The sequence below is a fragment of the Coturnix japonica genome, chromosome 18 (genome assembly GCF_054131305.1).
Source record: "Coturnix japonica strain WE chromosome 18, WE-NBRP24, whole genome shotgun sequence".
NCBI classification, from domain to species: domain Eukaryota; kingdom Metazoa; phylum Chordata; class Aves; order Galliformes; family Phasianidae; genus Coturnix; species Coturnix japonica.
Window position 1 is genome coordinate 5,155,937 of NC_140680.1, and position 441,319 is coordinate 5,597,255.

The following is a 441,319-nucleotide window of genomic DNA, read 5'->3' on the forward strand; positions in this document are numbered from 1 at the left end:
CAAAGAAGTCTTCTAGTCACTAGGACAGTGAGACTGGAACAGCTTTTTGGTAGGAACCCCTGACTGCATTTAAGCAACAGCTTGGTACATTTATGAAGAGATTATGCAGCAAGGACCTCACATGCTGACCCCAGGGATGACTTCCAGTCTCTGTTAAGATTCGGGAGCTCCATTTCAAAGCCCTTATTAAACTTTCCGTGCATTTCTTTTTCCTTATCCTCCTTTAAAAAGGATTATCCTGTAATAAACAGGGTGGTGCCATCTGCCAAGAGTTGCTGGCACAGAAGGGAGAAATTGCTGTTTCATGGTAGTAAGCTGTGCTGAGGAGGGTGAGGGAAGGATTTGGGGCTGCTTCCATATGGCACTGGGGCTGACTGAAGGTGAGAGCTGATCTCTTGAAATGCAGTGAGAAATGATGGTTGCGGCAGATAGATGTTGTGAAGTGCATTGGAAGTACAGAAGGGAGCAGATTGGGTTTGGTGTGGTCAATGAAGGGAAGGAAGCATGGGGAGAGGTGCGCAACAGGGACGGGCTGAAGAGGAGCTAAGAAAATTATCTATATGCTGGCTTCTCAGGGGATAAAAGCAGGGCAAAATGGCAGTTTTCTGTGTTAGAGAAAAGAAAATGAGAGCTGATCTGCAGCGTAAGGTGGCGAGAGCTGGGTGAGGTGTTTAGTTGTGAGGGAAGACAAATGACCCTGTTTGGGCAGAGGGGGTTGGAGAGGTGCGACAGTGATCTGGTGAGAGTATGCAGGGCAGATCAGAAGTGATGTGGAGATGACAGAGCTAGAAGAAACTGAAATATTTCTGTAAGGCATTGGTCTGCTTCCAGCACTGTGCTGCTTCTGTTCAAAAGGAGCAAATTAGCAGAAAAACACAGCTTTTAATCCATTTGAATTATGACTGTTGTATCATCAGCCCCTTCCCTCCTGGGAGACGAAGGGCCCTGGGCTGTGCTGTGCTTCCCCTGGGAATGTCCTACCCTCCTCATGCACTGGGGAGGGAGAGCTGTGTCCTGAATAACCCTGCTGGGACTGGGCTGGAATTCGTGAGAAACTGAAAAATATGGGAATGCTGGAGCTTTAGGAACCCTACCAGATACTGCAGAGTTTGCACTTGTGTCATGAGAGTGGTGAAAAATCTGCTGACTTTATTGTAGACATCTCCTTTTCTCACTGCTTTGCATCTCTCCATATCTGCAACTCCTCTCCCCTCAGCACTCTGTCCAAGTACACCTTCCCTAATCCAGTGCACTTTCTGCATTCAGTCACTTCTTTCTCTGCTTTTCCTCAGAATCCAGGAGCCAGCGATGCTTGTGTTGTGTTTCTGAGTTGCCAAGGCCCTGATTTCATTATTCACAAGTCTCTGGTGCAAACTCCTCTTGTTTTCCCTGATCAAGACTTGGCTTTTATACAATTGTTGATATGGAAATGCTTATTGACAGTTACCCACATCCTGTTGTCCTTCTGGTGTTGCTGCTTTGGAGAGTGTTTGTTTGTAACGCTGTAGATCCAAAATTAGTAATAGTGGGTGACTGAAGTGCACTAAGGCTCTGTGCAGTTAGGCTCCGTCAGGCCTTCATTAGCTTAAATCACTTGAGGCTGTTTTGGTTCTGAATAAGTTCAGAGAGGAGTTTTGGATTAATTTTACCATATATCTCCATTAAGGCAAGTCCTAAAAAAGCCATCAGTGTACAGAGTGAATGCCAATGTGAGCAAGCCTTGAGGCTTCTAAAAACCTAAGGGCTAAGGGCACGAAGTAGCAAATGATGGTGATGTGAGGGTGTTAATGGGCAACTACAGCCTTGAGCTGGCAGTGATTCAGACTCAAACAGAGGAGGTGATGAGAAATTAAATTCTCTAGGATGCAGCCTGGGACAAACATCAGTTTCACCTGATTTTCAAATACCTGTCTTTGTTCTTCGTTGGCATTCCAAATGTTGCTCCTTGCCCTGGTTTCTCCAGCTGTAAAATGAGGCTAATGGTGCTGATCTTTTGAAAGTGTTTTGATATGAGGCGCTAAAGAAGTTCCAAGAGTTCACTGTCACTATCCCATTAATTCTAATGCTCTTATCATTCTCTGGTATGTTTTATTGAAGTAATGACCTATTAATATTATTTTGATGACTGTATGGATGATCTTTCAAAGCAGCAGTCAAACACGCCATTAAGAGCTCTGGACAACTTACTGCCGCAATTTATAAGCTGATGCAACCAGTAATAAATAGGAGACTGAAATGCAGTAATAGTCTAGCAGAATTTTGCATAAAGAGCCATAATCTTAACTTGTGATATCCCCAACCATCAGTACCTCTGAAAGCACTGAGATAAGCTCTGCAGATAAGAAGGCAGTGGCAACGCAGATGAAGCAAGTTTCATTTCAAATGCCTATGGGCTGTCCATCTAACTCTTTTGCAAGCATTAAATCTATGTATTAAAGAAAACAACCTTCCGAAGAAGCCCCCAGCTTGATCAGCGTGGAGTTGGCCAGAAGTTATGTGCAAGCTCTCTGTGTGCTGCAGCTTTGCTGTAGGCTTCAATGGAGCCACTCCATGGACTGTTTCCTCCCGACCCTGAGGAATCAGCTCAGCTCTCCTCTTTTAGGCTGTTACATGCAAGAGTAGGTATGTATTAAGAATGATGTCAAAATAGCTAATACAGATGCTGTGTTTCTTAGATAAGAACCACTGTCATACTCTTTACCTCCCAGTAGGGTGAGTTGGTAGCAACCCTCCCTGCCCAGACGCTGCTGAATGTTTCATTAGCTCAGAAATGCAACGTTGGCTTTTCCAGCAGAGACTGCAAAAGGTCGGGGGGAGCTCTGTGATGAGGGACAAGGTTTCTTCTGTCTCAGCACAAAATCTCAGCCAAAAATTTTAGCCCAAACAAGCACAACCAGAGACAAACCAAAACACACCTTATCCTGAACAAACTGCTAATTAACGAAATCCCAGAGAAATAGAGAACTATTCTATTGGTTTATGGAACACGTACTTTTTATTTAGCAGACTAAATACACCAGTTAAGAAAAGAAAAAAGAAGAGCACGGTGCAAGAAGTCCTAATTCCTTGCCATTTATTTACTTTCTAAAGCAATGAGGCAGGGGCACGGCAATCAATGACATCTTCTGCGGAAAGTAGAACTGATCAGGATATGAACCAAAGAACACCCTCTTGTGGACTGCTTTGAACAGAAACACAGGAGAAATTTCAAATGAAGATTTCCCAATGAGAGTTTTTCTCTTTCTCTCTGATTTCTTAATGCTGACTACAACAGCCCCATACCCCCAGCCCCGGGTGAGGCCCCTCTTAACCGAGCGGTGGCAATGCAGAAGGAGCAAGTTTCATTTCTAATGCCCGTAGGCAAGAAGCATCACCATTTTCTTTTCCTCCTTTCTGCTTGTAAACTTCATGAGTCCAACGAAGAATGTGCTGCTCTGCCTTTCTTGCTCCCCACTGACTTCATTCCCCTGATCAAAGCTAAAATAAGTAGGCTCAGTTTGTTTAATAGAGAGGGTCTTAAACAGTCACGGCTCTTTGTTCGTTGACATAATTGAGGAGAAGACAGCTTTGGGAATAGTGTTTCTTAATTGCTTTTACCGACGCTGCAAGGCACTTGGGGTAGGGCCTAGCTAAACTGGGCCTGTTGTGGATTTTTGTGGTAACAGAGAAGTGAAAAAAAGCAAAGCTCTTATGTAACCATCAGAGTAACCTTCATCTCAATATCCCTTTTTCTCCGTATGAAACTTCCTCCTGGTGAATTGGGGATCACTGAAGTGGAGATATTGCTCCCCTGTCCCCGTGGATTTCCAGTGGGTATTAGAAGAGAATGGGTGGAATTTAACATATGGGTGTATCTCATCTGCTGGTAAAGCGCAGCCCTTTAATAAGGCAAATGTACAGCAGTAAGAGCTTCCTTCCTAATGAGCACCAGAGAGCAGAAATGGCTGTTTCTCGAAGGAAAGCTGGGCTGTAACCCTCTTGATTTTAAATCAAAGGTTGGCTGTGACTCTTCAGTCCTTTGCAGTCCAGATGAAGTCAGCAAAGCTGCTAATTAGAGCATTGGTTGTGTTTTTGTGATTGAAATCCTAAAATGAAGGGCAGGTCTGCACAGTGCATTGTGACTATGAGGAGACCTCAGATTCCTGACTACTTGTATGGAGGAAACCAAGAAGAGCTTCCCAGGGACAGCTTCCCCAGTCTGGGGGGGTTTGAATATCATGGAGCGTGGCACTGTCCGTGCCCTGCAGGACTGTGAGTCCTGGGAAGGGGCTCTGATCTTAATGACTCTATTAGGGAAACCTCCCATTTCAGAAATGTGCTTTAGTTCTGCAGAATGATTATATTCCCTGCTGTTTAATGGGTAGGATTCCAACATGCTATTGATAAATGTTCTTAGACTTGGTGAGGGGAAAGGGAGATATTTGATATGACAGTGAGAACAAAAGCCCCATCCTTTTTCTATTATATTCACTACAGTTTCTTTTGTTTAAAAGAGTTTCTTGCTCCATCAGAAGCATGGCAAATTTTCTCCTAATGGCAGCAATGGATTCACTAGACATACATCTAAACCTTGACAATTATTATCATTTGCTATATATTTTTAAAACCTCAAATAGCATTAATAATGTAGCTGAGGAAAAGTATATGACCTTTTCTGTATCAGTCTTAGAAAGATGTTATTCAAAAAGAAGCTGCCTGGCATAGAGTGAACTGCAAATGACTGATCAGCTCCATGAGTCCCCATGGTAAAAATGAGAGTTACAGAGTCTCTCTGACAAGGCACCAGGAGCCCTGATTTAGCTGGGTTATGAAGTACATTACTGACGCTAAATATGTGGTTTCCCTGAGACTGCTCACAGCTTGCTTCTCTGTGCTTGCTTGTGGGCCCTGCAAAGATAAAATACTTGCAAGAAAACACATGAAAACATCCTTCTCTCATCCTTATCTTCTTCTGAAGTTGTTTCAAAGCTTATCTTTTCCAGAAATACATCACAAATATCCTGGTCAGGTGGCAGAAGACATTCAGAGTGTAAGATGGGTTAAGAATTGCAGGCTGCTTGGTGTTTTTGTTGCTAAGTCACTGCCCGAAACCACTTCTTGAGTCACTACCTTGTGGGATGCTATGGGGCAGGAACAACCATTGCAAATGGCTGTGATATTACAAACAAACAGGCACAAAATAGCACTGACACTAAACCATGTTTAATATTTGGCACATCTCTGAGTACCTTTCTGTTGAAGATTGAAAAGCCTGACAAAGATTCCTGTTATAATAGGAAGCTCTTACAGTTCAAACTCGTAGGAAACCACTGGGGTATTAAAACCTCATGTTGATCCAACATAGCAAACGTCAAGCTTCAAAATGAGAACAAGATGGAAGGTTGTCAGGGTTCTTTTTTTTCTCCAGACTTCCTCCTTTATTTTGCCAGAAATGATATTTCCCAATAAACGGTGTCTCTCCTCACATCTGACTAGATGGGAGACATTTTAATGGAGAGGAACTTCTTCCAGACTTTCGCATGTATGGCAACAAAAGGAAAGAGTTAACAAGACAATAATGGAATGATTTCTCTGTTACTTCCTTATCCTTCAGAACTTGAAAGCCCTGGCTTAGTTAAAAAGCCTTCTGGAGAAAAAAAGAATGTTCAGAGCAATGGATCTATGATTTTGTTCTGGTTGTGGTGGTGGTGGTGTTGTTTTGGCAACGGTACAGAAATCTCCATTTTTACATTTTGGAGGCTTCCCAAAAATGTTTTTTTGGTTGGTTGGTTTTGGTTTTAAATGGGGATATAAGGGGCCTTCACTCTTACAGATATTGCTGCTACATTGCAGTGTTTGAGAACAGGGAACCAACATTCGCTGTGGGTGTTTCTCTTTTGTTGCACAGCAATCTATTTTTGGTTCAGTGTTGTAGAGTGCCGTTATCAATGAACTAGAAGAAAATATCCAATTGCTAATGACAACAAATTGCAGATGACAAAAAAATGAGCAGGTTAGTAAATAACAATAAATCAGTTCCTCAGAGCAATCTGGTTCCATTGAGCAACCAGACTCATTTGAACAACTCAGAAAATGGGAGGTCTGGGAACCAAGAAAATTGGTCCTCTTATTGGCTGAGGTGACTGTATTTTTGAAATGAAAACAATCTTGATGTGAGCTGGCTTCAGTGGCTGAGAAATTAACCAGGGACCTTGAGTGTGGAACTGGAGAAGAGTGAGGCGATGCTGTTATTACCACTGTATAGAGAGAAATAGAGACTATTTTTGTGGATTTCCCATCAGTAAATCCATGTTTCAAATGGATTTGGGAATCTTTCTGTGAGTTGTGGTCATGTTCAGTCCAAAGATTTGGGGTCTTTATCATGGTTCTAGGCTGGGGGTTCCTCTGTCCCCTTCCCATAGTCTGGCTTTAAGTGTTGAATCTCAGCTCTTGGCTTATGCTGCAGATGCCCATCCTCAGCATCTCTCTTAGGCTGCCCCTACCCATTGGTCAAGAGAAGGAAGCACCAAAGTTTTCTGGATTTGTTCAGCCTGGGGAAGAGTCAGAGAGAGCTGGCTACTGCCTTCAGTTACTTCATGGATGTTAGAGAGAGGAGGCTCCTGGTGCATAGTAACAGGTCAAGAGACATGGGGTGCAGGCTGTAGTGAGGGGAATTGAGACCAGATCTGTCCAGTGCCTTGCAGTTGGTGAGAGCAGAGCTCAGGCTTCACCGCTTGCCTCCTGCCATCTGCAAGCACTTGTCTGTCTTCTTTTAGACTGACACAAAGCACTTTACCCTAGGCACTTGGTGAGGGCAAACACATAAATCCTTCCTTTTTTTTTTTTTTTTTTTTTTTGGTGGTGGAGAGTGACTAATAGAAATGCTTCTCTTGAGAAAAAAAAAAAAAAAAAGTTCCCTTTCAGAAACACGCTCTGGATTTAGGGACTCTGCACTGTCCTTCATCTGTCAGCTCCCTCCTGCGTTCCTCACATTTGACGACTCACTGCTTTTAGATTTGCTTCTGCTTGACTATCCGCTGCCGTCCTCCTGTGAGTAACGCTTAGCTGTACAGCACCGCTGAGAGCTCTGCGAGGTGGCAGCGTGGCATAGAAGGGACCCGAGGGAATTCTCAAACAACCCTCTTAAAAAACAACGGCATAAAATAAATTAGAAACAGGAAGTGGCCTTGAGGAAGGCACAGCAGCCACAGGGAGGTGAAGTTAAGCACTTCAGAATGGATTTTGCCCCACCTGAAGCTGATGGGGAAACTTTTTAGGTGCGAGTGTTTGCTTGGTATCGGCCTGCTTCTCCTCCTGCCCTGTGCGTTGTGTTTCATCCCCTCTGGCATGAGGAGGGTAGGAGGCTCTGCCACTTAGATGCTAAATTTCCATCCCAAACGATTTATTCTGATGTGATTGTAAAGAGCCTTATGAGTGTCTGGGCACTCCCTGGGCACTGCAATAATTGCACCTTTGTTTTTCTGTTTTATATTTATAATCTGGAACAGCCAGCCCTTGAGTGAGTGTAAACTGCACTTCTCTCATATTTCCATTTGGGTTATGAATATTTCACACACCTGCAGTCTCAAAAGCACATAATTACAAAACCACACTCAGACAGGGACTGAATAAACACCGTTGCTGATTCCTAATGAGTCATTAATCAGATGTTTAACTACAGGTAATTCCCTTGAGTCCTAGTGTCCCAAGAAAAGTCTGTATTCATAGAATCATAGAATCACCAAGGCTGGAAAAGACCTAAAAGATCATCCAGTCCAACAATTCACCTGTTACCAATAGCTCCCCAATATTCCCCCTTAGACGTAGAGAAACAGGTGACTTATGAACAGGGAATTATTAGCTGCAGACTGAATTAACAGCATTGGCTTCCTGTGGCAGCTCCTACAATGGAGAGGTAACACGTAGGAATTTTATCTGGGAGCCGAAGTTTCACTACCATGAGATGTAGGCACCAAAGGGATGTGAGGAATTTGTAGGAGCTAAAGAGTTTTGTTTCAGCTATTGAAGCATTCGCTTCAGCAAGAGCTGGGGAGATGCTCTGATTGCCTCCTGTCAGTCGGCATTTCTTGCTCATTGTGGATGGCACTATGATTGTGATTCTTCACACAGCATGAAAGTCTCCTCTGGAATTCACTGTCGAATGAGGCCCTGCGTTCCTGCTGCATTTTAACAAGAGACAGATAATTTTATGGTCATTATTATTTGTAGCTTGGCATGGTAAATTAAGGGTAATAAAATCACATACTTCAGAGCATAGAACCAACTCTGCAGGGGAGTAGGAAGGGAATTTCTTCCACCAGTGGTATTGTACTGCAGCTTAGGTCAAGCTGGACTGAAACAGACCTTTTGTTCACAGGAAAACTAACAACCTCAACATTTTGTTTAATTCCTAATAAGCCCGATCTTATCTACTGAAGATGAGATGATGTGCTGAAATTTCATTATTCAGAAACACTGCAGTCCTCCACTTCGGGTTTAAGACAGAAAGAAGAAAAGAAAGGTTTTCCTCATTTCTATACTTGTGTCAAAATGCGGCTGGTTTCGTTCCCAATTCCACTGGCACTAAAATGTCACGCAGCGCTCAGATGGGTAGGTGAGTTACTGATGCTCGTGACAGATCTGCTGTAAACAGCATTTCATAAAGGACACTGCAGTTTTAAGAGCTTATCCTGCTCTCGTCGTAAAATTGTTGTGCATTTTCATATTATCCTGCCCATGAACGTAGCTGGCTTTCCTCTGAAGAGCATGCATATAGTGATGAAGGCAAGCTACCCATGCTAGATATTAGAAGAGCTCCAGGTTATTAACTATGGAGAAGAAAGGGTTTTAGACAATCTCTCCATCTGTTTCTCCCTCCTGTGCCAGAAACACAGTGTAGCAGACCATGTCCTCACAGACATTTTCCAGGTGGAAAATGTGTGTACAAGAAGCATGTGCATTAGCTTCTATATCTCTTTCCCAAATATAAGCCTCTTCCATCACAGCTGAAGGAGCTGTATCCCAACAACAGACATCCATAAAGCTGACAGTTAGAGTCTCATTTGTGCTTGTGCTCCCTAAATGTAATTTCCTCATAGGATGCTCAGCTTAGCAAAGTAGTTCTATAATTAAACACTCATTGACACTCCACAATTGCCTCTTTTGCAGTGGCATGTACAAAGGACTGCTTGAGGCAGAATGAATGTTTGTGCTCGCCTTCTTGCAAAGGGGCTCTGTACAGCTGCGTTCTGCCCACATTGGGCTCTTCCTCAAAGACCTGTGTAGAGCCTGGGCTGGAGGAGGCAGCAGAAAGATATGGGGCAGCCAGGCACTTTGTTGACTTGTCCCAAAGCACTCACAGACATGGCAAGGAAAAGATGGAGAGGATACACAGGGCTTCCTGCAGATGATGTCTGCTCAGCAGCCACCAGCAGAGCTGCCTGAGGAAGAACATATCTTCAATGTGTCACCATGTCATTATGATACAAATAAGTGAAGCTCATGGATGGAAAAAGTATTGTCCCTCGTTCCCTCTCTGGGAAACAGGTGCTGGGACGTGCTGCAGTTCCTCAGGCTGGAAGGCATGGCCATGCCAACTCATACTCACAGTATCCAAAATGGATATTTTGTAGCTTTAACTTTCAAAGCATCTCCAAAGCTGAGTGTCTGGAATCAGTGAGGCTTTCTGCCCGCGTATTTTTTTTCTGGTAATCTATTGTTTTTTTTTCTCCCAGAATGCAGATGTTTGCCCTTTGTTGTATTCATATGAGCAAACGAGGCAGATGAGCATTCAGCAGCTTTGTGCATGCAAGTATAACCATTTTGCAAACCAGAAAGTAAAAATGACCCCATACCTGAGGAAGACCTTAGTTTGTGTCAGAGCCTGTTGCATGCCCACCACACTCTGGTGCAGAACCTTTTTCTTGATATCCACTTTTGTTTCTCTTGATCACTCTGGGTCCAGCTCTTATCACAGTAACTTGCCCTTGGTTTCAAGAGTGTTCAGAGACACGCAAAGATTGTTGAAACACTGATGGATCCATAGGAACGCTCATGAAGGTGACATGGATGTCAGAAGTCTGCTGTGCATGCACAGCTGGGTGAAGCAGGGCAAAAGATTGGGCTGCACCATGGGGATTTAAGCACTGGAATTTAATTTTCAGCTAATTTTGAAATAATGAAACTTGATTTCCTCCACTCCTGATTCTACCTATGCGAACGATAGCAGCAGATTCCTTTCAACCAGGCACACTGCAACCTCAAATACTTAAATAGAGCTGAAATGTTGCTGAGGGCAGTGGCTGCCGACGTAAATAAGCTCCAGCAATCCTCAGATGCACACAGAGGTGAACTCAGGGCCTCGCTTACACTGGCACAGAAAAGAACAGAATCAAGGCCTTTGTGTTCCGTAATTTTGACACACTAATGTATTCAGCTCTCAATCACCTGAGCATCAAAGCAATTAAGCGCCGGTTTTCTACAGTGCATCTTAATCGTGCAGTCTTCCTAGCGAATGGCATGATCCAGCTCACGTGGCAGGCAGAGCACAAGGCATGGGTGTCTGCCCCTGCCCAGCTGCTGTCCCTTGCATTGGGGCTCTCCTTTCTTGCAGGCACAACAGCCGATGCTCAGGGACATGGAGCCCCAACCCATTCCCCATTCAGTGCCTTTGGTCCCGTGATTGGTATTGCTTGACCTTCAAACATCCTTTATTTTTAAGTAGATTAGGAAGAAGGCCTCTTGGAGGGCTTAAAAGACTGTATACTGAGGATGATTTCTGCGACCCGATATGGATTACCATAGTTACTCTGTGTGAACATGGCAGCTTTCCAACTCCTCTGCCAGGAATGATCTAAAAGCTTTTCTTTTATTGCGTTCTGAGGTGAGAGCCTGGCTTTAAAAAGCTTTCAGAGTTTTAATCCTTTCCTCCAGTTTGCTGCACTGGGAGGCCAGTGCCTCTCTATCTCATGGCCAGTATTGCTGATAACCAACCAGCGATGCATTGGGGATCTCTGTGCATGACCAATCACTTAGCTAATTGAGCAGACTGAGAGCTGTAGCTCATGGATCCCAGTTCTCTCCCCCATCTTGTATTCCTCTGACTTCTTTCCAGGCATGTTGTGTAGAGCTGGTGATGGTCTCCTTTCAGCATGGGGCGTGTGCATGTGCTCGTCCAGGTCTGTAGTTAGCAAGAGCGGCAGAATGTAAAGGGCAGTCTCTTGAGTCTTGTTATCTTCTTATGCACAGTAATAGCACAGTCTGCATGCCATTCATGATTTTTATTTAATAGAGTTTCCTGGTGTGTATTTTAGGATTCATTTAAAAATACATCAGTGATGAGCGGGGTAGGAAGAAGAAGCTGAGCCAAAAATTCTCTCTAAAAACAGACCAATAAGTATCTTCCCCTGCCTGCAGCTTACATTTAGGAGGATTCTTAAATCACTTAAAGTGATTTTTAAAAATCACTTCTTAAAAAAAGGAGTCTCAGGGAGAGATTATTGGGAGGATTGCCTGATGCCAACACAAGTTGGATGAAGGAATTTCTTCCTGGTTTAATGTTGAACTGGTGTTGATTTGTGATTAAAGTGAAACTGGAAATGGTACACAGTGTGTGCAATAGCTCAGCGTCCCTTCTGGCACATTGTTTATGATGAAAAAGTCCAGGGTTCTTTAGGTCATGCAGATTTCTTCCTTGGGATTTTACTTGGGGCTTTGCAGCCCAGTGTGTCCCTGTCATACTGGACCACCCCCCAAACAACATCTGGGAGAGGGTGCCTGTTTTCCATTTTATGTCTCTATTTGGCAGGTCCAAGATCTACCAGGTGGGGACAGAACCTACCTCTCTCAGTCTCAAATCAATTTTTTATCCACGAGACTATTTTTTATCCTGCTGCACTGTCTGGAAGTGATAAATTATTGCTCTAGATAACAAATACCTTCTTCTCCCCCATTGCTTACCCCTTGTCCATAGTGAACTCTTTCCTACCTTCAATAGTTGGGCTAAAGGCCGAACAAAAACCCACATTATGGTCAAATGTCAGAAGGAAAATCCAGTTTAAAACATCTGGGTTGCTGGTACAAACAGCTGTACATTTATTCATCTCACTCCCAAAATGAGAAGCTCAGCCCCTGCACAGGGTCTCAAAGATCCTCCCTGGGAAGGAGGAGATGCAGCAGGGCAGGGCTTGGCTGCATGGCGTTGGCTGCACTGCTGTCAAGGTGTGCACTGCAGGAGCTTCACCTCTGCCTTTGCTGCATGTGATCAGGTCCTCCAAGCCCAGCACAGAAGATGTTTGAAATGCCATGTTTTAAATATAAAACAAACAAAACTCAAGCCCTCAAGCAGCCTTCTTTTCCAAATCGCAAGAGATCCATGACCAAATGCAGACATACATGCAGGTTACTTAATTAAAATTAAGCCTTCTTTGCCATTCCCCTTCGTTTACATTTCCAACAGCATCCCCTTTTAATGCCCATGGCAAGATTCATCAGCTAGAGGCTGTACTTTTTACAAGGTTTGATGAAGATCATTCAGGAGTCAGTATTTTGCCAAAAGCTAAGTGATAATTCCAGTGGCTTGCATATAATTTACTCTTTCATTTCTTTTTTCTCCTCCCTGCTCTTTGCATTACGCTTTTGAGTTACAGCAGAGCAAATGAGGCATGCTCGTGAAGTATGAAGGCTTCACCTCTTTGCCTTGCTTTCCTCCCTGCCTCAGCTTCATTTTGTGTGATTTCTGAATAACAGCAGGAGCTCCGAGAAGCCATTGTGTCTTTATGTACAAAACATCAGCTCTCTGCCCAATTCCTGCAGGTTTTGTTGTTATTCAGTGAGGTAAGCAACAGTGATTTTGGCAGGACAAAACTGACTTGTTTAAAGGAGTAAAATGGGGAGCAGGCAAAGGGAACCAGGGGTTCCCAGATACCTTCAGGCCCCTTCAGGTAACCTGATCTGGACAAAAGAGGTGGATCCTGACACAGAGATATTCATGTCTTTGTGCTTGAACTTTGTGTAGAAAACAGGCTTAAAAACATCTGGGCAGCTGAATCCCTTCCTAAACACGTCCATCCATGCCCATAATACTGGGGCAAAAGCTTTGTCCTAATGTAGTTAAAGCACAGATATACCCAGGGCCATAAATCACAGTGATTTGCAGCAAGGGTGATGTGCAGCCAGGTGCACACAGGAGTGCCACAGGTTGCATTTTTTCTCTTGACGAAGTCATTTCTTAGTTCTTGCAATGCAAATTGTGGGAGTGATTCTCTCTCTGTCTCCCCTGGAAGTTCTGGTGGGGCACTGCCAGCAGGGTGGCTGTGAAGGGCACTGGGAGGAACAGGCACAGGTATCCAGAGCAGGTAGTACCAGTGTTTAGCTTCCAAAAGGCAGAAGTCTGCTTGCTGGAAACAAAGATCTTCCTCAGGAGTGAGCTAACACTCAGTGATATGAAAACCATCTACATTCATTTCAGAGAGAAGGTTGTTTGGAGGAAGTATTTCCTAAGACCGAAGCAGGCTAGTTAGTTTGTAATCACTTGGGTTTAAATAATTCAAAAGGTGGTGCAGAACTGAATTAGTAAATAGTCTAAACGACATGGCTTTACGGCAAACTTTATCAAAGAAACCTAATTTCCCTCTCTGATTATATTACGTGCCTGGTTGACAAAAACGATTGTATAAAATTAGTGCATTTAGACTTTTGTAAGGTGTTTGACTTGGTGCTGAATAACATGCTGATTAAACATTAGCACTATTCAGTGACATTAGAATATACATTAAATGGATTAAGAGGTGTCTTACAGAGTTTAACAAGTAGTTCTCAATGGAGAACTGGCACCAAGCGGACCTGTGGTTTCTGGGGAAGATGAAAGTGAAGTCAGAGTACCAAAGCTCTCCAGTGTTTGTGTCAGTGATCCATAGCAAAACACCAGAGGAAAACATTTGCTAAGCACAAAGAACAAGGAGGTGGTATGCTGAGAAAAGGAAGGGAGAATGGCACTGAGGAACCTGAATCTTCTGATAAAGATGATGAAGAATTTATCAAACTAGATGTTGGTCTGCCCAAGGACACAGCCCTGCATTTACTATTGACCTGTGGGAAGAAAGGCACACTTAAAAGCCCCTCCCTGTCCATCAACACCATGTGATGGACTATCAAAAGGAGTTTGTATGGCCCATGTCAATGGGTCAAGTAGTGAAAAACAGGAAAAGAGGTAATTTTCCTTCTGTGTGCATCATTGTTAAAATCAGGTCTGAAATGGCAACAGGCTGTGTTGCAACTTAGGAAGGATATGGAAAAGCTGGAGAATGTGTAGAGAATGTGGCTGAAATAGTGTGGGAGTCAGAGGAAATATCTGATAATAGGAGACCTGAAGAGCCCAGTGGATTTGTTTGACCAAAATATGCTTAAGGTGACTTTTTTCCTGTGTGAGTCTGTTTCTGGGGAAAAAATATGATGTCCTAAGAGAGTCTCTAATTTATCAAACAGAATTGGAAGGGTCGATGTTTGAAAGCTGAACAGGATATAACTAAATGAAGTGTGTGTTGTGGTGGTTTTTGTTTGTTTCTTTGTTTGTAGCTGGAAGCTGATTTTGGTTGTTGGAACAAATTCTCAGAACAAAATGGCTTCAGAGTCAGGCTCTGCTTTTCTCTGCTGTTGACTACCTTCAGCCTTAGAGCTGTGTGCGATCAGAGACAGCCAGGTGAAATGCAAAGGTTTGTTACAAGGTCAAGTGAAGATTTAATGACTCTTCCTGGCCTTCAGCCTGATGAAGTTATAATTGCATAAGAACACATTGGTTCTAAACACGATGTCCCCTGTTTTCAAAAGGAAAAAAAAAAAAAGCCCTACCAGGGTTATTAGCTCCATTCCGTGCGACAGTTGCTGCTCATACATTTTTAACATTTTTATCTGGAAAACTCATTGACATTTTGTTTGGAAACACATGGTGCAGCTCAGCAGTGGAGTGCATTTCTTCCCAAAGCCGCACCATCTGGATGCGGACATATCGGGGCTGCCCCAGAGCCCTTCTCCATCCAGCTGCAAGGGTTTGAAGGCCCAGAGAGATCCACCACCAGTAGTGTTCTTTGTGCTGAGCTCATGCTGAGGCCACCCCAGCTGGTTCACCATGGGATGGGATCCCTGGTCCTTTTGGGTTGTAGCTGTCTGTGAGCTGCTCCCACGTGGCCAGAGCTCAGCTCCGTGCTCACAGTATCAGCAGCGACAGGCAGAGGTATGGCAGAAGGAAGAGATTGATGAAGAAAACCCAATTCCAGCATCAGACTTTGTGGATTTAGATGCAAAAGAGCAGCTAAAGTTATGAAAAACGTCAAGAAGTGTTTCTCGTCAGGGAGCTGTCAGTGAATTCATACCATTCCCACTGCCTCAGCCAGGCTCTCCCAGGGCTCCCCTTCTGAAACCAGAGCAGTCACCTTGTGCTGGGTCTGTGCACAGGGATGAACATCTCCCTGCTCCTCAGCTATGAGCACAAACATTCTTTGTTAAAATTCTTTGTACCATTTGGGTACAAACTCTGCACAGTTCTCATGCCTACAGTCTGCCCATCGCCTGGTCAGTTGAGGAGTGCCACTTTCTCAAGATTAAAGCTGCCCCCAGGTGAAATTTGGCTGAGATTGTCTCACCTCCGCTCTCAGTGCAGGGTGTTTGTTACGGATTTCCCCTCACATCGTTACTGTACTGTTTTACCCATTTCTATCAACTAAATCTCAAATGCACCCAAGCACCACAAAGCTGGCAGCGACCTCACAGACCTCGGTTACTCCAATTATGGGCAGCAACTACGATGTGCTCCGAGGCCATGGAGTCTAAGTGGGAAGGAGGGAGCGTTGCAGGAGAGCCTTTAAATTCTGAAGCGAAACTATAATTAGCTGTAATCGCACCCAGAGTAACTTCACTGCTATAATTCTCAGCAGGAAAACAATTACACTGCAGCAGTATAACCCGACAGACACGCTGTAAATACAAAACATCCTTTGGAAATATATGCTCCATATTCTAAATACATTTAGAATTAAGGCAAACAATTCTTTTCTAATTGGGATTCGAGGCAGACGTGTTGGTGTGGGTTGGATTTTATTTTATTTTTTCTTTCTGTTCCTACTTTTTTTTTTTTGCTTTATGGATATATAGAGAGCCGTGGTGTTAGGTGATATGTCAGTGGCACGCCCAGGCTGTGGTTGGAGGGGTGGTGAGGAGAGCTGACCCTTATGCTTGGGTTGTAGTTCACTGCATGGGTTGTTTCTGTCCCTTGAGATGGCCACGGCTGCACAGGGAGCTGTCTGGATGGATCGCAGGACATGAAGCACAAAGCCAGAGCTGCTTGTGTTCGGGGGATGCAGCAGCCCTGAAGAGTGGGAAGGCTGCAGCTGATTCAGTGCCCTCGGAGCTTTCCGGTCACTAGGGGGGAATAGAGCACCGCAGAGCGCGGGGCTGATGTACTGCCTGAACTGCCGGAGCTTCAGGGGCTGCCTGCCCCACATACCGCAGCTCGGCTGCTGCCCCCCCGAAACGGCATAGGCAGTTGGAAACAGAGAGGAAGGAACCCCGGGATTTCACCTTTAGTTGGTGGAGAATTGCTCAGGGTTGGTGTTGGCAGGTGGTCATTTTGGGTAACGAGATGTTGATTTGCCAGGGGTTATTTTAAATTACAGGGCTTGAAATAAATTTCTAAACTTTGTCTGGGGCCCAGAGCACGTGCAAGGGGAAAATATTAAGAGCTTCCTTTGGCTCTTGAAGTGTTTTTTTTAATGGGATTTATATGCAATCTAAGCTGCTGAAAGAGGGAAAACTTGACATTTGTTGCTGTCTAACCCAGCTCCTGTTGGGGAAGGTGAACCAGACAGACTGGGACAGTTCCTTGGTGTATGGGAAATTGGTAATCACAGCCTGAACCTCTGATTAATCAGCTGAGGCAAGTGTCGGGGTCAGCTGTGGGAGCACAGGTGAGAGTAATTTAGCTGTACTCCTGGAAGGGGTGGAGCTTGACTCCATCTCCTCTAGACCTCATTTAAGGGCTGACCACCACTAAGGCAGCATCTCTTTGAGGTTGCTCCTTGGTGGAGATTGCCTCAGTGGTTCCTAGCAGACCAAAGGCTTCTATATGGGTGAATTTTTCCTGTAAATAACCTTTTGGGTATTTATAGCTATCATCTTTTTGTTATTGTCACCGTACACTTGGGTTCTACCTCTTCCAGATCAACAGGAGAAGAGGATGGAGAGGGGAACAAAAACCAAAGCAACATCACAAAATGTATCATAACACAACGCAACACAGCAGATCACCTCTACAGAAATGTATTGGAAAATCTGCAGAGCTCTCTGGAAACAGAACTATCTTATACATTTTAAAATCATTCTATTGGAATACAGTCAACACAGTGATTTTGTAAACCTACAGGAAGTTTTTCATTATCCATTGAATACTTTGGATGTTCTTCTGTATGGGCAACATACAGGCTTACATGGCTGTGTCAGTAAATCTAAAAGGGACAGCTTCCCATGTTGCACTTATTCTGCCATGACAATTAAGGCTGTTTTCAGAGGTTTTCTGTATTTTCTGTTAATGTTTTTTCCATTTGTATTTGAGGACGTGTCTCCATTGCCTTTAATAAGAGTGACTAAATTGTAGAGTGTAAGGAGGGTTGTGCTGAGAATTTCCCAAGCTTGTTCTTTCTTACTGCAGGTGCAAGATAGGATCAAGATGGAGTTTCAATGAATTTCCATTCTTGTTTTCAGAGAAAAGACAAGTTTGCGTGGACCAGAGCAGGAGATTGCAAGAACACGGTCACTCTGAGGATGAATGCAAACATGTGTAAGTGAATGTAGATGTAAACGCGCAGATAATCATGCCACAAGTATAAACAAGAATATTTCTGCTGTAGTTATCACCTCTTAGAGCTTCTGGTTTGAAGGTAATGTGAATTGGTGATCAGATGTAATCACCTTTGCATGGATTTTATATGCTTTGAACACGGGGAGGCACAAACACACGGGGTATGGAGGAAAATAAGCAATTGTATTTCTGTTTTGCCTATCTTTATCGCATGAGCTCGACACATGGTGACTCACCAGCAGCAGGTGGCCTGCAGTTCTGCTGGGCAGATCAGTGGTGGCAGGCAGGGGGCTGCTGGCCCTATATGGCAGCCCAGAGGGGAACTAAAAATAGTTTGCAGACTTCCAGCATAGTAAAAGCATTTGTGGGCTTTGAGCAGAGTCTGCTTCTGAAGGTAAGAATTGGAGCTGGTCTATTTCATCTGCCATTTGTGCTGTTTTTTGTTTGTTTTTTTTTTCCTCCTTTCTTTCTCCTGCATGAAGCTTGCCTTGGCAGTGCATCTGCAAGTGTTATCTGGCAGAAGGCCTGGAGTCGGGAATGGTAAACAGTTACTTTCTCTGTTTGTAGAAACAGGGCTGGGAGTGGCCAGCTAACGGAAATCAGTGGGACTGAGGGCATTTGTAGCTGAGGAAGAGACAACAGAGGGATGTGGCAGCTTGCAGGACAGCTCTGTGTGCCCTGTGCTGAGTTAACCACTGTGGTGCAGACCTGCTGCCCAGAACCCCACAGCAGTGCTGGGAGCTGCCCTGGCTGCTCGTGTTTGTTAGGTCTGCACTTCCCTCAGCCCCTGATGAGGGGAAGCAGCAATCTCATTTTTGCTCTGTGATGCCGGGTCAGCTTCTGGTAACGTCAGCGCCAGCAGCCAAATGGATGTTAATTTGAGAGGGAAAAGGACTGAACCTAAATTAATGTGGGCTTGCCTGTGTAATTATCGTTATTGGCTGGTGGGGAAGGAAGACCTTGTTCACTCTGTGCATTTCTGTGGCTGTCAGGCTGTCACGAACCAAGCTGGGAGAGGAGTGCTATATTCATCCAGGAGGGACTCTGTCATCCCCAAATGATTCCCTGTCATCCCCAAATGATGATATCCTGCTTACTTCAGACCAACAGGCAATGGAGATGCACCCACCAATACAGTGGGTAGGATTTAGCTGCGCATGTGGAGAAACTTTTCCCATTGAGTCCAGAGTTCACGATCCTGTTCTCTGCAAGCAACCACAGAGAGGTGCATGGAATTTTAGTTAGGGTTCAGTGCTGCATTCCCAGGCAGATAAGAGTCAAAATTGGAGAAAATGACTGTATGCTTTAAGGCTGGGCAGCCTTACTAAGTGCTAGACATAAACTAAGGAGAAATCCTATTTGGCAGCAGAGAGAATCTGCTGGGGTTGGCAGTCTGAAACTGCTGTGCGATAATTGTTTTCTTCTCCAATAAACCAATGCATTGATTGGGGGTAAGCAGGAAGGATCAGTTCCAGTGGATCTCTGCATGGTGTTGTTACCACACTGCTTACTTCCCATGGTCACAGCTGATCTTTGTGTGCTTCCCTCTGCTGAGCAAACTGGATGTGACAGAAGACAATGTAATTTAGTTTTCTTATCCCTCTTTCAGAAAATGAATTGCTACATATGATCTCATATGCTCACCCTTGCATATTTATGGGGAGTCCCCAAATCTAATTTTCATCGTGCCTGCCCCTGGTTAGCACAGACTTAATTTTGCTGCTTCTAAACAAATTCCTCTGACAAAATAACATCATGGCACATTGAAACAGAGCAGGTATTTTAATACAAGCATGCTGAATAATCAGTTCAAGCATGCACAAATATTGTCTTCACAGTAGCTAAGTGACCAGTTAGTTGCAAGATGGCATGTGAGTTTACAAAGAGCTGTTCCCCAACCTTTGCATGTGCTCTCCAATGTTCTTGAACTGACATTTGCTACGAAAGGGTGCACACAAATGATTTGCAATAGAGAGGGCTCCTGCTTGTTTACTTGCCTTAATAACTCGTGACAAGGACATCAAGGTCCAAAGCATGCCGGGCACGCTCATAGGAAGGAGGTAACCACAGATGCTGTCGGTAATCTTACTGGGAAGATTACAGCAGTTCTTTGGGCTGGTCCTCTTTAGCTGGCCATCTGCTTTGCATTCCCTGGTGGCACTTGGGTTTGGATCTCCAGTTTGTTTGTCATTTCAGTCTCCCACTTTATTATTTCCAGAGCCAAGTGAACTGCTGCCAATTCCAATGCAATGAGATTGCATTGTGAGCTTTGCAACATGGTATACTTTTTTCTTTTTTTTTTTTATCTTCAAGGCTCAGCTCCTGGAATTAGTTGATTATGTTAGAATCCCAGCATTCATTAAAAAGGAAGGGGGGGGGGGGGATGGAAAGGAAGAAAAATATAGGGTGGATCTCTGCTCCTCGTGAACTGAGAAAAAGGTTTGTGAGAAGATCCCTGCAGACAGCAACTCAGACTAAATAAAAAGCGGCATTTTTTTTTTCCTTTCATTCCCTCCTCCCCAGTATCAGCCTTTTTTACAGACAATCATCCTGTTTCTGAGTCTCTCACTCACGGTTTTTGAATGCTGGGTGCTGGCAAACCTGAGCAGCAGCTGTTCCTTCCTAAAGGCAGGGAAAACGAGTAGAGCTGTCCCTACCAGGACAAGTGATTTCTCTCGACCTGTGCTGCCTTTCCCTTTGCCCCCATAGCACGCTGCCACCTGTGGCCATGGCAGGAGCATGAACCCACTCCCACAGCTCTGAAGTCAACCCAGATCCCAGAAATCCAGTGAGAAACTGGAAGGACAGGAATCTGTGTTAAGCAGAACCATGATTCCCTTGAGGTCAGGAGCAGCAGCTGCTGCTGTCACTGACCTCATAACTTTAAATACTCTTGGCTAAGGAGGTATGGCATTTGTGTTTGTGGCATGTCTGAGCTGCATGTAGGGCTTGCCCAGTTTTGGGGTGAGGACTGTCCCTGTTTCTCCAGCTTGAGGCTATATCTGGGTACAATTAATAGACCTGAGGAGTGTCATTTATACTTCAGTTTGCCATAGGTTTGCCTCCTCTTTTGTTTTTCAGTGGGAAAAAGATGACATTGAAGACTGGTTTGAACAAAATATGTTTGCTGGACTGGATTTTTCATCATTCTGGGCTGGGGCCTTAGGGAAACATATTTGCTTTTATTACTTTTTTTCCTGTAACTAAGTGGAATTAACATTCTCTGCCATTGCTGGCCAACTGGATCCAGTACTTCTTAAAAAATGTAGATACTTATGAACATATCAGAATTCTTCAGCAATAGTCTTACAGCTGTACCTCTGACACTGCAAGGCTGAGCAACGTCTCTGTGTGACTTACAAGTAGGAGTGCATGCACAGAGGTGTGTGTACAGGGCAGGACTTAGTGCACTTTCCATACATTGTGGTCTGATTTTTGAGTGGTCCTGTGTGGAGCCAGGAGTTGGACTCAGTGATCTGTATGGGCCTCTTCCAACGTAGGATATTCTGTGATTCTATGAGTTAATCTGAGGGGGCCTTGCTTAAAGTCATTCTGTTGGTGCTGATTTTACAGATCTCTGATGAACCCATCCCTGGAGGTGCTCAGGGCCAGGCTGGATGCGACCCTGGGCAGTCAGAGCTGGTGGGGGACAGCCAGTCCAGGGCAGGGGTTGGGGCTCAGTTATCTTTAAGGTCTGTTCCGACCTAAGCCATTCTGTGATTCTATCAACCAGAGCTCGGCACTTTATTGGAATTTTAAGGTAGTCTGGACTCACATTGATATGGGGAAAAGCCTAGACAGGAATCCATGAATACAAGCACAGCTTTGTCCTGATGAATATCTATCAGAAGCCACTGAGTTGACTGTGAACTTTGATCTTTAGCTCCAGAACATGAGAAAAAGCATTCACTGGTCTGATAAAACCAAACCATTTGTGTACAGTGGCAAAATAATTGACATTTTATGGTGAAAACAGCGTTTCCACTGATCCCATCTGTAATGAATGAAACTCGTACAGTGGAATTATGAAGCCTGTTGGTACGGAAGCCTTTGTAGCAGGGCTGGGTGCCGAGTGCAGGCTGCCTGAGGGTTGCCATGCCCTCACTTTGCACGTTGGGTGCTCTGGGAAATGGAGACCCAACGCTGGGCTGGGTGAGGGCATAAGTGAGCAACGAACCGCACTTCCTTCATTCCAGCTGGATCCTTTGGAAAAACCGCACTGATTTATCCAAAACCTTCAAGGGCAGGAGGGTGGGGAAGGATGCCCAGGGAAGTGCCCTCCGGTGGCGGCCACTCCGGGTCGGGGCTGGTGCAGGGGGGAGATGCGGAGCGATGCACACCGCTGCATGCAGCCTGCTCCCCCGGGGCCATCTGCTAACCACGGCCCCTGGCCGTCTCCTCCGAGAGAGGCAGCTGGCGGCTGGCCGCGGTCTGATCTGCTAAAAGCTTGTGGAAAGGAGAGGGCTGAGGGAAAGGAGGAGGGGGAAAAAAAGGGGGGAGGGGGAAGGAGGAAGGGAGAAGAAACGAGGGGGTAAGGAAGACGGGAAAAGGGGGGGTGGGAAAATGGGAGGGAATGAAAAAAAAAAGGGGGGGGGAAGGGATAAACGGGGTGACGGATGAAAGGGGGGAGAGAGAGAAAAGTGGGGCGAAGGAGACAAGAAAAAAAAAAAAAGGGAGAAAAGAAAGGAAGGAATCAAAGGGAGAAAGGAGAGGAAGAAAAATCAGGAGCGCTCCCGAGGGGGCGGGCGCGGCGGAGCGGAGCGGGTGGGGCGAGGCGGGAGGGAGGGGAGGCCACGGGAACCGGGTCCGCCTCCGACGCCGCTGCCCCCCCCCAACCGGGGCCGGGGCGCCGCGGCCGCGTGTCGGAGGCGGCGCGGCTCAGCGCCGCGGCGTGAGGCAGCGCCGCGCCCCCGCTGCCGGAGGAGCCGCTCCGCCGCCGGCCCCCGTGCTCCCGGCGGCGGCTCCGGCGGCGATGTCCTGAGGGGCCGAGCCGGTCCCCCCACCCCCGCCCCTTCGGCCGCCCGGTGCCCAGGTGAGTGCAGCGCCCTGCCCTGTCCGCGGCCAGGCAGACTCGCACTTGGTGGAGTTTCGGGCTCCGGCCCCGGCTGCCCTTCGCGGGGAACCTTCGGGTCCACCGCCGTGCCGGGGTAGCGCTGCCCCGCGCGTCCCTCCGTGCGGCGGCTCTCGATTCCCCTTCCCGGGGAGCAGAGTGGCTCTTGGCGTCGGGAAATGCCGCCTGGCTCCGGGGCTGAGCTCTGCGGTACAGGGGGGTTGTTCCCGAGGAGACTTGTGGCAGTGCCCCGCCGGTGCTGCGGGGCCGCAAGGATGGAGCCGCCGAGCCCGGTGCTATATCAGCCCGGAGAGGGATTGAGCAGCCTGGGGTGAAAACGGAGCTGAACCTCGGGAAGCCCCGGGACGCGGCCGGGCTGCCCAACAGGTGCGATGTCTGCGGGCGGTCGGTCCTCAGCTCCGGGCGGTTGTGCCGGTGTGCGCTGTGCTGCCGGAGCGCTCCGAGATGCAAACTTCAGAGCAGGAGATGCTGCTGCTGCTGCTGTGCGTGGGTGTTTCCCGCGGTATCGTTATTAATAATGGATGTATTTTCCAACAGAAAAGTTTCAAGGAAAGTAACAGATTTTTTTCAAGAGAGGAACTCGGTTGCTCAAGAATCGCGACGCTGAGGAAGGCTGTTGGTTGTGTTGGCTGTGTGCTTAATTTTCTGGTGGGCTTCTTGTCTGGCAGCAGATACTGCGGAAGATGCATCTCAGTCTGCAGTGTTAGCAATGCTCGTTGGGTTGTCTTTGCTTTAACACACGTGAATTTCAGGTATAGCATAAAATGCAAAGGGAAAAAGAAAGTCAGATAAAAACGTTTACCCGAGTGTTCCATGTAACCTTCCATGCTCCCGTGGATTCCCAAGTACTGCCTGTTAAGTCAACTTTTCAAACAGCTTCTCCCTAGAGAGCAGTTCACATTTTTTTTTCAAGGGGAGAAAGGATGGGTGAAATGGAATCGTCCAAATTAAGGCAAAATGAATTGCTTAATATTCAGAGGGGCTGATAAATGAGCCATTAAATCAACACTCGGGTAGTGGCTCATTGAAAAGAGAAATGAACAGCTCTCAATTGTGTGCTGAGCAGAATAGGTCGTGGTGACGTTCTTGCATCAGTTTGCTGCTCTGAGCCTTCCTGTTAATGGATACGTGTGCTCTGTGACATTCCCTGTGTGTGGGGATGAACTCCTGCGCCCTGCGAGTGCATCTGCTGTAAATGAGCACGGTTTCCCCACTTACAACATCGTTTCAAAGAGGAGAAGTCATGGTTGTGTTTTGTTAGGTATAAATTAACCTAATTCCATTGACTTCTCGTGGCGATGTGTATCGGTTGAGGATCCGGGCTGGTATTACAAACTACTGCTCTTTCTGAGGAAGAATTTTATTCTGAATGCCAGTTTGAGGCAAAATGATCCTGATAAATGAAAAATAAGAGTCATGATTTGGAAACGGCCCCAACGAGATGACTGAGAGTAAAAGCTCTTCAGAGATCTCCGCCTGTCAGTAATACAGTGCGTGAACTTTGCTCCTGAGCTCTGTGATTAACAGAGGTACAGCTGTTGCAATATGCTGGTTGCTGCTGAGGAATTACCTCTGTCTTCCCCCCTTGAAGTCATTGGAATTGAAGTGCAGTGAAGACATGGCTCGCTCCTTATGGTGCCTCCTGGAGGCTTTTAGTGTTTGGTTTGAGCTCGTGTGCCCATGTTGTCCTTTATTTGCGCCTCTTTGCAGGTGACTTAGGAAGGCTTGTGTTGCTTGCAGCTTTTAGAACTCAAGAAGTAGCGGTTCTTTTGTGTTTCAAAGCGAGCGCTATGAGCAGGAAATTGGAGGAATAGATTATCCCGTTCACTGCTAAGGCAGGACTGGGAGTTGATGCATGGCTTTGGAAGGCTCCTTGCCTACCTTTCCTTTGGCTGAGGGCAAGCCAACACGCAGACCTGCAGGCAGGCAGGGCCGGCTGTTCAGGTGTTTGTAATTATGTAAAGGTGTTATGTAACATGGTCTGCTGCTCCTTATTTAATGTGACGTGTGGACACAGTGTGCATGCATGGATCATCTGGGTGATAGGTTATTAGGTGGTGCATTAGGAGCTGCTTGAATGCATGGAGAGCTTTGTAGGCTCTGTGATGAAGCAGAGGGACAGGGAGGTGTTTCTCTCATGAGAGGAGACTCTAGATCTGGAAATGCCTTTAGATGGTGTCTGATGGTATGAGCACTTTGGAATTCTTTGCTATTCTTGTGGTCCAGGGTAGCTGCAGGTATGTTTCTGCACCAGCAGCCCTGGTTATGCTGTTCTTCATTCACTTCAGGCTTAAAAAGAAAAGTAGTACAAAGTTGTCCTGAGAGCCAACCATCCCACCTAATGTTATCCTGCTGCTTCTGTTTCCTTGCTTGCTATTTTTCTTTGAAGTCGTAATGCATTTCTTCAGTTCTTTTGATAAAGGCCAACTTGAGCTTGCTGGGAAATGGTCACTCTGTGTTGCAAAAGTGCCAGCATCTCACTGACATTATTTTGGAAATACTAGAGGAAAATAGAAAAGATTCACTTGCATTGATTAAGACCCTCAGGGCAGCTCTCTAACACCACAGTGGGGGGAAAAAAACAAACAACCTTCCCTCTTGTCTACTCCAGCTTTTATTTCATCTGTGAGAACCTGAGGCTTTGTTATCTGCTTACATCGCATCCCTTAGGGGTGCTTGAGGATGAAGGTGTCAGCCTAAAAGCTCTTCTCACCATCCGAGCCCATTTGTCTTTGGCAGTCCATGTGGCTGCCCAGCCTTGGTTCCCTGCCTCTGTACTGCTGACCACTGGCATCCTAAAAGAGGCAGAACTCATGCTGGCACACAGCTCCTCACCCCAGAAATATTTCCCAAGTGAATGTCAGAAATGAATTAACAACTGCTTGGTGCTTTCCCAGGGGCTTTGTTAAGATGGGTGCTGCTTAATGACAAAGTTGGATTTACAAAGTAACTGCAAGGAGAGAAAGCACAGGAGGAACTTTCTGTCTTTCATCTGCAGCTTTCTGATGCTCCGTGCAGCTCACAGCTTGTTTCTCACTGATTTTAACAAGAGAATTTTGCTGAATGCAGCCGGAGTAGTTTGGAAACATACCACTAACTTTTCTGGACAACAGGTTACTAAGCACAGCGAATAGCTTCACAGTTTCCTTTTCAATACCCTTGCCAATTTGTAGGCCTTCCCTGTGCTCCCTTGCTGTAGTCACCCACCCTCTGAAAGTTCTAAGGTGGATGCTATGTGAATGCCAGTGTTTCTTCTCAGTTTGGGTCTAAATATCGCAGAGATGAACTCTTCGTGGCCTGCTGACCGGGGCCGGCATAAGCACTGCTTTATGTTTCTGTGCCTTTCCCTGTGAACTTGGTGCCTTCTTTCTCCTTGCCTCCAGCTGCTGCTCTCAGTCCCGGTGTACCTGGATGCGCTTTGTACCGTACTGTTTCTGAGATGATCCACCCCACAGAATCACACAGAATCACAGAATTACCCGGGTTGGAAGGGACCTCAAGGATCATGTAGTTCCAACCCCCCTGCCTAGCAGGGCCACCAAACATACACATTTACTAGATCAGGTTGCCCAGGGCCCCGTCCAACCTGGTCTTGAACACCTCCAAGGACGGGGCATCCACAACCTCACTGGGCAGCCTGTTCCAGGACCTAACCACCCTTCTAGTAAAGAACTTTCCCCTAACATCCAACCTAAATCTTCCCTCCTTCAACTTAAAACCATTTCCCCTAGTCCTGCTATTATCAGCCCTTTCCAAGAGTTTACTCCCCTCCTGGGAGTAAGTTCCCTTCAGGTACTGAAAGGCTGCACTGAGGTCACCCCACAACCTTCTCTTCTCCAGGCTGAACAAACCCAACTCCCTCAGCCTGTCCTCAACCTCCCCAAGTTGATTTCTGCTGTTTTTAGCTGCTTTTCTGTTAAATTTGAGTACAGCTTAAAAATCTTATCTTTGTAGCCTTCGAAAAACAGAGACTCTTGCTTTTCAGTACAGATAGCATGCTGGGGTCATCATCTGTCTGCTTCTCTTCTTGGAATGGGAGGTGATGTGGTTACTCATGGGGGTGAAAACATTTCACATCTTAGCATCATGCTCTGTTTATCAGTGAACATTAAGTTTTAAGTATATCTGCTCTTGAATTTGGTGACGTTTTCAAGAAGCTGGTGATGCACAGGGAGCTCGCTGAATCTAGTGCATTGTATGTGGCAAGTTGGGCTGCTTTCTAGAATATTTCTGTGCTCTGGCTTTCCATCTCCTGTGTTGTGCTGCTATCGGCACTGTTTTGATCCTGCCTCTTCCTGGTGTTGTGGTGGCATTTTGGGAAGGCTTTTGGCTTTGGGGCTGCCCTGCTTTCCTGCATGCGGTGTGCACACAACAGGACCATCAGCCAGTCTCCAGTGCTGTGCCATGTGAACTCCCCTAAGGGAATGAAACCACTGAGGCATTCACCTTTGGGTGCAGACTTCCCATTAATGCTCTTCTTAGTCCTTATGGTCTGAATTTTGAAGAGCATCCATGAATGCAGAAGAACTGGGGCCATATCCATGGAGGTGCTGTGTGCTGCTGGAGTTTTGCCTCACTTACAGCTGATGGACCAGTTCTGACGCAGTAGAACTCCTGAGCAGGTCCTTGCACTCACTGCAGGCTTGTGTCGGCTGCGTGGTTGCTCAGCGAGGTGTGCTCTGCTCCACAGCCCCATGCTCAGAGTCCAGCTGCAGTGCACATCTCTGCAGGCACGGTGGCCCCAAGCAGCTCTTTGTGGGCATTCATCCTTGTTCAGCAGTTAGCCTGAGAGTTAAAGTTGGTTCATTCGCAATGCTGACACTACTCACCGACCGCTCTTCCTTATTCTCTGTAGTGCTTGGATTGCTCAGCAGAGGGAGAACAGACCGTACTGCGAGACACCTCGATGCCAGCAGGCAGTCACTGCTCTGACTGCTGGCAGGGAGGGGAGTCCCCAAACTGCCCTCTGTGCTGATTTATATATTTTTAGCTTTTTTTGTTCTTATTTTTAAAGCTCTGAGTCAAGCTGCGACTTTCACCTCTTGATCAGAAGTAGCTGCATCAGTCTGTAGGTTAATGGACTGTTAAGAATGAAAAGGTAGGTGGCTGTGATTAAACAAACAACAGCAATGAAAAGGCTATGTTATGTCCAAATCCAGGATACAGCACTACTGGCATGAGCAGAAGATTGCCACGGAGCTGTGTGTGTTTTGTGTGATATATATTTTTTGGTGGTGGTGTTCTTTGAGGGTGGGAACAGTCCTGTGTCAATGAGTGAGATCTGTGCACAGACAGCATGGTTCGATAGAGATCTGCTCCCTTGTAGCACTCTGTGGAAATATGGGAGAATTAGGCCTTTTTTTGTTTGTTTGTTTTTAATCAGAGATATCAATTTAATATGATAAGAAAACTGCTGCTAAAACACTGCTGGATAAAAGCAAGCTGATAAGCATGAAGGGGAAAGAAGCATTGGGAAGTTCGTGTGGTTGGGTTGAGCAAAGTGATGCTTTGAGGCCCTGGCTCAGTCCATGCCCACTGGTCACTGCGCAGTGACATGCTCTGCATCGGATGCTTCATGTTGGCATTACCAATGAGGTTCCCTGTTGCTGAAGTTTGCAGCAGATCAGGATGATTGCTCTGGTCGCATGAGGCTGCTCCAGTATCCTGGGGCTCCAGCGAGTTTCCCTGCTTGAGCAGAGGGCTTGTCTGTGCAATGCTGCAGTGGAGGTTTTCTTAATAAATGAAAGAGTCTTTTTAGAGCATGAATTGAGAATCTGCAGAGGATCGTGGTCAGGTTATTAACCCTCTTTTAAGGCATCCTGGAAGGAGCTCCAGCAATGGCAGAGCATTCACCCAGCCCAGTAAAGCAAGAGTTCCTGGGAGGTGCTGAAGCTGGAGCAGAACATCCCATCATCTGCATTCCTGTTCCTGATGGATAAAACTCACTCTGTCACGGTGTCAGACAGCAGTCTGTATCCTTGCTTCTGGCCTGGGTCTCCCAGGCCTACACTAGCATGTGCAGCACTTGCACTGCCTGTGGGTACCACTGTGCCCTGCTGGGGTGGGCAGTGGGGCTGATGCTGTGTGCAGGAGGAGCAGCTCGCTGCCAGGAGAGCTCATCTCTGCTGGGTAATGAGCTCTGCCTCACTCAGGGCTGAATTGCTGCTGTATGGATCGCAGCAAAGTGCAAATGAGAATGCAGCACTGGGCACTTCGAACAGCCTCTCCTGTACATGGCAAAGAGCTAATTAAATGAGAGCTCGTTTGAGCTCTTGGACTGCTGCTAGCCTGACTTCTCATAGAAGAATCTTGTGCAGTTTGTCTTGCTCCAGTAACTTTCTGAAGTCTCTCAAAGTGTGTGTTGCCACAGCCCCCAGCTTTTGTTCTCTTACCCTGTGTTAAGTTTAAGATCAGAAGAGCCACGTTGCTGACTGAAGCGTGATCCATCCTGACAGCTGTGCGTGTGCAAAACATGCAGCCCTGGTGTGGGGTAGGAAAGGCTTCCATGATTTAGAAAATAACTTGTGCATTGCTTTTTTTTTAATTATAAAGTCCCCGGTGCAGGAAGCGTGAACTCTTTTTGGAGTGTCAGCATGCACAGCTATGCTCCTCTTGTGACTTACTTTATGGACATAGACAGGATGTAAATGGATTTTCTACCTTACGCTTTCTTTCTGAACAAGGATACAATTTGCTGCTTTTGCTGTCACGCTCAAGTAAAACCTTAACCCTGAACTTTAACTCTTCTATGTCATCCAGTTTACAGTTATTCCAACTTTCAAGTCTTTTAGCGTATGTTACTGCTCAAAAACATGAATACAAAATGGCCTTTAGAGCAAGAATACCATGTCTAACCTGAGTGCTATTTCATTGCTTCAGTAAGACTGAAGAATCATAGCGTGTAGCTTAGTTTTCTGCTTACAGGATGGTCCTGCATGGCTGAATTATTTTTGTGGTTTTGTATACAGAGCTTGCCATAGCATTTTGTGTTTAGAAAATAAAACAGAATAAAATGTTTGAGATTATGTGATTATTTTACTGTTTTACTGGGCAGCCCATTGTGCTTGGTGCGACTAAAGGCTTGCCTTGCTTCGTGTATCAAACTCCTCATTTTGGGGTGGGGGATGTGATGGCAAAACAGCAGTGCTCTGACAATAGTTGGATTGTTTTATGCTCTGCTGGAAACAGATACTTGAAAGGAGATGTTAGGTCTGAGGGAGCTATTTGGAAGCAGGTAGTAGGGCTGAGTGGGAGAATAGGGATGGGGCTGAACTTACTGACCCTGGTGTCAGTGAAATTACTGGGAGTGGAGTCAACCACGCTGTAATTAATTATCAACGGATAATGATTTTTGGAAAGGCATGAATATAAGGTTTGATGTATTGGCTGAGTTGTCTGGAAAACAAATCCGTTGCTTTTTCTTCTGTTTCTTTTTCTGTTTGTTTTACTCTGCCCAAGTCTGGGTCTCCTTCTCAGCCCTGTGGCATGGGCTCTGTGCAGGCTGACGTGTAATGCTGTCTCATGCTTTAATATCACACTTAGAGCATGCTTTACTGGGTTAGGCAAGAAGCACCTGCACTCTAATTGCCTATGAGAAAGCAAAAAGAGATGGAGGATTTCAAATACATTTATAGGATATTGCTAGTAGTCTGTGTTTTGGCTTGAACAGCAAAGCTGTCTGACTTGGATGGAACTGGTTTAAAGATGAAGTGCAGACCATGCTCAGAGTGGCTCTAAAAACCTCATCAGTATCCCTTTTAATTGGTTGCTGCAGAAGTGCATTTGTTCAGTTAAATCTTCTGGAAAAATGATGCAGCATAGAAACTATGTAAACAGCTACAGCATATCCTGCGTGGCTTAGTGGGGTCACAGTTTGTATGTAGGAGGAGTGTTCTCAGCATCAGAAAGTGCAGGGAGTCAGGACGTTAGTCATTCTACTGTATGCATTAAGAGAAAGCATTAAGAGCAATCAGTGAGATTCATCAGCTGAAATAGGCTGGAGATGTTCTTCCCAAACCTCACACCTTCAGCAGCTGGTAATTAGTCATGAACACAGACTGGAAAACTGTGGTGTCAGTGTTGCTTCTGCACTGAGGTGCAGGAGATGGGTGTGCTGGGGTGCTGTAAATGCAGCTGCCTCAGGTGAGCAGCTCTGTCTTCAGCCCTTGCTCAATTTGGGGATACAAGCATTGGCTTTAAAGTGGGAAAAGGTTATTTTATAATCAATGATACAAAAGCTGTTGTTCTCCTTATGCTTCTCATGGTATACAAGAGTGTCCTTGCAGGGGCAGAAGCAAAGGTAGAATTTCATGGCTTGTTGTTAGCCAACTGGTTGACTGGTTAACCAATACCTGTAATTCCAGGGTGGAGAATGTTATACACCTCAGCCCCGGTATTCCAATTTACCAATTAAACACGTTATGGCTTATCGTAATACCTTCCAAGAAAATTGCATGGCTTTGCATGTTTTCTTTTACAGGTGGGATTCTGTGATTCTGTGGGTGTTTTAAAAACAGATAGATCAGGAGTTCATTCTGTTCCATAATGATGCTGTGCATTTCAGTCTCTGTCTTGCCTGAAGAGTTCTGAAGTTTTCTTTTTTTGGTTACTGCTGAATTGATGTTTCCAGAAAGAACTGTCTGCAGTGACTACATCTCTCTTCTGAGCTAAAGCAGCTAATTCACAACCTGTCAGTCTACGTGGACAGCCATACCCATTTTTCAGTGCAATATTTTGCATTTATTAACATTTAATTTACTCTGTCACTTCGCTCTCCAATCAAAGTGCCTGCAGACTCTTCTGCTCCTTTTGCATTGGTTACAATTCTGCCCACTGTTCATTGTTTTCTTGTCAATACAGCTGGATGCTTCATTGTGTCCCTTCTCCTTCTCAGACTTTGTAATGGATATGTGAACTCATGCAGGTCATGGCAAAGATACTGAGATTCATTAATACCTCTCATCATCATGATAAGTGATTTTTATTAGTATTCCCTTTCTTTTTTTTTTTTTTCCTTTTTGCCAGTGGTTGATTCTTAAGATGTCCTTTCTTTCTATCCCTTCATTCCCTGGATTCTTACTTTATAGGTTTGCCTATACATACGTGTACAGGAGCAATGCGTTGACATGTGGTTAAGTGTTACACTGCACGCACTGCTATGGAAATGTTCAGCCCTTCAGTGTGCAAGATAAAACTGTTTTTCATGAATGGCAATAAGCTTTAATGCATTTACTATGAGGGGAATAAAAACAAACACTTGAACTCACATTGACGGAACTTGTATTTCAGCTTTAAGTCGTTCTGTAGAAGTAGCGAGACATAATCTGTCTACATTCCTCACACAGTGGCTTTAATGAGCACTTCAGGTTTTGTAAGTTTTGTTTCTGGAACGTTCAGTTTGGGAGAAGAGACTTTGACTTCACTCTCTACATCTTTGTTCGTTTCTCTACAAAGCTCCAACAGAACAGCAGTACTGCAGGCTCCTGATGCCAGCATTTGTCACTGCTCTTGTATTGTAACTCTGTTTTATGGAGAATTTTATGTTAGAAGCTTATCTGTGTTCTCAGTGGGAGAATCTGAAATATATATATGAAGTCTGTAATGAAAAGCAGTGGGAGGAAGCTTGGTCCTCATAAATACCCACCTCGGAAGGGACCTGTTGAGATTCCCAAATCTTTTCCATTTATTTATTTTACTTGTTTTGCACTGTTGGTCTCTGCTGAAGTCACAGTTCCTTATGTGGGTGTGTGTTCCTTGTGAAGTTGTGCGCTGGGGTTAACAGAGCTATTAAACCACTCTGCTGCAGCAGCGGGAATAATTCACTCACTAACACGGTCACCTAACGCACGCATGGGTGGGGAGAGTCTTGTTTGGAGTCACACTGGGTGCATATCAGCTTGGTCTCTACTGTGTGACTGATAAAGACCTTTTCTCTCTGCTTCACAGCAGTGGCCCTGTGTGAAGGAGGGATACTTGTTGGGAAAGTCCATGCTGTCATCTTCATGATGAGATGTAGGTCACTTGTTTTTGAGTGGGCAGCTTTGTAAGATGCTGGTGTGATATCACAGTAGTTTGAAGCTAAAATTGAAACAGCCAATCAGTGAACAACTTTAGCATTAAATTAGATTGTAATTCAACTTAATTTGATTGTTCTTTTTTGGTATTATTTCTGGGATCTGCACTGTCTGAATTGCACTCCTGCAGTTGGAAGGAAATGCCTTTTGTCTTAGAGCAGCTGTGATCGCAAAGTCATGAACATCTTGCTGCAGCGGTTGGTGAAATAAATATTTCTGCAGTTTCAGTTATTTGGTGCCAAGAAGGCAGAGCCTTAAATATGAGAGTGATTCTGCACGATCTCAGATGCTGCTGTGGGTTACAGGGCTGGAGGTTCTGAATGCAAACTGCCCACAACCCTGTCTTCATGCTGCCCCTGCAGTACTGTGAGTGATGTCTCTGTTCTGTCCTTGCTCCTGTTGATGTAGCTCAGACAGCCTGGTGGATTTGCTTGTTGTGCCTTCCAAAACCTGAAAGCCAAACCAAAGTTTTCTGCAAACATTTGGTCACTCCATAGGCTCTTTCCAACCTTGGATGCCTCTTTCCTGCATGCATCTCTTAGGAAGTCGCCTGAGCCTCCTTGTGTTGGCAGAACAGAACATTAGAGAGAACCATGGGTTTGATTTAAATGAATTTCCAGAGACAGCTAAATGGGGAAAAAAATTAACAAGTACCCATTGTGGTTGACAAGCTCAAATGAGGTCAAGATGGAGATGAACCTGCAATTGTCAGCAGGCTCTTTATGCCTTTGGCCAGCCAATACTTGTCTGTTCTGTTTAATTCCAGTGCTAATTGCTTGTCCTTACGCTATACTTCATGATCTCCTGTACAGATGACCATTAGATTAATTAGCCCTTCATACTGAGGGGTAGAAGTACTACATGCAGATGGAAATAAGGACTGAAGAGTGATATATTGTTGAATGAGATCAGTTAGAGTGATGCTCCTGAGAAAAGACAGCAAATAATTCACCTCTTGTTCAGGAAGTCAACAGCAGAGCAGAAGCTAAGAGGAAAGAGAATTGACCTGCTGTCCTGTTTGTGGAGTTTGTGATTCCATTTAGGGCTTGAAGGGTTGTTTGACTCAACATGTGCTGTGTTGCCTGTCTGTTGGCAGGGCTGGGGTAGGACACTGGTTAATGCCTTGGTGTGGGTTGGAAGCTGCTCCTCCAGCTTCACCAAAGTGTTGCATGAATACCTGTGTGTGCCTCTTGCTGGAAGGTGCAATTCGGTTGCATCCAATCTTGCTGGGTTTCATTGCTCTTGTATAAATAACAGAATCATTGCATCAGCTTTTTACACAGCAGGGCTGATATTGGCAGTGGTACCTTGTTAAAATGAAAGACTGTCTATCTTATTGTAGATAATGTGAGACTAGCCTGTATTTTCTGCTTTCTGACAATATTCTGTGCCAGATAAAGTCCAGTGAGAGTTATGTGCAGGTTTAGCCACTCTTCTTCTTTTTCCTCCAAGAACTGCTGTGTTTTAAGAGGCTTTTTTAATGGGTAAAGTGAGGATTTGGTGCTGTACTTTAATTGTACAATAATAAAAGCATTATTTCAAAGGATAAGTGTGCTAAGGATGAGAAACACAACAGCACTGCACTCAGCACTGATGACAAAGAACCCAGAAGTGGTTTTAAACCTAACATGTTCTCTTGAAGTTTGCTTTGTCTGCATTTATGGGAGAGACTTGTCTCTACCTAAATTTTAGAAGCTGAGAGATCAAGTAAGTGAAAAATAGGATGCTAAGATAGTTAAAAATACTGTGAGCTTGTGGATGTTTAAAGTGTCTCATATTTTAGTACAGAGTCTCATAAAAACAAACCCCAAGACTCTTGAGAGTTGACACTACAGTCAACATTTCTTAAGGAAAATAATAGTTCCTAGGTTGTACTTTTGATCCCTGCATCAGTGCTGTCACAGAGCAGCTAAGCAATTTAAAAGCCACATTAGGTGTCCACATCCCCATAACTTTAAATACAAAATTGTATGGTCAAGGACTGTAGTCACGTTCAAGTACAAGCATCTGATTTGGGAACCTCAAGGCAGTGCAGTCACTGGAGCCTCTGCAGGGTGAACCAGAGCTCTGAATTTGGAGCCTGATTCTCTCCTGTGTGTGTGTGGGTATCCAGACTTAAAGAAATTAGCTGCCTGCATTGATTCTCCATCTCTTCTTGCTAATTGGTTCTGGATGTCCAGTGCAGTTTGTAGTGAATGGGGAGGGCCTTGCAAAAGTGGTGCTGAGTGCAATGTGGTCAGTGACTGCAACAGCCAGGAAAAACAAACTGCTTGCCACCAAAGGAAGCATAGGAAGGGATGGTGTTGTTAATAATCATTTATGCTTCTTTTCTTTCTTAAAAATTGGGCTGGAAGGTTTTCCAATGAGAAAACAAAGAAATAGATTTTTCTATTCTTAAGTTTCTTTGATCTGTAATGACAGAGGTTTGTGGAGTTGCAGCTAATTTTGCTGCCAGATGCTGCTTGTGCTTTTAAAAAATGAACTCTTGCTGCTAGAGTATCACTGAGGGCTTTGCAAGGATTTGTCCTGTAAGCTGTAAGCTCCATACTTAAAAGAAGCCGAGGAGTAATACATGTATCAGCTGGTCCATCAACTCTGTCTGTAATGAAGCTTCTCTAATGATGTCTGGAAGAATCACTGGTGGTGAGTCTGTCAGAATAATACAGGTATTACAGTTGACTGTTTCTTGAGAAGGATGGGCCAGGGCCAGAGGAAAGCTGGTGGAGCTCTCACAGGAGATGCGTGAAGGAAGAGGAAAGCTGAGAAGAATCCTTGTCGCTAATTAAAAACATATTGGCGAGGAGTACAAAGGAGGAGAAGGAGTAAATTAGTTAATGCAAAGTACTGGAGCAAGAATAAAAAGATGTACTTTGGCTTTGAATCAATTTGGACTAGAAATGAGGAGGAGGGCTATATCTAGCAGAGTAACATGCTTCAAAGAGCACTTCAGAGTGGGTAATAGGGTTTAGTTTGACAGGAGGATTAAGGGATGCAGTGGCTGTTAGGAGGGCTGTGCCCCTGGAAGGCTTTGCTGGCTCTCAGTAGCGTGTTTGTTGATGGATCTTCCAACAAGCAAATTGGTGACTTCTCCACTTTGCATTGTCAAATTGTCAAAAACAATAACAAAAACAATATAGCTCCGGTGTTTGAGACAACATGGTTACATGGTTCACCTTTACAGGTTATTCTGGCTGACCACAGAGGCTGGAATTATTTTTTTTCTGTTTACAATTGTGAAATTTAATTGTACTGCTGAATTTGAGTTGCCAGATGGAGAGAACCTGAAGGGGGCTGCTTCTCTGCACCAGCTTACCTCTGCAGACTGAGGTGGCTCCCCAGGGCAGAAAGACATTTCTGGTTATCCCATTCCTGATAAGAACTGTGCTCCTCTTCCATACCCAAAGACAAGGGGTCATTTTCTGTTGAATTTATTTATTTCTCATCTACTTCAGTGTTTCAAATGAATGGCAGAGCTATCATCTTCAGGGGAGGAAGGTTTGGATAAAGCAGTTGCTGCTGTCTCTGTGTTTCCATGCCTGATTCACCCCTGCTCAGCGCTGTGACCTCTGTGGTTGCAACATAGCAAGTAAGGAGGCAAAATCAAGATTCCTGAGTAGGCTGCAAATGAAACAGGCCATTTCTCAGTGTAATGCCTTTCTTTCCCCCGTGAAGGCATACGTGGAACAATCCCTGCAAAAAACTGATTTGCATTTCCATTAACACTAAACAAAAACAGAAGTGGATGTTAATACGCAGCTGTTAAATGAAGCTGAGAAAATGGGAGCATCGCCACCAGGATCACAGAAAGTAAAGGTCAGTGCAAAGAAAATATTTGGATGTCAGAGCAGTGGAAGTTATGCAGAAGATGACTGGTCATCCCCGGGTTCACTCTGAGGGCATCCTGATGCATGGAATTTCCCAGCTTTTTTATCATCTCTGCACATGGCTATTAATGTATTCAAAAGCGAAATAGACCAGCGTGTTCCTTTCAAGAACTTTTTGCTAAGAATGCCTATTCTTTGCTGAATAATTACCAATAACAGGAAGAAAAGTCTGCGAGTTCTTTATTTCTCTGTCTAATTAACCCTGAGAATTAGCTTCCCGCATTACAGCTTCCTCAAAGAGGAAGAGTGAGCAGTGCAGGCAGTACTAACTTGATACAAGCAGCTTAGAACGTGTTTTGATGGCTTTTTAGTATTTTGGATCAGTAACACTCTTTTGGCACCATCAGATGTGGGGAATGCATAATCTTTCTGAGCAGCCAATTAAAATAATGACTTGGATGGCAAGTTTTCTCCTTCCTTCTGTGTATGGCTGTACCCTTCCTATCAAAGAAGTTGTATCTTAATTGGCAATCCCCCCTGCATCTGCTCTCTCCATCACCCCCTGCAGAGCGGCACACTGCTTAATTAAAAGGGAGTTTGCGTGTTTATCCCTGAAATTTCACTTGAGCTTTTGTAGATGTTTCAAAGACAGGAGAGTTTGTGGAGACCTTGCAAAGTAATTAATCCTGTAATATTCTTTCCTTGGGAGGGGGAAGAAGGGAAAGCTGAATTCGTTGGAACTGAGAAGAAGCCTCAAAGTTGGTGAACTCGGTGTGTGTGTGTTGTGAAGAGAAGTGTATGAGACCCGGTAAAGGACCAACCTCACTATGACAGTAGTATGGCTGCTGTGGAAAGGTGGAGGCTTTGCTGCAGTGCTCCTGCAATGTGTTTCTCCCTCTGAAGGAGAGGCTGCTGCTGGAAGCAGCGCAGCTGATTGCTCTCTGCAGACATCGAGTCTGTGGCCACTGTGATGAGCCCTTACATGGGGAAATATTTCACAGTCACAGAACAAACTGAAGCCAGCAGCTCATTACTTTCAAACCTACAGTTTTATAACTCAGTGGCTCTCGGACTTTATGGAGTTAGGCGTCATCTTTAACTCTCTAAATTACTTGCAGAAGACTGTGCACTTTTGTCATCAAAATTTTAATTAAAATCACTGCTGAGGTGTGATAGGATCCCCTGAGAGAGCTCTGAACTTTTTCACATGGCTTCAGAGTCCAGTAGTCTGGAAAATACAGCTCTTCTTTATGGGAGAAAATGAGTGAATGAGGTTCTTGGGAACAGCGTTTTCCCAGTGCTGTAGCTTTTTTGCTGCCTTGTGCCATTCCTTCTGTAATCCCCAAAGGAAGATACGTTGCCAGAGTCCCACAGGCTGGGCTTTGGGAGCCGTTAGAAGTCATCCTACCAGAGCCTTGGTTGGGATGCACTGATTTTTGAGCTGTAGAATCAGCTGTCTGCTGAGCCACCTCATCCATCTGCTCAGGCTGGGTTGTGAGAGGGGTTCTTCTGCCCTGCGAGACATAATAACGCCTTCAGCTCCCCACCAAGCTGGAGCTGATTAGCATGTCACACCTCTAGAATTCCAGAAGAGGCTTAAAATCAGGTGAGAAGATGACTAATGCTTCTGAGGGGGGTGTCCCTGCTGTAACCCACAAGGCTTTTGTCAGAAGACGGCTTAAAACAGTTGCTTAATTTTGCAAAGGTAGAACTAAGGACAGTGAGATTGGTAACAGCACATGCACATTTCGTATACCCCTAAGGGACAAGGTTGTAGTTTTCATCTTGCATGTAAAAATCGTAGTGTAATGAATGGAGCCATGCTACAGAAATGGGTAAACGAAAGTAGTGCTTAATGGGGACTGCTCAGATGTTCAAACTGCATACAGAGCTAGAAATCTGGTTTTAGCAGAGAGCTGCTCAGTATCTGAGACTGAATCACTAATGTTCTCTCAATCTGCTTGCTGTGTGCATGAATTCATCCCAGACTGAACCATGCAAACAGCGCATCCAAAGGAACAACCAAAGACAGAGAAAAGGGTGAATAGAATCTGTGGACCAGAAGTAAAGGTGCTGGATGGATTACTGGGAGATGGAGAATTGTCCTACCTCCACTGGCTCGTTAAATATGATGAACCTTAGCAAAGTCTGTCCTGACTTGTGGCATCTGGTGGAATGGAACAGAGACTGGAGCATGAAGTAGAAAGTCTTTGGATATGCTGAGCTCTAAGCTGTGTTTCCGCTTCCCTGAGCCAGAGGCTTTAGCTGCATACTTTGTGCAGTTGGTGTGGAGGCAAATCAGTCCTTTGGTGTGCTCGAAAGGAATATTGGGGTGTGGGGAGAGGGAAGGTTTCGGAATGCTCTTATTTGCAGTTTTGTTAGGTAACATTGGGCTCATAGAGATGACCAGTGAGACTGTCTCAGTAAAGACTTCTGCAAGGAGATCAAAATAAACAAGTAGGGAAGAGCGGCTGGAAAAGCCCTATCAATTAGCAGCTTCCTCAGCCTCCGTGCTTAATTTTCTCACAAGCTAATAGGGGAGGAGGAGGGGGCATGCACCTTCATCAGAATGCTGCACAGGAGTACAGGGTTGCTATTAAAAGCCCAATAATGACTTGTATCAGTTTATGCAGATTTGCACTGCTGGGTTACTCTGTGCCTGGCACTTGGCAAAGCACAGATAACATTTAAATCAGGCAGTAAGTGTAATTAAGTACTACCCTTCAGCGCATCTCTCCTTTTAAGACATTTTTATACACCGTGATTTAGAACATGACAATTGGGTGAGATTAAAGCAGCAAATTGTGCCTATAAAACAAGCCCTGAGAATAGCATGGGACTGTAAAATTTTATAAAGGGGAATACAGCACATGCCTCCAATCCGATAAAACTTTTGTGAGCTGGGAGATTAACTGTGAAATACAAATAAGATGATACAGTATGCGTAGCATTCAGATAGTAAATTGCTTGTTATTGTAACAACTTATTTCCTCCACCCAGAGGATTTCTTACTTAACTTTTCCAGAAAATCTCATCATGTGAATGATTCATTAACCACTGGAGGTGTGGAGAGAAGGTGAGAAATCAGACTGCGGTGATGTCTGTATAAAGATATAATAACATAAATGTAGTGAGAGAGCATCTGTATTGAAACATGTGCAGTCAAGCTTGTGATTGGTTTCTTCCTCAGCTTCAGGCGAGTTGTATTTGCACAGGGAAAAAGTCCTTACCATATTTCAAATCCTTAATAAGACCAATTGGAAGGTTTTCTTGGGCAACAAAAGTATTGCTTTACAGGAAAATGTCTGAAGCGTTGTCTTCTGTGGTGCTCGGCAGTGCGTAGCCACATGGTTTCTCCTGCACTTTGAGTGCATTTGAGCACCTCCATTAGCTAATCTTGGTACATCTTAAAGCAGAGGCTGAGCTTTTTTAGAAACTTCTTTGTTTGCAAAGAAACTGTCTTCACAAATCATGCTGAAGTTGTTGTCATTGGTAGCTGAAAGGCAGAAACTCCTTTAACATCACTGTTACAGTGGCTTTTCCTGCTCAGGCACTGTTGCCCATGTATGATGACATTGTCTTTCATAGTCTTTCTTGATAATCTCATGTATTCTACCTTCCCTTCATTTGCACTAAGCCAACTCTGCTTGGTCTCGTATTGCTTTCTTTTTTGATGGACACAGTCACTCTTAATAAGGAGCCTTTGTGCCTAAATGTATCAGCTTAAATGTCCTTGCTTCTTGTCAGACAGGTGAGGGGGCACAGCACCTCAAAGCCTGCCCGTTACTTCCCAGCTGCATTAGCTGCAGAGAGGAATTGTGTTTCCTTCTTAGACTGCGGTATTTCAGTCATGTGAGAAAGAAGGTCAAAATGATAGTTTGTTTCCTTCCCATCTCACTTTAGGTTAAAATGAATACTTTATAAACTTTACTGTAATAATGTGTTATATAAGGATACAGCAGAACTGGAAGGAGATGTTTAAATCATTCTAGAGTTGTTGCAGGACAGCTGGGTTTTAAACGCTGTGCAGGCACTGCATTGCAAACAGCCTAACACCAACCCTTGGATACATAGCAGGGTAACAGAAAATGTAGGAACAAGTGGGAGCTTCTGGAAGTGCAGCTTCCATTGGTTGTGAACCATTTGTGGGCTTGTGATACTCAGCCTGTGTTTTGATGGGAAAGTGTTTCTACATTCTGGTTTTGCTTTTGTGCTTGATGTCTTTTTTACTTTCAGATTTATTATTCAGAACCACATTTATGCTCTAGATTGTTTTGATATTGTTAGGGAGATATCAATACTTCTGAATCAACATTTAAATAGTTCTGCTAGATAGAAATGCTGACCTTTTTTATTTTTTTTTCCTTTTTCCTTGCTTGGTTTGAAATGTCAGTTCAAAATGGAAAGGATTCATTTGGAATGGAAATTCCCTTTTCTGTGAAATATAGGTACTGGCAGTGAGAAGTGGTGCTGATATCCCACCAGTACCATGATCCCATCTGTTCATCCATCCTGCCCTCCCAAGGAGGATGAGACTTGCTGCGCTCACCTGAAATCCTGCTATCAGTCTCTGTCTTCTTGGTGAGAATGAACTGGGCATTGGCATTGTGCCTCTACTGATCATACGTAGAGTCTACAGTCTGCCTTGTGGAATGAGATACTCGTGCTGTAGTGACCTTCAGAGTGAACTGGATCCCAACTGAGACTGAGGTTTACCTACACTGATTTGTTTGGCTGTGACCTGAATCTTTTAGCAATTTATTTTTTTCTGATTTTCACCCCTGTAGGATTTAGTGGTATTTCGTATTGCATGATCAGATGTAATGGTTTGCATTAGTTAGAGGTGCTGTAGGGAGTAAGCACAGAAATGACTTCTCTTTGGAATTGAAGAGAGTGTTTTCTCTAATATCTGACCTATAAGCTATATTTGTGTTATCTGTATGCTCTGGTATTAAGATTTGCTTTTTTATTTAGATTTATTCATAATTGGACTATTGGGATGGGTGTGCTTGTTATTTAAAAACTCCCCAAAAGCAAAACAATGGATATTTTTTCTTAAGGTATGGTTTTTAAAATTTACATTCAAAGCTCCTGAGATTGAGCAAAATGGGCAGAGGTTATAATGCTGTGAATTGCTCTCCTTTAGCTTTGGCTGAAGGCACAGCAGTGAGAATGTCAGTATTCCAACTCGAGCGGGGATTTGTAAGTCCAGCTCTATTAACGCAAGCAAATCTTCTGCTTACAGGTGGGGAAAATAGACCTATTAATTGAAACTGCTGTTCAGCAATTCAAACAGTTATTTTCAGCTGTTTCCAGCAAGCGTGTGGGCTCTTCTGTATTCATGAATGCATTCTAGCATTACTGGGATTCGTTGGTGCAGTGGCTGTGCTATTCCTGCTCGGGCTGAAGATAGGAACGTGGTTGGCTCTGTCCTACGTCATCCAATGTTTGGAGGTACCACCTTGCTCTGTGCAAGTTGCTGAGTTAAGGAATTTCTGGTTTGTTGCAAGGAATGGGCTTGCTGAAAGTTAACAACGCTAACAAGTGTGGGAATTCACTAAAAATAATTTGGTATACAGGCCCATCTCGAAGTTTTGCGTGGCTGATGAGGACTTTTTGAGGTAGCTTAAGAAAAGGCTTAGAAAATGATGGGGAAGTTATGGTTCTAAACACTGTCAGCATCAAATTATCTAGCAAGTTGGTCAGTCCTTTATATATAGGAATTTGTCAGGGATTGTTGCTTAATTAAAGTCTTAATTAAAAAAGAGATATAATAATTTAAGAGCTATCTTTACTCTTAGCTAATTGAGACTAAGAATACTTATGCTTCAAATGTTCTTTAACTAAAAAGTCAACAGCATGTTATTTCTAATTGTAATCTGGATCCGTCTCATACAGATCACTCCTGGTGTCTCTCTGTAGAACTACAAGTTTTGTGGCTTTTTGTCCTTTGAGATATTCCTGCGTTAAATGATACGTACCACTCCAACGTGAATAGTTTGTGTAGTTTGGCTAATAGTTGAGCCACGGGTTAGGTAAATATGGATAGGCATGATTTACTGTGCTTTACAACGGCAACAAAATGCATGGCAGGATCTTTTCTTCTGGGGTAGGGATTGCTGTGGGGAACTGGCTATGGAAGGAAGAAAGGAGGTACAAATGCTTAGGGTATTTGCATTCTTTATGATTTCTTTCTAAACAGGGAAAGTAAAAGATGTTAGCTGAAGTATTATGGTATCATCTGTTACCTACCTGCTGCTGCTGCAAATGGAAGTGATGTCTCCGTTCTGCAGCCTGTTCTGGAAGAAGCTGTGCTTGGCAATATGGCCATTAAAGGCTCAGAGAGCAATCCAGCAACTCAGACAAATGTTGGGTTCCTTGAATTTTATTAACCCTATCTATTACATATAGTATCAGGACAAAATTATTATTGCATTGAAATCTGTTATGAACAAGTCATTAACTTTGTGATTATTCTTATGTCTGTCTGTTTTAAGTGAGGACCCTCTAAGTGGTTTTCATGTAAGATTGAAGCCAAACAGCAATAAGTTTGTATAAGCATCTGGCGCAGTGTCTCCTATGCCTTCTTTCATTCATAAAGTCCTCTCTTCCTTGTTGCTTGTAAGCCAAGCTTTAGCATCTCCATGCTCCATCTTTACCTTTGAGCATGCTCAGGTTTGCTGCTGGCACAAACATCAGTGATTGGAGTGGATTAATTGAGTTTCCCACCTGTAGAACTCAGTGAGGAAAGTGCAGGAGGTGCTCTGTCTTATCTTCACACCTTTTTACTCAGATAGAAGCATATTTTGTACTCTTCAGCTGAAATAGCAAGGAAAACCCAGCACCTGCAGTTTGTTTAACATGTGCAGTAAAATAATAATTATTATTAAACTTGGGCTGAATGTTAAGTGCTTATGGTAACGTGTTTACTTTAAAACAACAGCCCTCTCCTTGCTGAATGCCGAGTCCTGTGAACAGAACTCTGACTAGGTGCAGACTTAATGCCACGTCAGATACACTGCTGTTCCTTTTCCTTTTTTAAAATAAAAATAGATTTTCATCTCCGTTGCTGTAAATTAAACTAGTCTTTCTTGTCTCATCCTTTGTGCAGGTAGGGAACAGCTGTTCTTTCTTGTCATTTTAATTGCTTTGCACGTTTGGCGGTAGCTCTTGCATGCATTCTGGTGTTTTCTACACCACTTGTTTGGTTATTTATTTCATTTAATGTGAATGTTGCATGTATCATGTTGGTGCAGTTGGAAGCCTATCACAGTGCTCCCCTTCATTTGTCTTTGTTTAATGAGCAATGTGTGAAGCTGAGCATTGCCTGCCTCCCTGAGTTGCTTTGGTCTGTGTAGATGGAGGTGTTTTGACATATAACACAGCTTTGGTTGCCACTTCGTGCGGGCTGTGGCAGTATTGGTTCAAAAAATGCAGTCTTAAGTGCTCTTAGTTTGACCTGTTGTGTCCTGAAAGCATAATGTTCATCTCCTAGATATAGAAACCTAGATATTGGGTATGAGTGAGCCTGTCTTTTAAATCTGAGCATCCCTGTCTTCTATGCAGTGCAGAATAGAAAGCCCAGGTGATACTCCCATTTGATCTGTGATTGGCCCAGAACATAGCGTTCCAAAACACGTCAAGTCACTGTTTAAGCCTATACAAAGGAGAGACACCTCCAAAAAGAGCATTTAAAAAGAGGGAGGGAAAGATACCTGAAGTTGTGACAGTTGCTTTGTGCTAATCTGTAGACATTGGGGTCTTTTTAGAACAGCCAGCAGTGCTTTGGAGACCAGTCTGATCATAAGCTGAAGAGAAATGGATGTTTTTGAGCCAAGATAGCAGAACTACAAGTATGTTTATTTTTGGAAGGATTGTGATGCCAACTGGCAGTGCAGACTTGGCTGGGGTAAGGGTCTGGTGTGGCTGCAATAAAACATAAGGATACTGAATTTAGCAAAGGAGCAACAGGAATTATCATTGGTATTGTTGCCGGGGAGTGCAGATGCAGTCTGGCATTTTATCAGCATGATCTTAGTTTGAACTTCATGAATAAAATTTAATATATGGAGCTTGGAATAGCTGGTGCTGGATTTATACCCAGGGAGCAGGTACATTTAATTTCGTAAGTACATTGCACTCCTCATCATTTGTGTAATTTGAATGTTAACTGTTTAGTATCCTCCGTGTTCTGATTTTTTTTTTCTTCTTCAGAACATTCCCCTGGCACAAATTGTTGCCATATTTTTATCCTGCTTATCATTGGAGACATGGATTAATTTTTATAACCACAGGTTAAACGTTTAACATGGAAACATTCCACACAATGTTACTTAAGAATAAAAGGAAATGCTTTCGTTTTGCCATTCTCCAGCCGAGAATATTATTGGCTGTGCACTGAGAGAAGAAATAACCCATGCAGTCATGCTACTATATCCAAAATGAGCATGAATAGATGTGAGAAATCAAAATGGCAAACGGGAATGCACTAGAAATAGGGAGTGCTGTTGGGAAGTCTGAAGTGGCAACAGCCATTTGATCTAAGCTCTTGTTATCTGTTTAAATATCCTTTTATTTTTTAAAAGCTCTTCTTGCATTATATCTGAACCAGTGTAGAAGCTGTATTTGGCAACAGTCCACGGTCACTTCAGCAACTTTATTTGCTTCTTAACTACCATTTTCTTTTTTCTCTAATGCCTTCCTGCTTCTGAAAGCCTGTTCATTGATATAATCTGAGACATAAGAAAGTCTTCCCTTAGTTTATGATGCAATTTTTGGAACTTGATGGTGATCTAAATCCTCTCCAGCCGAGGAAGTTTGCTGTTTATTTTACAGGGTTGTCTTCCATTTGTTAAACTGCAGCACAAATTCCAATGTGTCCTCTGGCTTATTCTTACACAGGATTACTAGTTTTCAGCAATGATGCTGCTTTTGTTGCTGGGTGAGTTAAAGATAAGATTACCCTGAGGATGGGGGGCAGCACTGTGTGTGATGCTTAGACAGCCTTTTGTACCAAAATCATGACTCCCAATGGAGGGATCTGTGGGAATGGACTGATGACTACAAATTTCAGTGCTGTTTGCCACGTTGTATTTTACGCTCTCCGTATATAACCCAATTTTGCAGTAGTCTTTAAACAACTTGGTTTAATTAATTAAATTAATTAATTAGCTAGCAACAGAATAAGAGAAAGGAATAATCCCTGTTAGATCAATCATCTACGCTTCCTTGAGTAATGAAGCTAAGTACTTTGGTGATAAAAAATAGGAGGCAGCATGGGGGATCTGCAGTGGTAGACAGCAGATAGAGCCGTGGTGCTTGGCTGGGGCCTTGCACTGTATTTGGATTTTCATTTCAGTGGCTGACCTCCTGCTTGAACTATCTGAAATCTCTGAATGATCGCGTTCCTGTTCCAAACCCTCCCGTAGCCTGCTGGTCTGTTTTTTGATGCAAGCAGTAGAAAGCATGAAAATAAATTAATGTATTGACACGTCAAGATTGACTGGTGTAGTATTTGTGGTTTAGTTTGTATTTTTCTAAGAGTGGATCTTATTTGCTTTTCATTTTGAATTTCAGCGTGATTATGGGTAATTTGAGTTTGCACAGTGATCAGTAAAGGGGCGGTGACTGTATGCTTTGTATGCTGTGCTGCATGGCCCAGATGAACGCTGCTGGGCATACCAACACCTGCTGCTGGTGAGGAAGCCGAAGTCAGTGTGTTGCAGAGGTGTTTGTGTGCTGAGCACTCACACTGCCTGATGGATGCAGGTCAGCGTTTAACTGGAAGGCACTCCAATCACAATGAATGTTTCTCAAACTGAAAGCTTGACCCTGAGTCGCTGCTTAAATCTGTTTCCAAATCCACAATGACACGGTGGAGTTCTAAATCCTGCTGATTTCTCAGGGTGTGTACTGCAAAATTGTGAGCAAGCTCTCCGTGAGTCAGAAGAGCTGAGCAGATTGCATGAATTCGAGACACCTGGCTGGATGTCCTCCAGGTGACAGAGGAATGAATCCTGGCAGTTTCCCTCAACTTTGCTGGGAACAGTGTTGAACGCTCAGTGAAATTGCTGCGGCTCTGACTCATTTATTGAAGAAGGTGGTCAGAAACGGGAGGAAACTGCTCATTGACTGTAACCGAAGCAGAACTGTACAAAACTAAAGAAAGCAGAATTGAAGACCCTGAAGGTATAGAGGTAATCTATAGGAAAGATAATCAGCTTTTGTATGTTAGCCATCATCAGCCCAGAGGGGAGCAATTTCTGCAGTCTACTTCTACTTCATCCGGTGGGTATCAGTGTATGGATTTAATTGTAGTTCAGTGATGAGAACATTAGATAGCTGTAGAGCCTGTAGGTACAGCTTACGCATTTCAGGTTAAAAGAACAGAACAGGTTTTGTAAAATTCCCCATCTAGCTCTTCCTATCTGACAAGGTCTCTAAAAATATGTTTAGTCGGTGTTAAGTGCTTCAGACCTCTTCATGTGTAAGAAGGTTTCTTCAAGCAGACCATTTTTCTAATGATGGCCACTCTCCAGCGCTCTGCCCTCAGTTCCAAAGTGGACAGCACTCAGAACAGCCCGCACTGTAACTGCTTTTTCTTATGTCTTTAATTTGACTGTTGGTACCTTTGAGCATTCTGGAGAAAGTCACACACTACAGTGCAAGAAGAGAAGGAAAAAAAAACAACTTGATGATGAAACATTCCTGTGAATCTTTGAACAGCGTGTGGTGGCATTTTTGACCTCTTCTAACCCTCATCCCCTTGCTCTTATCTTTCTTTTCGATCCCCTCTTGACATCAATGAAGCTCATCACAGGAAGAGCTTTGGAGGAAATTATTTAGTAATAATTGTGAGGAGTTGGGAGGGGAGGGTTTGGGATGCTGCTATGCTGGAGGGTCAGCTCTTCTTTTTTAACAGGTTCGCAGTCTTTGTCTCTGTTAACTCTGTGTGTTTGATTGGTTTCAGAAACCTTAGAGCACCTGAATGTCATCCTTGTCTCTAAGGGCTCAGCCTGAGAGGTCAGACTTCCCACTGGAAGGCCACTTCTGGTTACATATACCTACGGTCCACAGTATAAACTTCATTTTTCTAACATAGAGGCTTGTCCTTTTTTGTTGTTGTTGTTCTGGGAGCTGCTGCCCAAGTGTTAGTTCATTCCCTTGTGCTAAGTTTCCTCTTGGTGCACAATGCAAGATGCTCCTTTCCATTTATAAAGTATGTGGGAGTTGTTGCAGAGCAAAGATCTTGCCAAAGTCAATAGAGCTGGTTGTTGGCAGAGCCAAGTTCACTTTAGTGAATTCATTCACACTGTTGACTGTGGGAACATGCTGAAAAATATCACGGCCCAGTGGCAAAAAGCCTTTAATAAGCGGGGTCACTTACTGCCAGTGAGACATTGTGCACACAGTTACCTTTCAGACAGACAACTACACTGACAGTACATTGTATTTCCTGCTTGGACAGAGTGTAACTTGTGTCCCAGGCACTGGCTGGGGAGGATTATATTTTGCAGTACTCTGCAGGGGTTGATCCCAGAGAGGGAGGTTGGTCCAACCAACATTAATGTTCCTGTGCAGATCCCTGCCTGCAGGAATCCTTCCTGCGCCCTGCCTTCCACTGAGCTCTTTTTGTTACCGTTGCACTTTCATTCCTTGCCTTTTGGCATGCTTAAATAAAATTAAAGGAAAGAACAGAGTTCCACCTGACTTCTAGTTTAAGTCTGGTCCTTCATCATTTAAAGTCTAAAACGCCCTGTAGGAAGCTAATGCTTTATGTAGACCAACTGCAGTCCCATTTGCTGCACAGATAATAATAAACCTTTCCTGGGATTAGTGAAGGTTTCTTTCTGAATTAAAATATCACTTTGGGGAAAAGCTGACTTTCTCCCCTTGCTGTTGTGCATAGTCAGTGTCTGTTTCAGTTTGGATTTCTGTCAGAGCTCTGACTCTGGGCTTCCACCTGATCCTTACATGTTCTTATTAACATTTATTGGGTTGTGCATGTGTGTGAGCTCCTTCTGAGGTGGCACTAGCTAAGGGGTGGGAAGAAGACAGTCTGATCAAGGTTCAGAGTATCTGAAGGACAGCATTGAGAAGTGGAGTAATCTACTTGAACCGTGGGTGTGTTTTCTTTTAAACAGGGCAGTGGTAGCTGACTGCTAGGAATGGCTTTTCCTCCTTTCTTCTTTGCTTGTTACAGATACCAATAAACATTTTCAAATTTAGGCCAGTTTAGTCTATTATGTCCATGGGTGAGTTTCCAGTTTTTAAAATGGAAGAGCAGGGAAGAAAGCTAAGAAAAAAAACAAACCCAAACACCAGCGACAAAATGATTGCATGGTTGGACTTGTTTACCACCCTCACACCTAAGCATCTTCCCTGAATCTTTTCTCTAGGGGTTTGCTGCAAGTGTGGAGCTATCCGGGAGTTGAGTGTGGGTTTTGTTCCTCTTTCTAGAAGAGGTGTAACAATCCCCAGCTGCACAACCTGTGAATAATGCATGGGCAGTTTACTGTGTGTGGGAGAACTCTTTTACTTCCTGTTCAATGTTGGTCTTATGCTTTATCTTATATGTGTACTTTTTCTTTTCACTTTTGCATCTTTTTTTTTTTTTTTTTTTCTTTTCCTTCTTGTTAGCACCCAAGCGGGAAATGAATTCACTTCTCTTTGCCAGTCGGTGGAATTTTTAAGCTCCGTATTTTACTCCTGAGTTTGGCTTGGTACTCATTTTCTTTTCTTCAACTGTTTTTGAGGATGTTGGACACTGCAGTCGCGTTGAGCAGTGCATGTGGAGCAAAGGTTCCGTGGTGGTGGGCTGCAGTGGAGAGTGGGAGTGTTTGGAGATCTACCAGCAGAAGTGGATCAGAGCATCACAGGAGTGGCTGTGGCTGCGGGTGCTGCTACTGCAAGTATCACAGGTCTGGTAGTGTTTGCTTTGGAATCCTGACCAATGCACCTTGAGGACACTGGGATGCATCTGAAATGGGTTGGTTGACTTGCTGGGGGATCTGCCTAGACCAGTGTTGATGGTAGTCTGACTTCCACGCGACTTCGGAGCTGAGTAGGAGAGGGAGAGCTCATTTTTAGTAGATGTAGAATTAATTTGATTGATCATATTTGACACCAGTCAGGGAAGAGAGAGGTATTCAGGCTGAGAGAGCAGGAATGTGTTCCAAGATTTTTCTTCTTTTCTGTATTTTCTGATTACAATGTTTTTCCCCTCTGCTGTCTTATTCCTCTAACAAATGCCTTTCCTCCATTACATTAAAAACAAACAAACAACAACTAAACCACACACACATAAAAAGGAGATTCTCTATAACACAATCTGTATTCTTAAAAATAACTTTTGTGATGTACTTTCTGATGGTGATAATTTCAAAGCCTATGGAGATGATACTGGAAGAAGCTTCTAATCTAGTAATGAAATGAGTACAACATGCGCAGAAAAGAGGGGACCAGCTGGAAGCAGCTTATTTTTCTTTTCTTGTCTCTTCTTCAGCTATTTCTGTTATCTTCCCCTTTTAATTGCAGGACAGAGATGAGAAATATAGAACTGTAGTTGTCATAAAAAGCAGAAGAAGAACAGGTCTGTTTCCATAATCCTGCAGCTTTTTCTGGTGCAGAAACCCGCTGAAATCACTGCATCCTCATTTCAGAAATGAAAAGTATGGTCTGCTTCATCTTTAACTGCTGTCAAATGTTTAAGCTTTCCTTTCCCCAGCACTTATTCAGAACACATTTTCTGTTCAGCTAGGAATGTTATTACTAACTGATGAACAAGTCTGAATACTGAACGTGGCAAACGATTGACATTTCTAAAGTTAATCATAGAAACTTTTCATCCGGAAGATGCTGAGGCTGCTCTGGATGCTGATGTACCATCTGACACCGGCAGTGAGGAGTGCTGAACAATGTCAGTTCAAGATGAGTGGCTATAAAACAGTGGAAAAGAAATGTGATTCCCATGACACTAAGTCATCATTTGAGTTCAGCAGACTTTCCTGACTGGAAGACTACTAACAGAAGACACATTCTTGCTAATAGCCATATGCTTGCAGTGCTGTAGTCTGAAGAGCTACTCTCACACAAAGTTTAAAATATCACCTCATTAAGAAACTCTCCAACTAATAAACAAGTCACATACCTGCTTTATTTTTCTTCTTGTGATAATACGTTTCTTGAGGAAGAATTAGATTTGGTAACAACTTCAGCAAACAGTGTGGAGATGGAGAATTTGCAAAAAAAAAAAATGTAGACATGCAATTTATTCAAGGGAAGTTAGACTCCTAAAGCCATTTGTTTCTCTTCAAATACTGTGCTTTGATTTCTGAAGTCTTGCACAGTGCCTGTAGTGTAGACACTGCTGTGGTTATGGCCATTTGGGACCTTGCTCACCGAGGTGCTAAGCCTGCCTCCCTGTGCTGTCTTCTTGACTCTAATACAGCATGTCTGTACCTGAACAATTGAACTGATGTGGCTACTAGGGCTACACATACCCAAGTCCCCATCAGCACAAGTCTAGCCAAGGAGATAAGGGCTGCTTTAGCTCTGCCTTGCAATGGAAGAGCCAGCAATATGAAATAAAGTTTTGCATCTTGTAAGCAGAATTACTTCGGCTTTTTAGTTGTGATGTGGTATGATTTCTGTTTGCTGGGCTACAGGGGGCTCTGGGCTTAAGTGTTGTTCACACAGATCTACTGGCACTGCCGATCAGAAGTGATAATTTGGAAGGTTTACATGATGTCTTCTGTGAATGTGTGTGCACTGAAATGAGCCGATTCTCTCATGCAGACAATGTTGTGAGTCAACCAGTTCTAGATTCTGGTACTTTCCAGGTGGCTTTTTTTTTTGCATTGTAGTGAACTGTTAAGCTGGGGCTTGACCCTTGATTGAGCACCTGGTGAAGGTGAGCTGTGATTGGCCCAGGGAGGCCAGGCAAATTGTTTGCACCTGTGTTCTCCACCTGACCAGGAGGGGTGGAGCCCCACTGGGCTCATATCAGGGCCAGCTGCTGGACATAGAACATCACTTAGACATGGGATTTTTGCTGAGGAGTGCTGTGCAGCCAGGGAGCCCCTTCCCCAGATGGGTAAGTTCAGCTCTTCTTTTTGTATGTGACTATTGGCTTGTTTGTGAATACTTTGCCTGGTGTTGCTGAGAACCTGGCAGAAGCAATTTTGCTCCTTCATTAATACAACACCATTTACTCATCTTTTGGTGAAAACTGCCCTGTTAGGAGAGGTGATCTTTTTAGCAGCCCACTTCCAGTATTGTGCATTTGTTTCTGTGTTTAACCTTCATCTGCTGAGTTGCTTGGAAAACACTTTGCTGTAGTGACTAGAGCGCTGATAAGACTGGAAGCTTTTAGGCAGTGTTCCAAATGGCTTTCTGCGTGTCGTGCAGCCTGGCTTGATATGAGGGTAAAGGAGCCTTGCAGAAGCTAATAAGTTATCCCCTGGCCTGGTTTTTATACCTGCCTAGTGGTCCCTTGGGATTGGCAGAAGTTTCTCTCTGCATTGTGCTGTCTCCTTGGGAGTTCCTGTCTCTCCATTCTCCTTGCTGTTCTTCATGTGAAAAAACTAACTTTAGCTGGCATCTTGCTTGTGCTTCTCGTAGGGTATAGGATGGGCTAAATCTGAGCATAAAAAACATGAAGGCATGGAAAGAATATCTCTGTTATTGTGGGTTGAAAGTATTTCTGTCATTGGTTTAAGAAACAAAAGCACAAAAAATCCCTTCTCTCTTTAACGTGTAGAAAATGTATCTGTTGTTCAGTTCCTAGTGGTTTCTGTAAATGAATGAGATCTCGTGTATTTTAAATTCATCAGATTAGAAAAGTTCTCACACGGAGAGCCTTAGATTCAAAAGGGGAAAGAAAACATCGCAGACATCAGGGTGACAAATCTAAGGGATTAATAGATATTTCTGGATTTCGAGCTTTATAATTCAATATTTGTTGGTTGTTTGGGGCTTTTATCTGGCCTTACTGAGCATCTTTATTCATGGTGGGCCATTGGATTCTCTTAGGCTGTGTGGGATTTGCTGAGCGCTTTTGGTAATAGTGGCGGTACTTTATTTCTGCCCTGGTGTTCTGGGAGATTTGTTTGAGGGCACGTCTTCCAGGAATTATATAGAAGAGGCACAACAAAAAGAACACTTATCTTAACAGAGCCACAACTTCACTGTCAACTATAAAAGAAAAGCCAGCAGATTCCATCTCAGATTAAAAGTCAGCTATGAATAGAGGCAAATATTCCCGTAGGCGCAGGGCAGCTCTCTGAAGAGAGATTGTTGAAAATGCAAATGGCTGAAAGAGAGTTCAGAGCGATTACTTTGTGTTTCGGAAGCACTGTGGTTTCGTATGCCCCGGGTCAGCTCTTATGAGATTTAGAGTAGAGATTTCTGGAAGACCGATGGCAACTTTCCACATGCTGTCTTCAAAATCCTCCCATCGTCTTTGCAGGCAGATTCACTTTTGTGAAGGACTCCTTCAGGGGAATGGATAACAGATGCCAAGATGGCCCCTTCACACAGTATGACAGCACAGGGCAAATGCTGGAGGGGGGGGGGAAGCACCTTTCTTCTTCTTTTTGTTTTATTTTGTTTTCTCCTCTCCAAGCTCAGAACTGTCACATTAGCTCTTCCAGTTCTTAAGGCATCCTTAACAGGACATCACATCTTAATAATGCCAACGGTGTCTTGACCATAGTTTATATAAAACGACAGAGGGTAATAATCGGGCTCCATCAGGAGGCCATCAGCTGGATGAGGAACAATTGACCTTTCAGGAAAAGCCATACATTTAGAGGCAAACTAAATAAAGTATCAGACAGGATAGACTGGAGTTGCAAAGTGGTGTTTTTGTCAGATTGGAGGAAAAGGACACTGGGAATAAAGTTATTTCCATCTTAAAGCAGGGAAAAGGCACCGAAACCTAGTTTTCAGGAGGTGGGTTCACCATTGCTGTCATTTTAGAAGAGTGATAGAGCTGACTGTTCTCCTTCAGTTTTACTGATAAATCAGCCAGTCGGACCACAGAGAAGTCAATCACTTGCATGGTAGCATTAAACCTGTCATACTAATGGGATAATTTGACAAAAAGATTGATTTTGTGTGTCCCTGCTTCACATTCAAGACAGTCTCGAAGTTCACAGCATTGAGTTTATTTCTGTGCCTTCAATTTCTGTTTTCTTGGCATCTTTTGCTCGGGGTGTAAGAGAAAAGCACCCTGAAAATGAGGAGCATGAGCATAAGACAGTGAGAGTGGATGTGAAGGAAGCTGACAGGTGGATAGGGGCTAACTCAAGAACTCTAAGATTTGGCATAATGTAGAAGGTAGGTGTGCTCTAAACTGAGCTGGTGGCTTTGGTTTTTTAAACCTAAATTTGAGGAAGGAGAAAGAAGGGGGTAGTTTGAAGCAGTGATCTGATGCCTTTAAGGAGAGGGAGGGCAAAGAGTGGTTCACAAATTCTATTCATGACATTTTATTTCAAAATGTCAAATGCTGAAGCTCTGGAAATACAGCTTACCTGGTGGATGTGGTGCGTAATTGAAGCCACTGGAGAGTCAAGGAATTCTGTACTTCTTGGCCTTTATTTGAAAATAAAAACTTTGGTAACACTGTATCTATTGCTGGGTGCATACCCTGCTAAATCTCAGTGCAAAGTGCTGAGACTCCAGGGTCTGAGCTGAGTACTTGCTCCCTATGGCACCATTCCTCCTGACCTTTGAGGTTAACCACTGATGGCCTTTGCTTTTCCTTCTCATCCATTCTGTCCTTTTCTGAATCCCTGGGGATAAGGACAATCAGCTGGTACAATTTTCTTGTGGAACCAGGGAATATAAATTGGTTAGTTGATGCCCTTAATGCAGATACTTGTCCTTATTTCTACCACTGAGAAAATGTGTATTGCTATAAATGTCTTAATATTCAAATGCAGAAGAGTTCTATCTCAGTAAGCATTTCAGCCTTGCGTTCATCCTTGGGTTGTTTTGAGTTAAGGCTGCATCTGTGCAAGGTTAGGGCAACTTGTCAGCCCTAGGCTGGCTTTCTTTTTGTAGATAGATGAAAAAGCCTCAAAAGCTCATCTGCTAAGGTTAACCTCAATTTTATGAGTGATACTGTTGTCCTTGGGATAAGGAAGGTCGGCCTGTAATTGTCTTTTAAACTGTGACCTGGATATGGGTGGGTCTTTTCTTTCTAAAACCCTTTGGGACCCCTTAGAAATGGACTTGTGTTTCTATAGGATCTGAGAGAAACCAGACTAGAAAATGGTATTAGCGGCTTCTCACCCACCTGTTTTCTCCCACAAGTCTTAACTGACCCCTGCAATGCAATTGGAGTCCCTCCAGGAGCATTGCTGGGTTGTCCTCAGTAATATTAGTCAAAACAAACATGTGGGACATGCTTTCCTGGTGCTGGAGGAAAGCCTATTTGTGTCTGCTATGTTAGGGAGATTGGTCAAGATCAGTTCATCCATGTGAAAAGTTGCCCCTGTGATTCTGCCAATGTTGAGGAATTGAGGGAGATCTGCTGGCAACAAAAAGTTTGATGCTGCATGACTTAAATGGGAATCGGAGCCTTTTCTGTCTGCAATTTGCATTATGTAGAAATCCAAGATGAAAAGAGGGAGCGCATGTTACAGGCACTCTCCATTGGAAGTTTGTCAGCATGAGAAATCACCCAGCATAGGCTACAGTTTACAATGAGCCTTCCTAGTTGTTTACCTTCATATAATTACACAGCATGGGCTCTTTTCTTTTTCTATTATGAGAGGTATCATGTGAGGCAGTTTTGTTTCTTTGAATTCCAAACTTCCCACCGGCTTTTCTAAGCGTATGCTGGAAGAAGGGAACTCCCATTTTCTGTTGGCAAGAGTAACGTTGGTGTGTTTGTTGTTTATAGTGACATAAAGGCTGTATGCTACTAAAATTGAATCATTTTGGTATTTTTTGGTCCAGTCCCAGAAAGATGAGCATCTTTACCTGTTCTTTCCCATAGAGTGTATACTTGAGCATACCTTGCACAGCTTGCCTTATGCTAACCTTGTCCTTTTCAGGCCAGCTATCTCCTTAGAGATTTCTCTCCCTGAAGTGTTAAGGGTTGTGTGCGTGTAATACATACAAACATAGAAATAAATCCTGGTTGATGAAAGATCTTTGTTTTCTTTCAGCTTCAGCAAACTGAATTGACTTGTAACTGTACCAAATGTACTTATGTAGCACCTTCCCTCAGGGTTCTGAAACAATTTTCTTACCTCTGCTAAATGCTGAGCCTTCTCTATGCATTTGTAAAGTAAAATGCAGCTATCTATGCTGCGGGGTGGAAAAGTTAACAAAGAAATGCTGAATGCAACATACAAGCTGTTTGTAAGAGAGAGAGGTCAGATTTTTAGCTGTTGTTTGTGACTGATGTGTGTTCTCAAAATAAACCTCTTCTTGGAGAGGAATCTTATTTAAATAGATCTATTATAATGTGCCAAAATGCAGTGTGATAGTTAATGTGGATTGCTGTGACTGAACGTTTGGTCAGTACTGAGTGTATTTGATAGTTCAGAAACAAATCAGTAAAATAAGGGAGAAGAGGTAATTGGTGTTTTGGGAACAAATTTGGAATGCGTTCCTTATCTGAGCAGAATCAATTCCAAGTTAACAAGTCACAATGTGAACTCTGGCTTCTGCGTCGAAACATGTAGAAAGGAAAAGGTTATGAATTAAGGAAGGGGGGGCAGAACATTGCTCTGATGCGCAGCTGCTGTGATGGTATGTGGCATGACCTCTGACTGAGGCAGTTGGAGGAGCTGATCCATTGTGTGTGCATACATAGCATGAAGGTTTGAGTAGTTGATGGTGAGGAGAAACCCATCCTAGCATTTGTTCTTGCGCAGTTTTTAGTACCAGCTTGCCGTGTTTTCTAAAACGAACAGTAAATGGGGGAGCATAGTGATATTAACTATCGTTTGGTGATTCCACAGTTGTTATGTTCCTAATAAACTATCAAAAGAAAGCTGACTACACCAGGGTTGTCATTTTAAAATAATCCAAGCAAAGAAAGTAGATAGTACATTTGCATTACTTATGCCCCTGGCATGCTATTATCTCATCCAGTAGAGGGAGAAAAAAACCACCAACCCAGCAATGTTATTTTGGTTTCGTTTTGTAACATCCAGACCATTTAGTATTGCTCCCCTTTGTTATTTATTTATTTTTTGGAAGATTGCTCCTTTTAATTGAGAGACACAATTGACTGAAAGAGCTTGAAGAACAAAGTAGAAATTCTGTGTTGTTTTTTTAAATTAAATCTTTGTAGTAATGTCCAGTTTTCACGCACTTAAGTGTTCAGTTCAAAGCTTAATTCTCAGGGCTGTGAGCACCTGTAGTTGTCTTCTTGTAACTGCAGATTGTTTACTTTCCTTAGCTGGAAACAGTGGCAGATATAACTGAGCTCTGGGGTAAGGCTAATTTCGGGGTCAGGAAGAGAATTCCTCTTGGAAACAGGGGATGCAGGCTTTGTGTGTAGTTCAGGCTTTTCTTTTTTTCTTCTTCATAAGATTCAGTGTCAGCCTTTACACACTGCAGGTTTGCCAGCACATTTCAGGCCTTTCTGTTATCCATAAAAGCTTAGCACCTGGTGAGTGCTTTAGTGGAGGTACTGCTGGGAAGGTTTGACTGCTCACTTTGGTACTGAAATAGAAGCAACTTTCTTCTAAAAATCTATCCCATATAGCCGAGCTGTGTTTTGTATTCCCATTACTTTGAATGGGAGTTTCTCCTTACTAAGGAATTTGGCTCTATCAGCGAGACAAATGCCAGGTACTTCTTCTGCTGGTCCATTAATTTCGATCCAGCTAAATGTGTATTCCTAATTGTTCTCAGTCGATGTATGTAAAGAGATCAGAGGAAGGAACTGGTCCAGAAGGGGGAATATTCAGTTCTGTGTGCTTTGAAGCTGTGGGATTGAATGACTGTATCATCTTGGCTGTGACCTTCAGATTGGAAAAGTGAATATATGGCTTTTAAGGGCTACGTGGTAAGATTAACGATTAATCAGGGTGCTTTGTTTTGCATATTTGTGAATTCCACAGTCAGGGCTTGTGTGTATAATGGATGTTTTTATTTTCTTTCTTCTTCAGTTCATCTTTGTTGACTGCACCCGTTGCTCCCTGATGTCGGTAGGCTCTAATAAATTGAGGAGTTTAGGCAGGCAGCTCCTTAGGCAAGAGCTCTCACTCAGCTGGTAACGTTGTTGAGATCTGCCTAGACTATAAAAGGCTCAGAAAAGGGGACAAGCTTTTGGCTGGGAGGCATAAGAGAATGTGACAGCTTTGATGTCTCCCCTCCTTCCTTTTTCCTGGATGCTTAATTGGCATTAGAAAGCAGAGTAAGTCATTAGATTTGTAAGGGGAAAAAAGGACTGTTTGGGACTCAGAGTCCAAGGAAGCCTGCTGTTAGTAGTGCTTGCACGGATGGTATGAATTCCATGATATTTAGCTCTTATCATAAATATCTTAGCTGTCATAGTGATATGATAAAGCCAGAATCTGAGTTCTCATCACAGGAAAGATGTTTGTCCACAAATTTAAGGAGAACAGCTTGAAGATGTGACAGTTATAGGTTTTGACGTGCAAAAAAGAGCACCCTCCCAAACCCGTGGATAAAGTGGCCATCACATCTTTGGTTCCCACAGTATTGCTGTAATTGTCTTGTATAAATACCCAGAGAACTTGTTTATAATTTCATGCTTATTAGGAGAATACGTTTCTTTCTTCAGTTCCTGGTGCTTTGCTGTCAAAAGCTGTTTTGACCCATTCTTAGCGCTGCTACGTTACGGGTCAAAGAAGAGATCCTGTGTAATACAATTGGTAATAATTTGGCTAGTCATATACATATCATGGTAACACTTTTTCATTGACCGCAGTACTTGGCTTTTATATCCTGTCACTACCCAGAGAGCTGCCACTTGAAATCCTGATGGGTGGCTGCTTTTCCTTCTGCCTTTCTACTTTTATTCCCCACTGTGTTTGCTGGGGAGTGTTCGGAGAATTGCTGTGTGGGGGGCTGTAACATCACAGAAATACAGACACTGGTGATGAGAGAGAGAGAAAGAGCCATTCTCACCTCATCCTTAGGGAGAACAGAGGATGGTCTTCCAGATTCTGACCATTTGTAGGCAGGGCAGGTAAGTGCAGTTTTGCTGTGTTACCATGGTTCTACCTTTGATGTCTGTTTTAAAAACTCAGTATTATAAAGTAAATGGAGAAAGCAGGAACAGCACTGACAAAAATTACAGCATTGCTGAAGCCAGGTTGGTGAGGACGTGGTTGTGTTTTTCTCCTGCTAATACGCTGCTGTGTGGGACATTCTCTTCCTGGCCCATGGGGGATGAAGCCAGAAATAACAAGTTTAAACTGCAGCAAGTGAGCTGTGCTTCAGTAATGAAAACTTTCTAAGCTGATATACTACATTAGATTTCTTGTGGGGGTTGCAGCATCTCCGTCGTTGTAGTTCTTAAAGAACAGGATAGAAAAACATCTGTCATGAGTGATATCTGCAGAGCAGCTCCTGCCTTGGGGCACAGAGATGGACGCGATGACCTCGTGAGGTCCATTCCAGCCCTGTTTTCTATGATCTCTAATACAGCACTTTTCATTACTTATCCCTCTGAGCCCCCAAAGTGACAGCACTATCACACTTCGTTTTTACCCTTACACTGTCTTTTTATTTTCGCTGGATGGGTTTTACTTATTCTGAGAGACCGGCTTCAATTACATCTTTCACATGCTTCTCCTTTCTCATAGCCTCAGTCTTTGCTTTTTATTTTTCCATCTGTCCCCTCTAGGCCTTTTCTCTCTGTTCTTTAAATGGGTCCTGCTCACCTCCAAACTTTCTCAGAGCAAAACTCACTCAAAACTCAGATCTGTTTTGTGGATTTGAAACTCCCAATTAAAGAAAATAAGTTGGAGGAGCTGCTAACTGCCAAAGTCATACCCAGTGCTGCAACACATACAGCATCGGGAGCGTTTTTTAACTCATCTAAGGAAGATAAATCAGGACAACAGCAGATGGTGAGATGGGGAGTTGTCTGGGATAAAGGCAGTTTTACTTGTTTGTGCAGGACGTGGTATGGTGTTGCCTTGAGCCTTGACTAATGACTGCTGTAATAGCCTTAATTATCATGGGAAGCACACGAGATACCAGATGTGTATATTTGCTTGCTTATTTAGGACCAACCTCTGCTGCTGTGAAATAAACCAAAGTCCTGTGAAGGAGACTTGTGAATGTAAGGCACGGTGGAACTTGAAAAAAATACAAATGCAGAAACACCCACATGCAAAAAAACCCTACTACCCAACAACAACAAAATCCACAACACGAGACCCCCAAGGAAAAACAGCCCCCAAAACAAAAGCCAGAAACCCAACAGAAATACTCCAGCTTCCCCTTAGCTCTCCAGAGCTGTCCTGAGGACGAAATGACTCTGGGAGGACATAAAGACCTTTCAAGCACCTGTGGGCAAATTTAACGCAGTGCTTAAGGAAGCTCTGAAATTTAAGATCTTGCACTTAGACACAATGAGCTCCATCAGATGGGGAGACTTGCACTATTACGAGTTGAGCATTTGCTCAGATGAGTTATAAAGGAGGATTTTGCATTTGAATAGGGATTGCTGATGAGTTTTGGTGCTTGGTGACAGCTGAAGTTAGGAGGTGATTGGGTGGGAGATGGTGGGTGTTCTTGTATTCATGCAAGTGATCAGCCTGCACGTAGCATTGCTGTAAGGTGCGAGAGAGCCACAGGTTGTTCTCTAAAAGGAGGAAATGTCATGACATAAAGGTGGTTAAGAAATGCAGCACGTGAAAGCCAAGAGAGGGTGATCCTGGAAGTTACAGGTTTTCATTCATCTGCTCAAGTATCCTACACCTTGGTACCATCCCTTATTCCTGACACAGCTGGGTGTTTCGCAGGCTGGCATGGAGCAGTGAGTTCCTGTTATATTTACACCTTTTCATCTCTTCCCAAAATTGATTAAATTTGTTCTGGTAGTGGTGTGTTGTGGTTTTTAAATGGCTTCCTTGTAAGTTAGCTTCAGGGCTTCCCCAGCTCTTAATTTGGGTGAGTAAAGTGGAAAATTGCCCAATAAAAGCAAAGCATCGGGCCAGGATGAACTAAACAAACATCCAACTTGATTGCACAGTGTTCTGGTTCAGCTCTGGGATGCCTTGCACTGTGCAATATCTGGGTTAATTCTCCACGTGTCTGAGTGTTGTGGCTGCAATCAGCTGTGGGGAGGAGGGTGTTGTGGTGACTGCAGTCTGTGCACACTGTTCTGGTAATCTCTGGGCTCTGTCTTCTATTCCCAGGGCTGGGTATGACAGCTTGTGTCATGACTTGTCTCCAGTTCAAGGGGAAATGTAATGCAGGATGTGTAAGTTTAACTTGGATGCTAATAGTTCAATCATTACCAAACCTTCCTCCTCTTGACTTCTTAATACGTTGACCGACCCCATTGTGTTATTTATCTGAGGTCTTGGCCTTTTTGTAACTAATTGCCCTATGTAAGCATCTATCTGTGCAAGGAGTGCTGCTTGCTGTGCGTCTGATTTTGATGTGCTGTACTGAATTACACACTTAACGAAAAAATAATTGGAAGAGGAAACTCATTTTGGTAGCTTCAGGCTGCAGGAGGAGCTGCCGTGTCTGCTTAAATCCATGTGTGTGCTGTAAGGGGTCTGGTTGCTGGCACCCACGGACCCCTTCAGCAAAGCTATTAAGGCAGAATTGGAAGAGCCTTTATGGAAACTTTGATTAATTTTTCAAGTGGTGACCGGAGCTGCTGTGTTACGGGGCTGTCAAATACCATATGTCCAGAAGCCTTGTCATCTGAATTTCAAAGTCAGAGCCACATTTTAAGAGACTTGCCCTTTTCATCCTATCTGGTCTGTGGGGGAGTGGTGCTGGGACTGAACCCTGCTTGGCCGCGTGAAAGGAGCATGCCAGGCTTCCTTTGCCAGGGACGTTCAATCTATTTCAGGCCCTTAAAAAGGTCAGTTGAGGCTGCCAGCCAGAACCTGTGTGTAATTCAGTGCTATTAAAATCGCAGAAAAATAAAATCCCCCATCTGGGGCTGGAGGGCAGGGAGTGAAGGAGGTATTGGGCACGTTATAAAGTGTGGAGTGTGAGCTCAGTGCAAGCGGTCTGTGCAGCCAGCATCCAGCAGAGCTGTCCCTGTGAGCTGGAAACAGCACTTTGGCTCTGCTGTGTTCTTTGGGCTGTTCGGTGTAAGATCCTTTGGAGATCAGCACTGTTTGCTTTTGAGGCCTCCCGTGGCTGTGCTCTGCATCAAGGCAGAGGGGAGGCAGAAGTTGGGATTTTCGGGGTGTATGGCTATAGTTGCTGGCAGAGGGAGAAGCTGAACTTGGTGCCTCAGTGGTCCCTTTCCATCCTGTGTTGATGATCCTGAAGAAAGGTGTCCAACCTGTTTTAGTTCGTATCTTCTGAGGTACTTGATTAACCCGTGACAGCACTAGTTTGGAGTCTGACTAGAGCAATAGGAGCTTTGTTTTCCTCCTTTGTTGTACTTTTACTTCACTGCAATCCTTCAACTTGTGCTTTTGTTGGTAACCTAATGAGAGTTCTTTCAGAATTGGAAGGGACTGACATCAGCGGGTTGGAGAGCCAACGGAAAGATTTCTTATAACCGTAATCAACCTGGCTAATTTCCCAGAAGCATCCAGCTCTGCCGAGATGTAGAAGCATACAGCACGCAGCCTCTTGCTCCACAGTTGGGTCTAATTTAATAGTACTTTGTTCATTTGCGGTGTAAGTTTTATTCTGGGTTTTGACTGGTATATTGGAATGCAGCGTCTGTAATCTGGGAGGTGTCGTATTTGTCTCATGGAGTATCAGAAGAGATGTCATTTTATTGACATCTTTACAGAATAATCTGATGAATGTGAAAAGCAAACTTAATGTAATTTCTCATTGATTATTTCTACATTAAAACCCCATGATCTGAAATTAATAAGTTTGTATTCACTTGCCATCCTATAAATGGGGCTTAGTTTTAATCTTGCAGATTTTATTTTAAAGTTTAATCGTCAAAAATTGCAGGAATCATGTTCATACTCACTTGCTATCTTAGTAATGAATTTCAGCTTTAATCTTTCTGATTCCTCCAGATTGATTCAGCAAAAATTACATAACTAGGATTTAATTAAAACATGCTGTTTTCCCTTAATTCTTTCTTAACGTGTTAAATTCTGATGTGCCAACGTGAAAGATTTTAGAAATATTAGCCTCCGAGTCAAATAGGCCCTTATTTCCCGAAGTAGTTAGAAGCTTGATGCCAAGCTTATAATTGTTATTTAAATGTTGACTGTCGTTGAAATGTGCTTGTCAGTTTTGTAGCTAACTGCAGTATGAATCCGGAAGCTATAAATAAAATTGGGATGCAAATTTGGTATCTCGGTCTCAGCAGCAAAAAATAACTCTTGCAGTCAGGACGGTGTCCGCCAGCACGCCTGCCTCCTCTTAGCTAATCGCTTCTTTTATTCATCTCCAGCATTTTGGCTGGCTCCAATCCAGCCTGCTATGGTAATGGCTGGAAACAAATGGGGTCTGAACGCTGGTGGATGTGAGCTGTGTGCCGGTGGACAGCAACTTGTGCAGCAGCAGTCAGTGCCGCGCAGGGCTGTCCTCACATCGCGAGGTGGGAACGTGATGGATGTGTGGCGGTGTGATGGATGTGTGGTGGTGTGACGGATGCTGCACCCTTGCTGTGTGCCTGTTGTAAATCAGTGGGTAAGGAGACCAGAGTCAAGCGGTGAGCATGCAGTGCTGGTGTTGGCTCCGGCGCTTCTCCCAGCCTCGCGCAGATGGGAGTGGAGCATTGGTGCCTTTCCATCATCTGCACTCCCTCCTTTTCCCCAGTACTAAATACCTTCTGGAAATAGGTTGTGCAGTGTGGCTGGCATGCAGGATTTGTCTTCTCAGTTCTTTTGTGTTTTTTTTTTTTTTTTTTTTTTCCTTCCTTCCTAGAACAGATTTTATTTATTTTATACCTGCTGCTCTATGTGTTTGCAACTGAGGGCAAGGCCAAAGGCACACGGGACAGGCACTGAAGCATTTACCACAGCTCACGTGAGCCCAGCTCAGCAGTGGTACCAAATGAGTCTTTTTACACTTTTACCAGCCCAGCCAGGACTTGGTTCATCACTAGCTGTGCTCTTTTTGCATAGGGGTGAGGGTTGTTTTTACCTTCTCTGTGCCTTTAGCTTTGAAGCTTGGACATGTGTTGATGATGATGATGAATGTTTTTTTGGTCTTATTTCTGGTTTTTGCCCTAAACCAGAGACAGATGAGTAAGCAATCCTTTATGGAAAGTAGATAGGACTATTAATTTCTCTCTTTTCTTTGTTAATCTCTTGAATAATGCAGGGAGCATGAATAAGTAAAAGTGACCTGGTAACTGTAGGATGCAGTGGTTTTTTGATATCTTCATGTGTTGTGAAATTTAAAGCATGGCCTTAGATGAGATAGTGTATCATATGATAGCAGCATCTGTCTGATATCTTTGAGCACCAGGGAAAAGCATAACTATTTCTCAGACCAGAGTGACTGACCATGCTAGTGTGTTCCCATGAGCCCTCTACTGCTGTGTATGGGGGGAGCAGAACTGTCCCTAAGGTAAAGCTTTGAAGTCTGGTGTTTGCAACTGACCAGATGTGCCTTCAGTTTGCTTTACTGTTATCAAAATAGAGACTCCTAAACCCATGCCAAATTCCAGCAGACCCTTGAGGAGGTTTCTAGGAGTGCTTGCAACTGTCACATCTGCCCAGCAGCTGTGGCTGAGCAGCACACACTGGTGGTGTGAGCACTGCTGCTTTGATGCATGGCTACATGCTGTGTTTCTTACATTTGCCTCCTGGCAGCAATCACCTTCCTTGCGCTGAGCAATCATGAAACCCCACACCTGGGTCTGGGGCTTTTCTGAGTTTCGTGCTTGGCATTTTTGCTATGTTTAGAAGTGCTTTTCTTTGTTAAGTGGAGGGAGGTTGGGAAGGCATGCTGGTGTAATGCGTGATTGGTTCCTGCTGCCTTTGGGAGCCCAATGAGAGCAACCATTTTCATGTAGAGCATGTGGTAGGGACGGTGCTGGAGAGGAATCTTTTGGAATAGGTTGTTTGGGAGTTAGCTGTTGGTGTTATAGAACCTTTATGAAACTATTAGAGAAATGATGTGAGAGAGAGGAATGTGATCGCTTTGAGCCCCAGAAAAATGTTGATTATGAACTCAACAGTAGCATAAACAAGAGAGCGAGGCTGTGAGAGTAATCAGTTTTGTGAAGGTTTTTTAAAATGATACACCTACAAACTTAATTTAGTAATAGATCTTTTAGGCAGCAGAACTATTTATGTGCAGCATTCATTATATCATGATAACAGAGACCTTCCAAACGCTAAATAATTGAAGACACACAGTGGCAAAGCAGTGAATAGATACAACAGTGTCAATGACTGCATTTGCTGAAAGCCTTCTAATTGTATTCTGCTGCAATTAATAATCATCTTAATGGCTTTGCATATTTATGAATATATAAAAATAAGACAATGCAGGGGCTAGAATAAAATGTTGGTTCATAAACTTTTATTGCTGAACGGTAATTAAGCATGTCTCTAATCACAGCATTGTATTTCATTTTGGATAATATTGAATGCAATGGGATGAGAAATTTTGGGGAAGAAAATGCGACTCTTGAGAATTACCTTGTGTGAAAGATTTTTAAGTCGTAACATTTAAAGTGAAAGATATGTTTGTTTTTAGCTGTTGTGTGACTTTTTGACTTGGCGTGCTCAAGTGTGTGAAAAGTCTTGGTTCTCATTCCTCCCCTACACTGTGAGGTGGTTCTTTCATGCTTCCTTTTAGTCTCTATGGAATGGGAGATCATACTAAAATATCAGAAAAGCTTCTTCTGGCCTTTAAGTAAACTCTAATTTCTGAAGTTTTGAAATTATACTTGCATACCCATGAGAAAATTTTGAAGTCAGGATAAGGCCGCAGGCAGTCAAAGTTTGAAGTACTGTGGGCCCAATGGAGTTGTTCACTGCTTATATCCATCCAACCGAGATGGGCAGCGCTCTCTCCTCAACCTGCACGTGAAGTTCTTACTCTCATTAAGACTTGTTCACCTTTATAACCCTCTTCATTACAAAATGTTCTTGCTTTGTTTTGACTTGACCTTTCATAGTCACTAAAAATCAATAGACTTTAATGGATTTATTGCTTAACGAGGATTCTACGGATTTATGTGGAAGAGCAGTGGTACTGCCTGCTTATCAGGAAGCTTAAGGCACCTTTGTTGTTTCTTCCTTTGTTGTTAAACTTTCTTCAATGGAGGAAATTTGCACCTTTTTTTTTTTTTTTCTTTTTCCTGTGCAGGACTTTACAGCCTTCAAGTTCTTGACAGTTGTGGAGAACAAGATTCAGGGGATAACAGGATATCAGGGTGCCTGATGTTTGTAGAGAACGAGAGGTCCCTTAAAAGTATTGCTTGAATAAATGACAGTATAATTTTAATAGGACACTATTGTCCTGTTTTTAAAAGTGATCCTTTGAGGTACTGACTCATATTGAGGCTTATGACCCGTAGTGCTCTGAAAGGAGTGCCTTGCCTCCTAGAAGATCTAAATAGGTGAAACAAATTTGGAAGCTCTTGGTTGCGGGTACTAAATCTACTCAGCATTCATACCAGCAATTTCTGCATGCAGCTTTTCTTCAACCATAATGTCTCATGCTCTCTGTAATTGCATATGTGACCTGCAGATCCTTCTTCAGATTGATGGTGTTGGTTTCTTCCTGTTGTGTTGCATTGACTGACCTGGTGCAAGAACTGGTTTTACTTGTGAGGACCAGCAGCTTGGAAGTAGTACAGAACTTTCCTGGTAACTTTACAGCTTTAGTTCTGACCTGCATTTCATAAAAGTCTTTCTTTGAGAGGAGCAGAGAAATGAGTTTAATAAAACCTTGAGGTGCCGTACTGAATTACTTCAGCAGAAGAAGTGAAATGATTTTTGCCTGCATTTGGCAATGTGCAGTCAGAACTTCCTAAGTTTCTAAGCTGTTTAGCCAAGCGCTCAGAGTTGGGGATATCAGTCTCTGTAATTAACTTCAGGTATAGCTTCATTCCTCCAGTTTTCCTTTTGGTTTGTTGCCATTCCCTTCTGTCACTCAGGTTTATAGAGCTCCCATCCCCTGTTGTGCTGCAGATTTGGGGTTTATCTGTTCTTCTTCCTGGAGTTCGTAAGCTGTGTTCAGCTGTGCTTGGCACATAGTGGAGGAGAAGAGCATGTTGATGTGTGGGAATAGGAGGTGCTGAGAGGATGCCGGGTAAGTAAGAAACTGGCCACTCTCTGTGGAAGCATTTGTTAAGAAGAGCTCAATATTTACAGCTTCAGTTGTGAAGGTGGGAAGTGACCTGGATGAAGAAATGTGGACTGTTTCTTTACTTGCATGTAAAGAAAAGAATAGTACTCTTAGCATCCATCAGAGACATGCGTGAATACGGTTAAGGAAGTTACCCCACTAAGTTGTCTTTTGAAGAGCACTTGAGCTTATTGTTTCTATATTCTTGTCTCTAACCCCAAATGTACACACATTAGCTACTGTCATTTCTGAGCAGCAAATGTAAATGCTGTTGACTTCAGCAGGATGTTGGTTGAGCTCTGTGTGCCTGATACATCAACTTACCTACCTGCCTGCCTAGATACTCTTATTAATGCTTTCTAGCACAAGTTCATTGCTTTTCTTTAACATCTTATTCTTTAAGTACTAATAGTGGAGAATAGGGGAGGTATCCTGGCACATCTCTTCTCTGAAAGATGTTATTTGTCCAAGGACTTAATAATGCCTCTAATTTGCATGTGTTAATAGGGGAAACGTGTCCTTGTCTATTTGAAGCCAGTAGTTTTATTTAACTAACAGTTGGCGATGTCTTTGAGAAGGTTAGAAGTTGACCCCTGCTCCTGACCAAACAAAAAGAAACACCCAAACTCAAAGTCTGGGAATGAGGATCTGTTTGTGGCATGATCTGCTTGGACACATTAAAGAAATGCATATGTAAGTGTACATAAACAAGCAGTTTTCTTCTGTATGTGACAACTCTCACGCAACTGTATCTCGAAGCGTCAACATGTATTTAGATCTCGGTGTATTAGGAATGATTTAGGAGGAAGCACTGTCAAACCATGTTGATCAAATTTAGCTGTTTCATGTTTTACTCTTTTCCTTGGCTGCTTTATAAGGAACGGTGTTTCAAGAAGTTTGTTTATTTTAAAAATAAAGTAGTCTTTAGTAAGTACCTAAATAGATTCTCCCACTAAACATATTGGAGGAGGAATTAAGTAGCATTTCTGCTTTTTTAGGATAATCATTCCTGTGATAGGTAGCTGTGCACATAGAGGTAGTTAGATGATCACTAATTGTTCTTAAAGAGAAAATTTCCTGTGTTATAAATGATGACGATGCTTTCCTGTTATGAGGTCAGCGTTGATTGTACATAACATAAGTGATAGAGAGTGCATGGAAATGGTAAGTAAAAAGGTAGAGTTTCAGAAGTGAGCATTGATGGTCTTTTTGAGCTGTATCTGTCAGTTAGAGAATAAACATTGAGCTAGAATATTTGGAGGCATTCTCCACCAAGGCCAAGAAGGGACCCTGAAATGACATTTTGTGTCTTACTTTTGGAATTATTATTTCACCATTATAACAAATGCATGAGATCCTGCTTGCAGTGCAGCTTTGCAGCCTCCACTGCATGGTGTTGGTATCCCATAATTCAGTCCAGATGAAGATGTCTCCCTGACACAGGCAATGTGAGATCAATGTAGCTACACAGCAGCCATGTCAGCTTGAAAGCACGCGCAATTGCTTGGTGAACATTGAAAGAGACGCATCTAGGCTGTACCTTTGGCTCGTCTCAGCATGCCTTAATTTTGGCAGTTTGTGGTGTTAATGCTAGTTAGTGTAACGAGGTAATTCAAAAGAGTTTGAAAGCTGCTGTACCCAAGGCAGCCCAGTCGTGTTGGAAATAGTTCTCAATGACAGTGATTTCCTTGTTTTTTAAAGGCAAAGGAGCAGTTCCTAGGAATTTGGTGTTGTGCTTATTTCTGTGTGCAGAAGTCATTCCTGAAGCATTTTTCTGTTACATGCCATATGTACAAATGTGTCAAAATAACTTTCCCTGGAGCTGCTAATATGCTGCTAGAAGTTTCCGCAACAGTTGGCATAAAACTAAATGAATCCAAAGCCCTTCCAGCCTTCTGTGCAGTGTGAGTAGAAGCAGGTTTCTTCTATAAGCCTTCAGCATTCAAAACATGAACCAGAGTGTTCCTAATAGAACTTTTTCCATAGAGTAGTTTCACTGTTTGTCAGTGTTGATTATTTCTAATTATTTTAATGCTTCTTTAAGAATCATAGCATCATCAAGATGGGAAAGACCATGAAGATCCCAATGTGCAACCCTAACCCACCCCCACTGTACCTACTGCCCACGTCCCTCAGTGCCACAGCTCCATGGTTCTAGAACAGCTCCAGGGATGGTGACTCCGTTACCTCCATGGGCAATCTGTGCCAATGCATTATTGCTCTTTTTCAGAACAGATTTTTCTTAGTATCAAACCTGTACCTCTTCTGGTGCAACTGAAAGCCATCACCTTTAGCAGGGAGACTTAATGTCCATTTGTACATAACTACAGCCGGTGATTGAATCATCCTGTAGCCTTCAAATTGTTAATCCGAGCAGCTGTGGGAGTATAAAATGTCTTTTAGTCTTTGTCTGAAGTTTGACATCCTACTTGAAATGTAGATGAGAAATTGGAGTACAGTATTACAGAAAATGTGGTATCAGCACAGAATACAAAGCTCAAATTGTGTTCTGTTTTCATGAAACATTCCCCTTTTTGTATGGTCAGGGTTGCAGTATTTTTTTACCTTCTAATTGCATAAAGAATTGATGTTGAGAATGTTAGCTGCAGGAAAGAAGGAACTTTTTACGTGCGTATGCGCTGTTCAGTGCAGGCAAAGCGTGTATTCATGTCTCATTTTGAGAGCTTGAAAGTAAAGGACTAGATCACCAAGCCACAAAATCTGCTGCTGTAAATCAAGAGGATTTCCGCAGAATTAGGCTGATTTACATTGTGTCAGAAAGAAGCATGGGGTGATGTGGGGCATCCTTAGAACTGCGCGCTATTAGAAGCAACACAGATTTAGTGCGGTCTTATGCTTTGTTACTAGTAGATTATCTTTATTATCTTTAACTAAAATACAGTGCTTGTTATATTTGCTTCACTATGCACTTGTATAGAGGGTTAACTAACTGAATTGTCCTTATGAGATGAACCAGTATCTCCATTGTGAGACTTAGTGACAAGTGGGTGAAAACTGAGAGTTGATACGTTTTCTAGGAAAATGCGCACTTGTGTGATTTATGGGGAACAGCCATTTTTCCTGTCTAAATACTGCATGCTGCCAAGAAGTCCCTATTTTGGGGGTCTTGGTAGCACGTAGGCAGAAATTATTTCGACTTATTCGCCATGAGTCGCTGGATGTTTGCTGTGCGAAAGTTGCAGCAGTGACTTACAGGCTCAGCTGGGGATAGATCTAATTCTTAGCCCATTACAGATGGCCTGATTCTATTTTCATAGGAACATATATGCTGAAACTAAATTTTCATGGCAAATGGTAAGACTAACTGCAATTGGAAATAAGTGTTAATGGTCCTTGTAGTTATCTATCAGCTGCTGGTAGGTGCTGCCATAGATAGCAGCAGTGGGACTATCTTACATCTATAATAAATGATCTGATTCCTGTGAGAGTAATAAGCTCTATAGGGCTCATCTCCCCTCCATACAGTTCTGCTTGTCCAACAGTGGCGCTCACATAATTTGGATGACTTTGACTGTGTGATATTTTTCAAGTGCTGAGAGTTTTCTGCAGAAAACCTAAATAAGGCCAATTGATATTACTATAGCAACTTGGGTGAGCTTGGTCCTGGAGGTGTTTGACCTGATTGCTAACCAGCTGTCTGGTTTTCATTGCTTGGTAAGAAGACAGGGTCAGCCCTGGAAAGGGAATTGGATGCCTTTAATGAAGTTATACCTCTTCCTGTAACAGCAGCTGTGCAAGGAAAAAGTTCTTTGTCACCTCCACTTTTGTATGAAGAGGGCAAAGCCGTGTTCTGTGTGAGTCTGGCTGTGAGCGGGGTTCTCAAAACCTGTCCTACTGCAGTCAGGTTTTTATTTATTACTTCAGGAACTCTGACGTCTCGAACGCTACTGCTGTGTTTCATTATTAACCAGCAGAGTTTTCCATTTGGGTTTTAAACTTGCTGTTTTTAAGACTGCAGCATCTCATGTGGAGGGGAGAGAAGAGCTTCCTGCTTTCTGAATTAGTATGTAATGTGTGGGAAGCGTGTATCCCAGTTGAATCTGGTCTTCAGAAGCTTCTAATTAGGACAGAGTGATTTGATTTTTCAGGAGGTACCTTTGGGGTTCCTGAAATAACAAGACAACCATGAGGTTGATGCAGAGCAGGTTACTGTCATCTCTGCAGCTGTCAGAAATGTTTGGGTGGTAGGCAAACCCATGCATTTGAATAAATAAATCTTTTTTACTTAATTTATGGTTTTCGTGCAGGAAAATCTGTCAAGTTTGAGGTGTAATGACCAACTATTTTTTGTTGTTTTAGTGGCATGAAATTTTTCCGGAGAAACCCTGAGTGATGTTTTAAGCAACTTCACAGCAGGATATGCAGCCACTTATGTATTATTTTTCATATAACTTCATACAACAAAGCAGGATCAGGGAGGCAAGAGAGCAAAGTGTAAAGTGGCCTCTCAGGGGGTAATGATATGGTATGCATTGCAGAGAAAAGCTGGAAAGGTAAAGTGGTTGAAATCACGGTAGTCAAACTGGGATGTGTGAATGAAGACAAGAATTACCCTCTGTCTGCTTTCTTGCCACAGATGAAAGGCTATTTATGTTGGTTCATAGATACCACTTTATTTGGTGACTAAAGCTTTTGTGATCCTGGATAAAGCAGCAGGACCTCCCAAATCGATGGCTCAGTTTCGGAGCGGTGCTGAGTAGAAGGGTGGTCTAAGAGCTTTAAAGGTTGGTGCCTGGTTCTGTGAGGCATGAGCATGGCAGGAACTTCTGGACACACTGACGTAGGCAGTGCTTTTGTCCAGTCTTATAGTCTTCTTTCCGCTGAGAAAAAACGGAACGTTGCGGGTTGCCCAAGGAAGCTGTGGATGCCCCATCCATGGAGGGTGGGGTCCTGTGTGTGGCATTAGACTCTGCTCTCCTTTGAAGTTAATGCCTGTGAGGAAGAACAAATGATAGCTGTGGGCCTTTGCTCTTGTGAATTCATTGTTGTTCTCTGTCACTGGGCTTCTCAGCATCAGAAGAGGGGGATTGTTAGTGCAAGATGCGGTAGGTAGAAACACAAGAGTTTTTGCTTCTGTCTGAAGTCACCTCATTGAGCTCTCAGGCTGGTGTGCTGGCAGCTCAGCAAAAGGCTGTTTATTCTAGAACAGTTCCAAATAGCATCCAAATACAAATCAGTGGCTTGTTCCCCCAAAAGCTAGTCAGAAACTTTTATTGCATCTGTCAGTCATTGCTCTTGTTTCTGCAGGCCAGCTTTGAAGAAGCAGTGCAATTAGAGCATCAGGTGAAATCTCCAGGCAAGCTTTTGGCTCTGCCAGTGGAATGTAGATTTTGCTCATAAAGCTTTAAGTTATTATTTGTAGAGTTGTCGGGGCCTTGTTTAGGAAAGCTGCACTCCTGGTCTCAAAACGAGTAGAGCAGAATCCTCCTCCCTTCCTTTTCTTACTAGAAAACAGCAAGAAGCCTCATTTCTTCCCCATTTTCTTTACAAAGCCGTTTCATGCAGTTTGTCTGCTGATCCTTGCAGGATGAAACATGTGTGATATCTTCTGTCTCTCCTCCCCTGGAACCCCCATTGTGTGCTGACTTTGTGCACAGTGTATCTGCAGCAGCAGGGACCTCCCTGTCGGCATTGGCTCTCAGCAGTGGGAGCTGTAAGATGATGAGAGTAGGGCAATGGTGAGGGATAAATGATTGGGTGCTTGTTGTAAGTGTTGGGTGTGTGGTGGAAATGTGTTCTGGAAGAGGTAATATGTTTCTGCTGTTGCAATGGAGCTGCAGAGGCTGGTACAGAAAAGACAGAACTGCTGCTTGGTGCCTCCTCACTCACTGAGATCTGTGTTCTTAGTCTCCAGCTGCTGTTGCCCTGAAAGAACTATTCCCCAGCTTTGGCAGGACGTGGGGGCTGTCTGTGATGGTGAGGCAGAAGTGCCTCACTTCTGGCACTTACCCAGAACTTCGTCTCTTGGGCTTTTAAGTCCTGTGTTTATAAAAATGGTTTATATTTGAAGCTTCCTTTCTTCCCCAAAAGATAGAACTGCAGATTAAGTAGTGTCACCTGTGAGAAAACTCTGGATGGGTATCAGCTTCCTTTTGAAATCCTGAGGCTGTAACAGTGGCCAATAGCAATGTGGGGATAAATGCATTTTCAGTAGCATCTATTCAGCCCCTCTTTGATTTGAAAGATCTTTTTCTTGCGCTTCTCACTCTTGGTCCTTATGAGAAATGGTAGAGCCTTTACAGTTCAATAGGGACCACGAACAAATGGGTGGAGGTAGGGAGCAGCAAAATGTTAAGATCTCTCATTGCTGCAGCTCTCCCCTTTGCATGCAGCCTTCTCAGCAGCTCTCTGACACAGGTCCAAGTCTATTTCCTGCCAGTGGTGGCTTTCATCTGGGAGCAAAAGCAACATGCAGGCTTCATATGTGGAGCTTCAAGTCAGGATGCTAACTTCAAATTTGAAATCGCTTTAGTGTTTAATTTGTGAACATCTTTGTTAGCTCAGTGAATGGAAACTGCAAGAGCAAAGCAGGCTGCTGCTGTGCTACCACCAAAGAGCTTTATTTTCTAATAGTTTGGTTTAAAGGGGGTTTATGTGGTCGTGACATGTAAGAAATCACCACTTACACTGATTGCGAACATGCTTGTATGAGCTTCTGGTCTTCCTTTGGAAATTTTTGTGTTAATGTGGATTTGAAGAAGAGAGAAAATAATGGCTTAACCTAAAGAAAAATGCATTTGCCCTGGATGAAGAGTGGATGAATGCTATCAGCGTATTCCGCTTGCAGTCTCTCCAAATGTTTGTGGGAATGTAAGTGGATTTTAGTATCCTTATAAAGCGCGTGGCTGATGAAATCAGCTGGTGCCCCTGCAGGCATGCATCTTTCTATAGAACTTGATTAAAACGTATCTTTCTCACCTCCTGCATTTGCCCTCATTAAAACTTCTGAAATAGTTGGGAAGTGGCAAGCTTTGTTTGACCCTTTTATTTGACCCCTATTCCTCCACTGCTTCACCTGAACAGTTTTACACTTACACTGCGCAGTTGAAATGTATCGTACGGACTGGTTAATAAGGATTCTGAACATGAGAAGCAAATGTGAATTAAATCTTTTTTTTTTTTCTCCTTGAATTTTATAGTTTCTTATCTGATGATGTGGGCTCAGTCGCAGAGGCTCCTGTGTAGTAAATTACTACCTAAATGTTAGGTGGTAGCGGTGGTGATTTCAAAGATAGGGTGGTCTAGAAGAGGCAGCCTGCAGCAGTCAGTCATATTAACGCAATTGGCAATAAATGCCACAAAACCCATCATTTGGTACTTCTTTCGGTCGTGCTGTTGAGCTAGATGAACTACGTCCTTGCTTGTGTTTCAGAGAAGAAATCTGAAATATAGTCACTTCAGAGGGAAATGCGAGTGTCTTGATTTATTGATGTTATTTTATCAATTTTGCACAGGTCTTGCGGGGAGGATGGAAGGAAGGAAGATTAGCAATTTCAGATGAAGACAGGCAGAAATGTTCTCAAATGCCTGTCACACCCCAAAAGCAGTAATCAAATTACTGCCACGAAGCAAAATGATATAATTGATTATGAAACTTGAAATCAGTGCCTAGGGCATTAGGGAAGCTGTCAGTGTGAGCCAGTGTGTTTAAAAGGAAGACTGGGTGCAAATCTATTAACTGTGTTTTTAAGGGGAAGGAATCTTGTGCAGTCAGTAATTTATGGGCACATAGAAAATGCAGCTTCAGTGATTTATAGTGTCAGGCAGGGCTATTAACATGATTAGACTTCAGACTTTAATTCACTCCCCTTTCTGAAAGAGGACAGTCATCTCTGGTGAAGTCCCACACGAGTTGCTTCGGGTGTGAGGGCCCTTTGGATTCCATGGGAGGAACTGTTTTCAAGTCAGGAGAGGCACTGAACATCGCACATCCCTGCTTGTTAGACAAGTGGTACCCACAGTCAAATCTTTTATTTCTCCTTTTCCAAAGAAATAGAATCACAGAATCATTATGGTTGGAAAAGACCACCACTAAGTTCCCCATGTCTGAGCCCAGCCCACCCCCACCATGTCCACTGACCACATTCCTCAGTGTCGTGTTTATTGAATGCCTCTAAGGGTCCTTTGGATACAGAAGTGCTGAGTAACCTAGGGATTCCCATTTCCAATAATAACACTCTGTCACCAGCTCTCGTACCTGCACCTGTGTAGCAAAACCAGTATTTGTGTGGGACACAAATGCTTTTCCTTGGAACACCAACTGGCAGGAGAAATTTCAACTCATTGCTCTGTGCCGCCATCTGTTCTTTTTGTGCCTCTTCACAATGTATGCACACTTGAAGTATGTTTTCCCCCTGCTATGTGGTGGATGGGGTAGGGTTTAAGGCACCCAAATGCTGATAACTTGTTAGTTGCAAAGTTCTCAGCAGGACAAGCAGTTCTTAAAGGAAAAGGACATTGTTGCTGCCTGACCCCACAGCTCTTGTATGATGGCAGGGCCTTCAGGGAAGTAAACTGTGAAATTGTGGTTAAACAGTCTAATACAAGAAACTAATTGTCCCATATCTTTCTAATCCAGTCATTCAGTGTGTTGTTCAAGATCTTTCATCAGCCTCAAAGAACTGCTTATTGTACTTCAACATGGTTTCTTTTAGGTAGCAGTGTTATTAATGTATTGATTCCTTTGTCATTTGCTTTTATGACGGTATCCTTCCCTTTATTGGTTGTAGGAAAGGAGATGGGTTTTAAGCTGCATATCACCTATTATGGTATCTGGTGCTGACAAAACCAATTCCAAAGTCAGTAGGTGTTTGCATTAGACCTGCTTCCCCCTGTGTCTCAGAGTTCTCGTGCCTTTGTAGAAAGTAACTGATATGACTGCAATATTGTATCAATGTCTATCAATATGAGAATGCAAACGTAGCCAAACTTCGATAGGAGCAGTTGGTAACATTCATGTCAGCTAAAGTTGGGGTTAGCTGGTTGGTTGGGACTATACCAGAACAGGAGGATGAGGCTGCTGGTAACGTGGTGTGACACAGCTGGTGTCTCCTGTTGAGAATGAGGATGAAAATGTTGTCAGTTAGGAAGAAAATAATTAAATTCCATAACCTAAAGCAGCCATTCTGTTGACACCGCTTGGAAGTCATATGGCTTTCTCAGAAGAAGCAAAGAGGTTCTTAATGACTTTATTTCTACTGAAGACCCTGGAATCAGAACCACTTCTGAGTTTTGATGTGACTGTCTTGATATTTTCTTTGCTTATATGAATGACATCTGCATGGTTTGTCATAAATGTTAAGGCACTGATGGCACAAAGACCCCACATGTTGGGTATGGAGTTGTTACCCTCATTTTTGGATGATAGATGAAGCCCGGTGAAAATTCCAGTCTGAGGATTGTGGAATTCAGGCACAGCAGATAAAAGGAACCAACCTCTAGTGCAGGATTAAACAAACAAATGAGAAAAAAACTCAGAATGGCATTGCTTCCTTCTTTAAGAAACCTGTGTTTGTAGTGATTTTCAGGTTTTGGAGATTTGCCACCCAGTTCCCTAAAGCTGTTTTTGAAGTTTCCTATCCGTTTGCCCTCCAGAGCTGCTGCTTGCTATCTTGGGCATCCTCCACTTTCTCAGTTTTTGATTAATCTTTCCCCACTCATCTCAGCCTGTTCCTCCCTGGCTGGCACAGAGCCTTCCCAATAGCTCTCATCTGTGGAAGGGAACTGTGCTTTAATGGGGAGGCTGAATGTGTATGGCTGCGAGTGCCATTGGAGCTGTAGGTTTATTAGATTTAGGTACACCACACTTTGCTTATATTCTGCTCCAGTATTTCAGATCGCCATCTCTTCCATCTCATGTTGTATCTTCACTTCTGGGCTAACTTGGCTTCATCTTCCAATGCTATGGGTAAAAATTTAGGCAGACGCAGTGCTCTTGCTTTGACCTTCAGTCTTGCTCCCACAGTTAATATGAAATGCCATACAAACCTTGATGCAATTTTCCATGGCTGCTGTAGGCACTGTAGGCAAAGTGTCTTATTAATGATGGAACTGCAGGGGATTCTGATTGCGCTGTTACTTCTGATTGTCACACCAGCTTAAGGGGAGTTGTGCTTGGGGTAGTCTGGCCGTATTTCCCCATGCGTTTCATTTCAGTATAAAATACTCCACGGATTATTTCCATTATCAAAATGTTTTTAGCTGAGCTTGGAATTAAAAACTGTCTGTGTCCAAATGATCTCCTAGGGGAGTGATTTGGGAAGCAGTGACCTTACTGGGAACTGGAAGAGGAGATGACGCTGCAGAGGAAGATGTTGCAGAAGGAAGTAGGAAACTGAGTGTCAAACAGGGAAATATTGCTGAGAATCTGGGAGGGAAGTTATTGCAAGACTGAGGTTTGGATGGAAGTTGTAGTACTGGTCCTGAGAATCTGGTGCGAAGTGTAAGCTCTAAGTGGAATCCTTGTATTTTAGAAAACAGACAGTTTGGCTTTGTTTAAAGGAGGAAAGAAAAAGCAACAAAACCCTAAAATAATTCTTCTGCCTTAAATGCTTGATTTGAGTGCAGCGAGAGTGATTGCAACTTACAAAGAACGTTTTCCCCAAGACGAAGTTTTAGCTGGCATGAAAGCTAGCATTTGACATCGTTCTCATGTAATGACTGCATTAACAAAAGAATGCCTCTCTGTTGGCTGCCTTTATAGAACAACTTCAGTGCAGCTCTTCATTCTCATAACTTTTGTAAGTGACTTAAAGTCAGCTCAAAATTCCCACTGAAATGCAGGCAGGTCAGCTTGTGTGCACACAGCTAGAGCTCCAAATTCCTCAAACGCATTTCACTGCAGTTGTTCATGTCTGTTGCTGTGGGCAGTCTCAATACAGTGATGTTTGCTGGAGTATTTAAATTTCCTATCCTCTAAGTGGTGTAAGGATGATGACACTTGTATCCAAATACTCATGCATCCAACCTTAGATGCTGCAGTATGAATCCTGCGGTCATTAGGAATCCCTTTAGTAATGTGTTCTTGTTGATGTTGCAGACATTGAATTCAGCTACTCGATGAAGTATTTTCCTTTTCATTTGTGGGATGTGCCTCTGTAAGTTCACAGGTTTTCTCTGATGCTCAGCTGAGTTTCTAATGGGAAGGATGTTTAAAGAAAATGTGCTGCATATTTTAAACGTCCTTCCTGATTTCTTTTCCTTTTTAATAAATTAAGAAAGAAAAGATGGTACATGACTATAGAGAAAGAGCAACTTTTTATTTTAAGCTATGCCACCAACGCAGCCTGGCAGGATATGTATGTGGGAGAAGATTTCTAAATAGGAAATTGTGATGTAAGGAATGTTAGCATCCATCAGCATTGCATGAATGTTGTCTCTTTAAAGAAGAAATAATCTGCTTTCTCTAATGAGAAACCATGCTTACAGGAGAATACAGTTTATGAATGGTGACTGGAGATGGAGCAAAGGAGTGGGACTCTCATTTAGTAGACTTAAGGAAAAATATATTTCTCTACTGTATTGATTTATTGTAATTTCATATTAACCTTTTTCATCATTTATGTGGTCATTGACTGCAGCAGCTGTAGAGAAGCACAGAAATTTCGAATGGAGCAGAAAGAGCAGAATGAACGTCTGCTTCATTACTGTGAACATAGTCTGGAAAGGTGAGAAAAAGAAATGTGAGATAAGTGCTAGACATCAGCTTCATTATAATTTACATTTTATTAATAAATATTCTCACAAATGACATTTTCCTTGGCATCTATTGTAAACTGCTGCTGAGAAGACAGGGGTCATCTTTCCCATTGGTATAAATGGGTGCAGCTGAAATAGAAGCCCTATGCTTTTCCATCATCACTGGAAGCTGCTCCTGTTGGATGAGGAAAAGTTATCTCTCTTTGTCAGGCTGAATTGCAGGGCTGTGCTTTGCTCTTCTCTGCGTATCGCTGTGACAGATAACAGGCCCCTAATTTAGTAGAGAAAGACATATGAATAACCAACAACTAGAAATTAAGTCTAGACAATGTAAAATGAAAATGTAGACACTGCTGGGTAGCAGATGATGATGTAACGTATGGCTGAGCATCAGGTAGTTGATACGGTTCCTTTCTGTCAGTGTTTTTGGATCACAACAGATTGTCTTTCTGGGAGGTGTGGAGGTGGATTGAAGAATTGCTTTGGGTGTTTCTGGCATTCTTTTAAAAATATCATTCCTAGTTATGAGAGAAGTTTTAGTTTTGTGAAAATAATGCTATGCTCTTATTAAACTTAATCGAGGCCTATCCTCTAAAGCTATATGTATTGTATGATGGATGAAAAATACGGAAGCATCTGCTGCGATCTGGGAACTCTTTTAAGAGATTAGTCAGCAGTTTTCAACAGAAGAGGCTTTGTAAACTTATTGGAATACAGGATGTAAGTGAAAAGCATGACTGAGAAGCAAGGTAGGTTAAGCAGGCACTGGGTTAATATTCAAGTAATGGTGAGTTATGTCCCAGTGTCCCATTCCACTCCTGGTTAAAGACTTAATTCTTGTGACTGTTGTGTAGACATCTGCTTCCTCTGATGCATGGGTGAGGAAATGGGCTTTGCTGAAGTTTGTTGCGCTGAAGTGCTGGTGGCATTGCAGGGTGTGTGCCTATAACCAGCCATATGCATTTGGGATAATTACTCTTGGTTTGTTTCTTGAGAATTCTACGTTTTCCTCCATAACAGTTCAATAACAAAACATCCCCAATGGGCTGCTTGCAGACCTGGCTCAGGGAGAATCACAAGAAGCTTAAAGGGGCAGAGTTATTCTTATTGAAGGTTAGTGCTGAAGTCTGCTGTCTCTTTTTCTCACTGCAATGGGAAACCAGATTTTGAAGGGAGCTGTGTTACCTGGCTGTGAAGTCATTAGCTTAGTTTCTTTTTTTTATCTGCCTCTTTCTCAGCTGGGCTGAGTCAGTCATCATCATGTGGTGTAGAAAAGAATATCTTGGTGTTTGTTTTATAAAGCTGTAGCAGCCCACCTTATACACACAGAGTGCAAATCAGACTCTCCTGCTGACCTGGCAAAACTCATTTTCATCAGCAGAGCACAGTTTCACACAGGGTCTGCTATTACTTTTCCTTTCTGCTCCTTGTGCATGTAGACGCCTCACCAGCTGAGTGTGTGACTGGGAAAGGACCACCAGGATTTTTGAGTCAGTTTTTGCGCCATTTATGAAAAATGGCATCACGTGAGCCCTTTCATTAGCTGGTCAAAGTCCTTTTTGGAATAGCAAACACTTCACTCCCACTGTTCCCTATGAAAAAAGTGGTATAGAACCTCCTGTAATCTAGCTACATTTATGCACAGTACCCTCTTGTTTTTAAGCCAACACCATCCTTCGGGGTCAACAGGCTACTGTCTCCCAAGTGTTTACTCTCATAAGCAGGAGTGAAACCTCTTTGCAGCCTTCCTTTCCCTCATTTATATCAGCCCAGCAGTGATCGTCATCTCAGTCCTTTCCACCCACTCTAGAGGTAAAATTGAAATGACCTCCCTGAGAAGTTCTTAGTGGTTGCTAATGCACTAAAATAAAAAGCTTGAAAGGACTGCTAAACTGAGAGTTGTCTTTAATTTGACTTCTGTCTCATGGCTTTTGAAAAGAGCATCTGCTTTCTGTTTTGTTGAAGCAAAGGTAACTTTCATGCTCAGCAATACAAGGGACGTGTTTATTTTTCATCCTGGCAGGTTCCCTGGGGGAGAACTCAAAGAGGAGAGAATGGGTATTATTTTTTTCATGTAGTAGAAGTAATTTGTGGTGTGTTTTGTGGGAAATAGTACAGAGCATGCAGGTGTGAGATGTCACTGTAGTCCTTATGGCAGGGTTGTTTCTTGTGAGCTGGGTTTTTGTTGCTTTGATACAATGAGGAAGAGTTTGTGTTTTGTCCCAGGTTGTTCTGTGTTTGTGGCTCTCCAGAATGTTTAGTGCAACAAGCCATGGTTAGGGACAGGTTCAGCTGTTCCTATGTGTTTTTGTGTGCTGTTTGTGTCCTTGCAGGCCTTTTACAACTGGTGTTAAATATTAAGATGGTCATTTTGATGATTAATACGTCCATTTAAATGCTTTTGTGTGACATGCAGTTTGACTGTTGACTTTCCAGCTGGGATCCTTAATATTGAAGAAATCCAAACCTTTCTTGCTGGGAAGCCATAACAGGGATTATGGTGAAGACTGCCTTAAGAACTAGATAAAGGCCCCTAAAAGATGGAGAAGGGTAGAGGCATTGCAATTTGTATCTAAGCTCAGGCCTATATGCTTGATTGCAGGAGGACATTTGAAAATGGCTATACTGAAGCTTGAAGGATTCTTCAACCTACTGATATGAGCTCTGGGATCTGAGCTATAAACTCCTTGAAATATGGACAGATGTTTTGGAATATAGCTCCAAAGCTCTGAAAGGCCATTTTTCCCCACATGCCTTTCTAAGTGAGGAGACTTTTAAGAGCTGCTGAATAAATTTTATTATCTTTTATACAAAAGCACTATCCACATAGAACAGTCAGTCTTTGAACAGCCATGGGCTCAGAAGTGAAACAACAACAATATAATGCAGGCCCAATTGAACAGAGATGGAATAGAAAGGGGGGAGATGCATGTCAGCCTGTTTAGGACCCAGAGGGGTGTGAGTTTTGAGATGCTTCAATAACCTCTTCATGAAGATAAGTAAACACAAGGGAGCTTTATTGGCTTCAGCTCTGCTACATTAAATAGAAGAATTCGTAATGTTGGGGAAGGATATAGATGAATAAAAATCCAGATGTTAGTTGTGTCATTTTATGCACATTGAGAAGCCTGCTTGACAGTGGAGGGAATGAGTTTAGAACCTATAGCATTTTGAATGGACAGGAAAAGGGAATGAATTTAACCCGATCTCTGTGTTTTCACTCTTTCCCCACATGTGAATTGAGTATCCTATTTTTTTTTTTCTTCTTTCTTTCCCATTTCACAGTAGACTGACCAGCATTCATACTAATTCTGTTTTATTTGTTCATTGTGCCCTCGTGGTCAGCACAGGTAGGGAGATGGTGATGTTAGATGATGAAGAAATATCTCTGAACACCGTACTGGTGCTGGAGTCTCAGGAAATTATAAACCCTGCTGTAGGAATTTATCAAATTTGTAAGAGAATAAAAAGGAAAGATCTAGAAACAGAGGACTGAGACATGGGAAATGAAATCCACTTCAGTTCATGTACCATCCTTTCAGCTTGGAAGTTGAGGATGAGTTTGGACATATATGGCCTATTGTTGCTACGAATAACACACCTGTAACATCAATATTGCTTTGTCACATTATCACATTGCAGTGAGTTGAGCGCACAGAGTATTTTTGTGGTAGGGATTTTTGCATTTGAAGATGGAGATCGAGGTTTGGCATTGCTTTGATTTTTATAACCAAAGAGGTATATGCCCTTTGGTCATGTGGCTGCTAGAAACTCTGGGTTGTTTCTTAAACTATATCCTGCCTTTGTTAGTTTATTTGCAAGGTCAAGATCTACTTATAAGTAATAGCACTTCCTGTGGGGAAAAAGACTAACAGAATTTGTGGCAGTTATTTTGCTTGATGATGTGCTATCAAGTTTATGGCCAAGAATAGGATGCCTGGCTGTGATGTGACACACACAACAGCGTTTATGTGGAAGGCTTTGTTTTTCTTATGGATGTATTGATGGATTTTCATGTGGACGTTTGACTTTTGAAATCATATTCTTAAAGGATAAAGAAATGAAATTACAGGGTAAAATAACAAGTTCAGATGAGCTCCAGAAGTATGGGAAATGTGGCAACTAAAGTGTCTGCTCAAAGAAGGTTGTGAGCCTCTGGGTTGCCAGATCCTCTTTAGCAGCTCCTTTTCTTTGTGGATTTGTCTGGCAGAAGGAAGCTGACAGGGTTGCCAGCCTGCCTAATGATCTTCATCTAACATTTACCTTATGAGAGAGGAATAATTCTGTTAAATTAACATCCTAGCATATTTTCTGTCCAGCTAGCTGATGAATTAAATAGCCTGAAGAAATGTTTTATGACTCGTTTATCCATAAGAATTGCTGATTTTTTTTTTTTTTAATGCAATATGGAATGACAATTTGGTAGTTGTGTGCTTCAGCACCCTATGCTCTTTGCCTGTAATATATATGCGTGCGTATACATATTCATATATAAAAATAACTTCCTGAAGAGATGTGGCTTTTATTGAAGTTTGAGAGCGCACAGGTGAATGCTTCCTGTTGAGCAGCTTGGGCTCATGCAAGCACTGTGCTTTGCTGTGTGGCATGTGCCTCCTGCTCTGCAGCAGCACAGACCATTAATGAATGACAGCCTGCAGGTCTGTGACACTCGGACCACTCTATCAAGCAAATGTGACACCTTGTGCCAGCCCATCCCACTGTCTCTTTCATCACTGTCTGAAATGGCCTTAGCAAAGACCACAGGTGCCAGCTACCATCCTCCAGTAACCACTGGATCCTCTGCAGAACAAGTGTTTTTACTTGAATCTGTTTAGATTGAATTTTCAGTCTTGACAGCCCCTCTTGAGTTTCAGTTTAGAAAAGGACAATAAACAAATTATCCACTAATAAACAAAGCAACACGTCTATAACAGGGAATCCAAGCTTGGGGGTTTTGTGCTTATCTGTTGGAAACCTATTGTGAGACATCACCGTAAGTGCCTGTGACAGCAGGTGATGCTGCTGAGGATGCAGCGGACTCATTGGATTTGGCTTGACTGAAGCCTGTAATGTTGCAGTGAAGTTTGTGGCTCATGAATCAGATCTGCAAATACGTTGGGATTTTATGTTGCTTTTATTCCTGTGTGTCAGAGGTGCCAAGAAAAGGATGTCTCTGAAGAGGACAATTCTCTGAGGGCCACCTTGGGAGTGTTCTTATTAGGATACTACAGAAGCAAATTTGCTTTCTTTCAGTGATTTCCAGTAGGAAAGAGCAACGCACACTATGGAGATATGTAAAGCTGCAAGTCCTAGCTGAGATTCTGACGTTGTTAGACCATCCAGGAGACTCTGTGTATAGGAATTCCACCATACAGGGGTGAAACTGGTTTTCACACCCCTGGGCATGGAAACTTCAGTATCCTTAAGTGCTGAGGACTCAAAATCTCCATTGCTTGAACTCTGTTGGGCATGGAGGTTTGAGCAGCAGGAGCACGTGGGCAGTCAGGCTTCTGGGGCAGAAACTTGTCCTTTGATGAAACAGAAGTCCCTTCTGCTGCTTGGCCTCCAGTTTACATGGTAGATGGTATCAACCGCTTTTACAAAGTGTCTGCTGCTGCTTTGGAATGCAATGGTTCTGAGTGCGGGAGGCTGCCCCATACGTCTACACTGAGATTTCTTTTGTGCTGTTATCATCACTAGACCCTTGTCTTTATTTGATATTTTCTACACTGCTCATTCTTATTCTCCAGCATGTATGAGTTTTCTATTATTTCCTTGCTGAATACAATTGCTTGCAATTTTCCAAGTTGAAAAGATGGAGCTCCTTTGAAAACTGTAATGGAACATCCCCAGGTTGAAACAGGCCCTGAGCATGGCTGATGGCACAGAGCCTTTAATTTACTGAACATCAGTGGTTTGATGGCAATTCAACGTGACTGGTGATTGCCTGCATCGTGTTACTGCTGTGGCTGAAAAGGCTGTTTACCTTTGGAAGACGGAGCGCTCAGCTGAGTAACATGCAGAGCAATCTCTGATGACCTACTAATAATTTCTTTTTCCAAAAGACTCTCCAATTGCTGAGGAGCATATGCTCTTGGAAAAAAAAATCTGCACGTGTTTGTTTGTGTGTCTGTTATAAATAGGTCAAACTTGGGGCTATGTGTGGAAAAGAACACTAAATCTGTTGTTTGCTTGGCGAGGGAGTAGTTCTTAATTTGACCAGTGGAATATATTTTGTTTTACAAGGGATTTTTCTTATATTTATTCTCCCTGTTTGATCCTGCATTGAAACCTTTCTCAGTATTTTTGATCTTTGTCGTGGGACTACTGAGATGTGTATGTGGCCTTGTATGAGTTGGGGAACAATAGTTCAGGGAGACAAAAGAGTAAAAACCATCTGGTTCTCATTAATTTAGCGAAATGATCAGAACATTTTCTGAAGGAGACCACCTGCACCAGGGAACAGAGGCAGGAGTTCGTCTGCTTTAGCATACAGCTCATTGCAGGTGGATGCAAACTCACAATCCTGTTTCTAAAAAATGAATTTGGGGTCCAGGGTCTGCAGATAATACCAGATGTGATGGTCTTTTATCTACGGACTTCACTGCAGGAGGTGGTGGGGTTGGCTTCCTCCCACCGCAGTGCTCGGGATTATGGAGAGAAGCATTATGTTTTTGTGGTAAAAAGGCTGCTTGAATCTTGCATGCTCTTTGAAGAAAAAAAAAGTTAATAAAAATGTTTAGAAAAAGAAATAAAAAAAAAAAAAGCCCTACTTTAATAGGTGTGTGCTCCCAAGTGGTCCAAATGCATACAGTAAGTTGTGGTTGCAGCTGGAGCAACAGCCCTTTATACAACAGGCTTTGTAGTTAGCGGCCCTATTTCCCATGTGTGGGTTTCCAACTTTTTGTCTTTTAACACTTGGCTTTTAGGCCGTGCCTTTTAGGCTTCTGTGTGTACCAAGCCAGATGTGTTGGAAATCTTGTGTGTGAGCTCTCATTCGCAGGCTGAGCTGCTTCCAGGCTCCTGCAGCCCTACGTGGCCCATCTGTTGCTGGTGCAAACACCAGCAAACATGACTTGCATTGCTCTCTCTGCTGCTGGCAGATCTATGGTGGAGGTAGCCAGCTTGCTGAAGATGGTTTTATGGCCTTGCAGCTGTTTGTTGGTTTTGTTTTGTTTTTAAACTAGAGTGCTGTCACATGTGGGAGCGTTTAGCACCACTGGACCAATGAGGAATAATGATTTAGAGAGGCTGGCTGGATTTAATTCGATTTAAGGAGATGAGATTGAATCAAACTTGAGAAACTGGGGAGGCTGCCAGGGCTAGTGATGTGAATATGTAGTACCAATCCTGCCTGAGCTGTAGCATGTTTTCTTAAGCCATGGTTGGCTCATGAAGCAGTTGCAAAACTTAACCAAACCAGCGAGTATAAGATTCTTAGTGCAAGGAACCTGGGCAGCGGGGCAGGAAATTACTGGATCTGAAACTTGAAATAGATGTTGTCTGAGATTGCTTTTGATATGAGAACGTGAAGAGTTAATTTGCATAGCATGCAAGGGAACAAATATAGGGAGATTAACTTGGAGAGAAAAATGTACGCTTATAGGCTACACACTGAAGTGAGTCTCCTCTTCGCTGCTGTCAGTACAGAGTTATGCTGTGTACTTACAGGACAACCCTGGTCAGATGTTTTAACTTCCCTGGCTCTCAGATCCTTATCTGTAAAGTAGATGTGCTACTCTTGGTGGTTTGTTTCTTTTTTTCTTCTTTATCTTTTTCTCTGTTTTGCTTGTTATTGTTACAGCTCAGAAAGTGCTGACTGAAAGCAAGCAAGCCAGAGTCTGATGAGTTAGATGCTGTGCAAATGCTTGCTACAGCAGTCTCTGTCCTGATATTACCAGTCTGAGCAATATGTGCATATAATTGCTTTATATTGTTGCTGTCTTAAAAGTAAATGAACATTTTAATGAGTTGGTCAATGACGGTGACAGTGGTAAGATCAGAGTTTGTGTTAATAAATAGTCATTTGTATGACATATAAACTGGGGTGATACTTTATGCCAGCAAACTGTGTAGGCTGATTGTTTGAAATGCATGCTTGTCTAGTAGGAACCTGACCCATCTCTCAGTGCCTTCAGTGGGAGCAACATTCTGCCTGTGTTTTCTTTCAGCAAAGGCAGCATTTGTAAATACGTTTCTGTTTCTGCTAAATTAATTGTGAGAAATGCTGCTCTTTGCCCACCTCCTCTTGGCAATGCCAGCAGAGCTCTTCTGGGCTCTGGAAGGGGTTTCATCTCCCACATCTTTTTAAAGAGAAGCTTGACATGACAACAGAAGAACTATACCTTTGAAAAGCCCTTTTAAGAATTCAAAACGTGGGCTGTTTGAGATGGCTTTGCCTCCTGCAAATCCTGTCCTTTCAGCTGAAGCAAGTGGTGTGGAAATAAAAGACAACTCTGTTTTCCTGCTTCATTCAGGTTGGGTTCTTTGTTCTGCTAGAAGAAGGGAATAAACTCTTGTAGTGGTTGACACCAAGGTCTCCTGTAAAAGACATACCATAGGAGCTCGATGAGGGAGATGGACTTGGATTAGAGATTTTTAATCAGCATCAAGCCTGACAGTGAGGGAAGATGACAACAAGCTAAATGATTGAGAGTCCTGAAAAAGTGAAATATTCAGTAAATGCTACATTTTTTTGTGGAGCTGTATCAGTTGATGAGGCTGTCTTTGCTTTGTGTTCTCAACCGAGATCAGGGATGCTTTGTTCTGTTCTGGCTTTTTTTAATGTACTTCTGTTACTGCTCAGTGATGATGGGGCTGCACGGTGACTTCCTGTAAATCAGTGTGCTTATAAGATAAATTTGATCACACACACACACACAAAAAAACCCTTCAGGAATTATACAGCCTTTTTATTGCTGTTATTGAATCAATATTGCAAAGCTCTGTTTGAAATTAATATTTTATTATACCATATGCTATTGAAGACAGCCTCTTCTGCATATTTCATTTCAAGTTGACTGTGGACAGTGTGAATGATGAAGGGAGATGTGGCATCCCGGCTTCTACCTGCAGGTTTGAGATGCAGAGAGATCCATACCCAGCTTATATTAACTTGCAGTATAAAGGCAGGATTGATCTTGCTTAGCCTAGTCAGTTTTCGGCATTCCCCCTGTAGCTGTTGGAAGTAGTCAAACATCCAGATACAGTTGAACCCCTCTGCCTTCAACTTCTATCATAGGACATAATATATAATGCAGTGTATGCTGGATGGGGTGGTTTTCCTCTGCTGACTCCAGAAGGAGCTTCAGCTCAGTTTGAGTAGATGATTATCTCATAGCTGGGTGAGAGGGAATATGGTTGGCCCTGTCTGAAATAGATGAGGGAAACCCTGGTTTCCTGCAGGCTCCTGAAGAGTACCATGGTCCTTTTTCTGTGCTCTGCCAATGTGTAAGAATGTGTGCGTTTTACTACCAAATTAGTTTAAATGCCAGTGGGTTTATAGTAACTTCTAAATCTTATCTCTTTGAAATTGTATTTTCATCCCCAGAGCACCATGTATTAGATCTACTTAATATTTTGCATTTTTGACATAGCAAGGTGTCACATACTGTTAGAAGCTCAACACAGTCCAGTTCATCTGTAGTTTTCCTCGTGTTTCTAGTGGTGGATAGCGTGCCAAGCTAATTTAAGGGCTACAGGGAGAAGTTGTTGCTGAGGAGAAATGGAATGTCTTCAGATAGAAAGGCTACAAGTTTCCTATTGAGTTCAAAGCACAGCCCTACTGAAGCTTTGATACTCAGCCAGATGTAGCATGTAGAAACATCAAAATCAATGTTTAGAGAGGGGATGAAATTAGTTCAGTTGACTCTTATTTCCTATGTGCACGTTTCTAGTAATGATTACTGCCTTGAGGGTAACTAATGATTAATTAGTGATTAATTTTTGCTCAGTAATTATACAGGTTGGTACAACAGTTTTCATTAGCTCTTGACCTCCTGTGTAATATCTCTCTTCATGGGTTTCCTGAAGTGGGCAAACAGAAGGGATCTTCTTCATGTCTTTTCCGGATACCTGCCACTTTTGATTCCTGATAATGTAAAAATTAAGCAGAGTGAACTAAAAGAGCCTTTCTCAAACTGAGGTCTTAATGATGATATACTTAGAGTTCAGACATCTTAAGTCATTTTCTTTTCAAACGGGGAACATAAATATTGAATTGTTGATAAATCTCGGAACTGAATTTTTGATACCCAAGGCAATATATATGTGAATACATTTCTGTTTGAAATGTCATAAAGCATAAGTTTAAACAGATGTGAAACTACTAATGCATTTCTGGTTATAGTTTTCTGCTTTGGGGTTAATTGGTAGCACAGAATAGAACCAAAGTCCAAACCTCTGCCATGGCGTAGGAGAGGGACACATGAAAAACAGATAGCTGGGGAGAGAAGATGGAAGAGTTCATCATAAGGTCTACTGTTGTAAAACCATTGTAGAAGCACTGTTTTGCTGTTTAATCTAGTCATCAAGCCTGCAAGGGGTTGCCTGTTTGGATGTGTTGTTTCCTCCTAATTTGAGTATGTAAAGCGATGCTAGCATGGATCACTACTGAATAAAGTAGAATGTTCTTTATAAATATTTCTATTTTTGTGTACATGACCTTGCTCTCTAGAGAATTTTCCTCTTAAAAGAAAGTGACCTAATTATTTGCGTGTAGGATGAGGAAGGTTCATAGTAGAGTGCAGTTCAGCCATAGGATTTTGAGCCAGTGCTAGACTTCTCTTTTTGGAAGAATGTTTTTGCTGAGCTCCTTCCACTGACTAGTCATTATTGATAACTTCATCTTCCCCTGCTCCCTCCTTGACTTTTTGGGAAGGTCGTATGCCTGGGATTTACAGCTTTTTTTTTTGGTATACGGTGGCCGCTGTAGGAAAGATGAATGGGAACCGAAGCTCTTCTGTGCTCCTCTGCTTGGAAACTTGCTCAAGGTTACAGATCTTGGGTGACTTTTATTGTTACCTTTTCTGACAAGAGCCTCTCAGTATGAAATATAAACTGAAATCTAAACTCTCAGAAGAGTGTTGGACTAACTGGAGATAGAAGTGAAAGGACTGGCATGGAGATACAAATTGCTTATTGCTTATAGTATTTGTCTGCTTAAAGCCCGCTTTTCTCTTGAGAGGCTGGCTTACTTAAAGAAGAATTGCTACGCTCTGAGAGAAGTTTCCTATATCATAACAGTGTTATAGAAACATGTTGTGAAACCAGCTGCCATGAAATTGAATTACAGGTGTTGTATTCTTCGCTGCTTAAATTGCTCTATTATATCAGAGGCCTCATAGTTTTGTTTTGAAAAAATAACTGCAATTTAGCCAGAGCTACGAGATGACGGTATAAGCAGTCAGGGGTTGTTTAAGGCTTCCCTAATGGTGGAAAATTGTTCTTATTCATCTAAATGTGTCGTTGTCGTCAAAATGCATGTGCAGTGAATGGGAAAGGAAAACCGTTTCTTCATGGCATCTTTTCCTGAAGTTTACTGTTATATTTTTTTCAGTGTGTAACTTCTTTTTGACTAGTCCAAGTGATATGGCCGCTCATATTTAATACAGTTCCAATACATCGAATAAAGGCACAGGATGTAGTCAGGTGGTTCAATTGCATTGCTTTCAGTTTACTGGAATTAAATGGATTCAACCTAAAACTTCCCTGGTTTTCATGGGATTTCAAAAGATCCTTTAGGAAATAATTTAAAACTTGGTGCACAAGCCTGATTGAGGTCGTAATGTATAACTGTTTTGTCTGTCTTTAGTTTCCTAAGGTGAAGATGGAATAAGAATTCCCAAGTGGTTATCAGGGTGTATGTGCACTCCTTTGCTCCATCCCACCCACCTCACATTGCATGGTAGTCTTTCCTTTGATGTACTTAGGTGTTTACCCTGGGAATTTGTGTATGTGAATCTCCACAGCTGGTTATGAAATGGCTTGTCCTGACAGATACCTGACTTGTTCTTGAAAGTCTTCAGTGATGGAGACTTACTTATTTGCTTCAGAGTATTTTGTGTGGAAAGGCAATTAAATCTGTTTGAATGTTCTTTCTTTGCCCACAGTCCATTAGCCGCAGTTTTCTTTTTTGTTTCTATTTTGTGTGTGTAATAGTTTCTTATTTGTAACTTTCTAGATTAGCAACAGTTGCTTGAATTCTTTTTTGTTTCTACTCTTCTGGTTTAAAATGTGGTTTTTCAGCATCTGATTTAAGACACTTTGTGTCCAGCCCACTTGATAGGAGGTAGCGTGAAAGTTCCTTTACATTTCAGAAACCACAATTTAATGACAATCTTCATAAGAACAAGTGGTTGGTGCTCACTGGAGTGAACATAATAAATTGTATATGTTAAAAGCATCTAAGAAGAAAGAAAAAAACACCCCACAAACCGCACAAGTTTTTGTCAGGTAGTGGGAGGAATTTTTATAGTGTGCTGGAACAGACAACGGAAACCCCACCTGCCTGAGAGCAGTTCATCCAAAGAAAAATCTCATCCCTATTCAATGTCATGGCTGGCTGAGGTTATATGATGCAAGTTCTGGCCATGGCAGTCAGTTCTCTTTCCAGAAGCTGTGTTATACAGGGATTTGAACTCAGGGGAACCATCCAAAAATGTGTTTTTCTCGATGGTGTCATCTTTGGCTGTTGAAATGCAGCCCTTTGTATCTGTCTCACCTGTAGGATGTTGGATCCTCTTCCTTCTCATGCAGTTCAAGAGCAGAAGGCAGCCTTAACTTTAGTTTCATCTGGTTTGCCAATAGTGTGGTAACTAATAGTCTGCAGCTTGCATACTTTGGAGATCTGATCACCAGCTATTTCTGCTGATGATGACTATTTGAGTAAACTGGGATAATTCAGAGGAAGAGTTAAGTTTCTTTTTTTACATTAGGAAAGAAAAATCATTTTGAGTTGAATGCAGCATCATTTGAGATAAGCAGTGAGATTACTCAGTAAAAGCAGGATAAAAACTGGGAGAGATGTAATTCATTGTTGGTTTTTTGCTTTTTTTTTTTTTTTTCTTCCAAGCTGCTGACATGATGTGAGAGTTACTAATGCAGCATGAAGTACAAATGATATGCAAAATGCCCTGATAACTACCTGGGAATTCTCATTTCATCAGCAACTTTTGTGTTATCATAAGTGAGACAGCTTGAAAGGCACTTGTTGCGTTTTGTATTGCATGCATAAGTCAAATGAACTGGCCTAGATTATTTTTGATGTGTTTCTTTTTTTTTTTTTTTTTTTTTTTTCTGCTTGGCTTTTATAAGCGATGGAACAATACTGAATTACTGCTCTCTTTCATGTTTAACAATTCAAGAATCACAGAGAGGAGACAAATGAGTACCTTGGTGCAAGCTGCCTAGCAATTGGGATCCTACAGGCTACGCTTCAGAGAGTCAGGTTGGGGTGGTGATCACCTCTGAAAATTGTTGAATGTGCGTAGACTTCAACTGTAATATATATTTATGCTCAGATTACAGCTGGAGCTCAGTGCTCGAAGTGTGAATGTCTGTAAAATGTGCTTCTGTGTGTCTCTGGGATTCCAGGCTCAGTCTCAGTGGTGTCTGTTCGTATGGCTTTGAGGCAGAATGGATGGAATTAGGAGGAGAATAGATTTCCTTCAGGCTTCAGTGAATGCTGCAGTAACAGCCAGTTTCCTCCTTGGAGTGTTCGTCTGTTGCTGGGTCAGTGCTGTCTTTCCCTGGTACTGGTGTGCTAGGCTGCGAGCATAGCTGTGCTGCTGGGGCCAGGTGTGGATGGCTCCCACCTCATCTCCTGGCTTTCATCTCTATTTCTAGAATCTGGCAATCTCAGCAATGGCTTTGGGCACATTCAGGCTTCATAGAAAATCATCCAAGTTTGCTCTGGACCCCATAGAGCAGTCCTGAGATTTTACTATTTATTACTTATTTATTTATTCTTTTCAGGTCAGCTTGCAGTGAGGGAGCTGTGCTGCAGTCCATCATGGTGGACAGCACAAGGTGCACAGATGTTCCCCAGAGAGCTGTGGTCTTTCATCACGGTCTTCCTCCATAGTCAGTCTCAGGAACTGTTTCAGACCAACACAGCCACTGCAAAGCCCATCCTGAGCTATGGGAAATAGGCTGTTCCCCTCAGTAATGCACTGGGAGGAACTGCTGTGCTTCCATTGTGAGCAGTTGGGGGCCATGAGCCCAGGAGCGAGGCAGTGAGTGAATCATCCCGGTGAGTGCGGTCTGGTCTTCATCCAGGAGATGAAATAAAGATAACGATGTCTGTCCAGAGCTTCGAGGCTTGATTCTCAGCTGTTGTAAATCAGCCCAGTTCAGTATAACTAAAGCTGCGATCTGGCCATATGACTTTATCTTTGCAGGGTACAACAGATGATTAAGTACAAATGTGTGTTGAGGTGATGTGGGCAATATGTAAGAATGAATCAGGAATGTGCCTAAAAGCCTTCTCATCTACCGTTTGTTCAATTTGTGCCGCTTATCTCTCCATCGCTATTTCAGTATCTCTGTATTAATCTAGAGCGCTCTCCTTGCTGAATATGATGAATGTACAGAAGTCCAGGAAGGCTGGGAATGCTGATGGTTGCTGTGTTAAAAATAATTATCCAGTATTTCTAGCCCAGATGCGATTCTGAAAAGCACGAATACTGCGGGGGGTGTCTGCCAGGAGGGGTCAGCAGGAGGTAGATGCTCGCAAACTAATTGGACTTCTGGGATCCTGTTGAAGGGAGTGCCTTTATACCAAACAACGCATGTACCCAGGGCACAGTTGCTGCTCAGTCAATTGTTTCCTAAACTGACAGTTGTTTTAAGATAAGAGATGTTTTTATTTCACCGAAACCCTTTTTCTGCAGGTCCAAAAGAGCCTGCAAAATATTATCTCATGGAAAAATACCTCTGGGTATGCATGTGAGAAAGGTGAGTGCGTTCTGCAGCGTTAGCAGGATTGCTGTGTATGCCTTCGTCTCCTTTCTGAACGCTGTTTATGAAAGAGGAAAAACTAGCTTGAAATGCAAAGGATGCCAGCAACTGCAGGCTTTATCGGAAGCGGTGCAAAGTGGCCCACTGTGAATTAAGTGAGGTGATGCTGCCTGGGGGAGGCACTTCATCCTCTCCGTGTGGCTGGGATGATATAAACGTTACATGTTGACTTTTAATGAATAATCATCTGTTGTGTGTATGTGGAGGGCTTTAGAGCCTGTTGTTACAGCCTTATCTTGTGCATTATGGAAAGAAGGGAGCTGCCATATTTAGTGCCTGATGTTAGAGTAGGCAAAGCACCTTCACCTGCAAGCCTGGAAGGACTAAGGCTTGCTGGGTACTGAAAGAGAGCTCTGGACTGCTCAGGGAATACTGAACAGGGAGTATTCAAGGTCAAACAAACATAGGAAAATAAAAAAAAAAAAGAATACTGAGTAGGCAATAAATATTGTGCTGAAGAGACTTCTCTTTCTATCCCATAAATTTATGGCCTCACTGCATGTGCCTTCCATCTCACATCACTGTTGTCTAGACCTGGCTGGGTGGTTGCACTGACTCTCTGCACTGTTTGTCTAATATGTGCCAGCACAGTACAAATAGTGTTGTGTAGCATCCCCCAGAGTTGTATCCCTTGTCCCTCTTGTGCCATTAGGCCTTCCAGGCACTATGATGGTCTCTCTTCCATATGCATCCATCTGCCCTTCCATAGTCATCTAGAGCTGCTGTCCTTGAGAGGCCTAGGGGTGGTTGGATCCTGCCATCTTCTGCAGGACTTTCCTTTTAGGCAGCTGAGTGGTGAGCAAGAAAATACGGATCCTGCTGTTTGCTCTTATTGGTGTTTATGTTATCTGGCCTTAGCTGTGTGTGGCTTAGACTGTGGTCTGAACTACTTGCCTAGGGTTTCTGTACAGTGAATGAGTGGGGATGTCTATGGATGTTGCTTGTGTTGAATGCCTGTCTCTTTTTAACTTTTTTGTAGGGTGAACGTGGTGGTTTCAGTTCTGTATTTGTTTATAATCTGTAATGATTTGGAGTCTTATTATCCACATGGCTTTATGGAAGCAACCTCTGCCAATGGCCATGGTGAGCTCAGGAGGTGGGGGACTGAGATCTGGTAGAGTCTGTAGGGAGATGGTTTCAGTGTCAAGGAGTTTCTGCCTTCTCTTCCATCCCTAAATTGGCTTTATCTTCTCAAGCAAAACATTAAGTTTAAACCAGAAATCCCATCTCAAAACAAGATTGCTCCACTGAATATTCACATAGCATTGCTTCATGCACTATTACAGTACTGTTGCTACAGAGAGGGGAGGGACCTTGGGGAAGATTGGGAGAATATGAAACAAATTGCTTCCATGCAGCAGTTAGTGAGGTAGATGAGTCAAATTTGTCTTGTGCTTGGCCTGTTCATTGCAGTGGGTTTTGCATGTGGCATTACTTGCAGGATAACTTCACATCCCAGCTCAGTCTTCCCTTTCTCTTCTCAATACCTTGTATGTGCATAAAACTGCATTCTTTTTTCCCCCTTTGGATTAAGAAAAAATCATTGCTACTTTGTTGGATGATAGAAAGAAGGTTTTAACTTTCCATGCTGAAAATCACTACCAGCTGCTTAAATGCAAGATCTGTTGTGTAAGAAAAACTGAATGTAAGAAAAATTAGCAGTGGCTAAGAAGTATTGCCAGGATCTGTTGTTTGACTGTATCCTTGTTGCAATTAACAACAAACCATCATAACCATGTAGGATTATTACGGTACTTTGTGAAGCTGATAAAAGATGTGTAGTTTTCTTTAAAAAGTAACCAAACTGATGTGGAATAATAGGACTGCCAGGAGAAATGTCTGTGAGCATGGATTATTCACACCTCTTCAGCCACATTAATCTCCATTGCTTGTGTTTTATGATTGGGTACTTCCTAACCCACTCCTGTTATGCTGTTCAATTTGGAATCTGTATTGTTAAGTTTATATTTCCTGAGAGATCCAGAGGTGTTTCCCAGTGTGCAGACATGTACTTCTTGGATTATTACATGCAATGTTCCGTCAGTGTCTGAGTTTAGAAATAACCTTATTTGGTTTTGGTATAAACCAGCTCCTGTACCCTACTGTGTGAGAGCACGGTGGCTGCAAATGAATTGGTCTGCGTCATCTCTAAGAGCCCACAAAGCCTCTGGTGGTAATTTAGCTAATTAGCTTAAACATAACACCTGAACTTGAATGAACTCCTGGGTGCGGGTAGAGTCTGGGGCTCCCAGTCCAACACAGCCAGCTAGTGCCCGTGTATGCAACGTGTTTCTGGCTGTAAAAGAATGATGCTCTTCTTCTAGCAAATGGTTGAAGTGAGAGCTGTGGGTAATATATATTAAAAAAAATTAAAAAATAACATTCCCATACATATGACACATCAAACAGAAACACCTGAGCTGGTGCTGTACCTGATGCTGTTCATTTGCTGCTGTTTGAAGTGGAGAGCATCTCAGTTTCTTTGTGTTTTTTGTACTTTTTTAGTGGTGGGAAGAAAAGATGACATGTAATGTGTCCATGTCTCTGTGTTCCACGCTGTTAAGTGTAAGGTCTGTATATAAATGCAGCTAATGAAATTGGGGACCGTGTGGCCTCAAACCATTTAAAATAATGTTGTGAGCATTCTTGCTCCATTACATGTGAGTGGAAGCATTTCACACTACAGCTCTGGTTCCCCAGGGAGCCTGGGAGCCCCAACTGAATCACACCTGCAGAATGGACAGTGGAGACAAGTTTGTTGCACAGCAGATGACAAATCTGACTCAACAAAAACTACGCTGCTCCAGGGGGAGGATTGCCCTGAGCCCATAAAGACATTTTCCTTTCTTATTCATTCATTGCTCTTTCTCCAGCCTTTCAAGAAATGCCTGTGCCTAGGGTTCATGTTTCCTCAAAGCCCTGGGATGCTGCACCTGCTGGAATGCCAGTTTTGAAGTTGCTCTGCTCTGTGGTACAGTGTCTTTGGGTTTTCATCCTTGCAGTGTTGGATTCAGTGCAAAGAGTTAAGTTAGGGGGTGGTATTCCAGCATTAAAAGTACTGTATTGTTTTCTAGCATACTTTAAGCTTAAGGAGAGAAGGTTTAGATTGGATATCGGGAGGAAGCTCTTCATAGAGAGAGTGGTGAGGTGCTGGAACAGGCTGCCCAGAGAGGATTGGATGCTCTGTCCATGGAGCAGTTCAGGGCCAGGTTGGGTTGGACTCTGGGCAGGCTGGTCAAGTATTGGGTATGGTGGGCTCTGCCTGTGGTGAGGGGGTTGGAACTTGATGATCCTTGGAGTCCCTTCCTGCCAGTCTATGATTCTATGATACTTTCATCTGAAGTTTTAATTGAAATACATGGGAATTTTATTGATTCCCTTGAAGCATCAAGAAGTCCTACTAGCTTTGAGAACGAGCTACTTTCTCCTATTGCAGGTGTGCTTCTAAGAAGTGATAGGAAGGCATTTGACAAATGAATTTTGACATAGGCTGAAAGGTTGGTGTTTGATTTGTTGCAGTGCATCCGTGCGAGTGGTGCCCATGGCTGGCAGGTACATTATTATGTGGAGGGGCCTCCTCTTTGGGACTGCTGGGCAAGAAGCACTTATTTTCACACCACTGCCATTCAGTTGTGCTTGGGATGAGAATCCTGGAAATACGCAGTGTTTCTGCACTTGGGTGAAGATTCACTACAGATTTTAAGCCTACTTTCAATTTCTGCTGAAAAAATAGTTGGGCAGTATTTCTGCATTCTGGGGAAGCTGCTGCGCATCACACAGCAATGTAATACATCTCGGCTGTCACAAAAGGAAAAAAATAACATTTCCCCCAACAAAGACTCGTAATATTTAAATATAAATACGTCTGACAAAAGTGTGACTGCTTGCATATCAGGATAGGACAGTACTTGGCTGTAATCGGGAGGGCTGGCTAGGAGAAACAAGGCTCGGAATTAAGTAGAAGGCTGCAGAAATCAGCTTGCAGGCTGCTGGCCTGTATCAAGAGGAAGCAGGACTTCTGCAAGACAAATAGCAGTTCACAAATGCTTATCTAGCAAAAGCACATTGAACAGAATAAACTTGACTCTTTCCAGTGAGCGTTTCATGCTGATGAGAAAACTTGGTGACGTCTTTAAAGATGGAAAATAACAGAGAGGAGAGAAACTTGGGAGGGAGAGAGGAGGAGAGCAGGAGATGCAAATCTGGGAGAGGAGGACCATGTAGCAGCAAGTCTGCAGCTTTATAATGAATCTTTTCAGCCCTTGTTCCCTGAGAGGACCTGGGATTGTGGATGGGTGTGTGTGATGAGTGGAGCAGCAAGGTGTATGGACTGGAGTCTCCTCAAACACACCTTGCTCAGTCTCTGTGCTTTGTGCTTTCTGTAGTGGCATGGGAAAAGCAGGCTCAGCTTCAGAGAAGCTCTTGTTGTTATATATAGTCTTCAGATAAAGCCCTTCTCTTGCCCAAGATCAATCTGAGAGCATCGTTTGTGTGCAGCCTTTCCCAGCCTTCCCACGGCTTCATAGAAATATCATGGTTTCACCAGAATAAATACTGCAGATCCAGGGAATTAAGGCTTAAGCTTAAGTATAAAGTAAACCTTAACTAGAAGGTTGTTTTGCTGTATAGCTCTATCATATTTGGAAGTTAATTTATCAGAAGTACAAAGAGGAGGTGGGTGTTGCTTTCTCCCATGTGGCATAGAACTATATAGGTGAACATCAAAGTGAAGGTAATGGTGCTGCTGAATTTCCTTTGGTTGGGGATTGAAGTGGTATTTTAAGACTGTTAGGTGTCTCCAGCTTTGGTACATTTCATCTGGCAGCAGTGTGTAAACAGAGCCCACAGCTGTGGGTTTTAAAAGTTTCAGCCTTGAGATTCACCCTGCAAGTTTGGAGAGGAAAAGAGAAGCAGCACTTGGAAGAACTTTGATATTCTGCAGTGCTCACTGCATTGAAGGAAAAAAAAATAATCCTTATATGGCAAATGCTGTATATCAATGTATGGAGACCATTAAATTTGTATGCCATTTCAAAAACATGATGATTTAAGTGCATAATTGCAAATCATCTCATGCTTTCACGATCAGCTTTGCCAGAGTAAAATGCAGTTGAACTCGGCGAAGTACAATATTTGTCCTAGTGTTGGAGAGTTGGTTCATTTAATCACAGCTGTAGTGGAGAACTCGTTTCTCATCTCTGTTTCTGGCTTAGTTTCCTTTGGTGTTGAAGAAGGGATAGCTGCTGGTTCGGGGATCGCTTAGTATTCCCTTCTTGAGAGGTATGGAGAAACTCTGGGTAATGCAAAGGCTCTTGAAGCTGTGACTCACCATCTTAGGCCATTTAAGGATTTGGATTTCGGTTGTGTTAAGGGTAATAATTAAGTATAAAACACATTTCTGATCAGTTTGTGCATTTGATTTGGTGTGAGCTTTTGGTTTAAAGCTGCTCTGCCTGCAGGCTCATAATTTTTAAAGGGATGTGGATATAAGTCAGAATCCCCAGAATCTGTCACCATCGCTTTGAAGGGTTGTACTGTTTAACACATCCTGAAGTTGGAAACCCTTGTGCACCATATGGACTGAGAAGTTTAGTTTTTGAGTACCAGAGGTCATCTCCTTCTTTTGATTGAGCAGGAAATGTTAATTGTTTTAGGACATATTAATTACAAAATATTCCTGAAGGCAGGGAAACATGTATATAGGCACTCAAGGATGTGCTCTGTGCAGGATTCCCCTTTGGAGGTTGGGGGCTCAGTGCTGCCGCAAAGGACTGGAATGAGACCCTTTGGCTGAGTGGAGGTGGAGTTGTGCTTTAGTTTAATGTTTTCAAAATTGGATAAAAGGGTGACATTGATGTTGCTGTCTTTCAGGTATGTTTTCAATCATGTCTTTTGGTTTTCCCATTTTCCTCCCATTTCATACTGCTTGGTTGCTAATCTTCCTCGCAACCTTCCAGTCCATGCATCTATTTAATTTTTAAAATTTTGACAGCTACTTGCAGCAAGTCTGGTGTAACCCAGCCAGCATTGAACAGATTTGTATTTCTACCTTCTGATTTGATGGGCCCTTCTCTTCAAGAGGAATGTAGTACTGTGGTAGATTTGGAATCTTCTGTGTAGGATTTCTGTTCTCCTGGAAATTCAAAACTTGTACCCAACCACGGGTGTGAAGCTCAGTTATTTCTCAGTCCTCCACTTTTCCTCCACACCGTCCTGGCCTCTACCAGAACAAGACCTTCTGTTTTGCATTTGTACGTGTACAAAGATGAAAATATAATTCCCACTTTTTATTTATTTATTATATTGTTTGTTGTTCATATTAAGTCACAGGGAGAGGATCTGCATACACGTAGTGTGTTGTTGAAAGTTTCCAAGTAAGAAATTTCCTTGCATAACAGAGCTTCTCCCCCAGGGGACTGAGCAGCATCTGTGATTGACGGTTTAATCTCAGAAGGTATTAGTCTCCCACTATAAATGGCAGAGTACAAGATGCATCAGCTAAACATGTATTCATTCTGAAAGGGGTTGCAGAGCAGATGAACTGCAGATAGCAGCAGGTGAGTTGTGCGGGAGGCATTACCCCAACTGCTGCAGAGGAGGTGATCGACCCCAAGGAGAAAAGAGCAGAGCTGGACTCTCCATGCCAACTCCCACCATCTTAGGAGGTTTGATTTTAAGTGTTGGAGGTCTGAAGTGTTTCTGTGTAGTGCAGTGAGAACCTCTTACTCACCTCAAGCACGCTCTATTCAAAACCTGCTTTTGTCAAAGCATGGTTTGCTTCTTACGTTGATGAATCTGTTTTTATATTTACCCCTTGCAGTGCTGCCCAAGGTGTGTGTAGGAGCAGAGGGCAGATGCAGGAGCTGCCCTCAGCATTTGGTAACATGCAGAGGAGGCTGCCTGCAGTCCTCTGCCTCCCACCAAATTGGCCCCATTGTTTCAAAGACCAGGATGGCCACCAGCTCCATGCAAGTGTTTAGAGCAGTCGGTTTAAAAATACATATATTTCTATGGCAGTGAATTATTGAAGAGCTGGTGGCCAGCAGCCACGGTCTGAAGTCTCTCATTTGGAGCGTGTGAAGATTTATGGATAGATTAAGAGCTGAAACATGTTGTCAAGTGGTGGTCGGGCTGACTTGGCTGCCAACACGCACCTCTGAGTTTTAAGGTCCTTTTTTTAGCAACTGAAATGAATTCCTGGGGGAGCTCAGAGTGGTCAGAAGGGTTTTATTTCTGTATTTTTTTACACTTGAAGTCCCACATACTGAAAGGGATGTATGAAATTGGATGGAGCATTCACATTTTTGTTCTTTCATTATTTTTTCAACATCTATTAGAAGGAAGAGGCTGTTTAGTTTCTTTCTGTCTTCTCCCTTGTGGCTGAATCCTTCACAGCAAAGAGATGCACTTTCTAATTCTAATCCTCGATATATGCCTTTGAATGATAATTTCCATGCTTTCCTGGTAAATACAGATTTTTTCTTCTTTTCAGAGAGCATTTATTTGAATATTATTTTAAAATAAAATTGAAATTCCATCGTTGTGTAATTAAAATGTGTGAAGACAGAAGGAAATCAGATAGGGATAATGGACCTGGCATGTCATTTCCTCTATCCTTTTTTTGTAGCTATTTAATAAATAAGAAATCCCCAACAAAATACCCTTGGAGAGCGAGGATGTAGTGTCTGAGGCAGCGAGGGATAAGGACTTTAATCTCTAATATAAATGGAGACTTTTTTTCCCCTCTAACGGCACAAAGAGGTCACGCTGAGACCCTGGTGCTGGAGTTTCCTCATATGGTATGGATTTTGAAATTGCAGTGCGATTCCTTGCTTTTTAATAAGCAAGAAAATGCATGAGAACTTTGACAAATTAGCATCTCTCTCCAGTGACCTACCTAGGGGTGAAAAAGGAGGTAAAACCTATGAGAGTGGGATGATTAATTGGATAAAATGTTACACTGTAGAAAAACAACGTGAAGTTCTGTTTAAAACATGTCTCAGCTGGTAGAATCCGCATCTTTTGTTTATGGGGCCGAAGACTGCTGCAATCCATCACAAGGTACAGAATGGTCTGCTCTTCTGTTCCGTGTGTATCCCATAGTTAGTTTCCTGCAGTCTTAACATAAATATTGACTCTAAAGAAGCAAAAGAGGTTTAATTTTTTCTCTTAAATCCAGACGAAGTATATAATTAGCTTAAGTTCATCCTTTCCAACAGGAGCTATAATGCAGTTGGTCTTTTGTTTCTCTTCCTCATTACCCGCTGTCCTGACTTTTGCAAACATTTGAGATCCATCTGTGTCTTGTGTTTCACTGCAGCTTTTTTCTTGCCTAGCCTTTTACTTGCTCCTGTATCCTTAACAGCGCAAATTAATTTTTTTGCGTTGTTGTATTTGTCTGCAAATTGTGTAAATTATGTCAGGATTGGGCTGCAAGTTAACATTTGGTCTTGTTAGGCATTTGGTTGGTAAATGGGGGAGGAAAGAGTCTTAGACTTACAGACATATCTATGAGCTTGCCACACTACAAATGATAGCAGGTACTTATTGTGTTGTGCCTGTTCCCAGTTTTCTTCTACGTGCTGTTTCTCATTGCTACTTCAGTTGCTTGGGTGTCATAATGGCATAGTTGGGAGCTGTAAGTTGGAGCATTTTCTTTCAGAGCAAACCATACAGACATACTCGGGGCATTCAGATGTAGTGTTTTGAGGTGGTTTGGACAGCAGGTTGATACTTGGGTGTCTACTGAGACACGGGCAGGAGATGGGACAGGAGGCCAGGACAGGAGCAGAGGGAAGTGGCTCAGTAGCATGCAGAGCTGTGGGTGCTGTTCAGCCCACTCTTACTTCTCCCAGGAGATACGAAGCTCTGCATGTGCTCCTCTTCAAAGGAAAAGCTTCACAGTGAAATAAGAAGATTATTCTAAAAGTACTTTGACAAATTAGAACATTGATTTAAAAATAGGGGCAAATTTGGGGGGGGGGGGAAAGGGGGGGGAGAAATGTGTCGCTTGTTTTCATTTTCTCATCAAAAGTGTGAAACAAAACAAGCACTGGCACATCTCCAGATCTGTAGTAGTTATTTTCCTCTTTAGTCTTCTTTAGGACCAAACGAACAGAGCACTACTTGTTCTCCAGCTGTAGCCCAAGTTGACTAAGTCTTTTTATAGCTCCTTAGAAAGTTAAACATATTCTTGGGTCTTCATTCAACAGTTCATTTAATATTCTTTTTTTTTTTTTTTCTCTCTCCTGTTTAGTCTGTTCGGGCTGTTAGCAGCACATAATGCTGGGACTGTACGAGTACTTGTGGTCACAGTATGGAACAATTGAGGTTGGAAAAGACCACCAAGGTCACCAAGTCCAGCTTCAGCCCCCTCCCTCCCCCAACCATGCCCACTGCCCACATCCCTCAGCACCACATCTCCATGGTTTGGGAACACCCCCAGGGATGTTGACCCCTCCACCTCCCTGGGCAGCTGTGCCACTGCATCACTGCTCTTTTGGAGAAGAAATTGTTCCTAATATCCAACCTGAACCTCCCACAGTGGTCCTACAGTGCCAAATAACTCTATGTTTCTCTGTCCCCCTTCATTGTCATAAACTCCTGTATCAAACCACTTTAATCCTTACATAAATATACTCGATTATTAAATAAATTGGTATAACCCATTTTACCTTTCTGTGCGTGCTGCGGTGCAGAAGTGGAGTCAGGTAACACTGGGTGAAACCACACGTGTAAATTAAACGCTTGGCTGTGCAAATTCAAAGCATTATCTGACTCTGTGAGCAAAGGACGTTGAGGTCTCTTATTGTAACTGCAGTGAGGTAAAGCAAAGTGAAACCCCCCAGATTCCACTGGGGATTTGAGAGACATCTACTCCTGCAGCTTGAAGCGGTTTGGAAAATGTCTTTACTTTTTAGCTGAATTCAGCCCTAAGGGCAAATGAGTGGCAGCCAAATTAACACAGCAGTCTCTAAAGGCTCTGAATGAATTTCAGATCCTCTTTTGAAAAAGCTGTGCAACTGCATTTATCTGGAGGACAATAGCGATAATAGTTTTGGTAATGAAAAAAAGAGTGTATTTTCAGTAGAATTTTTTTCCAAAAAAATATATTTAATTGCATAATAAAATGACTTATATAGTAGTATTCTTTGTAAGAACAGTAGTGAATATCTGAGAAAACTCTTAAGTAACTTGATAGTTCCTTTATTGGGGACCCAGAGGCAACTGAAACATGCTGCTGTTGGCACTGTACATGGAACTGAAAGAGGGGAATTAACTTGCAGCTGAAGGGACAAAGAGCATCCCATCCTGGGCAGGACAGGGAGCTTGGTGGCTCCTGGAGACCTGTGCCGTGTCTTAGCTGTTGGCTGATAGGTTTCCTGAGGACCTGCCATTAAATGCTGTTTTACTGCTTGTTTATCACTGTACAGCAAACAAGAACCGTGAGCTCTGGCTATGGACTGATGTACTGATTGCACGCAGGTTGTTCTGAGTATTCTGTTTTCAGAAGCTCACTGTGATTAAACTCCCACATGTTTAATGACATTTGGGCAGATCACTTTCTTTGGTATTTTAGGGTAATGTTGAAGGTTGCTGAAAAGCTGCTGAAGGAATTAAGGTAAAGGGCAGCTCATTGTTGATAGAGTGGTGGGGGGGGGGGAGAAGGTTGTGTCTTGGTGGCATTGGTTTGAGTCCTTGTTTCCTCCCCTTGGCACTGCTGAATGCTTGGGCTTTACTTGGGTCAAACGCCTGGGAATATACAGCACATAAAAGCTATCTTTAAAGATGAAAAAACTGTTGACTCTCTTCTTCCCAGGGATCTGTGAGGATGAATCTGTTAAAGATTATTAGCTGCTTATGGATGCTGCAGTGTTGAGGCCAATAAGACCCAAAACCAGGGAGGTTGTAACATGCCGGGAGATGGGGATGGAAAATGGCTTTTGTAGCTAGCTGTGGCTTTGCGTGTAGGAGCCTGAACTGCTCAATGAGAACAAAACTGCTGCTCTCCTTACCTCCCTAAAGCTGCACAAGGCAGCTGAATCAGAAAAAAAAACAAAAACAGTAAAGCTTTTTAAATTCTTCCCTGTTTCTTTATCGCAGAGTAAAATAAAGCACTGAGGTATGCAGAGTGTCCTGGGCAACCACTTATTCCTCTACCAGCAATCTCAGCAGTGCAGAGGAGCCAATCTTTCTCCATGAGAAATCTGAGTGTTAATAATTTCTGGCAAGTGTTGTGCTGAAGCAGACAATTTCAGCAGACAGCCAGGCGTGTTGAGAAGTTACACTGGACAGTGCAAGGAAAACACTTCATTCATGTTTGAATCCTTCGCCTCTTTGCAGCCTCCTGGGGCAGTGGTGCGATCCAGGGCAGATGTGTTTCACTCTGCTGCTTTCCCATGGAAATGCCTCCAGCATTGTTCTGATAGGCAGTGGATGTTTGTTTATATGAGAATACCTCTGGGGCAGTGGGATTTCTTTTTTTCCCCCCATTTTTAATTTTTTTCCTTTAGTTTTCTTTTTTTCTCCTTTAAGTGAGTGAAAATTCATAAGATAACCAGCCTTAATCTTGTCTAATGATGAGAGATATGGTGTCTTGTGGTTATTAGATGGATGTCAGCTGTAGGCCAGGAATACTTGATGAGGTGTTGGCATAATCTGCTGCGGGAGGTGGTGGGGTCACCATCCATTGAGGTGTTGAAGAAAGGAGAGGATGTTGTACTGGGGGATATGGGTTAGAGTGACCACAGGCACGGGCTGATGGTTGGACTGGATGATCTTACTGGTATTTCCAATCTTAATGATTCTGTCAACCATGCCTATGAGAAATGTATGCTTGATGGCTAAATGTAAACCAACTTGTTATTTTTAAGTGATACTTTAAAGCAAGCCTTTTTTTTTCCCTTCACCTCCTGCTCCAACATTTGTATGTACCATTTTTCTCCCTGATATTTTAAAGCTGTTTTGTAAATACAGGTTAGAAATCTGGTTGACTGAAAAATTAACAGTTATGACAATGAAAAATGTTGACTGTGTTTTCAGTACCATTTTATTTAAGAGCATTTAATGAGAGGATAAGCAAAATGGGCTAAAGATCCCAGTGTTTCCTTATGTTGTGGCTCAGTATAGTAATAAATGACTTGTTATAACTAAGAAAAAAATCACAGTTGACGATGTTGGCCACTGTGCAATCATCGGTGGGATTTCCCATTAGCATTGGCCATACCACAGAAGGATCTTTCCTCTCTGGCAGACACAAGATATGTGAGAAATTAGTATCTTTGCTATGAAGAATGTTATTTAATATATTGCTTGCATCTGAGAAGACCTTTCCCTATGCTTTAGGGATGGTGTCTTAGGGATCTACCTTATTGATTCACCTCTTAAATCTAAGCTACTCTTGAGTAAGTGGCTGTGTGTGGGCTCTGGGATAACAAGCTGTTGTATCTCAGTTAATCCACAGCGTCTGCCCACAGGTAAATGCAAGATAATTCAAGGCTGTGTAACTCAGGATTCTGAAAACATTGGTAATCATAACTATTTTTTTGATCCTAATGTAGTTCTCCTAGGCTGACTATCTGCAAGGGTTTATGGGACTCTTTTAATAGGGTATAAACACACAATGGAGAGTGTGTTTTAATCTCTTGTGTTCTGGAGCAACGTATGCTCGTGCAATGGATAGTCCTGAAAATTAATGAAAGTAGCAGAATAGTTCTCTTTTCAAAATATAATGTATTCGGAGCAATAAGAGATCAATGCAGCGCTGTTCAATGCTGTGCAAATATTTGTGTATAAATAGAGCGGTCCCTTTAGACAAACAACTCCGGGCAGAGTAGATTTTTCTTTGTGCAAAGATTGTGCACTTAACACTTTTTCTCTACCCCTTTAGCAACGCATTCACGTTTTAATTTAATTTTATTTTGCCTGCACTGTGTTCATATGAGGCAGCAGTGGTGGAAGCAGTCAGCATTTCTCACTACATGAAAGCAATTGAAATGCTCAGAGGTATTGGGTGGGTGACACTCTGCCTGCATTTCTTTTCCCTCTCTGTCTGACACACGCGCAATTGATACCATTGTCCAGCATTCGGGGCACTTCATGCTTCACCGAGATGTTTCTGATGGAGTTTGAAAAGCTGCAAAGTGAACAGATGAAATTTCACTAGGAAACGACTATTCTTTCACAGCTAACTGATTTCTCTTTAAATAATGAGATGTCAAAATGCAACGCAATTCAAAATGGATGCCCTTCAGATACTTAGAATTTAACACCGTTCGTATTCGATATGATACTTCATTTATATTCCCCTCTTTTTACTTAGAACAAAAGTGAAAGTGACACATTGCTGTAATATTTCCAGCTTACTGTGTTATTCTCGGGAGGTGGTTGGGTGTTGTGTATCTTCCTGGGCAGTTTTGAATAACTGTTGTTAATGACTTAAATTACAAAGAGTTCTTCCTTTGAAATGCAACAGATAAATCTGTGCTGCAGAGGCGCTTTCTGAGAGCTCTATCCAGCAGCGTGCACAAAGTTTACCCTTACCCAAAGAGGATTATACAGAAGATGGGTGCTTTAGCTGAGCTGTAAGGCTTTTCTACTTCTCGCTGTAACTTCCTTTTGCTCTCACCTTACCTCATGTAAGATGGTAGTGAGCTGGCTGTCCTAGAGTCTGATACGAGATGTTTAGCCAACATCTGGTGGTAGCTTTGGCTGGAGTGTGATTGGAATACCAATAGTTGCTCCTGCCACTGCCAACTGCAGTGTGGCTTTAGGAGGGGCTTCCAGGCAGACACACAGGGCTGCTCAGCAGAGGCACAGCACATCCCAGATGCAAAATCTGCTGTCTGTGGCACTTCTGCTGAAGCAAACTGAAGTTTCTGCTCCCTCTATTCATAGCTGAGAGGCATCCACACAGATTGGTTCCCTTCAGCGGTGTGGCATAATTAACATGAGCTGTGCCCTAGCCCCTAAGTAACTCCTAAAATACTTTGAGTATAACTTTCAAGTCAGTCATAGAATAGGCTTGGGTTGGAAGACACTGCAAGGATCATCAGGTTTCAGCCCCCTTGCTATAGGAAGGGCCACCAACCTCCAGATCTTGACCAGGTACTTGACCAGATTGCCCAGTGCTCCAACCATCCTGGTTCTAAGCACCTCCAAGGACAGAGCATCCACAGCCTCTGGGCTGGGCAGCCTGATACAGCACCTCACCACTCTTTCCATGATGAACTTTCCCCTGATATCCAGTCCCATGTACCTGCAATCTGGTTGTGCAGGAATGAGCATGTCAGAGGGAATCCCACAGTGTAGGTCCTTTCTGGAAAGAGATGCTATGCACTGGCTAAGAGAAGGTACTGAGATATTAATCAGCTTTCTAAGCATGTTCCATCTGAAAATAAAATCAGTAGAGTAACAGACAGAACTTTAACTGAGACTGACCTGAGATTTGCAGATGGAGCATAAGTTTGTTTTTCTAGGACACTGTGAGGCTATTAAATACTAATGTACAATGAAAATCCTTCTGAAGTCCCCCAGAATTGGTTTTCTTTTGAATGATTGTGTTTCATGATCTTTTCATCCAACTTCTTTCCTTGTTCTCATATCTGGTGTTTTCAAAGTGTACTTTCTGGTTCAGACCAGGGCCATTGGTACTCATCTGTGGTTTGCTGCCATGTTTGCCATGTGGGTGGGATTTGGGCATAGATGGTGGCAGCTCAGAGCTGCCCTACTTTGCTCTTCTGGGGTCTCAGAGGCCATACTGTTCTTGCTGCAGTTCTGCCTTCCTTCATTCGCTCCTCAGTGTGGAAGTCACAGCTGACAGCAAAGTTATTTTAAAAGCATGACTCTCTCCTGTCCTTTGTCATAAAATGTTGCTATTCAGGGCACTTGATGTGCTGATGTAATTATATCAAAGTTTATAAATTTGATGGGAGGAATAGCGTCCCTAAATTTTTATTTCTCTGATGGGGATGTTGGGAAGGCTTGACAGTGCGATTGTAACGATCACACACATTTAATAGAGGCGGTTGTACGCTGAAGTGACAACTGAATATTAAAATCACATTATTAAATATGGATCTGCACACGGCTGCTAACTGTGCTTTTTGATCAGTTTGTATGAATGTGCTACCTCACTCAATTGTATTAAATCTAAGTTAATTTAACAATTAATCTTCAGTTAATTAAAGCCATAATTTTAGCAACCTCACCCTTAGTGTTTGCTGTAGTCTATTTAAAAGCAGCCAAATGCTTTTCAAGCAAATCTGCTTGTTTTTGAGTCTTCCTTTCCTCTCCGTGATGTGGGTCGGTTGGTTTTGTTTTTTTTAAAATCCAAATTAGTGGGGCAGCATCATTCACAGCATGAAATATAAAGATCTTACCCCACATAGGAGAACTAATGCATGATGTTATGTAGGAACCTGCCGTAGGGATGCACGTACCTGGATCTCCTTCCCACTATCAGCAATGTTTTCATCAATGAGAGCTGATAACATCTTATGCCTATGTAGCTCTGGGCAATAGTATTCACCTCTTCTTTGAAGCTTTATGTAAGTTAATTAGATGGCATTAAAAAGGTGCTTGACAGGTACAAGTGATAGTGCTTGCTGCTTTTGGAGAGGAGGTGTTTAAGATAAGCACCCTTTTAGGGAACAGCTGGAGGAATTACTTCAGGTGCAGGTAACCAGCTGATCTGGCTGGGAATTCCTTGTGCCAAGTTCCAACTAGGGCAGTATCCTTCATCAAACATCTTGCAGTTAGTTGTTGGATTGGGCTGTACGGCAAACAAGGGCATTCATACTGCTTAGAGAATAAGTGCACAGCTACCGAGGTGAAGGCAGCTTTGTTACCGACTTCATCCTTAGTCTTCTGGTTGAGCAGACTTTTGACATGGCTTCTGGAAAGCCACTGCCTTCTTCTCAACTGTGTGTTCCTTTTTTTTGAAGCACTGTTGAGAGCACTGAGGCTGCAGGATGCTCTTTTGAGAGAAACCCAGGCTGAAACTCTATGGGAGGAATTTAGCAAACATTAAAGAAACAGCCATTTAAATTAGGGAGAAAAGGCAATAAATCACTGCACTTGGTATTCGTTCTTAACTTCATCTCGTTTAGAGACTTTTCCTGTGTTGGCAGAATTAAAATATTAATTTGGTTTTCAATGGTTCTCTCTCAGCTTCACTTTATGTCTCTGCCTGAGGTTTTTATGGACGTTGTCACTTGGAAAAAAAAAATGTATTAGTAAGGGCAGGGTTTTAATTATCTGATTTCCTTTTCCATTTAAACTTCCTGACTGAGTTTCATCTAATGATAATATCTGTAATATATTTGATTATTGGCTGTAGATCAGTCATCTGGAGATACCTGCATCATTTGTCACACGTGCTGGGGGATGGAGTTGGGGAATGAATGTCTGCTTCCCCTCATTTTCAGTTTTTCCTCCTGGCTGCAGTAAAGCTCAGGCAAGCAAATCCTCCCTGGGTTTCTTTACTGCTTCTGCAAGGTGCTCATGGAGCTGGGCTGGGGAAGGAGAGCAACTCCTTCCATCCTGTACAGCCATGGGCAGGTTCTTTCTTTGTGGAAACCCAGCATCTCTTCAGCCAGTGCCAGCTCTAGTCTTCCAGTAATCGCATTATTTATTAGGATATAATTTACTACAGAAGTCAGGTTCATCTCCGTGGCAGACAAATGTTGTGTCCCTTCAAAGGAATTGCACCTGCATCGTGCAACAGGAATGACCGCAAAGTGGCAATTAATTAATTGCCTTCAAAGCTTGTTTGTGCTGTTTTAATAGCCTGCAAGGCCTTTATTTCAGCATGCATCGAGAAGGAAATGTTGCCACAAAATTTGCATGTGAACTATCAGTTGTTGGTGATCTTGCAGCTGCTGCAGCTGGGGTCTGAGGCAGACACAGCCCATGGCAGTGGGAAGGGGGAGGAGAAGAGTCGACACTTAGAACAATGAAACTAATCATAGCACAATATAATATAGAATCATAGGATCATTTGAGTTGGAAAGGACCCTTAAAGGTCATCTAGCCCGACTCCTCCGCAGTGAACAGGGATATGCCATATAACAATATACTGGCTGTAAAGATTTTAATTGCTACCAAACGACTCTTTTTGGGGACTGTGAGCAGCCTGGGTGCACTTCTGGAGTCTGAAATAAAAATGTGGCTTCTAGAACCCTGACACGAATCTCACCTGTAATGTGAGCTGCCTAATTAGGCTTCCTCCATGGGAGCACTTACTCTCCACTTATGTAATGAACTTTCTATAAGTAAAACTGTCATGCAATAATTGTGATGCATGATGGGCATGTTTAGATAACCCTCCTATTATTTTAGGAAGTGCAGTACTTGAAAGAAAACTTATCCCAAGGTGTCCCTTAAACTTTTCTTTTGTATTACCCTCTGGATTACTCTGCTATCTCCTTCCTTTGATATGTTAATTCAGTCATTTTCCCTATCAGGGCTCATTGCTCTTGTTTTTTTTTTTTCTTTTTCTTTTTCCTTTTTTTTTTTTTTTTTCTTTTTCTTTTTTTTTTAATGTAATTTAATTTAGTGCAGAATTAATGCTTATCAGCCCTGATTTACTCCTTGAGAATTTTGGTGAGCTTTTTTCTTCTAACTGGGAAATCCACTTACTTTCCTGAGTGATTTTTGTTTTGTTTACTAGTGCATTGCAACTATTCTTCATTTAGTAATTCTTTCTTATTATTCCTTATTCTTCTGAGCACTCTGATTTTACCCTCTCTTAGCTAGAGTTGTTTGTGTCCTCGGGTGCTGTAGCGTAGTAAGGAAACATGTATATGAGAACTCCTGCCCAGGAGGTTTTGTCAGACTTTTCTGGATGTGTTCTTGCTGACTGTGGCTAATCCTGGTTCAAGTTTCAAATTCACCCCCAGTTTGTGAAAACTTTATTCCTGAGGAAAACAAACGTATGTTGGAATCCAAGCAAGGTGACGAATTAAACACGACATTAGGTGCTTCCGTCTCCCAAGAGCATCACCTGTGAGATTACACCACTTCTGTAACACATGAGAGAGAACTTTTTTTTCCATCATCTCTATAGCAAATAATAATTCATTTACAACCCATTGTGTAAGCACTTGAAGCAACAGCGTTAATTATCTACCATTGTTTCTGACGTTAGATGTCCAGCTGTGCCACCCCCACACAGCCTGGAACGTGGTGATTCTGCAGGGCTGGGGCTGCCCTGTAATCAGTGATTAAAAATCTGTTCTTTATCACTTTCTTATTCAGCATCAAACTGATGAAACTGTTTGTCCTAGCAGTTCTGGTTTATCCATCGGCATGGAGACATCTCCCTTTGTTTTTCATCAGCCTGTTGCCACGGTGTTGTTGCGGTTGGTCTTGCTCTCTGTGATTCCGATGGATTTAATAATGTTTTTATCTTAAATGTACTGTGTCTTTGCCTCTGGTCACCTGAATAGCAGCTAACAGTATCAAGATACATTGAGGTACTGTGCATAGGTTGAAAGAGAAGTTTATTTTTTCTCTTACGCATGTAGCAAATGCTAAATTACGTTTAAACTTCTTGAGTTGTTGGGCTTTTAGTGGCTTTTTTAGGTAGTTTTTTCCCCCTCATTGTTGTGCTTTGTGCTGATGTGAGCGAATCTTGGTGTCCAGACATGCTCACACTGATGGAGCTGGGTGCCTGTGATCCATTGACACTGAAATTCTGTGCCAAATGTTTGTGTGAATGGCTCCAACCAAAAGTTGGACAGATGTTAAACTTAAGAGCATGTTTGTTTATAGTGGGATGGAGTTGGATTCAAGAACCAGTGGTAGAGAAAGAGAAGTTTACATCTGCAGATGGATTTCTGGTCTTATCTCTCTCCATGTGTTTCTCTGACTCCTCCATGAGCTGCACTGTACACTGTGCAGTTGCTTTGACAGACAAGATGGAGATTTTGTAATTAGGAGTCTCCCATCATATGGGGACCCTGCTGCGTTGCATCCTGAGCTGTCTTCCTGGGGCTGAGGAAGCTCCAATTTTACCATGCTTTGTACAGCATAAACTGTGTAGAAAAGGCTAAATGTTGTAGGCCAGATGCTGCCTTCCCTTTGCCTTTTATCAACCTAGAGAATAATTTCACTCCTGGGACGGCAATTGGCTCATGTAACTGGTGCATGACTTCAAGAGGCTTCTGCTCTTTGTCAGTCCTCTGTGTCCCCTGGCACTGCGAGAGCTGTTTGCAAAGCATCGTTTTCATTGCAGGAAGACACTGTGGGGCCACCTTTCATTCTACATTTTGGCGTTACTTTGATTGGGTTTAATTCCAGCTGCAACATGAAGGCAGACATAAGGAGTAATGTTTTTCTTCTTAAGCCATTCTAAAAATGTGAATGATGATGAGATCTTTGGTCATCGTGTTTTTGACTGAAGCTAAAGACTTCAGTTTTATTATACAACTACCTAAAGTTTACTGCAGTATCCACAGCACCAAGAGGCATTATTTGATGAACTCCTCTACCCATATTCCTGCTGTGTTTCTATTTGCAGATGCTCCTTACCACTCTTTTATCCTGTGAGGGAGGAATTTTCGGAGCCAGAAATGGAGAATCAGCCCCTGAGGGGACTTTGATACAGAGAGGTTACTGCTCAGACAATAATTTGGGTCAATTTAAATGGCATGTGGGTGTGGGTTTAAATAAATAGCTTTAACCTTTAGCTTACTGATGGAACTGAAAATAGACACAGGGTTGGGCACTTTGGAAGAACTGCTTGTGAAATGTGTACCATTGCTGCCAGGATTACATTGAATAAGTAGATCACTCTTCAGGGCTGTCAAGCCAGTACCTTTGCCAGTAAAAGGAAATAGGATTTTTTTATTATCGTTTTTTTTTTAACCAGAAGCCAAGTCTAAAAGAATCTCTTACCCCTTTTTAGATGGCTTTGCATTTACAAGATCACACTTGGCAATTTATTTCATGAACTGGTTTTTGAATGTTATTCTTAGATCTCCATGGTTATGTAATTTCCCAGTTAAAGCTTTATGTAGACTCTGTCCTAGCCAGTTATATCCTAAGGACATGACTCAGAGCATGTGTTGATAGTTACTGGATATGCTGTTACCTTGTTGTGGCTCAGGATGAGCTTTTATGAACTGTTGTTTTTTTTTATGATGTTCAGCCATACATCCAAAGAAGAGAACAAATGTGATTCTCATAATTATTCTAAGCTTCTAACAATGTGAAATCTTTATCCAGATTATAGTAATGAGCCAGGTGTGGTAACTACTCAAATTGTTGTGCATGAAGTTGCTTTACAGTCAGAATTTCTGGTCATTTGGTGAAGGGGATGAGAAAATTGTTCTTTTCCTGAGAGGAGTGAATAAATTGTTTGTTTTAACAGGTCCAAACTACAAGTAGTTCAGCTGTATTTCCCTGCAGCCTCGGTCCCCACTCTCCCAATTTTGGGACAGCCCAGGCAGAGCTCTGCAGCAGAGGAACAGCCTAGATTAAAAATAAAAAGATAAAAAAATATCAGGGTAAGACCTTGTAAAGGCAGTGATGATTTCTTGGAGGAGTACAAGGTTATTTTCATCCACTGATTTGCTCCTCTGGTGTAAATGTAGGCGTGATAAAATATGCAGATAATACTTCATAGTAACAATCTTCTGATAGATAATAATGGCAAAGAAAAATAGAGTCGTAAGCTTGTCATGAGCTAGTTTCAGCACTGTTTCCTTCTGCAAATCGCTACTACTGGCTATACCTGCTGAGAAGCAGATACACAGCTACAAAGCATGCCAAGGACAAATGAATTTTCTTTCACTTCTTATGCTTGCGTTGATCATTGTGCCACGTCATACAGGTCAAAGATAGGAGTTTTGTAAGATGTGCATCACTCTCCGCCCTGTGTAACTGCATCATACCATGACAGCATGAAATTCTGTGGGAAGATGTTTCGGCATACATTTCCATAATAAAGTACCTTAAATTTGCTTATGCAAAACAGATTGGGAGTGATTCACTAGTGTGTGAGCAGATCTTGTAAGGGAACTCCTGAAAAAGCAGCAGATTGGTCATAAGCTTGTGACTTCATATATTGTGGGTCTGGGAGGAGCTGTTGATTTGCCAGTGCATGGGGACAAATTGTGACAAGGTGCCACCAAGGGCAATAGCTCAAGAGCTGAAGTTTGACTATGTAGTATGCATTGGTGCAAATTAAAATGAAGGTGCATGAGAGAGGCAGCAGAAATTCTGCCTTTTCGGGTTGTCTGCTGACTTTTTGGTTTATCAGGATCAGGAAGAAAATAACCCAGGTGGTTTAGTTGTTCCGTAACTGTTTGCAGAGTTTCCTCAAACAATCCCCTGAAGCATCTGCTTTTCCACTGTCTGATTTGGGTTTCTGGTCTAAATGGAGCGCTCATCTAATCTGCAATGACAGATTCCAGATTCTAAGTATCATATAGCATAATCCATAAGGACATGGTGATATCCCCTGCAAGGTGTTTATCTTCTGTGCCCTGGTCATTCTTGTGACTGCTCTTGGAGGCTTCCATGCTGCTTATCAGTGGAGGGAATCCATACAAGTAATAAACCCTGCCCACAGCGAGCGCTGCAGGCCAGATGGCATGTTATCTTCATCAGCAGATCTGTAATAAAATGTGGTTAAGGCCAGTGTGTCTTTTCCTTGTTAAAAGGAATATTAAACATGTTCCTAGGTATATGAGGTAGACATACCTGTGTATCCATGCCAAACAGTTCGTTTATGGGCAGGTGGAGGGCAGTTTATATGATCTATAAAATGGGCAGGTGTGAATTTCCATTTACCTGCAGCAAATATATATGCATAGCTGTCATGGTTAGCACAAATATCTGAAAGCTGAATATTGCAGTGTGTGCTTGGGAGGAGTGGTGCACCCTGCAGCTTCAAAGGCCATCCCGGCCAAGTCACTCGATGAGCAGGAATCAGCAGCAGGCTTGTCCTCTGACACTGAGTGTGCAGGTTCACCCCTTTGCTTGCCACAGGGTGAGAAGGGTTTGCTGGGGGAGGGAGATGCTGATTATTCATGTAACAATTTGTATTTAGTAGGCACTTTCTTGTTCGCTCCTTTTGATCTTTCTAGACACCCTGATTATGGATACAGCTTTAACAAGGGTGATAAAGGGACTTGGGGTTATAAACTATGAGGAGAGGTTAAGAAAGTTATGTTTATATTCATTAGAATGGAAGAGATGAAGAGGGATTGTGACCAAGGTGTGCAATATCTAGAAGGCACTGAAGAAAATGCGATGCCCTCAGAATATTCAAGAGAAAAACAGTGAGGATGAGAAGTGGAGGACAGGTGGCAATTTGGTTGAAATTGGTTTGGAGAAGTTTTTACGAGAGTATTTCTTTCAGCTGGTCTGTGGGCTATTTATTGGGAGACAGCTTGGGAGGCCAGAAATACAGGATATGTTATGTAGCTTGCCTCTGAATTGTGAGGGCAGAAGGTAATGAATTAAAAAAGCTTTTTTGCTTGTTTGGAAGTTCTGTGTTGGAGCAGTGCATAGAGGAGGCATATTGTAGCTCACAGGTTGTCTCTGCATCCATAGTTGTAGCCAGGCCCTTTTAAGTCCATAAATCTCATCTTACTATCAGTCTGTTACTAAATAAAGTCAAAAGGAACTGGCATGGCTATTCAGGGAGTTTTTCACTAATGTGAAATATTGCAAAGCTGGTAAGCAAGATATGTACGGCTGAGAAGAACAGCAGTTGTGCTACTACACAGGCCAAAATTGGGAGGACTGGGAGACAAAGTCACTGACAGCTATAAAGGGTTATGAAGTGGCTTACAAAAGCATTGGAAGTAAGAGGAAAGAAAAACAAATAACGGAGTAGACAGAGAAGACAGAAATACCAGATGCCATTATTTTGCACTGCTCTTTGCAGGAAGGTTAATAATTGTGTCAGAGCCATAACAGTGTTCTCTGTAACAAGGGGTTATGAGCAAAGGCAAGAACAAGATAAGGAGTATTTAGATAAGCATGATATATTTGGGTCAGCGTGGCCTTCCGAAATGTACCCGCAGAATTATTTATGATGACTCTCAGAAGCTCATGGGGAACAGCGAAGTTGTCAGAAGTCTCAAGGAAGGCAAACATAGTAGCTGTCATCGTGGAGGGCAGCGCAAAGGAAACAGAGCCTTGTAAATACCTGAAAAGGTACAGAATAGGTTACTGAACTTACAGGTACCTGTGAACAGTGAGTAATATCCAACGTGCTTTATTAAGACCAAACCAGTGTAGTTTCCTTCTGTGGATGGGTGACTAATCTGAAACAGAGGAAAGCAGAAGCACTCCATCTTCAGGTGGGTGTCTGTTAATCTATTAAGCACTGAGATCTCATAAGAGAGAGAGCTGAGCTCAGACTTGTGGCTTTCAAACTTTCTGATGAGTGAATCAGTAGATGCTTTTAGCAGAGATGCACACTGTTAAGTAGGAAGGAATTCCCTGACCAGGGCCTTCTGTTGCCCAACACACCTGACTTGAGCAAAATACTTAAGAGCAGATATGTCCTTGAAACAGGGAGGGGACAACGCATTATGATCTTTCTAATTATCTATTTTCATAAATGCTTTCCTTTAATGAAAGTTGCTGTGTACAGCAGTTATACTCTCTGCTCTCTCTTCACCATTCCTTTCCCTGGTGTATTTACTATGAAAGAGTTTTGCCTTGAGCTATAGCCTGTACTGCAGTAGAGTATCACGCACAGAGAACTTACCTAACATCACACAACAGAGTAATAGCTGGGTGGAGGATGGGAATCTGGAAGTAACTCTTAGAAAAGTTGGCTTGAAGATTATTATTTTTAAGTGTTCCTTAGACCTTTTCACAAAGACTGCAGACTAGGCGTTCCAGCATCTTCTATGAGCACAGGATTTATGCGCTGTAATGTCTCCATAGGGTGCTGCATTGTTGCAATGATGGTGAATTATGGTAAAATTAGGGGAATTAGTAGTGACCTAGATGGAGTAATTTAGCATTGTGATAACTAAACTCCAGCCTAATACTCAGTGTAGTCACAGAAACGTGTATGAAGAACACTGAATTTGAGTGTCTAAGGGGAATTTTACATAGAAAACAAAGCAAAGCCCTATTCATAAACAAATGCCGTAGCATATCATTAAGAGGATTAAGTGGCTTGAAACTGATGTCTAAGGCGTTTTGGCTGATTGTTGCTAAAAATACCACATGCTTGAAAATTATCTTCTGTTTGCCACCTTCTCTTCTGCTAGTTGAGTGTCGTGCAGCATTATCCTTGTTCACCAGGACTGCCTCATACCAGGTCTTTATCTGCGAGGTTTCTTGCTTCATGCCAGACTCGATCTGAATTTTGCAGCCTGATGTGTTGGCACTGTTCAGTGCCAAACCATTAATACCTTAATAGTGATGGAGAGGCCAGGTTCAGCAAACCCAGGCTAAAAGCAAAACGGAAAAGCACAGGACTTCTGGAATTTGCTAAATTTAGTTGCCTCCTTGGTCATTAAAAATGGCTTGGATTTTAGTTTGAAATAACTTTTGGTTTTTTTTTTCTAGAAAGTGGGGCTTGCATGATAGGGCTTTTTGTTTCTTGGAATAAAAAAAAGAGGCATTTTCAAAAGTAATTGAAAATTCAAAGCAATGTTACACATTACTCAAGCTTTACGCTGACTTTAACTCAGTAGCTTTTTGAATAATTAGTATTTCCCCAAAGCTTGGGTTTTGGTCTATTGGTGTATAAATATATGTTCTTTAGATAACAAGATTATATGGAATCATGGAGCATCCAAAATTGGAAGGGACCCACAAGGATCGCCAAGTCCAACTTCTGCTTCCACACAGGATCACTCAAATCCAAACCCTGTGTCTGAAGGCATTGTCTAAATGCTATGACATTGAATCAGGATGGTTTAATATGTGTGACCTTGTAGCCATGAGCCAAATAGGAAGTAGTACAAACCGCAGCAACAATTGAGATCACCAAGCAATTAATGGGAAGTTTTACACTGATGACAGCAGCCTTATGATCAGGTCTTGGGGTGCAAAGTAAATTCTGTTGCAAAAGGATGAAGGAAAAACAGCACAAACAAGACCTGGGTGCAGGTACAGAGGGCAGCACAGCTATTACCTGTGTCACGTTGGGTTTGTAGGTGCAGGGCTGACAGCAGCATCCTGTCACAAAGCACTGTGTTTGGGTGTATGTGTTGAGCAGCTCTAGTTTCGAACTGACAATGTTCTCACTTGAAATATCACCACTTTCTTGTTGGTTTTCTTTGTAGCCCTAAAATGAATTGTAGAAAATGTCTCTGGCATCACAGGTTGGATTTTGGTGTTAACAAGGTTGGATTGCAATGTTAACAAGTTCTTCCTTGTTTTGCCAGTTCGTACCAGTTCCCTGCAGGAGCTGTCTTGTACCCTACAACGACTTCTGATTCTCCCATGTTTAGAAACAAATGTCTCTGGGGTGGCTCTTTTTATTCTGCTTACATAATGCCCTCTGCAGACCAACTGTTGGTTGGTAGCCCCAGTCAAAGGAGACTTCCAGAAGTATGTGAGCAGAAATGTAGATCACAGCATTTCTGTCTCGTGTTGAGATGCACAGCAGCTTTATAGTAATCTGATTGCCTCCAGGGAATGTAACATATTCAGGAATGTTATAAGAAGGGAAAACTTGATGCTGGAGTGGAGAGAGATTGCCAGGTGAAATGAAACTTTCCATCTAGACAGTAATAAAAATTAGCCCTTCATCACACATTAAGGTAGCATTTAAGTTGCTCTGTAAGGTTTAGTTACCTGGTTGTATTATATTGAGGATGCATGCACAGATGAATATATTAGTCATGTTGTGTGTAGAAATGAAGCTCATATTTAAGTGAAGATGGAGACTTCACCACTGGCATTGCTTTCTATCAGCCCTGCTATTCCTGCTGTGGGGTGATTATTTGAGCTACTGTACCTCTTACGGTTGATTTTAACCCCATGTAGTCCTCTATTCAGTAAGCATTCAAACAATGAGGCAAGATGAATTATTACAGATCAGTGGAAGTCTATCACATTGCATATAGGATTTTGAGCACAGAAAGCGCTTGCTCTGTGTCGGAACTGGCATTTTAATCAAGGGAAGAATATTTTAAAAATAGTAAGTATAACAGAGTATAAACGAATGCATATCAGTACAACCCATTAAATGCACAGAACCTGCTGAGAGATATGGGGGTATCATTCCAATATAAATCAGTTCATAAACTCGTTTTTAATTTTTTGGCAGACTTATGAAACCAATTAGCTTAGTAATAAATATTCAGCTTTAATGGGCAAGTAAATAATTAATGTTATTGCCTTTGTAAATTTAGGTTTTCAGTTATAAATTAACATAATTAAAAGAGTAATGTTTCAGCACGCATTTTAGCAGCCACATCTAAATCAAGCAATTAAACTGTAGGTTTTTCACATCAAATGAGTTGAGTTTATAAGGATGCAAACTGTAGACATAAATTTGTTTTTCACAGTCAGATTCATTACAAAAATGTGAAGGAGAATACTCTGCAGTAGATGTAATCAAGTGTATTATTTGAAGAACCATTAATATATACTTTTAACTACTTGTGTTTAATACTGCTCGTGCCATCTTCATATGCCGTTCTTTGTTCTTAGTGAGCTCTTCATGGGAAGAGCAGATATGTTAATAGGAACATGCAACTATTCATAATGCAGATGCCAGTCGGAGCTGCTGAAGTTCATTGCTTTCAGTAGTTGCTATGCAAGAGTGGAGGATGGCCATGACTACAGCTTCTGGATGGTGCTAGAGGTCACAGCAGGATTTCTGTAGCTGCCCTAGAATGGTGGTTAAGGCATGTCTGGAAACAACCACAATATATGGAATTGGTCCTTCCTCTGGTTTGCTGTTTTTAAACATGAAATTGCATGGTGTTTCAATTTCTGTGAACAATGTCATTTCATGGCTTTTAAAATACTACTTTTGGATGAAGCATCCAGAAGTGACTCTGAAACACATGTATGCATAGATGCATGTATGCATCCATGCAGGATAAATGAGGTCTGAAAATTTGTCTTCAGTCAAATAAGACCTGAAAACCTCCACTGAGGAAACGGAGCTGTAGAGTTTTCTAATCTTGCAGGCTTCACAGATTATAATTTATCATGGGCCGAGCAGTCTATTTATAGCTCTTCATAAACGTTCCCAAGAGCAGCCTTTTGCAAACTGCCAATGCTTTGCACATTTGTAATGAGAAGCGTTTCTCCATGCACAGACTTGCCCACATCCAAACTTGTTCACTGTTTTTTCTCAAAGCTGTGATTTCAGACTCATTTTTTTTTGCCCTGTAACCAAGAGGGCAGATTTATCACTAGCAAAAGCCCCCTGAAGTGAACCAGAGATAAATTCAGGCCAGTGAACTTTGTTAGTGTTGTTCAGACCGTTTGCAGTGCTATGCAGATGGATAGCTGAAGGCTTTTCTTGTAGTGTCCAATTGTTTAAGGGTGAGTGGACTGGGGAAAATAAAAAAAAATCCTCTTCAGATGAATTTGTGCTGACTGATTTATACATGCAGTCCTGTATCGTGATGGTTTGTTGTTTTTTACTTAAGCAAAGCACACTAAACTCTCTTGCATTTTATTTATGGGGTTGTATTTCCAAAGAGTTGTTAGATGAACGCAGTCATGTGCTGGTATGATGAACACTGGGTGCAAGAGAGTTTGAGAATCCAACTACTTGATGGCATAGCTATCATGTAAGGACAGTTAACACTACATGGAAAAGTGTATCTGTAGAAGACAATCAGTGATATGGCAGATTTCTGTTTCAAATGCTGCACTGTGCTGAGTAGCTTTCATCTGTATTTCGTAGTTACATTTTGTCCATGTCTGGATGTCATTGGTGTTCAGGTGCTCTGTGCGCTTGCTGTACAAGCAGTGGCTAAATGATTCTTCTTGTGAAGCTTCGTGTGAAGCTCTACCTGGGCTCTGTGACACATTTCTGACTGGGATCTAATAATCAACCCCTTCACACAGAGTCAGCTGTCTTTTAGCTGTGTCTGAAGAGAATCCGGTGTGTTTTGTAACAAGGTTATTCTAGATTCCTCTGCATTTGATAGTCTACTTTTAGCTGCTTTGGTTTTCAGCACAAATCAAAAGATTGCTTTAGGACTACTGAGAGCCTAATGAGATTGAAGGCAGTTCAGATGCTTGCTGCTCGTGGTGGCTCAGCAGTGCAGTCTGCTGGACGCTGTATTTCTGCTCCATTCATTTGGATTTACAGCATGGCGAGGAATCCAGCTTTTACCAACTGAAAGCAGTGTGACACTGCCTTATTTTATCATGGAACGAGAGCATTTCAGTTAGTTTGGAGACTTTGGAAAAATCCATCTAACTTGTCTCCAAGAGCAGACAGCAGGAGGGGTCTATGTGGGTGTACTCTGAAGATATTTCTGATATGGTATCTGAGGCAAAGATGTCTTCTGTAACAGCAATGGACTGCTCAGCATTTTGCACTTATTACTGAAGCTTTTCTGTAGCTCAGCGTGTAGGGCTGGTTGAGAAAGTGTTGGTTGGAGAGGTTTGTATGCATAGAGAGGGAAGAAGGAAGGCAGCAAAGGGGGTCTAAATGTATTTGAGCGCATGTGCTGTACCCCAGAAGGTCCACTTTGAGGACTTATAAGCACTTCTGTTCCTTGGCAGTCCTTCTAAACTCACACCAGCCTTCTCCAAACCTGGCATTTCCATTAGAGATTTCCTGCAGCCCCATATTTGCTCTGGCCTCTCCTTGCCTCCCCCATACAATGGCATAGTCCTTGTCCATGCTGCTCTGGCACACCTCTGTGCACCTCCTCCGCTGTCCTTGTACCACTGACCGAATTTAAGGGCTCTAGAGATTTATCAGGCTTTTATGCTGGCTTCCGTCTTGAGTTGAGTTTATTTTTCTTCAAATATATGACCCAACATGGAAAAGCCACATTTCAGGAGTTAGCTTGGTGTTTTTCAAGTGTCAGTGAATTTGATATACTTTCCAGGCGAACCTCTCAGATCCCTGCAGTAAATAAGGCTGCCTTTGTGTGTCATTTATGAACTTGCTTGACTCTTACTTTTCCCTTATAACTGTAAAAAACCACAGCACTGTTGTGGCTTCCAGAGCCAAGAGTGTGTTGTATACAGCTAATTTGTCAAACAAAACTTCCCAAAGTGTGAAAAGTGCTTGAAAGCAATTGTTCTTACTAACTAAACCTGGCTCAGTGCATCTAAGTAGAGCCAAGTTGGAGATTCTCAGCAAATGCATCAGTTTGACGCTATGTGTGGATTTTAAAATCGAAACATTGAGAAGAATAATCTGAATTTATAATGGAAAACCGTGCTCAGATTCCAGGCTGACAACTGACTGACAGCTGTGTGTCCTCCAGCTGCCACAGAATCCAATAGATTTGTATTTTCTCAAACATTTGGCATACCAGCTTATCCCAATATGTTCCACAGAGATAAACAATAAAGTTACAGTTAAATAAATAACTTTAGAGATAAGCAACTTTAGCAAAGGACGAAAGGTTTGCTTAGCAATGACATTTAGCAGTAGATGGAGATACACTCTTACTTATTCACTTTCCAAGAAGAAAAAATAAAAGTATGAAAAATAGCAGTGATACAAAGCAGAAGTCTCTGGAGAGTGACAGATTAGGACAGCAAAAACAGTTTTTTATGAGCAGTCTTAATGCAGACTAGTAATAAATCTCACTGATTTCAGGGAGAGCAGAATGAGGACAGTGCCAGAACCACTGGGAAACTTCATCTGCAGCATTCAGAGAGAAGTGAAAGCCAGTTTGAAGGAGATGCAGAGAAGTCAGTCTTGAGATTTGGGTGGCAAAATACAAATACATTGAGTTTGAATTAGATTAGAGTTAGCGGTCAAGCGAATACCTTTGATATATATAGAGAGAAGTACAGTATGTTTATAAAAAGCTTACGCTGTAATGCCCTGATCCTGTAATACGATTCACTTCTACACTATCAGCTGCAGTAAAGAGATCCGAGGCTATATGAGTCCTCTAGTAATGAGCAGCATTCCTTGTCCTGGCATGTAACTGAATTACAGAATATAGAAAAGAGATCCAAATATATTCCAGAAGAGTCTCAGAATGCTAATTCAGTTCGTGCTGAAGTTTGTCTTGGAGTGCATCCAAAAATAAAGTCTTTCCCTGGTTAACAGAATTAGGTTTACACTGGGGCTTAAATTGACAAGTGGTGTTTGCTGGGGCAGCTGAGAATCTCGCAGCACATCCCAACTGCATCGTGGTGACTCCTGGCTCCCTGGTGGGTGCCTGAGCCCATTTTCTTGGAGGCCTTTCCAGCTGCTGCAGGGAGCCTTCCTTTAGATCTGACTGAGGAGAAATCCAGTTAGTTGTCATTATATCAGCAAAGTTGTATCGCACAGCTGTGTGTCAGTTTAATTTTACTTTTCTACCACGTAATATAAGTACTGTTATGATGACGTTACGGGCAGACATGGTTATCGCTGTCCTTGTTTCTTTTCTGCTGGATACGTTTAGTTTGCACTTGGATGGCAAAAAGCAGTGTTAACATTCAGTAACGTTGCAGCATTCCATTATATTTTTAGTCAATGTATTCTCCATTTTGTTACTGCTTGCATTGAGTTCATTTCTTGAGGACATCCATCACTCTGCCAGCCTCCACCAATTATCCAAATCACTGACGTTATCACCTGAATTGCAGCTCAGCTATTTCACTATTAGTTTTGTTGGCAGAGAAGGAGGAAAAAAAGCCTCAAAACAGCCGAATGCTGGGATTGCTGGTGACTTCTGTTTTATTTATGTTTTGTACTCAGCCATCGTGAATGACAAAGTATGTCTGGGACACGATCGTGGGCAGCGCTGTAAGTGTTATAGTTGGAAAGGTGCCATAGTAGTATTGCTACCAATTTTTTACCATTAGCCTTCTGGAAAGAGGGATTCAAAGCCTCATTTTATTCTCTTCTTCACTAGTGTCACCTCTACACTAAATTAATGTAAGATCTTTACCAGAGATGGAGCTGACAAGATGAATTGTTGATCCTACAGCTTCCTTGATGCGACAGGAGCAGAGAAACAAATCCAGTAAAACACAGGAGCCAATTTCCATTACGATATGAGCTGTGAGGAGTCACGAGCATCCTCTGAGATAGCCAAATACCTTTGCTTTCAGTTGAAGCTCGTGAGTGTGTTGGGATTGATTAAGCCATGCTGTCCTGAAGCTCTCTAGGAAACAGTGAGTTTGATACTGAAGAATGGGCAAAATGCGGCAGCTGTTGCTTACTCGGCTGTACGGGGGCTAATGTCCAAGGCTGTAATTAGAAGATATGTCTGCTAATGAATTGGTGTTATTTCCTGCTGTGTTCAGAGTCTGCTCTGGGATCTTTTTCTTGCCCCTTATGGAAGAAGCTGGCTTTGTTAAATGTCTAGCAATAAACCTGTGTTATTCCCTGCCTGTTTCACAACCTTTTTCATGCTTCTACTAGTAGAGCACCCCTGTATTAGTCTTGTGTGTTTGCCTATGTGTGGCCCTAGGGAAATGGGAATGCAGAGACTGCATACGCTCATGTTGTGTATGTTTGAGTGTTGCATGAGTCCACATGGATGCACACACATGCAAAGCTTTGATTTCATAATGACCACCGCAGGAGTAAAAGCAAAACAACTTCAAGACAGGTGATACGGTTTCAGACTTTTAAGTCATTGGATTCTTTAAATATATAATTTTTCCAGGCCCAAATAATGTTTTCATTGAAGTTAGCTAGGTTGTAATTGATTTTTGAAGAGACAAGCAGTGATTTGAATACATGCTGTACAGTTAAATACACTTACCAATAAATTGTTTGGCTTGTAAGTTCCTCTTTTAGCACTGTAAAAAGTTGCATTTTCTCACTATTATGATCACGTATACATCTCACTATGCATGATTATATGCACAAGGTCCATACCTTGAGCTGTATGACACCCAAAGACAAGGATGACTGTACTGGGTCAGATATAGGTCTGGCTGGCTCCTGTCCTCACCCTGACAGTGACAAATAGCTGGTGCCTGCAGTTGAGTGTAAGAACAGGACAGAGGGTATAGCAAGGCTGCCTTTGGGTTGGTCTCCTAACCTTCATTGATTTGTGGTCTGAGAACATTTTAAGATAGAAGTCATGTCTTCAAATTTTAGACTTGATCTGATTTGTTACATCTAAAGTATACCGATATTTTGTGTAATTCATGCTTTCCATCAGCAAAAAAATGAAACTTTTCTAAGGAAAATTTGCTTTTTACTGGAAAACTCTTGTCTGTCTTTCTGATTAATGAGAACATCTATATTCCTGCTTCTGTGACTTGAAGACTGATTTAATACATTTAACTCTGTTAATTTAGGAATGTGCTTGAATATTATATAGTCTCTGCATTTTATTGAGACCAAAGTTGTTTATCTCCTTTGTTGCCCCAGATCCCGTTACTTCCCACCCTCCAGCATCACTGCTCATCTGGATTGCCCCACAGTTTGAGTCTGACTTGGACAGATGCTTGGCTGGAATCTGAGGCAGTATTTTCCAGCTTAGCGCTGCTGTGTTTTCAGTTTCTTAATGGTAGTGGTTAGATGTGGGAAGCTTTTTTCTTTTTTCTTTCTGTCTTTGCCAAGAGCTGAAAGTGCACTCTCTTGCCTGTGCTGTAATTTATGGTCCACCCAGCAGTGCAGGAATTCAGACAACACAGAAACTCCAAGGGCATGCATAGCAGTGCATTAAGACAACGTGCCAAATTCTTACCAAAGAGATTTGCTTCAGATGAGCGTTGGCAAGCTGTACTAAATAGGGGCTTTCAAAAACGCATCTCTTCCAAACTGAGACCGGGCACTGGCACTCAGTTTGCAATGACAACCTGTTGTTCCTTCTGCTTTTCAACTCAGATGACTCTATAGTTAATGCACAAGAATGCAGAACTGATTTGCTTCATGACTTTTGTGTTAGGAAGAAAATTGAAATAGTTATTGTAACTGTGGCCCCCCAGAGACAGAAATCCCTTTGAAGAGGTGGAGTTGGGTCTTGCTGCTACCTCAGGTTAAGCTGATGCAGCATCATCCCTTTCCATGGCCATCAGTCATTTAGCAACCTTTCCAGTTGTCAGTCTGATTTCTCGTGTGCCATTTGCAACCAAAGGCTTGATAGTTAGCCTGGAAGAGGACAGAAGCTGTGAAGGTTCATGTTTGTCCTTTGAGTCTGAGTTCAAGAGGTGCGGAAGGTCTGCAATGTGATGAGAAATGAAGGAGTAAATAAAGTAAATAGATTTGGTTGTTCTCATCTATGTGACAATGACTGCTGTATGGACTTTTGGTTTTGGGCAGTTCAGAGGGATTAGAGGTGATGAATGCAAAGGCAGCAATGGGCATATGAATGTTTGAACTTCCCAGTGCTTCTCTAAGGTAGTTGGATGCTGTTGCAAGCTGGTTGTAGTCTGTGATAGGAAGCCAGAAAACATGGTGATAGAGATTTCCTACCCTCCCAGAAATCATTAGGATGCTTTTCTGTCTTTGACAATTGAATTCAGGAACATGTTGTTGAGCGTTGGGCTGACAGTCACCGCTTCCCATTAACTATAAAACCTAATGTAATTGCCTATTGAGAAGCTTTGAATTTCCTAAATGAGAGCAGTTTTTAGCAGTGCAAAGTACTAAGACTGAGGCTGTGTCATTGCTTTTAATATAAAAGTTCTGTTATTCTGTGAAAATGCTATAATGAATTAAAACATTCCCTATGGAGAAATGTATTACTTACTTTCTTAGTATATCAGACTAGAATAAAATGCAGCCAAGCTAGCATTTGTTTCATGGTGCAGTGGCACTATTAAAGTTTTGTAAGGCAAGAATAGCTTTGCACCATAGTTCTTGCATTCAGAGATTGCCCTCCAAAGGTGCCATGCGTGATGGATTGTCACAGGCTCTGTCCTGCCTTGACATTTTATTTCTATCAGATGTTGTCTTATGCTCTGCTCTGAATCTGCCAAACAACTGACCCCAGAATTTAATGCCACACCTTCTTCTCTTTCCTGTTTCTGAACAGCATCTTTCGCAGCTGAGGCTCTGACGTACCGGAGGACATTGCATCTGCCTCACTGACAAGGAGAGGTGTGAACTGGACCCTCTGGGAGCTGAGAAGGAAATTGCGTTTGGTGGTATCCTGAGGAACTTACCTTCACGCCAACGTTGCTCTGAAATGAGTTGAGTCCAACATTCATGTTTGGTAAGGTATGTCATTTTCCACCTGCTTTTGCCTTTTTCTGAGTATCTACATCTGATAAAAATGGGAAGTTAGCAGCCTTTGTGTTTTTTGCTATATATGTGCCATGTCTTTACTGCCTCAGTAAATAATCTTTGCTCTCTCTCTCTGAATGCAGAGAGTAATCATCAAGACTGAAGTCTTGCTAGAGTCTTGAGCTTGAGGGGGTGCATGTTGATATCAAGTGCTTGATGACCAAAATGCTCATTGATGCTTGTGTTCTGTTGCTGGTGATGTATGCCTGTTGATAGACGTCTGCATTTTGAAAGTCACGCTTGTTTTGCTTCGCTTTCCTCTGTAGTTCAGAGGGTTGGAGAGGAAAGCAAACGGTGCAGAAGTACTCAATTTGTAATACGGTCCCATGCATTCTTTTGTGCTTGGTATATTTTCACTGCTTGCCAAGGACAATAATAATACCCCTTTCTTGCATAATCTTGCATACTCTTCATTGTGTGGCTCTTGTAGCTTTTGTATGTATTCAAGTTTTTATATCATACAAGAATGTCTCTTTTGTTCTGCTGTAAACATAGCAAGGAAGACTGCAACTCATCTTTTAACAAGAAACTGGGACGAGAACTTAAGGAACGTATTTTAGAAAGTCTTATGTTGTAGAAGCATTTTATATCATGTAGCCTCTGATACTACAGTTTCTTTTACATGGGCCAAGTTATTTTGTTGGGGACAAAATATGCCTACAAAGGACAAAGCTTCTTGAAGTATTGGCTCCCACATCCTAATAAAGTGGTATCAGATGGTACTGTTTTTTATTTAACATGTAGGTATTGACTTCTCTTTCATGACTGAACCAGCAGTGGTTTCTTGAGAAAAATATATCAGCAACATCACACCCATATGTAGTGTTAGTGGAGGGAAAAAACAAGAAGAGTGACTTGAAAGTCCCTAAGAAAACATGGGGTTTATGCAGTGTTACTGGAATGGTTGACTACCATCAACTTTATCTGTTCCTATGATGCTCTTGTAAGGCAGAACTGCTACTTATTTGTCAGTCATAACATGGGGATAAGGAGCAGTTACTTCTGAGCAGCAAGCATCTCCGATTTGCATGTGATCATGAGTCACAGAACCACAGAGCCATTTGAGTTGGAAGAGATTCTTAAAGGTCAAATGACCAGCTCCCCTGCAATGAATGCAGGCACCTACAATGCAGAAGTTCCCTTTGATACCCTCAGCTGGAGGTGCAGGGGATGGCCTTGGCTGTGCTATGTGGCAAAGCAGATATGAGTACAGATCTGTTTGTTTCAGGTTACTGCTTTGACCTGAGTCAGTTTCTTTCATGTGGTGAGTTAAGTGATTATGGTAACACCAAGTGACATCAGGACCCACATTTCCTCTGTATCTCTGCTGGAAATGGCAGCATATGCCCAAATGGTGTTAGCTGAGCGTGTTCATCTTTGCAGCATGTTTACTCACGTGAGACAAGCGGATCCCCTTTTAGCAGTACTAATGGTAATGGTATTCTTCTTGTGTAAGGAATTATTTTAACCTGATCTGTGGATAAAATGCAGAGTAGTGCTTTTTCTTACATTGCTTATTTTTAGATTAGTAGAGTCTGGTTAATAAAATGCTTGGTTCTGCCAAAAAAGCACATTCAATAAATATATAAGAGAAGATTTTTAAGTAGCGATTAAACATAATGAAGAAAATATCTCAACATCCATTTTTATTTTTATTTTTTAGCCCCACCCAAATACTCTGTAGTTCATCTCAAGTTAGGAAGTGGTATTGTAGGACAGTGCAGATGGGACAGTACAGGTAGCTGGTACTGGTATATGCAAGCCTTTCTTGGCCTCTGGCTGCGCACTGAACTGCTTTCTCACTCCCTATATTATGAAACCAGAAACAAACACTGGTTTTCATGTCTGTGCGTCTGGATGTCAAAATAAGCCATAATGTGGCTTTCTTATGACTTGATGAGGGTTGCAGATCTACTGGCTGCATCTGAAAATGGTAGTAAAATTCGGCTCCGGTATTATCAAAGGAAATACTTGATTGGATTATCTGGGGATATCTGCTTGAATTCCTGAGGTTAAGTTTTGAATAAATGCTTTATTCTCAATTGAATTTTCAGCACCAAGCTGGAATACAGAGCTGTGTATGGGATCACATTTATGCATAGCTTTTTCCTATTGATGACCACACATGAGCTTGATTGTATGAGTAATTTTTATGCAAATGTTTTCCAGTGTTTACCAGAACAATTTTGCCAGAGTTAGGAAATAAAATGATTATTATGCTTGTGTGTCTTGTTACAAGATCAGCAGACTGGCTGTTAACGTATCAATTCCACTGATGCCACCACTTCTGCCACTCTGTTCGCTCTGCTCCTCCTGACAGGGCTTTTATTGAATCCATCAACCTGACATATATCAAAGCACAATTTCTGATAACAAATATCTTGGTGTAAAATGAATTAAAAGCTGATAGCAGCAGTAGAACTGAGTTGGGTTTCTGAAAGAAAATAAGAAACTCCAAAACTACCATAGAATTCTTAAGATATCAATCACAGAACAGTAATATAGTAGTAGTCCTTTACCTGTGCTCTTGAAATACTGAGAAGTCAAAGGATCTGCCCAAAGTCACACAAAAGAGCTTGTTCTGAGCTGTCAGCCTGCAGCTCTGCCTTCTGGTGATGAAGCAGTGGTTTATTTTCTCCTGGAGACCTTTCTCCTGTAAGGACCGAAGACCTCCTTTTAATTACTTTGCACTCTGGTCTTTGAGAAATTTCAGGTGTGAGGAATGGAAAATTTTAACCAAGGTCTGAATGGGAGGGAAGCTTTCAGAAGCTGAGGAAGTTTGGAGCCCCTTCTCCACTACTGAGCTGCTTGGCAGCCTGTGGGCCATGTCACAGGTGGAGGCAAACTGGAATGAAGGGGGGTAGCTGTTTCTTTGGGCTGCAGGTGTTTTGGAGTTGAATGGCTCAAAGCTTTTTTCTTAGAACACATTTCTGTATCTGCTTGTAGCCTTCCCCCGTCTGCCTATCTTCCCCATTCTGCTATTCTCTCCCCTTATTTCTTGCTTCTCTTGGATGAGAAGCAGCTTCAGGCAGGGCTGCCTTTGCCCCAGCTCACTTACCTCTTATTTTTGGCTAGCCCACTCTGTAAAGCACAGCTAATAATAATCATGCTTTTTGCTTTGTGGTATATCTGCTCTTGGATGAGTATCTACTGGCAGTTTGTAGCCTAGCAGAGAGGTAGAGGAGGGCGGCCAACAGTTGATGTGGAAAATTAATTATGAACTACCATCCTCCTGCCATGTGGTTAAGGCAGTTTTGCTTTCCAAGCTTTACATCCAGTAATGCAGAAACGAAATGAGAATGCTGCATTTCCCTCCTCGAGTGGGAATTTTGCCAGAGCAAAGCTTGGTGGAGAATGTCACACATGGGACTGATCATTCAGGATGCTCCAGAGCCTTCACTGCTCTGCTTATGGTGCGACATCACCCGGATAGTCATTTTTACCTTTTGTTGGACAAATACCAGCTTAATTGCACATCTTAGCTGATAAGGTCCCTGCTAGGGAAGTCACTCATGTCCCACATGCAGTATGCAGCCAGGAAGCAACATGCTGTGTTTCTGTGTAGCAGTGACTTGGTTGTGTTCAGATTCAGTTGAGCTGCAGCTTGTTATCTCTTCTGCATTTGAGAATGACTGAGAAAACTCCCATCAGGATGACATATTTATTTTATAACGAACCACAAAACTGGCCTGTGATGGAGAGAGGGGAAAGTCTGACAGGCCCCATATAGCCCTGGGAATGTAATTACCTAAAGGAGCAGTTCTGTCCCTGAACAACCTCTATCTGAAGGATCACAGAAATAATTGCTGGAAGTCTCAGCACTGTGTGTACTTTGGGAGCCATTCTGGTCTCATAATTGCATGCTGGGTCCTGCTAGTTTTAGTTGAGCACTGCAGAACCAACACAGCACAATTTATTGAAGTGCCAAAGATGCCCTTCCTTAGTTCTGCATGGTGCACAAAAGAGCCTGAACGCGTTAGACATTTGGAAAGCTCTGACAACTTCTGAAAAAGGAACACAGCAGTAACTGATATGAAGTGTTATGGATCTCCTGTGCTGTCTTACTTGTTTCTTTAGACCAGAAAAAAATATTTAGATTGAGTTTTCAGTTAAGATACCAGATATTTTCACTTTGTACTGATCATCAGCACAAATGGTCACAGTTCCTGACTATTTTGGTATTTAGCTAAAGAATGATAGCCTAAGAAATCTTGCCAAATATGAGCCAAATTCTTGTCTGGAAGTAGTCAAGTCCAACCCCCTTTTTGTGGCTTCCAGTTTTCTCTGCATGAGCTTCTACCTCCTGATCACTGCAGACCTCTTTCTGATGCTGTTGATCTGATTTTCTTCTTTTGCAGCAGAGTGATCTGTGTTTGGAAGCACAAACCTCTTGTACAAGTTCTTTAGATGCGCTGTAAATAATTATGAATGTGTTTAAGGAAAGGAAGCTGAAACATACTGAAAACATTTGGAAAGGAGAGTGAACGTACACAGCCAAACGTTAGCTGTGAATGGAGACTTCTTGTTGGCATCATTTAATGGGAGGTTTCCAGCTTGTAGTTACTGTGGTGTATATATAGAAAACAGGGAAAATTAGTAAGGCTGGATATAGCTGGTGTGAATGGAAGGAGAAATGGCTGCTTTGTCTCTGGGAGAAATGGAGCAGTGAAGTGAGTAGGGTGTTTGTCCCTGTGCTGCCAGCAGTCTCTGCCTCCTAGTTACTAGGAAAGGGCAGCAGCGATCCACAGGGAACTGTGTATGGAGCTGAGTATGAGCTTCGGTGCACTGGAAACTATGGTGGCAAAGTTGGAGTGTCGGTGCCAGTTGATTTCTGTACCAGTGTGGCTCAGTGCCCTGAGGCTGGAAGCTCACTGGGCTGCCTGCTATCTAGACTCTTCCCAGGGGCCACAGTGGGAGCTCCCCGCAGTGAGCAGGTGGGGTGGTCTCAGTGGTGAGTGTGGGTTGGGTAATCCAGAACGAGAACCATTTGGGATGAGTCCATAGCAATAACTGTCAGACAGTGGACCAATTGTGTAGGCATTAGTGAGATTAAAGAAACCTCGTAGTATTGGCAGTGGCGTTTGTGCTCATGTGTGACCCCATATTGTCTTACTGCAGCTCTGGCATTGGCTGGAGATGGTGGCTGGGGAAGTGGAAGGACATTTGGCTGTATGTGTGCACTGCAGCTTGTTGAGACCAATGCCTCATTCCTCATTTCAGGAGCACTGATACTTTCTCCTGCGATGGTCTTAAAAGAAAAGAACAGCAAAAAAGTATTTCTCATTAGGAAGGCTTACAGGTACTTCTCCTTGGATCCAGTGCAAGGGAAGGGGGTGGGCAGCCCTGTGTTTTGTTTGCTTTCTGTCTGGGAGGAATTTCTTGTTGTTAATGATTAATTCAAACCTTTCTTGTCATGAGTACAGTGTGCGCAGAGTGATAAATCTGTGGTGGGTTAGAGGTTGAGGTTGCTCAGTGCTGACAATTAGTTTGAGCCACAGGCTTTGCTTTCATTGGCATTTTCACAGCATTAACCCAGACCTTGTCAATTAAAACCCAGACACATTTTGATGAGGGACATCTTCTTCTAATGATAATTGTAATAATATCACTTTTATTCATTTAAGAGCTGTCAGGCAGGCCATGTTTCCTGGAAAATAAGTGCCCAAGTTTCCCATTGCCTAAATAACTACGAAGTATCTTTCAGTTTTGAGCTGACGTTTCATCAGAAATAACAAAAAGCCAATGAGGCCATAGCTGTTTGTCTTTAAACACTTACCGGCTTCAGTCAAGGTAATTTGACTTTATCTGCTAAAATAAGATTTGTTAGCCTTTACTTTGTAGACCAATAAACAGCGAATAATTGCTTTAAGTTGGTGATTAGGATTTGTGTTATTTCTAGCTATGCTAGAAAATGCAACAGGCTTGGGGCAGAATAGCTTGAAGACCATGCAGAGGAAAAAGAACATGGGAATATTGGTTGATGCCTGGCTGCGTGCCCAGCAGTAGGACAAGAGGGAATGGCCTCAAGTTGTTTTGGAGGAGATTGAGTTTGATACTAGAAAGAACTACCAGTCACTGTCTCTGGAGGTGTTCAAGAAACATCTAGATGTGATACTAAGGGACATAGTTTAGTGGCAACATTGGTGTTAGGTGGACGGTTGGACTAGATGATCTTGGAGGTCTTTTTCAATCTTGGTGATCCTGTGATTCTATTTGACAGCATAGCTTCAGAGCATTTCCTAGGCACTGATTCTGTTCATGTACCTCGCCTGTTCATTAGGTGGAAGAGTAAACTTGGATACGGGGGTTGATTAAGGAACTTGTCTGAGTTGAAGAAATCCCAAACTCTTGTCTCTGTTATAGCACGTTAACTGCAATGGTTTGATTTATTTGTTTTAAATGGGATTAAATGTAATATTTACAGACACGGAACTTCTTTCAAGCCATAAAAATGAGTATTAAGTAACTGGAATGGGAGTGATATATCTGATATCACTTGTCTATATGGGCGGAAAGTGCTGCAAATCTTTGTTTAAACTTTCTCTTATTTCTGCTATAACTTTCCCTTATTTTCTGCTATATCTGCTATGATGATGATTGCTGGCCCACAACAAGGTCATATATATTTATTCCATTTATTTACTGTCTCACTCCTTTAGCATCTCAGTTCTTCAAATAGCCTGCATTTGTTCATTTAAACACTTCATCAGTGTTAGAAACGTGCTTCTTTTCTTGTCCTCTGAAAAGTGTAGGGCAACCTCTGATTAATTAAGCACACCTCTAGGTAATGCCATAATATACATAGCAATAAGCCTGCCTTATTTCTTAGCACCAGTTGTTAATAGTTCAACATTCAGGTCATAGCATGAACACTGAGGAGGAAATGCAGAAATATTGCATTAAAACCAGTTGAGGAAGAACAGCTGAGAAGATAATTGCACTTATGCTGCTCTAACAGTATTGTGGAAGTTCACGGCTGTGTTTGTAGTGAACAGAAGTGCTTCCTCACCTCTGTTTCGATAATGATCTGGTTTTGGTGTGGTTCTTTGTTTCTGTTTGTCTTTACTTTCTGGTATGAATCAGCAAGCAATATATACGGCATTCTGGTGCATATAGAAGTTACAGAGATAAAAACACAGCTTGAAGGCCATAAGTGCATTGTCTCTTATTTCTAGCAAGCCTTTAGCAACCAAGCTGTATGTTTATGTCTGTCATCACTTTCGTTCTTTTAAGAGTGCACTTATTAGTACTGGGGGTGATCAATAAAACCTGATCTACCTTTGCAAGTTAAATAGGCCTGATTTAAATTGCTGGGCTTAAACAGATTCAGATTTGGTAGCAGTGATTTAAGAGCAAGTGAGGTCCATTTACATGCTATTTTTTCCACTTCTGAAGTTTGAACTGTATTGGAAAATCTGTCACATTGCATGCTTGAGAGTGGAAGTTGCAGCCACTGTTTATTGAGCCTGCCACTACCTAGGAACTTGCTTCATGCCTTGCTGTATCTTACTGAAAAAGTGCTACAATTAACAGATGTGGGACACACCGAACTCTACTGAGTGAAGTTTGCATGAGCACTGACTCAAAGCAGTGTTTTCTTTTAGTTGCTCTATGGGAGGTGTCAAGGGAAAAATGAATTTAAGAAAAAGAAAGAAAACTAAAAAATAGAAACCAACAAGAGGTACTATTGCTCAAACATTGATGAATGCCACTAATATTCCATGTGTTTTCTTCTGTGGTAATTTTGGCTTTAGACTTGTGTACAAACTCTGTTGGTGCAGTTATTTAAAAAAGAATATATTGTGAACCATGTCCTTCCTAATCCATTCTACCTGCCTCTGTGTCCAGTTTGAACCCTACCACGCTGGAGGCTGGAGAGCGAGGTCATACACACACGATAGTCTTTTTCCCAAGGGGTCTTCATGCTAAAAGATGAAGCGTAGTGGATGAGCAGGACGTTTGCTCAGAAGCACAGGGATGGCAGATAGAGCATAGCAGCGGTGATGAGGGATGCTCTGAGCTGTGTGTGTTGTGGGACACTGAAGATCAAAACTCCTGTTTGTTGTGGTGCCTGTACGAGGCTCTCAGCAGTCAGGGATTTGGTTTGCTCAGTCTAGCTCCTGACTTGTTTAACTGCTATTTCTTGATTATTTCTGTCTATATCCATCTGCTGCCTCTTTTCTGTAAGAGCTGCAAATTCCTCAGGGTTCAGACAGCTTTTTAGTTTTCTGTTTATGAGTACCTTGTTCAGCAGAGTCCTGGTCCAGGGTTTAATACAGGTAGCTGTTAGCAGTAGCACTTGTAAATAATTGCCTTATTTTCATGTATATGTTCTGATTATTTGCATTCCAACATTCACCAAATCTCTGAAACTGATAAGTTGTTTAATAAACAATGCACGATTAAAATGATTATAATAATGGGCTTTACCACAAATAGCTTTGTGCAGGATATGCCATTTTTTTTGTGTATGTGGTTGTTTATGTATGCATCTGTAGCTGGCTGGCAGATCTTATCCTACAGCCTGCTAGCTGTTGCTTTCCTAGGTGCTTATTCATATTTAATATACCTCACCCATATATTTGCATACATAAATATACACTTGTTTTTGACACCTGTTGGCATCCTTTAATTATATACTGACCTGGAGGCCGCTGGCTCTGAGGTTTGGGCATCCACAGCTGCATGTTATGTATTGTTCTTCTTTCCTGAGTCCTGAGCCCATTTTTGCCGACCTGCCAGCTGAAATTTACCCTTCTGGCGCAAAGCCACAGCTAAGTGCCTTTCAGCGAGTTCTCAGCTATAATCCTGAGCTGATTTCTGGGATGCAATTCACTGCTATGGTTATCATATCAAAAGGGAGTGATTTACATTTCTTGCACGTCTCTGTGTTGCCAGCCTCGGAATGCTGCAGAGGGAAAGTTAACACAATTTGATAAAGTAACAAAAATGAGCCTGTTTACAGTATTGCATCTTACATCGTGCAGGAGTTTGATGGGGGCACAAAGTTGGCACTAAATACAAAATTAGGCTGTGTGCAGAGATTAATTTTGTTGGGCTTTTTTTGAGCTCGGGGAGAAAATAGGAAGATTGTACCTAATGGCTGAATGCGTGGAGAGCTGTGCTTGCCTTTCTGTGCCTTTCCTCTTTATCTTGCTTTCTTATTGTGTTGCCCCTTCAGCCTCTCTCTTCCCTGCGTTCTCATCCAGAATAGTCTTTGCATAATGTTATCTTTGTTTTGATCTGACGCCCTCAGCCCTCTGCAGTTTCCTCTCTGAAATGGCAACGAATGCTCACACCAGCATCATTTGTACAAAGTGAAACTCTTTATGTTGAGATATTTTAAGCACGTCCGTACTGGAAATGCCATAAGAATGGCAGGGCTGCAGTGTTTGCTGCTGATTCCTATTCAGCTGTCTGTATTTGTATGCAGGAGCAGACGCAGCACAGGCCTTGCATTCATTTCCTGTATATCAATTACTTATCAGTAATATGCAAACACAGTGGAAGAATTGGAAGGAAGTTGTGCTGCCTGTGGCCATACCTCGCCTGTCTGAAGATCCACAAAGCTTGGACAGGAGCGGTAAGGTCCCAGTTTGGAGATTTTGTGGCTTAGGATGCACATGTTTGAGTTGAGAGGTCAAGGATTTAGCAGCTGTAGGTGGCTGAGCTGGTGATGTTATCATCTAGGAAACAGATTCCTGCAGCCTTGTCTAACTTATGCTCTATTTCTGTTTTTTTATGATCGCGTCTCTTGGACGTAATTGATGACTTTAAACTAAAGAGGGTAGATGTTAGGAGGGAATTCTTTACTCAGAGGTTGGCGAGGCACTGCTGCCCAGAGCTGTGGGTGCCCCATCCCTGGAGGCATTCAGGGCTGCTTCTCTATAGGGTTTCCTGTAGTCCCAGATCAGGTTGGTTTGGGATATGACTGAGCTACCAAAATTTACTATGAGGCTGTTCTAGACCAGGTATTCTTTTCTCCACCATTCAGTGTGTCTTTCCTTCTCTGCATCTGAGCAGAGAAATATCTTATTTTTTTTCTCTATGTTTTTCCCAGCTTTAAAAGGTTTGAAGTTTTGCTTCGTTCCTTCTTAACTTTAGCAGGTCTTTTAAAAGTAGATCATAGAAGTTGGCTGCACAAGGAAAATACCACTGTGTCACCTTGATTAGTTTGTGTGCCCAACCTTCTCTTCCTCCTGACTTTGACTGCTGCTTCTTGTCATCTTTGATTTCATCATTTTCTTTTCTGCTTTTTCCTCTTTTCCTTTACTGTCTATGAAGATTTGTGCTGCCTGATACCTGAGCTGTTTGAATCTTAATGCAAGTGCCTTGGGAAGAGATTACACTTACCCATCAAATTGATACGTCTCTTTTAATGCATGATATTCAAAGAGAAGATCATTTCTAATTCTGGATCCTGGAAATTAAAACCAACATGCTTACATGTTGCTTTCTCCAGACACGGCGTAAACTTCATTAGAAGTAAAACCACAGTTTTGGAACTCTTCTCTTGTGTGGAATACAGCTAGTAATTGCTCTTCTCTGTGTGAAAAACGGATGCTCTGAATCTTTCTTTCCATCTCTCTCACTTTTTCTTAAACTATTTTTTTAGAACTGGTTTCCTTAGGGAGTTGTTAATGTTCAGGGCTTTTTTCCTTGACATTTTGGACGAACGATGATGTGACAACACAAGTGCATCTATTACTCTTCTGCTGGAAGCTGACTAAAGCAAAGGACTTGATGGATAATGGTCACATTTTCCAGCAGCACCTGATATATGTGTGAGAAGAATGTCTGAGTGACCTGCATATCAAACCAAACTATGTCATGCATTAAGTCTGAGCGCAGAACTAGGGAAGAAGAATGAACAGGTAGTCTTACACCATAAATTCCTTGTTTTCTCCCCCTTCTCTCTGTTGTTGGAAATCAGGTGCTATGTATTGTGTCAGTGGAGGTGGCGGTATGGAAATCTCAATTCACCTTCATGGGATGGGAAGGCAAAGGGCGGCAGGTTTGTTTCACACGGGGAGCTTTGAGGATAAGAGGCTGTACAACTGAAAACAGAGCATCTCTTCACCTTCGGCTCCTGGAGAAAGCTGATTCTCCAGTGCCTTGAGTAGTCAATTTACACCTGTGCAAATTGAATGTAAAGCAATACTGACCAGAGCTTGTATTTGGTACTGTTGTGAGTGCTTAGAGTCTTCAGGGAGAAGGAGAGAAGGATCTGGAAGCTGTCAGGAGCTGGATGGCTGTCTGAGTGCCTTTTCCTGGTAGGTGAGGCATGTTGGCTGGGGCACTGTGCGTTCAGTGCTTTTCTGGGTGCTGCTGAACTTCTGCTGAAACTGATGCTGCTCTGCTTTATATTCCCCAGCAAAGACTTACTGGAGTTGATTTTTGGGCTCACGAGGGTGTGGGGAGTGAAAGGGATTACAGCAGGAAGGGGTGGGGTGGTCTTCTCTTTTTGTCCCCCAGTACATTGCTCAGGCATGATCCCCCTGACCCTGAGTTACTTCTCCTTCCATTTTCTCTCCGTGCAAGACCATTAAGCAAAAAGATCAAAGATTCAGATTGCAGCTCCTGGAGCTGCAAAAGAGAAGTATAAGAGTGCTTTTACCATGAGCATAAGGAGGGTCGGACCAGCTGCATTTCGCATGGAAGAGCAGGGCTCAGGGAGGTGACAGATGACAGTTCTGCGCTCAGCTCTGTCTTTCCCTTGTGCAGCACATCAGTAGTCTGTGTCATGGTCCAACTCCCCAAACCTTTGCTTTGCTGAACTGCTCTGGAATGTAACGAAAATATATATTTTTATGACTTATTACATGGGCTTTTAGGCTCAGGCAATAACTTACCGGTGAGATTTCTGTGGCATAGCGAAGTCCATTTCATTCTTGACGTTGTAACAATCTGAGCTACAGACGCTGCATTGGGAGAAAACGGTGCTCCAAGCAGACCTTGAATGTTCAATTTCCACAGAGGATACACTCGTAAATGTTTGTGAACAAATGGGAAATTGCAGTGTACCAACAGAAGAAAATAACAGAATGGAAAAACAGAACCCAGGTTGAGTAGTTGTTTCTGGAACAAATTTTCTGTGCATAATTCAACCGGCAACCCCATGCTTCAGATTTTCCATCTTTCCAGCAGCTCTCCATCAGCCTTACCTGGCATTCGGGGAGGAAGGATAGTCTGTCAGGTGTGAGGCAGTCAGGGGCTACTCAGTGACCCCACATGTTCCTGTATTAGCTATGGCTGTAGCAGAGAAATCAAAGTGCCCTCTGTTAGCACCATCTGCTGTCATACTTGTTTTTAAGTTTGTATAAAACAGTGATGTCTGCACAACTTCCTTTCCTCTATCTAATTGAGATTATAACTATAATGATGTTTACTTGAACTAAAGCAGGGTGTGAAGCTGTGACTGGGCTTTGCAAATCTATGCGTAATTCCTTACATGGTTTCAAACGACAACAACAACAAAATCACAGGAATATTCAGAGAAGAAACGATGCTATCCCTTGTGCCTTATTACAGAACATTTTCCAGAGAAACTAGTGGCTGCAGTGAGGAGGCTGATATACTTTCCCACTGTCACAGCATTCAAACCTAATTGCCCCCAGGTTTCTTGATTATCTCCAACACAGCTGTCACATTGCCCCTTTGAAAAATGGAACTGACATCACATGCACCAACTTCAAAAGGTCTGTTTGCTGGAAACAGGCAAAATTATCATCAAGCAGTCTCTGGTGCATTAACCAAACTTGTTGGAATATTGCGTTGAATTGGGCCCCTGTTGCTTCTATATCACAAGATAAGAGATTATTCAGGTTTCCTGTCACACTTGTGCATTACCACACTATGGCTCCCGCCAATATTTTCTGCTTGCTGCCTCCGTACATAAGTGTTACTCAGCAGTCGCAGGTGGAAAGGGGGCTCTGCTTTCCCAGGATGTAATCCTCTCTGTCACTGTAGGAAAGGTGTCAGCTGAGCCCTCCTATTGTGCCACCTGCAAAATGGAAGTGGTAATGCTGTCCTTTTCATATTACCCGTGCTGAGTGCTTGATCCTGGAACAATGTACTGCTGCTGTTCCAAATGGGCCTATTTGTCTGGACAAAGTAATGTAAGAATAGTGAAAATAGCTCATTTTTTGGACTTCTAATAGGTGTGAACTCTCTTCCTAAATAACTTAATATAGTTTTCCCTTTAATTGGAGGTATTTCTAACCCATCTTGTTCCTTAGAATAGCCCGATGGATAAGGAGGATTTTCAAAATATGAATCATGCGGCTGCCTGTGGCCTTTGGTTGGAGTTCAGCAGCTGATTTCCCTTTGTGGTTGCCTGGTTAATCTCCCATCGGCCTGATCTCCTAGGCAGACACATGCTGCACATGCGGATCCAGCACAGCACCAGCACACGTTTACAACCCAGTGAACCATGCTGGGCTGATCAAGAGCATTAGAGTTGAGCTTTCGTAATGGTCCAGGGAAATAATGGCTTGATTTTAATTCTGGTTGTCACTCTGTGCTCCAGTGAGGGTTAAAAAGTGATTTTTACAATGGCCGAAATGGATGTGGGAAAGAACGAAACAAAGCAGTTTAATACTTGGAAAAAGCTGTAAAAGGCTGTTCAGTTAAGAGCTTGCTGGGCTTTTTTGCTTCTATCACATGGGAAGTATGGCTGTCAAGAGCGAGCTCGATGCAGGGTTAGGGGTGGTTGCTGCAGGACTTTGGCCTTGTTGCCTGGGCTGGGGGAATTGCTGTCAGTGGAGGAGCACAGGACCTCCATCTCTCTGCTGGAACTGGGATGACTCCTCCAGCTGACCTGTCTCCTCCAACAGGGAGGTGGGTGAAAGTTGTTTCTGGAGGAGTCTGAGGCAGAATGAAAGACCTAGCGACACCCAAAGTGCAGGTGCGTATACAGCTGGGAGAAGGAAGGCACCGCTACGAGCACTGAATGCAACAGGATGACAGCTGGAGGACATGCATTAGCGTGATGAGGATCCTGTAAATGCAAATGCTTTCAAGTGAGAATATATGGAAGTGTGTATGCGCTTGTAGCATCCTTGTTATCACATTACCTTGGATCTTTAGGGACAAAATAGCCACTCATGCATGGAGAGTAAACAGACACACAGTATGTATGAATAATGCGTGGAAGAGGGACTCGTGAATACAATTTCTATCTCTATTTAAAAACCTGCTGCTTAGGCAAATTATTGTAATTCCAGCAACGCTAACTAATCTGTTAGTAATTAGGATGGGAAATGGGAATATATTCCACAGAAATGATCTGGGTGTTTCACTAGCCCAATTGTGCTGCAGTCTTCTTGAGGAAATAAGCTGTTATTTGCCCAGAGTTTTTGGAAGACTATAATTTAACCGACTAACAGCAACAAAAATAAGTTAAGAAAAATCCCATGGAGAACTCTGTATTGGGTTGAGAACGCTGTGGGCTATGTTAAGAATAATGTAATTAGTAATGCTTCCACTGTATCTCGTCTCATTGTTGCTGATTATGTAAATAGTCAATAATTCCATCTTTTCTCAGTCTTGGTGGCATTCGGAGAGCTCAGCCCTCCTCACGATGCAGTGAAGGCACGTGGCTCAGGATTTGCCAGAGATGCTTTTGTTGCTCCCTTTGGAGAGCTCTTCTTTAGCAAAGCATAGACACAGTCTTCCTGGATTTAAAAGAGAATGTTTATCAGACCATTTTCAATAGTCTGAACTGTGGATGAACTTCCGCGTGCTTGAGGTCTTATCTTTGGTACATGAAACACAATGGAGAAATGCACTGTTTTGAGGAGGAAAAAAAAGTTATTTTGAATATATTCTGCATTTCTACCTTTAGCAAATGCTGGCAGTGCTCTTAGCATTGGTTACGTGATTAGAAATGGTACTTAAGGAATGACCCCGCTCATTTCTCATCAGAATAGCACTTTTCTCCTTACGCTATTTAGAAGAACTTTAGGGAAGTGATTTAAATTGCACTTAGGACAAGACTGAGGAGGTGCCCCTTCAGTGTCTTCTCTGACATCCAGCACCAGGAGTGTCCCACATAGCCCAAAATACCAGCCTTGAAGTATATATATTTGAGATGTAAGTATACGTACCTACGTATTAGCCAGAACAACAAAGGAGTCTTAGGAGAAGTGGTTCAGAGGGAAAGGGCATGACTGTGAGACAAGGAGTGGAGTTCCCCATGCAGAGAGCTCTAAACCTTGTCCCTTTGATCTGCCAGCCCTGTAGCTGTGATTGCCTTTGTATTTTTTTACTTTTTTTTTTTCCTTCCCTTTAAATATACTCCTAACCATGCTGTAGGGATCAGCTCCTCTCTAGTAAAATGTGCTTCACAATGTCAGGTTCAGTATTCTGCGCAGCAACTGGTAATCAAAGGATTTTGTTCCTTGACTTTGCTCGCTATAGGGAGTAGATTAAGATCACCAGACATATGTCACTTGTAGCCCCAAACGGATTTAAATATCTGTTTTGGAGGAGTTAGGCAGATACAGCTGCTGCTGTGCATGGTGTGCCCCTACTGAAGCAGGTCATTGCCAATGAAAAATTCTCCCACTAACCTTTAAAAATGGTTTTTCTGTAATTCTAGTTCTGCTGAAGGGTAAAGCTGTATACAGTAATTGAATCAGTGGTGCATGCAGACTGAAATTTTGCAGTTTGAAATGACGGGGCTATAACAGATTGTCTCTGTTTTCCAGTCTCTCTTTATTTCCCCCCTCTGGTGTCTTCTTTCTCTTTGATTTTTTCCATCTTCTCTTATTTCTTGGCTTTGGAACTGGTGTCTGAAAAGTCCGAGTTGCTCAGCGAGGATAGAAGTGTCTTTAAGGCAAACCCAGTGTGTGCAGGTGATCCTCTGATCCTGCTGGCAGGAGAGATGGAGCTCTGGAGGTCCTGGGGCTGCACGAATCCCTGGGATGGCAGAACCAAGCCAAAAAGGTTTCTTTTTTCAGCTGTCCACAAGCGCAGCATGTTCAGGCAGCAACACACCACTACTGGTGTGGGAAGCTGTAAGTCTGCCTGCACATGAATCACATGCAAACATATGGCAGTGCTGGTGATGAGCTCTGCAAATCAGCACAGCCCAGTGTGGGCAGTGGATTCATGGGTGGTGGTGCCTTCAGCAAGGACAAATTCTCCTGCTTGGAAATCAGGAGTGGGAAAGTGCACAGCTGCTTCTTCCTGCTCAGATTTAAGAAACTTTTTTAATGCCTGCTGTAACGTAGACGTTGTTCAGTCTCTTGTTTTAAGATGCATTCACTCCTGGTAAGATGCCTGATTACAGCATCTTTCTCAGCAGCTCAAACTGCTTGATGGTTCTTGCTTTAATTTGAGGAAGTTTACTTGTATATATGAGATAAACCTGTAGCAGATGTTGGCTCGGTTGGGCTTCCCTTAGCCTAGGGCATGGGAATGTGTCCTACATTTTTTCAGCTTTAAAATGAATTATTTCAAATGAGCTATTTCCCCTGTTAGTATATAGGAAAAATGTGCCATTGAACAACGTTGTTGTTTCCTTTCTATTTTGACTATTCTCTAATACTTAACTGAAGTTGCAAGACAAAAGCTCTCTTCAGCAGTGTCATACCAGACCTAGGTAGGGCCTCGATACTGCATTCATAAATACTGACAGCTCATGGAAGAAGGTAGAAAGCAATAGCAGTTGGTTTTTTGTTCCTTACTGGTTGGTACCCACTGGATTGCATCTCTTGTGACATTTTGGCTTCTCAAAACCTTCACACCTTGCTCTGAGAAATGCCCCACATCAGTTCTTCTCACCATCAGTCCTGTTGCCGCAGTGCTGTGTTGCACCAGCCTTACCAGGGTTGTCCTTTGCCGACACCACTAATCAATGTCATTGTATTGACCAGGAAGCCTTACTCAAGTCCTGGATTCACTTCACTTGTGAAAGGCAAATTCAGACAAGAGATCTCCGATTCGAGCGAGGTGTTGGGTTGGAACTTTTAGATCCAGATGAGTGGCTCATTTCATTAGTGAATGTCTTTTATCTAAAAATAAATAAATAAGTCATTTCTCCTTTTGGTATTTCTGCCTCATATGCCTATGCCACAGCCTTTTTTCCTTGTAATTAATCAACCCGTATCTCTCATGCAGCTCTGCTTGTCAGCAGGGATTAAAGCCTGACAGTATTTAATCATCTTGTATTTCATAGAAGACTAACAATCTCCCTTTGCCTTCTTTTCCCTCCTTCCTCTTTTATTTCCCTGTCTTTTCTGGGTATGTAGCAGAGCATCTGCTCTGACTGTCTAAAGTTTTTATACAGCGAGTGACAGGTATAAAATTCTTTTCTTGGCTCTTTCCTTCAGTGACCCATGTAATTCCTTCATGAGATCATTTACTGTGACATTTTGGCTGTACTGTGACCTACCCTGTTAGCACAGAGGTTCACCGAAAGCTGAAGCTGTAGGAGAATACATTGAATCATATTTTAACATATATTTCTTCTTTTAGCAAGTGCCCTAACACTGGGATTGAAATGGATTGAAGAACTAGACTAATTAGGATATCTCATGTTCTGGGGGGCCTATCTAGCAGTTCAAATATTTCCTAACATATGTGATGGCCTTGGACACAAGGGGTGGGATTAACCTCATTAATTTAGACATCTCCCAGAAGTAAAGGTCCCAACTTTTGACCTCATAGAGAGATCACCATCACAATCAATGTGTAGAAACAGATCCTTTCTTGAGGCACAATGCTTCTATTTCAAGGCATGCATCTAAATGGATCGGATGACTCATGCTAGAAAGGCTTCTTTGTCTCCATTGACTGTCAAGGATATTTAAGTCACTTGTCCGAATAGTGACACTTTCATTATAGATGTAAAGTGAGATGAACCTTCTGCAATGTCTCCAGTCCTTGCTGTGCAGTGAGATGGCTACTCATTGCCACAACAGTGCTGTAATGGTCACGTCCTGGGCATGGAAAAGCTCATGGGAACTTCCAGCTGAGCATTGCAAGATGTGAGTGTGGGTGGTTCTCTGCTCCAGACAGAAACCACGCTTTCTTCTCCTTTAAGTGCCATTTTCACAGGAAGTGTGATTTGCTAACCATACAAACCTAAGTCAAAACAATCGCTATCTTAATTTAATTAGACACCCTTATTAACCTAGATGATGGCAGATATTATAAGGCCTGCAGATCGAAGAGATTGAATGTATTCCATTTCATTTGAATTTGTGGGTTAACTAGCATTGACCCCAGCTAGCATCTGTCTGGGAGACTGCCAGGAAATCCCAAATACTGTCAATGCCAACTGTGTTCTGCTTGTCTGTCTACCAAACATAGCACTGAAATGCATTTGCTTCTTTCTGCTTTGCTATCATTACAGTATTGATGGAGGAGAGTGGGAAGGAACGGAAGAGGAGAACAGACTGAAAACAATGGGGGGGGGGAACCATCACATATTATGGTAATATTCTAGTAAGTGGTTTCTTCCTGCAGGAGAAAGTCCTATTTATAACGGTGCTGCAGTGCTGAGGGAAGTTGTAGGAGGTAACAGTGCCAAAACTTTGGCATGTGCTGCTGATGCCCCCTAAATTATTTGGTTTTTTAATTCAGTTCAGATGACTTCAATTTCCCTGACTCTTGCCATAGCAGGCAGCGCATTGTCTTTGGCCTCTTATGAAAACATAAATGTGTTTCCTTCTTTTCCACTCTGACCCAAACTGAATACGTTCCTGTTTTAAAGGGAATAGCAACACCAGCAGGTTAAGGTGAAAGTTAGCCAAGGTACCAACCACTTCAGTGAAAAGCTGATGCTTTTTTTTTTTAAGGATTTTTTTTTTTTTAAATGTTTAAACATCAGTTTATAAAATAAATCGCACAAGTCGTGCTTGCCAAGAGGAAAAAAAGAAAAGCTTGAAAGATGTAAAATAAAAATTAGGAAATGATAAATGCAGCCATCTCTTAATTAACAAAATGAATTCTACAAAGCGGAGCGATACAGAAAGGAAGCATCCGTTACTGAGGAAGGGGCATTGAGGCAGAGGACATTTGTCACCTCAGTTGACAATTAAATGAGTTTCCAATCAGAACAGGGCAAAGAAGGGAAAAATATGAGGGAAGAAAAAGAGGCAAGAAGAATTGTAGCAATATGGAGCAGGCTTTGCAAGCCTGTTGGTTGATTTAGGCTTTTCTGGCCTTCTTTGTGTATAAAAATCCCTCAGATGAAGCTTGTTCTGCTCTGGCTGTTAAGAGCAGTGGTCTGGTGAAGCTGCTCAGTGCAGCACAAGTTAGGGACTAGGCACAGGGTGAATCAGCAGCCACAAGGTTGGATGTGTTTGTGCCCTGACTGCTTTGCAAAGACTGGGGCACGAAGCAGCCAGAAGTTGAGCTGTTGGTTTTCTCTTTGTGGAACATGAGGCCATGTGCAAATCCACGATCTGCTGAATGAAACTGTGCAAAGCTTCAAGAACACAGTGGTCTCAGGTGTGATTTTCACAGTGGCTTTGGTATAGTTTAACTTCTGACCAAATATTCTTTTTGGGACAAGAAATAACTTTGGTTTTGTCTTCAATGCTCCTTTCCTGAGAATCCTACAGAAGTTTTTCAGGAATAGCAGCTCAGTTCTGGGTTGAGTTTGCTGAGAGGTGCCAGCTGGGCTCAAGCTTCCAGCCACTCAGCCTAACCGTTAGACTGAAAGAGTATTGGCTGATAGTGGGAAACCTGAAACAGGTACTGGGACAACAGTGTGAAACTATCACAGACGTAACCACTGGCACAGGGTGCTTGGAGAAATGGTGGATGCCCTGTACCTGCAGACACCCAAGGTCAGGATGGAGGGGCTCTGAGCACCTACTGGAGCTGTTGGTGGCTCTGTACATTGTAGGGAAGCCGGACCAGGTAGCCTTTAAGGGTCCCTTCCAACTCAGACAATTCTGTGGTTCTATTCTATGTTATCACAGGTAGCTTAATGAGGTGCAGGTGGGAATGCTGACCCAGCACTTCCATGATGTGCACCCATACCTCGGGTTATCCATCCTCCATAGACACCAGTCCTTGGAATTCTGTAGAGAGGGTGCAGAAAATCAGGCAGTCACTCTGGGGCTGTTTGTTTCTAGAAATGTAGCCTGTCTTGGAAGATTTTATTAAGGCAGAAAGGAAAATAAATGCATTCAAGATCAATGTCAGTTATTTGAACGTTTTAGAGCTTACTTGTTATGGTTCTTGTTTTCTGAGTGCTGTTGTTGTTGTTGTTTCCTTTTTCCTAACGATTTGTATGAATGAGCTGTTAATGATGCATTTGTTTATAAAACTGTTTCAACTGGCAAAATTTGGCAGAAATTGAATGCTTTGCAGGATAAGTGGCTGTTCAGTCACAGGTCAAGTAGGGGTTTAAGCTCCAAAAGCTGAGTAATCTAGTATCAAACACATTGGCCTTCGTTTTGACCTGGCTTTTAGCTGCTCGGTAGCCATGATTAGCACTACAAAAGAGACAGGGAAGTAAAAGTTGTGGTTTTACAGAAAGCGTTTAAGTTGGCTCAGCTCAACGCAGATCGGTTAAGCTATTGGTGCAGCACTCTTATAAACCTTACAGACTTCTCAACGCTGTAAGCTATGAATTTGCCCCTTGTTTCAGGATTAACACATTTTTTTTTTGCTTGTGAAGAGCTAGAAAGGTTGATTTACTTAATATTTAGTCCATTTTTTTCTCTTTTATTCTGCCTATTATATTGCAAAAGAAGGCAAACTTAAAAGAACACCCCCTAAAAAATAGTTGCTTCAGGCGTGTAAAGCAGTAGGATATGCTCAGTCCTGCAGTCAACAGGTGCATGCTAAGGTTGCCGTGTATGGGGAGGTGACACAGTAGGCAGTACCACTTGTGTTTCTCTGATCTGAGAGCTCGAGAGCAAATGGCAACTTCAGGATCTCTCCTGTATCAATTAACTCTGGGGAAAAAAAATAACAATAAAAAATGAAATCTATTTTTGCTAATTACTCTGGAACCAGTTTCTTCTCTGCAGTACGCACCATAGGTGCAGATTTTATTCTGCCCTTTCAATCAAGTTTCTACATCATTTATTTCAAATTAGTGAGGCTTCGTAGGAGTCCAGAAATTTGCATCTGCTCCAGCATCAGGGCCAACATAGGTGATAACAGAGCAAAAGTGCAGATAGTACTTAGAATACAGATGGTATTGCTCTGCTCACAAGGCTAAATGACAGTACTGCCTCTTGGGAATGCCCTTAACTGCCCTTTACCATTAACTGTGCCAACTGTATGCCAAGACGTGCAGTAAGAATGTGTTAATGTGAAAGCTGTTTAAATCTGGGGCAGTGGGGAGAGTGATTTCAGCTGCTATGCATTGCTGTTGCTACCCGGAACTGTGCTAGATTACACAAGCTGGTGATCTGCTTGCTGGCATTCTCTGTCATGCCACAAGCAGCCTGGAGAATGCATTAATTATACGTTCCTGTGCATTTCTGATACAGATTAACATGCCAGCTTAATCTTTCAGTTTCATTTCGAAATTTGCTAGATGAAGTATCGCCCGCCTTCTTTGTATTAATGAAAAGCCACACATAATCCCCGTGTCCTAAGTACCTGTCCTGATTATCTACTACATTCATAAGCACTGCTTGCAAAATTATTTTGCCTAGTTAAAGTTTTATATTGTATTTCTTCTAATTGCTAGTGCTGCTATTTTAAGACCTGCCAGCCCATTGGTGGATGTTCTGCTGTAATCCTCTCTGCTGTTCTCTACCAAGAGCCAGGTTGCCCGTTTCACAAACCCATTATGTGTTTCTGTGGAGAAAGAACTGTTTGCTGGGGCCGGCCCGTGCTTCCATATGGCGCACATTAATCACAATTTAGCTATGTAAACAAGAACTTGTATTTTATGCTGCATGCAGTGGCCCGGCTTAGGAATGAATGAAAGATTTCATTTTGGTCATATATAAGCACACCTGAGACTGAAAACAATGTAACGTGGTTCTCTGTTCTTTACAGTACATCCGTTTGTTAATTGAAAGTCTGCTCTCACGGTTGATGATCGTTACTTTTTGTAAAGCCCTGGAATGCTATTAAGCATGTTGGGAATGGTGGTTTGTGGTTTATTGTTTTTTAAATCATTTCCTGCCTATTTTGTCTGTGATTTCTTTGTGTTGAAGAGTCAGTCTTTGCTTTTTGGTTATGGTTTCCATAGCGTACATCTGCAAGCATTGTTTATTGTTGAAATGTTCTCAATTGTATGTTTTTTGAACAGCTTGGATGTAATGGCTGTTTTATGTTCGAGATAAACAAGGGGAGAAAAAAAAAGCAAAGAATCATGAATCAATTGAAGGAAAATACATATAACTGAATTCCAGTGAGGAATAACTAACAAAACTTAATGGTAACTTCCAACCCAGAAGCTTCAAGTCATTCCTCTTGTCCTTATATATATTCCTGTTATTATTTTGCTTTGATTCACACATACATCAGGGATTCTGTCACGCATACCAAGCCAGGAACTATCAATTGAGTCCTTAAAAGAAGACAGAAGAATCATAGCCTGTCTCAAGTATTCAGCTGTCTTTTTTATTTTCAGCAATATCACAAGTAGATAAGCTAGAGAAGATTTCTCAAGCCTAAGTTAACTAGAGTCAAGGAAAGCTGAGAATTAATATAGATTAAAAGAGCATCTGGGGTTACAAAATCGGAGACTTGATACTAGTATAGCAACGAAGAAAGTAGAAAAGGACACAGATATTCAATTTCTGGAAGATTATGTGGTCATTAATGCTGGGAGTTAGGAGGAGGCTTTCTGAGGGAACTGGCTACCTTACGGCTGCTTTTAGCATTTCCTTCAGCATCTTCTGTGCCCCACTGCACACATTGTAAGCTGAGATGGTAATGCCCTTGCTTTGGTCAAGCTTAACTGCCTTCAGCATGCAGCCTGTGTTTGTTAATGCATGTATTGGCCAAGCTCTTGGCTCTTAAGTCAGAGCAAAAATAGGTGAAGCTCAGTGCTGTCGCTCTGGATTAATAATGATGTGAAGTACAAGGTGCCCCCGATGATTACTGATGCTGTTGGTGTAGACGTAGCACCAGAAGGTCCACCCCTGGACGTGAGGCTGCAAGGAGAAACCCAGCACACCACAGATGACACAAGAGTGCCATTTAGAGGAAGAGAGAATGTCATAATATGAGGTACAGTGATTTAATAGCTAATTGTAAACGAAGAACAATGTAAGAATTCAACACGTATAAATATATACCAGCTGAAGTGGTTGCCTGCACAGGCAACTTCTATACAATTTGCTGTACAAGCACATGAAAAACATTGTTTTGATCAATAGTTTTTATGGCAAAATCCATAAAACAAAATGATCCTTTCGTACAACTCAGAACATGTAATTTAAACTACAAGTCCTGACACAACTTCTGCTAAGCCCGTCTGGAGGGTGATGCTCTAACATGCAAAGTGAAGCTGTTTCCTACTGACATTTAAATATAATCAGAGGAGTAGATGGTTGAGAGCCCAAAGTAAAATGAGAGCCACAAGTGACAGAGAAAGTTGCTGGCATAAGAGCTGGTGGGAAGGACTGCAGTGATTGCAAATGAGCCCTGTCCAGGAGGCAACATGATTAGTGTGTTCCAAAGGCAAAGTGCAGTGCAGAACTCGAAGGAAGACTGGAGTAAGGGGAATCCTATCATTCCTCCAGTTTTATCTAATAAGAACTTTATCGTTTTCAATTTTTTATGTATTTTTTTTTCAGCCTTGTGCTGGGGGTGTTTGAGAGTTATTATGAGATTTGAAAGAATGCAGAGTTTTTGATGTTGTCACGACAGAAAGTGCTTTATAAATGTCAGAGTTGGCGTGTGGAAATCTGGGACGCCGCTCTGCTGCTCTGCTTGCCAGTTCTCTGCTAATGAGGCCACAGGAGAGTAGGAGCAGAGCCCAGTGCCTCACACACCTTCCTAAATGGGAGGGAATGCCTCATGTTGGACAGCAAACAAATTGCCAGCCTTAAAGTATATTCTTGTTCGTGCTCCTCTCATGCTTGGGAATGATTGTGCAGTGGAGGTTTTTGTAGTGTAGTTGTAAGGTTTGACCTTTCTGACCTAATTCTTAGGCTCTGGAGAATGAGTCGATGGCTTTTTGAGTTAAGGGCCATGCGTTGAGACTGTGACCTATCAGCTTCATCCAGACTTCATCAGATACAGCTGGGTAAGGAATCTGGAAGGGCTGTGTGAAGAACGCCATTGTGTTAAATGGGTTGTTAGCTTAGGGAAGGTTTCTCACATCATCAGACATAAAAAAGGTCAAGTTTGTAGAGTTAGATGCAGTGCAGTAGATTTTTCTTGACAACTTCGCTGAAGATTTATAAATATCTTACCAAAGAACGTGGTTTTTGTGAGATCTGTGTGATTAGATACATTCACAGTCTACCTAAGAGGAACAGAAAATTAGTTACAGGAGATCCCGTCAGCTATCATTCACTTCCCTGAGTAACTGATTCATGTTGGAAGCTGGTAAATCTGCCTTATGGAAGTGCTGAGCAGGGATAGTAACTTCTTCCTTGCTTAGGATCACCATATATTGATGTTTAGTTTCAAAGTTTTGTGCTGGAAAGAAGAATGGCCAAGCAGTGGCCTGGTTCAACAGCGTACCAAACCCAAGTCTTAGCAGACAACTCATTTCACTGTATGACATGTGCTGCTCTAGAGTCCTTAGGGAGCTGAGGGAGAGGAGTGGTGTTCAGTTGCTCTCTTACATTTCTTGTGGTAAAGAAGCATGTGAGCAGTGATTTGGAAGTTGTTTTCACTGCAAAATAGATCTCTGATCCAGAACTGATAAATAGTTAAAGAGCAAGCAGCAAAGAATAAAGTATTACAGGAACTCGTGTTAAAACAAAACTTGAGATTTCTATTGGGAATTTTCCATGGCTTTTCAGAAACAGAATCTCAACATCAGATACTTGCAGTGTGATATTTTTAACAATTACAAGACTAAATACATGCAATTACCAACAGTAGGACTTCTGTCAGGAATGACTGCACTGAGCTTAATGTATTCAGCCTTGTAATTGTTTTTTTTATTGATCTTCCTGTGCCAATGACAGTTTTTTGGTGGTTTTTGGTGTGGTTTTTTTTTTTCCTGCACAGATTTTGTTTAATTTCATCCACAGATCACATGTTTAGGACAGTTTTGCTTTGCACCATCTCTGACTTCCTAGCAAACCAGTCCTCACCAGACTATTTTAATACTGATAGACTATCAACAGTTGAGATAAAAAGAAGTGTTCCTTGTGCTGTTTTGATAAGGTCTAGTAAAACTGAGTCACAAAACATTGCTCTGTTTGGAAATGGGATCAAAAAGATCCATCTACAATAAGATTACTTGTGTAGAGAAAGCTCTTCATGCCTGCAAGGTTTTGGTGGCTTCCAGTTGCATTTTGGGCCCTTGGGACTTCTCTTTTAAAGGATATTTTCAACAGTGGTTCCCAAAGCTCTGTCTTTGTTACATGTAGAAGATTGGAAAGCAAATTTGAATTCAGAGTTAAGTATAAAATTAATTACCTGTGCAATGTAACCAAGATCTATTATAACTGCCAGTGACAAATGAAGCTGGTGTCTATTAGTTCTTAGTCTGGGCTGCACATGATTACAAGGGCTACTTTTGCAGATAGGGCGGTTTGGGTTTGTTTTTTTTAATTCACTCGAGATATTCCCTATTTCATTCTGACACTTTTAATATGAAACTTGCCAGATTTTATGATGGGCTTGATAAATGGTTACCTATGGAATGTTAACAGACATTGTGCTGTGTTTGTGTTGTGCTGAAAGTGCCTTTCAGCCTCTCATGCCTGTCCCTCTGGCAGCTGGTGCTGCTTGTAGAGGACTACAGAAAATATGGAGTAAAGCTTTTGCCAGGAGTTAAATACAGTCCTGTGCTCTGCACTTTCTTTGGAAATGTTGTGGGGTTCCATGAAACAAATCAGGTTGATTGCTGTTTTACTATGGAGCATTGCCTTTGTGGCACAGATTAATGGGCATTTCAGCATGATACAGCACTTAAAGTTAGCTGTCTAATGATCTGCATAATCTCTTGTATACACTTCTAGCAGAGATGCGGCTATACAGCTTTAGCTTGATTTATGAAATATATAATATAATGCTGCTTCTATTCTCAGTCTCTTGAAAAAGAGGAGGAAAAAAAATAAAAATGGAGTCAAGTTTGTGGCGATTAAAAACTGTCTGTGGAATCTGAAACGAGAAGAGAAATTGTTGGAAGTGCCTTGTGGGCTATGTTTCAGAACAAGGAAGGGTCTGGCGTCTTGTCTTTCATGCTGTGTGTCAGGCCCTTGACATTACTTTATGTCTCCTGGCAAATACTTCACTTTCAAGGTGGCTTGTATGTCTGGGGGAAAAAAAACAAAACAACTGGAAAAGACAATTGCAGTGACATAGGTTGAACTAACAGAAACCAAGGTTTAAAGAAGGTATGCAAGTGTATTTATTCTTCCCATGTGTTAGTGATTGCTGCCCAGCCAGTGGCCAGTCAGATCAATATTTCTGCTCTTCAGTGAGTTTCCTGGGTGACATCCTGGGTTTGTGCCCACCACATGCACACCAGGCACGGTGTGGATTCCAAGAACCAGCATGCCTGCTGCTGCTCCCCTTAGAAATCTTGGAGACTGCAAGAAATCCATGGCTGCAGACTGATAACCTGAGGACTACAAACTCCTTCCTGCTGCTTTGGGTGGAGATGCAGATGAGATGCACTAAACCATGCCTGTCCTTGCCTGTAAGAATTTGAGCCTTGCCCCTCTGGTCTCCTCTTAGGTTGCTTTTGAAACATGTGGCTTTGCACAGTAACCTGCTGGGTGAGTGTTTTCTGCTGCCTGCCTTTCTTCAGCTTTCAGGCTAACAGGGAAGCATGCTTGCTTGGAGCACAGGTGCTGAAGTTACCCACGTTCCTCAGACTGCTCCCTCTGTGCCTTGTTTGTGGGTGGAGGAATTTGCATCTGCACAGAGAAATAGAAGTGAATGCGTTTGATCCATGAACAGAGATGTTTTCACAAGACTAGCTTTTATCACCAGAATTTGTTATATTCAAGTACACTGTCATGGTGTGCTTTGCTGAGTCTTTAAGAGGTGGTTTGTCCAGCTGGGCTTTTTTTACTGATTTAAATGATCACTTTGTCTCATTTTTGGCAAAATAGAAACTTTCTTATTGGAGAAAAATGAGTCTCATGGTCTCATTTTGAATGTTGAAACACAGGTATTTCATACTGATACTTGTCCAACTTTGGTGATTTCTGCAAATGCTGACTTTGCTCTTTAATTGTTATCAAACCAAGCTGTTTAAAGCAAAGGGAGATGGTGTCTTTTGACCAGTTATGTCCAGTGGTGGCATTTGCTTTCAGGAGGCAGGAAGAAATCCCATCATATTCTGAGTATTATTTAGGTGGTACCCGTTAGTAACTGATCATCGTTGGCATGGAAGTGGAAGACTCTCAGCTGTTAGCACCTGGATATAAAAGTTTCCAAGAAACACATACTGCCATTTTTCTAAGTTGTAGTTCTGTCCCCACAATGTGTATTTCTGTGTGAATTATAATCAAAACGTTGGAATTGGCCGGTACTTTGCTGCTTTCCATTGACAGCTTTTGGCTTTTTGGGAAATATTTCAGCTTCTCACATACCGTAGCTGTCAGTGTGATTCAGAGCCTTTGGAAAGAGAGCTTCCACTTTTATTTGTTATTTGCTTAGCAGAGCTTTGACTTTATGGCTGTGTATTTCAGAATCTCTTATGCCAGAGAATCATTTATATTTCAGAGATACGGGAAGGCACCTTGGAGCTTGCTACATGTCTTGATTGTTTTTTAACCTTAGCCCAGTGTGATACTCTCTCTAAAGAATATTCTCACGTAACCCTGCAGGGAAGAATAAAGGCAACACAGTTGCCTGGCATTAATACTGTAAATCAGAAGTACATAATGACAAGTCTGAGAAATATACTAAAAATAATAATAAGACAGGATTGTTTTTGAACAGTAAATGCTATTAAGCTATGCTTTGAAATCTGACATCCATCTAAAATCCATACCCACTGCCCACAGTTACGTGTTGGGGTTGTTTGCTTGTTTTGTGCTTCAGAGGAATTGGCTTGGCTTTGTGTACCAATTCTCCCAGGGAGAATTCCTGCATCAGGCTATGGCAAGATCTTTCTGAGAACCCCTTAAGGAATATTGTGAAACATGTGACCCATGTGCATTCCTTTCCCTGGAAGAAAAGCAAGAACTTGGGAGGGAAGGTGGTTCTCTATTATGTAACAGGAGGGCAGTGTGCTCACAAGGGGAGAAGACTTGAAGCAGTCTGGGCTTCTTCTCAAGCATGGTTTACCTGACACAAATGTGGTTTTGAAGTGTCTTAGGCAAGGATTTCTGGACGGAAGGTTTAGCAGGGAGGCCTCTGAAGGATTTTGGAAGCACTGTGTACATTCCTTCTTCTGGTTTCCTTGCAAGGATATTTTATGAGGCTCTGTTTCACAAATGAAGGTAGAAAAGTATTTCAGGGATGAAATATTCCCTTTCCTACACTGATCAGGCTGTTCGTCTGAGCCTGTGCAGTGTTGGTGGGAGCAGAGTGCTGGGTTCCTACTCTGGAGACTGGGTGAGTGGGACAGGGAGAGTCCCCTGGCAATGGAGGTACCAGGGCTGCAATTGTAGGATGTTGGTCAGCATGCACTATTATACCTTAAGGCAGCACTCCTTGTCTTGTGACAGAGTTAGTGATCCACATTTCACATATCCATTCACAGACTCAGAGGAAAAAAAATGTATGTTTTAAAATCTCTCTAAAATTTAGGAATCAAGTTGGTACATGGAATTACCTCTTAAAACTTTAAGGGCAAATTATACATGGAATAAAAAGTCACCAATCACTGGAATTGGTGACTGGATGTTTGATTCAAGGGACTGTGGCTTTCTTCTCCTAATGCTGCTGAGCAATGTGAAAGCAGCCCAAAGCAACGTATTCACTGCAGCTCTAATGAAGGCATCACATGGTCCTGCTGTAGTGCAATGGCTCCAGGGAAACGTGATGCACAGATACTGAACTTGGTATGGGCAGTGGCTGATGGTTGCCTCTGGCATTTTGGCTGCCAAAAAAGTAGAGAATTGGAGATAAGATCTGCTACAAAACCCTGCAATAACTGTGCTGGGTTTGGATGAGGCCATGTGGGCAGACCAATTGTGTGGGGGTTTGGTCTGCTGGCTGTGATTTGTATCTAGGTGGGAAGTTACACATGAATAAATCAGTTTGCTTTTTTCCTCTTCGGTGGAGTGCTGAAGAGCTGTGAGACTATGGCCATTTTGAGACAGAACAGAAAAAAATAGGATTAATCAGATGTTAGGGATGTTAACAACATAGTGTGTTCCTTGTAAATCAATGTTAAATAAAGTGATATGCTTCAGATTGCCCTGGAAGGAAAACTGTTCCAGGAAGCCTGAAATGCTGGCTGGTTTGACTATGAGACTAATCAGCTTGCTCTTTCAAATTACTGTGCATGGGGTGGCTGCCTAAAAACACTTCTTAAGTACGCATCTGTCCAATTTGACAACTGGCTTCTGGGCGTGGTGGGCTGAAAACTGGAAACAAGTTTGGCTCCTTGGGACTTGCAGGTTCAGTGCGTGGCTCCGGGCTGTGGGAGGGGTGCTGGGGTTACAGAGCCTGCACACCCTGGATAAATCCTGCCTTCTGGAAGCTGAACTGCTTAATTTCCACGTGAATGTAATGAGAAGGTGGACACAAACTGTGGATTGGATGAATTCCTCTTGGAAATTGGGTAGAAAATGGCAAGTGTTCAGGAGTTTCCACCCATGCAGCAGGAGAGGGGCTGACAGCAGCTCATGGCATGGAGGCTATAATTGCCATCCCGAGCTGATGGTTCATAGACATCTCTCTTGCCATTTGCTTTTCCTCAGCAGATCCTGGATGTCCTGTTGACAACTGAAGCCCAGCAGCTCTAAAACTGAACCCTTTATCTATCCTTCAAAATCCTGCCAGCCTCCTCCTCCTCCTCCCATTAATGTTGACAGCTCCGCTGCCGCCCTGTGTCCCACAGGCTTATAGCAGTGTTGTCACTTCTCACTCCTCCATCTGCAAGGTTTTCTGAAATCCTTTTGCTTTTCTCTGTGCAGCATCTCTGGAGTGTGTCTTCTCAGCATTGCCTTCATGATTTTTCTCACCTTTTCCATTGTTCCTCCATAAGTGAACTCAGAAGGATCAATACAATGTGTACCACCCTTCTTAGTTCATTCTCGTACCCGTGCAAATATTCACCGTGGTCTGGGGGAGAAAAGACCAGAAAGGGAATGGGAAGCAGAATTTGACTGAAAGGACCACAGTATTTCTGTTGCTATGGCTGTAGGAACACAGGGCTTCGCATTACTCCAAACATGAGATGTCTTGGGTTCTTCGTGCTTTTCTTCAGTGATGGATGCTGCTAAATGTTTCAGCATAGTGTAGGAGATGGGCATATTAAAAGCAATTTGTGTTTCACTGGACAGAACAAATGTATGTTACTGCCTGTGTGAAGTTACCTCATTGGGTCTGCATAAATATATTATGTATAAATATATTGTTAAAAAACAACAAAAAAACAGTGCCCATCCCACCCATTTAGAAGCATTTCTGCCCTCACTTACACACAGAAAACATATTTAAATATCGAGAGTAAATTCATATTCCGCCTTATTCCTTCAGCATTATGCCACCACGTTTATGTCAAGGATTTCCCAGAGAGAAATATGCAGTTGTGCTCAGCATAATGTATGCAGAGGAAATGCGGTGCTTCTGGCATGCGTTTATTTGCAACTCTTGGTCAACCACAATTTGCACAATGGCAACCATATTACCCTTCACATGGGTTTTCATTAGGTACCAGGTGTTGTTTATTTGGAAGTATCTAATTACTTTTTTTTTTTTTCCTCAGTTAAAAGAGAAACAAAGAAATTGGATCATTGTGTAGCATAGGGTTGCCAGGGTAACAGTAGCAAAATATAGCAAATCAACAGTGAGATCTTCAAGAATGAATACAGACTGTGCCCAGAGGCAATGGAAGGCACCAAAACATATTTTAGGCCTTATCAGGAATGAGGCAAGCATTTGCACAGCCCTGAGTTTTGCCTCCTTGATGAACTGCCATAAAGTGGCATAATTAAAAGTTACATTCTGCTTGAGCCTTTTCTAAATCTCGGTAATCAAACAACATAATCGGAATGAATTATTGCATTTGTATTCTGCCATCCACTGAGAAAGATGTATTGCTTGGCTTATAGCAGTAGCGTGATTTATTAGGTCTGGTTTCAGAGAGTGGCACAAGGAATGAGTCAGATTTCTGAGGGACCTGTTGCATATGCACAGTGCTACCTGTAAGATGACTCCTTCTTTATTTTTGCATGCTTAGATTGTTTAAGAACAACTCCCAGGCTGGCTTTTAACTCTGCTTGAAGCGTTCAGGCGGGATGAAGGTTAAGCCAAGGGGAAAGTGGATCAGGACACAGATAGGTGCTATGAATGGAACCACAGGATGGAGGACAGGGCAGGGCTGAGCTGCCAAGCGTCTGGTAACAGGGCACAGAAGTGGGAACAGCATTTCTATTCAGGGTATCAAAATCAATCCCTGAGGCACGGAGTGGCCAGCTGATAGCAAATAATGGAACTAGGAAATGATTTCTGTGCAGGAAATTGTTATTTAACTATAAAACTACTTTCCTGACCAGTTTCACTGTACATCTGGGATGTGGTGGCCATAAACTATTTAGCTTGGTATGAGTGAAATTTATTCAAAACAGAGCATCAGAAATAGAAATCTGTAGGCAATATTTTGCTGTAAAAAATTATGCCTGTGAGAACAGTTAAGGTGTTCAGAGTCTAGGAGACTTCTAGGGTGTCTGAAAGACACACTGTGGCATGCACTGCCATTTGTCAGTACTCAGAAATTACCAGAAAGATGTAGACTGTATTCTGTTTCCATGTACTTTTCAGTGTGTGACATTCAAATTGAAACAAGCCATTGAAAACAATCGGAAAGCACGCTGCAATGGTTGGAAATGTATGGGAGCAACAGCCTGCAGCAGGAATACAAACTCTTGGCAAAGTTAACTCGATGCTGGGCTGTGACTGATGTTTTGTGCTTGCCAGTTGCTTGAGCAAAGGTCACTTTTCCTCTGAGGTCTGCCAGGGGCTCGCAGAGGGTTTACTGAATCTGGATTTCCCATTGAGACTGCTTGCTATTCAAAGCTGTCTGCAGGGCTAAATTCATATGTCAGTACTTCAAACAGTACGTTCAGGTCTGTACAGTTGGGGCCTCTGGAGAGAGCAGGGAGTTTCTGAGGAGGGGTGAGGGCTCTCTGCATGCCATGAGCTGCAGAGCAAACTACATGCTTTCACCTTTGGGACCATGATTTATTTGCCCACAGGTATTTATGAATTGCCTGAAGTTGCCTGAGTGTTCCCTGTTCATATAGTGCCCATTTACATCTCTTGCCAGCACTTCAAATGCTGGGACTTGGCAAACACAGCCCACTTCTTCTGAATGGAGGCCTGAGAGGCAAAAGTTGTTTTGGAAACTAACAGGTGCCTCTGAACTTTCATTTAAACTCATAACTGACAGCTGGGCTTTGACAGATGGGTAATGGAAGATCAAGACAAATGCTGGTAGGAATTCTGGAGATGTGCTTCTATTAGCATTTGCTCTGAGGGAGCACTGGACTAACAATTTAATGTCTGTTAGTCAGCTCACACTGGAGAGCTCTGCTAGTGGAGGTGGAATGTCTGACTTCAAATTCATGAGATTAGGGATTGGTGATAGCATAAAGGCAAAGGGAGGTACCAAAAAGATGAGCGATAGCTTTGGGGAGAGGAAATACCAGCTCAGTGCCCCAGACCAGGGAGAGAGTAGAACTGAAATGGCATCCAGACAGAGTTCACAGACATGGTTAGAGGTCAGTCATCCCATTTCCTGGGGCGTGGGTTGGAAAAAAACACCTGTACTGGGGACAGATGGGTGTTGTAAACAGCTACAGATGGGTGGGGGTATGGTGGAGGAAGTAAGACATTTCTTATAGTGACTGTTGCAGTTGTCAGTGGATTGTAGTGCTGAATAATGCAGATAAGCTTCTTATATCACCCTTGGATGGCAGCTTAGTTGCACCCCTGCTTACACTGGGTCTGGCTTAACAGATTCTCTAATATAATACTTTAACAAGGGCTCAGATTGTGGTATTATAGCATGCTCTGGTAGCCCCTTCTTCTGTAAGTAATGAAGTGGCAGTGAAGTCAGAGGGATTGTCTTTGTGGAGGGAATCACACCACAAAGCCAGCTCTGCTCTTCTACTGAATTTCATTGCATTTGCCCTCTGCAGTGATGAACTGCTGAAGTCTGGTCCTAAGCAAGCCAAGTTATTCCTCTTGGTGCCAATCTGTGTGTATCACTGATAAAATAAATCTCCTTGTGCCACAGCAATCTGCGCCCAGGTGTGTGTGAGGAAGTGAGCCAGGAGATTTATACCATCTCTTGTCCTCTTTTTTCCCCTTGAAAAACATGCACTACCTGATCTCTGCAGAAAACTGAAAGGAAGAGGTTGTCCTGGACAGAGGGATTGTGCTAAATTCTGTGCTCCTCTAAAACCTGCCAGAGAGCTGTCAGCAAACCCTTAGAAAATGAAGAGCTGCTCCATGTGCTGCTGGCTCCTGTTAAACACAATGTGACACAGCTGCTGTCCCCTGGACCGGTGTCCCCAGGTATGCTGTGGCACAAAGCTGGGCAGGAGAAGGGGAGGGCACATGAAAGAATTGTGGAGTCTTCAGTCCCTGAGGGTTTTCAAGAAAAGTGTGGATGTGGCACTGAAGGCCATGGTTGGTGGGCATGTGTTGATGGTTGGGCTGGATGATCATAGTCATGGTCATGGACTCCATGGTCTTCTCCAGCCTTTATGATTCTATGATTGCCTGCTATACTGAATGGTAGCACCTAGGCTGCATGCCATGGAATCCCTTCTTCAGCAAGCTTTTGTACCTCTAAGGGAATCCAAAGTGAGAACAAGATGAAGTGCAATAATTTTGCAAAAGACAAATGCTTTCATTTCAGTTCTTGCTCAGCACTCCTTGACAGTTATCAGTGCGTTTTCTAACAGGGTATCTGTCATAAACTGATAGATCAGCATGTGGAAACCTTCACGCCCTGTGTGAAGTGTTGGTGGTCACAGGGTCACCTCTTTGAGGCTATAAGCATAACTCAGAGCTGCTGCCATCAACAGATTAATTGCCCTTTTATTGATTCTAAATTGACTTCCTTAATTAAGGAGAGTGCCACTTGGTTGCATGATTGGTTTTGCTAATTTCAAGTTATTAAAACAAAAGCTGGGAAGTGAAATCCTTTGCCACGTATAGAACTCTTCTTTGGGAGATGCCCCGATGCCTTCAGCAGACTTCATTGCCTACAGTTGAAATTTCCCTGTGCAGTTTAGGTTAATTGGCATGATCATTCTGGTAATAAATGAAGTGAGGACCGGGGACTCGCAGCTCTTGGGGCTGCAGAGGCAAAGAGGGACTGTGTGTGATGCTGGGATAGAGATGCTCCATCAGCAGAGCCCATGTAATTGGCAGCGTGGAGAAAAACGTTCCCTTCTCACATGACTTGTCATTATGTTAAGTGCTCTGGAGACAGTGCTTTTGTACTACTGCAGACATTAGATCCTATGCACTTCATGGGCTGTGACAGTCCTGTTTTCAAATGTTTTAAGCATTGATCGTACTTGGGGTGATGTACCCTGCATGGAGATAATGCTGGTGCTGGCAAGAAGGGGGTGAAGCATTTTTTCTGGAGTAACAGACTTCAGTCCTTCCCTTGGGCTGTGCTTCACTGTGGGTGCTCAGGCCGCAGAGATCACAGGGATTTGGGAATAGGGATTTAAATCCCCAGCTAAAGGTCTTTAAAGCCTGCTTATCCCAGCTCATGTGCCGCTTCCCACACTAAATTTGGGGTGAAGGCAGTCTTGTGTGATTCTCATACGGGGATTTTGCTTTCCTTTCCCACTTGGGCAAGCTTACAAGGAAAGAAGTGATGATGAAAGTGTGTACCCCTGTTCCTCAGTGTGGCTGCCAGAAGTTTTGTTCCTTTGAATGGTTTTGACCAGAATGGAGGGAGACAAATGGAAATGTTCTCAAGGCTGCTCTTATTCTCTGCCCTTCTCTGTCCTAGGACAGTGACGTCATCAGAAATGCTGCTTTAGGGGCATAGAATTTCTTTGGGCAAGAATGAGGATCAAGGGCAGCACTCAGAAAAGTGTTCTTCAGAGAAGCAAGAACTGAAAACCAACAAAACCTTGGCTCTTATGCCTCCCTCCTTGGGACTTCTGAGCACAAAATCTCTGATAAACATGAATAAGACTTTTTTTGCTCCTCTTCTTTCATTCTGCTGCATTTGGCATCTGCCTGCTTCCTTTGTGGAATCTTGCATGTGCTGCAACCACCCAATATTAAAAAAAAAAAAGGTGGGTTGGAAAAATGCAGTACAGGATAAATTTGCCTGGTGTTGTAGTCTCTTTAGAGGTTGTAACTGAGTACAGTAACTTGTGGTTCTGCGCTCAGCCTAAGGCCCTGCTGACACCAGGTGAAGTAGGACAAAGTTGGATGTTCTGGTTAACCAAGATGTTTTAGGAGAGTCCTCACCGCAGTTGATGTGGAGTTGGGTGCTTTACTTGCTCTTCCCTTCTGCAGGATTTAACATCAAAACAGCGATTTGTTCTCTGGGGACAGATCTGGTGCAATCCTTGCTGCTTATTCCTAGTAAGGAGCAAAACGTGCTGCTCCCACCACTGGCCCTGTTTTTCAAATAGAAACTGCAAATATGTTATTCATTTATAAGAGAGAAATATTGGAGATAACAAAATAATTGTAGCTCAAATACTTTAAATTATATTTCCCTACATTTTGAATATATACACAGTAAAAATATGTTCAATTTTAAGTTAATTTATGCAGTTACAATTAGGCTGTTTTGGTAAAAGGTCATTTGCTGCTTGAATGGTTTAAATTCTAGTAGGTTATGGAAACCATGGATTGGGTGTCCAATGAGTGCAGATCATTGTAGTCCCATTAAACTCTGAACAGAATCCAGCTCGGTAGATACTGCAACTCTTTCCTGTATTGTATTACGAAGTTCAACCTTCCCTGCTCAAAAACCAAACATAAAATGACAAATAAGTCAATGCTGGGGTCAGCACCTCAACTGTACCTGTTCAGGGTATCTTCTTTCCTCCTTCCTCCATCAAATTTCATTTTATCAGCAGGATTGTGAAATGGAAGATCTTCTAAATGGAAGTGCTGATAAGAGATGCTCAAGGCACTGCAGTAAGCTTCCCTTCAGCTGTCCCACATCTTTGTCTGAACCAGGCCAGCTCCCTCAGCACAGCTTCTGCATGCCGTGGGTCTGCTCCCTGTCCTGGTGGACACCGTGAGGTGCCAGAACTGCAAGCATCATACATTGCATAATGGAGAATGAATGTGATAAAGAAATCAAATAGGCCGGGTTCTACTTGTTGATTTTCAAGGCTTTTCTGTCCCCCTTTCAGAATTTGGACATATATCTGTCAAAAATCCATGTTGAAATGTTTTGTTTTCTGAATATGTCTTGAAGCAAGTACAGTGTAAACCATGTGTGCTGCAAGACGTTCTGCACTGCAGTGATGGCACTGCTCTTGGAAGTGCAGCATCTTCCAAAGGAAACCCAGCAAGTCTGATTTGTATTAGGGCTGGGCTGCTGCAGAGTAAACCACAGGGAACTGCAACAAGAAACCTCAAGAGGGAAGAAAATATCCCAGCTAGGCTGTATAGCTGACTGTGGAGAGGACTGTGTTCTCCATATGTATAGTTTTTACAAATGTGACTATACCAAGCACAGGTGTGAAGGTCATTATCTGGTTGAAGTTGTAAGAAAAGAGATGACATGTACCTATCAAGTATAGCACAATGAACATGCGTCTTCTTCCTTCCCTGGTGTCTGAGCCAGAAAAGATTTCTATAGCTGTCAGCCAAAGCTGATGCCTTTAGGTTAAACAAGAGAAGTTCATGCTTTTAGACTTTTGTTGCATAAATTATTGCGTTGCTTCAATTAAATCCATGTGAATTCAGTGAGATACTTATGTATGGCTTTGTCGTAAGACACGTTAATGAGCCTTAAGCATGCATCTCATAAAGCAGATGTGGATTTACAGGTCAGGGCTAAAGGATCTTCTCCCTCTTCCCTGTTAAGATGCCTAAAAATGTCGCAGATAAATGCCTATCTCAGACCCATGGCACAGACATTCAGGTTGGCTGGGCTGAGCTCTGCCCAGGACTGGCTGCCGTTTGGCCTTATAGAGCACCTTCCAACTTGATCCTCTTGTGGAAGGGTTACCCCTAGAGGTCCTGGGATACGAAATGCATAAGAACTATCACACAAATCTGGCTCATTTCCAAAACCATTTTTCTTTGCCTGTCGCTGATAGTGGATGCTGAAATAATGAGCAGTAAACAGGATGGATGAAGTGATCCTTCCCAAGCCATATGCTTCTACTTCGTGACAGTTTGTAGTTCACAAGGTCTTTCTGAGCCTGCAGTTGTATTTAGGCCACTGCGGATCTGCCCTCTAAAAATGTGCGTAACTTCTTTAGAAAACACTGTGCAGTTTTCAGTAGCACGTGAGCTTAGAAAATATCCAACAGGGTGATGGTTTTGCTAATAGTTGCTGATGCTGATGGTATGATTTGAACCAATTCAGTTTCCTTTTATAGTCAGCCAGAGATTTGGGGTGGGAAGCAGGTAAGAAAAATGCAAAATTTTGTCATCTGCTCAAATCCGGGTCCATGGTTTCACTTAGTGGCTGTCCATTGCATTCATTGTCTCTTGCTGTATGCACAATATGTAGTGGTATTGGCTTACATTTTTTTTGCTAATAGAAAATGTCATAGCTTAAGTACCACGTTCTAACTGCGTTGGCCAATTTCCATCCCAAGCATTAATTTATTGTAATACTGTTTGGAAATCTGAATGAATTGCTGACATGAGATTTGCCAGCTGCTGGAGGTACTGCAGTTCACCTCGTGTCATGTACGAGCATTTCTCTGTTGTTCGGGTAGGAGTAATACCAGGACTGAATTGAAGCAACATGCTTAAGCATCTAAAAATAGCAAACAGATTATTTTTATAATTAGAGCCAGGCTGGGAAGAAGCATTGGCAATTTGCATTGGGGAAGAGAGCGGAACAGGGTGTTTTGAACTCTCTTCCAAAGCTGCAGTGGTTTTAGTGTAAGCTAATGCTAGTTTTGGTGTAAGCCACACAAACTCTGGGAGAACTGATGTGTTTAACTCTAAAATCAAATTTGGCAGAACTGCATGTGAGGATAGGATGATTTACATTCAAACAACAGCAATTAAACCAGGGGTACAAATGACTCCATAATGAGACTGAGTCAGGGCCACGTGTCAGCACATTAGACTTCTAGTTCACGTGCATTCATAAATCTTCTGTATAAAGGTTATAAAACAGTTTTCACCAATATTTGTCTGCCTGAAAAATCTAAGAAGCGTTAGCAACAGCTTGAAGCTACGAAGGGGAACCACTCAGCTTAATTTACATGTAAAACATATACAGTACAAGCTGCAAAAGAAACATCTCTTGATGTTTTCCCATGATATAAATATTTGATGTTGTTTAGATTTCTTTCCTGTTCTTTTATGGAGGGTTTTCCACTCAATTGGAGTTGGGTAGATATACATTGTCTGCCCGGTTTTATAACAGAATAATAGAGGCTGATCAAAATGAACGGACTTAAAAATTAAATTTATTATCTGGAATGAGGTTTATAGATATTTTCTCTTTGGGGAATACATTGCATTATTGGTTTCTTCAAAGTAAAATAAATAAATAAATACAGATACAGAGTATTGGAAGCTATAAGGAGGTGGGGGCAGTTCCTGGTAGTGCTTTTGTTTCATCAGTCTGAAATGAATTTATTCTCTAACTCTTGCTTTTGCTGATAGGATGCAGTTGTGAAAGTCTCTTTATGCTGATGGGGGAAATGGACCTATTGGTTCTTTATCCCGTAGCAAAGCAGGCCACAAATAATGCTCTCTAGAGAAAATTTTTCTAAATGGGAAAGCAGTCTTGATTTTGTCTGTGTTTTAGATAATGAAAACCAGCTTTTCTGGGCCTGATGGTTTGTCTGTCTCTAAACATCTGTAGAAACATGACTGATGTAGTGGCTCAGGGCCCAATCCTGAGCTGAACAGGATCACAGCATGTGCAATTTGGCTGGAAGGGAACCAAACACCAGGAGCTGTAGGATGAAATCCTCCTCACCTACCTTAGGAGAGGGGATTTTTGTGGAATACAGAATTATTCATGTAACATAAGTGAGCATATTTGGCCAACTTCTTCAATTACCACATACCACCATTCATACAAAGCATTTCTAGTGGAAAATGGCATAGTAATTGCTGTGCTTTCCTTGGGCCCAATCATAACTCATTGAAGTTTTGTGTACGCTGTATTTATGCAGTGCACAGAATAGGTAGATTCCTGGATGTGTGGTAGTGTCAAAATCAGTTGTGCAGCCATGCAGTTCAAATTCACAGATTCTGCCTGTTCTTCCAACATACTCAGAAGAAAAAACAAATCCCATTGCAAGGAAATGCTCATAAAAAGTGCTGGAAATTACTGGTACCATTCAGATCTAAATAATGATGATTCCAGTAACAAACGTGTAACTAAATTTCCAACAGCAATGTTTTCTCTACAGCAGAATAACATTTTAACAGCATTCCTGATGGGCAGATGCAACAAAACAGGAAGTGAATCCGATGATGATAATAATTATCCTCCTGCGGTATGCAGAAAAAGGCTTCTTCAGAACAACAAATAACCTGCTAGAAAATTTCTAAGAGCTCCCCATGCCTGCCTACATAATAATACAGTAGTGCTTTGTGTGTACATAGCCTTTTTAAAGGCACTTTCATGTTAATTATCTAATTAGGCCTTACTGTTCTCATTGAAAATAGCTAAGTATTATTATATCTATCTGAAAAATAAAGGCTCCATGTCATTTCATCATGTTAATGTTATGCATATTGTCAGAGGGTTGGGTGGAAGCACAAGCACCTAAAATTCCCCATTAGGTAGCAAAGAGGACCAGGAATGTCCGCAGGGTGATGTGACCCAGCTGAGGGATCAATGGCACAAAATTTGGCAGGGAGAAGCATCTCTGACCTTCCTCTTCCTGCCAGCCAAGCAGTATCCAACCTAATTAGTTTGCTGCTCTGTTCACAGTATTTGGAATTTACATTGGTGAAATTACTGTATGTGGGGTTGCTGATGGTGTTTCCAAACCAACTCAAGAACAAAGGCATTTAATGTAAGAAAGGAATGATGTTTTGTGGTTGCTAGATTGTATTGATGTCTCTATAATGGAGTCGTCTCTGACTGGCCCAAAGGTAATGTGTAGCTAGTGAGTGACTTTGCTTGTCCCAAGGGAGCCATAGTGCTGGATGTCTAAGCCTTAGAGAAAATATATAACCAAATTAATCTGGTTGTGATTGATGCAATCGTGGCAGTGCCACCAATAGACATGTGCCATTGTCAGTGGTGATGAAAACTGCATGTAAAAACTGCCTTACAGGGAAATGGGCCATTTACGTGGCACCACTTGAACCTGCCAAGAGTCATCTTTTTTCTTCCTTCACTGAACTGTTTCTTATAAAGAAATAGAGAATAATGCAGTGCTCTTTTTTTTTTTTCCCCCCCAGAAAAATAAGTGAGTCTTAGGGGAGGGGCCTGTAGCTGTGTTATCAGTATTTGCTCTTCCCTGAAGACTTCAAGGGAAGTGTGCACAAAGCTGAAAAGATAGCAGAGCTTTTATTTTTCCTTTCAGCTGCTTGCTGCGGGGGAAACCACATGGACTTTCTTCTTATGTTGCCTCTTGTAATGATGTGCTGTACTATTGAGCTTCCAGGTCTAACTGACATGGATCAATTATTTGAGTTTGATGGGCCACCTGCTCGGGAAACTTCTGTAGTATTTGTAAAAGACCTGGCAGTGCTCTCCTGGCAGGAGGTACTTTTATATTCCCTCCTATGGAAGTGCTTACCAGGTTGAATTATAAAATGAAACATTGCCATGCTGTCAATGGGATGTTATTTGGGTTTGCAAATAACACAGCATGACTTTCTCAGCGTGTGTGTGGTCCTGGGTAAATAATTAGGCTTAAATTATGTGATAAAATATGAGACCAAAATTACTCTTTGCACATAACGGCTTCTTTGTGTTCGAAGCAGTGATTTATGTGTCAATACAGGATGATGCGTGTGGATTTTTGCAGGGTATCACCTAGACCGTATGGATGGTAGTGTGAGCTGCAAGAGACATTTGTAGTTTGGCAACAACTGAGCCAGCTTTGGTCAATGTGCTCCACTTGGGAAATATCATAGCTCCTCCACAGCAAAATGTTACGCTGTTCACAAGCAATAAGGGAGCATCCTGTGCAGGCACCTGGCCACAGGCATTGCTCTGTTACAGGCATCTACTCACCAGCTGTTGGATGCAGAAAAGGAACGTGTTTTTTGCTCTTCCGGCATTCAGCCACGCAAGGCGCTGAGTTCTGACTCCTCTGAGTAGTCTCGTGTCTGGAACGCTTCCTTTGCAGGCACCTTCCTGCATGAGCCATGGTAGCAGGTTAGATCAAGTGCTGAGTACTTCAGGTTGTCTCATTAAATAGAATATTTGTACTCATGTCTGTGCAACATAGGGGAGCTAGCCTTCTTTAAAACGCAGAATTGGAAATATGTATGGTGTTCTGTTGTGTTTTTCAGCTTGTTGAGCTTCACTTTAAAGTGAAGAGGTGTACATAATGTATATGCTGCTGCCAGTTTCTTCCTATTTTCCTGTGACCAGATTGCTTTTTGGCTGGGCAGTGTTAAATCTGTGCAGACCCAACACCGTGTTAGTATTCCTGACATTTCATCAAAGCGCTGATTTGGCAGCTCTTGACATTTGGATAGTGACTAACCTTGTTTTCCTGTTGATACCAAGTCGTCTGCAGTCATAGCAAAACGCGGCTCGCGGACCTGACAGATCTTCCTTTGCACAGAGAATGAAATCCTAACATTACAAGGTCATTTGAAGCTGTCACTGAGAGAAAGATTTTGCTGTTAACCCTTGTCTGGGTCAGTACTTCTTTATGTTTCTGTGGTCTTGAAGATACAAAAGCACTTTATAAATATTAGATAATATTAGATAATCTTTCTGCTGAGGTTGATGAAGCAATATTTTCCTAATTCTGTGCTTTAGACTCAGAGAAGTTAAGTAACTTACCCGAAGATAGGGCTCCTGATAATATTTATGGTGCTCCCAGATTGGCCTTCTGTACTGTGATCTTTATTAAAAGGGTGCATTAACTGGTTCTACTGATGCAAGTTGAAATAGGATATAATTATACTTTATAAACAAGCTTGGGAACTGACAAGAGGGAGAGAAAATTATCATTTAAGTTAGAGGACAGTGTGTAATTTTGCCAGGGTATAGAAATAATATAGAGCTTGCTCTGCTCCTCTTGCCATTGTAACACTAGGGACTGAAAGCAGGTATGCTCACAGTCCAGCTAAGTGTGGCAGGTAAGGTGAATTACAATCTGCATTGCCAAGTGGCCCCTTGTTGCAGTGTGCAGCCCTAACCCAGACACCAGCTCAGAGCCTGAGGGATGGTATTTCATGGTTGTGCTGCAGAACTCCTTGTGTCAGAGGCAGAAAAAAGATACCCAAGAGGCTGTCTTTAGTAACCACATGATACTGGTCTCACATAAAATCCTATACATGATAGCAGTATTATGTATTCTCTGCTCTTCTGGCTTCACCTTAATCAGCCTCTTTATTGATGCTTGATTGGCAATTTTGTGATGTCAGGTGGAATTCAGTTCAGCACTGGATTGTGGGCCTGGAGTGAATGGTTGTTCTCAGTAGGAACATATTCTTTTCGCTAATATATCACTTTTGCATCAGTGATTCTCTACATGACTTCCTTGCTTTTGATTTCCTGTTTGCTATATCAGCTTTTCCAGACAAAATCAATGATGAGATGTATAATTAAGTTTTACGTGTTTTAATTAAGTTTTCAGCTGCTCCAGTACTTTTCATTATCTTAGCGTGTTCTTCTCCTGCAACCAAATATTACAATGAAAAACGTGTTGATTAAATAAAATATTATTTAAAAAGTCCCCTGCAAGTTGTTAAACTAATTAAAGTTCAAGAATGCAAAGAGAAGATACAAGATAATGCACAAAGAAATGTCAGGTAGAGCAAGGCATTTAGCAGCTCTCAGGAGCCTACAACAGCTTGGGGCAGACTGTGTCATTCCTACCATGTCTTTCGTGCTGTCTCATCATCTCTCTGTTGTCTGTCTCGATGAGCTCTGTGGTGTCCAAAGCACTTTTGCAGGTCATTGTGAATTGAGCACATGTCAGAGGGACAGAGTGTACCTAGAGAAGACGACAGAACAAAAGATGACTAATTGGTGTTGGAGCTCGATGATCCATAAGGTCCTTTTTAACCTAAGCCTTTATATGATTCTGTGAATTCTCCTAGGATGCTTCCTTGGGCAAATTCTGTTTCTGGGCTCAGGATGCTGGTGCTGGGTAGTGGGACAGAGTGGTCTTAAGCAGGTGGCACTCGTGGCTCCCCAGTGCAGGGCAGCAAGTGCCAAGTTTTGTCAAAACTAATATTTTTGCCAACAATCACTATTTTCTTACTCTGGAAGACTCGAATCGGAAGAATCTTTCCAATGTGTAGGCTGGACATCTCTGTTCATTGGGGAACTGTGAGCCAATAACTGGTGAGTGAATACTTAAGCTGATGGATGTGCAAACTCAGAGAGGGTTAGTGCTGAATGCGCAGATAAAGAAAATATGGATAATCATCCCTTCTTTGGCCAGCATTGTTCCATGCATGTTACCAAAAGGGAGCAAAAGAGGTGGTGTGTGGCTGTTTGCTGGGGTGTTGCTGTCAGACCTCATGCAGGAGGGAAAGAGGAATGTGAGGACAGCACTGAGGCCAATGCCATGATGTTCCGTTTGCAGCAACATTACAATTCGAGGTTTGGCTTCAGCTCTTGTTTTCAAAACTTTTAAGTGGACATAAAGTGCCATGCAGAATAAGCAGGATCCTTCTTTCAGAACAGGAGGTATAGTTTGAACAGTGATTTAAATAACTGTCCTTTCAGAAATGGCTATGCAACATAACTTGGGTGATTTACCTTGTGATGGCTTAAAGCCAAGAGCGTAATGAAATTGTGGGAAGAAAAAATTACTCAAGTACTCTTTCCCTTTTGCTATCTACTGATTTATTGGAAATGTCTTTCCACCAGATAATTTTCTTGTTAACTCGTCTGCTGCCGGCATGCTTGGAAGGGAAAGCCAGGTGAAATAGAGACAGAAAATAGTGAGAGAGGGAGGAGGTTCAACAAAAAAAAACCAAACTTATGTAATGGCGTGCCTCTGCTCTTCTGATGTGGGCTGTTTAAGCCATAGGCTATTACCATAATAATAATGCAGATATTCCTCTTTCTGGGTCTTCCTATGAGTATTGTGCATCTACTTCTTGTGGTGAGGAGCAAGAGTTTGGATTTCCGCGTCTGAATTTCATGCGTGGACACATCTTCCTAAAGCCATGAAGGCACTTAAAGTAGCAGAGGTGATAAAAAACACAGGAAACCACTGCCATGTTCATGTGGCCTTCTAGTGCCTTACGGCGATAACCTCATAGATAGCCAAGGACAGGAGAAGGAGGGGAATGCAGTCCTGGCAGGGAGGCTTTGCTGTGGCCCACTTGCTGCCAGCTCGCAATACAAAAGCCTTGCTACCTCCTGTTCTTTTTGCAAGAGACAGGAAATAAATTGATGCTGTTGAACATTTTATTTGCACTTGAAGAATATTCATCCAGGGAGCAAAGGGAGCGCTGGAGGAGAGTGATTAGGGCTCATTTTTTCTTAACAAGTCAGTAGGAAATAATGCCAGAATCAGGCACAGCAGAAGAGTTTTGACAACATGGAAATTCCTCTTTGTGCATTGCCAACTAACTCCAGCTCAGCGGGATTCTTCTCACCTTGAATCAACTGCAACTCTCAGCACTGTTGCAATTTCTTAATCAGTGGCTATTCAGAATGGCATTTTTTGTGTGTGAACCTTTCCATTGCAGAGATGGACTAAATGTGGTGGCTGAGGAGCTCTTGTTTCTGTCCTGGGAGATCAGAGAGAGACGAATACTGCAGAATTTCTTTGTGGTACTTTTGTTAGTTGGGATGTATAAATAGTTCTGGAAAGCATTTTTACAGCAATTAAAAACAAACAGTTGATGTAAAGAGGTGTCAGTGGTCTGAATGTGTTTATGTGGAAAACTGGATTCTTACTATCTGTTACAGTTGATGAAGGATTTTCTTGGAAAGATATTAGGGACTGAAAGTTGAAGGTGTTTTGAGCAAGACTAGAGTGATTTTACTTGCAGGAAGAAGCAAGGTGGTGGCAGAAATAACACATGCATAGATAGTGATGTGTTAAAAACTTCTCTTAAAATGTGTTAAAAATTCTCTGTTCTCTCAAAACAGTTCAGTCCACCTCACTCACTGCTGCTTTCAAACACTGCTGTGTCTGGCTCCCAGTTTCTGTGTGTACCTGTGCCCACAAGAGCAGATGGAGGCCGTGTCTGTGGCACTGCACTGTCAGGTTTTGTAGCTGCATCTATTTCTACCTGTTTTGAGGCTGAACAGGCATCTGCTGTTTACTCCTGGTGGATGTCCAAAAGGAAAATTGAAAGATACCAGCTTTGAGTTCTGAATAGTATGTTTGCTAAAGCCTGGGTCATGGCTGCTGTTTCTTGGCATGGTTACGGACTTATACTGTAAAATTATACCTATGTTTTAAATCTGTTTTGGCTTTTATTATGCATAGCTTAACAGCACAACTAGAATTTTATGTCCAACTGATTTCATGATTTTCTGCTTTGTTTTGAAGGCTGCATGTTTGAAAATCCATAAAAACACACATAAAGCAAGTCCCAAAACACCAGCTGAAACCTTTGCAAATAGGCTTAAAAGAATATTCCAACAGGCTGTAAATGTTGCCAGAGGAAAAGAACCCTGAGACAAGAGCTGGTGATTGAGTGGAAGAACTCAAACCGTGTCTAGAATTTTCCTGGCAGGAGTAAATGAATGATCTGAAGGCATCTACAAAATGGGGGTTGGATCAGCTGTTTGAGAAGGTTTGGGCAATGAAGCAGCCCTGTGCAGCAGTCTTTGTGGTTTCAAGACCAAGGCAGGTTGAGGAAGCAATGAGATGACATGGAATTTGATACAAAATAAGTTGTTTTTGTCATTGTGTTTTTTTGCTTTCGTAGGACAGTGGCCATGTCTGGGGGAAGAGTAATGATAATTCTAAGTCTTGTAAACATAACTTATGCCTCAGAGTTGTTTGGAAGGGAATTTAAAAGTGTTGTTTTTCTCTGATGCCTTGCAAATTAGAAGAAGTTATAAATATTTCCATTCACAAATGCTCTGAAGTACATACTGGGAAAAAAAAGGAAAAGCAGAACAACTTGTTGAGAAAAGGCTTGTGGCTATGAACGCAACCTTACTTGGTATTTGTTGCATTCTCTGTTTCATTTGACTTTTTTTTTGCTGCTACTTCCACTGATGTCTGGTAGATGGCATTAGTGTATAACAAATTTCTTGATTTCTTTTCTTATTGGAGGGGTTTTATTTTCATCCAGTTTACAGATAATAATGCTGTCGTATTCAGTCTGAGTAGTTCCAAAGCATTTATTTTCTTGGTGTTTTGGTTATGTTTTGATTAAATGCTTGTATCACTGAACATGCCTTTTTTCCCCCTTCCTCATGCCATATAATCATTATATCTCCTACAGGGCATCAATCATTTGCAAAGAAAACAAACTTGATATCTTAGGCTGACTCTGAATTTTGAAAATCTGTTTACATTCTGAATTGTTGATATGCAGTTTCTAACTTAGAAATGAGGACATTACTCTAAAGGAAGAAAAATTTCTCATGCAGAAAAGAAGATTCTGTGTTCAGAGTAGTAAATGGAGGTTCTTATGTAGAGAGCTGAAGACATTTCAGGCTGCTCTGCTGTGACAGTGGAAAGAAGCTTCACAAATATCCCTTCTCTTTTTTTATGCACGTAAGCATTCTTAGCTAATTTCAGTGACAGCTTTTGTGCTTTCTCATGGAAGTTAATAGGACTTCCATAACACAAGTGCTATTTTGCATAGGAAAACAGGCAATTATTTCTGCCTGTCTCCTCCTCCTAACGATGTTGGGTTTTTTAATCTGGATAAGGGGATGGAAATTTCATCAACAGGTGAATTATGGCAGTCAGGATTATGAGTCTACCAGTAGCTTTAGCTTCATCAGTGCTCTCTAGCTAAGAAGTCTTTTTTGCTGAGGTCTACATATTCACTCTTGTCTTTAGCTTCATAATGCAGCTAATATTTTGAGCAAATTTTCAGAAGTGCTGGCTGAAGACCTTCGGAACAGTGGGCCACATTACTCCTCCCCCCCCAAAACCTTTGTTCCACTTTGAAACTAAGGCTTCTTCCTTTCTTGATAGACAGCCTTTCCAATGCTGAGCTTTGAACCAAAATCCCCAATTCCATCATCAGTTTCTTTTCAGAACAGGCCGAAGCCCAATAGAGTCAACATCCCTGGAGGATTTCAAGAAACAGGCAGATAGATCACTGAATGTCGTGGTTGGTGGGCATGGGTGAGGATGGGTTGGTGGTTGGGCTTGGTGAGCTTAGATTTTTTTCTCCATTTATGATTCTATGAACAATAATAGAAGGGAAAACTGGAGTGTTAGAGAACTATTTTGTGAAGAAAATAATGATTTTAAATATTTCCCAAGTCTGCTGGTGAAAGATGACCCTTGCCAGATGAGATGCATTTGATAGCAATGCAGTAAAATAATATGGATATCTTTGAGATTAATTTAGAATTAAGGTTGCTTAGATTCTAAACATGCCAAGTGGCAGATTTTGTTGAATCTGTCTTATTATGTGCAAATCATTAGCATAATTTTCTTTCATTTTTGACCACATTTTCTTGAGAGTGAAGTAGTTAGGAAAATTATAAAGAGATGCCAGCACATAGTTGTGACAGATTTTATCACTAAGGACTCTTTGGGTTTGAATAAGTATAGGAATGCAAATAGTTTAGAATACATGGGGCTAAACTCTCTCTGAACCTTGGTGCATGATGTGCTATGCTCCTTCTTACTCTGCCACAGAAGGTCTGGTTTAGTTAATGCTTTGATTCCAGTGTTTAAGCAAGTTCGGGTTTCGGTGCATCACTACCAACTGATAGGGTCTGATTTTGGCCCAGTGACAATATCACTTCATCAAGTGCTTAGATATCCTTTGCTGAGATGTAGGAGGCTGAAGTATCACTTAAAGGCTTCATCCACTGCACAATTCAATGAATTAGCAGAAGATGGAGCACGTTCTGGTAGCCAGTATTTTGTTTTGTTTTTAGTATCTTCTAAAACACGTTGGTTTAAAGACCACGTGTCTGAGAGATGTCTCAGCGCCTGCAAGCATCCCTTATTGCAAAATACATGGACAGCTTGAGTGTACAGAAGATGAGAAAAGCGCGTGGGTGTATTTCTATCCCTTTGCCTGCAACAACCTGTAACTTTCAGCATGAAGGTGTCATTTCTCTTAGGAAGACAGCAATGGGGCTTTCTGAAACCTATCAAAGAAAGATGGACTAATTTCACATGAGGGTCGCCATCTGTCTGTAATAGAAGCGGACCTGCTGCACCGAGAGATTTATTGGTTCCTAAAGCTGGCAGATGGAAGTACCCCTGCTGGAGTTCCTCTGAATCTCCCTGGTTTGTTAATTCCTCACTCTCTGCAATTCCATCTTTACAGTGGTCTTCTGTTGTTATTTGCAGGCAGGTTCTTACAACTGTTATTGTCCCTTTCCTTGACCTCTGTCATATCTTACATAGTTACCAAAATATTGCAAAGTATTGTACTGTACTGTAGACTGCTATCGGGTATAAAAATAGCATACCTGTTGTAATGGAGAGCATTAAAATTCATAGATGGTAGCAGGGCTGCTTCTTGTGCTTTCTGGACAGGACTGTTAACCTTTGAGAGATTTGCTGTGGTATTCCAGCTGAACAATAATAAAAATAGGTAAGTGAAAAGGGGCCCTACTGTGGGAGAAGGTTTATGTAGTGGGATGGTAAATCCATAAATTCAGGGACTGCTCCGTGCTCCCTGCAAACATACACGTTTCCCCACCTGCTGTCCTTTAAAGCCTAACTACCCGGATGATTTAGGCTAAGAGAAATGCCCTGACTTGGCTGCTCCTTCTCAGGGAGATTGGTTTAACCTCTGCGTGGCAGCAAGGATGGAAACTTCTGTAACATGGTGTGAAGTTGCTTCACATTTTCTGTGATGATGATAAATAGCTGAAGGGGTGAAAGGAGGAAGCTTTGCTGAGCGGTGCTGGTGGGAATGCAGGGCACTGCTCTTTCGTACCAGGGGCACATGCTCACCTACTGGAGCAGCGTGTTGAGAAACACTTAACCTCCAGCCTTCTCAGGTAGGAGGTGTTGCAGAATTCATATTTAACCTCACTGTAACAACACATTAAGCATTGCTTAAGTATCATCCTACTTAAATATATATATATGTCTTCATACACAACTGGGGATAAGTGCCAGCATTTATTTCTCTTCACACTGATCTTTTGTAAGGCGAGGGGTTACAAAAGCATTAAGCCTTTCATTAGATCATCTTTGCATTTGGAAATGGGTTTTGTGCGGAAGGGATTTATCATTTTCTGTATTTCTTGCCTTAGTGGAAGGAAGCTCCAGCTCAAGTACACCTGTAACCCCCAGAAATTGAGAGGCAGGGCATTGCTGTCAATGAGAAACAGCCACCTGGGCACAAAATCAAGTAAACTCTTTTAATTACCAGTTAGTGATTGCACAGAGATAACCTCTAACTGCAGATACATCTCTGAGTGATGGATAATTTGAAAACTATGCTACTCTTTGAGAGGCTCCCAGACAAACTTTCTCTTGTCATTTTGAGAGAAAAATGGACAGGTAAAGTCTCTCAGATTTTAAAAAGGAACAACTCTTAAGTTCCTGACAGCTACTTTGCTCAAAAATATGTCTGAGAGCAAGATACAAAGCTTCTCTCTCTGCTTCTTTCCTTGTCTTCAGTCCCTTTGTGATTCTTATTGAACAGTATCAGGGAATCCAGCAGGGTATTTTTATCCTGAAAGAATGGAGAATTTAGGGCAGAAATGATGTTAACATTAATCACGGCAGTGACGAAATTTCACTCCAAAATGTACGAATGAGACGAGATTTCCCCCGTGTCCTACTAAAGACAAAAAGATTCTGTTGCTGTCAAACTGTAGGGTTCGTACACTCACTTAAGAGAAGGAATCAAACAATGAAGCGGTCATTTGTCTATGAGAGAGAAATGAACATTACAAGGTGAAAATTGTTCCATTCCTTCAGTTCTGCAGTGAAGATTTCTGCAGCACAGTTGGAGCATGCTCATGGGTAACCCAAGACATTAATTACAATCTTCTAGGAGAGAAAAAAAAAAGGTGCCAAGAACAAGAACAGGTTCTCAGCTCTGCAGAAGAAAGGACAAGACGTTTTTCTCTTCTTTTTGCCTTCCAAACATTTTGAGGCCTTCCTTGGGGTGAGTCTTTGAGTCACCCAAAGATTTGGAAGGAGCAGCAGCCCTTGCTGATGCAGAGTGAGGACTAAGCCTTACCAGCTGCTGAATGAAGCAGATATTTGAAAGAGAACAGTAGACCAAGTGTAAATGATGTCATCAGCTTTCTTAGACTTCACAGACTTCAAGGCTACTCTTGGACTATAGGGGAAAAAACCCAAATCCAGTCTTCAGGAAACTTGTCAGCTGTGGGGAGGCATAAGGAATCCTTTCAGATATTAGGAGGTAATAACTGTGGTAACAAAGGGATTTCCCAATCAAATGGCTTCTTACCCTTTGTGGCATCCTGCCATAACCTAAATAGAGATGCTGAGATTGCTGGGCCATTGGCTAGATTTCTGTAGATAAGCCTGAGCCTGGAGTTATTCCTACAATGGCCTTTTCATGGTCCTTGAAGTGAATATCCTCACAAATATGCCTGTACCATATTGAATTCTCTGGCAGAGTTTAAGGTCAGGCGTGATTACTAATAGACAAACAAGCATTTATTTCTCAGACCATTGCTTTTTTTTCTTTCTTCCCTCTGGCTCACACATTCCACACAGTCTCAGTTTAGTTTTATGTTCTTATTAATTTGCTTTTAAAAGCTTCCCCCTCATTTCCTGTTGAAACTCAAAATATGTGACTGTATGTGCTTTTATTTATGTGCAAGCATAATAATTTTTCATTCTGCTACATCCAAGTGTCTGCGTACTGTCATGAGCAGTATGCATCTTATCACCTCCTGCAGAATGTAAGCAAAGAGAAAGAATTTCCAAACTTTGGCCAGAGATTGCTCATCATTTGGATTACTAGAGCTGCTGTCTCCTTGTTTTTTGTCCGAGCGTGGATGTTGTACAGCACGTTTCAGCCTTACGGTGAGTGGCTAATGTCGTATTATCTGAGCTCTGGCTCAGATATTATGTATGAAGTGGTGCCAGGGAGGTTCAGGTTGAATATTATGAACAACTTCTCCAGAAGAGTGGTTGGGTGCTGGAGGAGGCTGCCCAGGGAAATGGTGATGTCCTGGTCCCTGGAGGTGTTGGGAGACATGGTTTAGTGGGCAGCGTTGGTGGTAGGTGGACAGTTGGACCAGATGATCATAGAGGTCTTTTCCAACCTTACTGATTCTGTGAAGATCACTGCTGGCCATCTCGGGTGGGCTCATGCAATCACACAGGCTTACTATCCAGACTGACCTTCCACGGCTCATTAAAACAGGTGGCAATGTCCAGAGTTGCTTATGGACTAACAACCTGCCTTCATAGTGTTCTGCAAGGGTCCTGCTAATTGCTTTGTAAGAGATAAGCTGGCTATCAGGATTGTTTTATACAGCCAAATCTGGATGCATTCAGTGGTGTTAAACTTAGTGATGTATAATAGGACACCTATTGAGCATCAAGCACTCTCAGCATTATGCAAGCAGCATGCCATAGACATTCTCCAAAAATCCCTACCACAACAGATATGTCAGAAAAACTGAAACTTCCCCCCAGATGATGATTATAGGTGGCTAAAGTGAAGATTTGCCTTCGTTGGGGCATACATCTGACTGCAGCTTAGAGAGAAGCTGTGTGTCTGAAAGAGCCAAGGGTGAGTCTGTTCAGATAAGAGTAATAAATTTGGATACCATTAAGACTGTAATAGAAGAATAATTATTGGTCTGGTCAACTGCGTATTTGCTCTTATGTCTGTATGAAATTAATCTTCATGGTTATTTTTAATGTGTTGCATTTCTTATGCCAGTCTCGCAGACAAAGGAGCAGCCAGGGAAATTGTACACCTTCACACGGCGGCACCCATTCTGCTTCCTTGTCATGCTGCAAATGAAGAGGCTCTATTGTTTGTAAATGAAGACCTTTCTGATTATTGATAAATAACTTCTGGATGGGGAGTATGACACATGCTGGCTGGAAGAACAGGGCTCCGTAATGGTAATATTGCCTTGAAATTGCAGCCCACGTAGTTTGAGAATGATTCAGGGTAATTACATTAATGTTACCAGAGAAATGAAAAGGAACACTTTCCCATTGTACCTATTAACAAGCTCTACTGGCCTTAAATTATTTCTGAGAAGAGCCTGCAAATGGCTGAAATCATCAGAATAATTACAGTGGTGCTGGGAGGAGCTGGATGTGCTCCTGGCTGCAGCTCTGTGGCCGGTGCGTAAATACTTCTCTGCTTTCTGTGGAATAAGGAATGTGGCACACAGCTCTCTGATTAGGTGCACTACAACCTGCAGGTGGGCTCAGGGAGTTTGCAGGCCCTGGATCCTAAGGAGCAAATAGCCATAAGGAGTAGGTTGCTCTCAGTACAGGTGATACATATCAACCCCTACGCTATTATGCATGAGCCTGCTGTTATTCTGGCAGAGCTGGTACTTGAATTCCTAACCTGCTTGACCTCTTCACCTGAACTTCTGTTGTGTTTTGAGCCTCATATAAGAGGCACTGACTGCTGACTTGACCTGTTCCTCAACTTGCCTATAAAATGATTGTGGAATTGAGACTTTGGGGTTTGTTTCCATTACTGTCATACTGCTGTTTGGAAACTCCCACTGAGCAGAAGGGGTGAAATTCAGAACTCACATCTGTATAACCCGGTGTTGTGTGAAGCAAGGTTACTTCAGGGTTACCTCTGCCATTAATGGAATTTCCCATCCACATGATGCTCAAAGAATCCTGAGTGCCTGCCTCAGAAAGCAGGGCTGTAAGGCATCAGAGCTCTTCATCTCTGTGCCTTTAGTTTCAGGGAATTAGAAGATTTTGCATCTTATAACTAGTCTTACTGTTAGAGCTTCCTTGCAAAAACAAGCCCGTATTTATCTCTGAAGACACAGACATGTGGGAGAGGATGGAGAGGCTGCAGGTCTGGCTCTTGCAGCTCACCATTGCATGCACAGTCTCTAGCTCAAGTTGCAGCAGGCTCCTAACAGACAGACGCACACACACACCCCCACACAACTGCTTTTTCATTTTCTCCCATTTCCTTTTTCACCTGTCCAGAGAACCCATTCTGGCACTGTCTGTGATTACCTGATGACCCTTGTGCCTTCATTCAGTCACAGCTACAGCCCTTCAGTAAGATTTTACTCCCTGCCATCAAATCACACCTGTCATCCCTGCACACACACACACACACACACACACACAGAGGAAGGTTTTCCCCCTCTGACCATTCCTGTTGTATAATTACCACCACTACTTTAGCAAATCTAGGGGTTTGCCTTCCTCCTCTCCATTTCTCATCACGTTGCCCTGTATCCCATCTGAACACTCAGAGCTGGGCAAATCCACAAGGACTACCCATAGCTGCCTTCCTAAAGCTGTTCTTCCTGGCCCCAACTAGTTAACTTTCTAATCCATTAGTTACCTTAATTCTGCATTTAAGGAAATGGAGCTCAAATGAGTCTCAGTTTCTCCCTGTACACATGGATACGCAGGAGATCTGTTATAGGCATCTGAGGCTGAGGATGGTTTAAAATGATAACTATTATGCAGATAATTTCCTTCAATTTAGAGTTTAGAAACATGTGAACGTTTATATTTATTCTGTTGTGATATTTCAAGAGATTTAATGGATTAAAAAAGTCATTTAGAGAAAAAACTGCAATCGAGGGATTGCTTAATTATCTCCTTCAGATATTTCACATTTCATTTTGTCTTTTTCCTTCCCTCCAGGTGCACACATGCCTGTGTTTATGTGCTGATACTTGCTGTGTGTTTGCTTTGCCCTGATGCTCATAGGAAGGTGCTGGGAACGTTTTAGTGAGCCCCTGGAAATCTGCGTGGCATAAAAATCCCATGAGTTTTGATTTGTATGCAAACAGATATTATCAGTTAAACAGAATTAGTTGAGTATTGCTAAGTCAACGGTAAGGATTAAATAATGTTCGGCTACATCTGGAATACGCTGGAAGGCAAAAACTGTAGGTTAGGTATAAATGCTGGAGAAAGAGCTTTCCTCATTTTGAACCCTTTCTGCCAGTGTTATAATTTGGTGTGACCAAGTGTGTCTCCTTGAGGCCTGGCTCTGATCTCTTTGCATACCAAGATTCCTAATGCTGAGTAGCTTAATGAGGAGTTTAGATGAACTACTGTAATTCCTCCTCACCTAGGGGTTAGTGCAGGGAAGGTGGAAGCCAAAGAGCTACCAGTGGGCAGCTGCAGGGTACCCAGAGCTTCAGCAGCTCAGTTTTGGTGGCACCTGAACTTGGTGCTCTGGGAAACATCCAATGGATCCATGGCTGTGAAACAGTGGAGAAAAATGTGGTAGAGAAGAGCATGTCATAGAATCATAGAAAATATCAGGTTAGAATGGACCCATAGGGATCATTGAGTCCAACTCCTGGCTCCACACGGGCCAGCCAAAGATCAGACTGAGAGTGTTGTCCAGATGCTTCCTGAACTCTGGAGAACTTGGTGCCATGGTTGCTGCTCTGCAGCTCCCACACAAAAATAGAGATGATGCTGCACAGGCTGTAGGTCTGAGAAAATTCCTGGTGCAGAACTTCATGGATCTGCTGGGGTGGATCTCCCTCACAAAATGAAGTTCCTGTGCATTGCAGTACTCCAGCTGCAAATATATTGGACCTTTGATTGGGGGGGTTAATTTGTTACTATCTTCCCAAAGTGCTTTAGTAGTTTATTTTTTAATCCTCATAACCCTGCCAGAAGTGGGAAATAATAGTTATGCAGATAGCTATGTCGACATCAACTTCAGTTTTACGCTTGCAAGGTTCGTATATTGGTATTAGCGGCACCAGCAGGAACAGAAATGGTAGCTCAAAGAGAGAAAAAAGAACAGTCCCTGAGCCAATGGTTCTGATACTTGAAGCATCTTTAAACCCCATACCCAAATGTGAAAGAGATAAAAACAGCCTAGTCGAAACGGCTTAGCTCGAAGGAGTATTTTATGTGTTACTTGATGACAAAATAGTTAGACATTAATGCAGTTTACAGTAAGACACCCTTAAGTTATCAGTGAGGTTAGTGTGATGCCTGACAGATTTAATGTAAATATTTATAGACTTGGCCTACTAATTATGCCAGTGGAAAAAATGCAATATTAATGCTGTCACCTCTGCGTGTATCTACCTGCCAACGTGATACTAACTTGTATAAATATTCTGAAGTTGGTAAGTACAGCACATAAACAGAGGAGATCATTTACATTTTTAATAAGGGATTAAGTTATCTCCAGCAGTAGTTTGCAGCTTGTGGTCTGCAGATGTCTGGGAGGATATTCCCCAGGAAACCATGGAAAGTGACAGAAAGAGAGAGTTCTGTGTAGGGGACATAGAAATCCCTCACTGGGAGTTTATTAAAGGGGTATGCACCACCTTTGGCAAATATTTAGAGATCCACGCTGAGAAAGATTTGAAAACCACCAGTGGACCATATTTGTACAGATAAGTGATGGAGTTTGGAGTACCGTACGCCATGTGGTAAATGATCTGAGTCCTGCCAGAGTCAGGCTGCCATAAGAAGCCCTGGATGACAGAGCACTGAAGCGTGTGCTCAGCTTAAAACAGGTATCGATCCCTTGAAGTTTCTCCTGTCGCCATATGTAACCAGTTTACTGAACAAAGGCCATGGGGAAATTTAAGGCAGAAGTCAAGGACCGCTCTGCTCTCATCTTGCAAATAGCTCTGCAGATGCCTGATTGTCTCATACAACTGAAAACCTAGTTATGTGAATCTGCAGTTCATAGTTTTCTGTTTCAATTTATTTATAGTAAAGGACTCCGAAGGTTTCAGGCACTGGTGGTTTCAGCCGTTGCTGGCTGCCAAGCCCAAGAATATCATCATTACCATTGTAGCTTGTTTAGGAGGCTCTCTTTTATCTGTGTCGATTGCTCTCCCAGTCTGCAATCCAAGTCTGTGGTTTCTGTTCTGGCTTAAATGGGATCCTCACAAGCTATGCAATTAAATTTGAAATGCTCTTGCCGCTGCTTGTGTATGCGTGGTTTGCATGCATTCCTTTTGCTTGGTTTATAGTTTTGCAAACTGAGGCAGAAGGGTCGTGTGGTTTCCGTTTCCTATTGTCATTTCTTCAGCAAAGCAGCAACTTGTTTGGTGTATGTTCCCTCTGAAGTCGGTGCAGTTTATGTGCTAGTGCAGGTTGCCAGCATCTGGCCATGCAAACTGCCAAGGCACATGGGTGATACTGCCAGCCAGCGGGTGGCACTTTGCTGGAGTTAAGAGATGAGCACTTCTTGGATGTGGATCTATCCTTCCTGATGACTCTTTGCTGTGGACCTAAGCCAAAGCTCTTGGAAGTCAGTGGGCTCTTTCTACTGCCTTTGGTGAGCTCTGGATCAGGCCACCCATAAGGCTCTCAATTATTTTCAATCTCAGCTGCATTTGTCTCTTGTAAACACTTCATCTGGACTGCACTTCTGTAAATCACAGAACAGAATAACCTGATAGAAGTGGAGTGTATGGTTTTGAAAAGGAACATTAAGAGGGGAAAAAACACAACTCTCTCTCTTTAAACTGTCTCTTTTCTATATTGTTACCTTGACAACTCTGCTGCTGTGTTTCATCCTTGGTGGGACTTAGCTGTGGTGGAAGAAGGGGGACATCCATGTGTGTTTCCACATCTCCTCCAGCTCTGCATTGTGGGCGCATTCCGAACACAGGGCACCTCGAGCTGCAGAGCTCACGTTTGCTACCTCGACCCATGGTTTTGCCTGGAAATGATTACAGATATTAAGTACTGGGACCCGTTCTGATGAAAGGTATAAGACTGCATCTTCTATTTCTTTTCCTTAAGCCAACGCCAGAGTAATGTTAAAGCTCTTTAAAAAAGATCTCTTTAAAGAGATGCAAGGTGCTTAAAATATTTGTAAAGGGTTAGGACAGCTGAAAAGCAGAGAGGGATGTAAGTACTCAAAAATAGTTGTATTATTTTTAGTATAAGCAGATACAGGAGTATGTGTCAAGATTAGGATCCAGTCCTGATGTGCTGAACTCAGTCTAGAGATGCTAAAAATACGCTTTCTTTTCACACAGTTTTTGGAAGAGACAGAGGCAAAGGTAAGAGGAGAGCGGTGGTGAACTGCAATTTTATTTCCTGTGTTTCCGTGCTTGCTGGGGTTGGGTAAAGCTGGCTTTTAACCTGGGCACACACAGCCACTGGTACCTGCAAAACGTGATGGGTTGGAATCCCTCCCAACCCCTTTCTTTTCCTCTTCCCAGAGAACACATCCCTACCAACATAACATTTTCTTTCTTTTTAAGAGAAATGGCTAGAATTTAGCAGACGAGCTGCAGATGCAAGGCATGCAGAGTCCCGGGCTGAGTGCAGAAAGGGGTGTCTGTGTATGAATGTGTGCACAGAGAAGGGGGCTTTTAATGCAAAACACATGTGTTTTCAATTGCTATCTGGAGCCAGACCAGTAGCTGTAACTTGGCCTGACAAAGCCTTATTGAAGTACAGACAGTGTGGTTTCAAAGCAGTTAGAAAAAGAACGGGAATGCTGTTCAGGAAATTCTTCAGGCATGGGCAGGGACTTGGCTGCAATTCTGCTGCTGGAAAATCTGACAGGGGCAGCTCATGAGCACAGGCCAGGCCTCGTGCAGCTCGGGAAGAAGCACGGCATCCTCCGATCCCCTGGCACAGCTCCGGGCTGTCATCTCCCACCGACAGAGAGGTAAGAGCCGCGGCGTTCCCTCCTGGAGCCGCCGGGTGCATTCGCTGTGCTGCTTTTGTGCTCATACAACAGGCTTCTTGCTTTCAGAGCTTTGTTTGGAGAGAAAGTGGAGAGTGTGGAGCTGTGGCATATTTGCTGAAGGGTTGGAGGAGTTGGAGGCTGGGTGTTGGTTTCTGGCTAACTTTGCTTCAGGAGTGATTCTGCACGGCAGCTCCGGTGCTGCGCCTCTGGCGGGGTGAACATTGTGCCAGAATCATCCCTGACTTTTTACCTTTGGGGAGGAAGTGTGCATATAACCTGAAACCGCTGGAAGGTTGGCTGCAAACCATATGTCACTCTGAGATTTTATTGAGAAATGCTACTCAGTCATGACAAATGGAGTTACATGCGTATGTAGTTGTTCATTGGGTTGAAAATGTGTTTGTCCGGGGCTATATGGCAATTGCTAACTCCCTGTCACCTGGTACAGGCTGTGAGGAGAAGCAGTGGTTCAGCAACAGTCATTGCCTTGTGATTTCTATGCGTGTTACTTCTGTGTTTTATAAAGCACTGGCAAACTGCAGCAGGCAGCACAGTCAGAAAGCATGGACAGCAGATTAGAAGGAAAAAAAAGCATTAATTTAGTGGCTGAAAACTCTTTTCTCATTTACGTTTCTTTTCCCAAATAACTTAGGAAACATTTATGATAAAGAGCGCTCCCTGCTTTGGAGCCTGCCAGATTTAGGCAGTGCACTCTCTCTCATCCTTTTAGTTGCAGCATTAAAGCTCAGCTTGCCTTGGCAGAGATATCCACACCTTATATGGCAGGAGTTGGGTACGGTGTTTGTCAGGGCTGATGGAGGTGTTGGGAGCAGTTCACTACTCAGAGCTTTGGAAACTTCCCTGCTTCTGCCAGTGTCTATTGCTCAGATATTCACAGCAGTGTTATTTGACGCATTGAAAATGCACTTCTTTGGTTGTTGGGTAGTTTGGGGTTTTTTTGCAACAAGGAATGAGTTTGAGGTCAGGCTGGATAGAGCCCTGAGCAACCCGATCTAGTGCTTGCTCTAGCACTTGGCATTGGTACCAGGTGATCTTTGAGGTCTCTTCCAACCCAAGCCATTCTCTGATTCTGTGATATGAAATTTTAGAGTGGGACAGTGCTAAATGTTTCTGGTTGAGTTTGTGGAAGAACATCTACTGTTTGCTTTTCCCGCACACAGCGGGACTGCATGTTCAGCATTAAAATGTCATTTGCGTTGGTGATCCAGAGCACGCAGTGGCAAGGTGAGATTGGCCACCATCAGGTCTGTGTGGGACGTACTTTTTCCATGTAGTGCTGGAGAAGCACATCCATAGCAAACTCTGCCTGGGCACTGTGGGATTCAGTAGATTTGGGTCATTAAAGGGAATAAGGTGGCATCTTATTGCCACCGCCATTTGTCTTTCCCTGTAAAAGGGCTGAATTTACTTGAAAGAGATAGCAGTTTCCTTCCTACCCTTGGCAACTGCTCCCGGGCCTCACTCTGCAGGATGTGTCCTTTCTGCATCCCACCAGAGTCAGTATTCAAGCTTTGTTTTGTATTCAAAGAAACTGAAGAGTGCATGCATCCATGTGCACCTGTGGATGAAATATATTAAATCTATGAAGTGAAAGTTGAGTGTCTCACCACCTTGCAAGTATTCAGATAAGAGAGCTACAGGCACCCCCTAATATGTGCATTCCTTCTTCTGGTCCTTCCCAAGAGCAAACGATAATGCAAGTGTGTCTGCACAAATGCACGAGCAAAGTAAACACATTAAATAGAGGAATAATTCAGAAGAACAAGTTTTAACTTGTTGGAGCATATATCCAGGATCACTGCAGAGACTTTATTCTGGGTCCTGGCACGTGCTCAAGCCCACAGTTCTTTCTTTGTGCCATGCCAGTTGGGTTCCAGCCATGTAAATCCATATTACTGATCCTGCTTTGCACATTCCTACAAGCCATATCTCTTTTCTTTGTAATTTGGGGAGAGAGTGTGCTGGGGTAGAGGTCTGGAAAGTATCATCTCCTGTAGCTTGCTTTCTGATTCAAGCTCAATTGATTATATCCCTCGTGCTGTTCCTGTAGCCGCCCATAGTCACACCTGCTGCTGGGATATTTCAGTGGGGTTCTCATATTTTTCACTCTGCTTTGAGATGCTCCGGTGGGAAAGTGCTTTATAAACTTGGCACTGATGGACACAGGCTTATGATTGCTTCACATCATTAGAGTAGTGCAAAGGAACTGGTGTGCAAAGGCAGAAAATCCAGGATGCTGTTTGCATGCAGCGTGAATGTACTGCTGCAAATCATAGAGTGTTTGGGGAAAGACATTCTCTGCTGACTTGCTCAATACATAAGAGAACTCACTGCAGAATTTTTGGTCTCCCTTTCCATGTTCTCCTTAATTCTGACCCTCCAAAAAAATCAAGACAAGGGAGCTAACTAACCTAAATCAAAAAGTTGGAAGAAACATTTGTAAGAAAATGGACGTGTTTGTCTTCTAGTGAGATAAGAAGCAATAGCAACCGTGTTGCTTACAGTCTCCTGCAGCGTTTTTGAATAAGATATCCTCTTTTGTCTAGGAGAGGCTATAAGAGATGGAGCTGCCTATTACTTTGCTTTGTTCTGGCAAGCTCTGGTATGTTTATAGTATTTGTTGTAAGTGCTCCATGAATGTAGAGCAGCATCTGAGCAGAGGAGATGTCCTGACTTCAGCTTCTTGTTCAGTCCACCTCCTCAAAGCCACTGGGTTGCAAGCTGAGGCTTTTGTGGTGCCCTTATCCTCAAGCACATTTACTGTCAGAGTGCTGTCAGCCTCAGTGACTGGGAAAATAACATGAGTTCTCAAGAGGTAGGGGGTAGCCTGGAGCACTGAGGGATCGAGATTGGAGATGCTTTATCAGCAGATGAATCCCCAAGGTCTCCCCAGCTCCTTGTGCTGACTGATTCCAATTTCCTAGTGATATTTCAGAGGTGGGAATGCAAAATAAGGTATTTCCTAGTGGACCAGGCAGAATATGCACTGGTGAACTGTGCAGACTAAGCAGAGTTTGTTGATGTACTTTTGCTTGCCAGAGTCAGGCTAGATATTTGAAAAACTCTATTTGTGATGACAGATACTCAGAAAAGAAGAAAACATTCCTTAAGACAGTTCCTTCCAATTTCTGTCTCTCTGGCCTTATTGCTGTGCCCCCTAAGAGATTTGTACTGAGTAGTCATGGTCTTCACAGCTGTTGGGAGAACCTGTTCCCCACAACATACAGAGGCAGAGGGACAAGCACAGAGTGAAGATTTCAGCTTTGGGGAATGCAGTTCTGGAGAGCATTCTGGCATAGCCATCACTAGAGGGGTTTAAGTTCATGGTTTAAACCATCATGGGGGGGAAAAAGCTGTGTAAGATTTAACATCCCCAGCAAATGTTTCATCCTTGGGGCCACTTCTCAGTGCTCAGAGACTGCTGGCCAAGCTGCAAGGCAGAAACTGTTTTCTTGGTCTAGATCCTTTTGTGGAGACTTGGGTTGTGGTCTTATTGCTGTACAGTATCATAAATTACTTTTGGGTCGTGGTGCTGCTGGAACAATGGGCCTGGGGGCATTGAGCTGGAGAGAGCTTTATGGGGAGTGAAGAGGCGAAATGTCTTGTTGATGGCAGGCTCAAAATGCTGCTCTTCTTGACAAATTTTGTTCTCAGTCACACTCCAGAAATGTCAGTTCTTTTGAACCTGGTGGATAGGGTACATTTAAAAGACAGAGAAATTAAAGAGGCTGAATCCACAGAGCGTTTAGAGGTAGTGAGTGCAAGTACATTGCCTTCCAGTGATATGATGGAGAGCACCTCTGATTTAGCCCCAAAGCAAAGGTTTGTGTTTCAGAAAGCAAAGAGAGAAACAGAAGAGGATGTTGGTTATATGGATACAAATTGAAGGCAGATGTGGGAGAGGTAGGTCCAAGCCCAAGGGAGCCTGAACCCATCTCTCTCATCTCTTGAAATGTAATCCCCTCACCGTACTTAGCCTGGGGTCGGATGCTCTTGTTTTGCTGATGAAGCTGTTATACCTCAGTTATATGCAGGCAGGCAGCAAGCTCTGTGCAAACACACCCGTGCATTTACAATGCCAGACTCTGGCTGCCCTATGTTCACCTTATGTAAAATTGATGATTTTGACAGGCCGCCCCTTGGCCTCCTTTAAGTAAAGGCTCATTGTTTCCACATCAAATGTAAGGAAATCATTGTGGCAAAAAATACGTGGGAATAAATGCCACCTTCCCCAAACCTGTTGTGTCCCCCCACCTGCACAGACCCTGCTTTAGAACATCTTAAGCACCAGATTTCATAAAAGAGAAGCCATCTTCCTCAACTGCATCCTCTTTCAGCTTAAAATTATCCAATTACTAAACAAAGATGATGTAAGCACCGATCAGAAAACCCCCATGGCACAGAAACACCACTGATTTCTCTCACTATGCCTCACCTCATTTATAGCTTTCAATGAGCCTCCAAAGCTGACATGTCCAAGAAACAATACAGCTGCGGTGTTTGCATTTGTTCTCATGCATATAAAACACTTTACGTGATGAATGGGAAATCCATGTTGTGTGTCTTGAGTGAGAGGCTTTCTGTGCATACAATCATAGAACCACTAAGACTGGGAAAGCCCATCACCAGCCATCATCACCCATTGCCACAGCTATTCTACAAAAACTTATTCCTTGGCAAATTACCTGGGTGTTAGGCTTTGCTTTTGTAGTCATGGCAATGCTGTCTGTGGCTAAACTGTGAAGACCTAGCAGGCAGCATTTCTCGTGCTGTACGTGCAGTAGTGGCACATCAGTATGTTGCATGTGTGTCTTCCCATGGCAGGTGGACACACGCAGCTCTGTCTTTTGGAAGGAGCATCTCTCCTTCTGATTTCTATTACATGTGTTTCAGCATTGGTTGTCGGCTGTTATGAGTTTGAGTGACCATTTATAATGTTTTCCTGCAAAAACTAATACCCCATTAAGCAGCTAGCAGCCATTCTCCTTAGCTCAGTAATTGAAAAGGAAGGGGTGCTCTGCAAATGAAACCACTGGATATCCTTTCACAGTAATGTCTGGTGCCTAATTTGCTGCCTATATCATTATAATGTTAGAGAAGAATTGGCCAAAATGTAAATCATGACTTCTCTGTCCCTCACAGAGTGGATTACTGACAGTGAATGCAGCTTGTTCCTTATGTAGTACCTTACAGCCCATGTTTGTTTAACCCACCTCATCACTTGATGTCCATTATCCTTTCTTCTCTTGCTGGAGAATGACAGACATGAGCTTTTCTTTTGGTGGCCATAGGTCAGGGGAAGGACTTGTGAGAGGTCCTATATTGCTTCAAGTGCATCTGCCTGAGAGTTTACATGGAAACAACATCCCATCTGTGATTCCCATGTTGTTTTCTTGTAATAATGTATGCCATATTACTAGGTCATGTTCACTATGCGCGTTGCAGTGCTTTGGTTGCTCTGTCTCTGTAAGGGCAGCTGTGAGCTAAATATTTTATTTGAACAAGAGAAATTCTCAAAATGAGGCTCCTGTGTGGATCCAAGTTGCTTTTTTGTGGTTATATTCTGTTCCTATAAATCCTTTTGATGTCTGCAAAGTTTTGTCTCGGTTGGATCTGGCATTTTCTCCATTCTAGCGGTTACAAGTGGGGAAGAAAAATAAAGAAAGAAAAAAGGGGTGAAAAAAAGAGCAAGGGGGAGAATAAACAAGTTTTGCAAGAAGGAGATATTTTGTGCTTAGTATTTCAGACTATTTCTTATTGGTCAGACTTGTTTCATGATTTCAGAGTGCTGGAGATGCAATTTATTCGTTTTCTCCAAGAGAGAGGCTGCATTTAATATGTGCTCTCCAGGATCCCCTGTTAAAATATTAGGCAATAAAATCTGTGACTGTACAGTAGTTGTTGTTATAATTTCCCTTAGGTAGTGGAAATCGTAATTTATTGTATTTTAAGATTTCCCCTCGCAGAGAAGCTGAGTGATTGCAGCAGTGCAGGGGCCTGGTTTTCTCCAAGTGCATGTGTTTGCACCATGGCTCCTCTCTTCTGGCAACCACTGCGCTGCAAAGACCTCCCCAGTTTACAGTTGATGACTTAGTACCTGGGAGTGATACAGCAGTGAAGACCAAACTGGATCTACTGTGAGCAACTTTGCTCCCCTTGTTAATAGCTCAGGGTTTGCCCAAGCCTTGGCTGTGTGGGCAGGTACCCCACAAACAGCAAACATGCTTTATGGTGAGCACTCTTACATCAAAGAGAGCTGCTCTTTAATACAGACAGAGAGGAAAGTGATAGCAGTACTATGTGTATTGATGTTTTCCAGCCATTATTTTGAGTATGTGGGATGGACACAACTGCTGAAGGAGGAGGGAGATGGGATCCTCCATGTTCTGCAGGAAGGTTGCTTTTGGATCCCACTTTTGTGCAGGAAAATGGTCCTTCTGAGCATGCTGCTTAGTCAGCTTTGCTTTATGTGTCCACTTCAGGACAGGCATCTGAGGAGAATTTAGAGCCTGATTTGACTTGCGTAGCACTTGAGGCTGCACTTCAGCAGTGATGAAAACAGGTGGAGAAAGGGAAAAGGTGGCTGATCCCCCTAAGCTGTGTGTGATAACAGCAACCTGTGTTAGCAAACACACATCTTGGCACTCCCAGAGTTGCCAAAAGGTTTACGAAATGTAGAAGGGAAAAGAAAAAAGATTGCCGGTTCTTTAGGCAGCCCCTTTCTGAAGTGTGTGGGCTTGAGTGTTGGGGCAACAAAGAGAAAGTGCTAACTTCATGGTGAGTGCAGTGCTGCTAGAAGAGCTGTGCTGGGGAGAAAATCACCTTCCATTGACACTTCCATTGCAATGGGCTCTGCACTGCCGCCCACCACGCACTGTTATTACTTGCTGTTTGCACATTTGCCTAGAAATAAGGAAAAAAACCATGAAACTAATGGCAAACAAACAAGCACAAGTCAATGTCAATGAGCATCTTGTTTCTACCATTGTTTTGTTCTGCCCTTACAGATCAAACTCCCGCAGAGAGAGACTTGCATTGTTTCCTCTTGGTTTGTGAATTTTGTAATTCATTGAATGCTAACGTTGATGCCAGCTACTCTGAGGGAGAAGTCCCTGATGTTGAATTGGTAGCACAGAAATGTGTCTGGTGGTTTTTTGTCTGCCCAGAATCTTAAATGCTGAATACTCAGCAGACAGCGCGTTATTAGAGGCAATGTAAGAAACTGATGTATGGGGGAAGCATGTGAAATTACATTCGACAGCCCTAAGTGAAGGGCAAGAAGGCGATGAATACTTTTGTGGGGCAAAATCTACCTCCATAAGCACAGCTCTGAGTGCATTTGCTGCCCTCTGTCCCCACTGGCTGCAATGCCATTCTACAGCAGCAGAGCAGCCAGATCCCTGACTGCCAGCAGCAAGCTGGGACCAGGATGCAAAACCCAAACTTGTCCTGGGGATGCTGCCATGCTGCACAGCCCTTCTGCTCTCCTCTGTGCTGAGTTTCTTTCCTTGCTCTTGGCTCTCACGTTGTCATGCCATGCCATGCCTGCCTGCCCAGGGTGTCCTTGTTAAATCTGTGGAGATATTTGGGTGTGTTTTTTTAGGACAACTTTGTGTTTTAGGTTAATTCGGTCAAGAAAGTAGGGGAGAAAAAGCCAAACATTTCCACTTTGTCTTTTTTTTTTTTTTTTTTTTCCATTGTCTGGAAGGAGTGATTTTATTTGAGGTGATTTTTTGTTGAATTAAAGCCTCCGTGAAGTAATATTGCATCTTCAAAACAAACTGCTGAACTCAACTGCTTTTACCAAATGCATGCAGAATTTTCCCCCTCCGGATCCTTCAAGGCCCTGGAGTGCCAGCCTTGCAAAACCTGGGGTGGTGAAGAGAGTCACTTGAGAGTGATCTCCATAGGATACCTTTAGACAGTGTGCTTATGTGTATTTATAAATGTATATACACATCTAATGCATAAAATTCTCTTACAGTGTGTTACTACATACAGTGAGCAGCAAGGAAAATAATGCAGAAGTAAGGTTCTGAAGGAGGTGCTGCCCAGCTGGTAAACTCTGAGAGAAAAAGGAAGAACAAAACCTCCGCAAACCTCAAAGAGGCACAGATACAAACCCTTAGCAGGTTTTATCATCGGATTTGTCTTGCTGCTTAATCCTTATAACTCTTATTTTTTTGTGATTGTTTCAGATGCCTCAGGAGCAGTACGCGCACAGGAGCACCATGCAGACCTCAGAAGGGCCCCAAGTATACAAAGTCGGGATTTATGGCTGGAGGAAGAGATGCCTCTATTTCTTTGTGCTGCTCCTAATGATTTTAATCCTGGTGAACCTTGCTATGACCATCTGGATTCTGAAGGTTATGAACTTCACAATTGTAAGTAGTAGAGGTTCCCCTGAAAGATGGGGGGAAGATGATGGGGGTTGATGTTTGCTTCTCTGCACAGGAATTCAGATATGGCTTCAATAATGGGGTGGTATAATTGCCGTGGGTAGCTGCTGCAACAGGGAGGCACAAATTTATCCAACAATCTTTTTTTCTGCTGGAGGATGACTCTCAGAGCTGTCTGCAGGATTGCCAGGCTGGAGAATCAGCTCAGCATCATGAATCACATTCCTCCTCCAATCCTATATATATACATGTACACACACACGCTTATTTGTGTATACGTAATATATGCACAAGTCTCTTTATATAAAGCCTCCCAATGATTCAGTTATAAAGCATTTGCAAATTAATAAAAGGGGATGTTTTTAACTGGGGGATGGGGATGAGTTTAAGCCTTTCTCTTACACATTTATTTTTATTTTTTTTTGCTTTTTCTCCATGGCTGAGCAGTTGTGAAACTTGATTTGCCTTTTTCTTAAGGAAAGTTACATAAAAATGTCTTCCTAGGAGCTGCATGGTGTAACATTCCTGGAGTGGCTCTCTGGCTGTGGCATTCAGGTGGAGCTTATCCTTGCCTCCCTTGAGCTGGGGTTGAGCATGGAAAAATGTGGATGTGCAATGGTAAATGGATTGCATAGGGATAGGTGGTGCCTTCTGGGCCAGGAGCACCCATTTTAGCTTAGCTTAGACTTTTTGGCACAATACAGGGTGCTTCTTACTACTGAGTGAACTTTGTCTTCCTTGCTCAATACGTCTGAAAGTCGGGACATGGTCAACCAGGCACACCCTATTGTCAAGTGCTAGCGTGTAAGGCAGGCCATAGCTTTTCAGCATGTAATTTGGCCAAGCAGAGTGAAAATGAAATGATTTATGCCCTCTTTTTCAAAGCAGTTGTTGCCACCCTGGTCCTCTGGAGTGGTTTTAGGTCCATTAGGATCTTCAGGAGAAATTAAGTTGGAGGCTTCAATCGTGGATTTACTTCATGAGAGAGCTGTAAGGTTAAAATCACCCAAATCAGTTTCAAGGACTTTCCCAGCCAGGCTCTGATACGAATAGTGTGTTTGAAGTCTCCCAGCATTTCTTTCTGTGCTTTGGTCTGGCAAAGCCCTGAACAGCTGTGTCCAGCATTATGTCATTAATGGGCCTTGAGAAGTTGAGTAAACAGATTCTGTCTTACTGTATCCAGCTAAGTACAGTGTTGGGGGAACATGTTTAGTTAGTTTCTCTAACTGATCTGCTGTTAACGTGTGCAGAACGTTGTGATACGCATATGCTTTGAGAGCAAGCAATTATAAAACAGTAATCCTCTATAGGCTGTGAGTTGTTGGAAGAGTGAGCCAAGTTGGAACAGTTAATTCTTAACCCAACCGTTTATTTATTCTTATGAAATTGATGCTATTTTGACATATACGGTCATTAGATTAAAACCTCTCCCTTCCAGCAGCAGTCTCCTCCCTAGCCTGTGTGCTGGCTTTTTCTGTGATGCGCTGATCTTCAAGTTGTTGTCTGATTCAGTTTCCTTAAATAGTCACTTACTCTCTGTGACTCACTGGGAATTAGTCCAGAGTAAAGTATATTTGTGTCTGTTCTTAGCTGATTTGTATGTTTTCAAGTCAGTAGGTGCTGAACAGCTTTGGGGGATGAAAACCCATACTGTAGCACAGCAGTGGGAACTGCTTTATATATATATATAAATATAGGTGTGGGGATGCTGGTCAGGATGTATATCTCTGATACAGCCAGTGGGAAATAAACAGAAGAACGGGGCACATAAAAGATGTGTGCACCTTGGTCTCCCTGATCTTGAAGTGTGTTAGTCTGTAAAATAAAAAAATCAGGGTCAGGTTGAATGGGACCCTGGGCAGCCTGCTCTCATGGTTGACAGCCTTGCCCATGGCAGGGGACTTAGAAGAGCTGATCTTAAAGACCTCCTCCAGCTTAAGTCATTCCGTGACTATGAATGTAGAGCAGTAGTGAGATGCATGCCATAACACAAAAGATTGTGTTCAGTCAAGGGGAAATGAGTAGGAATTTCTCATTCTGGTCTTATCTGGGAAAAGATCTGTTGCTAAATGGGTCAGAATTATTTGCATATTTGTGACAAGAATTCAATGCATTTACCTGTCCAAGCACAGCTCTCAGTTTTTGGGGCAAGAACTGCAGATAAGAAGCATGGGGATGTGTTTTGGTAGAAAGAGATCTCTTCCATGCAGCTGGTTGCTTCCTCCAAGTTGGACCTGCAGAGTACAACCAGGTTTTGGTTGTTCCAAGCTGGAACTGGTAAGGCCCCACTGTAAGAGTGGTAAGAGCCCAGCAGACATCTATCTGAGACTCCTACCGCGTACAGTTATGGCGCTACTGTGCTGTGTTGGGACCGAATGTCGTCACTGAACAGCTTATAAAGAGTAGAGCAGCCAGTTCCTGTTGGCTGGCATATGATCCTGACGAGCATTGAGCCCATGGTGCTGCTCTGCTGCAGCCTCACCAGCTGCTCCAGATCCTGTTCTGCAATTCCTCCTGCACCATTCCCTGCGGCTGAGAAAATCAGTGCGCTAAGTGAATTTTTAGAAGCAGACTTTTATCTCTAAATAACAAATGTACAAATATTCTCAAATGAGGAGATGCAAATACGCAAAATCTTTAATTTGTTCCTGTTCTGATAAGAGGAGCTGAGAGGCCTTCTGGGGCAGGGGAATGATTTGAGCAGTCAGTAAGCAATAGCTGCTGCTTAGCAGGTCTGAGTTGCCTCAGTGCTTGCAGAGTGAGAAAAGAAAGAGAAAAAAGGAAGGGAAGTTTTATAGTTTTGTTGTTATGGAATATGTAATTCTTCCAATATCTTTCCAACCCGTGATCTCTCCCAGAACCCGAGTCTGTTCAGCTCCACAGGATGGTCCTGGCACTTACTGGAATTTAATGAGTGCTCATTATAGCCAGTAAGTGCTCAGTGTATCTTAATGAGCACAGCAAACCTGCTCAGGAAAACTCGGGGGTGTTTTAAATGCTGATAATGGGGTGTGGAGAAGGGAGGGGATGAAGCGAGTCCATCTTAGAGGGAAAAAAGCACCACCTCATGGGGTTTGTATGGTACATTGGGCAGCACCCATCATTCCATGTCAAGCCCTGAGCACCCTTTCTTCACTACCTTCCTCTCCTCTCTGTGTGCCCTGTGACATGCTCAGGAAGGAAACTCCCATGAAATCAAAGCATAAATTTCCAATCTGTGGCTTTTAATGAGCAAGGCATAACTAATTTATTCTTGGTTTTGCTTTAATCTGAACATTCAAGGCATAAGTTTAAGTGTTGCTTTGGCTTCTTACGTGGGGCTGTCAAAGCGGTGCTGTGTTTGCATGGGGCCAGTTGGTCACAGCCGGGTCTGTGCCATGCTGCATTTGCTCAGTCCCTGTGTGGTATTTGATCCTCGATTTGTTCTAAATGATTTTACCTGGCACAAGCTGTATGAAAAACAGACCTGGAGGGTACCCGAAATATCATCTGCCTGTTCCACAGCTGGTTCACACAGTCAGGTCCATTTATCCAGTTCATTTGCATTGGAGCTATGCTGCAGGAAGCTCTGCGGAGGTTGGTACCTCTATACTTTGATTTTTAAGCCAAACCACAGAATGAATCTGGACTGATGCCACCAATTTGGGTTGAAACCCAAATTCCCGCTAAAGGTGCCCTAACATAATTGAGGTAGAATCCAGTACTAAACTTTCTGATGATGTATAGGTAAAGGTACTCCAGCTCATAAGGATCTTAGACAAGCGTGGTAGAAGTATGTGGTTTACACATAATGGATTTGGGGAGAAAACACAAATTCCTGTGGGCTTTGTGTGTGACTCACCCTCTCAGCTTGCAGGTCTGGGGCAGTTTGAGTTGTGTCCTATGTGTATTTTGCTCAACCACAAGCTGTGCAGAGCTCAGCTGAGCCCCTCAAGATTTGTTGGTGCCATTCTAATTACAGGGCTTGAACCAGAGCTTTTAATGATCATACTTTTTGTACTCAAGCTGCATTAGCATCCAGTGATGCAAGTCATTAGGATTGACAGTGACTCTGTAGATGAGCAAGTACTGTAGAGTACTTGCCTACCATACATTGAGTGTCTCTAATCTGTTGGGGCTACATTTAAATGGCAACAGCCCACCTGCTCATCTACCAATCAAACCACTGAGGTCTCTTTGCTCTGACACGGTGTTTCTGTCCATCCAGTTTGAACTGTATGTTCTTTGGAACAGAAGCTGCTTGCATACAGCAGCCTACAGTCCTATATATTGCCAAATGCTACCAGACTATATGTAATAATAATTTCCCCTGGGTTGTCTTGCAAGGTTCAAAATTCCTGGAGAACTGTCTTCTAAGAATAATGCAAAGCAAAATCTACAGAAAAGTCTTTGACTCTGCAAGGGAATTATTCTGCAACTCTGGTATTCAGGAGGCCGTTCAAGAGCAAAAGCTGACAGCTTCCTCCAAAGTGGGAGGGCATGTGCTGCTTTCAGATCTGAGCAAACCTACACACAACGCTTATGCCAGCTGAGCATGCACCTTGTAGGCAATGCCTCAAAGATATTGGCAGGCGATGACCTGGCTCTCTCCATCTCCCTTAGGATGCAGAGAGAAGGGGGCCTTCCTTTCCTGTCCTGATTAGGCTGAGTTCAGTTTGGTTCCTACAGCACATTCAAATTCTCCTTCCAGACCTACACAGTTTGAGATCCTCTAACATAAGGTTCAGGATGCCATTGGCTCTCTTGGCCACCTGGGCACACTGTTGGCATCGGTTCAGCCGAACATCGACCAACACCCCCTGGTCCCTTTCCTCTTCACAGTCATCTAAGCCACTCAGCCCCAAGCCTATAGCGCTGTATCGGGTTATTGTGGCCAAAGTGCAGGACCAGGCACTTGGCCTTGTTGAACCTCAGCCCAGCAATCCAGCCTATCCAGATCCCTCTGAAAGGCCTAGGAGTAGGAACAATTGACTGACAGGCTATCTTTATAGCTCGAGGGGTGTATTTTAGCATTGCTGAATGAAATGCTAACAATTTAGAGACAAAATGCTGCTGTAGGTGGCAAAAGTGCTAAATATCATTATTATCTTGCTTTCTTTATTAGAAGTTGATATGAAAAACCAGCTTTTAAAGTTTGGTTATGAGCAGTTATTTCCGATACAATTACTCCCTCTTGTGTGTAAACTACCTGCCGCATTTTAATTACAGGAAAACTGTTGGGTAATAACGCAGCAGTAAAGATGGATTAGAGTTAAGAAAGCTCATCTGCTTAATAGGCTGGATTCTTTTATTAATGATTTAAAGGAACAGACTTTGTTCTAATTTTTTTAATTAAAAATTGCCTCAGAATATAATGACTGTGCAGTTTACGTTCCCTTTTCATGATTTCTCTGGGGTCTTTTTAGGTGCAATTCTAAAGCCAACATGGGAAATAAATCTGCTCTGCTTCTCAGCTTCTGCTTTGTAGTGCAGCTCTAATTGGTCAGCTGAATTGTTTAGAATTAGAATTAATTTTACTATATCCTTACTGAGGAAAGAGTGAATGTGTTTTTTCTTCCCCCTCCTTCATACAGACAGAACTGTGCACTTTTCCATCTTAATTCACGTTACTCCTTTTATAAAACAAGTAATTGTTTCGAGACCGCCCGCATTACCCCAGAGCTTTGTCTATCCTTTCTATTCTCATTCACGTGGACCTCATCTTCTGATATAAAGATGTTAATCTCGTAGGGATCTGACAGAACCAGCAGTGCTGTGAGTGACTGTACTGTTAAGGTACTGTTAAGTGAAGAAGTAGTTTCTGTGGATTAAATCCTTAACCCTGTAGAAAGCAGTGAAAATGCTGACGTCTGCAGTGGATCTGTCATTAATTGTAATGCTTTTTATTTGCAGCTTTGCACCCCAAATTCAATTTTCCTTCTTCTCGGATTTGAAAAATAATATTCTGCTTTTCATTTTCAGAGACTTGAAGTTTCTGTTTCTGTATGAAAAGCAATTGGGATTATATATCCTTTAAAGATATATATTCTGCTATTTCAGCTTCACTCTTTTGGAGTCCAGAATGAAACAGTTTTAATAGGATATTGCTGGATGTTGTTGCACGGTTGGTTCCTCCACTGTTGCATCTCCCACAGTGTCAGGCTTCTGGTTGTGATCACTTGTTAAGTTACAATGCATCGATTTCTTCTAGTGCTGCACCTTTGAAAACTCAGTCTCTGACAATATGTCATTTTTATTATCCTAATAGTGTCTCCTCTCAGCCAGCACAAGCACATAAGGCCTTCATCTTCCTGTTAGCACACAGCGATGAAAGGAGCCCATATTTTTTCCTCACTGTCTGTACTTTCTGCTAATCCTGAGTTCTTCCGGTGCTGTGGTATCAGGTTTTCTTACAGATATGACATGGAAATGAAAAAGATGGCGAATCTTCCACCAGTACTTCTAAACCAAATGGTACATGCTACCTAGCAATCATTAGATAATTCTTTGTTTTTATTCTTTGCTTATTGCATGAGGCAGGCTGCAGCATACAGCCTGTTGTGGAGGTTGATGGCCCTTTTCCCTCGAATATTTTAGTGGTTTGGCTTTTGTGAATAACTGAGGCTCGTGCAATTGTGCTTCCATCTCAGTGTACAAGCTTTCAGCTCTCTCTTCTCTATTGTTTTTAAGCCACTTATCCTCTTGAAAACCTCTGAAGAGAAGTATGTATTCAGGAGACAGGAATACCTCAACATTGGGTTTATGGCTGTGATGCCATCGATCCCTGCGGGACCCAGTGAGCAGCGGGGATGCGGTGGGCTGTGCAGGGAAGTGAGTCATAAACTCTCGATCCCAGATCCCACTTCTGCCACCTCCCTCCGGAGGGGATTGTTCTCAGCTTCTCTTTCATCTGAAGAAATAAGATATTTCACATTAGCATTCTTCTCAGTGCCAACAAAAAATCTTCAGCCTGGCGGTTCTGAAGCAGAAGGAGATTTGTCTCTTAGAGAACATGTAAAAGGTATTATTATAAATGTGAGGAAGAACAAAAACAAGCTCGCTGTTAAAATGCTGATAATCAGCTAGTCGTCTGAATAGCTCGCAATCTGATCCCTCCCCATATTCTCACAGTACATTAGGAGAAATGATTTAATTTGGGAAGCCACACAGACGTGACGTACCTGGGCTGATCTGTGTAGTAGGTTCTCCGATCCTCTTTCGCTTGTTCAGTGTGCTTTTTTGTTGTTGGTTTTTCCTTGGTTGTTTTTTTTTCTTTACCTTCTGAGCTTCCTGACATCCCTCCTGAACTCCCTGCACATCAGAGAGCAGTGACCTTCTCAGCTTTGAAAACCGAGCAGCCATTTCTCTAACAAAAATAGAATTCTTCTGAAGCACCTCTTCTCGGTGATTGCTTCAGGCAGAGGAGCTGCTTTATGGAGCCTCTGTGCCTTTTCCAGCTTGCCCTGGAACTGGAAAGGCATCAGCTTTTCAGAAAGCTGCTGCTTAAATTCTTTCTTACTGTTTGGTGTTGCACGGTCTGTGGAATGGGGCTCTGCCACCACTGTAAGTTACCATGCAAAGCACAGAGCAGCTGAAACTCGGGCTCTTTTCATGGAGCTCCAGTTTGCAGGCTCACTGCTGATGGTCAGATGGAGCCTTGGGTAGCTTGATTGAGTGGTTGGCAGCTTGATGATCTTTAAGGTCCCCTCCAACCTAAGCCATTCTGTGATTCTGTAGTTGGCTGTGATATGTTTCTGTTTAACTAAACTAAAGGAGAAAGGGAGTAAGAAAAACGTAGCATATACTCCCTATATTTACAAGTGTATTTTCCCTATATAATAAAGGGGAAATTTAGATTGGATCTAAGGAAGAAGGGGTTTTTTGCAATAAGGGCAGTGAGGCAGTGGCACAGGTTGCCCAGAGAGGTGTGGTGCCCCATCCCTGCAGATACCCAAGGTCAGGCTGGAGGGGCTCTGAGCGCTGAGGCAGCTGTGTTCCTGTTCAGCACAAGGGAGTTGGACCAGATGGCCTTTATGGGACCCTTCCAATTCAAAACAGTTCTATGATTCACCTTATGCAGTGTTCTGAAGATGTTCTAAAGCCTTAGTGGTTCTGTGGACAAAATTATGAACCTGTGCTTTTATGGACTGCAGCTTCCCCCCCTCCCTCTGCAGACACTGTGTTATCTCCCCTGTTCTTGGATGCATCTTTTCTGCTATATATTCCCATCCCTGATTTGATAAATGTCTTTGAAGTACTCACTGCTGGATGCTGCCATTCTATGTGCCTGTTCTTCCAGAGCTTTGCTATGGAGATGAGCTTGAATATACCATTTGAATTCATCACAGCTTACATTTTAGTTCTGGTCATTTCCACTTCAATTACACCTTCTCCATTACCCATCCTGCCTTCGCCGCTGTGGTCAATGGTAAGATGGAGTGAGGTAATTATTTGTATTGAGGCCCAAGTTTCTATGGGACTACACTCCAGTGCACTTGCATGAAGGACAACCTGTTAACACTGAAATGATATGGTTGCAGACAGATTTATAGGAGAGGAATAGATTTGCACAGGTAATTCAGCCTTGACCCCTTGAGTTCTCATTACTTCTCATCCACCTAGCACTATTGCCCACCTCTTTCCTTTCATTAAATGAGATCCAGTAACTAATAGTGAAATTATGGCAATCTGCTATATGAAATTTGTGATTATTTGCATTTAATTAAAGGCTTCTCTTGAGAAAATGAAGGGCGGCTTAACCTCAGAGAAGACTCTGCATCCCCAGTAATTGCTTCTAATGGAAGTCTTCAGAGTTTCCACCCCACCACAGAGAAAAAAAGGAAAAGAAGAAAAAAAAGAAAGGTTCCTCCCACACACAGGGTCTCTGAGAATTGTTTTATCCTTGTGCAGTGAAGGTGACTGAGGGACCCTTGAAGCATTCCTCACTGTGGTTTAACCAGCTAAGATTCAATTTGATTACTCAAAAGCCAGGCGTGTGGTGTGATTATGAAAAGCCGATGGGCACCATGCATTCGTGTTGAAGGAAGTTGATCATCTTCACAATAGGTTTGTAGTCTGGCAGTTGGTGGCGATGTCAGAGAGTGGGACTGGGAAACCTTTTTGAGTATGGCCAGTGCCATCGCTGTGTTGCCCCAGTGATCCCAGTGCACGCTGTGCCTAAGGCAGGCATGGCATTGCATGAGGCACTGTCTCAGACCTGAGTGTTTGACACTCAAATTGTGCATTCTGCCTAATTACAGCTCTCGGTGTTTTCATGCCACTTCTGGTAGCGCAATTACTCTGCTTGGATCTTCTGCTCTATTAAAATCCCTTCTCCTATTACAGACCTGAAAACAGGCATGACAGAAGTGTTAGTGTATATGTTGCAGCAGAAGGTACAGCCATTCTCTGCTGTGTGTTCTTTATGCTGAAGGTACCAGTGTTGAAAAACATTCTGCTATCCTGTGTTCTTATGTTGTTTATTAGCACCGGGTATTGCACAAGTTCTTGTTAGTATAGGGTGGAACACATAAAATATCTCTGAAGTCTTTCAGAGCAACCTTGTAAGGCTACATGAGTCAGAAATGGAAACGTTGTTGGTCAGCTGTAGAGTTGTCACAGTTTTCAAAGTTGCAGCTACAGTTACATACTTGAAAACATGGGATCTTCCTCTGATACTTCTTAGCAGGCATGTTTACAAATAGCAACTCTTTATTGTGGGGGAGAAAAAAGGGTGTTTTAGTTATGGATGCTGGGCCCTGAAATGTATTTCATGTAGGTGCAAGTCATACAGGTGTGTGTGGGTGCTGATTTTGATTGAGGTTATTTAGTAAGGTGGCATTGTTTCTGACAACAAATACTTTGTCCTTCAAAACAAGGTGTTAAAGCTCTTTGTTCTGGGAAACTAAGAGATCAAATGCCTTTTATGATATTTATTTCTCGTGCATGTTTGAAAGGGAATTCCTGCTAATTATATGTTTGTGCACACAAACCAATGCGGAATGAAGGATGTATTTATGGAGACACGTCATCAGATGAGACTGTTAGGTTTTCAGCAAAGCCTTGAGTCTTGGGAAGGGGAGGAACACCGGGCTGAGCAGCTGATGGCTGGGCTAGGGGAAGATAGGGTGGATGTCAACAATTCTGCTGTGGTTTTAGAGAAAACTGCATTGTCTGGAAGGAACAGTGATTCAGTTCACCACCAGGAAGTGTAGATTATAGAGTAAATTTCATCTTTATTTGAAGTTACTTGTCAAAACCTATTGACCAAAGGTATTTGTCTTTGCTAGTATTATAAATGATTCACTGTCATATGTTGCACAAGAAAAATCCTGTATGTTAGAAAGCAGATGTTTAATTTCTTTCTTCTTCCCAGCAGAGCCACATTTATTGCCATTGCACCTTTCCTCTAATAGAAGTTTTTCTGCAGTAGTTTGCCTAGTCAGTCCTTTTGTTCCTTTAAATGAGAATGAGGAGCTGTTAGGAGTTCAGGGTTGAGATATCAGTGCTGTGCACAGGGAGCCTGAGGCCGCAATGAAACCTTTGTTGTAGGTGGTGTTGGGAAGCCCATAGGAGCAGCACTATGGCTACATTCCACATCGAAGTAATAAAGTCACCAGAATGGAAGGCATTACAGGTCTGTACTACAGCAGCATTCTGCACCAGGGAAGAGTTTCACACTTTGGGGAAAAAGATCTGTTCTACAGGTGAGGTCAGAGCCTGGAGCTGGGAAGTTGGTTAATACCCTGTTGCCTGCAGACGTTGCTAAATAAATACGGAGTAGCCAGACACTTGATGGATGACTCAGCTCTCCTTGTACAGGGCTGTCAGACCGTGGCATTGCTTCTGGGTTACACAGGTATAAATGAGAGGGGAATCAGTGGCAGTGTTTGTGGCTCTGGAGGCAGGCTGTAAAGGAGAGAGGGTTGTAAACCTTGAAGTATAGGCACTGTGTGGGCAATTGGAAAGAGGAGTGTAACCCCGGCTGGTTTGTTGTTGTTGTTGCTGTTGCTTTAGGTTAGTGATAGTCCACAGGTTGACATGTTAAATGGATTTCACTTACCTGTTAGGTATGTCAGTTTAAAACAAATACGTGGACACTGTGGGAATTTATGCACTGCAGAACACAGAAAAGGGGATGAGAGAGCTGTGTGCACAGAGGTGGCTGAAAAGAGCTAGAGATCTGTGCTCTGAAAACTTATAGAAACAGCTGCCCAGCTCTGGAAGATGTCACAAGAGTCTATAACTGAGGACCGGTGCTTCATGAATCCCAGTAACTGGCAGTAAACCAGTGTGTTGTACTTGGTTTTTCTTTCCTTTTCCTCTTCTTAAAGTGAATCTATTCAATAAGAAATGTGAAGCTGAATGGCCGAGTTTACAGCTCAGCCAGTTATCATTGATGTTCATATCAGATGAGTTGTCTGAAATACGTACTAAAATCGTAGAGAGATGATGAGATTCATGATGGGGAAATGACCGCCATTCATCCAAAATGTTTTCATTAACAGCACAGGGAAGGGATTGCATTGGTGCAATCTGTAGTTCTTGTTTCTGTTTTAAAGGTCTCTAATGAGCCATGTGTGCAGTGCATTTCTCCCTGGGAAATCCCACTGAAATCTGCCACTTGGATTTCATTTCTTGTGCTGCTATATTTAGAGCAGAAAGCAGATCTCCCAGCGTGACTCCTTCTGGCTTATAGAAGCTCTATGAATTGTCTTAGCAATAAACACTAATCAGTTAGCTGCCTGCACCCTGTGAATATCCCTTAAAATGATTTTAAAAATAGATAAATAAATGGGAGCAGAGTATTTGCAATTACATTCTGGCTGCAGTCGTGGCAGTAGCCCATTGCCATCTCTGTGCCACAGGGCTGGTCTCAAGGGATGTGGTGTATGCTTTATTACTGTGGTCCCTTGATCAATCTATATTTCTTCACCTCCTTCTTTGTCCTATGAAGTAGGAGTCTGATCACAGTCATCTCCACTGATTTTTAACGAGTAAATTAGAGTTTTTAGAAGTTTTTGATCAGCCATAGTCTCAGAGTACAGGTTTCCTTCCTTGCAGTGCTCACAAGAAAAAGGAACAGGAAATCTGATGGACCTGTTCTTTATAAGTTCCTGTTTTCCTTGACCATAGTTCCATTAAAAATGATACACAGCCATGCCAAGTTAGGCATTGAACAGCGTCTTGGTATAATCAAGGGAGTGAGCCTTCCTGCTTCAGTGCAGTACTTAAGCTGGGCTGGTGTTAGCCAGCCTGGCTATAAAGTGCCAGGATGGGCTGTGTGCTGTAATGAAGAAATGTGGTGGCACGCACATCAGTAAAATATGATGAGTGGAGAGAGGTTAATACAGGTCTGTTTGTGGTGTCAAGTGAGAATATGGCATTTTTGTATTTCAGATGGCTTTCACATTTAATTCCCTTTCTGTGCTCACCTGTGTAGGAAAAAAAAAGCAACATTTAAGACTTGAGGGCAACAAAGGTAATGTAGCTTTGTAGAAATGGTGCTCAGGACTTCCTGAATGGAGCAGGAATGCATCCACCCTTGCAGATTTTTGTTACCTTTCACAGTTATTTGATAGAGATGTAATTTTCCCTAATCATTCAGAAAGATGGCTGGATATTTTTTCCATTAAATTTTGAAAGACTTAAACCTTTTCTGGCTTACCTTTGCTATTTTTCATGTTTATATACAGCAGCATAATGCATCAGCATTTTTACACGTTCCCCGTGTAAGAATGAGCCGTGCTTATGAAGGCTGTCAGACTTTCTATTGAACGAATAACTGGAGCATCACTATGAGCTGACACCGGCCTAAGAATCACATCTATATACTGAAATGTCTTATTTTACGGCTGTGTTGCCATTTAATAGCTAAGCTGTGCCTTTTCCTTAATTTACTGTTGCTATCCAGAAGTGCATTAATGCTGGGGTCCAGGTGAGCCTGGCTGCTGCTGCAGGTGACCTGAGTGCCTACAGGCTGCATTGCCATAATTAACTGGTGAGTTAGGAAGGGAAAGGAGACCAGTCTGCAGCACCCTAACCTTCCTTTCAGCAGGTTTTTCCCAGCTAGGATTGCAGTATAAAATGATTACTTTTTGCTCTTTCTGTATTTAGCCTCGGGAGGTTTTTGATAGGTTTTGGCTATTAAAGACAGCAGTAAATGCCTAACTGGAAGCTGTCTGGCATTCATAACCTTAAGCTGTTTAGGAAAGCAGAAAAACTAAATGGAGTTCTTTTTTTTTATTATTATTATTTTTTCTTTCCATTATTTTCTTCTTTCTTTTCCTAAGGAAAGCCCTACAGGAGCAGATGAAGCTGCCTGCCTTTCAGGTGAATTCCACTCAGGATGATAAATTATGTCTGAACTGAACCAAAATGTTCCTAATGGCCCTAGTCAAAAGGCCCATTACAGGATATCTAACTCACTTAAATTCCTTTCTGCTTTAAATCGTTAATGATTATGTATTTTAGGGCTGAAGTGGTATGTGCTTAAGGGGCACTTTAAGGTTAGCCAAACTTAAAAATGTACACCTGAGCTGAGAGACACGGGCTCCCTTAAATGACCTTGCTGTGGTGGCTGCTTCTACAGGTGGGTAATTGTGTGGGGATGTTTACCAGACACCAGGAAGGTTTATGGAAAAGGAAGTTGAGGGATATTTTGGAGCAGAGAGCAAACAGCAGCTTTGACTGGCCCATGTGGTTTGTAAATCACACGGCTGATATTGCAGTGAGAAAGTTCATTTGTCTTCCACTGTGACATTTGGGAAAGTGAACCACGCGGTGGCACAAGGGACAGTTCCCAAAGGACTGGCTGGTAAGCTCTAAGTCACCAGACCTGTTCTAACTTATGCATTTACTTACTTTTAAGCACAGTTTTTCAACAAGGAGGTTGGTATCCATGTGGTAACTGAAAAGATTTGGACTCAGTCTTGCGCTGCTGCTTGCTCTGCTGCTGACCAGGGAGCATTTCTACGCACTTGTCGGTAAGTGTATAGAGAATATCGACCTGTTCAGCATCATCAGCTACAGGAACTTTCCCATTTCTTAGACTTCTAATGTCTCCTGACAATAAAACGCAGAAAGTTCCCTGTCACTTCAGATAGCCTTGCTATTTACAGAACCTATGCACTCACAGCAGCTGTGTTCATGTGGATAATAATGCCTGCAGGTCCATTTTTATTTTCATTAGTCTCATCTGTGAGTTTTATTGGAGCTTAGATTTGCTTTCTAGCCTTTCTCCTTAAGTGTTGTCATTATGCTAAGTCAGCGATTACACACAGTCTTCTGTTCAAGCAAAATCAGATGTGACCTTAAGGTCTAGTATCTGTGATCAGTCTTGGGCACATCTTCCTTCAGAGTCAAACCATTGATTCAGGGCCAGCAGGCAGCACAATGCTTTTTCTTGCAGACACTGGGCAGAAATTGGCCCCTCAGTAATATCAGAAACGTATCTGATGTATGTACATAGAAGTGGGTAAGTTTGCAGAGGTAGCTGAAAGAGCATGTTTTCCAGAATATTAAATTGCTATGTACAGACAGGTTTCACGTGCCTAAGACTGTAACACTGCCATCTTCTGTCATCTTTATTGTAGAATAGAGGGATGTGTTCTTTATAAACAGCAAAATATCCATTTTCTTTTTTGCCTTTTTTCTCCTGTCAATACAGCTCCCCAGTGGGGATTTTAAGCAAACATTGTCCTCATCTTGTTTGGAATGTCATTGGATAGGAATTCCTGGCCTAGCACACTGCCAGCATAAGACTCCTTCAGAATATTTCTGTTCCCTACTGAATCGCTTCCCCTTTGATATATGATGAGTCAGCAGGCCTTTAATTGCTATTCCTCTTAGAGTGCTCTCGTTCAATATGTTAAATATTTGATAGCCCTAGCTTCCCAGATAGAGCAAGGCAATCATTTGGATGAGCAGACTCCCAGTACAAAACCTGTTGCTCCTCCAGACAGGAGCTCAGCCTGTGGCTGTGTCTGGAAAGCATCTCTTGGAGCAGGTGTGTCCATGGGAAGCCTGCAAGCAGCAGCCGTGCTCAGGATAAAGCAGGTGTTGGTGCAGGAGGGCCCTGCACAGCTGAGCATGGCAGTGCAGAGTGTTTCCAGCTGTTCCCAGAACTCTCTTGCTCTTTTCTCACATAGTGATGTCGACATACCCTCTGGGATACTCCTGTGCTTGGTGGATTCTGGAGTGTGCCTTAAGGGACTCAGTAAAATGGGATGTTATAGGCAATAAAATTATCTTCTCGTAACTTTACTGAATGTTATGCATGTATTTCATAGTCAGTGAGCTGAAATAAGGGCATTTCTTAAAGCACGTGTTTTAAATGAATGCATTGTGCAGGAACAATCTCAGGTGCCTTGCATAAGAAAGCCTGGCTTCCAGCTAAGACTGTCATTTATTTCACACCACCACTGGACAAAGTGGATTTTCAGCCTTCCAACTGAGGTGGAAAATCCAGTTCAGCATTCAGGAAAGTGCTATACCTGCCCACGAAAAGCCAGATTTGCTAGTTGTAAAGGCCTCCACGCTTTAGGAAGATATTTATCCACATGATGCTGTGCAGGAGAATTCAGGCTCTCACATCATGGCAATGTATGAACAGTCCCAAGCATCTTCGGTAGTGTAGGTTTGAGGTTGGAACTGCAATGCAGTCTTTGGAGAAGATGTACTTCTCTGAATCTGCCTATGGGATTCATTCCTCCCTGAAGCCTCACTGCCTGTGTCTAGTACAGCATGGAGTTATGTGAAGAATGTAGAAGAACACAGAGATATTGAGAAGTGCGTACTTAGCACACACGGTCTGTCCCTTGTGGGTGGCACTGGGGAGAAGAAGGAACTTAATCAGAATAATGGGAAGAGGAAGAGCCCTACAGCCTTGCTTTGTTAATCTTATTATCCTGGTCCTAACATAAGTGAAGCTACTGTAGTGCACACGTTCAAGCAATGGCATGAAAAAACTGCAGAAGTTTCCCTCCCACTGAGTCAAGGAGAAGCAATCTCACTCCCACCAAAGGGATGAATAAACGAACCTGCTCTTAGAGCAGAGCAGTGAGCACCAGCAGTATCATTTTGTAGAACAGATCTCTTAAACAGACCTTTAGATTGAGAAAAATAGGTATGGAATAAAATTCTGTCCTGAAGCAAGCTTGGCGGTACTGCAGCAGTGAGATGGAGGGACCCTATGAATAGATAAGTGGCATTTTCCCACATTATTCAAAGTGCCTGCTTGCCGAACAAGTGGAGCAGAAAGTTCTCTGTGGATGAGAAATGGGGAGAGAACAGTTCATCCTCATGGAGCCTTGACTTCCACCAGACCATTAATATCAGGGATGTTTATGACCTTCCAGTCAGGCCAGGAAGAATAACTCATCAGCAGTCAGGTTCAATCCAGCTAATGTTTCTAACGTTAAATGCATACTTGCAGACCGGATCTGATTGCCAATTTTCTGGTGAAACCTTTCTGCTGGTATGACTTTCAGCTTTCAGTCTGGTGCAGATTTCAAGCTCTCTAGCGTACGTTATGGAGCTGTACAGAAAGGGAGAGATGGCAAGAGAGGTGGGAAAGCTTGAAAGTCTTTCTTTGTTTTTAACAGCGTAGGCATTTTATGCCATGATGTCTTGTGAAAGCCATCCTTCATTTCAAACTCGGGATTCAGCAGCCACCTTCAATGTGAGATGGTCACCGTTGTGTCCATTCATCCATGTACAGCTCTCCAAAAGCTCAAAACCCATGGTCCTGCCCAGACTGTTACGTTAGTGATGATACAACTGATTTGTGGAAACATTGCATGGCCTTTAGAAATGAGATTGGCCATCGTAGCCCTGTACAACAGCCCTAATAGACTTGGCTAGCTTCTGTGTGAATAGAAACCAGCTGATGGTCTGGTCCTGTCCATCCATTGTAAGGCAGCAGACAGGAGAGTTGAGCAGCTACCAGCTTAAAGATGGGCCAAGGTACAGGTTCTTACAGACAGAGTAAATACTCTGCTTGAGACTAGAAAATCAGGGAGTTTGTCACTGTGCCCCAACATCTTGGCTATCACAAGTGAATAGATAAAGGTGGTGAGCTTCCAGTCACCCACCTACTCAGTGCCTAGGCCAGGGCAGATTTCTACAGAGCTACTTTACCTGTCTCCAGTTGATAAAAATAATTGGAATTATTGGACCTTCAAAGCTGTGGAGAAAGTAATGGATGACCAGCTGCACTTCAAATGAAAAAGTAATCTGTGGAATAATTACTGCCAGTCAACCTGAGCCTAGCTGTGAAATATTAATGGGTTGCTTGATCAGTCTATACAGAGCTCTCAATCACGCTCCTAGAGAGCAGCAAAAAAAGCAGCAAACAGCTCAGGATTTGTAGTTGGCCGACTTACTGACAGGAGCAGAATAAGATGTTCTCATGTGATATTTGCTGTAAGCAAGTACCAGTTATTGGTCCCTACCAGAAAACTTTCTTTTAGCAGTTGTGAGTTTGGAGATGAACTGCCTTGTGCCTTCCTTCAAGCAGCCTCCATCATGGTGAGCAGCAGCAGCCCTGAGCTCTGCAGATCTGGGCTCAGCACTGCTGCACAGCTCAGCAGTGTGTCAGCCTCGGAAAGCAAAACTGAACAGAGGGCTTTCTATATTTAACACTAACCCATGTACCTTAGAAAATGTTTGAACAGAATGCATGGAGCTCGGGAAGACTGACAAGGAGTGAGCTGCCACCCTGATCCAGCAAAGGACTGCACTTCAGGCGTGTGAACAGTCCCGTTTGCTTCAGAGAGACTTTGCATAAGCTTAAACACTTTGTGAGATTGAAGCCTAGTGAGTAGGAGTTCATAAGTAAGGAAAAAAAAAAAAAAGAGAGAAAACTCTGAACCAGATTTCTCTTCCTGAGCCCTTGAACTTAAGGGAAGTTCAGCTTCAAAACAGGAGCTAACCAGGGAATGAACACAGGCTGCTTTGATTAAAAATGCTGCAAAGTTTTGATCGTGCCATGAGATTGCGAGCCTCATGCTGCATTTGCTAATGGGAATGATAGTTCCTTTGGTGTCTCTTCTGTGACTACCTCCTCCTGGTCCTAGCAAATCTGTGCATCTCAGTCTCCATCCTCCCACACTGCCTGGATGTGGGGAACAAGCAGTACCAAACTGCAGAGAAAAGCCTGGTTCATCTCCGAGGGGGATTTCAACTTTCTGATGAGGGTCTACATTCACAGTGTGCTGCAGAAAAATGAGACAAATCTGAGCAAGAAACAGGATCTGCGGGAATCCAGGTGGTGTGAGAGAAAGCTCTTCTTGGTTTTGTGAGAATGTTGAGCAGTGAACAAAGGAAGTGGACCAAATACACATCCAATCACATATCCTCCTTTGTTTCTGCATACCCTGCAGAGTCAGGGAGAAAATATCCCCTACACACTGTGAAGGACTGTGACTGGTCAGGCTTTGTGTGCACAGATGGTTGCTTCTTTGGACATTGCCAGAGTAGGATGTACATCCGTAGTAAATGAATACTGAGAAATAAGGAGGCATCAAAACGTGTCTGCATCCCCAGGATAGACATGAGGAGCTGTTTTTGTTATGAGCTTGTTTCAGTGTCTAATTTCAAGGAAAGGAGTTCCTTAATTTGCATTGTAGTCCCTCACAAGGTAAATCAATTGTATTCTGCACTGAAAGGTCCTTGAAGGAGCATTGCCATGGAGGACAGCTAGCTGCCCATCAGTTAGGTTCTATATTACTTTAGTGTGAATGTTCCCCAAGCATGACTTCAGGAACTGTAAGGCTCAGAAATTCTAAGCTTAGAGCTGCCTCTTTTCACTGCATGGGCTGGAGGACTTTGGTCTCTGCTTTCACCCTGTGCAGCTTTGAATTTGGCTGATGAGTTTTCCGTCCCTAAAAAGCAAGGGAGCCAGTTGGCATACTGGTGGTGCTGGTTGCTCCCTTCACCCTTCAGCTCTATGGCTGGCCTGCTGTGTAACTTTATATCGTTCCTCTGGCCCATTTTTCCCCCCCTTCATAATCCTTTGCAGATTACCATCATGGGATTATTTGGAAGTGAGGGCAATTGTATAATAATGCACATTATCATGTATATTGTCATTATTGGATCTGAAATTATTGTATTTAGATATATATCCATACATAATAGCAAAACTAGGCGCAGATTTCATATTAACTTGTAGTCTCCAGTCTGACTGATCCTTTCAGTAGAATATGGAGGAAGTAGTGCAGGATTCAACTTTACTGTTCTGGGCAATGTGGGGTAGAGGAGCAGTCTTCCAATATCTGCAGGCGATGTCAGAGAGCCTGTTGAGCCACATCTTTGAGATGACGGCTGTAGGTACGATTGCGTTATAAATAGCAGCTAATAATAGTAGCATAACAGCAAGGTTCTCAGCTGATGTAAATTGGAAACTGTAATTCCGTAGAAGTTAATGGAGCTCAACTGATTTACACTAGCTGGCTGTCTGGCCTCTAGCAAATGATTCTAAATCTGATAAAATTAAATGAGATTCAAAGCTCCCTCATATGAGAGAATATTAAACCCTATCTCTGCTGTCAGACTTCTGCATAGCTGTCAAGCTTTGTAGTTCGGGTTTAAGATCCTGTTTTAAGTTCTTGATTTTATTACTTGATATTTTTTCGCTCCTCTGTCTTTTATTTCATTCTGTTAGTTAAATTTTTACTTCCCCTCAAAAAAGACAGAAAAGCCGCACGTCTTGATGGATCATTAGGTGCCATTTGTTAGTATTCACAAATTGTTGGCAGAGATCTTAAATCCATTGAGATTTGTGCCCTTTAATTTCAGTTCAAAATGCAAATAGACATTGAAAACATCTGTTCAGCATCCGTGCTGGGGAGGTCTGCAGCCTCAGTGCTTTTCCCTTGTTCTCAGTAAAGTACTGTAAATTTTATTTAATAAGACTGCCTCCAGCTTATAAATTAAACACACACGCACACATCTTTAAACCCAGGGAAAGTAAAAACTGAGCACTGAATTATTTGATAAGCTCTTTACTGTTGCCCAGCTGGGTATATCGCAGACTATGGGCTGATGTGCAACTTTGATCAATGAGGCGACTGGTCCTAGGGAGGCTTTAGCATGGGTCAGGAGTGCTGAGCTGCTTTAGGAGAGGCTCTGCCTTTGATTTCTTGCTTGCCTCAGATCTGCTGGTGTAAAGGCACAAATAATTCCTTCTTTCAGCTCTTTCACAGAGACCTAAACTGCCTTAAATGCTTTTAATAGCAGATTTTCAAACTGTAGACTCCTTTGACAGCACAGGGTTGAGGACTGGCTGGGTGCACCATTCCTGACTGGGTGCAGCTGTAGACAGGAGCTCCAAACAGTCCCAGGACTGAGACTAAACAGAAGGTTGGAAAGCATTTCTCATTGAGGCCATGAGTAGTTTTCATAGAATTGTAAAGGTTGGAAAAAAACCTCTAAGATAACCAAGTCCAACCCCAGCCCATGTCCTCTGACCACATTCCTCAGCGCCACATCTTCACAGTTTTCAAATGCCTCCAGGGATGGTGACTCCACTATTTGGGGCAGTTCCCTCAGATGATGATGTGAGATTGAAAGCTGGAAGTTTGAGAGCTGAGACTGTACATTTGTTTTTGTTTGCTGTGCACTAAAATCTCCAGCGAAGCAAAAAAGAAATGAAATCACAGAGAAACTTTTCTGTTAAATGTGATTAAAAACAGCACATGAACTTAAAACTTCATGGCAGTTGCTCTTCATGCATAGTTTGATCATACAGCCTATATTCATTGTAGAATCCTAGTATTAAAGACTACATCAGCTTTTGCTTTGAGTTAGAAGGTCTTTTTATACAAAAACTTTCTCCCTTAATTTATATGTCTGGTCAGTCTATTGCACAAACTGCTTCAGATTGTATCATTTCTATTTGATTCATTTATAGAGCCGAAATCTCAGGGTAGACATGAAAGAGTGAAACAGAACCTGATTCATGTATATATTTCCTAATTCTGATAGTGAGCTCAGAAAATCTACGTTCTTTGAAAATAGAAGCAGGTTGCATTTCCTGAAGCATAAAAACATCCCTTATGCTTCTCACCATGAGTGGGGAATGCTATCATTCAGTTGGGTGCCAAGGGTGGGGTTTCAGCATGGGGAGCGGCAGCTGCAAGCTGGGCTCTGTTCTGATGTTGCGATTCAGTAGTGAACAAAGTTCCTCATTGCTGCAAGCAAATGAAGAGTCAACAACAACAAAATGTGCTTAAATATGAAATAAAATTGTGTGTGTGCATCTAATGGACAATGCACCCGGCTTAAGTCCCTAGGAATTCCACATTGCTGGTGTTGGTAAGCTAGGCAAAAAAACAGCATTGCTTCGTGGAAGGTGGTTGAATTACTTCATGTGAATAAGGCTAACAAAATTTGGGCAATACTGGGAGGTGGACAGGGAAATTAATTTTCTCAATGTGCCACCTGTAACTTTCAAACAATTCTGGGAGGCTCCTGATAAGAGCTGATGAGAGTTGCTCTGGGAACAAAACGATGTTAACCAATCTGCGAGTGAACTCCAGCTCAGCACTCCACTTGTCATTATTCAATCTGTCCTGAAGAATAACACAGATAAAAGGATACTCTGGTCCCGTGATACAGAGCACTGATACATGCAGTGAATCGTAATCAAGCCAGGGATTTATTTATTTTTCCTTTCTGTGTTTCTCAGGTAAGAGCAGTAGTTACTAGGATCTGAATGGCATCGTAAATTCTTTGTTCTCTTTTGGCAGAAATGCTTAGTTGCATCTCATAAAGGAAGTCATCTGGGTTTTTGAGCAATATTTAAGACTTGGTTTAGCATGCATTGTTATTTTTTGTTTAGCCAAGCTCTGGGCCAAGTGTAATTAATTAGTCCAGAGCTGTGAAACAGGCATACAGAGCCAAACTGCAGTTGTGCTGTATTACCCCAATGTTGAAAACGAATCTACAAATGACTCTCATCCTGTGCTTCAGATCTATGCAGATCCAGTGTTTGGCTTTGTTAAGGTACCATTCCCTTTGCTAAATATAAATGTATGCATATGCTAAATACAAATATATTCCTAAGTTAGGCTTTTGAGTAATCAAGGTATTATGAAGAGTGCTTTTAGTGCTTGTAATATATCCCCAAAGACACATTTCCCCTTTTTTCAGCTGCAGTGCAAGTGTTCCTCTGCTGTCTTCCTGAAGGAAGGCTGTAGGAAGAGGAGAACAGCCACTGGAAATTGGAGTAAATGTTCTTAGCTTTATTCCGGAGCAAGAATTTATGGAATTGCATTTTGTCAGTTATCTGTGCAATATCTGTGCAAGTAATGTACAAGGGCTAATTTGACATCCTTACATGCTGGTAGTGTTTACCAAGGTGGCTTAAAGGATCACCAGCTCTTTCTGCTCCCTTCCCTGCAGCCTTTGCCTTGGAACGTCACCCTGTAGAAAATACTCCAACAGAGGCATGCATTAAGGAAGCTATTGCCTTCTATTCCCGTGACAGAGAAACTATTTATTAATTTGCCGTGACCAAAGACATAAATATTTGATTTTCTTGGAGTCGCCATATTAACAAAAACTTTGCAGAGTTCACTTTTGTTTCATTACTGGGAATAAGTGAGGGCAAGTTCACTTCATTAATACAGTTGTTGATTCTATTGGCACAGCTTTAAAATAAATTAAAAATCTTGTTACTTGAGGTCTGTAAACAAAATATATTTCTTTTATCTAATTCACGTTGTTAAGAGCAATGTAATTTACATAAGAGGTTTGATAGACTATCAGGAGCAGCTTTACTTTCAGAGAGAAAAGCCTATTAGATCTTAATCCATCTGATAAGCATATTACTTCCACCAAAGCCAAACTACTTTTGTATTCCGTATAAATAATTCCATTTAGTGTAATTGATTATTTTACAGCAGGAACCAAGATAGATATTGTTGGAGGACAATCAGCCTATTAGTCATGTTTTGGAGGCTGTTCTGGAGAAGACGGATTTCGATAAGCTCCAACCAGTCTGAACGATTTGCAGCACAGATCGCTAGCTGAGCTGTCACTGAGCGGGTTCTGTTGGCACCCAATGTCAGCTGAGCTATTGTAGCTCAGCAAAAGATAATAGCAGTGGCTGTACACAGAAACCAGCTGCAAAGTGATGCAGCACGTTATCATGCGTTGGTCTAGAACCATAATATGGCTATGGAGATTGTTGGGGTTTCAGTGCAGAAAAGTGGCAGAAGGCAAGATGAGTTCTGGTTTCTTTTTGCAAAAGCATGATTTATACGAGCTTCAAATGGCAGAATGTGTCACAGGTATTTGGTCCTTGGTCTATAGTGGGTGCTCTGTGTGGTAAGATGTGGTGCTTCAGCAGAGTTCTGAGCAGCTGTGTGGGTCAGGTGTGAGTTGAAGCGGCCTTGCTGCAGTGTAGCAAAACTCATTTTCCATAGATACATAGATTTTTAGTGTAGTGATAAGGTTAGAATGAAATTACTTTGTCTCATCAATTCCTCCTTGTCCCGGCTTTCTTTTTCTCTGCCCCATGTATTGCTTTTCCTCCCAGCTGCATGATTACACGTTCACGTTTTGTTTATCGCATTCCTGCAGCAAATGGATTCTCACACTTCGCAGTGAAATGTGTTACTGCCAGAAAGCACGGGGCTGTGTTTGTGTGTGAGGACTTCTAAAGGGGCTGTTTGAAAGAGCGTGCTGCGCTTAAGCATAAGTGTCATCTATGTGTGGTGACATTTCAAGGTTATGGAAATCTGGAATCAGTTTTCACACTCAGTATTAAACTTCAGATGCGGGAACAACTGTTGTCTTTATTGTGGTTGGGCTGCTGCAGCAGATTAATGCACTTTTAGCAAGAAATAATTGGGAAGGGAGGTGTCTTGAGGGAATGCTAACCGTGTTTTTAATTGTGGTATAAATATGTCATTGCCTTTCAAATTTGCTATATATGCATGAATGGTTGCAGGATACCAAAGGGGCTGCCAGTGTGAAATATTGCCCCTCATTGCAGTGCTGAGGTATGAGAGCGGCCATGCTGAAGTTATAACAGATCCTTGCCAACTCTCTCTTAGAAAATCAAGAATTCAAAGTTGAAACATGATATTTCTTTATAAAAGCATGTGTTGGGGTGTTGTTTTGGGTTTTGTTTTCATCAACTCCAGGTGGCTTCCAGATTAGAAGGAAAGTAACTGGGGGGGAGTACAATGTAATGGGAAAAAAACACAATAATATAATGTGGTTGAAGAGTTTGAAACAGGGATTTTTTTTATTTTTTTGTGTGTGTAAGTGCTGGGGTTGTGTAGCCCACAGGTTGGGCAGCGCTTGAGACTGAAGGTTACGCTCCAGCTGGGTCCCGTTGTTGGAAAGATGTTCATTGAGCTTCCCCTCAACTGTAGCAGCAGTTCAAATCATGCTAATGAACAAAAAGTGGTTCTGGCAAAATAGTCCCAAGTGACACTCAGAAACAGTCATTTGAATGCTAACTAGGGCTTGTCTCATGGGCAGCCCACGGGCAGGTTCAGAACATCTTGTCAAAACAATGCCAAGAACATTCAGGTTTTTTTTTAAAAAAAGAGCAAATTGTTCTCGTATCTGTAGGACTGAGTTTGTCCCATCTCCCCCATATGCAGCATGCTGCCAAACGTGGGTTTGCCTTTTGAAATCATGGCACACGCTGAACTGTGGTTGGGCTTTGCTTAGGGTTACTCTCCACCAGAGCACAGCCGAGGTGCTGGGCTGGGCTCAGCCCCCACAGAGCCATCCATGCATAGGGTGCTGTGCTGTGTGCAGTTCACAGCAATTTTGTTGTGAAGTCCTTAAAAAAACTTTGCCCTTTCCAACCCGAGGCATTCTGTAATTCTGTGATAAAGGAGAACATGTTGTGTAGGTTGGTGTAGTATCAGTATCCCATAGATTTATGGTGACTTTTCCTTGATGTGCTTTTGTGCACCATCACAAAGGAGAGGGAAAACCTGTTGAAGTGAATCTGATACACAGTTTTTGCTTTATGTGAGAACACATGGATGAGTTTAGGGTGAATATGGAATCAGAAATCAGTTAGTGACTGGCTATTGTTTCTTTGATGGATGGCTTTCAGATGTTTTTGTGGCCTTTAGGAAACATTTTGCCAGGTTCAGTGAGCTTACAATGCTGAAAACCAGGCAAGAAAATGTATGACTTTTAATTAGCCCTCATCTTTTGATGCGATCTTAAATCACTGAGGCAGAAATGAGAAAAGAAATCACAGCACAACTTGTGCACATTTTCATTTTTTTCCTCAGTGTTCCATCTTAATCATCTTCCTGAGTATTAGTTAAAACAGGAGATAAGAGCTCGAATGTGGCCCTTTGTCCTACTATATACATGGTCATTATTATTGAGCATTTCTCTCTGCCATGCAAATTACAAAAGATTTGTTATTCAGAGTCTAAAAAAAATTTGAGACTTTATTATACAGCCCATCTTCATGTGGAGGAATTGTTCGTTAGTCACACTAATTGCCTGATCTCTCTGACTACCGCTGAGGAGGACAAAAGCGTGGATGGGTGCTGAATGCAACCTGCAAACTTTGAGTCTACAATTCAGGGTGAAATGAAGAGACTGTACAGCTGAAGATGGTATCTCTCAGACTCAGAGAGATAAATACAGTAGATTCTAAATCTTTTAGTGACTCCAATGTGCTCATAATGGAAGTAACAGATAGTATTTACTTTTGTAAGTAGGGGAACTTAGGAGCAGCATTAGAAAGTAAAGTCAGGTCAATGAGAGCAAGGAACATGTAAATATTGTCCAGTGGCTCAATAAATGAAGGAAATTAAACATGCCTTTGGAGATCAATAATTGTTAAATACTCTGAGTTATTTTATGCTAACTATGAGAGATTTTTCTTTTAGCCAGGAAGGAAGGGAGACGTTTCTTCATAAATCGCTTAGAAGCAAGAACTGCAATCTAATATGCAGTGCTGTTCCTTTTATGTGGCTCAGGGATTTTTCATTCTTATGACATGTGACAAAATTTAGCCCAGCAAAAGTCTAATTCTAGGTAAGTCTGCTTATGGCTGAACTGAGATCTTGCAAATCTGGCATAATTTATGTTAGATGAACTCTGTTTAACTGCAGAATACTCTTTAGAGTTACCCATCTTTTACCACAAGATGTAAATATGGTAAATGATCTGGTAGACCCTCACCAATCCGTTTTCCTGTGCTGCCTTGCTTGCATGCCAAAGCCTTTATTGCACATAGAGACTTAGACTTAGATTTATCTAGATTAAAGCATCCAGCACTTAGGCATCCCATCTGATTTTCTCTCAGACTGCAGCATTTGAGAGGGGACAGTCAGAACTATCAATTACTTGATAAAGCTAATAGCCTTTGGGGGACAGGGATAATAATGAAAGTAATTACTAATGGGAGTTTTGGCAGATTAAACGGAGTCTGCAAATGACATGAGATACAGTTCTTCCCTGTGTCAGTGCGGATAGTGAAATACCTGGATGAGCTTTTCAGAGATCTCTGTCAGGCCATCATTTTTATTTTCCATGTAGCCATGCGCCTCAAGCTGTCCATGAATAAGGAAGAAAGAAAGAAAAAGAAAGTAATTTAAAAGTATAGACTATATTCTTGCTGCGACCTCAGGGTTGTGATAGCACTGGTAAAGCCCAACTCTTCTTATTTAATAAATTCTGGATGCAAAGCTTCACTTACTTACACCATATTAAAAAGAGTCTGAAACATTTACTTTAAGGATAATCACTTCTACGAAGTGCCTTCTCATTTTCACTGACTTTCTTTACTGTAGTACCATACATTAAAGAAGTGTAGAAGGAAAGTTTTTGCCCTGTGGCAAAGGGATATTACTTTTACTCAGACTGTAGAAGTGAGGCTGTGATGGCAGGAAAAATGAATGTCAATGTCACAGAACAGACAAAATATTATTGAAGTTCTTTCTTAGCATCAGATTTCTGATAATAGTGTTGGTGCAATGAAGACTGCACTTCAGCAGCACGCGTTGAGTTGTGCTGTTGGTCTCAAATTCAGTTACTTACCAGCAGTAAACACATTATAAGGCCTGTTCCATGGGGCTGGCACCAGGAGAAATAGGATGTGCTGGAGTGCTCTGCTCTGTTAGGAATTTAAGGGGTATTCTGGTAAAGGCTGTTGGAGAAAGAGGAGTATAATGTCATGATTTTTGTTAGGCAATGGGTAAGAGCATGAGTGCAAAGGAAAGCTGTGTTAAATGCAATGGCATTATTGTATTCGCAGCAGGGCATGTGATATTCAAGCTGTAAGTTCACTCTTCCTAGAAAACATAATCATGGGCAAATGTATTCATTTTTAACCTCTATTCTTCATGAACATGTTTGAATGAGGATAACATTGAATTTATTCAATGTTATTTTATCCCATGGTGTTTGATGGAGTGCCTTGTTTTCTCCAGTATTACTTCAAGGAAGGGCAGCTGAGGAAGCTCTAATAGGGCTGGTACATCCAGATGTCTATCCTGTAGTATTTAAGTGATGGTATTGTTTGGATGCTTCTCCTTGGGAAGGATGACTAGTTTGGTTATTTTTAAGTCTGCAGTATTGGACTGCGTCCACATTTCTCAGCTTCTTGACTCAGGAGCAGGCAACTAGCCCAAACCCATGACAACTAAATCTGTTATATTCCCCCAAAGATATGGGACTTCTTTGCCAGGATAGCTGATAACAACACCCAGACAGCAACTTTGCTTTCTCCAAGCTGAAGTAATCAGGGTGCTCTAGTGGGTTTCACCAGCTGTGACAAACTGCAGCCCTCCCTACAGGCTTCCACTGCCCCTTCAGCCTTCCTCATCTGTGATGCCTTTCTTGTCTCATCCATATCTCATCTCAGAGAGAGGAAGTGGTGGCAAAAGCCTATGACAAGGGCATCAGAGAAGTCCTGCAGCCTTCATGGATGCATGGGACTGCTGGGACCCCTCTGCATTACTGTTCCCTTATTTTTTTCTGGTCTGTGCATTGCAGTAAATATCCTTTGGCCAGGCTGGGCTGGAGCAGCAGTACCATGAGCTCAAGCTGGGCTCTGCTGGCCACAGGCAGCTCCAGACTGACTGTCAGGGCTGTGCTCTCAGGTCGGGATTTGGCTGTGCTGGCTCAGCAGTGTTACAGCAACAGCCAGAATCCCTCTGTGTTGCCAGAGCAGAGCGAAGAGTGTACAGTCCTGACCCAGTTCTCTAATGATGCTTCCCTTCATTATACATCGCATTTCTTCCTGCCTTGTGCCCCACACTATATATTATATTGATCTCTTTCTTTGGCTTCTCTGACCATGTAGTGATTTGTCTTCTCTTGCTTTCCTGCCCGCTTGTTGAGCATGCCATTATTAGCTCCTTGTCTCCCTTTTTTTTTTTTCTTACTGTGCTGCTGTTCCTACTTTTTCCCCTTCCATCTCATTCAATAACTTTGTCTCTTTCCTGTGGCCCGACTTGCCAAATGAAACATGATAAAAACAACCCTTTTGCAATATATAGTGATGTAATTAATTTCTTCTGTTGCACAACTAAGATGAATAGAGCTACTTTTTATACAAAATTGATTTTTCTCTTCATGGTGACTGATGCTCGAGTCTCATCTTTTCAGATATTTTTAGCATTTACATCTACATCAGGTAGTATTTAATAAAGAAGGTTTCCCCCAATTTCAATGAATATTTTAAGAGCTGTAACATCCATGTTTTGTTTTGAGAAATTTGCATAAAATCTCACTGAAACTGCTGAGTGCTTTTGTTAGACTTTGGAGAACACTCCATTGCCCAACAAAATACATGTGGTGTATTATCCGGTAGTTGTAGGATCTTACTACCTGCAAATGCAGCCCATAAGCTTCCAGTCAGCCTTAGCCAGACACCTTGTTGCCTGTCAAATTGTCTATCCAGAAAATGTTCAACCAGATTCCCATTGAGATCAACAACAAAGTTCTAGATTACCTCAGATAATTTTCAATGAATGGGATAATGAATTCAATTAAAATCTATTAATATCTCTTTGGGCTTTTAGCTGTAATTTTAAGAAATCTTGAGGTAATCAAACTGCAAAAAGACTCTCTAAGCATGTCTTAGACAAGTTTAAAGGTGTGATGAAGTAGAATCAGGAGTATAAACAGAAAATGCACTGCTGTAAATGCTGCTGACTGGATGGCTCATTGGCTTAGTTTCTAGAGAATGATACATGTTGAATGCTGTAAATTTTCCTTTGCCAAATTTCAGGTACCCAAAGAGAGGGTTGTTTTAGCACATCCCATAGTAGGCATCTGACTTGGGCAGGATGAATCACCCTCTGATGACAGCTATTTTTGTTGGCTACAGTGTTAACCTGAACACCTTGCTGAGGCTGTGCACCTGAAGTTTAGATGATTCATGTTTTATGATGGTAATCCGAGCCCGGTTTTGAAAGGGCAGGAGTACAGAGAACAAAATGTGATTTCAAATGAAGGGCAAAAATCTGTCCAAGTTATTTGGACTTGTAGGTATCTTCTCCCTTACCCAGATACAGAGAAGAGCATAAGAAGGTATAAGATAGCATCACCTGATGCTGATTTGTAAGCTGGAATTACATAGCTGTTGCTAAAATGCTTGTCTTCACTCAGCTCCATACTTTCACGTCAATTTATGCTGCTGAGGTTTCTCAGACTTGAGGCTGCTTGGATGTGGTCAAGCAGAAAAGCCAAATCTTGGTCTGGGCTGCTTTGAAGTTTCAGAGAGCCTTTTTTTTTCTCTTTTTTTGCCTGAGACTTTACTTTGATCACACAGATTCTATAATTTCAAAGATGTGAAGATTGAGATATATGAAGTGTGAGCTGGCAGCCTGGGTTAAACGGGCTCTTTTGAAAACTGCAGGGATGCCCACTGTTGGCCACTTATGCCACTAGGGATATCCTCTATGAGCTTCTTTGTATATTGATTCCAAAGGAAATAATGCTCACCTGACGATGGAAGGAAATAACCAGCTTGTAAGGAGCCTGTCCATTCAGTTTGAATTACCAATTCGCAGCACTGGGAAATGAAAAGTGGCACTGCCCATTGTAATTTGAGAGCTCAGGAGAAGCAAACTGAGAATAGTTATATGAATATTATAATCCGGGCACTCTGTTATATGCAGAGTACATCCATATTGATAAGTGGTTATTATTCTTTCTGAGCTGGCCAACATTTATGATTTTCAGGATTTAGACCGGGGTTTTCAGTTCAGTTAAGTCAGCTGTCTGCAAATAAGCATCTGTTATGTTTAAGTTTCCCAGAACCTTTCTTTCAAACCTGTTATTTTCTCTGAATCAAATGCTTAGTTCAGCAGAGCCTGAAAATGAAAACAAACCCCAAATGGTCTCAAAAGGATATTTTGGGAAGGAAAAAAAAAAGTCTGTTTGGAAAGCTAAGAACAAACTAGGGTAAAATACATGTTCTAATATTTGTTATTTATCTAGATCTTTATAAAATCATTAACAGAAAAACATATTTATGGGTTCTTCAGTTGTCAGGATAAATAGTGTCAAGGAAGCCATACGACCATGCCTTCCTATTGTGAGGTTTCTTACACGTTGAGATGAGGTTCACATGTGCTGCAGGTGGGTGAATGTCTCAGTGTGGGTATCTTGGGCATGGCTCTGCCCCACTTCCCTGTGTTGTGTCCCGTGTTGGTATATTCAAGGAACATCTTGGAAAAAGACAGCCCAACCTTTCTTGCCTCTCAACTCTTGGGAATTGAAAAGAGAAAAAGGAAGAAAATACTCTGTAGTAACACAGGAAAAAAGTCAAATGGACCTTTAATACAAATCCTCAGAGGTGCTCTCTGGCACCTCTGAGTTTAATTGTTCAAGACTTCAGTGTCATGGATAGCAAAAGAAGCTGGGTGAAAACAAAGACCAAGGCAGTCAATGTCTGAGATAAATACTGTTCTGTAGCAGCTTCATTGGCACAGGCTTTCCAGAGACTAAAACGCCAAGCATAGAGTGCAGACTTCAAGGATTCGCTGCAGATTTGAGCTCCGGCTTTACCAACACATCCTCTTTAACACATAACTTTAGCTATATGTTTACCCTCACTCTAGGTGGGTTCTGAGTCCAGTAAGTGTAAACCCAGCAGATTTACTGACATGTGGACAATTGGTTGGTGTTTTAGATTTTTTTCAAATATTTTTCTCGTTTTTTGTTATTTATTTCTAATTTTACTGCATTATAGAATTTTGCATTGGAATTTCTTATTTAGAACTATTTATTTATTATTGTGGGAGAGGATGAGGATTGTTTTCAAGAGAAGCATATCAGGAAAGAAGCAACATGATTTTACTGTGCAAATAACCAATAGTCTTGTAGTAGTAGGGTCTACTGAATCGTCTTCAAGGGGCTTCTCTAACTGTCTCTACAGACTGTATTAGCAGGTTGGTTTCACTACCTTTTTTCTAGTGGCAGCTGCCTGACCCAATTAAATAGATTCATTAGCTCCAATATGATTTCATTAGCCAATGTACTTTAGATGCCTATTAAGCAACTTCGCTTATGTTCTTAGACAAGCAATGATGCATCTTCTGGTTAGCATACTTATTAGCTTGTTGGTCTGGATAAACTGTTTTTTATTTATATTTTCAGTTTGTCATTACTCCTGAACTGTACCAGATAAGGGATGAATGTAAAAAGGTAATTAAGCTGGTGAGGCTTAATTATTCTCTGTTTCAACTGTCTCTCAGAACCACAGACTGGCCAACCAGGCGAATGAACACTAATGAATGAATCCACATGATTAAAACATCAGTCACTGTCCTGCCAGGTCGATTGAAAGCTGGGATTGGCTGCAGTAAAAGTGCAACAGTTGCTCTGAAAAGCCAAAAAGGCAGTTAATGTTCTCCTAATCCTTCACCTGTTGAGCTGACAGTGATGAGTACCAAGCATGGACCTGTGAACAGTAATGAAGTCATTCATAGATTGGTTCAGCACAGGTATTTCAGGCAAATTAGGCAGACAAAAATGTTAATTTAGTCAAAGGAACATGTATGCATTAAATGAAGGTGAATAGGATAGCTGAAGTAGCAAATGAGCTGACTCAAGAGGTAGGCTGCACCTCCTGACTAAATTGTCCAGATTATGAAAAGAATGAAATATTTATTAATGTACAATTTCTTCTTCTTCTTTTTTTCTTTTCCAAATAATAATGATGGTGATTATGTATGTATATAATTATATACAAATCCATGGATTTGTCTGTGGAAGTCACTGGGTTTACTTCAGGCTCTGAAGGTACAGATGTGTGTATAGCTGGGACAGGGGGAAGGTGAGACTCAGAGAAAGCAGAGTGAACTAGAAGCTCATTCTGCATTCCAGATGGCGTAAACCACATTACCACATTATTGCTCAAATGGGCTCATTAGCTCCTTACTTCATGGCACTTTTTTAGCAGCAGTGTAGTGTGGCTCTGTTCTTCCGATTTTTCTTGGGCTTCCTTGGGACATGACTGATGTGCAAGGCACAAATGAAACAGTTTAGTTCGTACTATAACCCTGATGAGGATGTGTCGAGTGCTCTTTGGGGACAGATCAGGAAAAAGGAGAAAATAAAGATTTTCAGCTGTTAAGAAGTAAAACACAATGCAGAGTGTTTTACCTGATCTGATTGTATCTCATCTAGGCCCAATAAAAAAGAAAAAATGAGTCTCTAAGTTTACTTGGGCTCTGCAGCACAGAAAGTAAATAAAACGTTAGAGTTCTGTGATTATTTCGGCCTTCTCCTTTCCCTCCCCCATGCACTATTTAGATTTTGAGTTTATGAAGGAAGCCACGGCTTTTGTGTGAATCAGAGCTTCCAAGAGGAGACTGGATTTTTTTTCTGATGTATCTTGACAGTAGTTGTTACTCTGAAGCCTACTGTCTACCCTCAGCTGTCTCCATCCCACCACATAGAGACACTGAAGCTCGCTGATCCAGCATTCCCAGAACATGGTTGTGTCTGTAATTGTACGAAGATGCGTGGCAACCCATGAGAAAAACTCTGAATGATGGGCAGAGGTGCAATCTCAGTGTTTCACATAACTGGTTCTGAAGGAGTAGCTGGAGTAAGTATTATTTAAATATTAATATTTAGAACTTAAATGTTTTATGAAATAATATATCTAATGAACTGCACAGCGCTTTGGATAGAAGAATCATAGAATCACCAAAGTTGGAAAAGACCTCCAAGATCATCCAGTCCAACCATCCACCACTAGTATTCCCCCACTGGCTCAACTTGAGTCCATTCCCTCTTGTCTTATCACTAATCACGAGGGAGAAGAGGCCAACTATCACCTCACAGCAGCCTCCTTTCAGGCAGTTGTGGAGGGCTATATGATCTCCCCTGAGCCTCCTCCAGACTAAACAATCCGAGTTCCCTCAGCTGCCCCTAATAAGACTCGTGAATTATCACCTATTTCTATGACAGAATGTGTTTGCGATATTTGTCTTAATGGATGGGGTTTTTTTGCCTTACTCCGTCTGGGAAGATGGCAAGCATTAGGTGCCAAGAGTCAGGCTTCACTTTTCTTTGTGTCTGTACAGGATGTCTGGTTGTTTGTTTGAGAGGATGGCTAGAGAGAAGGAATATTGACATGTGCTGGCATACATGGACTAGTTTGCTTTATAACATAATTTTCAGTGTAACGGTTAATGGGACTATTTTAATTGTTTTAATGTTTGTTGTGCTGTGAAGTAAAGTTAGCAATTATCCCTTTTATTGTTTGTTTGTTTCTTTAGTCCATGCTTTCTGGGATAGGTCTTCTAGGGCAGCAGATGGTAAAAAGGAGATTGAGGTAGAAATTAAAGTTTCTTGTTACAACTAACAGTTTTTATGGTTTGTAATAGAGGTTTCATTTCTGTGGTTAAACAGTGTAAACAGTTTTCATTAGCAACTAAATTTAACATAATTTTCAGGAAGATGCAATTTCTGGTAACTGAGGACGATGATTGATATTGATCTAGCAATGAAGGAAGAAACAATTAAAACGCTGAAAGTTAAAATTGGGAGAGAGGGATGAAGATGAAGCTTTCTAATTTGTAGGAAATGAATCAACAGCATGCACGACTTTGTTTGGAAATGTACAATGTTTTCAAAAATGCTTATGAATAAATTATCCTACAGCTGTACCGTGAGGTGTCAACAGAGGCTCTGTAATTGGAACACGTGGTCAGAGCTGTCCTGGAAGAGACGTATGAGAAAATTCACAGTGGGTTCTTGCTTTGTATAGTGAAATAGATATTAGAGGCTGGCAAAAACAGATTCGGACAGAAGCCTTGTGTGAAATTCAGTGCAAGTTGTGACTGCATGTTGGCTGCTTCAGAAGTGTTAACCATATGCCATGTAGCTCAGTACAGCCCTGGTGTGGCTGCTCATTGGATTGTCCTTTCTCTTTGGCACTAGAAGTGCCAGAATTTGTTACTGTACCAGCAAGGAGACAGGGGGAGAATAATATCGATGGGTAGGGATACTGAGGCTCAATGGCAGCAGGAAGGCAGTCGGTGGAAGGTATAAAACATGAGCCTGCTCCTGACCTTCATATCAGGACTTCTCCAACCCCTGGAGCTGCAGCATCTTCATTGTGTAATAATGTCCCAGCAAGGGGAGCACAGTAAATACAGGAATAAGGTCCATTTTGCAGTGTGCCCATCAGGCAACCATTGCTATGCAGAAGTGTACTCAGGGCTCATAATGCCACCTCTGCCTATTTCCCAGTAATGCTGAGTAGACCAAAACAAGGATCTTTATCAGAATGACAGGCACCATGACTGGGAGCAATGCTGACTGCCAAAAAACAGTTTAACTGATTCAGAGGAATAAATAAAAAAGCCTGCAAAATATGCAAATATCCTCTTGGCAGAGATTAAAGAATATTGTGAGGGATATTGTGATATCTTTGCTTTGTTTATGGCGTGATAAAATTCTCCTGTGGGGCGAAGAGCTTTTCATGAGGTGGTTGTTAGGTAGAGCGCCTGTTTGATATAACAACTCTAGATGTTCCTAATTATTCTTCCCTTGTCTGATGTAAGTGACCAGGAAAAGGTGCCATTAGTTCAGGAGGATATATTGAGAAGAAATATGCAAATGAAATTCAGTGGGTTTCACAAACATTTATTGCTACAGCTTTGTCTTCAGTCTTAGCTCCAGCTATTTTTTTTTCTTGCATTTAGTGGGAGTATTATGTTAAAGTAAAAAATGAGTTTTGCATTTGTTCTTGTCTTTAAAGATTTGTGCCCTAAGGCCATTGTCTTAAGTCCTGTCTTCTCTTTGAGTGCTGAAAAGATATCGATCATTTCCATTCTTTTAAATACATGTGGTGGAGGGATGCCAGTGTTACTTATTCTCTGGTGTGCTTTGCTATTAGAGAGCTTTAGCTTCTTGCTGTGATGGCTGACTGAGTTCTTTGTCAATTATTCCATGCTATTGTTTATCAGAATTGCTATAGTTCATGAAAAGAAAAGCTTTGGCTATCAGTGGAAGACAAAAGATAAACCATATTAAATGGTAATGTACCTTTTTGAAATTTCTAGAGAGAAGAATATGGTAAAATCTTAGAATATAATTGGAAATTAAGGAAAGCACTAAAATTTACAAAATATCCTGTCATAAGAGTTTCATTCTGAGATAATCAGGTCAAAGATATGCCATCCTTTCTACCTAAACAAAGAGGTTATATGAATAAATGGTTCTAGGAAACATCTCTGGCCATTGCAGTAATAATAATTATCATAATGCAATTGCAAGGACAAAATTTTATTGCTACAATTACCTATAAAGGAGATTTGAAAAAATCTTAATAAGAAACAATCGAAGCATAAGTGGAAGTTGTTGTTTCAAAACTAGATAGAATCAGCTACCAACAATATGTGGTATGGCTTAGTTAACACTTGAAAAATACAAAATCTCTAGGAGGTCTCTTTGCAGTAGAGTTTAGGGACGTATTATAACTGAAGGTAATTGAATAGCAATTAACTTGAGTTAATGAACATCCATTCTTGAGAAGACACAAAACAGTTAATGGATCAGCCCAGAACGAGCCACAATTAGGAACAGACCTCGTTGTTTTGCTGAGCAAGCATTTACAGTATACCCATGATAGGATAAATAGGAATGTTAATTAACTTGAGTTAATAGTATTCATCTCTATGGTTATTCCAACCAAAGGAGATTCTGTAGATAATCCAGAACAGCTGTTGGTGTTTCATAGCTAAGCAATTAAAGATATTACCTCTATTAACTATGGCACAAGCTTTTATTAACTACAAAATGGAAAGCAATAAACAGGAGTTCGAGTTACAGGAATTGGAACTCATGTTCTGTTAGTGAGCCAGTTGAACTAATGTGGAGAGCCACTTCTATCAAAACTTCAGACAACACAGAAAAGACAATGCAGTTCAACAATGCCATGTACAGGCAACATCAGGTTGTTGTGGAGGTGAATGCTGGAACACGTGGCTCTTGAACAGTGAGTTGGGGGTCTGAATTTATCAGCTGAAAGAAAACTAGATTGCCAAATATATTCTGTTTGTTCGGAAAACAAAAGGCAGTTTTATGGTGAAATTCCTTGGGTGATTGCAGAGGCAGATAAGATGTTTCTTGGAACTTGAACGTGAATATTTGAACACAGTCCCAAAGATAACAGAAGCCAAAGCATGGAGAGCTTACAAGTTTAAATAACCCTTCCTGAAAACTTTATAGTGAGCTTAACAAGACACTAATAACGTACAAAGTCAGTGGCCAGATAAGAACTTAAAAAGCAGATGTATAAATAAGTTGTTTGCATTATCCAATGATTTTAGATAAATAAGGATTTTTCAGTCATTTAGCAATCTCTGCCTTATTCTTCCAGGAAATTCTTTAGAAAGAAAATAGAAAAACAAATCGTTAAATATTAGCTGCTGTGCATGCAAACAAATTACTTCTAATGGTAGAGCAAAGAGAAGTTCAGTTCATACAGTGAAAATGAGGAACCGTTGAAAGATTCCAGTTAAGTTCTGTGCGCCCACTGACCTGCGCTGTTTATTCAATGGGGGCTGCCTTTATTCTTCAAAGTCCTTTTTAAATAACATACAGTTTTGCTGGGAAATAAAGGCGTGTAATGAAATGGTGATGAATGAAAAAGCTGAAGGCTCGTGTAGGGAAATCTGCACCACGTGGTGTGCTTTTGTGCCGGGAGCCACGAGGTCACTGCAAAGCGCTAACAGCCGCATGGCCCCACCAACGGCTGATGCCTAAACATGGGCACTGAGCTCAATTCTGCAATCGCAATTAATGCATTTCCTTTCACTCACCTACACGTCGTTCAGGGAGCTGTCTTGGAAGAAGCAAATTAATGACTATTAAGAATTTTATACCCTGCTATTTTCTTTATTTACCAATGTTACATTCTCTCTCTTCTCCAGAAATACTTTGTCTGATGTTAAATAAGCGAAGGTATTATTATCTTTAAATTACAGAAATTTTCTTACCCCATCATTGCTATTGAGAAGGATTTAAAAAATAAAATAAAATTAAAAAAGAGCACCTTTAAAAGGACTTTGACAAAGTGACTGCATGATCTTATAGTAGATACATCAGTGATACACCTGTATTGCAGCAGTGTAGAGCTGCAGAGGAATGAAAAGAGGTGACCAATCTGGAACAAAAAGAAAACATTGAGGTCAGAGAAGCACTGAAGGATGGGTGGGTTTGAGCCAGAGGCAGATTATGTGTACTTTCCATATCCTTATTGCAAATTTCAATACTTCCACTGAAGTACTGGCCCTACAAGCATAAGTAAGCTTTGAAAACAGGGGCTGTTAACAAGTTTGCAGCTGAATCTCAGTTTCTTTTCATTTCTTTTTTTTTTTTTTTTTGGCATGACAGAAACACTCCTTGCTCCCTGTGCCTGTATAATTAGTGTTTTAATGTTTGTTTTCCTTTGGCTGTGTCTGCCTGTTTAGATATTCCCTCTGTTCTTTCAGCTTTCACATAAATTAAAATTCTATCCAGAATAACTCCAACTATGCTTAAGATATATAAAGGATCTTCAGCTCCCAAGAAGATCTTTTCAAGTTTGTTCTTAAATAAGGTCTTCTTTAAGTTATGAAGACTTCTACTATTAAAGTGAGAAGCTTCTGCAAACGTTTCATAGATTAGAAGCTGTTCCATTTAGCTGCAAACTTCACTTAGGAGCATCTTCTTAGGAGCTGTTCCCCTTCCCCATGTTAAAAAAATTGACAGAGGATTTCCCAGAACTATGCCATGTATTGCACTTATTGCCAGGATTGCTAAGGCCTTTAAGGCTTTATTTTTTATTATTTAATTGAAAGAAAATAAGTTGCTTTCTTTTTTTTTTAATCATAGTATCATAGTCTTGTGCGGGTTGGAAGGGACCTTAGAGATCATCGAGTCCAACCCCCGGGATTCGAGCCCCCTGTGTAGCAGACCGGCACTTCTACCTCATTAGATAATATCCATAGTATTTCCTCATAACTGTACCAGTATACTGTACATTTCTTACTGTGTCAGTAAACACAAACTTGAAATGAGTGAGAACAATAAATTATAACATTGATATTTATAAAGCTCCCTCAGTAATAAGATCACTGACCACTCTTCCCATGGTATCTCTCCCTGACGGTCCCATTGAAGAAATATTTTCCTGGGCAGTGTTTTACCCATGTGCATAAGGACTTCACAGTGCATCCGACAGCTGACAAAGAATAATGTATTCAAAAGCACTTCACTAGTAATCTATCTCAATTCCTTGTTTATTACCTTTGGAACTTTCTAGCAGTTTTGTCAATAAGATATTGCTTCTGGCAATATTCTGTTAATATCTCAAATTTATCATAAGGTACTAAATTTCCAGCAGTCACCAAAATGTCCCATTGAGCTATTTAAGCTCCCTGAAACCACATTCTTATCTGTAGCCCAGGAAATATATATCTTGCCCTATGTCCATGAGTATTTTCAGATTAAATTCCCTGAAGTGGCCAAATATGCCAAAACAGCAGAGCGAAGTCTTGTTTAGGATTGAGGTGGATGGAGACAGGAGGAGGTGGATACGGTGCAGAGCTCCCAGCCTTCTGTCTCTGGAGGTGTTCAAGAACTGTGGAGGTATGATATTCAGGGACGTGGGTCAGTGGGCAGTATTGGTGATAGGTGGACAGGTGGACTGGATGATCTAAGAGGCCTTTTCCAGCCTTGGAGATTCTGTGCTTCTGTGATTCCTCGCTGCTGAAATCTCATAGCTTGGGGCAGCACGGGTTCTGGATGCTGTATGCTTTGTGTTCTCTTAAGGGACAGAAATTTCTTCTAGTGCACTTTAGACCCCTAACCAAATATGCTTAGCAATCATGAGTCATTATCCCACTGCGGTTCCTCTTTTGGAAAGAGAACTCTTATCCTGGCAACAACAAACACCACTTACCAAAGTGGCCAAAAAACTGTAAGAAAAGCCTGAGTTTCTCCCCAAACCCTGCCTGGGGTGCTTGGAGAGCCACAGGGTGCCTCTGGCTGCCTCAGAGCCCAGCTCTGCAACTTGTTTATTTATTTTCTTAGAAAGATTCCCCATGGAGCAGAACCAGATGCCAAAGGCCTCTGCCAAACCTCACTGATGCTCACTGGAGAATACATTGCTTTTATATTTACAGTATGCCATGCTGCTTACTCTTGCTCATTTTGTCATGCTGGAGGAAGCAGGCGTTGGTGTCACTGCAAAAATATGCCCATCAGATCCCCTCCAAAATGCATATGACCCAGCAGAGGGCCAGAAGAGGTTCATGAGAGAGGAAATCCAGGTCTGAGGCAGTATTTCTTATGAAAATAATAATAATCATTATTTGGATGATTTTGATGCTGGTATAAATAATAATAATAATTCTATTATTAGCTGCAGTAAAGTTGCATATAGCAGATAAATAAATAAGAAAGCAGACTGAGTCACCCAATTTGTTCGTGATGGCATCGTGTTAGAAAGGAGAAGAAGGAGGGGGATAAACACAAACGAACCCAAATAAGGAGTATTTCTGTAATGAAGTGACACACGGAGCTGTCTAAAGCAAAAGCCCACTAGGAAGAAAAAATCACTTTCCTGTGACTTTAAAACTCTCTGTGTTGGAAAAGGGGACCATGTCTGTCTTTGTTGTAGTTTGCAATCAGAGTGGGTGGTAGTTGTATATTTTTGCATGTCATTCCTGGCTATTTGGAGCACATGATACCACACTTCTGACTTGGAAGAGAATCTCTTGGCATCAGCAGAAGTCCCCTATGACTCAGTAAGCCCCACTTGATAAATAAGATTAATAATATGAAATTTTAAAAAGCCCACACATGGGCTCAGCTTATAAAGAAGAAAGACTTATTTTTTTTTTTTTTTGCCTCAACAAACAGCAGGAGGACAGTCTCAATGTTTTTTGGTGGCTTCACAGCTCAGCAAGTACAAACAGCCATAATGATAATTCTGGTCAATTATGTGAGGAAGACTCATCCTGCAGGGCAGGGTGCTGCTGGACTGGAGTTCCTGACAGCACATTGCTTATTCCTGTGCTCTGTAAACTGTTTTAATTCTTCTGAAGGCTTTCTGGATGCTCACTAAAATGTTTTGAAGAAAGTGATGGCATGAAGTGCAGTGTGTCTTCTGGAAAGGAGACAGCAGTGCAAACCGAAGGGGAAAAAAGGGTGTATCTGAAGGTAGTGATTGAAAGTTGCTAAATTAACACGTTGTTTCTTAGGAGTAGGGTGTATGAGGCATTTTGGCTGCAGGACTGACATAGGAATACGCTGGAGAGTTACTTTGGGAGGCTCCTCCTTTAGCACAGCTTTTTTGTATGATGGTTGGGTGATCCCCAATGTTGTGCCTCAGTTTCCCCTAAGACAATGCACATGTGAGCATGCACAGGTGTGTATGCCACACGCAGATGTGTACACCATATATTAGGTGTGTTAGCAGCTCTATGTCCAGTTATGATGCTAAATATACTGGAGCTGGGAGTTTTGGGAGGAGTTAAGTGATGACGAGTCATCCTCTGTACACCATTAATGAAGATGAGAGACCTTAACCATACCCATGTGTTTCCCTCTATGAATAGTTATTGGCTGCCATTTGTCCAAAAAGCAGTAGAAGTAATATACTTATTTCTTCTGCCTCTCTGGGTGAAGAGCTTTCATTTCTTTCATTTCTTTGCTGTCCCCAGAGCCTTCCCACTAACAACGTCATATACACACTGTAGATAAGACTGGAAGACAGTTTAAATTATTTCTCAGTATATTCTGATAGTGAGAAAGCTAAATCATATATTTTTTGTGACAAATACAACTTAAAAAATTCTGTTCTGGTTCCTTAGTTTTGAAGGCAGCTTCTTAACGAGAGGACTATCGATTCTTAACACAGTGAATTTTATTTTAAAGCAAATTTCTTTTTACCTATCTGTACAAAGAAATTGAATTTATCCTATACTCTGTCTCTCACTGAAAATCCAAGACTTGATTAAAAAACAATAATCACTGGGACAATCCCTGAAGTGACTCTACGTCAGTAGGGTTGGGAACACGTTTTGGAAGTATATTTTATGTCGTATCTGTTTATTGTTTTGCTTGGCAGCCTATTTATTTTCTGGTTTAATCCTATTGCACTGTGCTTTAAGTCCACCCCAGCTATCCAAAGGCATCTAGAAAATACGCCCCTTCGGGGAGCTCTGAGCAGCTGGCATGGAGCAATCACAGGGAGCGATCTGGGCACTAGGAGGACTGAATTGCCATTTTCTTTCCCTAAAATGCAGAAGTAGCCTGGGGCAATTATGTTCCAAGTGCAGGGTCATCATTAAATGCCTAATGTTAACCAAATCCACGCTCAGACATGATTAATTGGGCGTACTGAAAATATTCCTTTCCATCCATGCTGTTTTCTCCTGGCTTTTGGAAGCAGAAGAAACAATAGTTATGGAGAGTAAATGAAGCAACAGAAAATATGGATTCACATTATGATTATCCTACGTCTGGATGTTGCCATAGCAGCAAGTACATCGTGCAGGTACAGTGGTTGTTGAGAAGGTCAGTGCAGGAGGCACCTCCTCCAGGTGTCCTCACAGCCTGTAAATCTGTCTGCTGAGATGGAGCTGTCAAATGTGCTAATAGATGGGAATGCAGGACCAGCCCCAGCTCTGCTCTGCCTCTTTCTGTATTTTGGGAAGCTGGGTGTTGGTGTGGGCCTTGGGCAGTGGTTTGGATCCACAGCGTGCTTGTGTGAGCTTTATTTCCTTGAGCGGATCTGATATTGTGCTCTAATTAGTGCCCCTGAGTTGTTCTGGCACATTCACATCGGACAAAAATGACCCAATAATTGGCCTCATTTTCAAGGGCTCACCTCCAGAAACTCTCTGAGAGCTGCTACTTTCTTTTTCACACTCAGACCTTAATCTGCCAGCTTCAGTGCTGGTCAGTGGGAGCTGCTGAACACCGGATTAGTCAGACAACGTACTCCCCAGTGTAAGTAGAAACCTCAAGAGAGATTCACTCAAATAAAGAAAGGAGGGGGAAAATACCCTCCTTCTCCCTGGAAGCTTCTTCCAACAGTATAAAGACAAATGTGTTCAATTGACTCTTGTTACAATTTGAAGGAGTGATACTACAGAGGATATTTTGTCCAAGATCTTAATAGTTTAGAAAAAGAAGTGTTGATTTTTTTCCTTCATTTGGTGATTGACAGATTATTGTAATTCAGGAGTATTAGACCATAATGTATAAAGCCTGCTTCTGCAACCCCTCCAGCTCTGCAGTGAATTTATGTGCAGATTTTATTATTAAATCTCTGCATTATGAGAAGAGCTCTTGTTCCTGTGAGAAGAGAATTCTTTTATTCCACTTCTCAGTGAGCACAAGTTTCCACAGGATGGGACTGTTCCCTTCTAATTAGCATAATTATGGTAATGAGCTAGACTGAAAAAGACAGAGAATTCAAAGAACACATTTGGAATATATGTTGACTTCAAGATGTGACACATTGGTATTTGTTGGAGCAAAAAATGCTCAAGAGAACGTGGTTCATTTTAGAATGGTTCGGTGCCAAGGTGTTCCATGGCTGGTAGCTGTGAAGGGCCAATGTGAACTCTTCCCTGCTGTGCCAGTGGAAAGGGAAATTATTATCCCAGAGAGGAATTTTGCAAGTGAGGGTCGTGTCCCAACATTGGGATTCACAGTCATCTTCCCAAAAGATCTGCTAATCCTTTTCAGTGCAAAAGTGTTCTCTTAAATTGAGTGGTTTACTTCATAGAAGTCCTGCTTGGCTTTTTTTTTTTGTGTGTGTATGTGTGTGTGTGCCACACATCATCATATTTTGAGTAAACTCACTTGGAGTTCCCTTTGAAAAGAAATACTTCCTGCCCAAAGCAGTTCCAGCAATATGCAGTAAATCCTGAGCTAAGCTTTCTTCAAGCACTGGCTGAATGATTTGTTTAGAAATGGTTCCAGCACAAGTCTGGAATTGTTTAAGGGGTTGGAATTTAGTCCCTTTGGCCAGCTGTAACTCGTTCTTTCTGCTGCTTAAGACTTTTCTCCTAACCTCCACTGAAATCAATGCATTTATTTGTTTGTTTGTTTAAATGAAAACTGCAGCAGCTCTTGAAGAAATCTTCACAATAAATAGCACTGGCTTTGGTGAGCGCTTGGTCAGTATGGAAGGAACCGATAGAGGAGAAAGGTGCTGTGGGACTATGCACATGGCAGGTGTCCTTCATGACACTGTGATTGTGTAGTGGGGTTGTGTCCCCTGAGCACTCCTGCTCACATTTGCTAGCTACTGAGTTGTGCTGTGTTTTCCTCTGTATAATATTAAGGACAAGCTGGTTATTGTGACACTGAGCTACATGGATAGATGGATGCCCTCCTTGTTAATTTCATGTTACTCTGTCACGTACTCCCCTTCAGAGTAAGCTGGAGGTTTCTTCTGCCTCTTAGTCTGTAGTCATACAGAGCAACTAACAAAACTAAGAGTTTCCACTTGGAAAAAAGGGCTCTGAGCTTTGTGTAGACCTGGTTTGGGTTGAAATATATTACTGTAATGGTCTGCAGGCAGTTTTTATCTCTGTACGTGGCATCCTGGCTTGTATCAGCCATACAGCAGGAACAGGCAATTGTCCCCCTGCACTTAGCTCTGGTGAGGCTGCATCTTAAGTGCTGTTCAGTTTTGAAAGACAAGAGAGACATGAGGCCCTGGTCAACAGAGATGTAAGGGGTCTGGAGCACAGTTCTTACAGGGAGCAGTTAAAGGAAATGGGATTGTTTAGTCTGGAGAAGAAAAGGCTCAGGAGAGGTCTCAAAGCAGAGCTTCATGACAAAGCTGTCACACTCCTCATTTTGGAGGTTTAAGTTGTTCAGGACCATGCTGTGTAACCAGCCCTAACTTTCCAGAACTGAGCCCACTGGTGGGTTTTTAGGCTTTCTTGGCTGCTGCAGGAAAATGACTGTGCTGATGCTCAGCTAGAGAGCAGTCTCTTTACAAAAATGACTAATTAAGTGAAGAAAATGAGAAGGAATGAGACCAGATCCGATTAGAGCCAGTAGGTGTTTGAGGCTGTGAAGAACTGACAGCAAAGTGCATCTCTGCAGACCTTCCTTAAGTCTGTGAAAACTGAAAAAATTAATGTCAGTGTAGAGGTGGGAGAGCACAGAAATCTTTCGAGGAAGGTGAGGTAAAACAGGTCACCTGCATTTGCTGTTTTTTTTTCCCTCCTAACTTCGGATGTATTGAGCTGTGTAATAACTTGCACATATCTGGAAGCAATGCAGAGTGCAGCAATCAATAATACAAGCAACAATAATCAGGTGTTTCAGCCATCTGACATGAGCAGGCTCCAAAGATAATTCTCTCCCACAGGATGTTACCATACATAACTATGGTTTATTCCCAGTAAAAGAAGCAGATCCATCCCTGCCATGCAGAGACAAACCCTGCTGTAGAAAACTAGTTCTGGATGGAGATACAGTAAAACTGCATTTTCTCCAAGCAGCTCACTGCACTGACACACACTGGGCTGGTGGTGGCCAGCACACAGCTGGTGCTCATAGTGTTTGCCATCACTGGCATCCCCAGAAAATCCTTAGGAAAAGAGCAATAGAAGAGTAAACAGCACATTTCCTTTCTATATTCAGAAATACCCGAGGAAGTGCAGAGCAGTGTGAGGCTTGAATATATGGTTTGTAAAGAACGGAGCATCACGGCACAAAGGCTGCAGCGAGCGTGTGCTGTGGGTTAGCTGTGACATGAGCCCAGCCTCACGTAATAGAGCTACCATGGGTGGCAGACACTTGTGGAATCCCCCACAGCAGCCCAAGTTGGTACAGTTAATGCAATTTGCAGGTATTCTCCGCAGTAATTACGTATCTCTGGTCAGGTTGGCTGCTTTTTCTTATTCTGCCAACTGAACTTCCCTGCTACCAACTGTACAGTTAAAAACAAAGTAGAAAGTAACCCACAGCTGTTAAAAAGGAAAACAAAACAAAAAAGCCTGGCTTTGCCTGTGTATATGGCCCCAGGGCTGACCTCAAGGTAAAAGAGCCTCAGCCCTCAGGTAGCAGCAATGCTGGGTATCCATTGTAATTGGTTGTTAAACCGAGCTGCCTCTCAAGCTAATAAAAAAGAAAGTCCTCCATCATTCAAGAATACCAAAATGACATTTATGTTATTTGGGATTTTACCATTGCTGTCCCATTTTAACACGGAGCAGTCGGTGACAGCACATAAATTTTTATGCGTGCCCATTACAAGGCATTGTATAAAAAGAGAGGTGGCTGAGGCAATAAAAGTAATGTGGAAGTTATCTCCCTGCTCTACCAAAAACTGAATAATTCAAAGCAGGAGGTAATGGAAAGTTCCTGACTCTTTGCCTGCTGGTTTCCAGCAGTGAGCCTGGAAGTTCGCACAAAGCTGGTTTGTTGCCTGCACACTGAAGTCATTCAATCCCTGTTGAGGAGTCCACTAATAAAGAGGGGAGAAACAGAGATTGTTGGACATCAGCGTGCCAAATAATCGATACCACACAGTCACAAGGATCATAGTGGCAGATAAGGATACATACCAATCATCACACTGTGTTTAATAAAAAAATCATGGTCTCTGTCACTCCGGCCAGCTTCCTGCTACATTTTATAGGTCAAGGTCCATGAAATTTCATAGCACTGGTGCTATATATATATTCACTGTAGCAGAGTATGACATTTAGTTTCTATTAAACCATATACTGTAGGGAGGAGGAAGATGCTTTACCCAAAGCAACACATGAAGGGTGGTCTTTCACGCAATGATTTCTTTGGAATATGTCTGTATTTTGGTACCTTTGTATCATGCTGCAAGCTGCAGGATATTTTCTATTAGGATGTAATAAGGGAATACTATTTTATAATGATTATAGTTAGAAATTAGGAATATCTGCTCACTTTAGGCTCAGTTACAATCTTTGTGTGGTGTGGTTTTTTTTTGACTGCTGATCCAGAATGTCACTACAAAAAGCTGTCATTTCCAATCAGCACAGGCATGAACAGTAGAGGGGTAGCGATAGTCAGCGTCAGTGCTAAGCATCGTGTCCTGACCCCAAAGAACATGGAGGGAAGGAGGTAACGTCTGTTGAGTGGGGTCAGAATGACAGTGTCAGAGGCTGAGAAGATTAACATGGGGAAGTGTTTTCTTTACTCTGACCCCATGGTTTTCTATTTTTAAGAGCGTACACGTGCCTGTACAATATGAATCAAATGTGTTCTTCAAGTACTGCTTGTTGAACGTTGTCCCGTAGACCTGATGTGTCTTTTTGGATGTATAAGACCAGCTAGCTGTGAGTTATGTGGTCCATATATGTGTTTTTTAAATACATAACAATCCCACGGGGGAGTACTTGGAAACAGAAGGTGAAGGGAAGAAAGCAAGAGAAACACTCAAGAGGAAAGTGGAATACTGGATTTCTGTTATAATTGAGCATGTAGTTGTGATCCTCTGAACTTGGTGGTTTACCACAGCTTCAGTGGTGACAAGTGCCATCAATACAAGTTACTGGTGTAGTATTGCTTTACAACAGCTCAGCAGTGAGGCCTGGGAATAGTCAGGATTGGTACCTGCAGAGATGGTCATTCCTGCAGCTAGCTGTGACATATGCCTACCCATGTGACACTGGAGAACATCCTGCAGTGTGAAAGCCTTCAGGGCTTGTAATCTCACTGAAATGTCTTCTTGGGGAAAGACTTTTTAGAATTTTTTTAGCAGAGCAAAGCACGTGAGGGTCTGCAGATAGCAGTAATAATTCCTGCTCACTCAAATCGCAAAGCATACCACTATCAAAATTTAATCTTGGCTCTTTGGCGCATAATCATATTTCACTCATTTTCTTCGTACTTTTGCTTGAGATAAATGAACCCCCTTCTGTGCCATCACCAACCCAGAATTCATAAGCCAGTATTTTACAGCTGGGGCAGGAAATCTAGCAACTGGCACTTTATGACCCATCTCTCACTCCCCCGCCCTTCAGCAGTCAGTAACATTTTCAGCATATGTCTCTATTTAAAGTTTGCTTACACCTTTCATATCAAAATGATGTGACTGCAGTCAGTCAGTCAGCCAGCACTCCTAAACCTTTGTTCACAAGTCATCACATTGTAAGGAAAGTGATCATTTCTTGGCAGGGAACACAATGGGACTGATACTTGTTGGAGCAAGGGAACGCCTGGTAAGTGACCAGCATCCCTGCTGAGTCGTGCTGTGTCTTTGAGTGGTGGATGTTCCGTGCTTATCAGTGTCCAAGAGACATTTGAATAATGTCCTTAATAATATGCTTTAATTTTGCTTAGTTCTGAAGTGGTCAGGCAGTTGGACTTGATCTTTGCAGGCCCCACCTAAACTACTCTTCCTATTCTTCCTCTTCCTCTCTACTCCTCTCCATCTTCTCTTGCCCCTCCACTTCCCTCTCTTCCTTGCATTTGAAGTGCTTTTGATTATACATCTATCTTCTGCAGTTGCCCACAAACATCATGTTTCTTAAACACACAACTTTCTATACAACTGGAGCCTAAATGAATGTGAATCGCGCATCTTATTAAAAGATGTGATTTTCTCTCACAGACTAAAAGTGAAACATTTTTAGTTGGGCCCCATTCTACTCTGAGCCAGTATATCCATATACCCATCTTACTAAATAAAAACTGTATGAAAAATTCATACAAAATTTTGACATATATATATTTTTTGCTATTATGGTTTGTCAGATGTTTCATTACATCTTGGGCACATATAACTAAGCAATTTCGAAAGAAAATGAACTATTTGTAGTCATCTGCTGTACTCCTACATAGCCAAAACTTGTTTGGTCAGTTCAGTGAAATAATCACATATAAATCTATATGGAGTTCAGTAAAATTAATCACATGTTCTTTATATGGATTTGCCATAAATGAGAAGGTAGACACAGCTTGAATACTGCAGTGAATAGTTTCCTATTAACACAGAGCATCGCTGCATCTCTTTGAGTGGAGATGACTGGCTTAAAAGAGCATCTTCCGTCTGTGTAAGTGATTTACTGGGGGGCACTGCAAGTTGCTCTCAATGGATTTATTTTTTTCTTCACAGAAACAGGGCTAAAAGAATAACACGAATAACTGCATTCTCTGGTGCCTCCCAGTGTTTTCCATGTTCTCCTCAATAGGAAACAGAAATGAGTTATTGGCAACCTGATGGATTTAGTAATTGTAACTAATGGTGCTGTTTTGTTTTGTATTTGTTCTAGGATGGAATGGGGAACCTGAGAATCACAGATAAGGGACTGAAGCTGGAAGGAGATTCAGAATTCTTGAAACCTCTCTACGCCAAAGAAATCCGGTCGAGACCAGTAAGTTGTTGGGAAAGAAATAATCACGTTTCTGCAGTCTGAAGACTAAGAAACCTTGAAGTGGCAGAGTGGTATCATTACTGGATAAATTACTTTGGCCATTCTATACAAACGTAATTTGGGGAGAGAGACGGGGTGTCTCTTGGGTACTTTGTCAAGATACAACATCCTCTGGGCGACTGCAAGTTTGGTACCTGTGGATTTAGTTGATGTAAGACACAGTTGAAATCCTCCATGGACCTCTGAGATTTCACGTGGTCTTTGTGTCTCCCATCAGGATAAATCATAAGCAGCCCTCAACTGGAAGATGTAATGTTTCTGAGGTATAGGAATAGCAGGCAGTCATGAATTCCAGCTCACATTTAACTAGTTGCACTTTCTCTGCAGAAAGGAGTGAGGTGATGTCTTAGGAGAAGGGTCTGATCTGTTAGCTAGTGCAGTAAACCCATACTGTGTGCTCAGTCCTATTTCACGTTGTGCTTTAAAATTATGCGCGCTTAAAATTCAGCGCTGCTCGGTGAGACTGCTTGACAAAAGTGGCAAGGATCTTAACAACTGAAAATGAGGAAGAATCCAAGTGTGATTGAAATAGCGTTTTCATGGTAACATTTCACTGTCTGTCAATGCCTTTTCTTGTTTTTAATGCAATCCTGTTTGTCCTGAGTGGCTGTAAAATAACTGAAAAGATTACATATCCATTCCAGAATCCTTCTAAGAAAATGTCACCTAGCTTGTTTCCTGATCTGAAGTGTTGAGTCAGATAACAGTCTCCCATTCTGATAACAATGGCAGATAGCTAATTAAATAAAGTTAACAGCCTTTTATCTCAGCCTTTCAGTGGTCTTGTAGAAATTGGGATTTGTAGCATAATCAACGTAACATCCAATACAATATCCGATTTAATTATTGAAGGTTGTAACCTCTGTAAGATGGCTAGGAATTGATTTCAACAAGTGTAATCATTTAGGAAGAAAAGTTAATGAGAAAACGTTCATATCTATAAATGTTTTCATTCCTGAATTAAAAGAGAACCATAAAACCTTATATGTCATACATTTCATAGTATAATGTGTGGAAAAGGTGCAGCAGTGAGTCAGATAAATAGACTGAAGAATTGCTACATGCATTTCTTTTCCTTCAGTTAGACTGCTGAAAATAGTATTTGGTTACTGAGAGAACTAAGAACCCTTTCTTGCTACAGGGAGTTTACTGTTTAAATGTACCGTTATACTGATTTACATTTTAATAAGGTGGGGGGACAGAAGGTGTCTCCTCCTTGAGATAATGAAACGAGTTTCCTCACCGCTGACAGCTTAATGAATGCAAGAAATAGAAAACATAAGGTAAGACCTCTGTGTGTGCTCCTTGCTTTATCCAGCCTCCAGGATTAGTCTTCTTTTTGCAGTTGCACAGGAAAGCCAGGAAGAGCTGATCTACAGCCAAGCAAGTCAGAGCCTCTCTGCTCACTTCAGTCGATGAATCCTGGAGGCTGTTTTAACTATTTAGTTGCATAAACCACATCTATAGATTCTCCGACTTCTTAGTGGAGTTAAAATGGAGAAGTCTGTGCTGAATTTCAGGTTGCTCATAGTAATGCTAGAATAATTAATGAACTGCAGACAACAGGAACAATTCTGTTGATTTCAGTCAACTTAGGCTTTCTTGCTTTGTGTGAACCTGGCTTCTTGTAAGCAAATCAAAGGGCTGCATTCAAAGAATGACTCTTACAGATTATTTAAAAGCATTATTGATTACCTGAAGCAATATTTGTTTAAAGCGTATTAGTATGAGCCAGTATTGTGTTGGAAGGAAGCATTAAAGCAGCTCTTGAGCTTGATGAATGCTGCTAAAATAAGAGCCAAACTCAGCATTGATACAGATGAATATCCATACTAATTCCATAGTAATCTTCCCTGGGTTTTTGGAGATGTGTATTGTGGCTTTAAACGTGCACAGTGTAAGAGACAAATCACAGTGAAGAAATAAGCTGACATGCAGTGTTTTCTGTGTGCTTAAACAACCTAAGAGTTATGTGCAGTAATAGATTATGATTTTATTTAAAGCTCAAAAGATTTTCAGCACTGCTTATTTTGAAAAGATTATCAGAAAAAAAATATGCCAGCTTTGGTATTGTTCTGTGCAGAAGATGGAGGGGCCCCAGGAGCACCATGGTGCTGCATGGAAATGCAGGGGAGGAATCGTGCTTTGTGACTGATAGCTGGTATGAGCCTGAATTTGTCACTGGTGCCTCTTCTGCATCTCTGAGTCCCAAGGACGCTTTCCTAAGAGCTGTGCCTTCAGGCTTAAAGATAGTTTTAGATTTCCACTTCAAATGGATTTCTTTTTCAAATTTATTTAGCAAGAAGGTAAGACTGAAGTTTAGGCAGAAGGAAAAGTCCTGAAGTGTTTTCCCAAAAGACTGTGGCTATTTGGGAACCTCTTATTTCTGTGATTTGTGCAGTAGATATTGTCCTCCTTGATTGCTTTTTGGGGTAGCTGGTTGCTTTTAGCTGCACTTCTTTTGGAAGACAACACATTGCAAATGAAATTACAGCCAGGAAGAATGAATGTGTGGTACTGTGGCATGCGATTTATGGTACTAACAGAGGTATACTTCTGGCCTACCCTTCAAAGATATTAGCAGAAGGGTTGTGCTGAAGACATTCAGTCCCATGTGAGAGATGTTGTCATTAAAACCACAGACCTGAACTGACTTCTAGAAGCTGCTTCCAGCATTTCTTTCTGCATCACCACCACCTCTTCTGAGCAGTGACTTTCCAGGTTCACTCACCTTTTCCCTCACCTATTCAAGAATGACCTCCCTAAATACTTTTCTCTTAATATAGGAAGTCCCTGCTTCTGTAGTTTCCTAAACCCTGGCTCAGTAACATTTGGTTTGTAATTCCTCCTGGATTAGGACCCATCTGTACACTCAAGAGCCTGCAAATAAATATAACCTTGTTATTGCATAAGCCTGAGTTTTATCTGGAGACTGATGAATAGCAACTGGTGGTAGCTATGTTTGCACCCTTGTAGTCTTGTTTTAGAGAAATTAGATAGATGCATTCATTTGTCCTGGAGTGATCAGAGCATCTTAAACTCCCAGCTGAACATATTGCAAACTAAACGGTGTTTTCCATGCCACTTGCATGGAACATGAGCATCTTGCTGTCTTTAATTAGGAAGTTAACTGGACCATGAAGTATTGCCTGTGTAAATAAAAGTGATTTGTACATAGTCAAGAAGGTGCATTAGAAATCCTCACATTTCTTTAGTAGCACATAAATTATGGAGATTATGAAAAATTGGACAGGTCATCTATAAACCCATCTGTAGCTCAGCTGCACTGTCAATCTCAAAATGTAGCTGTCTTTCTAACTGTTGTAATTTATTGTGGACTATCGTGTGAACCATCTGCTTGGTTATAAATCAGACAAACTTTGACTGAAAGTTGCACGTAGCAGCACAAATTGTTAATTTTATGTGCTGGAAAGCAATGACAACAGTTTGGTGGTCTGCAGCCTTCATTGCCTTCGTCTGAATTGAACTTTCAACATGGAAATTTTCCTTCCTCTGTTCAGAAGAGCAGCAAACGAGCAGACTCCTTGAAGCTTACTGTAAGCAGAGATTTAGCTTTTTTTAGAGCAGTTGTGTTGTTTGAAGCTTGCCACTTTGAGGACTTTCAGGTCTGTGAGTAATTTAAAAGGGGCGAGACGGAGAGCAGGCTGTGTGTGTTTTGCATTCCAGTAACAACAGACATAAAGTCATATGCTGAGATTATACTGTAAAATCAAGTGAATTACTTCCTCAGGAACTCCGTGACAACCAGTGAGTTCATCATCTCAGCTTCAAGCGCCTGAGAAGGGCATTGCTGTGATAGGATTACGATGCTTTGGCCCTTCTAGCGTTCATTTTGGGTGCACCAATGGGGGGAAAAAAGCCTCAGTATGCAAACCCAGACTTCAGTATTCTTAGCCTAGTGCAAAGTATGGTGTCTACTGATGTCTTCCTTTCTTTGGGTGATACCAGAGGTCCCAGGCACACTCACTGTGGGACTCACCATGGGACCACAGCGCTGAGAACCAATTGCTTGCTCAGAGCGTTGGAGCAAGCCCAGCCTCATTTGAAGCCAGAGGAAATATCTGGTGCCTGCGGTGGGAGGTCTGGCCTGTCACAGCTCTTGGCTGGGATTCTACAAGGGCATCTGCTTGGCCTAAAAATTTCACAGTTGTGAATTAGGGCTGATAACTGCTATTCCCTTTACTGGTGTTTAGTAAGTTCTCATCAGCATAAAAGCTAGACTGGCGAGTACATCAAATATGCTTGTCTGTGCTTTTCATTTTCCCCAGCCAGTATTTGAATGATAGAAATTTTGAAGGAAGCTTTTAAGACTGATAAATAATTATTTTGCCAATGGACTTGTCTCACAACATTCAGATCTGGAAAAAGAGTGGTATAAATTTAAAGCATGGGAGCAGCTCTGTAATGTAGCTATTTTTTTCTGTATTATTTGCTCTGTAGGTCTACCTGCCCCAAAGCTAAAAATACACACCAAAAAACAATAAACCACGTATTTGGGCTTTACGATGACATGTGTCCTCTCTGGGGGCATACCTGCCTCACAGCCGTAAGTACATATTTATAAACAGTGCAACATACTAATTTGGATTAAAAAGCAACGCTCACCCATGAGGTGAGGCAGTGCAGTTGGCAAGATAATTGCAACCCTGTAAGAAGCTCAAACTGTGTGGTGGAAATCTTGCTTTCTGCAAAGGCTCAGGTAGATAGCACGGAAAGAAGGCTGTTCTTTTTTGAGGAAGGGAACAGAATCGTGCCTTTTTTTCTCCTTTGTCAGAGCTTACGGAGCAATAAGAGGGTACTGAATTAATTCCCAATGATTTGGTCCAGCAGAGTGCTCAAGGATTTCAGCACGCTCACGGAAACCATCACGGGGTGGAAATGAAGTTTGTCTCAATGTGTGGCTGTCACTTAGCAGCCCCTTCACACCGCATCCTTGGCATCATCCCCACTGGCATTTGCTATTCCCTTAGTGACCAACCTTTCAGAGAAGAGAACAATCTCATGTACATGATGATAGAATGAGCCCATGGGGATGTTGGTCCCAGGGACAGCTCAGTCACTTCAGGGATGACGGCACTGTTTCAGGTAGGCAAAACTCACACTGTCCGATGTCAGCTTCTGAAGCAGCATGCTTCCTTTAATTACATCTTCAAAGCTTTCTGTTTCTCTCAGTTGATTTTTGGCAGCAGATGCTAAAACATTTTTTAAAAGCCTTGGTAGTTAAAAAAAGGATGATGCTGCAAGTGATGGTGCAGACAACAAAAGGAAGCTATACGCTCCTTATTCTCCCTATTTATCCCCTGTGGCAATGCTCCAAATACCTTGTTATTAGAACCTGTGCCAGTGTGATTTTGTAACAAATGCCTTTGTTCAAGACTCGAGCCTGAATCGTGCTTGTGTATCCACTATCACGGACATTTAGATTAATTAAGGTTAGAGAGGACCTCTCGGATCTCTAAGTCCCACCACCCCCATCATTCCCACTGAACCACATCCCTCAGTGCCATATCTCCACACTTCTTGAACACCTCCAGGGACGTTGACCCCACCACCTCCCTGGGCAGCTGTGCCACTGCAGCGCTGCTCTTTCTGAGAAGAAATGCTTGCTTATCTCCAACCTGAACCTCCTCTCATGCAACCTGAGGCCATTCCCTCTTGTCCCCTCAGCAGAGAGGAGCAAGGGGGGGCTCTTCTGTCAGGGGCAAAGCAGTAAAAATAAACAGAAGCAGCTGAGCAAGTTGGAAAAGGCGTCACTTTAGCAGAAGCACCCTCACCTGCTGCACAGACACTGTTGCCATCACCACCTGAAGCAGATTTGAATCTCTGCATGGCAGTAGGCTGCAAGCATCCAGTGGGATTTATAAAGCTGATATACTCTCTTCTTAATAAATTTCATTCTAAAGCAATAAAATCCAGAGATCCTACTTTGGGTTGAACTTTGGTTGCCCCGGAGCTCTGGGGGCAGTTACTGTGATATTTTCAGTGTGCTAAAAAGGTGTAAGTTTAAGCAAATTTTACAGCAACCGTGAAAACATTTCCCTAGCTTCACAGTGATATTGGCCAGAAGTTTCTTAGCTTTGGATTTAGAAGGAAATTTTGCAGGCTGGCAGAAGGAGTACTTCCAATCACACCAGAAATACATCTTGCTTTGTGTGTTTCCCGTCATTTGGCTAACGAGCTGGTGTGATGTGCTGCACACTGAGAGCACAACAGGCAGCCGAGTATCCCACCAGCTGCCAAATGTCTTTGAGTAGCCCACAGAAGAAAGAGAGGGGAAGCTCTGAAGTAAGCTAAGTTTTTGAAATAGCTCTACAACTTCTGTTTCAAAGCAGAAATCTCGTGGAGGCTGCCCGTGGCATTTTGAAAAGGATTTCATTAAATGTTTCTAACATGTCATAAGCTCTTTTAAATGGAAGGGTAATGGCTCATAACATTTGTAAGCTTTTTAATTTCATGCAATATGAGCAATGTAATCAACACCTATTAAAGTCAATCAGCTGTGCCAAGTGGGCTACCTACCTTGGCTTTTGTCTATATTTTCATCATGGGCACACCTCTAAGCTAACCCCGGGCACAATGCTTTTGTTACTTTCTGGTCCTAACATCAGTGGGGATTTTGTGTCTAGAAAACCCAGTGTGGTCCTTGCAGAAGAATCTGTGCTCACAGACTGGATAAGCACTTGCTGGCTGTGGTTTTTGTCTTCTAGGTGGGCAGTTTGGGCCATTCAGTTGTTGCAGCCCTGAAGCCAGAAATGGAGAGTGAGAATTTCCGAAATGATCTCTGAGTTTGAGTGACTTTTTTTCCATTCAATAGGTGAAATTTCTCCGCTTGAGTTGGTTGTGTGAAGTGTGGGGAGATGTTCAGATCGTGTTTGTTTTGCTGTTCTGATCTGATTCCTTTCCCCTTTTCATTTCAAACATTTGCAGCTGAACTCAGTGGTCATAAAAACAAGTGATGTGCACCACAGCTCAAAGTGAGCTGTGAGGTTAAGGCTGGATGCTCTGTGCTCTCAGAGCTTTTGCGTTGCATTTTTACCACGATCCCAGAACATTTCAGCTCTGAAGAGTTTGACAGCGGGACTGAGTTGTGTTAGGGCTGTATATCCACAGAAATGTTGCAAATCAGCTAAGGCTGTGTTTTTAGCTGAGTCGTGATCCTTGAGACAAGAGTGCAGGCACTAGAACCTAGGGAGGAATGAACATTTGATTTAGTTTATTCCTCCAAAAGGAAAAGGGAAAGACATGGATTTATTGATTTTAAAGTTGAAAGAAAAAATGGCTGAGCTGAATGAATTTGGCAGGCAGTTTCTTCCTGTCCTCCAGCATGCACAACAGTTTCGCTGTCTGTTATTTCAGCTTAGGTTCAGCATCTCCAACTTGTGTGCCACCTTTGTGAATGAACTTGGAAGATTGTATGAAGCTCATTTTTCTTAATTAGCCATTTATTATGGACTCTCATTATTCCTACAGGCATGCATACTTGTAGGAGCTGTGCACTATCCTTATTTTTCTGTGTTTAATATTACTATTATTATTATTTATGAGAGAGTACTTGGAGTTGAATGTGAGATACAGCAATCTAACCTACTGATCTGGAATTCTGTAGCCTTCTGTTCTTACTGGACAGACAATACTGTTAATAGAAACACTGGCATTTGATTCTTACCAACCTGAACCAACCCATGGGATTGGAGGCATTTGTAGAGTAATCTTGAATTTCCAGTCCAAAACATGATCCAAATTTCATCTTAAGAAGCAATAGGCTGAGGAAGAAGTAAGCTTTCCAAAGCACCTGAAATTGCTCAGGGAAAGGAGTGCAGGTTGTGTACTGCTGCATTTCTCTCTCCCATGGGCAAAGGCTTTGAGCATAAGGATTTCCAATGTCTAGACATGGCTGCTGACAGTCAGGATCGTGGCTGCTTTGGAGATCCCAAAGTATTATAAACAGCTTCTTAATACTGAAAAGTCAAAAAGGAATAAAACTTCATACAGCGTAGATAGAAGATAGAATGATACAGGAAGCACTAAAAGGCAAATAATAAGATCCAATTATAAAGAAACATAGTGGTGTTTTCTGATGTTTCTAGGAAGCCTCAATAGCAGACATTCATGTCCTCTTACCACAGGACAGCAAACTCTTCTGCAACTCTTCTGCTGTCAGAATTATTTCAGAAGCAAAGTTACGTGTTTCATAAGGCAAGTGTTACTTGACAAGACAAGCTGTGCTGTCATTAGCAAGTGCAGACACACACAACGGGTTTTACAGACAGTTCAGTTGGCTGCTCTTTGATTTGCAACAGGAAGCAAAAATCAGACCTTCCAGGTTTCATTTACAAGGTCCTTTGCCAGTAATAAGAGTTTCTCTGATTGTTCTGCTTCTAGATGACAGATGCTGGATTTGGAGAAGGACCTCAGGGTAAAACAAGAACAACGCTGAATTTGCTCCTGTTCTTTTAGGACAAATTGGTTGAGGCTCTTGGAAAAACTGACTTGTATCTTTTGAAAGTAAAAGTGAGATTTCTTTGGCTGCTAACATTTCCCTGGCTGGAACATCTCTATTTTTGATCTTTGTCTGGGGCTGTGCCTGGCTGTCTGCTCCCCTGGACCAATGTATTTCAGCAATAGACGGTCCCATGCTGGTTAGTGGTACACTGTTGGTGTGCAGGATGTTAGTACATAATGTGATAAAATAGGCTTCAAATCCAGTCACAGAGACAGGCGTTCTGATTTGGTCTTCAGTCTACCCAGATATTTAATTATATGCATTTTTTACAGATGTTGATTACTTCATTAATGTTGGTGTGGCTATTCACATGCAGAAATTTAAGTGTACATTGTTTTTTTTCTCTGGATCATGCCTTATGCTTTCTACAGACTGTGCATAAATATGGCAGTGAAGCCACCGGTTTGAGTCCACTCTGCCAGACACTGTGCAAACACAAAGGTAGCCCCTCCCAGGGGGTTTTGTGCTGTCAATGGGTAGAGTGGGACAGGTTATAGGTATGAGGGTAAACAAAGTGGCTTGCTCACGTACTCCTAGAGGAGCTGAGGAGTTGTGTGAGGTGTCCTGTCTCCTTGTGCACGCTCATTTTAATGGATCACATGCCTCAAGTGGGAGAGCTGGCAGATATTTTCGAATAGAAGCTGATATGGTTAAACAGTATATTTGAAGGTGAGGCATCATGTACCTTTGCATTTGTTTCCCTGCTATGAGAGCAACTGGCATACTAGCAAGGGATGCTGAGCAAGTCTGGAAGGGAGTGAATGGAATACAGCAGCGTTTCCCTTTGAGACATTGAGATTCTGGCATGGAAGCTACAGTAATTTAAGGATGAAGATGTCCTCCTCTGGAAAGTTCTTTGTTGTGATCTACAAAGGAAGGTTGTGTTTAAAGTTTATTCCAAGTGATGCAGTGCAAAATTGGATTTGTAAGTCTCTGTTCATGAAAGCGATGAGTAAATGTATGCCAGGATTTGCTTAGTATCAATATTGGACACTTTTCTGTATTCTTCATCTGTAGTCCACAACTATGTAAAGAAAGTGGCTTTTATGACTTAGTCTTTTTTCTTTTCTATCCAACTACAGCCTGATACAGTATTTCTAGTCCATTTTCTTACTGAGCAAAACATGATAACTTTCCACTGTCTCTCTCTTGACTTAGACAGGGGATGAATTTGTCATGGAGCATTTAGGGAATAAAGGCAGTTAATGCCCAAGTTCTGCTTCTGTGCTGAGAAACCAACAGCAGTTGCCAAAAAAGTGCCCATGGCACCATGAATAGGTGGTGACTGCTTTAGAGAGAAGAATGTGTTCACCAAACCATCCATATCACTCTTCACAGTGCCTGGGAAGTCTTATTCAAGAACGAATACAAGCTGAGCCTTCCTCTTGGATGAAATCTGACAGGATTGTAGCCCAAGGCAGTACAGCTGAAGAGTTAGATGTGTTTTTGTAATGAGAAGCTTTGTAAGACATCAATATTTAAAAGAAGAGAAACAAATAAAATTATCATCAGGTTGATCGAAGGAGAAGAGATGCCATTTCTCCAACAGAATGAGGCTTGTCTGTCCTGCAAGCTTTACTGTTCTTTAGCCAAAAGAATCCTGTTGTTTTTCCTATGATTGGGCTCATCTCAAAGAGCAAGAACAAATTTTTCTTTCCTAGGTTTATTTTGTGGGTTAGAAGTACAAAGTAGAGGTAGCTGTTTATTGCCTTAGAGCAGCTGATATTTTCCTTGAAGCAAATAAACTGATGTGTTGTTCACACAGGTGAAGGCACACAGGGAATGGCCAAATAACCCGTAATCAAAATGCACACAAATTGCTGTTAGAGGTCAAGATTAAGTGATCAACCTGAGGTTGTTTGGTGACTTGGTTTCCAGAGAGCCATGGCTGTCATTAATGGGATGAACCTAAACACATTTCGTCTTCTGCTTCCTTTGGCTCAATGTTCGGAGCCTATCCTTTCCAGGTTTTAGCAGGACATCCTTCACTATTTCCATAAAGATCATATAATAAGTATTGGATCTGTAATGCTGCTGCATTCCTGAAATCCCCAGCAGCTGCTATAAAGTGATTTCTGCTATGTGTGTTTCCTTCAGATCCCAACTGTTATTTATAAATGATAAACCTTGATGTTGTACACAGCTGGGAGGGCAGCAGGCTTTCTATTTCTCTGCAACATTATCTATTATGCAACATTCTGGGAAACGTAGCTTAGTTCAAGTAGGAGGAAGAGGAGCAGGCAGAGAAGACCCTCCCTGCACCTCTTCCTGTTGGGAGCCACTGATCGGATGTCTTCATTGATCCATTTTGTTCCTGTAGAGTTTTGCAGGAACTTCAGGAATAATAATGTCAGAAGGCAGGTGTCTTCTGTGGCAACAGCCAGTCAGACTGAGCCACCCTGCTGACTGCCCAAAGAGTAACGCTGGGTCTAGGCTTTCATATGTCTCCTGTGCTCTATTTACCTTCACCCATCCTAATCTCTTTGGCTGCATTTGCCATTATTCACAATTTCCCCAAACAACCTTCCTGTCTTCTTCCAGGCATAGAAAAAGCATCTGCTGCTCTTTCTCAGAGCCTGACTTCTTCTGAAGTGCCACTCCTCGGCCCCCAGGGCTGTTGGTTGGGGATGTGTTTTTGCTCATCAGCAATACCGTGTGTTCTTCTGCTCTCTTAGCCTTGAAAATGATACCCAAGAGTATCTATTGAATGACAGCTGCAAGATGCAGTCAAATCTCACCACAGAGCTTCCCATTACTGCTCATGCAATGTCCCACTGGTCAGATATCTGCTGTCATGTTATCTCTGTAGATGCACGTGTTCTGTGTTGCAGCGTCCAGCAGGATTTAGCATCTTTCCTCCATATCAGTTCAATGTCATGTCACATACTTAGCTGCATCTGCCATTTTCTCTCTTGAGGTCCTGTGCTGCCCTGCCTGCTCCATGTTCTGCCTCTCCTGGGGTGCAGGTTTGCAGTTCTCCCTCCTGTCTGACAACTAACACATGGACATTACCCCACTGCAGGTCATGGTTTGGGTCCTGGTGTTTATTCCTGCAGGGATATCTCTGTCTGGTCATGCAGACAGACAGAACATCCTTCTGAAAGCAAAGTATCCATCATTTCAGAAACAAAGTGGTGGGGAAAAAAAGAATTCAAAACCAACCTGTGCAAACATATATGCAATGCAGTAACCCCACATGGTAATTAAAGCAGATGAAATTACTTTCCTATCAGAGGAACCGAGCCCTTCCAACCTATATCCCAGTGCACAGACCAACATTTGCCCCTGGCACATGGCAAACCTGGAAGACAGGTCTCACCTTGAAGAGCCCTGTAATTGTAACAGCAGTCCAGAAGCAGAAATGTTCTGATTGCAGGAACGTGTCTGGGCTGACCCTTGTCACTTCACAGACCAGATGTGTTGGAAAGAGCTCCACTGTGTAATCACGGCAGTGAGGATGGCCTTCTGCATCCTGCCTTCCAGCCGTAACCGGGCTGTAATGTAGTTGCTTTTGCAGTGTAATTGCTTTCTCTGCAGGGCTTCTTCCTATTGATTCTGCTTGTGTGGATTTAAATTGTTTGCGGGTTGGAACTAGACTCAAGTTGGTCTCCATCTCTGCTTTTCTATGCTAGACAGCACACGTGACAGTTCTATCTAAGAGACTTTAATGATGTCTAGATAGCATCACTCCCTGGCCTGTGCATGTGTATTTGATTTGAGGAGAGAGGCTGGATCAGATAAGTTCAGAACATCAATAAATACGTGTATTTTGTTTGGTGACACTTGTTCAATTTGAATCTTTTTTCCCAGGAAGCAGCTTGTGTTGTGTCATTTTTTCAGCATGCTGTGTAAATGCTCTGCATCTGCAACTGTCGAGGACGGTGCCATCCCATAGCGGTGCCATCTGCTCATTCACAAAGTGCTTTTTGCGTCGATAAAAAATGTGAGGTGCTACTCATAATTAGGCAAATCACATGCTGTGATCTGTGATTGATTTGATTTCTGTTGCTGGCTACCTTGCATATGTCTGTGTGTCCACGAGTATTTTCTGCATATCAGCATATGGCTGCAGATGAATCAGAGCCTCATGAATTTCTTTTCCCAATCCAGACAGATGGAAGTGTATCCTGTTCTTATTAGCAGCATCTGAATTTTGGTAACATCAGGGGCCTCTGTGAGGATTTTGCCTGTGTTTTGTGTTGTGAGTGCATATATAATTTGGCACAGCCATCTATAACCTAATACCAGAAGTGATCCATGACCCAACACAAAGGAAAGTTAGATTTCAAAGGAACCATAGAACTGTTTGAGTTGGAATGAACCACTAAAAACCATCTGTTCCAACCCTCCTGCACTGAACGGGGACACCCACGGCTCCATCAAGTACTCAGAGCCCCTCCAGCCTGCCCCTGGCTGTCTGCAGGGATGGAGCACCACCACCTCTCTGGGCAACCTGTGCCACTGTCTCACCACCCTTATCATTAAAAACTCCTTCCTGAATTTCCCCTCTTTTAGTTTGAAACCATTTCCCCTTGTCCCATCAATGCTCAGCAGTATCCATGTTAGTAGACACACAGGAGAAAAATCTCTCTCTATATATTGGCATTATACAATGCAGTAACAAAGCACTTCAGAAGTACTGCAAGCATTGCAGAACCCAGGTGTCTCTGGTGAATCAGGCTTTTGGAAAATATTATCATTCCTTTCTTTGTAGTAACAATATGTACTCTGGAAAGTGTATGTATATATATATTCAGCTTAGTGACTGACTGAGATTCTGATGGTTTCTAGTTGTACTATGGTCCAAGTAACGCTGATAGTAAGAGAAAATAAATCAGAAGCTGCTCGTTCTGTATAATTGTAATATTGTCTTTAAACAGCGTATATACAGGGTGAGGTATGATTTACCAGTAGTTTTAAAAGAAGTCTAAGGCAGACGGCAGGCATACCAGAAAGACCATAAAAATGAAAATACATGAACAGAGATCTGCACGCTTGTCTGGAGTAAAAGTTATGAGCGTTGTGGTAGCCATATAGCTGGATGATTTAGAATATTTTAAACCTCGGCAGAGCTCTCTTCAGTTCTCTCCCTTTTTCCTATTGCCCAGTGCATGCATACAGTGTATCAGCAGGAGATCTGTCACCACTGGAGTCTGACCATAGCTAGGACAGCCCAAGGCAGAAATAGGCTGTAACTTAGCACAGAGCCATAGTCGTGCTGCTGCTGTATCTTGTGTGTACAGGATCGGGTCAGTGTGAGCTCCCTCTTGGTCTGATATGAGCAGCCTCTGTGGTTAGAAGGATTTAAATAAATTGCAATAATGAATCCCCAGCTAATTTCCAGTGGGAAGTGGTGATAAATGTGCTGAGAATCTAAGGCTACTGCTGTCCTGTTTCAAAGCATTACAATTGCTCTCGTCCTGCTTAGTTCATATGAGGGAGGGCTGCTTCCCTGCAATGCGGTAATCCTCTGAGCACCTTTGATCACCTCCGGTATAATGCCATCGGGTGAACTTGGAGTGAAGAGCTCAAAGCATTTTCGGAATTGTCTTGTCACTGTATAATCTGTACTGTTCTCTTCTCCTCGGGTGCTGTGTAAGGCTGTCTTGCTGGAGGACTTCTGCAGTGCATCCAATCCTTTTAGGTCCCAGCCCAGGCAGGCAGCAGTGCTCAGCTGAGACCTTGCCAATGCAGGAAGTTTTGTAGAACTGCAGCAGCCTTCAGATGTTACAAATCCAGATTTCCCACCCAAATGGACATGGAACAGAGTTCCAACGCTCACAGTTGCATTTTATTTTTATGTGTATGTCTATCCGATGTCATCACGTCTGTTTTTTTCTTTGTATTATGAGCCAGCAAAGTAAAAAAGATAAAAGATAATAATAATAATTAAAAAAAGAGGATGACTAAGTAGCTGATGCAGATGTAATCCCTTGGGGATCTTTTTGGTGCTGTTTTTAGTGTCAGCACAGCTGATTAAGCATCTTGAGGAAGCAGCCATGCACTCTAAGTGCTGTGTTCATGAGATCGTTACAGGATTTCTTCTGAAGAGAGGAAGCCCTGGACTGCCAAAAATAAATCACTTTGAAGGATGTAAAACCTTTTGGGTAGCCATCCACAAGCAGAATCTAGTCATTTAGATCTCACATCATAGACCTGCCTTCTTTGCACTTTAAAAGGAGAGTCAGAGATGTAATTGCTTTAATGCAGCAGTGGGAAATTTATCTTTTGTTCCTACCGTCATTAAAAAAAAACTTCAAGGAGTGCCATAAAAGAGGGGACTCTGTAGTACTGGATATAAAGCTCTTATGTGTGTAGTACATATGCTGTTAAAATGTGTCGTATCTGGAGGAAACACTGTTTTTACTTAACTTTTCTGAGCTTCACAGTATATCTTTCTGCAAACATAACCATAGTTTGTTTGCATAGAAGGGACTTGAGGACTTTGCTTTAAGCATTTGAATACTTAAAGAAATATCAGAGGTTAGAATGCAGCATGTTGAGTCAGCCCAGGACTTTCTAGATCTGCGTCTCCGAGTGCCAACTGCAGGTCAGGGCTGTGTCAGCTCTGCCACTGCTCCAGGCTACAATGCGGGGGCGTGTGACACTTGTGGAAAGAGCTTGTTTCTAGGAACAAGAGGGTACAGACCATGTTTGCTACCTCTGCACTGGACCCATTGCTTCCTTCTTTAAAGAAATAGTCTTTAGAACGAAATATAACACGTACAGGGGTATTTTGTAGCTTTCATTTTAATCTGTTTGTTATCAATTCCATCCACAGTTTCCTTTCATTCTGTTATGAAAAGCTTACACTGTCAAATCAGAAGTTTTACTAAAAGAGGGATTTAGGTTACATGAACATTTTACTCAGCCATATGAAGGACAAAGTCAAGATCAGCAGAGACTCGATGATTAAACAACAAAAAGTATGTTCAAATAATATTAAAGGATGTTTTCAATCTAGCACCTGGGGATTTAGCTACGTGACTTAAATTTTTGCTCCAGAAGGCTCCTGGACAAATCCTGTTCTTATTGTGAGGAGCTCTATCAGAAGCAGAAGGAGGATCTGTTGCTTTTCTTTTGTATTGCAACCTAAATAGAAACAGTGGTGGCAGACTTGCAATTTGGCATGAAGTTGATACAGATGAAAGCTGGGCTGCTGCTAAGTGGGACTTCAGGGCCTCATTGGATACTCCCAAGTCTGTCTTCCTTTCTTCGTTGACACAACCAAAGGCAGAAGCTGCCCAGTGCTCTGTTTTTCAGGTGTGAGATGTCTGTGTGATGTTCTGGTGAGGGTCCTGGACTGCTTTGTTTGATCTGTGCTTGTAGAGTGTTCTGGACATTTTGCAGTTACAAAACTGTGTTTAGTGGCTTGTAGTGAGAGTTTTGCTGGTGTTTTCCTCTCTGGTGCAGTCATATTGGAAAATGGATCAGTGATACTAATTTAATCTTATCTGTATCAGCAGTCATCTGGGAACTGAGATTTGAAATTAATCACAAACTGGAGATTTCTAGCAGGAACAAGCTGCCCAGGGAGGTGCTGGGCTCACTGTAAATGGAGGTTCTCAGGAACCATGGAGATGTGGCACTGAGGGACACAGTTAGTGGACATGGTAGGGATGGGTCAGCAATTGGACTAGATGATCTCAGTGGTCTTTTCCAACCTTAATGATGCAGTGATTCTATGACTCTCTGCTGCTTTCTGTCCAGTAAGAAAGCAAGTAGAGCCAAAACAGAGGGCAAGGTAGACTTATACTATCTGCCAGTAAACATGCCTTTATCTGATGGAAGGTAAGTTCTGGGTGAAGCTGTTTATCTTTTTGTCTGCTCAGCCCAGACAAACTACAGGTTATATCTTGGTTATTCCAGTCCATTTCCTCTGTCCTTGTATTCACAAGGAATTGCTGTCAGGATTTCCCAACAATCTTTTAAGAGAAGAGGTTAAGCATTATACAAATATTTGTCAAATATCTTAAAATAACAAGTCTCTTGGGGGGAAATTAAATGATTGCAGCACCACTGCATGACACTGATTTGGTCAGTTTGAATGCACTGTTTGGAAGCATTTTAAATCTCTTCTCATCCCAGGTTTTGTACAGGAGTGATGTTTGCAAGCAGTTTAACTTAGTGCCTACAAGAAGCTGCACCAGCACCAATGGGATTTCTTCCTCCTTGAGACTTGACCCGCTCTCCTTGTTTGTGGCTCTGTGTTGTCCCTACCCATGGAAACACAGTTCTGAGGGGTATGAATCACTGCTGTTAGCTCTGTTAATAGTACTGTTATTACATGTGGCAGTAATAGTAGGACTGTTTGAAAGGAATGCACTTGTTATAGCCCCTGCAAATACTTTATCAGCAGCTCTTTAAAACAGCACTTAAGAGTACAGAGAAGCAGAGGGGCTGTTAGTGGCTCTCAGCCAGGTGGAGGAATGCTTCTGCTCTCATTGAGGGCAGCCCACTTGCTTTCCAGAAAAAGGTTTTGCCCTCTGACAGCCCCACTATGTAGAGAACAGTGGGGTTCTTCTGTACATTACTGAGAAAATGGTGCTCTGAGTGGCATCTCCAGACTTTCCCTCTCCAACTTGGATAAAGCTTTAATATTTTAATTTTTCTCATTACATTTTTCAAGCCAGCGGGAAATTCAACATTTTCATTATTTCCACAAGCTTCATGTGCAATTACTGTGCAGACTCTTTGAATCCGTAAGATCAAATCAAAGCTGTTGCTTTTAACCACCCAAGATAGAAAGACATTGATTGTGATGCATTATTTTTAAATTGCCTGTTAAAATTTAAAAAAGATTTCCACATATTTTGAATAATTCCCTAAAACATCTGTTATTGAATTTCCTTAAAGACTGCACTAGCTGGGATTGCTTCAGCTGCAAATGAGGGTTGCCAGAGTGTTTTTTCTCTTTTGGTCTCTGATCTATGCAATTTTAGCATCTCTTCCAGAGTGAGCCAGAGAAAAACACCCAGCGAGCTGTTAGGGCTTGTTTGCCATGTGTTTAGCCTAGCAATCAATCGATACTTTTTTCAGTCTTCTGTGTTTTACTGAATACCTCCCTGCTTAGTGGGTAAGCAAGCAACACTATTTTGACATATTTTTCCAACTATTCAAATCCTTCATTTTGCAGCTTATGCTCAGCATTTTAATCCATGGAATAGGTGTGGCAGCTTCTTTTCTGTATACAAACATGTATGTTATGATTGAGTCTGCTAATGAAGAAGTGTTGGTGTAATAGTTGGAATGACGAGCGTTTGTTTCTTAAGATTACCTACAAAGGTGAAAAAAGGTTTGTGGTGGGCTGGAAATGGATCCCTCAAAGGATCCCAGCCTCAGCTGTGCCCAGAAATTGCAGGACATGGTTAGTTGACATGGGTAGTGTGTTGATGGTTGGACTTGGTGGTCTTTTCCAATCTTAATGAATGTATGGTTCTATGAATGGAATCGTGACCCAGTGCAGGGTCAGCATCTTAAAAGGAGAATGCTTGTAACATGTCAGAAGCAAATAAGAAAACCTGAAGAAAGCAAAACATTTATATCATTCCCATCAATGTCTGTAGCTCTGTTTCTTCAGCACAATGATCCAAGTGAGCGCTGAAAGAACCTGCCGTGTAAAATGGTGTCAGAAAGGAGTGACTGCTAATTTAATTTGCAAGTTTTGCAGGCAGTTAAATGAGAGACTGTGGTTCAGTGCAGTGCCATAGGATGACCTGAACATGAGCTATAGCTCTGCTAACTCCACAGCAGTGAAGTTCATAGATGGCCACTGTAAGGAGATTAAAGTTTCAACAACCAAATCCAAGCATGAAGAGCATGTTAATCTCAGCACCTGGACTGGGTGCAGAGCTAAAGAGAGGGGCAGGGAAGCCTTAGCACAGTATTTGTGATAGAAGTGAAGAGCAAATGACAGAAAAAGAGATTTCTCGGTACATCAGATAGCATGAAGGCAGGGAAATATGTGGGATTGTTGTGCGATCTGAAATACTAGATTTCTTTTATCAAAAATATGCTTTCCAGAGGAACTGAGTGGAAGCTGTTTTAGACACTGTATGGCAAATTGGTAATCACAGCCCAAACCTCTGATTAATCAGCTGAGACAAGTGTCAGGTCAGCTGTGGGAGCACAGGTGAGAGTAATTTAGCTGTGCTCCCAGAAGGGGTGGAGCTTGACTCCACCTCCTCTAGACCTCATTTAAGGGCTGACCACCACTAAGGCAGCATTTATTGGAGACTGCTCCCTGGTGGAGATTGCCTCAGTAGTTCCCAGCAAAGGTGTCCATATCACAGAATCACAAGGTTGGAAAGGACCTATAAGATCATCCAGTCCAATTGTCCTCTCCACCATACCTACAGAAAGCCCCTAAGTCCATATCGGTGAGTTTTTCCTCATAAATAACCTTTTGAATATCTGTCATCATCTTTGTTACCATCTTTGTATCATTCCACCTTACAGACACACTGATCAGAGAAAGATTCATTTTTCTATTTTTCTAAACTCAAAAGAGTATTGCATCAGTTTTCAGTTCACTTCAGTTTTCTTTGCATCATGTCCTAGAGTAACATAATGTGTAATTCCTTTTGTATTATTTATCTAGAAAGACCCTGATCTGGATTATTGCTCGTATACTTCAGAAATATGGTATATCTTGTATATGTGGTATATACTTGTAGTGTTATAATTACAATCGTGTCTATTTCTTGTGTGCTCATCATCTAACTTTAGGTCTGTGATTTCAACACACATACGAAGCACTCCCCAGAAAGTCAGACTGTGGTTTTGTTGGTCCTTTACGGGCACTGAGGGCCATGGGGTACTGGGCATGGTGCTGACGGGTTGACAGTTGGACGAGATGATCTTAGAAGTCTTTTTCCACCTTAATGATTTGATGAGTCTATGGTGCCTTATTGATCTAGATTTCCATTTGCTGAAGTGCACCGGAATGCTTAACTTCACGTCATGATAGCATGAAATGCTAAGAGAACTGAAAGGTTTCCCCTTTTCAGTTATGATTTCTAACCACTTTAAGAATGAATTAATGCTTTAGTCTGTTAATTTGTGTGTGTGTGATTGAAGGAAGCTGGCATTCATCACTAAGCTTGCAACAGGAAACATTTTAAGAGCTCAGTATGTAAAATATGTCATGTTGTTACCTTTGTAAACAGAAGATGATGGACACAAAATCTGCAGAATTTTCAGCAAAGGGAAATCTTTTTTTTTTTTTCCATCTGTTTTCATTTCTTAATGGAAGAAGAATTATGGAAATGAGGGCGGGCATTGCAGTAAGTGCTTGAAATGGTCCTTCTCTGCAGACCAATAAAAACATAACTCTTCCATTAGAGAAATCTTGGTTTTTTGAAAGCTGCATGAATCTGAGCTCTGAAACAGTGAATGAGATGACTGTGCTGGGATGAATATTTTAGGTTCTGGTTATGTATTTTAAGTTTTTCTTAGATGGATACCAGCTCTTAGTTCATCTTGTAAGTCTTCTTTGGGGCAGCTTTTTTTTCTGCAACACTTGGCTTGTATTGTAGTGCTTCTGTAGTGAATCTCCTGTTAGGCAGATTAGTAGCAGAGTTTTAAAATTAACTGTCTTGGCGTTTGAATGATTTTCCCTACCTTAATTTGGCCTAGGAGGTTTCCTGGCCTTTTCCAAACACTCTACTTGCTTAACTCCATAAAAAAGTCAAATGGTGCAAGTCAAAAACGTGACCTTTCTGTTCTATGGAAGTATTCATAGTGATTCCAGTCCTATCTGTGACTCTGGATTATGTATGGTGCAGCTATCTGTCTTTAAAATATCCTTCATCTATACATGTAAAATGAAAATGTAGCAGTAAACTGCTATTTCTAGTGGTGTTCAAATTAGCTTCTCTGGCAGGGGCTGCAGAGAATTAATGTCAGAGGAAGCAGGTCTTCAAGCGAAGCCATCTTTTGTTACTGCTAGTCAATGCTAGCTGTAGATGTCTCTGCTCATTGCAGGGAGTTGAACCAGGCGACCTTGATGTAATTCTCATAAATATTTGTGCACATGTAACATTGTTTGGGGTGAGTTTTATGGTTTCATTTTCACTGGGAACTTTTCACCCAGCAACTGAAGCTCCAGTGCATGACTCCAAAGAGTTCATCCCTGTGCTCCTATTAAGCTTTGTATGCAAACAGCTTAATTCTTTTGCTGTGATCCAGAAAACATCTATACAAATATTAATTACATTCCTTATAAATTTGAGAAGCAAGGACAACATGCCTGACCTACACACCCTGTACTGAATGCTCATTCTTAATAGAAAGATCTTGAAACACTGGGAAGAAAGTGCAGTGTAAGAAGTGCATGGGCATAGAATTTTCATCTCCTTGCTGTTTTTCTTGCTGTTGTACCCCCTCTGCTAATCCTCTGGCTTAGCTGATTAATGAGTTTATTCAGCTGCCTGCTTTAGACATTACAAAGAACTGCTGGCAGTGAATTTCTACCTCACACTTTAGACTTCTGTCTGATTTAAGTTGGACTCACCCCGTGTTAGTGCCCTAGGTGGCTAATAGCCCTTGAAAACCCAGCCATAGGACTGGAGCTGCCTGGAGGAAACACAGATTCCCAGGTGTCTTGGATGTGTTTGCACACACAAGAAGCCAGATGGTTTTCGCTGTGGGTTTCCTTTGGCTTCGCTCTGTGGGAGAAATACCTGAGTTGGATGGTGCCAGGTAGCTGTGTGGCTCCAGTGTGTTAACAGCTGCTCTAGCTCCTTCCTCTGTGGTGTATTTACAGCATAAATGTGAAAAACAGGCAGAAATTGGTGTGGTCAGGTATGGAGTGGGGGAGGCTTCATGTCTTGTTGCTTTTAGTGGGTACACTGGGGACGAGTTGATGGTTGATTAGATGATCTTAGTGATCTTTTCCAGCCTTGATGATTCTGTGATTCTGTCTCCAGACCTGATGGGATGGGTCTGGTCTGAAGCATCGCAGTCTGCATGGTGGTGATTCTAAGTGCTGGATGGCTCATAATTGCTCTGGGACCAAAGGCGCTTTGTGTGTATTAGCAAGGTTTTCTCATTCACAGCTTCCTGGGCATGACAGTGTGTCCATGCATGTACATAGGGCTGGAGTCATTTGAGGCTATGTGCAGTATTGCAGATTTGACTCTGAAATGCTCTAATCAGCCTCCCAAAATACCACAAACTTCAGGTCGGGTCCATCATCACCTGCACATCTTAAAATAGAAAGCTGGGTGGCACTTACTGCCAATAAAGCTGACTATCCCTAAAACAAGGGTAGTCTTTAGGATGTTTTCTGAGCCAAACAGAGGTGTGGACTATGGCTTTATCTTGGACAATAAACATGTTCAAGGAACATGGAGATGTGGTGCCTAGGGACCTGGATTAGTGAGTAGTATTGGTAGGGGCTGTTGGGCTAGATAATCTTCGCAGTCTCTTACAACCTTAATGATTCCATAATTCCATGATCAGGAACTGATGCAAATATAAGGAGTCGCAGAAAACTCCCCTCACACCAGTATGCTTGTGTGCAGTGGGAAAGGATATCTGTCTGTCTCTGGGCACCTTTGGCAGCTCCATTTCCATAAGCTCATTTCTGTTCCGGGTTATGTCAGTACTGTGCAATGATGAGACAGGCACGGATTGGCACAAGGGCACAAGCAGCAGAACCTGCACCTCACCCCATCCCTAGCCATGCAGCTGTCCCATCTCACATGCTTGCTCTTGTGGTCTCATTCCAGGGCAACCCACTATACTTCCAGTCTGCCAGAAACGTTACAGTGAACATCCTCAATGAGAAGACGAAAGTCCTCACTCGCCTTGTAACAGGTAAGGAGGAGGAAAGGCTGCATGGAGTTGTTACAGAGAGATGAAAGCAGGTGTGTTGTGGGATGCTGCGCTGGCTTCACACAGTTTGCCGTAGGGGAGCCCAGGTGTCTTTGTGAAGAACAAATGGAAACTTTGCTCTGCTTTGTAGAAACAAAGGTAGAGACATGAAAGCAGTGCTGGGGAGGCAGCTGGCTGGTGCTGTCTGATAACGAAGCAGACCATCGTTTTCATTTGAAAGCCAATCCAGAGACAGAAAGGTTAGCTGTACAACTCCAGGGTCAAGAACAACATATGCAGGCTGACATCTCTGTCCTAGCAGGAATAGGATTTTCCTGAGACTCTTTTAGCTTACCTAAGATCTTGGGAACTCAGCTGATTGACTGTGGCTGGGTTTGGACCTTGAGCAATTTATTGCTTTTTATGCCCTACTTCAGATGAAGAACACTGATGCATTAGAATGTTCGATGGATAAATGGGTGTTTCATAAGTCCCCAGTGCACAGCAGCCTTTGAGTGGATGTATGTGTTATTTAGGTTTAAAGAGCTTAAAATACTAATATGTATATATGATATAAGATAGATATTTATTTACTAAGATTCATCTAGGGACTGGGAGAAGTATTGCTGCATAGCAGAGCCAGTAATCCATAAACATGCTGTTTCTGCATGAGGCTGAGTTGTTTGGTTTGCTTAAATAACAGTTTGGCCTCTAGTCACAGTATTAAATAATTAAATATGCAGCTTCAGAAAGCAGTGGTTTAAGTGGCATGCATGAAAATTGCCTGGAGGAAGGGAATAAATTCAACCCCAAACTCTCAGATTCTCACATTCAGAACTTGTTTAGTTTGTTGGTTCTGCATATACTTACAAGAGGGTATTTGGTTCCCCTAAGCGCTTCCTTTTCAGGATTGCTGGGGAGGACACAGTCGGTATGTGATGTCCCTGTGGTGATATCTTGGTCACTGAGAGCATTTCTGAGTTTGGAACAGTTTTGATTCAAAAGTAGAGGGAAGACATGATCCCACATAGCATGTGCTGCAATGATTAATATGGAGGCAGTTAATTAGCAAGATATAAATCAAATTTAAAACTCCAAAGTATTTTGTTTTCTCAGGATGGCTGCAGGTTAAGTGTTTCTGCAGAATTAGATACACAGGGGTCTCACTTTTCTGTAGTCTGAACTGCACACGAATCTGTCCATGTGCTCTGATGCTAATACAGGCAAACACTGAGTACAAATGAGGTTAGATAGAAACTGCCTATAAGAAAATACTTTGGAGAAATGAGGCTCATCAGGAAGGTGGCAGAAGTAAAGCAAAGCCTGGTCACTATCCTGTGTAGTAGCGCATTGCAGGGAAGCTGTGGTTTGTTCTGGGCTGTGTGGGGCTGTAAGATGACAGTCTGTGCAAAGCTTAGCTGAGGTCTGGTAACAGAGGGTCTGCTCTTGGGAGGGTTTGAGTCACAGACCTGCACAGAATTGCTGTTTGGGCAGCTGATGTTTATCGGCCTCAACAGCAGCATACTTTGCCTAGAGGCTCTCAGCTCTGCACTGCAGGAGAAGCAGTGAAATTAAAATAAGAGCTCAGAGGGGAAGTTTTACTTGTCTAAAAACTTTGAGATGTGGGAGACCACACTGTTTGTTTCAGCCTACATATCGTTCAGTACCATTCCCTTCGTGGCTCATCCTTCTGCAGTGCCAGGAGGGCAGTGGTCCCAGGGTTGACCACCCTGGAGAGGTGGGACCAAGCTTAAACTGCAGCTTTAAAGCAAAACACTTTTGTAGTGTTGCTTCTGGCTGTTGTTTCTTTGTGTTTAGTGTTGTGCTTGGTTTTTTATATTGGACCATGCATGACAGCAGTATCATATTTAGCAGGCAAGGAAGCAGGAATCTATTACAGTGCAGCACAAGCCCTAGTGAGGTGAACCAGTGTTCTCAAAGTGTAGATGGGTGCAGTCACTGTTATTTGTGGTTCAGTCTTCTGTTAGAAATTTCCCAGTTATGCCATGCTTAATGGCAATTTAAGGACATATATAAGCTTTAAAAAACATCATAAGTAGAAATAGTTGATGGTTATTTGGGTGTCCTTTCCTATGGTGTGGTCGCCCTCTGTAAAGCACAGGCATCACTGCTTGTTGTATTGGATGCAGGTTGTGTCTGCAGAGCTATTAGAGTCATCTCAGCAAATGGGGTTATTAAATGTATGGAGACTGCTACGTGGTTTTCTTCCTCTTTTCCTCAAAGCTTGTACTAAATCTCTTCTCTCTAGGTCCCCAAGCAGTGGAAGCACACAGCCAAAAATTCGAGGTGAAAACCCTCTCTGGAAAATTGCTGTTTTCTGCAGATGACAACGAAGTGGTAGTCGGAGCAGAGAGATTGAGAGTTTTAGGTAAGAGATTACTCACTAAGTCACTTTTTAATATACACCTCTTCAAATTTTGAAATAGTTTTGCCTGACTTTCCTTCACACTTGTGGAAAGCTTCTATTGGATACAGGCTGTTCACTGTCTTTATTGCTTTGAATCTTCCCCAGACACATAATGGCCAGGAGTTTCTATCTGAGGAGTTTCTTAACTTACACAACATGTTATTTCCCCTTCTGAAAAAAAAATAAAATAAAATCCCTGAAAGTGTTTTATCTGGACCATAAAAACAACCTTAAGACCAGCTTTGGAAAGTAGATGACTTTATCTCCTCGGTCTGGGACAGTGTGGGTTCACTGTACCACTGCTTCCATGGCTGCAACCAATGTCTCTGTGAAGAGGGAATGTTTTGGATATTTAATCTCCCCACTCATCAGCAACTTCTCCTTCATCCTAAAGCAAACACTGCAGAGGAGACCTGCAGCAAAAAAGTCAGTATAAATTAAGATCCTGTATGCATTCTCTGAATACTTTGCTGGCCTTTATATTGTTTAAGCTTTCCTTACCCAGACATAAGACCTCGTTGTTCATCTCTGAGCCATCTCCAGCTATGCTCAGGGATATGTTTAAATTCCCCTGCATGGGAGGAGAAACTTGTTATCAGTGCCATGACCTCCTTACTTCTCTAGTAAGTTCCTGAAAACAGAGGGATCAATGAAGGAGCTTAGAGTGGTATGTAGTACTTTTAATTAGATAGTGCATTAGCTAGTGTGTTGTTAGTATAGAATCAGAGAATCATTTGAGTTGGGAGGCCCCTTTGAAGATCACCTAGTCCAGTTCCCCTGCACTGAACCCTGTGTATATATGAAGGAGCTTAAAATGAAGGCTGAAGAGTCTGTGCATCATGAATGAGATTTCATATCCAACCCTTATTTTTTCACTGTTTGGTGTTGTGCTGTTCCAGATGGTTTCCTGTATCTAGAAAGGGCAGCTGTAGCTCTTTCAAATTGCAAGTCACTGTTGGTACGCAGTGGGCTCGTGTAGTCATCAGGTATAGCCAAGTTAGCTGAGCTTCATGGATAAAGGTTGGGAAATTCTGCAGCATTTTTTTCAGTAGAAAACTTTGAAGAGGACCATTCCAAATTCATGCGGTGTTTCAGAGCTGGGGAGCATTTGTCACCATCCATGTGTACCACAAATCCCCTTCACACAGCGCCCTTCTGAATTCCCAAATCATGCAGTCTTTGTGCAGGGCAGATGAATTCAAAGAGCAACGATCTTAACTGTTTATTTGGAAGCCTTAAAATGAGAGTGATTTATGTCATTGATTCTTTGAAAAAATACAGAAACTTTTGTTTACAAGTCACAAGTGCTCCTTTACAGATTACATACTTGCAAAAACATTGCTTTTATTTGCGTTCTGCTCTGGAGAAACGAGCAATTATTCTTGATAGTTATTTTGAGTTCCTGCCTTGTTTTAGTCTCCAGAATAAACAGCATCAGAAGTATTACTAACCGCTGTAGTGCGCTTTCATTTTTATTATTTTCAACTGTGTTTCTCAGGGTTTATTTGGCATTGCAGAGCAATCAGAAAAGAAAAGGTAGAATGCTATCACAGATGATGTTACATGGCGAATATTTCAACGACCTTGAGCTGAAATGCTTTCAGAGTTCATGCTTGGCTTTGTTTTTCTCCAGCTTTGCTTCCCCAATCTAATTATATCTCCAAAAGTGGTTGCCATGGCTGTTTGCCATGCTGGGAAGTGTTATACCATATGTTCATATTTCTTGCAGTGCTTTTGTCTGTACTTGAGGCTAGTCCAACTTGTAGTACACAGACAAATTCTTTTGATCATTTCTCTGGTGTTTGGGATCTCAGGTGCTGCCGGTACGTGTCTGCTGACACATATCTACGCTATGTAAATAATCTCAACTTGTTCTTGTTATGGCTGAACACGTACTTGTTAGAGAGGGAAGCGTGTGTCTGCAATCTGGCATGAAAGTCATCTTGCAGAGGTTAGAGCGTCAGTTATTGGACCTGTGGCTGGCTTTTAATCTTGTTAACAATAATTACTTTTTTCTTTGTGTGCTCTTCAAAGTGGATTCTGAAAGTTTGTTGTACAAAGTAATGCTGAAGCCTTGACATGACAAAAGAGGAGCTTTGTTTTTCTGAAATGGACTCCGCATTGAGGAGCTAAAGGGTTTTTCATCATTAGCAAGGTATCAAAAATGGGGGGAATATACAGCATTATGGATAACAAGCAGATACAAGTAGGACATATGTTGCATTTGATGAGGCTTCAAAAATTGCAGTATGTGGATGCAAATTACCAAATGAAAGTTCCTTTTATTTCTGGTTGGGTTTTGTTGTTGTTTTGGTTTAGGTGGCTGTTTGGTGGGTTTTTTTGTTTGTTTTTGTTGGGGAGGGGGAGTATTTCTGATTTTAACCACTAAACAATACAGAAAGTCAGAGTTGATTCTCTTTGCATGCACAGTGCAGGTGGGCACTACTTCAGTGATTGCATTTGGTTTAGCAGATGCCTTCAAATTTGCTGTCATGGGTGAGCTTGGAGGATAATGGGAACTTCTGTTTGAGGACAGGGCCAACCCTGAGCCTTTCAGCCATGGTGAGCTCTACATGAGCTCTTCCAGAACCAATGCATGTTCCCATTGCCCTGCTCAAATCCCAGCAGCTGACTCAGAAGGAGCTCATATTTGCCTGCAAAAAGACATGTGGAAACTAAGTCCTCTGCCAAATCTGGACTACCCTTTTCCTCCTCAGCTCATCTATAGGTGCATGCGATTGCACAGCCGTCACCTCCACTCTTTTCCAGGGAGAGGATGGCAACACATCATCACTTCTAGCACTGCTTTCTTTCACAGAGTCCCTTCTGCAGTAATTGAACACGTCATCACTTTTAAACGAACTCAGAGCAGTCTTCATCCCTCTGAACCACAGCTCTTTGTTTGCTCTTGCAGTGTTAAGATCTTGAAGGCAGATTCTGCTTCCGCTCTTCCCCTGGGACAGCCCGGGTGGTGCCTGCTTTTGCAAGGAACAAGTAGACACAAATTCATGCCTTACTCAGTATCCCCTGTGGGCTCACAAACCCATACAGCCTGCATTATGGGACATGAATGAGCTGCTTCTAATTGAATTTCCATGTGGTTCGTCATACAGCGGTTCCCTTTCCTGCCTCCTCCCCCCATAAGACTTGAAACACGTTCAAATGGATTGAAAAATAGTTCAGAAGAAATACTCTTTTAACTAAAGAGCATTAAAATTAATATTTATTAATTACTAATTTCATTTAATAAGCATCTTGAATATTACTGCATTTATAAACAAAGGACAATCATAAAGCATTATTCTGACTGTTAATTAGCTCTATTTATTCTCCAGATTAGTTTTTAAATATGCCCTCTAGATGCCACTTGATACTAATTAACAGGGTTACATTATTATCTCTGTACAAAAGCATTTTTAATTAAATCTAAAGCAATTTAAATTAGCACGAGTTTTTACAGAAATTAAAATCTGGTCAGATGCTTAATTTAGCCTTATGAGACAGCATCTGATGACACGCCAGCGTCGGTTCTCCCAGGGGCCGTGACATCTTTTTTGGAGATTATTTCTTGAAGTTTGTTTTCAGGGAAACTTGCCAGTATCCTCTGCTTTTTAATATTTATGATGGATTTATAAACATTTTTTTTTCTTCTTTTTTTTTTTCCTTTTTTTCCTTTTTTTTCTTTTTTTTGGCTAAGCTTTGTAGGGAATCCGCATGCATTGCAATGAGCTGAGCTAAAAACAGCTAAGATTCCTTCCTGCAGGCTGCCTTGTTACACGCCAACCATGGTATTTAACCATTCTTAAGATTATCTTTCTTCCTTGTGGTAAAGGTAGGAGCAATCACAAAACCACAAGATCCCCTACCTCCAAAAGATGAAGGCAATGATTGCTCCCCAAATGGTTCCCATGCTGGTTGCTTCGTAAATGTGATTCTCACTGTATTTTTTCTTGTAAAATCATGCAATAATATGAGGAAATGAGGTTATGAGGAAAGCCCTAACTTGAGTAGGTTGGCTTTCATCCCCCAGTGTTGTAAGGACTGCAGGAGCTCCTCCACAGATACGCAACCCACTCACCCCACACACTGCAGCCCTCTCCAGTACCATGGCTGCCTACAAGATGCCTTGAATCATTAACGTAGGAAAAGACCACTGAGGTCATTTAGTCCAAGTTTCAGCCCATCCCACCATGCCCACTGCCCAAGAGCTGCATCTCCGTAGTTCTTGAACACCCCAACAGTGACCCCACCACCTCCCTGTGCAGCCTGTGCCAGCCTATCACCATTCTTTCTGAGAAGAAACTGTTCCCAAATTCAGCCTTGCCAACACTTTTCATGCCCTCCCTTCAAGTAATCATCCAGTAGCTGCACCTTTTATTCACAAGGACTGAGTTTCAGTACTCATGGAAGGATCCTTTTAAAAAGCATTTGCAGCACTTTTGCTTTAAATGGGAGAAAACCAGCACTTAATATGAGTGTGGTGAACTGATTTGTCTGTGCAGACTTGCCCAGCTGTCTCAAAAGCTTCACAGACACAAACATCTGTAGGAAGCCTTGAATGAGTTTGAAGGGAGGAAAAGAGAAATCCTGCAGAACTGCTGTTGTAATACCAGCCTGGTTAAAGAACTCTGTTCCCATTTCCTCAGTGTTACAATTTTTGTAGCTTTGTGGCATATTCTTTCTAGCTTATGTTTGCTGCAGTATTTACAGCAGAGTAACTTTAATGAGTTCAGGGTTAGTTGTATTTCATGAAAATAATCTGCAAAGCCATTTGACTGGTTCCAGTCATTTTAGAGTGTGGTGTAAGCTAGAAATACAAGAACTTCCAGGAATTACCACCCATTTTTGCTGCCTGCACCCTTCTTCCAAAGCGATTATTTATGGGTCAGAACATGCACAGTTGCCCTTTACAGCAGCCATTATGATTTCAAAATGGTATTTTGCTGATTTGTTTATGGCAGACTGATTAACTGTGGTAGCCAAGTGTTGAAATCAGAGCAGAGCCAAAGAGGAAACAGAGCTTTCTGGCCTTAGCAGTGTGTCTGCTGCAACTCTGTGCCTGGGGATAGATGGCAAGCTTCAGTCTTTGTGTCTGGATTTTGAACATTCTCCTGAAAAAACCTATCCTTTCTATAGGTCTGTAGATAGTTTCTTCAAGGGAGAAATGTTGCTGCAGTACTCATTTCTAGCAGATTGAAACATTTTTTGACCTCCATCTTTTTCCTGTGCGAAAGCAGCTGAAAAGTTGCATTTTGCAGCCAACTCCATGAGGGCTCGGTGCAGCCGAAGCACGGCTGTGGCTCCATGCTGTGCTTCTGGAAGCAAACATTGAACCATCAGCGCTGTGTCAGATGCCTTTCCCAGTTCCTCCAGTTGCAAATGAGCTCCTGCTCACTCGGGCTGCTTCAGAGACACCTGGACGCAGCAGTTGCTCCAAGCTCCCTTCTGTGCTCCTGGCAAGAGAAACGAGTGTGCCATGACCGCGTTAGCCGTGCTGCTCACAAGGCTTGGACAGGCATTTGACCTTTTGCTGAAGATGTATGAACTTTTTCAGGAAGCAGTTATGAACATTCACTGTTCGCTCTCTGTAGGTAATTAAGCAGTAATACTAATATGGTCCCGGAGCAATTGCCAAGCTGTCATGTAGTCAATGGTCCTGCAGAAAAGGAACAGAGAATAGGATGAGAAAGCTGGGGAAAGGTGCTGACAAATGCAGATAAAAGATGTGAGCGCTGGCTCCACCACGGCTGGGAGCAGCCTCCACTGTTTGCAGCCCTCATTCATGGCAGTGGAGTCTCATCCCATCTCCTTGCTCTCATTGCATAGCTGTAGTGATGGAAAAAAATCATGTTTAGCAAAAGTTAGAGGGGTGGGGAAGGGGGGAAATGTTTCCTGTCAGCGATTAAAGCCACAAGAAAATTCTTTCTTGCTCTCAGTTAGGAATTATGCTATTGCTGTATCACACTAACAGGCATGAAAAACCGATTTAATCTGTAATCAGCAGTAAGAGAGTAACAATTCAGAAACCATATCTATTTTTAAAAATAACAAAAGTGGATGTGCTTGAACTGGATTTGCTTTTCCCCCAGAGTTTGGGGAGGAAAAAAAGTCTCCCATTATATTAGGCAAGAAATTAGAATGACTACAGCTTGAACAAGCATGCTGGCCTTGAATAAACGGTTCTCATCACTGTGCTGCCTGCGGGGCAGTAGGTCTATTTAGGCACTGTTGTCTGTTCCTTTTAACAGTGAATTCAAATAACATCGCCCTTCTTTTTCAAAACCCACTTATCCAGATTGTAAACTTGTCTTTTGTTGGGCAGAACAATGTGTGTCAGGAGGAAGAAATACAAATACCTGTTTTTTTTCTGTTTGCTTTTGCTTCAAAGTACATTCCAGGCAAAAAGGATAGCATTTATGTAAAGTGTATAGGCTTCCAGTACGGGCTGAAATGTGTGTTAGATTGCGTTACCTTAATCCTGTTTAAGGAACAAGAAGAATCTTCCACCATCAGATTAATATTGATTAAATGTCACAAGGATTATGAAAGAAACATACTGTACACTCAACAAACACCAAAATCAAATTTAAAAGTGTGGCAGATTTATGTTTTATTTCCTGAGTGCCTCCTCTAGCCTTCACAACCTGATCTGTCTGAAGCCAAAAGAACATTCTCCTTGATAAATTTCCACTGGGTATTCTCACTTCAGGTGCTCTCCTGAGTTTCTTTGCAAATTTACACAAGAATGCCGAGAACAGCTTCAGAGGAGCTCAGTGATGACTTTGCTGTTGTTGACCTGCAGAAAAAGTGTTGAAGGACCCCAAAACCAGATGAGACAGAAATATCCAGAGGTCAGCATAGGTTGTAGCAAGTTTTCTTCATATGTCTTTTCTCAGTTTGGATACAAGCCCTCCTGTTCTTTTCTGTTGTTCCCTTTATGTTTGTCTGGGACTCAACCACTGAAGCTAGGCTGCAAGTTCAATGAGTATCTACAGTCACACACATCACACACATCACCTGTGTGCTCATTTGAGATCTTGCAGCTCATTCTTTTGTTTGCACGTGTCCTAGCTTAAAAGTGGGATTCTTGTATTTCTCTGCACTATGAGTCAGAGAACGGCTTCTCCTCCATCCCATGAAGCTGTTGGTGTTGGAGGCACAAGGACCTTCTGGCCTGTCTCAACCACAGCCCAATGCTTAAGGGCTGACTCATTCCTCATGTTCATATCTAGAGTCGAGTTCAAATCCCAAAGTCCTGGGATATCCTTGGATGCAGATAATGAAAGGGAGAAAATACATTTGGTGTCAGATTCTAGATAATCTAAGTTGCATCTTTATTAAAAACACCTCTGTTGGTAGTGTATGCAATTCCTTACACAGATTGTCCTTGAACAACTCCTTAATGCTTTGGCACATAGGTATGCAGACAGACCACTGCAATGAACCACTTTTATCCAATAGCAGAAAGAAATATGAACAAAGCTTTATGGCTTTTGTTCAGCACAGTGGGTTAACCTAGCCATGCTATTATTGTTGGGCCCTGAAATAGACCTCATTGATTTCAGATTTGATGGGATTCAAGGGGAGCAACAGCAATTACTATGTTCATCCATTTAAGAACGTAAATTAGGGATGAATAAGGCTTTTAAAGCAAGGAATTAAAAGAAGTGGGCGCAAATCATTTCTGCCTGTATTGTATTGGATTTACTTCCTGGATACCTGTTTGCCCAGACACCTTTCTGAGACTGTCACATATTACCCCAATGAGATCTGCAGAAAACAGAACCACATTGGATGGGTATTTTCATGTACAAATTGCTGTATGTGCCCTGATCAATAACTGTGGAGTCAGAAGTAGTTTCTGGAGATCATCAGCACACTGTACATTCTCTCCTGACCTTAGCTAGAATAAAAGAATTGCAGCAAATCCTTTTCCTTCTCCCCTCATTTGCACAGTGCTATGTTAAGGCAGTGTTCTAAAGTGAAGATAAACATAAGCCAACCTAATCACCAAATCTGGCACGTGGCTCTGAGGTCCCAATTTCATTATAAAGCAGTGCTATCCAGCTCTAAAAATGTACTGTGGATGTGGGCATTATTGTTTAAAGAATGCACAAACTGGGAAAGTAATCTGTTGTGTAGAAAAGGTAAGAACAGGAATGTTGGGAATGGCTAACAAAGTACATTTCCACCTGAGCGGAAACCTGATTTTTCTCCCTCCATGTTCTGTTCACCCCCAAGTGCTGTTCAGCTGATTGCCACCTACCCTTGACAGCAGGAGCATCAATCACTAGTCCAAAAATACCTATTGTTGCGCTGTGTCTGAGATCTTCTCCCTGTTCCAGCTGATAGCAGTGGAAGTCTAGAGCAACAGTTTTGTGCAGAGAGAGCAGTGTGTGATCAGGATCTCATCACAGAGGCTGGAGCCCAGTTGTGCCTCAGGGGAGCAGGATGGGCCCTTGCATTTGCACTAGGGATGGTGCCAGGACAGAGTCACGCAGCTCAGATGCTTTTGAAGGGCACGTGAAAAGCAAGAAGCAGTTAGGAAAGTTGAACTGTTGATTCCCTCTTTTGTCTTGTTGGATCAGATACTGGTTAAGAAAGTTGAAGGGAGGGAGGGAAGGGAAGGGAAGGAAAGGGAAGGGAAGGGAAGGGAAGGGAAGGGAAGGGAAGGGAAGGGAAGGGAAGGGAAGGGAAGGGAAGGGAAGGGAAGGAAAGGAAAGGGAAGGAAGAAAAGACCACTGAGATTGAATGCTGAATGTTTCCTTGCTCAAGGTTCTTGGTTTTTGTTCTCACTCTGTTTATGTACGAGGGTGGAGGAGGGGGGGAAAGCATTTGCTGAGTGAATCTTCATGGTGATTCAGAACATTTTAGGTGGATGCTGTCATATGCTTTGTAAGTTCCTGACTGATTGTGTGGAATTAAGTTATTGGGCAGAGAACCAGCTAATGGAAACACATTGATGAAATCATTTTTGAGGGACATTAAATGGAACTTAAAATAAAGCTGAAATGGCTGTATGGATTTTTCAGTCAAACTGTTTATGAACATTTATTGGTGGTAAATTAGAGAGTGTCAGAAGAGGGAATCAAGTCGGTATGGCTTTTAATAGGACTCACTCTGATATAATACTGTGAGAAGGAATAGTTTATTGCCTAGGGATGTATGATACAGTATGTTTAAATACAAATTATATGATTGTTTTCTTCTATACGTCTTTGGCTGTTTGCAGGTGTGCTGCCCTTAGCAGCAGCAAGTCTTATAAGGAAAAAAAAATATTTTCAATACTTGGCAATGAAATGGAAATTTTATACTATGTATTTTTCATGTTGGATAGCAAACACTTTAATAAAGGATAATTCAGGAAGCAGAAGCTATGTTACACAATAGTAAATTTAATTTACATTTGTTTTATGTTTTGCAAAAGGGGAAGATGGATAGAGTATCTTTGCTTGAGAAGGGAGATTGCAGCAGCTAAGTCTTCCATTGTTGGAGCTGTGGATTAGTACTGTTTGCCAAAACCCAGCGTTCCTTGGGTAGATACTAATGAAACTAAGCCTGTGGGAATGCATCATGGTAAAGCAGCTCCTGGTCCTGCAAATCCTGTTCCCTGCTTTTGAGATCCTACACCTTGTAGTCATGAGTTTGTCGATTCTGTTGGGTTGTCAGTCCCAACCACTGTAAGACAAAGGCTGTTCCTGTAAAAAGCTGGTAAAAGGGGAAAAAAAAAGAAAGAAAAAAAAAGAAAAATTAAAAAAGAAAGGAAAAACCTGTTGTTTTTTCATCCTAAATGTATTTGGAACCAGTTTACTACTATTTTCTCTCATGCCAACTTTGGCCTATAGCCAATAGTTCTTTTTCCTTTGTGTTATTTATCTTCCTAATGTGTTTATACACAGCATTCTTATCCTTCCTTCACTGTCGTGCTGCTATACTGAAAAACCTAGCCTTCTTTTTTTTCTTTCTAGCCTTCTTTTGTAGGGCAGGCTTTTTCAGTTCCTGCAATCAGACAGTGTTTTCTCTCTGCACACTCTCCCCAAGTGAGGATGAGCTGGAGGCTACATAAAATTCAACTCAAGGATTCACTGGTTATTCTTAAAATAATGCCATTTTTTTCTTGTTCCCATGTTCCTGTTAGTCTTGCCTCTTCTCATTCAGTTTAATGTCATGCTTGCCTTTCATTTGGCCCTGTCCTACTGCTATGAATCATGAGTAGCCCGTGGCCTCTTTATGGGACGTTCCCATTCAGGGAGCATCCAGCATGGAGCAGAAATCCTCATTTCTCTCTAAGCACATGACCTTAGATTCCTATTTTTAAATTTCACCCTCTCTCTCTTCTTCTACTCCCTAAGGCAACTCATTCTTTTCTCCGTGACAGCCCAGTCCTCTGCAGAGCCAGGACAGCCTAATTCAGTGTCAACAGCATATTTCCCTCAAACTTTCCTTATTTTTGTGCCAAGGCCTTTGGTGCAAATTCTAAATGAGGTCACTTCCTCCAGCCTAAAGATTTCACTTTCAACACAGTCCAACACTGATGCTGTTACTGCCTGGCTTAGGACATCTATAGTGTTTGAGAGCTGGACTTTGGCACAAATGTCGAATATAGTCGAATTTTTCCAAATGTTTATTGTCATATGGAGGCACAGGGGAAGCTGCTGATCCCTTAGGCAGAGACCAAGCCTGTCCATGGAGAAGAGAGAAGTGGTAGAGTTGGGCACATTTTCAAGTACAGAAAATTTCAGGCAGCATAGAAAAGAATGGTTATTTACTATTTCTCAGAGTCCAGGGCAGAATAAGCCTCGAGTGAAATCATCAGGCAGCAGGGTGAAACAAAGAACAGACTTCTCCAGAGCATTTAGTCTAATTGTGGGCCCCCTGGCAGAGAACTGGGAACAGGTAAAATCATGATGAGGTTGAAAAAGAGAGGTGAGAAACGCTTACTGGTGTCTCTCCAGTGGCTGGATGACAGCCAGCCCTCAGAGACCCTCAGCTGATGACAGACAGAGCCCAGGGAGGGATGGTGCAGCCCTGGCTCATCAGCATCCCTCGTGGCTGCTGTCCTACATGGTGACAGGGACAGGCAGCCTTGTGGGAGATCTCCTGTGTTTAAGAGGGAATAATAAGAATTGATGCTGTCAAGGCAGGTGGCATTCACTTCTAATTCGTATCAAAGGAGTGAAGCAGAAAGGTTTGGAAGTCTTGTTTCTGTTCCTATTGCACAGGGGACTCTTCCATGGATTTGGGAATGATGAACACAGAAGAAGAGGGCTTAAGGACTGTGTGAAGGGAAAGGAAAACCAGGGGATGGGTGAGAAAAAAAAGGGCATAAAAATAATAATAAAAATAAAGGCTTCTTTATTTTTAGTCTTCCTGAAATAACTGTGTTGGAGTTTCTACTGGCTTTGCTTCCAGAGTTACTTTCTGTGTTTGAAGAAACAATGAAAGACCAGAACATTCCAGGTCAATAGAAGTATGCCAGTTCTCCTTATCCTGCAGGTGTTCTGGTTACTTGCAGATCTTATACTTGGAGTGTAAAAATGAATGAAAATTGCTGGCATAAACAAAGTTACCTGTTGAGAAATGCAAGAATATCTCTCTGCAGCTCTTCCACAGCACTTTCTCATCTTCTTCACCTCAAAAATCATTATTTTATTATGCGATATGTGCAGGCTACATCTTTTGATAAGTTTCATTGGAAGGCTAATAACCAAGGCAATTTTGTGGATAAGCAGAGTCTTAAATTGTTTGGAAACTGTTGAGAGAGGACAGATCAGATAATAATAACCTTCATGGTTGGCAAGCTGCAGCCGCTTCTGACAACTTGTAACGATGAAGGCTTATAGTTAACTTAAAAGCTAAATATCTGTACTGGGCCATGGGATCAATTTCAATTCCCAAGTATAAAGCTTCAGACCTCAGACTGCTTTTGTTATCTTTGAGATTACTTTTGTTTTTTTCTAGGCTAAAAATGAGTTGTTTTTTGTTTTATAAATATTAAGAGTGATTACTTTCATTCCATTTTTTTTTCCTGTTAAGTCATTGGGGTGGCTTCATTAGTCTCTTTCAGTGCAAAGACAGTGAAGCCGTGAGTGTTTCTCCCTTATAACAGTAACAACAGAAAGGTGCTGTGTTCACATTTTGCATCATCTTCCAGTCTGCTCATAGGTAACAATATTAATAGCATTTATTAAAAACAATCACAAACATATCTAAATGATCCCACCAGGGTCTGTAGCTGGCATCAGAAGCTTTATCAAAGAAAAATATGAGGACATTAAAAAATGCCACTGGTTCAGTTTGTGTGCAGACACTGAAATTGCTGTGACAAATGCAGATAATGAACGATGAATTGGTCACAGTGCAAATGCATGTAAGGCTGTAGGTCTAGATGTAGGAATGTAGGTCAGACTTGTTCCCTGGGTAGGCAGCTATGCTTTAGACAACATGAACATGAATTTCTTGTTCATTGCTATGGGTAAGACCATATCATTCACAGATGTGTTAGCACTGAATGTTTCAATGAGAGCGATAAGTGGCATAGTGCAGCATGGAGCGTTAGTGACACCCCCTGGGGACTGCTGTGTCCAGTGCTGAGGTCTCAAGCAGAATGTTTTAAAAGGGGAATGGGTTCAGAAAATGGCAATAAGAAATCTGGAAAACATGTATGATTCGTGATCACAGTGAATGATGCAGGAGGCCATAACATTTTGGAGAACTGAAGAAGAAGTTGAGGTGGTTGGGAGATCGTCTCTAAAATATCAAAAGGAGAAAGGTGAAGATTTGTGTTCATGCAGGGCCCATTGGTTGGCATGCAATGACATAAGAACATTTAGTGGTTGGAAGCAGAAGTGAGAACAATGCTGATTAGATGCACATTTTAAAATTAGAACAATTAGACAGTGGAAAGGCTTATTTTATGGGCTGTTTTTGGCTTAGCACTGAATTTTGGAAAGCAGGTCTTTTTAAAGAGACGCAGCATGGCTCATTCATGGACCTGATGCAGAAATGGCTACAGCTCAGCCTGACCTGAGAGATGCCTGCAGTGACTGAGCCAGAATGTGGTTTTCCTTTGAGTGTCTCTCAGAACCCAGCAAAAGAAATAATTTCATGTCCTGCAGCCAGGTTCATTAGTGAGAGGTGTAGCTGCACTGGTTATTAAGGAGGTATCTGTTCCAAGCTCCCTGCATCACTTGGGTCAGCAAACACTTCTCATATTCAGGACACAAATTTTACAGCGTAATGTGCAGCTTACAGGCAAATCCCAGTTGTAATCAAGTCAGTTTCAGGTGATAAGGATTTAGCTTTTCCTGGGGACAAAAGGGGTGTGTGAGAGAAAATGGGGTCAGGCAATGGGGAAATGGGGTCAGGTTAAAATTGCACCTAGGTATGATTTAACAATCACTCCCCTGATAACAGCTTATAATGTTTACAATTTGTCTTCTGTTTTGTTTTGTGATTTCAGGAGCAGAAGGCACAGTGTTCCCTAAATCTATAGAAACTCCCAATGTCAGGGCAGACCCCTTCAAGGAACTAAGGTAAACTTTGGAATATGGTTTAATGGTAACTCAGTGGCACCTTGCTGGAGTTGCACACACTGCTGGGCATCATTTCTGCTTTTGCACAGGAACTTGGGGCTTTGCTTTGGATGGCATCACGAAGGGGATGCCGTGGAAAAGAAGGGATATCCATGTTTATGTCTAAATATGTCAGATTTAAAGGCAATTGTGGGTGATAAGAGCACCGTTTCTGCTCTGTAACACACTCTGCTTATTGTGGGCTCAGCCTTTGGAAAGAAACAGAGAAATCTTTCTCCTGGTTGTACAGGGAGGTACTGGCATCTGGGCTGAGTCACGGGGTGTAACAACACAATGAAAATACTCTCCAGTGTTGTCTGTCCTGCAGAAATGCAGATCCTCCCTGACCTACACCAAGTCTAGCTGTGCATGCATGTCACTGCTGAACCTTGCAGAGTTACCACTAATACTGGGCAGTGTATTAAAAAAACACCAAAAATGTTAAAGTCTCTACATGTTAGTTTGGATGATTGATCTCTGCGAAGAAATGGCCTAATCTCCTGAAATATTCTGACCAAAGGGCTCTAGGGGATTTCTAACAGTGTTCTAATTATTCTTGCTTAGAAAAAGAGAGAGAAAAAGAGGGAAAACAAATCTGCAGGTCATCTTGCCCTTAGATCCTGGGTTATAAATTCTGCTTTCCTAGAGCATACTGGGGGTGGAGCAATCTTTGGACAGCTGAAGTTGTGTTATGAGATGGGAAACAAGCTCTCATTAGCTCTCTCTGCTCTGATACTGAAAGAAGAAATGGCCCAGCCTAGATTACAGTGAATGGTAAGCAGCATCTTGGCTGCCTTCCCTTGTGCATATCTCCAGAAACACTCTTCTTGTTCCCATTCTGCACTCTGAGGACCACACTTTAGACCAGAAGTGCAGCAGTGGTGTGAGTCAGTTCATGCTGAAAGTTTGTTCTATGAATGGTGACGTTAACACCACCTAGTGTTTTTTTCAGTCTCGGTTTCCATCCTTTTAAAACAGAAGAAATGGGGCCCTTGCTCATCTTGCCATGCAGCTTGTGGGACAGTTCCAGGGGTCTGCAGAGTGCTCATAGGTTGTGTTGATATGTGGGTGAGGTTTAAATGTTCATGGCTTGCTGGTACAGCACAGCTCAGCAGAGATTTCCAGCAGGAAAAAAAACCAACAAATCCCATTTGTAGTTAAAATGTCCATTAGCATCTAAATAACTTAGGCAATCAGATCCTGTTACCAGTAGTGATTTAGGTCCAAGTTTTTGCTTACTTAAGACTTTTCTAAATGTGGGAGGGGACTTTTATCTGAAGAAATGTAAGGTGTTGCATTAAAGGGGGCAAATGTGAGTTAAAGTAGCTTTAATCTGATTGAGCGTGCTTCTTTTCCAAACAGAATTAAGTTAAATGAAATTGAAAGGAATTAATGGTGGTATCCATGCAAGGGGCTGATATTTGATCTGCTTTAAATTCTTGTGATTTTACTTGCTCTTGTAAGGAGCTGCTGGATAACTGTCTGTCTTTGAAATCAGACTGTTTGGAAAAAAAATCCTTGGAAAAATTGTTGGGGTTTTTTTTTTTTGTCCTTTTTAAGGGAAAATACTTGAAAGTAAGTAGGATTTATTTTGAAAAAGGGCCAGAAGGGTCCTAAAGCATTTAATACACTTCTGAAAATTTTATCTTTGCAAAAATAAATGCTTTTTTTTTCTGCCACCCTAAAGGGAAAAGAGATGTGGAGAGAAAGTAAAGTTTCCTGAGAGTAAATCCTTTACTCCTCACCAAATCAAGAGCTCTTCTTCTCTCCCTACATATACAAAAGCTTGTTGGAGCATTCATAGGTGAAATAGTGAATACTGGGTGCAGCACAGATTTCATAGATGAAGGAACCTTATTCTGGGGGACATTCTTTTGTACCTTCCTATTTTGATAGCATTGTTTCTGCATAAGGTGTCCTTAAGCCTGTTTAAAAAAATGCTGCGGTAAAACAGGCCTAAGCGAGATGGCTGCCATTAGGTCCAGAGCTGGTATAAACACATACTCAGTACCTGGCTTGACTCTAAAAGACCTTTATTCTGTAAGAAATAGTGGAAACCTTTATTTCCTTCTTAGGCTGCAGTTTCTGGGAGAGGTGCACAGTCAGCTGTTGTGGGCTGTCACCAGTGCCACCAGCCTCAATCACTGCTCTTAGACCAAACGGTTAAGATTAGTTACACAGTCCGTTTTCATCCATTTTTGTCGTTTCAGTAGCTTAGTGACTCCCACCTCTTCTTTAGGAGACTTCAAAATAAGGTGACAACAACTGTCACTAACAGAAGGAGAGGAGACCAACTGCTCCTGTCACCACTGGGAGCCATACCATCTGTATGTCTCCTTTCCCTTCTTCCTCTGTTTAAAAGACAGACTGATTTCCTCTTCAACACAGGCAGCATGCCACTGTGCCAGTCATTTCTGCTTCTTCCCTTCTTTTTCTTCTCCATCCCACAGGCCTCCAGTCATGCAGACACCACAAAGACTGACACACTCTGAGCGATGATGGCACATACATTCTCAATAGACTTTCTGTCCCTGTTTAGCTGATGAACGACCTTCAGTTCATACAACCTAATTCATTTATTAGCGGCTGCTCTACAAGGTCATCACCTTCCTGGGGATAGACAAGGTCTCTGTCCTCCTGGCACACCAACATGCTCTGTGTGGCCCTTTTCTGTATGTGTCTTTCTTAAAATACTTCTGTCTGCAGCGGTTTAGATGGAGAAAAATTAAGTGGCAATATGTGCATAGATGTTTTTTACACACTACACTCGTAAGACGGTTTTCAGGCTGCAAGAATTGGTTTGGCACTTCTTTGACCCAGGTGTGGACTTTGCTTCTGAGTCTTCTCAGGAGGTTTTCAATGACCTCTGCTACAGAAAGGCTCACGTGTCCCCAAAAAAAGGAATCCTATAGAGCCCAATATCAGTTGCAGTAGGAGTAGCAGAGCTTATAACTGCCTGCTTTAATGCAGACATAGCTGTATTTAGTGGTTTATGTTTTCTTTTTGTGATCTAGAGTATTCTTTAGTTGTGACCTAAGAGTAGAAATATATTAAAAACGATTTAATACACTTTTGGGAACATTTTTCTGTTTTTATTTGTTGAAAAGGGACAGATTCTTTAGCAGAGTGATGGGGCAAGAGGAAATGGTTTCAAGCTAAAAGAGGGGAAATTTACATTGGTTACAGTAAGTTTTTTTCTCGATGAGGGTGATGAAGAACTGGCACAGGTTGCCCAGGTAGGTAATAAACGCTCTGTTTTGGAGACATTCAAGATCTGGCTGGAGGCTCTGAACATCTGATGGGGTTGTAGTTGTCCCTGTTCATTGCAGGGGAGTTCAACCAGATGGCCTTTAAGAGTCCCTTCAGACTCAAACAATTCCATGATTCTGTGCAAGTAATTTTAGACTCCTAAATGTTTTGCTAATTGGGTTCTAAGCCAATCAAAAACAGTAAAAAGGAAAGCAAAAAAAATTCAAATTATTTTCAAATTCTTGGATGCTTAAAATTTCTGCTGAGCATCATCCCAAAACAGTTCAGAGAGAGGACTTGTGAGATTTATTTGGGACATTAAATATTTGTAGTAACTGAGTCTTAGTAATGCAAGTTGCTATCCTTGTGGTTGCCTGTATATAAAGGTTGACTTCAACATGCTATTTTTTCACTGGACTGTTTTAATAGAGCCCAAGTAACTTGGTAAGAGCCTGTCTTGAGAGCCTCTCCTTGACACTGACAGAAATCATCAGGCTTCCTCGTTTGTCTTTCAAGAGGGCAATATATGTTAAGGAGAGTAACTGTCTGACAGTCACAAGATCAGTGCCTTCACTGCCATCAAGACATCCATCAAGGAGAGGGATAAGGACTAGACCAGCTGATGGGTAGGGGCAAAGGGAAATAATTGGAGGTGGGAGCATAATGAAGAAGCAAGTGGTCCAATATAAAAAAAAAAAAAAAGTATCAAAAGGATGATAAACTATTAGATGCAGGATGGGTGTACACTGAACTAGTGCTGTACAAAAGCATTTGTCCCTGGGCTTGGTGGACCCTTGTTGTTGGGACACCAATAATGTGCTTTCTCAACCTGCGTTGTTCAGACCTAGCATGGGGATCTCCCTCATGCCAGACTGTGCTAGGCCAGGCACTGTGAGCATTGCTGAAACCCTGGTTTAGGGTGTTTATGTTCCTGGAGTTAAATAAAAAGAAATCAGCATGAAATTCACTTTACAAGCGGCAATCACAGACCTGGAATTCATCCACAGTTATTGTAGGTTAAAAAACACCATAAACCGCTCATCCAAGGCTGGGAAACCAAGGGATGATTGTTTTTCCTGTTATATACAAATATAGTTAAGGGAGAATTAATCTCTTGGGCTTAAAGGGGTAATTTTTGACCAAAGTTAATTATGAAGCACTGGAAGTACCAAATAACAGATGAAATGCACTTGCAGTTTGATTTTATTAGTGCAATTCTACCTTACCATGTACAGTATTGAACTATCCAAATAGTCCAAGTGAGACCCATTGTACCAAAAAGCAATTTAAATACAGTGCTTAGCTAATGCAACAGTGCTCTTTTTGTAAAATAATAATTCTTATCAAATTAAGGTTTCTCTCAGCTGTGCTTCTCAAAGCAGCAGAGACATTTTCAATAAGAACAAACACAAATAATGTTTCTGTCTAAAAGCCATTACATTCATGAAGATCAAAGGAACAAAAATTAGAGAAAACACAAAAAAATCAGTTGTATAAAGGAGGAAGTGTGTGGTGGGAAATGGACGCCATTTGTGAAGAGTAGCTTGTCACCTTGAAATATAGTTTAGCTTATAGCAAACACTGGGAATTCCTGTGAGGTGGCAGCAAGGAAAAAAAGGTCAATTTAGCCTTGTAGCTACTGGTGTTGTTTTCAGATTGATTTGCTGATAAGGGTGCTGTAGCAGAAATGCTGAGTTCCAGCCTGAAGCAGTGATGGAGCACCTGGTGGAAGGCAGGGCCAGCCCAGGGGAGCGCAGGTGCATGCAATGCTCCTGAGTGATTGGAAGGGGTGGAGCCAGGATCCAGCACTTTCTGAATCTCGTTTAGGGTTGGCAGTGGAAGTTGGATTTTTAGGGTTGGAAGTGGGGTTTTGCTGGAGTTCGCTGCTTATTTGAGGTTTTCAAAAGGTAAGCAAATTTCTTCTTTATTTCTGTATCCTTTGCTGCGGCACTTAGGATTGTTCTTATTTGCTGTAGCCTAGGGTTGTGCCTCTCTTCTATTGTTGCTGTATTTTCCATCATGTTATAGCATTACAGTAGCTGTTCTTTTCTTTGTTTTACTGGTGCAAATCTAATGATTTTGGTGGAATCCTACTAGTGTGAAAAAATGCGCTTTTGCCTTGAGATGGGCTTTACTTTCCATGTTTTGTAATAAAATGTAATAGTGATTTACAAGGGTAGGGTTTCTAGAACTGTCCCCACCAAGCCAGTGCCTACTTGTGAATGCACAACTGGAACAAGAGAAGTGGTTCCTAGTTTCTAAACTTCAGGCTAGTTTAGGTGGGCCCTTATGAGGTTTATTTGAAAGTCAGAAGTCCTCATCACTTCTGATGTACTAATCTGGGGTTCCACACATGATCTGACAGTTTTTGCATGGCAGATATTGTTTCCTGAAGCACTTCATGTTGAATGAGACTTTCTCAGAGCAGAACTCGTGCTGATTTTGCAGCTGCTTTGTTGTGGCCTTTCCTGCTGTTGACATGCCTTCTTGCTGCTGGCCATTCGTCTGTTAGAGCAGACAAACCACAGCCCTCTCCGGTCAAAGGGAGCCTTTCCATAAGGCTTCTTATGGATGATATATTGAGCAGCTCACACAGTGCATTTGATAGAAGCCTTGGGGTTAAGGAGGCAGATGATTGCAGGTGTTTTCCTTCTGTTAAAATAGAACTGTTGCAGAGGAGACTTGTTTCTCCCTCTTATTGCTACAGCACACTTGCTCTTAATGGCTATCACCTTTTTCCACCCAGCACAAGATGGGGATTTAGCTCCTAGCTTTCTTTCCTTCCCTATTTTTAGCAGGTGATGCCTAGATGTGGATCGGATAATCAGGAGGCACACACCTGGCAAATGATAGAGGCACTGACAGAGCTTTGCTGACTTTTCCCAGCTGTATAAATCACAGTGTGGCCCTGCACACTGTGCTGCTAACAGGAGCTGCCCATTGACAGGCAGATCCTTTTCAAGGAGGGCTAACAGACAGTGAAAGCAGAAAGTGAATTTGTGATTAAGCAGCCTGTGGTCAGCTGTGGGGCTCTTTCTGGATGCACCAATGTGTAATTGCAGGTCTGTGGGAGCAGGAGCATGGCCTATAAGTGAAAGCAGAATTGTGACAATAGGGCAGGAAGGGGCCGACTTCTAGACTAAACTGCTGCCAAATGGGACAGTGTATGAGGTAGAGAGCAGTGGAAGTCTCTCGGTTTTGGCTGAAGGATGCACAAGATTCTTCTCCTTATGTATATCATTGAGCAGTAAAATAGCAAATGTGTGCTCATTGCCTTTCTCTAGTCAGAGACCAGAGAAATTTCTCCTGGCCTCTGTGTACAACAGTACAGGCTGGCTCATTATTTGCTTTCCGCATTTATTCTGCAAGTGTTTCCTAATGCAAACAAAATCTTTTTCTGGGAGATATTAATAATCAATCCTGCTTGTTATCTCGGGCTGAATAGCTTTTGTTTATACAGGATCAGTGTCCTGCCAAGGTGTGTTACACCTGTGATTGTCATTCCATTTCAGCAGCAGAATATCACTTGTTCTGTAATCAGAGCATCTATTTGAGTGCTGCTCACAAAGGTGTGTAGGCCAGACGTCCTCTGGGACCTGAGAGAAGCCCAATTGGTGTTAGCAATCTGTGTACAGTTGGATAGACACAGACATCCATTTGAATAACAAAAATGTAAACTGTTTTTGCTTTTTTTAACTCTGTGCAGCACGCTGCTAACCTTGGGTAGAACATAGATGCTAATAAATGCAAGGTCTTAAAAATGTGAATAATAGCCATTTCACACTTCATGGCAGACTCATAGTGGTGAAATGGCTTAATACTTAATTACAAGGCTTGTCCTTCTCTCAAGTGCAGATGACATTCCTCAGATAGATTTTTGCAATGACATCTGTGGAAATAAGTTGAGAAACTAATTAGTTATTCATATAATACAAAATATTGATGGTGCTCTGATTAAAAGGATGTGGCAGCACACCGCTAACATGATGTATCTGTCTGGTAGTTCAGTCTGCTCCCTGAGGTGATGTGTTTTGGAAGAGAAAATAATAAAAACACCCCCTAGCCTCTACAATACAGATGTTTATATTTTGTTAATGATTAAGCAGAGCTACTGTGTTCAGGAGTGGCATAACTTATTGCTTGTGCTCAGGAGGAGCGCCAGGTCTGCAGACTCTAAGGACTATTTTTGTGGTGTTGACTGTAATGGGATCTGCAGGTTATTGACTAACAGCAGCCGTAAGCATCCTAAAAGCAATCATTAGACAACTGTCCAGAGAGAAGAGCCGGCAGGCCAGCATTTGTTTCACTGCAAGCTGGGCAACACGTTTTCCTTGCATCAGAGCCTTCTCAGCTTTGTGTCCTTGTGGGGTAGCTGAGAGATGGTGTAGTGCTGTGAGATGTGGCATTTGGTTATACAGAGAGATGCTGGATGTCCCATCCCTACAGGCACCCATGGTCAGGCTGGTGGGACTCTGAGCACCTGGTGGAGCTGTGGGTGTCCCTGTTTGTTGCAGGGGACTTGGATCAGATGGCATTTAAGAATCCCCTCCTACTCAAATGATTGTGTTTCTGTGATTCGTAATGCTTTGTGAGAGTTCCAGTAACTGTTGGTTTATTGTAATATCTGTACTTGAAAAAGAGCTATTTTTACCAAAGATAACGAACATGAAATGGAGAAGTAGAGAAGAGGCAAAGGAAGCACCTTACCAACCTGTGCTCGTGACCCTCTGTTCAATTCCTTTGAAAACTGTGTGATATTTAGTATGTGTTCATGTTCAAAATGGCTGAGTGTCTCAGATTTTCATTGAAATGTAGTTCTTACCTTAAATAAATGAGAGGAATTCAATCCACTGAGCACTATGTTTGCATCTTGGTAGAATAATGTCTGGCTTTCTTGAATATTTCTGTCTTTTTATATTTCCCTCCAGCTGTGTATCTTACATTTCTAAAACCTGAAGTGAAGAGCAAAGTAGGCTGAACATAAGTACTGTACTCAGTGCTCAGTCCTTGCCTTTAAGAAGGGCAATCTCCCTGCTGAGGCTTTGTATGTCAGTGCCTGCAGCACCATGAGCATGGCGTGGAAATCCCAGCCAGGGTTTGGCTGCTGTGGTTGTGAACCAACTTCCTCAGACCCGTCTGCTTAACACAGACTTATCATTAACCTGAGTAAAATAGGCAAGGGCAGTTCAGATGCTTTCCTACCCAAGTGAGAAGTTCCTCAGGGTTTTGTTTCCTTTTGCTTCGTGCTCGTGCCTGAGCTCAGCTGTATTGAGGCAATTGTAGTTACTATTGAGTGTGACTGAAGGAGGTGCTTTGAGCTGTATTAGTCCATCCTGGTCAAAAAGAATACTTTTATGAAGGCATTAATTGTATTTCAGATGGGAATATATAGTGGCTGTGCAGCCATATTAAAGAGAAGAAAAAAGTATTTCTAACCATGATGAGACTCTTTTGAAAGCAGTGCATTGTATCTTATTAAGAGAAGTCATAAATATTCACAATGCCTAGGGATTCTTTAGTCCAAATTTGCGCCACGTGGAATACAGCTGTTTTCTCTAGGCCAAAAATGGTGGCTGTGTTGTTACTTCACAACTTGATTTTATCATTTGAGTGTGTAGTGGCTGTTGCTGCCCTGCTCCTTATGTTTTATATAAATCCATCCTTTATATTGCAGTTTAGCTTTATCCCATGGGCTTCTGTAGCACCTCTGGCAGTTAGAATAATAGTTTCCTTATAAATGGCATTGCTGAGGTCACACTCAAGGAATGACACTCCTTGCTTTCAAATGGTGTTTGAAAGTTATGAGAGCCCATCTCTAGATGTGACTCAGCAATCAAACCTGTGGTCAACAGGCAGCAGAACAGTACCAGACCAAGAAGGGGGCTTGGTTTGCTTTCTGCAGGGTGCTTGCAGAAGTCACTGCCATATCATCATTGCAATTCATAATGCGTGTTGCCCTGGAGGTCACTGTTTTGCTGTTTAGGCAAACAGTGGCAACTCCCATGGGCCAGAATTGGATATTTTTGTGCAGATTCAGCTTAGAAAACAGAATCCTTTACAGACCTAGTCTTGGTGGCCAGTTGGCCCATCCTGAGCAAGCTCTCAGGCCATCTGATTCACTGTCTGATTCCCAGATCCTGCTGACAGTTCCCAGGTCGGTTGGGATTAGTGTGAGCAGCTGGGAAAAAGCAACAGTTCTTGGATGCCAAATATGTGAAAGCGTTGTGTCAAAGGTGGGAGAGCAAAATGGCAGTCGCTATTTATTCCATCAGCTGATGTGGCTGCTCTAAATATATATAAAACAATACATGCACATGGCTTTGCTGGCAAGTAAAATAGTGCAGTGTTTCACTCCAGCTGCACAAGGACTTGGTGTCCTTGGATAGAAAGTCAAAATTATAAACAGTGTGTTTCATGGTGCTGTGTGTTGCTTTGGATCTGTGCAGGAAATAAGGAAGCAGAAATGTGATTATGACCCAATAAAAGCCAAAAAGCAGGTGAGTGTCTCTGAGAGAGCCTGAAAAACACTTTCAGAAACACAGTTCAGTTCTCCAGAGGGGAGGAACGCATTTCTCAGAGCGTAGGTGGTGGCTGTGGAAAAAGAAGAGCTTTTCCCTTGGGTTTGACTGACACAAATGGGGGTCAGGCAGGAGCTATTTCACCAGCTGAAACTTCTGCATCTCAGCTGCAATTCTCTCTCTGTTGTGTTGAATTGTCCTTGGTTCATGGGTTCTCTCTTGCATTTCATAATACTGAAACACATTCTCTTCCTCTGGTTTCGTGTCGTTAAGGGTGAGCATGGGAAAGCTGGATGAGGACATGTCATAAAGTGACACTAGGGAATCGAGCAAGAAAGTAAGCCAAAAAACCCCAAAACTTATATCATCAAGGATCATAAAAGAGATTGTAAAGCAAGGGGGAAATAGCTTCCTGGTGCATTTGAGAGCAGCTGAGAAGGCTGGATAATGAGGGGATGTGCTGCTGTAAGGAGATGTTCCCTGCCAGTGAACTCAGAGAAAATCTGCTTATATTTAATAAGGGCTGAAAGCAAGACAGAAAGAGTTCATGCTGCTAGTGCTGAACTGTGTGGCAGTGATAAAAATGTCGTGTCCTGTCCACTTCCTTAAGTACTAACATTGTAAAAGATAGAAGTAAAATAACACTTTTTTTTTGAGAATTTGGTGTCTTAAATTTAATCGATATTAATGAAAGGTTATTAGAACTGTTCATTTTGGTAGAAGATATACAGTATCTTCTCATGCAGTGCCAGAGGTTAAAGATTGTAATTGCTTGCTAAGGTTCATGCAATGAAATTCTCTCTTATGACCCACAAGGTGTGATTGAGTGAAAAATACGTGCATGTGAGATGGTCTGTAATAAATTAATGTTGTGATTAAGTGTCTCCTATCATACTTGAATCAGCTGAGGATCTGTGTCAAAAAGACGGCAGATTTTATGTAAACCTGAAAAATTTCCTTTTGGAAACCCAAGTGCTTCCAGAGGGATCACCTGTGCTTTGGTCTGGTTTATATACCTCTCAATAACTAGAGATGACATTTCTGGCAGGTTCTTTGTGGGTACAAGAGTTAAGTCTTTCATAATCTTTCTGCCTAAACCCTCCAAATGCTCTGTACCAGGTGATGAGTTCTTGTTGTTGTGGGTCAGGAGGAACTGCGTGGGGAGTAGAGTGAGAAAGCCTGTCCTGAGTGTGCTGTGCTGTACAGTTTCCAGCACTGTGTTTTTACTCTTCCCCAAATCCAAACTTTTAGGTGTATGTCATAATGCAAGCATTGGCTTCGTTCCTTAATTGTTTTTAAAAGTACAGAAACTTTGGTAATGTGGGACCACCTATGTGAGTTTGCTGTTAGTATTACATGACTGTATCCTGCAAGATATAATTTGCCTTTAAGTATTCATGTAGGTCATGAAGTAGTGATGCACCTACCCTCCCACTAAATATCTCAGTTTAATGGGTTCTTAGTTCAGTTCGATCTCTCCCTCTATTCTGAACAGTGGGAGAGGACCAAACAATGACTTTGTCAGAGTGTTTTGCAGAGCTCTGAGATTCATGGCATTCAAGCAACATCACACCAGGAGGCTAAATCTTTGAGTCTAGAGGTTAGTTACAGATAGAAAGAATAAATCAAGCAATAAAAGATGCCTATATAAAAGGATATTTCCTCTGAAATGAAGATGCTTCAGAGTTCATCATAAACCCCTGACATGCATTCAGTCACTCTGTCTGCTGTCGCAGTCTGGAATACATTTCAAGGTGCCTGCATATTTTATGCTATAACCTCTAATAAATACATAGACACTTTCAATGATGATGCATCATACTTTGTGAACTGATGCCCTGTGGAAGGGGAAGCAGTGTCAATGCAGTGGGAGCTCTGCAGGCAGAAGTTCTCTGATGCATATTATTATCATTGCCAAGGGATGTTCAGGTTGGAAATTAGGAATGGTTTTATATCTGAAAGGAGCAATGGTGCATTGACACAGACTGCCCAGGAAGGTTGGGGGTCACTGTGCCTGGAGGTAATAGAGAACTGTGGGGATGTGATGCTGAGGGACACCATCTGTGGGCATGGTGGGGATGGGTTGGGGTTGGAACTGGTGACTTCAGAGTTCTTCTTCAGCTTCTTTGATTCTATTTAAAGCATTTCCCTGAGGGCTACAATATGTCCAGATGTCTGGGCAATACCAAAAGGTGTTGCTTTCATAATCACCTCTTTGAGGAAGCTTTCCTCTACCTGCATGCTAGTTCTCTGTTTCTGTGTGAAGCAAAATATATCAGTTCGTGCAGTGGATTTCCTAGTCTAGGTCGTGGTGTGGATAATAGATCATTGCATGAGAATGGAGTGGTATCTCCCTGGGCCATGTCACTGAGCTCCTTCTGTTAAGAGATCACATCATTTTCAAAGCATGGTAGAATTACCATTGGTTTCTTGTGGTTGGTTGTTCATTTTGTTTTTACAGAACTGTGTGCATAAGTCACATATAGGAGTAGGAAGGGAGAAGTGATGCTTTGTACTTATTCTTTACGGGCTCATCTGGTTTATTTTGGCATTAAAGTTACAGCAGTAGCGGTTTCTGAGGATTTTAAAGTATATAAACTGGAAATGAGACTTTGGATAGTATACAAGGTATACAGACAGAATAGATTCAGCATCACTATCCAGCTGAATAACTGTAGCTTTATCTTGCATGCTAGAACAACTCCAGTAGTGAACCATATTTCCAGTGTCAAATCTTAATACACTCATGGAGATGCTAAGGCTGTTCGGCTTTATAGGCTTATAACTTGGAGTGATCTATGGGCAGTGCTGGATTTGACCAGATGGAAATTCCCTCCTTCAGTGATGTACCAGCCCCCAATGGCCAGCGAGCTGATGCAGCTGCAGATAGCTCACAGCCCAGCAGTGTGTGGACAGGCAGTGAGTGCAGCACTCAGATGTACTGGTAGCTTTGCTATTAGTACCGCTGTACTTTTCCTGCTGTGTGTTCAGCTGATATAAATATTCCTGAGCTTCTTTTATACATACTCAGTATGTGTCCATGCCTTTTTCTTTAATATTGAAATAGGAGAGTTTAGAGCTTTTAGAATTCTATTTCTATATTCATGGCACAAATCACAGTGAGAGCAAGAGCTGGGTGTCACAGCTGCAGGACAAGCTGCATGTCTTGAGTGCATCCACCAGCACTTTGCTCTTTCAGAGCACAGTGCCAAAAGTGTGCCATTCCCACACAAAGCCTTTGGCAGCACTGGGTACAGAATGCCCTAGGAGTGCAGCTGAGCCCAAGGGCTGGTGGCTGTTCCTCAGTAGTAAATGTGTACAGCACAGAAATCACAACCAGTAACTTTCTCATCTCCAGCAGTAGTAAGGACCAGTAAATTCCCCTCAGAACGGCACTCATTTGCCAAGCCAAATGTCTGTAGTGCAGCCAACTTCACTTTCTTCGCAGAACACAAATATAAGTCTTTTCCAGATTGCCCAGCAGTGTTTATCTTCCAGGTTGACTGACCTGCAGTGATATTATGGTCCCCAGAGCTTCTGAACTTAATAATTTCCAGTAGCTGCTTGCATGCTTGAAGCAGTCCCAGTCCAGCCTCCAGTGTGTTCTTCCTGCCAGTCACTATGGGAACAGCAATCAAAGCTCATATTTATGTCCGAAATCACGAAGCATAGGTCTAGTGGGAACAATTAAAACAGGCCTGTCCAGTTATGTCTTTTTAAGTTCTCCCCACATTATAACTAAGTAGAGCAGCACAGTTAAAGCAGCATGACTGTTAGGATATGACTGCCTTATAAAGGATATCCTTTGTAGGAGATAGATATTCCATATACCATCATCTGTGGGAACATACTGAGAGTAGTCAGCATTTCCAGTGCTGGATGAAACCTGCCCCAGGTTTCTCTCTGCAAACTTAGTGGGGAGCTGCATGCTGCCAGACCCTGCAGGGTCCCTGAGGATGCATCTCAGGTACTGGGAACTTCTCTTACTGATAAACTGAAATATGCTTGTATTTAGGGTGACAGTAAATGCTGTTTATACCTGATGGCTTACTCTACAATAATAAACAGGAAGAAAATTAAGGTCTGTGGGAATTGGTGCACGGAGGGAAGGACTGTGGTGAGCTTAATATCTGAGGGACAGAAAAGTAATTCTTTAGCAGTGACCAATTTTTGTAGGGGAAGCTGTTTCCTTCTCCCTTCTATTGAGAGAATTACTTGATGGAGCTCAGTGCCCCATTGCTGGAGTTGACCGAGTCTGGGGATTACGTAGGTTCCTTCCCCTTGAGCACTGATGTGGTATTGAACATCTTGAGTTGGAAGGGATGCATAAGGATCATTGAGTCCAACCCTGGGCTCCACACAGGATCAACTGGAAATCAGACCATATGTAAATTGCGTCAGAATGTAAATCACTTGGGCCAGAAGGTCAAGCAGCAAATACTACATGAAGATATAATTATGTGTAGTTCATGTGCATTGGGGGCAGGAAGATGCTACATCAGAATTTTAAATACCAGCCTGCAGGCGTATAAATATATTTGCAAGTCCTCCTCACTCTTTTCTAATGGCCCAGTTGGTCTAAATTCAGTTATTTTTCTGAAAGGAATTTGTGACCCTCCACAGACTATCAGCAATGGGGAATTCTGCCAGAGCTGACACTGAAACTGATCAGAGGAAACACTTCGCTTGTGTCTATCTATCAGCTTTGGGAAGCTCTCCAAATATGTGAAGTTGGCGCCAATCCATAGCAATTCCCCAACCGGTGATGGGCCCCACAGTCAGCACTCTTCCTCAGACTGCCCATACTATAGCATGTGAATAACTGCAGGTGTCACACATTCCTTCTTGAAACATAAGATAGAAAATTTCAATTATCACCCTTCTTGCTGTTTTCCCACCAGCTCCTTCCTTGACTCAGCAGTTCAGTATCTGTGTTTCTCTCTCTGTCTGTATCATATTTCTTTGAGCTCTGTTCTGCAGCCTTGGTATTTAGTGTCCAAACAAGTAGTTGACTTAATTCCATATTCTATCCCAGCAGTTACTCTGGGTAATGTTAACAGGTGGGATGTGGTACTGATGGGTTTGGAAGGTTCAGTGATAAATGTGGCTCTTCCCTATGGTGCATGGAGATGACTCAGGAGTCCTCATTTCCTTGGGGCCAGCACATGAGGACTGGATTCACTGATCTAGAGCAGGAATTAATCATCCTGCCTGCTGATACGTACAGGTGTTGAAAGGAATGCTGAACCATGCATGTTCCAGTGTGAGGGATGCAATGTGCCAACTTGAGCAGGTGAAGCTTCTTTGTCTATGGGAAGCACGTAACATTTGGAAACCTGTTGGAGTGATGCTCTCAGGTGATAGAAGACGTTATCGTATCTTTTGCTTGGTAGGATAAAAGCACACCCTAGTTTCTTCCTGGCAGTGTTTGCTTACTAACACCCGTGGAAACAACACTAATAATTTCACTAGAAAAGCTTTAGCAGAGTGGTGGCCACTGCAAAACACTGTCCATATTCCACACATGCTCAAGGAACTCAAACAGATATTAAGTTCTTGCCTGGTTTGTTTTCTCTCCTGCTGCCTACCAAGCATGCAATCAATACATAGTGTTAATTTGACTGCTGAGAGATACCATGAGAGTGCAGGCAATTGAGAAGAAACAAAGAATTCTGGAGAGGAAAAAAGCAAAACCCTGCACCTTACAGCTTTGATTGTTGTTTTTGACAGTGGTTAAATGACCATGATTTATTTTTTCTTTTGCACGTTTTTTTTTTTTTTTCTTCTGGGTGTTTTGGGCCAGACAAAAGAATTAAAGTTGTTTTTAAGGTTTGGAATCCAATTGCCTTTCCCATGTTATGTTTCCAAGGTAACTCTATTGACTTCTTTTAAAGGCAGCGCTTAGGAAGTCAGTCAGGTTATGTCTCTGTACCTGGGGCCATTCCCGCCACATGAGACCATCTGTTGAAGCTCCTGGTGGAGGCACTGGCTTAGGGCCATACTCTGCAGTGGAAGAGGCAGTTTTTGTGGGAAAGTTTTCAAATAAGTTGGCTTGAGCACTAGGAGAAATCAGTGGTAAGGAGTTACCTGCACCAATTTGCTGTTTTGGAGAGGAAGGTGTTTTATTTCTCCTGGGCTGTGCTGAGCCATCCCCATTGCTCCTATAATGCAGTAATCCCAAGGACTACTGAGTGTGCTCACCTGGGGTCATAAAAGCAGTTCATTGCACAGATGGAAATTGAACTCTAGTGCTTGAACCACAAAGTCAGTCTTACCTGCATGCCTCTCCTTCTCAGAAAACAAAGTAGGGTAAAAGGAAATGAAATTCCCTGCTAAAAACTTCTTCTAGGAGAAGATTATGACACTGAGAGATACTGATAATATCTGGTAATTGTCACTTGTTATCTGAAAAAAACCAACACAGAATCATACAAGAGAGGTTATGAGTGTGAAAGTGTGGACTTGCCCAGTAAAGTATTGAAGGAGCTTCATGGAAGTCAGTAAGTGTTAAACGCTTTCTCTTTTTGCTGTGTTGAGCCATGAAGCAAGAGGATGATTTCTGTGCATTAAAACAAGGATCAGGAATTTACAGCATGGATGCTGGCAGAGCCAAGAGCAAGGATTGCAGCTTCTTGAGATGTGCACCCAAAGCAGCATTGCTTTGGAGTTCCTGGTAGCCATGTGTTACAGATGGAGAAGGGCAGGGGTGTTGCTTCTCTGCGTTCATGTAATTATGGTCATCTCCCATTGGGAATCATAGTATCACTAAGGTTGGAAACCTCTGTTCAAGTCATCTAGTCTGGCTATTGAATTGCTGCCACTAACTTCAGCCTGTCTCCGTTAAGAAAAATACCGTCCAGCATCTCTCTCTTGAAAAATTGCCAAACTGTGCCTTGAAATGTGTGTTGTACTCAGGAGTGATTATATGCAAAAGATAAACAGAAATCAGTTTCATTTTTAGCTAAAGATAATTTGACGCTTAGAATTTGCAAAACATCCTATTCTCAGGAATTAAAGTAGTCCCTTTGGAGACATCTCTGTACTCTCTTTTACAGCAAGTTGGCTTTTTTTAATTGCCTGATCTCTTTCTATCTCTAGTTCATTCTTCTCCCCACCCACCTCCACAATCCCTTTGTTTTCTTCTCTGCACCACTTCCCAACCTATTTTTTCTTTGAAAACAAGAAAAATGCTGTGAATCTCTAATGACTTGAAGATTTTCAAAGAACTGGGTGGAAAAACTATTTCAAACATTCCCCGTCCCACCCACTGCCATCTTAACTCCTCCGTGCCCAAACAGTAGCAGCTCAGAACTGACCCCACAGGGCACCGGTCCCTGTTCTCCTTTTCTGCCCCTCAGAAATCCTGACTTTTTTTTTGCATTCCTCAAGAGTAGGAATGTTCATTTCTCATGTATTTGTATTCTGTGTTGAATGCTATAGATTGCACAGAGGAAAAACTTCTGAATTATCGAAACAGGTTGTGAACCAGTGCTGTAATGTGAAGAGAAGTCACAGATCAGTGGATACTCATGAAAAAATTGTTTTTCTCAAAGACAGCTGTCAGATTAGCTAGTTTTGATACAGGTGTAAGCATCTAACTTCAAGGCTGTTATATGCTGGAAATTAGTATCTCTAATACTAGTTATTGTCCTGCTCAGTGGTGGTATAGAATGGTAGAATTGTTAAGGTTGGAAAAGATCACAAAGGTCTTGAAGTCTAACCCTCTTGCTATTGTACTCACGTACCCACATAACTCAGTATGCTAACCTAGAAGTGTGTTCTGTGATCCCACTTTGCTTCCCTAACTTTATCAAATAGCTGTATGTGAGAAGTTGTGTGAACTGATCCACTAAAGCCAAGTCCTGTGTCTCTGTGCATGGTCATGGTTGCCTGTGCAGGGAAGGGTGTGGATGCTCATGATTATGTGGAGCTGCTTTGCATCTGCCAGACAGCAAGGCATGGAATTTCACCTGCAGATATGAAAAGCACCTCTAGTCATGGAGCAAGTCTGAGAATCTGCTGGGACTCACAAAGGGTGAGCAGAAGCCCAGCACATTTGAAAGCTGGATGTTTCAATATTCCTGTGTAGTTTGGGTCACTGCTGAGACCTTACCCATGCAGACATAAAACTGTATTCCTGGTGCAAATTGTGAAGGAGGCCGCAACTTTGACATATGCATCCCTTTAGATGTACAAATTATGCCTGTTTGCCATTTTGTGAAGTATACTGGGGACAGCAAATGGTACTCCTGCATAAAAATGAAAAGTTACTAAAAACCTACTACGTGCACTATAAAGCTCTGATCAGAGGGGGGGAAATGACTACAGATTTGTGGTTGACAAGCTTCAGAAAGAGTTCAGCAGAGTGTGAAAATTGACATTTAGCATATAGCAATTCAGCCTTCATTTTTTGTGAAGTTGCTTGGAATAAACTGCAGGTTTAAAACAAAATGTTTGCTCACTTGTTACATTGGTTATTGCTTGTCTCATTACTGCAGTTAATTAAAGGGGGGACCAAAAGTCAAAGCCAGAGTCAATAAGATTGTTAATAAAGATTTAATTTGGTGGAATCATTATAAATTGACTGTACAATGAATGGATATACCACAGGAGTATCAGTGTCAGAAGGTCTATAAATGCATTTTCAGAAATAGCCACCAGGTTGTAGCCAATTTGTCATGCTAAATAAGCTCTTCAAATCCACTTACAGAATTCACTGCATGCTTTCAAAGGATACCACCAAGTACGTGATGCACACAGACGTACCTTTTTTCCAACAGGTATTCTACCATTTCAAATCCTTTCTACTTTTGGTATCTCAGTTATATATTTCTCATTGTAAATGGCTTACTGTTAGGTCCAATCTTTTTAGAAGGAACAGAATAAATCATCAAGGCAATGAAAGAGTAAATCATCACTGCAGAAAGCACTGTAGTCTGAGCCTGTGCGCTGTTCACATGAGACTTTAATCTGCCCGACCCTTTCCCTTATGTCTGACCAAGTGGCAAGTAAAAATCCCATGATAGATAGACTTCAAATAATAATAATGGGTATATGCAGCAATGTTTTTTCTCTTCATAAAGTAGTCCTGATGTAGAAGAATTCATGCAAACCACTGATGATAATGACTGCAGTATTTGCACAGCACTCCTCCCTTGCCAGTGTTGTCCATGTACTTTGGATTATCACCAGAAAGTGCTTTCTCTGTTGGTGTCCACATGCAGGTCTGCTGAGCAGGATTACGCAACAACCTGGAAATAAAAGATTAAAAAATAACGATTGCTTCATGCAAGTCTTCTGAAGTGGGACAAAAGAGCAAGCCTTGAAAGTAGTGCAGAGTTGGCCCAAATTGATTCAGTGATATTTTGCTGCCTTCCCTGCACGTGAAAGTCACCCTGAAGTAGAGTACTATGTATGTTAGGTTAAGAAATGGATCAATCTAGCAAGTTTTATCTGACCCAAGTTCCGTCTTTCCATTGGATTTTCTAATATTATGCCAGCTCTGGTGGCATTTGTCCTCCTGCAACCATGCAGAAGCCAACATAAATTTTGTTGCATGCTCCAAAAAGTAATGCAGTGCTTGTGTCCGATCATGCTGACCAGCACCAACTCACTGTAACCCTGTAGGTGTTAGGACTGGGCTGATGTGATATTGCTCAGCCCACAGCTGCAGATAGGAGGTCTGAGGCCAGCATGCTTCTACATACCCCGCTACTAGGCATCAAGCTACGCCAGTGGCTTGAGGAGCTACAATGCTGTTTCTATTTCTTTATTTCACCGCTGGTTTGGTGGCAGTGCATCAAGATAATACCCAATCCTAGCAGCCTCTTCTGTAATTCTGGCTGAAAAGGTTTCTTCCAATTAATGCTGTTTAATTAGAAGCTTTCAACCTGTAATTAGAAACCTACACCAGCCCAACCTTTGTTTCTGGAAAATGCATTTCTGGTTTAGGCAATTAAAGTAACATAAAAAGTAATTATTTTTCTCCATGTGTGAAATGAGTGTTCTCATTAATGTACCCAACAGGAGGAGGAATTTGTTTTGTTTCAATTTGTTTTATTTTGCTGCAGTAAGTTGCAAAATAAGGTATAGCCAACACACAGAAGATGGTGCTTTATGTGTTAGCTGGGGCATGTCTAGCTCCTGAGACTGTCACTTGGCCCTGCTGGGAGCACAGAGAAACTGCATGCAGTTAACACAATGTAGTTCACAAGCCTCTGTGAAGGAACTGCCAGCCTGAGACTGTTACTTGGCTAGTTTTGACCCAGGGAGTGTTCCATGCTTGTTGTTGAGATGTCTAATAGAAATGAGAGTCTGTAAAGTTCCAGCCAGTAGCATCAGTAGCAGTGGTTTCCTTACTGCTCTTACTCAACCACTCAGTGGTAATGTCATTCACTGTCCCTCTTTTATCGTTCCAGAAGAAAAGACATTTGTTCCTTGCCTTTCCTCTAACCAAAGCAGATTCTCTGCTTCTTTATCTCACTGTGTTTCCTATGGTTGATTCCTGGCATTAATTATATTAATAAATAGGGCTGTGGTCTGGCTGAATCTCTTCAGTCTCACCTACAACTGCTGTGGTTTTATTAATCGCTTCTGTTCTCCCAGCTGGTAACTCCTCTTCCTTGAGAAACCTGCAGTGTGCTCCAGATATTAGCACCAATGGGGCTGTGTGGCTCTGGATGCAGCCCTGACCATTCCATGTTTAGGAGAAAATTCTGTTCTGTAAAAGTAGTTAGATGTTGGCACGGCAGCACAGGGAGGTGGTGGGGTCACCGTCCTTGGAGGTGTTCCAGAGCTGAGGGACGTGGTCAGCAGGGGTAGGTTGAGGTTAGACTTGTTGATCTCAGTGGGCTTTTCCAACCTCTTTGATTCTGTGATTCTGCTGTTGCCCTGGTTTTGCTGCTCTTTCCCACCACTTGGTCCTGTAATGGCTTTGGAGCTCATCAATTAAGGCTGAAAGATTGAGCACGGCAGGACGGAGGGAATCCTGCAGACAGCTCTCTGCTCACGTCTGTCGGGCACAGTGGGGATTCAGAACGAGACCAATCTGCTCACAGCCCACCAGGCGAGGAGAGCATCACTGTCGTCATCACTAGAATAGGAACAACTCATTTTGCATCCCTCAGTCCCTTCTCTAGCCCCTAAAATGCATCATCATCATCTTAAACTGCTTCTGTATTTACCACACATCGTTTTTGACTGTCTCCCAATTTCTATGATAATTTCCTTCCTTGATTTATAAGCAACAGCATTTTTTAATTATCCGGATGATTTTAATTTTCTCAGCCATACCTCTACTTCGTAAAACATTAATCTCGTACTTTGTTCTTTGACAGTCTCTACCCTTCACCACTTCTCCAGTTTATAATGAAACCAGATCTCAATAGTATTACACACTACATCTTTCTCTCTAGAGTAATTTGATCTTTTACATTTGATCTCTCTTTTTGTCCTTTAAATACTATATTTTTCTTCCTCTACACCATTCTAGAGATTGCTTAAAAAAATAATTAAAAAACAAAACAAAAAACATTAGGGACAACCCACGTAATTACAGCTCCTTCATCTCCTTCAGCAATTCCCATGCTTTAACTTGATAAATATTCACAAAGAAAATACAATTGTATTTTGAGACCTCTATTTTTTTCTGGTTTTATTGCTTTTAGTGCTCTGAATACACAGCAATGGGCTCCCGTGAGCCACACCTTCAGTCTCCTTTGGTTTCCCATTTATCTCATTGATCTAGACCTGTTTGAATCTTTCAACATTAGCTAAGCATCTTCCTAATGCTGGCTTTGACCTGTTCTATAATGGTTTCAAACTGCTCCTTTTTGCAGAGAGAAATGGTCAGAACTGACAGATGTAGGCTGGCAAAAGGGGAGGATTGTTCCCCACACGCATTCGTTCATCAGGGACTGCAGCACTAGCACATCCCAAGCAGGACCGTTCATCCAGCATCATAATCCAAGGAAATACTAAATTTCATCCATAACTTATACATAAGGGTAATTCACATTATTTTATCCATTCCTTCTTCTCTCTCTTCACTCAGCTTTGTACAAAATCTCTTTAGCATCTCTGTTGTCCAAATACGGAGAAGTGAAGTTGTCCTCCTTGCCATTTGAACCAGACTTATCTCTGGCTCAATTAGAAAACTGTAATTTCCAATAAAGCATCATTAGACCTCTGCTCCTGTCAGGTCTCTGGCAGATTTAATTGGATTTTCCTTAGGAATTAACCATAGTTTGTGGGTGATAGCTGAAAGAAACTAGATCTTATTAGGAATTAGATGTGGCCATAAAAATCTATTTCAGAGTAAGGCTGCATTGGGATTGTCATTTAACAGATTTGCTGCATACACTCTGGAAACTGTATTGTGATGCATGCTGTCAAACTAAGGAATATTTACAGCTATAGCAAGGATTTACAATTGGGTGCCATTATAATCATATATCCTTGTTTACTTCTGTAATTAATGTTGCTAAAGAAAATACCCTGGAAACCTTTCATAAGCAAGATTTATTTATGTTGATTGAGACTGTAATCAGATGTCCTCATTCAAACAGTAATTGGAGTGCTTCATTAAAATGTAATTGCAAACAAGGTTTATGTCAATGCTAGGGAATAAATAATGGGGATACATATCTTATTATTAGCGATGATACATTCTGTAAGCTTTCAGAGTGCTTGCTGCTTTTGTGCTGTGCCACATGTGACAATGTATTTACTCAAAATTTTGGTGGCATGATTAGGAATGAGAGAGAGAGATTTTGTTTTTCTGTTTTTATTTTAAACTCTCACTTCAAGGCCAGGTCTCCTTTTTTACTACTACTTTTGCTCTTTTCCTGTTTTACCTTAAGCTTTGTGTCATTGCCACTGCTGTATTTTAGCTCGTTTTGTTCTCATGAAATAGCAGTCCCTTCCAGTAGGAAAGAAACGTAGGGAAGATGGGTATTGCTCATGACAGAGCCTTTTGCTCCTCATAAGATTACAAGAATTTGGCTGAACTTCAGTTAAGGTTTTGACCAGGTGAGTCCCAGTTCTTGTTCCCCCTCCCAAACTTTCTGCTCTACTCCAAGCACACATAAGGCAATTAAAAAGTTTAAAAGCATTCTGGAAATGGAAATTAAGCATGCTTCCTTTGCTCTTCAGTAAAAGCTAATTACCTTCCAATTAATGAGGAGTAAATTATTGTATTTTATTCTGTAAATAGATTTATGTAAGATAACTCAAATAATGGAGTAAGAAGTATAAGTCACTGGGAATGGATGATCCCATTGATTTCATTGAAACAAGAGCGTTAAAACTGAAAGCAAATTTCAACCTGAGATACTGGTTCATTACCAGCAAATTGATGGAGCTCTACATTTACTTGCTAGCATAATTTACCAATTGTATGAGATGTAAGCAGGCACAGTGGTAACATTGGCTAATTTTATGCTCAATGTGAAATCTTATAGCTGGTCAGATGGATACCGTAAGAAATAATTAGAGTCATTAGAAATAATGGGCTACAGCTGCAGTAATACATGCTCTATTCTCAGTCCAGAGGTTTCTAAGCAAAATTAAATTAACTCATGTTACCACACTGCTGCATCATATGCTCCTCACCTCCTGAGAGCAAACTTCTCTTTCCATTTCCACACTGCAAATGAAGTTTGCGCCTAATGCAGGAAAATCTTATGTTGGGAGCAAGAACTTCTGAAGCTCAAGGCCATTCCTTGTATTCTATGAGCAAACTGCAAGTCTTGTTTGCATTGGAGCTGGACTCTGGCGAGTATTTTCCCCAGGAATTATTCACATTGACCTTTATAAGGAAATGATATAAATGCTATTGGAAGCACAGCAGCAGCCCTTAGCTGCTGGTGGTACTGCCCTAACATCTGCTATGTCCTTTTCTCCCCTAATTCCAAAATCCATTCATAATAGTAAGGCAAAAGATGGATTATTCCAGTGGGGTCGAGGAAGGGGAGAGGAAGGAACCATAATCCACACTGCTGGGGTGATTAATGTGGCTTTTTATGGTGAAGGAAATGAAAACTAGAAGTCTGGGTAAGTAATGATCTTTACACCAGAACTGCAATGCAGACCCAAGTGCTGACCTCCTTCAAGTTATTCCTGGAGTTTTCAAAACCAAGGAGGAATGGCACCGAAATTTTTGCTGTCTCATTGGCTTCCAGGAGCACAGGATTTCCAGCAGTAGCGGGTTTCACTGTGGGATGCACGTATGCCATTACAGCTCTTTAAAATCAGAGTGCTTTGGTGGTAGGTTTGAGTAAAAGGGCTTAAGAGACACATTTAGCACTGTCCATTAAGCATGGTGAGCTGCAGAGAGGCTTCCTTTGCATTCATCGCCTTGCACATTGCTGTGCAGGCTGAGTGTGCTCAGTGGGAGGAACGGTGTTTTTGATGAAGGTAAGAGCTTAATACCAGAGTTTTGGGAACATCAGTTATCCATTTGCCATCCATCTTCAGCTATGTTACCTACCTGACCTCAGTTATTACAGTATGTAACTGCTTCACAACCTCTCTATTTACCTTTCCATTCTCCCGGTGGAGCTTCGAAGTGCTATTACCTCTGTTGCAGAACTAAGTACGATTAAGGGTCAGATTTGCTATGGTATTTAGGTACTCAATGGAGTTTTGCAGAAGTACCCAACACCTGGTGTAGTAAGTGGATCTTGGGCTTCTTCAGTAGTTTTGAATATCCCATTACTTGAAAATTTTTCGCTTGCTTGGCAACCTGGGAGCTATAAGAAAGGTTTTCATGGTCATCACCCAGACAAGAGGCTGTAGGTAGGACAGGAGCAACTTTCTGGCAGTGGCAGGATCATTTTATCCCAGTTATGAATTCATCAGGTTTGGAAATGGATGTAACTCTGCATAGGAGTGAACCTCCTCTACTTGCATAGCTCTGTCAAAGAGGTCCTCAAGACAGTGGAATAAAAATAAGCAGCACCTACAGTCAATAAAAAAGAGCTTATGTGCCAGTTGGTGGGATGGAAATTCAAAAGCAGGAGCAAGTAATGAAACAATCTATATTCATGCAGCCACCTTTGCAGCCTCTGGATGTAAGTACGGGCTTACACCTAGCTGGGAGATGTGAATCCTGCTGAAAGCTCCAGAGTATCCTACTGAAAAACAAATGTTGATTTTGAACAAATTATCTGTTCATCGCTAAATCATTTTCTTTCATTATTAGTCTTCAAATTGGTTCTGCTCTGGAAGACAGAATTAGGTTTAAAAGCAGAGTGTCTCTTAAACGCTTGCTTCAAATGAAAGTATTCGGTAAACATTTCTCAATGCTCCTAGAGCATAAAGTCCTCAACTCCTTTCTGGGGCTCTGCATGGTTTTTTCAGCTCCTGATTTATAGACAGATGTCTCAGGGATTAATTTAGGAAACAGAAAGTAATCCAATTAAGCCCTTTGCAATCATACGCCTTTCAAATGCCAAAGACAATTTTATCAGGACCTTTTTGTCCTTGCTTTCAGTAGGATAAAATGGGACAAATGTCCCATGCAGACAGGTGACACCATTGTCAAACAGGTTTGCAAGAGAGTGCAAAGAGTAGAATTCCAAACTCATGGTACAAGTGCAAAACCACATGAGCTGCAAGCGCACGATTCTTGTCACTGGAAGAGCTGCCTGTTACTGTTAATTTGAGGTTCTAAAAAAAGAAAGCTCTGGGCTTCAAAATGATACTTACAATGTTGAAGGGATGGGGTTTGGTTAATTCAGCATGTCAGCAAGATTGCAGCTGTCTGAGCCAGTAATGTAGGAGAAACAGAGGTAAGTTTGGCTCAGCTAATTTTAAGAAAGACACATGGTTCTGCAAAGAGCAGAACCCTGGTGTTGTGTGCTGGTACCATGTTACGCCATGGGCTATCAGGAGATGCTCAAGAGGGAGGTATGTGCCTCCACAGCGCAAGAGCTCTGTGGGGATTAGGATATGTATGAAATTGCATGGGGCTTCATCAGTGTTTTAAAGATATTGTTCTTCTGCCTGTAGGATTCCACTGGGTGGAGGCAGTGTTGTCTGATAAACTTCTAGGTGCTTGTTTGCTTGTTTGAATCAAAGCAGGAATTTAGCTCAGTTTGTGTGCATAAGGGAGGTTCTGGAAGTAGAACATCCCCTCCTGTCCTCTGTATGATCCCCCACCACAGGATGCTATTTGCTAATTCCCTATTCCTTAGCTCTCTCCAGTACAACACTGGTGTGGGAGGGGGAGACTGCTCTTATACAGGGCAGCAATTGAGTGCTGCTGTTGTAACTGAGTTCATTTGCACTGTGGTCTCTGATCAGTGTTTTGCACTTAGAAGGTTTATTTCTCCATGGCCAGAAGAGCTACAAGATTAACAGATGAACAAATGTTTTCAGACAGCCAAAGCGTGAAAGAAATTGAAGCCACTGAGATGCCAGAATGCTGAAGAGTCACCTGGCCATGGCTCTTGGGAATTATTTTATCCTCAGATTAGTTCAATTGTCCTTGGGTTTGGGCATGACCTCTAGTGAATACAGCCACACTGACTTAAGACCTTCTTGGCCCTGGATCTGCTTCTCTTCTGGAGGATTGTGGAGCAGCAGAAGCGGGACACAACATGTGCCTGCATCCTACAGCTGATATACTGGGGCTGAGTGCACACAGATGGTCCTTATGGAGGGTGTGCCACCAAAGGTGAGAACAGTGAGGGGCAGAAACCCCCAGTGAAAATGAGGGGTAAGCAGAGTGTGTTCACCCACTGTAATGAAAGCCACCAGAGTGCATGTGCCAGAGCACTAAGGCTTTGTGCTCTATTTTTACTGTAAAGGAATTCTAACAGATACTGGAAAGGCAGTTATTGCAATTGGAAGGTTAGAGAGGTACTTATTTGAGGTAACACTATTTAATGTCAATCATTCTTTGCAGGCTTTTTCTCCACCGTGCCATCTGCAATTCAATCAGGAAAAAGAAAAAGAAAATGAGTAGCAACAGCCGTCTTAACCTTCAGTTCCTTGTGTAGGGAACAGCCACAGGCTGACATCAGCAGAGGGATCAGAAGAAGGTTTATGTGGGATGTAACTTCCCTCCAGAAAGCAAACAAAAAGCAGCTCAGGATGGTTGTGCAGAGGATGGGAACGATGAGGCTGTGCTCACTGTCTGTGCCTCACTTCTCTGACATTCAGATTGAGTTGAGTCAGCCAGGAAATCATGGATGAGTTTGGGCTCTTAAGGGAAAGGTATTTGAAACCCAGCAGCGTGAAGACACCTGCAAGAGGGAAGGTCATAACTTGGAAAGTGCCACACAGAGGGAGCTGTGCCTCTGCTTTATTGAACTGTTGGCTGCAATAAATATGGCCAAACTCCCTCAGTCTCTCATAATGTTGTCTTGGTACCAGCAGGAGTCCATTTAAGAATACATTGACTTGCACAAATGATTGTATGTGAAGAGCAGAGAAAGAGCTGAAGTACTGCTGCAGTAATGCAGTCAAATCCTAAAAGATGCCCAGGAGAGCTGGGTGGGTGCGTGCAGCTTCGTGCTTTGGTTGTCACTGCAGTTGCTGCCCAAAGCAGAGGATCTTTTGTTCAAGTTGTCCTTCTGGCTTCAGCTGGTGAGATTGCAGTTGAGATTTGCTCATGGTACAGCAAATTAGCTGTGATAAAGTCAACAAGGAGGAGTTGCCAAAGAGGGAGAAGTAATTTTTATTGTTATTTTCAATACAGAGTCTGTTTTATAAAGAAGAGACAAGTACAATGCAGGACCTATGAATGAATAATCAGCCAGAAAGACTGAACCTTGACTTCCAGATCTTAAAGCATTAACCTCAATTGCCTCAACTAAAAGGTTTGGCTGTGTTAGCCAGAGCTGTAATGGGGTTGTCAGATCTCCCTCACATAACCAGAGTTAGGAGGGGTCGAAGCACTGGGGAGGGTGCTGCTGTGTGCACTGCAATGTGAGCATAGCACTGGAGACTTAGAATTTGGGGTATTTCCATCTTTTTCTTTTGTCCATTTTCTTATGTCATTAAACCTTTAAATACTTCGTGTTACAGGGAGTCACAAGAATGAATTTGCTCCTGCTTAGCAGTGCTTTGAGGAGGAAAAGTGGTTGTGCTCTCTGTGTAGCTATCTTGCTTTGCTAATATCCCCCGTTAGTATTCATTAGTTACAAAGCTGAGCTATTGCATGAGGGAGTTAATCACAGTGGAAGCTTTATTGCACCTCGCTTCTCATTCTAGCATTTACAGCTCAGCAAAGCTGATGTGAAATGCTGGCAGATTGGATTTGTGGAATCTTTTACCATGTTCAGGTTGGATATTAGGAAAGATTTCAGTGGTCAGGCATTGGCACAGGCTGCCCAGGGAGGTGGTGGAGTCACCATCCCTGGAAGTGTTCAGGAAGAAGGTGGACGTCACACTGAGGGACATGGATTAGTGGACATGGTGGGAGCGGGTTGGGGTTGGACTAGATGATCTTAGTGGTCTGTTCCATCCTTTATGATTCTGTTGTCTCACATGATTTCTTTCTGCTGACTGAACCAGCTGTGAATCTGAACTTTGGGTGGTGCCAGGCTGCCTTGCAGTACTTAGACTGTTCAAGACCACACCCCAAGGTTACACACAAATCCTCAGCCCACCAGGCTCAGTAAGACCCTCTTCTCTTTCAGACTGGAGTCACCCACACGTGCACTGGTGATGGAGGCTCCAAAGGGCATCGAGATCAACGCTGAGGCCGGCAGCTTGAAAGCCACGTGCAGGTCAGAGCTCAGGCTGGAATCCAAAGATGGAGAGGTAAGCAAAGAGCATCAGGCTTTCTGACAAACACAAACCAAGCTTCAGATCTCTGCAGATTTATAACCTTCCTATTCACTTAGCACTTGAAAAACGAGTTTCAAGTCACAGAACCATGATGCTATTCTAAAAGCACTGGTGAAGCCTTCCTAGCACAGGTTGTGTTAGCAGTGATTGAACATATCATATGCAAACAAGGCTCGCTCTGTGGAGAAGGCTAATTCATTATTTTTAAAGTGCTCGGATAATAGCATCTGTGGTTCAGGCAAATTTATGCAGCACTAAAGTACACAGCGCTCCTAAATTCTTTGTTTCCTTGTCACTTTAAAGCAGGATTTACGTGGCCAACATAATTAAATCTTTTATCATACATATTTTCTATGAGAAGAGCTTAATTCACCCGCATTGATCCAAAAAGCTTTTATAGCTGATGTTTTCATTTTGGAAAGAATGTGAACATTAGGAGACGCAGGGTGTTGCAATGGGGAAACTTCTACAGGGAAAGAGAAAATAACTGAAGCTGATAAGAGAACAGAAGTAAAAGAGGTGTGGAGTTAAACCTCTTCTGGTGTCTCAGGAGAACATGCACACCTGTTCTCATCCCCTCCTTCTGCCACAGCTGTGGAAGACACTGAAGGATGTGGATGATGGGAACCCAAGGAGAACCTCACTGGAGGCTTCCCATAGGATGTGAGATCCAGTACAGCCTCCTGCTGTTTTCCTATCTTAGTGTCCTCGGTGACTCACAGATTGAGATTCTTATTGCAATTTCTGTTATTTCTAAACATTTGCATTTTAAGATATTCCAGATCCCCTTGGCGAGGAGTTTAAAACAAAACAAAGCAAAACAAAAATAGCAATAAAACTCTTACCTAATATACTGCAATTGAAATTCAAGGCATTTCACGACTGCAAGCAGTTGCCTTCATGTTTTTAATGCTAATTTGTTTTTTAACAACATATATTGGCCTGTCTCTTTCAGGCAATCAGATGGCTGCATACTAAAACTGAAGTGATCTTTACTGTAATTGCAAGATAAGAGTCAGTCAGTGTCAGTTGCCCTGTCATATTCTGGGCTGTAGTTTAGAGAATCCTACAATCATTTGAGTTGGAAGGAGCCCTTAAAGTCCATCTGGTCCAACCTCCCTGCAATGAACAGGGACACTCACAGGTCTATCAGGTTTACTTACTGTGCTCTTCTCAGTCACGTTAGAAAACCTCCTTTGTGTGTTCACTTTTATGTTCTGTTTTATAAGGGAAAATTTAGGTCTGTTATGACATTCAAGTAATTTCTAATATACACAATATTAATATACATAAAGGTGTTACATGTACACTTAAAACACACATAGAAATGAATGCTGTGAACCTTCAAACATGACTGGAAAGGAGAGCAGAGTGCCAGGAGTCCCAGCAGAGGAGAGGGTTCATCACTGCATGTAGGTGATCCGATCATGCTGTCTACCAAGTGATGAGGGCACTTCCACCACGCTGCTGGGTGCTGCAGGGCTTTACTCACATGCTGGCGTCCCAGGAAGCAACAAGGCAAGAAAACGTAGATTAACAGAAAAAGAGTGGAGGTCTCATGGTAGACTCAGTGATGTCAGCCCTTCCCCAGCTTCACACACTTGACTGCTCAGTTTTTGTAGCAGCTCAGTTGTCCAGAGGAGGCCTCCTTAATAGCGAGATCAAAAATAACAGCTTTTCACTAATCCTCTCTCTTTTTCTCTCTCTCCCCTCCTCCGACTTCAGATAACATTGAATTCTGCAAAAATCAAACTACCTAACTTGCCTCAAGGATCTTCCTCTTCTGCAGGGTCCAGGCAAAAAATCTACGAGCTCTGTGTGTGCCCCAATGGGAGGTTATTTCTGTCTCAGGCAGGCACTAGCTCCACCTGCCAGATAAATACAAGCGTCTGCCTTTGAGAGACAATTTGCAGTGGGGCATCGCAGGCAGCACAAAAGCCAATTCTGGTCTCCTAGATTGCAGCTGCCAACTATTTTTACTAGAACACAGAAAGCCTATCAAAGACTTTTTTTGTGTGCGCGCGTGTGTGTGAATATATATATAAAATATATATATATATATAAAATTATATATATCCTCTGTGTAAAATGATGTTTCAGTACAAGGAATCCCAGGGTGACCCTGTTACATTTGTGTAGCATTTCTCTTTCCCACACCAAAATTTACTGGTACAATCTACTGAATTGGGCTTGATGCTCCCCTGGACCTTCTGTAACAGTACAGTCTAATGATCACCCCTTGTTTTTGACCATGTCCTAAAAGTAATGGGATTGCTGGCTGGTGTAGACCCTGGAACCAATGTAGAACCACCAATATACTAAAGCAAGAGTAGCGTCTCTGATTATTTTTGCACCATTTAATTGGTGCAGTGAGGAAAACAAAACAGCCAGATGTGCTGTACTGGTTGCCTAGAGTGATCCAAGACACCTGGGGTTAAACTGCACTCTTTAATTTTCACCCGAAGCGTGGCTCCCTGTTGGGAGAGATGGGTTGCACTTTGCCTATAGAAAAGCCCTGATCTTGCTCAATTACTTTCTGAAGGGTTTTGATTCTTGCCTGTACCTGCAATGAATGCCTTGTGCTATTCCGATGTCACGTGTCAGCTCTAACCCCAAGCTAAAGTCATCTCTGTGCTAACAAAGTTAGCATTGTATTTGTTCTTGAAAGGAAAAAAAGTTATGAAAGTTGGACTAGAAGAGAAAAATCTTGAGTCACTTCAGTTAACAGGTGTCCTGGATCTCCCTACACACCCTCTGTAACCACCTTTAATTTTGAAATGATTTAAAATACATGAGCAGGTGTAAGATTTGGAAATTACCCACCAATACATATAGAAACAAAGACCATCACCTGTTAAACCCATAGAAACACAGAAATTCATTTGAATTTGATGTATAATACCTGTGCTATGTTAGAATTTTTGTCCTCTTTCTATTCAGGACATGCAGTCCAAGATCACATACATTTTGTGGAGATTGCAAATGTCAGAGACACTGACAGTGAAATAGGTATTTTTTTAAGAACGTAAAAGATTTTGACAAGTTCAGATTAATGCAAAGCAAAGGCTTTGGATGCTGGTTCCTCTAGAATTCAAGCCCTGAAATCTCTGTGGTCAAATCTCTTCATGGGTGCGTTTTCCTTACTGAAGTCCAGGAGTTACTGCAGGTAGGATAAACCATAACTCTGATCTGGTGGCATTATTTCCAGTGATAAAGTTTCGGGGGGGGGGGGGGGGGGAAAGAACTGAAATAAGCCCAGATCTTTTAATTCTGACCCATAACTGTGTCCACATGCATTTAAAAGCTGTTTAGCAACCAGTGTACTAATTGGCACAAAAGGGTTCAAGTCACAGTAAATCTCATGAGGACAGTAAGGTTTCTATACTGAGATGCTACTGAAAATATTGCCTTATGCAGATCTGTGCCCATCCCTAGTGGTATCTGAGCAAAGCTGGTATTCTTTAAGCAGTTTTCAAGATACAGTGTCACTGACAGTAATTTTTAGAAATAACTTAGCCCTTTCCTTTGAAACATATTTCCACGTGTTTTCATGTGGTCTGAAGAGTACCAGGGTTTGATGTTTTTAAATGTTTGATTCTGGCCTGATCCAAAACTGGCTGGACTCAATGGGAAGATATCCATGGTGTTTTGATTGGATGTTGCTTCCCAACAAAGCAACATCTCCATAAAATTTATTTCTGAAAGAGGACTGAGTTATCTACGTATATTTCTCTGCCGCTTTCAGATTAATTAAGAAATTCAAATTATTTGTTAATGAATTATTCCTGTAGTTACTATCTTGAATCAATGTTCGAATGCAAAGGGTCACCCAGGATAACAATTGTATTGGGACACAGGACTATACCATCTCTGTTCAAAGAGGGGAATTGTGCCTATGCCTTAAGTCAATGCACTCAGCAAGGAGAAGCACATCATATTTATCTTGTTATAAAAACTAGTTTATTTGGGGGGAGGGACAGGAGGGTGTCTTGGGAACTGGTTGTGCAACTTAACTTAAAACAGATATTAATGAAATATATTAAGACTGTAGGGGCACCAAGAGTGATACTGTTGTTTCTTTTTACCATGTTAAATATAGCAAAATACTGTGTATGTTACCTCTGGGACCACAAGCGAAGTCCCATTCATAATCCTACATTTGCTATAGATTTTTTTTTCCTCTGTTTCATTTAATACTGATCACATACGTTATATCAAGCATGGCCCAATTCATAAACAAATCCCACGTTTGCAAGCACATGAGTGGAAGATGCATGCTGCAGGAGTGCCCTGTATGGAAAACAAGTTGAGTTAACTTTCCCTTCCCGGAAAGGTTGGTAGCACGGGGCTGAGCACAAGGAGTGGCCCAGCAGAGATGCTGTGTCCCAGTCCCTTCCTCTGATTCCCAGTGCCCAGTGGTCAGTCCTCATCCCAAGCACCCTTGGGCTGCTCTGCTGCAATTTCAGTTTGACCTGATGGCCTTTTCTGCTGGGATCTCGGATGAGGTAAGCACCCTCACAACTTGGGAAGACCATGAGATTGCATAAGGATATTAATTTTGGTATGAATGTATGGGGAAGGTTGTTAGAGAACAACCTTACTCTTCTGTGCCACTAGTGTTTTCTGCTGAAAGTGAACAATGGGTACCTTAATTACGCATAGGTGAAGGAGTTCAATATATTCCACAGTTTTGTCTCAATTTTAAAAAGATTAAAATGATTTTCTGTGTACCTAGAGACTGAACCCATGCAGATTTGAAAACCATTTGACTATCACTTCAGTTTTAAGACTGCAGTTCAGAAGACGATGCTTGCTCTTGAGCTGGCCATGTGACTAATCCTCTGCTGTTCAGTGAGTGGCAAACCAGGGCGAGCAGGATTGCATCTATGAGATTCCAGAGGGAAAACTGCATTTGTGTTCAAAAAGAAGCATGCAGACACATCCAGCCAACTCACACTGCATAGTTTGTTGTCTGGGGGCAATTGTGGTGTGAGTAACTCAACTGCTGGGAGAGGCAGATGATGAAGATTCAGTTTTCTTCCTGCCTTGTCCAGAAACCACCCACAATTGCTTCTGAGTGCAAACCAAGTCAGAACATCCCTGGCTGGAATTTTGTACGTACATTCTACCTGCTTGATAAATGCCAAAAACAAGGAAGGGTTTGTGTATTTCTTTATGAATTGGGCCTGCAATTTAGTTCAATTGAGCATTTGCTATGAGGGGAGATGACATTTATCTCATATCAGAGTTTAGTTTTACCTCTCAATGCTAAGGCAAGGCTGGGGTGGATGGTGAACTTGTTCATGCTGAGCTCGGTGGAAGAGATGCCAATGACTTTATGGCCTGAGCTAGGGCAGGAGCCTGATTGGTGAGAATTCAGGGCACTGATGCCAGAGGAAACAGTGCCAGCAGCTGTGGTGGCTGTGGAGCTGAACTCTGACAGCCCTGTGCATGATCCTGCATTGCAGCTATGTGCATTGCAAACATTGAAATGCTAATCAAGAGACTGTGATACCAGTGTCAATGTCCCTTAGGCAACCAGATAAAGATAAATGCTTTTATGTGTTGTAGCTCTTAACTTTACAGGGTTTGGGGACCTTGTTAAATTTGCTTTCAGTGCCATGCTTCAGTACTGACTGTCAGTGCTTAGCTGCACACCAGTACCTTATGCATATGTCATGTCTGACCCCTCTGCTGTAATGAGTTGGGAGGGCGAGTGTAAAGCAGAAAGATTTTGCTATTATGAAAAGCAGAGATCCTAATATCGATGATAGAACCGCATCCATTCTCCACATATGTTTGTTTCTGTTGACTTTTAAACTGTTCTGAAGTATACTACCTGGTCGTCAGTGAAATGGGTGGCTTTAGAGTACAAAGAAATGTTAAAATGAAAGGAAGTCATTGAAAAGGGAAGGCCAGTAACTGTGAAAACAAATACAATCTTTTGTATTTGTTTCTCTAAGTCACATGCTGTCAAACGCCTGGATTTTAAGAGTTTGGGTTTGTTTGGTTTTTTTTCCTCATTCAATCACAAGTATCACAGTGCACAAAGAAAAAAGCTTAAGGCATTCACCTAGCAGTCCCACCTGCAGTACAGCTAAACATTATCTGAATTACGACAACCCTCCCTAGAAATTACTTGAAGGTTGAGGAGGGATTCCTATGGAAACCTATGAAGATGTGTGGTCGGTTTGCATCGTACCTAGTTTGCAATGACAGATGGCCTTTTGTTGTCATAGCATACATGCACACACGCATATATACATGGTTAGATGCACTTGTTTACAACAAAAGACATTTTTCTTTGTATTTGCAGTTATGGCTTTAAGTTTCACATTGCAAAAGACAATGAGACAAAGACCAAAGATTACAGAAATTAATCCTTTCTCTGGTTGCCCTCACACCTGAATTACATTAACTTTAATGGTGCTTTTTGGAACTGGGCAGGAAAAACACAGGTTTATCACACAGATGCATATGAGAGCATACAGCAGCAGGAAGCCTTTAATTTCCTTCATGGAGAGGAATGGAAATAACCTGGAATTCTTTAGGTGTGTACAGAAGGTAAGCTTACCTGGAAAGAGAACCATGTGGAAATAACCAAAATGTTAAGAGAGATCGTCCTGGGCTGAAGGGTGTAATTCAACTGAGGAAATGGTTGCTGGCTGTGCAGTCGAGTGTCAGCAGATGAGGGATGCTGGTAGGATGCACACAAGAGCAGGATGCTCCTGTGAAACCATCCAGGTCTTTAGTCCTTGAAATTCGCAGTCACCCTGCTCAGTGAAGAAGAGAAACTGTGCTGAAATGATTTCATTGTAAAGTGCATGCCGTAAAAACAAGAAAGTTTGGGGCTGTTCTGTTTGGCTGATGGCTTTTGTTGTCTTTCTCTGTTGTTGTTGTGTTTTGTTTTGTTTTTTTAATGGCTGACATTTTAAATTTGGAAATGTCATCATCCAGAACTCACCTGAGCAAATGCAGGGAGTGCTCCTGTCAAGCTCTGGCAATCAGAGATTGGTGCTCCTCAAACAAACACAGCAGCTCCCTTATTCTCATTGCCCTTCTTGTTGGGGAGTGCAATCACTGTAGCATTTTCATTTTCCCCATTCTAGGCTTTTTCATCAGCTCTGAAATTGCTGTGTAATATTTTGGTAGCAGTATTTCTGTGTTGGGGTGGCCTGCAGCCCCCAGTGCCACCTCACACCTCCAGAGACCCAAATCAGCAAGCAACAAGCACAGGGTAGCAGCACTGAGGTGAAATTTAGGCCTTTTTTGTAAATTCTGCATGACAGCTGCAGTGTTTTCACAGCTGATGTAGCCAAGTTTGCAGCTGTGGCTGGAGCAGAGCTGAACACTGATGTGGCTGCGATGAGATTATTCAGAAGGAGAAGAGTGCATTACAGAAGGCGGGCAGGAGGGAGAGGGCAGAAATGGTGAGAGACATCACCTTAATCACGGTAATGCAGCAAACTTCTTTGTCTGTTTACACTGTTATACTTTAAATTAATAACATCCATTTCGTTAAATATGGTAGCAATTATGTTTGATCTTCCCCGTACAGTGGAATTATTGTCAATGGAAGCACTTACAGCTTGGGTTGCTTGAGATGGCTAAGGCGTTGTTTCCATGAACAATAACCACAATGGCTTGGGGCTCAGATGGAAATTACAGTGAGTGGCTTGTGTTTAGAAAGCTTTTAAATTTACAGTGCTTGAGAGGCACATGGTTATGCACAGAGAGCCCCAAGGCTTTATCATTTAAAACTCTCTTGTCCTGCCACCTGAATTGCATCGTGCCCACGTGTAAAGGGACACACTTTCTTTATACAGGGAAAGATGGATAGTTAAAGCTGCGGGACTTTTATCCTGAGTAAAGAAAAAGGTATAATCATAGTGAATTGCTGAGATCTCCCATCCAAGTCACTTTAAACCAGAGATGCAAGTAAGTCCCTTAACTTGCTGATGTGCTAAAGGTGTTAATTTCTGCAGGAAAGTCAGCCTTGGTGTCAATTCCAGGAAGAGCCTCGCTTCAGGGCAGCTCATTGCCACATGGTGACTGGGGTTTGGGGTTAGGTGGGTGGCAGTGGGCTCCCTGCTGAGGAGGAAGCCAGATTTCCTTTGGGGCCACTCTTCTCCGTGGATGGGGTGAGGGTGTGTTTGTTTGGAAGCAGGAAGGATTTCTCCACTGTGGAGCAATATGCAACTGTGTTTATGTCTCATTCAGTTGGTCTGAGCTTTCTGCCAGTAAATGACAGAAAGTCTGTGCAAAAGCCTTATGTTTATTTTTCTCTCTGTTCCCAAATGCTTTGAGTAACAACGTGTGATCTTAGTAAAAAGGTCATTGTTTTCTAAGATTAAAAAGGACGTCTTGGAGCCTTTTACCAGGTCCATCCCAAATGGAACCTCGCCCTTTCTTAACAGCTCTACCATGGCAGGAATAGACCCACTGTAAAGCACAGCTCGTGTGCATCTCTGCATGGAGCCAGAATTTAAAGTTGCATCATAATCTCACATTATACCCCATTAGAAAGGCTTAGCTGCTGATAGGAGATAAAGCTTCCTGAAGCTTCATACAGCTCAGTGCATCATCCCCTTCTAAAGCAATGCAGCTTCTTTCTTCTTTTAAAGATTTCATCATAACAGAGTCCTTGAAACATCGTCAGGCAGGCTCGCACTGTGGAGCAGAAGAATAATTAATAGTGGGCATCTCTATTTCTATTGAAGGCTGGATTATAGTTAAAAGAATGTTGCTGTTGTCATTTCTCCCACTCTGAGTTGCAAGCGCCACACACACCCCAGCACTCTTGACTGCATTCCTCCCAGGGTTGTTCTATGTACTCGGGGAGCAAGAACCTCAGTTCTGGGCCTCAGCTGGGTCCTCCTCTGGCCTTGTGCAGTCACTGTCAGTGCTGTTCTTGATGTACCAGATAACAAAACACAGCAGCAATGCAGGTGATTTTATAGGTGATGTGTGGGTGCAGTCATGGAGGTGATTATTGGTTGCTGCTCTAGGAAGCCTTTTTGCACTTCAAAGGCAGCAGCTGCAGTGAGGCCAGGCAGGTGCTGGGGCTCTGCTGTTCCCATGCATTGGGTTGGGGCTGCACTATCTGCAGGAATTTCCTTTCTGGGGGTTTTCAGAGTTAGGAGTAACAAAGCCTGACCTTGCAGAGCCTCTTAGAGAGCAGAACTGAGCTCTCATCACTCACACTCTACATTTATGGAAGAAGGGCTCTGTGATAGCATTCCCACCCAGATTTCTCCCTAGATCAGAGCTATTCCTGAGCCATGAGCCAGATCTCAGTCTGGATCTGCACTGTGCAGTGTTTTGGGTGCAGGGAAGGTGTTGATCTGCTGGATCTGACTCAGATCCATTCTATTTCATTTTATTATTTCCCTGCCCCTTATTTTCCTTAGTTTTTCTGTGCACGAATACGAATAGAGTTGTGAATGTTAACCCAACAAATGCTCCACACAATTAAACCCAACAGCAAAACATCTTTCAGTGCTGAAGCAAAACCCCATTCAACCACAGCAGCAGCATAAAGGCACGTTCCATGTGATAATGGCAGTTTTCATCTGTGGTGATGGTTAAATACCTTGTCTGACCTCTACTCTGATAACCACCAATGATCTTGATATTGTAAAACAGGACAAAAAAATTCTAAAGTCTTATCACAGTTCTCATTAGGAAATTCATATTTGTTTGGCTTTTTTTTCTTTTTAATTTATGTATGTGTGTGGTTGTGTGGGAAAATTTAAAGCTTTTTTGTATCAAATAACATCAATCCTTGCACACTCTATGCAAAATTTTGTAAGCATTGCAATAATGCTATGAATTACACAAGGAACTATTTTAACTTTATTACACTTTCTGTATAAAAAAAAATATTTGTATTTAAATGATTTCAACTGCAATCTTGTAAAATATATTAATAAAATAATGATTGTTAAGAAGGAAAGAGCTGTTGAGTATTTTTGTTTCCTTGAGCATGAAAAATGTATGTTAGACCTCAGACATTTGTATGTATGTCTGTAGGATATGTCTGTACATACCTGTGTATCTCCATAGGCCTTAAGTTGCTTCAGGGAAGGCTCATTTTGGATATTACCAGGAAAGATTGCTTCTCTGAAAGAAGAAATGCACTGGAACAGGCTGCCCAGGGAAGTGCTGGAATCACCATCCCTGGAGGTTTTCAGGAAAAGGGTGAATGTGATACTTGGAGACATGGTTTAGTTGGCATGGTGGGATGGTGTTGGTGGTTGGAGTTGGTGATCTCAGCCTGTGATGTGCCAGGCTGGGTCATACCAGCTGTCTGTCTCACAGCCTCAAGTCCTTGGAAGTATTCGTTCCCCAAAAAAATGCTTTAGAGGTAGAAATGATAGGGAAAGTTGAGTTACCATCTTGGGTAGTAGACAGGTATATAGATCCAGGATCAAACCCCTGCCTACACAGTGTGGGGAGCATAAGCTCAAGTCTATCTGCAAAAAAAAAAAGCCAGTAATTTAAAAAAGAAAAACAACCCACAGCACAGTGGACCAACGTGCTGCTTTAATGATCCATCAGTTTTATTTTAATTGGATAACTAATCAAATGCTCATGGGAGACTCTGCACTTGCCACGCAATCACATGCGAGCACATTTTGCAGGAGCTGGGTTTTAAATACGAAGTTGTTCAGCCTGGATTTTGTCAGTAAATGAGAGCATTGATTGGGGCTCATTAGCTGAACAAATAACAAGAATTCAGTCCAGCTGATAAGAGGTGTCTGCCTTCCAAGTGCAAGGAGTTTGAGCCTGGTTATCACAGCTGAGCATTGCCAAGGTCCAGGCTGTAGGGCTCTGTGTTCACCAGTTTGTAGAAGCCAATTTTTACCAGGCTGCAAATGAGTTCACTCTGGCCTGTTTGGTTGACATGCACAGCCCTTCTCTTGCTCTCCAGGTTTTGGACTGTTTGCAGTTTATAAAAACAACAACAACAAGAAACCTCACAAACATCTTTCAGCTGAATTTCAGCTGCCATTTTTGGCATGAGTTTGCAACGTCTGACCAACTGACAGCAAAGTAATTCAGGAGTTAACCCCATTTAAGCACCACACTGCCAGAGACCTCCCAGCAGCAGCAGGTGATTCAGTGCTGTGCCAGGGCAGGCAGTGGTTTCATCCTTCTCTGGGATCAGCAAACTCCCTTCAGCTGTTGGTACACGTGCTGTGATTTAAGCAGGGACATCTTATGGAATTCAGCTTTACAAGCATCAAAACCCACTCCCTGGATAATTAGTAAAATGCAGCTTCTTCTCAGCTCTGTTGCCATTCGGTTTTTAAGAAGCATTTCCCCATTCTTCCTTTCTATCCCTATAAGAAATTCATTGTTTCTTTTCTTTATTTCCCCCCCCCCCCCCAGCAGAGAAGATGAATCAAAAAAGAAAAAATTACAAAAGCAGAAAAGAATAATTGAAACCAAATTAATACTCTGTAAAATGGTAACTTTTTAACATTCAACATTTTCAACATCTTAACATTTTATGTGCAGCTGAGTTTTTGTGTTTCCCATCTCCATCCATCCAGTGCAGCCAAGTTGCTGCTGCTGAAGTTCAGTTATTAAATCAGGGTGATTATTTTTATTAAGTGTCCAAAAACCAGCAATGAGAAGTACTTATATTTTAACAGGTTTTCTCCAGCACTGTGACCTTCATTCTTCCATCCTTAAACTAAACAGAAAAAAATCTGCTTGAAAATAGTGATGAAGGATCAGACCTAAATAGCTCCAGTGCCAAATGTATCCCACAGGAAAATTATATGGCCTCATTTAATAGAGAAAAAAACAAGTGCAGCCGGCAGCTCAACCCTTGGCTTTCTTCTGCAGTCAGTCTAAAGCCAGAAGCAGTGGAGGCAGCCTTTAAATATTTGATTCATGCTATAAGGCAATTGTAATAAACACTACTGATATGATCTGCACTTTCTAACACCAGGGTGTGTGAATAGCCTCTCACATACTTCAGGCCACCACACAATCAAGCTTGTGTAACACCAGCTGTGCTTATTTTTCCCTTTGCACCTACGGGGACATTTTTTCCCCCCACTTTTAGGCTTTGCTTGCCTCAGAAGAAACACCACAATGCAGGCAGCAGCCACAGCACTGCGTCTTTGCTGAAGAACGCACAGACTCTTGTGTTTGGCCCCGTTCAGTGGATGTACGGGGTTGGGAAAAGCACAAAACAGCATTTAAATCTCTCAGATAACCTCATCTGGCTCCATTTGCTGCTGCTAGGGCTGGACTCCTCTGAGGGCTGCTGCTTCTTTCATACCTTCCTCAACAGCTCAGTGCCCATGCATTATATCGTAGAAGCGCTTGAGTTGGAAGGGACCTTTAATGGCCATCTAGTCCAACCCCCATGCAGCAAACCGGGACACCCACAGCTCAGAACTCTGCCCAGCCTGACCTTCAATGTCTCTAGGGATGGGTCACCAACCACCTCTCTGGGCAAGCAACCCATGACAGCATAAGCCCCAAGTAGACAGACAGACCTCAGTGCCGCTTTCAGCACCCTTTCAAACAGAATAAATTTGCTATGCTTCCCTAAACTCTTCCTACAAGGTGAGCTTAGCAGCTGAATGCACCAAGTCAGCCATGGGATGCTCTGCTTAACTAAGGTAGGCTCTGACATGCTGAGCTCTTACATCTGCTTTGCCAGATTGGGTACATCTAACAACATTTAATAAAAGGCAATAAACTGTATGTGCATGTGTCAAGAAATGATGCTCTATCTGGGGCACAGCTGAGGAAATGTGGAGTGCCCCAGAGCAGGGCACCTAGAGCAAGAAGTCTCCTGGGAGGAGCAAGATAAAGCCATCCCAGCAGCAGCCAATGGCTAAACACAGGGTGAGAGCCTGAAAACCTTACCCAGCATCAGCAGGCCTAGCAATAATAAGAGCCTGCTTAGGAAGGGTATGTGCATAACTCATGCTTGCAGGTGGTTGGGGAAGCCCATTTCAGAATGATGTGTTATTTTTCTGTCAGTTCTAGCACCTTCCACAAGCATTTGGGTATTTCAGTAAACCCCAATCTCAAAAGATTATTTTCTCCCCAACATAACGGCTCTGAACCATAATAACCAAATCTGAAAATGACTGTAATCTTCTATACAGAAGCTATCAGAAAAACAGTGAAACCTTAGGTTCAGAATGCTGGGCGAGCTCTGCACACACACACACAATGAACAAAGAGAAAAGAATTTAGAGAAGCACTGCCACTTCCAAGAAAACCTACAACCCACCACCTACACCATGAACTTTGAAGCACAGAATGCAGCATGCCATGAATTATTTATAAACTCGTTTGCAATGAATAGTTTAGCTGGCAAAGGAAACACAAGTGGGCAGTGCAGCCCTGCCCAGGGCAAGGCTGGGATGGGAGCACTGTGTGCTCAGACATTGCACAGTGCAGGTGATGAATTGCACACTAAGTTTAAGGCTAAAACCTCAATTCCTAGCAAACTGCATCCTGTTGTACCAATACCCTCTCACCCCTCTGCACTGTCACATGTCATTGCTCAGTAGCAGGCGCCAGCTCTCTTTGGTTGCAGCTCTCCCTGTGCTCTGCAGGCTTCCCCTTTTGGAGAATCCAAATCACTAGGGAAAGAGCTTTACTTTGGCTGAGGGGAGAGCCTTGCTCCAAGGATGGGTTAATGAGCCCTAGGACCCTGTGCTGCTGCCCTCAGAAGAATACTGTCATTGCTGCTTTACACAAGGACTGCAAGGAGGACTTCAAGATAAGCATAAAAAGGCGCAGGAATGCAGACAGCAGGCATAAGCAAAGGCATTCAGTAAGTTACAATGAATTATTTTCAATTAGAAAACACTTATAAGCTGCTAAATTCCATTAACATTCCATGGCTCATTTAAAATGACCCCTAATTGCATATTAAAGAAGGACCTGTCTTCACATGTTTTCATTTCACTGCATCAAAAACCATTAGGTGAGGAGCACTTTGCCTGCACCAGCCCATCATGTAGCAGGCTGACAACTGTAATGCATTCTTTCCTTGCTGTAGGAAAGACTAAAAAGAGATCAGGAATGTCAAATCCACCTCCTGCCATCCCAAACAAATGGATAATTAGCAATCACAGAGTCCATCTCACCCAAGCAGTCTCCCATACCACCCCTCAGACCACTTCCAGCCAACCACAAGGGAGCAGGTAGGTGGGCACCTATGCTCAGTCAAATGGGTAAAAGACAACATGGCAGTGCCTAGCGTTCAAATCCAGAAACACTGAAGTAAATCCAGATGGAATTGCTCTTTGGCTGTGTGATTTAGGCCAAATCTGGACTAGAACATGGGGCTCTTCCTAGGGGATTTCTCCCTAGGGGATTTGTCCGCAGAGTGACCCTCAGACTGCCCAGCTCATTCGAGTCTGTTCTGTATTGAAAAGGCGATATGTGACACTCTTATAGAATACATGGTTGTCAGCAATTGGAAAAGTAGCTGATTCTAAGTGATACTTGCTGAAAAGCAAAATTCATGAGGCGGTGATTTCTCATCATGGATTTTTCTCTGCTCCTCAGGATTTCTCACTGTTGGAATTCAGCATTTGTTTGAGAAATCGAACATGGCTGCCGTGTTCTAGTGATAACTGCCCTGACCTTCCTCATTCACTACATTCCTTACACTAAACACATAGAAAAACTGAAACATGGCATGGGAAATTCAGTCATCTTCCACCAAAAGAGCAGAAAGTCCTTGCTGGGCACAGAGCAGGTGAATGCCTCCCAAGCATCATCCCTGCTACCCAGGACCTGCTCCTCAATGCTGATTAATGAGAACTAGGAGCTACAAATGAGTATGAAACAGGGCAACTAACAGGCATTAAGGGCTTGTTGGGACAGGGAAAAGGCCTGCCTGCATTAGATTACTAACAACTTGCTTTAACACACATTTTCAAGGGAATGTTATTTCAATTTAAGCCTTATGGTGCTGGTGACCTGAGCAAAAATCCTTTCAAAGAGGAAGGGCAGGCAGGAAGACAGCTGAAAGAATTAGTGATGAAATCGTATTTCTTGAGCCAAAAGTGCTGAGGCTGGGCTGTGCTGGGAGCACTCAGGTTTTAAAGTGTGGCATTTGCTTCTGAAGCCTCCACCAGAGGCTGAGAGCAGCTCCTGCAGGAACAGGATGGGTTTTCTGTTCCTCGGCAGGAGATGGATTTGGAGAGGGATTTGTGACATGCTGCACAGACAGGACTTTCCAGAGGAATTAAAGCTTTTTCTATTCTGGCTCTGGAGCTGCAGTTCAGGACTTCACCCAGCATTCAGATAGCTGACTGTTGTGCCTGGAGTAAGGGCTTAAAAGCTTCAAAAGAAATAGAAGGGCTGTTCAGTCATGAAAAAAACCAAAGACAAGGTATGCTGAAGGCGCAGTGGAAGCCTATGAAAGTTAGAGGTGAGGCTGGAAAGAGCCTTTTCTTCCACTTAGATACAAGACCATGCTAAGGCAGTTCAATTATTGGTTGGGAAGAGGCTGCAGAAATCATAAAGGAGGTTCTGGCAGTTCACTGTTGGAGCATTAAGCTCTGCCAATGGCATCATTTGGATGTCTAAAGCCCTTGGCTCTAATTGTAATAGGGCCATGCTTGAATAAACACTGCTAGGATTACAGTCATTGTGGAAAATGGGATGGACAAAGTCCCAGTCTTCCAGGAGAGAGAGCTGGCACAGAAAGAACATGACACGGTGACACATCTCCCTCAAGATGAGAAGGCTGATTATGTGCAAGGAGAGAGGCTACAGCAGATTGAAACATCCCTTACGTGCAGATGCTTCATGTAAAGGTAGCTGTATGCTGCCTGAGCTCACAGCCACTTCAGCAGCTGGTCCCACAGAGGTGGGGAGCTGGAGAACTAAGGCTCCTGGGGACCAGGAGACACAGATTCAGTCAACAATTCCACTTAGTACTTCTGTCTGCAGCTCTCTTCTGGGATTTCTTAGGGAAATACTCTCTAATACACAGTAAAATAGCACGAAGAAGATTCAGATAACCCAAATACAGAATCCCTCCCAAGTTCTACTCAAGTACCTATGATGCTAAGCGAAATGCACACTTAGAGCTATTTTGCATGGGTGAGTGCAGCCCCCTTCTGATTGCAACAAACCTGAGCATCATGTAGTGCTGTTTGCCTAAAACATTCAGACAAAAATCACAGAAGTTGAAGAAGAAAAGCAATGAAGCAATGCCCACGTGGCAAGTAGCCTGTAGCAGTTATCTCTTGCTGCAGTCTCGTATCAAATGAGCTTTGAGACCTTTATGAAGAGACAATCTCTTTTCCACCATGTCTAATTCGAACGCTTTTATATTGGTGTCCTGAAGGAAAAGTCCTGTTGGAACTTGTTCTGAAATGTGCTAACTGACCAGGTGAAAAGAAACCTACAGTTACCCAGAACAATTACAAAAAGCACAGATCCTAATAATGCAGCTGTTCACCTGTAAGAAGGAGAGCTGACAGACCATATAGTTTCAGTTGTCAGCTGAAGCCATCACGCAGTGACTTTAATCCTGTTCCCTACAAAAATAAAAAATAAAAAACATAATTGCTCTCATAAACTTTGATTTCTAAAAATTCCAGCATGCATCTTTTATGTATAGGTCAACACTTCTATTTTCTGGGTGAGCATCAGTACTTGTGCACTGAGTGAAGCTTTGATACACTGCTCAGCTGTATGAAGCCAAAACATTTCATTACCTCCTCTGGAGGTTTCTAAATGAAACTGGTTGAAGCTCATCACAATTCAACACACTGTTGTGTTTCAGTACTGGGTTAGCACCGGGTCAGGTTAGCAGCCAGGACTTTGAAGTGACTGCAAGAAATGCTCTTCTCAGCCTCAGTTTTGTAGACACTGATCTGTGATCTGTTAGTGAAAGATGCAGCACTTCATTAAATCAAGAGATACATCAACCAGTGCACACCTTGATGAGTAAGCACTAGGTAGGTGACACTGGCACTAAGGGCAGGAAGGAGGGGAGCAGGGGGAGATGCTGCTGCTGCCCCGGGGGTAGCTGAGATGCCTCTTTTCAGTGGGCACCTGAGAAGAAATCTCAGCATTTGAAGTCCAAATGATCTCTCTTTAAACTGCCTAGATAGATTCCCACAGATCCTCTGCAGATGCTGTGCAAGGCTCCCTCTGAGCAGATTATGTGGATTTCAGCAAGCATGCAGCAGCTGCTTTTTCTGCATCTAAACCAGTTAGGTTTTTGCTCTGGGCACATCAGCCCAGCTCCCTTCAAGGAACAGTATTTTAACTCTCCAGGTAACTGAAATGAAGTTCAGACAATAAAGTCTAAATCAACTTTGGCTTGTCATAGAAAAATCACAAGTTTAAATGATTAAACTTGCTAATAGCTTCTTCTAGATATCTTGAGAAAAGAAAAGAAAAACAAGAAGTTGGGAATTGTTTTGTTATTCTCATTAAATGTTAGCTGGGAAAAAACAAAACAAAACAAAACAAAAAAAAAAACAAAAAAAAAACATAAAAGGGAATTTTTAAAATCAATTTCTGTCCTCTGAAGCGCGTGCCTGGGGAGCAGATCTTCAGCCAATACTTATAGTGCTGAGACATGCACAGAGCTTGGTTTACCTGCAGATTTCCTAGCTGTGGTTTAGAAACAGACTAATGGCACCTGGATGCTAACCTGAAAGCATATGTCCTGTACACCTTTGAAGGTATTCATTAGAAAATTACAATGGAGCAGATGTGGTAGAAGTGTATATTGACTACATTTCCCATAATAAATGAGCTTTTGTAACCAAGATCACAATTTACACCTGTAAAAGCTCTGCTGATGCCAGAGAAAACAGAAGTTGGATCTTTGAAGTGCTAGTACAGCAAACAGTATTCCTGCAAATGAACATCTCTCTGGGCAGAAGTCTTGTAGAGCTAACGTCTTTAGTGTCTGGTTCAGAGGAAAACCTGATAATGCTAACTTTTTTAGTGTCTGGTTCAGAAGGAAACCACAGGTGAACATCCTTTTGACTCTTAAAACACATTTATCAGAACCAATCTGTCATCTGTGCATCTTGCTTTATCTAACCAGTCTCTCTATTAGCACTCATCACCATGGTACCTGAACTGCCGTAGGTGTTATTCCAATTACTGCAGTGTAGTTGCTGACATGTAACTGAGAGCAAAATGTGAGCTTCTGTTAGGAAAACAATGCTTCAATTAGTTGCTCCCTCTTTGTCTAACAATTTATAAAGTCACACTGTGAAGGATTATTTCCAGAGCTTGCTCTCTGTGGTATTCTCTACTCCTTTCTTTTTCATTGTTGCTACTGAGACGTTGGCACAGAAGTTTGGCAGCCTCCCATCTGAATCATACATTGGAGCTCACACTACTCATGATAGTCAATACAAATCAAATACCTCCCATGTACGTCAGCTACTCCTCAACTGACCTTCACTGCTTCTCCTGAGCTGACCCAAATCCATACAGGAGACACAGAAAGCCCTTTTCCTGCATATCCAGACTCCCACTTGAAAAAGGCAAACTCTTAATGGGGAAAGCTGTAAAAATACAGAGTCTGGAGAAGCTGTTGCTTTCTAGTCATCTATAAACTGCTTCTTCCTCAGTAGTTCTCTGGAATTTAGAATTGACTTTATGACTAACAAAACATTTCACCCCATCGCAGCATAAGAAAGAATGATAAACAACTTTACCACTCTATGAAGGCAAGACTTACAGGAGCTAAAGCTCATTGCCAAGCAATCACAGCCACCTGCCAATCTTGGTTATGTTTAATAAAGAAATAAATAAATAGTTAAATCACTTGAGGGAACATGCTACAGCAGAGCACCTTAAACCAAGGGATTCAGCTCCAGTTCAGCCAACACCTTGCTGGGACACTGGTACTGGCTGGTACTGACACCCAGAACCTTATTAACACTAATGAAATATCCATGAATTCTCAAGTATGATGAACAAACAGTATCTTTCCCAGGACTGTGGGGTTTTGCTGCTTGTATTGGACAGATCAAGGTTTGGCTTGCTGGAGGAAGGTGCTCCTTATATGAATGGAGTTGCTGCCCAGAGAAGTTTTAACACACAAAGGTCACGCATCTATTGGAGGATAGGACTGAAGCTTCTCAGATAAGTAATGAGCTGGAAAAAGTAACAAAGTCTTCTAAAATGGATCTATGAAACCCAAGTGAAAACACAAGAGTTCTGTTGATCAGAGTCTTTTCCAACAGCCTTCTTTTTGCTTAAAAATAACTGTGACTGACCTTGAAACCCTTCCTAAGAAACTCTTCTTTGAGAAGTCACTTTCAAACTGGGAAGTACAGAAGATTCAGTGTTCTGTAGTAACACCCCCACCACCACCCCCACACCCCAAAAGTAATTAAATTCAGATTAAAGCTTTAAACAGCTGTAAAATGAAATCATATATTTTGCCTTGTTTCTACTATTCCTTTGGCAGCTCTGAACATGTGGGATGGTTTAGTACTTAAACTATTAAAATTAAACTCTTTTTTCCCCCCCAGTTGGGAAGAACTTTGAATCTAATGGCACTACAGACTCACAGTGTTCAGTGCTTCACCACAAGCACATGACTACAAATGGAAAAGGTACACTAAAAAATAAACAGTGCTTTAGCAAGAGATCTAAAGGAAGGGGGCGTTAGTTGTGCCTGTTGCCTCTTATATCAATTATACAGGTCATATTTTATTTCTCCAACTCCTTGCTCAGGCTTCACGGTTACCTTCATGTCTTGCTTCAAGGAGCTCCTGCTCTCCCTGGACTGCATAATTCACACTACAACAGAAGGAGCCCTGCTCCCAGCACAACAAACCAGCTCTGCTCATTAATAAGCAGAAAACCCTATGCCCTGCTCTACTGTATGCCTGATGATATGCTATGGAAAGTAGATTTACCCTTACAGAGCGTGGAACTTGTCACTGCACCTTTCTTTTATGTTGGGAACCAAGGAGATAAGAAACTTCTCTTTGGGGTAAGTTGTGGGTGTTTTTCTGACAGCCTCTGTGTCTTGTACACTTGTACCATGCTTAATGTAGATAAAAGTACAAATACTTTGCATGATTACATGGATGCTAACATTCATAGTGCCTATGGCATCAGTTCTAATTTAGCAAAGGGAATCAGTTCCTCTTCTTAACAATTCATCAGTGCTGTGCCAGAGAGGCTGTGTTGTGCATGGCTGTTACCACCCCGGAACATTAGCAATGCTAATTGCAGAACTCCTTTAAGTGCTACTCTGCTGGGGAAAAAAATAAATCAACTTTTAAAAACACAGAACTAGGCAAATGCTCCTATTCTCAGACCCCGTGTACAATATAGCTGGTAGCTTACAACTGGAGACAGGTTCATTCTTTACAAACTGTGGTGATAATACTGTAAAGAGAATGTCCAGGTAGAGTATAGCAGGGAAAAGGAATGGGATTATGTCTCTTGCAAAGAAATATAGTCTATTTACTGTTTCATCTGCTAATGCTGTTTTGCCGCTTCAGCGAGCCACATGCATGCTATAGAACTGAAAGACCACTAAGACCATCTAGTCCAGCTGTCAACCCATCACCACCATGCCCACTGAATCATGCCCTTCAATGCCTGACAACCCTTTCAGAGAAGCTGTTCTTCCTAACATTCAACCTGAACATCCCCTGGTGCAACTTCAAGCCATTATGTCTCCTTGAATGGGGAAGACTCAGGAAAGACACTCAAAGCAGGAGCAAGCAAGAAGAGTGATGGCTGCTGCATAGCATCCATGTGCTATTGCTCAGAGAGAGGAAAGGATCATGGCTGCAAGCTGTCTGAGTTCAGTATAGACCAAAGACTTTCCTTCTCTTCACATCATTGTCCAGCCTCATTGCTCAGTGTTAGATGGTTGTATGTGGTATGTGCTGATATCTGGATATCATTAGCGTTATAAGGATGCAGTAGTGAAGCTTGCTGAGATTTTTTACCACTAATGTGAACTGAGGCAGCTGAGAAAATTCCTGAGATGTAGCAGGAAAAAGTCTGGAAAGCAGCAGGTGACATTCTCAAAAGCAGCCAGTGATGATCTGAATTGTAGGAAAATGTCTACAGAGGAACGGGGAAATTCCTAGAAAGCACCACCTGGATTCCAAGGGAGCAATTGATAAACCCTTAATTGCAGCAGGAAAATTCCTAGAAAGCAATGAGGAATTCCTAGCAGGCTTGATGTGAATTCCTAGAAATGCAAGTGCCTGGAAAGCACTGTGTGAGATTAATGCTAAAAAGAAATAAAAAGTTGAAAAGCAGCAAGGAAATTCCTAGAAAGCAATGGGGAAATTCCTAAAAGAGAACAGAAAAGTTCCTAGAAAAGAAGCAGGACAAGTTTGCAGAAAGCATGGGAAGAAGTCACCAAAAAACAACCAAAGTATTCCTGGAAAGCAGTTGAAAGGCTGCGAGAAAATTGCCCACAAAGTCACAAATATAAAACCTGAAAAGCATCTGTAGGAATTCCTAAAATGTAGCTGGAAATTGCCTAGAGGGCCCCAAGCAGGGCTCCTGAAAAAGGAAATTCCCAGACAGATCCAAGCCCAAGGAACTATTGGGAAGCGTTCAATTAATTCCCACTCAATTTCTAGATAAAGAGCTCCAAGAAAATTAAGGAAGATTCCCCAAATCCTTTAGCTCCTGGAAATGTGGATGTTCCGAGGAAGCCATGGGGAGTTCCTAGAGATATTATGGATGGAGAGACTGCACCTGCAAATTTTGGGCTGAGAAACACAGCGTAGCACAGCAGAATCCTCTCAAACATCTATTCAGGGAAGGAGAGCACAGAGCTGTCTGAGAGGCTTTTGTTGCTGCTTCTATTAAATTAATTCAAGAAGCCCTCACTGTAGCTCAAGCAGAAGAGAAAAGACCCACTCATCAGAACTTATCCTTTATGGAGAGCTGGTCTCATTCCTAATGAGGTTCACTGTGTCGTGCAGCTATGCAGATTCCCAATAAGCCTTGGCAGTGATGCAGGCCAGCATGAGCAGGAGCTCCCACACTGGGGTGCCAGCAAGCTGCACGACCTGATTACACCAATAATTAAGAAGGCAGCATTGGGCACAGCCAGGAATCATGAAAACCCCTTCCTTCCCCACCCTGTTCTTTTGTTTTTTTTTTCCTAGATATATATATTTTAAGTGTATCAAAGCCTTGGGGTGAATGCACACACAGCAGGGTGGTTACAGCGGCTTCACAGTACCAATGTGCCTGAAGTCACACAGGATCAGCTCTGAGCCCGGTGCAACTGAGAACAGTTTTGAAATAGCCTCCAAGGGTGAGCGGAGCAGCTGGAGCTGTTAGGAAACAGCCACGCTCCAGTCACACCAGCTCTGCCTTCTGTCATGGGGTGGCATCTGGCCATTAAAATCAACTCCATCACCTTGATGATTTCTCTGCCGCTAGTGGAGCATCCCAGATACTGATGAAGAATGTGCTGGAGATTGCACAAAAACACCAAAGATCCGTGATTGTCAGCTCCTGAGCAAGTGTGATTCTGGCTGCAGAGATAGACATGAAGGAGGTACGGATCCCACTGAGCCATCAGACAGGCCCTTCCTGCTACCATCCCTGGTTCTCTTGCTCAAGTGCCCCACATCACTTTGCCTTTCTGCTTTCTGTAGCTAGGTGTTTGGCTTATGCAAGGGGGAATTGTGTCTATATTCACATATAAATTGAAAATGTATTAAACCTGTCAGTTATCCCATTTTATGTACATATTTTATTTCTGCTTCATATTCAGCTCTTTCACAGCCACAATATTTTGTGTTCTTTATATGAAAATTAATAGAAAAATTGGATCATCATGAAAGACTTCATTTTCTTAAGTTAGCAGTGGTGAGAAAAAATTCCATCTGCTTTATGTCACCTTCGTTTCAATCAGTCGAAAGTAAATTTCCATCAACTCAATCCATATACTTTTCCTCTCTGTTTACTCTTCCTCTTCTGCACAAAAACTGCAGGAAGATTTTATGGGCTTTTTAGATTAGTGCACATGGTGTTACACACAGGTGAGAAGCACATCTCGCCTGTACCCTCCTGCCACCTGCTCAGGTCCCATTTGGATTTATCTAGTTTCTATTTACAGCCTTTGAAATTTACTTATACTCTCTCCCTCAGATTAAAAAACTTTTCTGCTTGCAGTTGTTACTCACAGGCTGTGAGCGGGTCACCTCTTAAACTTCTCTTGGACAAAAGAAAAAACACCAAACAAGTATCTTAGCTTCTTCAGCCCCTCAGATTTAAGCCTCCAAGTTGTACTGTTCTTTTCTGAATGCTTTGTGATTTGATGAGCAGTTTGGGACAGGTGAAACCAGCCCAAAACACAGCATTCCTTGCTGGCTTACTTAGAGTGTAGGACGAACTCCCACCACCTCCTCCTCCTGCCTGAATACTGATCGCTAATTGCATTTGCGATGCTAACATGTCCTCCCCTCCCACCACCCCAACACAGTTCACAATGAAAAACAAAGCTTTATCTGGATTTTAAGAAATGAAACGTTTTGCCAACTGGCTGCCCTGGTTCTGCAAGGAGAATCTGACCTTAGCCATCCCACAGAAATCTAACACATGATAGGTCCCAAGGATCCGTATCTACCCTCCAGCACATCAGGCTGGAAGAGAAGGAGCACTGCCACAGAAATACAGAATGACCTGGGTTTGAAGGGACCCCAAAGACCCTCTAGTTCCAACCCTCTGCCGTGGACAGAGTTGCCAACCACTGCAGCACACAATAGATCAGGTACCACTGCCGTGGTTGGCACTAGGATGCCAACATTCATTATGTCTTTAGGGAAGTTAGTGCAAACCTGATGACACACATTATGGGAGACTGGAGCTATGGAGATCTGTTCCTCCAAGCCAAGGTGCAAAGAGTTGCATGAAATGCAGAAAGCTCCCCAGCACAGCACACTGAGCAGCAAACTGCTGCTGCCTAGGCCTCCAGCCAGCCAAGCACACAGCATGTTTGTGCAAACAGTGTGGAGTTCCACCTGAAGATCAGTTTTTAACAGAAAGAATTTTCTGATTCCTCTCCATGCCTCTTCCCCCATAGCCATTACATGAAAGTTATTTGCTCTCTGTAATTGAGAAGGGATGGGCAGGGCAAGCGAGTCACTCACATTTAGTTGAAAATCCTTCTTGTGCCCTTCTGGTTTAGTTAAATTTGGTCAGGCTTTTCTGCTGCCCTTTGGACCATGGCAAATAACTCATCACTTCAGATTTGGGATGGGTAAAAGAAAAGGCACCATAGTGCCACCTGCAGCATAGAAACAAAAGGCTCAGGGATCTGGGGCTGCAGGTTAAGCATCAAGCAGGCATTTTTGTTTGGACCATGTTCAGATCTGACTTTCAGGGAACCACCCTGTGCAAAAATAGCAAGATTTGTGCTGTTTAAATGTGGGAATGTGCATTGCTACCACCCCTCCCAGCAGCTGTGGGGAAAGCAATACTGCAAAGACCATCACTTCTGAATCATTCCACAATGGAGTGAAAACAATCGATAGCAAGCAAACGTTCCACCACTCTTTCTCACTAGCAGCCCCCTGCTTGCTGGGGACAGCCACTGACCTCATCTGGCTTTTACATTGTTCCTCAGGTCTCAGGTGGCTTTTCTCCATCAAGCTCTTTCCTACCAGTCCAATCAGAGAAAGTCATGATGGAGACCTAACCATTTCTTCCCTTACTGACCTGTAGGGCTGCGACTTCTGCCCTATATTTCCACAAGAATGAGCAGCTACTGCCCTTCCAGCTACTGCCTTGAACCTCTTTTTAATGTTAATTTGCTGGTGTTACCTTCCAAATGCGGATAAAATAGACTCACATGGAAACACCTTTGTTATGCTTTCAATTGACAGACAATGAATGGACGATCAGCATTGTACTCTATGGTCATAGGACAGAAATGAACAGGCACAAAGCAGTCACATAAGACCCCAGATGGACCAGTTTTACACACATACAAATAAATGCCCATTTCTAACCTCAGGCTTTGCAAGAAGACAGGAACTAAGACACAAGAGTTCCACCAGGAAATAGTCCACCAGGTTCACTCCAGCTTCAGCACTAAGTGACAGACCAATTGCAAGTCCACCTGTCCTGAGGCGATAGCCACAGCTGATCTCTGAAAGAAACTTCCATAAGGCATCTTCTATCAGAGAAATCCCATTTCATAAAAGACATTTCATTTCAGCTCTTCTGTGGACGTTTGTTCTCTAATGACTTTTCATTAAAGAAAAAACACAAATTATCCCACAAACATTTTGTAGACATCTGTTTTCTACTCTGAAAATGTCAAGATGAAGCACTTCAAGCACTTCAGGAGCAGCATGGTACAACTTTTCATTTCCATATTTAGTTTGCATTATGAAAATTATAAAATATTTCAATGGACCAATAAATAAATAAATTAAAAAACATGGAGCTTTGTGAGATGTAAGCCTTGCTCTTTAAAGCCTTTTTGCAACTGGAATAAGTTTTCCTAAACCATAAGCTTTCCCAGGTTTGATAGCCCCGCTTCAGCCCATGCTACAAGCTGAGCAGAACGATCTTGCTGGCAGATAAGCAACAGGGATCGCTACGAAGCAGGACACAAACCTTGTCTAACCACCAGTCAAGTTCAGTTTTACAAAAGCAGAGCCCAACAGACACAAGTCCTCGTGACCTCCTTGAGGTCAATAAAGCAAACACACTTCCCGATACACAAGATCAGGTCAGTATCATGGAATGGGAAGGGAATACAAGAAGACTTTGAGTCATTTGTTTTATCACCAAATCCAATATTTGAAAGGTAGTGGTCTAACATGCTTCCAGTAGCCTCCTCTGGCTTGTTTCTATCAACTTGTAGCTAGGTTTTCCATAAGTACTCCAAACAGAAAATAAAAAAGACTTCAAACACACCTCCTTCCCCCTCTCCCCTTCTTCCTTCAAGGGTCAGAAGTGCCAATTTATGGCACCCTTTTATGTACTGAAGGACTCAGAGTGTACATCTGGATCCCTGTGATCATCCCTACGATGGTCCTTTAACACGCCTTTCCAGTATGTGTGTGGCTTTAAATACGCCTTCCCCAGAAGCAATACAAACAGAACATTGTTTTACTTACTTCATATAGATGCAGAAAGGAAGACAGCAAAAACAAAACAAAACACACCTAAAGTGCAGCCAGCAAAAAATAAATACAAATATGCCAATGGAATCAAAAAACAACACCAAAGCCACTGCAGATTAGTAAAGCATATCTGCAAAGTTGATTGTTCTCTGAAAACACGTATGCAAGCTCAAAAATGCCAGCCAGGCTGGAGCAGGTGTGAATCCCATCCCATGCAGGTTCTCATGGGGAGAAAGCACTGAGAGCAGGAGAATGAATGCTGGTGATAAGCAGCGAGGGCATGCACTGCTCTTGTCACGTTCTATGACTGCAGCGCAGACGTGACTGTCTCTATTTATTTTTAGTTTAAAACACAGAGACTGATTACTATTAAGTTGGTTATTTCCCTGGAACTGAGATGTAAGTTTGCCATAAATCTTTCAAATGGTCCTGGAAAAAATTAGCGCTATTCCTACTCTCATGTCAGCCATCTTCTCAATTGAATTATTATGATGTAATCTGAGAAATCACTTCCGATGGATGGCCAAGCATGCATTCATCTTTTGCTACAGATGTAGGAGAGAGCAAGAAAGCAGGTGAAGCAGATGCGCTCACTCAGGTTCTGCTGTCAAACACAGCAAACCAGTCTGACTTTGTGGTTATTCTGCACTGCTTTCAGAGGCTTTATTTTGACCAAAGGCATTAGACAGGCCAGTAATGCAGCCAGAAATATGAAATAAATGCTCTTAGTGTCCCTCTGTTTCTTATTACTTCTTCTTTCTTAGACTCCTTTACCTTCCATGGCACAAAAAAGACATCCTCCACATAAACCAAGTAGTTATAATACCCTGGAGCTGATAACTGCATCTCATAACACCATCCTGAGGAGATCTAAACTGAGAAAAATATACTGTTAGTTACTATTCTGAATTCAAGGTATTGAATCCTTGAATTTTTAACTGCATTAAAGTGAAGAATTACATTAATCAGGAGTTGGATGGAGTGGAAACTGCTTGATCAGAAAAAGAATTTGTCAAGTCCCTGTGTGAATTAAACCTTAAGATGAGGGAACACTTACAGTTGGATTCCCCAAAATATGTGTGTCTGTCCAGAGTATTTCACACAAACTTTACCAAATGCCTTTCTCTCCACATGTAGCCCTGCCTGGTAGAAACATAGCAGAAGAGTGTCACCTAATGGCCAGACACACAGCACGCTTCCAGCACGCTGCTCTTTTCTGCATCCTTTTTGTCATCACTCAGAGCATTTTCATGTTGCTGCTCTGGCTCCCTGTTCCATTCTGCATGATAAAAAACACAAGATCCAGTCTTTGCTTTCATGGATATTTTTCCTTCCCTGGCAGAAAAGGTACCTACACACTTCAAATAAGAACAAACATCTTATGTCCTCCTCCATCCTGTGTGTGACAAGGTCTAAACAGGTTGCATAACACCAAGCTCTGTACAAAACCTCAATAGTCAACCACTGGATTGCCCAGATGCAGACGGAGTTCCTCCTAACCTTCCCTAATTAGATATGATTTATGCCCACAAAGGCAAGACTCTGTCCCCTTAGCATAGAAGCAAAGGTAGAGCCAAACCTTCTTTCCCTACTCCAACAACAACAGATTGAACTGTCAGCTCTGCAACTGAGATATGAGGGGGTGGTCTCCTGGTGTTCCTTCACCTGATCTGAAAGGGCAACTACAAAACCCAAATAATGAATTTCCATTTTCTTGGTGCAGTTTGTGCTGCAGGTCATTTTTGCAAGCATCTAGACATTAAGTGCTTCAGCAGCCCATTCCCAGGAGAAGGTCACTACCAGAGGGGAATGGAGAAACTGAATTCATCCTATCATTATTTTATAACAAGTGAACAAACTTGCAAATGTAAGTTCTGCATACAGTTTCTGAAATGACAATGCCTTCGTTGTCCAAAAACTTTATCTTATTTTTGCAGAAAACAGCTTCAGGCAGAAGGAAGCACTTTTTGTCCTTGCTTTGAGGTCACTGAAACCATGAAATTCACTCAGCCATGCTAGTGCAATGCGAGAATGTCCCAGACCTCACAGGACCTAAGGGCTAGACTATGCTACCTTAATTCAACAGGCCTCCATTCCCATGAGAAGCTTGTTATTAATCTAGCCACTAGCACTGATAGTTTGGACAAGGAAACACACTCAGGTTGGAAAACTCACCTTGCATTTATACTCATCTGTGGGCCTACAGATCAGCATCAACATCAAGGCTCACTAGCAGCACAACATAGGGAACAGCAGGAAGAAAACAGGAAGGACAGGAATCCAGAAAGGCCAAAAATGGACTACGAGACACCTCTCCAGGTCCTAGCACAGCCTTCCTATCAGATGCTCCCAGTACCCCCACTCCTGCCAAATGCTACACCTCAAGAACTTCCCATTTTAATCATTTACTCCCATTTTCCAGAACATCTATCACTTCATTAACAGTGAATGCCTTTATTAAGTTAAATATGAAGCACAGCACTAATCTGTTTAAATGGGTTTTTAGTGGCATTGACAGATTTCCTTCTTCCCCCTCCATTCTTGTAGCATCCATATTCAAATCAACCTCCTTTTATATATTCATGTAATTGGATGGCCTCAATCTTTAATTAACTGTATTTGTGTGGAATCTCAATTTACTCATAAGAAAGTAATGTTAAATGTAGTTTAACGTTCACCTGCCTTTCCACAAAGGAAATGGATGAAATAGCACCTGATTAATTTTTCCATTAGTTCTGTCTTAATTTGAATCATGAAGAGAGGGGAGGGGAAATGTACTTAAGTGCCCAATCTGAATGTAAGACCAATTCCTGAGTGCTCCCTAACACTTCTCACAATTAATCTATTTTGAGTTTCCAAAAAGTGGGCCAAGAACATAAATGTTTTCTTCTTAGTGATCTCTGACCTGGGCCCTGCTGGACTGCCCTGACCCTCATCAGGAATGCTTGCCTTGCAGCAAGAGTCCAAAGAACTTCTATTCATTTCATTTCACTGAGAGAAGGCTAAGAGGTCACTGAAGTACCTGCATGTTTTTCTATTAAGAGAGAGCTCTTTAATCTAGTAGATACAGGAGCAGGATAACACCCAGTGCTTGGAAGCTGAAACTGGATCAATTCAAGCCATGGGGAGTCATTTAAAAAAAATAAAAAATTCAAACCAAGGAAAGTAATTAACCATAGGAGCATCTTCCATTAGCCTGATAGATTTTCTATCACAGGCAATATTTGAATTAATGGCTGGGGATGTTCCCAGCTTGACCACACAGGAGCAAGCAAGAGGAAGAAGACAACTTTTGCCCCTTGACTGTACCACTGGCGAGACAAACCCAGGATGCTGGCTCAGCTCTGGTGCCAGTATTGTATTTTAAATGCATATTAAAAAAAAAATAAAAATTGAACTGGCTGAAAAAACAAGAGAAGCACAAAGTAATTTAAGTTTTAGAAAAGCAAGAGGACATGGGACATTTTTTGATAAGCAAAGTTGATCTTTAAAATGAAAGCCTGCCAGTATTTCAGATGACTGTTTCACGTGGGAGAAAGATTGGCGCTGGGCGGAGAAAGTAAGAAACCACTGCAGTGATCTGGATGCAGCCAAACCAGAAATAAAGCAATGGAAGGTCCTGAGCTGACGCAATAGGGTTCTCACACCCCGTTCATCTCCTGAAAGATGGACAGTCAAAATCTCACTCTTCTTGCAGGAGAACTGAGACAAAGCTCATCTCACCACAGCAGAGACAGGCATTCACCAAACATCACCCACAGCCCAGGGAACAAGAATTGGAATGGCAGACCTGGTACATGCCTGCCTGCTGCATTCCCATGGGGCACAGTCCTTTGAAGATGAAGTTTTGAACAGGGGAGGCAGAAACTGTAATTCTTGACAACGTGACCTATTTTCCTTTCTGAAAGCTGGGGCTTGATTGCTTGGTGAGCAGGAAAATAAAAGAGGAATTAGAATTTGAGATTCCTGGTGTTTCTGAAAGACCATAATGGATTATCTGCAAGACCTCTGCATCAGTCATAGAAAGTGCTTCTGAGCAATAGTCACTTCCAGCAGCCAAGCTGCTTCTAAGCCCTCTCTGATGGCTCTCCAACAGCTCAATCTTTTCTATCTGGCAATGGGGTGGGACAGCTGTTGGCATCAGCAGACTCCTCAAATCCTGCAGTTAAGATATTGCCATATCCTCAAAACATGAGAAATGGGAGTGTGGCTCAGCAGGCACAGCTGTAACACAGCACAGCCCAGTTGTCTTTTCTTACTGTTATTGTGAAACCAGAGGAAGCAAGAGGGATATCTACAATAAAAGGGAATTCACAGGACTTCCTATTGATGGAGAACTAGAACAGAGGTATTGCTGCTATTGTTCTGGCAGTCCAGCAATGGAAAACGAAGAGAAGTCCTAAAAAGATTTGCTTTGCATCTGCCACGTGTTTCAGGAGTGCCCACTCAGATCAGAGACAACCTGAAAGGATTCAGCTGACACTGAGAAAGAAGCTTGAGGAGAGGGGCTGTGGTGCTGTGCTGCTTTGCCCAGGGGACGATCCAGCCCAGCTGTTATGAGTCCATTTGAAGCTAAACAAAAGTGCTCTGCAGTCCCTGCTTTTAGCAGCCTAGGAACACTGAGAGAAGGCTTCATCACTGGTGGGGTTGATATGTGTTGTCTTAAAATATTAAATAGCCATCACAACTAATAAGAGGCAGCAAGTGGGTCATGCCCAGAGAGAAGTGGATCACTTGCTGATTTGCTCCTGCATTCCTAGAGACCTGGGGTTTGATGAGTTCTAAGAAAAGGATTTTCCCTTGTTTTAAAATATTGGCTTGATGCCACAAGTAGGAATTCAGGTTCAACGTGGAAAGCACTTCTTTAGGAATGGGGAAATCACCAGCTTGAAGCATTAGTCAGAAGTATGGAGATTAACTAAGCAAACAGGCAGGAATCGGATCCTAGTGCAGGAGGTATTTGTGCGAGTCTGCATGGGACACAAATAGAGTTTGTGTGTGGAAAGGCAGAGAAGACAGTAATAGCTTCTGATGACACTCCGACAGTAACACGGAAAGAAAAGAGAAGGCACGGAAGAGTTAACTTTGGATTCAAGCAGAGTATGACCAGCTAATGGACTAATAGGATGTCAGTGTTATTAAGGGGGAAACAAAGAAGTCATCATTAGATGATATCTGACAGGGAAGGGTCAACCATGCTAACAGATGCCACTGAACATTGAAAGAGAGTCAGGAGGCAGCTAAATAATGTAGTGCAATATCAGACACACACTGGCGACCAGCATGAAATGGAAATGAATCAATACAAAGTAATGAGAGAGAATAATACACAGATTAGTGAGGACAGGGGTGGATTTCTGATCCAGAATTCTTCCCAAAAGACTGCTGTGTGCTCTAAGAACTATAAAACTTTAATCAGTTCATCAAGTCACTCACTTAATCCAGCGTGAGTACACTCAGGGCTGGATGAAAGTACCTTCTGCATCTGAAATTTAAGCATGGTGATTTCTGAGGCTGAGGAAACATGCTCAGCTGTGGGCACACATCCAGATCCCAGAGCAAAGAGCCTGGGCAAGAGATTAGTTTGGAAGAGACCCAGCCAAAGCTGAACCAGACAGAGGGCTGATCCACCTTGCAGTTTTCTTAACAAGCAAAACAGGTGGAGAGCTTACATGAGTATAAGCTACTTGGTAAATCATTCACACAGAGAGGGGGGAAAAAAGAATTTTTTGTAGTCCTAAAGCTTATGTATTTTGTCAACGGGCTATTGAATGGAAAATGCAAAACAAGGTGGGGTGGGGTACTGAGTCAGTGTCATCTTTTTCCTGGATTCTGTTCCTTTCTGCCTGAACTTCCTATCTCCATACCACCAACTTCTATCTTTGCAGCATCCCAGTTTCATAGAGATGGAGGAATCTCTCATTTGAGCCTCATTTCTGGATCTTGGGGAGATTTAAAGATGGTGCTACAGGAAGCCGCTGAGTCTATAAATCACAGAATCACAGAATTACCCGGGTTGGAAGGGACCTCAAGGATCATGTAGTTCCAACCCCCCTGCCTAGCAGGGCCACCAAACATACACCTTTACTAGATCAGGTTGCCCAGGGCCCCATCCAATCTGGCCTTGAACACCTCCAAGGACGAGGCATCCACAACCTCACTGGGCAGCCTGTTCCAGGACCTAACCACTCTTCTAGTAAAGAACTTTCCCCTAAAATCCAACCTAAATCTTCTCTCCTTCAACTTAAAACCATTTCCCCTAGTCCTGCTATTATCAGCCCTTTCGAAGAGTTTAGTCCCTTCCTGGGAGTAAGTTCCCTTCAGGTATTGAAAGGCTGCAATGAGGTCACCCCGCAACCTTCTCTTCTCCAGGCTGAACAAACCCAACTCCCTCAGCCTGTCCTCATAGGGGAGGTGCTCCAGCCCCCTGATCATCTTTGTGGCCCTCCTCTGGACCCTTTCCAAAATCTCCGTATCTTTTTTGTACTGAGGGCTCCACACCTGGACACAGTACAACAGATGGGGCCTCACAAGAGCAGAGTAGAGAGGGACGATCACCTCCCTATCCCTGCTGACCACCCCTCTCCTGATGGAGCCCAGGATCCCATTTGCTTTCCGGACTTTTTTAAAGACTATGGATTTCAGTAACCCACAGGTAAAACTGCCAAGAAGCACAGATTTCTAGCATCTGGGGAAAAAACAACACTAATAGAGCCTGGTAGCTTGATGATAGCTTTGGTGAAGAAGAGGCTTAGCTTCTAGCCTACCTTGGCCACAGCAGTGCAGCAGGTGAGGACATTTTAAGAAAGCTTTCTGAAGTCAGGAGGTTTATGTCTTATTTCCAAACAGAAAAGATTTTGCTGCAAATGGCATGGATTTTGCCAGGTCAATATAATTTATGAGAAAATAGGAGATGCTTAAATCTACTTCTACATAAAAAGCCCCAGCAGGAAAGTAGTGGAGCCTGCTTTAAAAAAAAAAAAATAATAATAATCAATTTTTAATGAATCGCCATCAGAAAAATGTAACATCAGCTGAAGAGATCTCATATCCCTTCCTGCAGAGGCTACAGAAAGGAACCCACTGCAGCATCAGCGTGTACATGGGCAGGCTCACTGGCTATGCTCTTATTGAAAGGATTCATATCAGCATAAAAGTGAGGTTCATATTTGTTTTTATTAATCACTGTTTTCAACTCCTATGTTATGCAGAGTTAGGAGACCACCGTTTGGGAAGCAGTCTTCCAAGTTATGAAAGAACCAAGGAAATTTGACAGCACGTGAGCACAGCAAGCACAGCAGGAGGGGCAGCAGCTACTCCCTACCACCACATCCCGACACTCCAAATCCAAGCTGCTAAAGAATGTGACAACAGTTTGGGGAACAACTCAGTATGCATGAGTGCACATACAGAGCACACCCTAGAAAGTGCCAGGGCAAAACCCCATTGAGCTTTTGCAGCAAGTGCCTTGCTTGGCTCTCCTGCAGGAGCTGGACCTCCTAACACAAAACAGCTTTACAAGCATCTCTGTTCCTCAAGCTAATACCACTTTCAGGAAAGAAATAGGGAAGACAAAAAAAGCCTCAAAGCTGGAATTTTCTACCTTGAGCTGAGATTCACATGACCTTCACCTTCTGTAACATCAGAGTAGATGATTTCCAAATCAAGTCATCAGTTTTGACTTCATATTCCTTACTGGGTAAAAGAAAATTTATCTGGAGTAAAAGCAGCTCAGTGGGTAGGGAGGTTCCTCACTATCATACACAATCTGAAAGAGATGAGGCTTTACAAGAAGACACTGCAAAACTTCCCCAATTTGTTTCATGACAAAAAGATTCTGAGAGAAGGAAAACTGAAACAGCTCTGTACAATCTGATGCCGATCATTCCTGAACTGATAACCAAATTGAGGTGAGATTTGAAACTGATGTTTGTATTTCCATGTATTTCCAGGAAAACAGCGCTGGCTGCACTATTTCTGATACAAGCCAGGATGCCATTGGCCCTCTTGGCCACCCAGCCTGCTGCTGGCTCACATTCAGATGACTGCTGACTGACACCCCCAGCTCCTTTCCCTTTGCGCAACTTCCCAGTCACTCTCCCCAAGCCTGTGGAGTTGCATGGAGTGGATAACAAGGTACAGAACAAAAATGCACTTTCAGCCCTACACTCCAGCTTTCCATACCAAGCATTCCTCTCCAAACTCAAACTCTTAGTGCTCCCTTCTTGAATTTTTCATCAGCATCATATGCAGAGCTCTGGAGGTTAGAAATACCATCTCAGAGGCAAAATGCCATGAAATAAGATCACACTGCCAGACACAGCTTATAAACAACAAAATCTGAATTCTCAGTAAGGCCTGTGATTTTTTCCAGCACCTACAGATGCACTGGGAAGCCCACACACATTTGATTCTCTGCCTCTAGAAAGTTCTAAGGTAGAAATAAAAGCTATATCCATAGGACAACTGCCTGCATCCAGACTTGCAGGGGCACAATTCAGAGGACTATGCAAAGGTAAACTTAAGAATCAGGTACTTTTTCCCATTTCTATTATTGTTACTTCTGGATAAGGAAAGTTAATACAAAAACATTTTGAAGGAAGCACTTCTTTATCTCTGAGTCTTCCTGGAGTTCAGCTGGTCATTGCTGAAGAGCTGCAGCACTGCATTGCGGCAAGGCAGTCCAAGCCCCCTCCCATTGCAAACCAGCACCTGTTACTCCTTTCCCTGTGAAAGGAACCTTTAGAAATTTCTCTTGAAATGGAGGAACAGAATAAGGAAAAAAAAAACAAAACCTCATTATTCCATTAGCACCAGCCAAGGCACAGGGACAGCATGCACGTGTCCATCACTGCTTTACTGCAACTGGTCCCCTCCTCAGGACATTTCCCTTTCCAACAGGAGGGCAAGGAGCCCTCTCATCTCCTCCATCACTCCGCCAGCACCATGCCTGTTTTCTGGCAAAAGCTGTTGGCTGCATTTTACATAACTTTATTGGTCTGACTTTCCAACTGGTTAACAGCCCTTATCAGCAAATAAAAGCCTCCAGCAGCAGATGAGCAAAGTGATTGAGAAAGCCATAAAAACAGAAAGGAGAAAGCTGTCTGTAGTTAAAACAAGCCTCAGCTCCTGCTCCCCAGCGAACTCCCCCAGCAAATACAGAGAACTAGCAGGTTTATTATCCTCCCTTTGATTGTATGTCATTATTATAGCATTGTTTTCCCACATACCAATTCTGTCTTAGCTCCCACTTGCAATAAAACACACAGATTTGGGTTCTTTTTAAAGATTAATAGACACAGCTACCCTCATACTCCAAACTCATGAAGTGGCTGAATATCGCTCTTGAAATTCCAAACTCAACACCATGACAGTTATCTGCTGGTGCTGAATGTCTGCTAAATTGTGAGTTATGGTACAGTTCTGAGGAAGTAAAAGGCTGGCGGTGGACCAGTAGCACTGTGGCCAAATTACGATGAAAAATTGGAAGAAAATATTTTAAAAATAAAATAATTTCCTTTGAATTTTCAAAAGGAAAAATGAACTTTTGGCACCAAATGCCTTGAGAGGGTGAGAAGCTGCATGCTCAGAGCTATGTGTGGATTAGCACAGGGGGTGCAAGGATGGGCCAGTTTTCAGATGGAGGAGCCAGTAAGGGGGATAGAAATGGTGCCTTGTCTTGGGAAAAAAAAAATTGATTTTCATTCTTCTGCTGGTGTGAGATATTTTGTAAGCAAAGCCTTGCTAACAAGACTTGGCTTCCAGTTGCTGAGGGTCCTCCACCGCAGAGATGCAGTAAGTAACTTGATGCAGCTTGCCCCACCCCTAGAGGCATTCAAGATCAGGTTGCATGGGTTCCTGGGCAGCGCGATATATTGGTTGAGAATCATACTCATGATAGAGGGTTATAGCTCGATGATCTTTAAGGTCATCCAGCCTAACCCATTCTATGAAAGGGGCTGCCAGGTTGTTGGGAAGGTCACTATTTTGGATGGAAGCGAACAGTAATGGTAAGACTAACAAGAACTCTGCTGAAAGCCAGTATGGGCTTTCAAGATGCAAAAGAAGAAAAACCACACAGAGCCCAGAGGCTCTTGGAGCTCTCTTGCTGATGCAGAAATGCTTCATTTTAGCTCCAGTTATGATGTCTGCATTTAGTATTCATTGCCATGTCACTGATCCTCATGAATTCCTCCCATGTGCGTGTGCCTCTCTCTCATCTGTTTCCATCAGCATCCTGGTGTAATTTATTATTAGTTAAGAATTAATATACACTTGGAAGTATAATGTTACATTTTTCTCTTATCTTCTGGTGCTCAGAAGCATTTCATGCAGCAGATCAAGCACTAAATCTGTCATGTAAACACATTATTTTGTCATGTAATGCATTATGATTGCACACTACCAGGAAAATGAAAAGCACTTAATGGTTTGTGTTTGATGTGTACTGTCAACAAAACTCAGGAAGAATTTATAAGGTGTTGGAGTTTAATGAGTACCTATTTAATAGGGTTTGCCGTATCATTCAAAAACGTGGCTTTACAGGAGACATGTGATACAATGAATTTTGATGTGAATTATAAACCTCGATCTAGATCTGCAGGCTTCTACACAGGAAAGATAATAAGACCCAGGGAGCTGTTTATAGGCAATAAATCGTGACCTTTTCTCATTTTCTCTTGGAATATTTCTCCCTCCTCCATCAGGATTTGTGAAGCTGTAGGCATCATGTCTGAGTGCACCATCTAGTATCTTTGTATTATAAAATTCATTTATTTTGTAGAATAACTCAGCTAACGACAGAACGTGAAGGAACTGGAGAGAAGGACAAGCTGATGAATATGAACTCCACCAAACAAACACTCAGCCACTGGCAAGTCTGTCAGTGTGTGGCTGTCACAGGACCTCCCTGGGCTTCATAAAATCCATACATTCATTTGGGTACCTATCAACAAGCTCAGCAATCTGGCTACTTCTCTCATCAACACTTGAAGGGGTTTGTTCCCTACAAAGCCTTTCTGAAGGAAGTAACCACAGCAGAAATGCTCCAGGAGAAAGCAGAGGTACTGTGTCATCCCCTACCCACATCTCCAGCTCACTCAGCTGTGGCCTTTGCATTCATCCTTCCTGAGTGCACAGATGCAACAGAGCCCATGGAGATGCTCAGATCAACAATACTGGGAGTCGAAAGCTAGTCCTGGGACATTTCCATCCAGCAATGCTATTTAACCTGAACATATAGACAAATATGTTCAGACATATTTGTCTCTCTCTCTCTCTATATATATATAGACAAAGCCACACTACACTGTAAGTCCCTATGTCACAATTCCAAGCTGCTGCACACAGTTAGCAATGCCCTACTGAGTTTTGGAGCTCTCCTACCACAGGGCAGGCTTCACCTCCTCTTGGGTGGGCTGCATCACATTCTGGACCAGTGTCCTCCCTCCTCTCTCAACTATGGAAGAAGCCAAGGGTAATTATATAGCAAGCAGAGCCATGTAAGAGCTCCTTCTGACCTCGTGGCATACAGTTCACAGGATAAAGTCTTAAAAACTCTCCTCAGAGGGCTTTGGTTAGAACTCATCCAGGCCTGATGCAATTAAAAGCTCTACGTTATTAATATTAACAAGATTTACTACTACCCATTTACAAATGATTTGCATTTTTATGCATTCTTTCAGCACAGATCATCATCAATTTCTTTGGTATTCATGAGGTTGCAATTTGTGTATTTCCATAATTACCTCATCATAATCTTCATTAGATAATGGACCAAGGGCATAAAACACCAAGTAAAAGCAGCATTGACTCACCACTCAATTGAGAGACTGATTTCCCTTCATCCTTGAAGCAGAGCTTGCAGGAAAGCCATGGGAAAGAGCTGTCTCCGTTATCAGCTGAGGCTTGCAGTTAGAGAAAAAAATAAAATCAGTGTTCGATCACAGAAAACTATGGGAATCTCCCTACTCCCCATACTAAGATCCATTGAGAAGTCTGCTGCTCAGCTTCTTGAAGATTGAGAGAATTGTACCATATGTACTACAAGCAAGAAATAGTGAACCTTTCACTTTGGTTTTAAAACAGGGGGCAGCTGAGAGCTGATGGGTTCATACAGACACCTGCTGCACATTGGGCCCAAGAACAGCTGTGATAAATCCCCAGGACTTGTTACTGCCTCCCTCAAGGACAAGTTTGAGCATATCCAAAACTAGCTCAACCCGAACCTCATGGATAATTCACTACTGCACAGGAAAGAAAGGAAAGAAGGAAGGAGAGATGAATATCATGTACATAAAATCATTTTGTGTACTTAAGAATGGATACAAAGAGATTCAAAATTAACTGGCTTAGTTCACCACCGAGCAAGTGATTTAAAATATCCAATAAATAATTCATCCCAGCAACACACATCACCACGAGGCTCAGTCTGTGACGCAGAGCATGTTGTGGGTGGGCCTTAGTTTTGTGAGAGACAACTCAATTCAGTACAAAGTGAATGATCCAAAATCCCATAAATGATTCATCTCTGGATTAAAAGCTATAAATTTCTCCATATAAATTCTCTGCTCTGCATTAAACATGCAGATGATTTTGTGGTGTGTATAACTACTGGGTGACTTAGTTAAGAATGACACTAGCTGCAACGGTTGGGAGTAAGTCTGAAACCATGAGTCTTCATAATATGTGAATCTAAGTATTAAAGACTCAAGTACTGAAGGAGAGGAGAGCCAGGCCTCCATACTTTTTGTTTTAGGTTACATAAGTATAGATAGGACTTGTTTCTTGGTATAGCAATCAGACAGAGGAGTACAATGGAAAAGGTTCAATGATAGAAGGACCAGCGCAATAGAGATGCTACAAAGGAAGAGAAAAAGATCACTCACCTGTATTAAAAGATTCCATGCTCACAGAGAAAAGCTTCACCAGGAAGGAATCTCCAGAAACAGACCCTTCCCCAACAGCAATCAGCCCTTCAATGGGGTCTAAGAAGTGCAGCCAGGCTCCACCCCTTCTGGCCGCACAGCTCAATTACCTCCACTTGTGCTCCCAGGGCTGCTGGGGGTCCTTTCCCAGCTGCTCAATCAGTGGCTCAGGCAATGATTCAACAGTTCCCATGCACCTGGTTTGGATAATTCACCTTACTCCCCTTTTTTCTTACATGTTTAAAAATTAAAAACACCAAATGAATAAAACACCTTTTTCCTAGAAAGGATTCTTGATTAAAAAAAAAAAAAAAAGTTGTGGGCATTTTTTGGAATTGCAGCAGAACATGCAGCTTCTTCTAAGAAAAGAAGAAAAATGCTTCCATGTGGGGAAGGGGTGGATTTCCTTCCCCTTGCAGAAGGGTCAGCATCTCAAAGATTAAAGCTGATACCAGAATCACAGAGTCATTTGAGGTGGAAAAGGAGCCTTAAAGGCCATCTGCTCCAACCCCCCTGCACTGAACAGGGACACCCGCAGCTCCATCAGTGCTCAGAGCCCCTTCAGCCTGACCTCAGCTCTCTGCAGAGATGGGGCACCACCACCTCTCTGGGCAACCTGTGCCATTGCCTCAATACTTTTACTGTAAAAAAACCCCTTTTTCCTTATAACCAATCTAAATCTCCCCTGGTTTCAATGATTTGAAACCATTTCCCTTTGTCCTATCCCAACAGACTGTGCTAAAGAGTCTTTTCAGTGCTTTTTGCCCACTGCAGGTTGCACCTCTCTTGCACCCTCAGCTTCAAACCAGTGAGAAGTCTTAAGCTGACGTTGCCAAAGGGCAGGAGATTATCCTTCCCACCAAAGTATTCTCTGCAGGAGCTCCCCCTTAATTTCAGTGCATCACCTCCACAGCCCTTTTGCTTCACTTCAGCTGTTGCTCTGCAGCTCAACTTTGCCATCTGCTGTCACGTCTGCAGCAGCACGTCCCAAATCCTCTTTCTATCAGACTAAAATTTTCTGCTTTTTCATGCATTCATCTCACATGGCACAGTTATCTCTGTTCTTTCCCCAAATCCCACGATGCTATTTATTCTTATTTCTAATTTCCTATGTACTCAGCTGCATTCTTCTCTTCTGCTTGCTCCTTCTTAAGCTCCAATTAGATTCCACCTTTGGAACCCAGAGATTTATTTATATTAACCTTAAAAAATGCCTAGAAAAGCACATTAAGGCTGAGAAACAAACCCTGAGACGTAATGGAATGTTCTGCTGAGATAGAGAGGGACCATCAGAGCAGTCAGCTCCAGTGAAGTCTATTAAGAGAGGTCTCATTAATCTCAGAATGATACTTAATTATTTCCTTGGGATTCTCTTTAGAGGATTTGTACTTGTAACTCAGTGTCTGCCTCTGTTTCTCAGTATTTCTTCTTGTTGTTTGTTTGTTGTTGTGTTTTTTTTTTCCACTAGCCAATCCCATGTCCCAAAATATTCAGATCACTCCTTTTTAACTGCTTTTCTGTACCTGCTCCGTGCTAATTGAGTAATTCAGTCACAGTCTATTCACATCAGATCCACTTCACCCAATTTAATTTGGCATTTTGATGAAGGAGTGAAGCTGGCATTGGCAAGCACAGCAAGCAACACAACGAGCACAGCACAACAGCACAAGCCCTGCAGCAGCTTCAAGGCTGCTTTTCTCCAAGTTTTCCCAGCCCCAAGCACCAGCCATTGAAGGGTCTTGCAGCTTATACTCCAGATATTGTTTCAGGATGCTCACAAGAGGGTTTTCTTGGCTTCAGTGCTTTGTGTTTGGAGGATCAAACTCACTTTGTTAGCTTCTATTTCTTCTGCATATCCCCAAACCAGGACCTTCCAGCCCATCAACCAACATGCTGGAGCCATCCCCAGCAAGAGCCAGTCCTGCTCTGTAGAAGTCATTAGGGCAGAGCACATGAATACCTGCAAATGGATTGGCTCAGTCCTGCTAATTGAAGAAAAAAAAATAAAACAAGCCATTTTGGTTGTGTTCTTAAACAAGAGTATCAAAACTGTGTGGTCCAGGAACACATGACCAGCATGATCAGCAGGGTCCTGAACCCAGGCAAGACTGAGTAGGAGCCCACAGAGGAACCTCCTCTGCCTCCACATGCAGCCACATGTGGGCTGGGGAAATCTGCTGTGCAGATAAAATTCTCACCGCAGCCCCAAGCATGACTGGAGGGGAAGTCCAGGCCTGCCACATTTTGCTCAAGTGATGCTTCCATCATGTGCTCTCAGCTCAAGGGGTCCTTTCCTGGAGTTGCTTTAGCAGGGATTGAGAACTGCAGGCAATGGAGGTAATGGGTTTGAACTGTTTCCCATGCTGATCCCACAAAGATGCTGAGGACTCCCAATGACACAGATGAACAATGTATCCCACAGCTGACCTGTCCTCCAAGCAAGCTCCCACAGCCAGTCCCACAGCACTGACCCTGCCAGGCAGACCATCAACACAAGCTGTATTTTAGAGCCCAGCTGAAACACCATTTTGCAGCTTGTCATGATGAGGAGTTCCGGCTCTTTCTCCATCTCTGGAATTGCTACAGCACTTCCTTGCAGAGCTGAGATAGCACACCAGCCGTTTCAGCACCTGGGGAATAACTAACTCCTGCTTAAATGCTCTAGGATGTGGCATAAAAAGTGCAATTCCTAGTGGTAAATTACAGAGTTTATTAGCGTAGTCTCCAAGGGTCACTTGAACATGCTGAATCAAGGGCAGCATTGGAACCCTTGAAGTGATCTACATCTTTATTTATTCTTACAGCATTCTCACGGCTTATTTTTTCTTTTGATTGTATAAAAGCAATAAGAAACTTTGTATTTGCTGATTTGTATATTTCTTTGCACTTCAAAGTTAAGCAGCACTCACTGCTATTTCTTCTGTTCCTCGCAGTCTGAGTTGTATTCAAGGAAAAGCATTAGTAAAACTGCGAGAAAAACATTTAATTTGGTATTAATAAGAACGCAGATCCCAGAAATACTACTGAATAATGCATACCCTAAAAGAAGCTTCTTTATACACTGAGCTTTAAAGGTGAGATGGCAAAATTTGCACAAAGATTTTAAATTTTCGTAGTTGAAGCTTTGGCCTTTGGTTTACACCCACTGATATTTTAAGGGCTCACAAATGTCTCTTGATGCAGCTTGAAACAGGTCCTTTCTATTTGCAGTGCAGCAGTGCTTTATTCCAGGCCATCCACTGACGATGCTGGAGCTCTTCAGAGCACAAAAAGGTTGTTTTCTCCTTCAGAGCCACTGAAAACTTTTTCAAGGTCTTCAGATGGTCTAAGGCTGTAGTGATAAGCACAGATCAGTATGGATGGGGTAAAAGCTCTTGAATGCTTTAGAGCACCCTTTCTTATTTGCAATGTTGGCACATCCCCCTTGAAACGGAGACCAGAAGCTACTGAGTCCATTGATTTCAATTGTAAATGTCTACTTATTTACACTGTGAAGTATTTACCTTGCATACGTCATCTTAACAATTAGGAAAGGCCTGCTTACAGTGACAGCTGACAGATCAACACTATGGGGTTCAGTAAGGAGCCCTTCCTTGGCCCCCAGTCCTCACCTCTTAGGTGTAGTATGCAGAGGGTGACCATCTACTATTTAAAAAGTATTTGTACTGGCAAAGAGTGATACTCCAATGGACAACCCTGTGTTTGGTTAGAGAAAATCCTGTGTTCAACATAAGCCAGAAAACATGCGCTCATTAGGAACACCTGCACTGGGTGATTCATCATACTTAAATATTCCACATCTGTTTCAAAATGGTTGCCTGGTATACTTCTGTGTGACTCAAGGAGGATGCGATGGGGTGTAGTGATCTCAGAAGTGCTGCAAGATTTACCCACTGGCAGAAGGTTTGGTTTGGGAGGGGTCTATTGCAATGGACTACTAGTTCATTGAGGACTCTTTGTAAATGTTGATCACTCTCTGAGCCAAGATGAGCAGATGAGAAAAAAAAATTGTCTATTTTTTTCCTCTGTTTACATCTTCCTTGCTTTAAACCAGCCTCACATGCTAGGATTTACCCTGTCTGTGGCAGGTATGATCATTAAGGCCCCTCCCTAAACGATTCTATGATTCCATTTGGTGAAAGAATAATGCAGATGAGAAATTTTCTTAAGGTGGGGTCAGTCTGTCCCAGTGTCACCTGCTGACCTTCCCCAGTGCTCCGAGTGTCTGTTCAACACTAGAAATGAGAGGTTTCCAGGAAGCACTGTTTGATTTTTCTGGGGTGAAGTTGTCTGATAACTTACATTATCAGCCTCATAAACCAGTACTGCACCCATTAAAATTAGTGGCAAATAACTTCTGTTTCTAAGAAAAACTACGCTGGAACTTTTAATAGAAAATGATAAAATGGATTACCTTTTCATAATGAATTTCCTTGTGTGCCTTCCTAGAAGCAAAATAACGTTGTCACAATGACAGAAAAGAAATCCACAATTCTATCAAATCAGTCAAATGAGTTCAGAAGGAAAGACAGCAACCTGCAACATTTCTGTGAGCTAAGAAGGAAGGAAAGGATCTCATTCTAAGCGACATCAGTGTTCACCAGAAGCAATTCCAAGCAACTATAGGACTACATTTCTAAGAACAAGAGCCCTCAGTGAGAATCAGAACTTGACAAGTGGATGGGTTCTTTGCACGGGTTTCCTTCTGCTGCATCCCTACCTCATCCCCATGGTGACACAGTCCTGGCCTATGGAAAACAGCTCCATAAATGAACTGCGTGCTGTTACATTGTCCATGGCAGATCTACCAGAGGATTTATCAGAGACACAGAAGGATATTTGCATTAAGCCACCAGTGGAAACATTAAAAAAAAAGATGAGTGCTTAAGTGTTACTTACGTTTCCAAAGCAATGATAAGAGTATCAACATTAAAATAATGGATATCCCTATGAGAGACACGGTGAGAATGGTGGAGATGGGAAACTGGAAAAGAGAAGAGAAAAACTGAGAAGTCTTTGAAAGCATTTCTGCGTCAGAGCTATCCATGCAGAAGTGAGCTCTGGGCTAAGAGCTCTGAAATATCTGAGGCTGAGTTTGAAACACTCTGCTCAGCCTGCCAGAAGAAGACATGTCAGGATGATCATGATAAACAGCATGAATTGCCTGTTAAATATTTAACAAACCTGCCTCGGAAGCATTTGAGCCTAAATCCATCCCACTAAACATGAACTCTTCAATAAGTCTATAGGAGCTCAGTCACCCTCATCTTTCTCTTAACTAGAGATAGGGATATGTAACAACCTCCTGAAGGGCCTCCTGCCTGCTCACACCCAGAGGACAGTACCTCATGCAGATGTGTTGGAGGGATGAGGAATTTTTGGAAGAGCCCAAACTAGATGGGACTGCAGCAGGTTTTAACATAACCCACAGGATCAGCAGAAGGTGAATACTTGGATCCTGAGCTTCTGCACAAAAGTCCAGGCTACTGTTTTACAAAGATTGTCCATTTGGCATCAATGCATTGAAAAATCACCAGCCCATCCTGCTGGCCTGGCTTCTTATTAGTCAAAAAATCGTGAAACTTACAGAAAGTTTTATCCCAGCTTTCTCTGTATTGCTGGCTGAATTCAGTGAAGTCTCTGAAAACAGAAGAGAAGTAAATTATTACTGTCATAGTCATCTGAGGTAGGGAGGGCCACTGTGCAAAGTCTGGCCCAAGTAGGAGAAATGTAGCACCTCACAACCAGCAGTTTACAATCTCTTTCAGCCACAAACTGCATACAGGCAACCATCAGGAAGTGTCAGCCTTCATCATGGAAATAACAGTCCAAGAGACAACCCATGAAGCAAGACAGAAGAAACTGGTCTCTCACAAGAGAGTTTTAACTTCCATAAGCAACACAAGATGTAGCAGAGGGCATGGGTAGTCAGCAAGGCACAGGTTTAACTGGAGGAGCTGCCTCTGTTTATCTGTGGTCAGAACTACGTGTGGTTGCTTTAGCTGGAAACCACAGGAAATACCTTTACGTTAAGATAACTTACCACAGGTCTAAGGTAGCTCTATCAAGATGGTGCTTTGGTGTATTTCCTTTCTTTCACTTTTTACTTAATCTTGGGTTATTAAAAATAACTCAGTTGTTCTGGTTTTCTAAGCTTTGGGCCTAGGAATGAAATAAACGAATGCTCAAGAAATCTTGCACCAAACTTATAGGCTGCTGTCCTCTGATCCTACTATCTTGATTTTGGTTAGTGAATTTAAAGCCACAGAAAAATTAACCTGGACATGGCCTGTGCTCATCAAGATCTCATGCTATGAAACACTGAATTATTTCAGTATTTGAAACTCTTGATCCCTCACAGGAGGCACCAATGCTGAGCAGCATCCCAAAGACAGAAGAGTGGCTCAGCTAAGCAAATTGAAGCACCTCCTTTCAGGACAGGAGAGGTTCTGTGCACTGGGTCATACCCTAATATATACAAAGACTCTAATGATAAGTGCTTCCAAATGTCTGACAAGGGAACAAGTACAGAGCCTCCTTATTAGCGAAATACATTGGAGACCAGATGAGTCACTTGACAGTGCACGTACATATAACACGCTTATGCTGTCCCAAACCACAGCTGACGGAAACACTGCATGCATGAGGCTCACAGAATGTCACCTGGCAGCAGGACTGATCAGGCAGTCACAAGTAATCCCACCAGAGCAAATTTGCATGTTTTTATTTCTTTTCCTCCAGTAGACAAGTCTTTCGGTGAATCCCCCCTGAATATCTCAGTTCACATCAGCTTCCCTATGACAGCTGAGCTGCTTTGTTTCCATCTACCAAAGCATGTGTCCAAAGACATGGACAGGGCACAGGTAGCTCACATGCATGCAATTTTAGCAACAGAAATTTCTATTGGAGTAGAAAATAGATTCTGGTGAGTAACAAATAAAGCAATTCTCACTCTGGCACACACATCCCATAGGCCAAAGTTAGGCTTTGTGGCAGTGAACCACAGCCTGGTTCACTGGTGGAGAAAATATTGGTGCCTCCTCTCCATACCTGAGAGACCAAGGGTTAACTTCGGTGTGTGAAGTGTGGTTGGCTCTGGCAGGGCTGTTGCTGGGGAAATCAGGCAAAGAAAGAAGAGAAACTAAATGAGAGTCTGCTCAGCAGGAACCAAACACCCAGCTAACCCAGTCTGGCCTATGCTTGTGAGAAATTAACTAACAAAAACAGACGAGGTTCTGCCTGGCCTTGGCTTATAACACAGCTCCACCAAATACGAACTGGGCACCATCCACCTTGTTTTCTAAGTCTCAAGTAGAATCTCAGTACCTCTGAAACATTACAGTAAGATGATGCACAGGTAGGGGCATGTTTTTTGTTTGGTTTTTTTAGATTAAGATCCGGTGCTTAACCATGCTACAGCGTTTTCAGACACATGGCAGTTTGGCTGTTGGAAATGGCATGACAAGTTTTTGCAGGGGTGGGAGCATGCATGATTCACACTGCATGGTACACTGCCTGCTGTTACTCATCTAGTGATGGCTCTTTCTAGCCCACAGTTTCCTCCTGAATCCCAGAGGTAAGCCTCTTTCCAAGACTCCCTATTTACAACAACTGAACGTGGGCATTATCCAGAATTATATCAAAAAGATGAGAAGCAGAATAATGCTGAGAAATGCTCGAGAGATCAGTTAAGCCTCTTTCATGAGCCTCCACGGGCATTCAGGAATGGTTTCCTAAACTGTTTCTGCTGCAAGTCTCTAGACCTATCAAAAGGAGATCTTCAAAAACCTAAATACTCTGTTCCCAAGTGTGCAGTGGCCTCTCCTAACAGCCAGATATGACACCATCCTTGAATTTTAGTTTTCCATTTTTAAAGTCATCATTTCCAGATGGACAGGCTCTGACACCTGAACAACATGGTCTGGTCTTTTGTACTTGACTGGGAGCCATGAAATGCAAACTCTGTGAGAGTTTGTTCATTTCTCAGGTCTGTCGTGACTTTGTACCACAGTTCCTTTTCTCTTGAAGGACAGACTGATGGTTGTGATAATTCCCTGCTGCTTTCCATCATCTCCAGGAGCACACACTAGTCACTGGAGAGCTGAGCCTGCAGCCACATCTGGCCAAATCTGCTCAATGATTATATTCAGGGAGTGTCTGAAACAGAAGGCTCAGTGGATTCACAATGAAGACACATCAGATATCTGACAATTCAGCTTGCTTGGTGACAAAGAGTGGTTTTTACTTCAGACCCAAGATACCCAACAGCAGCAAGTGACTCAAAACCTGCTTCCTTTGGAGGCCTTGAAAACATGCTGTTTCTATCTCTTGTTTCATCCTGATTTCAGACATCTACTCTACAGACCCCAAACCCTTCTCACTGTCATATACAACAAATAGCTATCAGTAAGTGCTTGGTACACTCTTAAGAATAGTCAATACTTCTGTTTATGACAACTTCATTATTTCTCTGAATATGCAACATCTGACCTTTCAGCATTACTGATCTCACCATCTATCAAGAGAGAAGTGTTGGCCTCTTCAGTTCTGTCTGCAGTCAAAAGTGTACTTGGGAATTCAGTAGTCACTGAAACAAAAAAAAAGCCACTGCTCATAACGATCACTGCTTAGGGGGTTCTTCATAAGGTGTTTAGAATTACTCATGCAATTCTGCGTCTGCAACTCAGAGGCAAAACTGAACCACCATTCTCACGTCTATGACTACTCAGAGCAAAACAACTCTTCAATGGAGCATTTCAACTATCTTTCCCAAATCAAGAAATACAATAGTGCAGGCATGAGTGAGTCTCCCAACCCAGGTATAAATTTTGCATTTATTTCTATTGCACTTGGTGAGGTTTCTGTCACCTAATTTCTCCAGCCTGCTAAAACTGCTCTGAAGGAAAAAACAATCCCGTGTTCTCTTGACCATTCTCCACGGTTTAGCATCAGTCACAACATTTGACCTCCATTTCCTTGAACGTAATATCTACAGACATTTCCATAAATGTCTCAGAGAAACCTTCTAAGCTACAATTAATCATCTGTCCTTGTGAAGTTGCTATGATGCCTAAATCAGCTTAACATGAAAAAATCTCTGTTACACAGACAAAAGAAAGCATCGATACTGGTTATTTTTGTACCTTCGGGAGGAGAGATGGGCAGTGTTGAGCAGAACACACCTTCACCCTCAGCCCACACATCAGTTGTTTGGAAATTGGTTGAAAAATCTGGGAGAGCTCCGGTAGTCACCACTTCTTCCATGAAGTTACCGCTTGTCTCATCGAATGTCTGGGGAGAGTCAGTGGTTGTAGGTGCTGCTGAAGGGACAGCAGCCCATGTGGTTGCTTGAAGATCAGGAGTTTCCTGGAGAGCAAAAGTTGTTCCAAAATGGTTGGGGGAAGTGGGAGCTTTTCCTGTGGTTGCTGTCATCACTGGAGGTGCTGTGTGTAAAAATTAGCCAGAAGAAAAGGCAGATCTCAGCATTCACAACTCATCAATTAACCAAATAGATAAAAATGACCCATTTACTAAAACACTGTGATTGAAGTTCAGATATATTTTTTTAAATAGTTGTGTAATCAGCACCAAACAAGGCTCAGGTGAGCAATGTGCAGCCTTCTGGGTTTGATTTCTTTCTTTTTTTCGTGCAGGTTTCAAACACTCCCTCTCCCTGACCCTCTCATAGAATTGAAGGACTGGAACCTTGCGTAGCAAATCTACATGTGCAGAATATTATTGCTCTCCAATGTCCTCCTAAAAGTAAAGACACTGAGTCCCTCAGTCATTCTTGATTAAAAAAAACATCCTATTCAGCCACAAGTTTCTCACTAATTCTTTCAACTGATCCTTTTTTTTATGAACTGTTTCTATCAGACTAGGAGATAGCAATGGGATTGCAGCATTTTTGCCCCACTCTCCTGATACATTGCTTACAACAGGCATATCTAGAGCTCTGTGTACATCAGCATCAATTGCAGACAAACTCCTGTAAAGACAGAAAAATAACTGTTCTTTCTGCAGGTCTGGTGACTACCATCTTTTCCCTGTGCTTTGCAATGATTTTCAGCCTCTTCTTGGCTTTGCCATATCCCTACTTTAACATGCATCTTGGCCAAATAAGGGAAAAGACATTTGAAAACCTAAGACAAAATTTCTGTACATGGGTTTCCTTGTAAAATTAGTAAAATCAAACCAATCTTTAGCATTAGATGAATACAAAATGAAAAACAGGATTGAATTCCAAATCCAAGGGCTCTTCTGATGATACCAACTTCGTTTAGATCCACAAATATAGTTGTGAAATGAAAAATATTTCATTTGAAAGGAAAGGTAATTCAAGTAACTATTTTCTCATCAGAGGTGCCCACTGACTTTGATTCAAACAGGAAACTGGTTTCAGCCCTCCACTGGAAACTACTTACATCGATAAAAACACCATCTATCAAAACCAGACAGCCAAACAGACACAATTGGGTTTCCACCTCTCCTGCAGTGTTGTGTTTCTCACAGGTTTATAAAGCCCCAAAACTCACCTCTGAGCACCACCAGCTGAATACTCCTCTTGATGTCATTGAACCAGCCCGGGATCTCCACGCGGCAGCAGTATATGCCCGCATCTTCTGCCTTCACCTCCTGAATTGTCAGAGACACATCTCCATAGGAAACGTAGCCATGCAGGTTGTACCGCTGTGATGTTCTGAATGTCACCCTGCTCCCAGTGGTGTGCAAAAGTTTGTTATTGCACTTGGAGTTTGGGCATGGGCCTCTGCCCCAGCAAATATCGGAGATGTCCTTCTGTCTTGCCACCCGGTAGGAGCAAGGCAATGTGACAGGTTGTCCTATCAGTGCTCGAACAACTGTTTCTGATGCAGTGTTCATTGCTGAGGAAAAAGAAAGAAAGAGGAGTAAGGAATTTTGGCAGCCTCAGGTTCAGGTCTCTGCCTGTGCAACACAGCGTGGCAGGAAAAGAAGCAGCACAGCCTGCAGAGCTCACTGCTGTGACCCAAGGGCTCTCTTTGTAGCCTATAGCAGCAGATGGCCCAGGGCAGGGTGGGCACAGCCAGGAGCTCATGGGTTGCTGCTGCTGGAGGTTTCTGTGCTGGAGCCCCATCCAGCTGCTGAGGGCTGCTCACAAGACACATCAACCATAAAGCTGTTTTAATTCTGCATTGACTTTTAGGAGCCACACTCTTGGGTTATGTGACTAAGTGTGCCCAAATAGGCGGTGACAGAAGCTGAGGTCTGTTGCTGATGGCATAAGCACAGATAAAAACTGCACAAATGGAATTTGGGAATTCAGCTCCCATCCCATGTCCTCTCTCAAGAGACATATTTTCATTTTGCCCTCATCCTTCATTCCTAACACCCATTCCACCCAATGTCTAAGAAAGGAAGAGCAGTTTAGCAGGAATACCCCCAAATACACAAGTACACAAAGTGCTTATCTCACTCCAGCACACGTCCCATAGATCAAAGTTAGACTTTGTGGCAGTGAACCACAGCCTGGTTGGTAGAGCAGATATTGGTGCTTCCTTTCCATACCTGAGGGTCCAAGGGTTAACTTCGATGTGTGAAGTGTGGTTGGCTCTGGCAGGGCTGTTGCTGGGGAAATCAGGCAAAGAAAGAAGAGAAACTAAATTAGAGCCTGCTCAGCAGGAACCAAACACCCAGCTAACCCAGTCTGTCTGGCAAATGCTTGTGAGAAATTAACTAACAAAAACAGACGAGGTTCTGTCTGGTCTTGGCTAACAATGCACCTGCACCAAACGAAAACAGGGAACCATCCACCCTTTCTGTCACCTTATTTCTTTGGCCTGTTAACAATCCTCTGAAGGCAGGCTCAGTTGCCTGTTCTCCTTGCCATTCTCTCTGCTTTTGCACCATCCACAACATCTGATTTGCGGGTCCATTTTGATAAGGGCAGTGAGGCAGTGGCACAAGTTGCCCAGAGGGGTGGTGGTGCTCCATCCCTTCAGACAGCCAAAGGTCAGGCTAGAGGGGATCTGAGCACCTGATGGAGCTGTGGGTGTCCGTGCTCAGTGCAGGGGAGACGGACCAAATGGTCCTTAAGGATCCCTTTCAACTCTAACGATTCTATGATTCTAAAACATACTACCTATATGCATATCCAAATATTTCAGATAAACCTTTCAAGCTACAGTTAATTATCTGTCCCTGAGAATCAGACAAATAAATCACTGGTGATGATTATTTTTGTACCTTCAGGAAAAAGGATTGACTCTGTTGAGTGGAAGATGCCATCGACTTCAGTCCTCACATCAGCTGCTTGGAAACTGGCTGAAAAATCTGGGAGAGCACTGGTTGACACCATTTTTTCCAGAGAAGTGCCACTCACTGTCTCATCAAACATTGGGGAAATAAAAGCAGTTGTTGCTCTTGGAGACTCCGTGGTTGCAGAAGCTGCTGGGTGGACAGTTGTTGTCAGGAAGACAGCAGTCTGCACTGTTCCTTGGAGATCAGAGGTAGTTTGGGGTGCAAAAGTTGTTTTTCTGGTATGTTTTGTGGATTTGGTACCATTTTTCTTTGGCTTTTTCTTCACAGATGTTACTGTATAGGAAGATTGTAACCAAGAGATAAGGTGAATCACAGCATTCCTTGAGGAAAGCCAAATAATTTACCAAAAATTATCTACCTACTTAGATGTTGTGACTTAATTAAGGAAATTTACTGTTTAAATTTACTGCCTAATTAGCAGAAACCAAGCCTCAGAAAGAACAAAGCCCATATCTGTGGGTTTGATTTGTTTCTAGGCTGCAAGCAGTTACTCCTTGACACACTCACAGAAACAGAGGAACCAGAATCTTATATGGCTCAAAAGTCCAGAAAAGACTCCAAAACTCACCTCTGAACACCGCCAGCCGAATGTTCTGCTTGATGTCATTGAACCAGCCTGGAATCTCCACGCGGCAGCAGTATATGCCTGCATCTTCTGCCTTCACCTCCTGAATTGTCAGAGACACATCTCCATAGGAAATGTAGCCCTGCAGGTTGTACCGCTGCGATGTTCTGAACGTCACCCTGCTCCCAGTGGTGTGCAAAAGTTTGTTATTGCACTTGGAGTTTGGGCACGGGCCTCTGCCCCAGCAAACATCGGAGATGTCCTTCTCTCGTGCCACCCGGTAGGAGCAAGGCAATGTGACAGGTTGTCCTATCAGTGCTCGAACAACTGTTTCTGACACGGTGTGCACTGTTAAGGAAGAAAAATCTGAGAATAAACGTGTGCATGTGCACAGTGACAAAAGCTCAAGTCTGTTGCTGATGACCCAAACACAAACCAGATGTGTGCAAACAGAATTTGGTTATTAGGCTCCCATCCCCCTGCCTGTTCTAAGAGATTATTTGAAAGTTGTTCAGAAATCTGGTTTGAAACTCATCTGGTGTTCTCAGTCCTCCATCACCTCCTCTGAACAAAAAAATTCTGTCATGGTTGCCTTTCCACGACAGGCTCAATAGTAGGGGCCAAATTACCTACTCTTGCATGAAATTAAGTCCTAATTAAGTTGGCAGAGCAGTGGGATTTGCCTATGGGAATCTATTCTTATTAAGCTCCCTCAGTCCCTGAGCAAGCCCTTCCAACTCTCAGTTACCTGCAGACCTGTGTTCACAGGAGATTTAACAGCTATTGTTAAACCAATGTTAAAAACAACAGATGCAGATTTGAATTGTGTTTTTACTCCTGATGACCAGCTCTTCTTCAGGTTTAAAGCCAATACCCACCTTAGCATATGGCTTGAATCTTTGTTACTATTCCCTCTTAACTTTCCATGCAATTCCCAGATTGCCCTGAAAGGGATTTCTTCCTCATGAGAGACACTACAGAGAAATAAAAGTTTACATATGGTGATAAATCTCCTCTGGTTTATGCTCATTCTGCCTTTGTTGGTCCTCCTGCCTTGCTGACTTTTCCCCATGTTATCATTTAAATACAGTAGAGAAGGAACTGAGGAACGTGGGGAGCATTCAGACCTGGTCTTCTGCTACAGCAAGAGAATCACCCCATAGATCTGAGATCTTATGGTCTGTTTCTTTTCCCCAAAGAGGACTTACAGCAGTTGCTGCTGTTATAACCAGCTCTGGCAGTGGTTTGCCCAACATTTCTATTTTGCCAGCTGTTTAAATGTCTTTTCTTTTTGGCATGACTCCCAGATAGCAAACAGAGATGTGGCCAATTGTGTCCACGTCTCTCGTTTTTTCTTTAATGGACTATTCCCCAGGTGAGGCTTGAGTCTGTGGCAGGCTGCCTCATGACTTGTTACTGGGATGACATTTCAGCTTCATTATCACTTATCCCATTGGCAAGATAAGTTGAATGGTTCAGGTTTCCACTGCTCCAAATGCTAAAAGAGTAGGAGCAGGAAAAACAACACACAATATGGCATGAAGGGCAGAAGTTTTAGCAGTGAAACAAATGACAAATTTGCAAGGAAAAAAGAGAGAGAGAGAGAGAGAGAATTTCTGACTACAGCATAACGTTTTGCAAAATGGCTGCTTGTTTTACTACTTGGAAGAAGAAGGTTCATTTGTCTTATTACAGCTAAACAGAGAAAACAGACTCTTGGTGACTGGAGAACAAAATAGTTCATCTGTTTGGCATGGAGTTAGTCACTGGAGCAGGTTAACATATATTTTCAAGTCACTCCAACAAAGATGTATGTAAAACCAAAACCAGCTTGAACTATTCCTGGAGGTGACATCACTGCAGTTTGAGGATGAATGGACTTATCTTCTGCTCTTGTTTCATCCCAACATTGCACAATGCAAAAGTAGCTTCATTAAGCAACCCTTTAACAGATGAAATTCTGCCTGCCCCTCTCTTTAAAATAAACAGAGATTTGAACTTATTAAAAAAAAAAAAAAAAAGAGGGAAGATGAGGCACCAGAATGTCTCCAGGGCAGTTTCCTGCAAGTACTGGTGCCAGGAAGTTATATCTTTTGCAGTTTCAAGTCCTCTTTTAATTTATGTGAAGCTAATGTTCCTAACATCTGCCTGCACTGCAGGTTAGCAGGGAAAGCTTTGATACCACAACCATCTTGCTTCAACAGTACGAACCTCTTAGCAAGGACCAAGTAATTTTTTTCTCAGCTGCGGAATCTTCCACAGACACATTTCCCAGAAGAAATAGTAAACAGGATTCAATTTAAATACCTTTGAAATTAAGAAAGAAGTTCCTGACACTGTTCTGTCCTGACATCCTAGGCTTGTCCATGGCAATGACCTGCCTAGCCATCCGGTCTTGACTCAAGGTGCTCTGAGCATCAGCTATGCCTGGGCAGTCCCACTGAAGTCAGTGAGGTCTGTCACTCTGAATCTTTAATCCAAGTGAGAAAGAAATGCATTCCAGATATTTATTATATATTCCAAGACAGGAAGGTATTCATAATTGTTTAAATTGTTTAAATCATATACATACATATATATATACACAGAGACATATACAGTTTCCCTTGGAATAACCCTTAATGATAGATAGCATTAAGTAGTGTATTTATACATATATACGGTTTTATCTCATGCAGACTGGCCATTGGATGGTCAAAAACATGCAAGACATCTGGTAAAAAAATAAGTTTTTTCCTTGATCAGGGATAGCTTCTCCCATTTTATTGCAGAAGACAACTGATATCTTTTCCCTATCAACCTTATTTTCTATTTCTCCTTAAGGCATTTGTAGTAATGAGACGTCAAAGAAAATATCCTATAAACCAAAAAGAAATATTTTACTATCTATCTCGAGCCTGAATGTACCCTTTCTCGGTGCAGAGCTGAGTTGAAGAGAAGACAATAACAAAAATCCTCATCCTTCACAAGTTCTACATAAAAAAAAAGTTTTTGAAAACATGAGCAAATGGAGACCAGTCCCTCCAGTTTATGTTGAGGATGAACATATGGCAAGGAAAGAGACCTCCTATTTCTTCTGCTGAGTCTGGCAGAACACCAAAAATATTATGGAATTCCCAGGCTTCGTGACAGTGCCACCTGCACTGCAGACACCTCAGAGTATTCTGCCACCTACCAAAGTTTTTCCACTACTTTTCTAAGTGAATTAATGACAGTGCAATTGCTCTCATTATTATATTGGATATTTCATCCTGGCAGAGGTTGGTCAATTAATATTTTAGTCACCTAAGGCAGCATTTCCTGAGATGTTGGAGTGATTTACAAACACAACTCTCACTAGGAGCTCATGCCTCTCTGGAAGTGGGTAAAGACACATTTCATGAGCCAATTCATTCAGTTCATTCAGCAATTTGGAAACTGCATCACTGATGCCTAAATTTGCATGCAGAAATTACTACTATTTCTTGAGGGTCCGTATTTTAGATGGGCAAACACTCAACATTTGCTTTTAGAAGGAAAGTAATCTGCCACGCTTTCCTTCATGGTTGAACTAGATGATCTTAGTGGTGTCCAACCTTAATGATTCTTTGATTCCTGTGACAGTACACAGTTCAAAGCAGCAGACAGTCCTCAGAGTCTAAGAAAATATTTTCTTTATCATGTATACGTGTTCATTACTCAATCAATATTTCAATTCCCTGGCTTGGGCTGTGTCTGCCTTGGGTCATAGCAGAGACGCAGATAAAGAAGCAAAGCTGGTGAAACATACTTAGCAGCAGTAAATAAATTAGATAATTTGGGGGACAGAGCAAACTAACAAAGCTTAGAGATAGAAGAAACCACACACATTTTTAAAATTAAAATAATATCTTGAGTTGTTAACTCTAACTCTGTAACTTAACTCCAGGAGTTAATTTATTTTTGTTTTAGTTCTGTATACAGTAACACCATTTCTCCCTGCGATGCACACATACATGGGTACAACAAGCGCAGCCATTAAAATCTTTGTTTTCTGAGCAATCCCACAATCAAGCAGGTGAAGACTCACCTATAAAGGCCTGTATCACAATCCAGCGAAACAACACAAAATGGGACATTTTGGCTGAGGGCGACCCCAGGGTCAGTGAGCGGAAGGAGAGAAATCCAAGCCTTATAGCTACCATAAAAGATGCTGAGTGAGCCCAAATGAAGTTTCATTTCCCCATTTCTAGATTTTACATACCGCAATTGCTTCTGTTTTCCGGATAGGTGCCTTCTTCCCCAATCCCTTTCCAAGGCACTGAGCATCAAAGTTCAAAACTGTTGCATGGGTTGTTTTTTTTCCTTACCATGAATGCTTAAGGCTGATTACTGTTACGTGGTACTGAGCAGCAAGAAAAAACTCTTACACTCTTAAACATTTGGCTTAATCTCCACCTGTGTCTTAAGTTTTCCCAATCCCTTCTTTGCCTCTGATTCTGCCTTCTGCTTCAGGACCCCTCTGTTTTTCCCCAGCTTCATATTTTCCTCATCCTTGCTCTCTAGGTGATGGTCTGCATCAACTACCAGTCCAGTGTTTTCCTTAGACTTCCTCTTGCCATTGACATACTTTAAAAAGCCTTTCTTATTGACTGACGCCACACTAGTCAGTGTCAACTGAGGCTGAGCTTTGCCTTTTCTTGTTTCCTCACTGCAAATTCGAATTGTAGATAGACAAAGTTCTGTGTAAGTAAATGTAATGTAGTGCAAATAGGGAAAACAATTCTAAGTTCAAATAATAACATGATGGGCTTTGAACAGACTCTGCCCCCTCAGTATGGGATTTAGGCCTTATCAGGCACAGTACCATTAAAAATATCACTTCTATACTTGGTAACACTGGGGAAGGGGGGAAGGAGGGGAAGGCATATTTTAGCAATTATTATTAAATTCCACATTCTCTATTAATAAGCTATCTATTCCTTGAAGAGAACAAACCAGAAGACAGCATTGTACTTCTACAAAAGTCTACTTTGAATCCCATCAGTAGTTCTAGTTCCCTCTACTTAAAAAAGTATATGAAGCGTATGTTAGAACCAAAAAGAGTCTGAGGAAGGTCAAAAGGAATGGTGAAAAAAATGAAGAGCTCCCACATCTGGGATAAGTGAATGGTCCATATCAAGTCAGCCTGGAAAAGAAATACAGGTCTAAGAAATCTTGAGTGGCACAAAAAGGTTGGAGAGGGATTAAATTTTCAAAACCACCCCCACTCCCAACATAGCATCAGAGAATGATTCCTATGTTTGCAAACCTGTTAATGTCCTCATCCATCACACCACCATGTTATTCATGGCAAGAAGTAGATCCCCAATAGACTAGATTGCAGCTAAGCCAGAATGCCTTGCTTCTTTCACCAGCAGGTAGCCATCCAATGCTGCAATAGGCAGCTCAGTGGCTGATTCAAGAAACATGAAGCTCAAAGAACTCTTCTGAATTTATTCTGAAGGGATCCTTCAGTGTAGCATAACAGCAATCAATAGGAATAGACACAACAATACAGTGTCCTTTTGTCAATATTATAAGGCACCTTAACCAGCAATCAGTAAAATACCTAACTGACAGTATTCTATCAGGTACAATTCATTTAATGCCAAATATGAACAGCTCTAGCTGTTCTGTGAAGAAAAGATCTGATGAAACCTAAGGTGTCCAGTATCCCAGGCACTTTTCCTCTAGTGCAGGTCCTAGTTCCTCCTCCCTCTCCCATTACTTACCATCACACAGTGATCATGAGCCAGCACTCAGCTGATGCCAGTGCAAGGAGCAGCTGAATCCCACCTGGGACACTAATTTGGGCCTTTATCCAGCTACCAGTTTCAATGAAATTTCTCAAATCAGAATTTGCCAGCCTGTTCTAAGCAAATAGGGAAGGAAGAGAGAAGTATGGCATAGTTCAGCTTTGCTTCTTTACCAATACTGGGCATTGAAAAAGGTCATCCAAAATCCATCAAATTCAAGTATGCTGGGAAGAACTAGAAAAATGTGCCTTGCTTTCTGTACCTATGCTGCTATCTAGTGGCTTCTTGCAGGCACAAAAGGAAAGGCAGAGCACTCTGCAGCTTGTTATCTTTATCAGGCTCAATAGGCTGCCAGCTGTGTGCAGCTGGACAACCTCCTAATGGGTGAACAGGCTCAAGTGCCACATGCACAACTCGGGATCATTTTGAAATACCCATTTTAAGGTGCACTGACATGAGTGGACATTATTTTGCATAAAAACTCTATGAGACAAAAAATTAGTCTGAATATGTAATACTAAGGAAAAAAAGCCCCAGTGGGACAGCACCTTTCACTATCAGCAGTCCTCAGACTCCTTAAAAGCACAGGTGTTTGGAATTGGATGGTTTTGGAAACCCCTCACTTCTTGTCTGAAACCCTGAAAAGATTATTTATTTGGCTAAAGCTGCAGGAAGCAGCAATTGCTGAAGCTGTTTTCTGAGCTCTGGTTCAGAGATCTGGTCAGACTTCCTCCAGCTCTGGATATGGGCCGTAGCCCACAGCAGTGACCTGTCAGTCAACAAGGCAGAAAGCAATGTCTACAGAGAGGGCACTAATTGTAGTCTAGTAGTTAATGCTAATAGTAATAAATAAAATAAATAAACACAATCTTAAACTAACAGAACCATTCTAGTCTCAGTATCTTCTTATACAGGGCAGCAAATGACATGAAGAAAGCAAATGGTAGAGCTGGTTACCAACTGAGGGCAGGAGGTGTAGCTGACCTCAGCTCCCCATAACAGCACAACCAGACCATGGCCAGGTGTCACAGCTGTTAACGTAACACCAGCATAAAGGAGCAGCTATTGCTCCTTTATGCCTCAATGGTTGACGTAGTTTTGTTCTATGCATGACTGCTTTGAAAACGATCTTCATGATGAAGTTAGCTCAAAGTCTGCTGTCCTTTATGGCAGCAATGTGTGTATTGAGCTGCAGGGTGTAATTTGCACCCACTAATACTTGGTCAGAGCTGATCGCTCTCCCACCTGAAAGAGCAGAAAACTACAGAGTAGTTTCGTTTGCCTGGTTGCTTTAGAGACCTGGAAAGGAAATTTTCCACCCTGAGAACATCTCGGAGCTCACAGGGGCCCAAGGAGAAAACCACAGCAAGAAAGTGACGCATTTTGCAGAAGAAATTGCACTTAGTCACACTTCTCTGAAAGCAAGGTGTGAGTATTCTGTAAGCTCCAACAGAGGGGGTGAGCACCAGCAGCCCCTCCAGCTTTAACCACATGTGGGCAGGAATTAGCACACTGCATAACTGAGCTGCTATTGGGAATGGGCACACCCAGATTCAAGAAAAAAAATTAATGAAAAGTACTTTGACATATGATTACTATCAAGGTTTTCCATCTGTTGTCTGTGCCAAAGCAGCTATGAGGTTGCTTCTCCCCTCAGATGATTGTTTGTTCTGTAGCTAGCAGATATAATACATAAGAGAAACAAATGTTAAGACTGTGGGTGGTTTTCCTTTTGTGACTGAACAGTCATCCTGACACTTCTTCTTTTCTGAAAGTAAGAAAGAATCTGAAGCAGACTGTATCATAGAACGACTTAGATAGGAGGGGGACTTGAAAGCTCATCCAGTCTCATCCCCTGCTGGGTGTTGGCTGCCCCTCACCAGCTCAGGCTGACCAGGGCCCCATCTCACTTAGCCCTGAGCCTCTGCGGGGTTGGGGCACCCACAGTAGTGGCACAACCTTGCCCCTCTCTGAGTAAAGAATTTCTTCCTAACACCTCACCTAAATCTCCCCTCTTTTAGTTTGAAGCCATTCCCCCTTGTCTGTGGTAACTTTCCTTATGGTTTGATAAATGGAATCTGGAAATTTCCATTCAAGCCAGTCAGGTTTCTGTTTCTGGAACAAGCTGATAAAAGTTTTTAATTAGAACTGTAGTTTTTATTTGCTTTATTAGAATGATAGGAGTGATGCTTTAGTAGTCCAGGCACACTTAGCTGCAGAGCAGAGGGAGCAGCTAACATTTTGGAAAACATTTAAAGTCCTGGAGATATCAAAGGCGAGCACACATACAGTCCTTAGTGTATTGTGTAAATGTTTTCCTCTGCATGGATCTCAACTTCCAGAGCACTTTGGTTCCCAGCACGTTCTGGTCTCCAATATGCAACAGAGCTGCACACATGAGTAAAAACAAGGCTGTTAAACAACTGACAATAGAAACACAAAAGAGCAGATAGTTAAATGAACCAGCTCACTGGAACAGCTGTAAAATATGCAAAAACACTTATTTAAACACAACTGATAATGAATCATTTTTCCATTTATGAGACAACCCGCACTTGAAGTTTGCCTACTCCCTAATGCACTGAATTGGCAGTTAGACTCATTTTTTGTTTATTAACTAAGGATGAGAAGCAGGATTTATTAATTTCTTTTGCAATGTTTCTTATTAATTTGCAATTAAAAAGAAAATCAAATTAGAGTATGTACAGTCAGCATACATCTAGTAGGAATCACAGCAACTCCTTCTGGGACCTGGTTTGTCCTATTAGCTAAAGCAGAAAAAGAACACTTACCTTGCAAACTTACTCAGTTTCTTCATATTGCGTAAATATCCTAAGGATGATCCAGAATGAAAATAAAGAAAAATAAACATTGTTCTTTAAACAATCCTACGTAAGTAAAGTTGCAGGTTTATCCAAATAAATAAATAAATAGATAATTGCAGAAAACGAAATTAGGGAACTTGAAGCAGAGGTTTTCAGTATAGGAAATCCCCATAAGTTCCAGGAGATGCATGTAGCAAAGCCACAGCTATGATTTGATGTACCCAACCCACTCTTGAATAATCACCTCTGAGAAGCACTTACGTCTACCTAGGAACAGACCCAGAGCAAGGATGACCAGAAACGCCACACACAATCCAGTTCTGAGGTAAACACTCTTTTCTGAGTACTGCTGACTATAAGTTGATATGGATGTATTCTGTCAAACACAAAACAGATTAGAGTCAGTGGAACTCGGAGCACAAATCCCATGCCAGACCCAGAGGCCAAATGTGCATTTTGTAAACCTGCAGTTAAAATGCCCTTGAGGGCAAGAGCCCAACTTGAGATACTAGTTTCAAGAAGTCACAACATTTACATGAACCCTGCTGTTAAAATATATTATTTCTTAACACTGACAAAGAACCTGAGGTTATGATCAGCCCCATTTGTTCACATTTGTTCCTGCTTCCTTTCAGCCCAAGGAAGAAGCCTAACATTTAATACTGTTTTGGTGAATACCTTTATTTATTCATAAGATTAAATAATTAAATATCCCCTGGTGTTTTCTCTCTGCCTCCCTTTTTGTCAGCTTACTCAGTAGTTATTTGGAGCTTTATCCCAGGAAGTGAATATGCCTTCACCTTTCAGCACAACTTCTTCTGGAAGCCAGCTGACAGGTATCCAACCACTCTCTAAGAGCTGGGAAGATGCTGAAAGGTAGTAGAGTCCCTGATTTTCTGCATGTGAGGCAATATGAATGCCCACAGTACATTGCAGTGCATAACATCGGGGCTTCCCAAATGGTAGCTTGGCTGTCTTGTCTTCCTGACAAAACTTAAGATGATGCTACTGCCTGTTAACACACAGCATGAGCTGGAGGACTCAGCAGGGCAGACAGGGCTGTGTGCTTGAACCCCATACACAGGCATGGCGGGTGGATCCCTGTGCTGTCATGTGGTCCATTTTGTACCCTTCCCCACGTCCTGCCGGTACCTGCAGGCTTGAGGATACTTCTGGGTAGTCTGAGGTGCTTGAGTTGGAACCAGAGGCCTGAAAGGCAATACAGATGTTGCTAAAGGTCTTCCCACTTTAGTAGGAAGGAAACAGTTTTTGCAAGCAAAGCACTTTATTTTCTCCCTTTCATAATGACCCCATAAGCATTCTTTTTTAAGTGTTAAATGTACAGACTGGAAAAAAAAATATCCGTTATTTTGCAATCAAAACAAAATACTGTAATTTAACTGCAGAAATGACCCAGCAACTTCCGATGTCTAAGCACATCATCTCAGTATAGCACAATAGAGATACTTACAGTCTCAGGAGCTTCTGAAAGAGAAACTGGAGGCCACATTCTGTCAGTAAAGGATGTTTCACTGGCAATCCCAGGAGCTGAGCAAAAGCAAGACAAACCAACATATCACTTGCATAGAAAAGCATTCTGCTTGGACAAAGAATGTATACTGCTGACCTGAGACCATTGAACCTAAGTACCTCTGTCTGGAGTCTTTGCTGTGCATATTATAAAGATGTTGGTGCCATCCAAGGGCATTGCAAAACTCCTCCAGTGCCCTTTTCAGAGCTTTGAAATCCTTCCAGGAAACACCTGCTATTATCTCAACACAGAGCCTAGAAAGATGGAGTTACTGAGCTGGGCTCTGGATCCATATCATAGATCAGAGGAGGCAGTGGATGTAAAACTAGATTATTTGATGAAAATTGATAAACACCAGCTCAGGGCCTCAAATGATGAATTGGTGTAGAGTTGCAGACAGCAAGTGGTACTTTTGAAGTCCCAGATCACAGCTATACAATAAACAGCCGACTGAAGTGTGATACATTTGCATAGGGCATGCAGCGGATTTTGAGGTAATTTCCCAGGGCAGTTTTCATTATTTAAAATAGAACTACAATCTGCCATGTTATCCGCATCATCCGTCACAGTTTCTCTGTGTGCTGTCAGATGGTACAAAACCCTCCTGAAAACAAAATCTTCTATTCACATTATGACAATCCCAGGTGGCTCCTTTCATGTTATGAATGGTTAACCTTATGCCATAAACTGCATTTTGAAAAGTGAGGATCATCTGCTTCACTGTCCTCTTTTTCAAGGCAGATGCTATAACAGCCCTACATCAGAGGAACACAGCCACCCATCTTTTTAAGTCTCCCCATGTAGAAATTAACTTCTATTCTCAAAGTACAAAATATTGCTCCCAGCAGCTAAGGAAGATGTCACATGGTTAAGAAAACCCGTGAGAGCTGAGACTGGAAGCCGTATCATTTGCAGTAAGAATAGAAATGGTTTGAGAACATTTTCACTTCTTCTTACAAGAAGGAAATGCAAGTGTTGTAACATTTTAGTGTTGCTCAACTGGTAACATTTGAGATAGAGGGATAAATACAGATAGCATTCCCTGATGGCATTCTGAACCAGCCCAACAACACAGTTCTTTGTTGCATTACCTTCAGCAATATTTGCTTTGATTAAATAATGAGAGCACACACACAGCTCCTAAAACCTCGTATTTTACTGTTCATGGGATGTGCTTTCAGATGACAAGGTGAGACTTTATACTGCAGAGAAAACACATCCTGAAACAGCCACGAGGAAAACAACACTTGTAGCACCAATGTAGCATCTAATTAAGTCCCACACCTGGGAGCAACTTACATATTCCTTCTGCTAAGCTCTCTATATGAGGTAGAATTTACATGCCAAGTTCAGATCTCAAGTCCTATCATATGTTCAGTAAATTTTAGCCAAGATATTTATATCATCTGTCATTTTGTTTCTTTTTAAAGATGTCTATTTTCAATGCAGCTAATACATGCTACTGCAATTAATACTTGGAAAAAAGTTACCTGAGGTCAGTGGAGAGGTGTGAGTGAGAGGACTTGCAGTAGAGACCCTAGCTGGTGTTAGAGAAACAAACAACATGCATTATAATTAATGTCCATTCATGTAGTGAAAAAAGAGAAAATGTTTCTATAAAAGTGTGCTTGAACCAGGAACACATCTGGGAGACAATTGTGCCAAATGTTACCATGTGGTTTTTTTTACAAGTAGAGAAGAACTAAGATCAAAAGAAAAGTTTCCTTAAAGGAAAATCATCCAGGCTAGTTGTGTATCCCTGGGCTTTACCCTGGAACCCAGCAGAAAAAGGTGAAGAATTGTCTCTGTGTAAACTCAGTAGCACTGCATACCACAAAACAAGGCACCACTGCCTTTGTTGTTTGCTTTTTTTATTGTTATTACTGCAGTGACTGTAATCCTAGTGATTACAACACTCTCAAAGGCAGATTAGCTTTATCCCAAATAACGGCAGGTCTGCCAGATGCTAGAGACTGATTCTATGGATGATGTCAGAAATCACTTCCTCCACAAGCCTCAAGCTGCAGCAGAGTCACTGTAACAGCACTCACCTCTCTCAACCACCACCTGGAGGTTGGTTGTCTCATCGTTGAACCACCCCGGGATCTCCACACGGCAGCAGTACGTCCCACTGTCTGTTTCCTGGGCATTCAGGATGGTGAGGGACACGTTGCCCTTCAGCAGGTCCCCTTTCAGCACATACTTTGGGTGGTATCTCTCTGTCACCTTCCACCCATCTGTCCAGATAATGGGGTGAGAACATTTGGAAGAGGGGCAGGCATCACGGCCCCAGCACATTGAGGTGATGTCACGTTCCGTCTTAACCCTGTAAAAGCAGGGCACCGTGATATTCTGACCAACCTCTCCCTTCACCTGCAGTCCTGACACTGTAGGGCCTGTGGACAGAAACACAAACATTAAACAGGTCGTGTGCAGCTGGCAAAAAGGTGAAGAGAAGATAGAGATTGGACCTGCACAGCTCCATGGCTTCTCTTCAGCCACATCCAGGTCAATAGGTCTTTCTTTTTCCATTAGCTTAGATTTAATCCAAGCCAGATATAGGAGAACAGAGAGGCATCAATAAAAGCATAGAAGGAAACCCTTCCTCACTTTCAGTGCAAGGCCACTGAAAGGCAGTTTTCATCAGCATCACAGCTGTGCATTTCCTTTTTTTCTTTTACTGAAGAAGGATTTAGCCATCTCAGAAGAGATCTTCCAGACTTTTCCTACAAACTTCTATACCTTCTTTTTTCCCGACCTCATATTTCCCCCTCATTCTTACAAAGTTTCTAATGCATTTGGTTCCCACAGCATGGGATCGAACATGCAAAGATGCTGATGTACCCACATTAAAATTTCAGGGATATAATTCACTGCAGCAAGAATGGAAGTAGGAAAGAGTCTTAACAACTAATCATCTCTAATCAAAGTCCCTGTATATCACTGGGCAGTGCCATCAGTGGGTAGCCCAAGTTGTGCTAATGGATCCCAAACAGCGTAGGGCTTCACTGTCGTTGTTCCTTGGGAAAAAGCAGTCCTGCCCAATTTCATCTCAGCCATTTCTTTTCCTAAACTACGCTGTAATCATTATAAATAAGTCTTATGCAAAGATTTTGCCACAGTAGCGTACTAGAAACTAATCTCTGACAATAACGCATGTTTTTTTAATAAAAAAAGGAAAGTCTAAATGAATCTTATTATAAAAGGCTTTAGAAAAAATCTAGAAGAAAAATATCTGTAATCTCTTTTTTGTCTGTTGAACATATCCTTCAAACAGAAGTTTAATGTCCATCTGCCTGCATTAACAGCTCTGTTTTAAAAGGGAGATATGATCACCAGAATACTCTTCAGCCATTCTGATTAAGTTCTACTAAATATGCAAAACAGCAGTTTCTGCACCACACAACCACTCTTACCACCATAACCCAAAATCTCTCTGCAACCCCCAGAAGCAGTGATGCACGTTACCTCCCTTCCATCCACTTCCAGCTGTTTTTCACACCCACTGAGTTACCTGTAAGCCAAAATAGAAGGATCCAGTCCAGGAAGAATGGAGAAGACATTGTGGCCGAGGATGAGGAACACTCATTCACTCTTCGTGCACCTACACTCAAAATAAACTATTGTTTCCATAAACTGCTGGTCTTACTTCTCAGTGCTAGCACGTCAGTTTCAAACAGGACGATGCCCTTTGGTTTCCAGTGCCTTTCCTGTGGTGAGTCTGTTAGTCACTGAAGCTGCTGCTGCTGAGAACGCGTGCAGCTGAATGCTTGCACTGTGGTTTGACTAAAAGGTTAAAATACTCAGCACTACTTCACAACTCTACTTCTCTTTTTTTCCCCAGATCTGCTTGTTTATAGCAGGTTAAACTGTTAGTACCACTGAGCTGAATCACCAATAATCCACTGCCCCAAACTGCTTCCCACACCCTCTTCTTACCATAATGCATAGAATTAGGCACAAGAGATTACATAAGATGTGTAGCAGACCAGTAAACAGAGATCATTCAGCAACATAACAGGTTCTAAGGAATTATTAAACCAGCATTTAATCCTAATTTCTGCTTCTAACATTGCTACTTTAAGCAAACATGGTTTCCTTTACAGGCAGGAACACTGGAAGCTTCCCCACCACTTCACAAGCATAGGTAAAACAGAGCTGCAGCCTCTCATCACTTAGCTCTTAAAATTTTTCATGCTTCTGAGCCTTTACCATACTGTGTAATACAGCACAAGAGCCACTTAAAAAGCTGAGTGGCCACAGTGGTCGGTTAGGAGAAACGTGCTGAAATATGTTACTTGAATAATGGTGTTCCTGGCCACTTTGCTTTGCCCTGTGTGAGAACGTGATGACCTGTAATATCATTCGGACCAGAACTGCAGCAGTGATCAGATGTGATCCATAGCAAATACACGTTGTCTGCCGAAGCAGATCATCTACCTTTTACCCTTTTATACAAATTAAGTTGCAAACAATGACTTTTTATAACTAACAAATAAATGCAGCCAAGGGGCGGAGCTACGCCAGCAACATTCCTGCTGGAAAAGGCTGGAAGAGGGAGAAAGGGCAGTGTCTGTAAGCAGATTTAGGACTGTGTAAGAAAACACTTCCTCTCGGCTACTCCTGTTTCTGGGGAGATAGGACACTGCAGGCAGCTTTCACAGACATTGTTCTGACCATGAACCACAGTATCCTGGGATGGCTATGCAGACAGAGCACAGTTTGCATTTCTTCCCTCTGAATGATTAGAACTGCCCCCATTTCCCAATGACAACACACTTGGCTTCCCTGCTTCAAATAACTGCACTTATCCTCAGTGCAATAAAATAACCGGCTTGTTGTTGTTTCATAGCAGCATTTTGATCCAAGTCTTCTTAACATCTGACGTTAACTTTATCCTACTGAGTTTCATAAGGCATATATAATCCAACACATTTCATACATTAACATTTCACACGAGTCATCATGTTCAAAAGCAACACAAGAAAGACCTCATCATCATGAGTTGGCTAATTAGAAAAGACATTCACAGCCTCACTTTTAAGTCAGTGAGTCATATCCTACACAGCCTGAAATGCAGTTGCCCTGCACTGTATGCTTCACCCACTGCTTCACTGCAGCTACAGTTCAGTTGTTGGGCTGTTTGTTTTTAATCAAAAGCAAAGTTTTAACGGGAGAAAAGAGAGCTGCCATTGTATGGATGTGACAAAGGATAGTTACTGTTTTGGCTGAAGAAAAGCTCAGGAAGTACCGCGATCTCCTGCAGGATTTTATCTCAGGGTTTGCCTTAAAGACAGACCCCAAAGAACAGAGAGAAATCTATTTACAAAACTTCTTCCAGAGAGAAAGCAGTCCTAAGATTTTAAATGACTCAGTCCCCATTTACGTCAATGCTTTCATCAATAGAAGTTAATTGTGATTACTAGTTACTGCTAGAACCCAGCCTGTGGTTGAAACTGCAGCACCTGGGCCTTCAACTTTCTTAAAAACATAAAAAAATGAAAGTAAAAAAATCAACTGTAAAAACACTCTGGGCATCTATAGCAGATGAAAGGCAGAGTTCGAACATATGTGGTGAAGTAACTCACGATCTCTCTTATCCACAACACACTAAAACTGTTCCTTCCTATCTTCCACTTGAAGAACATTTGCAAAGCAGATGCCCAATTAATTCAGCTGACCCACCATTGTTTTAGCTACTAGAAAACAACACGGTTTAGTTCAGGGAGCAGGGAAGAGAGGCAGCTCTGCACAGAAGTCAGAAGTTTTAGTGTCATAAAGTTATTTATAAACGTTTCTGAAGAACATGCTTTCACTTTATCATTACTTACATCACACGCCCTTGAAATAGCAGATGAGTTCCTGCCGTGAGTCATTTGCTTCAGTTCATCTTTAGCTACAGTGATCTCAATCCCACCACCCAATGGTTAAAATCTACCTGCACATTTAAATAAATCTGCATGCCTGAAAACAGCTGAATTATCCAAGTTATAATTTGCATAACGAGAGTTACAAGTAGTTATAGTAAGTTCCCTCATCCATAAAGTTGATCGTTTCTTTTCTTTCTCTCTCTTTTTTAAAGGTGCTATATCTAGTTTGGAAAGCAGACATGCTACAGACAGGAGGGCTTGGGTAAAGAAGCCACTTCTTCATTATCAAATCACTCTTCATGCCACAGGCTTGATCTAAGTCCAGTTCTCTTTAAACACAACTGATGTAGCTTCCATTTGACAGACTTCAGGAGTCTTTCTAACTTGAAAGTTCACAGTTAGTATAAAAGCTAATTATCCATTTAATCAACTTAGTGGTAGAGACCCACAACAGACACAGACAAGTTACACCACATTACATGTGTAATAAAGCAATTCTTAAGTTCTTTAACATTGTTGCATTACTACAAAGTTAGAAAGGAATGGATTTCTCAGGCTTCATATTGATTTAATCTTCAATCTAGAATAACTGAAAAGACCCATTTAACGTGTAAACAACTAACATTTATTTGAAATGCAGGAATTGTCAGCTTCCATTTCAGTCAGCCAAACCCCCTGCTTCCAGCAGCACACGGCATTTACAAAATGAAGCACGTCCCAGAAAGCTGCAAGTGACAAAACAACATTATACAAAAAAACTAACTCTAACAGCATCCACGCTGCACAAAGCAGTTTTGTTTTGACCAATACACATATAACTCACACAAAACATTAAATATCCTCACCTGCTTAGCAGCTCACACCCACCCCCCAAGTCAGTGTGAACGCTTCAAACAAAATACAGCATGTACCCTCAGAATCCATTTGGCCTCTCTCTATTGTAAGTTAACATAAGACACGATTCCTTCATGTCATTTCATCAATAATGCTGCACATAGCTGCATCTTTGTCTAACACCTGATCTCTCTTGCAGCCAGAACGTTCTCTCTGTTTTTCACTCTGTCCAATGCAGTTGTTGCCATCATCAGTGTCCATTGGTTCTGTTTTCACTCCCAGTCCCCCCTCTGAATGAGGAAGATCATCAGGCAAGGACGCCAGGCAGTTCTGAATCATCTCCACAACTCGCTCTAAATGCTTCTGAAATCGCTCTGCAGTTTCCAGACGCTGACGTTTCTGCACTTCCATCATGACTCGCAGGGTCTCCCTAGCTTGGTGAGGACGGTACTCGTTTATAAGATGATGGACATGAACAAAAAGCAGTTTCAGGTCCTCCAGTTTCTCTTCTCGCTTTATACTCCCCGGACTCCTTATCAAGATATCCAAGAGATCCAAAAAGTTGACTAAGATAGACATGTTCAGTTTCCTCAATTCCTTTTTGTGATCAAACTGCATGGGATGCAGCCGTTCAATACCCTGGCTTTCCAAAGGTCTGATAATTAAATCGTCACACTGGAACTGATTACCAAACATCATGTAACTGTCTTTCACAGGTGGAGGTGGCTTTGGGGCCAGACCTTTGCGTATGTTTTCATCGGTGTATTCCTTTATATACTGCATTGGAGGCGGAGGGAGGGCACTCACTTGCTGAGGTTCACCCATCTTTGGGGATTAAAATATCTAGTGGATAGAAAAGAAACGTGCATTACATAACTTATGCGACAACTCCACAGCACGCATGAAGCTAAGAAAACAAACCAGACAGGAGATTCTTCAGCATGCAAATAGCAGGAAACTCCCCAATAAATCCACGTTAGCCTTACACTGACATACACAGCACATTAAACACTTCTCAAACCAGACCTGCCAACGAGGAGGCACAGAAGGAAGGAGAGGCCTGGTCCGCTAAACCCAGGGCGGGGAGAGACAGACAACGGCAGGCAGGGAGAGGCGGCCCTTTAAACAGCACCTCCCCCCCGGCCCATCGCTACAGCACGGCTCCGGGAGGGCCCAAAACCGCAGTGCTGAACAGAAGCAAAGGCTGGGCCGGTCCTACACACAAGGCCCAAAGAAAACACCCCACTCACCTGCACAACGCGCTGCTATCACCACCAACACCTCACATCCGGCGAGCTGCTCTCCTTCCTCCTCCCCTCCATTGGCTCGCAGCTCAAATGGCGTTGTAGACTTTGGTTGGATGTCCGCAATGCCAGTCAGGAGCTCGCTCCACTCACAGCCTGGGCTATGGCGCCCTATTGCGGCTGCCAGGGGCACGGCAGGGATCTCAGCGGGGGTCCCAGCAGGGTCCTCTAATGGCAGAGATCCTCGAATGGCAGAGATGGGAGCAGCCGGCCCGACTCTTGTCGGCATCAGACTCCCTGTGAGACCAACTTCTGCATGAATTGGTGTTTAGTATTTGGTATTCCAGGACTGCTTTCATAGACTTGTAGAACTGTTCTGGTTCAGACACTTCCTGGACTCTGGTGAGCTCAGTGCCCAGACCCTGGGGAGCCGCCGGTGTGATGGCAATGCTTTAACTGCTGAATGATGCAGGGAATATATGCAGAGCTTCCATGCAACAGAAACTTGGGTGTTATTCCATCACAAAGTGAAAGCATCACCCTGGGAAGTGTTAGCATCCTTTCTATAGCTGAACACGCGCAGCCTGGATGCATAAAGTCTGCAACAAACCGATGGAACTTCTTGCTTTTCTTCCATTTCTTTGTTTAAGACAGATTTTAAGGAAAACTAAACAACTATCTGTGTCTTCCATATTGCCGTGGGACCTTGGGCTGGCTGGCAGCACCTCTGCAGATGGTCACTGGTCTGGCAATGCGGCTTTTGTGCTCTGATTTCCTTTTTTCCTCAGCAGATGGCAGTAACCTCCTTCATAAGAAGGAATAAGGGTAAGAGAGCCCCTGTCTACGTGCCCTATCAAGGGCAGAGTTGTTTCTAAATATTACTAAAGTGCACTCTCACTACTTTGTAGGATTGGCAGGTGTTGGTTTGCAGAGCAAACTGTTGCAACTCCAAACCCCACAGACAAGGAATTAAAAGCACCACTTTTAGAGAGGAATGAGAAAACCCACCTGGTGGGGGATATTAACAAGTCTTTGCTATTGTTAGACTTTCCAGACTTTGATTTCACATTCTCATACCACGAGCTGAGCTCGATTATCAGCTGCCTTGCACTCTGTGAACTGCTCAGTACAGCTCTCAGTGCTGTGACTTCAAAAGGTAGCAGGGAGCCAAGCACTTGTTTTTCACACGTCCTTTTGATCTTGAGTCATTTTCCCAGTTTGCACGTAAAGGCCAACAAATGCAAAAAGAAAAAGGGGTTTCATTTTCATTCTTGGTAGTATGACTGAGATGACTGAGAATGAAGGTGAGTGCCACACACAGCATTCTCAAATTTGCTTTCTACTCCATTTCTGTGGTTTTCTCAAATAGGGACACTGTCCAAGACAAGTCCACCAGTGATAATACAGCTCAGTTACTACAGATCTGTTGGAATGAACCCAAACACCACTTCAGCGGATGGGAAATCACTTAAATGAGGTTCTCTGCCACAAAGATAGAAGACCTTAATTTATTGCTTTAGTTACATTTATTTTAGTTTTATTCACAACTAATTCCAGGCAAATTGGAATGTTTCATTATCAGTCATTCCCTTAATTCAGCAGCAGTGTGCACAGCAGGATTTGTACAAGCACAGCAAATACAAACCCCATTTTCACGTGGCCCTTTCCTAAGCAGCCTGAAAGAGAATCCAAATATGAGGCTGAGTTGCAGCCTCTTGCTTTGATTAGGTTGTGTTGTATCTTACATCCTGGTTAAGCTACAAGCTCAGGAACTTCCTTTTTTTTGATGACTGTTGAAGGCTTTTTTGCAGGATATACTGGGGAGGAGGGGAAGAGAAAGGGAGCAGTGTTGGGGGTGATGAGGACTTAAGCTTTATGTCTCCATCTGCTGTGGTTAATTCCCACCTCCTGCTGTGGCTGTGGGAATTAATAAATAGGTAGTTGCCTGCAGGCCATGCTGCCAGAATGAAATGCAGGATTTGAAGCACTGCAGATTTTACAGCGCTGTCTTCAGAAGCAAATAGTAAGGGACAGTAACCTTGCTAGGCAGGCACCAACAGAAGGACTCAGAGCAAATTTTCAGTTTGAATGTGATCCAATGCAACTACATTTTCCTTCCTGTATTTTTGCCTAGGTGACAACAGCTGAGCAAAGGATTATTTTGTACCTATATCACCGAACCTGTCTCTGTACAAGTTCAGTGGTTTGAAATGTGTTCTCTGTGTTTCTGGGATCATCAGTAAGCCTATGAGAGATTCCCTTCAGGCATTCAAATCATGGATAATTCACTGTATCCTCCGAGCAGATGCTCAGAACAAGGCACCTACTTTCCTAGGGCTCACAAATGGTTCACAGAGGAACCCTACTCGAATTCTAACAGAGCAGCTCCCTTGGTCACTGGGACCGGTATGAGCATATTCAAAGGTGCAGTTGTAAGACCAAGAAGAAAGCTTGATGCATGTGGCTCATAAAGATTAGGCTAATTTTTTCCATTTTTTTTGCAGCTTTCTGGTTTTTTTACAGGTGATGTGACTGCTGAGCAGCCTAGAAGAGTTACAGAAGGAAGCGACTATTAAAGCCTCTTGAATGGAATTCTTGAATTGGTCAGGTCTGAGCCTGAAAGACTCATTCCTGAATGAGAAAAGACTATGTCTATTTATATGAGAGAGAATGAGATTTGTATGAGGTTCTTTATTTTTTTCTTTCTTTCCCTTCCTTTCTTCCCATACCTGTTTGTTTTTATCACAGTGGGAAGATTTCTAGCCTCCTCACTATTTAGGATGTTCAGATCTGTTTATGCTAACTTTGATGAGAAGCTTCCATACCAGATGTGATCAGGAAGTACTTTTACAGATTCAAAAGTTATAGCAACCCATGCAGACCTGTTTCTGAGGTGTGCTTTAATTTAGGGTACGCTGCAGACGTACTGCCACAAACTAGTGTGTGGGCATGTTGTTAATGCAATTATAGTATATATAGTATATATATACTATATTGAGCGGCTGTTGCACTAATGTTTTTTCTTTGACTGTATCTACTTAAATGAAGAATTGAAAGAATGGTGTTTTTGTTGTTTTTAAATCTACATTGCTGTATTTACTACATAAACTCAAGAGAAAGAAAATGTGCTGTATATATATATATTTTAATCTTGAACACCTTTCAAATTCCAGACTATGTTCAGAAGATTGCCTCAAAAAAACTGCAGGAGGGAATCTGTTTTTCCTCTACGATTTTCTCATCTACTATGATTAAAGACATGGCACGATGAGAATAAGTGAAACACTAAGGAAGCAATTGTTCCTTATCAGGACTTCTCATTGCATGCAATTTTCTGTATGCAAAGAGTAATTTCTTTTTCATTGCAAATGGTTTGTCTAGGACACATGCATGACTCTTACAAGCAAAGTAATTCTGAGAAGGTCAGCAAGAGACACTCTCTATAAAATATGACAATCAATAACAGTTTAACCTCTAATCTATATCAACAGATAACTTTTATTTACTATTTGACTTGTGTAAAGACAAAGCCAGGTAATCCAAAAGGAGTAGTCACAATAGAGATGAATGACCTTCTTTTACAAGAATGTAGATAGCAGTAGGCAAAAACCATTCCAAGCTACAGCATCATGCAAAGGGCTATTTTGCAAAGAAACACTGTGTGTTAGTTGTTGAAACTTTTTTGTGCATTCCCCGAAACAAATGACACTATTCTGAATATTTTCCTTTCTGGGCAGTAAATAAAGTCTTTTATGTTGACAATGCTAATATTATATTTTAAAATATATTTGCATTCGTGTTTTTTTGACATTTTTTATTGCATTGTATAAATCCCAGAGCAGAGATCCACCAAGCTCATTGTGAGAAAGCCCTGTTTCTTGGGATAGCATCATGCAATGATACAGGTGACCATATGACATTTCATTATGGTTTAGTGGATGAATCTATGGGAAAGCTATTTCAACAAGAACAGCGGATATGTGTTTGGAGTAAAAGTTGGGAAGGTTAATTTTAAGTGATTCCTGAAAACGGGATTATTTTGCACAGGTAATTTTCAAGTGTGAATATTCCTGATGCAAAATACTCTTTGGATATTGCAGCCTAACTTGTGCTTTAAATCTACTGGATCAGGGGAAAGATGGGAAGGGAGCTGCGGTAAATAGTTACTACTTGTAATTCTGGGACTTAGCAACACACCTGTAGCACTGGAGAGTTAAAATACAAAATGATTAGGAAATGTTCATTTATAAGGGAGGTGATGGTGCCATAGCTTATAAATGCTTCTTAATGCATAAAAACATGTACGTGATTATATTGTTTTTATTTACTCTTGCATTTCATTAATGCATAAGAAATTTCCTTTAATCTGAAGCCATGAATCTATAAATAAGAAGATAATTATGATCAATGTCTGCTGCCGTTATTTGTTGATTCATCCTCTTGTTTAAGAATACAATATTGTTTCGTCTCATTCTACTCGAAATGAAAGAATCAATTTCTATATTATTTTTAAATACTTTTTTCTTGCTTTTCATATTTTCTGAAACCTATTTGTAACACTGAAAGGCCAAATCTATTACTTGCAGGTATTTGCAAGGGCAGTTATATGAACTTTATTATAGTTGTATTAATGGTTGTGCTGTTGACCGTAAGTTCTAGCACAGTTGGTCTTGGCGGAGGCAGAATGAAAAGTAAGCCACAACCCGCCTTAGAATAGAGCTGTTCTTATTTTCTTTTCAACTAGGCAAGGAAGGTGACAACACCTCTGTAAAAGTACAAGAGTGTTTATCAGACTTAGCCCATTAGTAAGAAAAGATTATAGATCATCTCAACACTGTGGGCTGCTTTCTCAAAACAAGGTCTTGCACCTACATTGATCTTTCAAATGGTGTCACAGAAAATTGCTGGTGTTTTATCTCCACTCTTGGATTTGCAATTTAACTTTCCTTCTCTTGCTTTTTCATTATATACCGTGTTGCTCATATCCACACCAATCAACTCTATTATTTGGAATAACGTGATTGAGTTTAATTGAAAGCCTGAATTACACACAAATCTAGCATGAGAAAAATGCTTTAAGTATGACAGGGTTTATAGTGCAAATACTGTGATTTTTCTGACCATAATGCTTTGTTAAATAATGGAAATGGATAACAGTAAGGACAGAAAAAAATCAAGATAGCACTTACAGCTGTAAGCAAGAGATTAATAGAGTAAACACCTTGAACACAATGTAGAGATGAATCTCTTGTGCCTTTGGAGGTAACACTTAACTTCTCTGTAATCAATTTTTGGCTAAAGGGCTTTCTGGAGTTAACTTATGAGAAGTGTGTCCTTTTTGCAATTCTGGGAATGCCTGCTATTTTCCCTTTAATTAATCAGTGCACATATATTCAATTTTGTTTTGCTACGAGGAGTTCCAGGTTCTGATATAAAACAAGCAGTACTGAATTGATGCTTTGACTGAAATAGAGCTGTCTCAGCTTTGGAGAACAGAGAACAAAGATGATTTTACCTTGCTTCCTCAGCAAAGTAAAGTAGTCCTTACTTCCTCAGAAGGTTTTCAAATAGTTTTCAGACAGTAGTAGCATTTAAGCTGCATGCTACTATCAAAAGCATAGGACACTTTTCTTCATGCCAAATATTAATTCTTGCCTGTTCTGTAACTGAAAAAACATTACCAATGTGACTGCTCTTCTATTTGTCTGATTATGTTAGTTCCCAGATGAATCTTTGGTACAGACAATGTCATGACAGGACAATCTGACTTGATGGTCCACTGAAAATTAGCTTGAAATTCTAAGGAATAGTCAAATACTTTGGAACTTCTACAAGAATACAACTACCAATTCAAGTTACTTCCTTCTGTAAATTCTTCTCTCTTAATTAGGTGGCTTCTTTACAAAGTATTTTCTAGTTTTCACAAGCTTCCAAAATGTCAGGAAGTAATCTCTGGGATGAGGAACAGTAGAAAGCAAAACCCAAACAAGCTTCTTATCCTATTTCACATTCTTATCACATTTCTACATTTTTTAGTTCCAAAATCTAAGAAGATACATCCTGCAGCATAACAAGAGAACCTTTTCAAACAGAACTGCTCAATTTTGCTCAATTCAAAATAAACATATTATGTGGTTTGAAAAGGCTGAAAGATATTATTTTTATGCTTATCAATATTGTAATAATATTTCCTTAATAGAAGATTAATTTTAAATGTCCTTACCCTTAGCATACTGGTGTTTTCCATTATTTACATTTCCTCGCAACCTTTCTTTGTCCTTTCAGCAGAGAATGTAAGTGCTTATTTACACAAAATAAAGACAGCTTCACTTTTGAAGTTCAATATTTTGGGCAAGCAGTACCATACCAGTCCGCTATCCAGTCTTAGCAGGAAATGGTCCTAGTGCTGATCACATGGAGATGACTTGTGGCATCAGCTCATTTTGAGAAGTTTAGCAAACATGTTATCTGTAGCAACAGTTCTGATGTAATGTTTATAAGTTCAAACTGTCCTGTTTGGCCATTGCTGCTGATATGCTTGTTACCAAAACAATCTAAAAGCCTGTTCTTTGCCATGTCCTTCAAGTCACATACAGATGGTGTTTCGTCATGATCTAGTATTCGATAGGTATGTTTGAGGATTTAACTTTTAAGATTTAAAACTTTAAGTTAAAAACTTATTTCTAATGAAGCTTGAACAAGTGTGTCATGCAGAAAGTTCTTAACTGAAAAGCTTTTACTTTAAATAGGTTCTACTTTGTCAAAAAAAAATGAATAGGCCAACTTGTATGGTGAATTATCAACAGGACTGCATATACTGAATTAAAATTATAATTAGATAGATACCTACTAGTTAAGGAAAACTACATTTTCTTCAGCACACCTGAGCCAAGCCTGACTCATAAACACAGAGGGAAAATTGTATGGAGAGGCCATTATAAGGAAAGAGAAAAGTAGCACGTAAGCCTTATAGTATATTTCATAATGTGATAATACATCAAGTTTCATATTCTTTTACCACTTCAAGCATTTTCTGTTTAAAACAGTGTCTTTAAAGAGCATAAACGATCACTACTATGATATCGCACGCACTTGACCCCTAATTTTCCATCTAATGACCTTGACACTGCCAGCACCAGAACAGACCTGCAAGTCACAGTGACTCCTATTGCACCTCTGTGCCAATGAAAGGCTCTTTGCTTACATGTCACCATAGTCAATCCTGTAGGAAATGCAGCTCATGTAATGGAAAACAAATCCAGCTCTCTAATTTTTATCTGCATTGGATCAATGTGACTGATGTTAGCAGTATTTCTGTAATCTTTATTCTGCAACTAAAGTAAGAAGCTGTGAATACGCACAGCATGAAGACCAAAGTGATAAGAAAGTACAATCTGCAGCCATTTTCAGAGCAAAGCTACGCTTCACATTTTCCAGTTTCATATATGCACATTCATACATACATATATATATATGTGGGAATCCATATAACTCATCTCAGTGTGGTACGAAAAAATAGGAAGCCATATGGAAAGATTATGCAATATCTTCCCAGCTGTTTCTAATTACCTCCATGAGACAGAAACTTCTTTCAAAGACAATCTATTTTGAATTGTGCAGATATTTTTCATTCTTGGTATCTTCTGTTTGTGGTTAAAGAAAGAAGTTAAAATCCTCAGGAACTTCCTTCTTTAATAGGAATATGCCCATGACAGATTAAGGGAGAACATACAGCACTTTCTATTCGCTATATATGTCATCTTTCATCCCAATTACCCCAAGAGAAAGAGTACCCAACCTACATATAAATCAACAGAACTAAACTCTGGATATCAGAAAGAGCTGGAATTGTGCCACTTAAGAAAAAAATATATTTAAAGCAGCAGAATGAAACAAAAGAAAATAGTGACCCACTGCCCAGACACCGAGTTTGAGATGACAAACTGTGTATCTCAGTACTATTATTAATTGCACTTACCTAAAGATTACCTTAATGATGTAAAATACATTATACTGGCTGATAAAAAACATGCAATATCTATAAATAATTCTGCTATCAATAAAACGTCCAAAACCTGTGACAAGCCCAGATAAATGTGGTTCAATCTGCTCAAGCTGCATTATTTATTCATTTCAGTTGCATCCATCTTCATACACGTGTACTTTAGCAGGAGCTTGTCCTGAAAATTAGAATTTTGCTCTCACAGAACCTTAGTGTAAAATTTCATCTAAAACATATTTGGCTCAAATTTCTTGTTTACGTTCTTCTCATTCTTGGGCAGAAACAATTTATTACCAGGAAATAATACAATAATGCTCGACAGTCAATTTGCTTTATATTCTGATGCATTTTTCTACTTTGGACACCAAAAAGCAAAGATAGAAAACAGGTCTTATTTATAATTTAGAAAACAAAAGAATATGCAGGTCTTTGAAGAAAATGCACTTTGGCCAGCATCTTTAATAATAGACCTTTGCCTCCCATCTTGCTCAGTACTGGTTCAGGTAAGAACAGACTCTTCCTGAATGACCATGTGTACTCTCTGAACCACCAGCAAGTGTCCTTCCTGAATCATCAAAGTCATTTCCTCCTTCCTCAGTCTTCCAGACCTACCTTGTTTTGCCCAAAATCCATGTCCGAGTTCAAGGTCATATGGCTTCAGGCAAAATGAATCTGAGCTAGCTTTTGAACTGCATGTTAGGTATAATTTTGCTTTAAAAAGTAGCATATAAAACAGCATAGTGTGTAGATGCAGAGTTCACAGCTGCTGCTTTTGTTTACTGATGCGTATTTCTACAACATACAAAGGCTTGAGCACTCCTGATAATACTTAAGGCTGTGACACGTTAGTCCAGGAAAATAAGAGACAGATAGAGGACAGCAGAATAAAATGGATGAAATATAATGCACAAATATACAGATAATTTAAAGCTCTTGCTTAAATACCTGTGCATGCTTAGCTTTCACAAGTCAGACATTTCATCAGGACTGCAGCAGAAATTAAAATGAAGCATTCATGAATATCATCCCTGTTTAATGTTAATTTGACAGCAATGAAAGAAAAAGAAGGAAATCGATGCTATCACCTTCCATGAACTTCCAGAAATCAATAAAGTAAATATGGAATGTGCATGAATCTCAGTATCAGCTCTACAACAGTTTTTGAACGTGAGATGTATTGGGTAGTCACCCTTTCCCTAGAGATCCCATCCCTGTGAGGATATCAAAAGGGCCATTTTTATCCCAGATAGTATTTATTCTGTTATACTGAACAGTACCCTGTGCCAGAGCAAAACAGCTCCAGCAGTTTATGGTGTGCATTTCCGAGCCTATGCTACCACTTCCCTATCACGACACGCTAATCAAGTGTTCTGAAGCATTCGTTACACTTCAGTGGACAGTGAGCATCCTGGTGTTGCTCTGTACTTACAGATATGGTCAACCATCAGCAAACCCTCTCGGTTTGTTTGTGTGGCATTTTGCTTTTTGCCTTTTACTTGTTATCAACATCAGGAATTTAGTTGCTAGTTTCAGGGCGGCCTTTTGAGGCTGTTTTTAGCAGTGTGCACTTTTACGTCCACTATATGCCCCATCTTCTCCTCTGACAAAGTGATATCAAGCAAAAGCAATGAACAGCTTTAATGCCCCCTTAGTTTCCTTTTGTTTTTATCTCCTATTCTCTTCTCCAACAAATATGCCTCTAAAAAAAGGAACATATGGCAGCAAAATGACAAAAAAGAATGGGAGGCAGTGGAAGTCTTTTCCCTATTCAGTATTTTTTTGGCCACAGTTGAGCACTGATACCCCAGGGCAGGAGGATATATGACAGTATTTTCTGTTTGCAGGTCTCTATGAAGTTATGCACAGTGCAATTGAAGAGGCACGTTATGTCAGGCAAGAAAGAAGCTGAAGAGCTATACTGCCTCGAGAAAGAAAGCGTATCTACTGTGAATTACTGTAAGGAAAGAGGATTTTCTCAGTTAAGTTCTCTCCACATGAAAAAGTTTCATCTGTCAGAAATGACAGAGTCAGTAAATAGGATTCAGTTTCACATTTTTTGTGTCAACAGTCCTGCTTCTCAAATCATTTCTAAGTATATTATTGCATTCTTGAAGAAAAAGCTTTTTCTTTCTTTTCCTTTTTTCTTTTCTTATTTCCCCCCACCCTCCCCCATAGTTGCTAGTAATGGTTACAATGCATTTCCTGATCTGAAAATATGTATTTTAAATTAATGTGTGGCTTTCAACCACACAAGGTGTGAAAAAGGAAGTTCTCTTTCATAGTCAACTGCAGGCTCTGTTGTTCAGTTTTATTCCAATTCTTCTTATTTATAGAGGCATTTAATCATTAAAATGTGCAGATTATCATAGAGAAAATGCAAGAAAACCTGAATATATATAGGGAAGCAAAGTTCTCGAGGCCTTGAAATTTTTGCATACTGAGAGACTGACTAAAAAGCATTTATATCTACCTTTGAAAAAAAAAGTCCCCAAACTATTGTTATTTTCAGGTATGTTAGAAGATACCAAATGAGAGCGTTGATTTTCCTTTGTCAAATAGTCAAAGGAGTTTCAGATGATATCATGAATAACTACTTCTCCTGTGCTTAGTAATACTACTCCCTGTACTAGGGGTGCTTTTGAGGAGCATTACCATCAGCCATTCCATGGGCACTTGCTCAGTGAAGTACAACTGTTAACTTTTAATCATGGTAGTTTGACATGAGATGGAGTGCAGGACCTATGATTTCTTTATGAGCAGCTGGAATGGAAATTTATAATGCAATACTCACTTTGGCACATTATTTCAACCGTCAGTAATTCCCCCTACCCCCCACGGCCAACAAATTGTTGCCTGCCAAGCACGGCAGTTAGTCTGAAATAAGTCACTAAATGAGCTTCAATCATATTAACACAGCTGAGGCTTGAAATCAACCTTTAGGGACAGGCAGTACATATCCTAAAACTAGATGAACAAAAGGAAACCTTTGCCTCCAGTTTAGGCAGTAAGAGCTCTGCCAAACTTTCTGCCACTAGAAGTCACTCCCAGCATATTTCTGCTTCTAGCTGCTGTTATTCACCTTCTCCTGAAACACCTCAGAATGATACAGGCACTGTGGAGCAGGAGGTAAGACAGATGGCTGAAACATCTTCTCCTGTCATATCAAATCCAAGCCTTACAGCAGTGCAGGAACACATGGGACCTTTTTCTTCCTTTCTGTTTATCTCTGATGGACACACTGTACTATAATTCAATTCCCAGAGCAAGAAATGAAAAATGAGCAATTAAGCAGCCTACTGCACTGCTCTGCATCCCCACCATTCACCACCTAATCTCCTGTTAAGGAATATAATAGAAACTATTACACAAAGCATCTGTAGTAACTCTGCATTTGTTTTTGGTTTTGTGATTGTTTTTGTCTGTTTTTTGTTTGTTTCATTTGGTTTTTAAAAAGCTGTCAAAGGGGATTTCTGGCACACAGCGTCTTCCTCCTCCATGCTTAAACTTTGCATGGCAGCACTATTCTAACTGCCTGAATTCCTCATTCAGTCAATGTAGACACATTTAATTCACTTAAGCAACTATTTCTAATCAGACACCTTACATAAGTGGAAGAAACTTTCAGGGAGCAAAACTGCTGCAGCAGACATCACAGCAGTCACTATTTGCTCTATCACTATTGACTTGCAAGATCAAACCCTTGCAGGACTGTTGGCCAATACCAAAGTACAAGAAGCATGATTCCTCCCATTGCTGCCAATTATTACTGTGTTCAAATCCAAACAGAGAATGCAACCCAACAACCATATCAGACTCTACTCCTAACCACTGGCACTTTTGCACATGATCCTTGGAATAGTCTGAGTTAAGGTGGAGAAATTAAGACATTGATTGGCAAGGGAACATGCCCAGTTCCTTTTTGATACCTAAAACACAAAGATTGCTTTGAAATGGTCATGTCTAATCTGCTTATTTTCACAGAAACCAGATATTATCAGAATATCTTTTTCTCTGCAGCAATAAAAAACCCCAAGCTCAGAACATATATTATACATCCTGAAGAGGGCAGCATAGTATTTAATGAATCACTTTCTACAAAGGTAATAATGCTTTAACAAACAGCAGGCTGTCATGGCAGAGTATGGTAGAATCATTAAAGGGCCTTAAAAACCACCTAGTTCCAGCTCTTCTGCCATGGGGACAACTCCCATCAGATGAGGTTGCCCAGAATGCCAAGCAACTTGGCCTTGAACACTTCCAGGGTCATCCACAGCTTCTTCAGTGCCTAACAATAGAATCACAGAATTGTTAAGGTTTTTTCCAGCCACTCTTCCTCAAGCCTGTAGCAATGGATAGGGGTTTTGTAACCAAAATGCAAGTCTCAGCACTTGGTCTCATTAAAGCTCACACAACTGGCCTCATCCCATTGATCCAAACTGTTCAGATCCCTCTGGATTAGGGCTTTCCTACTCCCCAGCAGACTGACACTTCCTTCCAACTCAATGTCATCTGCGCACTGACTACACTCTGCACCCTGTTCACCCTCTGAGCACATAATTACGATCACTGTAAGCAGTATCATAAATAAATAAGAAAAAAAAAATGAGAGAAGCTGATGGCAGTAATGTTAGCCTCCCTGTTTCACTCTTGTTCACGAAGAACCTTGTGACATTCAGTAGCAGATGATGCAGGGTTACAAATTTAAGTCCCATATGCTGTTGCAGCCACATTGCTGCTTATCCATATTTAATCAACATCTACAGTGCGCAACTAGTTCAAAATTTTCATAGTCTGTGGGGTCTGCAATACTGAAATTCTTGGCAGCAATTGGTTATAATTCTGCTCATGTTATCAAATGGTACAAAGAAATTTAGGCTTACAGCAACACTAATTGCAAACTGACCTCATGACTATTTGAATACAATTGCCTTGTATGGCACTGCATCATATCACCCTTTCATAGAAATATTACACTCCATCTCGAAATAAGATCATTTTCCCTGTCACTACTTCATTTGGAAGACTGCTTCAGAATTTCTCTGCTCTAAGGAACCTTAAGTAAAATTCTGTTGCAGAGTTATTCTTAGCCAATTTATGTTTTGGTTCCTGTGCCAACATGATCTGCTTGCTTCAGCTTAATTAAATGTGTTTTTGACCTCAGTGCTGTGGCCAAGCACTCCCAGCCCTTGATCACCCCAGTGGGCATTCTCTCTGCCTGCTCCCCTTTTAAATTCCTTCCTTGAGCATGGATGATAGATAAAATTATATTCCAGATGAACAGTCTGCAGTAGCCTTAAAATTTCTTGAGATCTATGGGAAATTCCTCATGACACCACATATGTATTTCATAGCATGGGTGGGTTAGGGATGACAACATTGAAATGTACTCTGTAGACTTGCATGAACAATAAACTGAGCTGTTAGCTGCAGGTACAGCCCCTGCTCTGCTTCTCAGTATTTTTCTCACAATTGCAGTACATCACAAACTCCAAACTGTTTTCTAACACCAATGTCAGTCTCGAACCAAAGGACATTTTGTTTGCACCAGCTGACTTCCGATACACTAAACTCATTGGTGAGATTCAGGGTATGTTTTATGTTTGACAAAGCAGGGTCAGAGAGCATCAAGAGGCAAGTTTTGGTTCCTTGAATATCAGACCCCAAGACCCAACCCTAGAGAATGCTAAGGCAGATAGAAATCTGCTTTGACACTTGCCAGATGTCAAAGCTTAAAACTACATCACCTGAAAAGAAAGAGCAGAAAGACACAGCTCTAGTTTCATTTTCCTCCATCCCAGTGCACATGTTATACTGAGATTAGTGTTTTCAGGCGACTGGATACACACTGAGCCTTCTCAACTGGAAAGCCATAAGTACTTTCCGGTCAGCTTGTGCTGTTTCAAAGACAGCCTGTAAGTAGAGCATAGCCAGACAGGCCCTTGTGTTCATGTTTCATTCCAAGTGCCTGGAATATACATCCCCTCCCCTTAACCCTGAGTTTATGTAACTGGAGTACTCACTTTGTTAGCAGATTTTCCATTGCATTACTTATTATCTTGAGAAAATCAGCATCCCTAGGTCTAAAATTCACCACAAAAGAATTAAATGAGCCAGCAAGTAAAGCTGTTCACATTTACATAGATCTTATGTTTCTTCCCAAATATATATAAACATGCTGTGATCCAAATGTTCAGCAAAATCTGGTGTCAGCTTCTGTTAAAATCTTCATGGAACAATTAACTAATAAATAAAAGGCTTATTTATAATGAACAACATATCTGGCCGGAGAGTGAAAAAGCTTTTGTACCCTGTCCTCCAAAGTCTGAAAACAGAAAACAGTCAGTCAACCCCAAACAGTCCAGTTACGAGAACACGTTGGAAAGGAGATGGAGAAAGGTAGGCTCAAAACAAAGCAAGATCATAAGGCAAAATACAGAGTTACAAAAATGATGCTGGAGTCCTGTTTCCTAACATGTGTTAAGATTTCTATCATTGCTGATGTTAATAATTGACATGAAATACAGTGAGAGTTAGATAACAGCAGGAACGCTCAGGCCAGGAACCCATTTCATTTTTTAGTGGTGTGAGGCACAGGGCAAGGGGGAAACACGAGCCTTATGTCAGAGATGATCCTGCTTCACCATGTTACTCTCGATGTATTTTGTATTGTCTAGAAAGAGGATTCTGGTTGTGGCAGGGAACGGGAAAAAGAACAAGATGTGAATTTTGTGTTTGTGGAAGTGAGAATTAATAGCAAAACCCTGAGCTGAGCATAAGGTCTGCAAGTATTGTGCAAGCCTCATCACACAGCACTGCCATCTCACCCCAATTTATGACCTGGAACACAGCAAATTTTACTGCTTTTAGCTGGGACTGCAAGTTGTACCAAAGCATACAACAATTTCATAAATCCAAGGGAAAGAGGTGAAAGCTCCAGGTTTCTTTAGGAATTTTGCCCAGCTCAGGTGCAACCTGGAGAAAATGTAATGGCACGTTGAAATATCCGAGCCTGCAGATCACAGTACCAACATTTGAGTTCAGGGGTTCAATACAGTGATTCAGTATTCCCTAACCCAGAGTGCATGATCAAACCAGGATTTACTCTGTAACATAAGCAAATACAGGTAAATGAGTAGGAATGGATTTAGAATGGTTGCAGTTTACACTTTCAGGTAGGTAGACTATATCTTAATTTTTCACCACCATATCTAACAGGAATAACATTTTTAATCCCTCACAGAGTTCCAGAAAATCTCAGCCAGCATGGGCTGCTGAGATCAGTGGGCTCACTGTCCAGGTAACCAGCCCCAAGAATTCACCAGAGAAAGGGAGTTCAGGCTTTCACTTCACACTGTCAGAGTCCCTGAGTTCTGGTTCATACCACCAAAAGCCAGCTTAAACCAGAGGTGAATCTACTACATGATATAACAAACGGCTATTGCACTTATTTGCCCTGTATGTTCTTATCTCACAGTTCACAATTAATCACCACCCTGGAAATCAAACACTGAAGTATTTGTACATTCTCTTTTAAAATACATTTCAATTTCCTTTTAGTTGAACTGCCCTGTCCTTCGCCACACCTGCTCAATGCACCATCCTGCACAGCACACTCTGTACATACCTGGATAGACTGATGAGTCACGCCAGACAGGGAACTTAATCACGACAGAAAGAATATGAGATCAGAAGGTGCAATGCAATGGAAGTATAGAGGGATGTCTGATCATCAGCAAATAATCCCATTTGCAAGACGATGATATTTATAGCACCTCATGACTAAGGACTAGGTTCTGCTCTCAGTAACATGAAATTCTCTTCAGTATGTGATCATACAAATAACATGGGTATAAATTTGTACTAAGCACTAATGTCACACTGTGGAAAATTGTAAATCCAATCCCATCTATTTGGTAAGCACACATTGTGGGTGTTTTCTTAGACTCTGTGATGGTTGAAATCTAGCTTGCTCTCTTCTACTTGGAGACACTTCCCTCTTTGCAGAGATAATAATTAAGAGAGGCTGATTTTATGGGAACAGCAGTACAGATGAATTGGTCTCCTATCTAACATTTATAGGGAAGGTTGCCTTGGTATCAGCATAGATCACAAGTACAGTTGAAGGTACAATTGGTTCCTCTGAATTGCCATTAAGCTCAGAGTACTCATCAGGTTTTAGAACAAATACATTAGGTTGCCAAGCCATCACTGTCCCTCATCATACAACCTCTAAAGGATCACTCTGCTGTCTTTCTTAGTTTGCGATATCATTTGTTTTCAGGTACTGAAATGATTTTGCCACTCTGTAATGTATTCCAATATGAATTAATCAGTTGTATTTTAGAAACATGCAGATGGCTCTGGAGGTTGTTAGGCTTCAATGTGTCTACAATCATATTATTGTGGCAAATGCCCTCTAAAAGAAAACAATTTTCATGCGGAAATGCCTAAAACTATCTATTAGTGCTGAAAACAAGACTCTAGGTGGTACAGATCTTGAAATTGATTCAGTTCTTGTCACAAATGCAAAGCCAGTTCCAGCCCATTAATCTCTTTGGGTTACTGCTATCAAACTTTCAAGAATACAGTTTTGGCAATACCAGTGCTGAGAAAGATCAGCTTCTTACAATGTTATGAACTGACCTCAGCCAGAAATTGTTGATCACAACCTTGTATGGGGATGGTGTACCCACAGTGTTTCTCTGCAGTCCAGATCTTGTGATGTCTGGATGGAAGCATTGCAACTGCAAAGAGACACTGTTGTACACAACTTTCTCCTCTCTCCTAAAGGTTGAACTAAACAATAAAATTCAGAACTGAAAAAGACAAAATGTAGAAGAGAGAGACACCACAATCAAATAAACCCTGTTTTCATAAGAAATGAGGCTACTGTAGTGGTATGAAATACCACATATCCTTTGAACTGATACAGAGACTGAGCTCTGAGCCTGCTGAACTTGGATTATAAAGGAAAGAAAATGAACTAATACTTTATTCAAAGTTTTACTGGCAGTTTGTCTGTTCTGATGATTTAACTGTTGTTTACACTGAAACCAACATGCAAGAAGATTATAGCCTGCGACTCCCGAGGGAGCATGCTGTGGAATTTTTGCATTCTGCACAATGTTATGGGTTAGCAACCACTCCTGTGTGCTAACACAGATCGCCTCAATCCCTTGTGTTTATCCTATAAACAAGAAAGTGCTCCACACTGTTGTCCTAAAGAAAATAGCTGAAATCTAAAGCAGCTTGGTCCTGTTTAAGCTGTCCCCAGACACCCTGCCTAGCACGCGGGTTTGTTTTTCATTTATTTGTTAATGAAAACTGGCAGCAGATGCCACACTTTTATTGAACATATTAATCATTGAAAGAAAACAGTATTTCTGCTGCTCTGGCAGCTCCTGCACTATGCGTAAATAGGGCCTACTGCCTTCCTGTTAACCCCGCACATATTGTAGATTCTTCTAAAGCTTGGGGATATTCTGCTGCAGTATAATTCTGCTGTAAGAATGGATGCTTAAATGTGGATTCAGGTAAGATCTGTAACCATCAAATTGGCTACTGATTCAAAATTCAACTTGCAATAATAAGAAATATATGACAAGTGCTGGAATGCCTATGAGAAATAAGAATGCAGTCTTTATCCAGATGCTAGTTTTCACAGAACAGTAATAAGAAAAAGAACAGTTTAACACTACCAATTCTTGTCATTCACAGTGCTAAAATAAAGAGTATGTGCTCAATGCCTGTAAGACATTAGGGAATGGCTGGTGCACATACCATGTATTTCATTCATAGATTTTTGATCACTAGCGCATTTATTTACTCATATTATTATAGGATAACATGACTGGAGGTGTAAGTGCACAAGCTACCATAGATAGAATCAGCCTGTAAGCAGGACTCCTCACTTCTCATTCATTGGTTATATTACTAAAGGTTCTCTTGGAATAACTTTTCTATTGAGAGCAAGCTACTCTGCACATTTAGTTTTGATAGGAACAGCTTTCAGTTCAGGTTTGTACCTCAGAGATCCAAACATTCAGCCTCATTGTACTTCTGCTGATTTGTGCCATGCAGCAGTTACAGCATCCTACCTGTGTCAAGCCATCCAGAAGACAGGATGGCACCACTTAGATCAGCTAACATGTCTTAAAATACTTCTAACAAATATGACCTATCCCCTTCAGCAAAGCTGCACTAGTGCAGATGATAGTAATATCTTCTGTGCTCTCTTATTCCCACATTTAAAGCTTCACTGTGTTTCTGAGGTAGCAAGGCGAACCAGAGAAGTGCAGTTCACATAGCTATGGAGGTACCGAAGACCAAATGAATCTTCAGGTACAAACCTGAAAACTATTTTGCTCATCAAAAAACCTGCTACTCATATGTCATTTCTTTATCTCCTACAGTAGAAAAAATAATCCCTGACGTTCATCAATTAAACACAGTGGAGACATCAAGGAAAACATGTAATCTTGCCAGTGCCTTGGTTACAACGTACACTTGGTTCCACAGAAGTACACACACACACCATTGATGACCAAGTCATCTGTGCTTCAGAACAATAGGAGATTATACTGAGTATAACAAAGGGGATGACAAGGTGTCCCTGGGGCTGGTTCATACGTTCTCATCTACAAAGAATATATTACCATGGAAAATAATACAGAATATTTTACCATACTTCATTAAGCATTACTTTTACAAGCCCAGCTGCTGAATTCTTTCATCAAGTCAGCCCTAGGAAAAATCATTTGAATGTATGTCTTCATTTGTCTCTATAATTAATGCAGTGTCACTCATAAATGCACCAAGTAAATTAGTTTTGCTCTGCTCTATTTGAGAGCAGGTCTCATCTGTATCCAGTGTTTTCCATATATCCTCCTCCTCTGTCCACATGTGAACACAGTAGCAGAGAATACTCTGTGATAAAAAACAATGGTGGGACGTCACCGCAACAGAACAGTTTTATGGGCACTCTCAAAGCTCTCCTAGTGCTTACAGTGAGGATGTATTTCAGTCTCTCATTTTAGACATACTGATTTTCGCTCATAAGGAAGATTCAGAACTTGTTAATTCTAGTTGGTAATTCAGTGTTCAAATCTCTCCAGCAGATACTGCATTTTCCATTCTCAAACAGGTGTTGTCTAGTGAGAACTGGGCTCTCTCCAGCTTGGATGGGTGTTAATATAAATTTGTGTACAGTCTCAACATTCATAATTCTTCATGTTAAATCTTCTAGCTTTCCTCCATCCTGCAGGTTCACCCTAAGGGTGTAAGTTTATTGTCAACAGTATTTATTAAATCAAAGACAGTGACAGCTGCAGTACCTAGAATAATAATAATATTTTTAGTTTAGGTTTTTTTCATTCTACATGAATGAGTTTGATTACAGCAAAATGAATACAAATGCTAGAATAGCAGTTCTCTTCCTTATTAGTTCTTATGATCTCCATCATATGAAAATAGTTATGAGTTATTTGAGAGCAATTCCTTAACAACTTTTTAATTAATTTTCTGCCATTTGCAAGTGAAACCAGCTGTTCACATGAGATCACAAAAATTCTGCTATTTTTTTTCTCCCAGTTTGTTACCTAAAAAGCTTTAAATTACTTATGATAAAGGGCCAATGAATGAGATTGTAGACTAACTAAAGTTTTTCAAAACCCTAACGCAATCTTGTCACTGTGCCTGCAATAGCCTCTTGTCTAAAGCGAGCAGATCTACTGTGGTTGGCACAGGTTAATGTTACTATTGTACCTCAAGAAGCAAAACTTAAAAATATTTGAGTAATCTTCTCACTTCAGGAGTTTGGATGTAAAATTTGACATGCCTTATAGGACACTGTCAGAAGGTTGCTCACCCAATGTGTCTTAAGCAAGGAATTGAAACTCACAGCATTTATCTATCTCTGTATTTATATCCTATTTTCCAATACTCAAAGTCCTGGCCTCCGTATTTATCTGATTCTTATAATGTTAGTTCTACTACTGCTACCTAGGGAGATTGGAGTTTTAGATTTTTATTTCTATCTTTCAGATATTTGGAAGGACTATGAAATTCAGAATGGAGATGAAAACTATGTGATAAGTAGCGAATATATTAAAAAAGGAGCTCATCTCGAAGCACTATACTTTTGAATTGCATTTTCTGAAGTAATAACCTGTTTTTCTCACCTAAATACACACTAATTGTTGACAAAGAAAAAAACAAGAGTTTAAGGAGCTTACCACCCTCCAACTAAAGAATTTCTTCCTTACATATAATATAATTCTACACTCCCCCCCCTAGTTTTTAGCTTTAGGGATATCCACAACCTGTGAACACAGAGAACACTTGTTCCATATAGGGTACATTGAAGCCCATTATAGTCAACAGAATTTATCCTTAGTATAAACAGTGCATGTTTGAGCTAAAAGAACAGGGCAATTAATTTTTGTTCACATTCGACTACAATTGGGAGATAATTTAAGCTTGGTTTCTCCAGCTAACTGCGTCTAACCACATTTATTCATTTATAAAATGCACTGATAACATAATTACTAAACAGAAAGCAAACCTAAAATCTACATTTGCCCTTGGAAATCACATCAGTCCTCTAACATATTTGGGAAAGGGGGCAGTAAAGAGAAAAAGCAAAATCGGAATATTTGTAACCCCTTCAAATGAGCTTAGAATGCTAGCTTTATTTTCCAGAAAACAAATAATAGCTAATTGTTTTTAAGCTCTTCTTATACTGTGTCTTTATGCACTTTGTATTTAGTTACTGCAGTTTGCAAAAGAATTGCCTCCTAACTGAAATGTTCCATCCACTCTCGTGGTAGATTTATTTCATTGTTTTTCCTTTCTTTTTTAGCTTTTACTTTGATGCAGCTGAACAACTCCACCCTCAGTGGAAGTCATTAAGTCCCTGGGCAGCCGGATCTAATTGTGGTGTCCCTGTATGTTGCAGGGGAGTTGCACTAGATGGCCCTCAGAGGCCCCTTCCAACTCTAAAGGAGTCTATGATTTGTAGTCAAGATGCAGAGTAGATTGATCAGTAGATACATGGGAACTCACGCTCATAAGAGCAGCATCTGCAGAACTGTTAGGTTATTACCACCTCTAGCCACCGATAAGTTGTTCAAGTAAGATAATCTGACAGACTTTTGCATGTCAAACTAAGAAAATCACACCAACAACAAATTGATGGAATAAAAATAGGAGTGAAGGAATTGCCAGGATGAAAGATCGTTAGCTAACCAGCACAAGCATTTGCTTTACTGCAGACCCCATCCATAAAGGTGGAAAGGGAACATCCTGTTCTGCAGTGCTTCAGTGGCCGATAGTTTAGAGGAAGAAATGTGTGCTTTTGTAATGGTGTGCTTTGATGCTGTTAGCAGCAGCAACGACCAATAAACTTCTGAATGATGTTAAAGACAAATAGTGCCTCAAACCTTGTACACTATAAACCCAAGAAAACACGGTGAAACATCCATTTGTAATTAGAACATATATCAGAAAAAAAATAAAATAAAAAATTATGCACAGCGTGGCACAAAAGGCCTGAATTTCCTGTCATCTACAATTGAAGTAGCACATAGTCTCATTCTTTCCAAGTATTTCACTGAATGTGGATGGTGTCATGCACATCAGAGACTTCCTATGTACAGATGGATTAAGAACAATGAGTCAGCCTCTCTGCTTTAATAAAAAAGAAACAAACTTATAAAAACACCCCAGTGATTTTTAGTAAATCAGACAAGGTTATACAAATAAAATACTATAGCCATGTGATTTCAGTAAAGCCAACTGCACTTCAATAGCCACAATGCAAAGGTGTGAACTGTTCTTTCCCAGTTACTCATTACCCAATCTTCATTAATCATAAAAAATGTTTTTACATTATTCTGGATTCTATAACTGCAATCTCCCAATCAGTGATTGGCTCACGTGGCCTCGTTTCACCTGCTGTCCCTTCTTCCCTTGCTAAGATATTTTGCAATATCTTGCAGATGCTGCAGTTTGAGTGGGCAGCAGGCTGCTGCAGGTGGAATCTCTCCCAGGCTAATCTGGATGTTTCAGGGAGTTTGGTTTTCTTCTCCACATTTTATGATAATCTTTTTTCACATTTTATAATCAGTGAAGACGAGTAGAGAAACAAATATATTTCAGTCGTTTCAAGGGCTGATAAATAAAACTAAGCAAATGAAAAACCAAACTCTTCATGAAAATTTTTGCCCCATAAAAGCTTGAGACACATAGTTATGGCAACTACAGTGAGCAGCTAAAGTGTATTCCTCAAATCCAATATGTGAAGTATAAGAACTTTAAAGTGACTTCTCCCCCCAAATATAAGTGCTCTTATTTGTCAGAAGCAGCAATGCCACAAGTCCAGCCTCAAATGCTGCTTAGAATACCCTGCCTTTTTCCTCCACCACCAGTGTTCTGCTTGCTGCTCTTAAACCTGCAGATGAATGGGCACAGATAGCGTGATACTTATCTTATAGGCAGGAGGTCTAGCAAGCTGCATTTCAGAGCCCAAAACAAACAGTCCTCTGTGGATTGGTCAGTAGGACACTATGGAGTAGAAAGCTAATTTGCACCTTCCCTGTGTCCCAGTACATCAGGCTTTAAGCTTCATTGATTACAGTCTAGAGATGTTAATCAAGATTTTTCATGCCTCAGAGAACAGTACAGCTGCTAAACTTTCTTTAATAAGTGCTTTATAGTGGGGAAATTGTACTAGGAATTAGCTGAAAAGAAGCGACTTTTTTCTGCCCTAATTAAGCAGCAGTTCATTGTAACTCAAGCACTAACATGAGAAAGATGTTGGTATAAGGAATTTAGCAAAGTCACTGATTCTGTTCCAGCTGTTGGCTGCACTGTCTCTTGCAGCTTGCTTCAAATTTAAGAAACCAAATGCACTGTTAGAATTCCGAGAATACTCCTACATTCCTTATTGCCCAACAAGTAAAGCAGATGTAGTCATCTGTGTCAGACTTACTGACCCCAGCCTTTATAAAGACACTATGAAACTTCACTCTTGTATTTTAAATGAAATTTACCTCCCATTACCTGTAAAAGCTCATGTTGGCAATATCAACAGGATACTCTTTTACAGGAGACACAAGTGTAACACAAGCAGTGGAACATGGCCACACTGTGGACCTTCAGTGAAGGAATTATTCACCTGAGTATGTTTTACTTTGCAGACCAGTCTGATAGAAGTAGGTTGTCTTTTATTAAGGTCAAATACATTTATTAAGGGACACATTCCTTTACAGAGCTTCTACTGGACTTGATTATTTAAAGTCTAGAGATGAGAGTAAAAATGTTGGGTTTTTTATTCAGCATGAAATCATCTTCATTTATGTTCCTGGAAATTGAGTAAAATGCCTTAGACTGACCACCTTTGTTGCCAGACTTTCATAAAGTACTATCTCTATATGCTGACCTGCAGAAATGTATTAGAGAAAAATATTTCTGCTTTCAGTGCTTCATTTACTGTAAACTTGCATTCTTCCAGGAAAATTCTGACAGATAAATTTAACATTGGAGATTTGACTTCAGGCAAATCTTTTAGCTATTAGTGGTTCCAGTAATCTTTTTCTGAAAGAAGAATGCAGCTGAATTTGATGCCAGGACTGCAGACACAGGAAAAGAGAACTATGCAAAATGCTGTAGAAACACAGAAAAGATTTCCCATAAGGTCCAGAAGGTACCACTTTGCAATCTTTATTAGGCAGTCCCTGCTTCTGAGCTCACAACGGAAGCAGTGCCCAAGATGCTTCTTCCCTACCAAGGCTCCTATTTCCATTATTCATAATGCCATCACACGCACTGTGTGCCAGCAGCACTTCATCTTCTCTGCAATGCTGAACTGTGTTACCAGATTTACTCAGTTCTGACCAAAAACCAATATCTTCTATTATTCTGGATTTTGCTACACACCATAAACACTCAATTAAAAATTGCCCAAATTCTTTGCCCCAGGTATCATTGCCAGGCACAGGCTAAATGGCACAGCCAATAGGACCCTTCAGAATGCTTCCAGGAAAAAAGGTTAAATGTTATGTCTGGACATTAAAAGTTAAAGCAAACATTCTTAGCAATCCATTCATTCATTGTCTATTGTCTGCTTTATCCCGTTTCCTTATTATCAAGCCTTTCCTGTGCAAGTCTATTCTGCCATACCAAAGAGAAAGCATTGTTGAGAATGTCCATCTCCACACAGATAAGGAAGCAGATTTACATCCAAGAAACACTTAACACACATGAAAAGTCACCATGTTTTGAATAGGGCAGAATAGCCAGTAACTTAGAAGTGTGAGGTCTGGTAGATAGGAGCTATCATTCAAAATGGAGAAAGCATCTCATATTTCATATATATATATATATATATATATATATATATATATATATATCATATATTTTTGATAATTGTGTTGAGACTTAGAGAAAATCTTTTTTTACTGACTTCTGGATAGCTACTGAATAAGTGGAGTCAGTAATATGATAGAGGTTCCATAATAACACAGTGACAGTAAAAAAGGGCTGCCAAGCACATTAATGAAAGTCCACTGCTATTTTCCTAACTGCACTACTGCACTCTCTCTTATATTCTTTCCATTCTGAAAGTCTTAGACCCAAAAGCTCAAAGCGTTGCTTATTTGCTGCTTTTCATGTAACAACTACACTGATGAGTCAGAAACATTTTTGCTAACACCTCATTTAGTTTCACATGCTGAAAACGGAAAACAGGCCAAATAAAAGAACAATTGGAAGAATATTCATGAACAATTAACTCCTCTTATTTTACCACAAAATCCTTGAAATTCTGCCCTTCCAATTGCTCACAAACCCAGATGAGCACACAGCCACACAAGTTCAGCCTGTGTTTACATGCTTGCAGATGAGTTCAGTGCTACATGATCTTTATCAGTGTTATTACAAATGCCTTTACAGACGTGTCTATGACACTTCAGAAGCAGCTGAAATGGATTTTGTGTTGCCAACAGGTTTATCTTTTACCACTGAATAACAGAGCAGACAGTGCACTGCTGGTATTTTTCACAGACTGACATTTCTTTTTCAAGAGTACTGATGTGTAAAACAAAGTTATAAACAAGATTCATCTGACTTTCTCCTCCCTCTAAAACAGCTGCACTCTTTCCTTGGGGTACATCTAAAAGCTTGATATTGGAATAATGCATATCTCACAGGGAACACAAATCATATGATAAATACACTCACAAAATATCCCTGGGTATCCTTACTATAATTCTTGTACATAGAAATGAAAATCTTTCACCTTCCCTCACTTATCTTTACTAATAAATGCTATGCACACATCAATATCAGTATATCATGTGTTGTTCCAGGTACACCACGCAGATAAAAACATATTTCGCACTCTAAGCAGAGAACTGGTTTCAGAGAAAACAAATAATCCAGCCCTTACTCTCTGTAGTTTAGGGGCTGTTGTGGAGGGCAGACAGAAGCAGGGCCTGATGGGGTTCCACACAAGCGCAGCGCAAACTAGGGCTCATGATGATGGATGCTGACCTGGCTACTGCACATTGACCAGCTCTGCACTGAGCGAGCAGCCAGGAGTGCGCCTGCCACACTTCTGGGTCCCACATCCTGTGTTTCAGAGAAGTTTCAGTCATCTCTAATAGGTAAACATTGCCAAAATATGTCACATTTCCAAGGCCTCCCTAATAAAACTTCAAAATTCTTACAAACTTTCAATTTCACTCAGCATTTTCCTGTATTTTTATCATTCTACATCAAACACTATGATTCACACTCCACTTGAATGAGAAATAGAAGGTTAAGGGGAAGATAACATCTTTTCCTCTGAAAGTACCTGTTATTTCCTGTCCTGAATAACAACATTTCTTAATCTGAATGCTATAGGAAGCCAAATCACAAAGTTTTCTTCCATATTTCAGATATATTTAATAATAAACAATATCATTTATCATGCATGTATTTTCACATCTGAAAAAATGACAGATACTGAAGGCAAATGTCCCAACTCGGATAAATCAAAATACCAAATAATGGACCATTTAATGAGCCAATTGGACTCAGAGGTGTGGAACAACCTACCGCTTGTTCTGCCTATCAAGTTGCAGGTTTCTTCTGTCTAAAACAGATGCTGTTTATTATGCTGGAAACGAGGGAAAGAAGAACCAGAAGAGATCAGTAGGAGCAGCAAGCATTATCAGGGTTGACAGGAAAGTTAAAAGAATTTTCTCCCACCATCTTGTTCAAGATCTAACTGTTCTAGTAATAGGACTGACATCGAGCTCACTCATTTTGTCCTCAGTGAAAGCACTGAACTTGTACTGTGTTCTCCTATCTTAACTCTTTCCCACAGTGCACCAGTTTTTATTTCGGATGAGTACTTAAATCATGTTTGTTTGCTCTACTATCAGCCACTTTCTCTGGCTGTAAGCACAATGAAACTCCTGATCCTCACAAGGAGTAACCATGAACCCATTCATAGTATTATGGGTTGCTGGTTTTACTCCACAGTCTCCAAAAGGCAGGAGGAGAGTCCTGCAGCCTGACCTCCATAGCTGTGCTGCTTGCCAGGGAGCAGGAGGGTAGGAGGAGGAATGGCTAAGGGAGCCAGGCACGCTTCTTTGTTTTCAGTAAACATTGCCTGGAAAATGGGCCTGCATTATAGCACAGATTACAGACCAAGATAGATAGCAGTTGGCTGTGCTAGAGAAGCTCTCTAAGGGGAATGACAGAGTTGGCCTCAGGGAGAATGTGCCACAGAATCAAGCAGCAGTTGGCACATGCTGGTCTTGGTGTGGTAGCCTAAGGGTGTAGCAAGAATAGACAAATTAATTACATCCTCTGCTACCACCTCAACTGCGCTGATGTATCAAAGCCTCTGTCTTTGTACTGTCAGCTACCCCACTAAAAATGATTTTTCAGGGCATATATGCTATTGTAACTGCAGCTCATTAACCAAGGCACTATTTGTGGTGTCTTTGAAAGCAGTTTCCAGCTGTTTGGTATTCCACTGTAGTGTGGTTGGAACAAGCTACTTCAAAGACAGATGGAGAAGTCCGCACTAATTTCAGCACATAATACTTCCTTTCTCCAGATGGAAACAGCCTGACCCAAACCAATTTGAATTCAAAGAGCTGTGCGAAATGCATTCCTAGAGAAGCCACTGAAAGAGTAGAGCAGGTTTGAAACTCTTTTTGTTGAGGAAATGACCCAGTCTAAATGGAAGCAGGGGGACAGCAACACTGCAAGTGAAGGACATGTCCTGTAAGTCACATCCTCTTGGTGGAGCATGATCTGAGTGCCTGGATCAATTTCTGTCTCAAACCTGCATTTCTTTATAACTTCCGAAAGAAAGAAAGAAAAAAATAAATAAATAAAAATCAAGAAATCAAGAGAGGGCTTTTTGCCTGCAAGTAACAAAGTTTTCAGTGAGTGCTCTGCAACTACAGCATAGTCCTCACTCTATGGCAGTCACTGCATACACAAAGAACTGTTTTTTAGGGGATTATAGCTACACATCTTTAGGACACGCTTACCTGTATTTAAGTCTATTTTGCAATTAGCTAATTAGACTGTGTTTTCACTGAGGAAATAAAGATCCCTGAACAGAATCTGTTATTTTTAACAGTCAGGTATTCCAAGAGTTCACAAATCACACAGTCAAACACTCATTATGCAGGAACAAAATGTGATGATATTTTTGCTTTGGAAAGCACACAAAACTAGACGAGCAAGTACCACTACTCCATTCCATGAAGCAAAACAGTATTTTCCAGGGAATTTACACACATCTGAATATACAGTCACACGAGATTATGAGGATCTGCTTTCTGAATCCATTAAAACTTGACATCTTACTGCAAATAAAGGCCTGTCCATAGTTTCATCCTAAAGGAAACAGCTTTGAGCTTGCCCTAATCCTTCCTAGGAGACTGAGCACAGTAAGATTCCCTATCTCTGAGATGCTTCACTTTCTTTAATGCCTACAGCTTACCCAAATACTAAAAATAGTGCAAAATCATAAATCTCCTATTACTTAAAGCCTAACTTAACATAGTTAACATAATTAAGACAGCTGCTTTTTTTCAGTCCATGACTTCTCATTTCTTCCAGAAGGCAGATTCACTCCATGCAAGAGAGCCTGTAACTAGGAGTGAAAGAATGTCTGAAATTGCTGCCACTCAGGTTCAAGAGGAACACATCACCACTTACCTGAATATTACCAACTGTTGAAGTGACCGGTTTTCTGATTCATTAGAAAGACCAAGTCATCATTAAAAAAAAAAATCATTTTAAATGCAGTCTTCAAGATAAAAGGTAAAACAGAAAATATTCTAGTGGAACTATTAGGAGATTACAGAAACCTTTAATGCAGATTGAAAATGCCAGTGACCAAAGCCATGAAGTCAAAGAACAAATCTCATTATCTTTTCAACGTGGAATTTACTTACACTGTACAAAAGAACAACTAAAGATCACATGCAGATGATTCTAAACCAGATAAGTGGATAACAAAAAGATATTAGCAGTACAAGCATCCCCCCTCTGACTGCATTCAAGCCCACCTTGATATCACCACTGCCCTGTCTTCATGACAAGTCACTATGCCAGAAGTATTGCATGGGAATCCCTTGACAGTATCTCTTTCTAAACACTTTTTCACCCACTGAAATAAACAGAATTCAGTATGTGATGGCATGCCCACCACAGAAGATAAACTATGAAGACACAGCATACTGCTACTGGAGCTTCAACACAAAGCTTCTCCACCCACAGCCATAGCTTCATCTCCCAAGCACCCAGCTACTTGTAATGCCCTCACAGCTACCAATATGCAATCTGATAGCTTTTACTCTTACGAAGAAATAAAATCCAGTTAAATCCTTCCTTTTGGAGAACTCATATCACAGTGTGCACTCGTAAAAGTGGTGCTATTTTATTTAAATATTGTGCCTTAGTTATTGTACAAGCAATATAAATTTTATTGCATGTTTTATTGTTACATAGCATTCCTTGCAATAAAGGCATCTTAGTCACTTTTTACCCTCCTGAAAAGGACTGCTTTCCTATATGACCAGCGTAGCAATAAGCATACCTCACTATGCTTTTTTCTTTAATGTAAGAAAGTCCTTTTCATGCTCCACTACACCTTTTCTTGTTTATAAAAAACCTGAAGAACTGGTCAGAGGCTGAGGCATGAACTTAGCAGCTCCCTGTCCTCAGCTCTCCCTTCCACGAGGCCCATAAAAAGGAAATGCACTTCCTGACTCTTCCACACTTGCCTTTCCTGGTAAGAACAGCAATACAAGAGAACATACCAAAGGAATAAGGATGGATTAATTTCTTTAATTAGTGTATATAATCTGTATGTTCTTTCTCTGTGACATTTTACAGTTAATTTTCTATAAAGTTTTATTTTTCAGCTACAAATAATGGATCCTTATGGCAGTCATGGTTTTGGTCCATCCAGAATGATGGCTAAGGGATAGTACATGGGTAGAGCCAATAGAATTTCAGTAAGTAGTATAAAAACCAGTGGCCGTCCTGAGTCTGCTTTGAGGCAATTTTACTGTCTTTACTGCTGGATTAACAAAAATCGTATCACCTCATCCGGATCATCAAAAGGAAATATCTTTAATAAATATCACCACAGATGCAAGGCTAGACTTGATAGACTTCATCATAAATTACATTAACTCTTTACTGCATTTACATAGAACTCCTTGCTCAAGTGAGGAATAATTTGATTAATCCTTTTCTACTGTAAACAACCAATACACCAGCTCTCCCAATTACTCTATCTGTACTAACGGAGTCTACTCAGCAACAGCTGTTCAAACATTTGTTAAATCACTTCACAGCAAATAGGAACGCGGTGCTGCATGCCTGTTCCTCATTTCAACTTTACCACAGCAATACTTCACATACACTAAAAACATATGCTGAATGCACAAGTATCTATAAAAACTATTTCATCTTAATTAAAGACATCTTAGAGGATACCAGAAAGTTCAATTGGTAAGAAGCATCTAAAAAGCTGAGAAAGACAAATAGATTCATTCATTGTGAAATATAATTCCTATGAGCACACACATAGAATTGAAAACAACCCGGCCTTCAGTCTGACCCAACTGTTTTTATTTATTTTTTAAGTAATGTGGCAGAACAGAGGGCTCTCTTGAGAGATTCTGAGCAAGCAGGTGGTGAAAAGAATGCCCAGTTCTAACAGAGGCATGAAGTGACTTGCAGGAAAAAAAGCAACTATGAAGCCAGGGAGCCCTTCTGGCTTCCTAACTTGTCCTCATCCAGAATTTCTTAGCACTGCACCTCTTAGACTTACACAAGAAAATGTGAAAGTCTTGTCTTAATTACTGAGCTCTGAATAATGAAAGCTTTCTTTCCCTGCACTTCTTCCTTTCCTTCAGGGAGCTTAGCAAGAACTTTACTGATGAGACAAGTAAACAGGTCCCTAGTTTGCTGATGCCTGTTTCTGTGCTCATACTGCAGGTCCTCTAGCCATAGAATACTTACTGAAATTTGTCAAGAATGATGTCCTTAGTAACAAAACCTTCACAAAGCTGATACTGCAAATACACACAGCTCCTTCCAGACACAGGTTTATTAGAATGGCAGCCCCTGGAATCATTATTCCTCAGCAAAACGTCAGGAATCACATCACAGTTTTACACAAAGGTGGAAGCTAAAAAGTCCGGCAGCCTGTTTTCTTGTAAAACTGCCTTCTGTCTTGTTGACAAATGTAAGGAAAAAGTAAAGATGCCTTCACAAGGCAGATGTGTTTTGAACATCACTCAGTGTCTTTGGAGAGTCCATCCCTACTCGTTTATCCCTTCAGATAAATTTTGTCTTCTTACTATTAATTTGTCCTTTACTATCAAATTACAGAAATTCACAAATTTTTCCACTTTTCACTTTCTCAGAGAGAAAAGCACAATGCACTGCATTCATAGATTTTATAACTCTGTAATAAAAGCCCTGTACAAGACTGAATTTACTGTCTACATCAATTGTATTTGCCTTCATCAGTGGCACTCTTTCAGGTGCACTGGCATACAAGCTACATAAACAGCACTGTCACTTTGACGATAATAAAGCAATAAGGAACACCTCTTAAACAAGAAACCAAATTCCCATAATTCTCCTTCTCTTCAAAATCCTTGTGTGTAGCTGACAAGCAGATGTTTTCTAATGTCATGCACAGTAACAGAATATAATGGCAGATTAGTACTGATGCAGATACTGTAACATTTACCTTGCATTCTATGCATTCTCCCTTGACATGAAAACCATACAGAAAGTGAAATATGGATCAATAAAATATAGGTATTGTTAATATGGTTTTTGTTTGCAAGAAAATACTTGCAGAAAAAGCACATATCTTTCAATATGATTTTTTTCCCCAGTATGGTCTTCCAAAACATAGCACTCATTGTTCTTGTGCTGGATATCCCACTGAACACAGTGAGATCACTCTTTTAAGTGCAATTGCTCTGCTGAGGACCACTCGCCAAAGGTATCATAAAATGTATGAAAACTGATATCTACTAGTTCAAAAAGAAATACCCCTAAATGCTTTAAACGCTGACCTGGACTATACAAATATCAGACAGGAACAAAGGATGCTCTTCTCAAAGATAAGACCACAGTTTCTCTCATAACAGAGGAGATTCGACAGCTTGACCTCCTTTAAAAGAAAGGAAAAAAAAAACATACGGCACATATAGCTGTAAAGCCAGACCACACTGGACTGGAAAAGTAATCAGGAATTACTTCCCAAAATGTAGAAAGATGACTTTACTTTGAAAGATTCAACACTCAGCTCCAAGCAGTCTGAACAAATATCTTACTGTGAGCTAGATCTCATGCCACCTAAGTGCTGGGAAAGTGACTGGAGAAAAACTCTGTTTTATCAGAATGAAGACTTCAGTTCTGATCACTGCTGCTAAATTTCAGGGCTGTGCTGAACGAGTTACTATGGACAGTTCTGCGATCAGTGAGGTCCTTAGGAAAAGTTCTACTGCTTCCTCTGGGAGTAGCACGTAATTATTAAACTCTCTGCTTCACTACAGAATTCAGATAGATACTATTCTTAACAACCTAGAGGAAAAAGAAGATGTACAGATAACAGATTGGATTGAATCCCAAAGCATTATTATTGCACTAGTCCAAAAGAAAAGATCACATGCAAGAGGGGGGTATTCAGTGGCTCAAGTACATATTCTAATGAAGAAAAATGGGGTTTAATTGCTATTGAATAGGGGGGTGATAGCAAACAATGCTCACATTAAATTATTTTCTCAACATTTAATGGATTTTTAATTTTGTTGACAAGTAAAACTCTTGCTTTCAAAATCAACAAGACAATTAGATGACAAGATACGCCAAGCTTCCAGAGCTGATTCATGGAAGACAAAGTAGCCCAGGAACCCAGCCCAGCTGTTACGTAAACTTGCGCTCAGTTTGGCTTCTGCAACTTTAAATGGAATCTATAAACTACCAAAGCTCCTCAAATCAAAAGGAACTCAAGACTATGTTTCATATCTGGATTTACAAACTGCATGTTTCTCCCTGGATACCTCACCACACCCATAGATTATTTTTAATGCTTTTCTCGTAAAAATAAGACTTTTAAAATATCGAAGGTTGAATCACGTTTAAAGACAGAAGGCAAAGGTAGACAGGAGAGCATTAACCCCACTAAGCCAAGGGTCATTCTTGGATTTTTACTGACATGACATTGGAGAGTTCCTAGCAGAACTCACTAATGAAACAATTCCTCTGAGTGACACAGGCATGCTGCACTTACAGGAGGAAAAACTGTACCAGAGTTATCTATCCTTGAATCAAATCTAGAGAACCAAATGCCACAATGGTTCTTCCCCACTGTTCATGCTTCATCTACACATCCATACTTGTGCTGGATTTTCCAATCACAGCATTCTATCCTTAAGCTGGAGAACTCAGCATCTTGTTCAACATTCCCTGAATATTATCTCAAGTTACAGTAAGAATAATATTTTAAAAGCCAACACTGTTGTGGAAGTTTTCTGGTGAGAGCATGGCATTGCTAAAGCGTAGGCTCCTGAAAATGGCTTAAGAACCACTGGAGGTGAAGCCATGGCTCATGCACAACACCCTGCAAATAGAGATTTACAGTTTCCGTGCTCATTCCCTGAGAGATGGACAGGACAAGGAAGTAGAAGTACTGTGTTGGAGTCTTTCAGGAAGCACATCTGCTAAACCAAGGGCTCTGTCCAACAGAAAACAAAATCCCTCTGAGAAACAAAGAGCGATGTAAAGAGATGAGTGAAAAGGCAGCTTGTCAGCCAAGGAAAGCTCTCCGAGCAGGCGTGTGGGAGTAACCTGCTCAAATCTGAATGCATTGGGCATTTTTATGCACTAGAACATGAGATTTTAACAGTAAAAGAATATTTTACACTGCATGGAAAGAAAAACTCCAGTTTTGTAACTTCACCGCTTTTATAACTGCAACATTTAAGGAAATGGGAGATGAGATGGGCAGCAGGAGAGCAGACTGCTTACCAGGCTTACTGCATAGAAGGAGAGACGCACACAAACCTTCAGACACACAAGTTCAACTATCTTTGCTTTTCCCTCTTTCTTTTTTCTGTTCATGCTGCTTCTCTCAGCAGAAAGTCACAGAAGGATTCAAGTACTAAAATTAACTTTAAAAGTCAGTTGCCAGATTCCAAAATGAATTCATTATACAGATACCCAACAAAAAAATAATAATAAAAACAGCACCAGAGGGGAAAAGTGTAACTGCAAAATGTGTGTTTTTGAGCAACCGGACTCTTATTTCTCAATGGAAATCACAGTGACTTCATTCTTTTGTACCATTCTAAAATTATAAACTATATTACTTATCTAATGAAATAATAAAAAAGTAGACATGACCCCTTTTAAGACTGCAGTGCCATATGTAACCACTTAGTTTGTTATAGAGCTATTTCTTCAGTTTACTGTGTGTATTTTGACTGTATACATAACATAAGAACTAGATCTCATGAGTGATACAGGCTTGTTTCTATTTTCCAGGACTGAGAGAATGCTGTCCTCGAAGCTCTCTATGAACTGTCTGAAAAGGCTTTCTGATGGGATCACAAAAAGCTCAAGGGGAAAAAAGGTCAACAGAAACGAGTATAAATTTCAGCAAAGACAAAGTCTGCATCATCTTTTACATTTCAAGATCCCTATCTGCTCAGAAACTCAATTGCTCAACTTCTAGTTTGCATGTCTTTGACAATCTTCGTTGAAATCATATGCAAATACTACATCTATTACAGTTAGGGGTAACGTGAGATGCTTTCTTATTCCTTTAATCAAATCCATCTGTTAATTCCAGAAGATGCTAGTTTTGAATTGTATTGTTATTTGCATTACCAGGAATTGGGAGTAACCTGAGTATGCGGTTACTTCAGTTTTATGGAAGGTTGAGTTTTGTTTCTAATTTTTTTTTTTTTAACTATTTTGCATATTAAATATAGATGTCCTAACAATCTTGAAGGAGAATGATGAGTTTCTGTTCTTATCACTTGTAGCATCAGAACACTGAGACAGCTGGTCCACCGGCCTGAGTCAGTGTAGCTGACTATACACTGGACGTGTACTTAGTGCATAAAGTCCATGGAAGATATCTACCCAATACAGTAGCAAATCTGCTTCTCACCAAATGTTACTCTTTTTTTCTCTAAAAGTAGACTGGACTCATAAAAATGTTGTTAGTTGGCATAGTGAGTTGAAAACTGGAGGTGAAGCAGCATTGCCCCTCCTTGCACAGTGTTATATATTGGCTCAGAAGTATCTTCTAGTTATTATAGATAAACTCAAAATACTGTAAAGCAGCTCTAGCCAAAGTAATACAGTAAAAAACACTCTCAGGTCAGCTAGAGAGCGCCCACAGGGAGCTGCACAGCTGTCACAGGGCTGGTTATGGGCAGCCTGAGGAGATGGGCTACACCCTGAATGCGCCACTGTATTTCCATAAGCATTCATTGTGTTCTTTCAATTAACTATATATTTTAACGTTGAAAACCATGAACGCGTATGTTTGGAACATTCAATTTGGGAAACTGGGAAAGTATATTGATCTCCCGTGACTCCTTTTTCTCTACATTCTTCTCTCATAAGGTCTCAGTATTTCATGGCCACTGAAGAATTCAAAGAATGCCATTAACCAAGATACCAGCCTGCTAATTAAAACTAAATACTTGTTCTGAAAGAATTCCAAAGCAAATCTTAGGTCTTACACAGAAACTCTTTATAAAGACAAAATATTAAAGCTTTCTACTTTCCAGCTGATCGCTCAGCCGCCTTTTTTTGCCTTTGGATTCTTTGTGCAAAAATTACTCCACCCAAATCTCAAAACTGGAGTCTCATCAATATTCTTCCATAATTTATAAAGCCCAGCTTCCACAGTTTGGTCTCAAGAGTTTGTTTTCTGCTTCTGAACTATGGCTTTACCTGTCTTTATTACAGGGGACAGGAAAGGGAAGAAAGAAGGAGAGGGCGTAGGGGAGGGAATGAATTGCTGGAATTTACCTTTACTCGAGGCAAGGAAAGAACAAATTTAGAAAGAAGAACATTGGAAAAAAACACTCTATCAGAAGCAGCCCCCAAACATTCCATCATCCTGAAGTTTACACAGTTTCTATTTTTTGCAATTTTCTGCTTTTCTTTCCAGATGGGCAACTGGAAATTGCCATACGGAATTAATTCCTGGAATCCTTCCTGCCAATACTCAGGAACCAAGAAGTCCAAACAGTCTTTAGACTATCCAAAATGCTGCTGCATTACCTCTGAGTAACAAAGCATTTTTATCACATATATTGCAAACATTTCTAGGATCTCGTCCCTTTACTTCAGAAGTTTTAGACTTACCTCACTCTAACTTTGGAAAGATTTCTGTCTATTTCCCTTAAAACAGGGAAATCACACAGCTCAGAGTTTCAACACAACCCTTTCAGAAGCAGCTGCTTTTCTCATAGTCAATTGTGTTCTCCATTACACCCAAATGTAGCTGTAAATCAGTAAGTTTCAAAGCAATCCCTTAAGATCACATGCTTTTCTTCCACTAAGTTTTGTCACAATACCTCCATGCTTTTGAACAGCAATACCTTATTATCTCCAGATAGTTCTTTACAGTGTTATTTAATGATGCTTACTTTTACACCTAGAGGAAGGGAGCTTGTCAGCATCAGCTGTAGCTGATGAGCAGTACTTCACAGCAGCTGTGAAAGCACAGAGCTTGCTATGCCTGCACTCATTAGGGCAGCCATGCTACACACCTGGCCTGTGAACCGGCATATTGAGGTAGGGATGATGTGACACCATCCACAGCACTGTGGAATTAAGCTGTGAAAGAAGTGAAATTACTGCAAAACATGCCATTTCCCAGTGCAGCTGGCATTCCTTGCTGATGCCTACCATGTTTCAAACTCCATTTTGGTGCATTCAGATTTCTAACACCATGCTCTCACAACGCCTGGCTTGTGCAAACTCAGAGCAATGAGCTTCCCCACAATACAACAAAGGTTCTGTCCTTTCTGGCTCCTCAGCTTTAGAAGTGTCTCTGCAGCCTGTGAAGCCTTTGAAGGACCTTCAATCTGAACTCAAACCAGGAGCTCTAAGAAGTACTATGACGGTTTTAAGAAGTGCTCAACAGCAGCAGCTGCACTGCAAAGCACAATTCAAGCCCTTTTCAGCCCCCTGCTCTGTGAAAGCGAAGTGTCAATGGTGTGTTTCATTAATTCTGTAGGCAGAATGCTCATGTTAAAACATCCACAACCTGAAGTGCACGGTGCAGGTGCAGCACCTGACGGGACCTTCTAGAGGCAGAAACCCACCCCCCATCCCCGTTCTTTACCTTTGGAAGGAGAGCAGCTGCAGAGACCGTCTCTATGGGATGACGACAGGCGGATACATCCCTCCACGTTACACAGCCCCGCACCTTCGAGGCGCTGTGTCTAAAACACGTGTGCTCAGTGCAGGTTGGAGGCTGCACGAGGAGCTCGGACCAGGGGCGGCGCGTGGATGATGGGAGCCGGGCACGAGGAGGGAGCGAGTGTGCATCGGCAGGAAGGGCGGTGGGGTGATGGGAGCTGGTGGAGGCTCCGCGCTGCCAGCACTGCATTGCACTGCATTGCACGGGGCGCTGCGGCTGCAGGGCCGGCCTCGGTACCTCGGGAACCTGCAGGAGCGCCCGCACCTGTGACACTGCGAACAGCTCGTGGTCTGACCTTCCTTGAGAACTGCAGTGACTGAGTCTTGCTAGAACTATAGCAGTTCTACAGTAGAATGTTGCGGTTTTTGCTGTTGATACTCGTGGGGTATTTTGTGTTTTGTTCTGTGCAGAACAGTGGCTGCAGATCAACACGGTGTTTCAGGTCCTTAGCTTTCTGCTTGCATTTCTGCCCGAAGGCCATGTGCTGTGGTGCGTCGTTGCTTGCAGCCTTCCTGCAGCCCAGCTGCAGCACAGCCCTGATAGAACAAAGGTTTGCTACGTCTTATTCCTGCTGACGTTACACTGTTGGCAGACATGCTTTATAGCCTTCACGTTTATATGTTAACCTGATTCTTCAGTCATACAGTTCAGTAACACAGTTTAGTTCCTGGCAAACACAAAGTTAAATCATCGATGCAGCAAGAAGACCTTCCCTAATAATCTATTTATATTGGGCTTTACTAAAACCACTGTTAACCTCTCCTAAGTTTGCACATACTAAGGGTTAGAACTTTTCAGTCACATACAAGATGGTTCTTCCATAGCATGTTCTACTGCAGGGATGCTGCTAGTCTTCTTGCCTCATCTTATTCATCAGTCACAGTTGACTAAGCACAGTAACTTGCATTCAGGAAATACAGTTGCACTGAATGTATAACATCAAAAAAAAAAAAAAGGTGGCCAAAGCTCCCATTGAGAAAGATTTGTGCTTGAAAATAGGTTAGGTATAAAAATGCACAGCAGCTTCCTTCTAACACAAACTTCATGTGAAAAAGCAAGAAATTTATAGCAATACTTACAGCCTTTTGTTTGCTGATAGACTAGGGATATATTTCTGTAAAGGAAGCAGTAAATGTGATGAACAGTGATTTGCATGTGCTAAAAGAAAGGGAGCTACTTAATTTTCTTTGACTTTTGACAGATAAACATTTCCCTGGCACTGCTCATGATTCTTTTGTCTTTAATTTATTCAGGCTCACAAACAATAGAAGCATTATTTTTGAAACATGCTGACAAGCTGAAGAAGGCCAAAACCAGATCTGAGTTTCCCAAGACTGTTTGGTCTCCATTAACGTTCAGCAAGTGTCTAGGAGTGTCAATGGGTGCCATTCAGTTCCACCCCTGGGCTTCATGCACACTTCCATGGCAGAGCCATTGCAACAGACTGCCCCTCTGCTGCCTGCTGTCACATGGCAACACAATGTAATGGAATATGGGAGGGAAGGTTCAGCCTTTCCACCATCACAACATCTGACATCATAGGCCAACATAATAAAATAGGAGGCATTACTTTCAGAGCAACCCTCACAGAGATGGGTTTAAATCACAGAATCATGAAGGATCAGGACAAAGTCATCAACTAGTCACTTTTCTTGTTCTGCCTGCCCTGCAGCAGCCCCACCATCTGTTGTTTGGGTCCAAACACTGCAGTCTGACCATATTTTTCCTGAAATACTGATTTATTTACTTTTTTAAATGAATTTCTTCCTTCACCATGCCCGTGCAGAACTGAAGCGCTTGCAGCCAGGCAGCCCTGTTTCTGTCACACCTACATTGAACAGCGTATCAGCAAAAACAAATGAACTACTTTCAGCTTACCATTTGTTAACAAGCGTGTTTTTTCAGCATTGCAATAAAATACACAGAATTCCAGAAAAGAATGAGAAACGTGGTACCTTCTGCCACCCTCACTACACAGCAGGACCCCTGAAGTAGCAAGCGTTGTTCTGCACTGACACGCTGTCTGCAGTTTGTGCAGTTCTGCTGAAGCAGATAAGCAGCTGATTTGGGCGAGCTCAGGTCTCTGCTTTGCTTGTTCACTCCGGTCAGATCTAGGCCTAGTCAAAAGTTTATTTCTATATGTGAACTTCAGCTTCCATTCCCTACAGGTGGTTTATACAAATTACCTTTCTCCTGCAGTGGCTGGTTTCTCTAAAACCAAGGCTATCGGTGGAGCTTTGTGTGCTATAACACTGCAGTGCCCTAAGGCATGATTAAGCCATTTGTTTACATATAAACATGTGGCACACTCCACCTGGACCAAGTGTTTGTTTTTGCATAGTTAGCAGATAACAGGGCTGTAAATGTTATTGCTAAATATTATAAACACAGATATATGTTTCCCTCCTCCCCCCAGAATTGTGTTTTGGGCTTGATTCTCATCTTGACTTTTAGCAAATTTGGGTGGATATAACAGAACCTGTGACTCACATATGCACAAACTCAGGATAAAGCTCTGGTTTTCAGTAGCATCCACACTATTTGTATTATGTGATTTGTGGTTGCTTTTTCTTTAGTAAACTTGATACAATTTATTATCATTATTTTTCAGCCTGATGCAACCATTTCTATTTCAAACCATGTATTTATTTTTATGTTGTTCCATTCAATGCCTGATTGTATATCCATACTGCATAATGAGCATGATATATTTATGACAGTGTTACAGAAGTAATGATTTCTGTTTCTCTCTATTCTGTACTGGGTTGTGTGGGGTGTTTTTTTTCCCCTGAAAATGTCTCTATCTAAAGTTCTATTAACACAAATATTTTTCCCCCATTATTTTTCCTTCTGCAGATTCAGAATGTATCACTCGAGAGCAGTTATTGGTGTGTGGATTCTTCACAGTGGCTTATGTTGCCATGTAATAAACCTCTGGAGTGTATTTCAGTGGTGAGCAGAAGATGGTATTACAAGATTAATTCCAGCACTATCACATTCATAACATTATTGTTATTTAATTTACACTATTTCTCAAGGTTTAAAATGAAATAAGTCACAGACCACGAGCTGTTCTTTTCAAAGAAAACCTGAAAATCTTGGGGGAAATTTTTGCACTACTAACTCAGAAAAACAAACCCAAACTGTTCTGTTTTCACATAAATTGAATTATTTGCTCTGAATGTACCAATGAAGGTTTGAATTTGAATGAGAAAAAAAATAACGCATAAACAGGAAAGGCAAAATTATGAGACATTTTTGGATTTGATTTCAACTTTAAATTGAGTAAGAATCTGTTAAGTTTCCTCTCTTCCCTGAGTGGATGTCAAATTTTGTTTCCAGTTTAGCTGCAAAAACTAATAGCCAAAGTGCAGTTGCAGTGGTGGGCAGGGATTTGGTCATGTTTGTATTTCTGGACACCAAGAAGCCTCTTTTCATGCATGTTTCCTTTTCATTGACACTACACACATGGGAAAGGGATGTTGTGCTTATTTATGTACTGTTATGTTTGGAATGTCAGTGACTTTAAGACATAAAATGTATTCAGATATATCTTATGAAGAATCTATTTCAAGATAGGAAAAAAAGTAAACACAGTAAATACAGATCTTGTAATTGTTTTGAGTTTTTCAATAAGTAGTAAACTGATGCAAGTAGAATTGCTTCAGAAGACAACAATTACAGATTTTTGAAGACTTTCATGATGAAAATCCTGCTAAACTAGGAGTGCTGTTTGTTTCTGCATGCTTTACTAATTTTCTACATTCTAAGATGATTAATATTCACGATCATATCTTTCTGTGTTTCGTTTCTTAGGCTTCATGTGTTTGTAGTGGTATAAAAAACAATCTGCATGTGCAACGTCTTCTCATTACTTAACAGATCTTTGGAAGTACTAAGAATTGCATGGGAACGGAAGTAATGCAGTCACTAACCACACGCCACAGGCACTGGGGCATTTAGAATGTACTTAGGATTGAAGCACCAAGTCAGCCAGCTGAAAGCCTCATCATAAATGTGCCTAATCAACACGCAGAGTGCACCTGCTTCCCACTGATAATCCAAAGTAACTGCAGAATGATCAGTGCTATTCCAACTCTGTTCCACTGTAAGAATGCTTTCTAAGAAAATACTGACAGACAGTTCCTGCTGAGCCTAAAGATCTGTAGAGTGCGGTTAAAATAAATGTATATACATGTATGTAAAAATGAGGAGGCTGGAATTTGAACAGCCACCACAATTTGGTGTGAGTGTTACTGATCAATGGAAATACAAGTTGACTTTTTACCATGAGAGTTAAGGAGGGATTACTGTTTCTTTAGAAAGCTGCACCAAGTAATTACATGCTGTAGGTTATGATCACATGGATAGAGGTCTAAGGCGAAGCTGGGTGATGATACCTTTGATTGCAGCATAGGGAACTGCATTATGTTACAATTTTTAATTGAGCACGTAATAACCCCTAGTAACAGTAAACTAAAACTGTTGGTAGGCTATGGGCTGCGTCCTCCATGTCCCCTCCATGAGCAGTGTTCAAAGGTAAGAATAAAGATGACAGAGCATGAATTTTTTAAAGCCGCCTGAAGAAATTACATAATTGCTGTATGATATTAATTGTTTCCATTGAGGCTGTACCAAGCAAATGGATTTGTGTGGATCCATTTACCTGAATTGAGTTGTTCTGCCAAGTTCAGGCCCATCTTCAGTTTCATTCCCTTCTACACAAGCCAGAACGGTGCCTCTAGAGAAAGGGAAAGAACTTTAAATTTTATATTCACATTTATGTTCATGAAAAACAGTCAGTTTCTGTGAAAAGCTATTCATTTCTCTTCCAACACAGTCTTCCACTTGCTGCACAAAGTACTGCTCTGAGCACGAAGTCCTCTAACTCATTATAGGAATGTGTGAAGTACTGAGAGAAACTAGGGTAAAATACACAACACCTTGTCTTCTGCTGTTTTTATTTTCCTTACCAGGAAAATACTGAAGCAGCATGCACAACATAGAGACAGTGTACTGTTGCTTACCTTGTTACTTCCATCTAAATTCAGGAGTATTTAAAGGTTATCACTTGCTTAACTGCTTTACCCTGTTATTCAAAACGAGCCCATGCACGTCTGCAGAATTCACTGCGTATAGTAATACACAGACCTTTATATTTTGTACAATTGCCCAATGAAATGTAATATTTAAACTTCCTACAAATGTAAGGTGAAAAATGCCCTTTCTGAATGTAATCTACAAACCCAAACTAATTATTAGATGAATAATCTCAATAACTACACTGTAAAATGTAGTAATGTTGATCACAGATAAAAATAACAACCCTCCACCCCGCCTCTCTCCCAAACACACAAGCACCTGAGGAGCTCTACAAGTCATGCAGAAACCACTGCAACACTTAATGTTCAGTAACTACAGGATGTAGTTAATAACCCCTGCTGTGATCCTCATGTCTGATCTGTGTGTCCCACACAAAATGGAAGTTTGGAAAATTCACAGACATTCTATTTGCTTGTCAGAGCTTCCAATGCACGTCCCAGGGTTCAGGTCAATCCTGTGACTGTTACATCTGTCAGTATTTCTCCCCTTAGCTGTTATTTTCAATAACAGGCCATTCCAGACATCATCTGCCCCAGATGGCAATAAGGATGTAAAGGATTAATCTGATTACAACTGATAGCTTCTGTTTCACTCATATTCCATATTTATATTCATGTATACTTTTATTTTTTTAAGTAGATCCAGCCCATGCTATCCATAGCCTGCTTGACTGCTTCATTTTCACATTATCAGCTACCATCAACAGGTTTTTCTAGAGCTCTGACCTTATTTTTCCCCTGCTGCTCAAGGTTAGGAATGTTAAATACACTTTGTTGGAGGAAAAATGTCCTGATTGATTGAGAATATTCTGAGGCTTTCAAACTTAAGGGTCGCCTTACAACTTGCCAGGGAATAAAAGAACATGCTTCTTTGCATGTTTATTTGCATAAATAAAATCCCCAAACGTATAATTTTTCAATAATTGCTTTAAATAGCAAACATTCCGTAAAAAAAAAAATGGAAATGTCACAGTGCAAGCAAACCTGCAGGTGCCCTGCACTATCACTGACCCTTGCTCATATGGAGAAGGTTTCAGGCTGTCATGCTGATTTGCTGCATCTATTTTATATCAAATATATGGAAGGATACAGACAGTATAGCAGGAGAACAATGACTTATCTGCATGCTTGCTTATCTTATCATTTATTTACTTACAGTGAATGGAGACAGAATTACGTAAAACCAGATTTGGGGAGTATCTCTCTCCATAATTAGCCACAGTTACCTCATTTTGTTACCTCCAAGTAGAACAAGAGACGGTTTTGTGGTTCTGGAAAAAAGTTTAAGCTTTGTGAACTTTGCATTTTCCATTGGAACATATGTGGGATCAATAAAACTTAATGCAACAGTCAAATAATTGAAAGAAACACCACCTGTTTAGTAATGATGTCATATGTGAGATAACGTTATCTGTACAGTCTCAGTAGTATATATATAATAGAATACTTAAATATACTCTTATTACGCACATCCTTCGTAGTTCTAGCTGTCTCCCAGAGAGCTTTGATAGCAGACAGCTTGCAGCACAGTGCAATGTACTTTTTCACAGAACTATTCATATAGGTATGGTAGTTTAGTTCCATCAGAGATCCAAGGGTTTGAGTTGTGGCAGCCCTAAGGCAGGGAAAGCTCTAAGAATACTCTCATTTTCAGCTGAAGCCACACTGTCCCCAACAAAGCAATAGGCAGGGAGTGTGAGTAAACATCAATCCCCGCATCCTTTCTCCTTCTCCCCTTCCTTGCAAGAATCCTGATAGACTTTTTTTTGTGGGGGTTTTTTGTTTTGTTTTGTTTTGTTGAGTGAAAGTAAATTTGAGATCTGCCCACTTGCAGTGATACAGTAAAGTGTACATGTACCTTGTGGATAACTAATGGTTTGAGTCTAGTTGGATGATGGCACTATTAATAATAAATAACCAGGTTCCCAGCTGTCAGGGAAGAAAGACAGCACTTCACTTTCTTTGAACTTTCTGCATTCTTAGCATTCTTTCCATAAATCATTTAATAGCTGCCCTATTCATAGGAAAATGTGTAGCTGAAGCTAAATGTTGTTTTTTTTCTTCCTCCACGTTTTCATTGGAGGGAACTGTAATAAATTAATCTGATTTGCATGCAAGTTTGCATACACAAAGCTCTTGGCATGAAATTGCAAACAATAGGCTGTTTGTGTCAGAACACATTGTTCTAACCACATAAAAAATTGCTACTGAGATATAAGGCACATCAGTATTACCCCCCTGCTCTGTAGTACCAGTTCTGTGCCACAACAAATCCACACCTCCAAAGGTGACAAAGAAATCAACTCAGTACCTTTGTATCTCTCCTTGTGTTGGTGTCAAAATAATGTCCATGGTTTTGTGGTGCATCCTAACAAGAGGACGATTCTGATCCCTTGATGAAACTGCATGCAGAACACATAAAAAGCCTTCCCTGATGACACAAATATTGTTCCTCCCTTTCAGCACACTGCCTGGAAACATACATCAGTTCACTTATGGACATAATTAGCTACTATCTATGTAATACTTCCATGAAACTTCTGGCATTGAAGCGTTGAGCAGACGCTCCTGCATCTGATGGCTCACAGGAGTCAAAGTGTATTATTAATCCAGCTGGACATACTGAGATCAGAAATTACCTATGCACAGTATTAAACATAGGGATAAACTCCCCTGACATGGCATTTAATTACAGCACAGCTTCTGAGTGCTCTTCGTGGAATCTATCAGCACACCAAAGGTTACCTCTGCTTGTCTCTTGTAAATACACAAGCAGAGTTTGATGATAACACCTTCATTGTGCCTGCTCACCTTACTTCTGTAATCTGTCAGAGGAACAGAAGCAAGAACAACAAATTCTGTTGAGAACTGATAATAGGAGGCAAGAGGAACAATTTTTGTCTGGAAAAGATTAAATGGAAGCAATCGTAATAGTTTAAAGCAGTTAAACACACTAAATATGCCTAACAGTTGAAGAATATTGCTGAAAAGCTTTGTCATGTGTTGTGTATTCCACAGGGAAAGCACATTAAAACAAACAAATAAACAAATGAGAACAACAAATAAACAACATGAAGAGCAGAAAGCTTCTGTCATCCTAGGACTAGGCTGCTCCCTTCCATTTGCAATGCAGACAAGAGCATCAAGAGAGGTTCTTACACCCTCACACTGGTGTACTCTGCAAAGTGAGGTGTGTCAGTCAGTACTGGTATGAACTGACATGGAGCTGAGTTCTCCAGTTTCAGTTTAAACAGAGATGAATTGACATCCTTGGTACTTTGCGAGGCTGTTCCGTAAGAGATTATTTCAGGAATTTTTGACAAAGGAATAATAAACAGCTTTTTACCAACTAACTAATTTAGGAAATGAGTAGCATGCAGGTTAGAAATGAGGATTAGCTTCTGCTAGAGTTTGCATGACTGTCTGTCTTGCTTCTTAAGTAGCAACAGATAACCATGGATGGAAGATACGCTGGAAGTACACACAGAATTAGTTGCACAGTCTACAGCAAAGAAATTTGTAGAGGAATGTTTCTGGGTTTAATTGCAATTTAGCAAAGACACACAAACATTGTTTCTGGAGGAGTAGCCTGAAAATTAATTTGCACAGTATATCAGAAGACTGTATATTGTGCAAGTCCACTCAAGAAGGATCCTTTGTGTAGATGAAAGTCCTTAAACTAGGCTTACAATATAAGTAAGAAAAAACTGAGGTGTCTTTCAATCCAGGTACTCACAGCCATGGAGGTTTCTAGCACATGACAAGTACCAGCTGTCAGAGAGTTACCAGCAGCACCTCCATGACTACAGCAGCACAGATTCTTGTGGTTATCAACATTTCAAGCTCAGAAAGCTAAAGGTTATTACTAGTGGCAAACTGCATGTTCTTGTTCAGACAAGAGATAGATCTTAAAGCCTGAAGACTTTGGCAAAAGAGTAACGCAGCTCTGGGTCAGCTCTCCTCAAGTTCCATTGGAAGAAGTTTTAAGAATTGCTGTGAAGTGCTTTCAGCTGGCAGTGCCATGAATTGGCAGTGCTACTGGGAAGAAGTTTGTTATTTTACTCACCTGCAAACATATTCACAGAAAGCAACAAAGAAACTATTGACTAAACTGCTAAACAGTGAAGAATTTCATAATGTATCCCATCATGGGAAAAAAGTGCACTGTAATTCAGAATACATTTGGCAAAATGCCTGTTGCTGTTTGTCACAGAAACAAATTCTGGCATCACTTTAATTTTATTTTCATTGACAGATACCTGTGCTACACACCCTGGTGTCATCTTGGAACAAGGAATATCATTTAATCTCGTGTTGGTTATCAGTAATGGGATGCCAGGCAGTTCAGAATTCTACCGTTAAATACAGATTTTAAGGCTCATTGAGACAGAGATTTTCTTAAGTTGATCTCGCTTTACTTTTTTCCACTTACTAAGAACACTGCAGTATGTTTGATAAGACAAGAATGAATGAAACCCAAGGTATTTATAATTTTTAAAATATATTTTGCACAGCATCGTGCGGTCTCTTTTTCTAATTACCTTTCTAGATAAGCAAGGAATGAAGAAGCTCTACTATAATTGTAAAACAGGGTAAACAGTCACCAGACATATTTGTCTTGCTAATTGTTTACCAAGCACTGAAAGAGTGTTCCTTAGTCTGTATCATTTTAGATTTTCAATGTGTGCTTTAGAAGTCTCCCATTGTTTACAGAAAGCAACCGTGGTTTGCAATAGCTACACCATTTTTTCCCCTTTCATAGAATGGCTTTACAGGTGGCACTGTGAACTGGCTTTCACTTGATGAAGGGAGGTTCTGTCCATTGGCCTTTCAGTCAAGCACAAATATGATGCACCTGTCTATTAATTTCTCTCCTCATAATCCCCCCAAACCAGGTGCTGCATGGACTATTTGGGTTAGTGTTAGCAATTATTAGTAGTATTTTTCTTGAGCCTGGTTCATTTTGACTGACTCAAAGGATGGACTGAGTACCAAAGTATTAGCATAGACAATTATCAACATCTGAAATGCATTAACCACCTACATGAAGGCATGATCAGTGGCAATTGTGTACAGCAGAAGAGTGTGTGAGAGCAGCTGCTTCAAAGTGAATATTAAATTTGTTCATAATGTATGCAAACTATTACCATTAATAAAGTAGATGCCAATACAGAATGGTCTTTGACTATTTTGCCTAATCCAGCTGAAAGCTCCACAACAAACTCAGCCTTTAAAACAATTATGAAACACAGAGTAAATTGCCACCAAGATTAATTACATTTCCTGCATGTTGATGGTAACATGAGATTTGGCTGACCTCATTGTTAGCAGCCCTCCATTCCCCATCCCTATTGCAGACTATTGCTAATGTTGCTCTTCTGTCTTCAGAAGCCTCTTCTCCTAAGCTATCTACAATTATCTGATTATCTGATCAATGACCTGGTTTGGATTTGGTAGATGAGTGAGTCTCTTCTTTACATTGCCTTATGGCTTCATTTCACTTAGATCTAGTAGACTGCCTTTTTTTTAATTTATTTTAAGCTTATGAAGATTGTTGATTACAAAACACTTTCTCTGCTACATACATCAAACTGTAGGTGGGGCTCTACCTGGACTGCTAGGGAATGGCACTGCTGGACTCAAGGATTTGCAGCTGATCCCATGACAAGGTGAACAAGACTTCCTGTGGGAAACCTCATTGCCCAGACTTCTGCTGTGTAGCCCCAGATCTTTAACATGATTTGCGACTCAAGTCTATAATGGAAACATGGAAAGCTGAAAACTAATACTAGAGCAAACTAGAGCTGAAGTGTCGCAGATTCTCCTGCTGCAAATGCAGGACACAGAACCATGAAACTGCAGTAAGAATCCAGGGAAGGTGTTTCTGCCATGGTGAATGAAGATGACACTGTGCAAGTGGTTCAGCAGCTAATCTTTGGTATACCTCAACTATATCTAGGAACCTATTTCTCATGACTCAAGGCACACTGTCTGCCACTGAAGGCTTCTGTCTTTGCAGAAGCTTTGTGATGACAGAGAAGTAGGAACCTATTCTGACCACTTCACGACTGGCTGTGGTTTTGGTGAGACAGGAGCAACCTTTAACAGCTAACTTTACATTTACACCAGGAACAAGTAATTGAAGAATCAAGGAGCACAGTGCCCACATTGGCATGTGAAGATAGATAGCTACATTTCGAAACACAATAAGAAAATAACAATCAATCAATCAGGAATCATCACAGAATAAATCAGTGAGAGTTGTTGAAGCCCAGATTAGATTTTCAAGCATCACCAATGTAAATGTAAACATTTGTAATATAGCACATAACAGTAGGTGTTGGTAATATAATGTAGTTAAAAACAGAGAAAAACACTAAAGAAGAGCAACAGTATAGAGACTTTTCATTCCAAACCCCATGTAATTACCATACAACATACATGAATATGAGCATTACCTTAGGAAGATCAGTGCTGCTGCTCATACAAGCACAACAGTTTCCTTCCAGATGCCAGACTGATGTGCAGGAGCTCCAGGAACCTATTAGTGTGACTGGTTATCAAAGTCAATCCTCTCTGGAAAAAAAACAACAAACAAACAAAAAAAGCAAAAATAAAGAAGAACATTTATATTTTTTGTTACAAATATTTGTTTTTATGAATAATCATTCATGTGTGCCATGCAGATGTTTTTCCACTCCTTCCTTGAACAGCAGGCTCATCACCAGATTTGGTGCATATCAAACTAGCTGGAGGGTCATGGGAGAACTCACTAACCCCTGCACTTAGGGCACCCAGTAGGAAAAATACCTCTGCCTATGAAGAACCGGCACGTTAGAAGTACTTCCTCATTACCTATAGGCCAAAAGCAGTATTTGCTTAATAGTCTCTGGGAAGCAATGAGGCACAAAGTCTTGTCTTGTTGGAACCACACATTAAATGCAGTACAAATGGACAAAGGAGCTGCTTCCTACTGTCTGCTGTTGTTCAGCAATATCATTCGCCTTGGTGCAATTTGCATTTTATTTCTCCCATACTTTTGCTCTGTGAGTCTACAATGGAACATTTAAGGAGCAAAGAAATCAATTCTGTCTGTTTTCTGAACTGTGTTCTCCACAGGAGCTGCATTTTTGGGTAGTCTGTTGTATTTTTACTGGATCCCACACGTAACTGTGCTGACTCAATGCATTTCTCACTTGTCACATGAGCAAGTCTCTGTAACAAATGCTGCTGGGTGCTGACTTGCAGGGCATTCTAAGGCTCACCTGGGCTGGTACTTGTGGAATGGCTGTAAAATTCAGAGGGTGGAGGCTACAGCTCAGGCCTCAGTACAGAAAAACTTACAGTCATGGCAGAAGGTTATTTTATTTTGTTATCTGTGCAGTGTTAGCTATGGAGGGAGGTTTCAGCTTCCAAATGAGAACTTATAATACTGAGTTCAGTGAACAGTCATAACAAAATGATCAATGAGAATGCAGAAACGATTGCATTCATTCTTTGGCTAATTAGCATGTGAAGATATAGTCTGGTTTCTGAAATGATTGGCACCACTTAGATCCAATAGGGCAACTGTAGGGATTATTTTTCTTTACTGAAAGCATTTTGCATAATAGCAGCCAATTGTATTCCTCAGGCATGCAAATTTGGATTCTCTAGACAGATCCCATCTCACCCTCTGACCTTGAGTATTTCACTAGGCTTTCCTCAGGCTAACTGCACAACTCCAGCTATTAAGGAGGCTTTTAAAGATGTAAGAAGTACAGCATACACACATTTGTATATACAAATTCTTTATTAAAAATGCTTCTTTTGTGGCCTGTAACAAAACAATATCCATGTAGAGTTAAAAAAAATAACCAAGACAAAGCAGCAGCTATTACAGTGCATTAATATGTTGTCCATCATTCTGGAAGCCTGATCCGTGCACAGATGTGTAAATGCCAGTAAAACATGGTGCCTTCATAGGTTGCAGGCTCTACAGTCTGAGATATTATTTTACATAAATATGAAACACGATTCAATTATTGGCTTGAAGAAACTTCATTTATTTGAATTTTTGTTTGTGGTTACAGTAGAATATAAAAAAATAAGCATTATTCCTAATATTTACACAAAACAATTGCATGGACTTTGTTACAAAAAGGAAGAAAATATACAGCACAGAGACGTTTTCCACAGAATTTAACTCTGTACTTAAGATCTAAAACACAAAGATCTGATTGCACCAGCAGAAGGCAACTCCATTTGTTGTGCTTTGTTTCAGTTTCAAAATGAATGTTGTGTCCTTGATTATGCTAGCCTGCTTCACAACCATGTTCCCCTTAGGGGTGAAACAGCATCAGACTTGAGGCAACATATGCTCTAGTAGTAGAGAAATTTAAAGAGGGCATTCCCTCATCCCCTGCTAGTTACTACCCACTATGTAGTAGTTCTTGCTGTAGATCCTTCAGTGTCTCAGAATAGCTTTGTTCAAATAAGAATGTACCAAGAATCTCTAGTACAGACAGCCTGTATCAGAAAGAGAGATAATTTACAGATATAGCCAAATATATATCAGTGTTTTAAAAGCACCATAGCAAAATAACTACCATGCCAGAAAGTTTCATCCCTAAGATAAACAGTAACTCCTCTCAAGTATGTCCACAGGGGACCATGATTTTTAGCAGTGCAAACACAATCTCCATCAGACTTCTTTGCTATTCTTGCTGTTAAAATCCCTCCATTTTTATATGGAGCTGCCAAATGTGGAGCGCTTGTAACTTGAGTAAGGATAACAGTTAAAACGTTTGGGGCTGTCAGAAAGTAGGATGCAATGCAGATCCTAGAGATAACAGACTAACAATAATCATCCACCCACAGGTCACTCCCTCTCATAAATAGCTATATTTTGATGTCTTGGAGATCTCTTATTTAGACCTCTGTCCCCTCCCTGGAAAAGAGAGTGTTATTTGTGCTGATACTACTGTAAAAATGGGTGTTAAACTGGTTGAGCACTGAGTTGCTATAGCCGAGGTGACTAGCAGGCATAGAATTGGACCACTCTCCCACACCATGACTGGGAACATTAGAGAGTGGAGAGTAGGAATTCAAGCCCGCCATATTCTGTCCCATTTTGTCAGTGGGTTCAGCATTAAGTCCCAATGGCACTGAGCGGCCCACTGAATTAGAGCCATTAACATAAGCAGTCATACTGGAAATGAAATTACTAAGGCATGGACTACTGGAAGATGGAGGCGGAGATCCTTTATCAGGTGGATTGTCAGTCCCAGATGATGGGTTTTCCAAGAGATCCTGATGCTCACCAGCTTTGGGGCTGCCAGTCAAGGTGTTGTCCTCGGATTTCTCAGATGTAAGATGGGCAGAACTAGCCCCAATATCAGACTTCCTTTTCCTCTTCCTGCGAAAGTTGCCATTGTCAAACATCTTTTCACAGTTTGGGTCCAGAGTCCAGTAATTCCCTTTTCCTGTCAAGGATGGACAAACACATATTTTCTGGTTTAAAATATGGCTGCAGTCAGCAAGGAACAGTTTTCTTTGACTTTTCAATTTTATTTTCACAGAAACAGAGAATTTGCAAGAGCAAAAAAAACAAAAACAAACAAAAAAACCCCATGTTTTGCAGCCACACAAAAGCAGAAGTCTGCTGAATTCTGAAAAAAAAAAAAATGTTTTCCCCTGTGTCCTGTAGCCCTGACTCTACACAGCTAGAACTGCAAGTGGAGCCACTTGGAGGACTTGTTAGTTTTACTTTTTTTTTTTCTTGGTGGGGGAATGAGGTTTCACTATATAACTGATCCTCCAAATTTACAGCAATTATCAAATCCCATAATAGATTGCTTCTGCGCATTCAGTGGGGTAGGATAGTTTATCAATGAGATAGAACCACATTTTTGGCTCTCTCTGGCAACATAATTGAATGGCTTTTAAATGTCCCAAAAGGTTCCCAATAGATACTGTCAGGAAAAAGAAAAATTAAAAAACAAAAATAAAAAGGAAGAATGATGGCATTTCAGCCGGTGGGTTGGAAACAGCCTAAGTGGGATTGCAAGCAAAACACTTGAAACAAAACAAAAGCAGCCTGCTCTCCTCATGATAATTATTGTTTACTCCATTAAAGCCACTGGACTTCTACAATTAGTCTGAATTTTCTTTACCCTCTTTCCTTGAATCCTCAGTTAAGTTTGGTACAATCCATATGCATTACACCAAATGATTTCTGAACGTATCTTCCTCAGGCTGATCCTGTGCTTGATTCTGGGGAAGATTTAGAGCACTAAAGAATCTCTTTCTCTACAGAGATTTGATAAATGATATTGATTCAGAACTCAGCTATGCATGCTTGCCTTCTAGTGCAGCCCTATGAAAAAAAAGAGAAGCTACTTTGTGTATGTCCAGAATCCAGGCTATTGTGTCTCTTCGCATTGTATTTTACATTACAAATTGTATAAAAAGAAAGAAAAAAAACAACAAACAGAAACAATTTCATTTTTAGATCTATCATATTTAAATAGAGAGAAGAAAGGTGGGAGCAACTATACCTGGATCATCTTCATCTCTAGGCACCTTCTTGAAACAATCATTGAGAGACAAGTTGTGCCGAATTGAGTTCTGCCAGCCAGCTTTACTTTTGTTGTAAAATGGGAAGTTGTCAGCCACATACTGGTAGATCTGACTGAGAGTCAACCTCTTTTCTGGCGCTCCATGGATAGCCATGGCAATAAGGGCAGAGTAGGAGTAAGGTGGTCTAACCAACTTCATAAGCTCTTCTTGGGATGGAAGAGGAAGCCAGCCAAGATCTGTTCCTCCCAAGCCGTGCATGTTAGGCAGGAGCTGCCTTTGCATCCCATAAGACTGAGGAATGAAAGGACTGGCATTGGATCCTGGGAGATACGGTGGTGGAGTAATGGAAGGTCCGTTTAGCCAGAGGTAAGGATTGGGTGTGCTGTTGTAGTCCGTTGTCTCAAAGGTGCTCGGTCGCTGTGGACTAGGAATATTCTGTGGATGGAAGAAGTTCTCATAGTAGATATTCATTTCTGGAGGTTCTTGACCAATATTTGGAAACTGTGGGCTGCAGCGTGGTGGAGAGTGCGTTTGTGGATCAAAGGAGCTCATGCTCTAACACAGGCAGCTGATAAGTTATGACACACCTGTGCTAGTGCTCCTTTCCTGAGACAGGTGCATCACCTGTGCCCTTCCCTACTTACTTATGCACCTGTAAGTGTTTTGGCTTGGACTGCAGGCTCCGCCCCATTGCCCTGAGTGGCTGCAGATTAGGATGATATCCCTTTTGGAATGCTGGCAGTCCCAGCCAGTCATTGATGTCACACCAACCAAACGTGAAAGTTACAACTTTTTATCTTCTTAAATGAATGAAGGAATTTTCCACTAATGTGATGCACAGAAAGAAAGTCTACGGTGCCTCAAAGTTATAACCCCTGATCAGACATCCACCTCTTTTTACCTTTTACAGTGAAGATTTAGCATGGAGTTTTTGTTTCTTTTTAAATAAAAGCAGTTTTGTTCTCTTGCTGGTAGCACTTCATAGTGCAAAAGCTGTTGTCATTTGTCAGTGAAACGGCAGGCAAACTTAAAATTAAAATAGAAAAGGTCAGACCTCCTTTTCCTTCTGTAACTTTAATTGCAACTTCCTTGTACTTCCCCCTAGGCAATCACAGTACTAGAGGCGAATTCTGCAACAGGGTACTCACGTGAGTAATCTTATTGATGTAAATGGATTAATCTTATGAGAATGAAAAAAAAAAAAAAAAAGCAAAAAAAAAAACCCAACAAAACCCAAGCTTAATAATCAAACCTTTCATTAGAGCTTAAACAGGTAAACTGAAATGGGAAAATTTTTTGTTTAGTTTTTGCTGCTTCCTCTTTGGTGCAGAACTGGTACAAAGAAGGCACAAAACCACTCAGCACAATTTTCAAGGAGGAAATGCATAATGTTCAGCCAGCTTTTCTCAGCTGATTTCCAACTTAATTTGTAGCTATGTAGACAAAAGTAGGTTCCTAAAAAAATTAGTAGCAAGTAATAAACAAAAACCTCCAGCCTTTTTATGACTTGGCAAAATACTTACTGCCTTGCATGCCACCCAGCCAGCACTTACAGATGAGAAAAAGCAGAGCTGCAACCTCACCAACATCTGCCCCAGAATGAGGACAGTTCTTAGTCTGTACAACAGCACAGAATGTTCCACTGTAGCTAAAAGCATTCCTGCAACTCTCTTCAGACAGCAGAAGTGATATTTGTATTTTTTTCCTGCATCTAAATGTATGTGCATCCATGTATTTGGAACCTGACTCAGCCTCAATAACCAGTGCAATTAAAGAAAGTCCCCAGATGACAAGAAAGTCTGCAGGAGAGTTCTAGTCCTGTAGTTTCTGCAGAAATGTGAGATTTGAACTGTAGATTTGAATCCCTGGCTTAACCAAAGACTTAACCAAAGACTCACTTAAGAAAAGGTGAAGTCCCACATTCACCTTTTCACTTAGTGTTTTGTGCTGCAGCACAACGTTCCACCAAGATTCCCCGTTCCCTGTGACACTACTGTCATGTCACTGCTGTTACTGTGAAAGGCATGAAATACAACCGAAATATTTAGTAAGGGTGACAGAGACAATTTACAAGCTCAGAAATGCCCCTCTAGCTGTTACTTGACACACACACTGCACATAGAATCATACGCACTACAGGTATGAATGAACAAATTGGTGTTAGTTTGTGAATGCGAAGTAGGCTGTGCAGATACACATTAAAGAGTGGGGATGGTTTATTTTTTATGTGGCAACCACTGAACAAAAGGTGTGGCCAGGACAAAAAAGAAATGATGAGTCATTTTTCAGGAAATAACAGTGCAAGCACCTCTTTTCTTAAAGCCATCTGAAACTGGTTTTCTTTGTAACAATCTCAGTTTCACACATGTGAAAGGCTGAGCAATACTGCATACATCTTCATAATCAACTTACTAACAGGCAGTTCTCAAAATTCTATCTGCACTCCTGCAAATGCTGTTATTATAGATATTGTTACCTAAGAATAACAAACAAACAAACAAACAAACACCTTTCAGTGTTTATAGAGGAGTCAGCAGAACAGCATTTTAAAGAAAACCTCAAAGGAGCAAAAGCAGGAGTTGGCGTTATAGTGAGCTTTGATCCGCAAGGGAGTGTGAAAGAAAACATAATAAAATGTGGACTCCTGAAGAAATTTTTGCCACCCCACCTCCTAAAAAAGGAAAAAGGAAAAGCAAAAAAGGAAAAAAAGAAATGTTCTAATTTGTTATTGCTTAGGGTTTGCTAGTGTCAAGAAGTAAAAATTTAGCATGGATTCTCAGGACAATCATCCAAATTCCTATAATCCAAAACATTCTGCATGATTTACTTACAGTTAAAATGCACTGAACTGGGAGCTGGGCGAATCCTTTGGCAATATGGTGGGCTTAACAAAACAATCAGACAATCACAGAATAGCTTAGGTTGAAAAGGACCTCAAATATCATCTGGCTTCAAATCCCTGCCACAAGAAGTGTTGCCAACCACTAGAAAAACAAAACCAAAAATATCATTTCTTCAACCAGAGCCTCAAGAGGGCTCTAAAACATCCTCTGCAAATTAATCTTTATAAAGTTTTGGTGCTGTTCATTGTAGCAAGTCCAGCCCTTAACTGTGCTCTGCCAGTGCCTGAGAATCTGCTACTACCAGACATACCCCAATGTGATATTTGAGCAAAATATAGCACAGAACCAAGAAAAGCAAGCACTGGGGTAAAGAATGACAAGCGCTGCTTTTAGAGCGATGAAATACAAAGACAGTTGTAAGGTTCTGCCTATGTAGTTCTGGAAGTGCAAAGGTCTGATCCCTCCCCGGCAAGTGCATGCTGGCACAGCTTCTAGCACAGTCGTGATTTGATCAGCAACATTTTTCTTCCAACTGATTGTGCCTGATTTACTCAGAAAGAAATATAAACAACACCTGTAAAAGTGGTACTTTGTCAGTATTACGGGCACACCTTACTGCCTGAGAATCACTGCAGTATTGCACTTCAGGTGCAGATGTTCATCTGCAGGCAAAAGGCAGCACGGGAACAGCAAACTTTGTTCAAGCTGTGATTGCTCCAAGCAGGGCCTGTTGGAGTTAATTGAGCTTAGCCATGAGCACTGCCTTGGGGTCCTCACCACTGGGAATGCTGTTCTTGGCAGGGCTGGGACAGGGAGGCAGCAATTTCAAAAGTAAGAAAAGAGAATGAAATAGCAAGGCTTCCACGTAATGAAACTGGGAACAGGTAATATGCTGGTGTAGGTATTCTAACAGAACATGCTTAGAGCTGAAAAACTCTAAGAAGAAAAGGGAAGTTGATGTTGGAGTTGTAATTTAGTGATCATTACCTGCAAAGATCACAATGCATTGGGTTTGGTGAGGTCTTTATGGGCAGGACACATAATGTTTTTAATATTTTATTTAATAATTTTTTACTATGCTGCAGTACTGCACAGCCCACTGTGCACGTGAGCATCAATCATCACTCCTGATCAAACAGATCATTCTCAAATCTTATGTTAAACAAAGACTTTCTCCTCTAGATTTCTCCAAAATGCAAGACTGAGGCCAAGCCTCTGCAGAACTCTTTTCTGTGTAGGTTTTTAAGCCAGCTCCTTTGTATTCATTCCAACTGCCCAAAGAGGTTTAAAATTTCAAAGTAGTGATTTCATCCTGACACAATCTGTAACATATTGTGTACCATTTCTTTCTCCTACAGCCAGTATAAAGCGGTCTGTGACATCTACTGTAGCTAATTTAGCAAAAATTGTTTACACTTGGCCCAGATAACAGCACATACTGCTGGGTAATCCTCTGGTGTACAGATCTATTATTATTAATATTAAACTTCCGTCTGTATTGTTCATGTTGTGTATAATCCCAGTCCTGGTGTAGCATCAAAACTTAGTGCAGAAAAGTTCATGTAAACTATCTGTGTAGTCACAAAGAAGGGGAAAAACTCGATTAAAAAAGAAAAAAGAGATTTCACCTACAACTCATTAAACTAAGCAACGCAGCCTGTGTCAAACAATTCACATATTGAATTCAGAAACAATTCAGTACCCATCAGAAAGACATTTTTATGTAAAGATGCATATCTGTATTCTTATTTGCTTCATAAAGAAGTTGCAGAAGTTTTATGCCCTTACTCCAATAATCATTAGCCCAGTGCATGCATAAAATAAACCACACCATCAGGAGAAATAAGATGCATCAGAAAAATGAAACATCAAGACCATTTAAAAGCACAGGGAATGTAAAGCAGTATTTTGAACCAAGGGAGCTGAGCTTAATTTCTAGAAATACTGACTGAATATTAAATTAATGGAAAAGGAGATGTTGTTTAAGCCTGTGCCATTAATGCAGCAGTGCTAGAATTACCTTAATTTTTTTAAAACTTACAGAACAAATCCCCTGTGGATTTTTCACACAAATTTGTAAGTGGAATTTTAGAAGACTTTAAAACCTGACGTGCTACCAACTCTTTTCTGACCATGAGAAGTATGAGTAGTCTTAACTCCAGCTTCAGTAAAGACCTTCCACCATCCTACCAATGTATAATAAGGTACAGGGTGTTAGGAGTCCCCTAATTGATGTACTGTCCGTAACAGGCAGTAGAGAGCAAGAAATACAGGGCTGCCTGTGGCTCCCTTACAAACTGCTGCTTTTACAGACAGTTTTTCCATATAAGGTGTCTGTCAATTTTGGGGGAATATGACAAAGAGAAGCCTCAAACCCATCGCATTTTGAAAGCTTTGCTGTTCCTACCAGCTTCCAAACAGCTGAATGCTCACCTGTTTTATATTATCTGCTTTTTTTCTATACCCATCAGTCAAAATGTTTGTACTGGAGGTAAAAGGTCCTAAAATCCAATGAGATGTATGAACATCAGCTGTGTTTACTGAGCAAATTAATCTGCGCACTTTTCCAAAAGCTTTCAGAGTTTAACTTCCTGTGCTAGAGATTAGGAACGTCCTAATACTTGTTGCTGAGTCAGATTTCACCATCAGTTTGTACAGATAAGGCAGCTTCCCTTCACTGAAAAAACATTTTGGAAACTGGGTTGGTTTTTTTAAAAAATATATAACATTGATTTATAAATGTTTAGTTTGCAGTGTCCTCTATGCCCTTTGGTACTCACACACACTTGGGTAAAATTAATTAGCAACTATAAGGGCTAAGTGAATTGGTACAAGTGTAAGTGCAGTGAACTACTCTGTGGACACACCCAGTTATAGATAAACTTCGTTTTAATTTAACCAAGATTTAACTGCAGTAAACTAAAATCATCCGACTTGTGAATAGGATGGTTTACAGTGCTGTTAATCCTCGCACTTCCAGTTGCTCCACTTTGGTTTTCCGGCTCCATGCTTAAGCAGATGAACAGTTTGTTCTGACGAACGGGCACAGTATTGCAACCGCTTACCTCCCCCTAGTGACGATTTTTGATTAAGTACCGAATTCGTTCAGAAACTCTAGAGGCAGCTTTGCACGTTTCCATACTGTGACCACCACCTGCCTAGCAGTATTACATAAACCTAGATTAGTAACTAATAAAGAGTTAGAGGCCCATAAAACTGACAACTGGTAAATAGAAACACTTCTAACTTTTTCGTATTAGAGTCATTTAAATGCTTTGAAAGTCTGTGTGAAATTTTGGCAAACAGACTTTCTTTTTTTTTTAACTCTTTCTTTTAGGTTTGTTTCCTTTGCTCTTTCATTCTCAAATATCAATTTCTCTTAGCATTTCTGACTTGCCTTTTGAAAGAAGTCTAAGTACACCTGTTGTGAAAGACTACAAGTGCAAGCTTTATGAATTAGTGCTGCAGCGTGAGTCAAAGCACTGCTGAAGACTGCAAGCAATAGAAATCACGTGGTAAAGATTTCACTTTCCTAAATATTTGTAGAACCAGGGGCTCCAACTGGAATGTGCTTTATGGTGTGACAACCATACCCACTAAAAGAGCAGTATCTAGAGCAGCTTGATACAAGATTGCTTACTTATGTATAAAAATATATGAGCAAACTTCACAGGGTGAATCTTCCCTCCATCTCTATCAGGCATGGCTTTTTTTTTGTTTGTTTTGTTTTGGTTTTTTTGGGTTTTTTTTGGTTTTTTTTTTTGTTTCATTCTTGCTGTTACAAGAATGCAAAGTATCTACTTCATGTAAATATCTGGTTTTTTGGCTGTAGGCCTGAAAACTCTTGGCACAGGCACCTTAAATGACTGTCTTCTGATTCCCAACATTTTTCCTGTGCTTTTTCAACCAACCACCACTTGAACACATTCTAAAACCACCAACGGCCAGCTACCATCAGCTGAACTAGTTAAGTATTTCAGTTCATGAGCAGGCTTAGTAAGTGTTTCCTGTGAATGAGGTAGGTTTCTGATAGAGGCATGAAGAATCTATTAGGAAAGGCAGGTTGAATGTCCACATGCATAATGGGGTGTATGAGGCTGCAGCACATATAAACAATCATATAAGAAATCTTTAACACACAAACCACACTTACTAAAGCATGGACACTCACAGTGGCTATTTAATTCTAGGTCTGAAATCCGTAAGATCACTCACAGCAGAGAGGGCATTCTGCTATCCTGGAAGAGAAAAAAGTGCATTGAAAAGAGGTAATTCTATCCAAAACCCAATCAGATGAAACTATGATCATTTATTTAATATTTTAAAGTTCATGAAATTCACAGTCACCGCAATTTTGTTCACAAAACAGTTATTCCCTTACAGTGTTAATCTTCAGCACACAATGCATTATGATGGCAAATCAGAACAGAAATTTGCAGACTGAGTCAGTAAAACAGAACTATCTTGTCACCTTACAGCAGTAAATACTGTCAGTGCTGAAGTTCTTATATCTTGTGAGCAGCCCCAAGCACGTTGGCAGGTGTTCTACCTTGAAAGAACCCTGAATACTCAAGAGCAAGCTGGAAATCAGTTTGGGAAGTAGAAGTAAACATTCTAGTATCAGTGGCTACTTCAAGGCAATAAGGATAGGAGATGACTGGCAAGTATTTTTCATGGATGCTTCTGCAAAACTTAACAAGATAAAGTGTCCTTACATTATTTGTCCTCTCTGGTTGTAAGAAGTTTTTTAAAAAAGGATGACTCAAAAGACAGTTGGGCTTTAAATTAGCTGAACTCTGTTGATTTCTACATGAGAAAAAATGCATTTGAATAAGTAATTCCTTTTACTTTCTT

At 41.8% G+C, this 441,319-nt stretch overlaps 5 protein-coding genes and 1 long non-coding RNA gene across 38 annotated transcripts; 2 read left to right on the forward strand and 4 right to left on the reverse strand.

Moving 5' to 3' along the window:
* The first annotated feature begins 17,735 nt into the window (after window positions 1-17,735).
* Window positions 17,736-363,301, forward strand: SGCD (sarcoglycan delta). Of its 9 annotated transcripts, XR_014935431.1 has the most exons (10): window positions 22,653-22,859; window positions 128,037-128,221; window positions 194,992-195,177; window positions 243,921-244,022; window positions 266,340-266,427; window positions 268,694-268,813; window positions 282,315-282,387; window positions 310,841-310,964; window positions 345,064-345,247; window positions 362,266-363,301. XR_014935431.1 is itself a non-coding variant. In XM_085518773.1 (9 exons), the coding sequence occupies exons 2-9, from the start codon at window positions 128,210-128,212 to the stop codon at window positions 312,888-312,890; spliced, it is 879 nt and encodes a 292-aa protein (XP_085374899.1). In that variant the 5' UTR covers window positions 17,736-17,806; window positions 128,037-128,209; the 3' UTR covers window positions 312,891-320,946. The 9 variants fall into 9 exon arrangements, 6 of the variants coding, with proteins under 6 accessions (XP_085374899.1, XP_015731274.2, XP_015731279.2 ...); XM_085518773.1 differs by lacking the exons at window positions 22,653-22,859; window positions 345,064-345,247; window positions 362,266-363,301 and adding exons at window positions 17,736-17,806; window positions 312,717-320,946; XM_015875788.3 differs by lacking the exons at window positions 22,653-22,859; window positions 345,064-345,247; window positions 362,266-363,301 and adding exons at window positions 18,110-18,221; window positions 312,717-320,946.
* On the reverse strand, window positions 352,728-367,011 carry TIMD4 (T cell immunoglobulin and mucin domain containing 4). Of its 3 annotated transcripts, none has more exons than XM_032447404.2 (12): window positions 366,948-367,011; window positions 362,903-363,247; window positions 362,260-362,607; window positions 361,582-361,641; window positions 360,573-360,920; window positions 359,181-359,480; window positions 358,550-358,624; window positions 357,088-357,147; window positions 355,625-355,677; window positions 354,937-355,021; window positions 354,452-354,482; window positions 352,728-353,368 (listed from the first exon to the last, which is right to left on the reverse strand). In XM_032447404.2, exons 1-12 carry the CDS (start codon window positions 366,994-366,996, stop codon window positions 353,296-353,298), a joined length of 1,827 nt encoding a protein of 608 aa, XP_032303295.2. In that variant the 5' UTR covers window positions 366,997-367,011; the 3' UTR covers window positions 352,728-353,295. The 3 variants fall into 3 exon arrangements, with proteins under 3 accessions (XP_032303295.2, XP_085374898.1, XP_015731354.2); XM_085518772.1 differs by lacking the exon at window positions 366,948-367,011 and adding an exon at window positions 365,207-366,644; XM_015875868.3 differs by lacking the exon at window positions 361,582-361,641.
* A 3,779-nt stretch (window positions 367,012-370,790) lies between these two features.
* LOC107320215 (hepatitis A virus cellular receptor 1 homolog) lies at window positions 370,791-381,008 on the reverse strand. 14 transcript variants are annotated; one of them, XM_085518775.1, is made up of 9 exons: window positions 380,966-381,008; window positions 376,526-380,558; window positions 375,063-375,407; window positions 374,502-374,552; window positions 372,952-373,028; window positions 372,633-372,689; window positions 371,748-371,856; window positions 371,448-371,487; window positions 370,791-371,043 (listed from the first exon to the last, which is right to left on the reverse strand). In XM_085518775.1, the coding sequence occupies exons 2-9, from the start codon at window positions 376,572-376,574 to the stop codon at window positions 370,950-370,952; spliced, it is 822 nt and encodes a 273-aa protein (XP_085374901.1). In that variant the 5' UTR covers window positions 376,575-380,558; window positions 380,966-381,008; the 3' UTR covers window positions 370,791-370,949. The 14 variants fall into 14 exon arrangements, with proteins under 14 accessions (XP_085374901.1, XP_015731357.2, XP_085374904.1 ...); XM_015875871.3 differs by having other exon boundaries at window positions 371,742-371,856; XM_085518778.1 differs by having other exon boundaries at window positions 371,725-371,856.
* MED7 (mediator complex subunit 7) lies at window positions 379,484-381,008 on the reverse strand. 2 transcript variants are annotated; one of them, XM_015875897.2, is made up of 2 exons: window positions 380,966-381,008; window positions 379,484-380,558 (listed from the first exon to the last, which is right to left on the reverse strand). In XM_015875897.2, exon 2 carries the CDS (start codon window positions 380,538-380,540, stop codon window positions 379,848-379,850), a length of 693 nt encoding a protein of 230 aa, XP_015731383.1. In that variant the 5' UTR covers window positions 380,541-380,558; window positions 380,966-381,008; the 3' UTR covers window positions 379,484-379,847. The 2 variants fall into 2 exon arrangements, with proteins under 2 accessions (XP_015731383.1, XP_015731385.1); XM_015875899.3 differs by having other exon boundaries at window positions 380,742-381,008.
* A 2,462-nt stretch (window positions 381,009-383,470) lies between these two features.
* LOC107320226 (uncharacterized) lies at window positions 383,471-415,523 on the forward strand. 8 transcript variants are annotated; one of them, XR_014935438.1, is made up of 4 exons: window positions 383,471-384,864; window positions 390,806-390,917; window positions 408,073-408,242; window positions 409,092-411,096. It is a non-coding gene; the product is annotated as an uncharacterized LOC107320226 (long non-coding RNA). The 8 variants fall into 8 exon arrangements; XR_001558177.3 differs by lacking the exons at window positions 408,073-408,242; window positions 409,092-411,096 and adding exons at window positions 392,027-392,087; window positions 401,821-402,506 and having other exon boundaries at window positions 383,471-385,006; XR_014935436.1 differs by lacking the exons at window positions 408,073-408,242; window positions 409,092-411,096 and adding exons at window positions 392,027-392,087; window positions 415,056-415,523 and having other exon boundaries at window positions 383,478-384,864.
* Window positions 415,524-430,835: 15,312 nt separating this feature from the next.
* FOXI1 (forkhead box I1) lies at window positions 430,836-436,863 on the reverse strand. Of its 2 annotated transcripts, XM_085518783.1 has the most exons (3): window positions 436,454-436,863; window positions 433,601-434,057; window positions 430,836-432,526 (listed from the first exon to the last, which is right to left on the reverse strand). In XM_085518783.1, exons 2-3 carry the CDS (start codon window positions 433,902-433,904, stop codon window positions 431,973-431,975), a joined length of 858 nt encoding a protein of 285 aa, XP_085374909.1. In that variant the 5' UTR covers window positions 433,905-434,057; window positions 436,454-436,863; the 3' UTR covers window positions 430,836-431,972. The 2 variants fall into 2 exon arrangements, with proteins under 2 accessions (XP_085374909.1, XP_015731400.2); XM_015875914.3 differs by lacking the exon at window positions 436,454-436,863 and having other exon boundaries at window positions 433,601-434,823.
* Between the last annotated feature and the right edge of the window lie 4,456 nt (window positions 436,864-441,319).

What these genes read in the sequence shown, in the direction of transcription:
- SGCD (XM_085518773.1), top strand. An exon ending in AAGAAATCCGGTCGAGACCA is followed by an intron (nt 244,023 to 266,339) that starts GTAAGTTGTTGG and finishes GTCTCATTCCAG; the next exon opens with GGCAACCCACTATACTTCCA. An exon ending in GACCCCTTCAAGGAACTAAG is followed by an intron (nt 282,388 to 310,840) that starts GTAAACTTTGGA and finishes CTTCTCTTTCAG; the next exon opens with ACTGGAGTCACCCACACGTG.
- TIMD4 (XM_085518772.1), bottom strand. Translation starts at nt 365,288, where the DNA reads ATGGCTAGGCAGGTCATTGCCATGGACAAGCCTAGGATGTCAGGACAG. An exon ending in CACTTCTCTCTTGATAGATG is followed by an intron (nt 357,148 to 358,549) that starts GTGAGATCAGTA and finishes TGATTTCCCCAG; the next exon opens with CAACAGCCCTGCCAGAGCCA. An exon ending in AGGAAATTCATTATGAAAAG is followed by an intron (nt 353,369 to 354,451) that starts GTAATCCATTTT and finishes TTATCACTACAG; the next exon opens with CCTTAGACCATCTGAAGACC.
- LOC107320215 (XM_032447408.2), bottom strand. Translation starts at nt 375,543, where the DNA reads ATGGAAAAAGAAAGACCTATTGACCTGGATGTGGCTGAAGAGAAGCCA. An exon ending in TTTCAGAAGCTCCTGAGACT is followed by an intron (nt 372,690 to 372,951) that starts GTAAGTATCTCT and finishes ATTGCCTTTCAG; the next exon opens with GCCTCTGGTTCCAACTCAAG. An exon ending in GGGTCTGTTCCTAGGTAGAC is followed by an intron (nt 371,488 to 371,741) that starts GTAAGTGCTTCT and finishes GATCATCCTTAG; the next exon opens with GATATTTACGCAATATGAAG.
- MED7 (XM_015875897.2), bottom strand. Translation starts at nt 380,540, where the DNA reads ATGGGTGAACCTCAGCAAGTGAGTGCCCTCCCTCCGCCTCCAATGCAG.
- FOXI1 (XM_015875914.3), bottom strand. Translation starts at nt 434,174, where the DNA reads ATGAGCTCCTTTGATCCACAAACGCACTCTCCACCACGCTGCAGCCCA. An exon ending in TAGAGATGAAGATGATCCAG is followed by an intron (nt 432,527 to 433,600) that starts GTATAGTTGCTC and finishes CATCCTTGACAG; the next exon opens with GAAAAGGGAATTACTGGACT.